At 49.3% G+C, this 439,586-nt stretch overlaps 3 protein-coding genes and 3 long non-coding RNA genes across 50 annotated transcripts; 4 read left to right on the forward strand and 2 right to left on the reverse strand.

Moving 5' to 3' along the window:
• The first annotated feature begins 35,022 nt into the window (after positions 1–35,022).
• Positions 35,023–75,151, forward strand: PARP11 (poly(ADP-ribose) polymerase family member 11). 8 transcript variants are annotated; one of them, XM_005664071.4, is made up of 10 exons: positions 35,023–35,221; positions 49,608–49,818; positions 50,133–50,444; positions 53,644–53,772; positions 54,621–54,741; positions 57,782–57,857; positions 61,285–61,357; positions 61,437–61,567; positions 69,803–69,954; positions 72,283–75,151. In XM_005664071.4, exons 4-10 carry the CDS (start codon positions 53,647–53,649, stop codon positions 72,597–72,599), a joined length of 996 nt encoding a protein of 331 aa, XP_005664128.1. In that variant the 5' UTR covers positions 35,023–35,221; positions 49,608–49,818; positions 50,133–50,444; positions 53,644–53,646; the 3' UTR covers positions 72,600–75,151. The 8 variants fall into 8 exon arrangements, 6 of the variants coding, with proteins under 6 accessions (XP_005664128.1, XP_084881296.1, XP_003126607.3 ...); XR_014845484.1 differs by lacking the exons at positions 50,133–50,444; positions 69,803–69,954; positions 72,283–75,151 and adding exons at positions 63,852–65,893; positions 67,150–67,797; XM_085025170.1 differs by lacking the exon at positions 54,621–54,741.
• A 37-nt stretch (positions 75,152–75,188) lies between these two features.
• On the forward strand, positions 75,189–251,432 carry CRACR2A (calcium release activated channel regulator 2A). Of its 34 annotated transcripts, none has more exons than XR_014845465.1 (24): positions 75,281–75,753; positions 76,724–76,831; positions 85,499–85,580; positions 122,084–122,216; positions 139,724–139,961; positions 166,292–166,542; positions 176,057–176,168; positions 177,159–177,342; positions 181,543–181,689; positions 194,594–194,684; positions 198,018–198,113; positions 200,902–201,089; positions 205,865–205,936; positions 209,592–209,637; positions 211,842–211,948; positions 214,447–214,765; positions 218,749–218,881; positions 223,617–223,698; positions 223,795–223,909; positions 232,451–232,552; positions 234,609–234,685; positions 236,429–236,632; positions 237,312–237,385; positions 238,430–239,298. XR_014845465.1 is itself a non-coding variant. In XM_085025164.1 (22 exons), exons 6-22 carry the CDS (start codon positions 166,327–166,329, stop codon positions 236,511–236,513), a joined length of 2,172 nt encoding a protein of 723 aa, XP_084881290.1. In that variant the 5' UTR covers positions 75,189–75,753; positions 76,724–76,831; positions 85,499–85,580; positions 122,084–122,216; positions 139,724–139,961; positions 166,292–166,326; the 3' UTR covers positions 236,514–239,298. The 34 variants fall into 34 exon arrangements, 9 of the variants coding, with proteins under 9 accessions (XP_084881290.1, XP_084881285.1, XP_084881286.1 ...); XR_014845468.1 differs by adding an exon at positions 80,626–80,915 and having other exon boundaries at positions 75,303–75,753; positions 236,429–237,385; XR_014845478.1 differs by having other exon boundaries at positions 232,451–232,559; positions 236,429–237,385.
• LOC110260755 (uncharacterized) lies at positions 124,221–125,369 on the reverse strand. The gene is made up of 2 exons (XR_002344134.2): positions 125,220–125,369; positions 124,221–124,788 (listed from the first exon to the last, which is right to left on the reverse strand). It is a non-coding gene; the product is annotated as an uncharacterized LOC110260755 (long non-coding RNA).
• LOC146403445 (uncharacterized) lies at positions 145,798–151,343 on the forward strand. The gene is made up of 2 exons (XR_014845487.1): positions 145,798–149,253; positions 149,317–151,343. It is a non-coding gene; the product is annotated as an uncharacterized LOC146403445 (long non-coding RNA).
• A 5,110-nt stretch (positions 251,433–256,542) lies between the features above and the next one.
• Positions 256,543–433,586, reverse strand: PRMT8 (protein arginine methyltransferase 8). Of its 5 annotated transcripts, XM_085025167.1 has the most exons (13): positions 432,315–433,586; positions 410,699–410,856; positions 354,319–354,482; positions 353,137–353,255; positions 308,367–308,552; positions 294,106–294,261; positions 293,508–293,571; positions 281,157–281,299; positions 280,466–280,553; positions 273,480–273,595; positions 267,550–267,700; positions 260,814–260,935; positions 256,543–260,100 (listed from the first exon to the last, which is right to left on the reverse strand). In XM_085025167.1, the coding sequence occupies exons 5-13, from the start codon at positions 308,445–308,447 to the stop codon at positions 260,017–260,019; spliced, it is 1,005 nt and encodes a 334-aa protein (XP_084881293.1). In that variant the 5' UTR covers positions 308,448–308,552; positions 353,137–353,255; positions 354,319–354,482; positions 410,699–410,856; positions 432,315–433,586; the 3' UTR covers positions 256,543–260,016. The 5 variants fall into 5 exon arrangements, 4 of the variants coding, with proteins under 4 accessions (XP_084881293.1, XP_084881294.1, XP_003481748.2 ...); XM_085025168.1 differs by lacking the exon at positions 410,699–410,856; XM_003481700.5 differs by lacking the exons at positions 353,137–353,255; positions 354,319–354,482; positions 410,699–410,856; positions 432,315–433,586 and adding an exon at positions 345,353–345,822.
• LOC146403446 (uncharacterized) lies at positions 344,238–350,044 on the forward strand. Its single transcript, XR_014845486.1, has 4 exons — positions 344,238–344,323; positions 345,656–345,879; positions 346,971–347,136; positions 349,419–350,044. It is a non-coding gene; the product is annotated as an uncharacterized LOC146403446 (long non-coding RNA).
• Positions 433,587–439,586: the final 6,000 nt, after the last annotated feature.

Genomic DNA, 439,586 nt, shown 5'->3' on the forward strand with positions numbered 1-439,586 from the left:
AAACTGATTGTGCAGAAAGTTCTGATTGTCTTGAAAGAACTCGAGGGACTTTAGGAGCCCTAGGAGGCTGAGAAGTGGAGGGGCGGCCCGCCTGGGGTGGGGGATCTGAACCAGTGGATGGAGGACGGGCGCTCCCAGGACGTGGAAAAGGGATGAACCGGGCGAGTTGGGGGTTCGGGGGGTGAGCGTAGGAAAGAAGGCAGGTAGAAGTGGAGGAAACAGTGGGACTCTGAACAAGGGGGAAGATGGGGGGCTTGTCCTTAGTGGGGGGGTGCGGCGACGGTTTGGGGGTGCAGTGAGGGGAGAGGCCGGGACAGACTTGTTTCAAGGGAAGGAAGTTGGGCATCTGGAGGCCCACGAAGGGAGGCCCAAGAGGGAGGCGGACGATTCCTGCACGGTGCTGGTTCTAGGGTCCAGACCCCCACCCCTCCCACCCTCATGCTTCCTTTAGGTGCAGCAGAAAGAGCCCAGTGCGCTGCTTGGATGTAGCCCCTTTCTCCCTTAAGATAGACGTTAGCAGCCTCTGATGTCTTTGGGGAAAAGAAAACGCATATGTTTCTTTTACCCAAACACGTTGTTTTCCTCTCTGTATTTTCTCCTACTTTCCTCCTCCCCAAACCTCCTTCCCTCACTGGCTCCCCCCGACCACCTCCTCTTTGCCCCCCAGCGGAGCATCCCTCCATCCCTTCGTTCATGCCGTCAGTGAGGAACACCTTCCAGAAACCATTCTGGAAGCTAATAAGGCCACGTCTCAGCCCCGAAGCATCAGAGACAAGCTGGTGCAAAGTAAGCCGGAAAACAGAAGCTCCAGGGGGCTTTGGGTGGGGCTGGTGAGGCAGGGAAGGTGTGGAGAAGAGGGTGCCTGAGCTGAACTGTGAGAACCAAATGGGAATTTGCTGGAGAGCATGGAAACGGGTCTAACGCAAAGAGGAAACGGAGTCGGGCATGCTCAAAGGCAGGGAAGTTGGGCTGACAGAGAAAGGGCAGGGTGAGAGCCAGGGCCAGTGCATCAGGGAGATGGACAGGTTCCGCAGAGAGGCTGGAGCGGAGGATGGAGAGAGATGAGGCAGTGGGTGGGGGTCACAGGGGCCAGACTGCAAAAGGCCTGACGTGCTATGATAAGGGAGGTGCTGAGACCTGATCCTGAGGGTGTGGGGTTCACCACGGGGCTTGGGGTGAGGGATGGGTCAGGGAAAAGATCAGATTAAAGAGAGGTCCAGGGGTTCTGAGATGGGTGACTGGCTTCCAGCCTCCTGCTCCAGGGCTGCTTGGGAGGAAGAGCTGGAGGCTTCTCCGGGGGAGCAGGATGCGGGAGATTGGGGCTGGGGAGGAGAGAAACTCAGAAAAGTGACAGCGAGGGTGGATTTAAGGCAGAAATAAAATTAAACAGGTCTTTTTTTGTCCCTGAAATGGTCTGTTGGGGACAGATTTAATGTGGTCTCTGGAGATGTCGGGCGTGGTGGGGGGCAGGCAATGTCCTTTATTCCCAGGCATTCAGATAGAGGAGACTGCCCTGGAGGGACCTGTGTTTCCGTGGAAGGTCCAGGACATGCTCCTTGGCACTTTGCACATGCTGATCCATCTGCCTAGAGTTGCCTTCCTTTGCTGCCCTACCTGGTGAATTCCTAGCTAATGTCTAAGTTTCAGCTCAAAAATTGTCTCCTCCATGAAGCCTCCCCAGTTTCATCAGCTAGCGTCAGTGGCTACATAGTCTCTCTTTCTCTAGGATTCATCACAGCTCTTATCGCCCTGAACTGAAGTGGTTTGCATACTTTCTTCCTCCCCAGCTGGGCTGTGAGTTCAAAAGTCGTAAGGAGTATGTCTTACTGTTTTAATCGTTTATCTAAACAACGCGAAAGTAAAGCAGATGCTCGACTGATAGCTGATGGTAAATTAATAAGTATGAGGCTACGGGGGGCGGAAAAGCTTTGATTGAAGGAGCGTGAGTTGAGAAAACCTCAAGGATGTGCTTAACCCCCGAGGCTTGGAGAGAAAGTCTGATGAGCTGAGTGTGGGGCTGGGGTCCTGTCCTGGAGGTTGGTGTCGCTGACCCGGTGTTGGGGAAGTCTGAACACACTGATCAAGTGGTGAGAGAGCACAGGGAAGGAATTGCTGCGTCTCTTTGGAGAAGGTCCGGGCACCTTGTTCTCCTTGATATGTTCTCAGTGACGCACAACTAAGTCCCTTCAGCATTTGGTGACACATTACCGAATATAAGAGGGACCCAAGGATTCTGGAAATCTGAACATCAAATTCCCAGAGGCCATCTCAGATCAAAAATTCTCTGTTTGGAGAAACCAGCTTGGAAAAATGATGTTTAGCTCTCGAGACCAGAGAGCGGCTGTGTCGTCCTTTGCTGCTACTGATGTGTAGTAAATATGTATTATATATATATTATAATATATATAGGCACATGGGAAGGAGGAAGAAGGGAAGGAAGAAGGGAGAGGCTGTTTTAGAAATTTTCTAATGTTGCTTAAATGGGTAAGATTTTTTTAAATAAATGGTGTGAATTTAAAGAGTGGGTATGATATTGAAGGGGAGGTTTTTTGCCACCAAGACAGTGATGTCCCAAGGCCAAGTCCCCCAGACCTTTCTCCAGAAGGCCGCCTTTATCTGGATGAGACTCTGTCCCCCCTAATTCTTAGTAAGACTCACTTTTTTTTTTTTGCCCATGCCTGGGGCATGTGGAAATTCCCAGACCAGGGATGGAGCCAGCACCACAGCTGTGACCCAAGCAGCAGCAGTGACAACTCAGGGTCCTTAACTTCCTAGCCACTGGGAAGCAGAGCAAGACTCACTTCTGAGCGCGGCTGAGACACAAGCCCACACCTCCTGCTGTCATGGAAACTCTATCTGAATTGCAGGGGACCAGAGTCTTGAGGAGAGATGATTCATGTTGGGCCCCAAGTTGGATTTATTGAAAACACTGATATTTCTGTTCTTGTCTCTCCCTGTGAGAATCTCATGGTCAAGATCTAAGAGTAACCACAAATACACACATTTTTCCTTTTTTTTTTCATTAAAAAAATTAAAGTATAGTTGGTTTATAATGTTGTGCCAATTTCTGCTGTACAGCAAAGTGACTTGGTCTCAGATATATATACATTCCCTTTCTTATGTTATCGTCCATCATGGTCTATCCCAAGAGACTGGAAATAGGTCCCTGTGCTGTCCAACAGGACCTCATTGCTTATCCATTCTAAATGTAATAGTTTGCATCTACTAACCCCAAACTCCCAGTCCATCCCACTTCCTCCCCCTCCCCCTCGGCAACCACAATCTGTCCTCTATGTCTATGAGTCTGTTTCTGTTCTGTAGATAGGTTTATTTGTGCCATATTTTAGATTCCACATATATGATATCATATGGTATTCATCTTTCTCTTTCTGACTTACTTCACTTAGTATGAGAATCTCTAGTTGCATTCATGTTGCTGCAAATGGCATTATTTCATTCTTTTTTTATGGCCGAGTAGTATTCCATTGTGTATATGTACCACATCTTCTTCATCCATTCATCTGTTGATGGACTTTTAGGTTGTTTCCATGTCTTGGCTATTGTGAATAGTGCTGCTATGAAGCAAAACTGGTTCCGTTTTAATCATTTTAATGTGGCTACTAGAAACTTCCAAATTATGCATGTGGCTTGCATTACATTTTTATTGGATGGCACTGGTCTAGAACTCAACTCTGCCCCTGGCAGATAGCAGATGCTCATAAATATGATTTGAAAGGAAATGAGATGAAAAAACCACAATTATGTGTCTAAGAGCTGTGATTGATGCATCCTCTTTGGACAGTACTCTTCCTCTGTGGCTATTGTTTGCGCTCTTCTTTTTCTCCTCCCCGCTAAGTTTTACTGACATGGAGTTGACATACATCTCTGTGTAAGTGTAAGATGTACAAAGAGATGATGTGACTTCACATTTATTGTGAATTTTGTTCTCCTCTTCAAAAGTTCAGAGTTACTTGGAAGACTAAGATACGAAGTCAAAAGATACTTTCAGAAAATTTTTCTTTAAGTAAAAAAAAAAAATCCTCACATCGCTCTCCCTCATCTCCATCTCTCAGAGGTGCCTCAGTCTCTCGAGTACAGTGAGATGGATGATCATAAGGAGAGAAGACAATTTATCAACTTTGGATTCTTTCTGTAGACATTGAAAAATCGATTGGTTCTAAGTTGTTGAAACTCTAAATCCTTCCCTTTGAAGCCCCTACCATGGCTTCAAAGTCTTTATGGATTAGAAATAGAGCAGAGAGCTGAGTAATCGGTTAACGATTTTCTATTACATGAATAAAGCCTTGAGCTCAGATGAGGGATGAAGAGGAAATAGCAATTGGGGGGCTGGAATTTCTTCTTTTTTCTTGAGTCACTAGGAAGGAGAACTTCCACATACATTAAATTTCAGTTTTTCAGAAATCTGTGACGACTCCTGGTATCAGGGAGCAAATTTCTAGCATTAAATGGAATGATAACATCACATTTGCCTCCAAATTCTCTTATGCATGTTGTCCATATGCCCTGGGCGAGGGATGGCACCCCTCGGACCTGCAGCAGTGACAACACTAGATCCTTAACCCACTGAGCCATGGGGGAACTCCCATATATAGCTTTTACCCAACACACTGGGTAAAAGACAAGACAGAAAAGCCCTCCTAGGATGATGCTGGACGAGGTGAGCTTGTGGGAGAGGAGGTCATGTAGGCTGGACTCTGCGGAAGGAGATGCTGGCTGAAAGCGGGTGTAGACAGGCACCAAAGGAGACTATGGTTTTAGGAATTTTGTTTGTTTGTTTAATTACCAGTTAGAATGGATTGCATTTCTCTCTCCAGAAGAGATACAGATTTGAGATGTTTTGGAGAACGAAAATGCTGCTTGGTTGAATTTGCTGGTTTTGCCGTGACCGTGTGACTGAGCTGGAGGAAAAGGAAGCACAAGAAACTCCCACAACTGAAACCCTTTTTCTCCCCTCCATGTCACAGAGCCTTCATTCCGTTCCTGAGGAAGAAACAGTATCCTGAAGGATTCCCCCAAAGCTGGACAATTAGGTAAATATTTTTGCTCAAAAAACATGCCATTTGGTGCCACTTTCCTTGATAAATGATCTTTCCCCTGCCAAAAAGGAAGCCAAAAACATGTAACCTTTCTCCTGAGATAGAATAATAATGAGTGGAAAGATACAATAAGGTTTTTATAGTGTTAAAACATTTAAGCTTGATGTTATTAAGCTTTTTCCATCATATTTTTAACCTTTATACCTTTCTAAAAAAAAAAAAAGAACTCAGGCTAACCTCTCTTCTCCTCTTTTTAAAAAAATTACCATGCTATTGAGGAAGGAAATAAGAGAGTTGGTCCCTAATCATGTTGCCTTAATAGCTGTAAAAGCTACACTTTTACAAAAGGTGTGCAGGCTGTCTTAACTGGCTTCATGCAGAGTGAGCTTAACAGCCACAATGTAAGACAGTCTTCATGGAAAACCCGTCTTCCCTGTTTTTGCCTGATTTCTAAATGCCCTGGACTAATATAATGCATTACAGTTGCTCAGAGCAGACTCTTATATAAATAATTGACCACGGAGGAAATGTTATGGCAGCAAATCACATGTACTGTGTGTTTAGTCTTTCAGACCATATGCTTCATTCATTCATTCATTCACTCAGGACAGGGTATTGAGTGCACTGCACAGTGAAGGCATAAATCACATAGCCTGGAGGATCTGAAGCCAACTTCCTAGGTGAAATAGTTTTCGGTCAAGGTCTTGGAGATTACAAATGTGGCAGGAGGGCCATCCGGACAGAAGGAAGAGCACATGTAATTTACACAGAAGAATAAGGGTGTGTGTCATGCTCGTGGAGCAGCAGATAACTTCAAAGGAGTGCAGGGCAGGATGTCTGCAGTGGAGGGGCTGCCTCTGAGTTGCAAGAGACCTTGAACACCAGCCCAAGGAGTTTGCATTTTAATTTTTAGGAAAAGGATTATATAAAATGGACCTCCAGGTTGGCCACCCCCCAATTTTGTATTTCTACATATTCTCTATGCTCTAAGTACAAAGCAATGGCAGATAAAGTATACAAAGAAAAAAAAAAACCTAATAGGACATAACCAAATTCAAAAAGAAGAAAAACATATTTTTATGGAGCAGTCAAAGCAGAGAATGGGCATGCTGTCTTGTGGACAGCAGCAGAAAGAAGCCTGGCTCCTTTGGGGGAGCAGAGGCTGTTTATGCGAAGGATGGTGGAAACAGGCTGACCGTCCCAAGACCTGGTCTGACTCTTTCAGAAGCCGTGGAACTAGGGAGGTGAGAGATCTAAGACCCAGTCTCCTAATAAGGAACTGATCCTAATCCTGTGACTGACTCTGCAATATTCTCACCATCATTGTGGGGCAGGGGACCCCAAGAAAACCATGGTAAATCCAGCTACGGGCTGAGGGCACAGGGTGCTGGGTGCTGGGTGGAAACATCCAAGAAGCTTTTCAGCCGGTGCAAGAGAGAGCAAACAAACAAAACAAAAGCTGCCCACATAAAATGAGCCTGCAAACTTTCCAGAATAAACAGGAAATGCGTGCTAAGAAAAACAATAAAATCAATAATTCGTTTCAACTGAAAATAATTTTAAGAAGCATTCTGACAAAGACATAAATAATACGTTTAAGATGAACAAAGAGATGAAACAGGAATTGCATTCATTAAAAATAAACAAAAGGGAATAATAATTCATAATTCTGTCCTTGCAGGTGGATGAAAGCCAACAACTGAAAGCAGAGATTATCAAAATGAATGAAAGAAAGAGACGGAGCTCCAAATATACAAATAAAAACAAAAGGATCACATGAATGCAAGTGGTGCAGTTAGCGTAGACTTCTAAGATACGATTAAGACCTAAATTTAATGTATAAAAAGAAAGAAAGGGAGTTCCTGTTGTGACTCCTTGGGGTAAGGACCTAATGTTGTCTCTGGGACGATGAGGGTTTGATCCCTGGCCTGGCTCAGTGGGTTAAGAATCAGGCATTGCTGCAGGCTGCAGCAGAGGTCACAGAGGCAGAGTGGATCCTGTGTGGCTGTGCCTGGGGTATAGGTCTCAGCTACAGCTCCAATTTGACCCCTGGCCTGGAACTTCCATATGTAATAAATAAACAATAAATTTTTTAAAATAAATTAAAATTTTAAACAGTAAAAATAAATAAAAAATGAAATATTAAATATAAATTAATAAAAAAGAAAGAAAGGTAAAAAGTAAATGAGTTTATAGTCAGTTCAAGAAGTAAGGGGGGGGGGTATACAACAGAAAGAGCCTAAAAAGAGTAGAAGGAAGGAAAAGAAAATGAGGGTAAAGTAGAAACCGATGAATTAAAATAAAAAGCAATGCAAAAATCAACAAAATAAAAAACCCTAAAATTTGCTTTTTTGAGAAAAGAAAAATGTTTAGTAATAAAGATGAAAGGCACCTACGAACAGTATTAAGAACAAAAAGGGGAACAGGACCAATCGTCTTAGAATGGAGATTAAACAAATCATAAGAGAAAATGACACATTTATGCAAATATATTTGAAAATGCAGAAGAAAGGATTGAGGTTTTTTTTTTTTTTCCAATGTAATAAAAGGAGAATAAACATTGGGGTGAAATTAGCAATCTCAGCCATACCTTCTAGTCCTAGTTTATTTATTAAGTTTTTAAAAAGATTGCAAATCAATGATAAATTCTATTCCATGCTTTTTCTTCATCCCTTGAGAAGGGACATTTTTCCCCTTTACTATCATGGAACAGCATGATAGTAAAACCCTGGACCTCTAAGTCATGCTGTCCTATTTACATCCTAACGGACTGGATTTCTTGAGTATGAAAAATTAATTTCTACCCTGTCTAATCCCTTTAGTCTTTTTGTGTTACTCTCAGGCAAGCCTAACCCTAACCGATTCTTAACCTAGTAAAGAATATTTATTAAAATATATTACAAAGTCACTCATTGTGGCAAAGTAAGGCAAGTGGGCATCAGGGAATTGTGCCCTGCAGGGGCTCTGAGAGGTTAAATTCAGTAAGTGTTCCTGTGGGAGTCAGGCGGAAACAGAACTGTTCTAACTGCTTCTTTTCAGTCCTGTGCTGGATGTCTTGGATAGTACAATCAGATAAAGCAAATAAGTAGTAGAGGAGTTCCCGTCGTGGCGCAGTGGTTAACGAATCCGACTAGGAACCATGAGGTTGTGGGCTCGGTCCCTGCGCTTGCTCAGTGGGTTAACCATCCGGCGTTGCCGTGAGCTGTGGTGTAGGTTGCAGACGCGGCTCGGATCCTGCGTTGCTGTGGCTCTGGCGTAGGCTGGTGGCTACGGCTCTGATTGGACCCCTAGCCTGGGAACCTCCATATGCCGCGTGAGCGGCCCAAGAAATAGCAAAAAGACAAAAAGACAAAAAAAAAAAAAAAAAAAAAAAGTAGTAGATACAAGAATTTAAAGCAAAAGGAAAATGATCTTCATTTACAGATGATAGTCCACATGATTTTTTTTTTCTGCACTCTTGGCATGCGAAATTTCCCAGGCTGGGGCTTGAACCCTCACCACATCATCAACGTAATCCCCTGCAGTGACAATGTGGGGTCCTTAACCTGCTGCGCCACCAGGGACTCCCTTTTTACAGACATTTTATAGATACTTTTCAAATCAGTAAGAGTGATCCTTAACCTGGATGTGAGACCAACAAATAAACTGATAATCACCAGGACAATTAGGAATGTAATTTTAAAAAATGTCTTAGTCACAAAATGAAGAAGATGCTTATGGAGAAAAGGATGGAATATTATCTCAAGAAATGAAAAAAAAGATGCATTAGATTAACTAGGATGCCTTCACATGCAAGTAACAGATGCCAACCAGAAGGGTCTTAAATATAAGACTATTTATTATGTTGCGTAACAAGAAGTCAGTATATGCTGTTGCAGGACACATTAATCCTGTAACACAGAGATGCTGTCAAAAGCACAGGATCTTTCCACCTTTCTGATGCATCCTCTCCAGTATAGCCCCTACCCTCAGATTTGTCCTCCCACGGCTGAAGGTTGGTGTATTAGCTACAGTCAACATGTGAAGTGCCCTTCGTTCAGCCTCGTTCTGAAGGAAGTAAAAGAGGTATCTCGTCATGCATCCATGTTTATCAGACTTTTCTCATAGAATGTCATTCTGTCTCCCATCCCTGGTGATGAAGTTGTGAGGTCATGGCTACCAGCAGGGGGCGCTAGAAAAGTGCCTCATTTCTTCAGTCTCTGTCATAGGAGGCAGGCTCTGCCCATAAGAAAGGGGGACAGGTTGGGCAGGAGACAGATGAAATGGCAACCTATCACCTGCAAATAAATGGATAGGGAGGCCCAATAGCATTAGCGCTCTCCGATTTTAAGTCTAGGAATCCAGTGCAATTACAATAAAAACAGAAAGGAGTTTTATTCAAGGCACTTGGAAAGCTTATATGAAAATTAATTTTTTTTAAAAAATCGAGGGTACTTGTCCTACAAGAGATCAAAACTTCTTATAAAGCTGTAATATCTAAGACGGAATTGCTTTGACACAGAAACTATAGACCAATAGAAGAATCCTGACACAGGCCAGTATGTATTTGGAAATTTCATCTATGACAGAACTGGCATGATTTCACCCCTTCTGTCAGTGTCTCTCAAACCAAGAGCAAAACCAATGGCCTTAAAAATAGAAATCTAGGAGTTCCTGACGTGGCACAGTGGAAACGAATCTGAAACTCGCTCAGTGGGTTAAGGATCTGGCGTTGCTGCAAGCTGTGGTGTCACAGACGCAGCTTGGATCTGGCATTGCTGTGGCTGTGGCATAGGCTGACAGCGACAGCTCCAATTGGACCCCTAGCCTGAGAACCTCCATGTGCTGAGGGTGCAGCCCTAACATGACAAAAGACAAAAGACAAAAAAAGAAAGAAAAAGAAAAAGAAAAAGAAAGAAATCTCATGCACACCTTTGCACCTGCAAAATAATATGCTCTCTTAAAAGGATTGAGACAGGGTATTGCCTATAGATCTTTACCATGCAGAAAATGTAGGAGTCCATCCCTTTAATTTTTCTTTTCAAATAATGCAGTATTGTGTCTGATGCTTCTAACTATCCTTCACTTCCTCCTATGATTCTGAAATGTGCCCCACTCTCATCTCCCAAGTCCTCTCCCAGCTGGGTTAAGAGTAACCGTGCAAGGTGATGGTGAGTTAAAATATTCTAAACCAGGGCTGGAACGATCAGATCTGAGTTTTAGGGGGGTCATTGGGCAGCAAGAGGATGGGATGTAAAGGGAAAATAACGTGTAATCCTGCCATAAAGGATTTTTAAAAACTACCTGCAGAGGACTATGTATAATAGCCAAAACGTGGGAACAACTTAAATGTCCATCGACAGATGAATGGATTAAGATGTACATATATACAGTGGAAAATTACTCAGCCTTCAAAAAGAATGGAATAATTTCATTTGCAACAACATGAATGGACCAAGAGATTCTAATAAAAGTGAAGTAAGGCAGGCAGAGAAAGACAAATACCATAGGATATCACTTCTATGTGGAATCTAAAATATGATACAAATGAACTTATTTGTGAAACAGAAACAGACTCACAGACATAGAGCACAGACTTGTGGTTGCCGAGTGGGAGGGGAGGTGGAGGAGTGTTGAACTGGATAAACCCCAAGGATCTCCTGTATAACACAGGGAACTACATCCAATATTCTGTGATCAATCATAAAGGAAAAAAATATGAAAAAGAAGGTGCATATGTATACTGAATTACTTTGCTATACAAGCAGAAATTAACACATACAAAAATTAGCCACGGAGATATTAAATATGCACAATGTAAAGGACAGAAGCCTTTCACGGGGCAGCCAGTAACAGAGCACACGCAGGGACTCACAGCAGAAGAGTGGCATTGTGGAAAGTGCCAGGAAACCAGAGCTAGAAGACAGGGCTTTGTCACTTTAGCACTTTGGCCTCAATGTTCTCACCTTTAAAAGTGGGATAATGGTAATACCTACTTCGCAAAGCTGTTGCAAGTATGACGTTGCAAGGTCTACATGAAGAATGCTTTGTTGACTGTAAAAGGCTGCCCAGATGGGAGCCAAGACAGAGGACAAAGACGTATATTGTATCTCTGTGCTACCTCATTGATTCCAGCAGTAAAATTAATGACATCGACTTCTTTACTCCTTACCTGCCATAAATTCTTCGCAGTAAGGTCAAAGGAGGGCAAGAAGCACACAATCTTCCAGTTGGGAGGGATCTTGGAGGCTATTATTTCAGTCTCCCACTCAGGGGAGGAAGCCTGTCTACAAATTCCTGCCCCAGGTGGCCATCCAGTCTCAGCTTGGAGACTTCCCATATTGGAACTATTACTCCCTCTCGAAGCATCTCAGTGCATGGCCAGGCAGCAGGGCCCATTAGAATGGAGCTGAAATCAGACTCCTCCCAGCCTCTCTCCTCTTGTCTTTGTTCAACCTTCTAGAGCAGCACAAAACCAATTCACTCCCTTTCCCCCTTGACAGCAAGTCGAAGGTCTGAAGGCAGTTATCAAGGCTCTCGGTTAGCCCTTCCCCGGCATAAATGGTCTCAGATCTTAAACTGCCCCTCTAAGAGACCTCCCTCAGCAGGCTGGACTTCTCGGGTTGCTCAGCCCTTCATCAGTATCCCTTTTCAAATCTGGGGCCACCTTCTAGCTACTGCCTCCAGACACAACCTAAATCCCCATGAGTGAGTCAATTTAAAGCAATTAAGATATATGCACATGATAATGCATTGTGTGACTGTTAAAACTGTGCTTTCAAAGAGTACATCATGGCTCCCCAGCCATTCAGGAAAATTCAAGATATGACATTATTTTCAAAAGAAGAGGAATACAAACACTGCACAAGGCATATTTGCAATTCTTCCCTCCACATGCCTCCATCTCATACAAGAAAAGATTTGGAGGTCAAACCCCAACACATTATCAGTAGTTATCCCTAAGTGGTGACAGTTAGATGCTTTTTCTTTTTTCTTTTTTGGCTGCCCACACACATGGAGTTCTTAGATCAGATCAAGCCGCAGCTACAGCCTACATTGCAGCTGTAGCAACGCGGGATTCTTAACCCACTGTACCAGGCCAGGGACTGAACCTGCCTCCAGGCGCTGCAGAGACTAGATCATTTTTTGTTTCCTTCTTTTCGCCTTTCTACATTTCTGAATTTCTCACAATGACTATACTTTTTTTTTTTGTAATTAAAAGAAAATTACAGAGGCCCACAAAGCTGAGTGTGAAGGAGAAATATGGTGCCTCAAACAAACTCCGATGCCCAACAGCGCTCTCAGCATCTTGGTGTGGAGATTACGTTTCCATCTGTGCTACCTGATAGACACTAGGGTTTGAAGCCATGTCACAATCTGCGGCTCATATTGAGAGTTTTGCTAACTAACATCCTCAAGATGTCTTTCACATTAACTCTCATCAGTAGTTTGAGTAACTGAGTCATTGTTTATATGTTTTTTTTAATCAAAATGAAAATCTTTCATTTTTCCCAATTAAAGTTATCTGTGTTTGTTTTGGCTCCTTGCTCAGCCAACCTTATCCTGCTTCTGCCATGCTGGGTATTAATTATGCTTTTCCATTCCGTGTCAGCCCACATTTATATGGGGGTATATCTTTCATGTCACTGATAGATATTTAGCAGAAGGGGTCTCCCCAGAAGGACCAGAGGCATCTTCTTCCGTACAAGTTTCTTTGGGTGCCTTGGCTCATTCAATGCTTTCTGGATACAGTGGTTTACCTAGTTGTGCCTTTACCCAGCTGTAGATCAACTAATCCTTATGTATTCATCTTACCCTGAGAAACTTTGCCTAAACCCCTGCTGAAAGAGTCAGTACTTCTGAGACAACCTAATGATTTTTGGTAACCTTTCAAAAAAGAAAAAAGAAATGTTAGTGTAACGTGGTTTGTTCTCCACCAAACGTGCTGGCTTCTTGAGATTTCCACGTCCTTTTGGAAGTGATTACAGTCGAACTCTTTAATGACCCAGGTTCGGGTTTGCTGGGGGTCAAAGCTCAATTCAGCAAGGCAGACTTTCCAGAACCTACCTATTTCCCCTTTGGAGAACTCAGACAACTGCCCATCACCGATCTTTTGGCATTGCTCCCGAGATTCCTGAAAGATTATTGACGACAGTTCTGGGACGAAATCTACAACTTCTTTGGTCCCCAGGGATGAGATGTGTCAAGACCTGGAGACCTGAGCTTATTTCAAGAGGGCAGGTGTTTACTGCCTATGGAGCTTCACCCCTAGGGCTGCGGTTTCCTCATGACCATGTTTTCAGGACCCACTCTGGGTCGAAGATTGTTCTCTGAGATAGAGGAGATGGAGCAACTCTGCTTTGACTCTGTCATCTGCGAGCATTACCCCACCTGCCCCAGGCACCGGCCCTGGCCCTTCCCAAGCCTTCCTGCTCCAGGCACGCTCACTTACAGCGCTTTTTGCTGCTCTGAACATGTTCTGCGAGTCTCAGCGAGATTCTGAACCTCAGCCTCGCTAACACATGGCTGCCAGCCCATGACCCTCTGTGCCATTCCCCTCTGGTTCTGTCCTCCTTCCCACTTTTGCAAAGTCTCTTCGAGAACCCAAGAATCTTGGAGGGCTTCCTCCACTGGCTCTGGGGCTTCCCTTTGCTTCATAGGGTCACAGGAGATTGTACTCTCAGAATTTAACTTCAGGAAGGAGGTTTCTTTTTTAAAAAAATTACAGTTGATTGACAATGTTGTGTTAGTTTCAAGTGCACAGCAAAGTGAATATATATATATGTATATACATACACACATATACATATTCTTTCTATTCTAATATATCGTGTGTGCTCTTTTTCAAATTCTTTGCCATTATAGGTTATTACAAGGTATTGAATATAGTTGCCTGTGTTCTACAGCAGGACTTTGTTCTTTATCTATTTTATATACAGTAGTGTGTATCTGCTAATCCCAAACTCCTAATTTATCTCCCCCTCCCCCCTTTCCCCTTTGTAACCCTATATGTGTTCTCAATGCCTGGGAGTCTATTTCTGTTTCGTACATAAGTTCATTTGTGTCATTTTTTTTTTTAAGATCCCACATCGAAGTGATACCTTATAAATGATAATAAATAAATAATATAATACATAGCACATACAAGTGATATTTGTTCTTCTCTGTCTGACTTACTTCACTTACTATGATAATCTCTAGGTCCATCCATGTTGCCGTGAATGGCAAGATTTCATTCTTTTTTATGGGTGGGTCGTATGCCATTGTGTGTGTGTATATACATACATATGTATATGTGCATATGTACCACACAAACACACACATTTTTTTTTTCTGTAATTGAACACACCACATATTCTTGATCCATTCGTCTATCGATGAATATTTAGGTTGCATGAAGAATGTTCCTTTAATACATCCTCTGTCCTCTCAGTTTTGAAACAACACAACAATGGCATAATAAAACAAAAGACAATAACAACAGCAACTGAAAAACTCCTCTTTAGGATTATTTCCTATCACAGATGGAAACGAGGTCTGAATAGCCACTGGGATTGAGCATGAGGCTCCCCACGGTCCATTTTCCTAGAAAAACATGACAAATGATAAAAAAAAAATGTTGCTTAACTAGCTTCAAATAAGAATGTGGAAGAGCTATTCTTTCAGTTTATTGTGCAATGAGAAAGAGGGGAGAGGGCAGAGATGGAGAAAGAAGCGACATTAGTGTTGGGTACCAATTATGTTGTTGCAGTTCATCTTCATACCCGTCCTGGCTGGAAGCACCCTCTCAATTATGGAGAAGGAAAAAAAAATGAAGTTAATGTTAAGTCACTTGAAATAACTTTGTTCGTGATCCAACAGAGCCGAATGTTGGACACAGTTGATGTGACTTGACCATTCATGCTCTTCTTTCTACAGAATGGGTTGCAGGTAAGCACCTCACAGCCCTGTTCAGCTCATAGATTTTTTTCTTTTTTTTGATAAATGACATCTAAAATTTTTTTGAATATATGACCAACATTTGCAGTTTAGGGGATTTGACCTCAAGTACCAGATTTCCAGCTTCTTCTGAAAAATCTCTGGACCCACGTTTCCCACCACAGCAATGATGGGTCGGGCTGAGTAGAGAGACCACCTCTCTCCAGGGTGCCTAATCCTGGATTCTCCCTCCTTTACTTTTTCTACTTGGTCCTGCAAGGGCTTTGAGTTTGCCATGCTCTGGGCCCTGCTGATGCTCTGTTGTTTATCTGGTGTCAGAGAGAAAGGCTGCCAGGTACAAAAGAAGAGAGCAAAGGTTACGAATATCAGAGATATGTCTCTTACACTCTCTTCAGCCTCATTATTGCCCTGGACAGAAACTCAGCAGGTTCTGAAACGAAGGTGCTTGTTTTTTCTCAGCTGGTCCCAGGCTCCTCCATCCCTCACTTTCTGTACTGTTTCTTAAACCACAGAGTCTCACAAGAATATCATTTAATACCTTAAAACCTCTAAGAATGGGCAAAAGAGTTTGTTCCCATGATGGTTTAAACAGGGGTCTCAGGTGTGATCAGACCCTGTGCCATCCCAGAGTCTCTAGCTAAGCCCACCCTCATGTCCGGATGCTAAAAACGGAACAGTGAAAATGTCTGTAGGCTAAATGGACCAGATAGTGGGGGAGAACCTAGGCTGGGAATCCGGAAAATTGTTTCTGGAGCTTGGTCCTATTATTGTTAAGGACACCAGTGTGTAGGATATTATAAGAGGAAGTTCAGTCCAAAACGAGGGGTGTTGGTTCAAATGACAAATACAGGGGGACACAGGAAAATCATTTCGGAGGGAGAAAATCATTCCTTCCATCATTCAGTCAGTCCTTGGACACATTTATTGTGTGTCCACTACGTGTCAGACACATTTTAGGCAATGAAGATTCAGGAGTGAACAAGACAGACAGACATTCCTGCCATAACGAGCTTACTTTTTAGGGAAAGACAGACCATAAAAAAACCAAAAGAACAAGACTGACGAGTAAACATATATATTGTCGATTGGTAATAAGGCTATGGAAAAACTCAGGGGTAAGGGAGTTAGGGAGCTTTGAGAATGGCAGAGGGGGCTATTTCGAGTCTTTTTTTTTTTTTTTTTTTTTTGTGGCCATCCCACAGCATATGGAGTTCCCCAGCCAGGGATCATATCTGAGCCTGACCTACGCCACAGCTGCAGCAACACTGGATCTTTAAGCCACTGTGCCAGGCGGGGATCGAACCTGTGTCCCAGTGCTTCCAAGATGCCACCAATCCTGTTGCACCACAGTGGGAACTGCAGGTATTTCAATATAGAAAAGAAAGACCTCAGAGATATTGAAAGTTCAATTCCAGAGCACAGCAGGGAAGTGTTGCCATAAAGTAAGTCACACGAATATTTTTAGCTTCCTAGTGCTTATAAAAGCTATGTTTAGGAGTTCCTATTCTGGTGCAGGGGGTTAAGAATCTGACTGAGTCACTGTGGAGGTGGGGGGTTTGATTCCCAGCCTGGTTCAGCGGGTAAAGGATCCAGCATAGATTGAAGTTTCCGCTTACATTCAATTCCTGGCCCAGGAATGTCCACATGCCATGGGTTTGGCCATAAAAAGAAAAAAAAAGTTATGTTCACACCATACCATAGTCTATTAACTGTATAACACCATTATGTCTAGAAAAACATACCTAGAAAAAATGTGCATACTTTAAAAGTACTTGATTTGCTAAAAGATGCTAACTATCATCTGAGCCTTCAGCAAGGTGTAATCTTCTCGCAAGAATAACATCAAAGATAACGGGTCACAGGTCACCATCACAAATACAATAATACTGATCAAGTTTGAGATGTATCAAAAACTACCAAAATGTGACACAGAGACATGAGATGAGCAACTGCTGTTAGGATGACAGATGCTGACAGATGTGCTTGACACGGGGTTGCCACAAAACCTTTAATTTGTGAAAAATGCCCTATCTGTGAAGGGCAGTAAAGCAAAGCCCAAGAAAATGAGGTCTGCCTGCAACTGTAGACTAGAGCGAGGGCAACAAGGATAGAAGCAGGGGAATTGGTTAGGACGTCATTAACATGGCCCTGGTCTAGGAAGTAGCTTTGGAAGTGGTGAGATGTGGTTATAGCGTTTACCCGTTTTTTTTTTTTTCCCCCCTGGAGATTTCTTTTCTCCCCCTCCTTCCTTCCTTCGTGCCTTCAGCATACAAAAGTTCCCAGGCCAGGGATCAAACCTGAGCCACAGCAGTGACCTGAGCAGCTGCAGTGACAATGCCAGATCCTTAATCTGCTGAGCCAACAGTGAGCTCTCCTGAACTACGTTTTCCTCTTTTCTCATTGATCTGAACACCACATAAAAAAACATGTTAAATTACATCATGGCATTTTCCATACCTGCTTTTTGGAATTTGGCCCAGGAGTGGGGCTGGGCTGGAGACAATCTCCTCTCCCAGCTGCACTTGTCACTTCATCACTTTCAGTCTTTTTGGGGGGGTGGGGGTCGGGGGCCATGCCAGCGGCATATGGAAGTTCCCACTGATGCAAGCCGCTACAGTGTCAATGCCAGATCCTTGACCTGTTGAGCTACAAGAGAACTCCCTTGTTTACACATTTTGAAGGTAAAGACAATAGGATTTGCAGAAGAATCAAAGTAGAGTGTGAGAGGAGAGACAGAGCGGGAGGGAGGGAGAAAGAAAGGAACTCTCTGCCATATAGAGACACAGCCACAAGGCTGAAAGCCAGGAAGAGACCCCACGCTAGAACCTAACCATGCTGGCACCCTGATCTCAGACTTCTAGCCTCCAGACTAGTGAGAAATGTTTCCGGGATCAGCATATGCACATTGAGGTATATGGAATGACTGGCCCACGGGTACCTGCTATACAGCACAAGGAATCAAGGAACTCTACCCAATATTCTGTGATAATCTACATGGGAAAAGACTCTGAAAAAGATTGGATGTGTGTACACGTGTAACTGAATCACTTTGTTGTAGAGCAGAAATTCACACAACATTGTAAAACATCTACCCTTCAACAAACCTTGCAAAATAAAGGAAGGGAGGAAGGAAGGGAGAAAGGAAGGGTGGTAGGTCCCTAAGATTCTCCCCTGAGCAAGCAGAAGGAGGCTACTGGCTGAGATGGGGAAGGCTGTGGCAAGCGTGGGTTTTGGTCGCAAGACTGGGAATTAGTCGTAAGTACATCCGGATGGCCATTAAACATTGAAATGGAAGCAGAGAATAGGAAACCGGCAGGTACATGTGCAATTATAAATGAGGGTATCATAAGCATACTGATTATACCTAAAGCCATAGTGTGCATGAGATGGCCACGGAACACGGAGCATTTAGGAAAGGGGACAGGTTCAAGGAGTGGGCCCTGGGCATTCTGCTATGGGGAATCAGGGAATAGGATGGAATCAGCCAAGCAGACAGAAAAAGTGTGTCAGGAGGAAAGAAAGAAAATCCAAAGCAGAATGAAAGTTGAGGAAGAATGGGGTGATAATTCCGTCAAAGGCCGCCCTGGGGTCCGGTATGGTGAGGACTTAGAATGGCTGTAGGCTGTGCGGTGGAGAGATGGTTGGTGATCTGGGTAAGAACAGCCCTGGTGGGGGTAGGAGCTGTGGGAGGAAGCCCGAGGGTGGGGGCTCTGAAATTTTGATTAGAATGAGTTCAACAGGAGTTCCTGACATGGCACAGCAGAAACAAATCCTACTAGGAACCATGAGGTTGTGGGTTCGATCCCTGGCCTCGCTCAGTGGGTTAAGGATCCAGCGTTGTAGGTCACAGATGCGGCTCAGATCCCGTGTTGCTGTAGCTGTGGCGTAAGCCAGCAGCTGTAGCTCCGATTGGACCCCTAGCCTGAGAACCTCCATATGCCATAGGTGTGGCCCTAAGAAGCAAGAAAAAAAAAACAAAAGAGTTCAGCAGAGAGAAAGGGAGGAGACAGATCTGAGACTGTGAGTATAAACAACTGTTTAAAGGAGTTTTGCCATGAAGGGAAGGAGAGAAATGGGACCGTGGCGGAAGAGGAAGTGGGGCTGGAGGAGGTTCCCTGGGTTTGTCTAAGATGGGAGCAGGTCTGAACGCTGGTGGGCAGATCCAGGGGAGTGAGGAGAACTGGAGATGGGGGAGGGGAGAATTGCTGGGACAGTGAGTGAATTTGAGGGGCGGGATTGGCCCAGAGTGGAGTGCAGCCAGCTCATCTCTGGTGATGGGATAAGGGCAGGCACAGATAGGCTGGTACACAGGGCAATGGACGCTTATGGCCATAGCCAGGGGTGGTCACCAGGCTGAATGCGGGGTCACCTTGGAGCCAGGTCCAAAGACCCACAGAGAGGGTGGTAAGAGGTAGACGAAATCATGAGAAGCAGAAGAGCCAGGAGTCCCCGAGGAAATGGAGACAGCGGGAGCTGCCATCAGAGCCAAAAGCCTGGGACTGGGGGACCCCACTGAGAAAGAGGTGGGCAGAGAGGAGTAGGGCCTCGAGGACATGTCTACTTAGGGAGCTGTGTGCACGCACGTGTGTGTATGTCTCTGTGTATGCATGTGTGCATTGGGGTGGGAGAGGCAGCAAAGACAGAAAAACACCCTTGCTCTGTCTGTGGTTTCATACCCACTTTGTTGCCGGAAGAAAAGGAGACAGCTTTGCCTGCAAAGGAGCAGACAGCCTGAAGGAAGGAAGTAGCCCTCATCTGGGCCACCAGCCTCGGGAGGCCATGCAGTGGGGGTGGGGTGGGGGGGGTGGCTTCAAAGTCTCCAGACAGAGAAGAAGGTCACCTGCTTTCCAGGGAACAGCTCCAGCAGGGGAAGTCAGGCAGGAACCAGTCGCAGGGGCTTTAAGATGCGATTACAGAAAGAAGTGGAGAGGTCACACTGGGTGGGTGTGAGGTCACACCTGTTGAAAAGGTGTTCCCACGACATAAACAAACATATGAAAAGACACACAAGCATTTTAAGGAAGTTGGAGGATGACCTCGGGAAAGGGACCCTAGGACAGGGTGGGAGGGCAGAGAGGGCCGTGTTGTCAAGCCCACTTGGACCCCTGAGTGTTTCTGTCTGGGCTTCCTTGAAGCTGAACTGGCAGCTCCATGGGGCAGGATGTTTCTAGACTCTTCCCTTGTCCCAGAGTCTCTTGGCAAGACTGTACAGCAACATGGAAGTGGGAAAGGAGACGCACTGCGGCCCCAAATCCCTAGATGGGCCCAGACAGGAGCCTCCGCTGCTCACGTGCGACCGTGCAGGTATCAGTCTTGGGTGGCATTCTCCATTGTCTTTTTTTACTTAATTTCCCCACTTACCTCTAAGTCTGGATGCGACCGTGTATCTCTGCCGGGCGTTATAACACGGTTCTCCTCACCATGAGAAGTGGGAAACTTTCCTCTTGGGGATGGTGCTTTAGGGCAGGGTGCTGCAACATATGAGGAATAATAACACATGGTGCTTTCGGTCCACAAAATGGCCTTCTAGCACCATCCTACAAAGGCTTGATGGAGGCTCAGAGTTGAACCCTTCAGCCATGGTAAAACAGAACACCTTCATGCCTACCTATAATTTACTTCTCTTATGCTTTTAGAGAAGGTTTTTTGTTTTTATTTTTTGGCTGCACCCTTAGCATGCAGAAGTTCCCTGTGCAGGGACTGAACTCAAGCCACAGTGGTGACAACACTGGATCCTTAACCTCTAGGCCACCAGGGGGCTCCAGAGAAGGTCTTACTAATGGAAGTTAACACCCAGTGGAATTTTTTACTCTGGAAAGAACTTCTACTTTTCTTATGTTTTAAAGATACATGTATTTACTTATTTATGCACTGATAAATTTATTAAAACATTAAAGTCCAGAAAATAAAGTTTTAAAAAAATCACCTGTCCCCTTAAGGTAACAATGGTTTTCACACAGTAAAACAGATACTGCTGAGTACTTGAAATATGCCAGTCCTGGGGCAGCGCTTGGCGTGCATTGCCAGCTTTAATAATGACAAATTAAGGAGGTAGGTATTTACTGTCCCTATTTTATAGATGCAGAAAAGGAGCCTCGGAGACGTTCACGGGCCCAAGACCAGGAGCTGATAAATGAAGACGGGGTCCCCTTCTTCACCTGTTCCGCTGAATGCGTATTGCTGCACCTTTGAGAACCCCTGACGGTGTTAAAGGAGCGTTTTTGCGGCATGGCTGCCTTGCCTTCACCCCCGTGGTGATGACAGGTTTCCCCCTGGGAGGAAATCTTGAAATCTATCTCTTTCCCTCCTGCACCAATGATGCTCTAGTTTCAGGGGACCACGGACCGCTTCCATTCCTCAGCAGAACCTCTGTGGGTGGAAGGAGGCAGGAACAGAGCCCCCTGCTGGTGGGAGGCCGGCTGTGCAGACTTTCAGAGCCTGGCAAAGCAGCCTGGTCCAGATGCGGGAAAGCCTGATCTTCTTTTGTTCAGGAAGAAGGAGGACTTCCTCTTCTGAACTCTTCTTCTGAACTCACCCTCCTCCCTGGAAGGCTAGGGAGTGGGGAGGAAAGGAGTCTTCCCTACCCAGGCATTGGAGACCAAGCTAGAGAGGAAGGGGGAAAACTGTGCTGTAGCCAGGGGTCCAGGCAATGCGCTGGCCTGGAATTTGCAGCCTGGAAAGATGAGGGGTGGAGGTGGGGAGTGGGGGTCAGGAGTTCAAGCATGGGAGGGATAAGGCTGGCTTCCCAGGCACACGATTTCCCAGGAAAAGTACTTCCTCAGCTCAAAGTGACAAGGTTAAACAGTGCTGTTTGGGAACAGGAGATGTGGCTTAGGTGGTGTGATTTCTGGGTGATTGTTACATAAAAGGGAGCCGGGGGGCAGGAGTTTATATTCCCACGCCTGGTGGTACATCGAACATCGCATGTGGCTGGGCTGTTTCTTCACACACTTTTACTTTTGCTTTCCTGGAAAGAGTTCCACTGTTATCATTATGTTTAACAGTTATAAACACTCCCATTTATTACGAGCTTACTAAGCACCGGTTTTACTTCTATTTGCCTGGGAAATTTGTGCTTATCACCCCCAACCAGGGCAATGAAAGAGCTGTACAAACACTGCTTTACAAGCGAGGAGTGACTTGTGAGTTTGCAGCTTTCATTGTAACAGTGAGCAATGCGGCCTCTGAGTTGCTGACCTTCTCCTGGAGTTGGAAGACTCCCTCTAAGGCATAGGTAGTGAGCCCCAGAGAAGCCAGCCAGCCTCTCCCCCCGCTGCGCCCCCTCCCCCTCCCCCCATGTGTGGGGAGGTCTCAGGAGCTGGGAGAAGGGTGTTTGCCCAGGGCACACACCCAGCAGGAACAGAGATATTCACTTCCTCCCATGTTCTGGGCTAGAGCCTCAAAAATCACCCTTATAGCTCTTCTTATATCATGCGTGTTATCTGTTTATGTGGTGGTCTCCCCGGCCAAGACTGTGAACCTCTTATAAGTAAGATCTTTATCTTTTTTCTCCCCTTTTTAGGGCCACGTCCATAGCATATGGAAGTTCCTGGGGCCAGGAGTCACATTGGAGCTGCAGCTGTGGCCTTTGCTGCAGCCACAGCAATGCCAGATCCGAGTCACATCTGCAACTTACGCCATAGCTTGCAGCATCACCAGATCCTTAACCCACTGAGTGAGGCCAGGGATTGAACTCTCATCCCCACGGACACTAAGTTAGGTTCTTAACCTGCTGAGCCACCCCAGAAACTCCCTGCGTATCTTTTTTGTATCTCCACATCCCTAACGCCATGTCTGCAGCAATGTCTAGTCTGTGGTGGATGCCTAGTGTGTGTGTGTCTGACATGATTTGTGAGCTTGTGAGTAGCTCATTTTTGGTGAGACAATTTTTTCCTCTGTTACAATCTCATCACAAGTCTTTTCTCATAATTATAGTACGGGTGTTTTTTTTTTTATAGTGCCCACGGCATGTGGAAGTTCCCCGGCTATGGATCGAACTCTTGCTGCAGCAGCAACCTGAGCTGCTGCAGTGACAACGCCAGATCCTTGCTTGACCTGCTGAGCCACAGGGGGAACTCCAATACTATAGTCCTTTTATATAAAGACAGTGGTGTGATTCTGAAGCGTTCTGTTAGGATTACTCATGAGAGTTTACAACTTACTGTGAACAAATATTTCACAAATATCCCAGGGATGGGCATAGGGATCCAATCCTCCCTTTCTATATGCTGACATATTTGCACAATCCATGTCTGCTAGGATGTACAGCTGGTGTGATGTAGCATACGTACTAAGAAATGTAACCATACTATTTACTAAAGTATAAACCTGGCCTCCAACCCAAAGCTTTAGGCTGCATTGGCCAATGTAGGGAATGTTGGACTGGGCTAAGCTAGGCACCAGTAAGCCAGACCTGATTCTGAACCCATTAGTAATTTTGCAAGTTAAGCAATTTTCTCCAATTCCTAATCTGCACTAGCTTGGGGCAGGGTGGGGGGTGGGGGTAGTGAGCCAGTTTTGGCTTCATTATCAGTTGTGTACTAGAGTCCTTTCCTGGTCTTAAAATATATTAAGATATCAAGCGTTAAACTACTCACACTCACCTTTTCATTATTCCTATGATGCAAAAGTCACTTCCCTGATTTGGGTAATTACCTGAATGTTCTGATTCAGGAAAACTGATAATAGCCTGGAATTCATTCAACATCCACTAGGGTTTATTGAGTGAGCAACCTGGGCAGTGCTCAACAGAGGTAAATCAATAACTATACAATTCAACAACACATCCACACCCAAATGCCTCAAGACTGTCACCACAAAGGGCCAGATGCTCTGCAGGGAATTTGTGGGAAATTTAGAGGAAGGAGCGCTTTGGGGCTGGGGTGGGAAGGAAGAGAATAGTTAACTAAATTGGGCCTTAAAGGAGGCGTGGAATCTGATGGAGAGAGGTGGCTGGGAGTAACCGTTCACCCCAGGGAGGTGACTTTGCAAAAGGATGGAGAGGAGCAGACCCATGGGAAAGTTGGCGTGTTCATCCGCTGGGGGATATGGGCTGGTACCCGGCGGGGAGGAGGAGATACAGGCGAGATAAAATGTTGGCCCGGGGAGTTCCCGTCGTGGCGCAGTGGTTAACGAATCCGACTAGGAACCATGAGGTTGCGTGTTCGGTCCCTGCCCTTGCTCAGTGGGTTAACGATCCGGCGTTGCCGTGAGCTGTGGTGTAGGTTGCAGAGGCGGCTCGGATCCCGCGTTGCTGTGGCTCTGGCGTAGGCCGGTGGCTACAGCTCCGATTCAACCCCTAGCCTGGGAACCTCCATATGCCTCGGAAGCGGCCCAAGAGATAGCAACAACAACAACAACGACAAAAGACAAAAAAGACAAAAAAAAAAAAAAAAAATGTTGGCCCGGGTATGTCGGCTCTGAGTGTCACATTAAGGTGTTTGGACTCTAAACCAAAATGTATCCTCAAAACAAAACAAAAGAAAAAGTATAGAACAAATTTTATTTCATTTATTTACTATTATTGTTATTATTATTATTATTTTGTATTTTCTAGGGCCACACCCATGGCATATGGAGGTTCCCAGGCTAGGGGTCGAATCGGAGCTGGAGCTGCTAGCCTTCACCAGAGGCACAGCAACTCGAGATCCGAGCCACATCTGCAACCTACACCACAGCTCACAGCAACGCCGGATCCTTAACCCACTGAGCAAGGCCAGGGATCGAACCCGCAACCTCATGGTTCCTAGTCGGGTTTGTTAACCACTGCGCCACAATAGGAGCTCCATTTTATTTTATTTTATTTATTTTATTTTTTTAAGTGCTGCACCCATGGCAGATGGAGGTTCCCAGGCTAGGGGTCAAATCAGAGCTACAGCTGCCTGCCAAACACCACAGCCACAGCAACGTGGGATCCAAGCCACATCTGCGACTTCCACCACAGCTCGCAGCAACGCCAGATCCTTAACCCACTGAGTGAGGCCAGGGATCAAACCCACAACCTCTCGGTTCCTAGTCAGATTCGTTTCTGCTGCGCCACAACAGGAACTCCAAACCAATTTTACTGAGAGGAAACTGAAAGCCAAGGCAAATGAGAACAGTAGAAAACGTTAGATTGCTCAAGACATAGAACAGAGACCATCAGACCTTGAAGGGGCCTTCAGCTTCATCTGGTCCAAATGCCTTAATTTCCCACATGGGGAAACTTCAGCCGAAATAAAATCAAAACCTGCCTATGCACCCTCGGCTGATAAAGGGAAAAGCCAGGGCTAGAAACCAGTGTGGAGTTTTGTCAAACCCACCCCCACCCCCTTAATAAATTCAAATCTCCAGACTTAGACAAATCACATCCCAGGTTGCTCAAAGAACTCCCAGAACCATTGTCAATAATCTTTGAAAAAGCAGAGAGAATGGCAGAACGGTTAACAGACAAGAGAAGAACAAAGTTGTCCGGGTTCTCAAAAAGGGGGAAAGGGGCACATTATAAAAACGATAAGCCAGTCAGCTTGACAATTATCCCTGGCAGAATTCTAGAACAGAATTTTAAAAAGCTATTTACGCTACAAACATTATTATAATACTAGAAACGAAGGAGGAAATAACCCACAATTTGACCACTTTAACCCATCAACTGAACAGATTATTAAGTAGACTCTTTGTAAGGCTTTAGAAAAGCAGAGATCACTCAGAGCCAACCCGAAATCTCAGAAAACAAAACATGTCTTCATTTATTCCCTTTTTGATAGGGACGTTAGACTGGGAGAAAGAAGCGGCGTCAAAACCATACTTGCTTGCAGCCTGGCGTTTGACAAGATCCATCATAATCTCCTTGTGGGGAGGACGTGAACTGGCTCACGGCCAGTGGGAACAGCCAGGGCCGGGGTACGAATTATACCTAACGACTGCTGATTAGGGCAGAGATAGGCTGCAGAGACGCTGTGGTGGTGGGCCGTGAGGTCCCCCTTTAACTTCCCTGGCAGTATTTTTGTCTGTGCCTTCGCAGAGATGCCGATCAGATTTCCAGAGGACTTGAACGAGGGAGCAGGACTCCTATGAGAAGGGGAGGATGGGATCACTGAGAGCAACAAACACGCCCTGAGCACTGGCTGTGTTCTGTGCGTGGTGGCCAATGCATACTTTTTCCATGAAATGATCACCTTTAAATCATACCATCCTGGGAGGCGGGGGGGGGGGGGGGGGCGGTCGTGTTCTCTCCATTTTAGAAATGAAGAAAGTGACGGTTTAAGATGAGTCATTTTGCCTCCGGAGAGGAGGGACGCAATTTTGAGGCTGGGGAGGCCTGGCACCAGCATCGGAATCAAACGAGCGTGTGTAATTTTGACAGATCACAGCTATGAGCTGACATCCACACTTTGTCACGGAGCTTGACACCTGAGTTTTAATTCTAAAAATCAATTGCATAGACAAGGATGGGACGGATGGGAGCCACCACATCCTCGGAAGGACCTGGGAGTTTTAGTTGCCCACTGGCTCCAGAGAGAAAACGGTGACGAGAGTTAACCACATTTTGGCTGTCGTCATAGATGCATAGTGTTTCAATCAAGGCAGCTCATGGCTGCCTAGGCTATTGGCTAGGTGATCAGAAGATATTTTAGATAAATCCTGGAAAGGTAGCTGCAAAAACCACGTTTTATGAAGAATGGGGGAAGAAACGGATACTATTTTTGGTTGAGAAGGCCTGAACCCTCCCATATTCAAGGAGAAGTCATATGAAAAAGGCAGTTTATTCTGTGTCCCTCTAAAAGGCAGAACGGGGGTCTGTGAGTGGAAGTTATAAAGGGCCATGCTTTGGTTCCATCGGAGGATGAACTTTCTAACTATTGGAACTGCCTGGACATATAACCTGCCGCTTCTCTCTGTGGTAGTTTTGCTGCTACCTTGAGAGTTGAAACAGCCTGAACGAGCCCTCGTTAATGTGGAAGAGAGTCGTGCAGGAGGAGAGAGGAGACAGAGGCCACAGACGCTCCTTTTCCAGTGCAAAATCCTGATCCCGCCTAGGTGCTCACTTATCAGAACTTGCTTAGTGGTTATGCTTCAAATAGTGAATTATTCATCAAATAGTGAACTTTTCTTGCAATAGCCCTCGAACGGATCCACATTTGTTAAAGCAATGCAGTTTGTCAGGAAGTAGGAGAGTTCCTTCTGTAGTTCTTAATTTAATTGGAAGCTGCCTGAATTCACATCAGCCTCATCTCACGGCGAACACCCATTCATATCAGAATGAGAATCTCAAGCTTACCACCTTTGATCGTCGTGCACAGAGACCTCTTATCTCTGTTTTGGGTGCTACCTAGTTCAGAGGTCTATAGTTCTTTATTAATGCTTCTCCCCCTAACCACCTGCTATACCACTTTCATTCAGTCCTGACCATTTGGTTGATTTAGGGTAAAGCGGTACAGTTAGGTTACTGCTACTGCAGAAAGCTATTCTGCCATGTGCATGGCCAAAGCCGATCTTGCTCATCCAGAAACAAAGGAATTCTCTGGTTTATTAGAAAGTTTGTGTTCCCATTTTTTAATCAGAGCTGTTCTTGCCTGTCTGCCAGCGCCATCTAGTGAGGCGATGGGCACATTTTTTCCCCCCAGTCTATAGAGTAAAAACTTAGTTTTGAACAATCTATGATAGAGAGATCCTCATTTCTTTCTGGACTCCAGAATATTTGGATTGGAAGAGACCTCGAGGGGCCAAATATTTACTCTTCCTGTATTATCCAGGCAGGCCTTCTCCAAGATCCTACCCAGAGATGTCCATTTGCAGTCTAGTCTCTAGAGCAAGCATTAGTCCAGGAGCCCAGAGCTCCCGGGAAAAATGAAATTGAACAAATTGAAGAGGATAAATTGTAGTGATTTCCCATCTCTACTTCCTTTTCATTTCAATTTTTTTAGAAATCAGGGCAGGTTAAGACGATGCAAAGGCCCATGACTGGAGACTTGCAGAAATGCTCAGAAACAGCCTCACAGAGTGGGATCAGACAAGATAGGAAAATGCACAATTACCTTGCAAAGGAGGTAAGAACTTAGTTATCTTCAAGGCACTGATACTTTTTTTTTTCTTTTTCATTTTACTGCCACACCTGGGGCTTTTGGAAGTTCCCAGGCTAGGGGTTGAATCGGTGCTAGAGCTGCAATCTACACCACGGCCAGGAACTTACACTGCAGCTTGCAGCAATGCTGGATCCTTAATCCACTGCGCAAGGCCAGGAATCAAACCTACATCTTCGCAGACACTTAACCCGCTGAGCCACTACTGAAACTCCCAAGGCACTGATTCTTGAGAAGTGGTTGCCAGACAGGTCTTTTTCAATTCTATGCCAACGATAGCCTTGTCTTAAACCATTTCATTTAACCCATTGGGCTTTCAAGAGAAGGATATTATGTGCATTCCTGTTCTGGTTTCATGATTATTCAGGGCCAAGGATAACGTTAAGGATAGCCTATCAAATAAAAATATAAACACGAGACCAGCATCCTCCCAAATGCTAAACAGAGATGGAAGGGTTTGGATCGGATGATGGAAAGATCGATTTTCTGCCTGGGACTGTCTGGTTCTGTGATTTGAGGCCATCCACAAGACAGACAGGGTGGGCCAAGTCCATGGACCTGGCCCATGGGAGGCGGGAGTCAGCAGGGTAAGAGCCTCCTTGTCACTTTAGGTGCACAGGTGAGGCAGAGCAAGGTGATCTGGACTGAGATCTGATCGCTCCTTATTCTCAGTGGCTTCCTGTCTCTGGACGTCTTTGGATGGTCTGTGCATTTACGTTATGTCTCTGTGACGTCTTACATGTGGATCTCTTCTTAGTCTCCTCCAGTAAATGAAAAGTTCCTCAAAGGCACAGTGTGTATCTTTTGCTTCCTGTGTCTCTTGGCTGATACATTTGAGCCCAGCTTCTGATTTATCTGCTACGACATCAGATCATGGACTCTGAGAGCTGGAAGCCACCTTAGAGACGACCTGGCCCGCTTACCTCCTCTTTTAGATGAGAAACAGAGCCTCCTAAAGGGATGTAACTGGCTTAATATCACTCGGCTCGTTTGAACTGGAACTTGGGTCAACTCCTGCGTCTCCTGATGGTTCTAAACATTCACATGTCGGGTCTCACAGCAGCAGGTGGTAGGGTGCCTCCCCACCCCAGCTGGGAGCAGCCAGGCACCAGCAAGAAACTGCTTCCAACCTTCATGTATGTGAAAATTGCCTTCTACTCCATAATATGAATGTGTTTATTTTAACATAAAAATGTTAGATCTCTTTCTTTCTTTTTTTTTTCTCTTGTAAGAAAACCTGGTAACTGAAGGTATAATGGGAACGAGCTGTGCACATTGCTTGGCACAAGGCTGTAAGCCTCGGAGTCAAAACAAAGTGGTAACTTTGGTGCCTGGGGTTGAGGGATGATGAACCTCTTTCTGAGCCTGGTTCTGGCCTCCTGAGGATAGAGACCAGGAGGAGGGTAAACCAGGGAGGGGAAAGCCAAGATCCTATTTTTTTAAAAATTAACAGCCTTATTGAGATATAATTCACAGACCATCCAGTTCCTCCTTTTGTTTTGTTTTGTTTTGTTTTGTTTTGTTTTGTTTTTTAGGGCCACATCCCCGGCATATGGAGGTTCCCAGGCTAGGGGTTGAATTGGAGCTGTAGCTGCCAGCCTATACCACAGCCACAGCAACATCAGATCCTTAACCCACTGAGCAAGGCCAGGGATCAAACCTGCGTCCTCCTGAATACTAGTCGGGCTCGTTAACCACTGAGCCATGACGGGAATTCCCAGTTCCTCCATTTAAATTGCACAGTTCAATGCTTTTTGGCATAAAGTTTCTTTGTCCTGCATGAACACCTACAAACACACATCTCTGCACAGCATCTGTTGGAGCAGAAGGAAAGGTGATGTCTATTTTGTTTATTTGTTTTTTTGTTTGGGGTTCTTTTTTGGCTGCACCTGAAACCTGTGGAGGTTCCTCGGCCCGGGATGGAACCTGTGCCAGAGCAGTGACCTGAGGAGCTGCAGGGACAACACAGGATCTTTAATCTGCTGCACCACAAGAGGACACTGATATCTAGTTTTAATATGAAATTTATGTTCTGTCCTGCCTCCTCATGATCTGTAGGGCATTATTAATCCTCAGAAACACCCCTTCACTGCTCCCCCATTCCCCCTCCCAAACTGAATGGAAGCCCTATCCACGGGTATTTGCTTAATTTTCTAGGCAGAAGCAACAGCCCCCAGTGATGAACATGCAGGAGAGAGCAGTTCTTGAGTTGATGAGGAAGAGAGCAAAGGGCCAGGGAGAGGATGGTGGGTCTGCAAACCACACCACAGCTCACAGCAACACTGGATCTTTAACCCACTGAGTGAGGCCAGGGATCGAACCCGCAACCTCATGGTTCCTAGTCGGATTCGTTTCCACTGCACCACTCTGGGAACTCCTTTTTTGATAGCTCTTATTCTCTTACAGCACACCATACAATGTCCTTATTTATTACATGCAGTTATCAGTGTCCATCCCCACACCCCCAGCCCTGAGCCTGCCTCTCTAAAGCCTGCCCCTGCCCTCCCCACAAAGGATTTTCCTCTATTTTGTTCACTGATGTATCCTAAGAGGCTGGTGACAGTGTCTGGAACATGGTGGGTGCTTGCTTGATATTTGCTGAATGAAGAATTGAAGAGCAAGTCATATTAGATGATCTACGGTAGTTTTGTGACCTCTCTGGCTGTGACCCTTAGGAACAGGTGAAAGTCGCCAGGTCTGCAGTGACCTGAGAGCAGGGAGGACACCCTCCTACTGCCCTTTCCACCACTCAAGGCTTGTCTATACTGCTCTCTCTCCTAATTTAAAACATGATTTCTTATGGACGTGTTTTCCTGCTTCCTGCTTTTAACCTCAGAGCGGCTCACACTCTTTACTAAGTCATTTCTGTTGTCTCTTTCCAGATCATTCCTATTTCAACCTTTAAAAAAAAAAAAAAAAAAAAGGCAAACAAAAAAAACCCAAAACAATGTGATGACCAAAACCCTAAAGTGACATTCCTGGAAGGAAAGGCCCAGCCAGGAATGTCACAGCCCCAGAGCCTTTTCAGAATCCTCCATCCTCTAATTAGATGGCCACACATCTCAGCTGCTGCTTTGGACTGCTGCTGTGAGCTGCATGCTGATGGCCCTCACGGAGCCTCCACCACTTCCCCCGTCAGCAAAGACTAATCATCAGGAGTATTTTCAAGAGAGTCTTTCCATTTAGTGCCAGTGAATTATTTAGCACTTCATTTCCCCCCTACCCCTTCGGTTGACTCTAATTCCCTGTCATGTTTCCTAATTAGGAAGATTTACAGGATTCATTTTGATTTTTTGGGGAAAAAAAAAAATTCCTTCCCAGGGATGCTTATCTCGGCTTCCGCCAGTGTTTCCTCTGCTAATTTCACCTCTGAATTCCTGCTGGGGTTGTTCACGGTCAGACTCCCAGGGCAGGGTTGATTCGGGGTTGCCTCATTGTTGGCTCCTTTTCAGACTGAGGCTGGGTCTTTATATTCAGGGCCGATGGGCACAAATGCAGCTTTTTCTCCCTCGCTCCTGGACCCTCTTGCGGCCCCTCGTCTCTCCTTTGCGCCCCTTCTCCCCGTCTGTCTCCTTCCTCCCCTTTCTGTCAAATCCAGCCCATCTCTCACATGCCTTCCTTGCTCCCCTCCCCCAGCTCTGGCTCTCCACATGGCCCGATAAAAACAATTCTGAAATCACATTCAAATATTAGATAATACTCTTATCCTGCAACTCACCAGTTGCTTGGTGCTCTTTTCTCTCTGCGGTCTTAGGTGAGATTGCTTTTTTTTCCCCTCCCCCTATCGACCTTGCCATTCTCATCATCTACTTGTTTTCTCCATCGGATTAATTTCATTCTTCCCAGAGATAGGTCTCCTCTGCTCCCTCTTCCCCCTCGGGCATGTCCTCTCAGCTCTCCTGACATTCAGCCAGGTGGGAGGGAGGCTGCAGTCTTGGGATCCCTGGGCTGGGTTTAGCCTGGTTTAAGCATCTCCACCCAGAGCACACATGGCAAACCAGAAAGATATGGCAAAATGTTTTCTATCTGTCTGGCTTTTTCTGAGGAAACTAGTGACTGTGGTCAGGGGGCATAGTTTCTATGACTGTGGCACTTGGCCCGGAAGGATGATGCAGAGGGAGGCTGTCCCAGCGCCAGACAGGGTCACAGAGACTCATCTATTGAAAGGCTGAGCCCAAGGACTGAGCCCTCCTCAAAAAGTTATTGGAAAGTGCATGATGTTTTCTGGGAGACATTCTAGAGGGTCCTGGATCCGTTCCATTTCCTCAGCAAAGTAAGAGGTAGGTTATTGTCAGTCACAAGCCCAAACACCCAGGGGTCCAAAGAGGTCATTTAAACGAGATAAGAGATATTGGTCTGGTAACTCAGGTAAACCTGAGAGCCCACTCCCAGCCCCAAGGGTCAGTCTGACCAGTTGTTGGCGTAGGAGGATCATTTGACCAGTTGTTGGCATGGGGTAAGGGACTTTGGAGAGCCACATTATTTAATGTGACTTTTCCCTCTTTTAAAATGGTGGCCACTCATCAAAATTGTAAACCTATTCATGTGTGCTAAAGCTGGGTAAACTCTCAGTTTGTGACCCCAGGACTAAATGAATCTAAAGTCCCTTCCCACGCTTGCTCTCTAATGGTGGTCATAAATCCAGAAGAATAAGAAAAAAGACGATGACTAAAGGTGGCACAGCTATTTGCAATTTATGAAATGTGTTCTCTTCTTCTTCATTTGGGATACAGCAGTACATTTTAAAAACGCGTCCACCCACTACATATCCAAATTACCGGGTTCTCTCCACCTCGCTCTGTCCACCAGCTCAGGGAACCCCAAGGCTTCAAGGAAAGGAAGTATAGCTCCAACCCCACAAAAGGTAGGGAAACTGCCCCTAATCTTTCCAGCTAAACTCGCTTAGGAAAAATCCACTTTACCTTCAAGGAAGAGCTAAGTCCTAAATTATTTAAATTGCTACTATTCACTTTGCAAAACTTGTTAAAGACAGCTACCAAAACACCCAGTAACAATGGACCAGTTTCATTAACTGTAAATTTTATTCCTAAATAAAAGATTAACAAATGGAACCCAGCAGTTTATTCAAAGAATAACAAATATGGGACCGAGCAGGCTTTCTTTCAAGAAGATAAGGATGGGTTGAACATTAGAAAATCTATGAGAATAGTTCATTATATTAATGAGTCAGAATACAAAAGGAATATAGTGATAGAGCTTGGGATAGTTTAGGAATTTAACATCCTTTGACAATTAAAAGCTTATAGTAAAATAGAAATAGAAAGAAATCTCTTTAAAGATGATAGTGTGTTTGAAGACTACCTAGCACCGACTAAGAGCAAATTCTTGTCGTACCAAATGCCCATTTTCTTATCCAGTGTTTTTCAAATATTTTCTGAAGTTTTGGCCAATGCAATAGGAAGAGTGAAAAATGCATTACTGTGGGTAATGTGATTGTTAACAGAAATTCAGAGAGGTCAGCTGACAAGCTTTTAAAACTAAGAAGACCTTTTCAGTGTGGTAGGCTACAAGATAAATGCACATAGCATTCCATAGCTTGTATGAATGTTACACACATATGCATTTGAAATAATCCATTGTGATAGATATTTAAGTAGTTTTCAATTTTTTCACCATTCCAAAAAAGTAGCAATAAATATTCTTGTATAGACATTTTCTGTGCAGTTGTCCCATTTGCCTCCTTGACATTAGTTCCTAGAAATGGAAATTTGAAATTTTGTTTCATATTGCCAAACTACACTCAAGAATAGTGTATAAATTTACAATCACTAAATTTATTCTGGTAAATGGATCGAGATAGGGATCTTTACCTTTTTTTTTTCCACTTTACTTTTTGCCAAATGACTAACCAGTTGCTTATTGAATAATCCATCCTTTCCCCACTACTTTGAAATAGATTTATTATACTTTTTTGGCATGAAGGATATCTATATCACAGTAAGTGAAAAAATCAGGCTCTAAAAATGCAGGTATTCTTTGATCAAATAAAATTTTTTTTTTTTAATGTGTGGAGGTATAGAAAAGCTAAGAAGGATCTTAAACTAGCTCTTTTTAATTTCTCATGGGTAGATGGTACTTCTTTGCCTAGGAAATTCTTCCCCTCTTGTAGCTAGCTCTCTTTACTCAGATAAGTTCAATAGGAGGACAGCCAAGACGTTTTAGCTTGAAACTTGGGATGGGGGAACCGGGGGGGGGGGGGGGGGGGGGGGGAGGCAGCCCTCTGTGCTACCTAGGTAAGCATGCTCTCAAAGAACCCTGTACTTGCCATATTACCTATAAACCATCCTGTACCTTTTTGCTTGAATTCTTGTTTTTTTGTTTTGTTTGGGGGGTTATTTTTGGCCACAGAAGCAGCATGTGCAAGTTCCCGGGCCAGGGATGGAACCTGAGCCATAGTCATGACAACGCTGAACCCTTAACTGCTATGTCACCAGGGAACCCTTGCATCCTGTTATCTAAATTACTTCTTATTTTTTTTCCTCTAGACTCTAAGCTCCATGAGGACTGCATACGGGTCACTCTTGTTCATTCCAGAGCCTAGCACAGTATCTGGCAAATAATCTCCACTCATTGAGCTTTTACTGTATGCCAAATACTGTGCTAGCTTTCTCCAATGATTTCACAACACCCTATTATCGTCTCCTGCAGAGCACGAGCAAACAGATCGTGAAGCCTGTCCCACAGGCTACTCATTCCCAGACCTCTCTGCCTCTTACCGCTACACCCACTATACGGTGATCAAGAAATATCGAAGAATTACAGCCTGGGATGCTTGGGAATCACTTGGAGATGGCAGGCGGATTGCAGCCCTGGACTGTGGTTGGACTGAAGCCCTTTAGCTCCGCCCACAACCCCAGACCCTCGCAAGCCCCGCCCACTTCGCTCCAGGCCGGAAGGGAGCGGCAGGGGCGGGGTGAGCTTCCGGGGGCGGGGCGGGACCGGCCCCGGTTAGCAGGCTCTGGCCGGAAGTCGAGAGGTTAGGGGATCCGAAGACGCCGGCTTGTGACAGGGAGAGGGAGACGGAGGCCTGTGTGGAGGTTGCCCCTCCGTCCCTTCGCTCCCGGGGACCCTCAGGAAAAACCCAGCACCCCGGCCCCGTGGCCAGCCCCTTCCCCCAGGCTCTCTCCGCTCGATTTCGCCACCGTTATGTGGGAAGCGAATCCGGTGAGTAGCCGGGCGGGACTGGGCGGGCCGATGGGCGGGGTTGACGGGAGAGGGCGGGAGGGGTTCCCGGGAACTGCCCCCGCTACCCCGACGGCCGCGCCGGCCGGCTGTTGAATTCCCGGGCGAGAAGAACCCGGCCCTGGCGGCTCGGGCAGTGGAGACGGCCCGGTGGGTCCCCAGCGCCGTGCGGCTGCTCTGTCCCAGTGATTGATTTTGACTCGCTGCGGTTTCTCCGCCCTCGTCACTCCACCGTCTTTTTCAACTTTGCCTTTGAACCTGTTTCTCTTCCTTAGCCTCAGGTGTTCCCACCAGCTACCCCCCAAACCTCAATCTAAAGCGAGGGAACTAGCCCCTCTGGGCCCTGAGTGGGCCTCAGAGGAACCGCCAGGGCTGGCTCCTTTTCCCTCCTCGGGGGCTAGCCATTGAAAACTGAGGTGGGCCGAGTGTGAGTTCTAAGTCTCTAGATGGTGAGGTTCTTAGATTTTTTTTTTTCCACTGGACAGAACTGATGACCTGGAATGTTTCAACTGCAAGTCTTGTGTCTTCCTCCGGTATTTGCATTGTGCCTGCGCTTGTTTTTGTTTACCTTGCTTTTATACATTCATTTATTTCATATGCAGCCTGCAAAGAGTGGAATTCCTTTGCCAAGAGTATTCCATTAACCTGTTAGAGGTGAAATCGCCTAGTAAGAGGGCAAATGGACGCTATTTACGCCTTTGAATTCAGTGGAAAGATGGCAGAATCACATATCAGCAAATTGTTAGCTTTAACATGTGCCACTACCCCATGTACTGAGAAAACTTCCTAAATTTACTTGAATAACCTTGTTTTCTTATTTGCAGTAACTCATTTGATGTAATCAGCACTTCCCCCCCCCCCCATTCCTGGAATATATTTCCAGATAAATTGATTTATCAGTAAATTCTCTTCTGTTTTTAAGTTTTTATCCAGTAGAAACTAGTCTGTTGGTCTGGATTTTTTGGTTACATATGCTGGTTCCATCCCAGGCCACTGTGTAACAGTGGTGGTCACTAAGACTTTTTTTTTTTTGGTTCATACATATAATCCTCTAATATAAAGCCACATCAGAGGAAAGGAACTACTGGCGCTTGATTTTGGCAAAAATAATTTCAAATTGTGACAGTGTGCTCTCTGATTATATATTCAGTTTCACTATCAGTTTCATTAGTAAATTTCATTTTGTATTATTATATGTATGTATATGTGTGTATATGTGTTTGTGTGTGTATTCACTTTTTATTGGCAGTGCTTCTCTTTCTGATTTCTCCATAACAAGCCCTTTCATCATCCCAAGGACATGTCTTGCCCAGTGTCACATATCTTAAATACTTCACTAGAGTATAAGCTCCACGTGGGCAGGCATTTTTGTCTGTTTTGTTTACTACAGTGTCCTCAGACTCGGGAACAGAGCCTGGCATGTAGTAGGTGCTCAGTCAATATCCGTTGAATTAACAGAGGTGATTGCATCAGTACTAGAGAGAGGCTTTTGCTCCTGTTATTCAGTCCTCTCCTCCATCACCTTATGTCTGCATTGGCTGTTGGATCACTTGTGTGCTTGTAAGGATGATAAGAGCATTAATGAGTCTCTTGTATATTTGGTTTGTTATAGCAGTTATCTCATTTCTTTGGAGGGAATGCTGAGTTTTCTCTGCCATCCCCCTAATGATTTTGCTTGATTTCCATGGAGCAGGCTGTCTTTCTTTAGGGGTGAACCTTCCACCTACAATCCCACATTCTTCTTTGGCCCTTATTAAGCTCCTCTACTATGTCTTAATGCTATTGTGTCTTCTTTCTTACTGATACTGTTATTCTTCCTGTGAAGGTATGAATGCTGTCAATAAGGACAGTTTCTGTTTTTTTGAAACACAGTCGACATTCTGCACGTGAGCTTCCTCTTGTAATTTGTTAGTTTCTTTTAATAGAAGAGGCATCTGGATAATCTCTTCAGCCGTGCTGGTGGAATGAGAATTAATTTTAATGTTTCCCTAAGCCAAGCACAGTTGGGAAGATTAAAAAAAAAAAAAAAAAAAGCCCACCATGCATCCTAAAGATAAATACAGATGACTCTTGTATTACCCACCAATTGAAATGACTGTTGACCATTGCTTTCCGTTGAGTGATATGATAAATTCCGCTTTGAGGAGGAAGGCCATAGCGAACCTCATTAATGGAAGACTTCTGCCTAAGTTCTTCGTGTGTTTTTTTGGTAGCATCCATAACCTTGAGCTGCCACCTGTAATCTGCAAGTACACCTCCTATTGCACATATGGCTTCTGTTTGGTACTGTGTTCCAGTCACAAGTATTTTGAGGAAATACTCCTCTGACTTTGGCCCTGGTCATGCTCAGAAGCAGCTGCCTGCCCCTTCCATGTGAAAAGTTTCTGTGACATGGCTTGAATGTGGAAAGACACCGCTGCACTTGCAGCATTTCCTTAGGGGGAAAGACCCAGAACAAGATAACCAAGGAGCTATAAATAAACTTTATCTCAGGGCACCATTTCGTTTTATTTTTCAAGACAGTCATGAGGTTAGTGCTGACTCTCCCCAAGCCTTTCTCTGGCTAGGCACCTTGAGGTCAGCACAAGGTCCCCGCTGACAGACCAGACTGGCAGAGCAGTGGACACTCAGTTCCAGTGTGAACGCTGATGGTTCTCCACCCACCAGGGGAGGTAGCCCTGGACTAATGTCCCCAGTTTAGGGAGTTGGGGAGATTGGTAGGAAGGAGTTGGAGGGGATGCCATCACAGCCTTGACTCTGTACCCCGACGCTACCCTGCCTTCTTCTGTCTCTGCTGTTGTCTTAGCCCTCCTACTGGAATTAGGTGACGAAGATCGGTGTTACATAGGAGGGAGTTTCCACCTCTTTCTGAGGAGAGAAAAGGAAAAATGACAGACACACCTGTTAAGATAACGAGTCTTCTATGCCAGTGATAGAACCTTGATAGCGGTAAACTCTTCCACAACGTCTTTTCATGGATGATTAGAACAATCTAGTGAGTTAGGTGAGTGAGGAAGCAGGGAGTCTCCCAAGATCCTGTGGGTGGGAGGGCCACAGAGTTACAGCAGCACCTGTGCCCACGCTGCTTCTTCCTGCCACTCGGCCAGAGCAGTGGTCACTTTTGTCTATCAGTGCAGTGCTTTACACGCCGAGCCACCATTTTCTCTGTTATTTTATATTCACAACTCTTTCCAGACTCCCTGGGCACCACGATCCTCTCCTTTCTCTGTCCAGCTTCTTGAGAGAATGGTCTTCTACTTTCTGTCATTCTTACTCGTACCTCAGCTCCCCAGCCCCACCTCCGCCCCAGCTCCTGACTTGCTAGGAGACACCAAGGACTTGCCAGTCCCCACACACAGCAGCCGCCTGTACACCTTCCACCTCTTCTGTCTACAACATCAGCATCCTTAGAGGTGTTTCTCCAGCTCTCTCTTTTGGACCGTACTCCTTCGGGTTTCTTCTCCTTTCTAAGATTTATTCTGGAATCATAATTTTCATTTAGCTGCACTGCCTTCTCCCCCAGAAATGCTCCATCTGAACCTTTTTCTCCTCTCAGCCCATCATTTTTTGGTGAGCCCCCAGCTTCAGCTACCTCTCTAGTGACAATGCCTGCCCGATGTACGTCTTTAGTCCCAACCCCTTTTCTGAGCTGGGTGACGGACACCTGTACTGGCCCTCCCCTCCCATGGTGCAGAGTTTATCTGTCTAAACCCAACTCCATAAGTCCTTGAGTCATTATTTCACTCTGTCGGTCAGCGAATACTGAATAAGCATCTAGTACCTATAAAATACCATTCCACATGCTCGGGAGGGGATTGCAAGCTGAACCAAGTCAGATCCTGCCTCTCAAGGGCCTGGAGATATGGTTTAGCTGGTGATAGTATTACCAGAAGTATCTGGGGGACCAGGAAGGTTTATTGAAGAAAGTTACCCTTGAGCTAGGTATTGGAGCTACAGAAGTGGTCTTACAGGGAGGGCAGAGAAAGCAAAATGACCGAAGTCCAGGAGAGTGAGAGACAATGGCCAGTACAGCCTGGATGGAGGCGTTACATGGAGAAAGTGCTTGTCGGATGGTCAAGTCTCAGTAAGGGCATCTCAGAGACTGAGCATGCAGGGCTGCATGGGGGAAGGGGGGCGGGCAGCTGACATCTGCAGAGACCTCGTCCTGAGTAGGCAGTGTGTTTATAGACATAGCCTCGGGCTGGAAGAGGACGGAGGTGGGATGTGTTCCTGGCAGTGAAAGTTCTAGAGAAAATGGTGTCTGTGAAGATGTTCCTTGAATCAGCACACACACAGAGGGGTTCAGATCTGATGGTTTTATCTTCTTGGCGTTCTTCGTAATTGTTCTAGCACTGGGTTTAGCTGGGTTTAGGTCTGTTACATGCCTGTGTTTGGTGGCTGGGGACAGTTCTAAATAGAGAATGCCTGTACCGGGCCCTCCAGCACCTCGGTGAGGGTGGCATGAGTAAATTATTGTCCTCTTTTTTAGGGATGATGTGAGGCTCAAATTTCGGTGCCCTTTCTGAACAAGGACTCAGCCAGATTTAAACCCAGAACTTTCAGGCTCCAGATCATAAACCCTTTCTAGTCTAACTCAGGATATAGGATTTAAAGTGAATAGGGCAGTTTCCTAGTGGCTCAGTGGGTTAAGGATCCACCATTGTCACTGCTGTGGTACAGGTGAGATCCCTGGCTTGGGAACTTCCACATGCCACAGGTGCTGTCAAAAGAAATTAAAAAAAAAAAAAATTGAGTAGGAAAGAACATGTGGGGAGAGTCCCAGGGGCTCAGAGCCAAGGGAAGGCTTCCTGAGCTGCAAAAACTGTGATGTTTTTGTGACACCAACTGCCATGTGTTTAAAACTTTTCTGGTGGTACAGCCCATGAGCCAGAGAGCAGTCATGTGGCCTTACCGGAGTTGACACAGCAGAAATGGCACAAGGCATCAGGGGAAAACACAGAGTTTGGGACACAGGCTGGAGATGTGTGGTTGTGGTAGGGGTCTGAAGGGATGGGGTGAGATGGCCTGATGCTCCAGCAGGATGCTGAGGTCTCTGGCTCATGCAGCTCCCCCTCTAGGAGTTAGATCTGCTCTGGAAATATCGTTGACGGCACTCATTTATTTAGCTGCTACCGTCAGTTCTCAGTCCCAGGATGTACAGCAGTGAGCAGAACAGAGTTGGCCCCAGCCCTCATGGGTTTGCAGTCTGTTGCAAGGAGGCAGACATTAAGCCAATAACGCAATAACATTGAGCTCCAGTTGTCGTAGAAGCTCTGAAAGAAAGAGTCCACTGAAGTGCATACCAGGAGGAGCTAGTGCCGGACCAGGTGCTCAGGTCAGGCCACCCTGTGAAAGTTACCTTTACAGAGATCTGAAGGATTGAGCAAGAGTTGGCCAGGTAAAGGTTGGTGGGAGGTGGGGAGGGCTGTTCAGACAGCAGAAATAGCATGAGCAAAGGCCCTGAGGCAGAAAGGAGCTTGCGAGAGAAGCTGTGTGTGGCTGGAACGCCGTGAACCAGGAGTCAGGCCAGTAGTTCGGGCATGTGTGGCTTCATGGCACATGTTTAGGATGTGAACTTTATCCTTGGAGCAGTGTGGGGCCGTTGAAGGGTTTTATGGAGGAAGTGACATGAACACGTTTGTGTTTTTGAAAAGATCATTCTGGCTGTTGTGTGGAAAATGAGCTATGTATTGGAGTGCGAGAGGTGAGTGGCCTCCCGAAGATAGCCACATCCTAGTCGCCAGAAACTGTGAAGGTTACAGAGCAAAGGAGAGTTAAGGTTGCTGATGAGCTGGCTAGTGATGGGGAGATTATCTTGGATCGTCCAGGTGGACCCAGTGCAATCACAAGGGTCCGTAAAAGTAGAAGATGGAGACAGAAGTCAGACGGAGATGTGGCCTTGGAAGAATAGTCACAGAGGGTCAGTGTGGCTGGCTTTGGAGAAGAAGTAAGGGGGCTGCCAAGCAAGGAAAGTGGGGGGGCTTCTAGAAGCTGGAAAAGCCAAGGGAATAGATCCCCCTTGACAGCCTCTGGGCAGGAGTCAAGCTCACCTTAATTTTAGCCCAGTGAGTCCCATGTCAGACTGCAGCAAACCTGTAAGATAAGAAATTGTGTTGTTTCAGGCCACTAAGGTTGTGCTGATTTGTTCCAGCAGCAATTGAAAACATATACGGGGGACCGAAGAAAGGCTGCTGAAAGACACTTGGGAAGCTACAGGGTAGTCCAGGGTGGAGGTGAAGGTGATTTGGACTCAGCGGGGGAAGAGAGAAGAGGGGCCCACCCAGGCTGCACTTTGAATGATGCAGGTGGGTTTCCAGGAAGAAGGAGCAGTTTTCACTGAGGTGGGGAAATTGGGAGAAGGGGAGATGTGCAAGGGACCAGGAGCTTGGTTTGGGGACTGTGATAGGTTTAATGGTGCCTCTAAGGTTGAAGGCGCAGTTGGATAAATGAGTTGAGCTCGGAGGAGAAGGCTGGACTGGAAATTTTGACCTCAGCCTGTATAGATAGATGGTCTGAAAATCATGGGAGGAAGTGGGATCCCTCAGATAGTGTTTCTCAGATTTTCAGCACCCATGCAGATCACCAAATTTAAACAATAAAGCAGTATTTTAACATCAAATAATGCCTTTATTGTTAAAAGGATGGTATTTTTGCAGCCTCTTACAAAGTTTCTAACTTGATAGTTTGAGATGTAGGTTACACCCTGGCACTTTTAGTATTTACCCCATATTTCTATTAAATTAGGAAATCCCAAGCTGTTATTATACCTTTTCAAGGTTTGCATGTAGTGTTTGCTGGCCGTGTCAGATGCTTTGAAACACCGAGATAAAACACAGACTTGAGAAATTTTAGGAAGACCATTCCTAGCATTCCTAGTGCCCTGTCAGTTGCCAGATTCACACACTTATAATATTAAGTAACTGTAGGAGCAGATGTTTCAACCAGCCTGAATGTTTGAAAGATGGGAGCATGTGGATTCTTTGACTACTTCAGTCTCTGGAAAGTATCTGTTCATGTTTTCTGTGTTCTTTATATATGATAATAATAAAGCCAGTCTCACTCTCTGCTAAGTAAAGAAAACCATCAGGTTCTGAGAAGGAATCACAGCCTAGTAATTGAACCGCTTGAGAAATCTGGCATCTTATTCTCAGCATTAACATGTGCAGTATTTTGAAGCAGTGGGTTCAGGTTATTTGAGATGCTGATTGTATTTTAGCCATCACTTCTGGAAATCAAGAATGACTGTTGGTATTATCAGCGTCATGAAGAAATGTTTTTATCTCACACCTCCTTTCAGGAAGTCTTGTCAGTACTTTTGTCCTTGGCAGCCAGGGAACTTGGGTGGGAAAAGTAATCTTGCAAACAAGCACTGTTTCTGTCCTCAGCATCCGAGAACGTGTACTCAGAGTCGTCGAGATTTGCTGGTGTCCCATCTTCACTATCTCCTTCAATGCTCAGTTACAGTCAGGGCGCGTACTCTTGCCTTCTAACTGCCCTGTATGTTGAAAACATCTCTTTGCAAACCAGCAGCACCTCTCCTTGCTGTTTGTATAGCTCGTGCTCTGTCAGTTTTGAATGGATTGCACCTCTTTCAAACTACATCACAGCTCACAGAAGTACCGTTGCCTAAGTGAAAACCCACTCCCTTTGTACTCTGAGCCTCAGCCAATAAGCAGAGACGTTGAGTATTTCTACCCTATTACATACTATATATACTGTAAGAACGGATTCCTGTTTTCTCACAAGTAGTTTGTTCACTTTTAAAAGCTAAATAAATGTTGAAACACCCAAGTGATAATAACTGCTCTTTTATACCACATGTCATTGATAAGATATGACTTCCAACAGAGTCGTTTAATAAAGAAATTTTATCAATAGCTTGTTTTTTTTTTTTTTTGGTCATAGTAATTAAATTGGGCATTAAATTTGGATCAACAGCTTCTTAGCAATGTCAAGATATTTTCCTGTTTTAGCTGCGTAACGCCTCTTTAGTCTTAGTCTCTTATCTTTCCTTATCAAAACAAATTGATTTGAGGCTTGAGGCTTTGTTTGAAAATTATGGAAAGTTTACTTGGTTTTATACCGTCATATTTGCTGAACACTAGCTGACATGAACTGATTAATGCAGACTGAGCATAATGAGATATTAAAGTGAGTAGGTAACTTTAAAATCAAAGGATTTGTGCAAAAATCATGACTAATCTTATGTTTCAACTTTGCAAACTATATGTGAACAAATTTCTTTCATTACTTTTTTATCTGAAAATGCCTTTGAACTACTTCCTAATTCTTGAGGACCATGTTTTTAAGATGCTGAGCAAGACAGAAAGGGGCTAAGATTGAGCCCTAGGAACCCTTGAGATTATAGGTTGGATAGAAGTAAAGTTGCAAATGATTGAGAGTTTGTGGCCAAAAAACCTAAGATGATCTGGAGAGTGTGATTTCATGGAACCAAGAAAAGAGTAATTCAGGACAATGGGTAAACTGAAATGTTACTGAAAAGTCAAATATGATAAGGACTGATACCATAGGATTTAGTAGTGTGAAGCTCACTGGAGATCCTAGCAAGTGCATATGTTCGTGTGTATGTGTGTGTGTGTGTTGGGAGATGTTGGACCAGAAACTAGAGAAGATAAATGTGAGTTTAAGATTGCATGAAAAGTGAAGAAATAAACAGTGTGTGTAGACACAGAGTTATAGTTAATAAACCACCAAAGGAGATAAAGTGAAATCATAAAGATACTTAACTCGAAAGAAGATAGAAAAAGATGAAAAGAGGAACAAAGGACAGATGGGATAAATAAAAAGCAAATATCAAAATGATAAACTCTTAAACTTAACCATATGAACAGTCATACCAAAATAAGTGCTCTAAACACCGCAGGGCAGATTGTCAGTTTGGATTAAAAAGCAAGACCCAATTATAAGTTGCCTACAAGAAACACACATTGAATATAAAGACACAGATAGGATGAGACTAAGTGGAAAGGGATACATAGTGCTAGCACTGGTTGAGAAAGTTTGAGTGGTATGTTAATATTAGACAAAGTAGGTTGCAGAGATGATGATATTATTAGCAATAAAGAATGGCGTTTCTTGGAGTTCCTGTTGTGGTTCAGTAGTAATGAACCCGACTAGTACCCATAAGGACGTGGGTTCAATCCCTGGCCCTATTCAGTGTGTTAAGTATCTGGTGTTGCTGTGGTTGTGGTGTAGGCTGGCAGCTGCAGCTCTTATTCAACATTTATATCCCTAATAATAGAGCTTTAAGATACATGAAGCTGGAGTTCCTGCAGTGGCACATCAGGGTAAAGATCTGGTGTTGTCTCTGTGGCAGTGTGGGTTCGAGTTCCCAGACCAGCACAGTGGGTTAGAAATCCAGCATTGCCACAGTTGTGGCATAGGTCACAGCTGCAGCTTGGATTTATCCCTGGCCTGGAACTTCCATATGGTGGGGGTGCAGCTGAAAAAGAAAAAAGAAAAAAAAAAAAAAAGAAAAGAAAAGATACCTGAAACAAATAACAGAATTATAAGGAGAAATAGACAGATCTCATTATAGTTGGAGATTTTATTACTCCTCTCTCAATAATTGATAGAGTAAGTAGATAGAAATGATGAAGGATATAGAAGACTTGAACATTATCAACAAACTTGAGCTAATTGATATTTATAGGCCATTATATCCAACAGCAGCTGAATATACCTTTTTTTTCAACTACACAGAGAGCATTTAATAAGTTAGACCATATTCTGAGCCACAAAAGAAGTCCCAAAACTTTTAAAATAATTCAGGTCATATAAAGTATGCAATCTGATTATAATTAAATTAGAATTCAATAAGACAAAGATCTGTAAAACCCTCAAGTACTGGTAGTAAATAACACACTCTAAAATAACCCATTGGTTAAAGAAATAAAAAGAGAATATAGAAAGTATGAAAACAGCGTATCAAATTTGTGGCATGTTGCTCAAACAGTACTTAGAGGGAAATTTATAGCTATACTGATGCTTAAATCAAAAAAGAAGAAATGTCACATAATTGACCACAGCTTCCTCCTTAAGAAACAAGAAAAACAAGAGCAAAACTCAAGCAGGAGCAAAGAAACGAAAGTTTAGAGTGAGAATCTAAAGTGGAAACAACAGAGAAAATGAAACCAAAAGAAAAAAGAGAGAATACACATTACCAGTTTGAGGATGAGAAAGATAACATCACTACATGTTCTACAAACATTAAAGAATAATAAGGGAATGTTATTAACAACTTAATGTCAATCAGTGTGACAACTGAGATGAAATGGGCACATTCTGTCTTAAGACACAACCCACCCAAGTTCCCTCAAGAAGACATAAGTAATGTCAATAGCCCAATATCTACCAAATAATTTAAATTTGTAGAAAAGCTTACCCACAAAGAAAACTCTAGGCCCAATGGTTTCACTGGTGAGTGCTAACAAACATTAAGAAAGAAACTACTGATTCTGCACAAACTTTCAGAAAATTGTAGAGAAGGTAATACTTCACAGCTCCTTCTAGGAAACTGCAATGACTGTGACACCAAGACCAGTCAAAGACACAAGACAGTTACACACCCCTAATGGACATAGATGCAAAAATGCTAAAGGGAAATTTATATTTATATTCCCTAACAATATATAGGATGGTTAATGCATCATTACCAAATGGTGTTTATCCCCAAAATGCAAGGTTGTTCAACATTAGTTTGAACAGCAATCAGTATAACTCATGATATAAACAAGCTAAAATGAAAAACCATATGATTATTTCAACGCATGCAGAAAAAGTGTTGGACAAAATCTAGTGTCTATGCCTGATACAGACTCACTGTAACCTGGGACTGAAAGAGAACTTAACCCGATAAGGGTTGTGCAGGAAAGGGTTAACACAGCCGGCCTGGGTTACTCAAACCCTGCATATTCTAAGAAAGGCCTGTTTCCATGTCTGTCCTTTGCCTAGATTCAGAGAACTGAACTCTTGGAGTGGTTTCTCCAATGAGTGTATTTGCATACCCTAGATCTTCAGTCATGCTCTAGCAGTTTCTCCAGATAATTTATACTAGCAGTGGGGTTTATGGTGAGTTCCTGCCAACTGACCTCATTCACACAGGTGCTGTATGCTTACATGACCAGCTCCCAATAAAAACCCTGGATAACTAGGCTGAAGTGAGCATCCCTGATTGACAACATTTTGCACTTGTCACACATGGTTGCTGGGAGAATTAAGTGTGTCCTATGTTACTCCACTGGGATGACACTTGGAAGCTTGCACATGGTTTCCTCTGGACTTCACCACATCTGCTTTCCCCCCTGTGTTCATTTCACTCTGTATATTTTACTGTAATAAACTAACCATGAGTAGACCAATTTTTGAGTCCTGTGAGTTCTTCTCTTGTAAGCCAGAGGGTGGTCTTGGGGACCCTGACACAAGGGGCATACGCAAAATACCTGTAAATAATATAAAACTTAGTAATAAAAGACTGAATGCTTTCCCGCTAAGAACAGGAACAAGGAAATAATGCCTGTTCTTTATTCAGCATTGTACTAGAGATTATGACCAGTGCTATAAGGCAAGAAAAAGATAGCATGAAAAAGAAATAACATATCTATATGCTAGAAGAAAGAAGGAGGAGTTCTCTTGTAGCATGGTGGGTTAAGGAGCCAGCATTGTCACTGTGGTGGCTTGGGTTGCTGCTGTGGTGCGGCTTTGATCCATAGCCTAGGAAATTACACATGCTATGGGTATGGCCCCCCAAAATAAAGAAGTGAATCTCTCTCTCTCTCTCTCTCTCTCTCTCTCTCTCTCTCTCTATATATATATATATATATATATATATATATATATATATATATATAAAACACATACATATATATATATATGTATATATCACATAATGCCTATATAGTAAATCTGATGGAATGTCCAGAAATCTCCTAGAACTAATAAGTGAGTTTAGTAAAATTGCTGGATACAGGGGCCATATCCAAAAATCAGTATCTTTCTATATACTAGCCACATTCAGCCAGAAACTGAAATGTCCAATGTAATTCCATTTACAATAGTATCAAAAATACAAAAAACTTAGTAATGAATCTTGCATAAATGATATGCAGGATCTATACACTGAAAATTGTAAAACATTACTAAAAGCAGTTAAATAAGACCTAGCTATATCAAGGATATACCTCATCTGTGGGTTAGAATACTCAATATTGTTAAGAGGCCAGTTCTTCCAGGTAGGTCACTATTCAATCAAAGTGGGAAGAGCCTAGACTAGTCAAAGCAGCTTTGAAAAAGGACAAATTTGTATGGCTAACACCACCTGACTTAAAGATTCAGTATGAAACTACAGTACTCAAAACAGTGTAGCATTCAAAATAGAGAAAATGATTATTAGAACAGACTAGAGGGTCCAGAAGTAGGCCCAAGAACCTACAGAAAACTCATTTTTTAAATAAAAGTTAGACCCCATGAAGAAAGTTCAGTTGTTCAGGCAGTGATTGGTCAGGTTATAATTAAGCCCTTCGAGCTACTCAAGCTTCCATCCTGTGTGGATGGGTCTGTGTGCAGCCCTGGCAGTGTTGTCACGCCTGCCCCATGACCTGCTCTGACCGCTATACACAGCCTTCTTGACACTCACGATTGGCTGTAATCCCAGGAGGCTCTTCTTGGCTGTCCCCGGTTCTCTGTATGAAATTTCTGCCTGCTCAGCCATTCTGCTGGTTTCATAGCTTCAGGCCTCTCCTGAGTTGTTTTCCATCAAAGATTTCCACTTTTTTCAGTGATGCTCTTGGGTGTGAGGTTCTCTCCTCTCCGTCCCACATAGGGTCAGCCCCCTCAGGCAGAGATGTGGATCTTTTTGTCCTGATGGTGAGCCCTTACCCTGCAGTAGGACCCCTTTGGCCCTGCCCCTGGAGCTGGAGGTGGGAGCCCACTCTTCCCAGGGGGACAACCCATGCCATGTGGGTGCTGGGTGGGAGGGGTGGTAGCAGCCCCTGGTCCTCTTGACTTACTTCTCCTGCCATGAAGCCTCTACCTTGGGAGCCCTTCTCTACCTGGGTGGAATCCATTAGGGCCCAGTATTCATAGCCAGCTGGGCTTGAACTGGAGCTTCCACCAAATGAGTGGGGATGGGGTAGAGGAAAGGAGATCGTGCCTCTGTGTTGCCTGCCCAGAACAGACCTGCCCCTCTGGGCAGCCTGCCCCTTCCAGAGTGAAATAGACCACACCGGGAGCTGGAGAAGGGAGCCCCTGTCTTCTTGTTTTTTTTTTTGTTTGTTTGTTTTTTTGCTATTTTTTGGGCCGCTCCCGCGGCATATGGAGGTTCCCAGGCTAGGGGTCCAATCGGAGCTGTAGCCACCGGCCTATGCCAGAGCCACAGCAATGCAGGATCCGAGCCACGTCTGCAACCTACAGCACAGCTCACGGCAACGCCGGATCATTAACCCAATGAGCAAGGGCAGGGACTGAACCCGCAACCTCATGGTTCCTAGTCGGATTCGTTAACCACTGCACCACGACGGGAACTCCCCCTGTCTTCTTGTTCGCACATACCTGGGGAGAGCTTCTGCAGCACAGAGCAGGCAGAGTCAGGGTGATGGAGCCGATCTTGGCTCAAATGCCAGACTCTGCTCTGTTCTGAGATTCTGTAGATTTTCTTGAATATTTCACCATTTGCAGTATGTACTTCAGACAGTTTCCAGAGACCCTAAAGATCATTGCTGTTGTTTTAAATAATGTTAACCAGTTAAAATGCAGTTTTGCTGGGGAGAGGGTCCTCTGGACTCCTTACTCTTACAGTTCCACCCTGTTTTTTGGGTTTGTTTTTTGTTTTTTTTGGCCATGCTCACGCCATGTGTTAATTCCCAGGCCAGGGATCAAACCCACACCACAGCAGCAACCCAAGGCGCTTCAGTGACAGTGCCAGATCCTTAACCTGCTGCACCGCAAGCAAACTCCAGTTCCACCCTGTCTTTAAGCTTTTTGATACCCAGTTTGGGACCTATTTCTCCTAAGAGGCAAGGAAGTTTTCATTACCGATTATGATTTCCTCAAGGTGTTATATTAACAAAATATACTTTATTTATTTAAAATAAACATATCAGAAAGGTTTTAATCAACCTGGAAATGGGCATTATTTTTCTCCCAAAGACCAGGTTTGACTTTAAACTAATTTTCCCCCTGGCCTTTCAACTTAATGGTCCAGATCCATTGCTCCCAGGCTCCATAAATATTCCTGTTGGAATGGCTGGCGTGGTAGACAGTTCCACCAGCAGACCCATGGCACTTGAGGATTTACAAAATGCTTTTCCTCTTTACACTTGCTTTTTTTTTTTTTTTTTCCTTCCTACAGCCTGATGTGCAGGAAGTATCATTGTTTGCCAATTAAAAGCCGGAAACTCAAGGCAGAATGTGGCGTTGTGGCAGATCTGATTCATTCTGCTAACATTTATCCACGGCCTCCTCCCCGATGAACCATTTGCATGTGCGCCTTTTCTCGTCTGTAAATGTATCCTAACCTCGATCCATTACTACTGTGGTTACAGGATTTTAAAGTTATTCAGGTAAGCTTGACTTAACTCTTTGAGTCTAGTTATACAGAAGAGCCATTCCTTTAGAGGCCAGACTTGTAGAAAACTGCAAGAGTCTTACCAACGGAGTCTTTAGAAAGAAAGCCGTAGCATCCATGAAGCAGAGCAGTCACATCGGGCTTTGGCTGCAGAGGACCAAAGGAGCCCCTGTCCGTCTATGAAAGGGAGGCAGGGGGCTGGCAGCTTAGGAAGAGCTGACACTCCAGAGGCCTCGGCTGTTTCTTAAGTCTTCTTGGAACTGCCAGTTCCATGATGCTAGACAAATGATTGTATTTTGTCTCCTTCAGGTTTTTTTCCCCAACGTTAATTGGAAAATAATGACTTCTGTGCCTTGGGTTGTGGAGGCCAAAAATTTGTGGAAATCGACAGAGAATTTTATAAAATGAGATCCCTGCCGGTAGTGCTGCCCTCTCTAAATAGGGATGAATAGGAGATGAGTCCGTTCTGGCCTCCCATCCCATACCCCAGAGCTGCTTATGACAGGACTCTCTGAACGGACTTTGGTGAAACACTTCCACTTGTAACCTGGCTTACAGCGTGGTCTTGGGAACCAGTGTGACATGGCAAAGCATACGTGTTTCATGTCGGCTGTGTGAAGGGTGCGTTTCTATTTCCATTCCCCTTTCTCCTAGATGGAACTCTTAAGCTGAATATTTATCTTAATTTTCTTGAAACTCATCCTTCCAAATTTTTCTGCTTCTTTTTTTTTTTTTTTTTTTTCTTGAAGAAAAACAAAATTTAGGTCACTCTTGCTTTCTTGGTCACTCACAATAAAATGGGCAAATTAGGAGTTCCCGTCATGGCTCAGTGGTTAACGGATCCGACTAGGAACCATGAGGTTGCGGGTTTGATCTCTGGCCTTGCTCAGTGGGCTGAGGATCTGGCATTGCTGTGAGCTATGGTATAGGCCGGCGGCTACAGCTCTGATTAGACCCCTAGCCTGGGAACCTCCATGTGCTGTGGGAGCGGCCCTAGAAAAGGCAAAAAGACAAAAAAAAAAAAAAAAAAAAAAAAAAAAGGCAAATTATGTGAACAATAAGTAATAGAAGGAAGAGCAGGGATTATGACTAGTTACCCTGCATAACTGGTCTTAGTTTAAGTCACTGATTTTATTATTTGGTTAAATCGCAGCTCGGGCTCTGAGAGTGTACTGGTTTTCATTTCTTTCTTTTCTTCTTTTTCAGCTGTACCTATGGCATACAGAAGTTCCCGGGCTAGGGCTAGGGGTTGAGTCGGGGCTGCAGCTGCCAGCCTACACCACAGCCACAGCAATGCAGGATCCTTAACCCACTGAGCAAGGCCAGGGATTGAACGTGCATCCTCATGGACACTATGTTGAGTTTTTAACCCAATAAGCCACAGCAAGAACTCCTGGTTTTCATTTGTTAGCAGCCAGTTCACTTTAAAACATGAAGGAAAAATCCAAAACATAATCACAAAGCATTTCTCAGAGAGAGTATCCAAACCTGAATAAAAACTAACAAGCCCCCTTCCCTGAGCTCGGGTACTGTGCTTGGTAGTCCCCTGCAGTACCAAGCATGATCTCTAACAGCAGCCCCCGGAGGAGCCTTTCATCCCTGACTTAAGGAGAGGACATTGTGGCCTAGACAAGGCTGTGGAAGCTTATCCCAGGAGACACTACTCTGCACACTTTCAGTAATGACATTTAAAACAAGCATTCTCCAGATGAACCAGGTAGTATGTATTCTTTGTAAAAAAAGGTCATAGATGTAGGAAATAAAATTTTTGACAAATCACCAGTAATCTATATATTTGTATATGTGTAGATTAAACATACACACACACACACACACACACACGCGCGCGTGCTCGCACACACAGGAATCTAAAAGCTGTACAGTAAGGGCGTAGTATTGATTTTGATTGACTCTGGAGGAGGAAGGTGAGAAGGTACCAGGAATGGAAGCAATGGTCTAAAAAGTCTTCACAAATATTCTGGGTTTTTTTTTTTTTTCCAAGGAGACTATTATAATATATTAGTTGTACAAATTTATATAAACCTATAAAGAATGAGGATAAAAAGCTAAATTGCAGATAAAATTTCACCTTCTTTGACGAACCTCTTTGCACCTTTTCTAGTGACTTCCTCTTCATCACAATCTCCACCCAAGAATGTTTACAACTTTTCAAAAATAACGTACACTCGACACAGACAAGATTATAAAGTTGTTGTTAAGGGGGTATTAGGCAGTATTCCAAGGGGCTTAAGTGCACAGACCCTGGATCCAGACTGCCTGGGTTTGAATCCTGGCTTGCTCATTGTCTGACTTCTCTGTGTCCCAGTTTCTTCATTTATAAACCTGGGATATTAGTAGGCCCTATCATACAGTGTTGTTGTGAGGCTTAGGTAACTGATCAGTTGTACAAGACTGAGCAGAGCACTTGGCAGATAATAAGAGCTGTAAGAATTACTATTGTTATCCTAACATTGAGGAAATAACTTCCAAATGTTTCTGTATCGGATGGATACAGACCTTTGCTGTGTGTATGTACAAATATATACATATACATATACAGTCACAGACACAGACACAAACATGAATAAATATAGACGTATTTTTCATTGAAATCGGATCATACTATTTTTATTTATTGTAACCTTCTTTGTACTCAGCACTATATATTATAAACATCTTTCCATGCCACTAAATGAAATAATGAACATTTAAACAAAAATCAGGGAGTTCCCTTTGTGGCTTAGTGGAAACGAATCTGACTAGCATCCATGAGGACACAGGTTCGATCCCTGGCCTTGCTCAGTGGGTTAAAGATCCTTCGTTGCCATGAGCTGTGGTGAAAGTGGTAGACGTGGCTAGGATCCAGCATTGCTCTGACTCTGGTGTAGGCTGGCAGCTACAGCTCCAGCTTGACCCCTAGCCTGGGAACCTCCATATGCCGCAGGTGTGGCCCTAAAAAGAAAAAAAAAAATCATACAGGAGTTCCCACTGTGTCACAGCAGGTTCAGAATCTGGTGTTGTCTTTGAGGCAGTGTGGGTTTGATCCTCAGCCCAGTGCAGTGGGTTAAGGATCTGGCATAGGTTGCAGCTGTGGCTCAGATTTGATCTCTGGCTCAGCAATATCTATATGCCATGGGTTCAGCTGGAAAAGAAAGTAAAACAAAAAGAAAAAAAAGGAAAAATCCCCAAATCAGATGTCAGATGTTTATTTTGGTCTTAACTAGCTGTGATAGCATGAATCCTTTGGACCAAATACGTGAACATCTTATAAGACAAATTTCTCAGCACTCCAGTGAGAATCTGGAGTGCTCTTAGATACTGAAATGAAGTGTCGAATGGGCACTAACATATCCTACCCAAGTGTATTTTTATTTGTCTTATTTGTTAAGCGATGATATTCAACATTTAAAAAAATAAAGACCAGACTTTCAAATCAGATCCTGGATAGTTGAAACAGAAAGTGAAACTTGTGGTTTATTTCATAATCACACCCTGAATCTTTCCTTTTTCTTTCTAAGAAGTCCACTATGGAACTTGTCCTATAAGCAATTAACACCCCACCCCCAAGTCGTTTCTCTAGCAGTCGTTGCCAGAAACTGAAACTTTATAGCCCATGCTCAAGAACGATGTGCAGATGTCACAGGCAACATTTTTGAATGTTTCCCTTCAGAGCCAGTACTGGAGCTAGCTGCTATTCGTCACCGTCACTGTGGGAAGGACACTGGGCATACAGTTCTTTATGAGAAGAAAAAGGATGTGTAAAAAGCACACTGATTATTAAGAACACAGTTTCTTCCTCTCCCTCTCTCTGGCATTTCAGGAGATGTTTCACAAAGAAGAAGAATTCTTAAACAAAACGACGGACAGCGAGATGGACGAGATGGACACGTCCGACACGCAGTGGGGCTGGTTCTACCTGGCGGAGTGTGGGAAGTGGCACATGTATCAGGTACCTCGCCCCCCCCACCGCCCCCCCCGCCCCCCGAGGGGACTTAGACTCCCGTCTCGTCATCTCGTGGACGTGAATGATGAGCACAGGCAGTGCCTGAAGGAAATCAAACCTTGAGAAAATCAAAGCGTGTCCCGAAAAGAACAGTTAGAAATTCTCCCGGTCCTTTTCCTCTCCCCAGTTTTCTGCAGTATCGTTTAGGCGAAGTGGTGTGTGTGTGCCGTGGGTACGGAGGGCGAGCGTGGCTGAGGGTTGCATGGTTTCAGCCCACGTGAGCGCGGCCAGGGCTGATTTGGTGGACGGAGAGGGAAGAGACCAACCCACATGAAAGGCCTCTGTGCGCCAGGGTTGGTCAGGGGTTGTGCAGCTGTCTTCTCTATCCTCACCGCACCCCGAAAGCCAGGGTTGACCCTCTGTCTTACTGGCAAAGACAGGGAAACTCAAAAAAGTTGTTAGGATCTGTTCTGAGTCACACCGCTGGTTAATGGTTAAGCTGAGATGGGACCCCATCCTCAAAAGCTTGTGGTCTTTTTTTTCCTCACAAGGCTACTTAAAGAAGATTTCGTTTGAGCCACTCAGGAAGCATCATTTTGGCAATAATTTGGAAATGTTGTAATAATTTGGAAAAAAGCCTTATAACAAGGGGTTTCTGGTTTCTTTGCTGGAAATCCTTAAGCTGTGTTCACCAGGCTCTCTTAGCCGTGCTTCCCCGGTGTGTTGGGAACTGGAACAGGTGCTACATTTCCTCTGTCCCTCTGTGCTCTGTCTCTGTGCCCACAGTCCCACCTCTGTGGCCAAGCCTTTCATGTGAACAGCTGGTAAATGAAACTTTCTGGTTTGTCTTAAAGCCGGATACCAACATTCAGTGTTCAGTTAGCAGTGAAGATATCGAAAAAAGCTTCAAAACAAACCCTTGTGGCTCCATTTCTTTTACTACTTCCAAATTCAGCTACAAGATAGACTTTGCAGGTATGTTTTTTTCCCTAATGGTTGTGTGTTCTTAGTATATTGATAAAGTCTAAAGTTCTGAAGATCAGGATTAGTTGATATACTTGTAAACAGCCAAGTAAATCCTTTTTGTAATACATGAAAATGCCTCTGCAAAAATTCAAAATTTAAAATTTTGAGCACCATTGCCTTTTATAAAGGTGTATTTATATGTTTATGGATACTAACAAATATGGAGATTGTCACATATTTTGAGTTCATGTAATGCTTCTCTTTGAAGGAATGCAAAACGACTTTAAGCTCTTGGGTTTTTTTTTTTTTTTTTTTTTTGTCTTTTTAGGGCCCCACCCACAGCATCTGGAGGTTCCCAGGCTAGGGGTCTAATTGGAGCTACAGCTGCCCACCTATGCCAGAGCCACAGCAACAACAGATCCTTAACCCACTGAGTGAGGCCAGGGATGGAACCTGCAACCTCATGTTTCCACTGCACCAGGACGGGAACGCCTAAGCTCTTGTTTTATTCATCATCTTTTCAGGCTTTTATTTTATTTTTTCTTTTTAGGGCTGCACCTGTGGCATGTGGAAATTCCTGGCTAGGGGTGGACTCAGAGCTGCAGCTGCAGGCCTTTGCCACAGCAACACAGATCCAAGCTGCATCTCCGACCTATGCTGCAGCTGTGTCAATTTGAACAAGGCCAGGGATCGAATCCCCATCCTCACAGAGACAACGGCGGGTCCTTAAGCTGCTGAGCCACAGTAGGAACTCCTCTTTCAATCTATTGAAATAAATAGCAGTCTTTTTTACTTAAGAATCAATCAGAGAGGTTAAGTGACAAAATCATTTGTAGCTCGTTTAGTTTTAAGACCAGAGTTCAGCCGAATGACCCCTCTCTTGGTGTCTTTCCCAGAAAACTACTCTGCAATGGACATTGCCTTCTGCCATTTTCAGATTTCTTTGGCTCTTTCACAGGTTAGCTGGCTAATCTGGGAAGCAGCCCCACTTTGGATTTCAGCCCTGATCCATGGGCATGTTTTTGTGGATCCCATGAAAAACTGTTGAATTCACCCCCTTCGGCTTCAAGCTGCCAGCCTCTGCTGTTGACTGCAGAGGCAAACGCGACCTAGATGGGAAGGCTTTCCTTATAAAAGTGCCTTTGGGTGGCTGCAGAGCTTGGTCCTCTAGGTGTTCCTTCCCAGAGTCACGATGGAGCCTTTATGATAGAATCAGTGGAGTGTGATGGGGAGCCTGGGTGGGAAACCCTAGGAACTTCCCTTGGTTGAGCCAAGGCCCAGAGATGGTGGGGGGGGACTTGTCCAGTAGATGTTGATGCAGCCAAACCTCTCATGCTGATGGTGCCCCCAGGGCTGGTGGTGGTTTTTTGTTTTGTTTTGTTTTGTTTCTTTTTTGTCCTTTAGGGCCGCACCTGCTGCATATGGAGATTCCCAGGCTAGGGGTCAAATCGGAGCTACAGCTGCTGGCCACAGCCACAGCCACGACAGATCCAAGCCGAATCTGCGACCCACACCACAGTTCACGGCAATGCCGGATCCTTAACCCACTAGAGCGAGGCCAGGGATGGAACCCGCAACCTCAGGGTTCCTAGTCAGATTCGTTTCTGCAGCGCCACGATGGGAACTCCTGGTGGTGGTGTTCTTAATCAAGAGTTAAAACCGTGAGACTCTTCCTCCTGAATAACTGTCACATTTTTTTAATGACATTAGGCAAACAGGCTGCCTTTAAGGGGCCCTGTCATTTGTCTTTCTGACTCAGCCTACAAGGAAGGTGTTGGCAGACACTTTAGTCTTGTGTCCACGCTCCTGTTTTGAAGCAATACTGAGACATAATGATATGCAGACCTCCAGCTTCAGGCAGAGGATGGAGTTTGTCAGAGCATTTGCTAGGTGGTCCAGGAAGCCACATGTTTCTGAAAGAATATTTTCTCCTAAACTCTATTTTGGGAGGCTTTCTCTCAGTGCAGTTTATTTAAAAAAATCTTTATCAGAGAATAGGAGTCACATATAGTAACACAAGCTGCCAACCTTCTATAGGATGATACTGTTTCAAAGATACAAGTATTAGCATTTCCCAGGTACCATTTGTAAAGGTAGCTCCAGCCATTCTGCCACAAGCCAACTCAGTTTCTCTTAATGAAAATGGTGAAAAGTAAACTCAAAAGGATGAGGTCAAGAAGAAGGCACCACAAGCCATACTCTGTTTGCCGAGGTGACCTGGCTTGGGCCCTGCCTGGTGGGCTTGCCAAGGCGTGCAGAGTCTAGGAGAACACAGAACGGGGAGAACACTGTACCCAGCTTTTGTGCTTTTGGAGTGGAGTGATGCCAGTTAGACAAGGTGCACTGGCTAGGAGCCCACATTAGGACTCAGCACCCAACTCTGTGGGTTTGAGGAGATGGGCCTGGCAAACACCGCCACAGTGGAGGAAGAGACGAGAAAAGAAAATGATGCTTGATTTAGATCACTGGTCTTTTATCATGGGACTCACTCACTGAAGTCTACGCTGCGTCTAGCTAGGATCTCTCTTTTTTTTTGGTTTAGATGTACAATTTAAAGAGAAGGCAAGAAATGTACACATTTTTGAAACTCTGAATTGTGCAAGTTTTGTAATGATAATGTGTCTTTTTAAAAAATCATTCCCAACATTTTTGGAGAAATCAAAGTACATTTTTCACTCAGGAAACCAACCAGAAGATTCAGTATTGTAATTTCTTTCTCTTCCTAGTACTCTTAACTTTGCTCAGTTGAGGACTCTCCTATTTTCATGTCAGTTTAAGCTCAGTATGATACGGAAAGAGTAGACCCTGCAGGCCAGGCAGTGTGTGAACTCAGCGTCCTCAGGTGTGAGCTTAGATCAAGCAATGGAGCTGCTTTTTGGGGCATGATAAGCAGATGTCTGGCAAAGTGTCCCCAGTTTGCTGTGTTTGTCAGCTACTCCCAAAGCTCCATGACTCTCGATCCCCGTGCAGTGTAGCTACAGATCTTGGTGACAGTTGATAGCACCGTGTGTTCCTCTGACTTATCTAATATCTTTGTCTTTGTGCACAGAAATGAAGCAAATGAATCTCACCACTGGAAAGCAGCGCTTAATAAAAAGAGCCCCCTTTTCTATCAGTGCTTTCAGGTATCGTGAAGAGAATAGGGGTGGAAAGAATGGGCTTTCTCGCTCTCTCCTCTTTCTTACTATTTGACAGAGGAACAAATAGACTGGAAATGTTTTGGTAGGTTATTTCATGATCTTAACATTGATCTTTGCCGAATTTCATGTAAGTTGATGAAAGAGCAGTATTAGCGTTTTCTGCTGGTATTTTCTTTCCTGTTGTCCTTTTCATTTCCCCTTATATATTTGTATCTTTCAATTCTTTAGAACAGTTTGCATGGTAGTTACAGAATGCTGTATGGTCTCTACTATAAATCCTTAAAATAACCTATGTTGATTTAGCTTGGAAAGATTCTCACGGAATCATCTGCTTATGGGTTATAAATCCTAGGTAATACCTGCTTGTGTTCTCCAGCACTAAACCCCATTGGGCGACTAGTAATTTCAAATTTGTAGTGACTAACAGGGACCTAGGAGGACAGGAAGGGACGGGACAGCTGCTTGCTCCTTGGATCTAGGGGACAAGTTCTCCTTTTTCTCTCTCCTGCTGTCTGTAGCCTAAAAAAGAGAGGAATAAATGCCAGAGAAGATTAAATATTTGTTATTCATATGAATGGAATTGAAGGGAAAAACCTTAGACTATGTCTCCTATTTTCCAAAACAATTCCTCCATTAAGTATTGAAATTCTTTCTGTTCAAAGAATTTAAAAAGAAATAGGAAAAAAATGCTAGCATGTGAATTGTAGGAGATGCCCGTTTCTTTTTCCAAGAAGATGTTTTGAAGGGATCAGAATAAAGAAAGCAGTGTTTAGAGTTTCTACCAATTTGTTTCTTGAGACTTCTGGCTCATATTTTAGGATCATGATTTAAAAGTTAATTCAAGCACTTTTCTAATGTGTGAGGAAGGGAGAGAGTCTTACTTTCTTACCAGCTACACCATATCCCCATCCTTAAGTATAAGGAATTTAATAAAAGAATTACTTACCTTCAAAGGGTGTAAAGTCTGGGAGAAGAATGAGACCTAAGAATTTAACTGTATGTCATTATATCTGGGATCCTTTGCAAGAAGAAGCTTATGGTGAGGTCCAGCATTTTCTCTCACAGACCGTCCAAGCCATAGAACAGAGACAGGAGAGGGAAAGAATGAACCAGAACGGAGGACAGAGAGCAAGATAATCAAAGAGGAATAACAGTTAGGTTGGGTACAGAAGCGTGATGAAGATGCTTTTTTTTTTTTTTTTTTTAGGGCTGCACCCGCAGCATATGGAAGTTTTTAGCCTGCACCCGAAGGCTAGGGGTTAAATTGGAGCTATAGCTGCTGGCCTACGCCAGAGCCACAGCAATGCAGGATCCAAGCCACTAGGCCAGAGCCACAGCAATGCAGGATCCAAGCCACGTCTGCAACCTACACCACAGCTGATGGCAACACCGAATCCTTAACCCACTGAGTGACGCCTGGGATCGAACCCGAATCCTCATGGATCCTAGTCGGGTTTGTTAACCACTGAGCCATGAAGGGAACTCCTAGAGATGCTTCTTGATGTATTATGGGAATACAGCTGAGCGCTTGTGACTTACAAAGTGAACAGTGCATTTCCCGTTGGCAAGGAATTGGCAATTAACTAAGGCTACCAACCTTTAGACGAATAAGCAAACAAAACCCCTTTTCTAGCTAAAAGATGCTTCAGGCAAAGTAAAACAAAAAACACCCCAGGAAAGCTGTTGTTACTCATTATCGCAGTAATGGGCTCCTCTCTGTAGTATTTGAAGTGCTTTTAGTAATCGAAGTAGAAGACCCAGAGCCTCCTAGAAGGATGAGTAAAGAATTTGAACCGTTCTTGCAACCTCACCCATAGTAATAGAAATACAAATTATACAAGATTATTTCTTACTATCAGATGGACAAAATTTCCAAAGTTTGATAACACACTTCTTTGGAAAGGTTGTTAGAAAGTAGGCATTCACTGCATATCTGGTGGGAATGTCAATGAGTAGCGCCTTCAAGGAGGGCATCTGGGCAGTTTCTGTCAAAATCACGAATAAATATGTTCTTTGGCTTAGAAGTGCCATTTCCAAGATGTTACCTAAAAGTTGACAAGTTGGGCACATACAGTGACCAATGGACAGTCTTGATCTTTGCTGCAGCCTTAACAGAAGCAAAGAGATGAAACAGCTCAATGTCGTCAGCAGGGGGCCTTGTAATCAGCAGGGGTGTGTCCATGCAGCAGACCCCTTGCACCCAGGAAGCTGAGGAACCCGCCAGGGTTAACTGAGTGTCTGCTGAGCACCGGGCTCTGTGCCGGGATGGTCTCCACCTACTGATGGGGAGGAAGCTTGAAGAACCTAGTCAGTGAAGAGAAAAAAAGCTGCTGCAAAAGATGGGATTATGCTACCATTTGTATGTGGGGAAAAATTGGCTTGCGTTAACCTAAGGTATTTCTGGAAGAATACCCAAGAGGCTAAAAATGATTATTGGAATTGAAGTACGAGAATTAGAGCAAGGACTGGCGTGATAGGGAGACTGTCACTGTTCCCTTTTTTTTTAATGCCCATTCATTTTAAAATCACATGATTGAGCGGTTTTTTTTGTTTGTTTGTTTTTCGGCCTTACCCCTGGCACGTGGAAGTTCCCAGGCTAGGGACTGAAACTGTGCCATAGCAGCGACCTGAGCCACTGCAGGGACAATGCCAGACCACTCTATGGTCTTTTCAAAGTTAAAATGAGTTAAAAAATAAACTCAAGATAGGCTTGAAATTTATGAATCTCTTTCACAGCCTCCAGACACAAGAAGGGTTTCGGATGTCAGTTACACCTTTTGCCATCAAGCTCCCCAGAGTCATTGTCTTTATCTGTGTTCACATCCAGTGGCTTAAACATGGTAGAGTTTTCAGAGCTTAACTGGCTATGTGCCAAGTGAGATCATGATGATGTGGATGGTGCAGGAGGATAGCGGGCAATAAAGGGAGAAAAGTTTAGGTTTGAGTTCAATCTTGAAGGAGATGTTGAAGGTATGGCTGAGGATGTTACGTAACAGGCAGTATGAACTAGTGTCTTTTTTTTTTTTAATTAAGAAAGATTTTGTTTTGTTTTCCTAAATCAAAAATTTGATTTTCATCTTAGAGCTTCCTTTTCTTTACCTAAAACCTTTCTACGTTTAAAAGAAATCCTGGCAAATTCAGAAAAACGAGACCGCATTAAACAACTGTTTTTGCAATCTTAAAGTTATATTGGACCAGATGTTTTCCATCACATTTCTCAATTCAGCCCCTAAAAAGTTGCACACGAGTTGGTTTTCGATACCTACCATAAAATAAAGAAATCAAGGACCACGCTTAATTGCATTTGTCGCAACACCTCCATGTGAAAATTCAGCTCGGGAGAAAATGTCTAAATCTTTGACAGTGATCATAATCAGCTTCTAATGTTTTGTTTTGTCTTTTCGATTTGAAGTTACATCTGTGAAAACGAGGCCATCCCCCTGCCCCCCCACTGGGAAAATGTGAATACTGAGGTGCCTTATCAGGTGAGACCAGCACTTACCCACTACAAGTGAAAGAGATTGGAAAGGACCCCAATAAAACTGTGCACACTTCTTTTTCCAGCTTATCACTTTGCACAATCAAACACATGAATATAATGAAGTTGCTAGTCTCTTTGGGAAAACAATGGATCGCAACAGAATTAAAAGAATTCAGAGAATTCAAAACCTAGACTTGTGGGAGTTCTTTTGCAGGTGAGACAGTTTCTCCTCTGAACCCTCTCCTTGGCCTCTGAGACTTTTCCGGTCTCAGAGACAGTGAAGCACAAATGTTGAATCATGTTAATTGTCAGTGGCGCCGTGGGAGCTGTGCAGACATGCACCGTGCTTTTCTCTTGCGGTAGTTTGACCTGGTTTCTCTGTCCTCTCCTTCGTCATCCTCAGGCACCTGTAAGTCAGCCCCAAGCTCCCAAGCTTCGCTTACAACGCCGTCTCTTCCTCACTCCTTTCAGGCAGCCAGTAGCAGAGTCAGCGTTACAAGGGAATCTGGGGAGCTGTTTATAGTTTAGTTGATATGACTTTGTTGGCTAGACTTACTTGCCTGTAAGTCATTTTTTTTTTTTTAATTGTGAAGGACAATGTAAAACATACCTTCAGATTTCCTGCTTCACCCAGTGTTTGTATTGTAGATTTAAAATCTCCATTCATGGGGTTCCTGTTGTGGCTCAGTGGGTTAAGAACCTAACATAGTGTTTGTGAGGATGCAGGTTCAATCTCTGGCCTCACTCAGTGGGTTAGGATCTGGTGTTGCCCATGGCTGTGGTGTAGGCTGGCGGCTGCAGCTCCGATTTGAACCCCTAGCCTGGGAACTTCCATATGCCACAGGAGCAGCCATAAACAGAAAAAAAGAAAGTCTCCATTCATTAATTTAAGTTGGAAATGACCCATTGAATTGCTCAGTGTGTACGTACCCTAAAAATAAAGCTCAGTGTGTACGCACCCTAAAAATAAAGCCTGCAAGAAATGTACAGGTGTAGTCCACATTAACCTATTGTGCTGTTTTTTTTTGTGTGTGTTTTTTTTTTTTAGGGCCGCACATGCAGCATATGGAGGTTCCCAGGCTAGGGGTCGAATCGGAGCTGCAGCTGCCAGCCTACACCACAGCCACAGCAATGAGGGATCTGAGCCACCTCTATGACCTACACCACAGCTCACGGCAACGCAGGATCCTTAACCCAGTGAGCAAAGCCAGGGATTGAACCCGCATCCTCGTGGATACTAGTGGGATTTGTTTCTGCTGTACCATAACTGGTACTCCCTCGTGCTGTATTTTTAAATAACAAGCATTACTTACAGTAAGGGATTTCTGGAATGCTTGTATTAAATTTATGTTGAAGATTTGATTTCTAATATTTTTAATACAAGCAGATTTTTTGCACATTTTTTAAATTAAAATATAGTTAAGGAGTTCCTGTCTTGGTGCAGTGGTTAACGAATCCGACTAGGAACCATGAGGTTGCGGGTTCGAGCCCTGGCCTTGCTCAGTGGGTTAACGATCCGACATTGCCGTGAGCTATGGTGTAGGTTGCAGATGCGGCTCGGATCCCGCGTTGCTGTGGCCCTGGCGTAGGCTGGTGGCTACAGCTCCGATTCAACCCCTAGCCTGGGAACCTCCATATGCCGCCAGAGCGGCCCAAGAAATAGCTAAAAAAAAAAAAAAAAAGACACACACAAAAAATATAGTTGATTTATAGTATTGTGCCAATTTCTGCTGTAATACAAGCAGACGTTTAATATTTAGTCAGGAAAATTGAACCTTGGTATCCATCATACTGATGTAACATTTATCAAGATTTATCATCATAATCTACCTCTTTTTTTTTGCTGTTGTTGAAGTATTTTAAAGCAAATCCCAGGTCTTAAGTCATTTCATTCTCATTCCCCTGAAAATCAGGCCTACTTGTCTTTGACTATGATACGTGGAATTCTTTTGTGCTTCTGGAAGGTCAGTTCCTATGGCCTGAGTAAATTCCGGGTTTTGTTCTCATAATCATTTATATTATAAAATAAGGGTTTTCAGCTTATATTCTTTGCAGTTTTGAGTCTTTGGACCCAGCCCACTTTTATTTGTGACAGTTCTGAGTTTAACTGAGTTTTGTTTTGTTTTTGCTTTTCTAGGGCCGCACTCGTGGCATATGGAAGTTCACAGGCTAGGGGCTGAATTAGAACTGTAGCTGCTGGCCTACACCACAGCCACAGCAATGCAGGATCCATGCTGCATCTGTGACCTACACCACAGCTCAAGGCAACGCCGGATCCTAACCCACTGAGCGAGCCCAAGCATCAAACCCATGTACTCATGGATACTAGGTGTCGGGTTTGTTCCCACAATGGGAACTCGAGTTTAGGTTTTATTCAGTTCTTGTCTAGGTGATGCTTTTGTCAAGGAAGATGGAAGCCCTCTTTGATTTTATTCTCTCAGTGAATAAAGTAAGTTTTTCTAAAATGTTCTGATGAAAACTTAATTCCCTCCTCTTAGTCAGGCCCCCGAAGTGGAGCGCCTCTCAGTCCTCCTCATAATTGGAGACCTTGCTTAGGTCTCACGTAGAAATGTTCCAGGGAGTCTCCAAGACTCAGAGTCTGACAGTGGCGTGATACCCTGAGAACCTCGCTGGAAACGGTTTACCCTGTGCTGCCACCCCTGATGCTACGGAACATTGGCCAATAGAAATCTGTGATGGGAAGCCACCCTGCCACCTGCTGTGACAGTAGAAAACACTGAGTCTTTTTGGAAAGAGAGCCTGTCATTCTGACATCTGCCTGCAGGACAGAAGTAACCTGGTCCACATCATTGTCACATAACCTGGGACTGGCTGTGCGAGCGGGAAGCCCATGGAAGTCCCCAGCGTCGCTTGGCACATGGCCCAGTCCTTCCTCCCCTTCTCCCTTCTCCCAGAAGTGTCTTCTAGCAGCAGCTCTGCAAAGGCACCGTTCTAGACACTGGGGACCTGTGAGTGCCCAGGACCAGATGGACAAGGAACTGGATGTTGCACCACCGAGTGCAGGGCGGGCACAGAGTGAGGGTCTCTCTTCCCCCCGCTGACAGAAGTAGGTGTTTGTTGTGGCACAGGGAGTGTCACTGAGCATCTCCTAAAGACGGGGGGCATGTAGGCTGCACGCAGGAGGAGTGGGGAGGCCTGAGGCCCGGGCCAGAGTTGGATGACACGGGAATTTGTAAACCATTGAGAGAATTTCAAAGAGAACAGAAGATGGGATGGGTGGTCTAAGAAGATGCTAGAAAAGTCCCCGAGAGGTGGAGCATGCAGGAGTTTGTGGGAGGCCCCTTGGCTTGTTGTGTGATGCCCTCCATCAGCCACACTGGAGTTGAACTGACCCATGGTTGGGGTCCAAGAGTTGGCACAGGCTGGGCCACGCAGGGCCTTGGAGAAGCAAACCAAGGGGCCTGGACTTTGTTCCTGGGACAGAAAGCTACTGCAGGATTTTAAGCTGGAGCGTGATGGAGCTGATCTGCATTTTAGAAAAATAATTGATCAGGCTGTACCGCGGAGAAGGGGTTTAAAGTGGTGGTTCTCAGGCAGGGTGACTTGCCCCCCAGAGTCTCTGTGGCAGTGACTGGAGTCCTTTTGGGTTCCCGTGGAGGGGGGTGGGGAGGTACCACGGCATCTCGGGGTGGAGGGCCGGGAAGCCTGACACCCTGCAGCACATGACAGCCTCGAACACAAAGGATTAGCCAGCCCCAAAGTCAGCAGTGCCGGGCTTGAGAAACTGGTTCAAGAGGATCACAGAAGCAGGGTGCCCAGCTCAGGGAGTTATTTCAGTCATTACAAATGGGGCGCGTTGGATGGTCTGAACCAAACACGCTCACTGTTTGTAGCACGAGTGGGGGTCCACTGCCAGATGTTACGGGTACAGAATGATACCGTTTGGAACTTGATTTAACGCGCGTGAGGGGGTGGGTAAGGGAGGTAAGAAAGATGATGCCAAAGTCTGTTTTAAGGGAAGGGGGTGCAAGAGTATTTACGTTAGTTCAGAAATGAATGTGGGCTTGGGCACAGGTAGGCAGGCTAGTGGGGGAACCTAGTTTCCATCCTGTGACTTTCCCTGAAGGTTCCTGAAGCCCCAGAGGCCCTGGAACTCAGTGTTGGCCTTTCTGGAGCGAGGTTGTGGTGTGTGAGTCTCCACGTTCTCTGAGTGCCCTAGTGCTGGCCCTAGTGCACACTGTGCCCAGCCCGCCGGGTGCAGAGCTGTGCCCTCACCATCCCCGTCTCCTCCAGTTGGTGTGGACACTCCATCCTCTCCACTGGCCGAGCAGTTCTGGCGCCCACAGTCCCGGCCCTTTAACCCACAAAGAAACTCCAGTGAATTCTCAAACCAGAGTCCATTCGAATCTGGGCCTGAAAAGGAGTGATGAGTAAATGCCCTGATTTTAGGGTGGTTTTAGGTCATTACAGACCATGAAGTTTGACATTTGAGGACGTATATTAAACAGATGTCTACTTAGGAAAAAACAGAATGAATCTACTCGTGCTCCACTAACTAAGAGGCTTGCTGTAGTGCTAGGTGGATGAGCCCCTTGGTTGGATAAGGTAATTTGATTTTTCCAAGTGGTTGAGAAAGGTCCTTAGGATGGAGGTGAGATGGAGAGATGGGTGCCCAATGATAGAACCAGGGCAAAAAGTAACATTTGGGTAGAAGGCTCATCAAAGGGTAGCTTGAGTGGCATGCATGCTTTCTTCTTGAGCCCTTCCACATTTTTTTTTCCTAAGGGCCACACCCGTGGCATATGGAGGTTCCCAGGCTAGGGGTAGAATCGAGCTGTAGCTGCCGGCCTACACCACAGCCACAGCAATGCAAGATCTGAGCCGCATCTGTGACCTACACCACAGCTCACGGCAATGTTGGATCATTAACCCACTGAGCGAAGGCCAGAGACCGAACCTGTGCCCGCGAGGATCCTAGTCAGATGCGTTTCCGCTGTGCCACGATAGGAACTTCCCCTTCCACATTTTTATCAGGACTTTGGGTGAAAATGTAGAAGGCTTGCTTATCACACTTGTGGAAGATTGGAAGCTAGAAAGGGTAGCGAACTTCGAGTATGAATTAATCAGGAGGCAGAAGGACTTGGGCTGACTGAAACAGTGAGTCAAAACAAATATTATCTTTTTTTTTTTTCAGAAAAGATCTTTTTTCTTAATTAGAAAAGCAGCAAATGTGCATTGTAAAAAAAACCCCATCAGACAGTACATACAGGTCGAATCATCTGCCACGATTTGTTCTATGTGAAAACACACTGGCGTTTTCCGAAGTAAATGTTTGTTTAATGCACAGCCTCCTAAGGTCATGCTTAATGGTCTGAAAAGACCGTCTCCGGCAGATGAAGGCACGTACATTTGAATTTTGATGCAAGCTGCCAGAGGTCTCTGGAGAAAGACCGTATAACTCTCCACTTCTCCCATTGTTTAAGGGCAAGGATCCTTTCCCTGGAATTGTCACTAAGCTGCGTATCCTTATAACATCTCTACTTTTAAAATTACTGTATCAAGATAAAGTTTAATTGAAATAAGCCTCCTGCATTTGGTTTATAAGTCAGTTGCACAAACCTCGCAAGCTGAGAGAACTGGCTTGAGAAGGCCCAGGGAGTTTGAATGACTGCAGGCTTCCTCAGCAGCGCGATGGCTGGTGCAGAGCGACCCAGCCCCACGCCGTCTGACAACAGCAGCCTCGGTTTCTGTTTCTTTCTTTCTTTCTTTCTTTTTTTTTTGTCTTTTTGCCATTTCTTGGGCTGCTTCCGCGGCATGTGGAGGTTCCCAGGCTAGGGGTCAAATCTGAGCTGTAGCCACCAGCTCTAGCCACAGGCCTACGCCAGAGCCACAGCCAGAGCCGCAGCAACGGGGGATCCCAGCCGCATCTGCAACCTACACCACAGCTCACGGCAATGACGGATCCTTAACCCACTGAGCAAGGCCAGGGATCGAACCCTCAACCTCATGGTTCCTAGTCGGATTCATTAACCACTGAGCCACAACGGGAACTCCCTCGGTTTCTGTTTCTTATCAGCATTTACGCACCAGAAGTTATCCTGCAGATTCTTGGCCACTGAAGCCTGTCTAGGATGGAGAAAGGCCTGGAACCTCCACAAGAGGAATAGTTGCAGTGGTGTCTGTTCACCTCGTTATTCCTGGATATTTGCAGAGTTGTTTTGTGTGAGAGTATTGGGATTTTTCTGTGTTCAGAAGGGAATGACTGAGACCAGAGCAGAAGTACCGGGAAGGCAGATTCTCGTGCACTGTTGGGTGGATGGCTTTCTAACAATCATGGCCCATCGCAAAGAGATTGCAGAGAGGGGAGCGCCTGACACAGGACAGTGCTAGGTAGCCGTCACTTACAGAGATACTAGGCGAGTGGTGTTTTTTTAATCTTGAAAACGTCTTTTTTTATTATTATTAAAGTATAGTTGATTTACAGTGTTGTGCCAGTTTCTGCTGTACAGCGAAGTGACCCAGCCATACACACACACATATGTATCTATATTCCCTTTCTTATATTATTGTCCATCATGTTCTATCCCAAGAAATTGGATATAGTCCCCTGTGCTATACAGCAGGACCTCATTGCTTATCCAGTCCAAATGTAACAGTTTGCATCTACTAACCCCAAACTCCCCATCCACCCCACTCCATCCCCTTCCCTTTGGCAACCATAGTCTATTCTCCATGTCTGTGAGTCTGTAAAGCATTTTCTTTTTCTTTTCTTTCTTTTTTTTTTTTTTTTTCACTTTATAGGACCATGCTCGCAGCATACAGAAGTTCCCAGGCTAGGTGTCAAATTGGAGCTGTAGCTGCCAGCCTACACCACAGCCACAGAAACTCGGGATCCAAGCCGTGTCTGCGACCTACACCACAGCTCACAGCAACGCCAGATCCTTGACTCACTGAGCCAGGCCAGGGATCAAACCTGCATCCTCATGGATCCTAGTCAGATCTGCCAGCCACTGAGCCACGAAGGGAACTCCCTGTAAAACATCTTTTTAATGAAATTTTTTTCTTTTTCTTTTTTTTTATTATTATTTTTAATAGATATTTCCCCAATACAAATTTTTTTCTACTGTACGGCATGGTGACCCAGTTACACATACATGTACACATTCTATTTTCACACATTATCATGTTCCATCAAAAGTGACTAGACATCATTCCCAGTGAATGAAATATTTTTAAAATGAAAATGCAGCACATAGTTTGCAGACACCCATGTACCTACCAATCAGATTTAACATTTTAATATTTGTGGCATTTTCTCCATGTTTGTATCTGGAGTGTCTGTTTAGATACAAAGCATTACAGATAGAGGGGAAGTGCCTCCCCCACCCCCATCCTGTTCTCTTTTTTTCTTCCCAAGGTTGCTGTGATGCCTTCTTATCCATATTCAGATATATGTTTTGTTTTTTTAGGGCCACACCCGTGGCATATGGAAGTTCCCAGGCTAGGGGTCTGGTCAGGGCTGCTGCTGCCAGCCTGTACCACAGCCATAGCAATGCGGGATCTGAGCCGCATCTGCAACCTACACCACAGCTCTTGGCAACACTGGATCCTTATTAACCCATTGAGGGAGACCAGGGATTGAACCCGCATCTTCATGGATACTAATTGGGTTCACTGCCACTGAGCAGAAACTCCCATCCTTGTTTTTATGTTTTTACTACCTATGTATATATACCTCTACAATTCACATCATTATTTTGAGTTATAGGTCTCTATTTGCAACATTCTTCTTACATTCAATGTCATTTTTCAAGAGTTATCTATGTTACTACATGTCGATCTAGTTCATCATTTTAACTTTCATGTATAAATAATAATTCATTTTTCTATGAAAGAAATTTTAGGCTATTTTCAGTTTGCTTATTTTTCACTATTACAAGAAGTCCTACATTGAATATCTTTTTATGTGTTGGAAGAGGTTTATCCATTGGAAAGAAGTTGAACTGGGTGGCTTAATGTCCCTTCTAGCCCTGAGATTCAAAATTCAGGTCAGTTCAACAACACGTCCTGCTCTGGGGATTAAAAAGATGAAGGCACAGTACTTGCTCCAAAAACTCACTGTTTAAAGACTCTGTGAACTGTGTGTTATTTATTGTTTGTAGTGTCATTTTTAGGCATCGGTCAAGCTTGGCTGGTTTAGGCAATCAGTCCCCTTTACTGTGCTGGAGCATCGTCTGGAGTATCTATAGTTTTGGGTGTAATTTTCAACCTTAAGTCTCAGTGTTAACTAATAATTTTGGATGAAATGATTTCGGTGTCCAGGAACATTTGAGATGATTTCTTTTCTGAGCCATGTGTGCACCTATGATTTATGTTAAGGAACTGTTTTCTGTTTCACCCTTTCTGTTGAACTTTGCTCCTTGAAAAATTAATAATGCCATTTATGATATATTGCCATGTGTTTTGTGTCTGTGTATTGTGTCTTTAGGAAAAAGGCTCAGCTCAAGAAAAAAAGAGGCGTGCCTCAGATTAACGAACAGATGCTGTTTCATGGCACCAGCAGCGAGTTTGTAGAAGCAATTTGCATTCATAACTTTGATTGGAGAATAAACGGCATTCATGGTGCTCTCTTTGGAAAAGGTAACGCTCAGAATTCCAGGTCCCAGCTGAGTGCTGAGAGTCCCTGAGGCAGAACTGATTGTAATTCAGGGCCTTGAGAGCCCTGAGTTATCTTCCTAGTTTCCCTATTGCGAGAAGACTCATGTTGAATATCCTTTTATATGTTGGAAGAGGTTTCTCCCTTGGGAAGAAGTTGAACTGGATGGCTTAATGCCCCTTCTAGTCCTAAGATTCAAAATTCAGGTCAGTTCAACATGACCTTTTTATGCCCTACTCTGGGGATAAAAAGATTTAGGCACGGTACCTACTCAGGAAACTCACTGTTTAAAGACTCTGTCATCTGTGTATTATTTATTGTTTGTAGTGTCATTATTGTTTGTAGGCTCAGAGACTGACATACCCTTAGTCTCTGAGCCATGGAAAAGCCACTTCTTGCATGTAAAGGATGGAAGAAGACTTTGTACACCTCTCCCAGGTTAGCCAGCGCCCTGCCCCAGTCATTCAATGGGCCTCGTGGCCAGAGGACCTGATTTTTGCATTACATTTAATTTCCGTGGGTAAGCCTATGCTCTAAACTGTTTCATGTCAGATGTATAGAGCACTGTGAAATAAATTAATTGCTGTGTATACATTGTACACAGGTCTATTTTTTGTTTACTTTTTATTTTTAAATTTTATTTTATTATTGTTTTTTATTTTTTTAGAAAACGATAGGTAGGAATGCTAACAAGGGAAATCCTCATCTTTTTCCTAATGTTGTGAAAGCCCAAGGTCTCCCGCTTATGTCCACTGCCCAAGCAAACTAAGGAGAGAGACGTGGGGGAAAGGTCAGGGGTGGACATGTATTTGTTCCTTGTTGTGTACCTTCCCTCCAGCAAGAGCACTAGCTACCACTCAGGGTCAGGATATGCTGCATTTTTTCAAAGTAAATTAATTTTAAAAATAGCGACCGAAAAGGCCATTGCATTTATTTAACTGTAAGAAGATCAGAAAGGTGTTACATAAATCCCATCGGATTTGGGTAATATGAGACTTTGCAATTCGTTTCCAAAATTTTTAAAGGAAAGTACTGCCTCCGTGATGCCAGCCTTGTAGGCCTTCCAGTTGGGAGAGTGGGTACTTCACCGAGGGTTCATATGTATTTATTTATTTGTTTATTGCTTTTTTTTTTTTTTTAGGACCACACCCACAACCTATGGAGGTTCCCAGGGTAGGGGTTGCATCGGAATTATAGCTGCAGGTCTACGCCACAGCCACAGCAATGCCATATCTGAGCCGTGTCTGCGACCTACACCACAGCTTACGGCAATGCCGGATCCTTCGCTCACTGAGCAATGCCAGGGATTGAACCTGCGTCCTCTTGGATCCTAGCTGGATTCGTTAACTGATGAGCCATGAAGGGAACTCTGAGGGTTCATCTTAGGCAGTGGACCAGTGACCTCATTCTTTTGGAACGTTCAGGTGTCAACAGCATCACTCTCTCTGCAGAAATCTTTTCCTGCATGCAGGGTTCTCTTACCCCCAGAAATATTATTGAAACTGATAGCCCGTATCAGAGAAGTGTGGTTTCTTGGGGTTTGAAATCATCCCCTCAGACGTGTGGTTCACTGTGCTGTCCAGTGTTTGGTGGATGCTTAGATGGGTGGCTGGCAGGGAAAGAAAAGGGTAGAAGGGGAGTTCCCGTTGTGGCGTGGCAGAAACAAATCTGACTGGGAACCATGAGGTTTCGGGTTCGATCCCTAGCCCCGCTCATTGGGTTAAGGATCTGGCATTGCCATGAGCTGTGATGTAGGTCGCAGATTCGGCTCAGATCCTGCGTTGCTGTGGCTGTGGCTGTGGCCAGCAGCTGTAGCTCCGATTCGCCCCCTAGCCTGGGAATCTCTATATGCCAAGGGTGCGGCCCTAAAAAGCCAAGGGAAAAAAAAAAAAAAAAAAAAGAAAAAGAAAAGGGCAGAAGGAAGTAGAAGTGGGAGGGAGGTCCGAGCAATCACAGTGCAGGTCCTGCCACTTGTAATCACCGAAACCGATTGTCCCTCTCTTACATATGGGGTTTCTTTATAAGCCTCTTTTTGAAAACACACATCGGGTAGCTGCGTTTCGGCGGGGATGGGGACGGTGTTGCTGGTGGGGACTGGCGCTAACAGACTCTCCCAGTGACAGTCTGCATCCCAACTGTCCTTAGCAGAGGGGGTTCTCTTCTTCTCTTTAGAATGACAGGCGAGGAAATTCCACGTCTGCTTTTGGTATACGATTCCATGTGTCCTTTCCTCTAACCATCATTGTGTTTTTGCTTGTGTCTCATATTTTCCTTGGAGTAATCTTGGCTCTTTGGGGTGCTTTTTGTTTAAGGAACCTATTTTGCTAGAGATGCAGCTTACTCCAGCCGCTTCTGCAAAGATGACATAAAGCATGGAAACACATTCCAGATTCACGGCGTAAGCTTGCAGCAGCGGCATCTGTTCAGAACATATAAGTCAATGTTTCTCGCTCGAGTGCTCATTGGAGATTACATAAACGGAGACTCCAAGTACATGCGCCCCCCTTCCAAAGACGGGAGCTACGTGAATTTATACGACAGCTGTGTGGATGACACCTGGAACCCCAAGATCTTCGTGGTGTTTGATGCCAACCAGATCTACCCGGAGTACTTAATAGACTTCCACTGATTTCACATCCAAGTCAGGGGGCAAGGAAGCTTGAGTCTTTTTTGCTGGGAGGTTTGCTCTCCTGTCACCTAGCCACTACATGTCAATTATCTGATACTTTGGAAGCAGATAGGAGCAAAAGTGGCCTCCCCATAAAAAGACATACTGACTTTGTGGTTGGTTTTTTCGTTGTTTTGTTTCTGTCTGTTTCTCATGTCTGTCGCTTGTGTTTGTGGAAGATTGATGCGGTGGCTGTTTTAACACCTCGGGTGCAAGACGGCGCTGCAGACTGAATCAGCTGAGTCGCTCAGAGTCTTTAAAGTTTACGCGTGTGTCTTCAGGGTAAATGTGTTCCGTTCACATAGACTTACTCAAGTATATGTTCAAGAAATAAAAATATAGACATAAAAGTGCCCCTTCAGAGGAAGTGAGCCTTTGTAAATTGAATTCAGAAATTACTGTCCATCAGTTACTATGTTGCTTTGTTAGCCTTCTGAAAGGGGGATGGAAATCCTTGAAGCAGCCTGAGTACCTTGAGAGAAATCCGAAACAAGAGAATTATTTTCAGTGCTGCCAGATGAGCCAGAAGGAGAAAACCAGGCCAGGATGCCCTGTGTCCAATGCCTTCGAACAGCGGGCGGAAGTCTGACTGGCCCTTCTGCCTCCCACAGCTGAGCCGGCCGCGCTGCAGCGCCCTGACGTCTTATACCAGGACTGCACAAGGAATTCACTGCACCTTCAAAATGAAGCTCTTATTTATTATTTACGACATCTACTTTCCTTTTGTTTAGGGGTCCCTACAATGATTACTTCTCAGATATTTTTTATCTGCTCTCCCCCCCACCTCCCCTCCACACAGCTATTCAGCAATGATTTGTAAAATTCACACTTCTCAATTATATCTCCCCATTTTAAATCACTGCAGAAAGCCTGGGCTGCTTGAAACAAATCTGGCTTATTCTTTGGAGTAGAAATTGGAAGTCCACTAAGTGTCTTGACAAGCCCGGTCCCCGTCATAATCATGCAGAGTGGAAGCTGTGTGGCTGCACACCTGTTCTTCTGTTCTCTTCTAAGGGAGAATGAGTAATGTTGGAAAGCTTCCTACCGTAAAGCTTCCTTCCTCCTGCTCTAGCAGCAGCCAGACAACAACTTGGCAGAGATGTTATATACAGCAGTTCAGGTGTCAGGAGTCCGAATTGGCCCTATGATAGTTAAAGGTTTTTCCAGCCTTGTCACAAATCAGCCATGTGATGGTTAAGAGATTTTTTTCTAAGATGCTATCTGGAAAAAAAAAAAAAAAAGAACACTGGTATCTTTTCTGGAAAACCCTTTTCTAACCCTGTCTACTCCCAAATTCCCTTTCCTTTATCCTCACCCAGCTTTGGCTGAAAGGAGGGGACATAATTGAACTTCTGCAAAACCCAGTAAATGTCCAGGCCTGGGAAGTTCGGGCCCATCACCTGAACTGGGAAAGCATCTAGAAAGCACACAAACAAGGAGTAGGGAGCAAGACTAGGCATAGGGGTTCTTCAACTGCCGTGCGACCCAGAATTCACATTGTCCTGCCAACGAAAGTAAGCACTTAGTGTACAGGAAACAGCACAGGCCCAATACATTGAACCCAAGCGACAACAAAGATTTCCTGACTCTGATGCACAGGCTAAAGCTGGTTTCGATGATGTGCTGTTGGTGTTTAGACGGAACACATTTTAGAAACATGCAGAGGTCATGAGGGAAAGAACGGAGGGAAAGTCACCAGGCTGCCCCGTGGGGGGTGGCATGCTGCTGCGCTAGACTAAAATGATCCTACAGATGTTAGGAATTCAGGTTTTCAAAATCCCTTTCTTCTACTTATTGACATACCCTGTCCTCCCCCTCCATTGTTAATATTTTAACACTTCAACATGGCTATCTTTTTTTTCTTTTTTTAAAAATGACTTTTCTTTTTTCCATTATAGTTGGTTTAGAGTGTTCTGTCAATTTTCTACTGTAAAGTGACCCAGTCACACATACATATATACATTCTTTTTCTCACATTATCCTCCATCACGCTCCATCACAAGTGACTAGATAGCTTTTTTTTTTTTTTCTCATTTAACATGACTGCCTCTCCCATCACTTGAACAGAATAACTTGTAGCTTTGGCGGGTGATTTTAGCTTTAGACACAGACCAGTCTTGTCTCCAGGAGACTAGGAGCCCGAGGTTGAAACTTGCAAGGCATCCCGTGTGACCTCTGACTTTCGCTAGTTGGCTCGTGTGTAGTAAGAGCTGTGCACTGCAATAGACATTGTAAGAAAGAACTGTGCTGTGATTCTTGTCCAAGACTGTACTCCAACCCCCCTTTTATAAGAAAGAGCTGATTCGGATAAATCGTGGGCGTGTAGTTAATTGATTAGCGTTCTCTTTGTTGTGATCCATTGGCTGAGTTGAGAATCGTATCATCTGTGTGTAATAAGACTGGACATGACCGTTTGCCCTGTTTTCCTGTCATCCCGTAGTATAGAGGGTGGAGTGGAGTGAAACCATTCCAGATTCATGAATAAATGATTTTAAAATTCTCCATTGAATAAACTCCAGCTGATAGTGACTTTTATTTTTCACTTTGGTCGTAGCAGCCTCCGGGTTAAAAATGAAAATGTGTTTAGACTTCTAAAGAAGCAGTCTCCTAAATCTTGTGCTGATGAACAGGAAGCTTTTATATTAGTGAAACTTTCATTTCTAGGCTGTTCCAGGGAGAACGGTCAAGAATTTGGAGCCATTTTTGACGTATGAATCTGTTTTTCTGTGGAGTGATTAAAGCTCTCCTTAGCGGGTCCTGGTGGTTTCTGTACAGCATCTGTTTGTGGTTGGGCTGTCTGTGTCTCCCCTCCACCTCTCATTATTTAAGCCTAAATTTCAAGTTCAAACAATGGACTCTGCAGGCATTTGTTGCCTGTGATGCAACAATTTGTAACCAACTTGCAAGTGGGGAAGCTCTCTTGTTCTCAGTTTGAATCATCCTGAGCAACATCCACTAAGATAACCGGAGGGGAGAAGCATTTACTCCATGCAACTGAAAGTTCCAGAGCAGACCAAGGCCTGGTGCCTTTGCTCTCCTTGGCTCCCAGCCCAGGGGAGTGTTCTCTTGAGCTGAAGAGTGTGCTTCCTGAGCCTGCCAGCCTCTGTCACTCCCGGTATGTCCACCGTACCTTTTTGAAGCCAGTTAGACATTGCACTTAATCTTTAAGCTTCTGTTGGGCAAAAAGGAAGGGATCAAAAGATAACTTAATTGGGAGTTCCCTGGTGGCTCAGTGGGTTAAGGATCCGGTGTTGTCACTGATGTGGCTCCAGTCACTGCCGTGGCATGGGTTCAGTCCCTGGCCTTGGGACTTCCACAGGCTGTGGGCTTGGCCTATATATATATATATATATATATATACACACACACATGCACCTTAGTTGTAGAGCTGAGAGAAATGCAAAACACAGCAACCAAAGCCCACCCGTGGAAACAGGTCCAGGTCTCCCTTCACTAAAACCATGTCCCAGGCTGTTTAAATGCTGGACTGTTATGAAAGCCCCTTATGATGGAAACCCAACTGAGCTTTGATGATGGAGAAAGGTGACATCTTTGCAAAACTGCCTCAGCCATCCAGGTGTTTGAGGTCACCTCCTGGGTGGCCAGGAACAATGTTACAATGAGTGATCCTGGTCATGCTTCCATCTCAGATTGCCCTGTGACCCTGGGCAACGGCGTTTTATTTATTTTTCAATAAGCATTGGATTTTGCCTAAAACAGTCCACTCCAGATGATAGTGTACACTCTGTACTTGTAAAGCGAAAAAGGAAAGTTAACGAAAGAATAGCAAAGACAAAAGTCTTGTCAAAATGATTTTTTTTTTTTGGTTTTTTTAGGGCCCCACCCACAGCCTATGGAGGTTCCCAGGCTAGGGGTCGAATGAGAGCTGTAACTACAGGCCTACGCCACAGCCACAGCAACGCCAGATCTTAACTGAGCGAGGCCAGGGATTGAACCGGTGTCCTCCTAGATGCCAGTCAGATTTGTTTCCGCTGAGCCACAATGGGAACCCCTTAAAATGATTTTTGATTAGAAACCTTAGCAAAGTGATCTGGCTTAATTTTACACCTTTGCACCCAATGCAGGAAGAGGTTTGGTGAAAAAGGCCGCCCCGCCTCCTTTCCTGTGAATGATTTGACCGTGATGCTTGGGCACTGCTGATGGAAGAAAGGAACATTCCGAAGAAATATGAGGTACCCTGTTATTGGGGGCTCCTGGCTGGTGTGGGTGACAGGTACAGGAGAGATGAGCTCTCAGCGCCCTGGGAAGATGTTCACAGCTCATCCATTAACCATCACTACTGCACAGAGTTAGTTTTCTGCTTCCACACTTCCAGGCTGGAGGCTGGTTTGGTCTCTCTCTTCCCCCCACCCCTTCCTCCACTGCCCTGTGCCCCATCCACCCCAGGCTGGAAGGTGTCGTGGTTATCCTGACACCTCACATACCTTCCTGGCTGGGATGGCTCAGCCTCCTGCTGTAAGATTATGTGATGCCTTTTCTCAACTCCAATTGCCTGGCTTTCATTCCTCAGCACTGTAGGCTGAGAACTTGGCTTTTATTTGAACTTTCTCCCCATGAGGCTGCAGATCTAAGAAATTAGCATTGGTCTTATTTATTTGCAAGTGGCTTCTTGTGGGAATGGAACATAGGGTTATGCCAAAGACATTTGTGTTTTCTGCGGCTTCTTGGCTTTGCTGTCCCCTCTACCAAGAGGTGACACAGTAAGCGGATTCCTACTCAGATTCATGCTAACCTCGCTTTTTAAGCCAGCTCAGGGGGGTTGCAATCCGGCACTAAATTTGGATCATCTCTGCAATATGAACTGTAATTCCAGCTTGTACTTCCTGTGTTTTCCTGTCCCTTTTTAAGAAATATCTTTCCCTGAAAGGCTCCTTTCACTTTAATGTCTCCTTGGCTGGCACCTGGAAGCGGCAGGCGTTCTACGTCCACGTTTGATTAACACCCTTAGAGAATTGGTGTTCCCGCCCTGTTTCTCCTCTTTATTCATTTCAGAAAAAAGATCAAGCCCCACCTTGGGAGCACTGATCTGAGTTTTATTTCTGGCCTTGCTGTTTGGCTCCGTGTGACCTTGGACACCTCACCAGAGGGGGAAGGTCACTTTTCAGAAGGTGAAGTTTGGAAGGACTGACCAGGCTCTTGTTAGAAGAAAAGCATGTGGCTGGATTTCGCTCGTCAATGCCGACCCGGCTGAGGACGAGAGGCAAGAGTTTGGGACAGGAAGGGAAAGGGGCCGACCCGGTTCTCCCTGGATTTGTCCTGCTACGTGGTCCCTTCCCCTGGGAGTTCATGACTCTGAATCCCTGCAGCGGGCCAGGCAATGACCGCGTCCACCTTGGCCCCACCTTCATGGGACTTGCTATCCAGCTGGAGGACACATCTGAACTGTCACAGGAGTGATAGGCTTTTACTGAAAGGGAGGTTGAGGCCATTCGGGAGCCTGTGAAAAAGAGATCTAACCTAACTAGGGGATAGGAGATGGCTTCCCGAAGACGTGACATCTGAACGTGGAGACCTCAAGGGTGGGTGGGCATCAACTGGGAGGGTTCCCACCACAGCCCACCAAGCCCACTAGGCTTCAGGGGAGTTGAGGAACAAGGTGTGGGCTGGAGGCTGATGGAGCACTTTTTATCATTAAAGTGAAGGTGACAGAAGGTGACAGTCACTAAAGGAACCAGTGTGTGTCGCCCCCAGTGCCTGCACCCAGCCCTGGGGACCCACCTTCAGGGAGCAGGGCCAGTGCTAGTGGTGCCAGGGGACAGGAGCAGGGCTTGCAGAGACTTTTATTCAGCAAGAATACAGAGGCTTGTTAGGCAGAGTTGTTCATTCCAGCCTCCAGGCCTTTGCTCCTGCTTTCCTGCCCCCACCTCCCCCAAGAACACATGCCTGCCTACCTCCCTTCTACCTTCAAAGTCCTATTTATCTGAAGCTTGGGCTCTGGAGTCAGACGACCAAGCTGAACCCTGGCTCCACTACTTGCCAGCTGTGTGACCCTAGGGAGCTTTCTTAACCTCTCTGTGCTTCACCTCCTCGTCTGTAAATGGGGATAAAAATAGTGCCTACCTCCTGCGATGAAACGGCATCTGTAAAGTGCTTAGCATAAGCCCTCCGGAAATGTGAGCGGGTGTTAATACGTAAGACCCTCACATATTACAGGACGTGTTCTGTAACTAAGCTCGCACAGACCCGGTATTCCCGTAGTACCCACACCGCACTTAGCTTTGGGGCGTTCTTTTTTCTTCTTAGCATTTCCTTGGTCAAGGTCCTTCCGCCAGATAACCCCAGAAGCAATCCAGGAGCTAGGCAAGCAGGTTTGTGGAGGAGGCGAGCACAGACCGGGAGCTGCGCCAGGTCCCAGGAAGAGGGGCTTAGGAAGAGCGTGAGGAGGGTTTGGCGGAAGCATCTAAGGAGGGGGTTGCCCTGCCCTGGAGGCTGCCAGGAAGCGGGCAGGTCTGTGATTGGGTATCTCAATGGGTCTTTTCCGGAGGCAAGGAAGACTAGCCAGGGGATGAGCTATAATTTGCGAAGCAGCAGCAGACACCCATTCTGGCTCAGGGACGGGTGTTTGGTCTTGCGTGGATAGCACACTGACCTTATTTTCGTCGGCACTCAGACAAAAATGTGAAGTGGCCTTGCCCTGTCTCATTTTGTCGCAGTGTCCTAGTAACCGTGCCTGAGGTGGGGATCCCCTGAGAGCGTTTACGACCAATGGGAGAATAACATGGCAGCGCCAGGGCCGGGCCGGTTTCTCAATGTCAGGGGCTGCTCTCTTTTTCTTTCTCAACTTGCTAAATAACTGTTCATTTGCACTCGTTTTCTTCCTCCAGGGAAACTGTAAGTGAATATAGTGATTCATTCAACAAACTCCATCTGAGTATCTATAAGGACTACATACCAGGCACTGTGCCAGGCAGGATGCAGTGGTGAAAATCCTTCCTTCAAGGAACTCAAAGTCGGGAGTAAGAAGAGATTTAGAGATTGTCCGTGTTGGTGGACCATTTTACTCGTTTCAATGCCTTTTTCAACTGGCCCACCAAGAAGTGCCTGTGAGGCACAACCAATTTCTGTGCCCACGGGGCGGTGCTGGAAACTCAGCGTGAGGGTTAGATTCGATCGCTGTCCCGGCACCCCCCCCCCGGGGGGGGGTGCTGTGTCTGCCCAGTCGAGCCACACGGATCAGGTGTTCCGTTTGTTTCCCGTAGCGCCCCCAAGCGGTCCATTTGGGAGGTACAAGGGAACTCGACGTCCTCATATCTCAAGGCTGCACTGACTCCTCTCCTAGTTTTCTCAAAACGATGTTTTAATTCGACAACTTAATGTTGATTCTGTTTTCTGGATGGCCTTGCTATTTAGGGCGATTGTGTGCGGCTGGAGGACAGAGGCCCCCGGTTTCTGGGGCTTCCTGAGTAGGCTGGTGTTGGGGCCGTGAGATGCTCTTGCGGGTGCGCGCAGCAGGCGCTAGGTGGCAGCATCCTACCCCGGAACCGGCGCCGCCAACCTTGAGGGAACCGGGTGGAAGGACCCTCCAGAAATCGCCTGGTCTCCACCCCGGCCCCACGCCCCGCCGCCCCCCTCCCCTTCCTGCCCCGAGGGGGAACAGCCCCCGGTCAAGTGCCCCTGGTGAAGTCCACCCGGGCGCGGATTCATCCCGTGTGTAATAACTGCTGGGAAAAGCGGGCTCCTTCCTACAGCAACCTGTTGAAATGTTTTAGAATCTGGCCTGTCTGAAAGCTCTTCCTGGATAACATTTTCCCATGCTGTCATGTAATTCTATTTTCTTTCTTTTTCTCATAATTTCATGTGATCTAGCATATAATTGGGGGGTACTTTTTGAGTCCCAAATACAAAGCACACAGAGTATCTTTGAATACAAAGACAGTTATGCTTCAAACCTTCCCTCTTCAGGCATCGAATAAAAATAAAACCACAGTCCCTAACCCTGTAACTTCTTCCTTGCCTTACTCTCCAGCTCTTTATCACCCCCGTGTTTTCTTTGGGGATCCTCTGTGTTATTCTCAAGTCATGGAGCCCCAAAGCTTCACCGTCCTCCTTGCGGCAGATGAGAGACTCAGTTCCTTTCAGTTGTAAAGTCAGCTCCTCCCAACGCTCTGCATGTCCTCTGCTCTTTACCAAATGTGTGTCTGAAAGCTGGGCTACAACAGCTTAAAATTGGAATCTGAGATGTATCAACACGCATTTCTGAAATACTTCCTCAGAACCTGAGACGTTGACCTTGGTGGCACTGCAGATTTTTTAAAGGTAAAATTTCATACGGTTCCTGTGAAACAGAGGAGGGGTCAGTAGTAACTGACCATTGTGAGGATAGGAAGCGGGCTCCTGAGGTCACAAGTCAGTGTCAAAGCCGGCAGGAGCCAACCACAGGTGTCGTGATCCTGGGCCAGTGAGCATCTTTTAGTGTAACTTTGTTGTAAGGTGACTATGTTTGCCTGATCTTGGTGCTACTATCTTTCATTTAAAAAATATATGAAGTTCCCTGGTGGCTCAGTGGGTTAAGGATCCGGTGTCACTGCTGTGGCGCAGGTTTGATCCCTGGTCTGGGAACTTCAATATATGTATTATTAAGATTAGCATTTAAACATACGTGTGTCATGGGTTTAGCATTTTCTGTTCGCACAGCAATGTGCTTTAATGAAAATCACAGATTTCAGACTCAGACCACCCTGTGTTACAGACCCAGCTTTGCCACTTTCCAGCCACATGGCCTTGGAGAAGTTGCCCAGCCTCTCTGAGCAGTTGTTTCCTTGTCTTGAATGCTGTTGTGAGACTTACCTGAGCCTGGGGGTATGAAAGGGCTTCTCACAGTGTCTGGCATATTCTGGCTGCCCCACACTTACATACAGTCTCATCACTGTCTGAGCTGGTCCCAGAAGAGGGCATCTGTCAGGCCAAGGCCAAGGCCCAGAATGTCTGGGAGCAGGGACACTGAGAGCTAGTGTCAGACCTCAGCACAGCCCTTCACCTCTCGAGGAGCATGAAGAACCAAGGCACAGAAAGGCCAAGCAGCATAAATAAGCATCCATCTCTGACCTAGACGTCCTTCCAGCTTCCTGGTGGGCTGGGGCAGAACAGGTTGTGCGTAAGGGCAGGAGGATTTTTAAATTTTTTTTTTCTTTTTTGCTTTTTAGGGCCATACCCGCAGCATATAGAGGTTCCCAGGCTAGGGGTCCAATAGGAGGTGAAATGCCACAGCAACGCCAGATCTAAGCTGCATCTGGGACCTACACCACAGCTCACCACAATGCCAGATCCTTAACCCACTGAGCAAGGCCAGGGATTGAACCTGAAACCTCATGTTTCCTAGTTTGATTCGTTTCCACTGTGCCATGACGGGAACTCTGGATTTTTTTTTTTTTCCCAAAACACGCTATGCATTTCATCTGGCTGCATATTTTTTTATTTAAAAAATTTTTGGAGTTCCCATTGTGGCTCAGCAGAAATGAATCTGATTAGTATCCATAAGGACACAGGTCTGATTCGACCCCTAGCCTGGGAACCTCCATATGCTGCGGGTGCGGCCCTAAAAAGAAAAAAAAGTTTTATTATAGTTAATTTACAATGTTCTATTTCTGCTGTACAGCAAAGTGACCCAGTCATACATATATTCTTTTTCTCACATTGTCCTCCATCGTGTTCCATCACAAGTGATTGGATAGAGTTCCCTGTGCTACACAGCAGGGCCTCATTGCTTATCCCCTGCAAATGCAGTAGTTTGCATCTACTAACCCCAGACTCCCAGTCCCTGTCCCCCTCCCGTAGCAATCACAAGTCTGTTCTCCAAGTCCATGAGTTTCTTTTCTGTAGATAGGTTCATTTGTACCATATATTAGATTCCAGATATAAGGGATATCATATGGTATTTGTCTTTCTCTTTCTGGATTACTTCACTGAGTGTGAGAGTCTCTAGTTCCATCCATGTTGCCACAAATGGCATTATTTTGTTCTTTTTTTTTCTTAGCTGAGCAGTATTCCATTGTGTACATGTACCACATTGTCTTAATCCATTCATCTGTCAATGAACGTTTAGGTTGTTCCCACATCTTGGCTATTGTGAATAGTGCTGCTAAGATCATAAGGGTGCATGTACCTTTTGGAATTATAGTTTTGTTTGGCTATATGCCGGGGAGTGGGATTGCTGGATCATATGGTAGTTCTATATTTAGTTTCCTGAGGCACCTCCGTACCGATTTCCATAGTGGTGGTACCAATTTACATTCAGGAGGATTCTGAACATCCCTTCCAGCCTGAGGGGTCTCTGTGGAGACATTTTCACCATCAACAGTAGCACCAACAGCACTAATGCTCTGGCTCTTCCTGGATTACCGTGGCCTGCAGTTAAGAACCTGCCACCAGGAGTTCCTGTTGTGGCTTAACAGGTCTAGAACCTGACACGAGGAGGAATGCGGGTTCAATCTCTGGCCTCGCTCAGTGGGTTAAGGATCTGGCATTGCCACAAGCTGCGGCTTAGGTCACAGATGCGGCTCGGATCCTTTGTGACTGTAGCTGTGGCATAGGCTGGCAGCGGCAGCTCCAATGTGCCCCCTAGCCTGGGAACTTCCATACGTTGCAGATGTGCCCCCCACCCCTCAAAAAAGCTGCCACCATTGACTAAGGCCTCAGGGCCAGGTTGTCATTTTTCTTCTTTTCTTCTGGCAGTATCTAGCGCATTGCTCCAGATACGCACACATATATCCGTTGGTTTTACAGTTACCTGCGTTAACCTGAATCTCATCTTGGTTCTTCCACTGCCTTGGCAAGTCACTTCCTCCCCAGCACCTGAGCTCCGTATCTGTAGGTGAGGGGCTGGTCTAAGACCCCTTCTAACTCTTGTCTCCTGTGATACGCAGCTTCCACCCTCTCAAAGCGGCCAAACATTAAAACCAGGTCACTTCTGCGAAGCAATTTATAAGCACAGTTTCCCCAGCATCGGACTCGGACCGTAAAATGGAAGGCAGACAGAAAACCAAATAACAAGCACAGTGTACGGACATAAAGGATGAAGTGGCAGAGACTGAGGGTGTTTTTCAGTGTAGCCGGAGGTGCTTGAGAGAAAGTGGGTCCTCTCGCCAATGACATTTGAGAGTCTAGTCCATTCTAATGAGAGGAATGATGGCACTCGGGTGTTGTCTGGGGTCATGCGGGTGAGATGGCATCCACAGGCAGGGAACATCCTCCTGGGGGGTCTAAGTTTTGAGGGCTCCCCCCTGAATGCCCGGGGCAATGTAGCAGAAGGTGTAATTGGCACAACTCAGTGGTCAAGCCCCACCCAGAGCAGAGAGAACAGGATGGCCTCACAGGGGTCAGCTGGCCAGACTCCACGTCTTCACCTCACAGACCAGGCCTTGTGCTAGGACTGATTTCAAAGACCAACAGCTATGGTCCTTGCCTTCCCAGAGCTCTTGACACAGGTCAACAAATAAACAATAATCCCATGTGATAAGTGCTGCTCAGAGAGACAAATTCATGGTCACGAAATGCAGAGGGGTCAGATGTTCCTAGAGGGTAGGGGCGGTAAGGCCACTTTCCACCTAAATCTTGAAGGAAAATACAGGTGAGAAAGTGAGAAAGGACAGTCCCATCCAGGCAGAGATGAGGGTGGGTGAATGTGCGGAGCTGGGAGAGGGTCTGTGTCTGAGGAACGGTGAGCAGGTGTGCCGGCCGTGTGTGCTGGTGCAAGAAGCAAGGTGGGGCATCTGCATCAGAGGAGGTCTGGCTGGAAAGAGGGATGGCCCAGGTTGGGAGGGGATTTGTGTTCGAAGAAAGGAGTTTGGGGAGGTCCCATCATGGCTCAGCGGAAACGAATCTGACTAGACTAGTAACCATGAGGTTGCAGGTTTGATCCCCTCCTCCTCCCCCACCCCCTGCCCCCAGCAGGTTAAGGATCTGGTGTTGCTGGGAGCTGGCATGAGCTGGCATTGCTGTGGCTCAGATTGGTAGCTACAGTTCTGATTTGACTCCTAGCCTCCACATGCCATCAGTGGAACCTCCATATGCCATGAGTGCAGCCCTAAAAAGCAAAATAAGAAAAAAAAAAAAAGTTTGGATTTTTGTCTGGGGCACTGACCAACATTTTTAGGAAGCCGAGGCGGAGTCTGTGAGCCTGGAGAAGTAGAGATGTTATCAGTGGGGAGTAAGAATATGGGACACAGAGCTTCATTGGGGAGCGCAGTGGACATTCATGGTGTGTTTACCTGTCACTGCTCCCATCTCTTGGGCACAGCAGGCACACCTGGACATACATGTTCTCTCTGTCCCAACTTGAATATGTGAGTCTAATAAGAGCTACTTTTTTTATTTATCGAAAAAATAGAGTGATTGTTCTAAGGGGAGATACCAGATACAAGCTAGTTCAATCATATTTTCTTATTTTATCCACCCTGTCCAAGGGGTTTGGCCAACATAATATGGCCATGTGACCCCATCTGAGACCTTCCCTGAAAAGTCTAATTTTTGAATTGCCATGAGGGGAAAAGCCCCCCTCCCGCCCCCTTTTTTTTCCTCATGGCGCATCTGTCAAGTTGCAAATCTAGAGATCTAATATTTAGAAAAAGCTGGTCTTCAGTAGAAAAAAATTAAAACTAGCATATGGAGTGAAGCAGATGCGAGAGACAGAAGGAAGGAAGTTCTGTTGGCCTTTCAGCCCCCGGTTCCAGGCTTTCCTAAAGCTAATTTCATCCTTGCCTGTCCTACAGTTTGGTTACCATGAACCAATAAATTAGCCTTTATGCCTTAGGTAGTTACTATTGGGTTTCTGACTCTTGCAACCGGGAGTCCTGACTAATGAAAACAGGAAGATAATTAAGTCTGATCTTGATTCATTACAGTTTAAAAGACTCTCCTCTGACTGGTAATGGAGTCCAAGCAGATGGTCAGGACCAGAGACGGAGATTCGAAGGTCATGCTTGGGTAAGTGGCTGTTAAGCCATAGAAGTTAATGACTTCACCTATGGGAAACATAGGCAGGAGATGACGAGAGGCTGAGGAGGGCATCTTGAAGAAGGCCAGCACCCAAGGAGACAGGGGAGGAGGACCAGCCATCTCACACTCAGGTTGATTCTGACTTCACCCAGCCCTTCTGCTCTCATGGTTTTCAGTGGGGAGAAGGCAGTCTCTTTAAGCTCGCTCATTCTTTCTTCTTCTTCTTCTTTTTTTTTAACTGCTCTAGGCCACATCTTTTGAAATCTGCATCAGAATAATTCGAATTCTTCTTCCCGAAAATGTTATTCTCTTTCTTTTCAGCTGTGCCCACAGAATGTGGAAGTTCCCGGAGCCAGGGATCGAACCCACCCACAGCAGTGAGCTGAGCCATAGCAGTGACAATGCCTGATCATTCACCTGCTGAGCCACCAGGGAACTCCAAAAATGTTCTTTCTTATATGTGATCTCATGATTTAGGGCTTCCTCTTCAGAGTTAAACCTCTGGCTTCTTTCAGCCATTACTCATCTGATAACGATGGGATTTTACTGAACTTCTCTGGTCTTTTTCATCCCTGGCTGTCCTGTAGAGAGTTGTGATTTTGGTGTGCTCACCAGAGGGGGTGGGCTCAGGGTCTTTCTGCTCTGCCAGCTTAGCCACCCGCCTTCTGTCCATGTTGCGTGTGAAGCGTGGTATCTGGAATGGGTGGTATTTCAGATGTAATGCACCCAGCACAGAGAACAGTAGAACAAATGCCCCCTGATCTGAGCACCATGCTGGTTGCACTGTTGGGAAATAGTGCACTTGCCAACAACCGAAATATCCTAGGGCTTTTTTTTTTTTCTAGAAGTTGCTGGGAAACCAGACAAATAGAATCTATAATTGTGTGATTGAGTTTGAGCTGAAATAAAGGCCTTTACATTTGTCCCTGTTAAATTTAAATTATTTTTAATATAAAGGGATGATCATTGTAGTATTATTTTTAAGATCAAATAGAAGTACACCTCGTTTTAAACACATCCCAGATGTCGTGTTTCTACACATTGAAGGTTTGAGGCCACCCTGCATTAAGCAAGTCTATAGGTGCCATTTTCCCAATAGCCTTTGCTCAATTCATGTCTCTTTGTCACATTTTGGTAATTCTCCTAATATTTCAGACTTTTAAATTATTATATTTGCTGCAGTGATCTTCAATGCTACTATTACAAAAATGTTCCAACTCACTGAAGCTTCAGATAATGGTTAGCATTTTTTAGCAATAAAGTTTTTTTTAAATTAAACTATGTATAATATAATATATATAATATTAGACATAATGCTTTTGCATGCTTAATAGACTGCTGTATAGTGTAAATATAACTTTCATGTGCACCGAGAAGCCAAAAAAATTTACATGACTCACTTGATTGTGATATTCGCTTTATTGCAGTGGTCTGGAAGCAGACCCACAGTATCTCGGAGGTCTGCCTATAATTGGCATTGACATCCCTGGTCAAAATAGGAGCATGATAAATACATTAGAGCAAATACATAAGATGAAATATGACGTGTCTGTGAAATGATCTTTCTGAAGGATTTCTAATGACATAGGACAGGGGTTATGGAATTTGTTAAGGAAAATGCAGGGTTCAAGCCATATGTAGTGAGAAATGTTAAAAGTCCTTCCACTGGGGAAGAGACTGGAACTCGGGGGAAGGGAGGGAGTGTTTCTGTTCAATTTAATCTTATTGGTATTAAGCCACTGTTCCAACATCATGAAATATTTTTGATCCTCCTTCTATAGCCCAATAATTTTTGTCATCCAAAAATCGATCTGCCAGGTAGCAGATGGAAGTATTTGTACTCTTAGACAAGAGTTGAAGGCTACAGTAAATACCCAGGGGTGCACTGAAGTTTTGAATCATAATAACCCACAGACTTAACCTGGATATATTACTTAATCACCATATAATCACCATATAATCCTAACGATATATTATTAGAAAATACATTCAGACCGAAAGGCTTCTTGAAAGACCATTGCGTCCATCTTTGCACTTCTAGCCAGACTTGATGTTTTACTTTTTAAGAACCCTGTGGCCTGCGATTCCCATAGGTTGCCTGGGAGTCAGAAGTCCTAAACTCACTTTGTGCCTCAGTGTATGATTTTGACCAAGACCCTTTATCAAGACTGTTGCTTCCTCTGCAAAAAGGGGTTTGCTCTGTGAAAAGATTCTCATGTTTAGTCTCGTCTCAGGAGACAAGAGGTAATTCAGACAAGGGAGTCAGATGCAGCAGGAGGAAAGCAGATTAGACCAGGGCATTTTGGAAGTGGGGACAGGGGCCTGGAATGTGCAACCTGGAAAGTAAGAGGGAAAATCGAAAAAGGAAAAGGTGGAAATTCCGACAAAGAAATCAGGATGCAGGTCCAAGGTCATTTTTGGTATTAAGGATGGAAAACAAAGATCCATGTACATACCACGTAAATACTGTGTGTAGTTAACAACAGTCCAGGTCCCCTTGAGGAGTCCTTGAAGAAGGGCAGGGCTCCCGCCATTGGCACGCCACTGGGCTGGGAAAGGATTAACGAGCTACCTTCTGGATACCTCTTCACGGCGGATGTCTATAGAAGACTGCAACTACTGGGAGAATATAACAAAAGATAAGGAAGCTTGAGGTCAGCGTGGGTCAGGGGGGGTGGATTTCCCCTCCACCTTCTGAACGCTTGGCTGAGACCCCTGTGATGACAGATTCACAAGAGGAAAACAAGACAGGTACTGGCATGTGAATTTCACGTAGACACTCTTTCCTCCGTATCCAAGGGGACGTCCCCCACCACACACGCCAAAATCCACAGGTGCTCAAGTCTCTTATGTAAAATGAAGAATTTGGATATAACCTACACACATCCTCTAGTCTACTTTATCTCTAGATTAGTTACAATATAACTAACACAACATAGATACTATAGGAATAGTTGTAGATACAATGTAAATTCTATGCAAATAGTTGCCAGTACATGGAAACTTCCAGTTTTGCTTTTTTGAACTTTCTGGATAAATTTTTCGAATACTTTTAATCCCCAGTTGGTTGACTCCATGAGTGGGGAACTCATGGATATGGAAGGCTGAGTGTACATGGTAGATACCCAGGGAAAAGGGAGGAACTCTTTGAGGTGGCTTAGAATTCAGGCTTAAATACCATCTTAATAGGGAAGGGAAGCGGGGATCCAAGCGTCTTAGGGGAGAGCAAAGTGATTTTTATGCAGATGACAGGGGCCTTTGGGAGAGCAGATGGCAGGTATGATAGTCCGTGTTGGAGTTGGTCTGGGAGCTGATTCTTCCCACGTTGATGAAACTCCCGGGTAGGGGTCTATGACGTCTGAGTTACTTTTGGGGGATCTGTCTTTAGACAGATAAAGGGTTCAGAAAAATTCTCTTCCTGCAGTTGCTGTTTTCCAAGTGCCTACAGCTCAAAATAATCAACATACCAAAGCAGCAAATCTGGGGGCAGCATGTGCTGAACTCCTGCAGTCGTATTCTCGAGTGCTGTATTTTGCTGTTCTTCGTTGGCTTCTGGAAAAAAAAAAAAAAATTCTTGAATTGGAATTTACCCCAACTGTATTCAGGATTCTGTGGTTTAAAATGACTACCATTTGAGGCATATTTTCTGAAGATTTAGGAGGATTTTTAATCCTCCCAAATGGATTTTCTTAAAATGTTGTTGAAGTGTAGTTGATTTGCAGTGTTGTGTTACTCTTTGCTGTGTGGTGAAGTGACTTAATCATATATATATATTTTTTTTCTTTTTAATTTTTTTTCTTTTTTCTTTTTAGAGCCACATCTGTGGCATATGGATGTCCCAGGCTAGGGGTCAAATTGGAGCTGCAGCTGCCGGTCTATGCCACAGCCACAGCCACGCCAGACTGAAGCCATGTCTGGAACCTACACCACAGCTTACGGCAATGTCGGATCCTTAACCCACTGAGTGGGGCCAGGGTTCGAGCTCACACCCTCATGGATACTAGTTGGGTTCGTTACCCCGGAGCCACAATGGGAAGTCCTCTTTTTCTATTCTTTTCCATCGTGATTTCTTACAGGATATTGAGTAGAGTTCCCTGTGCTATACAGTGGGACCTTGTTGTGTATCCAGCCTGTATGTAATAGTTTGCATCCGCTAACCTCCAACTCACAATCCTTCCCTCCCCACACCCTCTCCCCTTGGCAACCACAAGTACGTTCTCTGTGTCCTTGAGTCAGATTCTCTTTTGTAGATAGGTTCATTTGTGTACTATTTCAGATTCCACATGTAAATGATATCATACGGTATTTTTCTTTTTTTTTTTCTGACTTACTTCACTTTGTATGATCATCTCTAGTTCTGTCCATGTTGCTGCAAATGGTATTATTCCACTGTTTTTTATGGCCGAGCAATATTCTATTGTATAAATATATCGTATCTTCTCTATCCATTTATCTATCAATGGACAATAAAGGGATTAAAAAAAAAATAACTGCTCAGAGTTCTCGTTATGGCTCAGTGGGTTAAGGACCCAACGTTGCCTCCGTGAGGATATGGGTTCAATCTCTGGCCTTGCTCAGTGGGTTAAGGACCTAGCATTGCAGCAAGCTGTGGCCTAGGTTGCAGATGTGGCTCGGATCTGGTGTTGCTGTGGCTGTGGCATAGGCTGGCAGCTGTAGCTCTGATTCGACCCCTAGCCTGAAGAACTTCCACATGCTGCAGTGTGGCCATAAAAAGGAAAAATACCTGCTAGTACAACATTATATTAGTTAGGATCAAATTAAACTATAATATTGATTCTAGTTTTTTGCCACCTGCCTGTCCCTGAGGAGGTGGCTGACCCTCTGGATGGGGAGCAAAGTTCCCTTGTCCCCTGACTGAACTCCTGTGGGTTGTAATAGAGGTGACATGGTCCCCAGGGTGCATCATAGTCTATTGTCTTTGGAAGAATATCACTGACCACCTTGCCGCCGCCGCCCACCTCCAACGCGTTGTTCGTGGCCAAAGGCAATAGTACTTCCTCTGTGTCCTGTGTCACTAAATCCCACAGAAACTCTGTGCTGTGAAAATGAAGACCGTGTTTGCATCCTGTTTTCTCAGTCCGTCCACGATGGGCAATCATGCCTGCAGCTCTAGAGGAAGTTAGTAACATTCTCTAACCCCTACAGGGCTGTGAGGCAGAAGCAGGTGTTCGGCTTCTTTCTGAGGACAGACCCGAGGGGCCAGGTTGGAACTCCTGGCAAGATGTTGCAGGAGACCTCAAGAAGAATTGGTGTCCTGGTTTTCAAACACAATTGCTGAGCAAAGGCAGCAATGATTACTTGCCTTGAGGGTGATTCACGCCCGCTGAGACAGGCAGCTGGCCGGGGCAGGCTGCCAGGGAAGGTGGCCTCCAGGCAGACACGCGCTTGTGCTTAGAACTGCCCTCCTGATTGGCCACGAGGTGGGTCCTGCCTGACCTCCCTCCAGCCTCTAAGAATGTTTGGGGCAAGGAGACTGTCTGAGGCCCCTTGTACACAGTAGACACTCAAGAAAGTGTTTGGAGGGAATGAATTTGTGCAGAGGAAACATGTCTTGGGGGAGTTTCTGTCGTGGCTCAGTGGAAATGAATCGGACCAGTATCCATGAGGACACAGGTTCGATCCTGGCCTTGTTCAGTGGGTTAAGGATCTGGCGTTGCCGTGAGCTGTGGTGTAGGTCACAGATGCACCTTGGATCTGGCATTGCTGTGGCTGTGGTGTAGGCTGGCAGCTGTAGCTCCGATTCGACCCCTAGCCTAGGAACCTCCATATGCCCTGAGTGCAGCCCTAAAATAGACCAAAACATAACAAAACAAAACAAAAATCACATGTGTCTTGGGAACCCCTCACCTCCTCACCTGCCTCTCCACCTCTTCCTCCCTTCAGCTCCCTTCCCATCTCAGGTGAGCTCCAAGTCTCTCCTGGCTCCAGAGGCTACTCCTCTGCATTTACTTGGGTTGTCCCCACACCGTCTCCCTCTTCTTTGCCAACACAGCTCATACAAGTCACCCCCGACTCTGAGCTCCCTCCCAGCAGGAGAGCTTCAGAATAATGTCCCTTATTTCAGGGAACCCTCACAGGGCTAGGGACTAGGCAGCATCGCTCCATTTTACCAATAAGCAAACTAACACTTAGAGAGACTGTGACGTGTCCGAGGTCCAATACTAACAGTGCACGACTGCCTGAGTCCCCAGCCCACCCTTGAACATAAGGCCCTGAGCGTTCGCTCACCCACGAGTATACATTATCTGTGTCTATTATCTAGCTATGTTTATACCTCTATCTATATCTGTACCTAAATCTCCATCTATGCCTTTATCTCCATCTCCATCTATATTTATACCTAAATCTCCATCTATACCTATGTCTATACCTATATCTCCATCTATGCCTTTATCTGTATGTGTATCTCCATCTAAACCTATATCTCCACTTATACCCATATGGACATATACCTGTATCTCCATCTGTACTTATATCTCTGCATGTATATGTATGGGAGGAAAAGCCCAGAGACATTAGTCTCTCTGATGAGTCTCCTATGATGGGAGAGCAAATCCTATTCATCCAGGGAAAGAAACCTAAATTGAACCTCATGAGGAACGAAGTCTGCACCAACATTCAAGGCCGGTCTTGGCAGCGGCTGCCTGCACCTAGCTGGGCCCCACCCTGCTCTGGCTCAGCCTGCCAAGAGCAGGTGGGTCCTGGTCTGTCTACAGGGGTGGGGTCGCCGGGTGCCGTAGCTCTAGGGGTGCCTGGGGCCCTGATACAGGAGGGTGTGTTCCTGCCCTGCCAGCGTGGGCTTCCAGCATTTCATCCACCGTGTCCATTCCTTCTGATCGGATGTCTGAACTACCCCAAGTAGGATCTTGGTCAACAGCGCGATTTGACTATTTTTCTCTCCTTCCTCTGATTTGTTCCCCTCTTGGGTCCCTCATCTACTGTGGGGAAGTGGTGATCAGACGTGGGTCACAGAGGACCAAAGCTGTGGTGTGATCAAGCTGCTATACCAGAAATAGCAAATACTGAAATCTGGCGCGTGCTGCCCACAGGCTTGGTGCATTGAGTTCTCCCAGTGAATTTCTTTTTGACCAAATATGTTGATCTTCTGAGAGTCCATTTAAAGAAAGTTATAAATTCCCTCCCTGCAATTAGAGTATAATTCACCAGGGACGTATGGTTCAATTTACACATAGTTTTCTTGGGTCGAATAAATCAGCCTAAAGCAATTGTCTACTGCAAGTTTGTTATTCCATCCCTGGAGAAGAGGGTCCAATGAGCATTTAGGGCAGAGGCTGGCCTGGGCGAAGGTGGGGGCTGGAAGGGAAACATGGGTTTATTTTTGGTGGTATTTGCCTTGGTTTCCCAAACTGCCATCCTTTGTGCTGAAGTAATGACGGGGGCATGGGGGACATGGGATCCCCACTTTGAAAAGATAACAAGCCCTGGGAATACAGCCACCAGACTGTTCAATTCTAGGTGGGTAGGTCCTGTGCCACACACACATATCCAAAGCAGTGCAGGATTAGCCGTATAGACTTGAAGCCAGACAGCCTGGGTTCACATCCAGCCATGAGCACTCGCAGGCTGTGTGGCACCTCTTCTTCAGCTGCCCCATCAGAAAAACAGCACCTGCCTCCCGGGGCTGCTGCGAGAGCTAGCTCATGAGTTAATGTAGCTAAGCGTTAGGACATGGCCTGTCTTAATGCTTAGCTACATGTAGTAAATGCCTTCCGGCTCAATACAAGTTCATGAATGAAGAGAGTAGCCACGCACCCCTCACCTGGTCTAATCTTGCAGGTATCCTTACTGCTGGATCAGAAAGGTAGGGAAAGTAAACACTGACTAGTTGGAATGACTCACCAAGAGGGGTGCGAAATATCTTTCTTTGGGGTTCTTGTAACAACTCTGAGTCCCCTGGGTCAGGGAGACCGCTGTTCAGTCCTGCATATTTACAAGGAGCTAGAGGCGGAAGGAAGGGGCGTGTGAATTCCTCAAACAAGAGGAAGGACTGGCCCCAGGCTCTAACCATACGTTGGTCCGTGCTGTCAGTAGCCTCCGAGATCCACAAGAGGGCGCCCTGGGGTTGGCATCCCAGAGCCCAGCAAAGGCTGACAGCCCTCCAGCTGGATTTCTCAAGTACCGTCCTTGGTCTCTGTTGAATTTTTACTTCCTGGAGCCTAGATAGTATCAGCTCCCTCCTCCCACCCTTCTTCATCCTCTTTCCTGCGACCCCGAACCTCTGGTTAAGAGCTATGTCCTGTATCAGTTCACACTGGTTGGAGGTCATAGTGATTCTGTGGTCCCTTGGAGGGGATTGTCTGGTGGGCTGCTAAGCATCATCGCTGCAGCAGACCCACTCAGTGTCAGCTTGTCTTTAACATGTGTGTCTGTCTGCATGTGCACACGTGCATATATACACACTAGCACGTGATTTATGAGACTGTACACGCATGAGCTTTAAATACCTGATGTTTGTACTCCTACTGCCCTAAACTCTAAACGCCTTGCTTCTCTTTCTGCCTGAGGCCTCTGACTTTCTGTGTTCCTTCTCCTTTTCCAAGCAAGATTTGAGCTCCAGAACAATCACCTTGTTACCAAACCAACCTGGGGTCTGCTCGCCTGTACACAGTAAAGCCAATCCACTGATACGCTGTGGTGAAGGGAAGTGCAGGGCTCCAGGGGAGAAGTGCAGGTAGCTAGTACTTAAGACACAGGAACCCCCTGATGGGTTTCAGGAGAGGCTTTTCAAAGGCCAGGTGAGGGAGAGGATGTCCCTGGGTGTGTGATCAGCTCATGCACAATTCCCTGATTGGCTGATAGTGAGGTACCCCGGGGTTCCCTGATTGGCTGCTGGTGTGTCCCAGGGGTTAGCGGGATCTGTCCTTAGGCTCCAAGAGGCCTGGGGGCTACATGTTCGTGGTCATCAAGCAGTTAGCATCTTCCCTTTGGGGGTTTCAGCATCTGTAAGACAACTCCGGAAATGGACATGAGATACTATTATCTGAGACTTCAGAGAGGACCTAGAGCAGAGGATGCGGGAGGGTCTGCCCCCCACCCCACCCTCCCTCAGGCCTGGGAGGGTCCTCCTGGATTACAAACACACACCTAATATTAGGCGTAGTTCAATGCCTGGGAGTGAAAGGAAAGACAAGGGAAAAATGGTCCCACCTCATATGTTGTGAGCATGAGAATGCTTTATATTTTTTGGAAAAGATTAACTTTACCTGGGACAAACTTGTAATCCCTACCAAGTGTGCTGGTCAACCATACTTTATACACACCTAAGCCTGGGCGTCTATGGAGCAGTATATTGCCTCTGCATATGGTGTCCCCAGATTCTCCATCCTCCAGGCTCTGTGGCCCTCAAGAACAGAGATGGTGCTTCTCAGCTTTTATCCCCCTCCACCCTCTTGCAATGGTGCTGGAAAGACAGTGATTTGTTAAGCGAAGTCAGGTTGTGCATGAACTAGGTTGGTTGTCTGCAGGGGTTTGGGATGGGGGGGGATTGTGGGGTGTGGTTTGCCAGGAGCAGACATTTCTGCTGTCTCACGAGGGAAAGGGGTTTTGGTGCAGGATGGCATGAGAGCTGGAACTGGAAACAACACCAGGATTTCAGCAGCTGGGAGACACCTGCCCTGGACTTCCTGCTGTGGCAAAATAGGATCAGCAATGTCTTGGCAGCACCAGGAGGCAGATTCAATCTCTGGCCTTGCTCAGGGGGTTAAGGATCCGGTGTTGCTGCACCTGCGGCATAGGTCACAGATGTGGCTCAGATCTGGTGTTGCTGTGGCTGTGGTGTAGGCCCTGCAGCTCTGATTCACATTCAGGCCCAGGAACTTGCATATGCTGCAGGTGTGGCCATAAAAAGGAAAAAAAAAAAAAAAAAGAGAGAGAAAACCAGGCATCTCAAGGAATCTAGCGTTTTTCTGGGTATGGGAAGATGCGAAAGTCTGGGCTCATTAAAGTCATTCTTTTGAAATGCACCTGACTATCTAGGGCCAGTGTCCTGTGGTTTCTCATCTTGCATCCCCTCAGAGTGCACCACCCTGGAGGCTGCAATGTGACGGCCCGATGGTTGCGACAGCCTCAGTTTACTGAGACGGCAGCAATATTTTTCATTCACAGGGGCATACTTCTGCTAAGGAATTGTTTGTTATTTATCTGAAATTCCTATGTATTTTCTCTGGCAAGCCTATCTAGCCCCATTCTCCACATGAAGCCGCTGAGGCGCAAGGAGGCCCTCTGCCCAAGGACACACGACTAGGAAGCAACACAGCCCTTGGGCTTTATTTCTTGTGCCCTTAGCCCCTGGGTGCTGGGTCACCACTTCAAACCTATGTTAATGGCAACCACACACTGACAGAAGAGTCCTTTGTGCAGAATGAAGAGAGTCTTTTGTTCAGCCATAAAAATCAGACACCAAAATGTGCTTGGATGGTTGTCAGTCAGAATCCAGGCAAGAGACGGACATCAGAGTGGAAGTTTGCACCGGGAAATTTATTTATTTTTGTGTGTTTTTAAAATGAGAGTTGATTTACAGTGTTGTATCAATTTCTGCTGTACGGCCCAATGACCCAGTCATATGTATATACTCATTCTTTTTCTCATAGAATCCCCCATCGTGTTCTATCCCAAGGCACAGGGAAATTTAATAGAAAGGCTGTTAGCTATAGAAAGGGTGGGGAACTGTGGAGAGAGTCCAACAGGACTCCAAGGGGTGAGAGTGTCAGTAAACAGAGGCGCAGTGAACAAAATAGCTTTCCAAGAAGCTCAGAGTAAAGGGCCTGGGTAGGGGGCAGGCTGGCCTCAGACCCCCCTCCCCCCCCCACCCAAGGAGAGTTCTGTTCTGGGGCGACAGGAACACACTGCCTGCAGCGAGGGGACAGTAATGGTAAGAGGACAGCCCCTGTTGAACTGCCCAGGGCAGTATGCACTGCTAGGAAACCGCTATGCTGGGACCTGGGATGCCTGCTCCTGCTTGCTGATCTGCTGGCAGCTGCACTGAAAACCAGACGATGAGAAGGGGAAAAAAAGGCCCCTCTTTCTCCCGCAGCTCTGCATTGGCCCTCCCCAACTCCTACGGTCCAAACTGCACCTGCAGCCAGCTGGCAACAAGAAACCTCGCCTGTAGGGTCCAGCTCCTGTGTTACGAAGCAGGAGAAAGATGGGGGGGGGGTGGAGGGGGTTGGAGCTAAGAGACATTAAATTAATAACTGGCACAGATGGAACGTGCATTTTTCATCCCCGGGATGGAAAGAAGCCCAAAACACCCATCAGGCAGAAGGGAGATAGATTGACTCAGACAGGCATTTGCACCTAAAATCTGAAGGTTTTGCACGAAAGCCTCTCTTGAAGCAGAGCTCTAAATGCCGTCTGCTTGCTGCCGGGGTTTGGGGTAAGCAAGATGGGTGTTACAAAGCCTGTCTTGGAAAAATACACAGAATGCGGAGGGGTGTTCCACCGAGCAAATGCCCAATACAGAGTTGATGTAGCTGAGAAATTCATTCTAGAAGAAGCTGAGTTAAAAAGCCAGTTGTTGGAGTTCCTGTTGTGGCACAACAGAAATGAATTTGACCAGGAACCATGAGGTTGTGAGTTCGATCCCTGGTCTCGATCAGTGGGTTAAGGATCTGGCATTGCCGTGAGCTGTGGTGTAGGTCACAGACGAGTCTCGGATCCTGCATTGCTGTGGCTGTGGCTATGGCGGGCAGCTGTAACTCCTATTCAGTCCCTGTCCTCCATATGCCGTGGGTGCAGCCCTAAAAAGCGAAAAAAAAAAAAAAAAAAAAAAAAAAGAAGTCAGTCATTGAAAGGCAGATCACTCTTTAGGGCGCCTCTTCAGTTGCTACTTTCAAAAATGGTGATACAGCTTTCCTAGGCAAAATAGCATTTACCCTCAAACTCTTGACATTTCTGGAGGTTCCAAGACTGATGTTTGCAGGGGCTGGGGCACAGACTGAGTGAGCTGTGAAGACCCTGCTCACTGCCAGAAGAGGGAGGATATGATGCATGGAGATAGTTCTTTCCTTGGAAAGTGGAGGGAGTCAGGCTTCTGTCTGGTCTGTCACCTCTGCTTGTGGGGTGGTGACCAGTCTATGCAGTCAGCAGTTGCTCCTCTCTTGGCAGAACCCTGACTTTCCTGCCTCCATGGCACTTTCTCTAATTGCAAAGTGTCTTCCCTGATTTGCTCTCTAGACAATCATGCCTGTCTCGTGAAGTGCTGACTCTCAGCCTTGCTGGGCAAATTGAACCCATCACTCTTTGTAAAGCCAGCGCTGCCAAGGTCCGTGCAAGGGGCACTGTTGTGTATTGGAAGCATGCTTCACCCTCCTGCCTACCCCAGCAGTGGTGTCTCTTAGTATTTATGGGACCTCTAACCCCAGCTGCTCCTGGTCCACATTGATTGAGTCAAGCCCCCTGTCATTCTGTAGGCCTGGAAATACCTCCTACCCATAGCCCATGCTTTAAATTTGAGGTCAGGGCTACATCCTACTCCTTCTTCAAATATTGAAGTGTGTTTTAGAGAGTCTTGCATTTCTAATACTTACTTGAGAAGTGATATAATACAGTGCTTCAAATCATGAACCAGACTTCGCAGGTTCAAATCCTGTTTCTGGAGTTCCCGTCGTGGCGTAGTGGTTAACGAATCCGACTAGGAATCATGAGGTTGCAGGTTCGGTCCCTGCCCTTGCTCAGTGGGTTAACGATCCGGCGTTGCCGTGAGCTGTGGTGTAGGTTGCAGACGCGGCTCGGATCCCGTGTTGCTGTGGCTCTGGCGTAGGCCGGTGGCTACAGCTCGGATTGGACCCCTAGCCTGGGAACCTCCATATGCCGTGGGAGCGGCCCAAGAAATAGCAAAAAGACAAAATAAATAAATAAATAAATAAATCCTGTTTCTAATATTGACCACATGTATGAATTGGGGTGAGATTTTTAATTCCTCTATGTCTGGCTTCCTCGTCTACAAAACGAGCCCAACAGCAATGGTATCTATTTCGGAGGGCTCTAATGGGGATTAATGTGTGTAAACAGGACTTAGAGTAGAAGCAGCTGCTTTGGGAATGGCCCTCCTGCCAGAAAGAGTTAGAGGCATCGATCAGACCACAGTGAGTTGAGGCCTAGGCTCGCGGAAAGAAGAGAAGCACACCGGCTGGGGCGGGGGTGGGGGCGGCGGGGGAGGGGGGGGAGGCTATGATGCCCCTGCTTACTGTCTGGAGGCAGTTTACAGCTGCAGCGCAGGGCAAGGGCATGCAAAAAACGTCCTACCTTCTCATTAAGATGATTGGTGCTCAGAGATTGGGAAGGCCAAGGTAGCTAGAATTTGGGGTGCAGAGAAGCTCCAGACAGCTGCAGAGGGACCCCGCAGATCTAGGGCTGATAATCTGCATTCGTGTGGCATGAAACCACACAAGGCTGAAGAAATAATCACCAGAAAGAAGTAGGTTAAGCCATTCCCAGAGCTCACACAGGCTGAGGATAATTCCCATTCCACTGACCAGATGGCAAAAAAAATGATAACACACAGGATATTGGGCAGAATTGTTAGAAGGGTCATCCTTTATAGTAGAGCTTTGCTCTGGACCCACTTTATCAAGCTTAAAAGCAGGCCTCCAAGGGGAGAAACATCTGCTAGGAAAGAGAGCGTATTCCAGGGCAAAACCCACAATTCTTTAAGGAATACTACAAAATCCAGCACTTGACTTCACAGAATTCACAGTGGTTGTCATCTAATAAGAAATGGCCAGACGTCTAAAAGAGGCAAGAAAACATGACCCGCAGCCACAGGAGAGAAATACAAATAAATAAATATAAATGAATGCTAAGCGTTGTAAAGAAAAGCATTAACCTAATGAAGAAGAAAATGGAATATATAACAAAAACCCCAAAAGACCTTCTAAAAATGCAAACCATAATGTCTGAAATGAAAAATATACCGTCAACCAGTATGAACTATTTGATATTGTTGGAAGGTTCCACCCAGCAAAAGCACAATATGCGTTTTCCTGACATCCGCATGAAGCTCTCACCAAAATAGACGAGCTACTGGCCCATAAAATTAGTCTCGATTACATTTAAAGTATTTGAAATCATGTGGAGTATGTTCTTTGGCCACAAGAAAAAGACTAACATAAATATATCAATAAAATCCCCGTATAATTGCAAATTAACCTACTTCTAAATGACCCACAGTCAAAAAAGAAATGAAAAAGAAAACTGGCAAATGCTTTGAAGTGAATGGAACTGAAAACAAGTGTGTTAGACTTGTGAGATGCAGCTGAAACAGTACTCAGGGGAAGGCTTATCACATTGACTGATCATATTAGAACAGTAGAAAGATTTTGAATTAATGATCTTATCTTCCACCTTCAAAACTACAAAAAAGAAGAGCAAGTTAAGCCTGCGATAAGCAGAAGGGAGGGAATAATAAAAATAAAGGATAAACGAATGATGCAAAAAAGAAAATCAGTGAACAACAGGTTTATTTGAAGAAATCAATAAAATTGATAAACCTTGTGAATCTCATCAGGAAAAGGAGAGAACACGTAAATTCCCAATATCAGCAATGAAAAAGAGGCCATCACTGTAGATCCTATAGACATTGAAAGAATAACTAGGGAATGTTACAAACATCTTTATGCCAAAGTATTTGACAACTTAAATGAAAAATTCCTTGAAAAACACAAATTAACAAAGCCCATTCAAAAAGAGATAGATAAACTGGAAAGTCATGTATCTATTTAAAACTGTAAATTGAAGTTCCCACTACGGCTCAGTGGTTAACGAATCGAATAAGGAAACATGAGGTTTCGGGTTCGAGCCCTGGCCTTGCTCAGTGGGTTAAGGGTCTGGCATTGCTGTGAGCTGTGGTGTAGACCGGTGGCTACAGCTCCAATTAGACCCCTAGCCTGGGAACCTCCATATGCCGCGGGTGTGGCCCTAAAAAGACAATAAAATAAAATAAAATAGTAAATCTGTAACTTAAAAAATAGGCTCACAAACTCCAGGCCCAAATGGCTTCATTAGTAAATTCTATCAAATATTTAAGTATGAGATAATATCAACCCTACAAAAACACTTTTATAAGGCAAAAGAGAAGGACTATTTCTCAACTCATTTTATGAGCTCAGCCTTGTTCTTATACCAAAACCAGACAACGTTATCACAAGTATCTCTGTTTTTTGAAAATTCGCTTTATGCCCCTTCACTTTTATGAAAGATCTGTACTGGTACCTGTTTGTCTAACTGAAAGAAATCTGAAGAGGATTTTTGCTTTTAAGAACAAAGCAAAAAGCATCCAAGGTTTGTTTTGTAGTGAGCCATTACAGAGGCAATGAGCACTGCCATGCTCCTTCCCCAAGAACTACACTCAGCATCTCAGCATCAAGATGCTGAACTGTGTCTCCGGGAATCTGTGCTTTATCTCGATTTATTCTGTGCATCCATTAGCAAGATGCATCCTAAAGTAATTGCTTCTTTGCTTATGCCATTTTTATTTACACAAAGTTTCATAGGAAGGTTCTGCTTTCAGATAGCAGAGAAAACCTGTCCTGGAAAGCTATAAACCAGTGCTCCTCAAGAACAAAAATGCAAAAACCTTTGGAGTTTCCTGGTGGCTCAGAGGGTTAAGGACCTGGCATTGTCACTGCTGTGGCTCTGGTGAGAGCTGTGGCACAGGTTCAGCCCCTGGCCTGGGAACTTCCACATGCCGCAGGTGCAGCCCCCTCCCCCGCAAAAAAGCAAAACCTTAACAACATATTAGCAAATAAAATCCAGCCATGTATAAAAAGAATAAAGAGTGGAGTTTATCCCGGGAATGAAATATTAATTTGAGCTTTGACAATCAACCCATGTAATTCATCCCGTAAGTAGACAAAAACAAAACAAAACAAAACTAGATGATCAACTCAGTAGATGTAAATTTGAGAAAATTCAAAACTCATTCATGATAAAAACACTCAGGTAACTGGAACTAGACTGGAACTTCCTCAAACCAATGAATGGAATCTGGGAGAAGCCAACAGCTAACCTCAGATTTATCAGCAAACAACTATAGGCTCCTCTCCTGAGCCAGAAAGAAGACAAGGATGTTCCCTCTCCTAACTTCTACTCAGTATTATACCCAAGCTCTTTGGCAATGCAGTAAAATAGGAAAAAGAATAAAAGTAAGGGAAAAGAGGAAGTCAATTGGAAAAGGGATAATCTTCATTTATATTTGACATGATCTTGTAGGTACAAAAAACTACATCTATAAAAACGTGAATAGAACTAGCAAGACTTTAGCAAAGCTGCACATGCAAGGACAATACCCAACATATCAATTGTAGTTCTATAAACTAGCAATGAATAATTGGAAACTGGTATAAAGACAACACTGTTTACAATAGTATCAAATGACATGAAATACTTAACCTTTACCAAGATCAAGGTTACCAAATTCTTAAGCTTTACCAATGCCTTAGTCCTTTACCCTAAATACTATATGTGTATGGATCAGAAGATTCAATATTATTAAGATGTTGGTTGTCCGCAAGTTGTTCTATAGGTTCAAATATTATCAAGCGAATTCTTAAATGTATATGGAAACTCAAAGATCTTTGAAAAGTCAAGGCAGTTTTGGAAAAGGAGAAAACTTGCACTGGATGGCATTGCCTGATTTCAAGGCATATTTAAAGCTACAGTAATCAAGATAGTATGATAGCAGAATAAAGGCAGACAAAAAAATCCAGAAATAGACTCACACATATATGACTGAATTTTGTCAAAGCTGCTAATTCAGTGGGAGAGAATGTAGGCTTTTATACAAATAGCTGCAGAATAATTGGATAGCTATGTGGGAAGAAATAAACTTTGTCTCATGTCACACCAGACATTAAAAAATAAGTCGCAATGTTAGAAATCTAAACACAGAGCTAAAATTTTTTTTTAAGCTTTAGAAGAAACTGTAGGAGAAAGTTTGTATTACCTTCCGTATACTGTGGCATACACAGGACACCAAAAATATAAACCAAAAGTACTGGTGAATTAAACTTCATCAAAATGCAAAACTTTTGCTCTTGGAGTTCCCACTGTGGTGCAGTGAGTTAAGGATCTGGCATTGCCATAGTCGTGGCATAGATCTCAGCTGTGGCTCAGATTCAGTCCCTGGCCCAGGAACTTCCATATATTGTGGGTGCAGCCAAAAAATAAGAAAGAAAAAAATTTTCAAAATTTAAACTTTTGCTCTTGAAAGATAATTTCAAGAACATAAAAAGGAAAGTCATAAAAAGATTTAAAAAAATTGCAAAGCGTATGTCTGATAAAGGACTTGTGTCCAAATCAAGAACTCTTACAATTAAATTGTAAGAAGAAAAACGACTCAATTTTTTTTTTAAGTGCAAAAGATTTAAACAGACAGTTGACCAAAGAAAATATATGAATGGCAGAGAAGCACATGAATAGATGCTCAACATTAGTCATTGGGGACATGCAGGTTAAAGCCCTAGTGAGATGCGATTACACACCACAGGAACGGCCAAAATGAAAGGAACTAGTGAAACGAAGTGTTGACAAGGATGTGGGGCAAGGGGAACTCTCATACAATGCTGGTGGGAAAGGAAAAATGATACAGCCCCTTTGGAAAAACAGTTTGGCAGTTTCTCATACAGTTACTAAATGACCCAGCAACCCAGACACTTTTAGATATTTATCCAGTAGAAATGAAAACATATGTCCACACAAAGACTTAACTTGCACACGAGGTTTCTTGGCAGCTTTATTAATAAGAGCCCCAGACCAGAAACACCCCAGGTGTCCGTCAGGTGGTTAATGGATAAACAAACTGTGGTGCATTCATTCATTGAGCGGCTACATGGTACCTGCAACCACATGGATAAATTCAGAGCCAGCATGGTAGGTAAAGGAAGACACTAAAGGCTACACAGTGTATGAGTCCATTTATATGAAACTTTAGAAAAGGCAAAACTATCATGATAAAAATCAGAACAGTAGTGCTTGTAAATCAGAACAGTGGGATCATAGCATGAGGAAGGTTCGATGATAAAAGAGGCACGAGGGAGCTTTTGGAGGTACAGGGAATGTTCGATCCTGCTTGTTGTGGTAGTTACAGGGTATATGCATTTGTCAGAACTCAGCAAACTGCACTCTGAAAGGGAGCATGGGTAAATAATGGAATATTATTCAGTAATAAATAGCAACAAACTACCGATGCGTAAAAATGTGGATAAATCTCACAGACATCAGGATGATTAAAAAAAGCCAGACCTGCAAGAATACATATTGTATTACTCTATTTATTTGACGTTCTAGAATAGACACACACACAAAAATAACCTGCAGTGAAAGATCAGAGATGTGTTTGGATCCAGAGCAGGGACTGGGGAGAACTGACTGAGAAGTGATCACTTTTGCGGGGAGGGGGCAATGTCCTGCATTGTGATTGAAGTGTGGGTCACACGGGTGTGTACGGTCATAAAAAACTCATTGAACTCTATGCTTAAGATCTATGGGAGTTCCCATTGTAGCACAGCGGAAACGAATCTGACTTTTAACCATGAGGTTGCTGGTTTAATTCCTGGCCTCGCTCAGTGGGTTAAGGATCCGGCATTGCCATGAGCTGTGTTGTAGGTTGCAGACGTGGCTTGGATCCCGCATTGCTGCGGCTGTGGTGTAGGCCGCCAGCTGCAGCTCCTATTCTTCCCCTACCCTGGGAACCTCCATGTGCCATGGGTACTGCCTTAAAAAGCAAAAAATAAAATAAAATAAAAAATATACTTAAGGTCTATGAATTTCATTGCATGTAAAATATTCCTCAATAGAGTTCCTGTTGTGGTTCAGCAGTTACTAAAGACCCAGCAACCCAGACACTTTTACATATTTATCCAATAGAAATGAAAACATATGTCCACACAAAGACTTAACTTGCACACGAGGTGAGGATGCAGGTTCAATCCCTGGGCTCGCTCAGTGGGTTAAAAGTCCAGTGTTGCCACAAGCTGTGGTGCAGGTTGCAGATGCAGCTTGGATCTGGGGTTGCTGTGGCTGTGACGTAGGTCGACAGCTGCAGCTCCAATTCAACCCCTAGTCTGGGAACTTTGGATGCCACAGGTGCAGCTGTAAAAAGAAAAGAAATTTTGAAATATAGTTGATGTGCCATATTATGTTAGTTTCAGGTATACGATGCAGTGATTTAATATTTGCATATACTATGATGTGATCACTGTGATAAGCCTAGTAACCATCTGTCCCCATACAAAATTAAGACAATATTATTAGTGGCCATATTCCTTACACTGTATATTATATCCTGTGGCTTATTTATTTCACAATGAGAGGTTTGTACCTCTTAATCCCATTCATCTATTTCACTTATCCTCCCACCCCCTCCCCTCTGACAAGCACTTGTTTGTTCTCTGCATCTATGAGTCTATTTCCATTTTGTTTTGTTTGTTTGTTTTTATTTGTTTTGGCTGCATCCAAAGCAATTGGAAATTCATGGGCCAGGGATGGAATCTGAGCCACAGTTGCCAGCTATGCCACAGCTGCCACCTACAGCAGATCCTTTAATCCACTGTGCTGGGCTGGGGATTGAATTTGTGCCTCCACAGTGACCTGGGCTCCTGGAGTTGAATCCTTAACCCACTGCACCACAGTGGGAACTCCATATTTAGGTCTTTAATACATTTGTATTTATTTTTGCATATGGTGTGAGAAAGCAGACCAGTTTGGTTTTTTTGCATGTAGCTGTCCAGTTTTCCCAGCACCATTTATTGGCAAGGCTGTCTTTTCTCTATTGCGTATTCTTGCTTCCTTTGTTGTGTATTAATTGACCATAGAGATGTGGGTTTATTTCTGGGCTCTATATTCACTGACGTATGGATCTGCTTTTGTGCCAGTGCCATACTGTTTTGATGACTATAGCTTTGTGATATAGTCTGAAGCCAGGGAGTGTGATTCCTCTAGCTCTGTTCGTCTTTCTCATGATTGTCTTAATCTATTGGGGGTCTTTTGTGTTTCCATACAAATTTTAGAATTGTTCTAGTTCTGTGAAAAATGACATTTTGACAGGGATAGCATTGAATCTGTAGATTGCCTTGAGGAGTATGGTCATTTAACAATTTTAATTCTTCTAATCCAAGAACACAGTGTATCTTTCCATCTGTTTGCATCCTCTTCCATTGCTTTCATCAGTGTCTTATAGTTTTCAGATCTTTTACCTCTTTAGTTAGATTTAGTATTTAGATGCAGTTGTAAACAGGATGATTTTCCTAATTTCTCTTTCTGATAGTTTTTTATTAGCATATAGAAATGCCACATATTTCTGTATGTGAATTTTATATCCTGCAACATTACTGAATTCATTTACTGTCTAGTAGTTTTTAGTAGTGTCTTGAGGATTTCCTATATATAGTATCATGTCATCTGCAAACATTGCTACTATTAATTGGCCTCGTAAAGAGTTTACTTTAGTGAAAGTCTCAGCTTTGCCTGCTCAGGGGTTTATATTTCTGGGAAATTTCAGAATGGTTCTATTCCTGCATCTACCTCTAGATGGCACTCTTCTCACCCCAGCCCTGATTGCAAGGTTTCCAAAAATGCCCAGGAAGAAGATGGCATGTGATCTACCCTGGAGAATGTTCCATGTGCACTTGAGAAGAATGTCCATTCTGCTGCTTTGGGATGGAAAGTTCTATAAATATCAATTAAGTCCATCTGGTCAAATGTGTCATTTTTAAAAAAAGATGTGTTTTTGTCATGTATTCATCATATGAAGTTTCTCTCTCCCCCCTCCTCTCTTCCCCCTTCCTTCCTTCCTGTCTCCCTCCCTCCCTTCCTCCCTTTTTCCTTCCTCCCTCCTTCCAGCCCTCAGCCCCCCCCACCATTCCTCCTAGGCCCACGCTGTCTGAACCACCCCTCTGCCCTCACTGACTCTGTCCCTCTCGTGTCACTCTGTTTTCTTCCCTCATTTATAATCATCTTGCTGAGTGGTTTTATTGTCCCAATCCCCCAGGAGTGTGTGAGTGAGATTGGGGGACCTCTCTTTTCTTCCCCACTGTGTCCAGGACTTGGAGGGAGCCAGATACATGATGCAGGCCCCGAATCAAGAGACTCGGCTCTTACAGGGGAGCGATTTCGAGGGCTTGAGCTGAAGCAGTCAGTGTCAGGATGGGAAGCAGAGGAGCTGCCAATCAATGTTCATGACAAAAACAACCTGCTGGACTGGGTGCCTGGAGAAGTGGGGCGGGGGGGGCTGGTGGGGAAAAGGAGGGAAAGATATTTCCTGTGTGGGTGGATTTGTGTGTGTGTGTGTGTGATACAATCAAAGAAAATGCCAGAAAGTGATTATCCCAATTTAACTGTCTGATCAAGACGCTGCTCTTTTAAAAAAAAAAACATATATATGTATATATACAGTGTTTTGGCTTCAAAACATTTAAGGTATCTGGAACTGCTTGCCTTTTCTAGATCCTTAATGTATGTTGGGCTCAGAGAGTGAAATTTACCGAAGTCAAAGAATGGAGGGTTTTACCGGTGGATGGAACGTCAGAGGTTGTTCAGTTCAGCAGAGGGAAAAACGCTCACGTTCAAAAGAGCTTTTGCCCAGTGGCTAAAGTGGGGAAAGAACCCAGGGGATGTCTAGTTATTTAAATCCATTGGGCAGCCCCGAATCTGGGTGCAGCTTCCAATGGCAGCAGAAGACATCTTTGGAATACTGGTGGCCTGTTTCGCACTGGCTTGTCCTTGTCTCTGTATTAACTCAGCTTGATTTCCCAGCTGTCACAGGCAGCATCCAACCTCATCATTTTCCATTTCAGGGCCGTTCCAGCTGCTGCTTGGGATTTATGGAGAAATTACTGCCTTTAGCAAAATGTTTGTTTTGTGTGTGTGTATGTGTGTGTGTGTGTGTGTGTGTGTGTGTGTGTGGTGTTTGCTGCATGCAGGGCATGCGGAAGTTCTTGCGCCACAGCAATGACCCAAGCTGCAGCAGTGACAACGCCAGATCCTTAACCCACTGCACCGGCAGGGAGCTCCATGTTTTGTGTTCTTAATGACACTGCTAGCCTCCTCCCAATCGGATATTTAAGAAGTCAGTCACCTGACGTACTGCGTCTTCACCTCTCCATCCCTCTTTCTGAGATAAGAGCCCTCCCTGTCCCTCTTCCCTTCTGCTTCCATTGCAGGACTTCCGGTCCCAGCTGGTGTTTTGTATTCCTTGTGCCAGCAGCCCAGGTAGTCTAGGCCATGCTTCCTGGAGGGGAGCTGGTAAAGGCGCTGCGTATTTGTGAGCCTTCTAACCCCTCCTGACCGTCTGCCTGGGGCTGCAGCTGCCTCCACTGAAGAACTTTGTTTGTCCCGTGGAATAAACAGTGATCAGGCAGATCCTAAAACACCTCCAGTCATTGTCCTGCCAGGGGTGCCCAGCCCACCTGGAACTCGAAACACAAGGGACCAGGTGTGTGGGGAGGGCATCCTCCCTTTCTCAGCTTCAGGAGAGACTGACCTCTGAGCAAGCCACACCCCGGGCCCCTCTCCCAGAGGTCAGTTCTTATCCCCGTGGCCCCTACGTAACTCTGGCCACCCTGGCCACCAAAACAGAGGAGTTCATTTTCCGTGTTCCATTCACAGCCTCCCAGCACCCACCAAACTTTGGCCTCAGGCTGGTGGGGCACTAAAGATCATCCAGTACAGTCATCTATATTTTTGTGACCAAACTGGGACATTCTCCACGTGTAATTTATGGATCTTGTCCAGATGGACCCTGAGTCTGTGTCTCCATCATTTAAGTACCTTTTGAGTCAGAGAAGGTTCATGTGGCCTATATGGAGATGAATTACAATCTTACCTGGGATTCAGTGTCCCACATGCCTTGCCTCCAACTTACATTTTGGACTCATCTGCTACTGCTCCCCAATACATAGTTTGTATTTTAGAAAAGGACATGGGAGTTCTCGCTGTGGCACAGTGGCTTAAAGATGCAACTGCAGGGGCTGGAGTCACCGTGGCGGCTCACGTTTGATCCCTGGCCCGGCACAGTGGGTTAAGGATCCAGCATTATTATAGCTGTGGCATAGGTCACAACTTGGGCTCGAATTCCATCCCTGGCCCAGGAACTTCCATGTGCACAGAAAAAAAGAAAGAGAGAATTTTCTCCCCGGGATCCCTGTGCCTTCCCATTTCTAAACGCCTCTTGTTCCAGGTATATATCCTTTCTTCTGCTCGTGGTCCGGCAGCTCTGTCACTCACAGTTATATCCCTCCCGAAGGCCGGATTTCAGCCACAGTTTTCCCAAAAGACTTTCCCCTCAAAGGTTTCGCCTTTCCTCCAAACTCTGATGGCTCAGTTGGTATCACTGTGACCTCACTACCCACGAGTTCAGATGTTTGCATTCGCACCTTACCAGCCTCCCGCTGCCATGAAGTGGTCACCTCGCCCAGGAGGACCGGCCATCCTCTGCTATCTCTGTCTGCCCCTGTGCCCCTCAGGTCACCTTCTGCATGTACTGGGAGCTCTGTAAACATCTGCCGTGGAATGAATGAGAATCAAGAAATGAGTGGTTAAGGACTTCGGGAGCCTGGAAAATCTCAGCTGGCGACGAGGTCCGGAGTAGAAGAGAAAGGCAAGAAAGAGCAGGAAATGTGCCCATGTGATCCCTTTTTGGAGGAAGCCAGCTGCAGCCCCAATGAAATTCTCTCCTTTCAAAAAAAAAAAAAAAAAAAAAAAGAGAGAGAGAGAGAAGAAAACCAAAAGCAGCAAACCCCGTTGGCAGAGGAAATGAGTTCATCAGTCTTTCACTCCTTCACAGATGTGCCCCTCAAGCCAAACTCAGTAGTCAGACACCACGTGACTCTAGCTGCAGCCTTCATCTTCCACCTAGGGTTTCTGGAACACGCACGCGCGCACACACACACACACACACATTCCTGGGGACAAACATCAAGTATTATAGTTGCTTGATAAGTATTTTTTTTTTTTTTTGGCTGCCCCAAGGCATACAGAATTCCTGGGCCAGGGATCAGATCTGAGCTGTAGTTGCCACCTGTGCCACAGCTGTGGCAACGTGGATCCTTAACCCACTGTGCCGGGCTGGGGGCTGTAGCTGCCCGAATTGAATTTATGTCCCAATGCTGCAAAGATACCACCAATCCCACTGCACCATAGTGGGAACTCCTTGATAAGTATTCTTGATGGGGCAGAAAGTCACCTGGGGTCTGCGAGTATAAAGCATTAAACTACATTAAAGTTCTTTTTTGTGTATAAAGGCCCATGTTGTAGATAAGAATTTGTTGTTGTTGTTGTTAGGGTTATAATAAGAGTTCTCATTGCAGCTCAGTGGCTTGAGGACCAGACACAGTGTCCATGAGGATGTGCGTTCGATCCCTGGCCTTGCTCAGTGGGTTAAGGATCTGGCGTAGCCACAAGCCATAGCGTAGGTTACCGATGTGGCTCGGATCCGGTGTTGCTTTGGCTGTGACCTGGGCCAGCGACTGCCGCTCCCCTTTGACCCTTAGCCTGGGAAATTTCATATTACAGGTGCGGCCATAAAAAGAAGAAAAAAAAGAGTAAGATTTATAAGAAATCCGCGTGGACCATCACATATCCGAAGTCACCCCATAATTGGGATGATAAAGAGCACCAAGGAAGTGGCTGAAACCTGGTGCCCTGTCCCAGAGCTCATGGCAGTGAAATATGAGAGTCCACGGAGACAAAAGGCAGCAGGAACGGCGTGGCCTGAACCAAGACTGGCTTTGGCTGGGGCCACCGTGCAGTCAGCCAGGGTCCATCAAGGGGAGGGAGAGGGAGTTTATGTCACAGCAGGATGTTGGTATCTGCGTGCGTGAAGAACCTGTCACTCTGTGCTTGTTACATCCGATGTCTCCCTTGCTGAATCACTACTGAGCATCAGACTTTCTTTTTATAGATGTATTGAAGTAGAGTTTACATACCTTAAAACTCACCCCTCGTGAGTGTGCAATTTAATTATTTTTATTAAATTTCTAGAGTTCTGCAACTGCCACCACCATCCAGTTTTAAAATCTTGCTATCATCCTAAAAATGTGGTCAAGGTCCTTTGTAGTCATCTCTCACTCCCAGACCCAGGTAGTCACTGATATGCTTTTCATCGCTGTAATTTGCCTTTTCTGGATATTTACTATAAGTGGAATCATATAATATATCAGGCTTTGCATCTGGCTGCTTGAAGCATGATTTGTTTAGGTTCATCCATGCTGTCATATGCACCAGGATTTCATTCCTTTTTATCACCTAATAGTATTCCGTTGTGTGGTTATACCACAGTGGGTTTATGCATTCCTCGCTGGTAGACCTTCGAATTATTTCCAGTTTGGAGCTATTATGAATAATGCTGCCATGAACATTCACTTAACAAGTCTCTGTGTGGGCAGGTCTTCATTTCTCTTGGATAGATGACTTAGAGTAAATTTGCAGGATTTGGGGTAATTTAATTTGGTCTGTTTAATTTAAACAACCAACCAGTTTTCCAAAGTAGATGTACCATTTTCACTCCTGCCTGGGTGTGTGAGGGTTCCCATGTCTTCAGAGCTTCATCAATACTGTCCCTTTGAATACAGCACACTAATGAGTGTGAGGTGGTGTCACATTTTGATTTTAATCTGCATTTCCTAGTCACTCATGGCGATAAGCCCGTTTTCATGGGCTTATTAGCTATTCATTTGTCTTCCTTGGCGAAACCTTTATTCAGGTCTTTTATCCATGTTTTAATCAGGTTGTTTGTCTTCTTCTTATTGAGTTGTGGAAGTTCTTTTTTATATTCTGACTCAGGTCCTTTATCAAAGACAGGCTTTGAAAATATTTTATCCCAGTCTGTGGCTGGATTTTTCCATTTGTTAAGGTTGTTTCTCGAAGCACAAAGGTTTTTCATTTTAATAAAGTGCAATGTATCCGTGTTTCTAATGCCTCCTGTTTTGGAACCATGAAGATTTTCATAAGGTTTCTCAAAGATTACTCTCCTAGGTTTTCTTCTGAAAGTCTTACAGTTTCCACTCTTACACTTAGGACTATGACCACTTTGAGTTATTTTTATGTGTGATGTGAGAGCAGGATCTGGGTCATGACTCTCCCCTAGCCCAGCCTTTATTGCTGCAAAGATGATCCCATTGAATGGTCTTGTTACTTCAGTGGAAAATCAGGAGTTCCCATCATGGCTCAGTGGCAATGAACCCAGTAAGTACCCATGAGGATTCTGTTCAATCCCTAGCCTTGCTCAGTGGATTAAGGATCCAGCATTGCCGTGAGCTGTGGTGTAGATCACAGACATGGCTCGGTTCCCTCATTGTTGTGGCTGTGGTGTAGACTAGCGGCTGCAGCTCCAACTCAACCCCTAGCCTGGAAACTGCCATATACCACAGGTGCAGCCCTAAAAAGACAAAAGAAAAAAAAAGAAAAGAAAAAGGAAGAAAATCAATTAATTGTACACGTAAAGTTTTATTGCTAGACTTTCAGTTCTGTTCCAATAATCTATAAACCCGTCTGGATGTCAATGCCACATTGCCTTGATCACTGATGCTTTCTAGTAAATTATCTAATCATGCAGTGTAAATCTTCTCAAATTTTCCCTCTTTTACAAAATTATCTTGGCTACCCTAGGCTTTTGCATTTTTTCCATGTACGTTTTGGGATTGACTTGTCATTTCTACCAAAGAATCAACTTAGGGAGAAATGATGTCTTAACAATATTGAGTTTTTCAGTCCGTGAACATTTCATCTTCATTTATTAAGATCTTTCCTTGGATTTAACTTGCTCTTCTTTTTCTAGTTTCCTAAGATGGAAACTTAGGCTATTGATTTTAGATTTCTCTTCTTTTCTGATAGATGCCTTCAATCCTATCATTTCCCTCCAAGCACTGCTTTCACTGAATTCAACAAATTTTGATAAGTCTTACTTCATTTTCATCTAGCCCCAAATATATTAAGATTTGTCTTGAGACAGGAAAGTAGGCAGTGGCTGGAGAGGTGGGTAGACCAACTTGACTTCTTGCTCCATGTGTTGTTTAGAAATGTGTGGTTCAATTTCCAAATATTTTGGGATTTCCAGCCATCTTTCTGTTGTTGACTTCTAGCTTAATTTTGTTGTGGTAAGAGCATACTTTGTATGATTTCTATTCTCTTTTTTAATCCTTCCACTTTTGAAGGAAATTTTTGCTGGGTATAGAATTTTAGGTTTGTGGTTGTTTTCTTTCAACATTTAAAATATTCCCTCCACCCTCTGACTTGCAAGGTTTCTGATGAGAAGCCCAATGGAGTATTTATCTGTGTTCCCCTATGAGTAAAAATGCCTTTGCCTTTGGTTTTTTGTTTTGTTTTGTTTTTCAGCTGGAATATAGAAGCCTAGAATTTATCCTGCTTGGTGTTCTCTGAGTTCCTACAGTTTGTTTTCTGTCATTAATTTTAGAAAATTCTCAGCCGTTATTACTCAGATTTCTTCTTTCCCTCTTTCTTTTCCTTATAATGTTCCCAGTACACACATGCTGAACAATTTGTAATCATCCCACAGTTCTTGGATATGCTGCTTTTTTGTTGTCATTGTTGTTTGTTTGTTTTTTCATTTTTTTCCTCCTTGCATTTCAGCTTAGAAATTTTCTGTTAACATCTTTTCAATCTCATTGATTCTTTCTTCAGCTGTGTCCAGTCTATGAGGAGCCCATCAATGGAATTCTTCCTTCACGTTGTGGGGTATTTGATTTCTGGCATTTCTTTTGATTCTTTCTTAGAATTCCTCTCTCTCCTCATCTTTATTTGTTCTTGCATGTTGTTTACTTTTTCATTAAAGCCTTTAACATATTAATCAGTTATTATTAGCTTCTTATCTCATAATTCCAAAATATGTGAAAATCTGAGTCTAGTTCTGATACTTGTTTTGTCTTTTCAGACTGTTTTTGCCCTGCCTTTTAGACATCGTGTAGTTGTAGGGACTGAGGCAAAGAAGACTTTAAGTGTGAGATTTTATGTTAATCTGGCTAAAAGCTGGGCTGTGTTAATTTAAAAACAAATTATTGGGGTATAGTTGATTTACAGTGTTGTATTAGTTTTGGGTGTACAGCAAAGTGAATCAGATATGCATGTGTATATACATCCATTCTCTTTTCCCATGGAGGATTTTATGGAACATTGAGTAGACCTCCCTGTGCTATACAGTAGGTTCTTGTTAGTTTTCTGTTTTATATTTAGTAGTGTGTATGTGTTAATCCCATCTTCCAATTTACCCCCCTCCCCATGATTCCTTTTGGTAACCATAAGTTTGATTTCAAAATCTGTGAGTTTATTTCTGCTTTATAAATAAGTCCTTTTGTATCATTTTTACTAGACTCCACTTGTAAATGATATATGATATTTGTCTTTCTGTCTGACTTACTTCATTTAGTATGATAATCTCTAGGTCCATTCATAGTGCTACAAATGGCATTATCCCATTCTTTTTTATAGCTGAGTAATATTCCACTGTAATATTCCACATCTTCTTTATCCATTCTCTGTCCACGGACATTTAGGTTGTTTGTATGTCTTGGCTATTGTAAATAGTGCTGTGATGAACATTGGGATGCATGTATCTTTTTGAATTATGGTTTTCCCTGGGTAGATACTCAGGAGTGGGATTGCTGGGTCATATGGTAATTCTATATTTGGGTTTTTTTTTTAATTTTTATGGGCACACCCACAGCATATGGAAGTTCCCGGGGGGCCAGGGATCGAATCTGAGCCTCAGCGGCCAACTACACTGCAGCTGTAGTAAAGTCAGACCCTTTTAACCCACTGTTCTGGGCTGGGGATTGAACCCGTACCTCTGTGGTGACCTTAGGCACTGCAGTTGAATTCCAACCCACTATGCTGCAACAGGAACACCTCAATATTTAGTTTTTTAAGGAACTTCCATACTGTTCTCCATAGTGGTTGCACCAGCTTGCATTCCCACCAACAATGTAGGAGGGTTCCCTTTGCTCCACACCCTTTCCAGCATTTTGTGTTTAATGTTTACTGTAGCTGTAGCATCCTTGTGTTTTTCAGCTGTTTTGGTTGAAATCTGCAATTATTATCCTGACTCTGAGGATGTGGTGGTCAGGCGTTGGGGACAGGAAGCGGTCTATATAATCTTAGGACTAAATCTTAGTCTTTTCATGCGTCTGAGTCTCTGAGCTGTGCCCTTCAGAGCTTTTCCTTTTTCTTTCTTTTTCTTTTTTTTCCCCTTTATTTGTTTGTTTACTTGTGATATAGTTGATTTACAAGGCTGTGTTAATTTTAGGTGTACAGCAAAGTGATTCAGTTATACATATTTGTAAATTTATTTTTTTATGTCTTTTTTGTCTTTTTAGGGCTGCACCCACGGCATATGGAGGTTCCCACGCTAGGGGTCCAATTGGAGCTGTTGCTGCTGGCCTACAGCACAGCCACAACCATGCGGGATCTGAGCTGTGTCTGCAACCTACACCATAGCTCACAGCAATGCCAGACCCTTAACCCACTGAGCAAGGCCAGGGCTCGAACCCGCAACCTCATGGTTCCTAGTCGGATTCATTTCCTCTACGCCACGACAGGAACTCCTCGTATTTGTAAATCTATTCCATTTCAGATTGTTTTCCATTATAGGTTGTTATAAGATATTGACCATAGTTCCCTGTGCTCTCCAGTAGGCCCTTGTTGGTTACCTATTTTAGGTACAGTAGTGTGGATACCTTCAGGTGAGGCAGGAAGGCTATAGGGAACTGCTGTTGCCTGATTCCCCTCCCCCAAGAGGATCAGACTTCGGGAAAGTCGGTCCCCTGGAGAGCGGAATTTTACCTTGGCAAACACTCCAGGCAAATATAACTATGGTTACTCCCCCCAACTCCTGCCTGGAACATGAGGGAGCTGCTATCAGCTCCTTACCTGGAGAATCTAGAGGGTTCTGAAAATAGAGCTCATAGAAGTGGGTGGCGGGGGGGATGACTCCCTAAAACTGCTGGAGAGTCTCCCTCTCCAGCAGATCCACACGCAGCCTCCAGCAACTCAGAATGATCATTTCAGTGTTCCTACCCTTTTCTGGCTACAGCGGGTTCTTCTCCAGGTCGGCTGGAGGAGGCTGTGATTCTTCTTACTCACCTCTCTCCCCAGGGTGGTGCTTCGCCTGCAACATCCATGTCCTGATGGGTCTAAGAAAGTCATCTCTTTTCAGTTTATTCAGCTTTTACCTTGGAAGGATAGGAGTGATGAATTCTAAGCTCTTTGCACGTCACAACTGAAGCTGGAATCCCTCCATTCTTTTACTTTGCATCTCATTGCGTCTTTAACTCCAAGCCTCTTTTCTTGTTGACAGCATATCATGGGGTCTTGCTCTTTTTCATTCGGCCTGACAGTCTGTACCTTTTATGTAGAATATGTTCAGTGACTATTCCGTACCCAGTTCCATGTGTGGGATTTTCTCCCTCACACCACCAACCAATTCTCTGATGCCATTTGGGTGTCCTACAATTCAACTCAATTCTGACACCATTGACCTAGAAATAGCAGCCAACTCCACAGGCTGAGGGCTCAGTTCCACAAGATGACCCCCTAACTCGGACACCAATTGCAAATCCAGGTTGTGACCTGTGCTTCTGACCCCTCAGCTGTAAATTAGAGGTCCCCATGACCCCCTGCTCTGGTTTGATTAAATTGCTAGAGTGGCTTAGAGAGCTCAAGAAAACCAAGGATATCAAAAGATAGAAATCAACAGCCAGATAAAAATACACAGCACCAGCTCACCAACAAAGGAGCTTCTGTCCTGGTAGAGTTTGGGGCCAAGCATGGTGGCACTTGGAAGTGTTCTGGTTCACCAACCTGGAAGGTCTCCAAACCCATCCTTTTGGGTTTTTATGGAGGCCCTATTACATAGGCATGACAGATTGTAATTAATTGACTATTAAAATGTAATTACTGTTACTATTGTCATGGGCTATTGCAACTAACCCAACGTGCAGCCCTTCTCCCTTCCCCAGCTATCAAGAGGTGGGACTGAAAGTTGCAGCTCTCAATTCATAGTTGGTTCCCCTGGCAACCAGCCCCCCCCATCTTTAGGGGATTTCCAAAAATCCTCTCATTGACATAAGCTCAGTTGCGGTCGAAAGGGGCTTATAAATAACAAGACATTCATTTTATCTTTATAGTTATAAAACTGTTCCAGAAACTGAGGACAAGAGACTAAATGGTATAACAAAAGAGGCCTCTAATGCTGTTATCCCTTAGGAAATTCCAAGGGTTTGGGGAGCTGTGAGTCAGAAACTGGACAAAGACCAAATATATATTTCTTATCAGAAATCATAACATCACAGTAGTCCATCTGTATATAGCATAATTACTAATATGATTGGATTTACATCTGCTATTTTGGTATTTTTTTTCCTATTTTTCTCATGTCTTTTTTTTTTTTTTTTTTTTTTTTTTGCCATTTCTTGGGCCGCTCCCGCGGCATATGGAGTTTCCCAGGCTAGGGGTCGAATCGGAGCTATAGCCACCGGCCTACACCAGAGCCACAGCAACACGGGATCCGAGCCGCCTCTGCAACCTACAGCACAGCTCACTGTGCTGGATCCTTAACCCACTGAGCAAGGCCAGGGACCGAACCCGCAACCTCGTGGTTCCTAGTTGGATTCGTTAACCACTGCGCCACGACGGGAACTCCTCTCATGTCTTTTTAAATTCCTCTCCTCCTCCCTTCCTTCTCTCTTTTGTGTTAAATAAATATCTTTAAGGGTATCATTTTAATTCCTCTGTTGATTTTTTTTGGCTATATTTTTAGCACTTGCTTAGTGGTTGCTGTAAGTATTACAATATGCGTCTCAACTTACCATAGTCTAATTCAGAATGACACCAAAATAATTCTAGAAACTTTGTGCTAATATGTTTTCTTTTTTAAAGATTTTTATTATAGTTGATTTACAATGTTCTGTCAATTTCTGCTGTACAGCAAAGTGACCCAGTCATATATATAATATATATATATGTATATTTTCCTCTTCTCACATTATCCTCCACTGTGTTCCATCACAAGTGACTAGATATAGTTCCCTAGTCATTGCCCATTGTTGCACAGCAGGAGCTCATTGCCCATTGTTCTAATATATTTTCCTTTCCTCTCCCCTTCCTTGCTCCATTACTATAATATCTATTTCTGCCCAATAATGCAGTGTTATAACTTTTGCTTTATACGCCTTCTTTTAAAGAAGTTAGGAAAAGAAATGAGAAATATATTTTTAGAGTTTTTTTTGGTGTTTACTCATACATTTATCATTTCTGAAATGACTCTCTTCATTTCTTATTGTGGTTTTGAGTATCATTTGGTGTTTCTTTCTTTCAACTGAAAGGACTTCCTGTAGCATTTCTTATAAGGTGTGTCTACTCGTAAAACATTATCTTGGTCTTTGGTTATCTGGAAATGTGTTTACTTTGCTCTCATTTGTGAAGGATGATTTTGCTGGATACAGAATTCTTTTTTTTATTTTTATTTTTTTAGATACAGAATTCTTGGTCAATAGATATTTTAGCACTATGAATATGTCGTTGCATTGCTTTGTGGCCTCCATTGTTTCAGAATTGACTCATTTGTGTAATTTCTATCTTTTTATTGAGATTTTTAAAATTCGTTGAATCATTGTCGTCATACTTTCCTTAAACTTTTGAATAGAGTTTCTTTTAATTACTTAAGCATATTTCCCATTGCTGTGGTAAAGATTTAGTCTGATAAACCCAACATTTTAAGGACACACAGAAACAATTTCTACTAACTACTCTTTTTTTTTTTTTTCCTAAATATGGTCACACTTTCTTCTTGCTTTGCGTGTCTTGTAACTTCTTTGTTGAAAGCTGGATATTCTGCAGAGTATATTTAGTGACTATGTCTTCTAATTTCCTCCTGAGCCGTGTTGTTTTTTGGTGTGTGTGTTTATTTAATAACTTGCCTGGACTAAATTTGCCTCCTCTGCAATGTGTATCCATGAGGGCCTCTGCTGTTTTGTTTTTCTGGAATTTTATTTATTTATTTTTTTTGCCACACCCGTGGTGTGTGGAGGTTCCCAGGCAAGGGATCAAACCTGTGCCACAGCAGTGACAATGCCGGATCCTTTATCCTCTGAGCCACCAGGGAACTCCTCTAGTGTTTTATCCTAAAACCTAGCTTTCTATAGTCATCCCTGCGTCAGTGTTTGGCCAAGGATTGGTCACAGGTTGGGCTCAAATACCGTGAGCCCATAAGACCTCCTCTCTCTGCTGATAGATCCCTGGTGAGCTGGGCAGCACACTCAGATGTACTGCTTTCCCCGCAAGTCTGCCAGGGCTTCTATTTCCCATCAGGCCCTTGTATTCCACTGGACGTGTGGACAGAGGCCAGGGCTGTGTGGGTGGCATGGCGACTCTGTATTTTCATTGGTTGCACGCACCCTTGGGGTACCCATGATGTGTGCAGAGCTCATTGATGCCCCCCACCTGCCTCACCTCCCTCGATCTCCTGTCAAGTGACCGAGTGCTCACCGGTCCATTGCTTGCCAATGTCAAGCTAGCAGAGCTGCCGGCCCTCCCTGTCCACTTGCCTCTGAGATCACCATGTAAGCTGATGCCTCTCCAAATAAAGACAGACCACTCTGTCAGTGGCAAAGCGCTGCTAGTTTTTACAACCTGCCCTGGTCGAACCATCAAACAGCAGAGCTGCGGGGTTGGGAACAGCTCCAGGCAAGAACACAAATTCTGTTGTTGGGGGAACAGACGTTTCTCAGTTTGTGGCCTGTCTTCGATCAATTTCCAGAGTGCTGCAATGGTTGTTTTTTGACAGTTTTGACCAAACTTTAGAGTTGCTTTTTGGGGAAATGGTTTACCCAACTCCTCACGTTCCTACTTTGGGAATGACCTTCAGAGCAGGAGGCTTTTATTGTATTTTTCCTGCGCCTGGACACATGATCCACAAAGAGGGTGGGAGCTCTGGGCTGCAAGCTCTCTGATCTGGACTCTGCCCCTTACCCGCTCTTACCTTTTGCCATCTCCTCAGCGGAAAAACCTAGCAGAAGACGGTGATCGCCACAGTTTTCTCCATTTTGAAAATGTTACATTTCTAACAGGATTCAGCTAGGACAATACACAGTGGACCTAAAGAGATTAATTGATTTCACCCTTTCCATGGCCGTGATGTCATTTGTGGGTCAACGTCACATGAGGTTATGTGTGTGTGTTCCATCTAAGCAGAGGCAGGTCCTTTGACTCCCCTAAACAGTCCTTGAGGAGGGACCAAGACCCCGCCCCCAAAGCTATAATATTGTTTCCTGGAGTTCCCTTCTTGGCACAGCGGAAACGAATCCAACTAGGAACCATGAGGTTGTGGGTTCGATCCCTGGCCTCGCACAGTGGGTTAAGGATCTGGCATTGCCGTGAGCTGTGGTGTAGGTCACAGATGAGTCTCGGATCCTGCGTTGCTGTGGCTGTGGTGTAGGCCTGCAGCTGTAGATCCGATTCGACCCCTAGCCTGGGAACCTACATATGCCACGGGTGCGGCCCTGAAAAGACAAAAAGACAAAAAAAAAAAAAATGTTTCTGGACTGCTCCTCTCTGGTCTCTGCATCCTCTCCCTTCCCTGATGAGCAACTGTTTGAACCTGCCCTTTGGAACTCGGGGAAGGTCATGGAGGCTGAAGTTTAGTCCCTACAAACAAGCAATGGAGGGCACAGAAAGGTTTGCATGCCTAGGCGCCCCACAAGGCACTAGCTAGGTTCCATTAGGAGGACTTTCAACTTCTTAAATCAGTAGTAGAATCCTATTATAATTCTGACCTTTTTTTTTTTTTTTTTTTTTTGGCTGCACTTGTGGCATGTGGAAGTTCGTGGGCCAGGGTTCAAACCTGTGTTACATCAGTGATCTGAGCTGCTGCTGTGACAACACTGGGTCCTTAACCCACTGGGCCACCAGGGAACTCCCAAATTCTGATCTTTTTTTTTTTGCTCTGCTTTTGAGGGCTGCACCCGTAGCATATGGAAGTTCCCAGGCTGGGGGTCTAATTGGAGCTACAGCTGCAAGCCTACACCACAGCCATAGCAATGCTGGATCCGAGCCATGTCTGGGACTTACACCACAGCTCATGGGAACCCTGGATCCTTAACCCCCTGAACAAGGCCAGGGATCGAATCCTCACGGTTCCAGGTCGGATTCGTTTCTGCTGCGCCACAATGGGAACTCCCCATATTCTGATTTTTATACTATCTAGTGAGGTATTTTATAGCCTCTGTATTGTTTGTCTCGAAATCATGTTAATCGGTTGTCATTTTACTTTTTCTTTTCTAATGGGTCAAGAAATGGCTGCATATTTTAAAATAGGTCATGTAATGTTTATCTTCTCAAATTCCAAATTGTCAATGGGTGTAATTTTTGATGTCAAAAGCTATTCTTGGTTGAGAGCACCAGCTTAGAAAAATCAAACTTTTTTATTTTTCTGGCACCAAAAGAAAACATCTTCCCCAAATGGCGATGTCCTGACAAACATGGGATGGTGAAGGACTGAAACAATCCGGAGCCGTTCTGCAGCATAACTGGCAGCAGCTCCTCTTTGTTCTCACTGCTCTGAGGACCTAGGTGCCTCCTCCAGACTCTAGACCTGCAAGCCGATGGCTTACAGTTTCTTATTTCCTACTTTATTACATTAATAGCCAGGCACTGGGGCTGGGTTTTGTGTATGTGTAACCATGCACGAGAAAGCGAAATTAGTAGGACAAAAGATCTGTATGTCCCTTTCCCAGAGATTCTATAAATAGTAAAATAGGAGATAATAAAACATTCATTTCATCATTCCCAGAAGAGCTAATTCTATCTCTATTTTGCTATATTTTTTGGGGGGGGGGGCAATCTATTAGTCATTGTAGAGTCTTAAAGAATTTTTAGCAGAAGTAATGATACAGCCCCTACTGTCCTTCAGGGGACACACCTCCTTATATGGTGCATTTTCCTTCCCACTCTGTAAACTTGGGATTCAGAAATTCCTGATAGAAGAATAGCATCCCACACAAGGAGGCACCACAGACTCTTGGTCTCGGAGGCCGCTTTCCGGGGCTGGGCATGGAACTCAGTCCCGCAGTGGAGGCAGGAGGAGTCCCATCCCTACGTCTTTGGTCAAGTCCCCTGGACCGTAGTCACGTCCTCTCCGATCATGGGACTGTCTCTACGGCTGTTAGCTCTCTTCCGGTCTGTAACCACGACACATCAGATTGATAAAGTCTGTTCTTGCTGCAGGAGAGAGAGTACAAAGTCACAGCTCACAAGTAAGTCCAATCTTACTTGTCCTGCTCCCAGGGAGTCCAGGTTTGTGAATCCTATAGAGGAAGCCCCCGTAGCTTTCATCTACATCCTCAGTAGCCCTTATTTTCCTAATGCCAGCCTTATTTTTCAAGGCCAGCTGTGAGCATGTTGCCTGAATGGGCCCCTGTGCTCTTACAGAAATGCTCTTTCCCACCCAGGCCCAGAGAGTCCAAGGAGGAGAAAGTTGCAAGACGTGGACGCCGGGCCGCCTCCCCTGGAGTCTGCTGCTCTGGCCAAGCTCCCAGCCTCTAACCCTCCACCTTCGGCGGATGTTTGATTTGGCTTCTGCTGGTGAGGCTCTGGGGGGCGGGCAGAGGCCAAGGGCAGTACTGAAAGGTCTGTTTGTTTTCTTGGCTTCCACCTGTTGGAAACTCTGTGCTGTAGCCACTGGTAATAAGGAAGGAGGGACAGCAGGGGAATTCCTGTACTGGAGCAGGGACAGTTTCCACTGTTCCCTGGGCGGGGCTGGGGGACCAGGCCTGAGTTGCTGGCCTCCCATTGAGGGCAGCAGGTGAGCCAGAAAACACAGAGATGCGGGAGGAAGGGTGCAAGGCTTGGAGGGGACTCAGAGAGGACAGCACACCCCTCTGGCAGTGTCCCTGTGCCCTGCAAGTCCACTGCTCCTTCCCTTCCACCCAGGGGATAACGACTCACAGCAGGGGGTCTGAAGGCTACCACCCCACAGCGACACCCACCCGCCCCCACCTGCCACTGCAGCCATCACCTTCTGTCCTGTGTCACAGAGAAAACAGGGCCTGTCCCCCTGGAACTCCACCTATGCCACCCACTCTCCCCATCTCGGTCTTTCTGAGAGCCCGAGGGCCCAGGTGGAGACCACAGGGCCACCCACCCCAACTGTGCTCTCCAGGCCCTCCTGCCTCTTCTTGAACCACTCGGCCTTTGACCCCTCCCCGCTCCCTCCCCTCTGTCTTCTTCAGAGTCACGACCCCGATCTGCCAACATCCTCGAGCCCCCTGTGTTGTCTGTCTTCCTTTAGTGCCCACAGCATCTCCTTCCCCGCCCTGCCAGCCTCCTTAACAGCAGTCATCACCCTCCTCCAGGCCCCTCTCACTCCTAAACCATCAGGTTGAGGGTCCCAGCGCCCCTCTGAAACAAAGATGAGAATGAGGATAGCAACCCCCTCGCTCCTACGCCCACCCCCCTGCCCTGCCGCCACTGCCGACGTGATCTTGGGCCAGTGAACTTGGAATTGCTTGCGTCAAGTGCATTCGCCTTCATCCTCAGCCATCAGGCATGTAGGCTGGGAGGATACAAAAATAGTCTTGATACCACCCAAGTGCCCTTGGAGGAAGAGCCCAGGAAGTTGTGTCTACCACTGGCTTTTCAGTGTGGGGCGTCCACTCTGCTTCTGAAGTCGCCTGGGTCTGGGCAGGCAGAGGGAACCAGAGGCCCATGGGTGCCTGGGGAAGGGTTGGGTGTGGGTGAGGACATGGGGAGGGCCTAGGGCCCCAAAGACTGCATTTCCTGGTATTGTCAAGACCTAACAGTGGCCTGCCAGGGTGGAGAGGTTCACAGCAGCTGTTTGGGGCTACAGGTTTCAGTGCAAAGCCAAGGCCACTCTCCCAGCTGGTGGCTAGGTGGGCCAAATTCTGGCCAGGCCCCTGCCCTGTACCACACACTATGCTGCCTCTGTTCCCGTGTCTCCCACATAGCACTGCCATCATCAGTGCCCTGGCTGACTTCTCCCTGCAGGGCTGAGAGCTCTAGGGCTGGCCTAGTTTTGCCCAGCCATACCTGCTGTGCAACTTGCAGGGCCCTGTGCAGAGCAAAAACACAGGACCCCTTGTTCAAACACTCTGAAGGGTCTCAAGACAGTGTCAGCAGAGCTCTAAACCAAGCACAAGGCTCTCCCAAGTGCATAACAGCAGGGGTCAGATGCCCAGGGACCTGCCCTCTGCCAGGTTTATTCATCACCCCCTAGTTGCTCAGTTAATACTCTTGAAAGGAATGAGTTGGGGTTTCCCCAGCAATACTGGATTAGGAGCCACGGAGCCCTGGGAAAGAGGAAGCAGAGAGCCCTACCCTCCCTGTGCTCCAGCCTGGGGCCAATCACTGAAGGCCTGCCCGAATCCTACATCCATGGTCATGCGGCAGAAGGATGAGCCGCCTCCTCTGCCGGTCCACTGGGGGCTGTGAGGGTAGCACACTCAAGTGCCCACGAAGAGCTTTCCGCCCTCAGCCGCGATGGTTCTGTGATTCTGAAGCAGAGAGAGCCCTAACCAGGCTCCGGGCTGTCCGTCAGCCTGACTGCCTTGAGAGGCCTTGGAATATTTATTTAAGGCTTTATTAATTGGATGCTTTTTATTGTACAAGCACTCGTGCCCACAGTAGAACACACAGAAGAGACGGGAAAGTGTAAAGTAGGACAGAATCCCCAGAGGCACCAGCTGGAGGGGACGTGGACGTTGCGGGGTTTCAGGGAGGCACAGCTAGACTCCACCTCTCTCCAGTCGGGCAGGGGGAGACCCCAGATTCAAGTCCAACTTGAGACAAACACCTGGAAACATCCTGGAATCTGGGCAAGAAGCCTAGGGCCCCAGACTCAGAGGGGCCCAGGAAGCCCGACCAGTCAGGCAGGCTAAGCCACCAGCAGCCCCGCCCTCGCCACCCAGGCTCCCCCTCCTCAGGGCAGTTGGAGGTCGCAGCCTGTGGGGCCCCAGGCGGCTAGCTCGCAGATCCTGGAGGGCACCCAGGGGGCAGCGGCTGTGGGTGCGGCTTCCACCGCTGCCACTGGGGGCTGGTCCAGCCCAGAAGGTCCGGTGGCGGGTCAGGAGGAGCTGCTGGTTGGCGGGCAGGCGGGCGGGCGGTGCCTGGCAGCTGTGGGCCAGCAGTGCAGCCGAGACTGGAGGCAGTGACCACAGGTGCAAGGTGGGTCCGGAGGAGGGAGGGGAGGGGGGAGGAGGGAGGAGGGGGGAGGAGGTGCGGAGGTGCGGGTGGGCCCTCCCCGCCCCTCCGCCTGGCAGCCGGGCCGGGGCCCGAGGCACTTCCTGGCCAGCAGCCAGCGAGTGCGTGCAGCACATGGAGCTCAGGGCTGGACGCCCCAGAGCAGCTGCGCTCCAGCCTATGCCCAGACCTGCCCTGGTCCTTGCCCCCTGGCGCTGAGCACCCCCTCCTCAGGGGACCGGAGGGCAGAAGCCCTGGGCTGAGATCAGAAGGGACCTCAGGAGCCCTGTTGCCACACCCAGCCTCTTCGCTTTACAGAAGAGGACACTGAGGTTCAGAGTGGTGAACGGACCGGCCCGGCTGGCAGGTCTAGAAGCCAGAACTCCTCACCTGGAGGTCAGGGTTTCGGGAGCCGTTGCCACGGGGCCAGAACAGCAGCAGCCTGTTGCAGGAATAGAAACCAAGAGCTGGGAGAGACAGCGTGAGAAAGACAGAGACAGAAGGAGAACCTCCCAGAGCAAAGGAAGAGGCTCAGGAAGTGGGGCAGCACTTCCTGCCCCGCTTGAGCTGTGGCCTGGCTGCGTGACTCAGCCCCCTTGCTGCCTCTGGCCTAGGTGTGCATGTGTCTGAGTGTGCACGCGTGTGTACGTGTGTGCATCGCGTGTGTGTGTGTGCACGCGTGCGTGCACACACGCGCATGGATACACCCCAGCATGTGAGAAAGCCCTCTGACTCCACATGTCTGTCCTGCACACAGTGGCCTTGTTGGCAGCCTGCCCTGTGTTTGGCTCTGAAGAGGCTGCCAGTAATCCCAAATGACTTGGTTCTGTGCGGCTCCAGAGGGCAGCAGGGCTGAGGTGTGGGAGTCCCAGAGGTGATCGGAGTCCAGGAAAAGAGCCTTGTGCACGAGGCAGTGGGTCCTCTGTCTCTGGAAGAAGCCAGCTTGGGGGCCTAGGGATTTGCATCGAGGGCAGCGTACTCCCTCTAGGGTTGGAATTTCAGTTTGAGGGTCCCAGGTTCGTGGCCCTTTTCAGGTGACATTTACACGCACCGCCGTGTCGGGTAGTGTCTGCCCCTGATGGCTGCTCTGTGCAGACTTAGGATGATAACCATGAGGAGGCAGATGTCTGCCCTCTGAGGCCCCTCGCCCCTGAGTACTGACTGGAGGGGCTGGTGAATGTCCTGAGTCCAGGGGAGTTTGGAGGAGTGAGGTCATCTCTAAGGAGTGGGTCGGACGGGCCTCTGGAGGTGGCACTTGGGTGGGAGCTGGAGAAGGAGGCCGGGTCTGGGCGTTGTGGGGGAGGGACCCCTGAGCAGAGGCAGTGAGCTGGGTGTGTCTGGGGACCAGTGGAGGCTGTGATGAGGACCACTGGCTGGGATCCGATCGGCAAAGCCGGGTGTGTCAGGCCAGGGAACTTGCACTTTCTCACTCGGCCTGGGCTTCTTTGGGTGGGTTCTGGGAAGGGCATGAGGTCGCTGGGTTCAGAAGACCTTGTCATTTGACAGATATTTCAAACGCGCTGGGGCAAAGGACGCTGTGGGGGGGGGACCTGGGAAGGAGAGGACCGCAGGGTCCACGTGGGGCATGCAGGAGCGGGACCCAGGACGCTAGCTGAAGGGGTAATGGGGGCTGGTAGGGGTGTGTGTGTGACGGAAGAGCAGTCTGTTACAAGCCAGGGTGCATGGTAGGGCCTTTCTACCCAGAATCCCACTTAATCCTCCCAGCAGCCGTATGAGGGGATTATTGCTACGGTCTCCATTTTATAGAGGAGGAAATAGAGATTCAGAGAGGTCAACCCCTTGTCCAAGGTCACACAGCAATAAGTGGGGGAGGGGCAGGGAGGGAACCAGAGAAAGCTGGCGTTGAGCCAAGCTGGTAGCCGAGTAAGTGTCAGGGCCCAGCACAGAGGAAGCGACCAGGGAGATGGGGATGAGGTTCCAGTGCTGGACAGGGAACCGGGTTTGGAGCAGGGTCAGGTCGGGGGGTGATCAGAGCTGTGTGAGCCTGGGATGGGGCTCAGTGGCCGCTGCTCTGCCCCCCACCCCCCAGCCCCTGTCTGGTGTCTGCTGAGCCCCAGGGGCTGGGGGGCTGGGCTGAGGGAGTTCAGTGGAGGCTCCCCAGGGATGGCACGTCGGTGGCTGAGTTCACGACCCACACGGAACAAGCATGCGGGTTCTGTGTCCCTGCACAGCAGACTTGGCGTTTGCTGTGACTCCCTGGGTGAGGACTTAGTCAAGTTGTCACGTTGTCCCAGGCTTGGTTCCTTCCTCCATTTCACCTGTGAAAAGAGCTAGACAGGCCCTGAAGATGGGTGTGCAGACAGTTGTGGAATCCCCCAAGGGCCATTTCAGGACGGGTTTTCTCACGGGATCGAGGAACAAGCATGCTCACTTTTACAGATAGGGAAACTGAGGCTTCAGAAGGCGTGGTGGGTGGTGAGTGCAGAGAGGGGCAGAGCCCTGGGCCCCTGGCCTCTCTACTGCCCTGTGGGGGCATGGCCTGCGTCCTCTGCCATAAAATAGCGCCCCCCCCGGGGGGGGTGTTCACAGACGGGCACTGGATGGACTATTTCAAACAGGTCCTTTCTTTTTTCCCCCCTTAAATGACACATGCTCACACCCAAACACAAAATGGAAGAGGATTTCCGCTCACCCGGCGGGTGGTCATTTTGTTGATGTTTCAAGCGGTTTTCTTTCCTCTGGGAGAAATGCGGCGAGGCCTATGCTGGTGAGGGAGCCAGAAGGTGTCCCCATCCCCAGGTGCAGGGCCAGCGGGAGCCCCAGTAAAGAAGCAGCAGCCCAGAGGAGAGGGTGGTTGTGGGGGAGGAGCAGGAGAGCGGGGACAAAGGGATGGGACAGGAAGAAAAGAAAACAGTGAGTTTCCACCAAGGGCAGAGCTATCTTTGGGGACGTGCCCGATAGGCAGAGGCAGCAGTGGAAAATGGGGAGGTCCCCAGGGGGACCCAACACAGACAAGAACTAGTCAGCTTTCCCCGTCTAGCCTGCAGTTGTTCCTGTGAAAGGCAGAGTGTTAGCAGTGATGCTGGGACAAGGGGCAGAGGCCAGGATGTCCTGGGCCAATTCTCAGGTCATCCTCAGGACAGCAGGACACACCAAGCACCAGACATGTCCTTGCTTGTTAAGTGTTACTGCAGCCTCATCCATCAGGTAGGTGCTGCTGAGCGCTCATTCCCACTTTATAGGAAAATCAACTAAGAACAGAGAGGCAGAGCACCATGCCCGTGGTCACGCAGCCAGGAAATAGTAGAGGCAGGACTTGCAGCAGGTGGTTTGGCCAAGTCAGAGCCCGGACCCTCATCTTCATGCCAGGCTAACCCTGGAGGCTTGGGCGCACCAACGGCTTTGGCATGGACCAGACGCCCTGTCCCCTCCCAGGACTCAGCTCGAGACCTTTTGGTCCTTGTCTTGCCTTCAGGGCTGTTCTCAAAGGCCAATTAGCAGGACTTCATCTGCGGCTGGGGCTGAGGTGACGGGGAGGAAGCACTCTGAGGGTTCTGTCCTCTGCAGCCTCTACCAGGGGGGAGGGGGAACTTGTGGGGGCCACTGTCTGGTGATATTCAGGGGCCTCTCCGAGCTTGAGGAATATGAGCTCTTTTGTGACAGATTCTTCTGGAGACAGTACATTCCCTCTGTGAGTTTGTGTTGGCTCCCAGCCCTGGTTTCTCAGAATGTCAGCGGCACTTTCTCCTCCTGCCTTTTTGTTGACACATCCTGGTGAGGCTGGTGTGGCCGAGGGACACGGACACAGGGGCAACAGCCCAAGTGCAGCTGAGCCCGACCCTGGTGATGCTCCAGGTGTTTCTGGAAGATGCAGGAATGAAGGACCAGACGAGTGTCCCGTGTGGCTCAGATTCCAAGGGCCTCTGAGCCCAGAGCGCCTGTACTAAAGGCTCTTGACTCACAGAATAGAGTAGCCCTGTGGTTGGTTGGCTCAGCCCTGGCTCCTAGGTCTGTGCAGCTCCGTGTCCTGCTGGGCCAGGAGGAAAGTGGCCCTGGGTGTGCCAAGACCTGCTGGATCCGGGATCCAGGGGCGGGGATGCCCGCCTGCCAGACCAGCGTTTGCATTTCTGGCCAGGCAGCTTCCTTAACTCCCCAGTATTCACTCCCTTAACTCCCTGGTGAAGCAGCACCAGAAGTAGGAAGCCAGCTAACAGCAGCTCAATTACTTGTGCAGACAAGAGGAAAATCTCCTATTACCTGGGCGATTGGTTTATTTTCACTGTATTTACTTCAGAGGTCGCTCCATGTTAAGCTCCGGGATTTGGTGTGTGGATGGAGCTTTGCCACATGGAAGCCACATAAACACACACTGTGCCCGCTGGTTTGGAAGGTTGCATTGGTGCTGAGCTGGGGGAGGGAGACCGACTTCCTACAGCCACACGCTGATCCAACACAGAACTGCAGGATCCCTCTTTTCACTGCGCCTGGAGGCTGGATGCACAGAAATGCACCAGCCGCAGCTTTGGGCTCAGTGCCAGGGAGCTCATTCAGTCCTTGTTACAGTCTTGTGAGACAGGTACTATTATGATTCTTCTCCCCACCTTACCGATGAGAAAGCCAGGCTCCGAGAGCCCGGGTAACTTGTCTGAGGTCACACGGCTCCTAAGAGGCAGAGCTGGGATTTGAACCCAGGCAGCCTGCTCCCCCCCCTCCCCAGGCCATGGACTCCACCATTCCCAGGCTGCCCCTCGGGATCCTGAGTGCAGGAGACAGTTCTGACTCCAACCAGTCCGGTGCCCTCAGGACTCACCCTCTAAGCTGAGCTCAGTCCCTCCGGAGTGACAGGGGAACAATTACCTGCTAATCTAGCCCAGTGAGCTGAGGTGTGAAACACCCCATGGCGATGGCTTACGTGGCCCTACTGGTCCACTGAGCGCGTGCTGTTGAGTTCATTGTCTGAGAGCCTCCGCCTTGGGGTCCCTGCCAGGGTGCCAAACTTTTACTGAAATGCCCCAGAGGGGAGGGACAGAATCATCCACTTAGTTGGTATCTGTGCTTCCTGAGCCCCTCCTGCCCCTGCCAAGGGTCCCCTCTTGGCCAGCATTCCCGTCGTGGGAGGGATTTTCTGCACCGATAAGGATGCTGTGAGAGTCTGCAGCAAGCAGAGGCAAGCGCACTTCTTGTGGCTTCGCAGAGGATGTGGGATTGAGCTGGGGTTAGGGGAAGAGGTGGGCTTGGGGACGAGGACAGTAGAAGGCATTGAAGGTGGGCCTGTGACAGTACCGAGCACAGTGGGCAGAGGCGTGCTGGGGGTGGGGAGGGGCCCCCTGACTGGAGGGTCCCCATCGGGATCTATGTCACCAATTCTCTCTGCCCTGCTTCCAGGGGGGCTCCTCTGGGAGCTGCCTGAGGCGGCTGCTCATGACAGGGAATCGGGGAACAGGCTTCTGGGAAATGCCCTTGGGCCCTGGCATGGTCAGGCCTAGGCCAGGGGCATTGGCAGTCGCAGGCCCCTGGGGCTCAGGGACAGCCATTTACTGTCTTGGCCCAGTAGTGCCTGCCTGCTGAACCCTTTGGGGACACAAGTGAGGTCAGTGAGGTCGTGGCCAGAGAGCCTGATTGTCCTATAGCCAACGTGGCTGACGTGTTTCCTCATTCTCCAGCAGGCCTTCTTTCTAGCATCTTTGTAGCATCTTCAGTGCTGTGTTTCTCTGACACATTTCTTGTTGCTTGTCATTACCCTCTCTGTGAACTTCACTAGCCCTGGCTAGGTGGCCCTGTACTCAGATTTTGGGGGGTTCATCTTTGCTTGGGGCTTGGGGTCCTAGTTTTGGTAGGTGTGGTGTCGCCTTGTAAATGAAGGCAACTGGAGAGGCAGCGAGGCTCCTGATGCACCCCCTGAAGATGAGAGGATGTACTGGGCATGTCTCACGTGCCAGGCACAGTTTCTCATTGAGGCTTTAGCATCCCCACGTTCCAGAAGAGGCAACCAAGGCTCAGAAAGATAAGCGGATCATCTGAGTTCATACACCTGGTTCTGGTAGAGCTGCCTCCCTCACGGACGCCTCACCACGCCGGCTCCCTGCAAAGAGCAGAGCTGGTGGGTGGAGGGTTCAGCTAGGTAAGAGAGTTCTTTTAACACATCTGGAAAATGCGGGCGGCATCCCTGACCCCACACCATGTCAGCTGCTCCAGGTGGGCTAGTCAGAAAACTAGGGGTGGGGAAGGCCAGTTAAAAAGTCCACCGTGGCACTTCTTCTTAAGGAATGTAGCTTTAATACCTTGAACCACAGCTTGAATGAGAAACAAAGACATGAAAAGGAACTGCTAAGTGAAATGAATGTTAATGAAAAAAGAAAGTACTAGGCCTCTGTTATGTAATCACACATTGCAAACTAAAAATATTTTTTTTAAATGCACAAGCCCTATTTACTGGAATTAGAAATAGAATAAAAAGCTCTAATTTGTACTGAATAGCAATCACATTATTGCACATGCCACATCTGAATTTCCTGACACTGTAGGAACTAAATCCATGTGGTTTTATTGAATGTTAATGCCAAATTTTTTTTAAAAAGCTAGAAAACAAAACCCAAAGCGCTGACCACCTACTGGGTGTGCAGCGCCTTGTCCTGGGAGAAAGAGTAAAGGCCACAGTGCTTCTTTTGATGGCATAGGTGACAGTTGCCAAGGGAATGGGATGGATGTGTTCTCTGGAAGGAGATGGGCTTTGGCGAAGGCTTAGCCAGGTTGGCAAGAGCAGAGCTGGCCTTTAAGAATGGTAGAATTCAGCAGAGGCCAGTGACAGAGTCCTGAAAGGATGGTCCGTGATGGTCCCTCTGTTCCTCTCTGGACTGTGTCTGAGGATGAGTCTGCATGGAAATTAAACTGATGAAGTTCTGTCCAGGACATAAGACGTGCCTGGACCCTGCCCTATTTCTAAAGGTTCCCTCCTCCTCTGGCTGGCCTCCCCTGACTCAGTGTACCATCTAAAAGCTGTGAGAAGCAGTTCCCAGCTGGTTAAGAACCCAACTAGTATCCATGAGGATGTAAGTTCTATCCCTTGAAATTTAACTCAAGAATGTCAGGGTAAGGAGCTCCTGTTGTGGCTCAGCAGTAATGAACCTGACTAATGCACATGAGGATGCGGGTTTGATCCCTGGCCTCGCTCAGTGGGTTAAGGATCGGCGTTGCCCTGAGCTGTGGTGTAGGTCACTGACGCGGCTCAGATCTCGCATTGCTGTGGCCGTGGCGTAGGCTGGCAGCTGCAGCTTCGATTCAACTCCTAGCTTGGGAACTTCCATATGGTGCCAATGCAGCCCTAAAAAGCAAAAAGAGAGACAGAGAGAGAAAAAGAAAAAATAAAAGCTGCGAGGAGCTAGGATGCGACTCTGGACTCTTCAGGACTTCCTCTTTCGGGTAGACAGAGGTGTTGAGCCGGATCAAGCATAGCCGGCCCCGCTCGGGCCCGTGAGTGTCTGCTCTGGGAGGCTTCTGGAATCTGCAGGGATGTGAATGTGTGTTATGTGGATGGGGCTTCGTGATGAAGCAGATGGTGTCAGAACCCTGCAGGAGGGACGTGGGGCTGGAGGTGGAAGCAGGTAGGCTGACCCTCAGAGACTCATCCTCTTTGTCCAAAGTGACCCACCAGGAACACCAGACAAGACAGAGAGGAGAAGCTGGGTGACACCCCTTTAATAATAGGCCACTGTTGAATTCTTTCCTGTCTGCTGCCTGCTGCCTTTTCAGCCCCAGTTTGTAGGGCCAAAGGCAGCTTTCCACATTTTGCCCCGTCCGAGGCCTGGTGACAGTGGCTGGTCCAGACCTCTCTGTCCCCACCCACCTGGGGTTGTGACGTGTCACTCACTGGACAGCCGAGCTGTGCTCTGCTTGCACCTGTGGGGTCCCTGGGCCAAGCTATCCGAGGCATTGTGCAAAGAGATGTCAACGAGCACAGTGAGAGGCATGGCTGACCATCCCGCTCAGCCAGGGGACGCATGTGGCTGTCCCACTGCCAAGGGCAGTAGCTGGACCCCCAGACCCACTGGGCCTACTTAGTGCTCCTGAATTGTGTTTTATCTTCTTGGACAAAGACGCAAGTGTAGTGACCAGTCGTGCCTTGAGTCCTCCGGCCCTGCTCCATCTGATGCAGTCCTGTGAGGCCCTCCAAGGATGCTGCTCGAGAACCTGGGGCCGAGAGTGGGGCCCGGGTGAGCCCGAGAGCAGCTGTGCTTGGCGGCAGGTTGGTGATGGGAGGAGCTTCTCCACTTGCTGGCTCTGGGCCTCGGCAGCCTCCCCAACCTCACCAGTAAAAGAGCCGCCCTTTGCATCTCTTAGGCAGGTCATAAAGGCGGGATGGAGCAGCGATAAATGCTCTTAAGTGGGAGCTGCTCAACCGTTCCTTGGGTTGAGCTAAATTAACTGTTTGCATCCTAGTTCATCGTAACAGGGCCACGTGGTGTTGGCTCAGGGCTCAGTGCCTTTTACCAATAGTGTGAACTGCACAGACCAGGCAGGGAATGAGGCTCAGCCAGCGTCCCATATTCCAGAATTTTCTAGCCTGCCGAAGCAGGACTCTGAGCTGGCAGCGGAAGGATCGGGGCTGCTGGGGACGTCAGGGGGCCTGGGCTGTGCTTCCATCCAGAGCAGCGTGGAGACTCCCCGCAGACCTAGTGTGGATCTGAGGCTTGGCCATCTTCCAGAAACAATCCACAGTGTGTCCAGCCCTTCAGAGCCTCTGCCCTGCCCCTACAAATATTTGCCCAAGGGTGTGGAGAGGGGACGCAAACACGGGTAAGGGTGTGGGCCTCAGGGAGTGCGGCTGCATGAGGTCAGACGCCGTGGGTTTCTTTTGCTGTGGATCTGGTCCACTCTCACTCCCGAAGCCCTGAGCTGCGAGCTGGGACTGTTGGCGTCCTCCTTCACTTAGACGTGAGGAACTTGGAAGCTAAGCAACTCGTTCCAGGTCAGACAGCTGCTCAGTGTAGAATCAATCCAAGTGCGGGCACAGGGAGCAGAGCTGCCTGCTCTTAAGAGGGTGAGTCAGGGGACCCTGGTGATGATGCTTTGTATCGGTGGAGACAGCAGCGCGCACAGCAGTCCACACACTGCTTTTAAACCTTTACAGCAATGCAGTGAGATGAGCGTTGTGCTGGGTATTATACACCTGCTGGCGCAGAGGAAATGAAATGATGACTTGGTCAGTTGTAAAATGCACCACGACTGTGGTATAATTATTGACTCTAATTTTCAGGGGAAGAAAATAAAATCAGAGAGTTAAGTGGCTTGCCTGGGGACACATGGCAGAGTAAAGATGCCAACTCGGGTCCTAGAACCTCCGAACTGGTGCTGTTTGTCTCCCTGACATCAACAAGGGGAGACTGGTTCTGGCTTATCTGTCCCTTCCCCGACCCTGTCTCCCACCCACCACCAAGGTGTTGCCAAGTGAAAATTAGGCAGAGATTCTAAGGTAGACTAAGCTCAGTTTCCTTAGCTTGGCTTTCTTGTCGTAAATGGAATGGAGAATGAAGTTAGGGATGGGGTCGGGGGAGGGGGTTTGTCAGTCATCATGGAGCTTGGGTTGCAACGGCTGCACCAATGGGTCCTTTGTCCTGCTCCCTCCTACTTGGCAGAAGATCCCTGGGAAGGGGTGGCAGGACAGGCCATTTTGTCCCCTGGATGGACCAACGTGGATTTTACCATCTCCTAAAACTGTGAGCACAAAGTATTTTCAAGTTGTGAGTTAAGCTGGAATCCAGGGTATATCCCCAGGCTTATGTGTACACATGCAGTGTGTATAAGATGAAGTCATAAATCCTTTGTTTGAAAGATCTTAGGCTCGCTGCTGAAAAGATGAAAAGGCAAGAATCGAAGCTCAGCTCTGCAGGGCAGACACATACAATGTGAAAAAATACCTGCATTCTATCTTCTACCTGAAGCAGCTGGAGACAAATGTCTTATTTACTTGCTTGTTTATTAATTTTTGAAGTGATAAGAAATTAACATTTATTTACACCTTCTAGATGCAGGAGCTATTTGGGGAGCATTTTATATTTGGGGTTGCTTGCTTATGAATTTTGAAGATGAGGCTGTGAAGATTCTGAGAGACTGACTTGATCCATGTTTCCCAGACAATGAGAAACGACAGCAAGATATGGAGATAAATACGTCTGACTCCCCACTGGTGTTATTTCCCCGCCAATAGACTCAGAACATCTATTTTCATTGTCTTTGTTTTTCCTTCCTTCTTTAATCTCAGATCTTCCATCTAGAATCTCTTTCCTCCTGTCTGAAATACTCCTGTGAAAATGTTCTTTAATGAGGGCCTGCTTGTAGCAAACCAGAGTTTTGTTTATCTGTAATGTTTTCATTTCTCTTGTTCTTAAAGAATATTTTCTTTGAGCCTAGAATTCTCAGACAACAGTTACTTTCTTCCTTTAATTAAAATATAGCTGATTTATAATGTTCTACATGATTGAAAATGTGCCAAATTCTATACAGCACAGTGACTCACTCATATATATATCTATATTCCTTTTCTTATGTTATCGTCCATCATGTTTTATCCCAAGGGATTGGATATAGTTCCCTGTGTCATGCAGCAGGACCTCACTGCTCATCCATTCTAAATGTAGTAGTTTGCATCTACTAACCTCAAACTCCTAGTCCATTTCACTCCCTCTGCCTCCCCCTTGTCAGCCATAGGTCTGTTCTCCATGTCTGTGAATCTGTTTCTGTTTTGCAGATAGGTTCATTTGTGCCATATTTTAGATTCCACATGTAAGTGATAACATATGGTATCTGTCCTTCTTGTTATGACTTACTTCACTTAGTATGAGAATCTCTAGTTGCATTCATGTTGCTGCAAAAGGCATTATTTCATTATTTTTCATGGCTGAGTAGTATTCCATTGTATAAATGTGCCACATCTTCTGAGTCCATTCATCTGTTGATTTGACATTTAGGCTGTTTCCATTTCTTGGCTGTTGTGAATAGTGCTGGTTTGAAACACATGGTGCATGTATCTTTTTGAGTTGTGGTTTTGCCAATGATGGTTACTTTCTTTTAGCATGTGGAAGGCATCCTACCTTGTAATCATTGAAAGGGAACTCATCTTTTCTCTTTGGCTGCCTTTAAGAATATGTGAGCCTCTATTTTTCATGTGTCTTAAGCACTCTTTTCTGAGTCTTTGTCTTTCTAGGCTGCATTTGTTTAATTTATTTTGACCTAACTTCTAGTTCACTGCTCCTTTCTCAGGCAGTATCTATATACTACTAAGTCTGTCCACAATTTAGAGTTTCAGTTATTTAGTTTTTATTCTAAAAATTCTCTTCTGTCCAATTTTTTTTTTTTCCAAATCTTCGTGGTTATTTCTCACTCTCTCTCTTTTTTTGGTTTGTTTTTCTGGTTCCATGTTCATATTTGCCAGCTCATCTTTAATTTCTTTAATTACATGATAGTCATTATTATAAGTCAGAACTCTGAACATTCCATTACCTGAGGACATCCCTGGCCAGTGAACTCCTTCCTTTCTTGACAGCTCATCAATGCTTTTAGAAGTATTGTTTTTTATCTTTCATACAAGATTTTCAGTGGAAGGGTCAGTCTAAGCACTTAGCCTGCCATAATGTGGGAAACAGAAGTCCAGCATGTTGATTTAATATTGACAAAATAATGTGAGGGCAAAGAAACCCAATGGAGGTTGGCTTTTGGGCCCTAGATGCCTGCCCTCTACTGAATGGATTTTGTGAATAGTTCATGTGGTGTCTCAGGGAGGACAGTTGTTCTTCTTGACAGCCTCCCCCAGAGGACATGACGCCAGCGATAGCGTGACCAAACCAGAAGAGGAGAGCGTTAGGAGACCTCCTCTGAGAAGGAGTCATTTGATCTCTGGGGGTGTCCAAGATGGATGCAGAGGGGACCACTGAATCCAGCTGGCCTCCACCTCTCCTTTTCCACGTTTGCCACATCCAGCACCTCCATCCTCTTGACTCCACTTCTAGAGAGTTTTGGCATCCCTTCACCTGTACCTACTCACCTGCCCCGACCCTAGTCAGGACATGCCACCTCTTGCCTGGAGTGCAATATTCCACTAGCTGGCCTCTGTGTATCCATGCCTCCCCTCCCCCTCCCTCCTAAATTCCTTCCCTACAAGGAGCCCAAGTCACCTTTTAAAATGCAAATCAGATCCTGTCTCCTAAAGCCATTAAAGCTTGGCTTCACTGCTCTCCCCAGGTTCCTAGCCTGGCCCTTTGCAGTCTCATCTCTGGCTGCTCTCTACCAGGTTTTGTTTTGTTTTTTTTTTGTCTTTTTTGCCTTTTCTAGGGCCGCTCCCGTGGCATATGGAGTTTCCCAGGCTAGGGGTCTAATCGGAGCTGCAGCTGTCAGCCTACGCCAGAGCCACAGCAACGCAGGATCCAAGCCGCGTCTGCGGCCTACACCACAGCTCACGGCAATGCTGGATCCTTAACCCACTGAGCAAGGGCAGGGATCGAACCCGCAACCTCATGGTTCCTAGTCAGATTCGTTAACCACTGCGTCATGACGGGAACTCACTCTCTACCAGGTTTAAACCATTCTGCCCACCTTGGTTTCCTTCCAGTTCTGAGCAAATGACAGCTCCTTCTCTCTGGGGATGTTGGCACCTGCTGTTCCTTCTCCTGGAGCATCCCCTTTCCTGGTTCACTCCTACTCATCCTATAGGACCCAAAGTAAAAGTACTCTCCTTTCCTGCATCTTCTGTCTGTGTTAGCCTTGCTGCTCTAAGTTCCCTCCAGCAAGCATTCTACATGCCTTCATGTCTTAAGCAGAACATGGACCTGGGTTGGGATCCCATCCCTATTTGGTGGTTTCTGTTCATTGTGTGAGTTCCCCACTACCTGGTGAGGGTCACGTTAACTGGCATCTGCTGGTCACCGTGTTCCCAACACAAAGCCCACATTTAGAGAATGAGCCTACGAAAGAACCTGGCTTCTGCCTCCACCCTCTGCTGCAGCTCTGCAGCCTGTGACTTCCTCATCGTCCATTCTGGTCTTACGTGAAGTTAACTACCATTGCTAAATTCAGTTTCTTTTCCATTGTAATACCTGGCACCTCTACATTTGGAACTGTTGTCAACCCTCTATTTCCTTAAACATTCTCCAACTTTCCTCATCCTCTGGTTTGAGATAACATTCTTTCCTTTGTTTCCTTCTGTCTCTCTAAGTTCTGCTTTGAGCCTCCTTTGCTGTTTTTTGTTGTTGTTGTTGTTGTTTCCTTTTTTAGCTGCCCCCATGGCATATGGCAGTTCCTATGCCAGGCATCAAATCTGAGCTGGAGCTGTGACCTACACCAAAGCTGCAGCAATGCCAGACCCTTCACCTAGCACTCGGGGCCTGGACTGGGTGTGGGATCGAACTGGTGCCTCCACAGAGACAAGCCAGATCATTAACCCACTGCACTACAGTGGGAACTCCACTTCCTTTGCTGTCTTGCTTGGGGTGTGCGTTCAATGCCAGCATCCTGCATGATTTTAGCTCTCAGTCTCACCCCTCCTAGTCTGTGGCCACCCTACCCTTTACCTGTGGCTCCAACTATCACATTAAACTGGTGAAGTGCCAGCCTGTGTGTCTAGCAGCCCTGACCTCACTGTACAACCCCCGTCCCTTCTCTCCCACCGCACTCTGAAGCACCTTGCCCTTGACCTCCCACAGACACCCTGACCTTCCTGCTTCCCATTGTGCCTCCTCCCACATTTCCAGTCTGTCTGAAGAGTTCACCACTGACCTAACCTCTGAACCTGGAAGCCATGGAGGCATCCTGAGACCTCTGCGGGCTCCAGATCCCACGCCCAACTTGTCATCATACTCTGCCTCTTGATTCTGCCCCTGGTTCTCCCCTGTCCGCACCACCAGCCCCTGACGGCCGCCTCTGCTGTGTGTCTGAACCATCACAGACCTGGGCCCCCTCCTTCTGGCCTCGTCCCCCTCCCGTCCATCCCGAGCACTGAAGCCAGAGATCTCATCCCAAAGAGCAAAGCTTAATCCTGCCACTTTCCTGATATCAGAACAAAGCTTGATCATGCATCTCCCTTAAGAGCCAGGAAAACATTGCCAGAGGCACTCCCAGAAGCCCCTCTCCTTTCCCAGGACCAGAGGTGGGTCTGGAGCCCAGCCCTCCCCAGCCTCTGGCAAGGGCCTATGCTTGCTTTGACTGGATATGGTCCCGAGCTGAGGCTGAGGTCACCAACCCGGAGTGGTGAACAAAGTTGGAATCTTGTTGGAAAGGAAAAAGGGAAAAATGGACATTGCTTAGGCAGGTAACAGAGGGGTTCCTTCAAAACCTGACCCAGACTCCAGCTGGCAGTTTATTTCAAAAGTCCCAGAGGGTCATCATACTAAGTGAAGTAAACCAGACAGAGAAAGACAAATACCATATGATTTCACTTACATATGGAATCTAAAAAAAAAAAAAAAAAGCAAACGAATTTATATACAAAACTGAAATAGACCCACAGCTGTAGAGAACAGACTTGTGGTTACTGATGGGGAAAGGGTGGGGGAGGGATTAATTAGGAGTTTGGAATTAATATAGACAAATATAATTAATATTTACTGTGTGTAAACTAGATAACCAACAAGGCCCTACTGTGTAGCATGAGGAACTCTAGTCACTATTTTGTAATAACCTAGAAGGGAAAAGAATCTGAAAAAAAATAGATACAGGTGTATGTATAACTGCATCACTTTGCACCTGAAACTAACAGAACCTTGTAAATCAACTATACTTCATTTAAAAAAAGAAAGAAAAAAAAAAAAAAAAAAGAAAGAAAGAAGGGGAAAAAAAGAAGTCCCAGGAGAAAAACGTAGTGGCTTTCAGGGTGTCCTCTCCCTTCAGGTCTCTAGTGAGTTACTTGAAGCCAAAGTGAGACCTTCCTTCTGTCTGTTCCACCTCAGGTCCTGCTCTGCACCCAGCTACCCTTCAGGACACTGGCCCGGAGCCATGGTCACGACACCGGGCTGCTTGTCAAGGGTGGGGCAGCGGTGACTTGCCACCCTTCCTCCAAGCCCAGCAGGGCCTCCACCTGGCACTCTGCACAGCCACAACTCTTCTGCAGAGAGAGCTGCACAAGGTGCCCTCGGCGGCCAAACCAGGGACAGGGCCCCAGAAGGGCCCCAGCAGAGTGCAGCCAAGGTGAGCTGCCTCCCCCACCCGACCCCAGGCGTGTGGCTGGACGCGAGGCTTCTTATGGTGAGAATCGCAGCTTCTCTCAGAGGCGCGTGTGCTGGGAGCAGACACCTGCAGGAGGGCTGGGCTAGATGAACGCAGTGATGACAGAGGAAACTCTGATCCTCCATAGCCCCTCTTCAAAGTTCCATTGGCCAACAGTAGGCCACCTTCTGAGGTCCTGGTGGGTAGGACCTCACCACGCCTCTGTGGAAGGCATAATTCAACCCAGGACACTAAGCGAGCTGATTCCAGTGACAAGATGAGGACATGCACAGGACTGAATACTTACTGGGAATACTTACTGTGTCCCGGGGTGCAGGCGGGAGGGTCAGGGAGAAGAATCAGTGGGGCCGTGTCCTCTGGTCTCTGGCATCCTCCAGGGAAGTTGGTGGAGCTGGGCCCACTGGACAGGCCATGGCACTGTGCCAGGTGGAGGAACTTCCTGTGCCCATCGCTCTGCCTTTTTTATAGGACGAGAGGGGAATGCGAGTTCTCACTATTCTGCAACGTGTTAAGATTCCAACTTTAGCAGTTTGGGTCACTGTGGAGGCAGGGGTTCAATCCCTGGGCTGGTACAGGGGGTTAAAGGATCTGGCGTTGTTGCTGCTGCAGCTTAGGGACTTGAACTTCCATGGGTCATGGGTGTGGCCATAAAAAAAATATAAGAAAGCGGGGAGAGGGCTTGATGGGGGGAATAGTCCAACTGGGTTCCCCTCTTAACTTGGGAGGGAAGTGGAGGAAGCCCAGATCCTCCTTGGAGGGCTGCACCCCTTCTCCTAGGAGCAGTGAGATGGGCCCAACCAGCTCACTGCCAGACCACCCAGAGGGTCTTCCAGGTGCCAGATATTGAACAACCTGTGGGTCTCCAAACCCGGTACAATGTGGAGCCCACACTGCTGACTTTCTATCTCCCCCATTTGGGACCTTTAGTGCGGAGGTTGTAATACAGAGGCTGACAGGCCATGTGTACCTGTGGAAGTGTGTTGTTCACAGAGGCTGGCATTCACAATATTTTCACATTATTTTTGGAATAAGGACTATATTCACGTAGTTCAATAATCAAATCACTGCAGAAAGTTATCTAGTGAATTCTTCTAGCCTCCATCTGCCTGTCCTGCCCCTTCCCCAGCAGCCACTTTTATTCGTTTCTTATACATCCTTCTAGACTTTCTTATTGTCAGCACAAGGCAGTACAAATATATAGTCTACCTCCATCCTATTCTTCCTTACATAATTATAGTATACACACTATACACACCTTTTTACCTCACTCTTTTCACTTAATTGATCTTAACCATCTTTCCCTATTGGCGTGCTGAGAGCTCGTGCCTTCTTTTTTTCAGGGCATAGTATTTCTTTGTGCATATTGCTATGAACTTGCCTCTAAGAATGGCTTTTGCTGCATCCCATAGATTTTGCATGGTTGGGAGTATTCCATTGTATAGATGCACCATCCTTTATGCAACCAATCCCTGTTGATGGATGTGGGCTGTTGATAGTCATTTGGTGCTTATTGCAAGTAATGCCGCAGTGAATAAAACTGCCGTTTGTACTGTACCTGAATACATATGATGTTTAAACATTGGAAATAGCTTTGAATCATCCCAAGGACTGGAAACCCTGGGTTCTAATGACTGTATGCTGACAGCTGGTTAGGTCCCTGATGCTGGGACCAGCCTGCCTCCATCTGTGGCCTTTCCCTTCCTGCCTCCTCCATTAAGGCTGAATGTTGACTCCACTGAGCACCATGAAGGTACTGCTTTTCTCATAATAGATTAAGAAGGAAGGAAATCAGTGTCGTATGCATGTCTCTTTGAAGTGGAACGTGAAAGCCAGGAGGCTGTCGTTCCAGAAGAAAGGGAAGGATAGAAGTCCATGTGGCTGTGATTCAGCTTCATTTGCACTGATGGGTCGGCCCCTCTGTGTTATCATCTGAGCACCTGAGTGCATCCCTGCCTTGTTACACCCAGGCCTTCTTCTCAGCTCAGCGTAGAAGGGAAGGAAGTCTGCTCACGGGTTGCTTTAGCTCTGCTTGGGCTGTCTTGGCTGCTCAGAGACCAGCAGTAAAAATGACCAAGAGAGTCCAGAGTATTATTCCATTATAGGTATCATCTCTCCCGAGCCCCACAAGGACATGCTATTCCTCTTCCTGTTTTATAGATGAGAAAACAAGTTGCTTGGCCAAGATTTATAACCACAGAACTAGGATCTGACCCCAAGAATTTCTGGCTTGAGAACTTTTTTTTGGCTTTTTAGGGCCACACCTGCAGCATATGGAGGTTCCCAGGCTAGGGGTCGAATCAGAGCTATAGCTGCCGGCCAACACCACAGCCACAGCAACAGGTGATCCAAGCCGCATCTGCGACCTACACCACAGCCCACGGCAATGCCAGATCCTTAACCCACTGAGCAAGGCCAGGGTCATGGCAAAGATAACAACCCTGAAAGAGGGCAAGCTGGTGACAAACCCCAAAGAAGGCACATGAAGAGCCTCCCTATTGTTTCTCTTAATCAAGGCATTGGCTCATCCCTTGGGGTCTGTCACATTGTATAGGAAGGCGTTGGCTTTGTCACATTGCATACAAAGGGGTTGGCTTTGCATCCCCCTTTGCTTTTTCCTCCCCAAACCTCTGTGGATTGACTTCTGCATGCCAGGCCCCATGCCAGGTGTGGAGAGAAGATGAATGAGCCACAACTGGAACCTGTTGGTAGAAAGCTATAGTGCTACCTGATACGTGGATGTGTCAGGCTGGGTCCTGAATTTCTTGACGAAAGACACCCATTCACTGTGGAGTAAGAAGGTGGGTGGTTTCCTGTCTTGGGTCCACCACGGCTGGATGGAGGAAGGAAGCCAGGCCCGGAAGTGGACGCTCTGGGTTTAGGCGTTGAGCCATCCTTCTGCCCACAGCCCGGGGTAATGCTGACCGTGGCTGCAGCCCAGAGGCTGTGGGCTTCTTGAGAAGGGCTCACAGAGTTGAGAGGGGGCCGGAAGGGGAAGCCTCCTTTGCCCCTCACTGCTTCCCGGCTCAGCAGTTCTTACTCCTGGTCATTTGCTGAGCAGCTGAGCTAGGCTGCCTCCCCCAGGGGCACTTATTCTGGAAGCAGGGATTCCACTAGAGGGGAAAACTCCCTTCCCTAGTGAAGGTCTAAGCCTGCCAGCCTGGGGGCAGGGGACAGGGCCAGGGAGGCACAGGTCATAGGTCCCGGAATTGAACCTTTGAAATCACACCTCAGCAGAGGGTCTGCGGGGAGTTTTTTGTCTTACAGGGAGGTGTCTATTTTATTGTGGCTGTCTGTCTTTCATCTCAGCAAGTTTGCAGGCGTCTAATGAGCATGTGGCTATCTTAGAATAGCTGCGGGGGGGCGGGGGGGTTGCTTTTTGTTTATCCTTTCTCTGAGTGTGACACTAACCACAGCAGCCTCCAGGCAGGGGAGAGGGAGGGAACCAGTCACTCCTCATCCAAACCCTGTGACCTTTGGTGCAGCTGGATCTGGTGGTGAAGCTGATGTGACAATGGGGGTAAACACGCCCAGGTGATGGCCAGGCCTGTGGCCTGTGCTTCTGTGGATGAGCAAAGGGAAGGAGTTGCTTTCTGGTTAAAAAAGGAAAATTTGGAGTCTTGCAGGAATTTACAGGCCACAGACATTTCTAGGGCCACAGCTGTGTGGGCATCCTAGAGAAGAAACACACCAGCCCTTCCTGTCCTCAAGGAACTTAGTGACAAGAAGAGGAGATAAACAAGGATCTACTGTAGAGCACAGGGAACTGTATTCACACACACTACATAACACACTATAATGGAAAAGAATTTTTTTTAAAGAATATAGATATATACATGGCTATATGTATAACCAAATCATTATGCTGTACACCTGAAACTAACACAATATTGTAAATCAATTATATTTCAATTAGGAGTTCCTGTTGTGGCTCAAGGGGTTACACACCCGACTAGTATCCAGAGGATGTGGGTTCAATCCCTGGTCTCACTCCGTGGGTTAAAGATCCAGCGTTGCCGTGGCTGTGGTGTAGGCTGGCAGCTGTAGCTCTGATTCGACCCCTAGCCTTGGAACTTCCATATGCTGCAGGTGCGACTCTGAAAAGCAAAAATAAATACATAAATAAATATTATAGTATATTTCACTTTTTTAAAAAGAGGAGCAAAATACACAGTTGACCTGCCCTCTGGGGCTGCTTCCTCACTGGAGAAATGAATGAGGTTGGCCGTGGTTGGTATTTCTAATGGGGTCGATCCTGCTCCCTAGAGTCAGTGAAGAGCTGGGAGTCTGGTTACCAGGAACATTCCAATTCAGTAGGTCTAGTCCAAGGCTAAAGAGTCTGTGTTTCCAGCAGACTCCAAGGACCACAGTGCTCTGAAGGGTGAAGCCCTGGAGGGCATTTTGGGCATGTGTGGGGTGGCTTTGAGTTGCCCTTGGTGTTTACTGGGTGCAGGTTAGGGACACTTTCCTAGTGAAAATCAACCCTGTCGGTGAAGAGTTGTCACCTGTCCTGCCAAACTCAACCCAATCTGAATAGAAATCAGGGGTTCCCTTTTCCATAGGAGGACTGAAACCTTGCAAAGAAGTTATGTCCAAAGCCCAGTAATTTAGGAGATGGTCGTTTGGGGAAGAGATGCCTAAATGGAATAGAGACAGAGTCTTGAAGTGATTGGATAATTTCCCGACTCCATGCTTTCTGTGTGTAGAGCGTTTCCAAACATGCCCTTAACCGAAAAGGGTTTCCCTACAACCTGGAATTACTGCAAAGGCAAGGGAACCTTTGTAACAGGAGGTTCGAGACTTCATCTAAGACACGTAGACCTGGGACACCATACACCGTAAAGGAGCAGGGACACACGAGATGTCACCATCGCGATGAACTTTTAATAAAAGCTGTCTTGGGGGAGGTCCTGTTGTGGCTCACCTGTAACGAACCCCAAGTAGTATTCATGAGAATGTGGGTTCTTGTAGTATCCTTGCTCAGTGGGTTAAAGATCCAGCATTGCCGTGAGCTGTGGTGTAGGTCACAGATGAGGCTCGGATCTGGCATTGCTGTGGCTGTGGCGTAGGCCAGCAGCTGTAGCTGTGATTTCACCCCAGCCTGGGAACTTTTATATGCTGCAAGCGTGGCCCTAAAAAGCAAAAAAAAAAAAAAAAAAAAAAAAAAAGGTGATTTTGAAACAGTTTATATTCATATATATATACATATATATATTACAATTATTATTGTTGTTATTCGTCCATGCCAGAGGCATGTGGAAGTTCCCAGGCCAGGGATCGAACCCATGCCACTGCAGTGACCAGAGCCATAGCACTGACAATGGCAGATCCTTAACTCACTGAGCCACCAGGGAATTCCAAATATTATAATTGTTTCCTTGGGGTTACCTGTATTTTTCACCCTGACTCTGATGTTCTTACTAAAGATCTACCAAATGACGTCTTTCCATCCAGCCTCCTTTCCCCAGTGCCTCAAGGAAAAGGCTTTGGTTTCCAAGGCTTTGTTAATGCTAAAGACTCAGTGTGAGCCCTTCCTCGCCCCACCTCCCCTGCCATGGGGTGGGTGGAGTTTGCAGATCAAAGCCCTGTCTTCCCTGTTACTTTGTCCCGTCTCAGCATAATAAAGTATATTACATTCTACTTGTATACAAGGCCGAGCCCTTTCACAAGAAGAACACACTTCCCTGTTTTCTCCCCTTCCACACTCGTGATTTAATCTGGCAGGGCTCCTCTACCTTAGTGTAGGTTCTTTTCTTCCTGTTATGAGACACAGACAGGTACCGGGGTTTACTTCTCACCCTAATCCGTGGTCCTCTGTTCTTGCATTTCCTTGTGCTCCTCACATGAATGCTAAGTCTGATCTTATCCATCTCGAGGAGGTGTGAGTCTTGCCTGCCTCATCCTGTGTTCCGGGCCAGTCAAGCAAGAGTTCTTCCTTATTGAAATGTCTATTCTTTTGTTAGGAATGGCTTCCCCTTTTCTCCTTTGTATTCCAGTTAGAGCTATAGGATGCATAGGGGTCAAGTGATTTTTCTAGGAGTTTCATTTCAGGCAGTTAAAGAGGCCGTTTCCAGATACGTGTTATATAAAGATAGGTGGTGATTGCAGAAGGCGGAGCACTGCCAGACTGAAGGATCTCCGAGGTCTCTGACCTTCCTGGTGCAACATTTCAAAAACAATAGATGATGGTGTGATCTGTGAGTACATTGAAAATAATCCCAGAGGAGAGAGCTATTGGTGAAAGCTACTATCTGCCATTTGTCTGCTTAATGAGACATCCTCTAAGTCTGGAGCCTGGGTTGTCTCCAGGCTTGGGCTTCAGAAACTGGGAACCTCTAGAAAACAAACAAAAAAAAGAACCCCTCTCCCCATCGCACACCTTGGCTTCACTCAGGATCACTTGAAACCGAATCTCCAGAGTGAGGCCAGGGATCTGGAGTCTGAAAATGTCCGTGGATGACTTTGATGCACAGAGAGGGTTGTGGTGGGGTCTGTGCCCCAACCACCAGAACCCCGGAGCCCGTCAGAAGAAAAAGCGTTTTCGCAGATGTAATTCAGCGACAGAGCTCCAGGTGAGACCATCTCAGTTATCCAGGGGGGGCCCTAAATTCAATGACGTGTGTGCTTACAAGAGGCACGCGGAGGAGAGACCCAGAGAGGAGGAGGCCTTGTGAAGACAGAAGCAGAGACCCGAGTGATGGAGCCGCAAGCCAAGCGCCGCCAGAGGAGTAAGGAAAGGCTTCTCCCCAAGTCCCCAGAACACGACCCGCCCTGTGGACACCTTGATTAAGGACTTCTGGCCTCTAGAATGTGAGAGAATACATTTCTGCTGTTTGAAGACATCTAGTTTTTTTTTTTTTTACCAGAAGGCAGCCCCAGGAAAATAATACTCTGCCTCTAGGGTAGATACGGTATGGTGATTTGGAAGGAATGTAGGAGTTTTTCAGAAATGGAAGCAAAAATGGGTGACAGCGGGGAGGATGGGCAGGACCCTTAGATCAGGGCAGCTTCTAAGAGGAGGGGACTCCTTGTGGAGAGAGCCCCCAGAGCATCCAGGGAGTGGATGACGCCTTTTCCTAGGAAACATGCACCTGTCTCCATTAGATGGTGAGCTCTCTGAGGGTACGGATTATGGGTCACTCACTTTTCATCCCTGGGACCTGGCACAGCACCTTGCAGGGGGGCCCTCAGTAAGCATCAGCTCAAGGGAACCACTGGGTGAATCCGCTTTCCTTGGGATGCAGCACAGAATTATTTCGAGGAGGCACATTTGTTGTCCTGGTGCTTGCTGGTTGGCTCCAGTCACTGCTGGCTCTGCTGAGTGGCTGGGGAAGGGACTAAAACTCTATAATGATTCAGCAAGTGGCTGAGACCAGGGTAGGCAATTAAGCGTTTGCTACATCCTACGTCGGGGTGAGTTGAAAGCAGCTCTATCCCTCTTATTTGACTGAGGCCCTTTCTTGCTTTGGAATGACATAGTTGATTTTGGCAAATCTTTCTTTATTCCTTCTGATCAAAAATAGTGTTGGCGTTTCACCGGGGGTGGGGAGAGGGGAGATTTTTCTTCTCTGAGAAATTGGTTTCGATTCTAAAATACTCTTGCTTAGATTAACATTCAGGAGGCACTTGAGCTGGGGTTCGAGTGGAGCAGAGCGCCCAGAGGGTTTCATGGGAGTAACAGCAGCAGAAAATGTTCACAGAATGTCAGGGTCCCTTCAAGGCGTACGTGGAAAACATGAGAGGCTGGTAGTTACGGAGGACTTTCCTTCTTTGGAATAAAATGTTGGAACTTCATCGGTAGAGACGGCAACCGAACAGTAAAAGCAGGTAGAGGCGAGACAAGCTCATTTGCCTTCTGAGGTTTGTGTCTGAATATGGCAGAATGCTTGTTATTTAGATGTCTTTTTTCTTTCAAAGATATGTGGCAGAGCAGAAGCTCTTTCTAGAATTAAATATCTCCAAGGGAATTCCATTACAAGATCAAGGGAAAAGTCTGCAAGGTTTTGGCTTCTGATGAAAAGCGTCAAAAACCAAGTAGAATCAAAGGGAACCTTAAACAAACACAGTATTGACTTGGGTGATCAGAAGACAACCTCAGCCAGAAGGGCTCTTCGGGGGCCAAAGCGTGGAGAGAAGAGCGTGGAAATATTTAGGCTCAGCCTCTGTCTCTAGGCCGGGATAAGGGGGTGAAGTGGATGGATTCCAGAGGTTGACATGGTGCAGAAGAGGAGCTTGGGAGCCTGAGGCGTGAGGAGGCCAAGTGACCTGTCCGAAGCTAGGACATTGGAGGTGATGGGAGGGGACATGCTTTCTAAGAAAATCCCAAATCCAGTTTTCCCTCTCAGCCCTACGTGGCCATGGAAGGTACAGGGATCTCATAGAAAGAGCATGCGTTTGGGATGCACTTGGTTTGAATCCTGCTGTCTTGGGACAAGTTTTTTATATTTTTTCCAGACTCGGTTTGCTCATGCAGGCGACTCCCAAAATGCCCCAGGCCCGTCCCCGTCCCCACCTCCTCAAGCATGACCTCTGGCTCTGGAAGCTCCCCTCCAGGCCTCACAGCTCCCTGTGCCCACACAGTCAGGGCCTGTCTGGGGGGCAGGGACGCTGCAGTGACCAGAGCTCACATTCCAGACCAGGCTGTCAGCAGAGGGGTTTGTGAGCATATATGCTTTCTCACATTCCATCTGCCACCGCAGAGGGAGGAAAGGAAGCCGGCGAAATCAGCTTCATTAACCTTTGATTTAACCTGCTGTACCCCAAGATTATCATCTCAGCAGGTAGCCCACCTACAACTTTATCAAGGAGACATTGCTCATCCCTCTTTGGGGAACTAGGTTATTCTTACAGTGCGTCTCATTTTGGACCAGCCACATTTCAAGTGCAGGACAGCCTCCAGTGGCTTGTGGCCATTGTGTTGGACAGGGTGGTTCTGGGGCTCGGGAGCAAAAGTCTGCCATCTGCCGCAGCTTCACGGATGGCCCTGCTGCCACCCCAGCAAGGGTGGCCCCTCCCAGGCTGCTCTGACCCTGCTGCTGATTCCACCCAGAAAGGGAGATGCCCGCACCCCAGGGTTCTACCCTGGTCTGTGGGTTCAGGCGAAGAAATGACAAGGAGCTGTCCTGTCTGTAATACTTATAATAGTAATAATAGTAACAGTAATAATAGTAAAGTAACTGTCCTGTCTGTAGTAATAATAATAATAGCAGTAACCGTAATAATGGTAGCAGTAACTGTTCTGCCTATAATAATAATAGTATAATAATAATAACAGCAACAGTAATAATAGTAACAATAACTGTCCTGTCTATAATAATAGTAATAATAATAATAACAGCAACAGTAATAACAGTAACAGTAACTGTCCTGTCTGTAATAACAGCAACAGCAATAGTAATAATAGTAACAGTAGTACTAGTAATAGCGCAGGCAATGATATAACTAGTACTTACTGAGCACTAAGTGTAGGGCAAGCCCCAGGCTCAGCCCTTGGCGTGCGTCTGCATCTTATTTTCTTCACGCCAGCTTCACCAGCTTCGGAAGGGAGGTCCTGATACTGTCCAAGCTGAGCAGGGGAGGAAAGGGGCTCAGAGAAGTTAGGAACTTGCTGAGGGTCACACAAGTAGGAAGCGCACACCCAGGGCTCAAACTCAGGGCTTCCTAAAGACAGAGCCTCACCTCCTTAAAACAGAGAGAAAGCGGATGAGATCGCAGGAGAACCCAGCTTCTCCAGGCCTCCACTGAAGACTCTCTTCCTCTGCTGACAGGCCACGCTGCTTAGCAGATGAAGCTGTCCCTGTGGGTGACTCAATGTCCGATGGAGGGGTGCTGGGGGTCGCCTGGCACCATGGGCCCAGCCCTCCCCCAGCCACTGTCCGGGAGCAGTAACTGCAGGCATGTTCTTCTTACTCATTAAGACTGCACAGCTCGGGAAGCCACTCAGAACCCTCCTGTTACAGAGCTGATGGGTGCGCCTTGGCCTAGTTTACGAAAGTCCACAAGCACCATATGAGTTTGCTGTCGTTACAGCGTGGTCATTCCTATTGCCATCACTGAGTCAATGGTGTGGCCGTTCACTGCAGCCCATGTCACCGCAGAGGCGCCTGAAATATCAGACAGCAAACGGGGTACTTGATGCGAATGATCTGCTCCCGGTGGGTCCCAGGCCCTGGCAGGTTTGCGCTTCTCCCGTGGACGGATCGCAGTAGAACCTGACATGCAAGTGAGCTAATTAGCCAGGCGTTCTCGGCCTTTGCCAGCTTGCCCTGTGTGAAATTACCTTTATGCTCAGCCTTGGGTGGCCTGGCTCTGCGGAGCAGAGTTGGAGAGACACTTAGAAACCCTCTGATATGACAGAGGAGCCAGGAAGTATGAGAGGCCGGAAGCCAGGCAACCAGAGCCTGGAGGAAAAAGTGCTGCAGCCTCCCGGGCATCCTCGTGGCCTTGCTAAACGGGATGACCTGGGAGAACACCCAAATCCCATTCCCTCCTCGAGGGCCCTTTCAATGCCACCTCCTGCCCCGAAGCCTTTCTTCCATGTCACTTCCTCCAGTCCCATCCCACCTCTCGGGTCCTGTGGTGCCGAATGGCCGCACCCTCACCTCCACACGGAGGCCCCCGGCTTGCATCGCGAGCTGCTGGTTTTCCGTACGGCCGTGCCCCTTCTTTCTGTGACTTCTCCCAGTGACAGTCACGAACTGACTTGCGACATCCCTGGTGATGTGCTTGGTAAGCGCCACTTTATTCCAGAAAAGGGTTTCAGGGGCTGTTTCATCACCGTGAATGCACGCGATGTCCTTAGTTAAGTTTTCATCTGGCTTCCCGCGCTGCCTCTCCACCCAGAACACACACCCTTTGAGAACTGCCGCCTTGTAATCTCGGCCTCCAACAAGGACATCTGCCCCACTTACCTTGGGGACTTGGGGACAATATACCACTCCATGTGGAGGAAGGACCAGTGCCTGGATGCAAATAGCTCCCTCTGATGCTAGGCATTTGCATAACCCTCTTCACTTTTATTTCACCTTAGTGACCCGTGACCTGCAGCGTATATTCACTAATTTGTTAAAACCTCTCTCCTGCAGTGGGAGATCTTTTTGGCTCTGTCCTGTATCCTGAGACCCAGTTCAATATGAAGTCTAGGACCTGGTAGGGCCTCGGGAAGGACTGTAGTTTCACACATGCACCTGTGAGTCAATGAGCTTGGTCACTGCGGGAGAGGCAAATGGGGGCGGCGGGGGCCGGGGGAGGGAGAGGCAGGGGCGCGGATGCTCAGCAGCTTTAGGGGGACTTCAGTTGAAAGAGAACTGAGGTCAGTTACAGAAGGGCAGGGGGAATAACAGAAAATATATTGGCCCTAAAAAAAAAAAGGAGTAAAATATTTCAGATTTTGCAGTCATGTGGTCTCTGTCTCCATGACTCAACTCTCACTATAGCATGAAAACAGCCACAGACTCTACATAAATGAATGAAATAGATGTTTTCCAAGAAAACTTTACCCAAACAAAAAAAAAAAAGAAGAAAAAAGAAAACACATCAGCCTTGAAGTCAGGGTCTCCAGGGTCAGGTATTTTCCTGTACTAAAGTTTATTTTCTATATAACCTTGAGAAAGTCTTGAGATGGCTGAAGGAGGTATTTGTTGTGAAATTGCTTTGTAAACCATAAACATAACACGGCTTGGCAGGATGTTATTCATCACCCTGAGATCTGGTCCCTGCCTCTCTGTCCAAATATATTCTTTATTCATTTGATTTATCTGGGCCAATCCTGTCTCTCTCGCTCTCTTTTTTTTTTTTTGCTTTTGAGGGCCTCATCTGCAGCATATAGAAGTTCCCAGGCTAGGGGTCAAATCGGAGCTATAGCTGCCAGCCTACACCACAGCCACAGCAACGTGGGACCCAAGCCATGTCTGTGACCTATACCAAAGCCATATCCCCGACCTACTGAGCGAGGCTGGGGATCAAACCCGAATCCTCAGGGATACTAGTTGGATTTGTTTCCACTGTGCCACAGCAGGAACTCCCAAACCTCTCATTTTTTTAAAAAAGTCTCTTTCTTTTTTGCAAAAGTAACACATTGTAATAACAATACTATTAGAAGATTTAGAAGAAACTAAATCATCTCTTAAGATTACCATCTAAAAATAACACTGTTTGCACCTGATGGATAGCCTAGATGATTTATTTTTTTTCTAAATGAGTGTGACTAATGTTTCCCAGGTGTCAGCAGGTGGGCACAGCCAGGGTGACAGTATCTCTGTGTCCTCCTGGTGCCCTGGCTTTGCTGACGGCGCTGCCCAGGGAACCACTAGAGGGAGGACTCCCCATTCTGCTTCCAGCATCCAGGCAGTGAGTGGAGCTGGTAATACTGCCGGTGAGAGAGGCGATGTCCCTCCTGCCCTTTCCACCTCTGAAGACCTCCTGGGCTTCTAGAGTTCTTGTTTGTCTCTCTCCACTGGAATGTAAGCTCCACGAGATCAAGAACATGCTAGATTTGCCTACTGTCTCTGGCACCTAAAACAGTGCCTGCATGTAACAAATACTCACCAAATGAATGAGCCAGCACCCTAGTGCTACGCTGCCTCACTTGGGATAGAAAGCATTTGCTTCAGGTGAATTTGCCAGGGGAGATGTGGGGACACACACCTGGTCTGCCTGATCATTCTAACCCCCTTTGTGATCCCCATGGCTCCCCCCAATATTTCCAGGCATACACACAGGCCCCGGGACTTAGCACGCAGCCAAGGCATTCTGCTGAATCCCTCTCCAGGTTGGGTTCACAGTCGTAGCATCCCCAGCCGCCCCAGGCAAGGAGGCCCATCCTGCCCCAAAGCCTGGTCTTCCCCCCGCATCCTCACCTTATTCTCCCCCTGGGGATCTTGGGCTCTTCTGACAAGTACTCTGTGTGTCTTTCTTAGGAAGCGCAGAGATTCTGGCCACAATTCTGCATCTTTGCCTTCAAGGGTGAGCTTCAGGGAGGCAGGCAGCATTTGTGGGTTGCATGCAGAGGGTTCTAGAGCACCGCTGAGAGCTGAGGCTTCTGCGGGGGGGCAGTTAGCCCTGAGGCCACCCCCTCCTTCCCCCACTGGGCTGGACACAGCCTCCAGACTCTGTGGCTAAGCCGACTTCCCACCACTATCCCTCCTCCTCGCCTCCTCATCTCCAAAACCTGGAAGAGGATGGGACTGGGCCTGTGTGCTTCGGAGACGTTGCAGTGCTAATGGGGCTATTGGGGTGCTTTCTCCCAATTTTCTCTAAATTGCCATAAAACACCTTCCACTGTGGCCCCAGTGGAAACAAGGTTCTTATCTCTGTGTGTTTCCCACATGGGATTCAAATCATTGGCAGCAAAGCATCCCCTAGACATGAAAAGTTCCCCATCCTCTAAGGAGCCAGGGCCTGTGAGGGGAGTGGACAGGCTGCCTGGACCTCTCCACCTCCCACAGCCCTCAACCCAGGCCCTGGGCCGGAGTCCCTGCTGCTGAGGTTAATAGTCACGAGGATCCTCAGCAGGCGCTTAGATTCGAGAAGCTGAGTTCATCAGACTGGCCATTCCTCCTGCGCTTTCTGGAGAAGGTTTCCTTCTTTTATTCCCCAGCTCTGCTGAGATGCAATTGACACATAATATTACATACGTTGCGGGTGTGCAACAGAATGATGTGATCTATGTGTGTGAATAGATGTGAGAAGCTTACCACTCTTACTTTAACACCTGTCACACATGGTTATGATTCTTTCTTGTGATGAGAACATTTGAGACCTGTTCTCTTAGCAACTTTTAAATATGCAACGCAGTGTTATTAACTACAGTCACCTGCTGTACATGAATCCTCAGGATTTATTTATCTTAGAATTTGTGCCTTTTGACCCCCTTTGTCCATTTCCCCCACCTTCTACCCGTATTCTTGGCAGCCACCAATCTGTGCTGTGCATGTTTTCAGGATTCCACGTAAAAGTGGGGTTATAGAATATTTGTCTTTGTCTGACCTATTGCACTTAGCACAGTGCCCTTCATTGCAAATGGCAGGATTTCCTTCTTTTTTTATACCTGAATTTTATATATAATCTCTCCATTCATCTGTTGATGGATATCCAAGTCATTTCCATATCTTGGCTTTGTAAATAATGCTGCAGTGAACATGGAAATGGCAGATATCTTTTTCAGATAGTGATTTTATTTCCTTTGGATGTATACCCAGAAGTATATCTACTGGATCATACGGTAGTTATATTTCCAATTCTTTAAGGACTCTTATCCATACTCTTATCCATAGTGGCTGCACCAATTTACATTCTCCACAATGTGCAAGGGTTCCCTTGTCTCCACATACTTGCCAGCATTTATCTCTCTTACTCTTTCTCTTTTTTAATTTATAATTTATTGAATTTATTGATTAGATCTACTAGTTTTTGTTTGAGATCTTTGGGAGTTTCTCTCTATAAAATGATGTCATCAGTGCACAGACCATTTTATTTCTTCCTTTCCAATTCCAAATACCTTTTTTTTCTTTCTTGCCTGATTGCTGTGGCTAGGACTTCTAGTGCTATGTTGAGTAGGAATGGTGAGACTGGGCACCTTTGTCTTGTTCCTGATCTTAGAGGAAACACTTTCAACCTTTCACCATTGAGTGTGATGTTGACTATGGGCTTGTCACACATGGCTTTCGTTTTGTTGAGGTATGTTCTTTCTATACGCAACTTATTGAGAGGTTTTTAATCATGAGTGGATGTTAATTTTGCTGAATGCTTTTTCTGCATCTCTTGAGATGACCACATGACTTATCTTTCATTCTATTAATGTGATGTATGACATTGACTGATTTGTGTATGTTGAACTATCTTTACAACCAAAGCATGAATCCCACTTGATCATGGTGTATGACCCTTTCAGTGGTGCTGTTGAATATGGTTTATAAGTATTTTTGCTGCAAAATTCTTCATCCATCAAGGATATACGAACACAGCTTCTTAAATGCTAGATGACAGAGGTCTGTTCCACTCCACTGGGAAAGTTGGTGAAACAAGTGGGTATCACTTAAGTGTATTTAAGGAAGGACTCTGGAAGAGGAAATTTGTCACTTTTCCTAGATCTTTTTTACCCATAGTTAGTTACATGTGGGCAGAAGAGCCTTGATGAGCTGAGCCGTTCATTCCCAGGAGCAGATTCCCACCTCTCTGCCCTGCTTCCTCTGCCCTCCGACCTCTCCCATAGCAATGAGACTATGTCTGCGTTTGTGTAGAGCATCACTGTTCACGTTCACGTTCAGTGCCCCATCTGACACTTCTCCCATGGGACCAATGGGGAACAGTTATCTCCAGTTTTTCAGAGAAATGGACCAATCTCCCCTAAGGTCACATGTTGGCAAATTTAGCACTTGAGCCTGATTTTTTGATGCCTAGTATAATCTTTTCTAGGGTACCATGTTCTTCCCTACCTCTTGATAGAAAAACTTGAGATAGAAAAGAATGGGGCATGGAAAGGAAACTCAGTCTAGAGGTTTGACGGGGAAAATCTGGGATCTGCTGGCTGAGATGCCGACTGCGGTTCTATCTGCAGGCTGGAACCACTATCCTCATTCTCCTCTCATTTTCTACCAGCCACTAAAATGCTGTCCAGACTCACAGCGATCCCTGCAAAACTGTGACTTAGGAGAAAATATTGGAATCTAGCCCCTGGAGTGGCCTCTGCCCCACTTAGCAATTTGCGCATTAAACAGTGGTTCTTGGTTTTTGTTTCTACTTCAGTTTGAATCAGAAGAGAGAACATGAGCTGGATATTTATTCAGCTTCATCAAGGAGCCAGAGATTTTGCTAAGAGCAGGGAATGAGATATGGTCCCTATGTGCGTGTGTGTGTGCGAGATGGGAAAAGCACAGGCAAGGCAAGGAAGTCTTAGAGCAGGTGGAAGCCCAGGAGGCTTCTGAAGCCCAAAGGATGAGCACATAAGTTGGACTGTGCTGAGCTCAGGGTGACTTCCGGAGAAAGTGCCCTCAAAGGAATTCTTAAGCATTCAGAGGACGCAGCATAGACACAGGGAAGGCATGTCAGGCGAGTGAACTGTATGTTTGACGATGCCAAGGCATGAAGGAGCTGAAACAGGGAGGAGAATGTGCTGGGGGAGATGGGAGAAGATGATGCCAAGGAGGTGGTGCGCCTGTGTTTATAGGATTTATCCTGAAAGCAACTGGGAGGCATGGTCAGGTTTGCATTTTACATGAGTCCTCTTGGTGGGACTGTCATGGCTTTAACCTTTTGTTTGTTTGTTTGTTTTGGAAAGCAGTTTGGTAATATGTATTAAGAGCTTTCAAAATAGACATATACAATACCTTTTGGCTCAGTACAATTACCTCTGGGAATAATAACACTAGTCACTTAGTGTTTAGCACTTATTGTCTTGGATATTGTCTCAGATTTTTCTGATACATTGTATTGCTTTTTTGGTCTTTCTGTCTCTCTCTCTCTCTCTCTTTTTTTTTTTTTTTAGAGCCGCACCCAAGGCATATGGAGGTTCTCAGGCTAGGGGTCTAATCAGAACTGTAGCCGCTGGCCTATGCCACAACCACAGCAACACAGGATCTGAGCCATGTCTGCGACCCACACCCCAGCTCAGAGCAACACTGGATCCTTAACCCACTGAGCGAGGCCAGGGATGGAACAAGCATCCTCATGGATGCTAGTCAGGTTCACTAACCGTTGAGCCATGATGGGAACTCTGTATTATTTTTTTAAATCCTTATAACAGTTTTGCAAAGTTGGAATCATTGGTCCCATTTTACAGATTAAGAAACTGAGGTTTTAAAAAAATCAAGCAGGTTTAGGATCAAATCCACACTCTGTCACAATTAGCAGTTTTCCTACAGCAAATTATTTAACCTCTCTGAAGCTGCTTCCTGAAGTACTGCTATTGAAAAAATTATAACTCAAATTGAGATTAAATACAGGCTGCTCTTTTTTGGACTATCCACTCATTTGAATTATCTCTGCCAGGGCTGGCTTCCATTTTCTTAAACATTTAAGATGAAATGAAGGAGCCAGAATGACAGGGCAGGGAGTGTTGGGGGCAGTGCTTGGCTCTGGGGGACCACTCAGAGTTGTTTGCTTCTGCACAGCCTCTGACTCCAGTATGTGCATCTTCTCCCCCTGCAAGATGTAAGTTCGTTAAGGAAAAGGATGCTCTTTACTGTATCTTTGTGTCTCCCACAGCATCTGTCTGGTTCAGTGCCTTCCATGTGTCCAGGGAGGGCCCACAGATGGCTTTTCCAAAGGAGTTGGATCTCATGATCCAAGGGAAGGTAGGGGTTTTGAGAGTAAAGAGCTAAGGACTGGGAGCTTAGGGGTGGACACAGAAAAAGATAGATATTTAGACCTGGCAGGGAAGGTTTAGAACTAAGGAGATCCGGGAGCATGTACTGAATAGAAAACATGCAGAATGTTCTCATTCATGCTGAGTTAGGAGAGCTGTCTTAGGCTGGGTTCCTCAGAAGCAGACCCTGAGAGAGAGCTCCCCAGACAAGTGATCTATTAAGGAAATGCTCCAGGAAGACCTAGTAAAGAAGTAGGACAGGAGCGGGGAAGAAGCCAGAGTGTGATGCGGGGCCCCAGGTTGGCCCCACACATGTGTAAATCCCAACTCGAGTTGTTCGTGCTGGAGACTAGGGAACAGGCTTCCCCACTTCCACACCAGGCAGACATTGGCTGGGAAACTTCAGACACTTCTGGTTCTGTCCATATGGACCAAAGAAACTCCGGAAGCCCAAGGGTCAGGCTTCTAAGGGTCACGGGGCAGAGAGCTAGAGTAAGGTCAGGGATGGAAGGTAGCGCACAAATATTGGCGGGGATGCGGACTGGACATCCACAGTGTTGCCTCGGTAACTGCATCTGTTACTGTATCCAGCTGTACCACACAGATGTCTCTGCCTCCAAACCACTTTGCAGCTTCCTCATGTGCCAGGCAGGGATCATGTCACTTTGCTTGTCCATATCACAGGATGATCCTGAAAACAAAACAAAATGAGCCTGCGGCTGGGGCGGGGGACCAGGGGGCAGGGGTGGGGTGGGGGGGGGAGGGGAGGCGGGGGCGGGGCACAGAACCATGTTGACAATAAGATATTATACAAAAGCAGGTGCAATTATTGAGACTTTCTCTCCCAGGCCCAGAGGATGTATTAGTGCTTGGTCCTTGTCCGTCTGGCAGGCATCAGCACTGACAGCCTTTTGAAAGAGCTTGTTCTCTGCTGGGGAAAAAGGCGCTTTTTTAATGTTGATAAATTTTGCAGCAGCGTCTTTAATACACACCAGCCGCCTTGAAATACCTCTAATTAACCACCAGATCTCATGCTGAGGCTGTGTTTGGCTTTGATATGCTCATCAGCAAGGAAATATTGGAAAGCTAATCACAATAGGACTTAGCTCTTATAAAATACCTTTTATCTTCAAAGTGGCTTACAACCACTAATTATGAGAGGAATTAGGGTGAACAGCAACCATCTCACGGAGACCCCAAAACGTTATTGAGGCCTTTCATGTCGCTTATAACAGAGCAAGAGAAGTGTGAACGGGTATGTTGAATAACAGTGGTGTGGTCCTGGGAGAGACCGCTGTCTCCCTTGAGGTCAGACCAGGAAACTGGACCTAATTCGAGGAAAAAGGAGCTGGGATACAGCAGTTGCATAAGCCACGGCATGCAGAGTGACGAGTTATCCTCTCAAAAGTGCATCCGTGCACCTGCCTTCTCGGGGGGCTGGTGGGGCATGTGGCCTTCCTGGTGGCCTGGGGAAGCAGCAGCAGATACATTAATGGCCTGTTGGATGGGGGAGATTACATATCTGAAGCCAAAGGGTCCTGGAGCCACACCCCAGCGTGGACAGCACACAGCAGGCAGGACCTGGCAACCGTCTTGTCTACTGGGGAAGAGTGAGGTTACTGTTATGGGGGGGGTGGACACAGGTTGGCTCATCGCTGCTGAGGAAAAGCAGCAGAGGAATCAGTCCCTCCCCACGCCTTTGATAAACATCGTAGGGGAGACATTCTGAGCTAAAGGCTAGAGCAGTCACTGCTGGGCAAGTAGGAAGGCGTTCACTGGGACTAGGCTGTATGATTAAGAGGGAAGGTCAGGCACAGGAGTAGGTGTGGTGGGGCAGGCACTGGCTCAGCAGAGAACATGCAGAGAGCACGCCAACTGCCACCATGGGCGGTCTGACCATACACGCCCACACGTCTGACGAGCCAGTTATAAATTCTTAGCTTCCCACAGCCCCCTGCTCTCAGGTTCAAAAACCCTCTAGGAGAGCTCTCAGACCTCAGGAAAAGTATCTTCCTTCCACCACCAGTTTGTTATAACGGATACAGCCAGTGGGGGTGTGGGGGGGAAGATAGCGGGAAGTAAGAGATGCCCAGGGCAAGGGAAGGCGGGGTGTGGCATGGGTGGGGCACCCCAGGGTTCTCCAACCCAGATGCCCCCTGAATCCTACCTGCTGGGGCTTCCTACGGAGGCTTCATTACACGGGCAGGCAATCATTGGATTTTTGTGACTAACTCAATCTCCAGCCCATCTTTCCTTCATGGAGGTGGGGGGTGAGGCTGAAAACCCCAACCTGTTGTGGACCGCAAAACGTCACCTGCCATTTTAGTAAACATCAATCTCAAGCCATCAGCCACAGCAGCCACCACTGAGGGGATTCAGGATGGAGAAAAACAGGAGGGATTGACAGTTAAGATGCACATCAAAGGAATAAGCCCCCCCCCTCGATTTCTTCTTTTTTGGCCACCTCATGGCGTCTTGAGATCCCTGGCCAGGGATCAGATCTGAGCCACAGCTGCCACCTACGCTGCAGCAGCGCTGCTGAATCCTTAACACATTGTGCCAGGCTGCATCCCAGTGCTCCAGAGCCGATCCTCTTGTGCCACAGTGGGAATGCCTTCAAAGGAATAATTTCAGTGAGCCCAGACTCTTGCAGGAACTCCCAGAGAGAGATTTCTTGTTGGTCCTCAAATACCCCTCCCAGCCCTCACTCTCCAAGGCCGGTTAGGAAGCCAAGACACACTTAGTGAGCCCATGGTTTATGCAAGTACCAGACTGAGAATTTGTTCATTTAAGTGATCAAATATTGGAATTCCTGTACTAGTATCCTCACGGACTGGTTTCCATGAGGACGCAGGTTCGACGACCCATTAAGGATCCGGTGTTAAGGATCTGGCGTTGCCACAAGCTTTGGCATAGTTTGCAGAGACAGCTTGGATCTGGTGTTGCTGGCAGCTGCAGCTCTGATTCCACCCCTAGCCCGGGAACTTCCACATGCCACAGGTGTGGCCCTAAAAAGAAAAGAAAAAAAAAAAGTTTAAACGATCAAATATCAATTTCATACTTACTAAGATTTACTGATAAGTCTTTCACCTTGGTGGAAGAAATAAGACACACCATAAGCTCTTAAAAATCTAGCCAAATGGACCAAGCATCCTAATGCTTATAAAGCATGAAAGAGTACGTACTCAAGGGACAGAGGCCAAAACAGTCTAGGCGGGTGATCAGGGAGGACTTCTCGGAGGAGGTGGTGTTGGAGCTGGGCCCAGAAGGCGTGTACAATGCAGAGGGTTGGAACAGCCTGCGGTGCGATCTTACAGAAGGGAGAAGGGACGAAAAAGTGCTCTTCGTTGAGTCCTAGAAAACAAACATATCCCCAGTGTGCTTCTGGTTTCCTGTCTTACTCTCCGTGGTGGTGATCTGGAGCCTCAGCTCTCCTTGATAACCCTGGACAAGTTGCTTAACCTCTCAGAGCCTGAGAGTCTCAATAATAAAAGATGCAAAAGACAGCCAGTCCTGACCGCCTCACAGGATCGCTATGGAAATGAGAGGATAGAAGTGAAAATTTTTAAACTGCAAAGTATAATTAGCACCCTTACGAGTTTATCTTTCATTATTTTATCACCTCCCAAAGAGTCCTCTTATTCTCAGAATTTCGAACTAAAAAGAATAATACTGAAAATGCTTTAGAAATGATTGTAAGAGCTAACATTTACCAGTCGCTTACTGTGTGCCAGGCATAGTTTCCAAGTGTTTTATGTGTTTTTAAGTTGTCCTGTCCTCACAGGAAGTAGGAACTGTCATCCGCATTGCCAGGTGGGGGAGCGGAGGGCTGGGGTCTGTCTGCTTGGCCTGTGGGTGGCCCAGAGCCATGTTGCGGTGCTGTCAGTGCCCGGTCCACGTCACCCTGGGGATGGGGGGGCTCACCATTTCCTTGTCTTCTGGCATCTTCCGTATGCACTGCAGGAGATTCGAGGGAGATCTGGGTGACTTTCAAGTCTGCCTCAGATGTGGTGGGGAGCGAAAACCAGCCACTCCATCCCCACAGAGCCCAGAATGAGGAGGAAGTAGGCTCAGAGCCTTCAGAAAGGATTGGTCCACGAATGTTCTGATTGCAGCAGTTACTAAACTGTGAATTACTTTGGAAGCCTGGGAAGTGTTCCTGGAAATATTTGTGGGCTGGATAATTTCCTTCTGCGTATACAGGCTTTTATGGAACCATTCCGGAGGGAGAACAGCGGTCTGCCAGCTCCGCTCAGGATGGGCAGGTAACGGTGATGGCCTTTGCCGTCTGCCTTTGGAACCCATCCCACCATTTCCCCTGTTATGGGTGTACTGACTGGTGGCTTAAAAAACATTTGAAACACAAAGCTGTGTCCAGCCCTGAGCCCAGAGCATCACTGGGCTCCATCCAAATGTGAGACAGCCGAGCCCATCACTGTGCTTCTGTTTTATTTTGAAATGAAAGTAGAAGCACTTCTGTTGTTTTGTCTTCCATTCCCCTTGGAAACCTCATGGATGCTGTGCAAGGATTGCCAACCAAGCCAGAGGAGAAAGAAGGGGACCGGTTTGCCGGCCGGGCCTTGCCCTGCATCCTTACTTTCAAAGTTCTTTTAGCTCCTGAGGGTTTTCACAGGGAAATTGCTTGCTTTTCAGCCATCTCCTTCCTGCCAGAATGGAACGTGAAAGGAAGAACCAGGATCCTGTGGGATAAACACAACAGGCAGGGCTAGATTTGCAAGTCCTAGGGAATATGAGACGGGTCTGGCTGGATCTATCTTCCTTCCCTCTTTTCTTTCTTTTCTTCCTTCCTTCCTTCCTTTCTTCTTTCTTTTCAAAATAGATCTATTGAGCTATTGACATAGAATCAACTGAACATATTTAAAATGAGTAATTTGATGTTTTGATGTATATTTGTATATACACGTATACATATGCATGTGTGTCTGAATGCGTGTATATGTACGTCTCCAGAAAACCATCACCACAATTAAGATCTCAAACATTATTCACACCCCCAAAAGTTTCCTCTTGCCCATTTTTTATCCAACCTTTTTTATTTTTTATTAAAGCATAGTTGATTTGCAATGTTGTGCCAGTTCCCACTGTTCAGCAAAATGACCCAGTCTCACACACACACACACACACATTCCCTTTCTTCTATTATCTTCCCTCATGTTCTATCCCAAGAGACTGGGTAGAGTTCCCTGTGCTACACAGCAGGACCTCATTGCTTATCCACTCCAAATGCAATGGTTTGCATCTACTAACCCCAAACTCCCCATCCATCCCACTCCCTCCCCATCCCCCTTGGCAACCACAAGTCTGTTCTCCATGCCCGTGAGTCTGTTTTTGCTCTGTAGATAGGTTCATTTATGCCGTATTTTAGATTCTACATATTAGTGATCTCCTATGGTATTCGTCCTTCTCTTTCTGACTTATTTCACTTCGTATGAGCATCTCTAGTTGCATCCAGGTTGGTGCCAATGCCCTCTGGCCCATTTGTAGTCCCTTCTTTTCACCCTTCCCCACCCTCCCCTATCTCTTTCCTGTCACTATAGCCTTCTTTGTCTACAATTTTGTATAAATGGAATCAAATAGGATGTACTCTCTTTGTCCAGCTTTCGTGCACGTGATTACTTTGAGTTTCATGCAGTTTGTCACTTGGTCCATAGTTCCTTCCTTTCAAAGCAGAGTCGCATCTCAGTGTGCGTTTACACCACAGTCTTACCTGTTCACCTGCTGATGAACATGTGGGCTGTCTTTGGCTGCTGCAAATAAAGTTTCTATGAAGCTGCATGGAGACGTCTTTGTATGGACATATGCATTTGTTCTCTTGGGCAAATACTTAGGAGTGAGATGGCTGGAAAGGATGGTAAAAGTTTATTTGGCTTTTTTAGGGAAACACAAGGTATTTTCTGAAGGGGCTGTAGATTTTGTGTACATTCCCAAGCAGCATATGCGTGTCTTCACATCCTTGCCAAGACTTGGTCAGTCTTTTTCATTTCAACCATTCTCACAACAGTATGGTGGCATTTCATTGTGGTTTTAAATTGTGTTTCCCTTATGACTGATAATGTTGAACATTTTCATGTAGCTATTTGATATCCATATATCTCATTTGGTGAAATGCCTGTAAAACGTTTGTCCATTAAAAATTTTTAACTGTTTATTTTCTTATTAATGAGTTCTGAGAGCTCTTTATTCACTTTGGACCAAAATCCAGATATATGACTTGCAAATATGTTTTCTCTGTAGCTTAAATGGTATCTTTCAAAGAGCAGAAATTTTAGATTTTGATGAAGTGAGTTGATCAAGTTTTTTTTTTTTTTAATGGATTATGCTATTGCTATTGTACTGAGAAATATTTGACTAAGCCAAGGTCACAAAGATGTTTTCTTCTCAAAATTTATAATTTTAGATCTTCCATTTAGGTGTATGATCTGTTGTGAGTAGATTTTTGTACCTGGTATAAGGTATGAACTGAAATTTCTTTTTTGCCAATGGATATCCAGTTATTCCAGTAGCATTTGCTGGAAGGATTATCCTTCCTGTGCTGGATTGCCTGTGTATCTTCGTCAAAAATCAGTTCCGTATATGAGCCTATTTCTGGATTCTCTATTCTATATTCTGTTTCATTTATCTATTTTTCTGTCTTTATGCCAATACCACACTGGCTTGATTACTGTAGCCTTATAATGTCTTGAAATCAAGTCCTGTTTGCCTTCTAATTTTGTTTTTCTTTTAAAACATGGTTTTGGCTATTCTAGGTCCTTTGCTTTTTCATATGAATTTTAGATCAGCGTGTTAAAAATCTGCTGGGATTTTGATTGGGATTGAGATGAATCTATAAGAGAATTTAAGGAGAAATGACATCTTAATAGGATTGAGTGTTCCAGTCCATGAACATGCATATCTCTCCACTTATTTCGGTCTTCTTTTAATTTCTCTCATCAGCATTTTCTAGCTCTCGGTGTATAAGGATTACCCATTTTTTGTCAGGTAGATCCTTAGGTATTTCATATTTTTGATGCTACTATAAATGATATTTTTATTTCAATTTTAACTTTTTGTGGCTGGTATACAGAAATACAACAGATTTTTATCAAGAGCCTCCCTCCACTCGCCCTCATCCTGGCCCTGCTGAAGAATCTCCATTGCCTGATGTCCAGTGTCTTAAAAACCATTTAGAAGTATGTATCTTATCCAGATTTTTAGTTATTTCAGCAGGGAAGATGAATTCAGTTCCTGTTATTCCATGGTTTTCTGGAAAAAGTCCCGACTTATTCTTTTTTTGATTTTTAGGGCCACAGGTGCAGCATATGGAAGTTTCCAGGCTAGAGGTTGAATCAGAGCTGCAGCCGCTGGCCTACACCACAGCCATAAGCAACGCCAGATCCTTAACCCACTGAGCAAGGCCAGGGATTGGATCTGAATCCTCATGGATACTAGTCAGGTTTGTTACTGCTGAGCCACAAGAGAAACTCCTGGACTTATTCTTCTTCTTCTTTTTTTTTTTTTTTTTTTTTCTTTTTAGGACCGCACCCACAGCATATGGAGGTTCCCAGGCTAGGGGTCAAATCGGAGTTGTAGTTGCTTGCCTACCCCACAGCCACAGCAACATCAGATCCGAGCTGCATCTACGACCTATACCACAACTCAAGGCAATGCCGGCTTCTTAACCCACTGAGCGAGGCCAGGGATTGATCTCCCATGGTTCCTAGTTGGATTCGTTTCTGCTGCACCATGACGGGAACTCCTGGGCTTATTCTTTGTGAGATGAAAAAATCCCACCTAGAGAACTATCTGACTGAAATGCAAATGCTTTCAGGCCTCCCTGCAAAGGAAAAGCATTTACAAAAGATCGGTCTTCCTTCCTTTACCAGTCCATGAGCACTCACCATGTACCTTATTCTGAGCTGGGAACTGGGGTTAAAATCAAGCAAGACATGGTCCCTGTCTGCCAGCACTCAGAGCTGGCTCCTTTAGAACCATGAGATTGCCTCTTTCATGCCAGGGGTGGAACGTGGGCCAGGAAAGCAGGGAGCCAGAGAAAACCAGACTTGGAATGGAGAGATCTGGCTTACTCATCCCCAGAGTGGCTTCAGAGCTCTCTTAAGCTTGCATAGCTGGTCAGTACTAGTTCCTGCTGTGCGGTCTGTTTTGAGGGACCCAGAGGAGGGACCTAAGCCAAAGCACCTTCCTCCATTCGGTCGGCAGGATTGAAATCTCACCATTAGAAGCTCGATCCCGAAGGGCAGGGGCCACGCTGCATTTGTGTGTGCCTAGCTCAGTGTCAGCTCAACAGACGGCCGTCAAGAGATGAGGATGAATGAATGAATGAAAGCTGTGCCTCTGGGAAGTGACTGAGGTTATTATCAGCTGGGGATGAAGAGACTGAGCAAGACCACAGGTGGGACCCACGACAGGAAGGCAGTGTAGTGTAGATTGGGAGGTCCCTACCTTTGCTAGACCTTGATCCCATTCCCTCACCTCCCCTAAACTCGGTTTCCTCATCTGTACTTACCTCTGCGGGGGTGTCAGGTTCCAGGAAGGTGGAGGACGTCAGGGGCCTGGCAAGAGAAAACACGTAAGGAAAGACTATTGACCGGGAGGGCTGAGTGGGGGCCGGGTAGGTGCCACTAGATGCCAGAGACCTTGACACCATCCTGGCAGGAGCAGGGAGACTGTAAGCCATTCTGCCCAGGTCGTGCATCACAGTTGGTGGGATACCTGCCTCCAGGTGAACACTCGAGAAATGGTGGCTGGTCTGTTGGGATCTGCATTGTTGTTGATTAAATGGGGAGAATGCCTCTGGCCTCCTCCTTTCAATCTGGAAATGTCTGCTTTCTTTCCATCTTCTCACTGATGGACCAGCTGATCTATGAAGGGTCACAGCACATTTCCCTTTGTCCCCATCCCCTGTCATCCTTTTCCAGCCTCCCTCCATCCCCACTGCACCCACTCTTCTCTCTCTTTCATCTTCCACGTTCAGGTCGTGTAACGACTGGAAGCAACGGACAGATCTGCATGGCCACCCCCGACAGGAGAGTGCTCCACAGACCCCAGGGACCCGGCCGGGGGTCCCGGGGGAGTGGGCTTTCCCCAGGCTCCCTGGATGACCTGCCACAGGAGGAGACCCAGGAGCTGGCCCCAGCAGAGCTGGCCATGCTGAGGAAGGCACAGGAGTTCTTCCAGACCTGCGACGCTGGGGGCAAGGGCTTCATCGCCAGGAGCGACATGCAGGTAAGCGACCTGCTCTCCCTCTCCAGGCTTGGGACCTGCCTGGGGTGAAATCTTTAACAGAAAAGAGGCTGTCTATGCCGTCCTGGAAGGAGGAGTCAGCCAAACTCCTCTGGGAGCTGGATCTCCTGGGTTCATCCCTTTCGGGCCTTTACTTGCTGTCAGACTCCAGGGCTGTCTTCTCTGTCTGATGTCTGACGCCGTCACTCCCCGGGAGGGTGGGAAAGGGTGATGGCAACATAAATGACTTCCATGAAACATGGACAAGAACCTTCTGGAACAAAGGTGGGAGGCACTGACTTGTAGCTTTACAACACAGCTCCGAGCCATGCCCAGGCTGTGCCCCCCAGGAGCCACGGCTCTCAGCTCTGTTGCAGAGTGACTGAAGCCCCCTTGGGTCTGCTCGCCTGTGCAGCAAAGCCAATCTAGGACGCGGGGATGTGCGGGGTTTATTGCAGGGCCCAACGGAGGGCAGGATGGCTACTGCTCAAAACACCTGAACTCCCTGATGGGTTTCAGGAGAATTTTTAAAGGCCAGGTGAGGGAGGGGATGTCCCTGGGTGTGTGGTCAGCTCATGCACGATTCCCTGATTGGCTGATGGTGGGGTACCCAGGCAAGTCCTGAGCAGGTAGCATTTTCCCTTTGGGGGTTTTAGCATCTGTAAAACAACTCCGGAAATGGGCATCAGATACCATTATCTGATACTTCGGAGAGGACCTACAGCAGAGGATGCAGGAGGGTCTGCCCCCCACCCCCACCCCTTGGGAGGGCCCTGGAGGAGGGTCCTCTCGGTTACAGCAGCACAGGCAGTGTGAAAACAGGGGAGCGTGGCCCCGTCGCAAACAGTTGTCTTTACCGACACTGACTTTGACATTGAATGTCGTGTCACCACATCTTCATCTTTTGAGATTCTTTTCAACCACTGAAACATATAAAGGCCGTTCAGAGCTGGCTGGCTCTATGAAAACAGGCACTGGGTCGGATTTGCAGCGTGGGGATGTGGTTGGCCCGGCCCCGGTCTGGTGCCTCTCGAGTTCTTGCCAGTGTCTCTCTTGAGTGTCTCATGCTGCAGCCATGATTTCACCCTACAAGAGTGAGGGAGGCATGGCTCCCCTGGAGTCTGTGACAGCATCTGCCCCCCACCCCCAGCCCTCCCCTCTGTCAAGGGCATTTGGAGGGCACACAGCCGTGCTCAGAGGAGGAAGACCTGAGATGGTCAGGCTTCCTTTTTCAGCCTGGTTTTTCAGAGTACACTAAAGTGGGCAATGAAATGCATGCCCTCATGAGTATCTGTCTCCCCTCTGCTTGCTCTGCGGCCCAGAGACCTGATGACTGGGTCTTTCGCTCCCAGCCCCAAGGGGTGGGCTGTTTGGGCTTCTTCCAGGCTCTTCCCTGTCCAGTAGCTGCTGCACAAACTGAGGGGAAAGATGTGGGAACAGAGGCAGCTGAGCCCACGAGTGAGCCTGGGCCTCTCTGGTTTTCAGTGACTGACCACCCCCCGCCCCCGCCGATAAATTTCTGTCACTGGAACTCGTTCCTGATGTCACCCCATGTGGAGGGCCAGCCTCAGTGTGCCTGGAGGAAACCTTGGACAAACCCCAGCCTGGAGTTCATTGTGGTCATTCTCTGGCCTGTGGTGGTTGGAGGAGGCGTTCTTGTGTTTTGTCATCTACTTTAGGGCCATACCCATGGCAAATGCAAGTTCCCAGGCTAGGAGTCGAATCAGAGCTGTAGCTGGCGGCCTAAACTACATCCAGAGGAACACAGGATCCCAGCCCCATCTGCGACCCACACCACAGCTCACGGCAACACCGGATCCTTAACCTACTGAGAAAGGCCAGGAATTGAACCTGCATCCTCATGGTTCCTAGTCGGGTTCGTTTCCACTGAGCCACAAGGGGAACTCCATGGAGGAGGTGGTTTTAATGGCATGCTTCCCTTGTGATTCTCTGGAAGGAAAGAAAAGAGAAATCACATCTCTTGAGGGACAGCCCTGGGCCACAGGCACAGTGCAGCTCAGCACTGTCACCACATACGCCCCTGCTAACCTGCACTCCAGCCCCCTCTTTGATGAGCTCTGAATTGAAACTGCAGAGCAGAAACTGGAAAGAAATCATTTGTGTTTAACTTGGGATGAAGCCAGAAACATCAGCCCGTCAGCTATGTCCCTCTCCAGCCTTATCTGCTCCAGCCTTAGTCCTGGTCCAGGCCAGAAAAGGAGGGCACAGACATCCCACCAGCAGGTCCCTGGCATGAATCTCCTCCGGCTGTAGTTTCCTGAAGTCTCTCTGTGCCTATGGACCATGAAGCATTGGAAAGGTGCAGCTCTTCAGGCTGATAGAATGCCATGCAGAGAGAAGAGTGCCCAGAGCGTATTGTCGCAGGGCCGCCTCTGGAGCAGGAGGGGCTGGAAGGAGAGATGGGAAGAGAGGCGCTCTCTGGTAGTCACCCCTGGGTTCTCTGAGGCCCACGTGCCCTTGGTGCTCCTGGCAGGACCAGCCGACATCTGCCTGCTGCTGTCACTCCTGCATGCGTGGCTGCGGTCTGTGGTCGGCCCCTTAGACCTGGTCACCACTGCCCTTTCTCACCTTTCGGGCTCCAGGGCAACATCCTGCTACTGGACAGTGGATGGATGACCCTGACCTGTGTGTGCAGAGTTTCAGAGGGGACCCCAGACTTCACTCCCTGCTCCACCCAGACGCTGTCAACCTAAAAAAGAGTGCAACCTGAAAGTTGAGAGTTAAGTTTTAGCTGGGACAAAATTAGGACTTGGGCCTGGGAGACAGCATCTCAGGAGAAACCGCTCCCAGGAGGGGAGTGGGGAGCTGGGATATAGAGGAGCTTTTTCAACAAAGGGCGGGTAGTAGGAACAAAAGGTTTCGAGAAAACCACATCTCTCAAGTTAAGGAGTTTAGCACATTTCTATGGGAGGACGGGCAAACGTCTGAGCTTACTGGAAACACTCTTTTGATATGCATCTCAGATCTTGGGCCAGTCTTCCTTGTATCTTTCCTGAGTTCCCTCAGGGCTCACAAGCTTACCCTTAGGAGTGGCTGCACTCACAGATGACTGTGACATCTTTTTGTTTTTAAAAAGAATAGCCTGGGCTGCTATATTTCAGACAGCTCTGAAATACTGTCCCAAAGAGGAAAGAGGAAATATCAGGACATTATGTGATAAAGGCAATGGGAGTTTCCCAGAAGGTTGCCGCTGGTCTCGTGAAGGTTACTACTAGTCACAGACATTGGTCATCATGAAGCGTTTTACTGATGTTTCTACATATGAGGAGGTGCAAGAAGTGGGCTCATAAAAATCTCCTAAAAATATCTAAAATATCTAAATAAAATATCTAAAAATATCTAAAATATCTAAAAATATGTTCTTCTGGTTTTCCCAGAGCACAGAGTGCCTCGCTTCTAGTCTCCACCCTGAGCTCTGCTCAGGGGGTGCTGCAGGTTGGCAGCTGTGGTAGCTCATGATTTAATCCATGTAGAGGCAGAGAGAAAGTGCCAAACTCCAGTTCACAAAGCCCTCCATGTGTTCCTTGGAGATCCCCCAGGCAGGAATGGGGTGAAGATTGCTTTGCAGGGAGGGGCCCCCTAGAACAGCAGAGTTGTGGGCTGGAGGGCCCAGGGAGAGTCAGCAGGACACAGAAGGGCCAGGTTGGAGAGGGTGCAGAGAGACCCCTCCAGTTGGGAGATGGATGGACCCAGGATGGGCAGGAGAATCTGAAGACACCTAGAGCCTGATAAACCCCATTTCCCGGATTTTTTTTAGAGGATTATCTACCAGGGCTAAGTACCCGCTCCCAACACTGCCAGGAACCCTCGGCTTAGCCAAACTGTTAAGAACCATCTCGGAGCTGGCCAACCAACCAGACCTGGCCGCCTTCTGCTTCTGTGAGCACTGTGTTATGGGAACACAGCCACGCTCTTTCCTCCACATTTCATCCTCAGCGGCTTCCAAGGGACCTGCAAAGCTGAGACGGAGACCAAATGGTCTGCAGAGTCTCTGATGTGTGCCATCTGGCCCTTCCAGAAGCTGGATGCCTGCTGGTCTAGGTTAACAAGAATTTTGTGGGAAATTGACCTGAGTTTTCATCCTGAACCCGCCATTGACTTTCAATGTGAATTTGTGTAAGTCTCTTAACCCCTCTAAGCCACAGCTCCTCGTCGGTGAATAATTGACAACTACCTCCCAGCCTTAGAAGAGAATTAGGCGAATGTGTTGAGCTGGGACCTGGAAATATTTCCATAAATGCACGCACTGTGTGTGTGTTGAGGGGGATTGTATCCTGAGTCCTAACTCAACCCTAGGGTCCATCACACTGTGATGTTTTTAAATTGTGGTAAAACACACATAACAAAAGTTCCCATCTTCACCATTTTTAAGTGGCTCTTAGGGTGCTTCTCAAGACCTTCACATTGTTGTGCAAACATCACCACCACCCATCTCCGGCACTCTTCCTATTTTGCAAAACTGAAACTCTGTCCCCACCCCCTCCCCCAGCCCCCAGTACCATCATCCATCCCCTTTCCATCTCTGTGGATATGACTCCTCTGGGGGGCCTCAGACAAGTGGGGTCATACAGGATCTGTCCTTTTGTGTCTACCTTGCTTTGCTTAGCAAGCTGTCTTCAGGTTTTCATGTGGGCACACATGTCAGAATTTCTGGAGTTCCCATTGTGGCTCAGCGGTTAATGAACTCGACCAGTATCCATGGGGATGCAGGTTCTGTCCCTGGCCTCACCCAGTGGGTTAAGGATCCATTGTTGCCATGAGCTGTGGTGTAGGTCGCAGACATGGCTCAGATCCTGTGTTGCTGTGGCTGTGGCCGTGGCCGGCAGCTATAGCTGCAATTAGACCCCTAGCCTGGGAACCTCCATATGCCACAGGTGCAGATCTAAAAAAAAAAAAAGAATTTCCTCTCTTTGGGGGGATGGGTGAGATTCCATTGTACCTATTTACCACATTTTGTTTATCCATTTGTCTGTCGATGGGCACCCGGGTTGCATCACACCAGCCACCACGACCATCACCTGCATGTGAATCATGCTGCTAGAAACGGGCAGTACCAATATTCTTTGAGTCCCTGCTTCCAGTTATTTGGGGTGTGCACCCCAAAGTGGGGTTGCTGGATCATATGGAATTTCCATTTTTAATATTTTGAGGAACCCCCGTCCTGTTTCCTCAGCAGCTACACCGTCATCCTGGAATGTCAAGGGCAAGCCATCTGTTCAGCCTCAGGGATCAAGAAGGGGCATTTCTGCAGGAGAAGGCACCTTCCATTTGTGTCCAGTTGGTGCTGCTCTTGTTTGTGCCCCGTCTCAGTGAGTGAGGGTGACTTTGCCTCTTAGAGGACAGCTGGCCATGTCGAGGGACGTGCTTGAGTGAAATGAATGGAGAGGGAGATGCCACGGGCTGCTGCGAAAAACTCCATAAAGCACAGGACAGTTCCTCCCCAACCTCCCTCTCCAGCAAGAAGGCCCCAGCCCAGAATGTCAACAGTGCAGAGGCTGAGAAACCCGTCTACACCCAGCCGTCAGCCCTAACCAAGACGTCAAGGCACGAATCAGGGTAAATCCCACCTCCAGGCCCCCAGTCCCATCCTGCCCTTGATGTTCGCTGTGGCTGAGCACTACTGCAGGGAAGACGGTGGTTGACGCTGAGACAGAGGTCTGACCAGGGCGCTTTGGAAGCCGGAAGGAGGGAGACTTGAATCGGGTTGTACAGGTGGATCTCTTCCAGTTTTCTCCTTAATGAGTGTTACCCTAGATGTGTTCGAAGCTGTGCAACCATTGGCATCAAGGTGCCTAAGACATGCTTTGGGCTGGTGACCAGGAAGCCGGGGTGGGGGTGGGGGGTGGTCTGGCTGGGATGCAGCGGGAGATGGCGTGTTTCCCCGCTCTGGGAACCTGCACCCTGGGCGCTGCTGCTGCAGGACGGTTGCTGGTTCTAGACCCTGGAATCCCCAGTTGATAAGACCTTGCCGAGCATCCCCAGTGGGGCAGTCAGGATCTGGACTGGGTGGGGTCCAGACCAGCACTCCGTGGATGGGGGAGCCCCTGTGCTCACTCGTAACCACTCATTTATTATTCGCTCATTCAACAAGTACCTAAATACTCCCTGTTTGTCAGCATCGGGCCAGATCCTGGGAACCCAATAGTCAGCCGAAATGAACGGGGTCCCTCTTCCCAGAGTTTCCAGGCCACTGAAGGAGCAGACGAATAGCCACTAGTCACATCCATCAGAATGGGAGGTCCAATCCGAGGTGGGATGTATGAACCAGACCAATGCGTTTGGTGGGGGGAATCTGGATCGCTGGCCTACGCTGAGGGCCACAGAGGCATCCTGAGGATGTGATGCCAAGAAACAGGAATTTAGAGTCACCTGGAAGGTGGCAGAGGGAGGCCAGGGTTTAAAGGAGCGGAGAGCTGTAAAGCGCTGGCGGGGCCATGGGGAGGGTGAAGAGGGCGAGCCTGCTTCTCCCACCTCCCCTCTCTCCCTCCTCCCCGTGCAGATGGCAGTGGAAGGGAGGTAGAGTCTACAGGTGAAGCAGGATTCTGGAAGGCTGGCGCAGTGGTGCTGGCCAGGCAGCCTCAGGGTGGCAGGTGTCGGATGGCAATGAGAGAAGGGAATTAAGGAAGGGATGAATGAAGGACTGTTAAATCACAGCAGAAGCCCCGAAGGGAAGATTGCTTCTTTATCCCAGCCTGGCCATCACTTGTGATTTTAGGCAGACCTCAGAGCCTCAGGTTTCCTGCACCGTGCAGTGAAAAATCCCCTCCCCTCCACCTGGCTGGGTTCACTGCGTTAGAGATGTGGACAGCACGAGGTACCCAGGGGACAAGGCCAGGATAAGTCAGTTTTACATGGCCCTGCAGGCCTGGAGAAGAAAGACAAATAAGCGATTATTATGATTAGTAAGACTAAAGGAGGAGTTCCCATCGTGGCGCAGTGGTTAATGAATCCGACTAGGAACCATGAGGTGGCGGGTTTGATCTCTGGCCTTGCTCAGTGGGTTAAGGATCCGGTGTTGCCGTGAGCTGTGGTGTAGGTCGCAGACACGGCTTGGATCTGGCGTTGCTGCGGCTCTGGCGTAGGCCAGTGACTACAGCTCTGATTAGAACCCTAGCCTGGGAACCTCCACATGCCATGGGAGTAGCCCTAGAAAAGGCAAAAAGACCAAAAAAAAAAAAAAAAAAAAAGACTAAAGGATTTTTCAAGTAAGGCCAGTGGAGAGGGGTTAAGGCCTCTGGGAGGTGCAGCTAATTTGCCAGGAGGCAAAGGGTGAGGATGGCTTGCAGGCTATAATATCGCCCTTCCTGTCTTCAGTGGTGGAAGGAAGAGGAAGCCAATTTAAACAGAGACCAGAAAGCATGGGATTTTCATCTTTTTTTTTTTTTTTTTTTTTTTTTTTCCCCCTTTGACTGATCCGTGCAGCAGCTTGATGTGGGAGCTCAGTCCCAGTCAAAAGATCAAACTCAAGCCATAGCGTTGAAAGCACCAGGTCTTAACTACTGGACCACCAGGGAACTCCCTAGGTGTGTGATGAGATTGGGGGAAGGACTTGGGGTCAGAAGAGTTGTTGGATTCAGGAATGGCACCTGACCTAGATTGTCCTGGATGATGCTTACCAGAGGAAGGGCACCCACCCACGTGTGGCAAGTGGAGGGGCCTGCTGCCTGCAACTCCTTCTAGCCCATTTCTGGGTCCACTCCTGGGTCCAAGTTCAGAATCATGTTCAGGCTGAGGGCAGGAGGAGGGAAGAGTTCTTCTGAGGAAGACTGGAATCTTCTTTCCGATGTGGTGCCTTTGGCTTCAAATGGAGCTAATGAACTTCCTGCTTGCAGAACTGACTGCATCCTTGCCCCGAATTCTCCACCTGTGGCTTTGAGCCAGCTGATTTATGGATTGTTGAGAAGCCAGAGATTCTGCTGTTTGCTCAGCAGAGGTACTTCTAGAATCTCTGCACACAGGCTCACTCTCCTTCCTTTGTTTAAAAAAAGAACTCATTCATATTTAATTCAGAGGTTCTAAATGGCTTCCTCATCATCCTGTCTCCCCACCTTTGTAAGGCACCGTTGTCTCCCTTATTGCACGTATCTGCCAAAGTAAACCTTCTGGCTGATCAGCTAGAAAGCTGCCGGAGGATCAAACTCAATGTCTTGTGAGTTATGGGCTTGCACACCTGCCAGCTCCTTTGTACTGTCCAGGTGGGTGTCTACCTTCCTTCCTGTGGCCCAAGTGCATTGCCTTCAGCTGTCAGTCACTTTCACTCAGCAATTTTGTGCACCTGTCCCTGGGGTCACTGGGAGGAATGGGGAGGGTCAGCTGGACTCTAACGAGCTCCCCTGAGGAGGCTCCACTGGGCGATACTGATGATTAGGGTGTGAGAGGGCACCTGCTTCCGGGATGCAAATTAGCCTGGGCCTGAGGCCACTGCGCATCAGGCAGAGGCCAGACAGAAGTGTCCACAGCCCAGCCACTTTGCTCCTGCCCTTCTCTCCCTGTGTGGTCCAGGTCAGCCCAGGACAGGACGCAGGTCCAGTGACCTCACGCATCCTCTCAGCCAGTTCCCCTTGAAGATGCAGATACTCCGGGGAATGAGTTGGGAAGCAGGAGGAGCAGGGCTGGAGCGCAGGCTGGTGTGATGGGTGCAGCTCACGCAGGGGGAAGGACCTTGTCCTGCATCCTCCAGGAGCTCAAGGACCCAAATGTGTGTTCACAGAAACTGCAGCCCTGGGACAGGAGTGGCCTCCATCAGGGAAGGCCTCTGCGAGTGTGACCCACACGTGCATGATGACAGGGGAGGTGGCGTGGCAGAGGGAAGGCTTGGGTAGAGAGGGAAGAGCACTGCGAAATCTGGCTACACCGCTCACATACTGAGTGACCCTGGCGGGGGGTCAGTGGACCTGCTCCCCCATCTCCCAACCTCACTCACTTTCTCTGCCTCCCAATACTCCTTACTGAACGCTTTCTCTGTGCCAGGCATCGTGTCCTATTCTCTACATTCATGATCTCATTAATCTTGACCTGCACCATGTCGGGAAGGTCTGATCCTAAACAGGATTCAGTCCCATTTCAGGTTCTGGTCCTTTGGACTCAGCTGAGTCCAGCTTTGGACTCAGACCTGGGTTTGACCCTGGCACTGTCACTGACTGGGGGACGGATCATTTAACTTCATCTGTAAAATAGGGAAAAGGATGCCCACTTCAAATGATTGCCATCAGAATGAAATGCAAATATATGTCTGTAAGAAATTATACATGAAGAGGGCAATCACATACACATATTTATTTATTTATAAATCACCCGGCAAATTGCCTGGCACTTTAGTAGGCACCGCTAGATGGTGGCTGTCTTAATATTCAGGAGAGGAGAAGGATGGTGAAGCCATCTTCAGAAACTTGCTTCTGGATTTTTTGGGGGGCAGGGAGGCAGAAGGCACTGCCGCCCCCAGGCAGCCTTCCGTGCTGAGCAGTGTTAACCAGCACCCGGTCTGGATTGTTTGCAGAGGCTCCATAAGGAGTTGCCTCTCAGCCTGGAGGACCTGGAGGATGTGTTTGATGCCCTGGATGCCGACGGCAATGGCTTTCTGACCCCAGGGGAGTTCACCACTGGATTCAGTAAGTGCTGATGGAGGCTGGGGCCCCAGGCTATGGGTTGACCTCAAGCTATGTAAGCACCGCCAGCTCTGAGGGTCTGAGTAGCACAAGATTTCCTGCCTCCCAAAGTTTCCAGGTAGTGGGTCATCTGGGCGTCTTTTCTCATGTCCTCCTCCACTACGCACACCCCTGCTCCCTGGGTGCCCATTGCGCTATCACTGCCAGGTCCCCTCCGACTGGAGAGTGGCAAGGAGCCAGCAGAGAAGCTCTGGAAGAAGGCTCAGTATGAGAGGGGCAGCGGAGATGGGATGGGCGGGCTCTGCTTTTCTGCCAAGATGCCCATGGACCACAGAGCAGCTGATGTCCACCAGTCTTCCAGGTTGAAGGGCACCAGCTTTCAGAGGAATTTGTAAAGGGTTTGGATGGACCAGTCATTCTCAAGGTAACAAGGAGGAAAAAGAGCTGAAATCCGTGAACAAGATAAATGAGATATACTCTCAGCTCCCATACTGATCAGCTACTGATTAGAGCAAATACAGGCCAGATAAATCAGCCTCATGCAAGAGGCCAGATACTGCCTTAGAAGTACCTGATGCCTTTCCTGACCTTCAGGAATTTTTCTTGACTTGTAAATGTGCAGCCCAGTGATGCCGGGGGTAGGAGGACTAGGTGATAAGACAGCACCAGCAGTCAGGCTGCTGGAGTGCGAGGGAGGGGCTTGTTTAGAGACGGAATCAATGAAGAGACAGTTCCAAGCCAGAGTCGAAAGGAATGCGAACCACAAAGGTGCTGTGGTCCCTGTCATGCCCCCTGCCTTTCCTGGGTTCTAGCATCTCTGGCAGAATTTCACCAAAGTAGGAAATCCGCCACATGGTACCCAAGGATCTTTGTTAGCGGGGGTCTGCCTGTCTCTTCTCTCAGCTGAAGCTCAGGTGATGCCTGACCACTGAGCAGGCCAAGGTCTCCCCGGGTGAGTTGCCTAACCCCAAGCTGTGCCCGTGCATCTCCCAGGTCACTTCTTCTTCAGCCAGAATAAACCCAGTCAGGACGATGACGCTGAGGAGGCGGCCCAGCTCCAGACAGAGAAGGTGTATCAGTCGAGAGGGGACGAGGACCCTGGTGACATGGATGAAGATGAGGAAGCCCAGTTCCAGAGGCTGATGGACAGGCTCGGAGCCCAAAAGGTTTTGGAAGAGTAAGTGGTGACTGTCATTTGGGACACGGGCCCCAGCCGAGGAGCCACTTCTTCATCCGCCCTGGTCAACCATTAACGCTTACTGAGCGCTCAGTCTGGCCCCGGCTCCTTGCTTCCAGCTTGGCCACTCCCTCCATGCAGCCTGCCCTTGGCCGTGGCCCATCTGCGTGACCTGCCCAGGGCGCCGCCTCTGCTTCTTACATTATTTTCATGGAAAACATGCCTCTCCCCTGCTCTCCAACTTCTTCCTCCCCCCCTGCTCCACGCAATCAGCACAGTCCTAGGCTGGGCCTCGCTCCCTGAGGGGGGCTCACCCATCAGCGGGCTGGGCCAGGCCTTGAGTGTTTTCAGAGAGTTTTGCCTAAGGCTTCCTGTCACCATCAGCTCACCAGCACCTCCACCTCCATTGGGCCCCTGGGGCTGCAGCTCTTGGTAAAGGCCACTTACGTGGATGCATCTGCATGTCGGATCCTGAGCCAAACCACACGGGGTATGGAAGCCAAGGTGGGAAGTGAACCAGTTTTTACCAGTTCATACCTCAGATAGTCAGAAGCTCAGCTGACAATGTTTTTTTCTTTTTTCCTTTTGCTTTTTAGGGCTGCACCTGTAGCACATGGAAGTTCCTGGGCTAGGGATTGAATCAGAGCTGCAGATGCCAGCCTACACCATTGGCACAGCAACTCCAGATCTGAGCTGCACCTGTGACCTATGCTGTAGCTTGCAGCAATGCCAGATCCTTAACCCACTGAGCAACTGAACCCAAATTCTCATGGGCACTATGTCAGGGTCTTAACCTGCTGAGCCACAGTGGGAACCTCTCAGCTGACAATTTTAGATGGCTGCAATTTCAAACAAAACACAATACCCCTATTGATTGATTGATTGATTGCAAAAAGTGTTTGGGCTAGAGAGAGACACATAGATTTAAGCCCAGACACTTAAAATGAAATAGAGTGATGCTGTAGCTGGCAGAAACGAGACAGTGGCCTGAAAAACATGAAGGAACTTCTACCCACGTTCCCATCACCTTTTGCCTTTTCGTGTTGGGGTCTCCAGGTCTTGGGTTGGGTGTGTGTTTCCTGAGGAGTGGAGAGTGGAGCTGCCCTGATTATTGGAGGTGATGTGTCTGGAGCTCAGGAAGAAGAGAGACTGGGGAGCTGCTAGGGGGGCGATAAAGAAGAAGCAGGAGAGAGGGGCGTTTATACCATGCACAGAGCAAGAAAGTATGTATAACTCCAAGAACCTTTAAGGTTGTGCCCAAGCTGAGAAAGGCTGGTGAGAGCCTGTGCAGCCCAGAAGGGACAGCTGACCTGGCTGCTCCAAGAACAAGGCCATGGCACAGGGCCCAGGCCAGCAACACCGTGAAGCCTCCTCCTGGGGGACGGGGCAGGAGAGGGCGGTGTGGGCAAGCCAAAGGACTGTCACAAAAGAGAAGTACTCCTCCACCGGCCCATCACATCTGGGGCAGCCGCCTTCCAGGCAGGACTCTCACATCAGAGTTCATCTTTGTCAAAGACCTGCGCACCACACAGCTGGCCTGCAGATGAGAAGTCTCCGAGAGCTGCCTACAAAAGCCTGACCCACAGATGGTGGTGCCCAGCCCTTGCCATTGTCACCGAGGTTAAACAAGAAGGGAGTGGGCTTATGCTGCAGCGTGCGGGAAATAGTCCACCCACAGGACCGTGGCGGAGGGGATGGAGGAGCCTGTGAAGACTTCGGAGGTCTTTAAGGATTTCACCGACCAAGATGGTTTGTGTTGTTCTGGAAGCAGGGAGACGGATAGACTGACCTCCCAGAAGCCCTTTTTGCCCTGCACCCCTAAATCCTTCCACGAGGAGTGGCCTTGGCATGGTCCCCAAGTGCTACACTCCCAGCTTTTCTTGCTGCTCCGATGGGCTGAGTGATTTGGCAGCTATAGGCCTTGGTTTATGTTTTGTACAGGGTTAAAAGACTTGTCCCTTCTCCAGAAATCTCAAGGGAGATGATGTGGCCTTGACTAGGTGTTTCAGAGAGGTTTGGAAGAGCATCAGGTGGGTCTGCACATCCCACTGGAGGCTCCAGCCCGATTGGCTTCTGCCAGGCTCCAACGGGAACCTAGGAGATGGGAACAGACTAGGGCCAGCGAGGTAGATCTTGATTTTATGATGCATTTACTTCTTGATGGGGCAAGCTGCCGCAGTGATGGGAGGTCAGGGTTGTATCTACCTGAGACCCTTTTATCTCTGAATTCTTTGTTCCATCGCCATTGTTTCTGTGGTGCAGTAGAGCAGATGGCCACATGTTCTGTGTGGAGAAAATGGAACTCACTCTGGAAAACAGAGAGGCTCTCTATCTCCCCTTCTTTTGTTTCCCAGATCTCTCATATCATCCAGTTGAGTGCTAGATTTTCAACAAATAATAAATACTTGTTGGGTGGATGGGTGGGTAGAAGGATAGCTGGATGGGTGGCTGGGAGGATGGATGGGTGGATAAATGGATTGGTGGATGGATGGATGGATAAGTAGATAGATGGATGAATGGGTGGGTGGATGGGTGAACAGATGGATAAACGGGGGTGGCTGGGTGGATGGATTAATGAATGAGTGGATGGGTAGATGAATGGATGGGTGGAGAGATGGATGGAGAGGTGGATGGATGTATTAATGGGTGGGTGGGTGGATGGGTGGATAGAAGTGTGGATGACTGGGTGGGTGGATTAATGGGTGGGTGGATAGGTGAATAAATGGATGAGTGGATGGATGGATGAATGAGTGGGTGGATGGGGGGTAGATAGATAAATGGGTGGCTGGGTGGATGGATGGATTAATGGATGAGTGGATGGGTAGATGAATGGATGGGTAGATAGAGGGATGGAGAGGTAATGTATGGATGGATTAATGGGTAGGTGGGCAGATGGATGGAGAGGTGGATGGATAGATGAATGGGTGGGTGGGTGGATGGATGTGAATGGATGGTTGGTCCAGATGAGTTCATGGATGTTTGGATAGATTGGAACGAGGGAAGGTAAGAGGGAGGGAGGGATGTTTGGACAGATGGTCGGACAACTGATGGAGGTAGGTTCATTCCTCAGTGGGCCTCTTCTCTGTTGGGTACAGAGAGTAATATCTATGCCCCAGACACACTGCTAACATGGCACTATCAGGTATCATTTTTCAGCAAAATTCCTCCAATATAGTTCTTGTTACACAGGCACAAAGGATTTTAGTCTTTATCCTGAGGATCCCTGGTGGTGGCTACCTTCAGATCATAGTAGATTTAGAATTTAATAGAGTGTAAATCAGGTGGCTCTCTGGCTCAGCTTGAGCACTGACAGTAGATTATTAAGTTTCTCCAGAGGGAGAGCAAGGTCCATGATGTGTCCCCAACCCCGTCCCTCCCCTCCCTGATCCACATGACCCCGAGTGTCTCCTCTGCTGAGCGTGCCCGCACGAGCCCCGCAGAGCCCTCTGTGTCTGTGTCTCTGCTGGCCCCCGACCCTCCGTCCTCTGCATTGGTCTTTCCGTGTGCGCACACACATCTGCCAGACCTGCTCCTTCCCTTCCTCTCGCCTGTCAGTCACGCCTGCAGCCTCCAGGCCCCAGTGGGGTGCTGCAATCTTCCCTTCTACTCCCTGCGGTGACAATTGCTTTCTGCCATCCATCAGATGGCACATCGTTCCCTCTCAGCTGTGGGGACTATCCTTCCTGGGGCAACAGGCTCTCTCCTTCAGCTCCACAGCGTCTGTCCTCACAAGCACCAGGCCGTCATCCTCCCGCTTGCTCCTGGTGTTCAGAGATGCTCCTGGCCCACGGCTGTGGGTGCTCGGAACCACTAGCTGGTCCAGGGAGATGGAACAGAACAGGCAAATGTGGCCCTTAAGGAAACCAGCACAGGACCAGACAGGCCCAAGTTTGACTCCTGGCTCCATCACTTGCCTGCTAAGTGATCTGAGACCGTTCGCTCATCTCTTCCGTTCACTGCATCCTCACCATAAACGGGGGTGATAGATGCACCTGCCCCAGGTTCGTGGAGAGCAAATGAGCAAGGATGTGTAAAGCAGGCAGCAGGCAGCAGGCATCTGGTAAGGGGCAGCCGCTGCTGTCACCACACTGACGGCCATGACAGTGATGTTCTGGCTGTAGGGTCACACCTGGGGCCTCTGTGTGTCCCATCAAGCCTCGTTTCCACGCTCCCACATTCATGCTCATTCTTCTCTCACAGTGAAAGTGACGTCAAGCAGCTCTGGCTGCAGCTGAAGAAGGATGAACCTCACTTGCTGTCCAACTTTGAGGATTTCCTGACCAGAATCTTCTTGCAGCTCCAAGAAGCCCATGAAGAGAAGAACGAGCTGGAGTGCGCCCTTAAAAAGTGGGTACCAGTCTCAGATGCATGAAAACCAGAAATGCCTCTTCTGCCTTATATGCTGTGATGCCAGAGGGGGCCGAGGCCCTGCGACTGTCATCATATGTATATGTTCCTAAGCCCTCGCTCACAGGTACTAGGCTGGGCTCTATCCTAAATACGTAGTCTACACTAGGTCACGTGGACTCTTTATCATTATACACATTGTACAGATGAGGAAACCGAGGCCCTGAATGCGTAACATGCCCCACAACACACAGCAAGTAAGGGGCAGAGCCAGGATTCACAGTGAAATAGCCTGGCACCCAAGACCCATTAGAAACCCCTCAACCTGTCTTGGGGCAGGAAGGCCCCATTCAGAGGTGTAGCAGGAAGATTCTGGGGCAGGGCTGCCAAGGCTCGCAGAGAGGAAGGGTTGATGAGAGGAGTGGTAGGTCAGACAGAGCCAGGTTTGAATCTTGGCTCTGCTACTTCCTGTGTGACTTAGGCCAAGTTACTTAACCTCTCCGAGTGGCAACTTCCTTACCTGTAAGACAGGGATGATAATAGTATCCATCTCATTGACTTGTGAGGATTTGGAAGCATGCTGGCATGTAGTAAGCATTCGATGAACGGTAAAATAGTGCCATTTGTTATTATTTTAAATAAGTACGTGTGTGAGTCTTGGAGGGTGTGTCTGGCCAAGTGGAGAGTTTGAGGTGAAGCATAAGGCTCCTTCACTCTCCCAGACGACACGATGTGGAGCTTTGCTGTCAAAGTCTAGTGCGTGGACCAGCAGCATCAGCATCGGCATCACCTGGCAGCATCCCAGGAATGCAGGGTCTCAGGCCTCGCCCCAGCCCCACCGAATCTGCATTCCAGCTAGCTTGGTGACCTGGTCCTAGCCCCTAGGCTTCTCTGAGCCTTGGTTTTCCCACCTGTAAAATGAGGGGCTGGATTATTTTCTGCCCCTTGCCACCCCTCCTCTCTGAGCCCAGCATCGATCACCCCGAGGAGCCACAGCGAAAGTCAGGTGACCCCTCCAGAGGGGATGGCTTCCTTGTTCCCTAAGGAGGCGAGGGCCCGAATGGCTGCAGTGATGCAGCTCAGGGCCTGAATCTTATCTGCAGGGAGCTCCGCTGCTGGCCTGCACCCTCACAGGGAGAGGCCTGCCCCAGAGCCTCTTAGCCCTTAGTCCATCTCCTAGTGGCCTCCACTGGTATTTTTCTCCCCACTTAATGATGATTTAAAAGTCCTTGAGATGAAAGTCAAAGTCACTCTCGGCTGTATGGGCAAAACTAGCTCAGCCAAGTGTTCTGGCCCTGCAGCCACACCTGCCCCGGTCAGCTGGCAAAGCCAGCTTCCAGCTGGGAGCTCAGGTGGGCTTGGGGGTCCCTCTGGCAGTGCCTTTTCAGGGTGTCCTCCGAGTGCAGAACCAGAGACCTAGGCTGAGCAGAGCCCTGAAGCAGGAGATGGGAGCCACCCAAGCTCCTGCCTGGGCCCTGCTGCTAACCAGCTGTGTAACCCCAGGCAGCTTGCTTCACTTCTCTGAGCATCCGTTTCCTTACTGGCAACATTCAAGAACGGGATTGGGTTTCTCAGACTTTCTGGTCATGACTCACCAGAAGAAATGCACTTGACTTTGCGGCTCCCACACACTCATTTGTGTGAATTACTCAAGATTTTCATGAAATGTGCTCACCCTCATTAGCTGTGACGGCCTCCGAGGGTTTCTGTTAGAGTCATTTGTGTTCTCTTCTCTTCTGTTAAAGAAAGAAAAGAGTTGGTCACATCCTGCTTCCAGGTTGTTCCTGGACCACGTGATCCCTAGAGATCCTTGCAGCTCAAAAGTCAAAGAAGAAACTGGAACCCCCATGGGGTTACAGAATGATTAGGTGGGGGGCTTTCCAAATGGCTCAGGCTGAAGCCAAGGGTTCCCAGGACATCTAGGAGACAAGCTGGGGGTTCAGGTTGTTTGGGGTGAGGGTGCACTCTGGTTGGTGGTGGAGGAGGAAGGAAGGGCTGGGGAATGGTTTGATTCAGGCTGGAGTCAGGGGATCTTGGGGCATCTCCCAGGCTCCTCTACAAGCTGGCTTTTTGGCACAGGGGCTAACATGTCACTGCATCTGGGAAACAAGCACTGTTCCAGAGACGCACCGAGGCTTGACTGCCATGTGCTGCCCTGGGCTGGGCATTGGGGAACAGTTGCGTGCGACCAGTAGCTGGCGTGTCACAGGCACTGACTCAGTGCCAGGTTGAACTAAGCACACACTACACAGAGGCCCATCTTTAAGGAGTTTATGATCAGACCAAGGAGGCAGAGCCATAAAAATGCCGCTGCAAAGCTGATTAGAGAATCCCTGTGCTGTCGAAACACTAGACAATTAGACAGCGTTGCCATTGGCAGCAGCGGCCTTGGCTTCCTCCTCCGTTTCTGAGCCACACGCCTCATGTATTCCTCCCACGGTACCCAGAGAAATACGACTGATCTGGGAGGAGTCCTGGCTCCAGCTCCCCAGACTGCCCGTGCCCCTCGGGGTTACGGGTTCTCTGCAGAGTGGGAGAGAATCCCCCATCCCAGCAGCCTCCAAGGTCACACCCAGGCAGTGCTTGGGATTGGCATCCCAAAGCTGATGCCAGGGCACCCAGGTTCTGGGGCATGTCAGACAACCCGGGGCCTTTTCTCACTGCCGTGGGTTTTAATTTCTGACCCTGCATTTGGGAGGAGGGCCAGGAGGCGAGTCTGGGAAGTTCCACCTCCCACTGTCTTGTCCTTGGGGGCAGAAGCTGAGAACATCTCAGATCTGAGCTGGAATCTGGGTTCAGTGTTTGGTGCGGGTCCAGTGGGAAACAGCCACAGCCCGGTGGGGCAAGGCGCGGGACAAGGTTGAATGTGGTGGCCTCGGGTTAAAGCCCAGCTCCCCTCTGCCCCTCCAGAGCGGGGGACACTCCCTCTGCACCTCCACTTCCCTCCAAGGAGGAGGGGATCCAACTGCAAGCAAATGGCTCTTCTCTGCATGCACCGTGCAGAAGCTTAAAGAACCTCCCCTTCCCCCTCGGGAGGCAGAGCTTGGCATGAGGAAGACCTTCTGGCCATCAAATGCATGAATTCCTTTGCCAGAGAAAGCAACCTGCCCAGTGACTTTGGTCTGGAAAAAAGCTGGCGCTGTCCAGATGGAGAATGATGCTGTCTGAGGCAACAGTAGATTCGGCTCTTGGACCAGAATGGGGACCCCAACCCAGGAGGGCCCCGTGCCCTTGGCTTGGGGGCTCCAAGTCCGCATTTATGAAACATCCTGAGGGATTCTGACTTTGACCAGAGTTGGCATCTGCTAGATGAGTTGACCTGGTTGATTCCTTGCCAAGATCTAACCCCAAGGCTGGGAGTAAGAGTGGATTAGGCTGTGTCTGGAGAGTGCTTTGAGGTCTTTGAAGAAAAGTGCTTTCTAGATCAAAGGCAGCTCCATCTCTATCCTCCGCGGCTCGTAGCCTGGGAACGCCCCCCAGGCCGCCTGTGCCGCATCCTCAGTGGACCACCCTTCGCCTTGACAGGCTTGGCAAACCTCCCTACCTGCTCTTTGGGATCAGTTCCTCCTCTGCACGGTCTTTCCTGGTCCAGCTGATTGATTCAAGCCTTAGGCAGTTTCTCCGGAGCAAGGAGGCCCTTAAATTGCAGCTCCTGCGGCTTTCTGTCTAGGCTGATTTTCCTCAGCTCTGAGAGGGTGTCCAGATCAGGGGGGGAAAGTGGCTCACAGCCTGTCAGGCAGCCCAGTGTGTGACACCCGGTGCCTGACACAATCCTGAGAACTGCTGTTCTGCGATGTGATCGGGGGGGAGGGTCCCCATTTCCTTGGCCTTGCCTCCAGGGTGGGCAGCAATTAAAGCATCCCTATATGTAAGGCCGGTGGCCCTGAGCTCCACTGGTGCCTTAGCTGCAGAGCTCTTGAATGCTGGCTTGCTTCAGAATGGCCAGAGAGTCTGGGTTAAAAGGTAGATTCCCCAATCTCTCCCTGAGAGACTCCACATCACTCTGCCTTGGGGGCCCAGGAATGTGCATTTTAGCACAAATTTCCTGGGGTTCCTGGGGCAGACAGACCCCAGACCATACTGGAAAACGCTGCCCTCTCTTGTTCTTCCAGAAGGTATCAGGCTGCAAACGGCAGGTGCGGGTGCCCTTCCAGGCTGTATTTCTGCTCCTGTCCTTGGGCTGGAGGTCCGAAGCTCTCGGGGAGGGCTCTGGGCAATGAGGCTACGAGTCGGTCATGCACATGTATTTTTATTGGCATATTGTTATCTGAGAGCAGATGGAAAGGTGAGGGCGATTTGTGCTCCGTTTGCACCGTGGGCATGATTTGTAAACCTGACTAATGAAAAATGGATTGCTTTATAGGGTGGGATAAAGCTGCAGAGTTGGTTTATACAAGGCAGCAGGATCTAATTAGGGAGAAACCATCCATCTCGAAAATCCAATTGGCGATTTTACAGCCTTTGCAGAATTTTCTACAAACTTTTATGTTTTCCTTTCATTCAGCTCTAATCGTGTGTGTGTGTGTGTGTGTGTGTGTGTGTGTGTGTCTGTATGAGAGAGAGAGAAAGATGGACACTGACAGACAGACAAAGAGAGACAGAGACAGAGGGGCATTAGAGAAACTGAGAGAGACTGATTTTAGGGGAACAAGAGAACCCTAAGTGGATTTTTCTAGTAAGAGCTTCCCTTTCCTGCTGGAGACCACAGTTGCCTAGAGAAGGCAGCAGGGGGCAGTGGTGAGTTGAGTCTTTCAAGACTGTTCTCATCCCAACCATAAAGCTAGTGGAAGCTGAACTTCTCTGGCAAAGAGCAGACTCATTGAGATGTTTCTGGACCACGGTCTTCACTCTGTGACCAGGGCATAAAGGGCAGGGGTGGGGGAGACAGGGGAAAGGGGTCGGCCTCCATGACCGTGGCCCTCTGCCCAGCAGGGCAGTCAGTCAGCTCCAGTCCATGCTCCAGGGCGGGCTCACTCCAGGATCGACAGACTCCAGATGGAATTGGGATTGCCGACAATCCTAAATGCAGATGTTTGGAGTTGTCACTTTTAAAACTGAGGACGGGAGTTCCTGTTGTGGCTCAGCTGAAACGAATCCGACCAGGAACCATGAGGTGGCAGGTTCGATCCCTGGCCTTGCTTAGTGGGTTAAGGATCTGGCCTTGCCAGGAGCTGTGATGTAGGTCACAGATGTGGCTTGGATCCTTCGTTCCTGTGCCTGCAGCTCCAATTCAGCCCCCTTGCCTGGGAACCTCCATATGCCGCACCTGTGGCTCTAAAAAGCAAAAAAACAAAAACAAAAACTGAGGATGAGGAGTTCCCGTTGTGGCTCAGTGGGTTAAGAACCCTATGTAGTATCTGTGGGGATGCAGGTTCAATCCCTAGCCTTGATCTGTGGGTTAAGGATCCAGTGTTGCTATGGTATAGGCCAGCAGCTGCAGCTGTGATTCGACCTCTAACCCAGGAACTTCCGTATGTCACAGGTGCAGCACTAAAACAAAACAAAACAAAAAACAAAAAACAAAAAAAAAAAAAGGAAAGAAAGAAAGAAAAGAAAACCAAGGATGCTGGGAGGGCAGTGTGGTACTGTAGCTGGACCTGGGACCAGAGTCCAGGCCTGGGTTCTCCCCCACCCTCTGGGCTGGGGGAACCTGGGGACCACAGACCGGCCACTTCACTGCCTCAACTCTCATTTCCATTATGTGGCTACTGGAGCCTTTCAAGCTCACAGCCTGTGATGGGAGGGGATTCTTCCTCTCCCTGCATCTGCCTTTCACTGATTCTGCAAACGAGGTTCTAACACTCAGACCACTGCCCGTCCACATGGAAACACAGAACACTGGTCTCCAAGGCCAGAGGCCATTGCTGAAGCTCTGCCTTGAGTTCAAGCTTCTGAAATTTATCTAAAAGTGTAGACAAATGTCATTTGTTCTATCCCAGGTCAAGACGGCATCTTCATTTAGGTCAGGAAGATGCTGCTTTTTTCCTGGAATGGTCTCGGCACACCCTGCCTAGAATCTAGAAGCCGGATCAGATGACTTTCTGAGACCCTTTGTTCCTAAGTGAAGGCAAAGGAGAGAGGGAACAGGAAAACACTGTTTGACCAAGTACTATTCTATAGCAAGGAGGCCTTGGCTTGTGGGCCACTAGCTGGGAACCCCAGTGGTACTGAGCATTAATGCTTTAGTCTAGTGTGATATCTTAACTCTCCGTGTGCCGTGCACTTTGCGAGGGTTACTTGGTTTCCGCGGTGCCTGTGGGAAGCTGGCAGGGTGAGTTCTTGCTCCCTACAAAGTATCTCTGAAGGCCTCCTGGAACCTATGCCTTGTATTTACATGGAAATCACTATTCCCAGCCCTACTTCCTTCCCACATGTCCTGCTCTGAGATCTCCAATACTTCTGGTACCAGGCACTTGCACACCACACACACACACACACACACACACACACACACACACAGAATCATCCTTCAGAGAGGGGGCATCTGCCGCAGTCAGACGCATCCTTGAGGTTGGACCTGGACCTTTCACCCTGGCTCTCAGTAGGTCCCATCCTTTCAACATCCATCACCGCCCATGGACCATCCTCAGTACAGAATTGTTCTTCTTCCCCCAACTGTTGAAAGTCTCCCTTGCCTGGACTCAGGCTTTCTTAACTTCCCCATGAGAACTCTGCACCCTCCACTTGCTTCGGCCAAGGCTCTGGTCACAGGATTATGTCCACTGGAGCTCAGGAAGGCACCATGGAGTGGGGGCTCCTTTGTGGTGTGTGGCTTCTTCTGTGTGTTCCTTTCCCCACCACTCTAGCATGGGCTTGGAGTTCATAAATAGTAAATTCCTGGTGTGCAGAGACCATTCCGCAAGTCTAAATTATTTTACCCAGAAAGTTGCTTTACAAAGTATTTTATTAATACTTTTCAGTGGTGACGGTGATGGATGGATCTTCTAGACATTTGCACATGCAGTATCTTAAATAGTCCCCAGGACTTCTGTCTCGTGTACGTATGACCATGTGATTTTCCAGATACAGAAAACCTCAGGCTCGCTGAGTTAATGTGACTTGCCCAAGGGCAGAAAGCTTATAAATGTCAGAACCAGGATTTTAACTAAAGCCTTCTCATTCTGGGTCTAATAAACTCTGAGCCACCTGCAGCTGTCAGCAGGGGGTATGACCTAGACAGCCCTGGGCTCTGCAAGAGGGCTTATCCAGCCATCATGTTGAGATAGAAAGATGGTACATGTTAGTGCTGCTGACTCCTGTTCACCCTCCCTGGCTCCTTCACACATGTGCCCCTCTGTCCCCGAGTCACTTTTCTTCCCTTCTCTGTCTCCTCCTCTACTTGTTCAAAATAACCAGGCACAGATATCATAGAGTCAAATCATTATACACTTCCCTAGAGGAGGGGAGTGTTTTGCTGATGGCGGATAGAAAACAGGTTACATATTTATGCCCACATGTTGTTAATTAATAGCTCAGAGAACTCTATTACAGATTGTTCGCCGTGTCTTGTTCAACATTTTTCAATGGCATGAATTAAGGAAAATAAGGAAGAATATTTTGTAGTAATTAAAAAGGTCCCTCTCTCTCCATTGAAAAGAGACAACGGCTCTAAATCTTTATGCACCAAACCACAAAGCAAAACACAAAAAGCAGAAACATAGAAAAACTAAGAGCATTTGATTAAAAACAAGACCTTGGAAGATGTTTAGAAAACCTTGACAAACTTATCTCAAATTTGACACATTAGTCAAATAGAAAGCACATTAAGTACGAAAAGTATTTGAAACCACCACCCAGCAAGCTTGATTTAAGAGATGAATGTGGAGTTGTGTGCCCTGCAGTAGAACACAGTTCTTGTCATAGAACTTACGTAAAAATTGACAACGTGGCGCTACAAAGGAAAGACTAATAGGTTCCAAAAAGTAAATACACGACCATCATGTTCTCTTACTGTAATACAATAAAACTAGAAACCAATAGTTTATATATTTTAGCAAATGCTCTTCTAAGTAACTCTCAGATAAGTTAAATAATCAAAGCCAACATTAAAGATTATTTAGCTTACATTATGAGCGAAAATTTAAAATATCAACATGACTTGAAAGGTCATTGAGTACACTGAATCACCAGTTGGGAACCATTAAGAAAGCAACTGTCTAGAAAAACAGACTGAATCTAATAAACATAAAGTCTAACAGAATTGCATTTGAGATCTTGCCAAAATCCAAGACAACAATGGCAAAAGCACAAGGTGAGAGACAGAGGATTCAGTAGCACCGCCTTTGAACAAAACAATCACAGAGCCCTCAGGTTTGGAGGTTTTAGTTGACAAATGAGTCCGCATTCATCAGCTGTGATATGGCTGCCAAGGAAAGATAATGAGCCTTAAGCTGCAGGACTAGATCTGCAACAACTAGATCAAGAGGGATCTAATCTGCATCCCTTTTGGCGAGGAATAGAAGGATTGGTAAAGGGACTTCAAGGTTGGAGAAAGGAAGAGAGGCACGGCCTCAACCCAAGGCCACTCCTTGAAATCTTACAGCTGTTTTAAAATACATGAATGGCCAGTCTGCAGAGGAGGGATAAAGTCTTAGAAAGACATATTTCTATGAGCCAGATTATTCCAAAAATGAAAGAGCTGCTTAGAGACCCAGCATTCCCTTTCACTGGAAGTGTTCTAACCTAGTTTGGGTAACTACTTTTTTTTTTTTTTTTTTTTTTTAAAGGGCCAAATCTGAAGTACATGGAAGTTCCCAGGCCAGAGGTTGAATCAGGGCTGCAGCTGCCAGTCTATACCACAGCCACAGCAACACAGGATCCGAGCCTCGTCTGTGACCTACACTACAGCTCATGGCAATGCCAGATCCTTAACCCACTGAGCAGGGCCTGGGATTGAACCCTTGTCCTCACAGATACTAGTTGGGTTTGTTACCACTGAGCCACAATGGGAACTCCCGGGTAAATGCTTGGTGAGGTTATTGCGACAAGGATTTTAACCCTGAAAACAATAGGTGATTGGATCAGACAAATGTCCCATCCTTGAATATTTTCAATTCTCCTGGAATCTGGAATTTTTCTGATGTGGTCTATGGACTTCTGCATTTGGTGTCCAAAGTCCGAAATGTATTTCTTTTTTTTTTTTGCCATTTTCTTGGGCTGCTTCTGCGGCATGTGGAGGTTCCCAGGCTAGGGGTCGAATCAGAGCTGTAGCCGCCGGTCTACACCAGAGGCACAGCAACACGGGACCCCAGTCGCATCTGCAACCTACACCACAGCTCACAACAACGCTGGATCCTTAACCCACTGAGCAAGGCCAGGGATCGAACCCGCAAACTCATGGTTCCTAGTTGGATTTGTTAACCACTGCACCACGACGGGCACTCCAACCGAAATGTATTTCTTAGAGATTTGCAGCATTACCATTTTGGGCACAGGCCCTGAAGCTGACATAACTGTCTGAGTGTTCAGAATCTAGTTGAGACAAACCCCAAGGAAGCAGTTGTTCAGGGCTTGAAAACGAAACATTTCAAATGAAGACATATAGTATCCTCAGGTCCGAGAAGGCGGTGGGCGAGTTGGAATAGATGGGAATCCCACGGAAAAGATGTCAAAGTCCGTGTCTGTGAGCAGCCAGCAACAGGAGCGGTTTTAGAAATCGTGGCAACACGGACTTCCCATCACGGCTCAGCAGTGAACCCAACTAGGATCCGTGAGGATGCATATTTGATCCCTGGTTCCACACGGTGGGGTAAGGATCCAGTGTTGCTGTGAGCTGAGATGTAGGTCCCAGAGGAGGCTCAGATCTGGCGTTGCAGTGGCTGCAGTGTAGGCTGGCAGCTGCAGCTCTGATTCAGCCCCCTGGCCGGGGAATTTCCATATGCCTCGGATGTGGCAAAGATAGGAAGGAAGGAAGGAAGGAAGGAAGGAAGGAAGGAAGGAAGGAAGGAAGAAAAATAAAAGAAATCATGGCCACAAAGGGGTATACAACAAACAAACATAATCAGTTGCCTCTTTCCTCTGATGGCAGAACGTGCTGTGCCCAGCTGGAAACCCACAAGCCAGGCCCGCAGATCTTTTGAGAATCTCTCTCACCATTATTGCTTCTGCAGCCGCCAAGGGGAACCACAAATGCTGGCTTATGTCTCTGCTGTTTCCACTCACACACAGCCTGTGTTTCCAATGGATTGAGCCGACAGGCGGTTTTATTGACTGAGTTTTCTGTTCTTCATCTTCCCGATGGCCTCTGACCCTTTCCAAACCCAGCAGCCCTTTTATCCTTGAAACCAAGACCCTCCTTCCCTTGGGGAGCTCTGCTCCCTTCCCCCACTTCCGCAGCCCATGATTGTAATTATGATACTAAATAATCCCTCACAGCTCTTCAGGGCTTCGCAGGTCCAAACCCTGCAAGCCTGTTCATGGTGACAGGGCTGGGAGGAACCGGGGCTGGTGCTTCCCTGTGATGGGGGGAGGTTGGAGCGCTTCCCCAAGGTCACATGGAGGATATGAACTGATTCTGGGATCAGAACACTAGTCTTCAGACCTGGTTTAGTGAGGCGAGTAGTGGGCCCAGCCCCTTAATATTTCCAGTCCCGGGGCTCCTGTGTCCGGCCCTGAGCTAGGGAGCGGGGCAGGGCGGAGAGTCTCATCCTTTGAGGTCACTGAGGCCTCCGCAGCCTCCCAGGAGGCCAGCTTTGTTCAAAAGCATTTCCAAAGTAGGAGCTTCCCGTCTGAGCCTATGTGGGCCCAGGATTGTTGATGCCCGCCTGAACCCCAGGCCTCCTTGCGGTGGGCCCATCCTTGGCGATGGAGGCTGGGACGAGGTGCCCTTCAAAGGCTACTCCTGTCTTCCCTCCTTTTTTTTTTTTTTTAGCACTTTGCAAAATTACTTATCTCATGACTAAGAAACCTGACATGTGAGCACGAAAAGCATAGAGTGTATTAATTTAATCCAATAAAACTTCAAGTTCATATAACACACTTAATAATAGTGTAGAATTAATGCCCTGCCTGGTTATTAGACCTAAATGGTACACAGCCTATGTGAATGACTGTCATTAGGATTGCTTTAGCAGCGCCAAATCCATTTTTAAGGTTTTCGCATCTCACGTTATTAGCTCTCCAGTATTTAGATACTTGGACTCACTGTCTCTGAAGTTTCCTTGATGGCGTTTGCCATCTAGCATCTGAATTTCTTCGAGCACGGGAAGATGATCCCAGGGGCCAAGGCAAGAGCATCTCTTTTGCTGAACGTTCCTCTGTGCTGTACTCATTTCTGTCCCCGAGGGGCTCCTCTTCAACAGCAGGTGCCTCGGCTCCTTATTTCTTGCCAAGAATTTCTCGCTACTGTTACGGGGTAGCTTAGAACCAAGGTAAAAACGTTCCAAATATTCGCTATTTATCAAGAAGAGATTTCTCTCTCAGCCAAAAAGACATTTGTTACTCCCGGGACAGGGAGCCCGGCGGTGAAAGCAGTGTGAGCTGGTAGGAGTCTTGCAGAGCGGTTCTTCTTGCTCAGGACGCTGCAGGCCAATGCCATCCTCACTCGAAGTCAGGTTCATGGTCTTGGAGGTACAACCCAGAAAGGAACTCAGACTGATGAGTGACCTTGACCATGCGGACCCACGCAGGTTCCCTTGGCTGGGTCAGTTTTGTGGTTTCTGTAGAACTGGAAAGATGCCAGTCAAAACGGTGGGTGGTGCACAGGGAGCGAGTGCACAGGGAGTGGGGAAGCGGCGGCTGGTGGGTTGGGGTGCACCCTGGGGCATCAGGGAAGGCCTGGCCCCGGACTGGGTCCCAGGAGAACGGGACATAGGTGGGGGTTAAAATGATGGATGGTTCAGGGGAATAAATACTTTCCCATCCTTGAAGTTTCCTTCTGAAACCTCCCTGGTACCTCTACGAACTGAGAACCAGGGCTGTTTCCCCCAATTATAAAAGCCTCCTGGCATGAATTAAGGACAGAGGGGGTGCCAGCATTTGCAGTTAGAATGGCAGGTGGCCGAATTTACGGTAGGTGTGTATGTGACATGTTCAGAACAGATCTTGAGAGCCATGGCACCAGCCCACTCACTGGAGCTTGGAGTTCCCTTAACAGGAAAGAGGGCAGGGAGGGAGGAGCAGAGAGAGAAGAGGGGTAAAGAAGCCATCCCCTGGGAACGTCATGTGTGATCACTTCCAGTCTTGGTTCAGATGCCAACCCCTGGTCCTTCCTGTTTGAACTTGGCCGAGCCCTTGGAAGAGGATCTATTACCGGGAGAGGAGGAAGAACCACCTTGGGGGTGGCCCGCAAACCTTGTCCCCAGAACTACATCTGTCTCTATCCCTGTAGGAGCAGAGCACCCAGCTCCTTACTTCCTGTCCTGTGGGGCTCCCCAGAGTGGGAGGGGGTTCTGGGAGCAGGGTGAGGGTGCTCATCCTGCCGTACGGCACTTAGCCAGCCTCCACCCTTCCCATGGCCTGGCACCGACGTGCCCTGAGCCCTTGGACAGGTGTGGCCCCCTTCCTTTGTAGGTTCACTGTGAAACCTTTTGCGATCTTATGAGAAATGAGAGTCACAAAAAGTTCCACACACAATCTCCAGAAGAGTACAGTTCAGATGATGCTGATGGAGCCAGGCATTGAGATCACATCCAAAGAGAAAGGGATAAACCAAGCAGAAAAGTGGTGGTGGTGCTGAGATAAAGCAGAGCACAGGAGATGCTTCCCAGGGAGCGTGTGGACCACTGAGAGTGATGGCCAGGAGACAGGAGGAGCAGAGGGTCCTGCTGGGCCTCTGTGGTCAGCTGATCCCGAGGAGCTCACGCAGCAGCCTTGGCTAACCTGACCTGCATGGTCATTCCACCGCCCAGAGCTCCCCTGGGAGATACAGGACTCTCATCAGACTCTCCTTTGGTGGCCTCTGCAGGAAAATTGCTGCCTATGATGAAGAAATCCAGCACCTCTATGAGGAGATGGAGCAGCAAATCAAGAGTGAGAAGGAGAAGTTCCTTCTGAAGGTAAGAGACCCTTCCCAGGGGACCTGGCTCTGTGGGCCAGGCTGAAACATCACCTGCTGGGACCCCCTTCCCCGCCCCGTCTGGGATGACCAAGCCCCCACCCACGACACTATTGATCTCCTGCTTCTCTGCCTTGATTTTTTTTTCAAGGCAGTCATCACCTTCAGATATGGCCCATGGTTTACTGGTTTGTTTTTATTGATTGTGGTCCTTATTGTCCCCCTAACATGCAGGCTCCAAAGAGCAGGGGTCATTGTCTTTTTCATATAAATGTACCTTATGTGAAAAATATACCTTTTTCATATAAATGAAGCTCCTCCTGAAGCAGATGCTCAACACGTATTTGTTGAATTAATGAATGAAGGAATGAACAAGTGAGCAAATGAATGAAGGCATAAAGGCACAAAGGATAAAGGGGCTTTACCCATGAAAGCAGCCTGAAGACTGGGCCTGACCGGGGTAGGTCCTGACCTACACAGCAGGCCTGACCCACACTGGCTCATTCCAGTCCCCGCCCAGCAGCTCCCCTCGGGGGACCCTCATTAGAGCCGTCGCCTCCCACCCTTTCTCTTGGACATGGAGAAAATCTAATACCCAAGACAACTCAAAGTCCCCCCTTCTCAAATTTCCCGTGGGTGAGGGGTGGGGAGATTTGAAACTCCCTGTTCCTAGTCTGGCACTTAGCCATCTACCAAGCCCTGCTGTTTGTCTTTGGGCGACAGAACTGGTGCCATCCCCTCCTGTTCCAGGCAAGCAGGGTCCTTCTGGGAACATAGTCATAAAACGGAGCTACGGGAAACTCTCTATTATCCATTTTTGGATTACCTGCTGGGTGAGACCTCAGCAGAAAAGTCTTTGGTCTTGAATGGTGGCCTTCTGTCTTAGTTCGGGCTATTAAAATGTACCCTAACCTGGGTGGCTTATAAACAACAAACATTCATTTCCCAGTTACAGAGGCTTGGCGTCCAAGGTCAGGGTGCAAGTGTGGTCAAGCTGTGGTGAGAACCCTGTGCTGGGTTGCAGGCTGCCTGCTTCTCGGGGTCCTCTCATGGGCAAGCAAGCTCTCTGGAGTCTCCACCAAGGGCACTAATCCCACCCGTGTGGGCTCTGCCCTCGTCACCTCCCAAAGGGCCCACCTCCTTGGGGCCATCACCTTGGGGTTACATTTCGATGTATGAATTTTGACTCTAGAGACCACATCACCTGCTGCCTGTCAGCACCAACCCCGAGCTGAGGTCACACCCCTTCCCTCATCCTTAAAGCAGGTTGGTTTAAACCAATGGTTCTTTCTATGCTGCCTCTGCTTATCCACGTCTCGGCCCCGTTACCATAACATATGTCCTTTAAATGGAGAGGGGGTCTGAGTACTTCCCAGAAAAAGCTGCTCATGTTCTCCACTAAGAGCCTTCTGGAGGCTGGTCAGTATTTCCAGACCTGTCCTCGCTTCCTCTTTCAGGCTCTGACACTTTCTGGCTGTCCCATCTCCGGCAGAGTGGGGGAATCCAGCAGCCTTCCCCCACCCCCCTTGCAATAGAGACCCACTCCCTTGACCCCAGTGGCCTCCTGCACGGTGGGGCCAGGCTCTGGGGGGCACTCGGTCCCCTCCAATGGGACCGTGACTGCAGGTCCAAGGTCATAGCTAAAGAAAGAGATGTGCTTCCAGAAGCTAAAGGTGGTCCCAGGCCTGGGGACCCGGAGTGGGAAGAGGTCAGGGGAGAAAAATCTCAGGGAGGTGGTCTGACCCCAAGGCTACACTCCCCCCCCTTCCCCCTTCCCCCTCTGCTTCTGCTCCAGCTTCTCCCTTTTCAAGGCCTCTGAGCCTCCAAAGCCTTTCAGGCTCAGTGCTTAGATTAATGCTGTTTGCATAAATATGCAAGCTGTGAAGCTGCATTTGGTCACCACACTGTTAAGCTCTTGGATACACAGGCCTGGCCTGGCCTGGCCACTGCAATGAGGATGGCAGTGCTCTAGTCTGTGACAGCTCAAGAGGCCGGGCCCTGTGACCAGGGCCTGGATCTCTGCATCTCACAGGCTGTGAGGCCGTGAGGGAAATATTTACTCTCTTGCACATTCAGCTCCAGCACAAGAGGCCCCCTGAAGCTCTGGGCCTGTGGGGTGGGGTGGGGGCCCTAAAGCTGCCTGCCCCCCATCCCAGCACTCTTCACCTTGAATGGCAGCCAAAGTGGGGTGGAGCAGGTTCCCTGCAGCAAGGGTTGGGACAGAGCTGCCTGGTCCCAACCCGTCCCCGCCATGGCCTGTGGTTGAGATGAGGACAATCCTTGGCTCTCCCTGGGCCCCGCTGCCCTGTCTGTGATGAGCAGGGGGACCAGGTGGCCTCCACAGATGAGGAGCCCAGGAAGAGTCCTGGGCTGTGACAATGGGGGTGTCCAAAGGCCCCGGGAGCAGGCGTGTCCCCCCAACTCTGCTGCCTCGCCATCAACCCTTACTTCCTCCAGACAGGGCTGCCTGGAGGGCCACATGCACGGCCACCCACCTTGGTAAGGGGCCGTTCCAGTCTCAGCCCCCACAGGGCTTCTGTGGTGCCTGCACGGGAGGCACCAGGCAAACGGAAGCTGTGGGTGGCACGTGCACTTTTGTTTCTATTCTGTTCAAAGAGTGATATAAAAGGAAGCAAGGCAGCTGGGCCAGGCTGGGGCTGGACCCCACGTCCCCTGCAGCCCCACTCAGGGCCCTTGCGCCAGATCAGGCCCTGGTGACAGTGTCAGGCGTCCTGAAAGCCACACCCTTTCCCCTTTTGTCCCACAGCCGGATCCCTTCCTACCTGCCCCCGGCCCCAGGGTCTCCTCACCCCTGAGTGGGGAAGCCTGGTTCTAGGGCACTGGGAGGGGATGTGGGGCACATGGCAGAGACCCCCGGAGGCTTGGGAAACTCCATCGCGGTGGGGACATAGGGAAGCCTTAGACCTGAAGGAGGAAGAGGTGCAGCCTCGTGTTTCCAGAGGGAGGGCAGCTTACGGGAGCGAATGACGGCCCAGTGTGGACAGAATATCCGCGCTGGAGGGACCTCCCACCCCCATGTGCAGACGAGGAGCCTGAGGCCGAGGTTGGCACTCAGGCTCTGTTCTGTTCCCTGTTCTGAACCCGCCTCTGCTGTTGGGCAGTTCAAGGTCATCGAAAGGCCGTACCGGTGGGAGCTGCTGTCGTGCACGTGTTCCTCCTCCCGGGCAGGCGGGTCACCACCTGGGATGCTGTGGGCAGGGCCTCAAAGTCCAGGGGATGGATGGGCCCTGTTGCTGATCAGGTTCCTGGTGGAGACAAAATCCCCATCCTGGGCGCCTGTGGGCCTCACGTGTCCATCTTCCCGGCTTGGCAGGACACGGAGAGGTTCCAGGCCCGCAGTCAGGAGCTGGAACAGAAGCTGTTCTTGAAGGAGCAGGAGCTGGAGCAACTCATCCAGAAACAGAAGCGGGTAGGCTTTTGTCCCCGCCCTCAGGGCACCGCTCTGGCCCTTGCGTATTTTTCCTGCCATTCACTTAAGGACTTTTCCTTCAATCTGAGAAGAACCCTTTAGCTGTACAAAAGAGAGCATTTGAAATCTTAGGTGGTCTCAAGATAAAGCCTTTAATTCTCCAATGCCAGGTGTTTCACATGGAAAATTGTCCAGCATCTTCCCTTGAGGTATCTGCAGACATGTACACATTTTTATGCCCGGGAGCCACCAGGATGCATTACGCAGTTTCCTGCATCCCGGGTGAGAGAAAGTGGGCAGGACATGATCACTGATACATGGGGGGAGGCTGCAGACTGTGCTATCCTCCTGCCACGATGGCCAGGGATGCCTCCAGTTGGGAGAGACTCTTCCAAGGTCATTTTGTCCATCCCCCTGTCTTTGTGCCCAGACAAGGTGTCTCGGCCTCCTTGGTGACTGATCCTATCACCCTGTGAGGATGGATGCCGACCCCAAAGCCTCTTCTGATGCACCCGGGTCCCCAGAGACAGCCTGGGAGGTCCTCTGGGTAGGACAGTGTCCATCCAATATATCCAGGAGCACCTGGCTCATGCCCCCGGGAAGATGGATCGCCTAGGCAACCTCACGCCCGCAGCCTCCTCTCCACAGCAAGGGCTCATAGGGGAGGGAGGCCCAGACGCCACGTGGCCTCCTGTGTATAGTTTTGTCCGGCGCTGGAAGGAATCCAGCCCTGGACGGTCCCAGACACATTGCTTCCATTTGAACAGAGAGGGCTATTTTTAACAACACATTAAAATATGCTTGAAGACACTCCAGGCTCAGGCAGGAGATGGTTCCACTCCTGCAAATACCCAACCTACAGATTCTGGTTCCTCTCCTGCAGCAAGATGCTCTCAAATCTGGGATCTGCCAGCTGCCTCCCCATCCCCCTGCACAGTGGTACCTTGCATCTTCTCCCCCTTCCCCTCCTCGCTGTTATGCATGAAGTTCTTGCCAATTAGATTTATCCCTCCAATGAATGATTGCCACTCGACTTAATTACTGCCTGCTTGCCTGATTACTCAGGAGCCTCTTGAGAATCACACAAAATTCCTTGTTGTTGCTTCCCTCTCCTCTTACCGGCCATATTCATTAAACTAAATTCATTATGATAGATCTGCCTTGGTTCGCGTCCTCCTCTGGTGAGAGGGTTTGGATGCCCTGCATTGCAAAATCCCCAGAAAAGCTAAAGTTATCCCAACGCAGGGGGTTTAGTTGCTTTAAGGACAAGGGAAAATGTATATTTGGTTTGACCCATTTTAGCCATTTCCTAAGGATGTCCAGGGTTCTGGCTACCATACCACGCTTCTCTGGGTTAAAGGAACCGGACTGGTTTCACTGAGAGAAGAGAAGGGAAGAAATGATTGCTATTCCGTGTCCACAATTGGGAAGGATGATTTTATGAAAAACGGCCCTTAGCTGTGCTCCACCTCCATCAGGGACCAAGGAAAAGATATTGGTTTACGGGACAGTAAGAGGGATTGAGGAGGGAAATCTCAAGACTACCGAGGAGACGCTGCTGCTCAGCGTTGGGGTGAGAGACTCAGATGATGTGGCATTTCCCCCCCTAGTGGCTGTTCTGAGTGGTGCAGCCCCCCTCCCTGACTGCACCTCTGTCCAGAGGAGATCAGAGAGGCCAGGGAGGTGCACCTCTGGAAGTGTGTGTGTATGAAGGAAGGGGAGGACGAAGCCAATCATCTATTGGATACAGTAGCGTGTATATATTATTCCCATCCTCCCAATTCCTTGCCCCCACCGTAGGAACCATAAGATTGTTTTTGAAATCTATGAGTTTGTTTCTGATTTATATGTAAATTCTTTTGTATCATTTTTATTAGGTTCTGCATATAAGTGATCTCATATGCTATTTGTCTTTCTCTGTCTGACTTACTTCACTCCGTGTGATCATCTATCTCCCAGTCCATCCATATTGCTGCAAATGCACTCTTTTTTTTTCTTTTTTATGGCTGAGTATAACTGATTCATTTTGTTGTACACTTGAAACAAATACAACCTTGCAAGTCAAATATACTCCAATAAAATTTTTTAAAAACCCCAAGCCCCAAATCGTTAGAAAAAAACTAATTTTTTTTCTTTTAATGGCCATACTGGTGGCATATGGAAGTTCCCTGGCTAGGGGTCGAATCAGAGCCGCATCTGCGACCTAAACCACAGCTTGCGGCAACACCAGATCCTTAACCCACTGAGCAAGGCCAGGGATCAAACCCACATCGTCAGAGACACTATGCCGGGTTCTTAACCTGATGAGCCGCAACAGGAACTCCTAAATATTTTTTATTCATTAAAGCATTTAAATTTTTTGAAAAGTAATTAAATGGAGTTCCCTTCATGGCTTAGCAGTTAATGAACCCGACTAGGATCCATGAAGATGCAGGTTCGATCCCTGGCCTTGCTCAGGGAGTTTAGAATCTGGCCATGAGCTGTGGTGTAGGTCACAGGCTCAGCTCAGATCCCGCGTTGCTGTGACTGTGGTATAGGCCAGCAGCTGCACTCCGATTCGACCCCTAACCTGGGAAACTTCATATGCCACAGGTGTGGCTCTAAAAAGCAAAATAAATAAATAAATAAATAAATTATTATTATTATTTTAAAAAAAGGGAGGATGAAGCTGACCAAGGCGTGAGGGCAGAGAAAGCAGTAGTGAGGTCTCTGCCCACCAAGTGGAAAGGCCAGCCTGGCCCTGGTGGTCACTCCCCACTCCCCTCTGCACACCCCTGTTCCTTTCCAGCTGGAAGGCCAGTGCACGGCCCTGCACAACGACAAGCATGAAACTAAGGCTGAGAATACCAAGCTGAAACTCACAAACCAGGAGCTGGCCCAGGAGCTGGAGCGGACGGCCCGGGAGCTGCAGGGGGCCCAGCAGCAGCTGGAAAGCCTCCAGCAGGAGGCCTGCAAACTCCAGGAAGAGAAGGAGATGTGAGTGCGGCCCTAGGGCACCCCGGCCCCTGCCCTCCAGATCCACCCCCTGCCGTGAGCGTGTTAGCGCTCCCCTACCCCCCATCGCTGCCTGAGACCCTTCTCCCTGCACGTAACCTGGGGATGGGGCTCCTCGCTCCCCGGGACATCTGCTGACCTTCTTCCAGCGTTCTGAGACATGAGGCAGACCAGCTCTGTGCCAGGCGTTACCTAGGCTGGACGAGAAATGCACAACCTCATGCTCGGAAAATGTATCGTGTAATTAGGAAGATGTTAGCCAACCAACACATAGAAGGCAGTCTGCAGGAAAATGCTGAGTGGGTGGAAAGACCAGACATTGTCACCGTTCAGAGGCCTGGGGCCCAAGCGATGTCAGGGCATGGCAGGAAGACTTCTGAGGTTAGCAAGTAGTCCCATGGGGCCCCGCTCCCCCGCTGCCCGCTCTTCCCCCACCAGCCTTCCTGCAGCGCCCTGGGGCAGCCCGATACCTCTCAGGCCTGCTTGGATGATAAACTCGTTAGACATCCGGCTGTTGGGTTCAGCTTGCTGGACGGAGGCGCCCCTGAGGAGGTGTCCAGGGCTGAGTCAGAGTCCCCCAAGCATCAGCCTCAGGAATGTTCGGCTCTGAGAACAAATGCCCTCTGAGGAATCTCACTAGCTTATCCTTTCATTCGTGAATCCGTGCAGTTATCAGCTTATTCACGTGACCAATGTTTATGGACAGGTGCTCAGGGCAGGGGGGCTGTGTGTGTGTGGGGGGGTTTAGCAACCTCACTTACGGCCATGATCCGACGTTTTCTCATTTGACCTTCTCAGCACGCTGGTCCTATCATTACCATCTCTAATTTCTGGATGAGGCAACTGAAGTTCAGAGGGGTTAAGTAAACTGTCCCAGGTCGCTAAGTGCCTACTCCCTGCGGCCGACTCCCTAGAGTGACTGATGAGTCAACTGGAAAGTGCATCCAGACGACAAGGACTGGCCATCGCCCACTCATTCATTTGTTCCCACGCGTGCGTCCCTTCTGCAAACCTGTGTGCCTGGTTCTGTGCTAGGTCTTGTGTCAAGTCTGACTTCAAAAGAAGGGCGGTCTTTCTCACCAATGCTTGATGCTTTCCATGTCATTAACTCTCCTTGTTCAAAAGCCCTGACTGTGTCTGACCTCCAGCAACGTGTTGGTCCATCGGCCGAAATCAAACAGTTTTGCTGTCTGACGCATGCGTGGTGCCCCGTACTGTTTGCTCTAGGGAGAGGGGGATGAGATATGTTTGGTTTTGGAGTTTTGCCTTGTAAGATAGCTCCAGTTGAAAACTATATGGATGCCCAAGCAGCTGACTTAAAAGCAAAGCCAAGCCCTCCTTTCCAACGCTTGGATGCCCCGGGGAAAGGACAGTGTATTTCATTGTAAACCAGCAAAATCAGTTCCTCCTCATTGAGAGCAGGTCAACAAGGCGCTTAACTTTACAAACAGAATTAAGGATTCTGGCTCTTAAAATTCAATCAAGTCCTAAAAGCCACAAACATCTGAAAGCACAGGCATGAGAACAGCAAATGGAAATGCGCCGGAGCCAGGGCGGCAAATCACAGCGTGAGGATTAAGATCTTTCTGAAGTCGTATCTTAATTAAGCAAGCCAGAGACACCATCTCTGGAGGCCGGGAATTGAAAGAGAGGGAAGCAGGGTTTGGAGAGAGAGGTAAATGAGTCCAGAAACCTTATGGCTTGTTTTTAAGAAGTGCGCAGCCGGAGAGTGTGCCGGAGCCCAGGAGAGCGTGTCCTGTCCAGGGAGGCCAGGAGGGAAGGGCAGGGATGGCCTTAGCTTGTCCTCTGCAGGGCAGGACCCCAGACCAGCAGTCCTGGTAGGACCTCCGTGCTCGAACCCACCTCTTCATTTCACAAATGAAGAAACTGAGGCTCAGAGAGGGCTAGGGGCCAACCTGCAGTCACACAGCTCCTGAGAGCCAGAAAACAAGGTCAGAGCCTTGTCCTCCTGACACCCTGTGTTTCCTGGATGATGTCTACATGCCGCTCCCGAGCGGCTGGGAAGGGGGGCGAGTGGGCTTCTAGATAAACAGCCCCGTCATGTATCAGCTAGAGTTCTGAACGGGCAGAATTAATTTTCCTGTTCTCTGAGGATGCCCAAGGAAGGAGAACTAGATTTTAAAATTAGATAAAGAAAGAACCGTCAGGCAGGGGAAGTTATATAAAGATGAAAGTCAGCTGAAAAGCAGCACCTCTCTTTATTTTGTTCATTCACTTTTATTTGGAGGGAGGTGGTTTATGACAAGGCGCAAAATGCAAAGGGAAGAAAGAGGTTTGCCCCCAGGCCCTGACTCCTGGCCGCCTGTCACCTGGCCGCCTGTCACCCAGAGGCCACCTGTCATGGCTTCTCAGGGGTCCTTCCAGAGGGTTTTAGGCACAGGCAGCCATGCGTGCACTCACACACACTCCCATTCACACACACACACAAACTCTCACATACATATTCACACACACAAACACATACTCTCGCTCGCACTCACATGCACACACACACACTTCTCATTTACAAAACAGTAACACTGTTCTACATCTGCCTGCGTTTTTCACTTGACGGAGCCTTTGCCGAGGGCTCCATATTTCTTTCCTTCTCGTAAAAACACAACCAGCAACCATGCCCTGCAGGCAGCCGTAAACCTCTCGCAGTGGCTCCCACAAAACACACGTTCTGTCCCCTTCGCGTCACTTGTTCGCCAGACATAAACATGTAGAATGACGGAGTGATTCTTTCAAAGACCCCAAATATCCAAGGGTCTTGTTTTGCAGAAATGTTTTTCTTTGTGTTAACACACCGAAAATTCGGATCTATATGTGTGCAGGTGCTTAGATAGGTAGATGTATGTCTACGAGACAGGCGTGTGTTTGCACCGATGTGTACCATGTATGTGTGTGTACATGTGTATGTTTGCACAGCGCCAAGGTCCACCGGTGCCATGTAAGCGGGGTCAGAGGAGGCCAGGACGGCCTGGCCATGTGGGAATTGGCTCCTCGGTCAGACACGAGAACCCAGCCCTCCAGTCTCCAGTGAGGGACTGTCCTTAGCACAGTGTCTCCAGAAGGAAGCACCATGGTTGGGGAGGGGGAGCCCCAAGGCCGGGCACAGCCCACCTTGGCTCCCCGGGCACCAGGCACAGGACAGGCAGCTGCACGCGTGTGGTGCCAATCAGAGCAGAGTCTCAGACAGGGGTTTAGGGACCAGTTTGGATAATGGGAAAGACATTACTTTGCCTCACGTTGAAATTACATATAATTGGCGAGAAAGTGTTTAGGATTTGGAGCTCTGCAGGGGCCAGAGTAGTTTGGTTGCTTAATGAGAATTGTTGGAGGTGAATTTAGGATTTGATTCAGGCTGTTACTGTTGCAAATTGACTTTATAATTATTCTATAAAGGGGAAAACCCCACAGATTCTGCTGTGAGGAATCAGGCGATTGCGAGCTTGGCGGAAGCGTCCCGTGGCCCCAGCAAGCTCAGTAATGACATAGGTGGGGGGAGGGGGTCACTGTCCTCACCCAGCCCAGTGTGGGCACGGCCCTGACGGCCTGTGGAAGTGACACATTTAATGGGTGGAAGACACTCCCTGCGCTCAGACTATGCTGTGGCTTGGAAATGCAGGATGTCGGACCCTTCGCAGTAAATTTGGGGGAGATTTAAACTCTCTCAACCACACTACTGAGCACAGAGGGAACGAGGGAGGCAGAAGCCTGCAGTTAAACAAGGTTTATTGTCCAACAAGGTTTATTGCCACCCAATTCTGCTTTATTTTTTTCCTTTCTTCTCTGAGTGGTACCAAATTCCCCCCCCCACGCCCCCTTCCCTTCCATCTCTCTTTGTCCCTCCATCCCTGCCTTCTTCCCTCCCTGCTGCATCCTTTCATCCTCTATCCTCTCTTTCTTCTCTGCTGCTCTTTCTTATTGGCCTCCAAGCCGGGCCCAGCCTTGAGGGTGCAGAGGTAAACAGAGCAGGCAGAGTAGACAGAGGCCCCCACCTCGTCGCAGCCTAAGATGCCCTCCAGCCACCCTGAGTCTCTCAGCTTCTCTCTCCCCTTCCTCAAAATGCCGCTGATTGGCAGGCTCACAGTGTGATATGAGCAACGGATTAGGATTGATACGTTCACTCTCTGCTGCATAGCTAGAGATAAGAAATCCTAAATCAAAGAAATGAATGCCCAACAGTGGAAATTCCAGCTCTCTGGGAAGCACCAGCTCTGCTCTCACCCTCCAAGACTGCGCTAGAGAAGAGTATTGATTCTGATTCCCTGACCTCTGGGTGGGGCAGGATCTTTGGGAGCCTGGACAAAGAGTGCAGTCTCCTTCAACCTGTATTCATGAGTTAAGGAGTCGTGGATCAGTCATGGGGTGTCTGGGCAGACTTAGCAAGCCTGTTTGATTGTGTCTATAAAATGGGGATAATTTCAGCTTCCAAACAGGGTGTCAGAGGAGCTCCTGAGGTGGCGCAGCAGGTTACAGATCTGGCATTGCTGCAGCTATGGCGGGGATTATATCCCTGGCCCGGAAACTTCCCTGGCCCAGGAAAAAACATTGTGTGCCTGCGATGACTCTCTGTGACCTGGTTATAAGCCCCTGCACGTGGCCAGTGCTCTCCAGCAGGCCAGTGCCGGGCACCTCCTGCTGGGTCCCAGGCGAGGGTCCAGGCTTTGACCTCAGCACCACCTCACGCCCCCTGGTCGTGCCCCTCCTCTGTGCAGTCACTCATCACGGACGTCTTGCCTCCCCCGCAGGGAAGTGTACCGCGTCACCGAGAGTCTGCAGCGGGAGAAGTCAGGGCTCCTGAAGCAGCTGGATTTCCTGAGGTACGTCCACATCCCAGAGCCTCAGGTTGGAAGGGGCAGCCCCAGAGTCCTCCCTGCCTTCTGAGAGAGTGCCCCCCATTGCCCTGGTCCCTAGTGTGCTGCTGGACAGCTGAGTCCCACCTCTCCATTAGGTTTGGTCCATTTACATAGGTGCCTACATCCCTCTCCAGTTTGTACCTGTGCAGGCTGATGATGGGGAAATGAAGTAATTTACCAGAATTGACACAGATACTCACTGCTGGAGCCAAAATCGAGATCCATATCTGGCCGATAACTTTATTCTGCTGAATTCTATTCATGTTACTTAAGTGAGTAAATGAATCACAAACAGAGCAGCATGAAAGAAGTTTGTTTCCTGAACCTGCTAAGTTCGCTGCACAGTCAAAGCTCATCAGTTTGGAATGTGTCGCCAATACCACCCCCACCTCCCTGGCAAAAAACCTAATCCAGGAGTTCCCGTCGTGGCTCAGAGGTTAACGAACCTGACTAGGATCCATGAGGACGTGGGTTTGATCCCTGGCCTCGATCAGTGGGCTGAGGATCCAGCGTTGCTGTGAGCTGTGGTGTAGGTCACAGATGCGGCTTGGATTCCTCGTGGCTGTGGTGTAGGCCAGCAGCTACAGCTCAGATTGGACCCCCAGCCTGGGAACCTCCACATGACACAGGTGTGGCCCTAAAAAAAAAAAGACAAAAAAACAAAAACAAACAAACAAAAAAACTAATCCAACTCAAACAGGTGCAGGGAAAGATGGAATTTTCAGTTTTGTCTCTGAGGATTCTAAGTTTCCGAACCTGCAAAACGCCTCTTGGGGAATGATGGTGAAAAAGTGCAAATGGCTTTGAGTCCGGCACGTTATGAAAGCGTTTAGGTTTGTGTGTTTGTTTTTAATTGGAAAGCAAGGTAAAGTCACTGTGTCTGGCACCTCTGATGCCACCAAATAGCAAAATGCTTCAAACTGAATGCATTTCAGACTTACTTCCCCCAAGACATGATTCAAAAGGCCGAGGAGATGGAAGGGGTTCCCAGGTGCCCGGTTCTAATCTGGGTACCAGAAGGTCTGGATGCTCAGGAAGGCTCTAGAGAAGGCAGAGAACAAGATGTACAAGAACACGTTTTGTTTGGCTTTTTGCCTTTTTTTCTATTGTACTTAGAAAAAAATACAAGGACAGATTCCTTGTGACTGCGCAGGGGAGCGTGACAAGGCGGCGCTCTGCCAGTGCCTGTGGGTTTTTATAACGGAGACCAGCATCTGCGCAGAGTCCCAGGCTCTGCGCTGTGGCCCCCAAGCCAGCAGGGGAGAGCCCAGAGAGGCAGGGGGGCTGACAGATTCTCCTTCCACAGCAAGATCTCGGGGTAGCGACAGGATGCCAGGAGAAGCGGGAATTAGGGAGCGAGGGCTGAGGGGGGCGGGTGGGAGAACAAGAGGAAGAGGGGAGGGGAAATCAGGGCAAGGACTGGGTGGGACCCCGTGAGGAGGGGCTGCCCTCCTAAGGCAAATGGGGGAAATGGAAGCAATTTCGGGGCTCTTGGTAGGAACATGCACTTTGGAACTGGATCTGGTTCAAGATCCGGCCCCGCCCCCATGATCTGTGTGACCTTGGGCAATCGTCCCCCAGCTGGAGGCTGCATTTTCTCCTGCCTCCGTCACAGGCTTCTTGGGAGAATTGGATGGACGGGTGCATGGCAATCACTAGAGGGCTGTGATGTGACGGGGAGCAGACACACAGAGCAGCGCATTTCCTTAAATACCCGGGGCTCCCCAGGGCTCCCCAAGTTCTCCAGGAGCAAGGCTGCTGACATCACTGCCCTACAGAGCGAGGGTCCTTGTGTCATGAGCGCTCCCTCTGCCGTGCTCAGGGTTTATCAGATACCCTCCTCACCCCCTCTCCCTCCCCCACACAGCTTGTCCTGAGGCCCTGGCTGTGAGCCTGGCTGCCCACCAGACAGGTAATTGGTCCAAAACTAGCCCACACATTCCTGGTGTTTCCTGCAGGTCCAGGGGACCCAGGCCATTCCTCCAGCTCGCCCCCAGTCTACTCAGCACACTTAGCTGAATGCTTGCACACAGTTGGTGCCAGTGCTCCATTGCCATGACGATGGCCAGACTGCATCTGTGCCCTCCCTCCCCCTTCAAAAGTGCTGAGAGTTCAGCGGTCACTGGCCAGGAGAGTCAGAGAGACCTAAAACTGGAAAGCACCCTGAGGTCCCTGGCCCTCCCCTCGCTCTCATGCTTTAGTAAAGTTCCCACCATAATCTCGTGTGCATTCTGCCATCACACTGCATCCCAAGTCCACTTACGCCCCCTGAACCTCTAACACCCCCTCCCCATCCTCGAGGAGGCAGCCGGCACCACCCTGAGACCCCCCTCCCCCATGCACCTTCCATCCATCTCTGCCTTCGCTGTTGGCAAAAGCCAGCCCCCAGCTCGTGCTCTGGACTCGGATCCCATCTTCCTCAAGGACTAGTTCAGCCTTTCTTGTCTCTCTCTAGTGTCAGCTTTTTCTCTCTAGTGAGACTGGCAAATGTATTATAATATTTCTTAGCCAATATCCCTTGTCCCCACATCCCCATCCAACTCCTTTTATCACTTTCCTTTTTCCATTCCTTTTATCACTTTCAATGAAACTTCAAAGGACTTGTTTCCGTTTACACTCACTGTCTCCATTTCCTGGTCTCATGTTCTCAGCCCTCCATCAGGCTTTTTTCTACCACTCTTGCACTAAACATGGAACCAGTGGCCTCCGTGCTGCTTAAAATATAGGGCAACTCTCAGGGCCCCTCCCTCATCCCAGCAAATTATTCTTAGCACAGCATCTATGAGGCTTCTTTTAAAACTTGAGCCAGGTCGGGACACTCCTCAGCCACCCCCCGCCCACCATGGCTTCGTGTCTCGTGAGGATAAAATCAAAGTTCTTATGGTGGCCCGCTGGCCAGGGATGGCAGGTCCCAGCTCCTTCCCTGTCTTTTGCCAGACCTCGCTCCTCTGAGCACTCTGCCCTACTATTTCTGTTCCCCCCAATGCACAAACAGGTATATCTGGCCCAAGGGTACACACTGTGCCCTCCTCCTTCCCCAACGCTGTGGAGCTCCCTCCCTCTGCCAGCCTCTGCCCAGACGCCTTCTCAGAGAGGCCTTCACCCACCACCCTCCATCTCCGGGGCTCTTTAGTCCACTTTCTCGCTTTATTTTTCTCAATAGCAGTGATCCTTGCACTAAAATACAAATGCCCTGGGGACAGGGACGTCTTCCTAGCGTTCCTGGGTATAGTCCTGACAGCTGGAGCCACGCCCAGCACACATTGGGGGCTCAGGAGACTGGGTGAGGGGTGGTACTGATGCATAAGCAAGTGGCTTAGAGAGGCAGGTGACAGCAAATTCAAGGCAGAGGTGGAGCATCTGATCAGCCCTGGGGGAGGCTCCATTAGGGATCAGATGGACCAGGGCAGGCTCCCGAAGGGTGTCACAAGGCCACTCTGTCTAGCCCCCTGCCTCTGAGCTGGCTTATTCACAGCTGCCCTCTGCCCTTGGCCAGAGTCCCTGTCTGGGCCTTCCGCACCCAGCCTTCCTCTTCACTCACCTGACTGTCAAGTCGATGCTCTCGAATCTGTTGACTGCAAACCCCATGCTTCCATAGATTCCCCTTCTCCATCCACAGGGAGAGGAACAAGCACCTTCGGGATGAACGGGACATACGTCTTCAGGTAACTGGCCGGTGCCCCCTCCCCCTGGGGGAAGACAAGGGCTGTGGTCCTGGGGCAGCCAGACCCACGCTGGGACTGGTCCAAGAACAGCCTGAGACTTGGGAGCTGCTTGGTCCTCTTGTGCGGTCAAGACAGTGGCATAGGATTTTTTGAAAATAGTAAAAATGCAGGGTGACCCACTGGCAGCAGCAGTGTGTTAATTTCCCCTGAAGTGACACGCTTTTTCCTTGGTGCGACTAGACTGAATATTGGGAGGGGCCCACATTTCTCAGCTGCAGATGTCATAGCTCTACCCGTGAGATGGCGCAGTTGAGACGTCCTGATGGCTTTTAAAACAAAACGCTCAGGGAGTTCCCCTTGCGGCACAGTGGAAACGAATCGCAGGAATAACCATGAAGAAGCAGGTTCAATCCCTAGCCTCACTCAGTGGCTTAAGGATCCAGCATTGCCGTGAGCTGTGGTGTAGGTTGCAGATGTGGCTTAGATGCCAAGTTGCTGTGGCTGTGGTGTAGGCCGGCAGCTGTACCTCCGATGAGACCCCTAGCCTGGGACCTTCCATATGGCGCAGGTGCGGCCCTAAAAAGACATAAAAAAAATTTCTTCCTTAACATTTTGATCTCTTGATGCAAATTTTGCATTTTTACACCGTCCTAGAATGAATTAAATATATAAATATATTTCACACTTACATACTTTCCCAAAGAGCTCGAAAATCGTGTATTTATGTAAAGGTCTTCACTTGGGGTGGCAGTAAGCAGAATCTAGGATTTCAGTTTCCCCTATCACCTCCCCCCTTCAATAGTAGCTCTTGGAGGCTCTGATGAAAAAGCGGAGCAGGATGGCTCAACGTGATGTTCCAATGAGCAGGATGATCACGGTGTGAATTTCAAGTGTGTCCTTGAGTAAATCCTTAGTCTCCTCGGACCTTGACCCCAATTATCACATGCAAAAAGGGAATCCCTCTCTTTTTTTCCACATTAGAGGGATTTTTGAAAAAAATAATATAAACAAACTCTCGGGAACGGAGGCATTGCCCTGGACCCTCAGCCTTTCAGTGCCCTAGATGCGGTCAGCCAAGGGCAGCTCTTTGCCCTGGATTTGGTTTGTAACCGCTACTCCCCGTGGGACCACACACACACACACACACACACACACACCATCTCTCTTCCTTCACAGGCTGGCAGCGCACATCTCTGCCACCCACCTGTGTGTACGATGAGAGAAAGGCTGAAGCCTACACATGTTTGTTTGATGATGATAATGGTTATAATTGTTTTAGAAGTAACACTGAATTTATTTTAAAACTTCCTACCAAATGTCACCGTAATCCCTTGACCCCATTTCCCTTCACTTGCCAAATTCATTCTGCTTTGAGAAAGGAAGGGAATTAAGAATCCTCGTGGGGGATAGACGAAAGCAGGATAAAAGCATGTTCCTGCTGAATAGTAATTAAAGATTAATTGGGCATCACAGCTGTACCTTCAGGGGCCCCGGGAGCGTGGCAACCCCTGCTTCTCTCGTTAAGGATCACTAGGAACCGGGGGCTGGCTGGTTAATGAGAGATTCTTCCTGTGATTTAACGCCCCCTCATCTCCTAGAAGACATCTGCAATGGAGCCCTGGCAAGGGGGGTGTAAGCCCCCCTTCCACCCAGGCTCTCCATGGCAGGTGTGTGAGCAATTTATCCACACCGGGCTTCCTTCCACAAAAGATCAGAAACATCCTGTCTTAGCTTAGTGGCTGTGGACAGGGCACTGGGGAGGTGAGCCTCTCGGCTGGTCATGTGTCCTGTCTGGGACTTTGGAAATAAAGGAGGATTGGAGCCCCACAGAAGAGTGTGATTTAAAGATGCATGGAGTTTTTTCTGCCCATGAATGCTTGTCCTATGCAGTCTGCATTTTGCTCTTCCTCTTCATCCTCTGGCAAATTACCACCACCCCTGTGAAGGGGAACCCGGCAGACCCCAGGCCTGAACTTGCATGTGGGTTCATTCGATTGGGCTAAAAGGAGATGGAGGGATTCCAGTGAGAGACGACCCGAAAGGAATGAGTGGGTGAAGGCCAGCAAGGAGCCGGGGTATGGCTTGCTTTCTTTAGAGGTGAATCTCAAACCTGTCCAATAGGGTGGGAAAGCTGAGCCCTTTTCAGCTCAAACATGGGGACCTGTCAGCAGGCATGGATCTGAGGGCATTTTGTGTTTCTACAGAAAGACAAGGCAGCCAAGGCAAACACAGCTGCTTCCACGGCAGGCTGGAAGCAGCGATCCGGCTCTGTGATAGGCAAATATGTGGACGACAGAGGGATTCTCCGAAGGTAAGTTGTTCCCGCTGGGCTCACATGTTACCTGTTCTTGGCCTTTCCCACGTTGGGAGCAGACTCCGAGCCCACGCTGAGTTCACACTGGCCCCGTCAGGGGAGCCTGGGGTCAGCCGTGCTCACTCCCCTTGAATCTTGGAGGACGTGTGCCTTCCCGATCTCACATCTAAGTGGGAGAGGACCTTGGGCAGAGCCAGTCCCCAGGACTGGCTGTTGTCCTCTGAGGCTGGGGGAGAGCACATGGGAGGAGGGTCCGCAAAGGGAGGTGTGTTCTGGTCGGGGCTCTGCTGTCTGTTGAGAAGCATGGATGCTCTCGGGGGCTCTGCAGGGTAATTAAAGTGCACTACACAATCTCCAGGAGTTGAACTCCTTTACAGACAAGATTTCCTTTCAATAATTCATGCTTAATTAACTCAAGGAGAGCATGTTGGGTTGCTGCTGGACTGCACCCAATTGTGTCTGAGTCCCACTGCTCCTCAAGGGAGACCTCTCTCTGGGGCACAGGCCCCATCCCCATGGACGGCCACAGAGAGCGAAAGGCAGCCTAACTCTTAAACCTGGGAGAAAGTCTGTGAACTTGCTGATTGGGGATGGCAAGCAGGAAATCAGCAGCTATGCCAAGCAGAAGTGACCTGGAATGTCAATCTGCTGATCAGACAGGACCTTGAACTTGATCGTCATGGATTCCTTTTGTAAACACCTGAACCTTGAGATACAATAAATGAGCCAAAATCCTGTGGCAGGACTGTTGGTTCCTCAGGACTGAAAATGTGCATTCAGCAAGTGTTTACTGATTGCTTACTTAGTACCAGGCCCTCTGAGTTCTGTGAAGCCTCCGAAGATAAACTAGACAGAAGTCCTGCCCTTAATATCCAGTATCGAGTGCCTGCTGTGTGCAGGATACTGTGCGATGTGCTGGGGGCCCGGGGGGTGGGGGCACAAAACAGATCCCATCTCGGCTTGTATGGAGCTTATGGTTGAGTGGAGGAAACAGACAATAGTGGATAAATAATCAATAAATCGTGACGCCTGAATTCCCATACAGACTTTGGCAGAGGTGACTGCTCTCTGCTGCTGGCACCTAGCATTTGGTGGCAAAACCAAAAATGATCTTAGTCACGCTAGGCCAAAGGTATTCCAGAACGTACTGCGGCTTGAGAACTTCCCCAGTAAAAAGCTTTTGCCGAGAAATGCTTCATTTTAGGGTCATTTCAGCGGGCAATCCTTTTCTCTTCTAATCTTCGCTCATGAGTGGGTCCGTTTGGACTCAAGATTCTCCCTGTAAAACAGTCCTCAACTTGGCTTGTTCCCAAAGACCTGAGGGACACAGCCTATGTGCTGGCCCCATGTCCGTTGCCCAACGCCTCCCCCTCCTACTGTGTTTCCTTGTTCTGGAGGCTCAGATGCTTCTGGAAGCACACATGCGCTCAGGCCTCTGAGCCCACTCACCCCTGAACCGAAGGAGAAGGGGAGAAGGTATGGAGGGGCTCCTCCTGGCCTCCCTCCCACCCGAAGGCCCTGGGGCAGGCAGCTGCCCCTGCGCTGGTGGACGGCTGCAGTGGGGCCCCTCCCAGAGCCCCTGGCCCTCATCGTCCGGGGCTGCTTCCCGCACGTGTCTGGTTTGTGCACTGTCTTCTTGGGGAGGTGGGCAGGGCCGATGGGCCACAGTTCACGGTAAGGAAGCAGGAGAGTTGGCATCGTCCCTGGAGGCACACAGCTAGTAAGGGCTGGACCAGAGCCAGGGCCACCGACTGTTAAGCCAGGATGCATTGTTTCTGCATCTGTTCTGCTCTGTTCTTCACACCTTTTGTTCTTCATTTCCCACAACCTGCATGAGTAGTAGGTGTGTCATGATTGCTCCAGCCCCACTAAGCCTCCATGAGGACAGGGCCCTTCTTCATCTATTGCTGACTGTCATGAGTTTAGTACCTTGGAGCATCCATCACCACCTTCACCTTCACCACCTTCACCTTCACCATCTTCACCTTCACCACCTTTACCTTTATCACCTTCTAGTTCACTTTCATCATCAAGTGCTTATATAAGGATTTAGAATGAATGAACTAGGAGTTCCCGTCGTGGCTCAGTGGTTAACGAATCCAACTAGGAACCATGAGGTTGCAGGTTTGATCCCTGGCCTTGCTCAGTGGGTTAAGGTTCCAGCGTTGCCATGAGCTGTGGTGTAGGTCGAAGACGTGGCTCAGATCCCGCATTGCTATGGCTCTGGTGTAGGCCAGTGGCTACAGCTCTGATTCAACCCCTAGCCTGTAACCTCCATGTGCCATGGGAGCGGCCCAAGAAAAGACAGAAAAAAAAAAAAAAGGAATGAATGAACTAAAGAATCCTGGGTCTGGTTTTTCCCTTTCCTGGCGCCTCTCTGCCCCCAAAGTGAGTGCTCCTCAATTACCTGTTCCAGAAGCTGCCAGGCAGCTCCCGGCTTCCATTCTGATGGATTTTACCATGTTTTCCCCACTCTGCTTTCTTCCCGCAAACAGCCAGTCCGAGGAGGAGGAAGATGTGTTTGGCATCTCGAGGAGGAGAAGCTCCCTGGGCCTGAGTGGATACCCCCTTACAGAAGAGGAGCCGGGGCCCGGGGGCCCTCTGCCCCGGGCACTCCGCAGAATCATCTCCATTGAAGAGGACCCCCTGCCCCAGCTGCTGAGGGGCAGCTCTGAGCAGCCGCTGGGCAAATGCCCAGAAGAGGAGGAGGTCTCTGACCAGGGGGTGGAGGGCCCACTCCAGCAGGCCCCACCTCCAAGACTCACGCCCGCCTCTCCCCGAGGGCAGCCCGTCGGAAAAGAAGCCCTGTCTGAGGTAAGGGCACCTCCCTCGCTGGCTTCAAGTTCACCTGGGCCCTCCAGTGTGAGCCCAGAGCCCAACGGCAGCTCAGGATGTCAGATGCAGCAGGCCTGGCGATTCTCCTGTCTGCCAAGCATCACGGGCAGACTCAGGGTCTAGGGACATTCTCCTGAAGAATTCTGTCACTGGCCCCACTCTCTACCCTATGTGTTCTCTTCTGACGCAATTTCAAACACGTTTATTGAGTAGGATAGAGCCTCTGCTTGGCAATTAGTATAAACTATCACTGACTTTTAAAATGGCACCTCTTCTGGTCCATTCTATAACCCCTCCCGCAGGCCAGTCCCTGGTTGGGGACGTTTGCTCACTGTCACTTTTCTCTCAGTCCTCAGCCTACCTCCCTCTCATTCCCGAGTGCCCGCCTGCTCCCCCATCAGTGTGAGCCTCCACTCCCAGGCGCCCCCTGCGCCCCCCCACAAGGTCTCCCCATTGAGGTCCCCAGGAGGACCAGCCCACATGGCCACCTCCCCTGGAGCACAATGATGACACTTCCCACCCAGTCTGTGGAGTAGGCTTCTCAAGCCCTCCTTCCTCCCCTGGCCCTGGACCCTCCAAAACCTCTCCTGTGCCCAGTGGGACCTTTGGAGCCAAGCCTTTACCCTGGAGGGTTCCCAAGGGGTACATTAGCGCGAGTGCCCAGGACTTCTTGGCATCAGATATCATCCTTTAAAAAAAAAAAAATTCTTTTTAAAACTTCACTTGCAGCATGTGGAAGTTTCCAGGCTAGGGGTTGAATCCAAGCTGCAGCTGCCAGCCTACACCACAGCCACAGCAACGCCATGGGCCCAGGGATCCAACCCTCATCAGTGGGTTCTTAACCCACTGAGTCACAACAGGAACTCCTCAGCTATCATTCTTGGGCCTGGACTAAGATTCATGCCTACAGACCCCTCCTCTGAAGAGCCCTTGCCAAGGAAGGGTGGAGAACTGGGTGGGTGGGGCTTTAAATACCCCCAGGATACCCCCCCAAATGGGAAGGCAGTGTCAGGAGGGCCACAGGAGTTGGGGTGAAGGAAGAGGCTGAGTATCCGCTTCTCCAGGCCCTTGATCTTCAGCCCTCTGGGGAGCGTCATGAGGAGCGTCAGCTCTGTCCTCAGGCAGGTGGGGAAGTAGAGTCCACACCAGCGAGGCCAGCCCGGCCAGCAGGGACGGGAGCCCAGCCTTCTCACCGCCCTGCGTCCCAGCTGGCTCCACCAGGGTGGGCTGCCATCTAGCTGGGCCAGAGACTGCAGCAGAGAGGGAAGAGATCTGCCGGAAATCCCACAGCCGCGTTGGCAGAGGGTCCGGTGCCAGGCACTGTGCCTTAGCTTGGTATCAGCTTTCGAGAAAGTAGTTTGAGAATAGGAATCAAGAACTTTAAAAGGTCACATCCTTTGAACCACCCCCTCTAGCACCCTTTCCTAAGGAAATAACCAAAATCAGGCAGAAATTTAATTCAAGAATGTTGGTGTATGGAGTTCCTGTGGTGGTCCAGCAGCAATGAATCTGACTAATATACAGGAGGATGAGGGTTCGACCCCTGGCCTTGCTCAGTGGGTTAAGGATCCAGCGTTGCCATGAGCTGTGGTATAGGTCATAGTGTGTTGTGACCTGGTGTGGCTGTGGCTGTGGTGTAGGCTGGCAGCTACAGCTCTGATTCGAGCCCTAGCCTGGGAACCTCCATATGCTGCCGGTGTGACCCCAGAAAGAAAATGTTGGTATATAAGAGCATACAATTGAGAAAACGATAGTGACATAAATTAGACTATACTAATCTAATAGAATATTATACGGCCATTAAAAATCACAGTTTTGAAAAACTTCAGTGACTCAGAAATATTTATAATTTCATAATATGTGAAAAACAAAATTATAGATACATTTAAATTTATATAAAATAATATAAATAAATTATATGTGATATCTCAAATCTCTCTCTCAAAAAAAAAAACCATATATTGACTCATCTATATAGAAAAAAATCCTGGAAGAAATGCATGAAAATAGGAATAGTGACCATTTCACGAGGGTGGAGTAGATTATGAATAATTATTATTTTCCTCTCCACTGCTTCCTAATTTTAAAAATTAGTACAGATTACTTTTATTTTTTAAAGATAAAAAAAAAGGAGTTCCCATTGTGGCTCAGTGGTAACGAACCCAACTAGTATCCATGGGGATGCAAGTTCAATCCCTGACCTTGCTCGGTGGGTTAAGGATCTGGTATTGCCGTGACCTGTGGTGTAGGTTGCAGATGTGGCTCGGATCTGGTGTTGCTGTGGCTGTGGTATAGGCCGGCAGCTGCAGCCCTGATTCAACTCCTAGCCTGGGAATTTCCATGTGCCATGAGTGCAGCATCCCACCCCCTCCCACCCCCCCAAAAATAAAAGAGCAGCAGGAAGGAGGAGGAGAACATATCCTCTGACTCGCCAGCAGAGGGCCCCTTTCTCCAGCCCCCTCCCCACAATTTGGTTGTCTCACTGTCAAGGGCAGGTGGATGTTCCCCCAGGTTAAGGACATGAACTGGAGTAGGTTCTCTGCTCCAGTGAGGTGCGTCCTGCCCCAAACTGAACCATCAATGCCATGTTGATTGGATCCAGTCTGTAAAATAGGTGCTCTGCCTGGGGAGGGGTGGGGGCAGGAGGAGAACTCAGAGCATCAGCCACATGGTCCATGGCCAGGGCTATCTCCTCCCACTCTGGGCTTCACTGTCACCCCGGTCTCCAGGCCTGGGGATGCACAAATGGCTGCCCTGAGCCTTGGCCTCAAACAAAGGGAGTGAAGGACAAGGCTGGGCCGAAAGCGATGCCCCTGCATTGGAGGAATAAAGGAGCGGAGGCTGGGCAGCATTCCTAAGTGTGGGGTTTCTTGGTTTTGAGTTGAGTTTAAATTTCTGTAATTGACCTTGAATTTCCTCCTAAGTACTGCATGGAATCGATTTCTCCCCCAAAGGCTGTTAATGGCTTTTCTCTGAAACTCAAGCACTGCTAATATCTGCTGCCACTCCATTATAGTATTTGCTCAATGAGAAGAGCTAATTCCCCTAAATCCACTTCTAAGTAGAATCTAAAGAGCCTCCTCCCTTGGCCAGGCAGGGCCGGGCTGCACTGGAAGGCAGGATTTGGGCAAGCACGCAGCTCTCTGGCTTAATGATCATTCCAAGGAAAGACCCTCTGCTGCTCCGTTCTCTGCCTCTCACTCGCCCGGCAACCTCGAGCAGGTCCATTCCCTCGGGGCTGCAGGATCTCAGACCCGCGTGCTGCTGGGCAGAGAAGGAGCAGCAGGACTGTGTTCTGGAAAGCTCTGCCCATAGCCTGGCATCGTGGGACAGCCCACACTACTATGCAGAGACAGTTTTGCTTATGTTCAGGGCAGACGGGGATCCTAGGGGGAAGCTGGTGAGATGGGACAGAAGGACAGGATGCAGGGAGACAAGCGTGTTCTCCATCTGGTCCAGGCTTTCAGTGACGGAGCAGAAATAAGAGGCCCGAGCCCAGCCTGGGATGTCTTGCTAAGCCTTCTTTTTCTATCTCCTCTTCTCCCTGCAAACACTCCCCTTGTCCTTCCAAGCCCCACAAAAAATTGCTGCCTCCTTTTTCAGCCTGAGCTCAAAGCCCCTGCACCCAGTGACCCCTGGCTCACCCCTTGCACTCCAGGACACTTGGAATGTTGTGCTGTGAGTGTGCCCATGCCAGCCTCCTTCCCTCCTCCACAAACCTGGCCTGGCACAGGGCCTCCAGCACAGCCCCTGGGCAACCATGTTGGTGGAATGAAGGATTCTCTTCCCTCTGCTGATGCTGGAAGGAACCTTGGCGCCCTGAGCCCAAAGCTTCCTGCCTCCGGAGCCAGACTGGCCGCCCCACTGCGCTGCTGGTTGCCAGTCCCTCCCTGGACACCACGGGGATGGGTGAAGGGCGGGTGTGGCAGGCGAGGAGGCTGGTAATTGTCTGCCTCCCACAGGAGGAAGGCTCTGCATTCACCCCAGACCGGCTCTTCAAGATCGTGTTTGTAGGCAATTCTGCGGTGGGGAAGACGTCCTTCCTGGGGCGGTTCTGCGACGGCAGGTTCTCCCCGGGCTCAGCAGCCACCGTGGGTGAGTTCTTGTCCCTGGCTGGTCCCTGGAAAGGAGTAGTTGTGAGCAGGGGGCCTAAGGAGGGGCTATGTGGGTGGGACTGATAGGTGAGGCCCACCTCTGCCCCAGGCTCCACATGGATGGGACCTGGACCTCTGCTTCCCTGCTGGTGTGTGTGTGTGTGTGTGTGTGTGTGTGTGTGTGTGTGTGTGTGTGTAGATGAGGAGGATGGGGGACAGTGCTCTGGGTGGCTTCTTTCACCCATCACATTTCCCTGTCCTACATCCGGGGACTGCTGGGTACCAGCTGGAGTCTCATTGTAGAAGCTCATTAAGTCGGCTATTAATAGCTGATCACTGCTTAATATGCTCCCAGTATTATCCTGAGTAATAGTGTATTTAGATGGGGGCCTTTGACCCTTCGGGCAGAGTTGCTTCTTGCATTGGAATACATGGCAAAGCCCAAGGGCATATGACCTTTTAGCTTCCACCAAGTTGAATCCCTCAAGCAAAAAAAGAAAAAAAAAGAAAGAAATCTATTGAGGGCCTTTGATGTGCCATTTAACCATGCTGATAAGTCAACTGTATTAAAAATTCATCGAGAGGATCTAAATATTTACCATGGATTTTTATAGTTATCATTTCCATCTGCCTTCACAACAGCCCTGAAAGGCAAGCCTGGCTATCAGCCCAGTGGGCAGACAAGGAAACTGAGGCCCAGAGAGGTCCAGAGGCAGGTCCTCATTCCTGCCTGGCTGGTGCTGATACTGCCCACCCCCTCCCCACACACACACCCCTGCTGTTCCATCCCCTTGGGTCACTAACAATACTGAGCTGTTCACGCTCAGCATCCAGTTTCTGCCATGGAAGATAGGCAGAGGTTGGCATAGGCCGGGGAGGCTGCTGTGGTTCAATGTAGCAGCAGAAGTAAGTCCTGGACCTTCATCTCAGCTCTGCCACCAACCAGCTGTGTATGCAACCTTGAGAGGACCTGTGTTCTCTTTGGGCTTCAGTTTTTGCTCATCTGAAAAAAAAATGAGAAATTTGAACCAGGTCACCCAAGACTGCTTCCAAGCCCAGGGCTCTGTCCAGACCACCTTTGACCGTGGCGGTCTCACAAGCTGGCTCTCCAAGACAAACGTTCCTGGCCCAGAGCCTGCCCAGGACGACTTTGATCTCTTCCTCCAGGATAACCGGCCCAGGCCCTTCCCTCCAACTCTCCTCCTGCAGATAGGTCTCATCCCACAGGCGGCAGGTGTCCCGTTTTTACTGCTGAGCCTTTGCTGTTTCCACATCTGGAACAATTCCCCCACCCCCTCCCTTCTGCCCCATTCCACCCAGAGCCTGGGAGCACTCCCAGGCGAAGAATCAGGACCCTGATGGGACAATAGCGCAGAAAAGTGTGAACTCGTGTGGCTGGTGAGGGATGGCTGGGAGTGACCCACCTGTGCTGAGCCTGGAGCCGCAGGAAGCAGCAGCGGCGCAGCTGGACTGGCCTTCCCTGGAGCCACCAGTGGGGTGATGACCCCTGAGGTCACAGCTCACACTTAGGCCTGTGGGAGGCAGAGGAGGGACACTGACCTCAGGCCCCCGGGGCGTCCCTCCGGGCATGTGCATCTCTTATTGGTGAAATCAGGGAATCGGGGGTCTGCTTACACTTCCCACGCGTGCCCCTGAGATGGAAAGCTCTGAAAAAAGAGAAAAACAGACTAATGTGCACTTCCCAGGAGGCCAATTATGGAAACACCTACAATTTAGGAAGGGGGAGAATAGCCGGGTTTCCAAATCCAGAACGCCCTTCATCGCACACAAAACAAGCCGGAGCAGCAGCTGGAATCAGCCTCCCTGGCATAAACGTCGGGTCTGATGTCACACCAGTGCCTGGGAGATGCTCCCTTTAAAGGCACAGAGGAGCCACTGGGTCTTGGGCTCCTGGGGCCCAAGCATGCTGTCCCCCATCAAGCACAGCTGCCTGGACCCTCAGCATAGCACCAAAAAGGACATGGAGGTGCCTTAGAGCGCTCCTCTGTCATTGAAGGCAACTTCGGATCCCCAGTCCCTCACAAGAATGTGGCTTGTCCTCCACCCTTGGCTTGTGCATGACCGTGGATCCACAATGCCACAGTGTGACTGGGGGCCCTGCCTCCCCAACTTAGCACCAGCCGATCCCTTCAAAAACAGGTGTGTGGGCCCTGCAGGCGTCTTGGAATTGTCAAATGATGGTTTCTGTAGGACGTCGGAGCTCACTTTTTCAATGAGAAGACTGGCTTTTGGAGGCTAAGCTCCAGGACCCAGGAGTCCAGGGCTCTTTTCCTGGCCCCGCCTTGGCTCCCAGCCCCCTGCCTTAAACCACGGCCACAGCCCAACATGGTTCTTCCCAAAGCTTTCCTTGGCAGGAAGTCCTCTGTTCTTGCCTGAGCACTGGTCAGTTCCCAGCTATCTCCTCGTGTCCACAGAGAAATCCTGTGAGCTTTCCTCCCTGGCAACTCACCGGCACTCCCGCTCCCAATGACCCCTTGGGCCTGTCCTGTTGAGAAAGGGGAACGCCGCCCTTCTTGGGGTCCATCACCCAACTTTGACCCACACACAGGTCCCCAAGGTCAAGTCCACATTCAGGAACCACCTAGGTTGCAAGAGGGAGCCCCGAACACTCCAGTTGAACATAAAGATCACGGATCCCCAACCCCCCAGCATCCCCATCACTCAGTTTATAGACGGGGAAAGCGAAGCCCCCCAAATGGGGTGGTCGTGTCATTTACATCACACAACTGGTCAGAGGCAGGGCTGAGGCAAGAACAGGTGCAGGGTCTCAGAGATCTGTCTGGTCCCATGTCACTCTGTGTGGTCTCTCCTGCTGGACACTGACTCCCCATATCCTTCTACACCCCTCACAACCCTGGAGCTCATTTGGCTGCTTCCTGGCCCACCTGTCTGAGGCTGCAAGGGGTACCTCATGGACCAGCGGGGACTCACCGAGCTCCCTGGTCCACGGCTCCCTGCAAGATAAATTCCCCATCCTTCAGCAGAGCAATTACCAGTGAGGTGGAACAAGCCCCTCTACCAGCCCCTCTGCCGTCCCCTCTGCCAGCCTGTCTGCCTTTCCATCAAGGGGAGGGCTTGTCCTCAGGGGCTTCAGATCAGACCCCCAAGGTATGTTGACTGTGGTTGGCTTTCTCCTGAGTTGGTATCAGGCAGTAGGCAGCCCCCCCACCTCCCAGAGCCTAGAGGGGAGATGCCTTTCCTCCTTAGCTAAAGTGAAAATGCTCTTAGGTTGGGCTCCTATTTGTTTTGCTGGGAGCACTTAGCCCTGCACTTTCTAGGTAAAGCGAAGCCGCCGGGTGTCCCAGGCCCAGGGCGCTGCTGTAAAAAGAAGAAGGAGCCTCTGAACTGGGTTTGCCACTCACAGAGGCTGCTGACCAGCTGGGGCCAGGCTGAGCTTCTTCATCCTTCAGTGGTGTGTGTGTGTGTGTGTGTGTGCTCACTCGAGCACAGATGAATGTCACGGAGGCCACTGTGGGGAGGGAGAGATGCCACACAGAAACTGGAAATAGCAAGCATCCTCCCAGTGGGCACGTCACTCTTTTTCTCACCCTGACATGAGCATCCTGTCTCGGGCTGCCCTCCGTGAAGCCCAGGGCCTCTGCTGTCCCTCTGCTGTCCCTCTAGCCCTGCCATCCTGGGAGCAGGTGGCCCTCCCACCTCCCCTGCCCTGCCTGGCCTCTCACGCGCTCACCTTTGCCTAGAGACCACAGAGGGGACGACCTTTTCCATTCACTGCCTCTTTGTGGTCGGTCTGTCTCTGTCCGACCTGGCTGCTTTGCTGTCCATCCCAGGCCCTCCAGAGTCAGGATCCCGGGGGCTAGGCCTTTTTGAAGGTGGGTGGGGATGCCCTCTGTTCCAAGATCTGATGCTAAAGGGGGAAAGTGTTTTGCCCCGTTGGGCATCTGTGAACATTCTTACAGGATGTAGGAGGGAGGAAGGTCTGTTATCTAAGAACCTGCATTTCAGTCCCCCGTCTGAGGGCTGCTGTGGCCCCACAGTGCGTCTCCTTGCCTTGTGCCCTCTCTCTGGGGTCCATGACTCCAGGTGGGATCACAGCCTTGGCGGGATGACTGCAAGTGGCTTGACAGCTGAGATTAAGAGCTCCGAACCATCTCCAGGGGGCATGTTGCCTCTGATTTCCTCCCCACCCCTTTTCTTCTCTTCTGTCCCCCCTCCACCTGCCAAGCCCTCCCCTCCTCCTACTCCTCATCCTCAACGCACCTTTGCATCTGCCGAAGGCAGTCTGGAAGTGTCATCCATCCTCCCAGGGATATTTGAATTTTACTATGGGAACCTTGGAAAGGATTTTAGGGAGAAAAAAGAGAAGGAAGGAAGGAAGGAAAGGAAGGGAGGGAGGGAGGAAGGAAGGAATCTGAGGACCGTCTTTCTGTCTCCTCCATTTTCTCAATGTGGGATAAATTCGTGAATGATGGTTCTCTCGCTTTTACCAGTATGATCTCATCTGATCCCGAGAGAGGGTCTGGATTACACTGCAGGGGGGGGTGCTGCGGTTCAGAGCGGTTAGGTGAATTGATCAAGGTCTTGAAGCTAGTCATGGTGGAAATAGGACCAGAACCCTGGTCCCCGCTTCCCTGTCCCCTCCACCGCCTCCTCTGCCCGGGGAGAGGGAGACCCGCCCCTCGGGCAGATCAGATTCCAGCCCCGGTGGGGGCGTGGTTTCCGGACTTGGACTTGATGCTCGGCTCCACCCCCAGGCATCGATTACCGCGTGAAGACAGTGCGCGTGGACGACTCGAAGGTGGCCCTGCAGCTGTGGGACACTGCGGGACAGGAGAGGTGAGGCGCCACCTCGGGTAACCCTGCCTCCCCCTCCCCTTGGGGCGGGACTGGTGGCCCAGGAGCCCTCGCACCTGACCCCGCCCTTCTGCGCAGGTATCGCTGCATCACTCAGCAGTTCTTCCGAAAGGCTGACGGCGTTGCCATCATGTATGACCTGACAGCCAGACAGTCCTTCTTGGCCGTGCGGCAATGGCTGAGCAGCGTGGAGGTGAGCTGGCGGCCCTCTGCCATCTCGGGAAATCTGACTCAGACCCCGACTTTCTCGGGGAACAAAGTGGTTCAGGTACCCATGCGTCCATGTGGCCGGGCCCTTGGCCCACCCACGTGCCAGGCACCAGGCTGGATACCAGGGACCTAAAGGTGAACAGGAGAGATGCCATCAGAATCCCTGCCCTCTTGCAAGGTGGGTGGGGACAGGAAAAATACAGGATAAGTCAATCATGGTGTCATGATTGTGAAAAATGAGATAGGACTGGGGGAGGCAGTTTCCAGTGTCAAGGATGGTTTCCTCAAGGTCTGTAAATTGGGTCACCACTACCTCTCCCCACCCCCAACTCCCCTGCATTTTTCCAGCCCCAGGGGTCCCACTGCATCCAGCCCAGGAGCAGCCCTGCTCAGTGTTTTGGGGCCTCAGTCACAGCCTTTTACACAGGAGTAGGCTGATCTTCAATGTGAGGGCCCCAGGTTCACCCCAAAGTCACCCTGGGCAGGGCCACTGAGGCCTAGGGCTCTTTTCTAAATTCTGGATTCTCTGTAAGACTCTTTATTTTATTTTATTTTATTTTATTTTATTTTATTTTATTTTTATTTTATTTGCTTTTTTGCTTTTTAAGGCCGTACCTGTTGCATATGGAGGTTCCCAGGCTAGGGGTGGAATCAGAGCTACAGCTGCTGGCCTATACCACAGCCTCAGCCATGCCAGATCCTTAACCCACTGAGTGAGGCCAGGGATCGAACCCCAAATCCCATGGTTCCTAGTCGGGTTCGCTTCTGCTGTGCCACGACAGGACCTCCAAGAGCTGTTTTCTTGATGTATCCTTGCAATACGCTGCTTTGTAAACACTTTTTACTTCCCGACACCTGCATGTCCTCTGCCGCTCCAATGCATCTGTCTCAAGGCCAAGAGCACTGTGGCCAAGCCGCTTGTCGTTTTTTACAAGGCCTCCCCTGATTCTCTCACACACTGTCAAATAGGATGGCCCACCTCCTTCCACCAACAGGATGCAAGTTCTGTTCGTTTATTTGTTCTAACACTGCCAGGCACTCTTTTGGGATCTGGGGATTCTAGGAGGGGGAACAAAGAGACAATGACCCTCTCTTCACGGAGCTTATGTGGGACCCTCTCCGCAAGCCCGCAGGCCTTTCCCAGCCCTTACCTGGTCAGACTGTCCCACTGCTGTAAGGAACGCAGGTACCAGCCAGATCCCTGCTGCTCTCTGTGCGTCTTTGTACACAAAGCATCATCGAAACTGGTGCTTGGCACACGCCTCACAGAACTAGCCTCAACAGATGTTGGACACGTGGATGGGGGCCGTGTCACCAGGCAGGCAGGACTCTGGGGTTGTTCATTTTGTTTTGTTTTGGCCCTAAGATCTACGATTTTTCACACAAAAATCTGCTTCTCTTGGAGTTTGGGACTGGATGGGCCACTCCTTTCTCTATCGTTAATCCACGTCCGTCTCATTACCAAGAAAAATAGGGAACAAGAATGGAAGGCAGATTCCAGGATTTCTCAGAAATGTGCTTGATACAGATTGTTTTTCAAAAGTATTGCTTCTAAAATACTTACAACGGAGAAAATGTACGTTTTGAAATGTAGTGAATGGCGCTACACAGAGCGAATGGCGCTACACAGAGCAAATGGAGGCAGATGGTGGGGTGACCCGGAAGTGATTCATTCCTATTTAAACTTTGTAATTTGTGACATGATTTTTTTTTTCTTTTTACGGCCACAGCCATGGCACATGGAAGTTCCCAGGCTAAGGGTCAAATCGGAGTTATAGCCACCGGCCTACACCACAACCACAGCAACACCAGATCAGAGCCATGTCTGCGACCTACACCATAGCTCAGGGCCACGCTGGATCCTTAATGCACTGAGCGAGACCAGGGATCAAACCCACGTCCTCGTGGATACTAGTTGGGTTCATTACGGCTGAGCCACGATGGAAACTCGTGTGCCATGCTGTTTTTGGATGGCACTAGCAGGTGTCTCTTCCTCACAGGAGTTAAGCACCGGGAGAGGCTTTAGGGATTACCTGACCCAGCGGTTTCCCCACTTTCCTCCGTGGAGCCCTGGACTCAGACTGACCTTTCTCATGGCCAAGGACAGGCAGAGGAAGGTAGAGGTCACAGGTCTGGACCCCCTTCCCCCTGCCCAGAGCCCGTCTACATCTGAAATTTTGTGCATTGGAGGGGCAGCTACAATTTCATTAGACAAGAGGGTCTCCCTTTGAAAATCACTGATGTGATACAACCATCTTGTTCTCAAATGAAGAAATTGAGGTCGTGACCTCTTCAAGGTCCCTATTCTTTTCCCAGCTATGTTCCCTGTATCTAAATTTTGATAAATGTGCAGTGAGGCTTCCACACACACCAAACCCGAGGATGCAGACCCCGCAGATTTGGGGCAGGGGGCCTGACTGTACCACACCATTTTATATGAGGGACTTGGACACCAGAGGCTTTTGGTACCCGCAGGGGTCCTGGAAGCAATCCCTTGCAGATACCGAGGGATGGCTGTGTACTAAAGCTGGGAAGAGGCCATTCACATAGTCTGGGACTAGTAGGGATGGATTAAGACAAATTTTTCAGAACTACACTCTCTGCCCTTATGGGGCTGTCGTTTCAAAAGCCCCCTATTTTGCACAGAGAGCCTCGGATCTTGCAGGGGAGTGGAACTTCCAGCTGAATGTGGAGGTGCTGGTGGAGGTAAAGTAATGTCAGAAGGCCAGGAACACAGCTGAAAGCATGAGTTCAGTCATTCTGCAGAAAACTGGGCGAGCTCGGTGTGACCAGCCTATTCCCGCCCAGGGGAGGTTTGGAAAGCATCGCCTGCTCACACCTCACCAGATCCCCCATGGAAGCTAAGCTGAGATGGCAGATCCATCCGTGGTTAACTCAGAATTATCCATATGTGGCTGGGGCTTTTCTATATAAGTTGTCGTTTGCATTTTCCTGCTTTAAATTTTTAGCAGAAGGTTCAGGTAAATTTTAAATGATGATTCCAAACGTGGATGAATATCAGGGTCCTTGTGGGGTTTTCAAACAAAACAGATACCAGGGTCTTCTCTCCCAAATAGAAGAAGGCATGACCTGGAAATCCCCATGCCACCCCTCACAAAAAAAAAAAAAAAAAAAAAAAGTTCAAGTCCCCCAGGTAGTTTTGAGTCTCAGCTGCCAAGGTTCCCAAGCTAAACAAGTGCTTCTTGAACTTGAATCTGTCCGCATGCAGGAATCTCCCAGGGACTTTGTTCAATTACAGATTCTGGCTCAGCAGGTGTGGGCTGGGGCCTGAGAGTCTAACAAGTTCTCAGCTGAGACCGATGCTGCTGGTCCAGGGACCACACTTTGAGAAGCACAATTTCTGAATCCTTTTCAAAGACGTCTGTGTCCTTAAGCAAGAATTTGCTGGGTATGACCCACGCATCCAGCACGAGCGAGATGCTCTGGAGGATTCGGCGTGATGGCCCAGGTTTCCGTGAGCAGGTGCAGGAGGCCGTGTCGGGGGTGGAGCGTGTTCTGAAGGCGTGGAGCGGTGGCATAATCAATGTACTTGTTCTCAGGATTCTTGAGAAGCTGAGTCTTTCTGCCTTGGCAACCAGCAATCAGAGACGTCAGGTGATAGATAAGAACTTGACACTGAATTTGATGGGGGGTGGGAGGGACGGAAGATAATGGGCACGTGATGTTTGTGGTGCACCTTGAATTTCCACGGAGAAGGGAAGGTGGAAGGGACGCTGTAATAACAGGCTTCAGGTTCTGGATCGTAATTATCAAGGGAACGGTGGCCCTCTGTTCTCAGCACCCCTTCTCCCCCGGACCTGCAAAGCGGTATCTGAGGAAAGGCGTGAAGTCGCCATGGATTATACACAGCAAAGACTGACTTCTGGAGGAGCTTATGGGGATGGGAACGGCTGCTGGGGGAGGCCCGGTGTTCCCTGAAAAGGCAGTTCTCACCGCCCAGCTCAGCCAGCCACTGGCCATGAAAGGGGGTACAGTCACCTTTGAAGGAGTGGATCAGAGACTCTGGGAGGCTCCTCCTGGCCCCCGTGTTCTACAGGGGATGGCATTTGGCTCTCGTGGGGGGAGGGGGCAGGATGGAGCAGGTGTGTGTGTGGATGTGAGAACCCCGAGGGAACCTAACTCTGTGGGCCTAAGAGAAAGGCAACTGCCCTGCCCCGTCGTCTCCCACCTGCCCGCAGGCCTCCTGCAGGAGAAACCCAAGCTGGGCCCAGGCTCACTCTGAGCTGACTCTCCTGCCATTTTACCTCTTCCGGACACTTACAGAAAAATCAAACCTTCCTGCCAACTCAGCATTCCCAACTCTCATCTCTGCTGCGTGGGACCAGTTCACCCATTCAGTCTAGAGGAAGGCTCTAAAGGCCCCATGTTTAGGTACCCTGGATATCTGAAGACTGTACCAGGTAGAGAAAGTGAGATTTGGTACAAGCCTGATGGGCTGGTAACTCTCCTGAATCCAGATCATTGGTGCCCAGTGTCCGCAGTCCTGGGTACCAGCTTCCCTTTGGGTCTTTCAGTCCTTCTGAGAGCACTGTCCTGTCAGGACTGTCTGTCAAGGACATGGAATCTAACCGACTGGAGTCATTAACGAGCAAGACCAGTGACTCTGAGCTGGAAAAACAATGTGGAGATTAATCTCCAGTAGCCTCTTGTTTTATAGATGAGAAATTCTGAGAGTCACTTGTCCGAGGACCCGCAGCTTGTCAGGGAGCACAGCCAGAGCTTTGCCACTGCACCCTGCCCCCGCACACTCACCCCCATCATACATCTGCTTCTGAAAAATAGATGTTCTTCATCTTTCGGGGCTTCTGGCTTCCGTCTCACAGCAGAACAGTTCTGCAGCCTTCCTGGATGGCCGGCTGGCTCTCACTCTGTGATCTTTGTCGCTGGTGACAATGTATAACACTCAGCAAAAAATAGCAGTTTGATTTTTTTTTCCCACGTTCCAAGTTGAGCTTGAAGTGCTGGCAGTTTAGAACGAACTACGCAAATAAATCTTGTTTTGACTCATCGTCCAGGGGGCGGATAAATATGGAAACCCCCAAGATATAATTTTGCAGACATTTTTTTTTCTTAGCAAAACTGCATGCTTTAATATGCTGAGAAATTTTTTTGTTCTGGCTCCGGAGAAATAGCAACACTTGCCTGGCTACGTGCTTTTTCTTGCCTCCCAGAAAATAGATATTAACACACACACACACACACACACACACACACACACTCTTTCTCACGCACTTTGCGGCCAACCAAACGCAACAGCTGCACAACCTGAGCTGAAAGCCAACCCTTGCTCCCTGTTGACAGCTCCTGATATTTAAGGTCAGAGATGGGTAATCTTTTGAATTTCATCAAGTACTGTCTTCCAAGAAGCTCAAATTCAGAGAAAGGCCACTGAAGCGATCAAAGTTGGAGAGAGGCTTCTGTGTTAGTTGAAGAGCAGAAGCCAGCTCTGGAGCCCACCTCACACTCAGGGAGTAGAAGGGGAATAGAGGAGGGGTCCAGGCAGGTCCCCTGAGAGACAGAGCTGGGCAGAGCCGGGCAGAGCCCAGACCTCCTGCATAGTCTGTGCCCAGCCCAGGAGTTTTGTCCTTCCCTCTGACCTGGCGTGCCCACATGATTTTACCAACATCTATAAAAATGTCGTCAGACATTGGGTGGCCTTGGTGTTATTCACCAAAGGAGGTGCCCTTTGAACTTTTAAAAGGAACTCTTGCTTCATCTGGTGGATAATTGTTGAGCATCTTTATCCAAGCAGAGTGCAGGCTGACACCCTCATTAGGAGAAAGGTATAAAATTCGAGCAGGTAGTTCAAGGTTAAAATCAGAGAGGACGTGAGAGCCCCCCAACCCGCCAGCCCAGCCCCAGCCTTCAGCATCGGGGATTAATCTGGGGCCAGGGTGAGCATGCCTGGCTGCCCACAGTGGGTAGCACACACCCCAGCCTGATGTGCCATCTCACTTATTGTGGTCATATCTTTGGAGACAGGCCGGATTCTCTCCCATTAGTGCAGCCCAGGGCCTGTGGTGGAAGGGAAGCGAGCTTGTATAAGAGAAGAACAGGAGTTCCCGCTGTGGCTCAGCGGGTTAAGAACCTGACTGGTGTCCATGAGGATGCGTGATCGATCCCTGGCGTTGATCAGTGGGCTAAGCATACAGTGCAGATGTGAGCTGTGGTCTAGGTTGCAGATGTGGCTCGGAGCCTGCATTTCTGTGGCTGTGGCATAGGCCGGCAGCTGAAGCTCCAATTCCACCCCTAGCCTGGGAACCTCCTTATGCTACAGGTGTGGCCCTAAGAAAAGAGAGAGAGAGAGAGACAAAGAGAAAGGCAAACAAAGCAAATTGCAGAGAACACAGCTCCAGCTGGGGGCTGGGCTTTTTATTCCTGCTCCTTTAAAGCTCTTTTGTTTTTATAAATCCAGGATTTGCTTTAAGGATTTGCTTTAAGGAAGCCTGCCCCTCTCTTCCAAGAGGCAGCCCAGCTGCTCATGGTGCTGGGCCCAGAGGCCAGGCTGACTCCTCCCTACCTCGTCCCTGTCCCCTTGGGTCATTCGGGGCTCAGCTTCCCTTGAGCAAGGAAGGAGGAAACAAGCCATCGCCCACAACCCATAGGACAGAGTCCAGGTTAGAACTCCACTTGGGAGGGTTCAGGTCTGATGCTCTTATTTTCAGAGCATTTCCATGTCAAGAAATCCCACAAGCCTTAGTCATTCCTCACACATCGGGCTACAAATATCTCTCTCTCGTGTGCTCCAAACAGCAAGTCTTTTGGCCCATTTTCCTGTTTCTTCCTCTCCTCTTCCTTTTCTGTGAAAAACTTTTCACATGAGTTACTGCAGCACAGCACACAGCGGGGAACGGGTGTTCCCGGGCCCCATGGTCCAGTTAAGAGGGAACCCGTGGTCCCCGCATCCACACCGCTCTCAGCAGGCTTTTTACTTGTGGATAATTAGAGTATGATGCAGTCCACCCAACACATCAACCACCGTGCACTTAAGTGGATCCACTTCTGGTGGGTCAGAGACACCCTAAGATCTTGGGGTGCCTTTGAGTCTTTAAGAAGGTTCATGACCATCTCACCGCAAATATGTGAAAATACTGCCTTTCGAAAGTTTGGGTTCATAAGGCAACAAATAGCAGAAAGGTCACCGGAAGTAAGAATTTAGAGCCAAAGATTAGAAAACAGTGACCCCACACACTAAAGAGTGGGTCTCATACCTCTGACTTGCCCTTGGATGTTCTTTGGGATTCTCGGAGTTTTAATGCTCTTATTTAAAAAAGGAGAATTTTTTCACTGCTGCACGGTGAGTAAAACAGAGGTATAGACTGAGGAACCACAGAGGCTTCCTTGCAAATGTAATGGCTTTTAAACTCAAAGTGGGTACCCTGTCGGATGGACCGTGGGCATTGATGGGCTGCGGTCCAGCGGAACGGTTGGCCAAACTGTAACCCCTGCTCGGCTTCGGGAATCCCACAGCCCTTTCTGCTTAGTAAAACAGAGCTACAGTGAATAACCATTTGTTACCAAATTATGATTAAAAGCCCCCAATTAAATACCTCACAAGGCAAAAATAACAACCTACAGAAAGCTGAATGTTACTGAATTGACTTGCTCAGCAGCTGTGCATCCTGGGCTCTTGTTTGCCCTCAGGAGAGACCCACGTAATCGTCCCAGCTTACAAGGACTCAGGGTGCAGGGACCCTGGGGTGCGGGAGCCTGAGGGGTGGGAACTCTGCGGTGCAGACCTTAGGGTGCAGGGATCCTGGGGTGCAGGCCCCTGGTTGATACACCACAGCCCCTGGAAGAGAAGTTGGGGTTAAGCCCTGGAATAAACCTGTTCCTCTGGCCCCCACAGCGTGACACGTGTGGCCCCCAGTCCTTCCTGATCAGGGCTCCTTCAGAGCCAGGGCACCCACCACAGGGATCCCTGTGTGACCTCCAAGGAGGCAGACGACAGTCATGTATCTGGCACGGGGGACCCAGGACCACGGTGGGATTTGGGCTTGACCCTCAGGGAGTGGCGCACCCAGCGTGAGGCCCCTGGAGGTGCCGCTGCTGACCGTGCAGCCCCTAGACCACCATCAAAGCCCATTGCGGCAACTCCTGGATCCTTCCGATCACGGAGACCAAGGCTGGTCATTGGGGAGTGCCCTCGGGGCTCTGTCCAGACACCTCCTTTATCAGCATGAGCTGTGCCCTCATCCTGCCCCGACAGGGCGAGCCCGCATGTTCCATCCAGGATGCAAGGAGCGGGGCAGGGGGTCCGAAGGCTTGGAGGCAGCCAGAGGCAGCCTCGGGCCCCTCGCAGAAGCCCTGCAAACAGAGGCTCTGGGAGACAGGGTTGGACTCCTCTCCACTTTGGGGTGACTCTGTCATCTGTCATCGCCTGGCCTGTGTGGCAACGGGGATTCACAAGCCAGTTTGTGTCTTTCCAGCCAGCCTTTCCACCTGCCCTTCTGGGTTCTTCTAGTGGATGCTCCTCTCAGTTGGGGTGTTGTCTGTTCCCCAGGAAGCTGTAGGAGACCGCATTCCCGTCCTGCTGCTGGGCAACAAAATCGACAATGAGAAAGAGCGGGAAGTGCCCCGGGGCCTGGGAGAGCAGCTGGCCAAGGTGAGGGGTGAGCATTCCCGCCTCTCGGGACAGGTGGGACCTCCAGGGCAGTGGAGCATGTGCCCAAGAGGCAGGGTGGGAACCTTCCCTGGGAAGTGGCCTGGATGCTATGCTGGCACCCTGGGGACTGTCCACCTGCCGTTGGTGTGGACCTACCCTGAGAGCCAAGGCTATGAGATGGACTTGACTCGGCTATGGGGAGTTTCCCAAATTCCCTTTCTCAGAACTCAGAACCGTGAATCCTTAAGAGGTTCGCTTTTTCAGTCCCTCATCTGATGCTTGAATCCCATCATTTGCATTTCCCCACTTGGTCACCTTCAAGGATGAAACACTCACTACCTGCCAGGCAGGGTGCTCAACCTTGGACAGCTCTTGGAGAGCATTCATCCTTCCCACCAAGATGGAGCCTTCAAGCTGCAAACTCAAGATAAAGTCAGGGCAGCCCTGGAAAACCAACCATTAAAATAAGCATCAGCCCTCTTGCCCGAGAAGGAAACCAGCCCAGCTTGATGGAAATCAGGCAGCAACACAAACCGGGCTTACTCCTTGGCTGCCTCCACAGTGTCCAGGGAACTGTGTGTCTGGGGAGTTAGTACCTCCCAGGTCTCAGGACTCCATGGTTCTTAGTGTGCTTGCCCTAGACAAGGACTCATGACCTCAGGAGGTGGGGAAGACAGGCCTGCAGGTGGTCTGTGGGGGGTCCCTGGGCAGCTGTGTGTCCAGGGGCCATGTACACAATTCCCAGCCCACAGAACTCTGAGCACAAAGGCTTTTTGCATTTCATTTGGAAGAAAAACCCAACCAGAACTGATATGAGGCTATTTATGGTTTTTGTTTACCTCATTTTGAATGAATATTCAAATGTTTCACTGAAGACATATTAACATATTTGATTAGAGGGTGCCATCTCAGACCCACAGAGGCTATTATAGAATATATGTTACAGACATGTATTATCTTTCTAAAACTCAAGAATTCTGGATTCCAAAATATATCTGGATCCAAGGATTAAAGAGCTGCAGACCTGTATTTTTATCATCCTATTTCCTTTTTTCTTTCTTTTTTTGTAACTAAAAAAGAAAACAACCGTGGCTCAGAGAAATTAAATGATTAATTCAAATGATCACCCAGGCTCAGTGGTGGGGTCAAGACTTGAAGCTGGAAGGCAGAGCTGTCTCCCAACCCTAGCTTCCATGTGTCCCCCTGCCCCCAGGGAGCCCTCGTCCTTCCACAGATCAAGGGGGTGTCAAGGTTGGACAGAGGAGGAGGGCAGGGGATGGAGCCCATCCCCACAGGGCATCAGCCCCCAGGGCTCATGCCAGATGCCATTAGCATTGGCATTAAGAAGCAGGAAACCATTAACGGAGCCATAAAAGGGAGAGCATGAACCTTGGCCAAGGCCCCTCCCCCATGCTCATAGTCCACCCTCTGCCTAGTGAAGTGATGAGCAGCTGTCCCGAGGTGCCCACGCTGACCGAGGGGACAGCCATGATTATTATTAATTAATCCGTGATTATTCATGAGCTGGGCTGGGGTCCTGGGGAAGGCAAGCTGCCCGGAGCCCTATTGTGACCCAAACAGGCCCACCTGCCCACCGTACCCTCTTGAATCTCAGTTTCTCTGCCTGCAAATTGGGAAGGGTATTGCCCACCCTGGACCCTGTGTCTCTGCCAGTGTCACAGGCTGGCATGGAAGGGAAAGGAGCCGTATATATACACAGGGCAGCCGTTCCAGAAGGTGTAGGCCATCTGTCCTTCTATCCAAACATCCGTCCATCCATCCATCCATCTGTCCATCCATCTATCAGTCCATCAGTCCATCTGTCTGGCAGTGTAGGCTCTGCTGTTCCACAGTTGTTATAGCTCACGGGGGAGATGGATCCAGAACCGGCAGGAGTTGGGGAGCCTAAGGGACAGAAATTGACCTTGTAAGGAGTGGGGTGTGGGTGAGAGGTAGTGGGGGTGTGGATGATGCAGAAGGCATTCTCCCCCCACCATGGTCCCCTCCTGCCCCCACCCCCACCCCCCTCTTCACTCCCCTTGTTCTGTGATTCCAGGAGAACAACCTGATCTTCTATGAATGCAGCGCCTTTTCTGGTCACAACGCGGAAGAGTCCTTGCTCCATCTGGCCAGGTAAAGAGACTCAACTCAATGGGAGGCAGGACCCCCCTGGGCTGGTTCCTCCGTCCCTCTGTCCCTCTCATCTGGCTGGGTAAAGGGGCTGGAGGCCTAGGCCTCTGTATGGGACCCCAGGGGCCCCGGGGGCAGCCCTCTGAAACACAATGACAAAAAGAAAGCCTCCTTGCTTTCACCCCCCAGCAGTCTTCTGTGTCTTAAAGGCTGCCTTTTTCCCAGGGATCTTCCTTTTAAATGCAAATGCTCCTGGGAAAGGTCATATCCAGACCCCTGGATGCTGGCTAACATTTTAGCAAGGATTAGCCAGCAGCTGGCTGGAAGCAAGAACACTGTAATATGGGCTCCTGGGGCAGAGGGAGCCAAGGAGAGGGTCTGAGATGGGGGACAGAGGTATCCAAGGGGACAGTGCTCAAAGAATTGGTCCTATAAACTGCTGCCTACCCTGAAATTGAGGGAACAGACTATACAGGCTCCATTTCCAGTCCTCAGACATTCACTTGTTCATCCATCTATCCACCAGTCCTTCCATCCATCCATCCACCCATCCATCTGTCCTTCTATCCAAACATCCGTCCATCCATCCATCCATCTGTCCATCCATCTATCAGTCCATCAGTCCATCTGTCCGTCAACCTACCCAGCAAATGCTGACTAGTGCTCATTCATGCTCAGCATTCATTCATTCAAATCTAAAACTATTTTTGAGTAATTAAGAGCCCAGAACAGCTTCTCCTGTGGGCTGGAGAGGTCGTGGAGTTCTGGAAGACCGAGGGATTTATGGGGGAAATTCTAGGGTTTTCTCTGCCACTGATTCCAGGGGCAAGTGACCCTGCCTCTCTGAGCTTTGCCCTCAACATAGAAACACCCATCCTACCTTCCTTGTCCACTCAAGTGCTGTTGTGAAAATCAGAAGAGATGCTTCAGGCGAAGGATCTTTGAAAGTATAAAGCAGGGATAAGATACTTAATGCTATTTTTAATCTTTCACCTCATATATATATATATTTGTCTTTTCTAGGGCCGCACCCGCGGCATATGGAGGTTCCCAGGCAAGGGGTCTAATTAGAGCTTTAGCCGCCGGCCGACACCATAGCCACAGCAACGCAGGATCTGAGCCGCGTCTGTGACCTACACCACAGCTCATGGCAACACCGGATCCTCAACCCTCTGAGCGAGGCCAGAAATTGAACCTGCAACCTCATGGTTCCGAGTCGGATTTGTTAACCTCTGAGCCGCAGCGGGAACTCCTCACCTCTTATATTTAATCTGGAGCTGTGGCCACATGGGAAGCCCCTCCACAATGCTAATAACCAGTAAGTATAATTGTGAGCCTCTTCTGTGTGCCAGGTACTGTAACAGGCTGCAGAGACACGGAGACCAAAGATACAGTCTCCGCCCTCAGCATCTCACTCTCTGCTGAGGGAGCCCACCTCGGAAGCTGTGCATTACACCAGTGATGGGGCTTCCGCAGAAGAAGGCGCCCAGTGCTCTCAGGGGGCACACAAACCACCTGGAAGATCCGGGGAGGCTTCCTGGAGGAGGTGTTGGGAAGGAGCCATATTGACTACATTCTGGCTTTATTGATTATAGCCATGCACCTGTGCTTCTGGTGGGGAGACTTGGAGTTCCCTCTCTCGGGTGCTCTGGGGAGGCTGGGGCCCTCACTCTGACCCAGATGGCCTGTGACCTGAGATGCCCAGCGGCTCCTCTGCTCCTGACACTCTACTTTCTCCTCTCCCAGGATCCTCAAGGAGCAAGAAGACACAGTGAGGGAGGAAACCGTTCAGGTTGACCGCCTCACCAAGAAGAAAGCCTGCTGCGGCTGATACCGGCCTCCTGGGACCCCTGCCCGGGCCTGTGGCCACAGGACTCCCCTGTCTCCTGCACACGGACTCCTGCACAGGCACCCCCACCCACCGAGGGGCCCACCCAGACCTTTGTCCTGGTCAGTGACATGCCTTCCACCCAAAGGAAGAGAAGCAGATCCTGTCAGGAGAGCTGCCCTTGGAGCATCTTAGAGTCTTTCTCTCCCTCCTCTGGGGAGACCCAGATGCCTGTTCCTTCCACACCCAGCCCCCCTACCACCACCCACCAGCTTGGTTTCCTGGGGGAGAGAAACAGATGGGCTTTTCCAGAAAAGCCACTGCGTGCCTTCTCCATCACCCTTCTCCCCCACTGCCCTTGGGCTCCCGGGGTTGCCATGGCAACCGTGCAGGGCAGACTTGCTGCTTCCTGTAGGCCAAAGACGCAGCGCTGGGCAAGGCCAGGGTGGTTGGCTTGGCCTTGGAGCCTGTTCTCTGGATGTCAGTGGGATGCCTTTGGCACGTGCTTCGTGGACCTTGAGATGCCCGTGGGTGTTGAGAGAAGCAGACCAGGGCACCTGCATCTTGCTCCCCCCTCTCCGCCCCGGGGTCCTGCTCCTTCCCAAGCTTCAGGGCCCCGCCCTCTCCACAGCCTCCACCCCTTCAGTAATGGTCGCCTTGGGTTCTCTGGAGCCATGCTTTACAAAACCCACAGCCTTCCTGCCCTCTGCTCACTCACACCCCTGACTCCAAGGGATGTGGGTGATAACTGTATGCTTGGGGTCAGGGAGTGGGCTTGCTCACTGCTTGACTTTGACGCAGAGATGGGAAGAAAACCGGGGGAGCAGAACCATGTGCTGCTACACGGAGCGACCACGTCCGAGGGTATCAATGAGGTATATATAGCTGCGTAAAAGCCATTCTCTACATGTTTCTCAAAATAGCTCTTGGAAAGTCGTACCTGATGATTAACCGGGCAGATTGGCAGGCTGGCAGGGAGGCCTGACACCAGGACTGTAGTTACTGACTTCATTTTATTTTACTTTTTCTAGAAGGCTGTATTTTTTTTTTTTTTTTTAAGTGGCTCAGGGTCTGAGTGGTGAACAGAGCATGGCTGTTGGCTTCGGCACCCCTGTGACAGCACCGACATAGGGCACTTGGATTAAGGGGGCTGATCTGGGCTGGTGTGTGGTCCCAGCCCCTGGCAGTGGCCCAGCATCGCTGGCTGTGTTGGGGGCTGGTGAGGGCGCTCTTGCCCTGGGCGGGAGCTTTGATGAGACTGCCGATTACTGCTGGGGCTAGACCCAGACCCCCTGCAGGAAAGTGGGTGGGGTGTGCAGGGAGGGAGGGGCCAGAAAATGTCCACACAGCCCTCCAAGAAAACCATTCAGGACTCCGCACGTAGCCAGCCAGGTAGGGGGGGAGCACCGGCCAGAGCCCTGCAGGGTGTTACTTGTGGTCCAGCCCAGACCTGCAAGAGGATCAGAGCCCCTGGGCCAGAGGCAGGGGCCAGCCTTGTGCAGACTTCTCTCACCTCCCCACCCACAGTGGGTGGGGAGCAAAAGCCAGCACGGAGCACCAGGGCAAGCCCACTCCCTCCCTGGGCCCCCATTGCATCCGTAAAATATGGGGTGGGCTGTTGATGCTTTGGGTTGTGCCTGCTCAGATGGCTCACGTTCATTGTCCAACTTAGGCTGGCCCTGAGCGAGTCACTTAACCAGGTTTCCTAGCCGTCTGTGGATGGGAGGTTTCCATGCCTACCGCACAGGGAAGTTTTAGGTACCATGTGAGACAGTGTATGTGAAGAGCTCTGAACACTCAAGGAGTGGCTGACAAGGAGGGGCTGCTGTTGTTATCAAGACTGAGTTGCTGCCCGGATCACTTCCTCGATCCGGCTTCAGATTTAGCACCAGCTAACAGTAAGTGTTTTCCGTAACTAGGCACCTCACAGACGCCACCTCGTTCGCCTGCCTGCTTGTCTGGCCCATTTGTTCTGAGCTTGAACCTGGTGTTGCCTCTTGGCCCTGCCTGTCTTTGTCCTGCGAGTTTCCTGGTTTTCCAGGTAGGCTTACATCCCACCACTCTGCCTCCCTGCTGTGGTTCTCCAGACCTCAGCCCGTTGCCTAGACCCGTTCCCAGTGTTTTTCCCTGGGGATGCTCTGTGGTCATCACCATCCCTGCTCCCAGGTGTGCTCCCTATTCTGACTCCCTGTGCTTTTCCTGGGTCTGCTGCTGCCTCTGCCCTGCATGGCCACTGCGAGCTCCAGCACCAAACCAACACCCTATTCACTTTGCTCCTTGTCCAGCACTTATTTCCCCTCACAGTCTCCCTGGGGTCTTTTCATTCATCCTAGCTTCCTCCCCCGCCTCCCCACCCTGTACTCTTTCCTCAGTGTTAATAGTGTCACTCAGTCTTGGATTCATTCCCCTCCTCCTATGGTCCATTCCAGACCACACCTGCATCCTCCACTGTAAATGACTCAACCTTCAGTCTCTGTCACTAGTGATCAGTGCTCCAAAGGCTCTTAAAGCAATTTCAGCTAAGGTTAATGCCAGTGGTGTTCAGGGTCATATTTATACTTTAGCAAAGAACTCTAAGGGATGTAAAACTTTAACCCAAAGAGGTAAATCCCTAGTGGTAGATTATTAAGCACCATAGTGGGTCATGGGGTCAAATATTTAGAACAGAGTTGCTTCTCCTGTACTCTTGAAGAACCCAGTTGCCTTTATGTACTTTGGGGCTCTATTTTTAAGCTCCTGTATGTTTATTATTGTTATGCTTTCTGGATAAATTAACCCTTTATCATCATGAAGTGTGTTTTTTTGTCTTGAGTCATGATTTTTTGTCTTAAAGTCTATTTTGTCTGGTGTTAGTATGGCCACTCCATCTGTTTTGGTTGATACATCTTCTGCATGATGTATCTTTTCTATCCCTTTACCATTAACCTATTTGTGCCTTTGACTCTAAAGTGGGCCTCTTGTAGGTAGCATGTAGTTGGATCATGTTTTTAAATCATGTCTTCCAATCTCTGTCTTTCAAATGGAAAGTTTAATCTGTTTACATTTAATGTGATGGGTAAAGTATGATTTATGTCAGCCATTTTACTATTTATTTTCTAGTGTACAGTTTTAATTCTCTCGTAATTGTATATATGTTTTATTTATTTTCTTGGTGGGTGCCCTGAGAATCACTATTAATATCTTAATTTATAACACTCTGGTGTGAATTAATACCAACTTAATTTCAATAGTATAAAAAGCTTGCTCCTGTGTAGTAGGTCCATTCTCGCCTCCCTTACATTGTTATTATAAAGTACATCTTTATACATTTTATGCCCATCAATATAGAATTTATATTTATTTATTTATGCAGTTGTCTTTTAAATCAGAGAAAAAGGAGTGACAAAAAATACCATTTGTATCATCTTCTATATTTATTTATGTAATTACTTTTACCAGTGCTTTTTATTTCTTCATGTTGATTCAAGTTACTATTTAGTGTCCCTTCATTTCAGTATTATTTCTGTAGGGAAGGTCTGCTAGAGACAGATCCAATTTTACCTGGAAATATCTTAACTTAGCCTTCATTTTTGAAAGATAGTTTTGCCAGATATAGAACTTTTGATTGACAAGGTTTCTTCCCATCAGTATGTTAGATTTATGATCCACTACTTCTGGCCTTCATGGTTTCTGACGAGAAATAAGCTGTTTGTCTTATTGAGGATCCTTTGTATGTGATAAGTTCTTTTTGCTGCTTTCAAAGTTCTTAGTCTTTCAACAATTTGATTTTGATGAATCTAGTGATAGCTTTGTTTGAGCTTATCTTACTTGCAGTTTGTTAAGCTTCTTGGATGTGTGGATTAATGGATTTCTTCAAATTTGGGGAGTTTGAGGTTATTACTTTTTAAAATATTCTTTCTGTCCCTCTCCCTCTGCTTTCCTTCTAGGACCCTGTTATATATATGTTGTCATGCTTGAAGATGTCCTGCAGGCTTCTGAGGCTCTGTTCATTTTTCTTTATTTTTTTAATTTGTTTTTTTTTTGTTTGTTTGTTTGTTTTTTTCAGACTGGATAATCTCACTTGCCCTATCTTCAAGCTCACTAATTCTTTCTTCTGTCTTCTCGGATATGCTATTGGGACCCTCTAGTGAATTTCTCATCTTTATTATTGTACTTATCAACTCCACAATTTCTGTTTGATTCTTTTTTTTTATAACTTCTGTCTCACTATTTATATTCTTTATATGGTGAGACATTATTCTTATATTTTCCTTTAATTCTTCAGACATGGTTTCCTTTAGGTCTTTGAACATATTTTAAATAGCTGCTTTGAAGTTTCAAAGACCCCACATTGGTAGCCATCTACCCTGTGCACAAATCGAGCTCTGCTTGCCATTTCTTTCTCCCATTTCATTTGACATAGCCAGGACTCTTGTCTAATTTCTTAGCCACACCCCTAACCTCCTCTCCAAAGTCTTTCTTCTCTTTGTAGGAGGGATATGAAACTCAGAAGTTGTTCAGATCTGAGAAACCTCCTCCACCTTGAGCTTCCGGCTGCCCTGCTGGAGCTGAAATGCTCAAGGAGATGTCCAGTTCCTTAGGAAAGTGAAGGGAGCCTGGAAATCCTCAGGCAGTGCTCCCACTTCTGCCAGGAATTCAGATGGTTTACAAAGCTTCACTGAAAAGGGGTAGGTGTGGAAAGATAGCACATCAGAAGCTTATTTAAAAAGCAGTTTAATTACTTCAAAATAATGAAATCACAGTACATAACCATACAAAATCCAAGACCTAAGTGGCTTGTTGCTGACTGGCCGTAGGTATACTGCCATCTCTCTTCCCATCATGTGGGGAACAGAAAGTGACTTTACAAATTTCAACCAATTCAGTCAAAATCCCTAGGATTTTATATTACTGGTTATTCTCTCCCTTCTTATCCTGGGGTGTGTGTGTCAGTGGAGTGGTGATGGCGATTTTGGCAGGATACAGGAGCTTTCTAAACGTCCTCACTCCATAACTATTAATATTTCTGTTGATAGATGTGTTCATTATTAGCAGCAGCAGTAACAAAAAACATCTTAACTCCACACTTCACACAATCCAGTGGAGCCAATCTAATCCAAGTGCCCTACTTAGGAAGAACCATGCTGGAGATGATGGGGGTTGGGAAGCCATGTGGTTCTTGGCAGAAGATCTGAAATCAATGTGGGACTTGAGGAGCATTGGTGAGGCTGGCCCATTTATCATCCTGGGGCAAGACTGAGTCAGGTCCAAGAAATGACCTCTTCAAAAGGCTGAGCTTTATCAGGGCTTTGGCTCTGATTCAGAAGTGGTACTGGCAAGCCCTTGTCATAGCACCAGGAGACTCTGTTCCCAACAAATGAGGACGCCAAGGACCAGTGAGGTCTCTGCTATCATAATGAATTATGACTGGATTCATCTGACCTATAAAAATAAATAGTACACAGGAAAACATTGTATTACTAGGCAAAAAAAAAATGTACAAACAACATGATCAGAGAGAATGGAATCCTTTTTGACTTGAAAACAAAACTGAAACATATGGTGCGCAAGGGGCCTCAGAATGAGTTTGGGTCATGTCAGTATGAAACTGGGGTTCAGTGAGTATATGTGGTGCTAGGTCAATGGCAGAGGGCTGGGGTAATTCAGCACACATTCCATGGGCTGCTGGCCCATTCTGTAAAGATGGTGCGTGGTGCCTATTTATACACAGCAACCATGGACTGATCTCCTGAGGGCACAAGTGTTCATCTCTGTCATCTCATGTCAGGTGCAGTGTCTGGCCAGCAGAGTTTGCCTAAAAGTCCGGTTGAGAGTAGAGCATCATGTCTCAAGAGCAAGGCCCACCACTTTGTGGGTCACTCCACTGGTGCCCCAGGTCCCAGAAGCTGACCACCTTGACCCCTGTGGCCTAGTAGACCTGTGGGGTTTGCTCACTGGTTCAAATGAGGTGCTGCTTCTGGCTTTGAAACAAAGTGCTGGGTAGCTTTCCAGCTGCTGCCACTCAGTTGCCTTTCAGACATTGTCAGGCCCATCAGAGCCTCCATCTCATCACCCTGCTGCTACCACAGCCACCACTGGTAGCCATCCAGTACTGCAGGCAGCTCAATAGTCAATGTGACTTGAGCTCCATGCCTCTGAGCATTAAAGGCTACTTCCCTGCCCTGTCCTCCTCTCCCTGTGCAGAATCAGCCATCTTCGCCCAAGCAGTGTGTCTCCCAAAGGCTTTCTCGAGCCCATAAAGACCTGTGCAGGGTGAAAACCTGCAGACAAGTTTGTGGCCTTGGGCAGAACCTGGACCTGTTTGATACTCTGAGCCCCAGCTTCCCAGTTTGTAAAAGAGTTCCCTCTGCCCTACTGGGCTCACTGGACATGTGCAGATTGAATGAGAATGCTGGGGAAAGGGCTTAGTCATCAGAAAAGCTCTAGCCAAACATGAGTAATTACACCTGTCTCCCGACCAGACCAAAACACAATAGGAAAGTGAGAAAAAAACCCACATGAATGGGTAACTGGGCCAAGCTTAGGTAAGAGCATTTCCCATTTCCTGGGGCTACTAGAACAGGAAAACTTGCACTCCTCCAAGATAGAGACTTGGTCTAAGAACTTCTCCCCCACTGAAGGTGGATGGGGCCAGCATCCAGGCTCAGGCTCCCCCAGGCAGAGGTCTGGTCTCATTCACTTTCATATTTACTAGGGCCTTGCACATAACAGACACCAGAAGGGTGGATGGGTGGACTTAAAACTTCAGCTACCATACTCCTAATCAAACCATCTTTGCCTGCCTCGTTTATGAAACACTTTTACTCTGGAATGAAGAACAAGTTCTGGACTTGGTGGGTAACGAGGGATGGCTACACACACAAATGTGAATGTATTTAATGCCTCAGAATTGTATACTTGGTAAATGGTTAAAAATGTAAATTTATGTTATGTATATTTTACCACAATACATTTCTTTTTTTTTTTTTTCTTTTTTTGTGTTTTTGCCATTTCTTGGGCTGCTCCCAAAGCATATGGAGGTTCCCAGGCTAGGGGTCGAATCAGAGCTGTAGCCACCAGCCTATGCCAGAGCCACAGCAAAGTGGGATCCAAGTGGCATCTGCAACCTACACCACAGCTCATGGCAACGCCAGATCCTTAACCCACTGAGCAAGGTCAGGGATCGAACCCTCAACCTCATGATTCCTAGTCAGATTTGTTAACCACTGAGCCACGACGGGAACTCCACCACAATACATTTCTTAAACCACCTCTTTCACATTTATGAGTGAAGGATTCTCTTCAATGCCCAAACACAGGGGCTCTAAACCCCCACTGTTTGTGTCAAGTCATGAGGGAACAGGAAAGGAAGGCAAGCTTGCTTATGATCCTTGAGTGCCAATGCACTAAGGAGAGAAAACACCTAAAAACCTACAACTGTACATTAACGTGTCATAAAAACACCATGACAGCAGTTCCTAGGCTCCTGAGCCAACCTCTCTCCAGCCCTGCTCTACAGGTCTACCCCTGCACGCATTCCTCTGTAGGAGTTTGGCTCCTCCCTCTGTAATAAGATCTTGGGGATGAGGGGACCTCTTACCCTGAATGCCAATGGTAGGTAGGCCTAGCCTGGCTGCAGGGTTAGGGTTAGGGTTAGGGTTAGGGTTAGAGTGTGTTGAATGAGAACAGAAATAAATGACAAAATCTTTTGTATTTCCTGGAATTTTGTTGCATTGAGAAATTTGCATTCCTACAGCAGTAACATGTTCATTTAGCGCACAGAAATATTCCGGTTTTGCAGAGATTTATGGGGTAATGGTTAGCAGGCTTGGAAGGGTTGGAGTTGGGGAGGGTCCTGAATACTGTGTTCACGGCTGAAAGGCTGGCATTGGCATCATGCCAAGAGGACCAGATTAGAACCTATTGATGCAGAGCTCAGGGGGAGGAGTGATTTATCCTAAGGAAGTTTATCCCAGGGAGTGCCGTCTGGCAGTGGGACAGGCTGCCTCCCTAGGTAGGGAGTCTTCTGACGCTAGAGGCATTCAAGCAGATGCTGAGGCTCTGTTCTCAGGAATGCAGGTGAGAAGCCAGATACCAGGAATTACCAGACCCCACCCCCACCCCCACCCCAGGAGTCTAGGATTCCTTTGAGCTGGGATGGCAGTGAAAGCATGTAGTATAAGGTGGACCAGGGAGCCAGCATGGGTTAAACCAGGAGGCGACCCTGGACCAGGAAAATGTCTGGCAGTTGCTGTCTCACGTTCAGTTTCCCTCTACCCTCCCCCACCCGCCAGCCCCATCCCCTCCCACAGTTGGGGAGGAAGGCACCTGCCTAAAAGCGCCACAAGAGATTCGAGCTTCTCCAGCTTCCCTGGCGTGGGGAGAGGCGTTGAATCCAAGCCAGCGTCCTGCCAGCTCCTCCACTGTGGCAAGCAAAATTACCAGCTTCACACTGCAGATCTATTTAAGTCAGCCTTTCATGTCTGATGGATTTAAAAATATGCTAGAAGTCAGGCTCTTAAATACAAGAAACACAAACAAGCAGATGAGGCTGCATTTTCCTTCCTCTGTGCCCGCCCCACCCTCTTCCCTTCCTCCCCGCCTCTCTTACCACCTCCCAGAGTGGTTTTCATTCATGAGGCCCATCTCCCCCTCTCTCCATCCCCACTTCTCTCAGTGGCACAGACGTCTGTAGGCTGAGCAGTGTCTGGGTGCCCCCCTGGATCTAGGGCCCCCCTCAACTCAGAGGAGACACCCCCCCCCAACACATGCCCATGCCCTCACTCAGCTCACTCCCTGCCCGGCCAGGTCATCTGCATTGGCTATTGTGTGCAAATGCACCCCAGGCTGAGCCCAGAGCTGGGCTCACCAATTCCCCTGCTGTCCCAGATGAGGAGGTCCCTGCTGGCTCCAGGCCCACTGCCCAGGCAGGCACAGCCAGCCTTCCCAGGTCTATGCATTCAGATTTCCAGGAAGGCTGTTTGCTCCCTCCAGAGCCCCACAGCTCCCAGTAACCCCCTTGTGAGCTGTGGCTCCATGGGATGCTGTCACAGCAGAGGCCCCAGTCTGTCCTCAGATGTTCTGGGGCCTCTGCCCACTTTGGTTGATCTAACCTAATTTCCTCCTGCTGTAATTTAACCCCTATTCCTTTTAACCCCTGAGCGTCATCTCTTTTGAGATTTGATAAGTGGGCCCTGCAGCATGTCCTCCACCTACAGGCAGGTGGCTGGCTGCCAGGATTGCCGTGGTTGAAATCTGGAGAGAGGCTTTTCCCAAAACAGCGCCACCTACTGCTCCCTCCCCCCTGCCCCAATGCACAAGGGAGCTCTCTGTCTTGGGTGCCCATTGGAATGAGGAACTTTATTTTCACTAGTCTATTTTTATTTATTCTTTCGAATTGTTTTATTTATTTTGTTATTTTAAAAAATAATCCTGGCATTTCCTTTGTGGCTGACTAGTATCCATGAGGACGTGGGTTCCATCACTGGCCTTACTCAGTGGGTTAAGGATCCATCGTTACTGTGAGCTGTGGTGTAGGCCGGCAGCTGTAGCTCTGATGCAACCCCTAGCCTGGGAACTTCCATATATCACGGGTGCAGTCCTAAAAAGACAATAATAATAATAAAAACATTTAAAATTTTTTAAAAATTAGAAAAAAATTTAAAAAATAACACCAATCCATGTCACACCCCCACAAGAAATTCTGATTTAACTAGAAGTTGACCTTTTAAAAAATGTGTTTGGAATTCCCACTGTGGCTCAGTGGGTTAAGAACAGGATGTGGGTTCAATCCCTGGCCTCGCTCATTGGGTTAAGGATCCAGTGTTGCCATGAGCTGTGGTGTAGTTTGCAGACATGGCTAGGATCCCACGTTGCTGTGGCTCTGGCATAGGCCCTCAGCTGCAGGTCAAAATTGACCCCTAGCCTAGGAACTTCTATGTGCTTCAGGTGCAGCCCTAAAAAGAAAAAAAAAATGTGTTTAATATTAGTGTTATTCGCAACAACAATGGAATGAGGTAACAGTGCAGAATGCACCTGTGTGTGACCTTGTCCTCAGATGGGCCCTCATGTGCCTCTATGTCTCTGCCCATGTTCTCCCCTCTGTCTGGATTCCTTAAGAGAATTTCAAAGGCTTGCCTCTGTCCACACAGCTGGTCCTGAGTAAAGCAGGTGGCCTGACAGGTTCTGAGGCCTCCCTAGTATTGTGGGCCTTCTCGTTACAAGGCCCAGACAGCCGTCAGGCTCTGTCCCTACACTCAGGAGGAGAGTTGGGTGAAGGTGCTGCACCCCATCACTCTGCATTTGTGGGTCTACAACACACGTGCACACATGCACACACACAGTCATGCAAACACGTACACACATTCGCAAGAATCCACACACCCCGCGCATTCCACTTTCGTCCCTGACCCCCTTCCCAATAGTCCCATCATTCATGATGTGAACAAGGACTGTCACCTGTCACTTCGGTGAACAAAGAAGGTTGCAGCCATAAAGCCATCAGCCACTCCTGACTGCACGGAACTTAGGAGGGAGAAAAACAGGACACCAGCCCAAGACAGTTGTGGTTCATAGGGAAGGAAGGACTTCATAAGCCCAGACTCTTGCATCTTCCTGTACATAGAAAAGCGCTACATTCATTCATTAACTTGAGATGTCTGGGTTTCTTTAATTAGCAGTAATCTTTTGATGTTTGACTACCTGTTCGTGTGTGTGAGTTTCTTTGGGCAAAAAGTCCTATATATTCTGGGTCCTCCCTTACCTTTTGGGAGAAGCGCCTCAGAATAATCTGAGAAGCTGCCTCCTGGGCTTAAGTCCTCGGTAAGCCCACCAAACAAAACATAATTCTCAACTTTTAGGTTGTGCATATTTTTTTCACTTGACAATGACTCGAAATACTTTCCATGAATACTTTTCTAATGTGCCATTGTGCCCAGCAGTGCTCTATTCAGGAGCTCAAAGCCAGTGAAGGAGCCCCGGCAAAGGGAGGGGTGGACAGCGAGAGGCAGGGCAGATGCCGAGGGAAGCAAGAGGGAGCAGAGCTAAGTTGGCCCTGGGTTTCTTTTTAGGGCCGCATGTGCAGCATATGCAAGTTCCCAGGCTATCAGTCAAATCGGACCTATAGCCTCCCACATATGCCACAGCCACAGCCACGCCAGATCCGAGCCACGTCTGTGACCAACACCATGGCTCATTGCACTGCTGGATCCTTAACCCACTGAACAGGGCCAGAGATCACACCTGCATCCTCACGGATACTAGTCGTGTTCATTACCGCTGAGCCCACAATGAGAACTGCCAAGGCAGACATGTTTTTAGCAGAGGATTTAATGACAAGCTGAAGGGTGAGGATGGGAAGGGAGCAGCCTGGCAGTCAGGAAAGCCAGGGAGGAAGGGAAGCAGAAGAGGAAGCCGTTTGGTGTCCAGCAGGGCTGGGGCAAGAGTAGGATGAAGATTCTGGGTGGGGGATGTAAGCAAAAGAGGCCCAAAGTTGAGAGCCTCCCTGGACCAGAGGAATTAAAATGCCATCTGGCAGGTGACAAGGGACCATCAGAGGGTTTTAACAGGGGAGTGACAAGGTCAGATTTGCAACCGTGTTCCAAGAAAGTGGAGTGGCAAGTTGAGGATAAGATTAGAGACCAGGAGACAGGTCAGCACCTCTCACTCCGGTCCCAGGACACACAGCGAGGATGGCCAGGTGTGCTGAGCACGGGGGAGAAAGAACCCCATAACCAACCAACTTCCACTTCCCCCGTGGCCGCATTTGTCCCCGAGCCGCCATACTATCAACCTTGGCCTTGCCACAGTCCTGTGTGAGGCCAGGCTCCCCAGTATGTCCTCACCCCAGACTTTAAGTCATTAAAGCTCAAACACTGAATTTTTTCCAACTAAATCCAGAGAGCCTTAGGGAAGGGGATTTCTCCGAACGAGGTGGGGGCTTAGGGATTATAACCTACAAACCTCAAGCCACATAAAACTTGGTATCATCCACTCCTTTGAATTTCCAGGGGCCATTGTTTCCCCCACAATCGTGATGATCAAACCTGGCTGTGGTCTGTGGACTGGGAGGGAACACTAAGAGAACCCGTGGGCACCAGGCACTCTGGAGTTTTCCAGCCTCTTCTGTGACATCCTCTGTGGACCATTTTCTCACTGCGGAAGCCCAAGGCCCTCCTCCAGGGCACGGCGGCAACTCTTTCTCCCCAGGACCTTAAAGTCTGGGGCCAGACCGGTGTATAGACGTGACCACATCCCCCAGTCATCGGTCCTAGGCCTCCCTGATCCCAGACAGCTGCCCAGCCTCAGCCCCCCTCCGCTCCCCTCCCCTCCCTCAGAAGACCACCTGTCCGAAGGGCCACTCTTCAGAAAGGCTGTGGGAGGGACACTTGGAATCTAATCAGAGCTCATCCACGGGCGATATTAGCAGAGCTGAATTAACTCCCCACAGGATGAGAGCCACCCAGCCCTGGCCAGCCGGCAGCTGTATTCTTAATTCCATTTCCTCTCAGTTATTAAAATGATTTTCCAAGAGATAGTCCCACCCAGCAGAGTCACAGACTAATAACAGCAGCCAAGCGCCTGGAGGAGCAGCCTGGCCGCCCCCACCCCGTCTACTGCAGAATCTCTGGCAAAGTCTCTGTGATGTCGCCCTGCAGTCCCTCTGGGAACTTCCTCTGCTCCAGCCGTGATTTCTCCCTGACCCCCGACCTTGCAGAGAGCCCAGCAGCTGTCATACTCTCCCCCCCCGTCAAGCTGCAGCACCAGGAAATCCCACCTCCTTCAGCTGCGGGGAGGCCTGCAGATTGTTCTAAGCCAAGACCTTCACTTGGTGAGAACACAGTACCTAGTCGGGGGGCAAGGGGGTGGCATGCCGCCCTCAGAGACATGCAGCAGGGAGGTTCCAGAGTAGGAACAACGGGCGCTGGCAAGTGACAGGAGCATGGTGGCCGCAAGTCCTCACGGGCTCACTTAGCAAGTATTCCCTGCACATCTAGGATGGGCCAGGGTCTGTGCTCCATGCTGAACACAAACACAAGTCAAATACAGAACCTGCCTCAGTCAGGGAGGCACAAAAGCAGACACCGATATTACAGCAGGATCCATGGGGCAGACCCTCACCCAAAGCCACAGGGAGCCAGGTGGGGGCCCAGGGGGCCTGTGTGTTCTACCCTGGAGGGGCTCAAGCTGACCCACGTCAGATCTATCACAATCATAATAGCAAACGCATGCCAGCTCGCGGTGTCCTGAGCCTGGCTCCCACTTAGGCCCCATCGCCCTCCTTTGAGGAAGGTGACAGGTTATGGCCAGTCGGCAGGTAGACAAGCTGAGGCAGAGAGGCTGCTGTGCTGCAGGTCACACAGCCAGGAGGTCACGGGAGAATCGGGGCTTGAACATGGTTCTCCAGCCCAAGTCCACCCTCCATGTGCCCCAGGCTCCTCAGGGGACAGTGGGTCCTCCTTGATGACACCCCAGGTGGCCTCCCACCCCACCTGTGGGTATGATCTCTGTCCCAACTCTGCACCATTCAGTGAGTGGCCTCAGATCCTGAGTCCTGTTCAGTGGCCTGAGGTCCCCCAAGTCCTGGCCCTGGTCTGACATCCCACCCCGCATCTAATCCAGGGTACTCCAAGCCGCCTTCAGAATCTTCTCCAAGCAACAGAGGATCATGTGCCTTGTCCCTTGGACCCCAGGAAGAGGACTCCAACCCACTGTGGGCAGAGACTCCGCCTAGAGGGGCTTCTCCCTCCCAGGGACCCCTGCACGTGCCTGTCTGGGGCCCTCAGTTCTCAGAACTGAAAGCTGCCGTCTCACAGCAGGGGTGCGTTTCCATCCCATCTCACTCTCGCAGCACCCGTGACAAGGGTGTTATCGTCATGCCTCTCCCAGAGGAAGGGTCCCCAGAGGAAGAGGCGATTCTAGCAACTCACCAGGTCTCAGCCCAAGTCTGTGCACTCCAAGGCTGGCTGGGGTTCAAGGCGTCATCCATGACCGTGACTCCCAAGGCTGGGCGGGAGCTGGAACAGCCTGTGTCTTTGGCTTCAAGCGCGATGCTTCATCCACCAGAGCTCACCAACAATGGCCAGAAAGCACTTGTCATGACATCAGAAACCCATGATGCAGGAGTTCCCGTCATGGCGCAGTGGTTAACGAATCCGACTAGGAACCATGAGGTTGCAGGTTCAGTCCCTGCCCTTGCTCAGTGGGTTAACGATCCGGCATTGCCGTGAGCTGTGGTGTAGGTCGCAGGCGCGGCTCAGATCCTGCGTTGCTGTGGCTCTGGCGTAGGCCGGTGGCTACAGCTCCGATTCGACCCCTAGCCTGGGAACCTCCATATGCCGCGGGAGCGGCCCAAAGAAATAGAAAAAGACAAAAAAAAAAGAAAAGAAAAGAAACCCATGATGCCCCGCAAAGCCTCTGGAAGACACTTTGAGTACAGGCTCTCTGAGTGGAAAGTGATGCCCTGAGTGCCCTGCTCTCCTGCAAACCACCACCTGGGGCTTGAGGGCAGCAGAAGGGTCTGGAACGCAGAGCAGCCTGTGCGCGCGCGCGGACTCTACACACCCGCCTCCCAGACAATTACATCCTCCGAGCCGTCCTTGTGGGATGAAGAGTTTGACACCAGAAAGGAGGATGCAGATGACCTCAGAGCCACTCGGATTGCTGCTCTTCGCTTCCCTCTGGGCAAGTGTGGCAGTGTCATGGCCGTTTCCCATGTCAGCACCACCGAGGAGCCTCCATCTCCATCCCCCCTCCCTGGGGTTCTGCCTGGTGCACTTACATTTTTTCTGTGGCTGATTTTCTGAAATAGGCAGTAGGTTGAGTCTGTTGCCATTTTTTAGGGGATGTGACTGCCCAGTTGAGCCGACTAGCCCGGGAGCGTGTGTGGCCGGCAAACCTTGTCCTGTCACTTTCGCCATTAAAGCCCTAGGGTCTTCTCACTGACCCAGGGAAAAGTCTCCTTGACACAGTCACCGGCTTTCAACCCCAGACCCGGCTGCATCCCAAATCTCTCTTCTACCCTTTCCTCCCAGGCCCAGTTTTTAGCCTTTGCTCTTTTTTTTTTTTTTTTTTTTTTCCATTTTTTAAAGTTTTATTGAAGGATAGTTGATTTACTCCTTTTAAAACACGCCTCCCGGAGTTCCCGTCGTGGCGCAGTGGTTAACGAATCCGACTAGGAACCATGAGGTTGCGGGTTCGGTCCCTGCCCTTGCTCAGTGGGTTAACGATCCGGCGTTGCCGTGAGCTGTGGTGTAGGTTGCAGACGCGGCTCGGATCCCGCATTGCTGTGGCTCTGGCGTAGGCCGGTGGCTACAGCTCCGATTGGACCCCTAGCCTGGGAACCTCCATATGCCGCAGGAGGGGCCCAAGAAATAGCAACAACAACAACAACAACAACAAAACAACAACAAAAAAGACAAAAGACAAAAAAAAAAAAAAAAAAAAAAACACCTCCCTCTCCAGACGCTTTTGGGCTGGGCCCTGGCCGGCTCATGCCACTGCTGCCCTGCTTCTCTGTGACCCTCCCTGACCCGCCCTGACCCTCGTTGACCCTCCCTGACCCTACCCTCCTCTTCTGCTTTTTCCGATTTCTGTTTACTGTCTTCAGAGAGGCTCTCTTGATCCCCAACAGCCTCTACCTCTTCTTTTTTTTTTTTTGTCTTTTTAGGGCTGCACCAGCAGCATATGGAGGTTCCCAGGCTAGGGGTCTAACCGGAGCTGTAGCCACCGGGCTACACCACAGCCACAGCCACACAGGATCTGAGCCACGTCTGTGACCTACACCACAACTTACAGCCACGCTGGATCCTTAACCCACTGAGCAAGGCCAGGGATCAAACCCGCAACCTCATGGTCCCTAGTCGGGTTTGTTAACCACTGCGCCACAATGGGAACTCCCCTCTACCTCTTCTTAATATGCATCACTCTTGTTTAGGGTCTGCTCCTGGCATTTGCTTTGTTTCCTGCTCTGTTCCCAGTACCTGGCATAGAGCCTGCTTTCCCAGAGGGACTGAGACACATTCACAGGCTGAGAAAGCTGGAAGAAAGACTCCTCAGGTAGCTCTCCTGGGTCCAGCTGGGACCAGGACGGGAGCCCTGGGATTGAGGATGGCCCAGCACCCGCATCTGAGCTGGAAGGCGTGTCCAGCCTCCAGGCCACAGGTAGGAGCGTCTCTCTCTCCCGCCACAGGTAAGTTCCATGTCTGGTGGCCACCCGGAATGCCCAGACCAGTCCTTCCTTCTGGCACACATGTTCTCCCAGGGGACCCACTTCTGGGCCTGGGCCCAGAGAAGGACCTTATTGTTCTGTCTTCTCCTGACCTACCAGCCACAGTGACATGAGCCTCTGTCCTTTGTCACACTAATGATGATTTATGGCCACTTATTTCCTAGTAAGTGTAGCCAGCCCACTCTAGAGTATTTCTGTGTCTGTTACTACAGTCAAGATGGGGTTCTTAGGAGTTCCCTTCATGGCTCAGTAGTTGACGAACCTGACTAGGATCCGTGAGGTTGTGGGTTTGATCTCTGGCACCGCTCAGTGGGTTAAGGATCTGGCATTGCCATGAGCTGTGATGTAGGTCACAGACGTGGCTCAGATCCTACATTGCTGTGGCTGTGGTGCAGGCCAGCAGCTGCAGCCTGAATTCTACCCCTGGCCTGGGAACTTCCAAATGCTGCAGATGCAGCCCTAAAAAGCAGAAAAAAAAAAAAAAAAGATGGGGTTCCCCTGGTCCCCTCCTCCTCCCTCTGGCCGCTCCTCAAAATGTACTTCCAAGCCTCTGACTCTGGCCACCAAAGAGCATGGGTGTTCCCATTACACGAACTCAATATATTATGAACCGAAACCAAATATGACTTTTCCTGGGAAAAGCGGCATGTGTTGAATTCCAGTGTGACGTGAAGGCTGCAGATTCCCACACCTCTTCTCCATGGATGCAGCTGGGCCAGCTGGGCCAGAAGGTCACCTGGAGGTTCTTGGAGATGCAGGGAGAGAGAGCCGAGGGGAGGCCTCTCCCTAATTGGCGGTTTTCTGGTTCTGACGGAAGGCCACACTCTTCTTGCTGCCAGGCGGTCCCCGCCTGCTGGAGGCTGGGAGACGACCATCAAGAGCTCGCAAGCCACTTGAGAAGCCTTTCACAAGCTGATGAGCAGAGCCGCAGAGCAGCCATGCAAGCCCCAGGCTTTTGGCGAAACTACGTGTATGTCACCTGTAGTGCTGCCTCTGAACTCTGGACCTAAGCCTGCAGCCCCAGGGCCTGGCCGGCTGCCAACCACGGAGGGCAGTGCCTGCCCCCGCCTCCCCTGCCCCAGGCCCTTCAGAGGCCCACAAGCCTCAAGTGCTGGCATCCAGTAGTGCTTCTCTCTGACAGGGTTGGAATGCAGGCAGACATATTATTCATGTAGCAACGATAACTGGAGATTTCACGGCACTTTCAGTTTCCAAACGTTTTCTAGTTCTTTCGCGTGCGTCCCTCCTTTGCGTCTTACAGAGGTGGCGTGCCTTGCCCAGACTCACGTAGTGAGTAAGCGGCAGTGCGGGGGTTTGACAGGTCCTTTGGCTCCAAACCTCTGTCCTGTGGCAGAGTCATCAGGGATGAATGCTTCCCTTTGGCGGTGGGGCCAGCAGGGGCCTGGGTCCTTGGCTCAACATCCTAGGGGTTCTCTGCCCCATGTACTCCAGCTGCCCCTGAGGCCAAGCCGCCCACAGCCTAGTGGTTGGTAAATACCCCTTTCACTTCTGCCATGCGAAGTGACCTGCTGCTGGGGTACAAGAAGGGCCCCAGGCCTCCTTTTCGGAAAGTGACAGACTGGGTCCCATGGGGGGGGGGGGTGCAGAGGGCAAAGAAACTCAGCACCATCTCTTTCTGAAGCAGCCACAGAGGCAGCCCACCACCGGACACAGCCCATGTCACCTGCCGAGGGGGGTGCCAAGACTGTGGGGGACGAAATGCAGGTGGGTGGTCAGGGAGGACGGCTGAGGGACCAAGATTCTCAGTTTGGGAGCAAGAGCAGACCCCGCCTGCTCCAAAATGGACCAGCAGACCGTGTGTGCCCTGAGCCCCGAGGGCAGGGACGGCGCCAGTGGACTCTGCTGCGTTGCCGGAGCCTCGCTCAGAGCCTGGAGCCCATGCAGTTTCCAATAAGTGTTTATTGGCCGAATTTCTGATCAGTGAACAGTTTCTGTCTGAGTCTCAGCTGAATATGAGCTAATTGCTTCCAACGGGAGGGGGGCAGGGCAGCCTGGGAGGCTCTGGGCGTGGAGCCAGGTACCTCCCTGCACTCAGACAGGTGTGAGCAGATCGCCCATCCTCAGGTAGCTGGCCTTCTCCCGGCGGTCACCTGACCACAGGCCCAGCATCTGAGCATGACACACCAAAGGACTCAGCCCTGCTAGGGGGCCTCACAGGTGGGGCACCAGGTATGCGGGGATGTGCCCTTCAAGATGCCAGGTAAGGAGCAGGGATCTTCTTTTGGAAGAGGGCTCCAGGCCCGGGCTGGGCATCCTCCATGTAGCAGAGAGGGAGGCCGGGCACTTACAGAGAGGAGATGAGGCATGACAGATACCCAGGCATCTGAAGTGGCCAGCAGGCCAGGGACAGACCCTGACCAGGTGACTACCCAAGGCACGGGGATGAGCTGAGGTCTGGAGCCTGGCTGGGCCTCTTGGTGGGGGGCCCGCTGTGGTGCCAAGAGGGGAGGAAGGCTAAAGAGATGGCAGGTAGGGCCTGGCAAAGGGGAGATAGACTCCTTCAAGGAGCACAGATGGACACAAGCCTGGCAGCTCTGGAGTCACTGTGGGCACATTCCGTGGGGGTCCAGCTGGTGCCCTAGTGCCTTGTTTCCTCCCAACTGCACCCCTCTCTGTCCAAGGGAAACAGGTGCAGAAAGAGGCAGGTTCCTGTCCTTGGAGCTTGTGGACCAGTGGGGACATCCAAGCCACAGTGGACCTCAGGGCAAGTGCAGGGGGGCCGTGTTCAAACAAGCCCAGATAAGACCACCAAAGGGGGCACAGAGGCTGCAGGCCTGGGGAGATGTGGGGTGAGATGGGAGGGAGAAGTTCCTGAGATGGAGGAGAGGACTGCGGGAAAGTCACTGCTGGGTTTTTTACAGTGATAGGAAGGAAGGAAAGAGAGAAAGAAAGGGAAGAAAGGAAGAAAGAAAGAAAAAGAAGTGAGGGAGGGAGGGAGGAAGAGAGAGAGAGAGAGAGAGAGAGAAAGAAAGAAAAAGAAAGAAAGAAAGAAAGAAAGAAAGAAAGAAAGAAAGAAAGAAAGAAAGAAAGAAAAAGAAAGAAAAGAAAGAAAGAAAGAAAAAGAAAGCGGGAGAAAGGAAGAGAAAGAAAAAAAGAAAGAAGGAAGGAAGAAGAGAAAAGAAGGAAGGGAGGAAGGAAAGAAAGAGGCAGAGTCTGGGCAAAGCAGGTTTCACCAGTGAGGTCGTGTCCGCAGCATCCCTGTTGTCAAGCCGAGACCTCATCCGGCCCAGAGCATGCTGGGAGCAGACCTGCTCATTTCCCACTGACACAGGGAAATGACAGTTCCAGTGCAGCGCTCCCACAGGCAGGAGGGAGGGGCTGCTGTGGAGCTGCTCCTCCGTGTCCCCCAGTTTCATTCCGGCAGCCCAGGAGCAGAGCCAGGAGCAAGCGCAGCAGGGGCTGAAGACCCAGGGTCGGGTACGCCTCAGGGAAGCCTGCTTCTGGTGGCCGGAGAGGCTTGAAAGTCTGCTGGGCCTTGGCTCAGCCCAGCCCTCCCACCCCGGGGGTGTCGGGCTCGACTGCAGCCCCCCAATCCCTGGAGCTCCTTGCTGTCTCTTGATGCACTGCACGATTTGGCCCCGTGGACCATGGATGGAATTCTCCAAAGCTGGATGGGCTCCCTGCCCAAGGATGGGCAGAATCCCTGGGCTCCCCAACTCTCACCCCCCTACAGTGAAACCCATTACTGAGCCCCCGTCAAGTGCCCTCTGGGGGAGCCTTGCCCAATCGCCTTTCTTCCAGTGTAGTCATTGTTGTCCCTGCTTTAGCTCCTCTATTTTTCTTGCCCACATAAGGACAAAAGCATTCCATGATTTGCTCTGTATTTGTCTGCGGTTACAAAGAGAAGGGTGCACAGAGGACTGAGCAGGGCAGCAGAAGGGAGGTGAGCAGGCCCCAAAAATGGCTCCCCCCGCCCCGGGCCCAGAGCTCTGCTCCCAGTGGGTGTGGAGGGCCTGGGCACCCAGGCCGCAGGGCTTCAGGGAAGTAGGCAGTGCCAGGTGGCAATGGAAGGGTGGGGGCCCCTCTTTGCTGGAGTCAGTTGTCATTTTCCTAGGCACTGCCATTCCCAGGACCCCCCGCCACAGGCCCACCAAGGCCTCCTCTGCCTCCTCCCCATTGAGGGTCCTGTCAGCTGCACCCACTACCTCTAAATGGCCCTTCTGCCTTCCCAGCATCTGGAGGGTCTCTCTCAGGGAACACGACACAGATGAGACTGTCTTGGAAGCTAAAGATAAACCAAAAAGCAAACTGAACCAAACACTTCACCAGACCTGGCCAAATGCATTGCATTTCCACCCTACAGAGATTCTGTTGCCACACTTGGATCAAACCTAGAATTTTCCCCAGCAGGTCTCTAAAGGAAAGATTGATTGGCTCAGAACTGAGATGCAGGACACAGCCTTACCCCAGGCAGAGGGAAACAAACAAGGCCCCCGCAGGGCCTCCAAGTACTGTTGTGCAGTTTGCACACTGCACAAAAGCACCAAGACAGGAGGCAAGTGGGGACTGAAATCTACTTTGCCTGCCAGGCAGGACATCCGCAGACCAAGGCTCCATATCTGCCCACAGAGCCTGTTCCCTTTCTGAGTGATGATGGTACCAGAGAGAACATCTTAGAGCCGATGAGGGCAGGAGATAAAGATGCAAGTGAGGGGAGATATTGTTCTGGGCCAGGAGGCGGGCGTCCAGCCAAGACCCCAAGGCTGCTTTGGGGCCGAAGAAAGCACTTTAGGTCAAACTGCACAGGGCTGGTGGGCAGGAGAGCAGGGAAGAGGGAGGGGCTGAGGGATGGCAGACCCCAGGGCATCAAGGCCAGGGTATGGGGTGTCTTAGGGTTGTTTAGGGTCTTAGTGTCTTGGACCTACATGAGCCATTTTTAGAGGAGGAGTTTAATTTGGTCTTGGTTCCTTTTCACTTTTCGCCTTTATTTATTTATTTATGTTTTAGGGCTGCAGTCACAGCACATGGAGGTTCCCAGGCTAGAGATAGAACTGGAGCTGCAGCTGCCCACTTTCGCCACAGCCACAGCAACGCCAGATCTGAGCCGCCTCTGTGACCTACACCACGGCTCACGGCAGCACTGGATCCTTAACCCACTGAGCGAGGCCAGGGATTGAACCCGCATCCTCGTGGATGCTAGTCAGGTTCTTAACCCACTAAGCCACAACGGGAACGCCTCCTTTTCACTTTTTTATCTTTATTTTTAGGCGTAGAACCCTCCCCCCTCCCAATATAAAAATAGACAAGGGAAGAATTGTTCTTTTTTTGAATTTGGGGAAGCAGACCAAGCTCTACTCACAAGCCCAGGGCTCCAGAGACACAGCATGGGAAACCCTCTCTGGGCCCAGGTCCTTCTGTTGGTGGTGATGAGGCTGAGGCCCAGGCCTTCAGAGCACAGGAAGCAGAGCCTGGCCTAGACCCCACAGCCCGGGCACCTGGCTCCCTCGTTCCTACACCCAAGAGGCACCCTCCCACTCCTCAGCAACTGAATCTTCAAGGCCCGGGTTGCTGCTCTAGAGTGAGTGCCTTTTCATCAAGTGTTCCTCCCGCCGCAGAGATTTCTCATTTCAGCTGCAATTGAGCCCTGGATCAGCAAGGTGGGGAAGGGGACAGGGAAAGAACTCCAGAGGCCCTGCCTGGTCCAGGGCACACCTACCCCTCGGAGCCTGATGGTCAATGGACTTGTGGATGGTGGGGTTGGGCACCCCTGCTGGCAGACCAGCTCCGCCAGCCCAGGACTCTCCGCAGCCTGGGAGGGTGTCAGGGGCCACCAGGCCCCTCCCCAAGGCTCCTGCATCTTGAGCCTTCCAAGAATCCCGGGCCTCTGCTGACCCAGAGGGCCTCCATCTGGCTTCTCCACGACAGGACTAGGGTCTAAGGGGTTAGAGGGCGGCAGGGCAGAAAAAGTCGGGGGGGCTGGAGATCTATCAACCCCACTGGGGAGGGGGGCTTCTGGAGGAATTCAGGGACCAAGTTCTTTCCCCGGGGCTCCACGGCCACCCCACTCAAGATGAGGGGGTTCCTGCTGATGGTGGGGTGCAGGGAGGGTACAGGCAAGGTCACGCACTGGCCCAGGCAGCCCGTGATGGAGCCAGGGAGCAGGAACGAGAGCATCAACTACCATACCTTGGACTGTGCCTCTGACGGCCCTTCTCTCCAACCCTGCCCTAGTCTCACCCGAGCAGCCCAGGACCATGAACTCAGCCATCTGCTTGCTCCGGACCCTCCCAACCCTTCCTGCTTCTGACCTCACCCTCCCTCCCTCCCGGCTACACATGGCCTCCCATTCCAGAGACTTTAGGTTGACCCGTGGGCCCTCACCCCAGCTCCAGGACCCTCTTCCCATCCCCTGAGGGTCTCGGGGGGATGCCCTTGGGCTGGTCCCAGCTTCAAGGCTGCTGCTTCCTTCCTTCTGTCCTTCCCAGAGCAGCACGATTGGACCTTTTGTTCCACAGAGGGTCTTTCACCTCCTCCCAGCCCGCCCCTTCCAGGGCACCAGGAACGCTGCGCTCTCATGTGCATTTATTGAACGCCCATGGGGTGCGCGGTCCTATGCTTAGGGTTCGGAGCCACAGTCTAGTCAAAAGGAGACCGGAGCTGGTACAGAAAACGTTTCATAGCTGCTGGACATCTGGGAAGGGGTCCGGGGGGGGGGGCGGGGAGAACTAATCACAAAACAAATTCCTATTCGAAAGCAACAGAATCTCCTCTGAGAGTAAGATATATTCTATGCACACACACGCGCGCACGCACACACACACACACGCATCCCTGAAAGAACACAGACGTTACCACTTGGCTGTATATGCACGCACACACATGTGTGCGAGTAAATGAACTAATGGGTATGCTGTCCGCGCACGCGCATGCGTACACGCACCGCAGCGCGCACAGTCTGGCTTATGCTATCAAAGACACTACGTCTCCAGGTTCTAGTGAAGCAATCTGTCCTAGATGCCTGCAGCATGCAAAACTGGAAGATCCGAGAGTCACAGCTAAGGAGGACGACGGGGACACTCCTCCATCGGGGCCTGGCCGCCGCACCCTCTGTCGGGAGGACAGAGCCTGAGAAGGGCCCCCAGAGCAGAGCCGAGGAGCGAGAGCCCCTCTGTCCGGTGACAGGGCCCTCGGGAGGCCGGCCGAATTCACCAGGCTCGAGGGCAGAGGGTCAGGCTCCGGTTTGGAGCGTGTAGTCCCGCAAACAGGGTCCCTTGTCGCAGCGCTGCAGATGGAGGTGAGTTTCCGGGCTCGCTCGCTCTCTGCAGCCTCCCACGTGTGCTAACGCATTTTGTAGTAATTAGATACAGATGTTTCGCACAGCTGTCCCTTAAAATCCAAGTCTACGGTGAAATCGAGGTCTCGCTGCAAAGGAGGAGTCAGGGCATCAGGGCGGAAGGAGGCCACGGGGTCTCCCCTCCCGCAGGCAGGGGCCGGGCGTCCCTGAGTTGCTGAGGTTTTCCAGCTGGGGAGTCCCTGCAAATACCCCTCAGGAGCCCACTCTGCTGCCCCTTCATCCACAGGGGGAAGGCCTTTGATTTCTAACTTAAATCCTTCCCGTTAGAATACAGAAACACCCCCTCTGATTTCACGGGGAGAAGTCACAGCGGGGCAGTTAAGTCTCCAGCGGAGGAGCCCTAAAGCCCGCCCCCGTGGCTGGCAGGGCCCATGCCCGCACGGAATGCTCAATCACCCGGTCTTCAGCCCACCCGGCCAGCCAAGGGAAGGCAGACGTGGTCTCCCAGGCCACCAGGAACTGTTCTTTCCTGGCTAGCTCGTCCTACATGAGCGAAACCCAGAGCAACAGCCTCTGTTTTCAAAACCCCTCCCAGGAAGAGCTAGCGGCTGTTCTGGAGCCCAGGAGGATCCCCAGGGGCCCTACAGGAAGGCTCTTCAGTGATGCCATCACATCCAAATCCCACTTTTCCCACCTCCTCCCTCTTAGCTTTTCTGATTGTGCAGGAGGCGCCTAGCCCCAGCCCTCTCCCCGACTGAGTCCTGGTCAGAACCTGGGAACAAGCTCTGCAGCCCCTCCTCCCCTCTGACTCCGCCCCAGCAGAGGCTGGGTAGGCACTCACCACGTTTTTGGCATTTGGCTTCATGGATATGGTCCCATAGATCTCCTCCCCCCTCCGGACAGTGAGGTAATCTTCCAGGTAGAAGACGGTTTGCTTCCAGTGGGTGTAGGGAGCATCAGGGGCTGAGGGATGAAGGACAGGGCCGGTGGGGAGGGGCGGTCAGAGAGGATGTTGGCTACCAGGCTTCTTCTGGGACTCAGAACACCCCCAGCCCCAGCAGCCCACCGGGAGACCTGCCAAACCCCCACTCCCCCAGCCCAGGGAATCCTCCAGCCTTCAAATCCACAGGCCCTGGGGACTGCGGATCTTAGTTGGGGATCCAAAAAGAAACAAGCTCATGTTACAAGGTCATACCGAGGGGCGGGGTTTAGACAACTGCGTCTCAAAATCCTACTGTTTTCCAAGTTCAGCAGAGTGAAGACTTTCAGGGAGTGTGGAGAAGAGATTTGTATCCTGGCTCCCTTTAAATGACACCATTTATGCCAATCCCACAGCTAAACCAGTTTTTCCCCAATTCCACGGACAGCCCAGGCCCACAAAACTGCCTGCCTCTCTCGGTCCAAGAACCATTCTGGTACCCTTGGCCCAGGCCTGCCATGAGGTTTTAGCCGTGCCTTCCTACCTGGACGGAATAGATATTGGGGATGGTTATCATTCCAGGGACCCAACGCTGGTCCACAGCTTACAGCTTATGACTGATCCCAAGCCACATGTATTTGCCACTAAATCCCATCCATCCCTCTGGGTGCACTACCAATTCTACAACCAGATGGGGGGCCCCGCCATAGGGGCTCCCCTCCTCAGCAGTAGCATCCTTGGAACACTTCCCTCCCTAATCACCAGCCTCTCCCTTCCTCCTCCTACAAGGTCACGTCCTCTGGGAAGCCCTGCCTGACCATCCACCTGGATCAAGGGCACCCTGAGCTTATGTGATCTCGGTGTCGGTCTTGCGGCCCCTTTTACCTTTTTTTTTTTTTTTTTTTTTTTGTCTTTGTGCCATTTCTTGGGCAGCTCCTGCAGCATATAGAGGTTCCCAGGCTAGGGGTTGAATCGGAGCCATAGCCTCCAGCCTACGCCAGAGCCATAGCAACACGGGATCCGAACCAAGCAACGCCGGGTCCTTAACCCACTGAGCGAGGCCAGGGATCAAACCCGCAACCTCATGGTTCCTAGTCAGATTTGTTAACCACTGAACCACGACGGGAACGCCAATGTTGTTTATTTATTTATTTATTCACGTATTTATTTATTTATTTAGTCTTTTTGTCCTTCTACTTGTTTGTACCTCTACGAACCTGCAGTCTCTATGAGGGCAGGGGCCACGCCAAGCCTGCTTATTATTATATCCTCAGTGCCCACCTCCAACGTGCTAGGTCTGTGAGGACCATATAAAGGAATGATGGTAAGAGAGTTTCCTGGTGGCCTAGTGATTACGGATGCTGTGTGGTCTCTGCTGTGGCTCGGGTTTGATCCCTGGCTTGAGAACTTCTGCATGCCCAGGCATGGCCAAAAAAAAAAAAAAAAAAGCCAAGGAGAAGGTATGCGGTGATACTTCAATGTCCCCATAGGGGTTCAGTGACATTGAGGCTTTAGAACCTAAGGGTTGTGGAAGAACCCACTGAAAGTCTGTCCCCCTTGCCCTTCAGGCTCTTACCTTCCTCCACCAGGATGCAGGACTCATTAACATTCGTCCCCTCTTTGCTTAGGACCAGAGCTAAAGTGAGGAGACTTGGGGAGAACTCAGTAAGTGCCCTTCAAGTATTTCAAAAGCTGTCACACAGCAAGACATCCAGGTGGCCTTATGGATAGTTTTTGGAGGCAGAACAAAGGCTGGGAGCCACTAGGAGGCAGTTTTCATTCCCAGGAGAATTGGGGCTGCCCCGAATGAGCCCCACAGTCCTCCCTGGAGGTGTCCACACACAGCCATGACCAGATCCATCCTATGCCCGCCAGACCAAGATCATTCAAACCCAAGATCTGTTTTAACGGTGGTGCAAGGTCTGCCTGTCTTTATCCCCTGCAATGAAGTGGCTTGATCAAATGTCAGTGGTTTGGATGGAGACTCGAGTAGCCTTCCATGTGTGCATCTGGGAAATCGATGCAAACTCAAGGTCATGAGGAGCAGGCAGCCTGAACATTTGGAAGAGCTTGAAGGAGGATCCTGAACATGCAGTTGGTGCTGCTCAGACCCTGGGTCCCTGTAGGCAGCCAGCCATCCTGGCCTCTAAGGCATGCTGCCAGTCCAGGGACAAGGGCCACCTGCTCCCAGCACCTCCCCTGCCAACAACATCGAAACAAGTTGTCGAGAGAGAGTCTCCGGTGTGTGAGGAGAATGGCAGCCAATGACTGACAGCGCTGTCGCCCCCGCTGCCACCCACGCCAGCCCAGACAGGTTCTTAAGGACCTTCAGGCAAGGAGATTCGAGCAGCTGCCTTCTGTCTCCTAATCAGATGCCTCATGAGACTCCCAGAGACTTCCAGCTAAGGCGCCTCGGAGTCTGCCGTAGTGGCGGCCCCCAGAGCACGCCAGCCTTGGGTTGGAGAAAAGGGAAGTTTCTCCCCCTTGACATCAACGGCACATGGTTAAAAACATCCCCCAACATCTCCTTTCCGCGATGGGTCCAGGGACTCATCTGAAGCCGATTGTCCGTCAAGGTCTCCAGGAGAAGCTGGTTACAATTTGGGTGTTCCGACTCCACTCCTAGAGATTTGAATTCAGTAATTCTGGGAGCCCAAGAGGGGGCAGACTGGCCAAGACCAAGAATCTCCGCCCCCCTCCCTCAGGTCAGGCAGATGCGCATAGCTCGGCTGAAACCGCCGTGCAGACCCGATCAGTACCTCCGATACATCTCTTGGGTGGGCACTGGTGGAAAGGACATTTAGGCAACACTTTGCCACGTGTTTGCACTGTGACTCCGGGGCTCTTTTCCCACTTCTACAGAACGTTTATTTCCCAAGGGACTGTGAGGATGAAGTGGGCTGGGAAAGGAGAGGACACTCTCAGTGTGACCAGCCTCCTGCCGGCCCAGTTTTCCCGGCGTGATTTTTTTTTTGTCTTTTTGCTATTTCTTTGGGCCGCTCCCGCGGCATATGGAGGTTCCCAGGCTAGGGGTCCAGTCGGAGCTGCAGCCACCGGCCTACGCCAGAGCCACAGCAACTCGGGATCTGAGCCGCGTCTGCAGCCTACACCACAGCTCACGGCAACGCCGGATCATTAACCCACTGAGCAAGGGCAGGGATCGAACCCGCAACCTCATGGTTCCTAGTCAGATTCATTAACCACTGCGCCACGACGGGAACTCCCTCGGCGTGATTATTAACAGCGCTCCCTTCCCCTCTCAAGGTGTCCTCAGTGGAAAGATGGATTATATGGTGGCCTTTCCCGTAACATATCAGGCAGGTTAGGGTCCAGCTGAGCCATTGCGTTAAGTGGTTATTTCATCAGTGTGGAAAGTGGTCCGTCATTTCATTTATCCATAAACCACGGCTCTGACCCCCAGAGCTGTGCTGCCCCACTGGAGTGGTCTGGAATGTTCTAGGGGTTATCCAGAATCCGAATGCACAAGGGTGACCACTCAACACCACTATGGACCAGGTCATCTAGAGTACTGGTCGGTAGGCAAGCCTTTCCCTGCCTCCCCAGCCCAACTACAAATTTCAAGGTCCTAAGATCACGAAACTGGCTTCCAGTTTTCCCTGTTATGACAGCCCCTTCCTACTCTTCATACCCTGACCCCACACGCCAACATCCCCTTCTCTTCCTCCCTCGAGCCCTGCAGTCTCTGTGGGTTCTGGACCATGGGAAGCTTCTTGGGCGAGATTTTGAAGTGGGTGTGAGCAGCACTGCCCGCAGGGCACCAACTGCATGTCCAAGCATGCACACATTCCTTTGTTCACTCATTCATTCATTCATTCATTCATTCAGCAGACATCCACTCAGGGCGACTGGGTGTATGCCCAGTACCATCCTAAGTATGGGGAACAGCAGCCAGTACAGCCTAAGTGAGACGAACCCTCAGGCAGCCAGCCATAAAGTCTGGTGGGACTTGTGGCCAAGGATGGGGCTGGCGTGCACAGGGGGCTGTGGGGACAAATGGCAGGGGCCTCTCACAAGAAGATCTTTCTGGGTGTTTTTGGTGGAATCTTTCTTCCTGTGTCTCTTCTCAATGGCTAACTTGTTGGTACTTCTTTGTGGCATTTAATTTTTTTTTTTAAGCTGTAAATTTATTTATTTATTTATTTATTTATTTTTAATTTTTTTTGTCTTTTTGCTATTTCTTTGGGCCGCTCCCACGGCATATGGAGGTTCCCGGGCTAGGGGTCAAATCGGAGCTGTAGTCACCAGCCTATGCCAGAGACACAGCAACGCTGGATCCGAGCCGCGTCTGCAACCTACACCACAGCTCACGGCAACGCCGGATCGTTAACCCACTGAGCAAGGGCAGGGATCGAACCCACAACCTCATGGTTCCTAGTCGGATTCGTTAACCACTGCGCCACGACGGGAACTCCTAAGCTGTAAATTTATAATCGCATTCCTTTGGAGGTTCACAAGCTTTGGAGAGAATTAAAGATGATGCACGGAAAAGCTTCCGGGACCTGAAAAAATGACTCCGCGCCCCAGGGTGGTGAAACTGGGAAGGGGCTGCCAGAGAGGAGAGGTCCAACCACCACATTTCACACATAATGAGCCCCAGGCGCAGGAAGGAACTCTCAAGCCTGATCGCCCTGCCTTGCTGATTCCTGGAAGAATTAGGACTCAAACCCAGGCCTGCTTCTACTCTGGAGGACTGCCTTTCCACCCACTTCCCAGTAGCCCTGGGGGCCTGGTTCCCCGGTTCCTACCCCACCTGCCAAGGCTGAGTCCAGGGGGTGGGGCAGCTGTGTCGCTGGCTGGTGCAGCCCGGAACCCTGGGTGCCTGAGCCCATTTGCCGTGGCTTCTATCCAAAGCCGTAGGGAGGAGAGGCCAGAGCCATTAACAGGGATCGTTTCAAGCTGCATGAAACGTGATGTGCTTTCAAAGGGGCCTCCAGGAGTGGCCACAGCCATGCTGAGATGCAACACGCAGCTGGGGGCCGATGGGGAGGGACTGCTTACAGCAGCCTGCACTGCACGTGAAGTTCAAAGCTAGCTGAGACCAAACAATACCTTATTTAGGACAACACATATATGTGATAAAAGTGTTTTAAAATTGCAAGGGGACAAGGAACGCAAAATTCAAGATAATATTCATCTAGAGGCGATGTGGGGGATGGGACAAGAGGGGACCCTCCAGTTGAGATGCATGGATATCAGTAGCATTTAAGTATTGAGTTAGGTGGTGAGCTCTCAAGGACTTACTGTGTGACTCTGAAGTAATTTACGTGCCTGTATTAATTAAAACATAATCATCTTTATTAATACTGTATTTCTGGTTAATATTTATATTCTAATGAGTATTTCTTGATATTTGTATTCATACTCTAATAGTAATAAACAATTCTAGTTACTATCCCATTCTAATTAATAATCCTTTATTTACAACCTAGTTACTGAGCTGGGTGGTGAATTCATAGAGATTCATCCTACTAATTAAAAAAATAAGCAAAAAAGTGGAGTTCCCATCATGGCTCAGGGGTAGCAAACCCAACTTGTATCCATAAAGATGTGGGTTCGATCTCTGGCCTCGCTCAGTGGGTCAGGGATCCAGTGTTGCTGTGAGCTATAGTGTAGGTGATTCAGTTCAAATGAGACCCTTAGGCTGGGCCCTTATCCAGTGTGGCTGGTGTCCTTGCACAACAAGGAGATTAGGACACACACAGAGACACCAGGAAGTGCACAGAGGAAGGACCACGTAAGACACGGTGAGAAGGCAGCTGTCTGCAAGCCAAAGAGAGAGGCTTGGCGAGAAACCACCAGAGGCCTTCAGAACCATGAGGTATAAACTTCTGTCACTTAAGCCACACAGCCGGTGACACTTTGTTACGGCAGCCAGAGCAGACAGGAGGGAGGGAGATGGATCTGCCAGAGCCCCCGTGGTCCACCTGGATGGAGGAGAGGTCAGTGTGTGCAGAGGCCCTGGGGGCCAGGGTCTGCAGAAGCCTAGGGAGGGGGGTGGAAGGTGCAGTGTGGAGGGAGGGTCATGAGAAATGAGGCTGGGGAAGTGGATGGGGCTGGGTCAGGGACCCCCTGCTCCCCCATTTACTAGGCTGGGAAGCCTGGGCTGAATTGCGATGGCGATGAGGCGCCTCTGAAGGAGGCTGGTGACAGGTCGGGGGCTTAAAGAGGAGGCACGGGGACAGAAGCCGGGAGACAGGGAAGAGCCCCGGAGACAGACTGCCACCCGCCGAGAGGGATGCGGAAGGTGTGCTAAGATGTGCCGTGGATGTAGAGAAATCGTGTTCCACGCCGTACACCCCCCCCCTCCCGCCCCCGCTCACAGTAGATGCACAGGAAATACTAAATGGACAAATGAGCCCTTGAAAGGTGACCCCAACCCCTGCCTCTCCCCACCCAGCACACGCTCTCAGCTCTGGCCATGCCAGCCACAATTTTTTTTTTTTTTTACCTTCTCCTCGAGCAGCCAAAACTGTAGGGACATGTGACTCCTCCATGGCTGGCCAGGCTTACTGGGTGCCAAGTGAGGGCCCCTTGCTAAGGCCCCGGGCCCTTGCCCCACGCCCAGGCTGGCAAGGTCCCTTCCCTCAGAGCCTCGGCACAAGACCAGGAGGGGCCAGGACGCTGGCAGAAAGCTCACCTGTGGAAAAGCCCATCTTCTTGTGGCACTTGGTAAATTCGATGTTGAAGTAGGTGACCAGGGCGTGGACGTAGTCATTGCGCTGTATCTGCAGGCAGAAGGCAGACGTGAAGGACAGCTCCTCCGTCTTCACCGTGTAAATATCCACCTCCTGCAGCCGGAGGAGAGAGAAGGCGGACGCTCAGCGCCTCCACCAGGCCTGGGCCTGGTCCACAGCTTCATCCTGCACGTCCCTGTCCATAGCAGGCTCCTGGGGGAGTCGTGGCTGTGGGATGGGGGTGCTCCCCAGGCCAACCCACCACCCTCCCGATGACCTCCTCCAGCCTCTAGGGTGCAGTCTGCTCAGGCAATGAGTCAGAGCATGAGGACAAGAGAATTAGGAAGGTGAATCTGCCGGGAGTGGGGGCTGATGGGGAGGGGAGAGAAGAGCTCATTAGAGCATCCTTAAACCCAGCCCAAGTATCCCCAGAGCGACCGCCTCAGCATCACTAGTTCAGCAGTCTCATGGCGTGGTCCCTGGATGACAGCGTCGGTGTCTTCTGGGGGCAAATTCCGAGGTGGGGAGTGGTCTAGAGGGGAGGGCACCCCCCAGACCTACAGAATCCAAGCCACCCCCCTCTGATTCCGGTGACCTGACTAGGCATTTCCCATCAAGTAGCATCTCAGAAGTGGGGACCAAACCCACACAGTCACCGATAGAGCTCTGGGAAGTGCTGACCATTTATCACAAGCCAGGAGAGTTTAAAATACATACATATATATATAATAAAAGGGGGAAATAAGAGGTGAGAATTTTTCAGTGAACACGAAGAGCCCATAGTTCTAACAGTTTCTGCTGGGAAGTGGCTGAAGATCAATCTTGCGTGGGAGCAGGTGTAATGAAGGACCGTGTGCAAAGCGCTGTTCTTTCCTCGTGAAGGATGCTGACCTGACATTGGCCGGCCGCCGGGAGAGAGAGAGACCCAGGAGTCATCGAGGCTGCTTTCAGCGAAGCCTACAGAAGAGCTTCCCGCTGTGGCTTGTGCAACAGGGACCTGCGTCCCGAGAGCTCTGTACGAGCCAGCCAGACACCGGTGTGGCAGGAGCACCTGGGGCCCCTGAGACCCGGATGGAGGAAGACATCAGGAACACGTAAGAGAGAGGGTCTCAGGGTGGGGAAACGAGAGCAGCCAAGAGACAGAGAGGCTTTTATCGAAACATGTTTCCAGGATGAGTAAAGGAAAACTGGAGGCAAAGCATCCCAAGGCCTTCAAGGCGAAGTCGTGCCTCCAAGGGGTGGACAGAGGCAGAGGTGTGGTCAAGGCAGCTGGCCAGACCAGAGCCCCATTACAGTGAGGGCTGGGCAGAGGGGGAAGAGGGTGGACTGCAGGTGTAGGGAACTGTGGGAGCCCTTGGTGACGTCACCTCAAATGCAAGTGCTTTCTGGAGCCCGGGGATGGAGAACATGGATTGAAGGAATGGTGGGTCCGGGTCCAGTGTGCAGAATTTGATGAGATTAGAAAGCCTGTCCCCTTTGACCCCTGGGGGATGCTAGAGCTCCTGGGAGTATCCCCAGGAAGTGGCCTGGGTGCCCGAGCTCCTCCAGCGGTGGCGCACTGCCCACTGGGCTGCTGGTCCTTTCCAGGGGTCTCTGAACGGTAGGTCCTTCTTCAGAACTAACGAGGAGACCCCACGGCAGTCAGTCTCTGACTTCTACCCACAGATTAAGCCGATGCCTGTTCCTGCTCCCGCGGGTCTCCTAAACCTTCTCTTCTCCAACATCGACGGCCTCTCACAAGTCATGGTTTCCAGCTCCCCTACCCTTCTTGTTCGGGAACCATTTCTAGTGACCTCTGACCTCTAAGAGCACCCAGCTGGCTCCTGTTGCCTTTAGCCGGCCAAACCCCTCCCGCCCCACTGCATCCCCCTCATGTGCCTCATGCAGGGGAGGGGTCCTTCTTTAGATGTCACCCTATTAGTTTGGGCCAGCGCCCCTGGCTGGGAAATCTTTTTCACCCCAGTACTTGTCAGCTCACGGCATTCGCTGTCCTGCCCGGCAACGCGTCCACGGGGTCTCTCCAATCCAACAACTCATAAGCAGCCCAGCTTAACCGTGCTTGTGTCAAGGGCTTCAGCACAGTCCGCCGGGCTCGTGGTGTGCACACTCATTCACACACTGTGGCCTCTCATTCTTCATCAGGGCTGTTTCCAAGCTCCCTGTACCTCTCTCTGGGGTGCCCTTGGCCACCAGCCTAGCCTGGTCTTTCCACCTTGCCTCTGGCTCATCTCAGCATCCTCACTCCCTCTAGCCCTGCCCCCACCATCAGACCGGGGTCCTTTAAAATATGGGGCTGGACATCATGGTCCGTGTGCCCGCCCTGCGTGCCACAGCCCCCCGACACTCAGCAGCCTTCTTTCTAACACCATATTCCAGCCTGACGACGCCCCTTCCAGCCTCTCATTCAGACCAACCAGCTAATCTCTCTGAGACCCATTGAGACCCAGCCACTCCCTGGATCTGAAACCCTCAATGACTCTCTATGGCTTAGGTAAAGATACCCAAGCCTGGACACAGAGGGACCTGGGAGGTGGGCCTGTGACATACCCTGGTTCCTTTCTCCTCCATTCTCCTCTGACTTCTTCACCACGCTCAGTGTGCATGCGCTCACATGCACACACACGCACACACATGCATGCACGCAACACACAGACTACCAGGGACTCCCTCTCTATAGAGTCTCGGTTGTTCATCAACCAAATTTCAGCCACCGAGGCCCGCCCTGTCTCTAGATGGACATTTGCATCTTAATGGGGCCTCTGAAGGAACAAAAGCCTCCCAGACTGAAGGTAAAGAAGTCTGCATTAAAACTAGCCAGGCTGGAGGCAGCTGGTCTTTTGCAGTGGGGCCGGTGTCTATGGGGCAGTCAGCTGTGCCCGCACCTCAGAGACACAAAGGCCCTCCAGTTAGGTCGTGTCCCCTCCTCGCCCGCCTCAGACCCTAAGCCTCCGAGTCAGACCCACTCTCCTGGCCCCCAGAGCCTGGACCCCTTTGCTGGAAGGCTTCTTCTTTCTGCAGCAGCAGCAGCATCTCAGAGACCCCAGGGAGGCCCCTGGCTCAGCCTCAGGCCACGCCGGCAGCGGAGGGCTTGGCAGGCAGGCGTCCGTGACTCCAGGAGCCCTGCTGCCGTCCCCGCCACTAAATCATGTTATAAGCTGGTGTCTCAGAGCAGAAGTCTGGTCAAAACAGACTCTTAATTATAATAAAGTGTCACCCGCCGCCACGTTAATAGCGATGAAAATAGCAATTAAGTGTGTGAAGAAGGGCACGTGTTTTCCCAACAGACCCGGGAAGACGTCGCGAGCACATTAGCAAGAGCTGATGGACGGCCCTCCTGGCGGCAGGGCACGCTCTCCGTCCTTGCCCTTCTCAGAGCGTGGGGAAGGAGGTGACAGGCGGGGAAGGTCCTGTGCTCCAGCCCCGCCACACCCACAGCCCCATACCTGCTCCCGTGTAACCTTGGACAGACCCTGGCTGGGACGGGGGAGAGGAAGGTGCGGGGACCGAGCGGGCCAGTCCTGGACCAGCAGGGGACAGACACAAGGGCCACGGCCACACCTGCAGGGCAGAGGCAGAGTGACCCGGGGCCCAAGGACACGGAAGGAATTTTAGCCCCACGCAGAGGCCACTATGTGCAGGTTCCTAATGGTTCCATATACCTGCTGCGAGTCATTTTGGCCATTTTGGCTGCATCAGGCGATTGTTGCTCATGCTGCAATATTTGCAGGAAGGTTTTGCACTGCGGGTGAGTTATTTGGGGCACCTGAAGAGAGAGACTTTGAGGACAGAGGGGCTGGTGGGAAAACATGAAAGGACATTGGCTCATTATCAATTGATTCTACCTGGATTCAGAAGGAGTTGAGTATAGAAAGCAGCCAAAGCCTGTCAGTGCGAGGCCAAGGTTTGAACTTGGAACCAAAGCCCTCAGGGAGGGTGTTACATAAGGGATGCAGTGTCTGATGGGACCTGTGTGCGGTTCCTCTAGTTTTATTTGTCCTCTGAGGTCCCTTCTAAATGCCAAGGTGACACAGGCTGTGTTTCTCCTCGGGAAGACTGTGACCAGGGATGAGACGAGGGACCTGGACAAAGCAGGCTTTGGCATCAGTCCTACAGCAATCTCCCCTGACCCCGGTGGCCCTGGGCTCCTCCCTTTCACCCACGGCAAATGCTCCCATCCAGCCCTGAGCTCCCAGAAAAGTGGTGACACATATGGGACGGGGCACACAGGTGTGTTTCAGCAAGATGAAGGCTGGGAGAGCAGATGGCTACTTACGCTATGAACCCAGATTCTGTGATTAAAAAAATTAACTTGAACCATCTGAAACTGATGTCTTTCTAGACTTTACAAAAAAAGGTCAAATATCAGGAGTTCCAGAGTTCCCGTCGTGGCGCAGTGGTTAACGAATCCGACTAGGAACCATGAGGTTGCGGGTTCAGTCCCTGCCCTTGCTCAGTGGGTTAATGATCCGGCGTTGCCGTGAGCTGTGGTGTAGGTTGCAGACGCGGCTCAGATCCTGCGTTGCCGTGGCTCTGGCGTAGGCTGGCAGCTACAGCTCCGATTAGACCCCTAGCCTGGGAACCTCCATATGCCGTGGGAGCGGCCCAAAGAAATAGCAAAAAGACAAAAAGACAAAAAAAAAAAAAAAAAAAAAAAAAGCAGGAGTTCTCTGTGATGTGACAGGATAGTTTAGCAACATAAATGCAAATGCTTAGAGAAAGGACCAGAAAGGTCAATTCAATGTGTGGACAATGGTTACTCCAGAAGCAGCATGGGGCTGAAGCAGGTGGGCAAGGGGGCTTTGTTGGTACCCTATCAAATATGGCCTGTTCGGATATCTAGTAACAAGGATGCCCTAGGTAAGGACTGGGCCCCCGGGTGCAGGCAAGCGGTTCTCTGCACTGAAGCCTTGGAGGACAAGAGGTGAGGGCATGCAAACAAGAGCGCTCAGGGGAGTTCCCGTTGTGGCTCAGTGGATTAAGAACCCAACGTAGTATCCATGAAGATGAGGGTTCGATCCCTGGCCTTGCTCAGTGGGTTAAGGATCTGGAGGTGCCACAAGCCTCAGCATAGGTTGCAGACACAGCTCAGATCCCGCGTTGCTGGGGCTGCAGCTCCAATTCGACCCCTAGCCTGGGAACTTCCATTTGCCACAGGTGCAGCGGTAAAAAGAAAAAAAGAGAGAGCCCTTAGGAGGCGGAGCTCTGCCTGCTGGGTTGGACGTGTGCTTGGAGGTGGGGGTTGATGCCTATTACACAGATTGAGGTGTGGGATTCCTTTCCCTTATTCTTTTTTTTTTTTTTTTTGGCCCGAACCTACCCCCACTGGCATGTGGGTGTTCCCTGGGCCAGGGATTGAATCCAAGGCGCAGCTGCAGCAACGCTGGATTCTTAATCCGCTGTGCAGGGCTGGGGATTGAACCTGAGCCTCAGCAGTGACCGGAGCCACTGTAGAGATAACAGCAGATCCATAACCCAAGGCACACAGCGGGAACTCCAGGATTTCTTTCCTAAGAGCCCACCCCTCTCTGAAGGGAGGATCTTCCCCCAGCTGAGCCTCGGGGGCCTTCTCTCCTCTGATACAGCCCCAACCCCACCCTCACCCCAACCTCCACCCTGCCCTGCCCCCCTTGCACCACAAAGGACATGCACTGACCCCGCCCCGCAAGTTGTGCCACTATGGAGTCCAGTAGCTCTTTCTCCACAGCTCTGCTCAGTGACCATGCCTGTTTTTATCTGGTCTCCACGGGCTACCAGAGGCTCTGGCCGAAGTGGCCCTGCTTCCCAGTCTGAGGCCCTGCGGGAGCTGGTGCGGTCCTTCCGCCTGGCCCACAGGGTGCAGGTGGCACAGCTGGGTTCCCGCACACCCAGGCCCGAGCAGGATGCATCCACAGACCTTTATTAAACAGGCGTTGGTCACCACTTGCTTTGGATCCACGATGTCCACCAGGGGCTCCTTCATGGCAACATCCCGGATGCAGGTCATGTCAAAGCCATAGACGTTCTCCCACCCTGTGGGGACAGTGCGCGATGTGAGGGCTGGCAGCAGGACCCTCCCCGCCGCAAGTCTCCCAACCCTCCTGAGTACTACGGGGCAGGGGCAGCTCATGTTCCCCTGCCCAAGGATGGAGAGCTGCTTGCCCGGTGGAGGGCTTTGCAATGTACTCTGTTTGTACAGCTCCTGCTTTATCGTTAGGAAAAGCCAAGCTCAGAGAGGCCGAGAAGCTTCTCCAGTGTCACACAGCTGGACTCCCATAGGACTGGGACTAGATCCCAAATTCCTGCCTCTTCTCTACCTGTGCTCCTGCCCCCTCTCTGAGCCTGCGTCTCCTGCGAACTCTCTTTTCTGCCTCCCACGCTGCTGCCTCGGTGCCCTTGCTCAAGCCCTTCCCCACGCCTAGAAGGCGCCTCTCTCTCCCTCTTCCCATCCCCGCCAGTTCAACTCCTCATGCAGCAGAATCATGGCTTTTGGTGAAACAGGCTGTGGTTTGACTCCTCACACTCCCACTCACTGGCCAGGCCCTTGCGCAGATGCCCTAACCTCTCTGAACCTGTTTTCTCAGCTGCAAATTGCGGTGGGGGGGGGCGGGGGGGGTCCATGAGAGGGGCTTTGCCTTTCCCACCCGCAGTGATGTTCTCGCCAAGGATTCCTCCCATAAGACACAAACATCCAGCCGTGTTCCTTGGCCCCTTGGGGCTGTTCCTAAGATGCTTTACAAGAGGGACAGAGTCAGGGTGCAGGGTTGGTGCGTAAATGCCTGCAAGTCTGGGCCAAGATCATCCTGAGGTGATGGCCATCCCTGCTGCTGCTGCTGACCGACCACCTCGCCCTGGCCGGACCCGTCCTTTAATCTCGCCAGCAAGCTCACGAGGACACGTCTACAGGACACAGAAGCTGGCATCCATCTGGCTCATACTCAGTATCTGGCCCAGGATCCCACAGCAGGAGCCGTCCCACCCCTTCCACTGCACTGACCCAGTCATGCCCGAACCAGGAACACCATTGCTTCTCCCCATGGTGCCAAGGGCACCTTGGCAGAGGCTTGAGTTACCGGGCAGCTGGATCTCCTTTGTCTGTTTATTCAGAGAGGTTTAGAAATACACAGAAGTAGAGATGCTTTTCCCTAAAATCCTACAAGATTAAATTTTTAAAAAAACATTCACCAAACCAATGGTACCGTAGGGACTCATGTCCCTGTGTGTGTTTAGGAAGCGGGTGGCGAGGAGCCAGGATGATGGAGAAGCTGTGTTCCTTTTACTCCGATTCATTTCTCAGGCACACAGACTCTCCTCAGGGAGAAGAGGCCGGGAAAAAAAGAAGAGGCTCCCCTCCCAGAGCGTGAGCACTTGTGAAAGACAGGCTTGGGGATAAGATGCCAATCAGATCCCATTACATACCCAAGGCTGCTGCCAAATTCCCAACTGAACTGACCTACGTTAGGGGAAAGACGGCGCCAGGACATGCTTCAGAGGGCACCCCCTTCTAGAATCTGGAAATAGCTCTCCACGCTCACCCGGATCAAACGTGCACAGCAAAACACGCTGCCTTGGTCTAAAACCCTTTCTCAAGAGACCTTTGGGTCTACACATCTGCTCTCTCCCTCTCCCGGCCCGGCTTTGAGTGAAGAGTCACTGCAAGTGTTGGGCAGATATCTAAGAGTCTACGTGTATAATGATTTAAATCCTGGGCTTTAGACCTTTAATCGGCTCTGCTGTTTGTTTGCTGTGCAACCTTAGGCAAGAATTGAACCTCTCAAAGAGCTGGTTTCTTCTTTGAAATAGAGATGATGATAATGACAGCCACACTGCAGGGTTGTTAGGAGGATTAAATGCGATAATACATGTAAAGTACATAAGACAGTTCCTGGCACCTAGAAAAGCCCTTAATACTTAATAGCTGCTGTGATTACGTGGTTTGAGCTCTGGCTTTGCCGCCACCCAGGCTGTGGGATGGTGGCAGATCCATCTCCCTCTCTCTGGCTTGTTTGTAAGGAGAAGAGTTTGGGTCACTGGTTCTATGTTCCAGAATCATCTGGGACACTTTAAAAATACAGGTTCTGAGAGCTCCCGTAGTGGCTCAGTGGTTAACAAACTCGACTAGTATCAGTGAAGACATGGGTTCGATCCCTGGCCTCGCTCAGTGGGTTGAGGATCCGGCGCTGCCATGAGCTGTGGTGTAGGTCAAAGACGCGGTTTGGATCTCGCATTGCTGTGGCTATGGTGCAGGCTGGCACCTGCAGCTCCGATTTGACCTTTAGCCTGGGAACCTCCATATGCTGCAGGTGTAGCCCCCAAAAGACTAAATAAATAAATATAAAAGTACAGGTTCCTGGACCACAATCAGACCTACTGAATCAGAAGCTCCAGATCTGGGACCCAGGAAACTGGAATTTTCAAATCTACTCAGGCAATTCCAAGCAGAGTTTGGAAACACTTGGGCTATACGCGCCTCAGAGCCCCTTCCAGTCCAGTTTTCAAATGGCCATTGTGACACCTTCTCCAGCTCCTCCCAACCAGGCTTCTCTTTCTGTATCCTCAGCACCCAGAGCAGAGCCTCTGGCACAACAGAGGTCCATGGATAATGCTTTTTGAATTGAATGGTCTTCCCATTTAATGCCTGCACTGCTTCATGATGCCTGGTGTTTTAGGTACCTCCCTAGGGGTGACTTCACATCTTATCTCTCCAGCTAGACTGCCCCACCTTCAGTTATTCAGTGAAGGTCATTTAGGACATTAGATTTTTGTTTTCCTCTCCTTCCTGCTAACCATTCATTTCCCAGTAGCTTCTTTGCCATAATTGGAGCAGGGATGGGAGAAGATACCCATCAAGCACATTGATCTTTTCTTGCAATCCTGTCCTGTCTATGGAATGAGTGAATGTGGGGTGAGGGTCACCAGCCACCAGGAGAGGTTGTTCTTAATTTTCTGGGGATTCGGATAATAACATCAGAAGGACCTGTGTGATTTAGGTTATGGATTAAAACAAACTATTGAAAAGGACCGCACTCCAGTGCAATGACTAGAACTAAAGTAACAACAAAGCCCAGATCTACCATAACTATAGACTAGATGGAGTAAAACGCCCATTCTAATAGGCTGGCAGAGAAAAGGGTATGCTCTTTTCTGAGCATACCCTTTTCCTCTGTCTCTACTGTCTAGCATTACTCACGATGTCCAGCATTAATTTAAAAAATGACAAGACACTTGGAAAAGAGAGAAAAATGTAACCCATCACCACAAGAAAAAATGTCAATAGAACCACACTCAGAGCTCAGGTGTTGGCATTACCTAAGAGACATGTTCAAGTACCTGTAATAAACGTTTTAAAGAATCAAATGGAAAAACATGCACGAACAGATGGCGAATTTCACCAGTAGGGTGGGAACCATAAAAAAGAGCCAATGGAAATGCTGGAAGTGAAAATCGCAACGTCAGGGATGAAGAACGCTTCCAATGAGCTTTTGAGCAGAGTGGAAATGTCAGAGGAAACAATGAGCCAGGGAACAAAAACTGGGCTTCAAAGGACCGGAACACAGATTTCTCTCTTCCCCGGAGACAGCAGTAGCTGTGTCTTCCTTCCTCACCCTGGCCCCAGTAATTTGAGTTTCTCTGCCTTGGAGAAAAATAGAACCCGGGGCACCAGCTTCCACTTGCAAAAGGAAGGTGTGTATAACAGTGCAACACACTTGAGGTTCTTGGATCAAAGTCAACTCCTTGTATCAGGTAGGCCAGAGCCAGGAAAACTTTGGATGTTGGGGCGGCGGTGTTGGAGGACTCTGTGGAGAGCATGTGAGCCCTCCAAGAGGCCCTGCCCTTCAACTCTCCAGTTACAGGCACCCCAACTACACATGGGCTCCTTGTCATCGTCTGGATGGAGGCAGGGGGAGCCAGGCCCATCCTCTGACCTTCAGCAGGTGGCCCATTCAGGGACTAGGCGAACCATCAGCTAGAATAGCTTCCAAATTCCCTTCCAACTTTGAGATTCTAGAAATCTCCAGAGTGAAAAAAAAAAAATGTTTTTTTGTTTTTAAACGATTGCTCCTCACTCAGGGTTAAACCTTACACCTTTCCTTTCTTCTGCTGGTTTATTTCTAGTCCTTGATTCATTTTCTCATTCGTTCACTCAACAGAATGGGTTGTGAGCTTTGTACTTGGCCAATCAGTCATTCTATGTGTTCTCTAGCAGCTGGTGAGCAAACTGAGGGCAAATTGAGGTTCTGTATTTCACATATGCCTGTGGTCCTGGGTTGCATGTGGCTGAGAAAGGAGGGGAGGGGAGGGGAGGAGAGGGGAGGGGAGGGGAGGGAAGAGTGAGTGGGGAGAAATTGTTTTCCTAACAACTTCCTTTCTGAAAGCGACTGGGCTCGCCTCCCTCTCCTTGCCCCACCTAAAGATTTTTCATTTTTAGCGTGTTCTTGAGCCAACTGAAATTTACTTACAATCGTTCCCTTAGCAACCAGCAACCTTCCTGCTTTTACTTTTGATTTAGAACTCGGAGTAACTCAAATCTCTGTTTATTTAAAACACATTTCTAAAAGGGACTGCTTCCTTTACTAAAAACAGAAACCGATCTTTTTTTTAAAAAAAATGTTGAAATAGAAAAGTTGAATATAGCTTAAATCAGTGTTAAAGGTGTGTTTGATTGGGGGGTTTTGCTTTGGGGGAGGTGGGAGCTGACAGGCCAGAAAGCATTCCACAAGGAAAAAAAGGGGCTGCTTTTTACATTTCTTCCCCAGAAGGCGTGAACACCGCAGTGGGCAGGACAGGACTCCATCCCAGGGCCTCCAGGCCCAGGCTAGCGGCCCAGGACCCAGGGCCCGTCAGGGCCCTCCCCGTCCTCACTGCAAGGTGAGTGAATCCAAGGTCCGGAACACGATCCAGGCAAGGAGGAGGGTGAAGTACATTTGCTTTTAAAGCACGAGCAAGTTCCTTAAAGAGCTGTGCCGAGGGTTGGAGCTCAATAAATATTTAGTGCGTGTGAGAAGAAAGACTGTGCCTGAAGGTTCTCCCCCACACACGACGTGTACAGTGACGGCAACAACTCCAAACGCAGCTTTACGATGCAGCTCTAGGGCAAAATATGTCCTATTTATATATGCATTTGATCTGTGTTCGCCGTTGAGCTCTTTCTGAAATCTATCACGAGAGCACATCTGTCCTAGATTCTGAGCCACTGGAGGCCAACAAGCTTGGCTGCCACGCTGGGCTGCCAGAGCCACCAGCAGCAAGGGGCTTAGCAACACGTCCGGAGACGGGATCCAGGCTGGTGCGTGTAGCTCCAAGAACTGTCACATCCCTCGATCCTATGATCCGACTTAATCCTCACGGCAAGTCAATAGGACTGAGGTTTTTATCTCGAACTGAGACTCAGAGACCTTAGGTCGTTTGCTCACGGCCACCTGTAGGATGCAAACTCAGGGCCGGGGGCAGACGTCAAAGCAGATCGTCTTACCTGGCCACCCTACCTCTCTCTCATGCTTATCAAAAGGATGCCAGAGTGGCTGGAGAGGGCACAGAGCCTCAGGCCACGGCCCCATTTCTGTCTTCCCCTGAACCTGGCTCTGAACTTCATGCTTTCAGTTTATTATTTCCAGCTTTGCGTTTATATTTCCAGAAGGATGTGAACACACAGGCAAATGCACTTATTCTGTGGCACAGCCCAGCGGAGGCATCGCCAGCAGCATGAACAGCGACCAGATGGTGTGAGAATTGGGTGAACTCCCGCCTCCTAGCTTCTGGGGTCAGGAGGCCTCTGGCCATCTGTCCCATCTGTGAACCCTCTATAGGAGCTTTGCCAAGGGTTGGCGTTAGCACTGTGGTGTCGGGGGTGGGGACCCAGATCTGCTGAGGCCTTTGGATGGTTTGGAGTTTCTGCTTGTGCTTTGGGAAGGATTGTGTGGGGTTGTGGAAGGGGGTCAATGGTCTTTGCTTCTTTGTCCTTTTAATTTTTTTTCTTTTTGTGGCCATACCCACAGCATATGGAGGGTCCCAGGCTAGGGGTGGAATCAGAGCTGCAGCTGCCAGTCTACACCACAGCCACAGCAACACCGGATCCTTAACCCACTGAGTGGGGCCAGGGATGGAACCTATAACCTCATGGATACTAGTCAGGTTCGTTACCTCTGAGCCACGACAGGAACTCCTGTCCTTTTAGTTCCAGTTGAGGAGACATGACTCTTTCTAAACCTTGTGACAACATAATTGGTTTACTATCCTGGAGGACCAGCTTGTGTCACTGAGAACTGGTGCCCTTGAAATGCAATAGGACAAAACAGCCGTTTGGGGACCAGATAAAACACTGAAGAGTTTGGGGTCTTTTTTTTTTTTTCAAGGGAGCAAGTTTTCAGCTGATAAGCCATTATGAATACAGATGTGGGTGTGTCCTCTGCCAGCTCCCAACACGCACATCTTGCCCCATATTTTACTTGATTGGAAGGAGAATCGATATGATGTTGAAAAGTTTGAGGGGGATGAAAGCCAGGCTCAACAGGAATAGCTTAGCAGGAGAACAGTGATCCCTGCTCCCAGATGGACTTTGGGGATGACTAACCGCCAGCAGCGTCCAGCCACTGGGCCGGCTCTGCGAAACCTCAGCCCCCTTCATTTGCCACTCACACGACCTTCATTCTCTCCCTGCTTCATCTTCCACCAAAGGCACTGCTCATTTCTTCTCTGAAGCACCCCCCCACCCCTTGGGACCAGGGGAAACATCTAGAGAGAAGAAGCCAGAAAGGGTCACAGAGGCCCAGTCCAGCAGCTGTGTCCACAAGACCCGTTGCCAACCCCGGGCCCATAGGTCCTTCCCACCACAAATACACACACACACACACACACACACACACACACACACAGAGAAAGCCCAACAATCAAAAGGTGACTTACAGTGGATTTTGAAGTCCTTGTACTGTCTGTCTTCGATTGCTACCACGTACAAAGCTGCCCGGTCTGGAAACATAAGCCCTCCAGGTTTCTGTTGATGAATTGTGGGGAAATGGGTCTCGTAATCTATTCACCTGACAAAGACATCACATTTTGAACGGCACATCGAGTCACCAGACAGGCACCCCCTTGCCAGCATTTCTCATTCCACAGACTGCCGCCTTGGCCAGGGCTGGGGTTGGGCTGGGCTGGGCTGCTTGGTTTTTATTTTGGTACCAGGGAACCTTCAAGAGACCTAGGGGTGGGGGATGGGGGGCAGCAGAACAAATGAAGAGGGCAGAGGTCTGTCCAGTGAGGGGCGGTGGAAGACGTTCTGACTTTGGGGCTTGGGGAAGCCAAGGTCAAGAGCACGCTGCCCTCTTTGGCAGCCAGGCAAGTCCTTAGTCCATGTTGACCAGAGCAGACTTTGGACACCAGAGCATTATGGCAAAAGAGGCCAAGGGGGACATGTGGACCGGGGGACGATCATTCTGTCCCGGGATGCTGACCTGGTTTAAAGAAGGGGGCCTGGGAGCGAAGACCTTCTAGCCTAGGTCCTCTCTGAAGTCCTCATAGTCTTTCTAGGCTGCAGGCCAGGGGGTGAGCAGCAAGGCAGCCAGCAGACCAACGAGGGGACAGCATGCAGCATGCTCACCAGCCATTTGTCCCTGGCGAAGATCACTGTGTTGAGCATTGACTCGTAGAACAGACAGTAGCCCATCCACTCGCTGATAATAATGTCCACCTTCTCCACGGGCAGCTCCACCTCTTCCACCTTCCCCTTAAAGATTGTGATGACTGGAAAATAAGAACCCCACAGCCACACTGTGCAGGGACCCTGGCCGGGAACCATGAGCCCCCACCACCACCACCACCACATCAGAACATGCTGATCTGCAGGTGCCAGCGCTGTGCTGTTCTGATCCTCCTTCTAGGTGGCAGCACACCTGTCCCCTCACCAAGCTCCTTTAGACTAAGAGAAGTGAAAACTCCTTGAGTGCTTCCCCTGCAGAATGCATTGAGCAGCTCCTATGTGCCTGGGACTGTGCTAAGCCCATGACAGACACCATGTCATATAATCATCCCAACAAGTCCTTGAAGGAAACACACTGGGTTTATTCTCACCTAGAACCTGTAAGGAAACTGAGGCTTGGAGAGGAGAAACGGTGGCTGTGGAAACAGAGCCCAGGTATGATAAGCGACGATTCTCACACTCGTTTCTGGGTCCTCACCCCCACGTCAGGCTACCAGTGATGATTCAGACCCACAGAAGGAAGAGAGGCCGCCTCTGCTGCCCTGTTCACAGCCCCCGCTTGGCCCCAGGAGGTGTCCACCTAGGGCTGGTGGGGAAGGCAACTCCGTGTTTTGGCAGAAAAGCATGGGCTGTGCGCTCAAGAAACGTGGGCTTAAGTGAGCTGGATCGTCTCATTGTTGGCTGTGTGACTATCCGCAAGTCGCTTGACCCAACCAAACTCCAGTTCCCCAGAGAACACCCAAGGAAAGTGACATCTACTCAGTGGGAGGCTGTACTGATTAAATGAAATAGCACAGGTGACACGGGGGCTCACGGTTGGGGCTCTGCAGAAGGCATGCGTTATCTGACACTGTCTCCTTGGTGACCAACAAAGAGGTAAAGCGGGTAGGATCAGGACAGAGCCCCTGTTCTAAGCGGCCTCTGCCTCTGTGTCCCTTCCAGGACTGTCCCATCCCTCTGTGGCAGGAGAAACTTCATTGAGCTTTTGATCATTTGACAAGGATGTACACTTAACTTCGGAGCCTTGTTTTGCATCCACGTCTATAAAGATCAGAGCAAAGCTATCTTAGGTGCTGCTATGCAACTGACAGGGTGATGGATTGGTGGCTGGTTCTATCAGAATGTTTCCTGTGAAAGGTTACACGTGTCCCTGCTCTGAAACTCACTCTGCACCATCCTCTGAAGAAAACCACACAATGCCTGTGCTTTTCTGGGCCAACTAAACAATGGTCTGTACTCGGGAGTGAACAACAAAACAAAACGCCACTTCTGTCCTTGAATGTGAGTTTCATGAAAATCAACGTGGATGGGAGAGCTCTAGGTGGCAAAGGGCATCAGGCTTTACTCCCCGCCTTCACAGCGGGTGGTGCTGGGGACAGCGTGCCTGTCAGTGTCTAACGATGATTTGCTCTCCGGGGTGTGGCGTTTCATCAAAGCTTAATCAGATAAGGCCTCTCTGTAAGGAGTCAGACGCTTGGCCCTGATCACTCCCCAACTTGCGTGACTCTCCTGCTTTACGCATGTGAAGCCCGACCCCTGGGAAGGGAGCCTCAGAAGGCTAATCTTCACCAAAAGGCTTGGGAGGGGGGTTGTCAAGACCCAAGACCTAAGAGCAGGAACTCAAGCAAGAGCAGGACCCAGGATGCACCAGGAATCTTCACAAGGGGACAGAGTATGGGATTTTGGCAAATGCAAATAGAGTACCTCATTTATTTTTTATCCTGAAAAAGAACTGGCAGATAGATGCTGGACCCACCTGCCTAATCATTTGCCTGCAAGACTTGTTTGTCTTATTTTTGTAAACACTTGAAAGTGTTTTAACAGCCTCCCTTTTCTTTCTCTTTGCACATTTTCTGAAGACTCTTCCCTGATGTCTGCACGTGGCTGTGGGGCTCTGGGTCAGTCCCTCCTCCTGCATTAATGGTGACCTCCCTGAGGTCCAGAATGATGTCTTTTCTTGCCTCTAGTGCCCCAGGACCTCCACCTGTGTGCCTAGGACAAGGCTCCCCTGTGATTCCAGAGACAGGACTCCAGGAGCCCTGGGGGAAGCGAAGACAGACAAGAACTTATAGTCTGGTCCGACAGAGAGGGACGGACAGAATAACACTCCTTGGGTGCCCTGCAGAGCGAGTGAACGCTGTCCCTGTCCTCTGCACTGGCCTCCCCCCATCCACTAGCTGCTCTATCCTGATGCATCTGGGCACAACAGAGGATAGGTAGATAGATAAATAGGTAGGTAGGTAAATAGAAAGATCGACAGATGGATAAATGGATGGACAGATGGACAGACGGATAGATAGACAGACAGACAGACACACGGATAGATGGATAGACGGATAGACAGATGGATAGATGGATAGATGGACAGATGGACAGACGAATAGATATATAGACAGATAGATGGACAGACAGATAGACAGACAGACTGGCAAACAGGTAGCAAGACAAATAGATGATAGAAAGATAGATGGATAGAAAGATAGATAGATCGTAGATGTAGTGGGTCACAGAACAGCAAAATCCCAGCTCCTGCCTACCAAACAGTAGAAGGAATCAATTAACCCCTAAAATGCTGAACCATCTAGACTACTGTTAACACCACCTTTCTGCACCCAAACATTTCTCAAGGCAGTCGTGGCCCCCACTTGGCTTGTTGGCTGGATGGGTCCCATGTGAAAGGAGAAAGGCACACCTCCTTTTCAGACCCCTTTCCTCCCCTGGCATGGGTGCTTTTGTGCAGCACCCAACCTTCACCACCCTACGCTGGGGTTCTGGAGACAGACAACTTATGCTCTTGTTCCATCCGACAACCGCTTCCTCCTCTCTGGGACCTCAATTTCCTCATTGGGGAAAAAGGGAGAGAGACTGAGCCTAAACATCTCTAAGCTCCTTTGCTGCTCCAACATGCAGCAGTTGGAGGTGGGATCTCAGTTGCCAGAACAGGGATTGAAGCCTGGCCTAGCAGGGAAAGCACCAAGTCCTAACCACGAGACCACCAAGGAACCCCCTCAATTCTTCAAAGATGCACCGAGCACATGTAAGGCCTTCTGCCAATTTTGCCGGGGGAGATGCCTGATGTCAGTGAAGGGGCAGAGCCTCCATGTCCAGTTCGACATGAATCAGCAGCAATTGCTCAATCCTGGTTTTTGAAAGAGGCTATGCTCTTTCTATGGACCTGAATACAATGGCCCAGTGAATCATCAGGGATATTCTTCCTGTTTTCTAGAGTCGCCACTAGCAACCACTGAAACTCCCAGATGCCAGTCCGCAGTCTGCAAAGTGCTGCCTCTTGTGGTGGGGTGGATGGTGCCTGAGTGAGGGCCTGGGGTAGGCGCTCAGGCCTGTGTGGGCACAAGCAGCTATGGGCATCCAAGCTCCATGTCACACCTTTTCCAGGGGATCTTAGCCACAGATATCAAGGCTCTGATTAGCTACAGGCTGCAAATCCCCACTCCCGGCCTGGACCCCCACATCACTAAGACCGTGTCAACCCCCAAGGTGGCACTGAGGTCACTCACTCTGGAGCTGTGCTTTTACTCCATAGGGAAGACGAAATTTTGTTCAACCAGCTGTCGCAGAACCCTGGTTCACAAATTTTAGAAAGATTCATCATAATCCATCACAACAAGGACCCACACACTCTAAACTGAAACTTCAGGTTCACAAATTAGACACCCAGATATTTTAAAATTTTTTTTGATTATTTTCAGTAAGATTCTGTCTCTTGAGTGGTTATTACAGAAATGCAGTCAGTCTGATTCCTGGTCATTTTCCTGACTTGACTTTTTAAATAAATCAGCCCGGCCCCTTCTTCTTTGGGTGGCTAACGTGTCCATCAGAATCAGCTGACCCCACAGAGCCAGAAGTTAGCAGTGTCCCCGTTTCCGCCTCCCCCCACCCCGGGTCCCAGAGCAGAGTCTGTCCCACAGGAGGGTGGGCCCGAGGGTCATGGGTGTAAGGACAATGAGCATGTTGCCAGACAGGGGAGCCGCAGGATGCCACCCCACTCCCCATCGAGCAAGGCCACGTGACCACCCACGTTCTGGCAGCGGAGTAGGATGCACCGCCTCCTGAAGGCCTGACCTGCGCCAGCCTCCGCTCTCCTCCCCCAGTTGTGTTTCGCTTCCTAGTTCCAGGACAGAGCACCTGACCCTCACTGACACCCTGGCTGAATGATTGGATAGACGATCAGGCAATTTTAAAAAGAGGGTGATGGAGTTCCCGTCGTGGCGCAGTGGTTAACGAATCCGACTAGGAACCATGAGGTTGCGGGTTCGATCCCTGCCCTTGCTCAGTGGGTTAACGATCCGGCGTTGCCGTGAGCTGTGGTGTAGGTTGCAGACGCGGCTCGAATCCCGCGTTGCTGTGGCTCTGGCGTAGGCCGGTGGCTACAGCTCCGATTCGACCCCTAGCCTGGGAACCTCCATATGCCGTGGGAGCGGCCCAAAGAAATAGCAAAAAGACAAAAAAAAATAAAAATAAAAATAAAAAAATAAATAAATAAAAAGAGGGTGTTGGGTGTAGAGACAAAAGAGCTTCAAACCAGCTCTAACTACAGGAGTGACACAGGACAAGCGGTTGCAGAGCCGCTGGCGGAGTGATCTCTCAGAGGCCACCTCCATCATCTTCACGGGAACTTTGTGGTTGGTTTCATTGCTCCGTCTGCCGAGTGAGAGGAGGCGGAGTTGGGGGATTCTCGAAAGGGGGAGCCAGGACCTAGGCACGTTGCACAACTTGGGACACGCCCCCAGTCTCCCTGCAACTTCTGTCCTGTACCTGCAAATGGATCGAAGCACGACCTGATACCCACCAATGCCTGTGGTGTAAATACCCACACGGAGTCTGATGTTACCTGAAGGCGGCAGGGCCAGGAGAGAAGCTCATGCCGGGAGGTGGGAGTCAGGTCCATCACCCCCCAGTGACCGGCCCATCCAAAGTGGACCCCAGTTTTCTCAGCTCCATCCTGTCCTTTCAAAGCACTGTCACCGTTTGTAATTCTACCATGAGGTTGTGTGTCCACCTGATTTTGTGACTATCCTCTTTCTGAGACTTTAAGCACCATGAGAGCAAAGATCTTGTCCAGCCGGTTCTCTGCCAACTCCCTGGCATCCAGAGGGTGGAGGACAGCTCTCGGGGATGGGTGCCTGAAACCCAGTCCTGAGATGATCCATGGGCTGCTTGGTGAACAGTTAGGAAAGGAAGCAGCCATTTCCAGCAGCCACTGGTACGGGTTCATTAAAAACAAATATATCCGATTAATCTCATTCCTTCTTTGGACAGGGCTGTTAGTCAAATCAATGAATGAAATAATAGTAACGTTTATTAGCTGCTAACTGCACACTGTACACTATAGGGAGACACTTTCTCTCCAGGAAAGAAGCCCTGATTTGTAGCATCTGCCGATTTCTCTGTGTAAATATTCCCATTGTGGCCAATTTCAAGCCACCACAGCACCTGCACCCATTCCTCAAATTCACTGAAAATTTACCAAGGGGCCCCAGCACGGTTTCACACGCTGTAACTATGTAACGCTCCCAGGGACCTCTGTGGTCGGTACCACTAACAGTGCCATTTCCCGGAGCGGGAAACAGAGGCACAGGGTGTCAGCTGTCCAAGAGCACAAGCTAATCTGGTGGCCCTGAGTGAGAAGTAGCAGGACGATCTGACAAGGTGTCATCTCCATGGTCTCCTGGCCAGGATGCTGGCCAATTACTGTGTGGACCACAGCCGCTCCCCGACTGTGTTCCCAGGGGCTGATTCAGAGCTGACCCACACCCGCCCGCGGAAGCTGTCCCCCACGCCACTGCCCAGGGCTCTGATGAGGATACACGGGACACCACGCAGAGAACCATGCCCCCGAGAGCCGTGTCTGCGGAGTCCTAGTCACTTGCAAGCAAGGACCAAAGGATCAAATCTAACACCATGACGTTTGATGTGACGAAAAAGTGTGACTCTCCGTTTGGATTCAAAACATCCACGGGCAGATAAGACACAGGTTAGGAGCTGGTGCTTGGCAGCCAGGTGTGGGTGAACAGCAGATGGTGGTCAATGCCAGCTCAGCGCCACTGTGGCACGGCATCCTCCACAGCTCGGAAAGAGCAGGGTGGCATCTGGGTCCCTCCAGCCATGCGGCTGGGTCCTCTGCCAGGGTGACAGGGACGCTGAAGCATGGCAGAGGAGAAGGGGACGGAAAGCAAAGTAGAGAGTGAAGGAATGAGAGTGTGAGGCCCAGAGATTCTGGGGAAAGGCTCCCCGGCGAAGGGCCATCCTCTCTCTCTATGTGGCAGCAAGGGGACAGCGCAGAGCATTGGTTAGGCTGCAGGGAGGTGCTTCGGACAATCACAGCCCCAGGTGGCCGGGGGTGGGGTCCCCATCAGAGGGGTCATGGCACGACTGGGCGGCTGCCAGCATGGAGCCAAAGCTGCAGGAGCACAGAATTCAAGCACTGCCTATAAAAGGCTCAGGCTGTGTGGTCAGGAATGAGCAAAGCACAGAACAGGAAGCCGGAGAGACCTGCAGTTGATGTTTGCTGAGCTCCTGCCACCCCCAGGGGCCTGTGCACGGTTCTTTATGTGTCTTATTTCTAATCCCCCAGTGACCTGCAGGTTATGCATGGAAGCAGCTCCTGCCCAGGAGCAGGGGCTCAGATCTGGAGCCACCTGGCCAAGCCACCAAGCCCTTCCCACATCTCTCTGTGTGTCATGCTCTGCTCAGGCCACTCCACCTGTGACATTCACGCTCCAGACAAAAGAAGACAAAGGAGGGATCAATCGTTTCCTCTGGCTTTCTGAGAAGTGAATAGGTTTTTTTTTTTTTTTTTTTCCTAGAACTAAACATTCGTCTCAATCCCTGAGCTCCTCTATCAACTTTTGCAAATGAACCTACTTTTCTAGGCAGCCCAGCAGCTGTCAGGGCCCCAGGGCAGAGAAAGGGAAGAAAAGGGAGCCATCGGGGCTGAAGTCAGGGAGGAGATTCAGCCCGTGTGTGAGCCACGCGGCTGGAGAAGCCACGTGAAGGCCCCGTGTTGCCCGCAGGTGGCTGCGTGGAGGTGTGAGTCTGCCTGCGAACAGACCCATCCCAGGAGGTGGAGAGGGAGAGCCATTGATTGATTCTGGGGGCAGGTATTTTATGTCCTGGGTTGTTATTTATGTCTCTACACCTACACGCCCAAGACCCACACAAGTGGCTGTTGCAGCGTTTCTAAAGCATTTCCATGGGAGCCCAGCTGTCCTCTTTCTGGTGCACACTCCGCGGCAGGCAAGCTGGGGCAGCGGACAGGGCCGGGCGCCTCACCGGCTCCGTCTACCTGCTGCAGACCCCAGGGAGGAAGAAACGAAGCCAGCTTTGCCTTGAAAAGCCCCTGGGAGTGTGTGAGGCATAGGCCAGGCATGGGCCGCTGGGGGTGGCTGTTCACCTGGGGACAGCGGTTCGTCTCTCCTGGGGCTTTGCCTCGGCAGCACAGAATCAAGGGGGAGCCATCAAAATCCACAGCACTCGGAGCCACGAGGTGGGCTGAGCAAACTAGATGCCATGCTGCCAGAGGGGCTGCAGGGGCCTGGACCGGCCAGGTGGGGTCTGGCTGGTGAGCTCAGGCAGTGACCATGCCCTGGAGCAGGGCTGGTCATGAAGGTGAAGGCCAAGGTCGCTGGGAGGGCCTGTGCAGAGGGGCAGCTTGGCTCTGCCCACCAGACCCTGAGTCCAGGGAGGAGGTGCCCATGTAGGGTGTTGCCTGGCAAAGGGGCCAGAGCCCAGCTCGGGGTGACAGGCATGTGGGTGAGAGGTGGTGACAGTGGGCAACTGTTTACACACAGGGGGGTTGATCCCATATGTAAGCATGTTAAGAAGAATGGGAGCCAGGGTTTCACTGTCAGAGAAAGGAGTCACAGAGAAGAGTGGGGAAGGGAGACTAAAGCCCGTGGGGCTGAATTAGAGGTGCAGGTGTCACGTGACCATGGCCTTGACAACATGCATAATAGATAGGTGGGGAACACGTGCCATGTCCGTGTCATGTCCATACACGTGACACCACACACACACACACACACACACACACACACACACACACACACGAACTCTTCCAGCTGAGACAGTTGGGGAGCCTCCAGACCCTAAAATTGACAAGCATACCTAGCCCCATGTCCTCCTGTCTAAAAGCTACCGTCCGCTAAACAGAGTCAAGATTCGGTAAAGAAATGTCTAATTCTGGAACCAGTGAGATGAGCCTGCAACATCTGTGCCAGGAAACAAGAACGTTCATACAAAGTGAAGAAGGAAGAAGGTAGTTTGAGATGCTCCCAGGACCAAATCAGGGAGAATCTGAGCATCAGAGTACCTACTGGTACTAACGGCTATAATCCACTGAATAAAAAAGGAAATGAATGGGAAGGGTGGAAATATTTCCATGCTTTCATCTCTCAGAAACACTCATCACGGATCAAGGGGGAGAAGCCTGGCGGGCATGACCTCAACCAGGGATCAAGGCAAACGCTGTCAGGACAGGACACAACTACACGGCATGCCTCCGGAATGCCGTGAGGATGCAGAGGATGCAGCCTCATGTCCGGGGTGTCCCTCCAGGACAGGCGACGGGAATCTGACTGTGAGGAAGCATCCCCCACCCCTTTGAGGTTCAGCCCACAGGATGCTGGGCTGTGATCACCAAGGCCACGAGAGCTGAGGGGAGTCTGCGGGTTCCAGCTGGAAGGAGACCAGGACAGGACCACAAAGGGCAGTGTGTTGGGTGAGACCCAGTCCTCCAGCAGAGACGGGTGCCATTGCTTCCCCCGCCGACCTCAGAGGGCGTCTGAGCACAGATAACGAGGACGTGGGAGGGCTGGCCTTGTCGCATGTGGCCGCGAAGGAAACACCCCTGTTTGCAGGAAGCACACGCTTACGTATTCAGGGATATCGCATCCACAGCCTGCTCCCAAATGGCTCAGAAAAACAACCAGCTGCATCTGCACCCTTCTGTACATTGGGATGTGTCAGAGGTTAAAAGAAAGAAGAAAGGGAGGAAAGCGAGAGGGGAAGAGAATCTAACATGACAAGTGCTGGAGGCAGGGGAGGGGAGGAGGGACCTCGCGGTGTGAACCAGAGGGGCCAGCGAGGGCTCCGCACGCCCCCCGCCCCCAGGCCCCCACCCAAGGGTCAGAGATTCCTTCCACCTGATGCTCTGCAGTGACTGCGGGGCCGTGGTCTTCTGAGAGGAGGGAGGCGGCCAGGATGAGAGGCAGATGCAGGGAAAGGGGTCCAGGCAGAGCCCCAAGGGCAGGATCACTGCACAGAGAAACCTGGGGAGGGTCCAAACGCTCTTTAGGGCCCAGGGCTGGGACCCACCAAGCCCCAGCAGAGCCTGAGCCTCCAGATATTTGCACCCACCTTCTGCTCCTGAGAGAGTCTAGCTTTCACTTTCACAATTGGCAGGCACTCCTGGTGCTGCCTCATCAACCGAAACATGCCTTAGGAAAGAGTATGGGAGCAAGGGCCATGGACAGAGGGGTGGCCCACATCCCTGAGTCAGTCTCCACCTCTGTGAAGCGGGAAGAAACACCTGCCCCATCTCACAAGGTAGGGGAGAGAGATCAAATGAAAACACGAGGATGCCAGGCTCTGTCTCTCTTATAGAGAAAGAACTGGTCGGCTTTCTTTCTCCATCTTCAGTCTAGAGGTCACCACTTGGCCCGGGTCAGGTATTTTCCTGAGGAGTGTGCAGAGTGACCTGGCTCTGCTGAGTGAACCCAGAGAGGCTGGACAGCAAGCCAGTGGTCCAGGTCTGAGCTGCACTTCCACTACGCAGGCTGCAAAGACTCTGCTTGCGGCCCCTCCATGCAGCCTCTTTCCCACCATCACCCAACCATCATCGCCCCTCACTTCCCAGCATCCTTCCTCACTCAGCCTAGACTCCAAAACCCCCACTGTGTCAGTGGCTGGCTCACACCACCACCCCCACCCCCGGTCCAGGCAGCCCTCCCTCCACTGCCTGCCAAGATGCTGAGTGTGGGAGGGCAGGGCCCTCTGAAGATCTGGGTCCACTCATCCCGTAACCTTCTTGACCTGGACTTCCGTGCCTGCCCCTCCATGGAGGCTGCTCCTGTTAAGAACACATTCTCCTTAGTGGCCACAGTAATTCATGGGTCACATCTTTGTTCTTATCTTACTTGATCCCTTAGCATCCTCCCCCTTTACCCCTCTCTCCCAAAGGTCCATCGACCTCGCTGCCCTCACTCTGCCTCCTGCTGGCCCCTTCTCCTCCCCTTGACCTTCAAGGGGTGAAATGCCCTAGAGCTCCATCTTTGGCCATTTCTCTCCTCTAGTGATACATTATCCCCAGAAGACCTCGTCCTGGGGCCTTAAATAACACCTGTAGAGGTTCCCGTCATGGCTCAGCAGTAACGAACCCGACTAGCATCCATGAGGATGCAGGTTCAACCCCAGGCCTTGCTCTGTGGGTTAAGGATCCGGCGTTGGCATTGCTGTGAACTTTGGTGTGGGTCACAGACGCAGCTCGGATCCTGTGTTGCTATGGCTGTGGTACGCAGGCAGATAGTTGCAGCTCCTACTTAACCCCTAGCCTGGGAACTTCCATGTGCCACAGGTGCAGTCCTAAAAGGCAAAAAAATAAATACAGAAAGAAACACCTGTATGCTGAAGACTCCCAAACTTGTAGCCCATGCTCCAGCCTCCCTGGAACCCTAGACTCTGCTTGTCCACCTGCCTCTCCCCAGGGATCGCAGCCGTAACATGTGCCAAGGAGGACTCCTGACTTTTTCCTGTGTCCTGTCACCTCAGCATTCCACTATCCACCCTGTTACTCAAGGCAAAAAGCCAGTCCTGCTCCCATCTCATTTCTCCTTCACTTGTGTGGCCCATCAGCAGATCTACCGCAGAGCTACGAAATAGCCTCTGAATATGTCTCTGCCTGCACTCTTGATGCCTACAGCCTATTCCAGCCCATTCTCCGCAGAGAACGCTCCTCCCTTACTTAGAATCCTCCAAAAGGGCTTTGACGTCCTGAAGAGAAAGTTCAACCTAGTTTTCCTAGTTTATAAACGCTACATGATCCAGTCCTGCTCAGCATAGGACCTGGGGTGAAATCTCATCTCCCTGACTGATGGAAGGTGGGAGTTCTGATCAGGGAGCCTTTGGGAGTGAATGAGTGTGTTCACGATGAGTCTCAGAGGGAGAGGCTGACATGGCACCATTGCCTGGGAAAGGGGAGAGGGGAGGAAAGGAGGAGGCACATCTGTCTTTAGCCTCAGACTCCAGCTGCAAGAACGTCCATCCCCCCTACATGTACTCCAATGTTCACTGCAGCACTATATACAATAGCCAAGACATGGAAACAACCTAAATGCCCATAGACAGAGGAGTGGATAAAGAAGATGTGGTACATATACACAATGGAATATTACTCAGCCATTAAAAGGAACGAAATAACAGCATTTGCAGCAACAATTTCTAGGATGGACCTAGAAATTATCACACTAAGTGAAGTCAGACAGCCAATGAGACACCAACATCAAATGCTCTCACTGACATGTGGAATCTAAAAAAGGACACGATGAACTTCTTTGCAGAACAGATACTGACTCACAGACTTTGAAAAACTTATGGTTTCCAAAGGAGACAGGTTGGTGGGTGGGGGGATGCACTGGGGGTTTGGGATGGAAATGCTATAAAATAGGGTTGTGATCATCATTGTACAACTATTAATGTAATAAAATTCATAGAATAATAAAAAAATAATAAAGTAAATACCATTTAAAAAAAAAAGAAAGTCCACCCCCAAGAGCGGCTACTTGCCAAGGCAGCCCAGTCAGCAGCAGGGCTAGTGGGAACAAGAGGACCGCATTTCTCCAAAGGCAGAGGCTGGATCTGCTGGGCTGCCACTGGGCAGGTGTCCGAAGAGATGGGGCTGAGGGTTGTGGCGAGGGAGAAGGAGGAGGAATGGCTGCCACTTTGCAAAACACTATAGACGTCTACAGCTGGGGCCACACCGAGGGCTGAGAAAGGAAGGATTCAGCCTCAGGCTCGGCTCACTGGAGGCTGAATGGGAAAGACATGCCCTCAGCTGGCACAGCAGGGATTGGAGACCTCAGAGCCCCACGGGCACAGTCCTGCTCAAAGGGCCTCTGCTGGCCTCCACCATCACAAGGCCAGGTGCTCCCATATCAGTCTACGTTACCCAGACAAGGAAGTGGAAGCTCCCCTACCCCCTCCGTCCGTGGGAAAGCGAGAGAAGCTATGTCTTACTGTTGTCCAGGTGGTTAGCCTTAATGATCTTCTCTGAGTAGTCGGAAATACTGGAGCATTCAATCTAGAAAGGACACAGAACAAAGGGGCAAGCGTCAAAAGAATCATAGCACGTCTGGGCCCAGAGGGTGCACAGCTACTTTGGGCTCCATCCCAACTATACTAATAAATACTGAGCTTTTGGCTTATACCAGATGCTGCTCTAAGCACCTGACGTGTATGAAACTCATTCACTCCTCACAGCCACCCTGTAGGCTATAATTGTGCCCATTTTACAGATGGGGAAACTGAGGTGCAGAGAAGTGAATTGTCCAGGTCCAACCAGAGCTCATGGGTCTGGCTGCCTAGCCCTGACTCTCCACCCCACAGTAGGACCAGGCACTCTAAGGCAATGATGATGTCAGCTCGAGTTCTGAAAATCAAATGTCCTCCACAAACATCAGCTGGTCCAGGGCAGGGCCAGGAGCAATGCCCAGGTGATGGGGGGCCAGGGAGCTTGCCTGCTTCCTGGAAGCCACACGTGATGTCTTCCTGGAGATGTGACCCCAGCCAGGAGGGGACAGGAAGGGCCAATGGAGGTGGGGAGAGGCATGCTCACCCCAAACACTTTCTTGGCCCCTGCTTTGGCAGCAAACATGGAGAGGATCCCAGTGCCGCTCCCCACATCCAGCACGACCTTGTCCTTGAACACGTGCTTGTTGTGGTACATGGAGTTCCGGTAGGTGAGTGTCCGCACCTCATCCTTCAGCATCTCCTGTGTGGAAGGAAAGGCAGAGCCAATGGGTTCAGGCCATGTGGGTGTGCACCTGCAGGGTCGTGGGCCCAGAGCCGTCCCACCTAATTCTTCAGAGACCCCAGTGGTGTCACGAGGCAGAGCCACAGAAGAGTACGGCTGGACCAGGGGCTCCCTGCCTTGGCACAAACAACTCCAGCTCTAAAACTCTGTCCCAGGAAGATCACTGTATCCTTAAAGGAGAAACATCCAGACCTGGCAATTCATCAAAAACCAAATGAGGGAGTTCCTGTCATGGCTCAGTGGTTAACGAACCCAACTAGGAACCATGAGGATGCGGGTTCGATCCCTGGCCTCGCTCAGTGGGTTAGGGATCCTGCATTGCCATGAGCTGTGGTGCAGGTCGCAGATGCAGCTCGGATCTGGTGTGCTGTGGCTGTGGTGTAGGCCAGTGACTACAGCTCCAATTAGACCGCTAGCCTGGGAACTTCCATATGCTGCAGGTGCAGCCCTAAAAAGCAAAAAAAAAAAAAAAAAAAGCCAAAACAAACAAGCAAAAAAAAACAAATGAAAAGGGTCGGTACCAATACAGCATGAGAGATTTAGGTCAGACCTGAGGCAGGACATTCAGCCACCGTGAAGAATTGGTTTTAAACAGGTTATTGAAGGAGGCTTTGCGTGTATGTGCGTGTGTGTGTGTGTGTGTGTGTGTGTGTGTGTGTGTGTGTACTTTTTCTGTTTTTCCATTTGCTTGTTTTGAAGACTAGAAAACATGTTTCTTTCTCCACCATTATGTAAGTGCTTTGGGATAAGAGCAGAACTGGATTACCCATTACAACTGTCTCCAACTCGAGGAGAACATGAACTGTGTATGGTGGTGAGGCAGGGATCTTTGTCCATTCAAGTGTCAGCAAACACTCTAATCACCAAGAGTCCTGGAATTTTTGAAGTATGCTTTCAGAATACCTTTTAATATAACTTGCACACATAAGAAGCACAGATTTTAAACATGTGTGTGTGTGTACATATATATATAGTCTTTTTAGGGCCATATCCATGGCACATGGAGATTGCCAGGCTACGGGTCTAGTCAGAGCTGTAGCTGCCAGCCTACACCACACCCACAGCAATGCTGGATCGGAGCCACATCTGTGACCTACACCACAGCTCACAGCAACGCCAGATCCTTAACCCACTGAGCAAGGCCAGGAATTGAAACTGCATTCTCATGGATACTCGTCAGATTCGTTTCCTCTGAGCCATGATGGGGACTCCTAAATATGTATTTTAAATGTAAAAGTTCCGATGAATGTAAACCCGTGTAACCACCACCATAATCCAGATATAGGACATTGCCATTATTCCAGAAAGCCTTTCATGCCCACATGCAGGTAACTCTCACCTGCATTCCAGACAACCAATGATCTAATTTCTACCACCAAAGTTTCCTTCTGTCACTGCCAAAACCTCATATCAATGGAATTATACAGTATGTACACTTTTGAGTCTGGCTTCTACTCAAGTTCTTGAGATTCATTCATTTGACTGCATTTATTCTTTCTTGTTACTGTGGCTGTTGACTAAGTATTTCCATCACATGACCTTACCAGACATTTGCATCCAGTCACAGGCTGATGGGCATTTGGATTGTTACAAATAAAGCTGTTACGAATATTCCTGTTTTAAGGGTTTTTTTGGCCACTGCCCACAGCATGCAGTTTCCAAACCAGGTATCGAAACTTTACCACTGGAGTAACCACAGCCACATCAGGGATGTACCAGATCCTTAATCTGCTGAACCACCAGGGCATTTCCTTGTTTAAGTATTGTTGAAAATACAGAGGTCCCTACCTTACCCTGGTTTTTCAACTTTACCATGGTACTAAAACCATACACGTTCAGCAGAAAGCGTACGTCAAGTTTTGAATCTTGATCTCTTCCTGGACTGGCAAAATGCAGTATGATCCTCCCCCCACAATGCTGGGCAACAACAGGTCCCAGGCAGGCCCACGATCACAAAGATGAGCAACTGATATACTTAGAACCATCCTGGGCTCAGACAACCTTCTGCTTTCCACTTTCAGCACAGTATTCAATACATTTCCTAAGCAATTCAACACTTCATTATAAAACAGGCTTTAGAGTTCCCGTTGCGGCTCAGCGGTAACAAACCCAACTAATATCTATGAGGATGCAGGTTCGATCCCTGGACTCGCTCAGTGGGTTAAGGATCCTGTGTTGCCGTGAGCTGTGGTGTAGGTTGCAGATGCAGCTCAGATCATGCATTGCTGTGGCTGTGGCTTTGGCTGGCAGCTATAGCTCTGATTTGACCCCTAGCCTGGGAACCTCCAAGTGCTGTAGGTGGCCATAAAAAGACAAAAAAAAAAAAAAAAAAAAAAAGGCTTTGTGTCAGACGGTCTTGCCCACGCCCACCTGGAGGCTGATGTTGTTCTGAGCACAGTTCAGGTGGGTGGGGCGGGGCTGTGATATGAGGGCATAAAAACCTCATCATGTGCTGAGGAAGATTTGTATGTTTTTATTTGGATAAATACCTAGAAATGGATTTGCTGGGTCTTAAGGGGGATATTTAATTTTGTTAGAAATTGCCAGTCTTTTCAAAATAGTTGTGTGATTTTACAATTCCGAGTTCAAGTTTTTCCACATGCTGTCCACTTAGTCTTATTGATTTTGAAACTTTTAGCGGTTCTAGTAACTATGAACTGCGATCTCATTGCGACCTGATGGCTATTGATGTAGATGGTTTTTTCATGGTTTTATTGACTATTCACAGACATCTTCTTTTGTGAATGATCTCTTTTGCCCTTTTGTTCTTGAGCTATTTGTTGTTTCCTTATTGAATTGTAGGAGTTCATATTTTATGGAAACAAATCCTTTGTCAGATATACGGGTTAGGAATATCTTCTTCCATTCTGTGATTTCCCTTTTCATTTTCCTAATCTTGACTTTTGTTTTTTATTTTTTTATTTGAACTTTTTTATTTCCCCAATATATTGGTTTTTTTTCTACTGTATAGCATGGCGACCCATTTACACATACATGTTTGTTCACCGCTAATCTTGACTTTTGAAATGCAGTTTTTCATTTGGATAAAGACTTTTTTTCCCTTTCATGATTAGAATTTTGTGTGTCCTTCCTAATCTTTGTCTACTCCAAGGCACAAAGATTCACTCCTACGTCTTCTTCTAGAAGTTTTATAGTTGCGGCCTTTGCTTTTAGGTTTTGATTCAAGTCAAACTAATTTTTGTATAGTAAGTTAGGGATGTGAGTTCATTTTTTCAGACAAATAGATGGTTCTAGCACCATTTGCTGAATACACTATCATCTTCTCCAAAGAATTAACTTACCACCTTTATCGGAAAATCAATTACCTATATGCGGGTGGCCTCTCAGATCTGTCCCATTCATATATTGATTTAACAGTCACTTGAATACAGTAGCTTTGTATGAATCTTGAAATAAAGTACTATAAATCTTCCAGCTTAGTCCTTCTTTTACAAGATTATTATTATTTTTTTGGATGCTTTGCATTTCCATACACATTTTAGAACCAATTTGCCCATTTGTTATTTCATTCAGACTAGCAGCTTGGAGTTGATTGGAAGTGAATTGAATCCATAGATCTGTTTAGGAGAATTGACACCTAGGCAATATTCGGCTTTACCATCCAAAACACTGATACAGCTCTCCATTTAGTCAGGTTTTGTTTAATTTCTCCCTGTAATGTTTATATTTCTTTTGCTAGATTTATTCTTAACTACTTTATTTTATCATACTTCATAGTACTGTATGGGATGTGTTTAAAATTTCATTTTCCAATTGTTTTTTGTGAGTGTATACACTGACCTTATATTCTACAGCTTTGCTCACTTTACATATTAATTTTAGTAGGATTTATCTGTAGATTCCTTTATTTTTCTTCATAAACATTCTTGTCACTTGTGAATGAAGACAACTTTACTTCTTTTTTCTCATCTATGTTTTTTTATCTCTTGTTCTTTGCTTTTTCTTTGTTGCACTGGTAAGGATTGAATAGAAGAAGAGGAAACAGGCATTCTTCTTCTGTTCCAATGATATACAAATGTCATCATTGAATGTGATTTTGGCTGTAAGCTTTTGATAAATGTCTTTTATTACATTGGAAATGCTTTCCTCTGTTTCTAATTTGCTGAGCACTTTCATCACAAATTGGCATTGAGTTTTGTCATATGCTTCTTAGACATTTCTCCAAATTGTATATGACTTTTCTCCTTTGTCTCTCCTTTGTTCTGCGAATGGGTTGAACTCCATAGACTGGTTTCAAATGTTGAACAAACACCTTGTCGTGATATATTATCCTTTATAATATTGCTTGATTTTTTTTGTCTTTTTCTGCTATTTCTTGGGCCGCTCCCTCGGCATATGGAGGTTCCCAGGCTAGGGGTCGAATCAGAGCTGTAGCCACCGGCCTACACCAGAGCCACAGCAACGCGGGATCCGAGCCGCATCTGCAACCTACACCACAGCTCACGGCAACGCCGGATCGTTAACCCACTGAGCAAGGGCAGGGATTGAACCCGCAACCTCATGGTTCCTAGTCGGATTCGTTAACCACTGCACCACGACGGGAACTCCACATTGCTTGATTTTATTTATAAATATTTTCTTGCAAATTTTTGCATCTATTCTTATGAGGGACATCGATCTGTAATTGTCTCTTACCGTCCCTGGTAATCAAAGTTCTGCTGGGTTCATCACACAAATTAGCAAGTGTTCTCCCCTCATACATTTCCTGAAAAAGTTTCCCTGAGATTGGTATTTTTTTTAAATGTTTAATTTCATTTACCAGTAAAACTATCTGAGCCTGAAGTTCTTCTGGGGGGAAATTTAAAGGATAAATTTAATTTGTTGAATAGGGTGCTATTTTAGTTTACTAAGCACATTTTCATCAGGTTTGACATGGTGTTTTTTTCAAGGAATTTATCCATTTCAGTTGAGATGTCAAATTTACGGGCATAATATTGTCATAATACTCGCTAGTCACCTGTCAAATGTCTATATGGTCTACAGTGATGTTTTTGCCTTTATTGATGATATTGTCATTTGTGTTTTCTTCCTTGATCAATCTAGCTAAACGTTATCCATTTCATCATTCTTCACAAAAACAAACTTTCAGCTTTATTGGTTTTCTCTAATATTTGACTCTAATTCATTGATTTTTGCCCTTATCTTTATTATATCCTTCTTTCAACTTAGGCTTTATTTTCTCTTCTTTCTCCAGCTTTGTAAGGTGAAAGCTCTGATTATGATTTTGTTCCTTTCTTTTGGTCTAGTAGAAGCAATGAAAGCTATTAATTTTCTTCCAAAGACTGCTTTAACCAATTTTTCCCCAAATTGCATACGTTGTGTGCTTTAGTTCAGTTTCTATAACAAATTACAGTACACTGGGAGACTTAAACAACACATATTTATTCCTCATAGCTCTGGAGGCTGAGAAGTCCAAGATCAAGCTGCCAGCAGATCCACTGTCTGGTGAGGACCTGCTTCCTGGTTTGTAGGTGGCTGCTTTCTCCTTGTATCCTCAAAGGATGAAGAACAGAGCAGGGAAGCCCTCTTCTAAGGGCACTAATCCCCTTCATGAAGGCTCCACCCTTGTGGCCTAATTACCTCCCCTAAGCCTCACCTCCTGACACCATCACATTGGGAGTTAGGATTTCAACATATGAGTCTTGGGAGTAGACAAACATCAAGTCCCTAGATTGTGCTTTTACTGCCATTCAGTTTAGAATATTCTCTAATTTCTCTTGTGATTTCTTTTCTGACCCTGTTCTCAGTTGTTGCATAATTTCCAAATATTTGGAGATTTTCTAGTTAATTTACTGTTTATTGATTTCTAAATTAATTTTGTCATGACCAAAAAAAGCATACTCTGCATTATTTCAGTCTTTTGAAACTTGCTGAGATGTGTTTATGGCTCAGCATATGTTCTGTCTTACTGAATATTTCCATGTGCACTTAAAATAATGTATATTCTGTATTCTGGGAATGCAGTGTTCTATTCTATAAACGTCTATTACATGTGGTTGTTTGATGGTGTTGCTCAGATTTTCTACATCCTTACTGATTTTGTATGTATTTGTCTATCGACTAAGAGGGAAAGTATTCTAAAAAAAAAATCTTTGACCATGGGATTTGTATTTTTCTCCCTCTGGTTCTGTAGCTATTGCTTCATGTTTTTGAAGCTCAGTGCCTACATGTGTGAAGGCTTTGTAACATGTCTCCTTACCAAGCAGAACTACATTTCCCAGAATTCCCATTCTGCTAGGTCTCCAGTTAGGGTGGGTCACAAGGGAGAGTCTCATGAGATTCAGAAGTACAAAGGAAGCAGGAAACCTTTTGTAGTGCACCCTTTTTTTTCATGGCCACAGCCACAGCATATGGAAATTCTTAGGCTAGGGGTCAAATCAGAGCTGCAGCTGCTGGCCTACACCACAGCCATAGCTGTGGGATCCGAGCTGTGTCTGTGACCTACACCACAGCTCACAGCAACACCAGATCCTTAACCCACTGAGTGAGGCCAGGGATGTAACCTGCATCCTCATGGATCCTAGTCAGGTTCATTACCACTGAGCCACAATGGAAACTCCATTGCTGATATGTTAATTCGCCTCACTGGCATGATGCAGCAGCTGGGCCTGCAATTGTTCTACCTTTGTCTTCAGTTTCTCTGACCCCTGAGTCAAGTGTGTGAGTTTTTAGCTCCAAGGTGAAACACTCTGGCCTCTACAGGATATGCTCACCACCAAGGTCAGAGCAAGAGAATGGATACATGTTCCAGCCTGTCCTCACAGGGTTTGGGCTTTTGCTTATGAGTTCTAGCTACTTCTGATCTCCCCTTATTTTGCACTCACAGCCCTTTCCTGATTACCTGCCCTTACATCAAGTTCCAGCATCAGATATGGAGACAATGCAGCCTTACACAATTGTGTAAATATTGCAATATATATACGTCCTACTGAATCTGCTTCCATGGTTGAGCCATGACTGAGACAAAATTTGGTACCAAGAATATCTTAAGAGTGTGTTCCCTGAATTGGTTCTGAGAGTTCTGGAACTGGTTCTTTGATCTCAATAGGTTTCAAGGCACTAAGGACTCTCTTGCCATCGGTGAAGAGGGCACTGGCAGTCAACAGCATGAAATGGCAAAAGGGTCACTCAAGTTTTAGCTTTAGACACTTTGTGATGAACTACCTACGGAAGACAAGACTCCAGGTGACCAAGGAGTCACTATCTTAGAACATTTCAGTCATGATAAGGAATATAAGGGGTGAATTGGTTGATTGGTTGTGCTAACTGCTCTAGAAAACTTAGAGAAAGAAAATGATGAGCTCAGGGATTTAAATTCCCAGCTCAAGGTCTTCATATAACACCTGAAATCTTCTAGGACTCTGAAAAAATAAAAGGAAGGAAAGAAAAGAAAAAAGACCTTATTTTCTTACAAGGTCAAGATTTCTGAAAACCAAATCCAAGGTTTAATCTTGTCTGAGTTATAACACACAGTGAATTCCCATTTTTGCAGAGCCTCTTTTGTTAAAGTTGAGTCATCTATTGGTAAAGAATGGGATCCAAAAATTAGATTGGGAACATATGAGCAGAGCCAATGAAGCTGGGATCTTAAGTCCCTAAATTACACAGTCTTCTTTCCCAGTAGGAGCACCTTCTACCCCTGCCCAAGAAAGTTATCTTTCTTTTTCCTGAAGAGTCATACTGGTGTCCTTTGAGGTAACTGCTGGCAAGGTACTGCCAATACTCCTCATACTTAACCTCAAGAATCCTATAACTAGATTTGACTCCAAGAAGACCCCAAAGAGTGAGACACAAAAGTGACCCATGAGGAGGTGTGATACACACCAAAAGAACTGCATAAGACTTTCAACCTATATACACTGAAATCTGGGGAATAGGAATGGATATGGTTAGTAAGGGCGAGGGGTCAAGATGGAAGAAACATAAAGTTGGGCTGAGACAAATGTGTTGACGAAGGCCCACTAAGCAGATGGTGGACTCACTCTTTTACCTCCAAGGGCTTGGAATGCCTGTAACAGTTAGTATGGTTTATTGACTAAAACAGGGACCCAAAGTTAGCCTAAATGAAGGAGAAATGCCGGCACTTCCTGTATGCTGAAGGGGAAGGTATCCAAAGGCTTGGGGAGATCAGAATGTCGAAATGCATCTGTCATGTAAGATCCACTCACCGACACCAGAGAATAGACCTCCCACTACAGCTGCAAGAAAGACGTGTGTGAGGGAAGGCCAGTACCCTTGGAGAGTATGGTGCCCTTCTCTGTAGTTAGAAATTACAGTGGGAAATGCTACCATCAAACTGAGATTCCTAAGCACCATGGCAATAATATCCAACTGGTGTTCTGGGTTGCAGGGTCCAAATTGTAGCGTGTAATCACCAAAGATGATGTGAGCATGGTTAGGTAAGGACAGCAGAGCCGACACTGTATGTGTCATAGTCTGGCTCACCAAGACCTATGGAGTGGGCCAGGTGATAACGGTATCTCAAGAGAATAAAGAGTAAGAAACATACTAAATTCTTACTGGATCTATTTAAGCAGAAAAGTTATAGGTCTAGTGAACAGAAGTCTGGCTGAATAACCAAAACAGAGAGTCATGGCCCCTCAGTAGATTCCCAGACTTGAGCTAACTTATAGACCCAGCAGCCCTTGGATGAAGGGGAAGTCATGTAACATTAAGAGAAACCCTGCCATGTTGCCAAAATTGTGGACTGTTAACTCTTTCCCAAGATGACCTGCAGACATTTACCAGCATGTCTGCATCAGAGAAAGGAAAATAAACAGAGCTTTGAGGATTATTGGACTCTGGTTCTGAACTGACACTAGTTCCATGAGATCCATTAGTCCAGGAGACTAATTCCAGGAGACCCATATCCACATTCACTTTGCCAGTTTGGCCTTGCAGAAGAGAGGCAGAGCTTGGAGGATGGCCAGGGATTATCACAAACTCAATCAGGTGGTGATGCCAACTGCAGTGGCTGGTTCATATCTGCTTTCATCATTTGAGCAAATTAATCCAGAGAGAGCAAATTTTTATCAACTTTAGCCATTTATCCATCTATATTTCTTCAAATATTTTTTCTATCCCATTCTTTCTCTTGTCTAGAATTCCAAATATTCACATTTTACCACTTAATTCTGTTTCTTAAATCATTGAGGCTCTCATCCCTTGTCAATTTGTCTATTCTTCAGCTTCCATGATTTCTATTTCCCTCTCCATGTGTTCACAGATTCTATGTATCCTATCTGTTATCACTTCCATCCAATGAATATTTGGTTTAGATATCATATTTTTCTGCTGCAGGATTTCAATTTCATCTATTATATTCATCTCTTCCTGGAATTTTTTTTCTTTTTATGGCCATACCTGTGGCATATGGAAGTTCCCAGGCTAGGATCAAATCAGAGCTGCAGCTGTAGGCCTATGGTGCAGCTTGCAGCAATGCCAGATCATACAACCACTGAGTGAGGCCAGGGATTGAATCCACATCCTCGTGGGCACTCTTTCAGGTCCTTAATCCACTGAGTCACAACACGAAATCCACTGGCAATTTTTTTTAATGTATTTGTTATAGTTATTTAAACATCTTTATCTGATAATTCCAACATCCAGGCAGCCTATGGATCTTTTTCTACTGAGTGATTTTTCTCTTGACTATGAACCAAATGCTCATCTTATCATTTTTATCTCATATCATTGATGGTGTCTAAGGAACAAGAGCAGGTGGAGTTTGTTGTTGTTATTCTGAGAGGGAATGTCCTTTCTTTTGTTAGGCAGCTAGATGATGGACTGCCCGGTTCTGTTCAAGCCAATCAGGAGCTGAGCAGGTTTAGGGGTTGAGTATGTTTACGATGGGGGCTTTAATTCCTCTATTAGGTTCTTAGAATTCAACCCCAGAGGCTGAAAGAATATGTTTGCTTTTCAGCCCAGCCACTACTCCCTGTGTTGCCCGAGGACTCACATCTTTGGTCATATTAGAAGCTAAATAAGGTGAGGATTTGCTTAGATGGAGTTCATGTCTGACTCTAAATATTTCCAAAGTAGCTCCAGTCTCTCCCTCCAGGAGCTCTCTGGGACCAAACATCACAAGCCTGCTTGACAAGAACAAGAACAAGAACAATCAGAAGGACAAGTCCTCAAAACCGTGAGACCACAGGACTGCAAGATGGTATCCCCAGAACCAGGCACGGGGCATCACAATCAGCTCTCTCTAAATAGGGAGCCAGAACTCCTGCATTCAAATCAGAGCTCCAGTGCTTTTGAGCTTCCCCACCCAGAGCATCACTTAGCCTTCCGTATCTCTATTTCCTCACCAGGAGAGCAGGACACTAAGAGCATCTATTTCATAAGGTTGTGATGATTAAATAAACAGAGCAAGTGTTACAACAGTGCCAGCTCTGGCTCTTCATGAAAACGGTGACCCTTTTCATCTATGCAAGGAAATCGTTGAGAGTGAGTAGGAAATGGAGGTAAAATAATGACAAAGGTTCAGAAATCTCTCGATCGTACTCATAGTTCAAAGTCCCAACTGCCTTTCCTGATGGAATGAGATGGCCCAGTATCTTTGTAGGTCCTGCTGTTGCTAAAAGGGATCCCCTCAAGGGCCCCCCTTTAATTCATCATCTTTTGTCACTTCTTCGGCCCCTTCTTCCCTTCCTTAAGGGTCCAGGAGTTTGGTCCAAAGGCACAAATTCTGGGGGAAGAGAAGGTGTGACTTAGCGAGGCTTCCCCTACTGAGCCTGTTCAAAAAAAAAAAAAAAAATCTGTCTCTCCCCATCCCGCACCCCTGCCTTTATCGGCCCTGAAAGAGAATAGTCCAAAGACGTCTCCAGACATTTCAGACAGCAGCATGCCACTCTGGGCTGAAAACAATTCCCACCCCCAGCTGTGGGTGACTTTGTCTCCTGCCCACTGAACACATGGCAGCACAGAGACTAATTGCTGGGAAATGAGGCCCTGAAGAATCTGTTTCCAAAGAACCTGCAGCAAGATTGTCGAAAGAAGAGAGCTGGCTGGGTGTGGGCTCAGGCTGGGAACAGGGACCCCAGGGGCTGATTCTTCTAGCACCCGAGGCCCAATGCCCAGGGTCGGCTGTCGAAGATGTGGAGAATTGAGAGCTGGGATCTCCAGAGGTCAGGGGGCTGGGCCCCTCCCCTCTGTGCACAGGGACACATCTGCCACTTCTGCTCGCCTTCAGGATTCATTCTTCTCAAAGAGGCCCTGGGACAGAAGGCACAGTCCTTCTCTCCCTGGCCCCTGCCCTCCAGGGGCTAAGCACAGAGTAATCTCTGGATGAGGCCATGGGATGCAAGAACAGAAGTGTCCGGAATCACTTCCTGCTGTGCCCTCCAGCCCCCGACAATGCCGCCACCCCCACACACTCAGCACTTCTCACTTGTACTTGCAGACTCATCAAACCCAAGCCGCCCTACACCATGTTTCCTAAGCACGCACTGATCACTATTAATCAGCGAACTGGCGTGCGGCTGCCCGCCTGGGGAAGCATCTTGTTAATGATGCGAAAAGGCTGCCAAACGGCCAGCTCGGCTGCCAGGGGGGTGGAGGGGGAGATGTGGGTCTTGTCCAGACCGAGGAGGCAAAGGCCTCGCCTACAAACTGTCTGGCATGGAAGGGAGATCCCTGGCGTTTAATAATGAGGAATGAGCAGGCCAGCCACGCGCCTCAACCTCCTTTCACATCAGATGACCCTGGAGACCCAGCGGGCTGGAGGGAAAGCTCGGGGTTGAAAGGAGGCTAGCTAGCCACCCCTGCCACCAGACCTCTGCCTTTCCCCAGAAGCCAGGTGGAGAGATGGCCTCCAGCAGCAGCAGGAAGGATTTCAGCTGGGTGATCAGAAGGACCGCCTGATGCCAAGGGCTGGGAAACCTATTCTGGGACAGGTTACTGAGGAGGCAGATGCGACGTGGGAACTGCACGCCCTTTACTCCAAGTTCAGAGCCCAATCTGCACCGTGTTTAAACATGCTCATGAACAGGTTTGCTCTTCCTGTCAATACATGACACAGAGGGAAGCTGGTTCACAGTCCATGTATTTGGTGACCTTGGGTGTCCTTCCCCGGTGCAGGTCAGACTCACGTCCTGCCCGGCGTGGTGGGCAGCACCTGAGTGCCGAGATGAGCCACTGTATCCACAAACCTGTACACATCAGACACTGTGCGGAGCCCTGGGCCAAGGGCCGGGACCACGTCCTGAAGGGTGGTGGGGATGTCACGGCACAGGAGCACGGCCTATGTCCAAGCGGGCCAGAGGGAGGGGTGGGGGGAGTCAGTGGAGGAGGTTCTCCAGGGAGTGGGGCCCGAACGCTGGGCGGGGGAGCATGTGAGGGCCACACCACCATTGGCTGGTCCCTCACGGGGCTGCAGGCAGGCCCAAGGGAACATTCTGGGATCCCTGGAAGGGCTGTTTCTTCCCAGGAATCTGCTCTGGGGGAAGAGAGGTGCTCAGAGGCACAGAATTCGCTCTGTGGAAGACAAGCCCTTCAATTAGAGGCAGCATCTTGAGGAGGGGAACTCCTGAAGGCATCCTTCCTGCCTCTCAGAGCCTCTCACAGGCCTGGGATTGGGCTCCATGCACCATCCCAGCCCCAGCCCTGTGGGGACCACCAAGAGCTGCAGGCCCAGCTACCCAGGCCCTCCTGGGCCAGGACCCCAGAGCTCAACACAGGGCCCAGCCCTGCACCCCCAGGCCCAGGCCTAGGGCGCTTCTGCGGAGAGCAGTCCTCAGGGATCGAACCCCTCCACCCTCTCCCTCCAGGGGAAATTGCAAAGGAATCAGCAGGAACAAAGGCAAAGCTTCCAGAAAGAAAGACCCATTTAAAAGACTGTCTGGCCTGGAAGGCAGGAATGATGCCTCCTGGGGCCCCAAAACATGAAGGTTCAATTTCAAGCTCTGCCAAGTATCAACTCCTGACCTTGCTCACAAAGGAATCAGCAAAACTGCATAAAAGTCGATCTTCTAAAGGTCTTAGAGCCTCATCTGTGAAATGGGGACAAAGAATAATACCAACCTCGCAGGGTTGATCTGAGGAATAAAGGCACCAGAAGTATAAAATGCTGGGAACAATACCCAGCTTGGAGTAGGCACTGAAAAAAAAAAAAAAAAACCCACGGTCTATTACTTATTAAACGCCCTTCTGGCAATGGCAGTATCACTGTTCCGATACAGGAAGAGTTTACAGAAGCATCTAATTGGAAGGGGAGCTTTGAGACTTATTTTGAAAACGCATTTGCATAGCCAGCAAGCTTTTGCTCCTTTTTCAATATTTCTTTATACTGTAAAGGGGTAATAGAAATGCTTTCTTTATAGCGTTCTTGGGGGATTCAATGAAATGACACATATAATGCACGCAGAAGAGCAGCCAGCCCTGAGTAAGCACTCACGCTGTTGGTTGTTGATTTGGGGTGAGAAAGCGCTGGAGGTGATGGAGGAAGAGGGAAAAGTACTGTTGTGTCCCCGCTCTAGCCAGAAACCCGCTTGTTAGGAAGCTCTGTTCCGCTCTAGAGCGAACATCAATCTCCCCTGCTATGGACTAAGACAGCATGTAGACATAAGAATTTCCTGAGAATCAATCAGGGCATCAGACGGGACCAGGTCTCCAAGGAAGCCTGCTGATTCTTCCCTGGAGGCATTCATTGGTCCAGGACGAACCTGAGGCTTGTTTCTGCAAAGACTTGATATGGAGATGCCAGACTCTTTTCGGATGCTGGTCCCCAGCTGCCAAGCGCCTGAGCTCCTGCAGCAAGGACCAAGGACTTCCCATCCTCCTGGATGCCCTGGGCTCAGGGTCTGGAAGAGGCTTGGGTGCTGCACCATAAAATGGGGGCCCTGGAAGCACCCCTTGCTCTCTGGCTGAGAAACATTCCCCCCACACACAGCTTCACCTGATCAGCCTGGCCCTGACCCCCTCCTGGCTCCTACCCCCTGGAATGGAGACAGCACCAGGGGCCCCGGACCACAGGGAGAACGCCCTTCATGACAGTGGAGGGCTGAGCACGGCATGCCCGCTGCCACAGCAGGACATTTTACCTCGTGGATCCCAAAGTGGGCATAGGAGTCGAAGTAATAATCCCTCGACGTCATCTCCTCTGGGTTCAGCAGCTTGGACATCTTGCCCCGGCCCGGGCAGCTGGGCTGAGTGGACACGTGGTGGACACACTGCACAGGCTTGGCTGGAACGACGGGCTGAGGGGGCTGAATGGGGGGGCTGCTCACCTGTGGGGAAGAGAAGGGGCAGGTGTGACCGGTGGCCGGAGCTCCTGCCCCCTGAGACCCCACCCTCCCTCCTTCCCCTCCCTGAGCCTGGCTCCACATCAGCACAGCAGCCTCAGCGAAGCAGGGATGGGGCCCCCAAGCTGAGGGCTGTGCTGTGCTGGACCGTGGCATGATAGTTAGGAGCCAAACCCACCTGAACTTAACCCAGGTCTATCTAGTAACAGGTGGGCTGAGAAATGAAATGAAAATGCATTTCATGAACAGAAATGCAAATTGATCCGGGCCTCAGTTTGCATTTCTGTTAAATGGGAACAATGATACCTTCCTTTAGAGATGAACAGTTAGCACTCAGTAGGGGAATGGCAATACGGCATCATACAGCATCACAGAGCAGTGTGGCTGGAGTATGGGTTCCAGAGCCAGCCCCCTGAAACTTGAATCCCAGCCCTGCCACTCACCAGCTACACAACCTTGGACAGAGTTAGGTGCTTTTGGTGGCTCAGTTTCCCCAGCTCCAAAATGGGAATAAAATGGCCCGCATCTCCTAGAGTCATCCTATGAGACAGGTATCTGGAAAGCACTTCGTAAAGGGCCCAGCACATGGCGAGTACATGTCGAGCTGAGTCCCACCTCCGTCCTTAGGCAGCTCAAGCCCACAGGCTTCTCTCCATCCCACGGGCAGCACCTGGCCCCCCACATGCGGGTCTCTCGGGTGCTGATTTCTCACACCTGCTTCCTTGTCCCTCTGGTTTCAGAGTCCGCTTCCTCTGACCCGCGAATGCCCACTGACGGCCAGCCTCCCGCCCCCACCCTCCCAGTTACTGCCCTTTCTGGGTTCCCCAACCCCCACAGCCAGCCGGATCCCACACCCCACTACTGCCCCCAGCACCAGCCAGCCCCACCCTCCACGGGCAAAGAGAGGACGTGGACTGGACGTTCAGGATTCCGACTGCACCACAGAAGCATTGCTGTCAGGAGAAGAAATGTCTTTCCCTGAAGTGGGGGCGATGCAGATGTGCACAGCAGAGGAAGGGCCTTAAGGGGGCGGAATTCTTAAAAATCTATTTGTAAGTGACGAGTTACTATATATAAAGAGTTCAGGAGTTCCCGTCGTGGCTCAGTAGATCATGAACCCAACTAGTGTCCAAGAGGATGTGGGTTTGATCCCTGGCCTCACTCAGTGGGTTAAAGGATCAGGCGTTGCTACAAGCTTCGGTGTAGGTCGCAGATGTAGCTCGGGTCTGGCGTTGCTGTGGCTGTGGTGTAGGCCGGCAACTGCAGCTCTGATTTGATCCCTCGCCTGGGAACTTCCATGTGCTGCAGGTGCAGCCTTAAAAGCAAAGAAAGAAAAAAGAAAAAGAGAAGAGTTCAGAACACTTTTGGACATGCAGTAATAAGTGCTCTATTAGTATCATCACCATCATCTGCCATAGTTGTAGCATTCAGAGTACGTTAACATGTTCCAATTCTCTGCCTCAGTTTGCTCATCTGTGAGCTGGGTCAGCGCAGACTTGCTATCTCCTTTCTAGCAAGGGACACTGAGAGTCCTAGGACAGAGAGAGATCAAGCAGTCTGAGTAATGAGACTACCTGGGTCCCGGGCTGGAGGGGGGCGAGCTGTAGGGACGCCGAGGCTCTCGTTTTCCCAGTGTATCTAGGCTACAGCCTCTGGGAAATAAGCAGGCTTCCCAGTTTAGCAACATCAGATTCCAGGTCGGTGCGATCCCAGGCTGTCTGGCAGCAGAGGCACCCGGGCGGCCTCATTAGAATGCAGCAGGTGTGCCCACCCTCAGCTTGGGATGTTGGTCACGGTCTCAGGGAGGCTAAAAATAGACTGTGTCAATTGCACACTCCCGTGCTGGCTGCAGAGTCACCTCTAAAGCTGGAGGAGGCTCTGTGCACGAAGCTGACCCCAATCTTGACTCCATTTAAATACATTAAGGAGAGAAAAAGTTGCAGTTGGTCCAGGCTCCTACATGGTCAAGGTCGCAGGGGCCTCCTGCACCCCTGAGCTCCATTCAACTCAGAGGCCAAGGTCCCTTCCACCAGGCTTCCCAAGACTCTCTCTCCTGCAGCCAACTTAACAAAGTGCCCAACGCCCAGCACACACTGCATCACAGGGCAAAGGACAGATGGACTGGGGGGAGGCCTTCCCCTCAATAACCACAGATCGTCGGGAGAGAGAGGGGGTAGGCTGTCAGCCCAGCTGGGCCTCCTGCAGAGGAGACTTGGGTCCTGCCCATCGGCCAACAGGGTGCCCTGTCCCAGGAGGCTGGGCCTGGGGTGGGAAACAGCCATGTTCCCCGTGCATCACTCCCAGGGCTGGTGCCTCTCCTTCTGCAAACACCTACCAAACATCGGTAGCAGTGAGCACTGCGGGGTCCCGTGGAGGAAACAGACACCCAGGAACGCTGCCCTCAAAGACTCTCTCTAGTGGGAGCCAGAGACCCCTGAGGCTCCAGAGGATGATGGAGGAAGATTTGCTTTACAAGAGAAACTCAAGCAAATTTCTCTGGGATTTCCAAGGAGAGAGAAGTCACTTGGCTGTAGAGTTAGCTGGGGTCGCTGGCGGTGGGGTAGTGGGAGCTTTCTCTGTGGATTTGGGGAGACAGTGATGGGGCAGGAGGGCATTCTAGGAGGGCATGGTTTCAGCAAAAAGGAAAAGGGTGGGAAGACTGTGAGCTCGTTTGGAACTTGGCTGGGATTTGGAGAGATTCGGCTGAAAGGAAATTAAGGCCAGGCTAAGATGGTGTCATTAAATACAGGACAAGGGGGAGCTGTTGGCAGTTTGTAAGCAGGGAGTTCTACATCTGAGCTCTCCAGGAGCACGACTGATGTGGTGGCAGCCTGCAAGGGAGTGCAGAGGAAGGAAGAGGGGGGCCCCGGGACTGGGGCGGCCAGTTCCAAAGTCCAGTCAAGAGATAATGAGATGCTGAACCACGGCGGTGTCAGAGGGGCCGCCTGCCAGAGAAATCGCAGAAATAGAATCCACAGGAGTTGGCAACTGGCGGAACATAGGGGAGAAGAGAGAAGTTGGAATCCAAGATGATTTCAGCATTTCCAGCCTGGGTGACTAGGAAGGTGGTGGTGACATTAGCAGAAATGAGCAAGTCAGCGGGAAGAGCCGGCTGGGGTGGGGAAAAGAATGAACTTCAGTCCCGATGTGAAGGTGGAGGTCTCACTGCATCGCAGAAGGAAAGGTGTCCAGCAGGCAGACGGAGGTGCCGCCCTAGCTGGTAAATACCATAGACCCAGCTGAACGGTCAATGGTCAGCTGAGAATTACACTTGTAACACACACGGCAGACAGAGGTTAATACCCTGAGCAGGAGAGTGGCTTTGCAAACCAACCGGAACAAGAGAAGCATCTCCAGTCTCACCTTGGACAGAGCGTTGAACTGTGAATTCACGTGAGGACAAACATAAAAGGCAAATCAACAAGCTGTGAAAAGAGTTAACTTCTCTAGAAATGAGTAACGTCAAATGAAAACAAAAATGTTAGAACTTTCAAATACCAAAGACGCCAACTCCCCCCCCCCAAAAGACTAAAATTGCAGTTGTAAAGGTTGCAAAAGAATAGGTGCTTTCATATACATCTAGTGAAATGCATTAAAAAGCACAAATCCTTAAAGCCAGCAATTCCATTTTTTGGAACTGTACCCTAAGAAAAAAATCATGGATAATTGTAAACGGGTAGCTGTAAGAATTTCATGACAGCGCTATTCACCATGGCAGAAAATAAGAGGCAACCTGGAGTTTCCGCGAAACAGAAGTGATTGTACGAACTGCGGTGCGTCCACACTGGAGGCGACACACCCATTTCGTATGTCACGGCAGAGTGTTTAATGACAGAAATATGATCGTGACAAACTGTGCGTTGAGGAGACCCCGAAGGAGGAAAGGAGACGGCGTGATCTCATTTAAGAACGGAATGCTCTCCCTGCCGGCGAGGCTTGGGGAAGGCAGTGGAATCCGTGGTGTTGGGCTGTGAATCGGTTAATTCTTTCCTTCCTTGGGCTTGTTAATATATATTTTTTAACGTCTGCCATTAACAAGTCCCACTTCTGTGTGTAGCCGAAAGTAGTACTATTGGAAAAGAAGAGGAAATGTGGGTGCAGACCTGGGATGGGAAGCTGAGGCCAGCTCTCCGGATTTGGAAAGCAGGTGCAGAGAGGGGAGGAGGGCTTGACGCAGGAGAGGCCGCGGGGAAGGGGTGGAGGAAGGTGAGGACGGGGCAGGGAGAGAAGCAGGACGCATTCTCCTCTGCAGACCTTGGAGGCCTCCGGGGACCCAGCGGGAGAGGCTGGGAAGATGTGTCCTCATGCTTCCAGTTCTGCAACTGCCCCTGCCCCAAGGACGTGTGACCCAAGCACTGTGCTCCAGTGACTGAACAAGGGCACCAGAACAAAGCCACCCTCCATCCAGCCTCGGGTATCCAAGAGGATGCCACGTTCAGGAAGTTGTGTGGCCACTCTAAAGCTGGGAGAGGCTCTGTGCACGAAGCTGACCCCAATCTCGACTCCATTTAAATACATTAAGGAGAGAAAATGTCCCAGCTGGCCCAGGATCTTGCACAGTCAAGGTCAGGGGGGGCCTCCTGCACTCCTGAGCTCCATTCAACTTGGAAGCCAAGGTCCCTTCTATGCGGCTCCCCAAGACTCTTTCCCCAGCAGACAATTTACAAAGTGCCCTCCGCCCAGCACCCACTGCATCACAAGGCAAAGGTAGGTTCGGGGACCACTCACCTCAACAACCACAGGTCATTGGGACAAAGAGGGGGCTGTGGCCCAGGCTCTGGCACGGAAGGCTGTCAGCCCAGCTGGGCCTCCTGCAGAGGAGACTTGGGCCCTGCCCATCGGCCAGCAGGGTGCCCTATCCCAGGAGGTTGGGCCTGGGGTGGGAAACAGCCATGCTCCCCGTGCATCAGTCCCAGGGCTGGTGCCTCTCCTTCTGCAAACACCTACTGAATGTCGGTAGCAGCGAGCACTACATGGTCCCGTGGAGGAAACAGACACCCAGGAACGCTGCCCTCAAAGACTCTCTCTAGTGGGAGCCGGAGACCCTTCAGACTCCAGCAGATGACAGAGGAAGATTCGCTTTATAAAGTCGCCCTAGCAGCAGCCACCAGAGCTCCCATCTGCTCTCTGGGCCCAAATCCCTAGCCCTTAGTGTGTGCTCACATTGCCATGGACTTCCAGTCCTGCCGGGTCCCAGTGTCTCCAGCCCTGCCCTGCCCTGCCCTCTCCTCTCCAGGGCCCAGGGGTCAGAGTGCTGCTCTTGCGAAAGGTCTCCCAGGGCTGCCTGCTCCCCATCTGCTCAGGGTCACCTTCCCCTGATAGGATTTGTGACTCTGTCTTCTATTCTTAGTGTCAGCTGCTGATCCGGACTCTTCAGACGCTGTGACCAGACTAAATGGCCTATCCCGGGGGATCGTCAGCTGTGTTCCTCCCCAGTACATCACTTGCGTTCTTCCTAGTCTGGCCCATTCCACGGCAGTGAACGGGCCTGGGTCCCTAAATGCTGAGATGAGCTAAAGGGCTGTGAAACACCAAAGCTGGAGACCAGACGATGGCTCCCTGAAGAAGTGGTGTCCAGCTGGTCCTCGACGGGTGGGATGTCCACGGACAGGGTTGGGGATTCAGGGACAGCATTTTTTACCTAACCCCACTTCCACCAGAAAATGAAGGTAGATGAGGAAGATGATGGTGATGATGGTGATGATAATTATGGTGGTGATGCTGCTGCGGATGTTGGTGATGGGGATGGTGAGGATGCTGATGTTGGCGATGGTGATGGTGGTGGTGATGAGGCGCATGTTGGTGCTGATGGTGATGCTGATGATGGGGATGGTGGTGATGCTGATGATGGTGATGCTGATGATGGGGATGGTGGTGATGCTGATGTTGGTGATGCTGATGTTGGTGCTGATGGTGGGGATAGTGGTGATGCTGATGATGGTGATGCTGATGATGGGGATGGTGGTGATGCTGATGGTGGTGATAAGGCGCATGTTGGTGATGATGGGGATGGTGGTGATGAGGCGCATGTTGGTGATGGTGATGCTGATGATGGGGATGGTGGCGATGGTGGTGATGATGCTGCCCCGTGTTGGTGATGGTGATGCTGGTGGCCGTGATGATGGTGATGGTCCCTGACAGGGACTGTGGGCCCACTGTGTGCCAGGAACTGTGCTAAACCCTTCACAAATATCATCTCATAAAATCCTCATAATAACTCAATGAATGAGGTACTGAAATATACAGACAAGGAAACTGAAGCTCAAAAAATTCATTCAAAGCCCAGAGCTAGCAAGCAACAGAGCCAAGATGGGAACTATCATCTGTCGGACAGCAAAACCCTGCTCTTGATCCTGACACTGTGTTTGGACCCACCGAGCTTGACAGCTTCTGTTAGGAGCCAGGCCCTGTGCTCAGAAGCAGGAGGCAAAGCCGGCCCAGGCAGGAAGCCCTGGCCATTTGAAAGAGGGTCAAAAGCAAAGCGGAAACAGAGGGCGATGCCTCAGTGGAGGATGGCACAGGTGGGCACCTATCGGAGGTGTCTGAGTTCTAAAGGGGGGGACCGCTGGGCTCCAGTCTGTAGGAAGCTGAGGTCCACATGAGGAAGGGAATGTGCTCAGGGTCACATAAGCCAGTCTAGAACAGGAACCCCCAAGAAAATCAGGGAGGGGTGGGGAGAGGAGGGAGGGGCTTTAAGGGGAGAGTGGAATGAAGGGGATACAAGGGGAAGGCAGGCAGCCCGGGGCAGGGAGAAGCCAGCACTCTCTGCACCAGGCAGCTGAAGCCACCCCAAGCCCATGGGGCTATAAATGGCTGTCACTGGCACCAGCCCAAGCTCTGCAGACGGTTTTCCTGAGAACAAAAGGCTCCACCGGAGAAGCCAAATCCTGCTCCGTCTCCAAATGTCAAGAGAGCTTTTTCTAACCTGAGTCTGTCCTCAGCGGCAGCCTGCCCAGCCTGAGGCCCAGCAGAGGGACAGAAAGAGGACTGCAGGGGGTGGGGCGCCGCAGGGGAGCAGAGGAAGTCGTGGGGGCCGAAGGGCTGCCAGCCAGTCTCACTGCGTCTTCCTCCGCAGCAGCCTTTGCCTTCTCCCCCAAGCCCCCCACCCTGGGATCACCCTCAAACCCTCACCACACTTTTCTCCGTCCCTGTTTACTCACAAGACTGTGATCTTGACCGGGGTCCATGTCATCAGGAGTAACCAGGAGCTAGCGGGTCTGGCACCATCTATCTGCCTTTAGTAGGCCCAGGGCTCAACTGAAAGGGGAACCGTTCTAAGGGTAGGTGTCTGCCGGCAGCAAGGCAGGCATGGCTGGGACGGGCACCTGGGGTGCTCCTGTCCCCACGACCACACTGCAGACACACAGCTTTCAGGTCTGACTTTGGCCACAGACAGCCCGGGTCCCCCTTTCCGCCTGCTCTCCTGCATCCATATTTCCTATCACCCGGGTCCCAGCGAAGCACTGCTGACGTCAGCCTCCCTAGAAGGAAGCCCGGTGCGGGGGCAGATGCCAGGACCTGGCTCACTGCTCCTCGCCCTGGGGATCAGAGCCTGCCCGTCTCGGAAATGGGGAGGAGGGTCCAGACGCTGCTGGTCCTACAAGCTGGAGTCGTCTCCCTGGACGTGGCCCCCTGACTTGTCCATTTGTCAACAGTCACCCCCGTGCCTCTCCCTAGAGTTGGCTATTTAAAGATACAGACACTCTCTAGATTGCCCCGAGGTGAGGCCACACACTGATGCACGTCACGGAGTGCCAGCTGCTGTCACCGGCTGGCATCTCTCTGTTTTGCAGTGTCCCTGACTATAACTCTGGCATCTTGGCAGAGCCCACTCTCACAGGCTTTTTTATTACTGCAGACTCAAGCCCCTTCCTTGGCTGTGCTCCCTGGAAGCCCCTTCTCCTGGGTCCTGGCCCCTTCTCAGTCCCATCCTCCCACTCACCCCAGAGCTTCAGGAGGGCGCCTGGGCTGAGGCTCTCACGATGTGGTCCCTGGACCATAGATAGCATCAGCATCACCAGGGAGCTCGTAGGAAAGGCAGGTTCCTGAGCCTCCCTGGAAAGCACTGGATCTGAGTCTCGGGCCGGGGTGGAGGTGTAGCAGTCTGCTCCAACAAGCCCGCCACGTGATTCTGATGCATCCCAGAGACTGAGAACTGCTTGTCTGAGCTGCATTTTCCCACACTGTTTCCCAAGGAATAGACATTCCTGGAATAAGGGGTTTCGTTGTCAAGTAAGTTTGGGCAAAAAAGCTAAAGAGATGTCTTTTCTTTTCCATCTTTTTCTTTTCTTTTCTTTAATGGCCATACTCTCAGCATATGGAAGTTCCCAGGCCAAGGACTGAATCCCAGCCACAGCTGCGGCAACACTGGACCCTTTAACGCACTGTGCCAGGCCAGGGATGGGACCCTCACCTCTTTGGCAACCCGAGCTGCTGCAGTTGGATTTTTATTTTATTTTATTTTATTTTATTTTTGGTCTTTTGTCTTTTTAGGGCCTCACCTGCAGCATATGGAGGTTCCCAGGCTAGGGGTCTCATTGGAGCTGTTGCTGCCGGCCACAGCCACGGCCACAGCAACACCAGGTCCGAGCTGCATCTGCAGCAACGCCGGATCCTTAACCCACTGAGCGGGGCCAGGATAGAACCCGCAACCTCATGGTTCCTAATTGGATTCATTTCCACTGCGCCACCATGGAAACTCCATGCAGTGGGATTCTTAACCCACTGTGCCACAGCAGGAACTTCTCTTTTCCAGCCTTCTCGTGATATAATCTACATAAATCGTTATGTAAGTTTAAGGTGTACAATGTAATGATTTGATACATGTGTATATTGCTAAGTGTAAAGAGATTTCTTAACTGCCCTCCTTTAAACCTTTAATTTGTTAAAATGAATCGTGACTCTCCAAGAGGGACTGAGGGGGTCTAGTATTACCAGTTTCATTGCTGTGGCAGCCTTTTTCCCTGGGAGATCTAGAAACATCTTTAGAAATTAATGTTCTGAAGGAAACTGTCTGGGTACCCTGACAGAGGACAGTGTTCCGCTATCACTATCTGCATCAGTCACCTTGGGATGGGTGTCCAGCCCCTCCCAGACCAAGAGAATCTGATCCTGTGTGGGTGAGGACTGCCAGTCTGCACGTCGATCAAGCCCCCCCGGGGCTGCCTCTGAAACCCTCGTCCAGGCAGGGCTGGGACGGCTGCCTGCCTTCTCCGCGCCTCTGGGACCCCTGCTGCAGCCCTCGGAGGCCATCCTGGCTTTACCTCATGCTACTGAGATTCCCAGGCAACGCCACAGCCAGGTCAAGGACACCTGAAGGACAGGCAGCCACAGGTTCCAGAAAGCACCTGGGCTCACACAGCAAAAGGACGGGGGTTCGGTATGAACACTGCTACCTTCGGGCTGGGTGTCCTCGGGCCAGTCCCTAACTGGCTGTCACGGCCAAGGTCATGGTGCAGCGCAACTCCAAGGGCAGCCCTCTGCAGCTGTGCACAGTGCTTCCCGGCTGCCCCCGGCCGTCTCTCTGAGGCACAACAGCCATGCCTGCTTCACGTCAAGACGGCATTGCACCCGCACGGCACCCCCTCCATCTCCTGGATCCCTAACTGCTGGGAAGGAATCTATTGGAGGTGTTGGGCCTGACCTATTTTTTTAAATAAACTAGGACTGTTTTCCTGCTATTAGTCACTTTTCTCCCAAGTCTTCACATATTAAATTCTTTTCTTATATCCTCAGATATTTTGGTTGCAAGAGATGTCAGGTTAATTGGATGCTTGGCTCGTGGCTCTTCCTCCTTAATGGGCTTAAAATGCAGGCTTCCCATGCATCCCCTCCTCTTCCTCCCCCTCCCCGCCCCGAGCCAACAGAGGCCTCTTTCTCCTGTCACCGCAAGGATGTCCCAGGTAGTTCTTGGCTTCCTTTACAGACAGAAGGAAAGACAGAGCCCGTCTTCTCTCCCACCCTCCTCTTGCCTGGAGTTGGACTAAGCCTTCTCCCCAGACTTGGGCCGCATCATCTCTGTGTGTTCCCCACAGGGCAGGTGATTCTGCCCCCAGCTGGGGTCACCACAGAGGCAGAGGGCGTCAGGCAGAGGGCACACGCACGGGGACCTGTGGGTCCTGGTCTTGGTTCTCCTTTCCTCTGTTCAGGTCACTATGCAAACCATCGAAGCTTTCCTGTCCTCAGTTTCTTCCTCTGCCAAACAGCAATAGGTAGGTATCCTGCCTCTTCCACGGGCTTCCGTGATGAATAAGCGTGGAGTGTGTAAGGACTCAGAGGAAATTCTCAAGCGGGGTAGAGGAGTATGACTTCCATCTCTGGCCATCTGACTCTATGCCCTGAGCTATTTGGGGGATGTGTGTGGTTTTTTAAATTATTTTTTTATGTTTTTCCTTTTTAGGACCATACCTGTGGCAAATGGAAGTTCCCAGACTAGGGGTCAAATCAGAGCTGCAGCTGCTGCCCCACGCCACAGCCACAGCAACACCAGATCCGAGCTGCATCCGTGACCTATGCCTCAGCTCATGGCAACACTGGATCCTTAACCCACTGTGAGAGGCCGGGGACCAAATCTGCATCCTCATGGATACTAGTCAGGTTCTTAACCCACCAAGCCACAACGGGAACTCCCAGCCCCGATGCTAGTTTTGGGTACTCCCTGGGCTCTTCTCTGGCACTGGACATGGTGGCTTTGGCTGCCCTTCATGCTCTGGTCCTCTGCCTACCTGACCCTGGCCCTCACCCTCCACACTGTCCACTCCCTAGGCTCTGATCTGCCCTGCTTCTCTAGAGCTTCACTGAGAATTTTGCAAATGCTCTCTTCAGGAACACGGCCATCACGGAAAGTCAGTCATTTACTAGAGCCCCTGACACCTGCTGCTTCTGCTCCTGTCCTGGATGCCTACAGCATCTGCTGGCCCAAAGCTAATAGTCATAATCTGTCTTTTTTCGTTGGCAAATGGTCTCATGGAAATTGTCTTGCCGTTGTAGGTGTTGCTTCTACAACCAAGAAGCACGTTCCGTCAGGGCAGTAACCAGACCTTATGTGTCCTTGTTTCCCCCTTAAATCTTGGCACAGCTCTGGGGCTCAAAAAGATGTGTCAATTACGGGATCCTTACACTTCAAATGGGTCAGTGCTGCCCTTCATGAATATATTATGCCTGGCTCCTTCCCACCAAGCAATCGGAGACTTTTTATCCCCCTTGAGAGGGTAGAGGTGGCCAGAAGGAAGACTAAACTGAGAAGAATAATCCTCAGAATCTGAATAATACCCAGTGGTGCTCCAAACGTCTTTACTGAGAAGTGTCTTATCTCCCAGGATTTCTAGAAGGAAAATATCTTGCAAATACAGAGTGCATTTACTAACCCACATAATTCCATCTGTATAGACTACAAGTAGCTTCAAGTACAGATTCAAGTGTATTCATAGACGCTTTTTGAACAAGCTGTTCACACCCAAGTGGTGCGAGGCCAGAATTGCGGGTAAAGGTGCCAAGGTTCAGAGAAGCTGAATGGCCAATTTAGCCCATGCAGCAGGACTGGTCAGGACTCAACAGTTGGCCCCTCACAGAGTCTCTGGACCCATCCCCTGTCCAATAAGCCATGGCTGAAGAAAAACAAGCCATAAAGCTATGTTAGAAGTCAGAAGGAAAAATCACAAGTTGCTGGCCAAGACCAAAGCCATGTCAGCATAATCCAGATTCTCTTCTGGTTTCTATGGGCTCTTCTAGACACTTTCCAACCATCCTAGGAAACCCTTTGCCAAAGAAATATATTTCAACCCAGATTCTTAGCAGAAGTGATGACTCCTTTAATCAGAGACTGCAGAGCAAGTGTTCACTGAAAATGCCGACATTCCAGCTAGATAGGGAACAACGTCAGCTGCCCAGTACCGCCCAGGTCTATTCCAAAGGCAGCCTCGAATTAGCCAGCGACAGACCCCAGGAATACAGACTTTTCAAGGCACTCCCAGGTAATTCTGACGATCAGTTCAAAAGCCAGACAAACCTTATGAAATAACAGTTTTCAAGACACTGAACCTCAGGCAATGAAAAACTCTATCCCTGAGAGATGACAAACAAATAAGGCAAACCCTATCATGGCCCAGCTTATTTCCTGTTGTGTCTGGGCTGTATTGTAGGAGCAGGAGCCTGGGCAGAGCGAGGCAGGTCCCTTGGTGGAAGAGACAGAGGTGGGAATGAGGACAGCAAGGAGCGTCATGAAAGGCAGAGCGCTAGACGGTGGAAAGCTCCACCAGAGGGGGCTTTGGAGAGCTGGAGAGACTCAGCTGGACTGAGCAAATCATGCATGTGAAGAAACCACCTAAGACCAGGAAAGTAACCACTGACAAGATAAGGGGATTACTCTGTGGTACTCATACAGGGCCAGGAAGGGCTCCTGTCTCCCCCACCCCCAAGCCAGAGTGGAAGACCTCATAAATCATGAATACTCAGAAAAGGTTGTTTTCCCATCAGTGGTAGAAAATTAGTCTAGACTAAGGACTGCTCTGATCCCTGGCCTAAAAGGAAGACCTAGGGAGTTCCCTGGTGGCCTAGTGGTTAGGATTTGCAGTTTTTTACCACTGCAACCCAGGTTTAATCCCTGGTTTAGGAACTGAGATCCCACATCAAACTGCTGCATGCCATGGCCAAAAAAAAAAAAAAAAAAAAAAAGCAAGCCCTGAATGGTTTAAACTCTCCAAATAATACAAAATATCCCAAAACTACCCAGCACCCAACAAGGTCTGGATTACAACAAAGTCTGTCATTCAGTCAAATATTATCTGGCTTGCCAAAGAAGTGGGAGAATGCTGCCTGTAATCAATCCAAGTCAACCCAGAAAAGACAAAGAAGAGAGAATAGGTAGACAAGTCTTTTAAAATGTTATTGTAACTATATTTCACACATCCAAGAAACTAGAGGAAAGATTAACTGTGTTAAAGTGGAGACATGGAAGGTAGAAAAAAATTGACTCAAACTTCTAGAGATAAAAAATATATGTGATTAAAAATACACTAGATTAGATTAATAGCAGATTACACATCATAGAAGACAAGACTGACACAGGCAATAAAAACTACCCAAAATAAAACACAAAGAAAAAAAAAAAAAAAACAGAGGGGGAAAAAAAAAAGCTAAACAGAGCCTCAGTGAGCTATAGGACTTCAAGTGACTTAGCACATATCTGATTGCAGTGCCAAAAGGAAGCAGAAACAGGAAAATATTTAAAGAAATATTGAAATCGTGGCTGAAATTTTTCAAGTGGATGAAACCCATAAACTTATAGATCCAAAAAGCTCAATAGGGAGTTCCTGTCGTGGTGTAGTGGAAATGAATCTGACTAGGAACCGTGAGGTTGCAGGTTCGATCCCTGGCCTCGCTCAGTGGGTTAAGGATCTGGTGTTGCCATGAGCTGTGGTGTAGGTTGCAGACTCGGCATGGATCGGATGTTGCTGTGGCTATGGCGTAGGCCAGCAGCTGTAGCTCCAGTTGAACCCCTGGCCTGGGGACCTCCAAATGCCATGGGTGTGGCTCTAAAAAGCAAAAAACAAAAACAAAAACAAAACAAAACAAAAGAAACCTCAGCAAACCCTGTGGAAAAGAAATAAGAGGGGGGAAAAAAATCCCTCCCACCAAGCTATATCATAATCAAATTGTTTAAAACCACCAATAAATAGAAAATCTTAAGAGCATGCAAATGGGAGGACAAACATTTTACATAAGCAGGAATTAATATAATAATGACAGCCAACTTATTATAAGAGACAACACAGGAAGACAGGGCAGCACCACCTTTAAAACATAGAGAGGGAGGAAAAAAATCCCAACCTGGAATTTTATACCTAGTGGAAATATCTTTCAAAAATAAAGGCAAAGTACAGATTTTTTGAGACCTACAAAAGCTGAAAGAGTTCATTATCCACAGGTCTACACAGTAAGAAATGTTAAAGGACATCCTTTGGGCAGAAAGAAAATGATACCGGGTGGAAATCTGGATCCACACCAGGAAAGAAGTGCTCTGGAAAAGATAACTATGTGGATAGACATAAAAGACCTTTTCCTTATTATTTAAATCTCTTCACATGATCACTGACTGTTTAAATTTAAAAAATGTCATGCAGGATTATAACATAGGTAGGAACAAAACATATGCTAGGAGAAGCACAAGGGCTAGAAGGAAAGGAATGGAAGTATACTGTTGTTAGATTCTTATGATGCATTTGAGATCCTGCAATATTGCTTGAAGGGAGACTGTGATAAGTTCAACATACAGACTACAAACTCTAGGCAGCCACTTTATAAAAGCACAGAAGGTTACAGATAATAAGCCAGCAAAGAAGACAAAATGGAATCTTAAGAAATACTCAAGTATTGTCTCCCAAAAAAGGCTTAAAAGAGGGTAAGTGTAACAAAGAACAGGTAAGTAATATAGAAGCAAATAGCAAGATGGTAGGTTTAAATCCTACAGGATCAATACAATGTTTATATTTAATTACATTAGCTATAAATGGTCTAAACATCTCAATTAAAAAGCAGAGGTTATCATAACAGATTTTCAAAACTGTATGCCATCCTGTTTGAAACTTACTTTTAGCATAAGTTTTTTAAAAGGATAAAAATATATATATTGCGTTCATTCAAATAAAAGGAAAGCTGGAGTGGCCATGTTAACATCAGACGAAGTATATTTCAGAGCAAATGACATCAGGGAAAAGAGGATATCTTCATAATGATCAAGAGGTCACTTCATCTCGAGGACATAATTTCAAGTGTTTATTCACATAATAAAAGAGATGCAAAATACATGAAGCAAGAACTGATGGAACCAAGCATTAAGGAAATGCAAACTGAAATTATAAGGAGATACCCCCTCACACCCATTAGGATGGCTAAAATATTGAAAAAAAAAAAGTAAGTGTTGGCAAAGAGAAATTGGAACCCTTTATTGAGAATGTATAATGGTGCAGCCACAATGGAAAACAGTATAGCATTTCCTCAAAAAATTAAAATAGAACTACCGTATGATCCAGCAATTCCATGTCTAGGTATATATCCAAACTACATGAAAACAGGGTCCTAAAGAGTTGTCATCCATGTTCACAGCAGCATTATTCACAATAGCTAAAATGTGGAAGCAACCCAGGGGTCTGTCAGTGGATGAATGGACAAGCAAAATGTGGTCTCTACATACAATAGAATATTATTCAGCCTTAAAAAGTAGGGAAATCCTGTCACAGGCTGCAACCTGGATGAACTTTGAGGACATTATGCTAAGTGAGATAAGCCAGTCACGAAAAGATAAATACTGTACAATTCCTACTGTATGAGGAACTTAGATTAGTCGTATCCATAGAGACAAAAAGTAGAGTGGTGGTTGCCAGAGGCTGGAGCGAGGGGAGAACAGTTTACCGGGTATAGACTTTCCAATTTGCCAGACGGAGTTCTGGAAACGGAAGAGTAGTGATGGTTGCACACCAATATAAATATACTTAATACCACTGAGCTGCATGCTTAAAAATGGTTAGGATAAGTAAGTTTTATGAATATTTGACCACAATCAAGGAAAGCTCGAGGGGGAAAAAGTGGCTAGAACTGCAAGGAGAAATAGACGGATTTCTATTAATCCAAACAGGGATTCGTTTGGTGGTTTGAAAACCACTAAAAGAAGCAGTCCTTGGACTTGAAGCCTCTGAACTCCGGATGCAGCATTTCCTATTCTGTCTCTACCATCCCTTTCAAAATTCCTGAATCAAAGGCTTAGTGGGGAGAGGCGGTAAGAACAACACGTGGGACGTTTACTTGTCAAATTAAAGCCTTAGCGTGAAGTCACTAACCAGGTGCCTTCACTCCCGAGCGAAGGAAGAGAATCTGTTTCAATAGTGACCAGAGAGAGGACAAAGATAAGTCAAGAGGCCATTTTCCCAGGGAATGGCTGTGGGGTCCGGGCCTGGGGAAGGTCTTACCTGGCAGAGGGGAGGCCGCATGCTAAAGAGGGAAGCCAGGGTCCAGCTGCCACTCACTCCGAGTTCTGGGGTGCTAAACTTTTATCTCCGAACCCCTGCATCCTCTCCACACCGACAAGGCACTGCAGCCTCCCTGGTCTCTGTCAGCCCAGCCTTCATTCCACTCCTTGGACGCCCCCAAACTCGTTCCTGCCCAAGGACTTCGCACCAGCTGTTGCCCCTATATTGGAGGGGTCACTCTTGCACCTCGTTCAGGTCTGTTCACGGGTCACCTTTGCAGAGTGGCCTCCCCAACCACCCTGTCTGCCAACAGCTCCAACTCTGTCATTTCCCATTCCCTGACCTGCTCTATTTTTCTTCAGAACTCTTTTTTCTTTTTCTTTTTTTGTCTTTTTAGGGTGGCTCCTGTGGTATATGGAGGTTCCCAGGCTAGGGGTCCAATCGGAGCTGTAGCCACCAGCCTATGCCAGAGCCACAGCAACGCAGGATCTGAGCCGTGTCTGCGACCCACACCACAGCTCACAGCAATGCTGGATCCTTTCACCCACTAAGCAAGGCCAAGGATTGAACCTGTGTCGTCAGATTCGTTTCCACTGGGCCACAATGGGAACTCCCAGAACTCTTGTCAGTACTTGACACAAGCCCACATACTTGTTTAGGTCTGTCTGCCTTCTAAAATGAAAGCTCCATACAGGCAGGCAGCACCAGGCTCTAGAACCACGCCTGACACTGAGTGGGTGTTCAAGAAACCTTTGTTGCAGGTGTGAATGAATGCACAAATGAAGGAAGGAAGGAATGATTCCCTTAACAAGGGGCCTGGGGGACCCAGGCCAAGGAAAGTGCTGGAAAGCCCAGTGAGAGTGCATCTGGGTGACAGTCCTGGAAACGTGCCCTCATCCTGCATCAGGTGGCTCCATCCCAGAGAACCCCCCAGGGCACAGGCGAAGGGGGCATCTCCCCACCTGTGCACGCTTGACATGCTGTCTCTAAGATGCTCCCCACAGGAGCAGCCTGTGCTGTCCAGATCTCTCTCGAAGGAGGTTAGCACTACAGAGCCAGGAAGCGGGGTGTCTTTGTCCATGAGGCCAAAGTGTCAACCAAAGCTCCCAGGGTCCTTACAAAGTCCATTAGCATTAGCGGGCTTACCATCCCCCATTCCCCACAGTGATCCGAGCCCTGCCTTCTCCCAGAGTCCCCCCTCAGATGCTGCTCCTGTCCCACTGCCCCCTCTCTGTGTCCCTCTAATGCACTGTGCCTGCTCCCTTGGCTCCTGCTGTCCCTCTCTGCCTAGAATCGCCAGCCCTTCCCTCTCTGCTGCCAGCTCTTCACCCACAGCCACACTTGCGCTCTCTAGCAAGTCTCCGAGGAGGCTCAGACTCAGTTCCCTACAGCAAGTCCACTTGCCTCCCCTTCTCCGCCAAGTCAAAGGTCTTCCTGAAAGAATCGGGCAATCTGCCCCTTAAAAGTACATCTCAAAGGAATGTCAGCCCCTCGGCGCTCTGCCAGGCTCCTTCCTAAGGATGGCCTGTGAGCTAATCAGAGGGTCCCTAGATCTCTTAGTAGTTGTCAAAGGACTTCCCTTCCCACCCAAGGGTCCTGGAATTCTGGCTCCTATGCAACCACAAGGACCACGAAAAAGGAAACCTGTGGTTCTGATGCACAAAGAAAGGCTAAGAAATGGAGGGACTGGAGCACGTGGTCTTCGGGGGTCACTCCTTTGCCTCTCTTCTTCCTGCGTTGAAGCTTTTAGTAAATGATGGGGTCTCATTTTCAAGTGCAAGTCTTGTCCTTTGCCCCAACAGCTCCCTGGCCTCCCTACCCCACTGTCTTTATGATACAGGACTGAGGCTAGATCCTGTCCAAGCTCCACCACCACCACCACCACCACCACCAGAGCATAAGCCCCTCAAAGCCAAGGCTGTTTCTTGCTCTCATTTGCACCCCCAGGGCGCATAGCCTGCACAGCCAGGGGCTGGCATATCCTGCGTCCTCAGGAAATGCTTGAAGGAACAACCGGCCGAATGCACGGATGGATGGAAAAACCGCCCTACAGAGGAGACTGAGGTTTAAGGGGTCCGAGGGGCCTCCCCCAGGTCCTCGACATCACAGCTCAGGGCCTCCACGCCCAGCCCCAGCATCTTCCCAGGTGACTGGAGCACACACATCGTCTCAGCTCCCGGTGGACCTAACCTCAGCAATTGGGTAAGGTCTGCTTTTCTGGACTCTTCCAGAGCAGGTCGGCCTCCTACTCTTCCGGGCAGTGCCCACCACCGCAACCAAACAGGAGCCGCCATCTGGCCCCATGCCAAGTGCATCTTGACTCATCGAACCTTCTCCCCAATCTCTCAAAGAAAGACTAGATGATCCTCTCTCCATAGATAAGGAAAGTGAGGCTGGGAGAGAGTAAGCCACTGGTTCGAGGTCATGGAGTTAGAAATTGGAAGAATGGCAGTCAGACTCGTGAGGGGCGGTGCTGCTCCCAGGCTGAGACCCTGAGGGACAGGAGGCGGGTCCTGACAGCCCCATCCCAGACAAAGTCAAAGGCACCCCTTTCACGCCCCACAGGGTAGCTTCTGGACTCCCCTAAGCACCCAGTCATTTTCCCCCACAGGTCACAAACATCTGTCCCTTTCATGAATCAGCCCACCCTGGACCCCATCTCTGACAAGCTGACAAAAATGAGTCCTTCACGCAGGTCTGGAAAAAGATCTTGAAGAGGAAAGTTTCTAACTGGGCAGCTGGCGAAGGTTCAGGGGTGTGCGGTGACCATCAGGCCAGAGCCAGGACCACGCAACGGGAGGGGGCCCATAGCAGGACAGTGGCTGAGCTTTTTTCAGCTCCATCTTTGCCATCGACCCGCTGTGCATCCTTGATCAACCTGTTCCCTCTCTAGCCTTGGATCCCATCCACAGAAAGAGGATTCGAGACTATGGGTCAAACAGGCACGGGCGCAGAGACCAGGCAGGTGGCGTGCCCCTGCAGAGCGACTGGAGGTGTTGACATCCCAGCAGGTGAGCAGGGACCACGAAGCCAGAGGAAACAGCTCCATGGGGAGGTCTGGCCCATGTCTGCCTGCCACTTGTCAGCACTGTGTTCACAACTGGGGAGCGGAGACCCAGAAAAAAGAAGATCCGTGAAAGACAAGCCTGGAAAAGTAGATACAGAGCCCTGTGAAGCCAGCCCTGAGGAGATCCCAGGCTTCTGGCTGGTCACCGTCACCAAACACAGAAAATAGAAAGAGGCAAGGGCACTGCCAGATGTTGAAGGCAGCCTGTTTCCCAGAGCAGGCAGAGGAGGGAGCCAGCCTCACCAGGCCAGCCACGCCATGCTCAAGGCTACTGAGAGAGCTTCAGTGGAGGAGAGTGATGGGGGCTGAGGTACCCAGGGCATGGGTGAGGGTCAGTGCAGAGCAGTGGTTCTGAAACATGAGTGATCATCCCACTCCTGGAGAGGGCGCTGCAGGCCCCACATCCTGAGCCTCTGACTCAGTAGGTCTGCAAATTCCCAGATGATGCAGATATGGCTGGTCCAGGGATCGCCTTGGTAACCCGTAGGAGCTTGGGCTCTGGGAGAGGACTGCTCTTTTTCAGAACCAGCATCTGCCACCTCCCAGCTCCGTGACCCTGGGAAATTCCCTGAACATTTCTGAGTCTCGGTTCCCTCATGTGTAGACTCAATAGTGTCTACTCACAGGACTATTCAGAATTAGAAGAGATTATCCACTGAAAGCGCTTTGGAGGATGCTCGGGGCATAGGGAGTGCTGGGTCAACGCCGTCAGGTATTTCTGTTTGTAAGAGCAGCTTAGTGGAAGTCCCAGTGGCAGAGCCCAGGGACTGGTTAGAGGACTCCACAGCGGTCTCTGGGTGTCAGGGCACAAGAGGAGAGAAGTCACGGGAGCCCACGGGTGGTGAGAGCCATGTGCAAGGTCATGTGACAGCTTCAGTTCGGGGGAGGGTGGGTGGGGGAGTGGACAGTGACCCTGCAGGGAAGGAGTTGGAGGGATAACTGCTCTGACATCACTCCCCACTCGGGATTGGCTGGTGCTCCTATAGGTGCCGCCACCCGTGGACCTCAGCCAGGCAGCAGCCTGAAGGATCTGGGGAAGGGAGCTCAGGTCAATGCAGTTCAACTTCTGGGGCAGAGCACAGGGTGGAGATGGATGGAAAGCAAATTGGAGGGACAGATGTGAGATTCCAGCTCACTTAGCCATCATTTCATGTGCACCCCCTCCCCCCGGGCAGGAGTACCCCTTTATCCAGCTCGGCTGGCCATCTCCAGTGAAAGAGCTGGGCACTTGGAAAGGCTCTAGGGCCCTGCATGAGCAGCTCCACATCCTGCACCAGACATGCCAGCTGCACCCCAACACCGATCTGCTCCCTGGCATTCCTGGCAAGGGGAGTTGGAGGGTCCCCATTCCAGACCAGCCAGGGCTCTGGCACTGAGCCCACCAGGCATGAACCTCGGAGGAAACTGAGTTCTTTGGCTTTCTGTGGGGGGGGAACAAGAGACCACCTTGCAGGAAGCAGAAAAGACAGGATGGGTTGAGCAGAGACTGGGAAATAAACACAGCAACCTGACATATGGGACAGTCAGGGCTGGGAGGCCAGCTTTGGCCCTGAAGCCAGCTCCTTAACCTTGACAGTGTACCTCCCTCAGAGCTTCCTTCTCCAAAGGGCAGCTATTATCACTCCTGCCCCTTCCTCTGCCTGGCTTCTCCTTATCCTTCAGGATTGGGGGCCCAGGAATGGATTCCAAGATGCACTAAGTCACCCCAGGCTCCTTGGAGGAAATCACTGAAGCCATACCTGATATGACAAAGATTATTCATTACCTAAAATTGCACTGAATGAAGTATTGCAAAATAATACACTATAGGGAAAGGTTCTCCTGGGGCAATGCACTGGATTAAAACAGCCGCTATTAAACATTGTTTCCCCCCCCCCAGTGACTTTTATTTATTTAATTTTTTTAGGGCTGCACCTGTGGCATGTGGAAGTTCCCAGGATAGGGGTCAAATTGGAGCTATTCTTGCCAGTCTATGCCACAGCTACAGCAACACGGGACCCCAGCCACGTCTGCCACCTACACCACAACTCATGGCAATGTTGGATCCTTAACCCACTGAGCGAGGCCAGGGATGGAACCCACATCCTCATGGATACTAGTTACTGAAGAGCCATAACAGGAATTCCTCCCCCCAGGGACTTGTGATGTTCACTTTAGTCACATGCTGGCTGCCATGCAGGTCCCTGTCACTGATGGGGAAAGTGACATGCAAGAGGCAAGTGGCTGGCTTTCTAAAAAGATCCAGGCATGGTGAGGTGTAGATGCTGTGGCCAGGAGTTTGCCATGGAAAGAGAACATGGTATAGACAGCAACCCAGGGACAATTTGTTCACCAAAATCTGCACCAGGAAGTTCAGGGAGAGCGCTGGAAAGCTGAAGGTCACCTCAGTTTTTCACCAGCATTGTCCCCTGCTTCAGGTAAGGTGTGATCAAGCAGCCTCAAGGGTCCAAAGGACTCACCAGACGTCACCCAACCAACCCCTCTACAAGAGTACAAAATCCCCACTCAAACCAACACACAAGGAAACTTGAATAGGAGTTACCTGTTCAACAGGCACCTAATCTATTTCGGTTAGAAACCATAGCTCTGCAGAGAGGCTTGTGGATCCCCAGAGACCAAGTCCATTAGGTCACGAGGGAAGGAGAGAGGAAGAGGAGATCCCTGTGGTCTAGTGAGTTAAGAATCCAGTGTTGTCAGTGCTGTGGCAAGGGTTTGATCCCTGACCTGGGAACTTCTGCATGCCACAGGTGTGGCCAAAAAAAAAAAAAAAAAGAAAGAAAGAAAACAAAAAAAAAAACAAAAACGGAGGAAGAAAGAGGACAATGAAAGCCCACGTTAGCAGTTTCTGGGAGGGTTGGGTCATGCTGGGCTGAGTGAACAATGTTCATGTTGGAACCACCAGGGCACCTCTCTATGGATCTGGCCACCTCTCCAGATTCGCTCTATGTCAGAATCTTTGTCCTTCCTCCCAAAGGATAAGGCCTCTTGGTAAACACAAAACAACAGAGAATCTCAGGCTCCCTGATTCTGGCTTTGCAGTGCTCTCAGGGTCAAAGGCACCTCAGAAAAGACGTTCCCATAGTAAGCAAGCTGCAGAGTCTGGACTATGCCCCAAGTCTCCTGACTGCCATGAGCTTCCACCTAAACTCCTTTAAGAACTGAGCATCTCCAAGGCCAGCTGAGATGGAGAAGGGACAGCCCTGAGGTCAACTCACAAGGCCCGCCAGCTGCAGAACGAGCACCTGCCTTGCTCCTTTGAGCAAGCATCTCTACCTGTAACTCATGCATTCGTTCAATCTGCATGTAGCAAAGCCCTCTGGGGTGCAGGAAGCTGGCAGCAGTGTAGACCACGGGCTGGCAGAGGCAGCCAGCGGCAGTGGTCCAGACAAGAGATCATGAGGGTCTGATCTGAAGTAGCGGCAGAAGGTGCTGGAAGAGCACAGTGTGAAGAAGGTAAGTCTGGCAGGACCCTTATAAATGATCAGGGATCGGGGTCGGGGAGGCAAGGGTAAGGGAGGCCCCTAGTGCGACTCCTGACTTCTGGTCTGAGTGAAGGAGAGAAGGGCAGCACCCCTTGTGGAGAGAGGCATGCAGGCGGGCACAGAGGAGCAAGGCTGGAGGAAAGGGATGGAGAGAGCTCAGTTTGGATCATGTTGGATTTGAAGTGCCTGCCGAACACCGACGAAGGGAAACCAGCCAGAAGTGAAGGTCTGGACGTCACAAGATGTGGAAGAGGATGAGGTCATCCAGGGACAGGAAGCCAGGACAGCCTCACTAACAGGTGGAAGGAGAAGGATCCATGGGAGCTCTGCAGGGCAAACAGTCAGAGGTGTGGGAGAGGCGGGAGGGAGGAGGATGCAGGAGCCCCAAGAGGAGAGGGCGCCAGGGAAAACCAGGCACCAACCACGTCCAAGGTCATCAACGGAGGGGGTGAGGTTAGAGACCCCTGCAGTGGGTGACAAGGGGGCCTCCAAGGCTGATGGCAAGAAGATGTTTGAGGCGGGTGATTGATGGCTGGAGCATCACCCCTGCCCCAGGTCCCCAGTGTGGCACTCGGCTGCTGGCACCAGCCGTGGTACAAGGAAGACAACATCCTGGCCCAGCCTGGATCCTGGGAGATAAGCCAGGTCCCCCACTTTAGAAATAATGGTCCAGCAGCGTGCACACTACACACTGGGGAAGACAGAGAAGAACGGCTCTAACAGATTTGAAACTCAAACCTTCTTTTCTTTTCTTTTTTTTTTTTTTTTAGGGCCCCAGGCTAGGGGTCTAATAGGAGCTGTAGCCGCCAGCCTATGCCACAGCCACAGCAACGTGGGATCCGAGCCACGTCTGGGATCTTCACCACAGCTCACAGCAACGCCGGATCCTTAACCCACTGAGCGAGGCCAGGGATAAAACCCACATCCTCATGGATGCTAGTCGGGTACGTTAACTGCTGAGCCACGACAGGAACTCCCAAACTTGCATTTCTTTTCTGCTACCCCGTATTTGTTGGGAACAGGCTAGACCTGTGACTCTGAGTCAGGCTATGCATCAAGTGCCTGGTCAGGCTGGGGTTAAAGGAGCAGCTGCTGGAGACTGGATTCTCTCCAAGATCCAGGCGTGCACAGCCTGGAGCCAAGAAGTTGGGGCCACCTCCCCGCCCACACCTGAAATGTGGGCCCTTCGCGTCTCTCCTGCCTGAGGAAGAAAGAGCCATTGCTCTCAATGGCTCAGAAGCCCAGACCTGGAGACCAGAGGAGACTGAGCCAGCAGGTGGAGGGCAGAAGCTGAGGCAGAAGTTTCCAGAGGAAGGTTCATTCTCCCCAGTAAACGCCTGCCTGCCAGCTGCCTCCTCTTCTGTCCTTTGTTCAGATCAGGACCCTAGAAGAGGTCAGCTCCCCACCGAGCCCTGCTGAGGGCACCTTTTTGCTTTTCCCCAAACCTCCACTTTCTGTGCCATTTGCCACCTAGAGGGGACAGCATCTCGCCTGTTCAGTAGCACGAATTTAGCACACGTGGGCATGTCTGGAAAGGGGAGCCAAGTGGAGGATGGCGATGAGCTGTCTCCATCCCCACTGACAACTCAGTCAGGGCAACAGGCAGAAGGCTGCTCAGAGAGGCACCTGAGACAGCAGGGGAATCAGGGCAAGGCTTGAGGCTTGCTCAGAACCTCCCCCTTCCCAAGGGTCCTCACGCACCTGGTCTCCATCGAGTTGAGGTGGGATGGATAAGGACCAACTCAGGCATTTTTCACATGGGTGACTGAGAGTCAGAGGGCAGATGGCAACAGAGTCAGGGCCCCGGATTCGGCCCTGTGGTTCTCCACTCTCCCTATGCTACCTGGTATCTGCGGAGGCCCGAGGAACCAGAGCAAGTAATCTGAGAGGTGGAGGCAGAGCCCCCTTCATGCTCAGGATGGAGCCCAGCAGAGCTGGAAAAAGAAAGGGAGGTGGGCACAGGCGTGGCCGAGCTCCAGGGACGCCTCCAAGAAAAGCCACCAGAGCTGGCCCTGTGGACGGAGTCCCAGGGCCCTGATGTACTGGCAACTCAAGCCGCTGGTTTGGTTTTCTTTACCTCCTGGAATATGGAATATTTTTACTTTATAAATAGAAGCGTGAATGACAGTCCCAGACTGGGCCAGGCATCGCATCCCCCTGCAGAGTGCCCGCCCCGAGCAGGAGCCTAGGGGCCCTCAAGCCTGTAGCTGGGAGCCAGTGCCTCAGGACATCATCCCCCACCCCCAGGGTCTCTTGCTCCCATCAGCCGATGCTGAAGCATCAGGCCAAGTGGGAAAAAAATATATTGCTGATGCAAAGCCCCCGATTTCCCCGCCTTGAATGAGATTTTTCAGGGGAGCCTCCACGGACACTCTGCATCCTCTTCCTACTGCAGAAGTGCAGGGCTTCCCCACGGCCCAGGCAGAGCCCTGACCACCCCACCCCTGGCTCCCTGCTCTTGCTGAGACTTAAGTCTTGCCTGTTCAGAAGGGTATTAAACTTATCCCCCTGTTTATCTGAAAATCTCCTCTTACCCCATTTACACTGGCTCTAAACCTTCTCTCTGCCTTTGTCCCTTGGCGGTCAACATCTATCTGGGGCAGCTGACCCTCAGCCTTGCTCTGGGTTGGGGGATGATGGCTAGGACCTCAGAGGTTTCCTCTTTTAGCAGGACCCCATGTGGCTGATAGTCTCAAGAGTTCGAAGTAAGGGAGCAATACGTAGTGATTTAAACGCTAGCATCCACACACCACTTTCCGTGCAGGAAAGGGACATGTCACAGGGATCATTCACAGAACAAAAGGTTGAAAACCTCCAAGAGGTACCAGGCACTGTGCCAGGTGCTGGGATACGATGGTGAGCGGCACAGGTGGAGTTTAGGGGGGACTTATCGATGATGAGGACATCAGCTAGTAAGTACAGAGTGATGGGGCCGTGACAGAGGATACACGGGCACTATAGGATCACGTGGCAGGGAGGGCTAAGCCTGACTTAGATGAGGGGGTGGAGTCAGGGAAGGCTTCCTGGAAGAGGCAACACCTAAGCCAAGACCTGAAGGAAGAGGAGGAGGTGATGGAGGGTGGGGAGCAGGTGAGTGCAGCTGGAACAGAGGGGAAGGATTTCACCCTCAGGGGCTGACCGAGCAGAACAGCCTAAGCCATGGCGAGGAGGTGGGTTCTTCTCGGATGATAATGGAAAGGCCACTGAAGGCATCTAGAGAGGCAAGAAGAGCAGATGACTACTTCAGAAGGTGCGTTCATGCTGCCGTGAGGACAGACCAAAGCCGGTGGGGCTGTGTGGGGGATGCAGAGATCCAGGCAAGTGACAGGGGCCAAAAGTGGCCCCCCAAATGAAAAGACGAATTCAGGGCAAAGGGTAAACCCATGAGACGCAGGATCACCAGAATTGACGTGGAGCCAGGAAAGAGGAGTCGGGGCTTGTGCCTTTAGTGACTTCACACTTGGCGAGATGGGGACCAGCAGGAGGGGGGCAGCAGGGTGGGAAGGGGGTTATCCCAGAGGGCCCTGATGAGTCTGAGGTCCCTCTGAGGCACCTGAGAGGAGGTGTCTTGTGGGCAGCAGGACAGAGGGTCCAAGATCAGGGGCCAGGTCTGGGAGTCCTCAGCACACTCGCTGGTAACAAAGTGGAAAGAGGACGTGAGATGGGCTGGGGAGGAAGGCCACCCAGCACCCAGCCTGAGGACAACCGCAGCCGCATTCTGCAACCAAGGATGCACACCAGCTGCCGAGCCAGGGCTGCTAACCTCCCTGACCCTGACACTCAGACCCGTCTCTAGAAGATTCCCCACGAACAACACACACTCCACCCACGCTGAGATGTCTGACCCCAGAGCTCCAGGCTGGCAGCTAAAGTGTAAAGTGTGCCTCACTGTGTTACCTGTTATGAACTGCCAACCAGGTGTGACAAGTATATAAGTGCGTGAGCAGACGCTTCTGCATGACAGACCCACACCCACACACACAATCACACTTGCCACCCTGCAGCCTGGACAAGGTCCTTCATACCTTCAGGCGCAGACATCAGAACAGACTCTTCCCACTTCCAATTGTAAATTTTCCCCTAAATACAAAAGCAAAGCCGGGCTAATAAATGCGCCTGTTGCAACAGGAGGGGAAGAGGAGAAGCATTTGTCAAGCTTTCTCTTTTCTGTCTTATCCTGTGATCACATTTAATCCTCGTGGATTGTAAAAATGGGTTTGGATCCCACTGGAGGAAGATGAGACTCAAACTCAGCTCTGACTCCAAAGGCCTCCCCTACTGCACCCCTGGGGCCGCAGCTTGCATTCCGGAGAGAGTCGAGAGGCTTTCTGACAAATGCAGCTGGTGTGGCGTGCGTGCGCATGCACATTTATTCCCTTTATTCATTCAATAAATATTCATCAGTGCCCCGCCAGGTACCTGAAGGCAAAAGTTGAACGAATGCACGTTCCTTAATTAGGGCCTTCTCTCCACTGGGGATGGGCTGCGGTCACTTGCGCGGGATTCTCTGCTTGTGCCTTCTTAGGAAAGCTGTCACAGCTGCCCGTCAGGGAGAGAAGCAGCCCGTGGATTTAAGGCATCTGTGGGAGTTGCAGCCTTTCACTGAGGCAGCCCCAACCTTGAAAGGCCACCACGTTCCTTCTCTTCAGCTCATTAGAGATGATCCTTCACAACAGAGCTGCAGAGGGGGGCCCTGGTTGAGGAGTTTGCTAACAGCTGTTCCCTTTATCTCCTGGTTTGGTCTTAGCTGCACCCCCGCAGGCCAGGTCTCACCTGCAGTGCATATGCTTTACTGGATTCTTTGCCAAGAGGACAGGGTGTTTAACGTGGTGACCAAACACCCACTGGGCAGCGGGAGCCTGGGCCAGGTCTCTGGCCTCCCACCCCTTCCGCCAGGCCCTGCTTCCCTCAGTGGGAACCTGGAGGGCATCGATCCAGTCATTGACCCGTAAGAGGGGCTCTTGTCCCAGCAACAGGGCTTGGGAGGGGCCCAGAGAAGGCCTGCCGTGGGGCCCTCCTGCCCTCCTCTTCTCTCCATCTGCAGGGGCTCCATGGACATGGCGAACACTGGGGCCCCAGACCCGAGCGCTGAGTGTGCCTGTGGAGTGGGGCGGGTCAGCCCTCAGGGCCTGGGGGACCCTGTCTGTCTTGAGGATTGATTTAGCGATTCCAGAAGATCACCACTGGAGGCCACTTATTCATCTGAGCGGCCCCCACCCCTTTGAGACACCACTGGAAAAGCCCAGGTTACAAATCACGGCTCATTCTGAGCCTGTGCCATGGGCCAGAGCAGGCTTCACATGAAGACACTTGTTGAATCTGTGTTAAATGGCTCTGTGGCAGGAAGTGCTGGCAGTATATTCCAGACGCTGAAAGTGGATACAGGTGACATGTGACCTGTGCATGCCAGGACATGGTCCAGCTGAGGTCTGCATCCAGGCAGGAGCCCCCGGGGCCTGGGTCCTGAACCTCTGCACAAAACGGCCTCAGGCCCAGAAGCCAGTTGAGCCATGTGGCTTGTTTGGAAGAAAGTGCTGACCCAGCCAGTCTTCCAGAATAGCCCTTCACAGAAGCTAGGAATGGGCTCGAAATGCTACCCCTACAATAATTTCTCTGGCAAAAGAAATCCCCTGGGAGAACGAGGGGACTGAATACCAGGAGCCAGTTACAGGCTGACGGGCTCCAGCCAGCCGTCGGCCCTCTCCCACCCACACACGGTATCAGTCCCTCCCAACCTTCCGGGTGGGAGCTGGTGTGGAGCAAAAGTGAGGACCAGCTTCGTGCTGGGGATATGGATCAAAGAGGGGAGAGAGGCCCCAGTCAGCAGCCCAGTGCCCCAGCTCTGGAGCACCCCAGCTCTGCTACTTACTGGCTCTAGAATCTTGGTCAAGATAACCAGTCACTGCGGGCTTCTGTTTCTTCAACTACAAAATGGGCAGGAGGTGGCGCAGCAGAAACAATCTGATTAGGAACCATGAGGTTGCGGGTTTGATCCCTGGCCTTGCTCAGTGGGTTAAGGATCCGGCATTGCCGTTAGCTGCAGTGTAGGTCACAGACATGGCTCGGATCTGGTTTTGCAGTGGCTGTGGTATAGCTAGCAGCTGCAGCTCCGATTAGACCCCTAGCCTGGGAACCTCCATATGCTGTGGGTGTGGCCCTAAAAAGACAAAAGACAAAGGAAAAAAAAACGGGCAGAAAAGGAGTTGCCTTTGCGATGTGTAGAGGAAACAAGGCAATTCATACCAACGGCTTAACACTGCGCCCAACACGAATATGGACAGTAACACGGCAGCTCTTGCCATAAGCTGGCTGCTGCAAAAGGAAAGGGGGCCTGACCAAGGTGCTGGGGAGCCAGCAGGTGAGGTGAACAGCAGGACCGAGACCACCTTTGTTGACTTTGCAACTGGTCAGAGCCCCACTTGTGGATCCACTGTCATCAGCCAGCCAGCCACTCTCTGCTCGGATCTGCCATGCGTGGGCGCCCTGTTAGATGATGTTATGGGTTCAATCAAGTTCCCCCCCAACCAAAGATGTCTCGAAGCCCTAATCCCTGTAACCTGTGACTACGATCTCATCTGTAGACAAGATCTTTGCCGATGAAATCAAGTGAAGATGAGGCCATACTGGAGAGAGTGGGCTCTGATGCAATATGACTGGTGTCCTTGTAAGAAGCGATACAGACACACGTGCAGAGGAGGAGACCATGTGACGACGGAGGCAGAGAGGGCAGGGCTGTGTCTACAGCCAGAGCACAGCAGACACCCACCAGAAGCGAGGAAAGAGGCAGGGAACAGAGTACTCCTAAGAATATCCAGCAGGAACCACCCCCCGCCCCCGCAATTGACCCCTGGATTTCAGATGCCTGGCCTCTAGGACAGTGAAAAAATACATTTCTGATGTTTAAGCCACCGGTGCAACAGCCCTGGAAAACAAACAAAACTACAAGTGATGAAACTACAAAGATGAATTTAAAATTCAAAGTTGCCGTCCTGAAGTCTCTGCTCTTCATTTCATCCCAAGAAAGAAGCTGGATGAGAGTCCAGGTTTAACACGATGGCCAGAACTCTGGGCGTAGCGACATTGAGGGGTGAGGACGGTTCTCATCAGGAGTCCCACCGGGTGCCTGCCACCCACCGGGCGTAGCAGCGAGGACTGCGAGTGCAGAAGAGGAAAGGCAGGGCTGGTGTCTTTTCCTCCGTTTCTTCCCAACCCACCGGTCTTTGCTTCTCTCATTCATTTCTCCATTCTTTCTTTGTATTTGAAGTTTCTACTCTGGTCCTTCCGCTGCCTTCACAATCCAGGCAACTGACAACTGGAGACTGAACAAAGCACAGGTCTCAGTGGCAAGACAATCAGAGCATGGGTTGCAGCAGCACTTACTAGCTGCGGGATCTTGGGCCAGTCATGAACTTTCTGCGCTTTGGTTTCTTCGCCTGTACTGTGGGCATAACATGTAACTCACCACGTAATGTATGGCGGACATGATGTTAACATATGTGTGGAATGCAGGTGGCACACATTCAACAAGATGACATATGCCAAAGCAGTTTAAGTGTCTTAGGAAAAGGAGCTAGATCTTGTTCGGCACAATTCCTAGAGCTTACGTAGGGAAATGCTGGTTTTTCAGATAACATATCAGGATATACTAGAAAATGAGCATCAAGTGTAAAAACAATCAAGCAGAAGCTAAAGGAGGTAGAAATGGCATTGACCTAGGAGTAAACATAGTCTCTACACCAACCTGAAGAATTCTGATCTTGGGAAAGTTATCCCATCCCTTCATTTAAATTATTTGAGTTCTTATCTGGCTCTAAGATCCCACAACTTTATGAAATGTATACAACAAGCTGTTTGCTCTTAGAAAGTTACATTTTAAAAAGAGATCTTGGAGTTCCTATTGTGGCTCAGCAGGTTAAAAATCCGACATAGTCTCTGTGAGGATTCGAGTTTGATCCCTGACCTCGCTCAGTGGGTTAAGGATCCGGCATGGCTGCAAGCTGCAGCATAGGTCACAGATGCACCTCGGATCCAGCGTTGCCATGGCTGTAGAGGAGGCTGGCAGCTGGGACTACAATTCAACCCCTAGCCTAGGAACTTCCACATGCCACAGGCACAGCCTTAAAAAAATAAAAACAGGAAGTCCTGTCGTGGCTCAGTGGTTAACGAATCCAACTAGGAACCATGAGGTTTTGGGTTCAATCCCTGGCCTTTCTCAGTGGGTTAAGGATCCTGCATTGCTGTGAGCTGTGGTGTAGGTTGCAGACACGGCTCAGATCCTGTGTTGCTGTGGCTCTGGCGTAGGCCGGTGGCTACAGCTCCGATTAGAACCCTAGCCTGGGAACCTCCATATGCCGCAGGTGCAGTCCTAAAAAAGGCAAAGAGACAAAAAATAAAAAACAAAAAATAAATAAAAACAGATCTTTACTTATGGGTCACCCATGACAAATCTGGGGGAAGCTGTGATGCCTCAAGGAGCTCTAACAACACGTGAAGCAGAACAGCCACCAGATGCGTGCAATGTCCAGTGGGCTGGGTACCGCTGAAGGGGTGAATCTTCTCAAACACGCTTCCTCCGGCAGGTCCTATGAGAAGGTTAATTCCCAGAATTGAAGGCGTTCGGGTCACTCGGAACAGACGAGTCAAGGGAGTGTGACAGCCCTCGCATAGCCCCGAACACACAGGAAATCAGAGTTTTTATCTCCTTTTAGAATAACAAAAACAAAGGTGAGTCCAGTTGCAATAGAAGAGGTGGTGTTCAGGCCAGAGGAAGAACTTCCTGACTCCTGAGATGCACAAGGAGTTTAGAGAAGTTGTCTTCTCTGCAGCTTTGTAAGGAGCAAGCGATGGGCCCACTGTGGCCCAGGTGCAATAAGCGTGCTCAGGGCCAGAAGCGCAGACAGGGTGGCACTTCCCGGGGGGTGGGGGGGTGGAGTGAGGGGCTTCCTCCATGTGCTGTTTCTTCCTTCCTCTGGCCAAGTCCTCACGCACAACCCTACAACAACGCCTGCTTGTCACCCAACAACACGATCCCCGCTTCCAGTTACCTTGGCAGTTCGCATAACGCCGTGCTGCCCATTTTTTCCCTGCTGGCACAGTACACTCCAAGGTGTGGGTACTGTTTTCACAGATTTCTGCATGCTCCACACTGGGATGTGATAATCACTTCACATCGCAGTTAGCACAGAGGAGGAAATGAAACCCGGTTCCGAATCAGACACGGGAGTGTTGTGTTTCACCCTCTTTGACAGCCAAAAGCCAACTGCTGAGTCTCCAAAAAGCCAAATCTCCCAGGGGAAAAATGTGGGTATTTTCTTAATCCTACCAAGCTCTCACTTACGGACTGAACTCCGTGTTTGTTGAGGGAGGAGAAATGGACTGCAGTCCACAGTGTGGGAAGCATTGCAGCTGGAGGAGTGTGTACCTGGTTTGCAAGACTCCTAAAAGCTGGCAGGGCGACAGCCATGCAGGCTTCCGGAGCCCACGGTGCTCTAAACCCTTCACAGGAGAGGATTCATTTAACCAACACGACAGCTTTATGAGGCCCAGAAAGGTTAGGCAGCTTGTCCATCATAACAACACCTCTACTGAGTTCAGGGTAAAGCCAGGCAGTCTGGTTCCCGAGCTCCACGCCCATCAGAAAGAGAGACACGATGCACACTCCAAAGAAGTGGAGGTCCTGCCTCCTCTTGCCCTCTTCTCCTCAGCCCCTCACCTGTGTGCTCTAGAACCACACGCTTCAGCTCCACGTCCTGACAAGAGGGATCTATTAGCTGAAACCAGCAGCAGGCACCGCATCAGAATTCCCGTTAACTCACAGGGCACGGCCATTGGTATGGTAACCTCCTCTACTGCAGAGTTTTCCCAGCCCATAATTATTTTCTTTCCCCAGTCCAGTAAGTCCGCAGAACATTCAAAATGTGGTCTCCAAAATGACATCTTTGCTAAAAACTGTTTTCTTACCCCTGGGGGCTCTCCTTTGAGGTGCTAAAACCCCATTCAGGAAGTCCACAGCATAAATGATGTATAAGGCTTTCACTGGGACCCAGTCATGCAAGCAGCAGCTCCCAAGGGCCCAGTATCTCCCCAAGGTCCATAACTGGGTATTGTGATTAATCCATTTATCTGCTACTCAGATGAACACTCCATACTAAGAGTCGGTAATTACTGATCATTAAGTAGGTACACGGGTGACCAAAATGTACCCATGCTTTGAGTTTTGCAGTGCCTTAATTCCCAGAATCGCTACTCATTTTGAATTTTCAAGGTTCACACTAACCTAAGGTCGCCCAGGAGCAGGAGGCAGGAAGATCACTTTTGAGAAAGCCACGAGGGATTAACACACAGAAGGCTCACAAGTTTGTTCATGATCACATGAAGCAATGCAGCCAACATTTATTAACAGCTTTGTATTTACTCTGTGTCAGGCACAGTGTGAAGAACAAGATATAACGAAAAAGAAAAGTTCCTTCTTCAACTGGAGAAATAAGACATATAAAAAGCCAAGCATCTTGTGATAGGAAACGTGAGAGACAGGTGTTAGGGACACCGACGAAGGAGAAAAAAACCCTCTCCGTGGAGGTGGAGAATAAATGGCAGATCTGGGAAGGCTGCCCAGAGAAAGTGACCTTTGTGTTGGGTCTTGCAGATTGAGGAAAATCTTTTGATTCTCCAGAGAGAAGGAGGGGAAAAGGGCAGATGGAGGAAGCAATCTCCACCAAGGCGGTGAGGTACGAAGTCAGTCTTTGCAGAGAACGGCATGGGGCAGGTATTGAAGGGCCTGGGACACCAGGCTAAGAAAGCTGGGCTGTATCCTGTGTCCTAAAGACAATGGGTCAATGTGGGAAGTTTTAAAAGCGATGTCTGAACATGAGCAGATTTATGGTTCTGAAAGCCCATCCTCAAGCAGTGATAAGGAAGCTCGATTCAAGAAGAGCACAACAGCTGAGAAAGTTGCTGCTTTAGGGGTGGCAGAGAGAGGGTGACCACCTGGGCAAGGCCAGTGGGCTGAGAAGACTCTGATGGGGCCCTCTGCAGGTTTCAGATGACAGGTGTGGGAGGCTGGCAGAAGTGGGATGGGTGGGGGATGACATTCTCAGCTGGAGAGGAGAATCATACCCATGGAAGAGAGCCAGAGAAAAGAAACTAGTTTTAGAGGTATGCCCTGCACCGGCCAGCCAGCCCTTCCCTATATCCTATACCTGCTCTAGATCAGAAGGGAATGGCTCAGTAACACAAAAGGAAATAGGTCCAAGTAGTTAAGAGAACCCTCAAGCCCACCCAGACTGTACCCTGGACGCTCCCCCACCCTTGTCCCAGCTGCAGACTCCACTTGTCAAAGGAGGTGCAGCTCACACTAAGTCACTCTCTCCTTCCCATCTAACCACTAACCATTAGAATCCCCCTCACTTCCTTTACCTTGTGAGAGATCCCCTTGTCCCACCAGCCTTGCCTGTCCCCAATATGGCATCTTTTTAGAAGTAGCAATGCAGGGCAAAGGGCAATGAGCCAGAAGTGGGGGCAGTCTGTGCTCCAAGGCTGTCCTAGCTGACCTGGTAACTTTCAGAACTTACTGGGCCTCTCCGCCTCAGTGTCCTCACCTGTAAGATGGGGCTAAGAAATGCATGCTAACCTTTGCTTATTTCCCAGGATTATTGTGAGGATGAAATGAGATAAAGCACTTGCAAACCACACTGACACAAGGCAGGGAAAGGTGCTACAGAATTTTATGGGCTACCCAGCACTACTGTCCACCAGACTGTGAGTTCCTTGAGGGCAGGGGTCTGGTGGCTTCATCTTCGGATCTCAGGAAACGAATCATTCCTGCTATAGAGTCAGGGTTTGACAAAGACGTGTTGACTTAGGAACAATGAGCACTACCACCACACACATGTGCACACACACACACACACACCCCACAGAGGCATCCTTGACTCTCACCATAAATGTAGGCAAATCCACAACACCCCACTTTTGAAAGTACTGCTCTAGCCCTGGCTCATTCCAAAAACAGCCAGTTCCTGGAAGAAAACCAAGCGATTGTCACGCTGCCTGGATGCCTCCATTGGGCACGTTTGACCAAGTCTGAATTCCTCCGCTTCCCAGGGGAAGATGAAAATAACTGAACCCCAGACTCACTCCCCTCCCAGGTGCCCCAGCTGGATCTGCCCCTCCCCCTTTGTGCCAGGCGTGCGAGTGTGGTGGTTGTTTTTTTTTTTTCTTTCAGGAGCTCAGCCGCCTCTACTGCTGTTTTCATTGATGCCTTGAGCAGAGCTGGCATGTGCAACTGCCGAGAAGGGGGAGCGTGGAGCTGCGGGGGAAGCAAGTAAAAATAGCCTGGCGCGCGTCGCTCAACCTGCTCCGGACGCCTTGAACCCTGGCAGAGGTGGGGAGCTCGCAGCCCCTGCGCACACTGCGGAACCTGGCCGGGATCTGCACCCGGATGTCGCGCACAGAAACCGGAGTGCGGAGGCTAGAGACCCGTGAAAACTTTTTTTTTTTAGAAGCCGAGCGGGTGGAGGGGGCAGGGAGAAGCTGTTTCCTTGCTTCCAGCGCTCCAGCCACATGGCTGCAGGGATTGCTACGTCCCCGCTGGTCCAACGGATTAGAAGTGCAGACTTGACTCTGAGCTATTTTTAGAAACCCCTTCTGCTGGTGGGCGATCGGAGGGAGGAGGGCGAGGGGATCGGTAAGGCTAGCTCTCAGCTGCGAGGCTGGGTGCCTTGCACTACACATTATTCTGAATGCCTGCTCGCCTGTGGGGGTGGGGAAGAGAAAGTGGCTCGGGACCGCACGCGTGCTGGCTTTGCCCTAACTCAAGGAGACGGGCATTAGCTCCCGAACGCCCCACTGTTTCCCCCCAGAGCGTGTTTGTTTCCAAAGCGACCGTTGCCGGATGCGTGCTGCTTTTAGTTTCTCAGAGAATGGGGATTTTAAAAGCTTTGCTGTCTACGCGGTGGGGTAGGGGTTAGTTGCAGTTAAGACCCCGAAGGGAAAAGATTGGGAAGGGTCTCTGTCCCTTTTTGCATTCGGCAAGACAGAGGGACAATCCCCGCTCCACACCTCCATCGCCGCCCCACGCTGCATATGGGTAACCATATGTGAAATGTACGGCAGCCCCACCAGACACCCGGCTATTAATAGAGCCTGGAGTTTGCTCTCTGTCTTTTTCCTGCCACCGAGTAAGGGATGATCTTCACACACATGCCCCACTCCGCCCCCACCTCGGCGCACCGTTCCTCCACGAAGGTAAGGGGGCTGCCCACGCGGATCCCCTTCGTGACTACAGGTACCCAGAGCCTACGGGCTAATCCAGTTGTGAAGCCAGCAGGGTCAGAGTGAAGCCAGGGAACACAGCTTCCCTTCTTGGGACAGAAACCCCAGCGGGGCTCTGGGGCTCCGAGCCAACTCGAGAGTAGAGAAAGGGCAGCTACTGGGCTGCTGGAGGCGGGCGGGAAGAGCGCAATCTGCGGAGCTAGATCTACCTCCTGGAAACTGCTGCCGGACGAGCGGCTGCAGACCCCCTTTCCCGCCGCAGCGCGCGGCGCGCCGCCTCCACCGCCCGCGCGGGCTTGGCTGCGGCAGGCGCGGGCGCTGTCCCTGGTTCTGAAGGTGGCCGCGGCCCCAGCTGCCTCCCCGGAGTAAGCGCCCCCGAGGCGGCTCGCAGACCTGGACTGCAGACCTCTCTCTAGCCCGGATCTGGGCAGAAGGGTCTGTTGGTGGTGCCCAAGTCCCACCCTCGGCCCGATCAGGCCCCCGCGAGCTCTCCACGGTGCGGCGAGGACCGAGAGCTCGGGGACTGACTCGAGCTTGAAGGGTAAAACCAGGGCAGCGGCCGGAGACGGTCAAGGCACTGCAGGGAGCAGACCTGGCCCCTGGATCACCATCCCAGCCCGGCACAAACCGGCACTCTGGAGCCCCAACAGAGCCCAGAGGAAAGGGCAGGGGAGCGCGGCTGTCCGGGGTTTGGGACTTGGGGGTGGGGGTTGGGGAGCGAGCAGCGGGCGACAGGAGAGGGAGCTGGGGTAAGAGCGACTCTTTTGCATTTTCAAGAGGGAGGGGGGCCTGAGACAGGCACCGTCTTCCCCCCACCCACCCAACACACACACACACACACACACACACACACACACGCACACACGCACACGGCCGGCAGAAGCAAGCGGGATGGAGCTGGGAAAGTTTGGCACCGGGTGCCGAGCGGCGGCGGCGGCGGCGGCGCAGCGCGGGGGTCCGGCGGGCTGCGGGGTCGCGGAGCCCGGCCTCTCGCCTCCTTACCTCGGTGTTCTCGGCAGCGTTCTCCGCCATTTTCCTCCTTAGGAGCAGGCAGCGGGAGGAGTGTTTCATGCCCATAAGAGCCAGCAAGGGTTTGGTGATACAGAGATAGTAGAAAAGAGAGAGCTGGTGTAGCTTTAAAAGAGAGAAAGCGAGAACGGGAGGAAAAAAAAAAAAAAAAAAGCCCAACCCAGCCCCTCTGTTGGAGCGTCAGCCGGTACCATCAACCTCGGTAGAGTCTTTCCTGCCGTCTCCACTTTGTTTTATTTTCCTCCTTTCTCATCTGCTTCGGATCCCTTCCACCAGTTTCGAGTTGCTCTCGTGCCCGCGACCCCCTCCCCGCCCCTCTCCGCCCGCGCTGCGGGCCAGGCACGAGGGAGGCAGCCCCGAAGGCTCCGCGGCGGCGGCGGCTCCTCGCCGGCTGCTCGCAAAGTCCGGCGGGCCGAGGCAGCCGGCAACTCCTCTCAACTTCTGCCGATCCGCGGGCGAAGCAACACGCTTCCTGCGCGTCCCTCCCGGGGGCTGAGCCGGTGAGTGGGGGCGGGGAGGAGGTTGGGCCGAGCGGGCGGCGGCTGGGCGCAGACCGAGGGCCCCCGCGCCCTGGGCCGCCCCCTCGCCCGGGCTCGGTGCGGGGCGGGGGGGGGGTCTCGGCCGCCTCCACCCCCGAGCGCCCTAGACAACTTGCGGGGGGCGAGGGCTGCGCGGACGCGGCCGGGCCACGCGGGAGGCTCGGAGAAGGCAGGCACCGGAGCTCTAGAAGGTCCTCAGACCCAGTGTGCGTCCTCCCACAGAGGACAGGCTCTGGGCCAGGCTGGGCCACAGTTACCTCGCCCCCACCCCGCCCCGCCCCCACCTCTCCGGCCCAGCTGCCAATTCCTGGATCCTTCCTCGGCGGCGGCGTTTGGGGTTTGGAAAGCCAAGGGGTGGATGTCTGGATGAGGGAGGGTCCTTAACTCCTTCAACTCTAGGGCTAAGTGTGGCATCATTATCTCTCCTCTCTCCCACTCTCCCGATCAAGGGCTTGGAGCGCCAAGCCCATCCCAGGCTGAGAGGGTGGGGCGAAGGTTCAGCCAGAGGTGACTTGGGAAAGGGGAGGGGGGGAGAAAGTCAGAGGGTGAGCCGGCGCCGGGCTCCCCCTGACCACGTCTTCCCTGGCAGCCCCCTGCCCACACATCTCTCTCTATTCCCTCCTCACCCCTCCCCCAGCATCACCAGATTTTGAAGTCCCTTTTATGGGAGAGAAGGAGGATGTCACGTACCCATTAGGATTCTCTTGATCCTTTTTTAAGGGAGTTTGGGCGGCAGCAGGGGGTGTGAATTTTTATACAATGCATTCCTATCTTCACTTTGAGAGCTTCTCTTTCTGTCTTACTGGCCATCTGTCAGGCGAGTGGGAAATAAAACAGGGTTGTGGGGGGAGCCCGCTGTGTCTCCCATTACAATAGGCCGCTCAGGCCAACTCCTTCAAAGACAGCTGCACTAGCAAGCTTTCAGTTCACAGGCAAGGGCAGAGACCCTGCAGGGTGCTCCTTGAGTGCAGTCTCCCCTCATCCCTGTGCTTACATAGGGGGGATCAGTCCTGCAAGCATGCCCTATTTTTTTTTAACGTCACCTTTGACAGCTAGGAGGTGTGAGCCTGACTGTCCTCACCTAACCCCAGAGTCCATTGAAGAAATGGGCCAGGATCTAAAGATGCTTCCATCACCTGGTCCGAGGGCAAAGAGAAGATTCGCTGCAATAACTGGAGGAGGTAGAGGAGAGGATGGAGGGCAGACAAGAGGCTTGAGGTAATGGGTGAGCGTGTGTGTAAAGAGTACATTTAAATGAATGACCTTAACCTCCTTAACCTTTTCCTTTCTCGGACCATAGACCTAGATCGGTGTGGCTGGTGAGTGAGCAGTCTTTGGCAACACCTGGTCATTCTCCTTCCCTTTCACATCCTGCCAATGAGTGAAGTCCATAGGAGGTAAATGAACTGGATCTAAGGAATGACTTTTACCCTCTTGAACCCCATTTTCTCTGAGCATCTTTCTCAGAGATGAAAGATCCTGAGACAGCTGATCTCCTGCCAAAGAGGCTCGGTACAGTCAACGAAAATCAGAAAGGGTCTTCACAGTTCTTTAGTCCTATCCTCTTGTTCTACGGAGAAGGACCCTATGATCGGAGCGAGGATGTGTGTCTGTGATTCTTCAGGTGGCTGACGGGCATCTGAGAGCAGCGCCCCAGCCCCCTTGGCTTTCAGCCCGGTGCTCTTCTCCCCCCCCACCCCGCTGCTGCCTGTGCAGCATCCATTCTGTGACTAACCGGGGAGGAGGGAAGCTCAGACAAGTTCCCACCGAAATAGGCTGCTGCCTGTGCGTGATTATGTTGCTATGAGAACCTCAGTGGGTGTGTTTCCTCTGTTCTCTGTTGAAATCTTTTGCTTGGCTTGGCTTCTCCCCAAGCACGGCTCCCCTTGAAACGGTGGGTGGGGAGGCTGAGATGGAGAGCTGTATTCTCATGGCAAAGGGTTTTCTATTCCAGCCCATCCTGGGGCTATGCCCGAGTTGCCTAGGCCACCAAGGTGGTTCCATAGTGGCTGGAAGACGTGGCTGGGCTGTCTTTGAAAGTAGATACTTCTGTCCTCTGTGAAGCCATCTTGGAGCGCAGAGGAGTGGCCCTTTCTACGCTGCCACCTCATTTCAAATGCACACGCAAAATAATTGTTACTTTCAGAGACTAAGTTTTGGGGTAATTTGCTACACAGCAAAAAATTACCCAAACACTCATCTCCCAGAGTCATGAAAATGCAGGATGCATTAAAAAGTGCCTAGCACATAGTAGGCCTTTTGTGGTACCATTTTCTCACCATCCCTGCTGTTCACAGGAATTCATTCTTTCTCCATCTCTTTTGTGTAAGTATGTCAGCATAGTCTTTTCCAGGGTTTAATTAGTCTTTCCACAAAGAACTTACTGGGAGCACTTATGTATCTAGCTCATGAATAGGCACTGGGCTTACCAATAGGCAACAAAAGATCCTGAAATGACCACTGGGCAGGTCTTAGTCACCATGGATGCTTTGAAATATGTAGATCTTTTGTGGAGAGCTTCAGAAAGGACTCTGGTGGGAGGCAGGAAGGCATCTGAGATGACAAGAGGTATAGGGACTGATGCGACTTAAAGTGATCTGGACAATAAGACCTACAGGGTAAAGAGGTCCCGAGGATACATTTGGCTTATGTCATTTTTCTTTCACTAGATCTTCAGTGCAACAAAATGTAGTGACTAGCACATGTAAAATGCTTAGAGCAATGCCTGGCTCATGGTAAGAGCATGGACTTTGTGTTAACATTCCCTCGGCCCTGTCTTAGGCTGGGAGTGAAACTGGGTAGAGCCCTTTTTACATGGAGACTCTCCTAGACACATGGCGTGTCCTCATGAAGTCTTTCAACAACTCCTTGGGGCCGATACTGTTACTCTCCCCATGTCATTCACAGTTGACACAAAATCACAGAGAGCTGCCCAAGGGTTGAATCAGCATGTAAATCTGGGATCAAGAAGTTAACCAGGTTCCAAGGACCTTGTTGAGAATCATCTAGGGAGTTCCTGAAATACCAGTGCTTTGGTTCCACCCCCAGAGCATATGCATCTGGATTTTTTTTTTTTCAAGTCCCTGGATGATGCGAACGGTCAGTCATGGTCGAGGGTAATGGGGTATTTGGAGGAGATGAAAAGACCCGCAGAGACAGGTCCCTACATTACAGGGAAGGCTCCCCCAAACCACAAGAACCCCCATGTTATAGAAAGGCCCAGCACAGAGGTTCTCAAGAGCCAGGCAGTTCTTGAGTGAAGTCGTGCTGTTGATTGAGTGGCTTGCAGAGATTGGAACGAGGCTCGGGGAGGATGATCATTGGGAAAGTTTTCCAGCTTCATGAGATGCCACAGAGAGTTTCCTATCACTAGAAGGGTTCAGCTGCACTGGTTATTTGGCATAGCTATTGCAGCAGACCCGCAAACCCTGGAAGGTTGAGCAAGGCCTCTGAAGTCTCACCCTCTTACTGCAACCCCTTAACTGTCTGTCTCCTTGCAGCCCTCCAGGGTGGTGGCCCAGCTTCAGGAGCAACCAGCTCGAGACCCAGTGCCCTGATCAGGGTGCAGTGGCTCTGACCTGCAGACCATACTGTCTGGGAAAGCCCAGAGCCTAGCTTGTTCAAATGTGGTTGCTGCACTAAAAGGAGACACCTAAGACATACCATGTGGCTTCCCCCTCCTCCTCCTGGGGGAACCTCACACGTGGCCAGGCTCACATATAGACAAACCACACTGCAGTGAATCCGTGGCTTCTCAGGAATCAGGCCACAGCCATTATCCATCACCTCCTCTCGGCAGCTAACCCAGCAGCATTCTTCAAGGCTTCGGGGCCAGACAGGAGCCAAGCCAAGGCTGCAGCAGCCAGGTAGCTGACTGAGCCTCCAGACAACCCCACACCTGGGAGGTTTTCCTGCCCCAAAACCTTTACAGTCCTAATTCTCCCGAACTCAAGGCCGAATTATTATACTGTGTTCCAACAAATTGCCAGAGTGCCGCCAACGCCTGCAGAGTAATTTGAGTTTCTTCCTTTTTTTTTTTTTTTTTTTGCCATTAAAACCAGAATGTTTTTTCTTCCTTGTTCTGATAATGTCTGATTAAATCAATCCATTGTGGTTTTGTGCTGGATATGATACTTGTTTTTTTTTTATTTATTCTGACTATACTTGGGAGACATTTTCTCAGTAGTTCTGCATTCATAGCTTAATCCTTGGTGTTTTATGCCACTAAAAAAAATGGAATACTAGACTATTGTTACCAACCTTTCTCTCAGAATGAGAAGGACTTAAAAGAAATCCAGACATTGTTTCAATGGCCTAAGATGGAACCCAAACTTCTTTGGAGAAGGGAGAAGATATGGTAGCAGAGCCTTTAAAGATACTAAAATATTCTAAAATGCTCTCAAAACAGAAATCAGCCTTTTTTTCTTCGTGGAAGTTGGGAGTTTTATCCCCCTTTTCTCCCTTTCAAATCTTTCATAAAGCCTCACTTATTTTCTGGACAATCTCTCCTGAGTCCCTCAAAGCCAGGTAGAAATCAATTCAGTCTGTCTGGTGCAATAACTCAACTTTTTCTTCCATTAGCCCTTATGTAGCAACTACTGTAAGCAAAGCCCTGTGCTAGGCATGCTGGACTAAAAGATGGAAAGACATGGAGAAAACCATAATTTGGAAAGATACATGCACGTGTTCGTTTCAGCACTGTTTACAATAGCCAAGACATGGAAGCAACCTAAATGTCCATTGACAGACAAGTGGATAAAGCTGTGGTACATATATATGATGGAATATTACTCCACCATAAAAAAGAATGAAGTAATGCCATTTGCAGCAACATGGATGGACCTAGAGATTATTATACTGACACATATCATATGATATCACATATGTGGAATATAATAAAAAATGATACAAAAGAACTTATTTGCAAAACAGGTATGGACTCACAGAATTTGAAATAATCTTATGGTTACCAAAGGGGATAGGTAGGGGGAGGGATGGAATGGGGGCTTGGGATTGGCATAGGCACACTAAGGTATATGGAATGACTGGCCCACAAGGACCTGCTGTATAGCACAGGGAGCTCTACTCAGTATTCTGTAATAATCTATTATATGGGAAAAGAATCTGAAAGAGAATAGATGTGTGTATATGTATAACTGAATCACCTTGTGATACAGCAGAAATCATCACAACCTTGTAAATCAACTATACTTGAGTAAAACTTTAAAAATGAAAAAAAAATAAAATAAAAGATGGAAAGACACAGCCCTGCCCTGATGAGACATCTTCCAGGAGGAACTGGTTATGGATTCTGGTACTATATCAGAGGTCATATGGATTGGCTCTTATAGGTTGAATATAGCTATAATCAATGGCTTATAGTCAGTTAGGCCCTGAAGTATCTATTGATATGAACGAGGAGACCCTGGAGGTTTTAGGGTTTGGACCAGAAGCATAGTAGCCTCCATTCAAGTCAGGCTGGGGACACATTCTTTGTTAAGATACCAAAGTTCTTATGTGCCTCCAAAACAATTACTGATGGGAAGTTTTGCAGCCTTGTCTCCCCCCACACACACCCCACACACACACCCCCACACACCCCCACACACACCAAAGCATTATGTACTGATGTCACTTGGGACCTAACACACTGTGATCTGCCCTCATGCAGGGCTGATATCTGGAGTTTCAGGGGTGGCTCTGCCTGAAGGTGCACAGTGAATGGAGGTGGCTAAAGAAAACTGTGATTCCATCTGTTTCTTTTTCTGGACCATTTAACCACCCTGATACTGTTCTTCTCTTTCCAAAGGTTTTTGTTGTTGTTGTTGTTTTCTTTCTTTTTTTTTTTTTTTTAACATGGACTTCACTAAATTTTGAAAAAATTAAAACATTACTCCTCTGAGGTAATTTTTTTTAGCTTTTCTTTTAACTTTTCTTTCTTTTTTTGAAGTTTTATTGAAGCAGAGTTGATTTATAAAGTTGTGATAATTTCTCCTGTACAACAAAGCAGTTCAGTTATACATATACACACGCCCATTCTTTTTCAAATTCTTTTCCCACATAAATTATCACGGAATATTGGGTAGAGCTCCCTGTGCTCCATAGCAGGTCCCCATTAGCCAGTCATTCCACAGATCTGAGAGGGCATATGCCAATTAATGTCTTACTGAGTATCCAACATTTGTTTCTCATGCAGGTGTACGTATAGATTTTCCTTGATTTACAGTGGGGTTCCATCCTGATAAACTCATTCTAAATGGAAAATCTCATAATTCAAAAGTGTATTTAATACACCCAACCTCCCAAACATCATAATACACCTGACCTACCTTAAATGTGCTCAGAATGCTTACATTAACCTATGATTGGGCAAGATCGTCTAACACAAAGCCTATTTTATAACGAAATGTTGATTGCCTCATGGAAAGAACTGGGTATCATACCAAAAGTGAAAAACAGAAGGGTTGTCTGGGTACAGAATGGGTGTACTGGTTGCTCATCTTGGTGATCGCGGGGCTGAGTGGGCGATGCGGTCACCATCCAGCATCACGAGAGAGTATTTGACTGCCTACGCCCGACCAGGAAAAGACCAAAATTCAACACTCGAAGTATGGTTTCTACTGAAGCACATCACTTTTGCACCATCACAAAGTCAGAAAACAAAAGGTAAATCGAAACTCCATAAGTCAGGGACCATCTAAATGTCGTATAGAAGAGGAATCATACTATACATCGCTCCGCAGCTTGCTTTCTTCATTGAACAGTGCATTACAGACTTCTCTCCAGGTTATTCTATGTAAATCCAAGTTATTTTTAAAAGCTGTAAAATGTCTCACTGTGTGGATAAACCATATTTCGGTAAACTAGCTGATGGATTTTTCAAGTCATTCTGAGTGTCTCATCATGCTAAGCAACTTGGCAACAAATGTTTTTTCACGTGTACCCTTATGAACAGGAGCTTCGTTTCCATGTGATAGTTTCTCAAAAGTGGTGTTGTTTTAATACAGTGCCAGATCCTTTCCAAAATTTGATTTCTCGGAGTGTAACCTGAACCCTTGGGAGGTGCAAATCCTTTCTTCCCCTCCACTAGTCCAGAGTCTAGTACAAAAACACCTACTGCATTCAAAGCCCCGGATTAGGCACTTGAGGAAGTAGATCCATGAAATGAAAGACACAATCTTTGTTTTAAAGTCATGTCTACACAAATCTCTACAATACCTGGGATGGCCCTCCTGAGACACGCTGAGACGTGGAGTATTTTTCCCTGAGGGAAACCAGATCGATTCCAAGTCTAGGCAGGCGAGCACAAATTGGACATTGCTAAGAGGTTCTACAGTCTGAAAAACAATAATGACAAAGAAAAAAATGTTGGCATCAATTACCTGTCACTCAGGTGGAATGGCTGCAGAGGCCACTCAGGCCTATAGGGCCACCTTCACTTCCACTTTCTTCTGGAAGCTTGGTGGAAGGGTGCCTCTGCCGCTGGTACAGGGGGCCTGATAGAAACGCACCACCTGGAAAACCACACCCTCCACTTCCCAGAGGAGTCTTGTTCAGCTCCCTTTCAGAACAACAACTGTTTTGTATTCAGACTTGCCCACAAGATGCGACCCACTCATGACCCCTTAACCCAAGGAACCCTTACCACGTGAAACCTCCCGTTTCAGGCTGTCAGAGGAGGTTTCAAAGTGTAAGAGAGGCCAAGGGAGGAAGGAGTGAAAGGAAGGCGCCTCTGGCCAGAGCCTGGGAGAAGGGCCTGGGCTTGGCGGTCTTAACACGCCAGTGGGTTAACTTCTCCATCCAAGTAAAAGTGGCCTCACATGATCACTCGGGCAGACGGTTTGTGAGAATGAAATGAGCCAATATAGATGCAGCATCTAACATAGTTCCTAGGAAAGAGTATTCTAATGAAAGCGAGTTTCCCTTCCAGCATCTCTTCATGGAAGACCTTGTCTGTCCAGGTGAGAGAGAAACAGCCTGATGGAGGAAGAGCATGAATGCAGGGGCCCGCAGATCTGGGCTCTAGTCGTAGCTCCGGCTCTGTCATTCAATAGCGGAGTGGCTTTGAGGAACTCACAGCACCTCTCTGAGCCCCTTTCCTCTGCTTTAAAAGAAGGGGCTCATGTGGATTTCCCCTTGTGGCTCAGTGGTAATGAACCCAACTACCATCCATGAGGATGCGGGTTCAAACCCTGGCCTTGCTCAGTGGGTTGAGGATCTGGCATTGCCATGAGTTGTGGTGTAGGTTGCACATGAGGCTCGGATCCTACATTGCTATGGCTGTGGTGTAGGCTGGCAGCTGCAGCTCCGATTCAACCCCTACCCTAGGAACTTCCCTATGCCGTGGATGGGGCCCTAAAAAAAAAAAAAAAAAAAAAAGGAAAGGTAAAGAATTTCTACCTGTCTCATGATTCTTGGTTTCAAACACATTCAAATTAACATGTTGTCCCAAAGTCACAATGTTGGCCATGGGTGATGGCCCAGACAGCCCCCCGCTGTGTGGCTGGCAAAGCTGGCCAGGGTCTTCACCCTGTCAGGAGCAGCCCCCTCTGGGGCTGATTCACCTGTGGGAAAACAAAAATCAGTTAGCATCCTAACACACCTCTCAGAGTTATTCCAAAGGAAAAACTACACAGAGGTTGGGTGGCATTTTAAAATCGCACAGCGAGAAAAGAGTGGCTTCAATTTCACTGACTGTCCAGGTCCGTAATTGCAGCCGTGGCTTCTGGAGGGAGGGGCTTCGTCTCCTGGGCTGGAAATACGCTAGCAAAGCTAAGGGCCTCCCCTTGGGGTTGCTTCTCCCCTAAGGCCTCAGAGGGAGGGGAGGGAGCCTGGTGACCTTGGAGCAGTGACTGCAGGCCCAGGGCCCCTTCCAGGCCAGGCACTGAGCCCTCACACCAACCCCAGAGGTGAGTTGCCTATTACCCTTGTTCTATAGACCAAGGGAGGCTCAGGAAGGTTTCAGAGCTTTCTCAGGTCACAGGTCTCATGGGGGGCTGAACACAGCCCAAGTCTCTAAAGACCGGATTCTGACAGTTTGCTCTTTGACTCTGGGTGCATTGCTCCACGTCTCTGAACCCCCAAATCCCTGTCTGCAAAAAGAGGTGGGCCAGGTCGGGGCAAAGCTATTGACCCAGAGCCAGGCTCACTGCAGACCTCAGTAAACGGGCGCGATGGTGTGCGGTGTGTGGCCGGATGTGACCGACTTAACTCAGCATCTGCTGTCACGTTGGACTCTCCAGGGAAGGGCTCATCCCACTCCCGGAGGCCATGGCATCTGTCAGCCTGGCAATGGCTCGAGACAAGGCCACTCCATCTAAATGGCACCCATCAAACTATTTTCCTGCTGCAGCTCTTTCTGTCACATCTGCTTAGTAACTGCTCTGAGTGGTGTCACCCCGGGTCACATGCCATACTTGCAGGTAAGGAGGACATTGCTTTTTTTTTTTTTTTTTTAAACTTCTGGAAAACTCAGCTTATGCAAGCGGCCAGATCTGCCACTCAGCGGTGTCAGGACTCGGTAAATGCATCCTGAGCAAATTGGGGCTCCGTCACTGGCAGGAAGGAAGGAACCCCACGTTGGCAGGTGGAGGATGGAGGAAGAGGGGGTGAATGACGTCAGAACACCTTTGCTGCTACGCCCTGACTCTTTTCCAGCCTGCAAAGATGGCCTTTTCTCTTTTAAACAAATCTATACCTGTCCTCCCCCACTGACCCATGTACCAGGCCCTGGAAGGTTTAGGTCCTGGTTTCCCTGCTGAGAGGTTCTGAGCAAATCTTGGCCTCCTCCTTCTGCCTCGTTTTACCTCAAGTTCATAAGACAAGGCGAGGTGTCCCCCTTCCTTCACCTGATTGGCTAACAGAGTCCCTGAAAACTCTGCTCTCTCCCAGAGAGAGCTTGGGACCAGTTTTCCAGCCCTGGAGCATCATGGCCTAGATCTGGGTGGGGAGGAAAGAGGTGGCATCCGTGAGCTACTGACTTTTTCTCAGGAAGGCCAAGGGCTCCTTTCCGGGTCCTGGGATCAGAGGCATTTTTGTCTCAGCATCCCGGGCAGGGTTCAGATGGCGGAGGAGGAACTCCAGTACAACCAGGCCACACCACCCTGTGTCATAACTAGGTAACAAAGGCCCGGAGTTGTTCTTGAACCCCCATGTCTTGAGAATCCCTTATGCCCCCCGCCCCAAAGCCTCCCGGAGAGTTTCTAGGAGCCCCTGCAGGACCACAGCATACGTATTCACATTGGCTCTTCTTTGTCATCTCTGCTCCCCTTAGTCAATGCCCGTGACCTTGAGCTCGCTTCCAGGAGCCCTGCCCACGTTGACTGGGTCCCTCGTGAGGATGCTGATGGCTCTGCAAAGCTGCTGTCTCCTGGCGCCCCCCGCAACTTCCGGATGCCGTGCAGAGGCTGGGGCAGATCTAACCAAGCTCCAAGCCCACTCCTCATGCTCCAAGCCTCACAGGGCCTCCATTTCCAGCCTTCCATTCACCTGCAAGGGCACAAGGCCCCGTGTCAGGGTAGAAGGCAGATGACACGCCATTGGTCTCTTGCCCGGTCTTCCAACACACACAACAATAGCACAGACTCTGCGTCCTTCAGCCCTGGACAAAAGTGCCCATGCAGGTCCATCCATGCCAATGAAGCCCTAGGGAGTGGGGGGAACCTGCTTGTGTCGATGCCTTGAGCTGGGCATCCTCAGAGAGCAGGTGGGGAGCAGTCCTGTCTTTCCCTTTCAGTTTCCAAATAGTTGCTGATATTTACAGGAGTTTCCCACTAGTGAATCTGGTCATGTACCATCATACATGTAGGTGCAGGTAGGTGGTAGCTTATATGGGGTGTCTATACCAGTCCCAGCTCTGTAGTCCTGTGTCAGTGAGTTCCAAAATCTCTCTGCCCCGCCTTCCCCTCCTCCACCACCACTAGATAGCAAGTCTCATGGAGAAACAGCCCAAGCAGGTCAGCAGCTCTCAGCTCTTGGTGGCCTTCCCAGAGGTATTAGCGTTGCACTGGGAGACTCCGGAAGCTGGCCCCACCTCCGCATTACAGAGGAATGAATCTCTAATGGTGGAAGGTCAAGCATCAGCTATAGCTGTTGGGAGCATAACTGGGGGATGGGAGTTCACCCCACACGCTTTCAAATTCTGTTACACGAGTGTTTCATTCTTTGGCCTGCCCTTAAGTTGTGCCCTGACCTGCAGACTTCAGAAGAAGCATGATGCTCTGGGGTTAAAACAAACAAAAAAACAAACAAACAAATCTAATCAGAAACGACTGAAGTGGAAATAAGAGACTCAAATTTTAATCCCAGCTCTGCCATGGGTAACTGAAGACCCTGGGGTAGGAAGGAGCCGAGAGAGACAGGAGGGGATGGCTAAGGTCTCTCCCTGCCCACAGAGTCCTTGGTACTCCTGGTCTTCACTCCTGCTGTAGAGTTTGGACAAGCTGAACTCTCCGCTCTATCCCTGGAGACCCCATGGTGGCATTCTCAGGAGTGATGCTGTCCCCAGCTCTCTGAACAAACAAGGAGAAGAAGGAAGAAGTGCTGGGAAAGCCTGTGCTCCGAGGGCTCAGCACGTGGGCCACACGAACACCCAACCCTATTTACCTTCAATGATTTTTCTTTTCAAGAAAGCTTTCGATGCCACCCCCTTGCCCTGAGGATCTCAAATCCTCTGGTCTCCTGGTGGGACTTGTCTATTCTAAAATACTGCATTCAAGTGGGGCTTATAGAGAGGGCTCAGGGCTCTCCATGCGTGCGGGAGGGAGCGTCGGCGCAAGGCATCCATGGACGGGGACTCCTGGGTGTCTGTTGACAAGGCAGCCACAGAAGACTTCCTGGTCCTCTCCTGCCTGCCCCCACTCTTCCTCTCTGCCCCCCCTGGCTGCAGTGTCTCCACTTCTGCTCAGTTGCTTCTAAATGAGTCGATGGTGCCGGAAGCACAAAATAAATCAGAGGGTCGAACCCGACACTAATGGGTAACGTAAAAACATGCAACATGCATGATGCATTCAAGAACCGAGAAGCCTCTTCGTTCCAGGGCAGAGGTGGCATGAGGCCTGTGTGTCCAGGGCTCCTCAGGGGCAGGAGAGAATCCTCAGGCTGGTCCTTCTCAAGCCCGATGGGCCTGCACGGGGTGTGGTTTAAGCTTCCTTGGCCAACAGCAATTGAAATGCAAGCAAGTCTTTCCAAGAGATGCTATAATAGAGCTACATCTTCAGAGGTATTTTTTTAAAAAGCCAAGAAGGTGGTTATCTGAGGAAAAGAGTCTAAATCCAAGCCTCCCTGGAGCCAGGGACCTATGGCTTTGGGGGCCCCCTCCATGGTACTCTCTAGGATTATAAAAAAACATCAGGAGTTCCCATCGTGGCGCAGTGGTTAACGAATCTGACTAGGAACCATGAGGTTGCGGGTTCAGTCCCTGCCCCTGCTCAGTGGGTTAATGATCCGGCATTGCCATGAGCTGTGGTGTAGGTTGCAGACGTGGCTCGGATCCCGCGTTGCTGTGGCTCTGGCGTAGGCCGGTGGCTACAGCTCCGATTCGACCCCTAGCCTGGGAACCTCCATATGCCGAGGGAGCGGCCCAATAAATAGCAAAAAGACAAAAAAAAAAAAAAAATCAGCCAAGTTGTTGGGGCTCTTGCGAAGACAGTAGAGGGACCCCGGCTAGTCTCGGCCTCCTCTGACCCAAAGAGCCGGGGAGAACCCAGCCAAGGCCCGCGCGGGTGAAGGGAGGCCCAGGAAGAGCTCCGCCCACAGAGAACCAGACCCGGCCACGAACAGTGGCCACCAGGGAAGCACAAACATGCTGGGAACATTAGCTCCGCTTGCTTTTCTCAGACATGATTACTCGGAGGAGAGAAACTGGAGGGGGAAATTACTTTAATAACATGAATTTTTAAAGATCTTCCAAATCCTCCCCCATGGAGAGGTCTGCCAGGGGATCCAGAGCACTTCCCAGGCAGGCCCTGTGGTGCCCAGCTCAGCTCAGATTTCAGGGACCCTGGGGCAGCTGTGTACACCTCCTCTCCCACCAGCCAGGTACCCTAAAGCAGCAGCTTATGGGTTCACCCAGACTTCAAATACCTGTGGCCTCCTAGATCCATTGTTATTTCATTCCTTCCTTCCCAAGGCTGCCAGGGCGTCTTCCTGATGGGTCTTCTCCTCCATCCTAAGGCTCTCCAAGTGCCAGAGTTCCCAGAGGTCCCGGGTAGGCCTTCCTCTGCTCAGCCAGGCCTACGCCTGATGCTCTCAGCAATCTGTCTGCCAGCGCACTGCTTCCGAGCAGAAAAGGTTGCACAGGTGTGTCGACTGTGACCCAGAGCATCCGCCCGGAGGGAGAGACGCTCCCCGGCTCATCCCCCCGAGCATGCGTGGGATGGATTTGAGGACTGAGAGACAGCAAACGCTTCACAGGATGGTGGCAGCCCCAGCCAGGCACAGGCCTCGTGAGGCTCTGGAGACAAAAGTAAGGGCATGGATGAGGGCCGAGGGGAGAGCTCCAATGTCAGGGTCACGGCATGCTTTTAACATGGTGACGCTGCAAGGGTAGCCAGAGACCTTCTGTAGTGGCAGCTGCTTCCTGGGGAGCTGACAGGTGAGCTCACACTCTTCCAACCAGGAGCAAACTGATGGAGATTGCCTCGCTCCTCCGGAGACAGAAGTGTGTGCCGTCGGTGAAAAGGAAGTCCTTCTCTCCCATTTTTATCCTGCCTTTTTATGACCTCTAGGGACTATTTAGAGGGAGCCAAGGGACGGTAAACTCTGAATCCATGATGCCCAAAATGACACTTATCCCCTCTGCACTTGAAGGAGAGTTTTCCCGGGGACAGATCCAGGCTCGCTCTCTTCCCCACCCCAACGCTTTTGTGCTCAGTTCCACTGCCTCTTTGCATCTGGTGTTGCCAGTGAGAGGTCTGTGGTCCCTCTCATCCTCCTTTGTAGAGCATCTTTTTTTCTCCTCCTTCTCTCTGAAAGTTGTTTCCTTTTTCTTTTTTTGAAAAAAATAGTTTTCCTGTCATGGCCCAGCAGTTGGCTAACCTGACTAGCATCCACAAGGACACACGCTCGATCCCTGGCCTCGCTCAGTGGGTTAAGGATCCAGCGTTGCCCTGAGCTGTGGTGTACATTGCAGATGCGGCTCAGATCCTGCATTGCTGTGGAGGCGGCTACAGCTCCAATTGGACCCCTAGCCTGGGAACCTCTATGCCTCAGGTGCAGCCCTAGAAAAGACAAAAAGACCAAAAAAGGTTTTCCTCTAACTTTGTTATGGTGATGAATCTATTCACAGGTGTTTGTCATTTCCCCTGCTCAGCACTTGGTCATCCTATTTAATCTTGGGGTTTTGTCTTGGTTTCTTTTCTTTCCTCCAGTAAAGTTTCTTCTAGTGTTTCTTTTCTTTTTTGGCCGCACCTATGGCATATAGCAGTTCCCAGGCCAGGCATCGAATCTATGGCACAGCTGCAGCAGTGCCAGATCCTTAATCCACTGCCCTGGGCTGGGGATCAAACCTGCACCACCACAGAGACAATGTCCTTAAGCCACTGCACCAGAGCAGGAACTCCCTAGTGATTTTTTCTAGTCTTTTCTTTCCACTCCATCCATTCCTTCCTTCAGAAATTTCTTGTGGCCATAATGTGTTCTCCACATATTAACATTTCTTTGTGTGTCTCCAGCTCATGGTCCTTTAGACCACATGCCAAAGAAAATGCCTCCAGCTCACCAACTTACTCTTCAGTCACGTCCACTCTGCTGGTCCAGCCCATTTGTTCATTTTTACATTTCACTGGAACATTTTTAGTTCCCAAGTCCTCTGGCTAATTTTTTACAGATCCAATAGCTGTACTTACCCCCAAAGGCTCCAGAAAAGTCCTATTCTGCTTACACTGTTAGCATTTCTTGGGGTGTGAACTTCTGTTTCCTGCAATCAGTACCTCTCTTTCACAGCACTGGTTTTCCATACCCTTATGGTGAATCCTGGGGGAATGTTCATTTTTGTATCAGACAGTCCACGTTGGCCTGATCCTCAGAGGGAAAAAGTAGGAGGCACGAAGGGATGGGTTTTACTCCAGCCCATCCATATAAGCCAGGTAAAGTGCCTGCTCTTGGGAGAGTGAGCCAAGAGGGAGCGGAGAAATGGAAGTCTTTGTCCTGGGTTGTGTGGGCCACGTGGAGTCCTGCTCTGCTTCTCTAACCCAAGCACAGGCAATCTCTGTCGCTCACTGCCTGCCCTGGGGGATCAGCGGCAGAGGAGTGCAGGGATGCACCTGCCTGCCTGAGCCTCCTGGTAACCCCCACTGCTAACCTTGTCATGTACACCGGCCTTCCCTCTGTTCCCACAGCTGCCACTCCCAGTCCTGGAGCACATTTTGTGGTATCCCTCTCCTACAGGGACATTTGGAGATGAGGCTTCCTTCATCCATCTGATCTTGACTGCCTTCCACCCTTCAGAGATTCCTCAGGTTCTGATGTACCAAGGACATCCTTTTTTGTTTCCTGGCACTGCTTGTATTTTTAAAAGTATATATTCTGTCATTTCTGGGAGTTTGGGATAGAAGGGTGAAATTGCCAATTTGGCTGAATCCCTCCTCTTAAACCAAAGTCATGATAATGCTCTCAATGAAGAGCTGTTGGATCAAATGGATTCTAGCGCCTTGTTCTAGCATGCTAAGTTTTAATTTAAGTTTTTCTACATTTAAAAAATAGTTGTTGAGAGCGTCTCAACAGGTCCTCCTCCCACTTTAAGTGGATGCACAGCTGGGCATCAGATGAAAGAGTAATCTTGGGCCCAGTTGAGTGGCTATATTTTTTTGCCTTTCCCTATTTTTATGGATTTTCCAAGGATTTGTCAATTGAAGAAAGACCCTAAATGTTTTTTTTTTCTTTTTTTAAAATAAAAGATGTCCACCTGAGCTAGTACCCATTGGTGGCTCCTGATTTTGAGGGCGACGTTGTAACCCTTCTGTAATAGTAGGGAAGCTTGGATTCTAGAGCTGGGGATGAGCCTTTGCAGCACCAGAAGGAAATGAAACCAGTCCTCTTCTTCCTCTGCCTTAGAAGGACATATCGAGGCATGGTGATATCATCTCCTTTCATGTCATCAGAGTCAAAGCCGGGGTACCAGTTTCTACCCTGTGATTCATGCTTACTAACCAATCGGCACTCACGGCCAGCAAGTGTGCCATGGGTTCCTGCAGAAGGCGGAGAGAGCCAAGCCCAGGTTCTGGAGAATAAATCCTGGGTGGGCTGAGGGGTGGAGGATGCAACATCACCTAGACCCTCATGAAAAGTTACCGTGTCATGAAGACACTCTGATCCCCCTGGGGTGTTCAGGCTGCCCCTTTTCAATAATGTGGCCACCTCCCATCCACTCACCGAAGCCCTGCCCTGTCCCCAAGGCCCCGCTAACTTTCCTTTCCATGAAACCTCTCCTGGGGCCTCCCAGCCCCTGGAGAATCTTTTTGTGTTTGTTTCCTTTAAACTATTTTACGCCGTGTCACTCACTTTGACCCCGCACCTTAGAGTTTTGTCCTACTTTAGACAAAAGTTATATCCAACCGCGATGAGTCTGCAGAACCCAGCTTAAGGGAAGGAAAACACTCTCAGGAAAGAGAACAGTCATCACTCTGTCCCTGCAGCACCGCCACCACCAAGCCAAAATTGAACAGCCTCAGAATGGACGTGAGGTTGAACTTGCTCCTTAAACAAAATCAGTTCTGTCAGTTCTCCATTCGTAAGGGTTTCAGCTCATCAGGGTTCAGTAGCAGCGAAGCAAAGAACGGGTTGGGGGGTAGTCAATGGAAGGCAGGGTTAGGACCAAGCCTTTAAAGAGAGACGAAACTGTGTTCTGTGGATTCTGTTTCCTAAGGCCCCGGTGGGGACGGTGGCAGGCGCAGAGGGGGTGTGATTTTTACAAATCTCCATCAGACTTGCTCAAATGAAAAGTTTCTGAACTTAAAGGCCATAACAATACCCAACGCAGGGAAATCCAGGTACCCAGGGCCCCCAATGTCCAAACTAAGATGAACAGACAGAAGTACAGCCACCTCCCCTTCCCGCGCCACCCAGGTGCCCAGCCATTTCCTGGCTGTGCCTTTCGGTTTCATCGAGGAGCCACAAGAGGACAGGGCCAGACCTTTTTTTGTGTCCCCCTCCCCCTGCCTGGCCCAGCGCTGAGCACTTGGGGGCTTATATATACTCATTAAGAGAATGAATAAATGAGAGAACACATTCCAGGTTCTGATCCCTTCCTCTCACTTTCATTTTTAGCCTCCCTGGCTTCCATTATTCTGGAGCAAGATCAGGAAGCAAATTTTTAAAAATAACTTTTGCACAACCAGGCAGCCTTGTAAATAGACCCCTGCAGTCCCACTGCCATCATGACCGCTGTTGAACTTCCTCCGCACATCCAGCACCACCGGAGGGAAATCGGTTCTCACCTGTACCCAGTCACACTCCAGGCTGACCCTACAAATGTAGGTTCCTGCAAATACACACATATATAGGCACACATGGGACGCTGCTTCTAACAACGCTGCCTTATTTCTCTGAGACCCAGGCTTTGCGGGCCCAGCTCCTGAGGAGCCCTTCTCTCCCCACCGTCCACCAGGGGACAGACTCAAAGCCCATTCCCTATCTGGCTCACAGCCCTGCTGCATGCACCAATGCTTGCATCCAGAACCTGCAAAGAGCTGCAGAACTTTTTCCAGGCAGAGAGGAGGAAAAGGGTAAATGGTCACCACCAGTGCTCTGGGGCAACTGTCCTGATGGACTCAGATCATCTCTGCCTGAGAAGGCCTTTTTTTTTTCCCCCAGGGACTCATCCAATCCACCTCTTCTCCTGACTTCCCTGCGGAGCACTGAGCAGAACTCCTGCCCACCAGAGAGAGATGGGAGAGGGACGGAGAACAGGTGTGTGCAGATGAGACTGGGTCGGGGCTGGTTGCAAGCCATCCATGCCTGGAATCGCAGACCTGCCCGCAGGCACTTCCCTGGTTCACTGTTCATGTACCTGCCCAGAGCCAAACCTCATTCATGCAGAGATTCAGACCTGAAAGGAGGAGTCTGCCTGACATCAGCTGGCTTGTCTCCTGCCTTCCCCAATAGGCCCACGTTCCCATCCCTGCAGGTGGAGGAGGGCTGGTCCCCTTCCAGAGACCTCTTTGGAGGCGTGGCCCCAGCCTCCCACATTCCCAAACACCAGTGCCCAGCAAGAAGGGCCATGCCTGCCTGGCCTGACCCACCCCTGACTGCCGGCTGATGCTCCCCTCCAGTCGCGGGGCTCCCAACAGGGCCAGAAAGACGTGGGGCCCCTGCTCTGGAAATTCACGCTGTTGGAAGGGCGAATAAAGGAATTTTTACCAAAATCAGCCATAGAACCAGTTATCCAAATGACGTCTTCCCTATATTAAGATGCCTGGGTTTTTTGTAGACAGAACCCATGACTCCTGAAGCTGCTCTGAAAACCCAGCCCAACCCCATTTCTTAGCAAATTATCAGAAAACCCACTTTTAGAGCTCTGACTTGGCAAAGGGTGTTTTAAAAAGAGAACTAGAGGCCCAAAGTTCATCGCCCCTCAACCTCCACACACGTCATACACCCGCAGGATGGGGAAGAGAGTGAGAAGAACAAACAAGAGTGTTCTGGGGCGCCAGGCTCCCCTGGAGGCGAGCACATCCGCTGCCTGTGCGCGCCCCGCCGCCGCCCAGGATCAGCCTCCAGAGACCCCAGCACCAGGTCCGGGGGAGGCAAGCTGGCCTTCCCAGGGTGGCCAGAGGGCACAGCCTCTGCCCTGCTCTAGACTGACTGCATTCCGCCTCCCCCTGGTGCTAGAGATGGAAGCGGTGAGTACCTGTAGGAGGGTAACAGCTCAGGATGCGGTGGGGGTCTGCAGTGCGAAGGCAGACTCGGCAGCAGAGGGCTGGCAGCTCAACCCAGGTCATCGGGCAGGAGAAAGCCCCAGGGGTCCCTTGCACTACAAACTGTCAAGTTCACTCATCAACTGATGGGAAGTGACATTCAGAGACGCTCTGAACCGGCCTGAAAACCGATTTTGAAACAAAAGCCGAAACCAGTGTGGAGGGCAAGGTCAGCCCTGGCCTGACAGTCCCCGGGCCCGTGTCCAGGGTTTTCCCAGGCAACCAGGCCTCGGCTCTACCTCCCTTCCCAAAGTGCTCTGACCCCATCCCCACTGCCACCCCTTATGACCCAGCACCTCGGAGGCTGCCCAGGACCCTCCACGGCTCCTGGGTTGGAGCTGCACACAGGAAGATGAGGGCCCAGTCTCCCCACACGCCGTTTCCCTCCTGTCCAAGGCCGGGCAGTGGGCGTGGGCTCCCCTGTGCACCAATTCCACAGGGGACCTCTCTGCCAGGGCCCTGCCCCCGGGAGCTTACAATCTGATGGGCTACAGCCCCTACTCCCCAGAGGAACAGAAAAATAAACAAGAAAGAGAGCATTCTAAACCAGTAAGGAGAGTCAGAATTCGAATACCGCCCAGAGCTAAGTCCAAGTTGAAGCTGTCCATCCAACAAAAGTTTAGCCAATTCCATGTTTAAGTTGTCCATCTAACAAATTTGTTTGTGGACAGCCAAGGGGCTGTGCTTTGTCCCAGGGATGTAAAAATAAGAAAGATGTGACCCCTATCCTCCAGGAGCTGTGTCGCACAGCAAGAGCACTCGAGAGACCGAGGTGAGGCCCTGGACTGCAGTGTGGGAAGACTCCACAGAAGCATTTGGGAGCAGCGACTAGTCCCAGTGCGCAGAAGAAACCTCCAGCAGGTGAGATTCCTGGGAAGAACCTAAACAATTGTGAGGAGTTAAGCGAGCAGAAGAGGAAGGCACCAGGCTGGGGTGGTGGGCTGCAGACAGTGTCCACTGGGTGGAGACAAGGACAGGATGGAATCTGGTGGCTTCTGGGAATGATGCAGCTCAGAAGCCATCGCTAGGGCAGAGGGCATCCATCGGGGAAGGGGGATAAGCTGACGGGCAAGACATAAAGGGTGCTGGGTGGGGCAGGAAACAGTGGGTCCCAATGGGCTGCATGCCCGCCCTGAGACAGAGATAAAAAGGCAACTATTGCAGCCAGAAATAAGGCTCGGCTCCCACGGAGCAGGCTTCGTCCCCTCACTGGAGGGAGAAGAATGTGGAGGCTCATAGAGGTTAAGTAACTTACTCAAAGTCACACAGCAAAAGTACTGCCAGGATCTGAGGGAGAGTCTCCGGGTCCTACTCGCTACACTCATTAATACCACAAGGGGTGGGGGGCCTTGAACACCCCGCTAAGGAGTTTGGACTTTATCCTGAAGGCACTGGGGAATCCGTGAAGAATTTAAGCGGGAGGATGGCTGAGCAGGGCTGCATTTGTAGAGGTTCCTCCTGGCCTCTGAGTGGAGAATGGACAGGAGGGGACCACATGGGGCAGAGAGAGCTCAGGGCAGGGGGGAGCAGCACTGCATAAGCCCCAGCAGGAGATGCCGGGGTCTGGGGGAACCCATGGCAGCTGAGATGAAGGATGAACTCCGCCGACAGTAAGAAGGGAGAGTCAGCTGAGCTGGCTGATGGGTTGGGTTTGGGCGCAGAGAAGACTGAACCACCAAAGATGAGGAGGAGGAGCAGAAGCATCCAGGTGGGCTGAGTCAGAGGTGGGAGCCCTACAAGGCTGGCTTTGGCCAGTTGGGTGGCTGGAGACACATCTGCCCAGACAAGGAAAAGAGGAGGAGCAGGAGAAGCCGGGAGTGAGGGGAGGAATCAGTTTGGGGGTGTAGCCAGGAGGAGGGGACCCCTTGACAGGTGGCCCTCAGGAAAGGCTCCTGGCTGGGCCCCCATTCCATAGCCGTCATCAGCATCATGATAGCACTTGAACCGGAGGAGAACATGGTGATTAGGGAGGGAGGGGAGGAGACGGGGAACTCGGGAAAACCCCAGGCTTTAAGTGGGGTGGGAGGGAGCAGGAGGCTCTGGGAGAGGAGACTGGAAAAGACCCGGCTAGAGAGACAGAAGGAAAACAAGGAGGCAGCCCCGTGGGAGGTTAGGGTGGGAGAGCATCAGGGGAGCAGCCTCGGAGGAGGCGGGGGCCTGGGGGGGGGCGTCTCCTGGGCTTTGTATAACCCGGGTCAGCAGTGGTTTCAGCCCAGTGGTCATAGGAGATTTTGGAGGAGTGGGGGGTGGTCAATGAAAGCCAGATTGTGAGGCTTGACGGGTGAATGGGAGGGGATACTGCCGTTAGGGACAGGAAGTGCAGACAATATTTTAATAATATTGGACTGCAAAGAGAAGCGGTGACAGGGCCATTGTTTCAGAGGGACCCAGGGCTGAAAGACAATTTTGTCGTCAATGTTATTGGAAGAGACAGGATCATGTTTAAATGCTAATGGGAAGGACCCGGTGGTGAGGTGAGGAAAAGATTCGGGCGGTGAGAGAACCACCAGATCAGAGGAGGAATAAGGCCCCCCCAAGGGGAGGGGACTCCGCTGAGCCCTGGGGAGGAGGGGCTGCAGGGGGCGGGGAGGGGCCAGGCAGTAAGGAGGGTCCGCCCAGGAACTGAACTTGGCTTTTACCTTGAAGGACAAGGTGAGGCAGCTCAGAGCTGGGGTGAGGGAGGGGCAAGTCAGCAGGAAAGAAAGCTCGGGGAGACAGGTGAGGGTTTGGGACGGCCCTTGTAGAGGCCAGGGATGGGGGTTGCGGGGGCACCCGATGCCTCATCCTAGACTAAGCACAGCTGGGAAAGCCCAAGCTGACCTACAGCTGGGGGTTTGTGTGACCTTCGGCAGCTCTCAGCCACCCCAAGTGGGAACAGAGAAGCCATCCAGCGAGGCTGAGCTTTCTTTGTGGCGGCTGACATGCGCCAACAATAAGGCCAAGGGAGTGACATATTTTTGCAGAAGGGGTTGACACGATGGGTCATAAAGAAGCAAGTGACCATGATGGGGACATATTAGGAGGCTTGGGAGGACATGGAAAGGCTAAATCCTTGATGCTGGGTGAGGCCTCAAGGCTGCGAGGCAGGGCACAGAAGGATGAAAAGTTGCGGTGGGAGAGACTCGAGATGGGGCAGATGGGCCATGATGGAGGAGCTGAGCCTGAGTTGGGAGAGGCAGGAAGGAGGACGGTGACAGGGTCCTTGTCTTCACCAGCACACCCGTACATGGCCGCCACAACCAGCCAGGAGTCCCCGCCAGGGTTTCTGGGCACCTGGGCCTTTCCCTGTCCGCACTGCGTCACAGACTCAGATTGGAAGAGCCTGCCTGGCATCAAGCTGGCACGCGGACTCCAGGGCCAGAGGTGAAGGAGGTGCTCCCTGCCTCTGATCAGAGGTCACCCTCCAGGCAGCAGGCCCTGACACCCAGCCCCGGGGCTTCCAGTTCTCTGATCCTGCTGGCTCTTGACCTGAGACCTGACCCCTGACTTGGTCTTTGCCTCTAAACCTTCATTTTCTCCATGCACATTTTGGCACCACGGGTCATCCCCAGCTCTTTCCCATGGCCTGGCTTCTGGGATACACCCTGCCTGCCACACTTTAGCCTCGCCTTGGTTGAATTGGTCCTGCAGTCCACCGGCCGCCTTGCTAACTCCCTGGGAGTGAAGAGGAGACAAGCGGCGAGGGATGGGCCTGGACTTCGCATCCCTCTCCACAGCCATGGTTGGGCAGCTGACTTCCCAATGGGCCTGGCACCACAGATGGGGCGGGGGTGGGGGTGGGGGGGAGGTGATCCCATCCCCCAGGCCCCTGGAGTCAGCCCAGTCATTACAGCTCTCAATGCAAGCCCTCCTGCTCTGCTCCTGTGCTGGGAATCGCACCCACATCACAGGGACTCCAGAGCCTTTAGATCTAGGTGTTATTCTACCCTTAAGGAAAGGGAAGCTCAGAGAAGTTAGGTAACTTGTCCCAGTGTCACACAGCTTGTAAGGGGCAGAGCCAGGATTCAAAGCGAGGTCTTTCTTCCAGCAAAGCCAGGTGCCTTGACCCCCTCTCCCAGGCAGCCCTCCTTCAAGAGCTGATGGTTCTCACTCATTTGTCCATTCATTCATTTATCAGACAGGTAAGCACTTACGAGGCCCCAGATACTACTCCGAAATTTGGAAAGGTTAAGTTTGGTGTCAAAAGGAAAAGGTTCAAATAGGCTGAGATGTCAGGTAAGTAGAGGCAGAGCGGCGCCCATTTCTAGGGCAATCTGAGAATTCTCTCCTGTAGCCAAAAAGAGCACCGCAAACCTTCCAGTCACCTCTTCCTGTTCTTACGGGACCCCAAAACGGGGTAGAGAGATCTTGGGGGGTGAGGCAGCTGTTCCCAGACTCGCTCCAGGAGATCTGACCCAAGAAACAGCACTGCGGGTAGGACTAGGTCTCATGAGCACTGGCTTCCTGTTTTTTATGGCTGGGACATGAGTGCAGACAGGCCACGTCTTAGGAGACCCACTCTTCCCTCACTCGACACACCCGCAACACACACGTCCTGCCACCGACACAAACAGTCTCCTTCCACCTAAGACGCCGGGCCCCCTGCCGCCAGCCTGCCCTCCAAGCTGTGGCTGATTGGACAGGGGGGCATCTGACTTCAGGCCAGGACGGCCCGTTCATCATTTCCAGAGGTGGCCTCGTGTGAAAACGGCTGCCGACACGGGCCGCCGTGACAGGGGTCTGATCAAACGCCCTCCAAAGGTTTGAAAGTGAGAGAAAAGGCAGCTGGCGATGGGACTAAAAGCTAAAGCACACACACACAGAGAGAAGATCCAACGGGCAGGGGCCATGAAGGAGCAGCAGGGGCCGTGGGGGGGGTGGATGGGGGGGTAGGCAGCGGAGGAGGAGCAGAGCGCCAGGCACCTCCACCGAGGGTTCCCTCTCGCTGTGGAGCCGAGATAAGCAGATCCCTGAGCTGCTTCAGATCCAGAATCCTGTTCCAAGCTCCTGGAAGCCAATCCACCCTCAGTGTTTATGGGAGCCCCCCCCCCAATTTCCAGAGGTATCCTTACAATAAATCCCCATGACTGAAGGTAATGCCAGGGGGCCGTTGCGCCCTCGGAGAGGCTGGGCTCCTTAAACCTGCCAGGGAGGCTCTTGGGGAGAGGAGAAAGGAGGCTGGGGGCCAGGGCTAGCCCTCAAGCTCAGACTCCTGGCTGGCTTGCATTCCATTCCTCCCTCCTCTCTCCTGCCCCAAGCCCAGCACCTGCACGAGCCCAGGTGAAGTCCCGGGTCCGTGAACACTCTGAGGTCAATCGCTGAAACATGCCCCCGGCCCCTCCATTGCTACCATCTGCACCCCCCCTCACTGCCCCACCCTGCCCCGCTTAGCTGGGTTCTAGTCTCCCAAGACTCGGGTCCCCAGCCCTTCGCTTTCAGCTTCTGGACACCACTGAGTGTAGCCTCTGTGCGAAGCCCTGACTTAAAAGGAGGGTCTTCCCTTCCAATGTATCCGTTCCAGGAGCAGGTTGGAGCTCCTGTCTTTAAAAACTCCTAAATGTGTATTTTTAAAAGCAGGTCCTGGGAGTTTCATCGTGGTTCAGTGGAAACAAATCTGACTAGTATCCAGGATTCTAGATATTAGAATCCAGGATTCTAGCCCCTGGCCTTGTTCAGTGGGTTAAGGATCCGGCATTGCTATGAGCTGTGGTGTAGGCCAGCAGCTGCAGCTCCAATTCAGCCCCTAGCCTGGGAACCTCCATATGCTGCAGGTGCAGCCCTAAAAAGCAAATATAATAATAATAAATAAATAAAAGCAGTCCCTGTGTCCAAAGCCAGTTACCTAGGGTCCCTGGCAGCAGCCCGAGCACAGAAATGGCCGTTTTGAGCTAAGGGCCTATGTTCTCCAGGTGGGTGTCCCACTGAAAGAGGCCTCAGATCTTCCCTTCCCCCTGCCTCCAGGGCCCCCTCTAAGCCACTCGGGACATGGCTGTTCACCGAGGCCGGGACTTAAAAGAGTGCCTGGTCCTTCATTCAGAGACACACCAGTCCCAAGGTGTGCGCTCACCCAGAAACGACAGAGCCGGGTCCAGACCAGCTGTGGTCTTACAGCAGAACCACGGAGGTGAGGCACACGCAGGCTCCCCTCGCTTTAGGAAAAAAACGGATGCTGGAGAGCCTGGGGAGGGGGGCAGCTTTAATCAGTCCCCTCCCCAGCGACTCCCAGCCACAGCCCCTACTCGTGGGCCCTCTTCCACTCCTCTAACTCAGTGCCATCTTAGCCCTCAGAGTGAAAGGCAGCCACGTTGAGTCTTTTGGGAAAATACCAACAGTTAGAACAAGGTGTGCAGCTGCCCTGAGATCCCAGATGCCCGGGAGGCCAGAGGATTGCAAATACTTGGGATCCACCCACCGTCTGGGGTTAGGGAGGGCCATGGGGACATCCGCCTTTCCACAGATACAGCAAGCCTCCCGCTTCTCTGGGAAATGAGCCATTCCACATGCATTATCTTCCTAGCTCACTGCAACTGGACCAAGGTTTTCATATTTCTTTAAAAGGTGGGTGGTGCTGATTGCTTTTTTCAAATCTATTACCTGAGGACCCCCCCACCACCACCACCTTCTTAAAATATTTTGGAAATAAGGTGACCATCTTCTCTCCAGGGGGTCTTCTGCATGGGCGCCCACTGCTCTGCGGGGGCCATCACCCCTCCTGAGCGCAGGGACCATGTCTTAATCGCCTTTCTCCCCCTTGGCACCCAGAGCTGCCCATGGCTGGCAGGGACGTCAGATGCATCTGGGGGGTTGCAGGGATGGAAGCCGGCAGAGGCTACAGATGGAGAGGCAGACAGAGCTCAGGGTTCGAAGTGGCTCTGCTTCCTGGGTGGAGACTTCCTTCTGTCTGATTCTGCTCCTGCTTTCAGATTACCTGGTTCCCAGATCTTTGGGCTCTTCTTTGGCTATTTTTACAATATAGGTCACATATCCAAAACGTTTCCCTTTACCGTGGTTTTTGGTGTATTCATAAAGTTGCACCATCTTCCCGACCATCTAATTCCAAATATTTTCATCCCTCCCAGCAAAAGAAACCCCATACCCATTAACTATCACTCTCCACCCCACTCCCTCCAGCCTGGAAACCGTTCCTCTCCCTTCTGTCTCTTTGAATTTGCCTCTTCTGGACATTTCTGTAGACACGTGTTTGGAGTATCTGGCTTCTTTCGTCAGCATAGGGTCTTCAGCCTCCACCCACATGTGAGCTTTTCCCATCCCTCCACCAGCACATCTAACCTTCTGTAAGCATGACAACAAGACAGGTTAGAACATGTGCCAGACCGAGGAGCGGGCCTTGAGCTCCTGTAGAAATGTGGGGTATTGAGGACTTTTATTTTAGGTACTCAGAAGCCTTGCTCGCCTGCTTCCAATTTCTTGGCTTCTGAATAAGTGACTCCCAGAGAAGGAAATTATCAATAAAGGAATTGTTCCTTTCCCCTGTGCGGTTTATTCCTCCAAATCCTTCCATAGTCGTTCTCTGTTTTTGAGTCCTCCAGCTGTCCTGAAGAATCGGTCCGTACGAGGAAGAGAAACACAACCCCGGATGTTTGGGAACCAGCCTGGTGCCTACAACCCAGCCTCCGTTTTTGGTACAGATGCAGACACGGGGCCAGGGGGTTCTGTTGGGCGTAATCTCCCCGGGACTCTGACGTCAGACACAGTCACTGACGACAGGGAAGACAAAAAAACAGGACCACTTCATAATCTTGTCTGCACAGACACACAAGCATCAAGCTTCTCCCTGTCCCAGTGACACAGGTGCCTTTATCATACAGCTCAACACAACTATCAAGAACACAGGCTCTTGCCTAAAACCATGTTAGGCCACTCTCTTTTGAGTGCAGAGGTCAAAATCTGTTTTTCTATATCTCACCTTTCTTTTTGGGGGAGGGGGGCTCTTTTTAGGGCCGCACTTGCAGCATGTGGAGGCTAGGGGTTGAACTGAAGCTGTAGCTGCCAGCCTACACCACAGCCACAGGAACACCAGATCTGAGCCGTGTCCGGGACCTATAACACAGCTCATCACGGCAATACCTGATCCTTAACCCACTGAGCGAGGCCAGGGATCGAACCCACCACCTCGTGGTTCCTAGTCGGATTTGTTTCCGCTGCACCACAACGGGAACTCCCAATCTAACCTTTCTTCACTCTCCATGAAAAAGAAATATCACTAGCCTCCTAATGATAATTTCATATTATTGGAAGCCAGCTTCCTCTAATTGTTCTGTTTCTATCCTTCTAGTTTTCCCCTCTCTTGGGAAACTAAAGAGAACTGATCAAAAATATCCATCAGTTGTGGTGTGTGCATTCCAGAAATATCTAGTCCAAACAGTCCAAAATACCTATAAGGGAAGTCATTCAAGTGTGAGTATTTTTTGTGTGTGAATACTGAAAACTATATTTACATAATGGTCCTTTTATTTTTACTACATTTTTGAGATAATTAGAAAAGCTTTTAGCTCTGAGATAAAAAGTCTTAGGCGTTTAAGAGGTCCCCCCCAAATTAATGTACTATATGCCAATAATGCTGGCATGCTATTTTGCTCTGAACAGAGGCCTTGGTTCAAATTCTCACAATGCACCCTTCCCAAGTTATCTATACTGGTTTCATGATGTAAGTAAGTTCTGCTATTTCCACACCTTGTTCAAAAAGAAAGTTTATATATACATGCACATATTGTAGTCAACTAAACAGAAGTGTGCTAATGGCTCCCGGAAGGGATGTGCAAAGCCCTTGAGGTTCCTGTTCACGCGCATGTCATCGTCTAGTGCTTCTCACTGTGCTTTGCTCTCTTTTCTCAGCACAAGCTCCTTTACCTTCCTCCCGCTGCTGCTCTACTCCCTATGGTCTTCTGCCACTTAGGAAACACACAAAACTCTGGTGTTTTTATCCAACCTTAGCGACTGCTCTGATTTTAACTGATATGTGGCAAAATGTATCAACACTTCTTTGAATGCTTGAGAAGGTGGGTTTCCTTCTACAGAGCCCTTCTAGTGCTTTAGGTTTCCTTCGTGTAGTTAATTCCAAACTTGGGTCTTTAAAAATTGAAGCTTGCCTCTGCTTCGACAAGGTGATTCTGCTGAGGTTATAACAAACCTACCAGCAAAACCCAGCCTGCCAGGAACGGGAACTGATACTGGGGCTCGTCTACCTACAAGAGGCAGTCGGTTCTTGCTTTGCGGGAACTATTTGAATCCGCTCAAGGAGTCTGTCCATCTTGAGGGACAAAACGTTGGCTGCCCGCCCCCCCCCATTGTGCTAAATAATATCCTCCTAATAAGGCATGTGCTCTACCACGGGGTTCTTTCTCCTGTAGACACCGGGCGTACATCCACCTGCCAAGCCACTAACTTTACCTCTTCAGGATCACGGAGAAAGACTTTCAGATGCTTCAGATCCCCACGCCTCCAAGTTTCTCTGAAGAATATACTCAGAAACCTCCAAAAGAAGTAGGCGCAGAGCATGTCACGCCTTCTGAGAGCAACAGTTCCCACAGTAGGGACTAACATGACTGAGAAAGGTAGTCCAAACTTGTCTCTGACCCAAACAGACATACGCAACAGCGCCGCCTCTGCCCTAGAAATTCCGCAGATCAGTTCAAATCTCGTTAGCCAGACTAGCCTCGTCATAGATAATCACAGACCCCTCAATTTCTCCATAGGGAGTCAAAGAGAAACTAATGTTACAGCAGCCACGTCTTGCTATTCCTATATGTCAATACTGCAGGACAGGAAGGACAGCCTGTGACCGGGTACAAGAGAAAGCCACCCGGCTCTCTAAAGCAGACCCGGATGGATTCTAGGACGTGTTTTCATTGTCCGAGTCCCATAAGAACTAACCATCCTTTTTGTCTCCAGTGGTCGCCTGTGTTGCAAGTGATACTATATTCTGCCCATGGTCTTCAATGCTACAACACAACTGTTAGCAAGTCACAGGAGCCAACAGCACACCTTGCAGCAAAGGAACCAGAAGGTTGACACCAAGGTGAACTGCACGCTAAGTTCTCTGCATCGTCTCCTGATCCTGAGCCGCAAAAACTCAGCCGTAGGCAAGATCTAGGTTAGAGAGTATGGTCCTACAGCTTGGCCCATGGTCAAAAGGAAGCGTCTTTGGCTAGAGGGAATGGACACGTTAATTTACCCCTTCTTTTAGAAAGGAAACAAAGGCTCTTAGAGGTTAAGTGACTTGCCCAAGTTCACACTGCTGACCTATGGCAAGCCTGGAACTCAGGTTGTAAGACCTGCCCGGGGATCTAAGGGACAGTGTCTCCTGTTGACTTGCTTCCCTCGGCACCAGTGAGGGGGAAGAGATGCTTGGGGACCATCAGATGGGCCGTGCCATAGCTAACCCTAACCAGAGACCCACAGAAAGTCAGAGCTCAAAGGAATTTTAGAGACCATCCAACCTGACCTTTCCGTATACGGATGAGGAGACTCAGGCCCAGAGAAGAAAAGCGACTTGTTCAAGGTCACACAGCAGATTAGTGGCAATGTTCAGACTTGACCTAAGGTCACCGGAGCTTGGCGCCGTGAGCATCCTGCCCCTCCCTCGTTAATAGCAGGTGCACTCAGGCATCTACCCATTCACTAGGGAATATTACCCTGTCCTCTTTTCATGCCCTTCTGCTTAGACCAAGATATCCCCAGCCTGGTGCAGCCATTTCCTCCCATGCAGCATTGGAGACACGTTGTCTAGGGTTCTGGGTGTCGGAGGCTATTTCAGCCACAGAGTAAATTACGAAAGAACCCAATGCTCCTTCGTACCCATGCATAGTTCTCCATGCAAAATAAAGAGAAGCAGCAAACATGATATTAGCAGGAGGCCAACCCCCAATCGCTGTTCCCTTTTGAGCATCCTCAAGTCACCTTAACTCCACCCGTGCAATTGTCTTCTAAGTTCATTCTCAAAACTGAGATTCCAGAGCTCAGGTGCTATTTATGGCCAGATGATCACACTGCTTCCTTGCTCAAAAAATTGTATTACTCTCCGTGCCTTAGAAATTAAGTCACGAATCCTTAACCCATTATCCAAGGCCACCTGGGATCTGGTTGAAGTCTGTCCCTGGTGTTAACACCCACTATCGCCTCCTCGGACGCTCAGTCTACCCCTGCAGCTCAGAGATACTAGAAATAACTAACTGCTCCTCTCTCTGAACCTCAAACCTGTTAGCTCTCTCTTGACAAATCAAAGAGAGATGCTGGGGTGTGTGTCATTTCTTCCCGAAGGGCAGGGTACCTTTAGAGTATTTTTGTTCATGCCCACCCAGGAGAGAGCACAGGAAGTGAGACATCAATAAACAGTGAGTAAACGAATGGGGATGTGCCGGGAAAAACTGCCTGTAACCTCCCCCTCCACGCCTGGGAAGCATCACCTACTACTGAAGGGAAAAAGGATGCTGTCTTGAGATTTCCTCAACAGAATATAAACATAAACCTCAAATGAGATAGCAAGTTGAAGAAAGTGTGACGCTGCTTTATTTTTAGAATTATTTTCTTTCTTAACGCAGTACACTAAAGAAACACATTAGCAGTTGAAGAGATGCTATCAACTATCTTTGTGGTTTGTGTGCACTTTTTAACCAGAAATCATGGCTGGGGGAAAAAGAGAGCCTGCTCTGCCTGCATAATTGGGCTCCCTTCCTTTATGGCTTTAAATAGGCAAGATGTGGTTTGCATTCTTTATGGCGCTAATGTTGTTTGCTTTGTGTTCCTGAACAAAAATAACTTGCCCATCATATTGCTCTCAAAGGTTGTGAAATATTCCTTCCCCCCTTTGGGTATTCCACTCATTTGTTACCAAGGTCTTGAGTTAGTTGCTAACACGGGCTCCCTCCTCAGGCCCCTGTCTTCTGGGATAAAGCAGCAGGTGGCAGGTAGTCAGGTTAAACCCCAGGTAACAGCACTATCCTTTAACCTTACTATGAAAATCCCAGCACCGCAAGGATCATCTTGTACACACAACTTCTCTAGGCAACAACGTGTACCAACATCCCAGGAGTAGAAACATCGTCACCATCACCATTGTAAGGTGATGACAGCTCCTTACAGTTTATGTATTTTTTCTGGTTATGCTCCCTCTTGGATCATTAAAAGCCTCCTGCAAGAGAGCTGTTACTGTAGAGCACAGCCACAAATGTTCAATGGCTTGTCCTAAAGCACACAGGTTGGCAGGGCCAAGATTAAAATTTAAATCCGATGGTTTTCCCTCTATGCTGCTCAGCCACCCTCCGCTAGAGTGGATGAAAAGTCAAACTTCTTGGCGACCTGGAGAAAAAGCAACTATAACCTTCCTTGATAGCCTAGCCTAGCTAATGATCTTCAGCCCAGAGAAAATCTTTCAAAAGTCCAGGACAGGTACATGCACATACCTGTGTGTGTGTTCATTCACCCATCAACCCGAACCTTACATCTGAAGCCAGAGCCCAGAAAGACATTCTCAGGAATGGGTCTCAACTTTCAAGGCGAGGTATGGGTCAGGTCTCTGTTGCCATCCTTCCTGATGCCTCGACTTTACCACAACCAAACCCTGAATCCTAGGGCCTTTCTTCTGCTGATTTCACTCCTTTTGCACACCCTCTCTGTGCCCTCCACCACCCGCCATGCTCCGGTAGGTACTGATCCCTACACTTGTGCCGTGATGAATGCTTTCCATGTCTTTTCCATCTGCCTGCAGCTACGTTGCAAGACCTCAGGGGGAAGGGACCAGCCAGGTCTGTGTAACAGATATAAGTCTGTGGCTTTACTGGCAGTTCAGCCCAAAGCACCGGTGCTTTTCAGTGTTGGCTGCAGTCAGGGGACTGCCGACCCTCCCCAAGCACTTTAATTCCTTTTCACACTTTCTCCTTGGCTTGTCTCTGGCCCTGCCAGCAGCTCTTCCTAAGACTGGTCCTGGCACATATATGGAAGCACATAACGGGCTTCTTCATGAGAATAGGTAAGAGTCCCCACTCCCTGCTCAGTCTGAAGCCTGGACTGCACATCAGAGGACTTCTTCCTCCAAGACAGGAAGGAGGCTATCTCAGAAGAAAGAGGAACTCATGCCCCTGAGGACACGATTCTGCCCAATGCCGTCGGGGCAGGGCTGTTGGCAGCTTCCGTTAATTCCGTTGGGCCAGGCAAGTGGCCCTGGGCAGTTAGTTCTGAGGCTGAGCTGAGGATGCTGGGATGGATTTTTAAGTGAACAGTTGGCTCTGACATCACCAGCCCAGCGTACGTGCCCGAGGAAATGGGAGAGCAGGGAAAAGAGATAGTGACAAATAACGCCAAAACCTCTCATTAGCTTCCACATACTTCCCCAAAACTTGAGCTCAAGTGCTAAGCACCCCAGCTTCTCCATCTCTTCCCTCGTCCTTCACGGGAGAGGTTCCTGCTGGTAACGCGATAACTGACAAGTGGGAATGAGAAAGAGTTGTACAAAATTTCCCTGGAGAATCTACAGAGTTTTGCTGGAATTAGGTTATGAATTTCTGAATCTGAGCTAGGTTTGTTGGGTCAGTGACTTTGCTAAATTATTGGTTCAAGAATTGAAAGGAGGTGTTTAATAAATGCTTGTTGGATAGATACACATGTCAACGAATTTTTATCTGAACCTACAACTGCCTCTACCAGCACAGAAGTAAAGCCCCAGGGATCCTGGGCCACACCTGCTGGAAGAACTTCAGTCCATCAGCCCCAGGAAAGAGGAGGCAAGAAACAAGTCCTGCATATGGATCATCCAGGAAACAATCCTCTTTGTCTTTCCTCGTGTCCACTGTGGTCCTAAAAATCCCAATAAAACCACTCATCAAAATAGCAACAGAAGGATACAAAAGAAACATTCTTTGCCATGGCCATTTAGAAGTTTCCTGGAAACCTGGCTTTCTCCCTGCACCACAGCCCCATGAACATGGTGGTGACAAGCTTGGACTCTGAAATCAGGAAGCTCCAAGTTTGAGTCATGGGTCCTCTTTCTTACTAGACATGAGACATTTGTAATGTTAACCTCCCCTCCAAACCTCAATTTCCTCAGTCTGTAAGATGAGGATAATATTGGGTAAAGCACGAAGCAGAGTGTCAGGAATATAGTTAGTGCTCAATAAATGCTTATTTTTATCACTCTTCCATCCTATCCTGCCATTCCCTTCTTTCTCTTCCTTCTCTATAACTCAATAATTGCCTCATTGCCTAGGAACAGCCAGAGAGTAATCAGGGAAACTCGGTCATTTAGGAAGCCCAAATTATTTGCAAGCCCAGAAATTATTTGTCCATCTAAGAGCAACCAGCGCAGCCAGACCAACTGCCTGGTCTTTTGAAAAACACAATTAGAGCCTGTGGTGTCCCTTAGCCCGTGCAGATTCTTGAGAATGACAGGGGTCGGAGGGTGTTCATTTGTAAAGTAACTACTGACCCTTTAAAAGAAGACAAGTGTTTTTCGCTCCCAGGGTATCTCAGATGGCACCTGGATGGCCGAGAGCCTGCTGTTCAATCACTGATGTCACCCGGGGAGGTGTGTGGCAGGTTGTGAGAGTCTGGGTCTGGGAACCAAGATCCACCCCTTGGCCTGTGTCTTGGTCCCCTCCCCTCATGTGTCAAATGAAGGGGCTGGACTAGATACTCACAGAGGACCTTCAAGTTAAGACTTGAGGTTTAAATGGGTCTATGATCATCATAAGGGATCATAAAGTACCCACAGCCTAACTCCCGAGGGAGAACCAAAGTGTTTTAATGTGATGCTAACATACAGTGGTATAGATTCATGTAACTGTGATGGGCTCTGGCCCTCCCAAACTCTTTCTCAGAGTTTGATATGTCCCTAGACCTGTCCCTGGGGAAGTCTATTCTTCTATCCCACCCCCAGCTCTAAAGACACCTCTGTCAGTGAGAAAGCCACAGGGAAGCCCTGGCTCTGTCTGCCCCTTCCCTGGCCACCCCCTTCCCCCTGTGGCAAGGCAGAGGAGGAGACCCCAGGGTCTTGCATCACTGCTGCAGACATCAGCCAAGCCCCCCACCGCCCAGCCACCTCCGCCTCCCCTCGACTCCACCCTCTGCACCAACCCCCTGCAGTTTCTGTCCCTCTAGGCACAAGGTGTCCGCTGCACTCCACCTGCAAAAGGTCTTCCCTTGCCCACATTTGGCACACGCTCTTGCATATTGTTTGCATAAATGTGCAGGTCAAGTTCAAAAGGCCTGATTCCAGTTATGCAAGGGGAAACCAATGATAGCACTTGCAGTCAAAGAAGGCTTTCAGGAGAACACAGCTGGTTTGCTACCAAGGGTGGGAGAGGGACCCATACAGCAGCCCACAAGCCCACCCTCCCCATAGCCCTGGTCCAGGAAAGGAGAGCTCTTTCCATGTTGGCTTGATGTCATGCCTCATAAGAAAAAAAAAAAAACACAAAACTTAGCCCAGCCAGGTGGGAAGGATGGGGGGGTGAGGGACAGACCCATCTATTCCAGCGAAGAGGAAACAGGGAAGGATGGCCAAGAGCCCACATGCAGAGCTCTCACTAAAGAGTGAATATTCGGTAACTCAGCCCAGAAGTTCTTAGATTTCTAGTCGGTCACACCAGGCTCTGGTTTCCAAAACAAGGGTCCGCAGGACAGGTGAGGGATGAAAGGTATTTGAGGGGAGGGTGAAGGGCGGAGCCCGCAGGCCACACTGACAAACAAACACCCCTTCAGCCTCCACAGTTGCATAAGGGAAGGAAAGAAGAGCTCCCAACTGGAAAAGCAAGGGGGTGAGCAGCACCCCCACAGGGCCCATCCATTTCGAGCAGAGACTTTCTGAGCAAGTCAGCACATAAACCAGGCCTTGACCTTCTCCCAGGAGACGTGGCAAGACTCCCCGTGATGAGCACAGATACGAAGAGGTGCAGATGACAACCAGGACAGGAGCGAGCTGGGCACTGACCACAGGGATGGATGGAGTGAGACCCAGAGCACAGTCCAAAGTCCACCAAAGCCATTGAAAGCAGACATGGGGTTGAGTACTTGCTGAGCAAGGGCAGGAGCCCCCTGCCTTAAGAAAGGTCAGCAAAGCTGTCCAGACCGAAGGGGGTGGGACAGAGTGTAGACAAGAGAAAGTTTTGTCCAAATGTCTGATGGGCTCAAGCAGCAAACTGCAAACTCTCTCTTGGGATTGGTTGCTTTTCCAACTTTGGGTCACAGGCGCTGGGGTCCAGACAGATCCTGGGTGGATCTGTGCTGACCTGGTCTCAGCATGCTGGAGCATGGGCCTGTTCTCAAGCCAGGGAAGTTTTCCTTTGACCTGTGACTTAGTGACTTTAAAAGTGCCCATTGCTCCAGCTCTTTTATCCTCAGGGCCGCTGATGGGAGGACCTGCCTCTCTCCTGGCCAAACAGATGAGAACCAACAGGAAAGTGCTGGATAATTTTGTTAGCAGGTAGCTATATTTTCTAAACAGGAAAACTGAGGTCCCCAGCCCCCCAGTAAATTGCGGAAGGTGTGATTTAAATGCCACCAAATGGGGCGAGGTGAGGCTAACTGGGAAGGTCACATCAAGGTCAACTCTGCTCAAAGCTGGGGGGTGGGGGGCGGGATTGCAGGTGATTTTTATTTTCTTCTTGTCTGTATTGCTCTTTTGTAGCAGTCTTTCCTGCGCTGGCATTCTATACTCTCCAAATTTGCAACTACGTGTGGTTTTGAAAAAAAAAACAAAAAAAAACTTGATGCAACAAGGAGGAACTCAAGGTGAAGGTGGCTGTGGGGTCAATGCTGTGTATGCTCAGCACGGCGGCGTCACTGTCCCGTTGCCCACGTAGCAGTTGAGAATTCAGAGCCTGTGGCTGAGTCAGGGGCTCCTGGGAAGGCCAGAGCCCGGGGCTCCACCCAAGTCAGAGAGGTGGCGCTCACTCGGGTACTTATAAAGCAAAAACCGCAAAAGGAGTCTAATCCTGATGAGAGGCCTGCTCTGCAAAAGATGCTCCTTGGTGCTCTCTGAACCCTTGCTGTTTCCGTGGCTGGGATGGTCAGCCAAGCCAGCACCCCCTGCACCGGCCGTAGCAGCCCCAAGATAAAGCTTCTGAGTCTAAGAGAGCCCACAGCTTCTGCTCTGATGTTCACCTACTTGTCCTGTTGGAAGCTTTCGATTTTTGCTGTCTGATAACATCCTCCCCCAACCCTGCCTTTTTTTTTTTTTTCCTCTCTTGTTCGATCCTTAGTCCAAAGGGAAGAGGCAGTAGCCACCCTCCATGTCTCCGCCTCTTGTCATCTGATCCTCCACGCTATGTCCTCCAGGCCTGGCCAGCTCAACCTTGTAACCCTCCCTCTGGGGTCACCTCCCCAAGCATCCACTCCTGGTCCTTGCCTTTCTCTTCTCACCCATGGGGTGGGTCCAGGAGGATGACCCCGGCCATGCACAAAGGGAAGACTGAACTGTACACCCTTCACGAGGCTGAATGTGTGCTCCTGTGTCTTGGCTTTCCCTGCCGCAAGAGAGTTTTGCCTGGGGCTTCAGAGATCCTGGGAGGCCCCTGCAGTTCTGCAGAAGATGATGTGGGTGGAGGTGCGGGTGGGAGGGGTTTTCCCCCTGGGAGGGGGATCCATAACTTTCATTAGATTCTCAAAGAGGTCCGTGATCCAGATAAAACGTCCGGAACACTTCAGGTCATGGCTCCAGCCCCCCGGTCCCACCGAGAACCCTCATCCCAGCAGAAACTGGAGCTTGGGCCCTAGAAGATGATAAGGAACAAGGAGGGGCCCCTCTCCTAGGGAGTGGTCAGCAGCATGGTGTGGCTGCCCTTAGCATACTTTGACGTGGCCACTGGAACACGTGCTTCCAGGAAGGGAAGAAGGCAGCTCCACGGGGCACCGAGGTCACGGCCAGGAGCTGGGCTAACAGCTGGTGGTCTTTCCTTCTTCAGCCTCACATTTCCTCTGTGAGATGGGACTTATTATCCCCATTTTACAGATGACGAAACAGGCTCAGAGAAGTTAAGGCACGTCCCCTATGTCACAGAGCTAGCAGGAGACAGAACTGGACGGAAAGCCGGGAGCGTGTAAGATCCGTGCTCTTTCCGCTGCATTCTGCAGCCCTGTCCCCTTCTCCGTGTCCCTGATGGGGTGCGAGGAGGGCAGAAATGCATCACCTGACCTCTGGGGCATTCGAGTTCTCATGTGGGGAAGATGGAAATGCAGGCTGGTCTTCCGCCCCCCGCCGCCCCGTCGGCCCCCCAGCTGTCTGGCTGTTTGTGGAAGAGCAGTTAAGGGAGGCGGGGGCCCACGAGCCATCATCTGTTTAGCAGGCTCAACTCCACTGTCCCTCCACACCCCAGGCCTCTGCCACCAGGAGTGGGCTTGGAGGCCAAGGCCATTGGCCTGGTGTGTCCTCCTCAAGGGTGGAGCCCAGACAGCAGGCTCTGTCACTGCCTCCTCTCTGTCAATTGGGGTGGGGGTTCAGACACAAATGGGGAGAGAGCCCCTGGCTGCCAGGTGCCGCTGCTGCCCTAAACCTCCCACGGGGCCTTGCTCACCTGGTGGACGTGGAAGCACCCAGGCCTAAGCAAATGGCACCGTCTCTGCTGGAGGGAGCGGTGGGCCAATTCAGGGAGGAGGCAGCTCACCTCTCCATCAGCTCACCCCCTTCCTGCGTCCATCTCCCGCTCTGAAGCCCCACCCCCAGGCTCTGAGGCCCTCATCCCACCCCCACCTTCCCCTTCCCACTTGCCCGCTACAAGGGCAAGTTGGCAGGGGACCGGGACAGCCCTGCTCCCCAACTCGGCTGCTGAGCCATGAGTGACTTCTTTTGTGGTCTTCGCCTTCCCTCCCAGCCCCCATCGCCCCCTCCTCGGAAGTACTTTCACACAATGTGGTCTTTCATCAAGATCGGTGATTCACTTCCCATCAAACTTTAAATATTCCCCTCTGAAATGAGTAATTCTGACTCTAAAGGAACCAAGCTGCGGCAGCCCCGCCTTATCTGATTCCTGCTGCCTCCAGCCCTTTCCTTATAAGGCCCTGGGAGGCAGATGGGAGATGCCTCCATCAACAGCTGCCCCAGCCCCGTGGGAGGGAGAGGTCTGATGCTGGCAGTGGAAGGGTCCCAGGGTCCTGAGACTCAACACCTGAGCTGGAGGCAGAAGGTCGCACCCTGGCTGTCCTTTCCGACCCCACCTCTTGGGGATCTATTCAGAACCTTTGATGGGCACGTGTGACGGCCTCTAATAATGTGGGGATGTGTCCTTGAGGCTCCTCTGATACTGATGGGACTGGGGGCCCTCATGTGGCTTTGGCCCCAACTCCCCTCGATCCCACGCCCAGGTCTCAGGAGGACGACCACAGGCCAGGCCTCACATGCAGGGTACCATGCTTTGTACCCTGTGACACCACCACCCCGGCCACAAACGTTGGAGGTGGGATTAGTGCCTGAGCCAAGAGCAGCCACCTTGAGGCCAAAGAGCACCCCGGGGTGGCTTTGCTGGGACACAGCCCCGAGATCCCAGACAGGTCCTCCCTCTTAAGGACTTAGACGAAACTGAAGGAGATATTGACAGAAGAGGAAAGAAGCCAAAACCTCCCCTGGGGCAGTCTGTGGCCACAGGAGATGAGAGAGGTGGCAAATGCTGAAGCGGGGAGCAGGCTCAGGGTGAGGGCGGGTGCTGGGCACCGGGCCATCAGGCCCCCAGAACCATCCAGTTCTCCATGTGGCAGAGAGCCAGGCGTGACCGCCTCGCCGTTTCCACATGCATCCTTACAATAAGCCCCCATGACTTGAGTTGACCAGAAGCCTATCACTGCTTCTTGATACCTGAAAGAGCCCATCTTAAATTTTCCTTGGGAAACACAGGCAACAGGGTGGTCCGAGCCCTGAAGATGGTTCTGCACTAGTACCTCCTCCCCATTGGGAGCCCAGGCGTGGGTGCTGGGCTTGAGGTGGGGGCTGCCTTGCACAAGAGCACCAGGGTCCCCCGACATCCGAGGTGGGCCCAGCGGGGCCCTGGATGGCAGGGGGCCTGATGGGAGAGGGGGAGTGGTTCACCCAGAGCTGGACCCTTGGGCCGTTCAGAGCTGGGTATAGCACCCTCGGGGCGGGCTGGCTTAGGAAGGGGTGGGGTGGAGGTGGCTTAGAGAAGGGAGTTCCCTTCTAAGGACACCCCTGGGTCTGCCCCTTCCCCCAGTCCTTGACCTGGACTTGTCACCCGCTGCCCACTTCAAGGTCATATGGGCACACAGATTGTAATCTCTGGACCCTTCCGGTAGAAAGCAAGTCTTTGGGGTCAGAAGCCACATCCTACAGCTCACCTGCTGATCTTCACCCAGCGGCATGGGTGACCCATCACCCTCAGGAATCCCACCTGGCAGGGGCTCCATAAACACCTGCTGAGCTCTGGGAACTCAGGTGTCCCGGAGGGGGACCCTCTGACCCCATTAAAACATGATCCTGTGCAATTCTAACTTGTCTCCTATCAGGTTGTAAGCTCTGAACAGGCAGGTATGTTTCTGTTTGTTTGATTATTTTTTTTAATGCCGACTCTGCCTGCTGATAGTGAGGGCTTCCTGAGCAGCCCTCAGGCTGGCCTTCGTCGTGCCTGCCTCCTGCCATATCAAGTCCTAGAGATGCTCGCCTCTCGGGTCTTGAGGTATTTCTCTGGCACCTCCCACAGTAACCAGGACTGCGGCTGGACCTCTCCTCAGCCCTCCCTGGCTCCTAGGATGAACCAGTCTTGCAATCCAGGGCTTTGCCCCTACCCCAGAAGCCCACCCTGGGGAGGCGGGAGCCCTGGGAAGGGGCCCAGAAGACAGCAGACACGTTCCTAAGCGCAAGGGTGTAGGTGCCACGGGAGGGGAGACTGCGGCAGGGGTTGTCTGTGAAACAAAGAGCTTCTGGGCCACGCGGCTGCCCTTCATGGTTCAGTCCTCGGACATGGGCCCCCGTGATGGGCTGGGAAGTGCAGGAAGGGACCAGAAGAGGCCGTTGGCCCAGCCTCTGACCCTGGATGGGGGGGGCGCCTAGCCCCAGGTGACCTCTGAGGAGACCACACAGGACAATCTCTCTTGAACTTTTCTGGTGGGGCAAAGGCAAGAAAAACAAGGCTGGGAATAATTTTCAAGGCCCATTTCAGACGCTTCAAAAATTTTCCTGTGCTCTATCTAGGATTTGGCCAAGAAAACCCCTCTTCATGGTGTTTGAATGAAACCAAAAGGAAGGAGCCCCACCCCCCCACCCCCGTTTCCTCAGCTCAGCCGCCTAAGGGCCAAGCAGGCCTGGAACTTTCTTCTTAAGGAAAATTGCAGGTTGCCAGGAAGAGCTCCCCACCTTAATGGTTATTATCAATTTTGCTTTGGCGTCCTGCAGCTTTATGTATATTTTTCTACTCCCCACTGCCGGTCAGAGAAGAGCGGCCCAGCGTTTTCTTGTAAAACACCGTGAGACACAGTAGATCCAGGAAATTAGCAACCTCAGGGTCAAGGGGTTAAGGCGGCCCCCATGGAAAAGGCTCCAGAGGCTTCAGTGAGCCAAGGTGCAGGGGGAAACGTGGAGTCCTGGAGCAATCAGACTGTGATGGGACCTAACGGAGCAGAAAAAACCACTGGGTTCTCTGGCTCACCAGCCCTGTGCCAGCCCAACTGTCAGAACACAGAGGCGTCACTGAGCCCCTCTGTGCGCCTGGCAGCCGGTGGAGTCATCATAGGCCAAGCAACAGGAGAAAACAGGCGGCCTCCCACGTGTTGCTGGGCAAAGAGAAACGGACCAACAGATGGTCCATACGTGACTGTTGTGAAACAGGTCACCCTGCATGTCACCAGCATCTTCTTGCTGGTGGACATGTGTCAGAGGCCCTATGGGGACTCACGAAGCAAGGGGTGTGGTGGGAAGAGCACTGGACTGGGAATCAGAAGACCTGAGTTCTAGGCCCGCTTCTGCCACCAGTTGCCGTGGGACTTGGGGTGAGTCCTCCCCACACCTCTGGGCCCCAGTGGGCTGACCTGGAACCCCAGGGGGCTGCACGGGACCATCCCCGAGGGCCCTCCCCATATAAATAGCTCCTGCTCGCTCAAAGCTGACTCCTGCAGTGGTTTCAATTCACCATCAAAGCAAAACAAGGCTGGTGGAGACCAAGGAGTGTCCACTGGTCGCCCCTGGGGCCCCAAGCCCTTTCAGAGCAAGACTATTTTCATAATAAACCTAAGGTCTGCCTTTGCAGCTGTGTTGACACGTGCGCTGAGGCTGCAAAGTGGGTGGTGGGTGCACCACTGGGCCTCAGCACCAGCCAAGGCAGAGCTTGTGGTCTTCATGGTGACAGTGGTGGGGGGGGAGGCTTGAGGAAGCAAAAAAAGCCATTGCCACTTAGGAATGCCCTTGATGAGACAGTCAACGTGAACTCAACTGCATCTCAACCACGATACGCTTTTGACAATGTTCTCTGACATGTCAACGGGAGACGCAGGGAGCAGGGCTACATGTCTAAGCCAGGGGGTTGCAGGGAGGACAAGCCCTCATGTGGGTGAGTCACAGGCTGACCGGCCACTTTCTACAGGAACACTATTTTCATTCAAAAGAACAATCTCTACCCTGATTACAGAGGCTTGGATATTTGGCAGTCATATTTTTCAAAAATCAGTGAGCTGGTCACTTCAAGGAGAACAATTCATCTTTTTTTTTTTTTTTTTTTTTTTTTAGCTACCAAGACAACTGGATCTTTCCAGAGGAAACTAGAATTTTTAAAAGCTTGGATCTGTCACTGTGACCTTGACAGCTTCCTGGTATTTACAAATCTGATCGCATGTAATTTATAATAAGTGTCAACTTTGAAAAGATCTGTACAAACATTTTCCCAAGAAGTGATGTATGACGCTGCAAAACCCTCACATGGGTAAAAGATCCACCCAAAGTTTAAGGGAAACTAATATATTTGAATGAAACCGAGTAGGAAAAGTTCATGAATGTGGTTTCCAATACCATCTTACCACTAACTTTTAAGAAGCCATCACTTGTTGAGCTTTGGTGTAGCATCAAAGGAGACTATGCACAATTATTTTGAAAGGTTTAAAAACATCCTTCCCTTTTCCAACTACATATCTGTGCAAGGTTGTGATTGCATCACACACTTCAATCAAAACAACATATCACAACAGATTGAATGCAGAAGCAGATATAGGAATCCAACATCTTCTTTAAATCAAGACATTAAAAAGATTTGCCAGTGACCAACAAGGACCTACTATATTTCTCAGGGAAATAACTCAATGTTTTGTAATAACTTAGAGGGGAAAAATCTGAAAAAGAAGAGATATACATATAACTGAGTTACAGTGCTGTACACCTGAAACCAACATGACGTTGTAAATCAGCTCTACTTCAACTTAAACTTTTTTGCTGGAGTTCCCGTCGTGGCTCAGCGGAAATGAACCCAACTCATATCCATGAGGACGCAGGTTCGATCCCTGGCCTCGTTCCGTGGGTTCAGGATCCGGCATTGCCGTGAGCTGTGGTATAGGTTGCAGACATGGCTTGGATCTGGCATTGCTGTGAGCTGTGGTGTAGGCCAGTGGCTACAGCTCCAATTAGACCCCCTTGCCCGGGAACCTCTGTATGCCCAGGGGGTGGCCCTAAAAAAAAGGTTTTTTTTTGCAGACATGAAACAGTGGTTCTCAACCAGAGTGGGTTTGTCTCTCTCTTCCCCCACCCAGGGGACATTAGGAAACTTTCTGGTTGTCGTAAATGAGAGGAGAGAGAGAATACTCCTAAATTTAGTGGGCAGAGGCCAGAGGTGCTGCTCAACATCATACAATGCACAGGACAGCCTCCCATCACAAAGAATCGTCTGCTCCAAGATTTCAACAGTGTCGCGCTTGAGAAACCCTGATGTAAAAATCTCTCACTAAGTTTCTCTGTTTCAAAAGTACTTGTGTGAGCATGTAATGGGTTTATTATTGTTATGTTTAATAGGTTTTTTGAATTTCACCACTTTAATTTGTAACGCAGTAACCATCAATAGATATAACCCACATAAACAAAAGCTCTTTGGTGTCCTTCATGTTTTTTCAAGCTGATAAAGGGGTTCTGAGACCAAAATGTGTGAGGGCTCCTGAGACAGACAATAGACTGGAAGGATGACAAAAAACTTCATCTGCCGAGCCACCTTGCACATCAACCACCCTAAAAATAAGAACACTTCACAGCAGGTGTGCCCACCGCATGTCGTTTCTTCTCCGGGAAGGATGGGATCTAGATGGAGGCCGAGTGCGGAGGCGGGTACAGGGGGAAGGGTACCGAAGCCAGCACCTGTTGTGTGTCAAGGTCTGTCATCACTGCCACGGATGCAACGATGCCTGAAAGGCATCCACTGTTCCCACAAAGCTTACTGTCTAGAAGGGAAGAGAGACCCATGAACTGAAATGCTCATTGCAATGTGGGTGGGAAGAAGAGGAACATATATGCTTAAGGGGATGTGCGATCAGGGGGCAGGAGCCTTGCAGTGAGCGGTTGGCAGGCGCTGGGGGTGGTGGCGGGGAGGTGAAGGAGACGGGCAGGGCTCTTGCAGGAAGTGATGTCTGAGCTGAGTCTTGAAGGATGAGCAGGACTTTGGTCACTGGGCACGGGAGGGGCCCTGCAGGAGAGAGTGGTGTTCCAGGCACTGGGAACAGCATCAGCAAAGGCATAGTGGTAGGAGATGGCTTGGCGGATTTGCAGAAGATAGGAAAGAGCCTAGAGAAGACGCAGTCGACTAGATGTGACCCCTGCCCAAGCAAAATAAATGTAATGCCACCAATAAAACAAAGATATTTTTAAATCAAGAAAGAACGGCTCTGATAAGATCAATATCTATTTTTAGAAGAGCATCTGCTGGCTCGTGATTGAGGTATTCAGATACAAAACACCTATTTGGAAGTTTCCGTCGTGGCTCAGTGGTTAACGAATCCGACTAGGAACCATGAGGTTGTGAGTTCGATCCCTCGCCTTGCTCAGTGGGTTAAGGATCCAGCGTTGCCATGAGCTGTGGTGTAGGTTGCAGACGCGGCTTGGATCCTGCATTGCTGTGGCTGTGGTGTAGGCCGGTGGCTACAGCTCCGATTCGACCCCTAGCCTGGGAACCTCCATATACCTCGGGAGCAGCCCTAGAAAAGACAAAAAAAAAAAAACAAACAAAACATGAGAGCTTGCCCTCTTGTTGGGACACAGCATAGCAAGCTCCAGCCACGATTCAGCCTCTCACACGCCGCCCCCCCCCCCAATACTTTCTGCCTTGGGTTCACCAGGGCTTTCCAGAATGTTCCCCATGGGGCAGCAGATTCTGCTTCCCTCACCCTCCCAGCTCCTGGGCACGAACGCCCCGGAACTCACTCCCTGTTGTTCAGAAAGGGTCCTTGAGGTTAGTTCATGCCAAGACAGGCAAAGTTGTTTCTCCTCCAGGAGGAATGGGCCGGGGTGGTTGGGTGTTTATTTTAGAAGCAGGAAGTCAACACCACTCTGGAGAAACAGAGCAGCGTGCTGCACTAAAGCACCCCGGGGTGGGAGGAGGCCCTGCTGGCGACGTAAAATAAAAGAGAACCGGGAAAAGAAAAGCACCATTTTCTGACCGCGTTGCTGCTCATTTTTTCCCACCGACAGCCTCCGTGAGAAGATGAGCTGATCCGAAGCACCCGCTGGCATTTGTCAGGGCCCCAGGGGCAGCCTGACCTTTCCAACGGGCTTGCCAGGCCGAGGAGGAAGCCCGTTTGGCACGTCTTGCAATAGGAGCCTGACTGATCCCCCTCGAATGAAAGAGGGCCTTAGCCTGGGGCCTGGGCTCCTGGGCCCCCTCAGAGGGCCTGTGCGGGCCGGCAGGGGGCTGCCCACGAGTGAGCCTGTACAGGGGGCAGGGATGGGGAGGCAGGTGTTGGGAGGAGGGCCAGCTTGCATTCTTGCGCTGGTGGGGAAGGAAACCACCAAGAGAGCCCAGGAACCTGCCGAGACAGACACTCAGGGAAGACAGGGGCCAATGAGGATGCCAGCGAGCCCGCACGCAGGACCTGCACAGTTCAGGGGCAGGCGACCTCTGCCTTCGGGGCCTGGCTTATAACCCTCTGGCCAGCAATCCAGGGGCTGGGAATCACTCTGGGCTGTATGAACATCTATGGGCCAGGGGGGCATGTGATTGAGGAGGTGAGCTGAGTAAGGGGTGCCTTGGCCCCTCCCACACCCCCAAGGTCGGGACGTAGGCCTGGAGTGAAAGCTTATCAGTCGACGGTCATGCAGCCCTATAGTACATAACTTGTGTGCTGGGGGCATCTCTGATGGGCAATTCTAGGCAGGCGAGAATCTCATTCACGGGAGGCGCCAACATCAGAGGCCAGGTCAGAACAAAGAGCCGCGTACACCAGCTGCTACAGGACCCTCCCCCTCTCAGCCTATTTAACCCTTCAGACAAGCCAATGGCACTCGTTTGCACCCCCGCCCCCGGGGAGCACAGAGAAGCTTCTGGTCAGCTGAAATTAGTAGCTGAAACACCAGAGCCGCTCTAACAATAACAATTATTACTAAAATAATAGCTAACAGTGCCAGGCACTGTTCTAAGCTCTTCAGAAACATTAACTTATTTAACTGGCACCAGTTGCTAGGGCATTGTGTCAGCAACTTGGGTCAGCAAAGTGAATTTACCTGAGTTTGGTGACTAACAATAAAGCAAGAAGGTTCTGGCAGGGATCCAGTACTGCCCCCTCGGCAAGGCTGGCTGGACAGCCCCAGGCACCAGGGCAAGAGTTTGCCTCTTCTTCTCCCTGTTTTGTTTTGAGTCAGCAGTGGCGACCATGAGGACACAGGAGACTGTGTGGCTGCAACTCTGGATTTTATCACGTCCACTCCCGATCTGGTTAAAAACAGGAGTAGGGGGTCTGGCCCATCCCCAGAGGCTCCCTCCAGTCCGCAGCCCCAAATAGCCCAGCCGGCTTCACTCAAAATCCCCCCTTCAGTGATGGTTCATTTCTTCAGTACAAAGCCCCCTTCCCCACGCCCCGACCTCCCTGCAAGGGGGCTGGGGGCGCCCAGGCGGCTGGGGTCTTAAGGACTCTGTTTCCCAACGTCTTACTCTTCCACGGTCACAGCCAGAGGCAGGACACATCCGAGGGGAGTGCAAGCGGGGAGCTTCCACACTCATTCCCCCCCCCCAACCCCCGCCACCACATGGCCCGACCCCCCACCCCACCCCCCTCAGGCCAGCTCACTGCTGCACCGCCTGGGTCCCTCCTGGCTCTGCACTCTGGCCCACACAGTCTGCCCCAGGTGTTCCAGCCTAGCCCCTTAAAACTGCTGTTGGCATGACCTCCCCCGAGGCAGATTTGACCTCGAAATTTCCCCTCCTACCAAGACGTAACATGTGCCGATCACAAGAAATAGCTAGAGGGAGCTGAGAACAGGACCAGAAAGTCCTGGAAAGGTGGGCTCCAGGGCTGCCAGGGACCATGGGCCCAAGGTTGCTGCCTGAACCAGGCATCCTTCCCTTCAGCCCCATCCCCGTGGAGATCAATAGGCCACAAGAGTCCAAGAAAGAAGGTGACAGTGATGCCAGAAAGATGTTACCGGAATCCGGGTTCTTGTTCACGCAGCTGAAGAATGAACTTTGTGAACACACAGGCAGCAAGCAAGCAAAGTCTTTATTACAGGAAAGCAAAAAACTCCCAGGGCTTCTGGGAAGGGGGAGAAGAGCCCCCCACTCTCTATTTTTCTGCAGGGGTTTTTATCCCTTAAAGATGGGGGGGCACCAGCATGGGGGCCAGAAAGACGTGGTTTTCTCCCATTGGCCCTGCTCGATTACCTCCATCAGTCCTGATCCAATAGGGGTTTTAGGGGTGGAAACGTCCCATAAGTTTTATGATTTCTTTGTCCTTCTCTTCCTTTAGATGAAGTCACCATTTCTCCCATTCCTTTTCTATTAGTTGAGGAGTGGGTTAGAGATTAAGGTCCATGGGGCCAGGGGGTGGGGGGAGAGAAGGCACATTCCTATAGTAAACAAGGCCTGTAGGGAATTACTCCCCTGGATCCCTTAAGCCACAAATGTTAACCAATAGCCATATCAAAGAATGCGTCGAAGCCCATGCTCCTACCCTGACTACCTTAGTATTCTGCCTCAACAGGACCAGAACAGAGAAATTCCCCAAAGGGCCATCGCCATGAGGTCCAGGAAGGCATCGCACACAGAAGAGGAACAGGGAACAGCGCTTTGCTTGATGCAGAACGGCTGAGAACGAAGTTCCATAGCACATCTGATAAGAAAGGAAATTAACCCAAATCCTTGTCTAGGTTCCAGGCTAAGGAAGACTAGGTCAGCCGACCTCTTATTCCTGGCCACTTCCACAGGTATATGGAAGAGCACGAAGACTCTGAGATCACCCTGTACATAATATATTGAAAATATAACAGGGAAATATGACAGAGTGAATGGGGGGAGGCGATCCTTGACTTGGGTTCCACGAGGTGATGTTTAAGCTGCAACTGCAATTAAGAGAAAATCAGTTATAAGAAGATCTGGGGGCGTGCAGCATGGGAAAGGGAGCTAATGCAAGTCTCTAAGGTGGGAATAGTGGAAAAAAAAAAAAAAGCCAACATCCTGGGTGTGGCAGAAAGGCAGGTCTGACCAATGGGGTCAGAGGGGCCAGGTTCTGGGTCTCAGTCAAAAGCCCAGAGGCCAGGGAAGCAGGGAAGAGGGTGCAGATTTTATCACAAATCCAATGGAGAGCCTTGGGGAAGTATGAGCTGGAGGCGGGTGTGGTCAGTTTACAGTTAAAGGTGACTCCACCTGGTCCATGGACAAACCCCAGGCGGGAAGGAGCAAAAGCAGGAAAACCTCATAAAAGGCCGCTGACTACCACGCTCTGGGCGGGAAATCACGGGGCCTTTGACCAGGGTTGGAGACAGAAACACACGGCTTTGGGAAATGTTTTAGAGGCAGGCAGATCGGATGTGAGTCGGGAGAAGGGAAGCGAGGATGACCCCTAGGGTTTTGCTTGAGCAGCCCCAGGGGATGGTGAGGTCACTTAGCTAGATGTTGGGGCCGGGGGGTGGGGGGAGCAGGTTTGGGAGACCTCATTAAGAATTCTGGTTTTGGACACATGGAACCAGAGAATTGATAGCTTATAAAATATAATGCTACCGCAGGACCCATAACGGCTCCCCGGAGCTGTGGCTTTTGCCCCAGGATTTCAGTCTCTATGGGGAGGATCATCCACAGAGTCCACAGGGTTCAATGTCATCCTCAAGGTCATCAAACAATGGCTTTGTCCTTGGTCCATTCATCCATTCATTCATCCCACAAACACACACGCACGTTTCAGGAAGAAGGTCTGCACTTTCCACGGTCTTGGTAATAATCCAACCTATAGAAGATTTGGATGCAGAATCGGTTGTTTTACTTTTTAAAAATTATCTTTCAGAGTAGATATAGACAGGAAAGTGCAAATGAGGCCAAAGCATGGCCTCCAATCCCCCAAAAAAGGGTGGGTGAATCCGAGGAGCCTCCTAACAGCTCCAGGCCCAGCTCTGGGGTCCCAGCCACACTGTGATCCAGATGGGACCTTCCTATTCCCCATCCACCCAGCAGAGACTGGGCTGGTCACCTAGGGGTGGGGGTAGGAGACAGGTCAGGAGTGGACCATTGCTCAGGGATCCAAGACAGAGCAGCCACTGGCTCACAGCGTTCTGGAGCTGTCTTTCAATTTTTATTCTTTCTCATTTTCAATTTTGTATTTCTGCCTTCTCCATTTAAAAGAAAAAATAATAGCCACCCTATAATTCGCTCTCCAGTTATTTTATCAAGTCTTTAGATTTTCCAAGTTCTAAAACATTTTATTTCAATATTATTTCCATTGCTCCACTTTCCTTGTGTTGCTTTATTCCATTTCTGACTTCTTTGGCTAGATGCTCAAGTGTCCAATTCATTACCACATTTTCATTTTTAGTTAAGTGTTACATGCTATGAATTTTCCTCTTTGCATAACACTGGTTCTATGCCACAGCTCTTGATTATATGGCATTTTCACTGTTAGTATTCTATTATTGTGCAGTTTGGAGTTTTGTGATTTTTCTGATTCAGAATTTATTTAGGAGAGTTTTGAGATTCCTAGAGTTGTTGTTTTGTTGTTGTTATTGTCTTTATGGCCAGGGATTGAATCTGAGCCACAGCTTCAACCCATCCCACCAGATCCTTTAACCCACTACACTGAACCAGGGATCAGGCTGGTGTCTCTGCAGCAACCCAGGCTGCTACCGTTGGACTCTTAATCCACTGGGCCACAGCGGGAACTTAGATTGGTTTTTATTTTGATTTTTGTTATTTGCTTTCTAAATTTACTGAAATGTGATTATAGAAAATGACTTCCATCGGAGAATTTCATTTTCAAAAAATGTTGAAAACTATGTAGTTGAAAAGTATGTAGTTCAAAGGTGAATTTGAGGAATGTTTCATGGTCACCCGATGTCAAACATTTGTTAAATATTTTCAATTATGTTACACAGAAGTTTTACACCCGGGAAGTTTTAAACACTCTAAATCGAACCGTCTGCTGACCCAGCAGAGCTTTGTGTGTGACGCCTCAAGGATAACTAGCAACGGCTTTTCCTCTCTTTTGTGCATTTATTCCACAAACGTGGGGAGCACCTGGCACCCGCTGTGTGCCAGACCCTCCGCCAGGCCGCAGTGACACAGGAGTGAGGAGGCCTGATGCTTATGGATGGACGTGTGCTCACCACATGGGCACGAGAGTCTTCCCAGCAGAGGGAACAGTGAGAGTTTCACCCTGTGATGGAGAAAGACCACAGCCCAGGAGTCCTTGGAGGCCTGGACACACCCCACCCTGGCGTTTGGTCCATCACACGCTTTCTAGAAAACCAGCTGGCAAGAAAAGATCCTCGGGGGGAGGGTCAGATCCAGAAGAGCAAAGGTCTGACACTTCAACAGAGATCCAAGCGCTGAAAGAAGCAGCCCAGCCCATCAGAACACGAGAGGAAGAAGCTGAAACACATTAAATTACTACGGGCAGCGGAGGAAATAGTGAGACTCTTTACATTGAACTCTAGGACTCAGTCAAGGAAGGCTGACCTGTGCCTGCAGGAACATCCGCTGAAGATGGACGCACTGGCCACTTCCCTTGGAGAAGAGACACGGGTGATAACACGGGGTCAGGAGGTGGAGCCCTGCTGGACCACTAGGCTGCTGCTCTCGGAGGGAGCCAGGAGGAAACAACTGATGGGAGGAAGGCACGTGAGCATCCGAACACCCCAGACGGAGTGGAAAACCCATTCCATACTAACAGGCTGGAGGAGAGAACAGAGAACTTGAGAGCAAGCACTGATGAACAGTAGAGTTAGGAATTTTCGAGAGAGCCACCCAAGTGACCGAACTTCATCAGAAAGAAGCAGAGCTTCTGGAAATAGCCCATCAGAGCAGATGATGACTTGGAACAAGTCGAGAAGCAAGGTGAGCCGTGCAGAAGAAGAGCTGCAGAGGGCGACTCAGAGACCTTGAAGGAAAGCAACGAGAAGCCTCTCTTCTTAGCGACACCCAGATTCTGTCCCCTGAGCTGAAAGCTCTGGCTCATCCGCTGGGAGCTCAGGAGGCAAACCAAAACCCCCTCGTCCCCACACAGAAGGTCAAAGATCTGAGAAAAAGAGTAACTGAAGCGGTGGTTAAAGCTAAGCTCCTGAAAGCAGGTCCTTGTGCATGTGATAACCCGGGCAAGGCATCGCCCAGAGAATAGTGCTCCCTGGTCCCTGTGCCCAGGGATAAAGCCCTGGCTCTCTCCTCCCGAAGCACCTCTTGGCTCCCACGACTTCCTCCCCCCCACCTCTCCTGCATCTCCTTCCCTCCATTCATCCCCCAACCCCAGGTCTCCATGGATACAAAGGGGGAGCTCAGGGCATGAGTCCCCACCCTCCAGGATGCTAGAGGGACCACGCCTCCCCACAGCGGGCTCCTGCCCAGGCTCCGTGCTTCACTTCATCCCCCCTCCCTCAGGGCCGGGTCTCCTCGACACCCTCCCCCACAACAGAAGTGAATTGCCTCCCAGGGTCCCTGACCCTCCAAGGTGGCCATGTGAGTCAAAGCTGCAAAAGACAGAGGACCTCGTTTCTCAAAATATTTTTGAATTATCTGCATGTATTTCTAGTTTAGAAAACTTGTAAATAACCATTGTCCTTTCACTTAACTTGCACCTTGATAGTATGAAAGATTTCAGGACGGTTTTAGAAAATAGAGATCATTTAAGATGCTCCTATTGTATTAAATATTCTAGAAAATACAAGTAGTAAATTTTCCTTTGCTAGTTCAGTCCACCACTCGCTAAAAAGATATAACACCCCTGAGCAGTTCAGCAATAAAGGATGTTTGAAATAGCAACAAGTATATCCTTCTGTTAATGTTTCTCTGCACTAAAAAAGTGGAAGTTATTTGTTGGTCTCAATAAATTATGATTAATCTTTGAAAAAGCAATGTGAGGGAGTTCTCGTGGCCCAGCGTAATAAACCCAGCTAGTATCCATGAGGACGTGGGTTTGATCCCTGGCCTCTCTAGGTGGGTTAAGGATCTGGCATTGCTGTGACCCATGGTGTAGGTCACAGATGCGGCTCAGATCCCACATAGCTGTGGCTGTGGTGCAGGCCTGTAGCTACAGTTCCAATTCGACCCCTAGCCTGGGACCTTCCACATGCCACAGGTGTGGCCATTAAAAAAAAAAAAAAAAGCAAAAAAATTTAACAAAATAAAAAGTAGTGTTAGATGTTAGACTGTGCTCTACCCCTCAAACATTTCTCCCTGTAATTGCGACCTTGTTTCTGAAGGAGATGCCAAGGAAAACATCACAGCCAGGAGATTGTGCCACAGTCTCCAAATTCATATCTTCACTCTTTTATTCCCCCCTTTTTATTTAGGGCCAATCCAAGCCACATCTGTGACCTACACCACAGTTCACAGAAACACGAGATCCTTAACCCACTGGTGGAGGCAAGGGATTGAACCCGCAACCTCATGGATCCTAGTCAGGTTCGTTTCCTCTGCGTCACAGTGGGAACTCCCATCTTCACCCGTCTTTGGTGGGATAACTCTATCGTTAGTAATCCTGGGTCACACCCCTAAATAGGTATTTCTTTGTATATAAAGTACATGAATGTATTTCTGCATTAACATATTCATTCCAAAGCAAACATAAAATATTCTTTGAAAAGATGCCATGAAAATTTTTAAAAGTTCCAGCATAGTTAAATGTACTTATTAATTATGCAAAATGTTTGCTCTCATTAAAATGCGATCCACAACCATATTTTTAGTAAAAGCAATGTGGTAGAATTTGCATCCTTTCAAAAAAAAAAAAAAGTTGCTATTATGCTTTGACCTGTATCAATTCAAATATCTCAAATATCAAACTTTTGTTGTTGTTGCATGAGGGGCATGTGGAAGTTCTTGGGCCAGGAATTGAACCCTCACCGCTGCAGCAACCAGAGCAACCGCTGTGACAATGCTGGATCCCTAACCCATCAGACCACCTGGGAACTCTTTCAAGCATCAAACGTAGGATGCATGAATTCGTGCTTGCTTTCAATGCTCATCAGAGCTGAGAAAGGTAACTCACAAAGGCACAAGATACCCATCCCACAAAGCACCTTGCTAACGAGAGGATGTCCGTCTTTAATTTTAAAGCCTAGAGACCTGGGGGGTTTAAGTCAACTTCTTATCTGATCCAATTAGGCCTTTCATTACTTTAGCTCCTAATGATAGCGGTGGAGAGATTGTTCCAGGCACAGAGGAAGGGTTGATTCTGCTGGGTTTTCTTGCTGTTTTCCTGGCCTTGCCAAATTACTGTTCTCTTTAATCCCTAAATCGCTTTGAGGAATCTTTAAGTCAGTCACTCATCTATTTTATGGGTTAGTTTGGTTCAAACCAGAGAAGACATTTTAATGGGACACAGGCAAATTGCAGCTGGTTGCAGCAGGCCGAAAGCTCACACACGAAAAGGCGGCCACAGCCAAACCATCGCATAATGAACCTCTGCCTTCCCTCAGCACCACCTGGGGGGCTGAGGGCCTGACACAGGGCACCAGTCACTATCCAGATTTTTTTTTGCGGGGGCATCTCTCAAGGCATGCACAAGTTCCCAGGCCAAGGATCGAACCTGCGCCACAGCAGGGACCAGAGCCACAGCAGGGACAAGGCCGGATCCTTAACCACTTAGGCCACCTGGGAACTCCCAGATAGATTATTTTTAAAGATAAGACAAGAATCAGTACAAGGTCTAATGTCTTCATTCTGTTCCTCGATGGTTTGTGTGGGGGCCCATTAGAGGCCCACCCATCTGTTTTCCAGATGCAGAAGGAGGAGGGGCACAGAAGTGAGGACTGGCCCAGGTCACACAGACAAGACTGTCAGGATAAGAGCCGGCTGCCCCAAAGGCCAGGGTCTCTTCCTACGCTACGTGGCACCTGAACCATTCTTCTGCCACAACCACCCTCTCCCTTCCTGGCGCCGATCCCCACAGAAAACAATGAATTCTCCTAAATTAAGCAATACTTTGACGCATGAGAGCAGATGGGTGGCTGAGAGTGAGTTTATCAGGTGACACAGGAGGCACGGCTTTTTAATGACTATCAGGTAAATGTCAGGTCCCAGGAATCACCCCTGTCTTCAGTTCCCACGTGCATGGCTCTGAGTCAGACGGTAACAGGAGCTGTTGTCACCAGAAGTGATAACCCTTTGAATTAATGCCTATTGGAAAGTGCTAAGTTGCGGGAGCTGTTAGCTCATGGTTCTGGCCTTTATTCTCAACAACCATGTTTGATGCTAACAAGTCAAATCAGGAAAGACACCGGGATGTAAGCTGAGAAAAGGTGAGTCTAACGTTTTTGAGAAATAAGGAAGTTATCAGAAAATGCATTGGTTTTTGTTTTTTAAAATCCATCACAGACAATGCCTCCAGCTGTGTCAGTGACATCGCGCTTAAATGAGGCATGACATTGGGGCTGATGAGCCTGTTCCATTGGCCAGTGGTACCCAGGAGAGGGGATGGGAGATGCCACTTAGAACAGTGTCTCCAGGCACTGGGATTTAACAGATAATGAAAATTCTAGGAGTTCCCATTATGGCTCAGTGGTTAATGAATCTGACTAGGAACGATGAGGTTGCGGGTTCGATCCCTGGCCTTGCTCAGTGGGTTAAGGATCTAGAGTTGCCGAGAGCTGTGGTGTACGTTGCAGACGCGGCTTGGATCCTGCATTGCTGTGGCTCTGGTGTAGGCCGGTACCTACAGCTCTGATTAGACCCCTAGCCTGGGAACCTCCATATGACCAAACAAAAGACCAAAAAAAAAAAAAAAAAAAAAAAATTCTAAAAAGTCTGGAACTCCATGAAGGCATGACAGTTTTTTTGATCTGTCCAAATAAGTGTATTAAAAACAAATAGGGAAGAGCCAATAAATATAAGACGTTGACATTTCAGTGAAAAAAATCATACAAGTTTGAAATCAAGTGTAAAATAGATTTTTTTCTCCACTACTTTAAATTGTGAAAAGAATTGACTATGAATACGTAAAAATGTAAACTACCCGTCAAAAAGTATGATATATAAAATTGAATGGCATAGGACACGTTGGGATATTTTTGCAAATGTTTTCCTTATGGGTTGATGCTTTTAAAATCTAGAATATTTTATAAATCTATGTGAAAAACATTAACACCCAGTGGAAATATAGGCCAAGTTCTTGAACAGAAAAGTCACAGAAATTAAAACGTGATTGAAAGTAAATGCTTCCGAGTGTCAAAAAAGAAAGGACCACCATTTTTAAAAGAACATTTTAATGCCAAAAAGGTGATCTCTCCATCTCAGAGGGTAAAGAACAGTCCTCCAGATTGAATAGACTTAGCATTATGAAAACTCATCACTCTGTTCTTATTTTTCTCCTTTCGTCATGAACCACTGGCTAAAACCATTGTGGGGGCCATCATTTGCCTCTCTGACCTAGGAAATTCTGAGGACACAGACAAGCCTGTGCAAATGGATGGAGATCCCCCATCTGCATGGGCACCCAGGGACTGCTGGGCTGTCGAGGGGGCCACCAGGGGTGTGTGGGTCTGATGGCCCTGGACCCCCCTGATAGAAACAGTGGAAAGATGTAGGGAAGGCCCAGGGACACCTGGACCCTAGAATGAAGAGAATCTACCAAAAAACAGGTCGACCTCCTGGTTGGGGGGCAGCCCATGAGCACAAGTGTGGTCGGGAGAACGTTCTGCCCTGACGCTTTTTTGTAGGATGCAGGAGGGCTGACACCCAGACCCGTGCTTTTTCATTTCTTCCCCACAGGAGGCTGACGGTACAAGACCAGCTTTGTGGCATTTGCGAGCTGCAACCACTGAGAAATTACAGCTCCGACTGGACCCCTAGCCTGGGAACCTCCATATGCTGCAGGTGCAGCCCTAAAAAGCAAAAAGGCAAAAAGGCCAAAAAAAAAAAAAAAAAAAAAAAGGAACTGTGCAGTCCCGGTAGTATGTGATGGCATGCAGTCACTGAGCAGAAATGAGCAGGACTTATATATATTAACCTAGAAACTTCCTCTTATATAGTTGAGGGGGGAAAAGGAAGTTGGCAGAAAATACGTCTTATGCTGTTTTTGTTTTGATAACATTCTACACGTGTGACTATGTTTGCAGAGTGCAAACGCTCCTCACCCTCGGAGGTGGGGTTGAAGAGGAAGAGCTTATCATTTGAATTGTTAGGACAAGAATATTCAGCGTCCGCAATTTAAAAGCAAAAAGAAGACCTTTGTTTTTGTGTACTTTGGGCAAACAGGAGGAGCTGAGCGAATGACTCAAATTGAGTGGGTGGAACCCTCGGGCCACTTGACCCCCCACCAGCGGGAGCAGGCTGCCCTGAACAGGAATGGGGAGTCTGTGCTCCAGGGCACTGGGGAGAGCTTCCTCTGCTGACCTCTCTCCATCACCCTGTCCTCAGCGCTGCAGTTGATCAGCTGGAAATAACTTCACCTTGATGTTTCACGGACCTGCGGCTTTTGCATTTCCAGGCGCAATCACATTAGCAGCCCCATAACCCAATTACGGCCACGCACCTGAAACTCTGTGTAGAAAGGGGGGCAGCCGAGCCCGTCTGGTGGCTTCACTGCCTCCTCCTAGAAAAACCACTGGCAGCATGAAATCTGTAGTCTATTAATAGAGAGCTCCTGCTCCTGACAACAGCAGCTCAGAAAAAGAGAGAGCAGAGCGGATACCCGGGTTCTGATGGATGAAACCGGAATTTTGTCACCGTGGCTCAGCCCCCGGCTTACCTGCGGCTGCCGGCACTGAAAAGGAGGAGAGCTTTTGCCTTTCAAAGGCGTAAAAATTGAAAGTTACCCGGTGTTCCTGTGGAAAGCGTATTAAGGTGTTTTTAAAGCAGGTGAGTGTCAAAGACAAATGGCACGGAAACGGGCGACAAGAAAAGCCTGGTGCGTCTCAGGACTTGAGCTGAATTCAGCGCACAGATAGGTCCCCCTCGTCCTCACCAAGTCACGGCGATTCTGAAGGCAGGGTAAAAGGGACCCGCGGAGCCCAGTCGCCTTCACTCAAAGTCACAGGGTAGTGGCGGCTCCGCTTCAGACCAGCCTCACCTCGATCTGGACCCTCATCCTGGACCCACCCCATCCCTGCCAACAACCATCACTCCTCCCAAGAAGGATTCAGTCAGATACGGGCCTCTGTTGCCTTTCAGAGACAGAGGGGTGTCTGGGACCAAACCTTGGGTTCCCTACAGGTGACATGTAACAAGGTTAATCCCCGTGCTGTGACTCAGAAAGGACCCCTGAGTCTGTGCGGTACTGAGAAGACGCAGATGCTAAGGCGATGCTGTCCTGGGATGGAGAACATCCCAGATTGAATAGACTTAGCATTATGAAAACTCACCACTCTGTTCTCCCTCCCTGGAGGGAGCCGGAGCCGCCTGCTTTTCCCTGTTTAATACAAGAGGAAACGGGCAGAGTCGGGAGCAGACTAGGACCCCTTCTCTTCCCCAGCCCGATGCTCCTTTTGCACTCCTGGAAGGGCAAAGCAAAGACCTCTCCGGAGGTGCCCCTGCCTGTGACACCTCGGCTCTGCCCAAAAGCGAGGAAGCCCAACCAGCCACAGCAACTCAGCCCTGAGCCAGGTGCTCCGGAGCCCAGAGCCTCTCGGTCAGCCCTGCCCTCTCATCACCGCTCACACACAGCCCCAGACCCTGCGGAAATGACAGCTGAGTTATTAACCCAAAAAAGGTGGCGTTTCATTCATGGTCACCTTCCCCCGCCCCCCCAACACATCACACACACACACACACACACACACACACCCCGCACACCTGAACACCTGCCTCTCTGCATCACTATCTGGAAACGCCCTCAGCTACGTTTTCTCAGAAGCTCCTTCCGTCACCTGATGTATCAGCCACATCCCATTGTGAGGGGGGAAATAACACATATCAAACCATGGAGGATCTGAAAGCAGTGCCACTTTATGGGGTTGGGGGAGGGCTTTTGCTCAGGGTTATGTTAAAATTAGAATATCCAGGAAAGAGCAGGGAGAAAGGCTGGCCTGGAACCCTTTTTAGGCAGCAAGGAGAAGTTGGCCAGCGTTTCATTCTGTGCATGTGATAAAACTGCAAAGGGAACGGCGCCTGACAAAACCCTCTGTGCCCCTGCTCTCTGTTCTTGCTTGTGCCATGAATAGGGTCCATGGAGGGGCCCCCCCTCTGGGTCAAGGTCAGGTCAAGGTCAGCCTTCCCCTTCCCAAGTGACACTGTCCCTGGTTCCTCAACTGTCCCGAATGGGTTTTCACGGTTGGTTCCCCTTTTACTGTTTGGACCTCTGGGTCACAGAGTTGCTCGTGCTCCAGCATAGCTGTGGTGGTGGGCAAGCCCCTCCTCGCTCACCCCACATTCTTGAAACTCAGCAGCTCCTTCCAAACAGCTCTGACCTTTTGGGAACATCCCTGCTCCCTCGGCGCCCCCACCACCTGCAGGAGCCTCCTCTGCTCCTCCTGGGTGCTGCCGGTCAGCACCGACTGCTCACCCTCGTTTCTCCTGGCTGCCCCCCAAGTATATCCACATGCTCAAGCCCCCAGCCCCACCCCGGCCAGCTCCCCTGAGTGCAACCCCAGGCCTCACTTTCTCTTGTGAGATGAGCTTCTGGAAAGAGCAGACGGCAAACCTCTCTGCCTGTTCCCCACCACTCACTCTATAAGCCGAGGCTCAGACTCTCCAGGGAGACAGTTCCACAAGTAACCTTGACTTTGATCACCTAGTTAACATCTTTCAGCCCTCACCTTGTTAGACTGCAGCCTTGGACATCAGGTACCCTGCTTCTCGAAGCCTGATCTCCACTTGATCTCTGGGACAACACCATCCCCTAGAAGTTTTTTGTGCGGGGTTTTTTTATCTTTTTTTTTTTTTTTTTTTTTTTTTTTTTAGGGCTACACTCACAGTACATGGAGGCTTCCAGGCTAGGGGTTGAATCGGAGTTACAGCTGCCGGCCTACGTCACAGCCACAGGCACATCAGATCCAAGCCACGTCTGTGACCTACACCACAGCTCACAGCAACGCCGGATCCTTTACGCACTGAACAAGGCCAGAGATCCAACCCGAAACGTCATGGTCCCTCGTCGGGTTCGTTTCTGCTGCGCCACGACAGGAACTCCACCATCCCTTAGAAGTTTTAATCCTCTGGTTTCGCTCCCCTCTGCCAACCTTTAAATTTGAGGGTCCCCCAAGTCCCAAACGCGGCCCTGCCCACTCTGATGCTTGGACACTGACCTCCCAGCTTCCCCTCCACACCCCCACGTGCGGGATGGCACCTGCCACCCAGACTCCAAAGCCTCTGCCTGGTGGGTATCTTTCTGAGTCTTTGCTCTGCCTTCAGCATCCCCCCACTCAGAGGTCACCAAGAACCAGCGATCCCACCTCCACGCCCTGCCTGAGGTCGGCCTCCCTCCGAGCTCATTGGCACTGCTTTTCAAGCTGAACCTCTGCTGTGACCTCCCAGATGGCCTTGCTGCCTCAGGCTGACTTTCTCCCCACTTGTTCTCTGAAATGCAGGCAAAGGGATGTTTCTAGAACACAAATCTAGGTCAGTCCTCTGTGGAAGGCTATCCACTGACGTCAAAACCAAGACTAAATTCCTCGGCCAGGCACCCAAGGTCCTGCTCGATCTGGACAGGCCTGCTCTCTAAGGCCCGAGCCTCTAGCTCACCTCATCCCTCGGTCAGCAACCCACCCCCACGCACCTTCCTGCAACCCCGGCTCCCGAGCTGGGTCTCCCCCAGAGCTCCAAAGGCGACTGGGCATAGGGCTCCTAGGACTTCTGCTGCTCCGTGGAACTGTCTCCCCCACTAAGCTGTACGCGCCGCCTCCTGTGTTTTTCAGTGCCTGTCACAGTGCCTGCGCCACGGCAGTAGCCCCGGAAATGTTGGGTGGATGGATGGATAGATGCACAGCTAATCATCTCTCTCTCTGCGGGTCAAACTCTGCCTCGACTCTGTTACACGATGATTAGTTCTTGGTGCCAAACTAGGAAGGTTTACCTAAAGTCAAATCAGCTAAAGTGCAACACCGTGATTTGAAACTATGTCACTAGAAGATTTTAACAAGGTGGGGAGACGGGTAAGAGAAGGGATCCAATGTTCATTGGGCAGCTACTTATGGCTTCTTAGTGGGCATTTTTTTTAATGTTATTTCATCTCCATACACATAGTCTATAATCGATCTCATCGTCATTTGACTGATCCGGAATTAAGGCACAAAAACATGAACTTGGCTGTGGCTACACGTCCAAGTGGGAAAACCCAAACTGTCTCGTTCCAAAACCCCTGCCCACTCCCCCACACGTTGCCCAGGATTTGCCCAAACAACAGTGAAGTTTGGGCTGAGGGGAGAGGAGGCAAGAGGGGAAGGAGGAGGTTGCTGTGAGGGTCCTGCTGAAAGATGCCAAAACTCAGAGCTGGGACCGTGGCAGTGGGAGTGTGGGGGCTGGCACGGATTTCCCGATTCCTGAGAAGGAACATTGCAAGGCTCCGTGTCCAGTTGGATACTCAGACAAGAGAGGGAAGAGTGAGCCTGATTTGGGGGGTTGGGGGAACTGGGCAGAGGTAGCTGTCCTGGCGAAGAGAGCTGATTCCTGTGACCCTTAGAGAGGTGACAGGAGTCAGGTTTCTGCTCCCTCCAAGGACGGACTCGCTGGCCAGGATGAAGGGGGATGCAGAAGTGAAGGGCAGCGGACCCCAGCTCCTTGCCCCTTGGCAGGGACAGGGGACAGTGGGTCACAAGCTCAATAAGGCGGGAGGCTGAAGTCCTTCGGGGGACTGAACGTCCTTCCCTGCAAGCCCGCGGTTCCCCAACAGCTATGGAAGGGGTTCCCCAAACAACACCGTTTCTTTCACTCTTCCTCAGCTTGCACAGTGGTGACAAGGACAGGGGCGGGGGGCCAGTGGTTAATGCAGATGGAGAGAATGGAGCTAAACATTGAACCACCAGCTTGCAGGCAAGTACGGCCAGGACATCCTTCCCATGCACAGCCGCCGTCTGTCCGGCTCGACCAACACACTTCACACTAGCTGGCTTTCTGCCTGGAAGGGACCGTGTCAACTTTTCTACGAACTTCCTTTAAATTCTACAGTATTCGGCATGTAATCAAACTTATTTGGTTAAAATGGAATATTTCGGGAACCTCTTCTAGGGTTTTTGTTTCTGCTCTTATTTTTTAAGCAATCCACTGGCCTTGCCCTTTGGTGGGCCGACATCTGGGATCCACAGACGGCAGGACTTCGCCCAGCTCCTCCCATCAGTTTGATCTTAGCTGACAAAGGCGCAGCCATCTCATTTCCAGGTGGGACATGGGCACCTGCAGCTCCAGCTTCTCTTGTTTATCACCCAGATAAACCCATGCAATTTCGGGTTTATCACCTAGATAAACCTGGGGTGGGGGGGTGAATACCGGCTTTTGTCTATTGTAACAGCTGATAAAGGAGAGACCGGCTTTGGCCCAAACCCCAGAGCAGCAGCCCAGCAGCCTGACACCTCAGAGGCTCGGGGGAAATAAGGAAAAGCTCAGACATCGTTTCACCCCCTCATTTTACAGGTGAGGAAACCAAAACCCAAAGAGCTAAAAGGAGAGCTGGTTCTGAGCTACTCATAGCTCCAGGCAGCCATGCACTACCTCCAGCCCTCAGTGCAGACCCCATGTCCCCACTATCCATCCCAAAGGGCCTTCAGGCTCCATGCAGACTCTAACACAGCCACGCCACCCTAGGGGAGCACCACCCCGGGGAGCACCACCCCAGGGTAGCATCACCCCAGAGGAGCATAACCCCAGAGGGGCATCACCCTGGGGGAGCAACACCCCAGGGGAGCATTGCCCTGGGAAGCACCGCCCTGGGGAAGCACCGCCCTGGTGGGAGCACCACCGTGGGAGGAGCACCACCCAGGGGGGGATCACCACCCCAGTGGAGGCTGACAGCAGCAGAGAGATGGGCAAGCGCCCCCTACAGCAGCCTTGGGCTAGGTCTGCCAGGCTGTTGCCCTTTATTCTCTGTGAGGTTAATGGCTCTGCTTTCACATATGTCTGCGTGACAACTTGCTCTTTCAAAATGTAAAAAATTTAAAAACACTATAATTACATACTGGGCCTTTAAAGTGCCTCTTTTCCCAAAGTGGCAGTTAAGGAAGATGGGTTCGGGGTGGGGGCTTGATGTTGTGTCTTTTCTGTCCCCAGGGCCGGTTTCAGGCTCTGGTGCCCCAGTGTTGCGCAGGGTAGAGGAAACCACAGGCCTTTGGCTGATGGGTGTGAAGCCAACGAGTTAACGAGGAACATCTCCGGCAGGCTGGCCTCACCCTGGAGGAGGGCTGAGACCGAGTTCCTAAGGGGCTGCCTCCCTCCCCCAGAAAGCCCAAAACTTGGCAGGCAGCATGTAAGGCTCCACCGCTGGGCCTGCAAGGCTGTGTTTCCAGCCTGCGTGCTGCCAGATTAAAAGGCCACATTGGACCCAAACCCAAGAGACACGGTGCAGAAATAAATCCCTGCTCCTGGGTATTACTGCACTGGACCCACACTGCTCTCCGTTTCCTTTTGAAAAGTGATGTTTTTAAGCTGAACTGAAGGCACAGGGGAGGAGGGGATGGAAGCGCTCTCAACTGGTGAGATAAGCAGCGCGTCTCACATTTTCCTTGGCCTCACAGAGCAGGTTCACAACAGCTCCGCCTCACCAAGGATGCCTGCCTTCGATGTGACTGTGACTGTGACGATGTCAGCTTTCTCTAAGGCCTGCGTGCCGCCGTCCCGGGCCCCTCCCCCTCGCCACAGGGCTGAGTTTCACTGAAGCAGGCCCAGCTAAGTGTCCTGCTTGATCCCATCAGCCTATTAGGGAAGTGGGGTTTGGAGCCGGAACTCCTGGTTCCATCCACAGACCTGGCTGGCCTGCTGAAGAGCAGGGATGGAATTTACTGGGAGGAGATGGTGCTGTGCCCAGACAATTCTAGAAGACAGGGAAGACAGGAACTAAGCTCCCACTGCAGAGGGAGTCTAGGCTGAACACCCTGGTGACAGCCTCCACTGTCATTGTCACTGCTACTCCACTGTCCCTGCATCTCTGCATTGTTCTCAAGGTCCGAAGACTGAGGCAGAAACACCTACCTCCTTCACTGCTGGGGGGCGGGGGCAGGGGCGGTGACCGTAGAGCATTTTTCAGCTTCAAGCCAGGAGGCAGGGGCTCACACAGAGGAGTCCCCAGAATACAAAGGAGGTTCATATGCTGGGCAGCCAAAAAAAAAAGTCATCCACACAGCAGGACAGCTGTCAGCCCCATTTCCCAGATGAGGAAACTGAGGCTCACAGCCTCTCACATTGAACAGCTGGCTCACGTGGCCAGAAAGAAATGTCCAGGCTCTTAAGAGTCACTGTGGTCTGCTCACCGAATCAGGATGGGCTATCTGGAGAGAGATGGCTTTGGGTTTGCAGCCTTGCTTTGGTAGACCACACCCACCTCCCATGGCAGGGCTCCGTGGGCAGAGAATATTCCAGGTGAAGGGGGAAGTTTGGTGCTGGCAAGAGGTTCCCCACAGCTTGGACCCAGGATCTGAGCCGTCCTCTCTCTGCCTCCTTCCGGCCCCATCGCCAAGTACCCATAGCACGAGGAGAGGAGGGGACGGCGGTGCACCCTGGCTGGAGGCAGCGTGCAAGACCAAGCAGGGCCAAGTCTGGAGAGGCAGGCAGGCCTGGGATAAGGTCTTTGGGCGCCTCGGAAGGATTTCCAGCAGGAGAGAGATGGGGTGAAGTCTTAGGCACCAGAATGGATGGAATAGATGGAAAGAGAAGAGTGGGGGAGGGGAGGCCAGCGGGGGGCTGATGTGACTGACAGGTGTTCGTTCGGAGCAGGGTCGGGGAGAAATAGGGGATTAGAGATTTTAAACACGTGGAATTGAAAGGTCTCGGCGATGGATTAAACCTTGGGTGAGTGGGGAGGGGAGCAGAGAGAAAAGCCATTTGCTCAGGCACGTGGGTGGTCCAAGTTGTCCTCCTCCAGAACCAGCAGGTGAAACTGGACAGGAGATCTGGAAGCTGGAAGATCAAATACAGCCTCGTGGCTGGTCAGCATGGGGCGTGCCCCTGCCTGTCTCTCAGGGTGAGAGGGTCTGAAGGTTGTGGCAGCTTCGGCGTCCTGCGCAGGACATCAAAAGCAAGTTGACAGAGCCAAGTGACAGCCCCTGGAGGTAGCCGCAGGGTGCAGGGCGACCTGGACACTCCCGTCAGCTCTGCAACAAACCCGTTTTGTGACCTTGAGCAAACCACTGGTCCTCCCGGGTCTTGGTCTCCTGGCCCTCGCCAGCACTCCAGGGTTTCATGGGAGCACGTTCGAGGAGGTCACGTGCCGTGTAAATGTTTCCAGCTAAGGACAAGCTGTCCACAAAGCGTCTGCGTATTGCCTGGGCAACCCAATGGCTTTAAAAATCTTAAGTGGCTCTTGTTCTTCTGATTCATCACATCCTATGCATTTAACTTCTAGAACAAATTTAGCCCTCAAAATATCTTGGTACATTTTCTACCCACCCCTAACATTTACATCCCCCAGCTTCCACGCCGCAGCACCATCTCTGCATCACCTGTTCCCCCAGTACACCCTCAGCCTTTTCCTCTCAAGCTAGGAGCCCACCCACCCCCACGCTCCCCCCCACCAAGAGGAGAGAAGAGCCACCAGTCACTGCCTCCCCAGGTCTGTCCAGGCACCTCCCCAAAGGGAACCAGCACAGCATCTGAACAAAGACCAGGGCAGGGGAGGGAAGGAGGAGTTAGGACCCGATGGAGGGAGAGACAGGGTTGTTAGATTCACACTTGACAAAGCAACACCACACACGCAAACACACACACATGCATGCACGCGCACAGCCCTCTTGAAGCTACAGGATGCGGGAAGGTCTCTTCAGGATGCCAGGTTCAGCATCCATTTCGAGCCCTTCCGGACACTGGCTAGATCACTGGCCTCATCAGCAGTAGGGCTGGACCAGCCTGGAATCCCAGCCCATCTATCACTCGTTTGGAAGCTGGTCATGAAACGACCGGAACCAAGGTTTGCACGGCTCTGTCAGAAGCATTTTACTCAGCCCCCCTCAGTTCACATCGCCTGTTTTGTTTTGTTTGTTTGGTTTTTTTTTGTTTGAGCAGAAACTGCCTCTAAAATGTCCAGCAACACCACAAGGCTGCAGGGAGCCAGGAGGGCAGTGCGGTTCAACAACCCCCTCAGTTAACCCATGACCAAATCCGATGTGTAAGATTTAGTTCCAAGAAGCTTCTCTTAGAAACACTTAGCTCCGGTTTCCCTCTTCGGTGACCTGAGGGTGTATTCGAGGTTCCTTCCCTCTTCTGACTACTTACCCCCTGTCCCCGTATTCGTTCTCCCATCACAAGGGCTGAAGAGTATTTCGAGTGTCATTTCGAGTGTTGAGTTGTGGAGAGACCGGACACGTGTGCCTCCTGTGGCAGCCTCGCCCAGGCGCCTTCCTGTGGAGTGGCAGCTGCCACCACCTGGAAAGCTGAGAACAATGACAGAGATGGGTACTGAGCCTTGCTCTGTGCCAGGAGCCGTTCTGAGTGTTTCACACGCCTACAAAATGCTGTGAAGTAAATACCACCACGGTCCTCATTTTACAGACGGGAAATCGAAGCACAGAGAGGTTAAATCACCCACCCCAAATCCTCCAGGTGGAAGCAGCAGTGCCCACATTTGAAACCAGGCAGGTGGTGTCTACCAGGGCCTCTCTGAAGACGAGCACACCTGGGGTGACTCTCAGGGCCAAAGAAGTCACATGGGTGAGATGTCTGTCTCCTCCCCACCTCTCCTCCCAGATGCTGCTCCAAGCCCCTTCAGGGATGGGAAGAGGGTCCCAGAAGCCTCAGTGGAGTAAAGGAGGGATGCGATGGAACAGATGCCCAGTGGCGAAGTTTCCAGCCCCGGGGCTTCTGAGCACAGGTCGTGTTTCAAGCTGAGGTCAGATCGGCACCCCCGTTTAAGTTGTGTTACTCCACTTCAAGGGTACCTGCCCTAGTACCTCTCCCCCATCCTCCCCAGACATTCATAGTGTCAAAATGAGACATTTTGGGGGCCCTTCGAAAGCCACTTCCAAAACCCACAGGGTCCTTACTTGTAAATTACACGAACACGAGCACTGGATGGTTTGCCTTCTCAGTGATGCCTTGAATTAGCTGCGGTTGCATTAACGGTGGGTTTCCTGAAGGTGAACTCCTCCCAGGACAGCCTCTCAGAATCTGCCCACATCCCTGGCCAAGGCACAGGCCAGAGTCCCTCTCCGGTCCCATCCCTATGCTATGGTCCAGCCTTTGTTGCATCAGGTAATTCTAATGTGGTAGGCGTCAAATCCTCCCACCCACACCCAGTAAACCTCAGTGCTACAAAAAGGAGACCCCATATGTATGCACTCGAGATCTCTGATTACGTCCTTGGCCAGTGACTCTCCTGCATGCCCCCATCCCCGTTCTGTTACACTCCTCTGCTCAGGGACTTAGTGGGAGCCGTCGAAGATCGGAAAGACTGGCTTCAGATCATGACAACAATGCCCTTGGTAAGGCTCCCTCTAGAAAAATCTGGAAGTAAGTAGCCCCTCTCCCCAGATCCCACACACATTATCTCTCCATCATTTGCCACCCAAACTCTCACACAGGGTTTACCTCTGCAAGACCAGCCCACCCCAGACCTGAGAAAGGGCACCAACGCAGGGGCAGAGCGTTCCCACCTCTCCAGACCCAAATCCCCATCCACTGCTTCCTCTTTCAATTGTCTTTACATCAAACATCACAAATTGCTCTCCTTTCAATACATGTTCCCTCCAGACTCGGAGTCCTCTTCTATCTTTCTGAAACTGACACCAGGCTCCAGGGAGAAAAGACCAACCAGCAGAAAGGCCTTGACAGGCTCCACTAATGAGCATCATGCTGCCTCTCCTGGCTGTTCATCGAGATCCCTCATGGGTTCCTTCCAGATCTGCCCCAGCCTCTCACAAGCCCATTCCTTCCAACAGCTCACCACCCACTCCACAAGGACTTACTGCACCCATACAGGGCACTGACTTGCCTGCCAGGTAGGATTCCAGACTATGGACCAATCAATCCCTGCCTTCCAGTCCTGAGCATCTCAATCAGAAGACTTGACAGGCGTTCCCATCGTGGCTCAGTGGTTAGCGAACCTGACTAGCATCCATGAGGATGCAGGTTCAATCCCTGGCCTCGCTCAGTGGGATAAGTATCCGGCATGGCCATGAGCTGTGGTGTAGGTTGCAGACGCACCTCCGATCTGGCATTGCTATGGCTGTGGCATAGGCTGGCAGCTACAGGTCCAATTGGACCCCTAGCCTGGGAACCTCCATATGCTGCAGGTGTGGCCTAAAAGACAAAAAAGAAGACTTGACAGTTAGCAAACGAAAATGCAAAACCTAGAGGATCCTTTCCAAACGAGAGGCACAGCCTCTACCTGACACAGAAGGTGAGGCTAGGAGGTGAATCCGCAGGAGCAGGTGGAGAGGGCAGGAGAAAGCAACGGGAGAGAGGTTCTAAGAGGGGGTCTCAGGAGAAAAGCCTCAAGCATCCTTGGGCACAGTGAGTCCAATGGCCAGAAGAGGGTGGTAGGGATTTAGAGGGCTCCCATGACGCCAGAGGAGTAGGGCAGACTGAGACCAGGCAGATGGGAGGCCAGCTCTGCAGGGAAGAGGGCAACCTCACCCAGAGACCCAGCTCCTGGCCTGCGCTGTTACCAGCTGGACGGCAAGACCCATGGCTTCACTTCCTTCAGCTGCACGATGCTGAGGGGTCTCTACTGCCCGCCTCCCTCCCGCCACCGTTCCGAGGGTCTCAGTCTCCCATTGTTGGGTATCACCTTCTTCTTCTGCTTTCTTCCTTCATCCGCCTACTATTTTCCAGCTGTTGTCTTTCTCAAAAATAGCATTTGTATAAATATGAAAGAACCCATTGACTATAGAAAATTTGGAAAGTGCAGAACAGCACAGAGACAACATGAAAGTCATCGAGATGCCAACCATCCAGAGGGAACCACCGGTGACAACGTGACCTGCAGCCCTCCGGTCTTTCCACCCATATTCATCCACCCGCACGTGCTTTTATTTTTAACCACGTCAGCACCATACAGCACATACTGTTTTGAAATCTGTTTTTCTTTCTCGCTTAAAAAATACATATGGTTTATGGTTACCAAAGGGGAAAGGGGAGGCGGAGGGGTAAATTAGGACTTTGGGATTAGCTGAGGCGAACTATTGTATATAAAACAGATAAACAACAAGGCCCTACTGGAGAGCACAGGAAACTGTATTTAATATCCTAGAATAAACCATAATGGGAAAGAATCACAAAAAGAATATACATATACCTACATATCTATATGTATATTGAATCACTTCGCTATACACCAGAAATTAACACAACATTGTAAATCAACTACGTTTCAATAAAATAAATTTTTAAAGAAAAAAAAAACATGTTGAGTGTTCCACTTCCATTATTGATTGACAAGGTAGCTATGCCACTGGGAACAAGGAAAGCTGGACAACATATAATTAAAGATCCATTTGAAGGCATCTGAAAGATTATGGAGGCAGTAAAACGCTGTGGTGCCATGTCTAATAAAGGAAGGAGGAGTTCTCGTTGTGGCTCAGTGGTTAATAAACCCGACTACGATCCATGAGGACATGGGTTCAATCCCTGCCCTTGCTCAGTGGGTTAAGGATCTGGCATGGCCGTGAGCTGTGGTGTAGGTTGCAGATGCGGCTCGGATCCCACGTTGCTGTGGCTCTGGTGTAGGCCAACGGCTACAGCTCTGATTGGACCCCTAGCCTGGGAACCTCCATATGCCGTGGGTGCAGCCCTAAAGGGACAAAAGACAAAAATTTTTTTAAATAAATAAAATAATTAAAATAAAATAAAAGAGGAAGGAAACCAAGGGAAAGAAACCCAGAATTGGGTGTCTCTCTACCCCTCAAAGCCGTAGCCAGATTCCATAAGCAAGGCATTGACTAAGAGGCTGAGCAACACATGAGCTTCCCACAGTCTGGTGGGGCCGGTTTACCCAGAATGCAGCTCTGGGTCCACTTGGGGGAGGGGCCCTGGCAAACACCCCCAAAGGGCTGTGGTCTGGTCATAAGAATAAATCAGACTAAAGACTAAGGCTCAGTTTTGAATTATGTCCATTCCTGATGGAATCAACCTGACCTAGCTAGCAGCCAGCCACAAGCTGGCCTCCTCTCTGAAGGAATATAACCTCACCCAGAACCTCAAATTATCTCTATCATTTTTGCAAAGCACAATATTGGGCAATTAGGCCTGGAGGATGTTTTGTGCCAAGTGGGATGGCAGAGCTGTGCAGACCAAGCCCCCTAGAGTGAAATGTGAAAAGCAGATAAAACACAAACACCTTGTTTTCAAGCTTCGGAGATCCTGTGGGCCAGCAAGGACACAACAGGGTGCAATTCCAGGGAGGGGAGACCACTGAGGAAGCTGACGGCCCACCGCCACCACTCCTTGGAGGTCTGTGTCAATCCTGCAGCAGGAAAAAGGCTGAGGATGCTTTGTCCAGGTAGTGGGTCACAGCCAGGGCACCGAGAAACTGTCAGAGCTTCAGAAGTCTCATGGGGTTTAAGTGACAAACACTGGAGGCTTGGAGTTCCTGTCGTGGTGCAGTGGAAAGGAATCCGACTAGGAACCATGAGGTTGCAGGTTCGATCCCTGGCCTCCCTCAGTGGATTAAGGATCCGGCATTGCTCTGAGCTGTGGCGTAGGTTGCAGACACGGCTCGGGTCTGGCATTGCTGTGGCTCTGGAGTAGGCCAGCAGCTATAGCTCCAGTTCGACACCTAACCTGGGAACCTCCATGTGCTGTGGGTTTGGCCGTAAAAAACCAAAAAAAAAAAACCAACAAAAAAAACTGGAGGCTAGAGAAGCCTCAAAAATATGCTTTATTTTTGCCTCAATACCTCAAAAATATGCCTGGTTTTTACCTCAATATTTTTTCCAGATTCTGTTACTGCATTTGGCAGGAGGCTGGAACTCCAAGTAGGCAATTTCTGGTCATTTTGTGGTGCAGAGGAGACAGAGGTAAGCATTTGGGATCTGCCAGGGAAAAAAGGCCCCAGAGACTCCATGGGAAACCTGAAGGGACCAAGTTCTTCAGTTTCCCTACTACCCACCCGGGGGAGGAGAGGACAAACGCTCTCTGATGTTGCAGACAACTTCTGGCACCTCTAAAATATGTTACACATAATAGCCGAAAATCAATTTTAAAAAATACAAGGCATGCCAAGAAATAGGACCATCAGGGCCCAAACTATGAATAAAAACAAATGAGGAGTTCTTGTTGTGGCTATGGGGTAACAAACCCAACTACTATCCATGAGGATGCAGGTTTGATCCCTGGCCTCACTCAGTGGGTTAAGGATCCAGCATTGCTGTGAACTGTGGTATAGGCCAGCAGCTACAGCTCCAATTTGACCCCTAGCCTGGAAACCTCCATAAGCTGTGGGTGCCCTAAAAAGATAAAAAACAACAAACAAACAACAAAGCACCAAATGAGAGAAACAGACCTATAGTTAGTTTTGAAGTTAACAAACGAGGACCATAAAATAAGTATGATTAGTATCTTTAAGGAAAACAGTGGGGGAGATGGTGAAAATAAATGAAAGGATAAAGAATTTCAATTGTGGGAGTTCCCATTGTGGCTCAGCAGGTTACAAACTCAGCTAGCATCCATGAGGATGCAGATTAGATCCCTGGCCTCATTCAGTGGGTTAAGGATCTAGCATTGCTATGAGCTGTGGCTTGGATCCCATGTTGCTGTGACTGTGGGATAGGCCCGTAGCTCCAATTTGACGCCTAGCCCAGGATACAGGTGCAGCCTTAAAAAGCGAGAAAAAAAAAAAAAAAAGAAGTTCAATTGAGAAATAGAATCTATTTTGTAAAAGAATCAAATAGAAATTCATGGTATTAAATATTGTATTGAAAAATACATCATTCCCTGGCCCAGCAACTTCTGCATGCTGTGGGTGTGGATTAAATAAAGAAGAAAAATACAATATCTGAAATTATGGACTCAATGTCTGACATGAAGAACTCATCAAACGTTTTAACAGCAATTTAGACATAGGAGAAGATTGAGGTAATGAACTTTAAAATGCAGCAGTAAACAAATATATGCCAAACAAGATAATGTTCAAATGGAAAATATGCAAAAGAGCATAAAACACTGAGAGTTATAGTTAGAAGATTCAACATGTATGAAAATGAAGTCCCAGGAAGAAAAAAGAAAAAAAAATTGAAACTATACTGGCCAAGAACTATTAAAGGACATCAGTTCATAGAGTCAAGGAGATATGTAAATCCCAAAAAGTACAAGTTCAGGCAGACCTCAGAGACTGTAGATTTGGCTTCAGACTACCACAATGAAGCAAATATCACAAAAAGCAAGCCACACAATTTTTTTCGTTTCCCGGTACATATAAAAGTTATGTTCACACTATACCGCAATCTATCAAGCATGCAATTGTATTATGCCTAAAAAATGTATGAATCTTAATTTAATAATACCTATTGCTAAAAAATGCTAACCATCATCGGAGCTTTCAGAAAGTCATAATCTTTCTGTAAGAGTAACCTCAAATAACACGATCACAGATATAATAATAATGAATAATAATCAATATTGCAAAAATTACCAACATGTGACCCAGAGACATGAAGTAAGCCAATGCTGTTGGGAAAATGGAGCCAATAAACGGGCTGGACACAGATTTGCCACAAACTTTCAATTTGTAAAAGCACAACATCTGCAAAGTGCAATAAAGCAAAGCACAATGAAACAAGGTAAATAAAATCACTTCTAGGTGCAACACAGGAAAAGTACTGAACAACAAAAGAGAAAAGAAAAACCTCAAAGCATTCAGAGAAAAGCTGACAAATTACCTTCAAAAGAACAGCAATAAGACTTCGGTATGACTTCCCACAGAAATGATGGAAGCCACAAACAATGGAAGGCTGGCTTCAAAAAACGCTGCAATGAGGAGTTCCCGTCGTGGCGCAGTGGTTAACGAATCCAACTAGGAACCATGAGGTTGCGGGTTCGATCCCTGCCCTTGCTCAGTGGGTTAATGATCCGGCGTTGCCATGAACTGTGGTGTAGGTTGCAGATGCGGCTCGGATCCCTCGTTGCTGTGGCTCTGGCGTAGGCCGGTGGCTACAGCTCCGATTAGACCCCTAGCCTGGGAACCTCCATATGCCGTGGGAGCGGCCCAAGAAATGGCAAAAAGACAAAAACAAAAACAAAAAAACAAACAAACAAAAAAAAAAAAACGCTGCAATGAAATAACTGCCCACCTAACTTCCACATAAGCCAAAACTTTTTCCTCAAAACTGAAGGCAATATAAAGATGTTTCATAAAAACAGAGAACGTGTTACCATCAAACTGGCCTTAAAAGAAATATGAGAGAAATTTATTTAGGCAAAAGAAAGAGGCTTCCAGATGGAAATACAGAAGTGTAAGAAAAGAAGAACAACAGAAAAGGTGAAAATGTGGGAAAATATAAACAAATATTGACTTTTCAAAAAAGAATAGTGTAAACACTATATGGGTTTAAAGAATACATAGAATTAAAACACATGAAGGCAATGACCCAAAAGGTAGGAAAGAGTAAAGGAGATCAAGTACTATCAGGTCTAGCATCATTAGGAAAGTGGGGGAAATAGCAGTCTGTGTAAGACTGTAAGGCAAGGATGCCCATTTCCTAGAATAATCAGTAAAAGAACAGTAAAAGAATGTATAACTCTCCAGGTAGTACAGAGAAAAAAATGAAATAATCAAAATATTGACTTACTCAAAAAAGAGAGCCTTAAAGGAAAGAATGAGGAATACAAAACGGGTCACATAGAAAACAAATACAGCATATGAATCCAAATATGTTAGCAATTGTATTACATACAAATAGACAGAATACCAAATATAGATGTAATGTAAATATAAATGTACTAACTTTATTAAAGACTTTTATTTTTAAAATCCAACTATGTGGGGCTTACAGGAGACACTCCTGTAAATATAAGTAGGGAGATAAGATGAAAAGGAAAGGGTAGAAAAAACACACAAACATTAACTAAATGAAAGCTAGTGTAGCTATTCTCATAACAGGGAAAGTAGACTTGGAGAATACTGTTTGATAGAGATTAATCATAAGGGGTCAATTCACCAGAATGTTAGTAAATCTCTGGGCAATAACATTAAAATTTTAAAGCAGGAGTTCCCGTCGTGGTGCAGTGGAAACGAATCGACTAGGAACCACAAGTTTGCGGGTTTGATCCCTGGCCTTGCTCAGTGGGTTAAGGATCCGGCATTGCTGTGAGCTGTGGTGTGGGTCACAGACGGGGCTCGGACCCCAAGTTGCTGTGGCTCTGGCGTAGGCGGGCGGCTACGCCTCTGATTAGACCCCTAGCCTGGGAACCTCCATATGCCTCAAGTATGACCCTAAAACGCAAAAAAAACAACCAAAAAAATTTAAAGCAGAACCTGACAGACTAAAGGAAATACAACAAACATTCATAGTGAGAGTGTTTCATACCTCTCTCTCAATAGCTGGTAATAAACCCCAAAATCAGTGCGAAAAGAGAAGATCTGAATAACATCATTAACAAATGAGCTCATCAGCAAAGCTAGAACACCTTGTTTCCTTTCATGTAATTTTGAAAAACAAACAAAATGATGTTATTAGAAATTAAGACAGTGGCTACTTTCGGGGAGGAAAAGAGCACTTTAGTTGAAAAGGAGCTCGAGGGAGAATTTTTGGGACAACAGCAATGTCATTTCTTCTCTGTTTTTTTTTTTTTTTTTTTTTTTTTTCTTTCTTCTTATGGCCACACCCGCAACACATGGACGTTCCAGGCTAGGGATTGAATCAGAGCTGCAGCTGCTGGTCTACACACCACGGCCACAACAAGGCAGGATCCAAGCCACATCTGCGAGCTACACTGTGGCTCATGGCAACACCAGATCCTTAATCCAGTGAGTGAGACCAAGGATCGAACCTGTGTCATGAGTTACTAGTTGGGTTCGTTACAGCCGAGCCACAGTGAGAACTCCATCATTTGACCTGGATGGTAGCTGAATACTTTCCTTTAGAGACAACTCATTGAGCTGCTATAACCCAGTGAAAAAATTGTATTAAATTTGTCTCGTTGAATACTATGTAGAGCAACTAAAAAAACCTCATCTCTGTACATCCAAATGGATAAATTATGAAAATTACATTGCATGAAAACAGCACATTACAAGAGGTTAAATTTTTGTAATTTTTAAAGACGCTATATTTTATGGATACATATCATATATGTGCATGAAGAGAAAAAGTATAATTTCTGGAATGGCAAAGATCAGTTTCAGAAAAATAGATTTTTCTGGGGAGGTGGGGAAGGGAGGATTTTTAAAATCTGTATCTGTAACCCTTTTTTATCTGCTTTTTTTAATTTTATTTATTTATTTTTATTTATTTATTTTTTTTTTTTTGAGATCCTCACCAGCAGCATTTGGAGGCTCCCAGGCTAGAGGTCAAATCAGAACTACAGCTGCCAGCCTACATCACAGCCACAGCAACGCAAGATCCAAGCTGTATCTGCAACCTACACCACAGTTCATAGCAAGGCCGGATCCTTAACCCACTGAGTGAGGCCAGGGATCAAACCTGCAACCTCATGGTTCCTTGTCAGATTCGTTTCTGCTGCACCATGACGGGAACTCCCTGTAACATTTTATTTCTTAAAAACTTATATAAATATGGCAAAATTGTTAACATTTGTTAAATTTGGCTGGGGATATATGGACATTTGTTGTATTTGCTGTAATTTTTTATCTAAAATATTTCATAATTTTTAACATTGGAAAATTGTAAATATGCCCTCATGTCTTCAAATATTCTAAAACAGCAGTTTTTAATGGCTGTCATTTTTTACTATTGCAAATACTACTAAGATAAGCATCCTTACCTTAAATCCTTGTGGTATCTCTAATTTCTTTGGAGACATTCCTTGGTGTGGGGATTCTTAGGTCAAAGGTTAGGAGCTATTTTAAAGCCTTTAATGGATATTGACAATCATCCTCACACAGTCACCCATTAAACCTTGAGAAGAGTGGAAACCAAAACCACCCTTTCTATCTGGGCCTGGAGAACAGTCAAGATCCACCCTCAGTCCGACTCACACACCCACCTCAGCCCGTGTCCAGCTGTCACAGTCTGACTCCACGATGAGGGCCCTGTGACCACGAGCCTGGATGGTCAGGGGAGCTCCCAGGAGAGGGAGGGGGAGGTTATCCCCACCTGCAAGTCCAGCTTTGACCTTGACTGAACACAACCAACTATGTCATCTCATGCAGCTCTGCTCCCGACATGGCCTTTTGCACGTGGCATCTACAGAATTATGGATGAACCGGCTCTTTCTCAGCAGGGGGCACTGGGTTTCCTTCCCTGAATGCCCTTGAAACGAAACTGGGCATTGCTGATAGACGTTTCCTCCCCCACTCCCCTAAACTACTAGCCAGGGGAGGTGTGTCAAGCCTGCCCTACACAAGCATGATGCTGAGTGTCCTGGGGAGGCCAGGGGTCCTTCCCTCAACCGGCAGAGACCCAAGCTGGAGTAAGAGGGTAACATGCTGGGATGGCCTGACAGCAGGGCAGAGCCAGCGCAGGAAGGTGGGAGCCTGGGGCCCCAGCCTGGGACCATGCTCCCCACCGAAGGATGGTGACAACTCCCAGCTCCGCCTAGGCTCCCATCTCCATCTCAGAGGCCCTCCCAGGAGGTCAGTGGTCCACTGCCAGTGCCCCCCCCACCGACCTCCCACCACATATGAGAGGTCAGGGCCTGACCTCGCAGACAGCTGCCTTCTAGAAGGAGTGCCTATGTCCCTGTGACCGGTCCCTATCTTTGGGACTGGATAATAGGAGAGCAACCCCTGCACTGGGCAGAGCGGGCCACGGGACTCTCCACAGCCCCCAACACAGGATCCAAGGAGCCCAGGAACCTGGAGCTGGTTTGTTTTGCCTGATGCAGATGGTTGGGAAACAGCATAATGAAATCATAGCTGGTCCCAAGTTGGACCAGGCGCTCTTGGAGCACAGCTGAGTCAACTGCTAAATCCTTTGTTGTGCAATGTCAGCGGGCTCCACAGACCATTCCCCTTCCACCCAGGGTAGCGTCTAGACACAGAGCCTGCACAATCCCAGTACTGCTCTGTGGTCACCAGAGGCCTCATCCACCCCTGCACCATCCTTGGCACATGGCCTGAGGCGCTGTGGCTGGGAGTCATGGCTGAGCTAATGGCCCAAACCTGATGGATTGAAACTGGCCTCTAAAACGAATACATGCATCCATAACGCCTACCACGGCTCCCCATTGCCCGCGTTAGAAGACCCAAGCTCATTAGCACGCACGCAGGTCACCACAGGTCTGGCCCCCCGCATCCCTTCTCACACCCCACGCTCCCAAAACACCTGGTCTGTTTGGTGTTTTCTCAATCGGCCCTGCACCTTCATGCCTCCAAACCTTTGCTCCTACTCCTTGTCCAGCCTAATGCACTCTATACCCAGAAAGCCTTCTCATTCTTCCAGGCCTGGATCAAACGATGCCTAAAACCTCCTTCATTCCTCGATTCAGAGCCTATTTTGTCCTTCCTCTTGTTTCATATTGTTTTGTGTCTTGCATGTGATTTTTTCATCTGATGCATGTATGAAAACATGCTGCGTATCTGCTGCATGCCAGGCACTGAGCTTGGCATTGGGATTGCACATAAGGTCACAGCTTTGAGAAGCTCGGAGTCCAGAGGGGAGGTAAATATGCATACGGCCACATCCTGGAACAACACATTCTTCTTTTGTCCCCATGCCCTGGGTTGGTGTTTCCCAGGCTCATCACTCTGACCTTGACACCTGACACAGCCTGGCTCTGCTTACTTCTCTGCACTCTCTGTCCATCACAAGCCCTTCACCTTCCAGTGACCTCTGACCTCCCCACTGTTTCTCTAACTTCCAACCTGGCTTTGCCCCAGGACCTTTGCCCCTGACATTCCGTCTGCCTCCGTGGTATTGGCACAGCCTGCTTCCTTCTTTCCTTCAGGCTTTTGTCATTGTCACCTTCTCGGCGAGGCCTTCACTGGTTAGGTATCTACACTCCTTCACTCTCTCCATGTCACTGCGTAGCCTCCTTCCTAAGCATTTATTCCAATGTGCACACCGAGTATTTTGCTTACATATTGTTCACTGTCTGTCTCCTCCAGGCAATTGCAAGCTCCATGTGGGAAGGAATTTTTATCTCTCTTGTCCACTGCTCTGCCTGGAATGGTTTCTGGCACATAATGAGTATTCCTATTATTATACCTATTAAATAGGTTCTTTAAGTATCTGCTGAATAAATTAATCAGAGAATGGGAGCACATTATAGGAGAGGAGGGGGAGGGCAAAGAAATGAGTGTCCCTGGTAAATCTCCCCAGAGCCCACCCACCCCCCACCCCGGGCCCAGAGACCCCCACATCACTGAGAAATACACATCTGACCTGGCTTCACTGTCTTCTCCCACTAGTATTATCAACAAGATATAAAATAGCCTATGCGGGAGTTCCTGTTGTGACCCCGATTAGTATCTATGAGGATACAGTTTCAATCCCTGGCCTCCCTTTTGGGTTAAGGATCTGGCATTGCCACAAGCTGTGGTGTAGGTGGTAGATGTGGCTTGGATCCCACATGGCTATCACGGTGGCTGTGGTGTGGGCCGGCAGCTGCAGCTTGAATTCGACCCCTAGCCCGGGAAATTCCATATGCCATGGGTGCAGCCCTAAAATCAAAAAATAAAAAAAATTAAAAAAATAAAAAAAAACAAAAAAACAAAAAAACAAAAAATAAATTAAATAAAATAAAATAGCCTATATGGCCTGAGCCATTGCTATTCATTCAGCCCAAAAGATGCATTAAACATCTACTGTGTGCCAGGGACGGTGCTAGACAGAGGGGGCCTGGTGGTGAACAAGACGGGCCTCCTGAAATTTAACATCCAATGAACAACAAAGTTAACCAGCAGCATAGTTGCCCATCACAACAGGAACTCCTGCCCAAGTCGTGGCCTCCTAAGACCAAGCGGCAAGGTGGCCTAGTGGATGACAGTGTAGGCTCAGAAAGCCTTGTGCCTGATTCAGTTCTGGCTGCCCTATTAGCTGTGTGACTTTGGACTAGTCACTTACCCTCTCTGAGCTTTGGTTTCTTCCTGTGTGAAACAGGAATCTGAGTGATACCTAATTACTTGGGTGCCTGAGGCTTTAGTAGCTCATCCAGGTAAATACAGTAAAACGGTCTGGCATTGGGCAATGTCACGTAGGTGTCGAGGTTGCTGCCGACTGCTGTTAAGGAAGGAGGGGCTCGCTTGAGAGGTCCCGCCTAGAGTGGAACCTCATTACATCCGCTCACCGAGAGCCAAGCAGCCGCTTCCTAACGGGCCTGCATTGCGCAATTGGTCAGCACCAGGAACAACAGCAACAAAAGAGCAGCCCAAACTTTTCGCTGCCTCTGTATGCCTTGGTCTCATCAGCACCAGATCCCTTCCTTCCAGCCTGTGATGTGATTATTCCCGTGTGCAGAATAAGGCTCGGGTTTCGTTTGGATCCCACACCTAAGTGTCCATTACGCAGCGCAGCGGGCGGGCGGCAGGAGGAGCACAGGGCCTCCCGCAGCTGGAGCTGCAATTAGTGACCTCAGGGCAATTGTGTCCCTTCCTCCCCCACTCCCTCCCCGACGCCTGTGAGCACAAACAGCTCTGGCGCTGGGCAGCCACGGAGGACGCTGGAGCTGCTGTCTGAACCTCTGAACAGAGCCAAGCCAGGAACCAGCTCTGGGCTGTTCGTGGCCCGTGGCCCATGCAGCCACACCAGCCACATCCATCACTCCTGAGTTGTGATAGGATGCGTATCTCGGGCCCTTCCAGTAGCCTCTCGTGGCACATCTACCAAGCTCTGCCCGGCCTTGCTTTTCTTTTCCCGATTTTCTTCTCTTTCCTTTGCAGGTCACATCTTCCCCAGCACACACCCAGATTCCCAAGTGAGGTCAAGGCCACCTTGCCTTTTCGGTGTCCCAGGAGCACCAAATGAGCCGTTTCTCTGGTGCTGAGCACTTAACATTGTGGTTGTTGCAATGCATCCCCTCCCCAACCTAAGCTGGGCCCTCCGTCAAGGCTGACGCTGCTTTTCTTTGCTCGCTGCCCCCTGTATCAGGCACACGGCAGGAGGATAATACACTTTGGTTAGGAATAAACGAACTGGCAAACGAAGGAAGGAAAGGACAAGCAAACGCCTCCCAAAGGACAAATCCAAGAAGGGAAAGGATGGAAAAGGGCAACAGAAGGACCAAGGGCCGGCCGGGCTGGGGGGTGCTTGACACGGTCAAGGGTGAGATACAGCGGAACCCTAGTGATTGTGCAGCATTGTGTGCATGGGGTCCCTAGTCCCAGCCCCAGATCTGTGGGTCACTAGCTGTGACCTTGGACAGTCCACTTACCATTCTAGGACTCAGTTTCTCCATCTACAAAAGAAGGGAGTAGGGCTGGGTGATCTCTTCTGGTTTTAATACGTTACGATTTTTTCTTGTCTGTGCCCACAGCCTGCAGAAGTTCCCAAACCAGGGATCACACCTGAGCCACAGCAGCGACGACTCCAGATCCTTAACCTTGAGGCCACCAGGGACCCCCCAGTTACAGTTTTTGAATCTAATTCTTTTTTGTCTTTTTTTTTTTTTTTTTAGGGCGGCCACTCTCGAGGCATGTGAAAGTTCCCAGGCTAGGGGTCGAATAAGAGCTGCAGCTGCCGGCCTACACCACAGCCACAACAACACGGAATCTGAGCCAAGTCTGCAACCTACACCACCGCTCACAGCAATGCCGGATCCTTAACCCACTGAGCGGGGTCAGGGATTGAACCCACATCCTCATGGATCCTAGTCGGGTTCGTTAACCTCTGAGCCACGAAGGGCACTCCTGAATCCAATTCTTAACTGGCACATTTAACACTAATAGTAAAATACCCTCCCCCCCATCCCCAGGACCTTGCAAGTTCCCTTATGGGTCCCAAGACACCAGATGAGCTAGTGCTTAGCATTAATATCATGGTGGTTGGACTGCATTTCCCACCTGCACTGCCACCCAGAGAGAAGCCCCCTGTAATGACATCTGTGGGTTTATGCAACAGTCTTCCTCCACTCGGATGGACTGTTACCATATGTAATGCGGCAGCCACAGTACGGCCCTGGCAAGCACTCAATCCTGGGCACCATGAGATCAAAGAAGAGCCCCCTGGTCCTGAGGCCACTGGGGAAAAGCATATTTATTCACCACGTTCAAAGTAATAGTCAGAGAACGGTGAACTAAGTGGCATCAGGTTTTAGCAGGGGAAAAAAAAAAAAAAAAGGTGCTTAGGGAATAAGAAGAAAGAGAGTCAGAGTTGAAATAAATTGTGTCTTACATGATCTTAAATATCCCTTTTTCTTGTCTTGCCTGGAGCAAAAGGGATGAGATCTTTATCTCCAAATAGAACAGTGCAGGGAGTAGTAAGAGCAGAGACATTGGAGGGAGCCAGGCCTGGGTTGAAAGCCCAGCTCTGCCCCTTACCAGCTGTGGGGCCTTGAGCAAGTCTTTTTATTTTTCTAAGACGCAGTTTCCTCGGCAAAAATATGGGAAACCGTACCTACTTCACAAGCTTTTTATGCGAGTTTTAGAAGACAATGTGCAATGATCACCAATGATTGCTGCAACCCCTGGGGTGAAAGACTGATGAGGGGACATCCACACAGCCTCACAGTAGCACCGTGCAGCTTACGGATTAATTAAATGGCATCTCCGCCCCGTGGAAATCAGGCAAACACCGCCTCAGCCAAGCGATCATAACATCACCACTGACGGGACAAACTGACATTGTACGCCCCCCGATGGGAGGAACTCAGAAACACACGGCATCATTTGTGCAATTATTCTTGCCAACAGTATTTACCCCGGATCTTTCCACCAGGGAACATCAAACAAATTTAAAACGGAGGGATATGTTGCAAAATAACTAGCTTGGACTCCTCACAGTGAAAGGAGGAGAAGGGCTGAGAAACCGTTCTACGTTAAAGGGAACGAATGAAGAATGAAAAATTAATGCAATGGGCAATCCTTGGTTAGATCCTGGATGGGAGGAAGGAAGGAAAGAAAGAAAAAAAAAGGGAAGGAGGAAGGTAGGGAAGGAGGGAGGGAAGGGGGAAGGGGAGAGGATTATTATTAGAAAAATTTGAATAATGACAATATAATAGATCATGGAATTGTTTCAATGTTCTATTTCCTCTGTGTGAGGACTGTATTTTAATTACAATTAGAAGAATGCCCTCGTTCTGTAGAGATGTATGCTGGTATATTATATATATGGGGGGAATGGGGAAAGCAAAAATGAAATTTTAGGAAACCAGTTATAAGAAATCAAGCAATTAGATGTTTCATGATATATTCCTACTACTTTTTGTAGGTTTGGAACTTCTTCAAAATAAAGATTTTGGGGAAAGGCTAGTGCATATAAAGATCTTGGCACTTGATAAGAGCTTCGCGAATAGTAACCATGATATGCTGGTGAAGATTACGTCTTGATTCGATTGAATCTATTAAAATCTAACAATGCCTATTTTACCCTACATCACCGTTCCCTCACCCTGTGAGATGGCTCAGCCCCAGGCCATTCAGAAGCTCAGTTTCCCATCCATAAAGCAGGAGAGACATCGGATCCGTACGGGGAGTACCAACGAAAAGTGAGATGCTGAGAGGATGGTACAGATGAGACATGTAATGAAGCCATCAGATTCCTCTCAGGGGCTGCAATAAATCCGTGCATGTCGCTGCAATCGTGGTAGTGACATTCTCTGATTATTCGTATGAACTCTGTCCTGGTTTATTTTTCTCTTTTTGCATCCTCTTTCAGCCTCTGATGAAATTATTGTCTCTCTGTGCTTCTTAACTGTCCTATGAAACTTAAAGGGGGAAAAGGAATGCCTGTTTTAGGAGGCCTGAGGAGGTAGGTACTGTTGGATGGATGATACAATTCCACAAACACTGACTGAATACCTTCCTCTGTGTCAAGCACTTGGCCCAGAAAGAGCCCTAAGACCCTCTCTTGTCCCTGCTTGAAGGGTTTGTAACCTATCGAAGGAAAAAACACTTCATCAAGAAACTAGACAAGGAGTTCCCATCACGGCGCAGTGGAAATGAATCCGACTAGGAACCATAAGGTTGTGGGATCGATTCCTGGCCTTGATCAGTGGGTTAAGGATCTGGCCTTGCTGTGAGCTGTGGTGTAGTTTGCAAACATGGCTCGGATCTGGCATTGCTGTGGCTGTGGTTTAGGCTGGCAGTTGTAGCTCCGATTAGACCCCTAGCCTGGAAACCTCCAATGCCTCAGGTGTGGCCCTAAAGAGCAAAAAGAAAAAAGAAAGAAAAAAAGAAAGAAAATGATGAGTCACATGAATTCTAAAAATGTAAAAATAGTAGGGTTATTATAAGTATGCATTCAATAAATCATTGTTGAATGAAAGAATAACTTAGTGGATGGATGGACAGATGGATGGATGGATGGATGGATGGATGGATGGATGAAAAAGCAGACAAAGGAATGGAGAGGTTAGTCATAAATAACTCTCAGTACAGGCAAAGCAGAAATGCCCTGGGGAACTGCCTCCTTAAGAATGTGTCTTCGGAGTTCCCATCGTGGCTCAGTGGTTAATGAATCCAACTAGGAACCATGAGGTTGCGGGTCCAATCACCGGCCTTGCTCAGTGGGTTAAGGATCTGGTGTTGCCATGAGCTGTGGTGTGGGTTGCAGACACGGCTCAGATCCCGCGTTGCTGTGGCTCTGGTGTAGGACGGCAGCAACAGCTCAGATTCGACCCCCTAGCCTGGGAACCTCCATATGCCACTGGAGCAGCTCAATAAATGGCAAAAAGACAAAAAAAAAAAGAATGTGTCTTCATCAAAGCTGCTGGTGGCTGGTTTTGGTTCCTGCAAGACTTGCACAAGCAAAATAGCTTTACAATGCCCAGAATCATTGAGAAATATAAAAGAGTAAAGAAAGCCAAAGCTTAGATACAGGAGTAATTGAAAACAATACTTGAGTAAGACAACTTATACTCACTGCCATATTTTAATTTTGTCCTAATCATATCTTTTCTTAAAAACTGTAAACCCTAGGTTATAATTAAGGCATACCCTAATAGTTAAACTGTTGTTTTAATGAGGAGTTTTCCTTTTAGAAAAAGCAAAATAATATGGCTGAATCATGCTTTTCATCCCTTACCCCTTCTCAGTCATACAAAACTAGAATAAATTTATTCATCTTCCCTCTACATTCCCTGCAACTGGTAGGGAGACCGTGCGGTTGCAGAGACAATCCAAAAAGAGCTGCCTGGCTTTGGGAGAATGTCTTGCTAATCCACCCAGAATAAATGAGAGCGGAAGATGACAAAGGATTATTTTATGAGAGGGTGGCCTGGTGGACCCATCGTGCTAACTCTGGAATCAGATTTCAGGCAATGTCCTTCATCCTCCTAAGCCTCAATTTCCTAATCTGTAAAATGGGAATAATAAGAGTATCTACCTCATAAAGTCACCTAGAGATTAAATGGGAAAAAAAAAGATATAAATCCATGAGCGCGCTGTGTCTCATAGTAAGCACCCAATAAATATTAGGTGTCACAGAGAGATGAGAAATACAAGAAAAACTAATAATTGGGATAGATGGAGTGTTCAGCTGAACGGGCCCTGGCTTGGTCATTCACTGGCTCACCCAGAGCAAATCCATACCATTCAAGGTCTCAGGGTCCCACCTGTAAAGAAATTTGCATGCTCTTGATGATCCTTCCATCCTAAGATTTGTCACTGATGGAAGAAGAGCCCAGAAAACAAAAGAAGTGAGATTGCTTCCCCCTCCCACTCAGTCTCTCCCCATGTGGCCAAGGTTGGTGGAGAGGCTTAGAGGTACCTGCTGGCAGAAAAAACAAGTCCCACTCGATTTGGAGACCCCGGGAGAGATGATGGCCCCTCTGGATCCAGCTGTGATGGATGCTTCCTCCCCTCCAGTGGTTGACACTGTTGGCTACCTACTCAACAGCCATCACCTCCTCTTCCCTGAGCTCCAACAAGGTGCAAAGCCACCTGGGAGTGAACCATGATGGGTCTGAATGAATGGCTTTCAGTGGAAGGATGTGATGGCTGCACAACAAAATGAAGGGTTTTTTTGTTTTGTTTTTTGGGGGTTTTTTGTCTTTCTGCCTTTTCTAGGGCCACTCCCGTGGCATATTGAGGTTCCCAGGCTAGGAGTCTAATTGGAACTGTAGCCACTGGCCTGCACAAGTTCCCAAACCAGGGATGGAATCCATGCCACAGCAGTGACCAGAGCTGCAGCAGTGACAACACCAGGTCCTTAACCCTCTGTGCCGCCAGGGAACTCCCCTGACTAGGTTTGCAAGATGTGACCATGGGGAAACTGGGTAAGGGGTTGGAGGGGAACATATATTCTTCTTAGTACATGAATCGACCATGAGCTCAAAATAAAAGGTTTAATTTTTAAAAACTGCTCTAGGGGGCAATCAACAGATCCGTTGAGTCGGGAAGCCCCTAGGGTGTGGTGGGTGTTAGAAGCAGAGACTAGAGGGGGCCCTGCAGATGACTAAGAGAGAGAACCAACAGCCACACGCAGGGTCAAGACAAACGTCCCAGGATATTTCACTCTCGGTAAGAAAAGACAGGAAAGAAATTACCATCAGGCTAATTTACAGAAGAAACCTCATTCAGCCTGAATCCCTCTGAAGCCGGAGGCTCCGATCAGCCATGAGCCGAGCCGGGCCCACATTCAAAGGGCCAGTCCCCGCCCCTCCCCAGCACACATCGCCTCCCCCAACACCAACTTGGAGATGCGGTCCGTTCACTCCGAGTCAGCGTTTCGGACATGTGTTTGCAATCTGAGGCTTCCTGTGAGGCACGCAGGCCCTTAATCACATGTCTTCCGGGAACTCTGTGGTTTGGGATGCCAGGCCCGCCCGGGGTTGGACCAGAGTCCTGGCTGAGCATAAACAAGGGTCTAAAGGTCGATCTCCAGCCAGCAGGGCAAAGGAGCTGCTTTCAATGGGTGTTCTCAGAAAAAGACCATCTGCCTGTGTTTTCCTCATATCGGAGAAGAAAAGCTCCTTAGGGCTTTCCCACTGCTCCCGCCCAGCCTCTGGCACCGAGTCCCCCACCCCGCCCCCATCCTCCTCTCCAGCTCCAGAGAGGCGTGGGCACGCAAGCCCCTTATGAAGCTCAGCCTCTCCCCTGCCCCACGGCCTCCACGCCCGCTCACCCTGGCTTCTGCAGGGGCCTGTTTTACATGAGTCACTCCTGGAGCAGTTCTTAGGCATTTCAAGAGATTCCAGAAACCGGCAGTTCCCATCGTGGCTCAGTGGTTAACAAACCCGACTCGCATCCATGAGGACATGGGTTCGATCCTTGCCTCACTCAGCGGGTTAAGGATCCAGCGTTGCTGGGAGCTGCGGTGTAGGTCGCAGACGCAGCTCAGATCTGGTGTTGCTGTGCCTGTGGCGTAGGCCGGCAGCTACAGCTCCGATTGGACTCCAATCCTGGGAATTTCCATGTGCGGTGGGCGCGGCCCTAAAAAAGACCAAAAAAAAAAAAAAAGAGAGAGAGAGAGAGATTCCAGAAACCACAGTCTCCAAAATAATGTTCTAAGGTGTTAGTGTGACCGACATCCCATTCAATCAGCCCCTGCTGTTCCCAACTTATTTTACGGATGGGGTAACAGAGACCTGGAAAAGCTCTTTGTTTCTTACTTAATGCTTACATCCTTTCAACAATTTCTCCTCCTCCATCTGCTGCAGGAAATAAAATCAGAGCTAAGTGGGAGCACTTCCTTAAGCTGTAAGCACACACTCGGCCTCTGTCCAGCCTTGGAGCAGAGCCCTAAGCCCCCTTCCCCATCCAGGGTCTCCAAGGTCGTCCTCAAAGGCAAAGGAAAGTGACCGATGAATTTGCAAGGGGCTCTTAACGCAGGATTCCCTTTTGCAAATCTTTTCCTGTCATTCTTGGGCTCTGGGCCCCTCGCACTGGAAGCAAATGCTCGGCAGGCCACAGAGAGGCGAAGGTCTTCCACACACACGTGGAGCCTCCTCGAGGCCTATGCTTTTGTTCCGTAGGGGTAAGGAAGGCACCGAGCAGAGAGGTGAGAAAAAGGACAAGGAAAACTGCCCAAATGATGATAAACCTAGTACCTGAATGGTTGCCAAAGTCTGAGGTCCTGCCTCCCAGCGCCCGGGATCAAATGCCGTGTCCCACTGAGTTACAGGCAGGCTCCTCCGGAGCAGGGGGTGGGGGCCAGGGTGTAGCTGCAGGGCTGCTGATCGTCCTTCCCAGCAAAGCCACAAAGGCCGCATACACCGTAGGAAAAGCAGTGGAGCAGGGCACGCACGGGGTCATGTACCTTCGACTTGGCTTGGAGGCCCCTGAGGGATGTGGATTACATGCCCTGCAGCCCATGATGCTTGTTGGTACGACAGAGATATTAACGCCCATCTCAGGAGGTGGATGTTAGGAGCCAACTTTAGGATTGTGTTTTGCCATAAATAACAGAAAGCCCGACAACCGTATGTAAATCTAGAAGGAGATAGTCCAGGGCTCAGACACCTGTTCAATTCTCATTGATTCTAAGATTTACGTTTCTTTTTCTCCCCCCCCCCCAACACACACTTTAACATCTTGGGTATCTGGATATGCTTTACCAACAAGCTGGGGTCTCATTTAGCAGCATTTTATCTTTCCTATAGTACGTAAATAAAGGCGTGTCTTACAATATCAATTGTGTTTCAGTGAAAGACCCTGTGTTCTCAGGGGCTAGACGCTTACCTGGTGGCATTCATCCTCGTGTCTTGCCTCATGGTTATAAAAGGGCTGCTGCACCTTCAACCGTCACATCCATATTACAGGAAAAGAGACAGGGGAAGACGTAAGAGGTTTTCCCTGCTGGAGACTTTGTCTTTTGAGTTAGGAAAAGAGCCTCTCTTCAACAAATGTCCACTTCTCTCTTATTGGCCAGAACTGTGTCACAGGGCATCTGTCCAGTGCAGGGAAGGTGAGATTTATGCTCTGAGCGAGCCAACCTGTCGTGTCTGCCCCAGAGGTAACATAACAAGCCGACGTCTGGTGCATCGATAGCAGCTCTGCAAGCAGCAGTTCTTTACCTCCACACACAAACAGAACTGCAAGCGTTCTGTGCTGGGGATGAGGGAAGCCAGCCCCCCAGGCAACCTCATTTCTGGGAACTCGACAGCCAACACTCTCTAGGAATGCAAAGGAGCTTTGCCCAGGAAAGAGGGACACACACTCGGTTCTGCAGAACCGTCTCTGCAGCTTACACACCACAAGTGTCTGGTGCAAAATAAATAAACAAGCCGTTTTGCTTTGGTCACAAATGATTTTTCTTGGTTTTCCTTCACCAAGGGAAGCCCATCTCCTGCTCCGGCTCCCAGTCTGGGGCATTCACAGCCCTGTGGCCCTTCTTAGCCCAGGCGGGAACGAGCTTGGCTGGCCGGTAATCTAGGCATTGGGCCATAGCATGGACTTGATCGACTTTCCCAGATAACTGGACAGGAGCTAATTGCCCTTCAGTTTCTCAGAGAGTAACTCGCATCCTTGTTGCAAACCTGCAGGCAAGGCATAACATTCCTATGTGCCAAAACCACGGCCCAGAGGAGTTGGGAAAATGTTCCAGATCCTGTGCTAGGAAGCAAGAAGCGGGGATGCAAACCATCCCTCCCCTCCCCAGTACGACGCACCGCCTCCACAGTGTCACCTGCTGTTTAACTCTCAGTTTTAGGCCAGAAAAAGCAAGGTGCCTCCTCCAATATCAGGCAGGAAAGATGTTGTAGCTGCAGGACCCAGGACGCCGAGACCTCTGCTCCTCTGCCTGCACTGGACACGGAGTGTGCCCGCAGTCACAGAGATGGCCAGCAGGTGACCGAGGAAAGCAGCCAATCCAGCTCCCTCCCGGGATAGGTGAAGACACCAAGGCCCTGATGGCAGCAACGAGGAAAGGAACCAGGACTCGGACTGCAGCTTCAAGGCCATTTGCCTTTCCTGCAAGGTTTCTAAGCTCTCACATGAACGCTCCCCGTCACTGGTGGGCAGGCTGAGAAGCCGCCCCTACCCCATCCACCTTGTGGATTTTCATTAGTCCATTTCATAAATATTTCTAGCACCATTACCACTGGCCTGGCTGTGTTCGGAGCCCTGGAAATGTGGCAACAAACTAGAGGTGATGACCCCATTCCAGGGGAGTTTCTGTTTTCAAGGCATAAACAGAGATGTTTGCAGAGTGACCATGGGTGTGCTTTAGACCTGAGGCAAGGAACAACTCTGCTGTGGGTGACAGTTACATCAAAACCAGAATGATGAGAAGGAACAACGGGTGAAGTCCTGAAAGAAGAACGTTCCAGGCAGACGACACAACTGGTACAAGGCGGTGAGTGGGGAAAGGCCATGGCTACTCCAGGAAAGAAAAGAGGCCACTGGAGCCTGAGTTCAGTGAGCCAGAGAGAGAGGAAAGTGACAAGGTGAAAGAGGCCAGCCAAGGGCATTTCCCAGGGCCCCTGGGAAGAGGGTGGGCAGGAGAGGGACTTTGCTTCTGTTCTTGGTACAAAGAAAGGTCACTTGGTGGGGGGAGGGGTTAAGCACAAGAGTGTTGTGCTCTCACTGAAGCTTTGAGAAGATCATTCTGGATGCCTGGGAAAGAGCAGAGAAGAGGTGAGAATAAAAACAAGAAGCTGAGTCATCAAGCAGTGCCAGCTGCCCTCCCGGTCACATCTCCATTAAACCGTGAACCTGGGGTTTTCACAAGGCTGCATGGAGCACAGCTGTGCAGGTTGAGCACTGCACAACTCCAGGGGCACCCATCACTTAAACTAAGCATGAACTACATCCCTATGTTTTAATCCTTTATGATTCTGAAAGACTCGTACAACCCTTACAGGGGCATGTCAAAGGAACAAAATACAAACCCCTTTAATACCATTTTTCTACACGATGGTAAGACAAACTACAAATCACTATGTTTAGGACTAGATCATGAATTATGCAGTGAAGTAAATATGCAGAACCATAAAATCTAAAGTAATCTTGTACTTTTAATTAACTCAAGTCCATTGGAAAATATATTAATCCCTTGGTTATTATCTGGCACGGCACTTAGAAAAAGAATCATGGATGGTCCAAAGAATTATTTCTATAATTGTAAGTGGTTTAAACATGCACCCAATAATAAGTATTCACAGAGACAAACTGCAGCTGTTCCAAGGGCAATGGCATTTAGGTTCATATCATTGTCCAAACTGAATCACGAATGTTTAAAAAAAACATGTATCTAAAAAGAAACTCATGGCTCAGTGGAAACGTATCTGACTAGCATCCATGAAGACACAGGTTCAATCCCTGGCTTCGCTCAGTGGGTTAAGGATCCCACGTTGCTGTGAGCTGTGGTGTAGGTTGCAGACACGGCTATGATCCCACATTGCTATGGCTCTGGCGGAGGCCAGCAGCTACAGCTCCAATTCAACACCTAGCCTGGGAACTTCTATATGCTATGGGTATGGCCCTAAAAAGACAAACAATAATAATAATAATAAATTAAAAACCAGAAATCTTCATTCACACTCTCATCAAATATGTGTTGAGCGCCTGCTCTACATGTGCCGGGCATGGCTGGGTCCTGGAGCAAACAAGCAACCTCAATGACCACTGCCTTCAAGGCCCTTACAGTCTCATGGTCTGGACAGGCATGGAGCAAGAAACACATGCAAATAAATAGGCAGTTACAGTTTGTAACTAGAGCTATAAAAGAAAAGAACAGAGAAGATAACGCAGGGCTGCCTCCTTTAGGTCGCGAGGGTCAGGAAACGCATCCCTGATGAACCTTCAGGCCAACCAAGGGCCACCATGGCTATTACACCCCTCACTGCTCCCCTACCTCATTCTTCTCTCTCTCTCTCCCCCTCCCACAAACAAATATTTTCCCAGGAACTCACTGTCTTTGCGCATCATTCCTCCCTCCCAAACCCATGCCCTCCAAGCTCTGTGACCCCGAGTGCAGGCAGATAACCCGAAGAGCCAGCATCTCAATTCAAGGGAAGCCCGGGCAGCAGACCGAGGTCAGCCGGGAGCCTCTTGGTCTGGTTCTCACACTGGGTCTCACTCCTTCTGTAACCTCTGGGCATGGCTGCCTGCTCTCCAGAAGCCTCAGGTCCCCCACCTTCAAGTTGAAGGAAGCACCTGGTTCCTGGAGTCCCCATGTGAGCCTCCAGGATTGACTCTGCCACCCAGACGGCCTCGGAGGCCCCACAGCAGCCTGGGAGCAAAGAAAACCTTAACCCCTGCCCAGTCCCCTGTAAGGCCCCAGCCTCAGGCATGGCCAGACCCCAGACACAGACTCGCAAAAAGATTTCTTTGCAAAGCCTGCAGCTCACCCCACCTTACTCCCTGCAAGGCTTCAGAGACTAGTGCTTGAGATGATGAGGAAAGCAGTGGAATTCCAGGAGTGAAGAACAGGCGTGGACTTTGTTTTTGGACGTTGCACTTGACATGATGTCAGCAAGGGCTCAGCAGCCCTTGCTGCTCATTGCCCACCTGCCTCTCACCCCAGCCTGCAGCCTGCAGGGCCTGCCAGAACCTCTCTTTATTGGCACAAACCCAGCATCAGGGGGATGTCTCAACCCAGCTCCTGGCATTGCCAGAGGAGGAGGAGGAGGTCACCTTCTCACCATGTCCCATCCCACCTCTCTGGGCCAGCTCTGCCCCTCTTAGAGGGGACCTAAGGATGGGGGGCTCACAGAGGGGTGGGGGGGGACGTGCTTTGGACCTGGACAGCAGGAAGTCGTGGGAGGTGCACACATGACCTCTAGGAGGGAGGGGTTCTCACTCTTCTACTAACAAGGGACAGTGTGACCTCCGGCACCCTCCAGGGGTTGGTCTCCTGACTATGAGGGAGGTTGAACTTGGTGATCTCTAAGCCATCTTCCAGGATTTGATTTTAAATTCTCAATGAGTGCTGATTGCTTATCGCGTGCATAGGAAACAGGGCCGGGAGAAAGAGCCCAGAGGATTCCTCCAGCCTCGGGGGGGAATCCAGGCAGCAGCGCCCTGCATTGCCTTCCCAGGCAGCGCCCTGGGGGAGGGACAGTCGAGAGCTGGATGCACTCCTGGGCTCCTGCGGGCTTCCACGCAGCAGCGAAGGCCCCAGGGCTGTGTGTGTGCCGGCACCGCTTCACTCGGTGTACCTGGCATGCTTAAGAGCCACTGCCCCCAGCAGACTGGACTTGGGAAACCTACCTTAACCATGTTTTAGATAAGACCCAAATCCTGATGCAGACCCTCCTGATGGCGTTAGAATCTATTCCAGGAGGTCCCATCGTGGCGCAGCAGAAATGAATCCAACGAGGAACCATGAGGTTGCAGGTTTGATCCCTGGTCTTGTTCAGTGGGTTAAGGATCCGGTGTTGCCGTGAGCTGCGGTGTAGGTCACAGACGTGGCTTGGATCCGGCATCGCTGTGGCTGTGGTGTAGGCCGGCAGTTGTAGCTCTGATTGGACCCCTAGCCTGGGAACCTCCACATGCCTCAGGCATAGCCTTAAAAAGACAAAACAAACAAACAAAAGGACAGACTGACAGATACAGAGAACACACGAGGGGTTACCTGTGGGGAGAGGGAGAAGGGGAGGGGCAGTACACAGTGCAAGATTCAGTGGTGCAAACTCTTCATCTAAAATGTGATGATATAAAATAAGCTGCAAGGCTATATTGTACAACACAGGGAATATAGCCAATATTTTATAAAAACTACCAATGGAACAGAAACTTTAAAAATTGTGAATCACTATATTGTACACCTGTAACTTATACACTATTACATATCAATCATACCTCAATTTTTAAAAAATTTTAATTAAAATAGAACATAAAATTTCTAAGCCAAAATGCTCCCTTTATATATGTATTACTAATCTAGTAATTGCTTAATAATTCTATTATTCAAATCCTCTTCAGCGCTGCCCAAAAGAAATGTAATCTGGGCCACACATGTTATTTAAAATGCACCAGTTGTCATGTTAAAACAAGTAAAAAGAAACTGATGAGATTCATTTTAATTGATTTTATTTACTTTTATTTATTTAGAGATGATAAATAATTTTTTTTCCTTTTTTTTCTTTTTAGGGCCACACCTGCAGCATTAGAAATGCCCCCTTTAGAGGTCAAATTGGAGCTGCAGTTGCAGGCCTATGCCACAGACGTAGCAATGCTGGATCCTTAACCCACTGAGAGAGGCCAGGGATTGAATCCACATCCTCATGGATGCTAGTGGGATTCATAACCCGCTGAGCCACAACAGGAACTCTCTAAATAAATTTTTTTCTTTTTCTGGCCACACCCATGGCTTATGGAAGTTCCCAGGCTAAGGGTCAAATTGGAGGTGCAGCTGCCAGCCACAGCCACAGTAACACAGCTTCTGAGCCGTGTCTGTGACCTACACCACAGCTCACTGCAATGCCAGATATTTAACCCACTAAGCAGGCAGGGATAGAACCCACATCTTCATGGATATTACTCCGGTTTGTTACTGCCGAGCCACAACGGGAAATCCTTTTTTTCTTTTTTTTTTTTTTTTTCTTTTTTTTTTTTCAAAAGAAAGAGGTCGGTTTTGTTTCCAATGATGTATGATTGTCAGCCGGTAACTACTTTTATCTTGCCCTTTTTTGTCGTTTTTACCTTCAATTTTAACTAATGTCACGTTAACACAGATATTTTCTCCTTGTGAAAACAAAACCGTTATAGATCTGGTCAGATTCCTCTTTGATTTCATCCCCAATCCCAGTCTCCTCTCAAGAAGTAAAGACAATTAACTTGGAAACATAATCTTCCAACTTGTTCTGTGCATTGTTGGATATACATCTATATCTGCATAAAAATGGTACTTTCTGTGATTTCATTTCTAGAAATTTATCATGAAGAAATAGTTGAATAAGGAGGCAAAAATACATGTGACAAATGTTTCATAACCACACTGAATTTCTTAATTCAAAAGATTCTAAATATTCGTCAGTAAGGGATTAGTTAATTGTGGTACATCCACGATTCTTAAATCCATTTACGTGAAACAGTGACTAGAACATATTCTAAAAAGGAATAAATCGGGTTACACCTGTGCACATGCACACACACACACACACACACACACACACACACACACACACGAGTGAAAGGTTGTTGGCCAAAAATCATACAATGGTTACCTTCAATGGCTAAGATTTCAGGTGATTTTACTTTCTTCTTTAATATCTTATATTGATCGCATTTTATAGTGACCATATATCGATGCTATAACTTTGAAAACATTAAAAACCTTTTCCCAAAAGGTAAATCCTAAATAACGTACATGCTCCAGGAATATTCGCCAAGTTTATCCAAAGGCGTCCCCTCCTCCCTGGCATAAGATCTTTGACCCCGGGGGCCCCAGTTATAAATGCAGGCTCCAGAGAATTTCTTAGAAGAGAAGAGGGGGGATTAGCATCACAGTTGTTGCACAGACTGAAACACTCCAGCTGTAAATATCCAGTGTCATTTTACAAGTTGTTTGTACATTTGCTCAGCTGTCTGTAGTTATGCTTTCTGAACCCTAGATGTGTTTTTCTATGTTTTGCCTTAAATAATATCCTCCTGGGACAGAACCAGGCTGTAAAGAGAACGCCAAGAGCATGACAAGCAGTTGGATGTCTGAGCAATGCTCTCGACAGTGTTAATGAAGATCAATAATTATTTCAAGCACCAATTAGTGCAACTCATGTTCCCGGTGTCACTGGCAGTGTGCCTCGTAACAGCAGAAAAACTCCTGCTTCTGGTGGAACATCTCTGCTGTGGGAATCAGCCCTGAGATTGTGAGGCTCGGTGCCACCACCACTTCATTCCCGCCTCCTATGAGCACCGGGTGTTGCAAAAAGGAGCAGCTCGGTCATGAAGCGCACAGTCAATGGTGGGTTGAAGTCAGTCTGATCTAAACTGATCAACATGTGGCATCTTGTCATCCCCCAGTCCTTCTGAAAGAGGGAAAGGTGCTCTATTTGTCGTATGGATAAG

This window comes from Sus scrofa, chromosome 5, assembly GCF_054392235.1.
Source record: "Sus scrofa isolate SSC_HxYL_T2T_F1_AM1 chromosome 5, Sscrofa_HxYL_maternal_Yorkshire_Landrace_v2.0, whole genome shotgun sequence".
Classification (NCBI taxonomy): domain Eukaryota; kingdom Metazoa; phylum Chordata; class Mammalia; order Artiodactyla; family Suidae; genus Sus; species Sus scrofa.

Excerpts from the sequence above, each read along its gene's own strand:
- PRMT8 (XM_003481700.5), bottom strand. The coding sequence starts at position 345,427 with ATGGGCATGAAACACTCCTCCCGCTGCCTGCTCCTAAGGAGGAAAATG. Across the intron at positions 267,701-273,479 it reads CCAACGCCTGTTTAATAAAG|GAGGTGGATATTTACACGGT; the intron begins GTCTGTGGATGC and ends CTCCGGCTGCAG. Across the intron at positions 260,101-260,813 it reads AGCCAAATGCCAAAAACGTG|CGAGACCTCGATTTCACCGT; the intron begins GTGAGTGCCTAC and ends CCTCCTTTGCAG.
- PARP11 (XM_003126559.6), top strand. The coding sequence starts at position 49,762 with ATGTATCCTAACCTCGATCCATTACTACTGTGGTTACAGGATTTTAAA. Across the intron at positions 54,742-57,781 it reads CTACAAGATAGACTTTGCAG|AAATGAAGCAAATGAATCTC; the intron begins GTATGTTTTTTT and ends CTTTGTGCACAG. Across the intron at positions 69,955-72,282 it reads TGGTGCTCTCTTTGGAAAAG|GAACCTATTTTGCTAGAGAT; the intron begins GTAACGCTCAGA and ends TTTTTGTTTAAG.
- CRACR2A (XM_085025159.1), top strand. Across the intron at positions 166,543-176,056 it reads TCGCCAGGAGCGACATGCAG|AGGCTCCATAAGGAGTTGCC; the intron begins GTAAGCGACCTG and ends GATTGTTTGCAG. Across the intron at positions 232,553-234,608 it reads TGGGAGAGCAGCTGGCCAAG|GAGAACAACCTGATCTTCTA; the intron begins GTGAGGGGTGAG and ends CTGTGATTCCAG.